Raw genomic sequence first — 576,716 nt, 5'->3', positions numbered from 1 at the left:
ATAGTATTTCTTTGAGCGAATCTTTGTTCGGTATAAAGCTATAAGAGAGTCGTGTTTGTCTACTCCTCCCATGAACTTGTTGTAAACTCTCTCACATTTTGGACGCAATATCTCAATATGACGTTTCAATTTCTTGTCATATCTGGTTACCTTTTCCTCCGGATATGCTCCTGTAAATGTGTTCAATAGATTGACGCACCTGTTATTGTGTTATTTCACGAGAATCAATTCTCCGCCTGGAAAACTAGCTGTTTTCTCAACTGTTGAACCTCGCCCTGTTTTCTTCATGTCATTAGCTGATGGCATCTTAGTGTTAGGATCTCGGTTGAGTTGCACTGTGCCCAAGCTATGAATTCCTGTCTTCGAGAGTTCAATTTCCAATTCGGGACTGCAAAACCAATTGTCAAAAAATAGCAAATGATTTTGATTTTTTGGAATTCGCTCAGCTACACGTAGAACTACGTTACCACTGATGCCAACATTAGGGAGGTTACTTGGGTGTAAGTCGAACCTGCACACACTTCGAAATCGTATATGATCCCATTCGCGCCAGCTAAGCAATAAATTTTGTAACCCCATTTTTTTTTTTTTTTTTTTTTTTTTTGGTTTCTTAGGGTTATATTGTTTTATGCTGCTTTTTCCTTTGAAAGGTACAATTTGTTCATCCACAGATAAATTTTGTTCAATAGGAATTTTCTTTAGATTTTTTCGTATGCGTTCAATGGGAGGTCTGACTTTGAATAACCGGTCTGGTGATTCAGATGAACGTTCTGAATTATCAACAAAATGAAGGTATCGTTTTATCTGCTCCCAACGTCGAAGAGGCATTACATCAGACACTTGCTTTATTCCACATTTGCTACTCCAATATCGTCTTGTTCCGGGAACACTAATGAGAGACATGTAGAACGCTATTCCTATAAATTGTTCCATTTCTTTAGGGTTTACATTGAAATTAGACGTAACGTCGCTCTGAATTGCATATAAGTTTGTTTGCTTACATATTTCATCCAAAAGATCAGAGTCAAAAATTTGACGAAAGTACGTCACAGGCGTAAGCACATCTCTGTGAGCAGGAATGTTGCCATACCAAAGAGGTGTTTCGTGTTCAGTCTTATCCGTGTTACTCTTCCAAATCAAGTGAAGTTTTCTAACTGTTGTTGAAGTCACCAAATTGTTAGCTGTTGAGGTGGATGGTCCAGGGTCAGATATCGCGCCAGGATTACCCACGATTATGGTGTTCTTGGTCGATGTTTCGACCGTTGTGCCTTCGCTGAGGTGGTCATTTTCTTCACCACTACTTGAATCTTCTGAATCTGATTCTGAAAAAGAAAATTGCCATTAGGAAAACAGAAGAATATTTAGAAACAATTTAATTATTCAGAATATATTATGGACGACTTCCGTTCTACTGACATGACTTATTGTCTTTTCTTAAAAAAAAAAAAAAAAAAAATCTTATCCCTGTGAAGTATTAGACTTGGACCATTGCAATATTACAGAAACAAATTTAAATCTGGTTTGCAAAGAGTAGCAAAAAGAAACGAAAATAGCATAACTAAAACAATTCTCATATTTTACAACTAGAATAGATTCACATGAAAAGTAAATTTGATTGTCTTTGGATTGCTTGGACAGAAACCATATTAGACCTAATCATGTATTTTCAAATTGGAGTTGAATGCGAGAATGCATCTCTGCTTGCACCGAACACTATGGCACTAGTAGTTATAATATGCTGGGTCTCACAAATTTCATATTTTTCTCAATACACGTTTATTTGTATGGTCTCAGTTTCATAATTCTATTTTTCATTTTTTTTTTTTTTTTTTGTTACAATGCAGCCTCCAGCAACTGAGCAAAATTTTGGAACACCCTGTATACAGTCTAGTAGTATCCATCGTGGATTAGAAGACCATGTCGAGAACAAAATGCATTCTGACTCCTAGAGAAATGCTGATAAACATAGGGCATAATAACTATGCATGCATAAATTATCACTATATGATAGACTATTCCACTTTCAATACTAAAAACCATACCTATGTCATACTGCGGAACACATGTCTCATCAACCACACTGTCGTCACTACTTTCATAGCTCTCTTCATCGCTTGAGTGCGGTGGAGTAAAGTTTGCATTACTATTTTTGCCATAAAACATTTTAGGATCCATGGCCTTCTGTACTTCTTTGTCTAAACAAAATTAGGGTTAAATTCCAAAGTTGGGCGTCCGTTTCCAGAGAAATTTTTAAAATTTACAGGAAATATATGGATAATTTGATCGTTTGTGTGCTTTATAATATATAAGAGTCTCGAAAAATCTGTTTATTTGTTATATATAAGCGGTTATAAACATGGGACTATATGGCGAGCGGAGGGAACTACTTGGCGCAAGGTAACCGAACAGTTGCATTGTGGGAAAGAAACTAGCATTTATGTTACCAATATGGCGAATGTACAAGGGCAATGAACTAGCAGTTTTAACATCTGTGAAGGAATACATTGATAACGAGCAAAATCTTTTAAAAGTTTGTGAAGAGCACGGATTAATGAACCTAATAACAAATTGCAGAAAGTGTGGAAAGGAGATAACAGTGAAAAAACTTGACGAAAGCGGACGCCCAACTTCGGAATATATGCCCAAAATTATACACAGTCGCACACTGTTCATCCAAATATACACATTTAAAAAATGACGTGTAGATCACAAAATAAGCAATAATTGAAAACAAAATACGTAATACAATTGTTTAAATTACCAAATCGACGAACAGATTTTTTACGAACACTTTACTAGTATATATAAGTTTCTAGAATTTTCACAAACACTCTAATAACAACAGAGGAAATACACAACACAAAATCCATCTCTCAACTTCCCGCCTGACTAAAGAATGAGCAGTGCTGACATCTCACTAGTTTTATGCGTACTTCAGTTGTATATCTGTGTAAACGCTGAGCAGCTACGACATAGCTTCATGTGTATGACCATAAGAAGGACTTAAAAAAATGTATATTCAAATATACAGTATACGATAGAGGGTTAATATGGAATCCATTGCTTTTACAGGCTATCAATCGATACTGATAGATACCATCATTAATACTGTAAACTCACCGTAAATCTTTTTCCCCCTCCAAAAGACACTTGAACTGTAATAAAATTTTGTTCTGATTCTTACACCAAGTACCGAAACAGGAATTTACGTTTGAACTTAATAAAATATCTACTTCATAATGAGATGACAGAAATCACATATATTTGAAGTTTAGTAATGACAGAAATTACAATAGATTTTTGCGCATTAATTCAAACTACGAAATATTTTGACTCAAAATATGCCACCATGAAAGCAAAACAACCTAGTACCCACATACAGCAACTTCTACCATGTAAATCTCCACTTCTCTGTGTTTTAACATGTTCACCGTCGCTTGACATACAAGTGGGTCTCCATAATTTTGTTCCAAGATTCTCGTGGTCCGGGGGGGCCCACAAGGGGGGGCTATGACGCAAACTGCGTCATTGAAATATTTGGGGGGGTAAAATCTATATAAATATGTCTGATGAGGGGGGGGGGGTAAAATTAATCGAAAAGAAGATTTTTTCATGGAAGAACACCTACGGATAGACAATTGGGGGTGCGTCATAGACATAAGGGGGGGGGGCACCACTGTCGTGGTCTACCGATGTATCATGGCAATTTCATGTTTGTGCCCATGTGCCAACGGTGGATCACCTACTTTGTAGTTTTATATTGTAACTAGCCTTTAAATAGACGGAGGCTCCGCCTCCAGACACCCGAATTTGCTCGGCCTACGGCCTCGCGTCTCTTATGTATCAGCCTTTGCATCAAGAGTCCATTTTGTGTATTTGCTCTTAACATAACATTTCCTGAATTGGGCCTAGCTGGGGGCTTAGCACCTTCCCGCGTGTTTACCCGGCCTACGGCCTCGTACCTCTTTAATCCACAATTCTACCAAATTTGAAGTTTCTTTTCGTATTTCAACTATCTAAAAGATAGTATTTTGCATCCCAAAAAAACTCCCATTTAAATAATACGGGAATTTCTTCATCCCCCTTTTAGGCTCCTTAAAAACTTAAACAATGTTCACTTTTAGCATTTTTTTTTTTTTTTCTGTAGGTTAGTGCCGGAAGGCTACAATCATGTCAAATTTCATCATTCTAATCCTGCCCGAAGTGCCTAAACATTGTCAGGTGTATATGTCCCACATAAATAACATGGGAAAGATTCTTTAGTTCTCCATAAAACTACTGTACTCTACAGTTAGACATTTTTATTTTTGGTGATTTACTTAGGTAACGCTAATGACAACGTGAAAGCATACCGAGTTTTAAGTTTTTATTCCAAGTACCTAAAACACGTGCCCCCTTTAGACCCGCTAAAAATTAAAAATACTGTATTCACTTTTTCCAATTTTCCTTTCGGTTTGTCCCGGAAAGCTACAATCATACCAAATTTCAACTTTCTATGTCAACCGGAAGTATCTGTTATTTTATGTCAGTTTATGTATTTTTATATATAGTTACATATAGTTTTATATATATTTCGCTGTCCTGTAAATCAATCCACTCGGATTTGTTATCAAATTAAACATAACTTTCTTTATTAATAATTGTAAGACAGTAAAACTCACTAAGATACGTACGATCCATTTAAGTAATTTATTTTATAATTGTCGGTAGTCAATGTTTTAAAGACAAGATTCGAAGGTAACATATCAAGAGGTATTTCCGGTATTTCCATATGAAAAATGTCGCGCAAACTCTAATTGACAATTATGGGGGTTCGGTGGCTCAGTGGTAGAGCGTTCACCTCCGGTGCTTGGGGTCCCTGGTTCGATCCCAGCTCGCGCCGTGTGGATTTTGTGGTGGACAAACACCGCGCTCGTGGGTTTTCTCGGGGTTCTCCCGTTTCCTCCCACTTTCTTCATTCCACCATTTCACTCATTTCTCATTATCACCGTCTCCTTTAGTCTAACCGGCAGAACCGTGGGACGTAACACTCAAAGATTTCATTTCATTTTTTTTTTCTAATTGACAATTACACCTCCGATTGCACCAGATATTCAGAATATTGTAGAAAGTTTCAACATGAATACAGATTACTGACAAATTTATTTTTAATTTTTTTTTTTTAATATTGTAATTAGAAGCAAAATACTTAAATATGTGTAAACTTTCCTCCACTGCCAACGTTGCCAAATTAAACACCGTTCTAGAATTTTAGTACTCAATTTCGAAAATTGAGACTTCACTCCAGTTAACAAAATTTCAAAGGCCTAATTTTGTATCGTACTTATGACGCAAAACAACTCGATTTGCGCAACAAGTCGTTATGACTATTATCAGGTACTGAAACAAATTTTGCGTTACTTTCATGCAAACTGTTACAGAATGACGCCACAAATCTAAATTTTATCAAGCTTTTTTTGTTATGAAATTATTACCTGTAAATTCAATTATTCAATAAATTGTTGAAATTATTTACCGAAATACGCAAATATCAAACTTCTAAGAACAAACTCTTTAAGGCAATACTCGAGAGAGTTAAGGTGAATAGTAGTAGCTAATTTAAAACTTTGTCCGCCTTATGCGAAGTTGTTTAGTCGTGTGATAAGCGACATACTAAAGGACAGACTACTGTAGGAAACATGTTACTTGAACTCTTTAGTATGACACTAATCGCACGTCAGAACGACTCTGTATGAAGGTGATTGGAATAGCAGCTAAAATTTTTGTATTTGTGAAATTATGGAATAAGAGAAAATGAGGGGTGATAGCAAAAGTACAAGTAAAGAAACAAGTAAAAAGAAACTATTAAGATACTGACGTCATCTATATCTGGAAACGCCTAATTACATGTCAAGGCAATGGTTTTGATGAAACGCCAGACCAATCAGCCTTGATGAGCAATTGAAATATTTGTGTTTCTATTAAAAATAAATTAGCACGCTTCCCTTGTAACCAACAAAATGTTGTTTCTTCTTATTCGGGCTCCCCTCAGTTATAATTGTAACCTATTTTTAAACATGCTGTTGTTAAACTGGTGTAGCTTACCTAAGTTATTACTTTTTAAAAAATGTGTAAATGTTTGGAATTAAGTATCACTTAAAGACTTCAATGGGTTCTAGCCTATATGAAGGCAAACTATTTTCAATTGTTAAAATCAATACCCTCACAATATCTATTTCACGTTTCTTCCTAGCTTTCTTGGTCCTCCGCTGAAAATCATTGCAACAAAAAACTGCGACCCGTCCATACACTTTGAATGCCGAAAAGAGTACTAAAACAAAGTAAATCAAAATTATATATATATCAAAAAACGCGCAAACATGGGTCTTTTACTTTAAATGTCAAGTCAGAATTGCAACTTTTGTCTCTAACCCTCAGAGATTCTGAGTTTCTCCCTTTTAGATCAAATATGAAAAATGCTTAAATACGCATCTTATTATTTTAAGTGCAAGTCCAAATATCAAATTTCATATTATTAACCTGAAAAAATTCCAAGATATGGGCATCTTATTGTAATGATTCCAACCCTCTTATCTTTCTCAATCCCTTTTCTTCCGTTTATTTATCTGTCACCTATAACAGAACTGTTGCTCCTTTTACAATAGGCATCACAGTATACCACGTTGAAATTAATATTACATAATAATAAAGATACAGAACATTAATAATAATAATAACACAGAATAAAGAGCATACTAAGGAAGTACGTAAAATGAAAATGAGAAACAAATAAACAATAAAAAAAGCAGTAGTCTCTCTACATGGAATATATATGCTAGTCAGTCAGCTCAAGTAAGATCTAATATATTCTAAACATTGTAATTTCTAGAAGAAAAAGTGTCATCGCTATTTTACTGCATTCAAGCTCCATATTGTTTGTTCTACAAGTGTTCAACGACGTTCAATATACAGTTATCGGTGGTGCGATGAATATTTTCTTCCGAATAAACTCGAACAGTCACGAATAAAGCGGAAAACGAAGGAAGCTAAGGTAAGCCGTGCATTTGACCTGTTCCATTCACTGTATTGGTCATACTGGAATTCAGCACTTGATACAGTTCAGTTTGTTCATATAATTTTAATTTGCAAAAGAATAAAGGAATTCTTCTGTATAAAGTTGATGTGATATTGTATCACTTCTTTTGTTAAAAAACTTGAAGGCTTAGGTTTCCATACTGCTAGTTAAATTTGTGCAAATAAGCCGGCAACAGAACAGGTGAGTAGTTGTTCGAGTTTCACGAATTCGGAAATTTGTATTGCACAAAAAATGAACCAGCCAGAGTATGATAGATCAAGTAAAATTAAGTAATTTTGGTTTATACTGGATTTTATGACAATATATGAGTATTTTATATGGCAGACCTACCCCTTATCTTAAAGAATTTAAAACAAAAATAAAACCTCACATGAGTCGTTTTCTAAGTAGTCACTATGGGCCTTTGCAGAATAGTTTTGACTATGATTAGAGTCATACTAAAGTTGTGACTACTGCAGGGAACATATGTTAGTCGAACTCTTTAGTGTGGCACTAATCACACGTCACAACGACTCTGCATAAGGTCTCATGTTTCTACGAAACGGTTAACTACGTGAGTGTCCATCAACAAGTTATAAATTTGTCATATTAATCTTGTTTATTTTGTTACTGAAAAGCCATTTGGTATGTCTCAAAATTCAGTGATCATCTTTTATATAAATGGGTCTCGTGAATAGTCTCAAAATAATTTCCATCTAAGTACTGCTTAAACACTAGCGCAAATCACGGGGGTGAAGGGGACATGTCCCCTCCAATCTTGGAACTGGGGGAACTGTCCCCCCAATAATCCCATTTGAAATGTGTTTCTTGGGAAAAAAAAAAAGTGATGATTTGTGTTCGATTACCACAAAGGAAAGTGAGATGAAATTGATTTCCCCCCAGAATAAGCCTCAAATTAGCTCGCCTCTCAATGTTGAAGACAATTCTGCTCCCTGATCCTCCACAGGATTGTTTTTCAACTTAACAAATATTTTGAGCATCACTTAACAAAAAAAAAAAAAAAATCTTACGTGCCCTCCCCCCCCTCCAATGTTGAAGATATATTCGTGCCGCTGTATGTAAAGACATTCGATCACACAAGGATTGATAGTCAAGTAGATTATCAACATCTCTATGAGATATTTTAAAATTAATAAAAGTGTCAAAGCAAACAAAAAAGCAAATGTCTGATTAGTCCCAAAGGGCTTCTTCTTTAAAAAAAAAAAAAAAAAAAAAAAAGGATTGAATTACTCATATAGAAGACATGGAGAGGGTAGGATGTCAATGAACAGGAGCAATGTACATTGTAAGATATGAGTAGAATGTTGCAAATAATTTCTTGAACGCAACTACGTTTTCTCGAACTCCCAATAGAATTCAAAATAACCTAAGTAGTTCTGAAGAAGAGGAAAAGTTTAACGAAATAAGGCATGAAATTTTCAATTCTGTCTTTGTCGCAATATTACTTCAAAAGATAACGAGCGCATCAATTTCAGCAATGATATAAGTGGAAAATGATTTCCATCATTCTTAAATGTTATTGGAGAGCGAACAGCCGCAGTATTGACCGATCATGTGTAAAAATAAATTAAGTCTTTAACGTCTCACGATTATATCATTAAGGCTAAAGAAGACGGATGCTTATGAAATAATTCGTTGAATGATAATGTGGAAGGAAATGGGAGAACTCCAAGAAAACTCATGAACATAATGTTTCCCATATTAAATGCACGTTAATATTAACTTGTGTTTGACAATGCGTAACAGTGTATTACTATTCATGACTTGTTCCCCAATCGAAAACAGCACCGCACGTCATTATATAAAAGAAGAATAATATAATGTATATGAAAAATGTAATAACGTACAGTATGTATATATAGTTGATACAACTATCAGTAAACAAGAAAAAGTACAAAATTATGAAAAGTTTGTGTATGTGCTGAAGATTTACACACACACTTTAAATATATTTTTATTTGAGATACAAATTCATTACACGACACTGAGAAATCTATGTTTGCATTATTTCTATTTCATTGAGTTGATTTTGAGTTTAACGTCCCTTTTCAGCAGCGAGACTATATGAGACATGAACCTATTGATTAACCTGGAATCCGAACCACATGAGCCCCCGCCGGGAATCGAGCCCGGGCCTCCCACGCCAAAGGCGTGTACGCAAACTGCTTAATCTCTATATAAGAAGTTATATTGTCTTGTAATTCTCACAAGTGGTGAGTTTTGGTGTAACATTGTATTAGATTATTTTTACAACAGAATTTTTGCGTAGTTCGTAAATTAATGTACTGGTATTAACAAGGGTAAAAGTGGATTTGAAAAGGTAGGAAAACGGCAGGTAATGGCATGACGTCACGCCGTCCCCCTGCGTATCGTAATTTCTTAGGGACTGGGGGACGCCGTACATATTTTTTGGAAGTGCTACGGCGTTCCCTCGTGTTCCCCCGCACTTTTACCCTGGATATTAATGTATAATTGCTGTAAAAGCTTTTCATTTCGAAATATACCATTTATTAATTTATATAGAAACATATGATCTGCAATTTGTCTCCTGGCACGTAAAGTATTACACGTAAACTCTCGTGATAATATTTGTATAAAACATTTTCTTCATATGAGAACTTCTTATTTTCTTACAATTGTAGATATCGCAGAAACTTATTCTGTATTTTTTCAATTTTCTTAATGTAACATTCGTAATTAGGGTGCCACGTTACTGAGACATTCAAGCTTGTTTCTAATGAAACTGTTAAATAATGTTATTGAAGTTATATTATTTATAAGTTGAGTTGAGATTATTTTAGTTTAGCGTCTCTTTCAGCAGCGATGCTATATGAGACGTGTTTAGAATTCCGTAATAAAGAAACAAGAGCATTGTATACTTCATAAATACATTTTTTGATATGTTGTTGATAAGTAATTCTTCTGTCTAAAATCATATCTTTTATATTAGTTTTTCTCCTAATTAACCCATGAATAATTTTCTATTCAAACTTAAAAGAAGTATATTGCCTAGAATATGTAATTGCAAAACACTTCTTCACATTAAAGTTAAGCTTGTTATCTAATGACCATTCATAACATTATTTTATATCGTTCTATAATTCTAAATAATCTGTAGGATTAGTTATTTTCTTGTATAATTTAAGAGCATCACCAAACAAGAGACATTTTCAAAATTCGATGACATGTTGAAGATCGTTTATAAATAACAGAAAAAATAGTGGTCCCAAATTTAAACCTTGTGGTATGCCAGATCTCACTTTAAAGGTAATGATTTTGTCTGGCTGTATGTAACAAACTGTTTACGTCCATTTAGGTAAGAAAATAATAGCCTCAGCATGCGATAGGATAAGTCAAAATTTAACAACTTCTGAAGTAAAATGATGTATGATCTATTTTATCAAGAGCTTTTGAAAAAGTGCATATAAATAACGTCTACAAAATTACAACTATTGAAAGAATCAAATAAATATTGAGTAAACGCAACTAACTTTATAGCCATACTTCTATTAGGATAAAATCCATGGTGATGAATACCAATAAATGGCCGACTGAAGGATACAAGAATGAAGGAGACAAGAAAGAAGCAATGTGGTGGAAATTTTAGCTTGAAATCATAAAAAAGCACACACACATATATTGAATGAAGTGTTGAATATTCTGAAGAAGACCAGCGTGAGTCAAGTAAGTCTATAATTTATCTGTCGTTCCAAAGATTCTACACCAAAACGATAATAGCACAAAAATAATTGACGTATTTGCTGGTTAACTGGACAAAGTTGTTTACTAGTGACGCCATTTTGACGAATATAAAGATACCCGAACAGTTCTGCGTTTTATAGATCTATATCGACGCGTTGATTTGGACTCTTGGAAGTTGGAGTGGGGATGTTCTAGAACTTTACCTCTTTTACTTTCGTGTTATAGAGCCATGTATTATACTGGTATGAAACTCAGCCTTTTTGTTTCAATTTGGTACTGTTTTTCAGCCCACTTCAGAGCTAGGACTGTGACAACATTGAGAAGTCAAGTGGAAGAAGTTCCAAGTAGAAACATTCTACAGAATTTGACATCTCTTTTACAAGTGTTGAGGAGAGGTTTACTCCAAATGAACATTTAATGAAAGATTGTGCCTGTTTGAACTCAAAGAGATTTGAAGAAATAAAGAAAAATGAATTACCAGATGGAGCCCTGGAAACATTAGCAGAAAATACAGGCGCGTGTAAAGAAACCCTGTCACGCGAACTCGAACAATTTGCGACTCATTACGAAGATTACGTCAAGAATTTGGATTCTTCTACTAGTAACTTCGGTGTGGTTCAATGCCCAGCTGATTCTGGAAATGAAGACGAATGGAGTGAAAACAAAACGGAAAATCAGGATAAGCAGAATCCAGGGTTGTATACGTTGTGCGCTTATATTCTTGTATGAGCTGACTTTAAATGAAAGCACTTACAGCAATTTATATTGCGTGTACAAATAGGATATGGCTCTTCCAACTAAGCCGCTAACTTGTGAATGCTTATTTTCTAAATTGAAGTTCATTAAATCAAAAGTAAATCACTTTTGAAGCAAAGTCTACTGGAAAATTTAATGCTTCATAATACCGAATATGTCCAGAATTTTCCTATAGATTACGATGTTATTGGATGCGAAATAGCTAAAAACTCAAGTGATTTTAAAGGATTACTCATGCTGTGAAATTTAATATAGTCATACAATTGTGCCTAATGGTATGTTTTTCCTTCTGTTTGTACTAAAATGGGTACACTACTGCTAATTTATCCATCCTACCCATTCACATTTTTGTTGGCTGTAATCATATTATTTTGTGCTATGAAACATTTATGGTATTTCGCCCTAGTAGTTTTGAGTGTAACTGTGTATGCTTAATGCTGTGAACAAATTAAAAAGACTTTAAATCCAAAAAATGTTTACATAAATTTGTCTATGAGGCGCCCCTCTAAGTTTCCATCTCCGCCTAGCTCTGACAGCACCAGTCCGACACTGACAAGTGGCTTTTAAGTTTATCTGAACACAAATTTTGTCCAATACAAGCTCGTCTGATTTATAAAGTTTGCTTTACACTAAACACTTGTTCGTGGTGTGAATTTCTGACTGGTATAGCGAGAAAAAATTTGCATTATTTTGTACAGGTTTGGTGCATTTGGTTCCTCGAAAAATACACTCCGTGATTTACAACGATTATTATATCTTTCCTATCAAATATTGATGTTATAGACTTCAGAATAGAGAATTTATTGTATTGTAAGCTATATTCATTCTAATCTCTATTTTCTGTTACATAACTAAATTTCAACAGTGTTGATGCTATGCGACAATCTAGACACAACATTGAAACATATTTAAATATACTATTTTGTTATCATAAAAGCATAATCCTCGTAATCACTAACCATTACATTTACTTAGTAGGACAAATATTAAAGTATAAATAAACCTCCTTTCTGAGCTGCTCCTGTCGTCCAACCATTGGATACTTTCCAAGAAGCTTAGCTTACCCGGTTAAGACAGTGAAGAACATTTCCAAAAACGTTTCCTCCCACTTTATTCATTCCACCATTTCATTCATTTCTCATAATCACCGTCTCCTTTAGCCTAACCGGCATAACCGTGGGACGTAAAACTCACAGATTTCATTTTCATTTCCAAAAAGGAATTACAGAACTTTCGCCGGATCGTTCTCAGATCTCTACAATGAAATGAGCATAAAGTACTGAGAGATTCGGATATTTCGTCTCAAAATCCTTATGGACATCCAGACAATCACTTAGACCATGACACACAGAAACAATATGAACACATGAGACGAAAACGCATTAAATAAAATAATAATATACTTATTAGATGCGCTATATGTATAAAAATAATTATGCAAAAGATAATAATCACAATACGAAACACTGACATAGATGTGGACAACTCGTTACTTCAATAAACACAAAATTTCATTTCACGTTGCAATACACAATAGCCCTTTTAAATTTTTATCACATATTGGAAATCATTATAAGCACTTTTCTCACACCATTAAATAACGCACGTTTTGGGATTAACACTGTACGGTAACATTGGGAGTAGTCCCACGACGTAAATTCCAGACTGCTGCGATGATAACCTAACAAAAAATCACAGTGGCATATCCGTGGAATAAACGTTTTGTCGCAGTGTAAAAATCCAAAGAGTTTATAAGGTCCCGATAATTATCTGTACACATATGGTCAAAAGACCAGGGAATTAACTAAATGGGGCTAGTCACTGACAAACCCCTTGGACAACTACTTTATTAACTTATGTCCCTTTACTTAACTGTATAACGAACCAAACCAGTGAAGCCATATCTAGCATCTTGGTGCTAGATCTAGCATAATCCACAAGCATTTAGCATCTAGCATCTTGACTTTAGCATCTTGGCCAAATCTAGCATAATTTCATTTTACCCTTTGTTAAAAAGAAAAAGAACGAAAATTTAGATGGTTTAAAGACCGTCGGGAATTATTCTTTTTAGTTGAAGCGATGGTTGGAGCAATGAAACCAGTCAGTATTTCTGCGGTTGTAAATTTTTGTTGAATTCAGAGCAAACGCAAATTTTGAAAAATAGCAAACGTGACTCTGTAAAACATATTTACTTACCCATAGTTTTATTACTGCTAACTAACACCTGAATGTGTGATTATCTGGGTTGTTTCTGTTCCTTTCAATTTACAACTTGAGAGGGGACGGATTTGAGCGTCACGGGACAACTAGTAATACACTAAAAGAAATGCTTCAGGGCTGTGTCGGAAGCGGCATGTTGTATATATATTTCTTAAAATGTTATGCATTCATAAAATATAAATTCGACCATCCTCCCCTATAACGTGCCATTTATCATCATTCATAACAACGTCATATTAAATTTGTACATGAATACAGTTAATACACTTCATTAAAATAATGAAGATAAGTAGGGGCGTGTCTTTAAAATTAGTTAGGAAAGATAATTTGAAAATCTGGCATAATTTACAAAAATCTAGCATAATTCAGACCCGTGTTTGGCATCATCGCGAGTCTCGAGTGTGGCAACCCTGAACCAAACTAGCGTAGTGGCTGCGTCAACACACGGAGAGAAACTTCCTGAGTTGAGACACTCGGGGTAAGAGCTGGGCTGACCAACTGGTCAATGCTAGTAGTTCATTTTAAAATGTAAGCTGGTTTAAGCCACCTGTATGGATATGCAAATTAAATGTTCAAAGAATTTGTGTTAATTCATAGTTCACTGGCCATAATGTAGAAGAAGACGTGATTAGTTGGAACATGAGAACTTCGAGATAAGAATGGGTTGAGCGATAATGGTTGGCATCGGTCTGACTTCAGCACACCTGTGATGCTAGTATTACCATAAGTAATTGAAGAAAGCACTTAATTCAGTTCCAAATAATCATATAACGTAGTCTTTGCTTGTTAATGAAAAGGAAGATACACTGAACGGTTTAAATATTCGAAGTACGATTCTCATGCATGTAGTTTACAAAAATGAATGCTGTCTTTGTTACTCACTAAAATTTTATCACTGTGAAACAACATTTGTGTTGGTAAACGGTGAAAGGTTCTATTGTTCTAGCTCGTGGGAGACAAGTCGAGTTTTTCGCTATTGCCACAGAAGAAAAGAAATGATTTTCGTTGCAAGAATAAAATATAAATCGAAGAATGGTTTCTGTCTTTCAAAAATATACATATTACTTATAATGGTTATAATAGCACAAATAATCAATTATAGGTAATTTTATATTTTAAAACCGTAGATTTAGTTCGTAAACAAGTGAATGTATTTCTAACCTGGATACTCTGAACATTGCACAGATATCTGGCAACCCTAGTCTATAGAAGTATCTCAAAATATATAACGGATGACGATAAGAAAGATTTGTGATTGTGAAAAAGAATCGAACCTGCGATTTACACCTTTCTACATCTTACTCTACACGATCAAAAAGTGATTTAGAAGTCGATTCATTCTAATGTATGAACTCTCACCTAAATATTATACTAGTTGACGTATCCGTACGGCACGTTTTTTAAAAAAGATTCTCCAGGGGGTCTCCAGATATTTCTTATCTTTCAAAATAAAAGTATTTACATACTAAAAGTTAAAAATTCAAAATTTGTGATTTTTTAAAAATATTTTGTTTATATTTAATAAATAACTATTTAATTGACCTCCGTATAGTATGGTATAAGTAATTTCTCTTGAAAAATACACTGGGATTAGTTTACTCTTAGAGATGAATTTTTATGGCTATTAAAAAAAACAGTTAACCCATTTTATTCCTATTGCATAGATAAAAATGTCATTACCCTACAACATGGCGTAAGCAATTTTTCTTGAAAATCCACAAGTAGTAGTTTGTCCTTTCAATTAGTTATCCGGACAGCGTATAGAAAAAGATACCTCATGTGGGCTCACTACTTAACGGCTTTCGCAAAAATTGCGAATAACAACATAACATAGTAATGCTAAAATAATTATCACTGCTGTATCGCAAATTAAAGCACAAATTTTGAGTTTGTTCACACAAACCGGTAAGTAATGAAGTCCATAGTCATTTTGCTTATGTTTGTAAATGAGTAATTTATTATTCTCCATTGTACAAACCATGGTGGAAAGACTACAAGGTAGTTTCATGCACATGTCGCCTGGAGCGCTGTCGTGGCTGTGACGTCATCTGGTTTGCAAGAGACAACGGGAAAAGGCGCGGCTTTAAGTGACAAGTGGAAATTCTTTGTTACTTTGTTCTTTTAAATGATATCGAGAATGCCTAACTGTGCAGTGTACGGCTGTAGTAATTATTACAGAAAAACTAAGGGAACTAATATATAACACTTTTGATTTCCTCAAAGAGAGGGGAAATGTCTCCAAAAATGGATTTTAGCTTGCAGGCGACAGGACAAAATAAACCTAAAATATGGTGTTTTACATAAAAGTAATAAATAAACGCAATGTTAAATGAAATTATAAAAAAGCGATTTCATTATGTAGTTTCTTTTTAGTATTAATAGTATGTAATAATAGTATATAGGGCTACAGTAGCTTGTGTTGATTCTGCATACAAAAATCCAATAGTACGATTTAAAAAGACGAACTTTGAGGCAAGACCTGGATTCGAAATCATGAGGGAGGGGAACCGACAGAGGTGATCATTTCTATCATCATTCCTTCTACATAAAATATTGAGACAAAATTTTCTTCACAGAGGCAGGCATGTAACTCGAGAAGGGAGGCACGATGATCTAGGGCAGCGTTTCCCAACCTTTTTCAACTTGCGGCACACTATGGGTGTTACTTGAATTCTCGCGGCACACTTATAGATATTATTATTTGTAAATATAAAACACAGAGGTATTTTTTCTATTATTATTGATCTCCTCCTCACAGAGAAGAAAGCTCGACCACTGGTTTTCCTCGTGATAAATCATTATGCTTATTTTTCATTCTAATTTAAATATAGAAAACAATTGCAATGAAATATTTGACTCAGGTTTGTAAAAATACGCTTTCTTTTTTAAAAACTGTATCCAGCCTTTTACTAAGAAGGAAGATCACTAAATAACAAACGAACAAACAAATCTCCTATACTTTTAAAACACAAATGTAGGTAATTTGTTGAAAGGATTGAATGATATTTTAAATCTTCAAGTTACGAAATAGTCTGCAACAATAAAGAAGCTATAATGGTCATAAAAATGATAACAAATACTTTTTTCAACATTAGAAATGTACAGAACAGTAACCTGGTATGAAACTTAAAATTGTAGATTCATAGTAGAGGTTCATAGTAATGTAAAATACAAATATATATTTCCCTACGTTTTGCAATTTGATTGCTATAAAATTTTGTTTCGATTCCTCGCGGCACACCAGTGGCCCACTCACGGCACACCAGTGTGCCGCGGCACACCGGTTGGGAAACGCTGATCTAGGGGGCTTACCTCCCTGGAGTTACGCAAATGGAGAGCATTGAACGCGTTAAAGTAGTTCAGGTCCCATTTCATTCTGGAGGTCTGCATTCCCTGTAGCCTCGGTGCTAAAACGGGACGTTGCACTTCAAATTAACTAACGAATGGAAGGTTCATAATAACGATTAACGGTTACAAAGATATATAACAATGTATTAGATCAAGAGAATAAAATATCCACCTACCATGTCAGGGCGACATTGTCGGGGCATTTTTACACTCAGATTTTGAAATTTTTGTTAATTTTAATCATAACTTTGGATAATTACATATACATATTTAGGGGCCCCCTCCAGAATTACAAAATTAAGAATGACTGCAGTAAATTTTAAAATATGGTAGATTCTCAACCAATCAAGGAAGCACGGTGGCTCAGTGGCAGAAGGATCACCTCTGGTGCAAGGGATACTGGTCCGCTTCTCGATCAAGTGAGTTTGTGGTGCACAACATCGTGTGCGTGAGTTTCTCGGGGTACTCTCGCATTCTCATTCCACCAAATTCCACATAATCATTCACTTGCATTTACCTTTTGTCTTCTTTATTCCACGGGACAGAAAAGAGAAAACTTATCAAGAAAATTAAGAAAATTATGTAATTTTATGGTTTATATGTTTTCTAGTCTAGCTGTAATACCCCTACATCGTCTTCATCTACGCCTAATGCTTTGTTTCTTGCTTGAAATAGTCAAGTTGCAATTTCTTTGTTTGAGGTGCTTTGTATATACATATTTATTTCTATATATTTTAGAACACAATAATATATGTAACGTTTTATTTCGTACAAATGTTTAATAATACAGTTTGTTATGGCGTAAATTTGACACTAATATTCAGAGAACTGTCAGTTTCACCAAACCTTTTGTTTAAATACAAATTCTATAAATAAGTGTTCAGCGATTTCAAATAAGATGGGTTTTTTTATAAATCAAAAATAAAATTAATGTTTAAAATATTAAATACGTGCGTCCCTGCTCAATAAAGTTTTGAACCTCCCCTGAGATTCTGACGAAAATTACGTGGGAGCAACCTCTTAAAAAAACTGCCCAAGCATAACGAAAATATACGTACGTGCATTTATGTTTACGAAAACCATGAATTTTCGCTTGAGATATTCTCAAAATTTATATGGGGTCATCAGTAAAGAATTATCTTTCAAGCAAAATAATAATAATAGTCAAATCAAAACCGATCAATGTGTAACGAAAATATACTTGAGCATACATAAATATATAATAATGAAATGCATTAACGACACACCGTGTTATAGATTATTCAGGCCTATACATACTCGAGTGTATTACTTCAGATGTTTAAAAAAGAAAACAAAGCAAGAAAGGAAAAGCAGAAAATGTAGTGAGTAATATTGGCTTGTTCAAGCTTCGAAGTTGTTTAATATGAACTGATATTGCTGTTTCTTTTCCTATTGTAAATATCTTCCTTTGAATTCAGTTAGCTTAAGCATTGATTACATTTCGTTTATATAATTATTGTTTGTACTAAAATTTTTATTTCCTTGAAGTTCACTATAAATAGAAGAGAAGTTTGCGTGTAAGATACCAGCAAGCAAGCGCTTATTAAAAGTTCATCTGACTCGTTGGCCACGTCTTCGACCAAGATGACGTCATGCGCCAGAGCGACAAGAACGTAGCACTGCATTGCATCCACCTTGTAGTCTTTCCACCATGGTACAAACTTTGTTTTTTATAGACTTAGATTTGATTTAAACTATTCATTGAGCAAAACCAGTGGTGCCATTCAGCCGGTTCGCGAGAACCGCTTGTTAAAATATTTCGAGTTCGCAGAACCGTTTATTATACCCAAACATAAACACACACACACACAAGATCTAGCCACGAGTGAAAGAAAGACGCCAAACAAATTTCTGAAAACACCTCTTTATTTTCTCGCTTGTTTACATTGTTGTGAAGCAAGCAACTTTGAATTATTTCAATTCAATGGGCAGACAGAACTTTGAATACGAATTCCGGAATTTCGTCCGAAATACTGGGACCTGTGAGTATATGAATGTGATATGTATATAATGCCTATTACGTATGTTATCTATTTGTTTTTGTATGATTCCGATATTTTCATCAGTTCCAGAGATTGTGTCTTCGAAGCAATATGTACGAAATATTGGTCTTTTCATCGATATCTCGAATGATTACTTGTCATGAACCATACTGTCATTTCTCAAAACATGGCCCTTCCCTGGTGGGCCGCCCTATATATATATATATATATATATATATATATATATATATATATATATATATATATATATATATATATATATATATATATATATATATATATGCGGCGTATTCCAAAAGTAAGGGCCGTTTGATGATTAAAAAAAAACGCGTGTCCAGAAGGGGATTTATTGCCAGAAATATGTGCCTACGGAGCTACTCTACTTTTCCACATAATCATCGTGCCGTTTCAAACACTTTTCGTAACGCTGCACCATCTTCAGTAAACCCTCTGAATAGAAGTTTCCTGCCTGGCATTGGAACCAGTTGGCAAACGGAAGTCTTGAGATCCTCGCAGTGCTTAAAGTGACATCAGATGAGGTGACGGTATGGAACAAATATGACCACTTAGAGCAGTAATTAGGGATAGGCACGAGCGAGTTTTCTTCGAAATTCGACTCGACTCGAAACAGATCTTTGAGCTCGACTCGAGAACTCGGCTCGAAAAATTTCCTCCAACTCACTCGAGCTTCGAGTCGAGTCGAGCCAAAACGAGCCAAATTCTGTGTGTAGTTTTAAGTACTCTCTTCAAGTATCCAACATAGACAATATAAATATTCTATTATCAATGATACAATTTACTAATCTATAATTATTATTATTATTATTATTATTATTATTATTATTATTATTATTATTATTATTATTATTATTATTATTATTATTATTATTACACCGTGTATAAACATGAAAGATAGGTGGTTTGTATCTGAATACTAAAAACGAGTTGACTGCCGACATCGCTAGTCCTGAAGTCTAGGAGGCAAGGACATCATTCACGAGTTTCTGGATTTGAGTTCCGGAGAAGCAAGTACTCGGGCTCGAGCCTGAAATTATTAAAAGTTATAGGGTGCAGGCCAAACATGTTTAAAACTGCTCGGCCCGGGTTTAGGGTTGTCAACGGCTCGGCTCAAAGCTCATTCAGTATCGAGCCGAACTGAGAAGTGAGCCGATCCAACAATTCACCCAACAGAGGCGGCTCGAGCCGATGGCTTATTCCAACCGCGCCGGCTCGAGCTCATGGCCCACCTGAGCAGAACCTAACCGAGCTGATGGTTCACACCAACCGAGCCGACTCGCGCTATCGGGTTAGTCAAGCCGAGTCGAATCGAGCCGATCGACTATTTCAACCGAGCCAGTTCGAGCCAATGGCTCGCCCAAGCCGAGTCAAAACGAATTGGTGGCTCATCACAACCAAGCCGGTTCAAGCCATCTGTACAATTGAGCCGAGCCGATGGCTCATCCAAACCGAGCTGGCTCGAGCTGTTCGCTCAGTTGAATTAAGCCGAATTGGTTGACATCACAACCCGGTCGAGCTTCTGCTTGGGCTCAAAATTCAACCGTGCAGGTCTCAGCTTTGATGGTAAAAACTACAGTATATACTTATATTGATGCTCACAACATTTGAGGCTGCCTCATTATAAAAAGCTATTGTCTTCTTGTTATCGAGACGAAACGAGATGTGAGCAGTGTCCCCTGTCGTGAGCAACACTAAAAGTATTCCACATTACTGCTTACATTTCTCATGGCTGTCACTTTCCAGGCTAATCAGGCCATGATTTCGAAACGAGTTAAAACGAGCTGAACGAGAGAGCCATATATAAAACTCGACTCGACTCGAAACTTGATCTCAAAACCAATGACTCGCCTCGGAACTCTACCCGAAAAAATTACATTTGATCCGACTCGAATTTGAGTCAAGTTTGATATGAGTCGAGTTTTAGCTCGACTAGTGCCCACCCCTAGCAGTAATTTTGACAGAACCCTAAATAGCATCTCTACTCCTGACATTTTTGCACCATTTTCGAATTTAAAAATCTATAGAAAGAGAGACAGAGAGTGAGTGAGTGAGGACTGATATGTAAATGTTTATGCTCCCCATTATCATCAATCCAATAGAAATAGATATTTATAAATCAATGAATATTGTTTTCCGTTGTATTTCATTGTATTGTATTCCATTCAATAATATGAAAACTTTGAATTATGCTAATCATCACAATATTCGATAAATAATTACCAGCACGTACCGTAATATAAATCCAGTGAACAGAAAAATGTTTTGTGCAGCAAGTTTAGGATGTGAAAAATGAATTTTCTGTCAGCTCAAAGTGCAAAATTCTGTTAATTTCTACATAAGTGTGGACCTCTAAAAATATAAAAAACACATTGTACAGTCCGTAGCAAAAAAGCTACAACATGAGCATATAAGTATATTGTGAAACTACGCCTAACAGCGCAGGGAATCAACGTAACGTCTAAGTGGCACGAATCACGCCAGGAGAAACCTCGGCGTCGTCCCATACACACTTATTTTGGAGCAAAAGACTTCGTCCTTTCACAATAAACTTACATGCTCATGTTGCAGGTTTTTTGATGCGGACTGTACATAGGCCTACTTTAGAACACGAATAGAATATTTAAACTATTTTTACCAATCTGCCTTCTGAACCTTAAGTCACAGTATCTACCATAGTTTCTTATAGGGTCCATATTCCTTCTTTTCACGTTGTGTTATCTTAAAAGATGTCAATTGACAGTTCTGTAGTCTGCACTGCGCCTTTCTTTTCGTAACCAAGACAACATACGGCTCAGGATTAAACACGCGTAGAAGGTACATTTTTTGTACACGCAAACTACAATTTAAATCAGTTATTTTACCGGTATGCAATACCGGCCTATTTTCTAACTTTCGGATGCATAACCGGCTCATACCGGCTCACTTTAAGCACTGGATCCTCGTTGTTTTCAAACTGTTGTCCGCCAAGCCACCGTTTGAAACACAAGAAGAGGAAATAATCGTTGGGGGCATAGGCGTGCGCAACATGGGTGCCACTTTTTTTTTTATATAGACAAACTTTTTTTTATATAGAATTTTACAAACTGAGAAGAGATTACGTGGTAAATTATTTCCCGTCTCCATGTGTGCCGTGTGTCGCCGACGCAGCGTCGGGAGCAATGACGCTATCTTTTCTTAGGGGAAAGGGGGGGAAGGACGACATTCCATATGGTGGTACTTTATATCTGGCACCCACATTCCCAATCTCCTGCGCACGCTAGTGGTTGGGGGCAAGGTTGGGACTGTATGGAGGGTGCTGAAACAGGTCCTATCGAAAATTTTGGATCTTTTTCTCGACGACGACAGCGGTGTGAAGACGCGCGTTGTCGGAATGAGGATGACTCCAGACGACAGTTTCCCGCTGCGTCGATTTTGAATCTGTAACTGTTGTCCCACATTCCAAAAAATCAACCAACAGGACGCCCTTGTCGTCCCAAAAGACGGTAGCCATCATTTTGCGACTCGAATGCGGGGATTGCTTAAACCGTTTGCATTTGGAAGGAACCTGAATGGCGTCACTCCATGGACTATTGTTTGAATTCGGCGTTGGTGTACGAGATCAATGTCTTGTCGCCCGTCACAATGTGGGAAAACAAATCATTTCCCTGTTGTCGATAGCGATTCAAAAACTGCCAGGCACTGCACATTCGTTCCTCTATGTGCTGGTCCGTTAGCATTTTCGGCATCCACCTTGCACTCAACTTGTGATATCCAAACGTTTCTGTGACAATTCTGTAGATGGTGGTTCGCGCAACATGGGGAAAGTCATGAGCCAGAGCACTGATCGTCAATTGCGGAACACTTCGCAGTTTTTGGTTCACTTGCTCCACGAGGTCATACGTCTAAACACTAGGCTGCCACTCCGGTCTTCATCGTGCACGTTGGTGCGACCATTTTGAAACTCACGTCAACATTTATAAACCTTTTCTGCACTCATTGCTGTAGGTTCATACACGAGGCACAATTCCCGATGAATATCAGCAGCAGAAGTTTGCCTTTTACAAGCAATAACGTTCACACCACGCACCTCACAACTAGCGGGAGAAACAATTCTCGCGGTCATTGCGATCTGCCTTCCTGGCTGCCAAACTCCTACTGGCTCAAGACAACCACTGTAGTGGCCTTGTCAATAGTCCGTCGTTGGCGTTTCATGCGTGAAATCGTGTTCCGGCCCATCCCATTTCACTATACGTCGACGGCTCTTACTTTTGAAATACTTCTCGTATATATATATATATAGGTTGGACAAAAAATCTAACACGTTTGCAAAAGTGTGAAAATCATACCTGGACACGCGTTTTTTTTTCTTTTGCGTCCAAAATAGCTTGGATCCGACATGGAATGGACGTATACAGGTCCTGAATCGTGGTGTGTGGAATTTTTTATCATTGTTCCTCCAAAACATGCTCCAATTCATCAAGGGATGCTGGTGGAGGGCAATGAGACCAAACACGCCTTTCTAACTCAGACCACAATGGCTCAATGATGTTTAGATCTGGTGATTGTGGGACCCAGGAGAGGTGTGATAGTTTCTAGTCGTGCTCCTCAAACCATGATTTCACCGTTTTTGCACTGTGACAGGGTACCAGATCATCTTGGTAGATGCCATCACCGTCAGGGTCATGGGTAAAACAAATTGTAGCAGCTAAAAAGAAGACCACTGCAATGAAAATTACGTCTGAACTCAATTCCGCCTACAGAACCCGGTTTCAAGGCCAATAATATTTGGGCCATGGGGGTAGAACCTGGACCCCCCAAATGGCCTCATACGCCTTAGTATTCATCATTCCATGCAGGGCTATGATGAGACCTGCAGAAAATTACGATATCACTGCCCATACTGTAACAGAACCATCCCCATGCTTTACAGTTGCGAGCAGACAGTCTGTATCATAGGCCTGCGACGGTGTTCTCCATGACCGGTTGTTGGAAACAAGGTGAAGGTCGATTCATCGGACCACATTACGTGTTTCCACTCCTCATGAGTCCACACCTTCTGGTCCTTGCACCACTGGATACCCCTCTTCGCATTTACTGCTGTGACCAGGGGTTTGGCGAAAGCGGCCCTGCCATGAATTTTCATTTTATGAAGTTCCCGTCTCACTGTTTTCAATGAAACCGGGTTCTGTAGGCGGAATTGAGTTCAGACGTAATTTTCATTGCAGTGGTCTTCTTTTTAGCTGCTACAATTTGTTTTAATGCCCTCCGGTCCCTGACAGGATTGTCTTTCGACCACTGTTGTGCTTTGCAGACGTCGTTTGCCCATGAATTGTGTATGCCCTCGTGACATTAGACACAGTGCCTTTCGATACTCCCGCAATGTTCGCCACTGTTGCCATTGAAGCTCCAACCAGACGGGCACCAGCGATCATGCCTCTTTGGAAATCTGTCAGGTCGCCCATTTTACCTCACCACTTTCACACCACGACACTCGCAGGTGAACTGGTTACTGCTGACGGAAGAGGAAGGTCCACATGACACATTGAAAAAAAAAAAAACAAAAAACAAACGATCGGCAACCGCAACACGTGTTGTACAGTGGAGGGCCAAACTTACGTGTCCTGTAGAAGTGTTTTTTAGATTTTTTGTCTTCTTCTGTATATAAAGAAGAAAGAGAACCGGTTGTTAAAGAATTAGAATAGCACCACTAAGCAAAACCATAGACGCCGGAACCTGGGGGCTCAGACCCTTTCAGCCCCCCCAAATATTACCGATGAGGGGGCTGAGCCCCCAATATTTCAGTTATGATTTCGTATCCTTATTTCTTCAAAATACTTTTTCCAGACAGTTTTAGAAAATAACTACTCAGGTGCCTTTTCATTTTCATATACAGTAAAACCTGTCTTCAACGGACCCTTTATTAAACGGAAAACTGTCTCAAACGGAAATATTTCACAGTCCCATGAATTTTGGAGAACAAGACGTGTAAAAAGTCCCTTCATTAAGCGGAAACTGTGTTACGCGGACAACGGAAAGAAAAATAAACATTTAACGGAAAATTCTGAGTTCCGGACTAAAGCGTTTAGAAGATGTTTAGACATTTTGTGAGACATATACATTACACTGTCTGCGATAAAATGTTCGTTCTTTTGTTAAATATTTCGGGACAGTGTTGACCTTCCCCAAACACTACTCATATTCATCCCCACAAATTGTCCTTAATCCCCGCAACTTAATCAAGAATCATACGGAATGTCGGAAAGAAGAAAACGAGATAGAGGAAGAAGAGGAATACGATACCGAGTTCGAAGAAGAGTGTAGAATAAATACATATCAAGATCTCAGAAGTTTAAAATAACTGCAAAAATTTGCCTTACGGAAAAATGATTCTGATTCACTTAGTATAATTTCTCAGGCTAAAGTGTATGTGGAAAGTCAAGCAGCCAAGCAGCAATGTACACTGAAAACCCTGCTTGGCTATTCGAAAAATAAAGAAAACGTGCATAGTATATTTTGTATTCATTTTAATTTTTTGTGTATTTATTCGTAGAAGAAAGAAGTACTGTAATCGAACAATGTACGTACAGCAATATATTTTCTCAGTATGCTCCTTTATAAGCATGTATTTTTTTTTTTTAAAAAAAAAGGTCTACCTCCGCTAAGCGGAAACCTGACTTTAACGGAAATTTTTGCAAGTCCCGCTCGATTCCGCTAAAGACAGGTTTCACTGTATAATATTTATAGTTTTCTTTAGTAAAATTAGTGTTGCCAAACAACTATTTTTCTGTTTCAGAACTTTTATTGAAAAGAGGAAAGAGAATACTTTTTTTTTTTTCTCCCGCTCCCAGCTTCAATTCTTTATTGGTAACTGTATCGGTGAGCTGTCCTCCTGGAGCATCAAAACAGAGAGAGAGAGAGAGAGAGAAAGAGAATTGCCGTTGTTTTATTACTATATGAGTGGATGTAAAGGACAAGTATAGTGAGTCTTTCTTTCTAGGAATTCTAGAAGCCCTCTGAACTTTCCCTGCTAGCAGTTGCAACACATGGCAGTTTATATAAGAGTTTATGACCCCTGGTTGCAGAAAATCAACCCTGCTTCCCTTCCTGAATTTTTTCTTTCTATATTTTCTAATATTGAGTTTTGGTCATTTTGTGGAGATAACGCAGTCAGTAATAACGTATATACTCCGATGTGTTTTGTTCCAAAGATTTCTTGTCTTGTCGGTGTGTTAGTTTATCGATAGTGTTGACAGAAAAAATAAAACATTATTGTGGTGACGTGTTATAGTTTCAGTTTTCTGGAAGAAGAGGAGCGTGAATTTTAGTGAAGTGTTTGTTTTATTTATTCACTCATTCATTATTTGCGGTTAAGTAGTGTTAATTGAACATTTGAAAAATGGATCGTTTTATAGTGAGAACGAAATAAAAGTGGAAAGTGAATCTTCTATTTCAGTGATTGACAATATTGATAGTAGTGCTTCTGTTGTTGAGGAGAGAGGAAATTTCAATCCGTCTTCATCTACAGATCTATAGCATATAAAAGAATCTTTCAGTTATATTGGGGTGAAAAGTTTTCTTGGTTATTTTATGACACTAAAGTAGACGCGGCATTTTGTAAAATTTGCAAAGACGCATATGAGAAAAATCTTTTGAGGTTTTCGTCAAAAATGGAGTTAAGCTTTATTGAAACTGGTTTCCGTAATTGGAAGAAAACGCTCGAAAAAATGAGAAAACATGAAAGCTCTGATTGTCACCTAAAATCGTTTTCAAAACTTCATGTTCTGAATAGCAAGATCAATCTATCTTCCCAGCTCTCTGATGGTAAAATAATTCAGACGAAAGAGAGTAGAATTGCCTTACTGAAGATATTTTCTTCTTTGCGTTATTTGGCTGTTCAGGGACTAGCTATAAGAGGTCATACTGATGACAGAAGCAATTTCAATCATTTGCTCCGATTGAGAAGTGAAGACAGCTCTATCCTTAAGTTATGGCTAGGGCTGTTCCGATAATCGAGTAATCGATAACAATTCGATAAAATTTCAAAACCGTTTCATCGATAAATAATTTTAATTTTATCGAATTATCGAACTTTCGAGACTCCCGAAATATTTGAGACTCGAAATGTTCGAGACTCTCGAAATAACCGAGACTCCCGAAATGTTCGAGACACTCGAAATGATCGAGACTCTCGAAATGTTCGAGACTCCCGAAATGTTCGGGACTCTCGAAGTGTTCGGGACTCTCGAGGTGTTTGAGGCACTCGAAATGTAAGAAACATTAGACAACTTCGAGACACTCGAACTGTTCGAGAGTCTCGAATTGTTTGAAAGCAGCAAATACAGAAATATATCAATATGATCGCATTTGTCGAGTCGCTTGAATATTTTGAAAAGTTCGGTATTATCGGAGTGTTCGGAAGAAACAATGCATTCGAGGTTATCATAATTGTAGGGTGTTCATATTAAAACTTCTCTCCTTAACAATGAAGTGAAGGAAAAGTTTTTTCCCCACAGATCTGTACAAGGTTTAAGCAGTGTGTCAGAAGAGAGAAAGGGGAAGAGAAAACATGCATCACCCGAATGGAATTGGAACCCAAGACACCATTAGTCTACTAATAGTCACTTTGCCGATTGCGCCAATAACGGGGCAGGCAGAAAATAATTTTACGTATGATTTCGACAAATACAACTTTGCAATAACTTATTAGATGAAAAAAGTTGCTTTTAGTTTGGCTGCAAGAAGGAATGATTGGAGAGGTGAAGGAATCGAACTGTCCATCACTACTTTTGATAATACCCGAAACTTCGATAATACTCGAAATGCCGATAATACCCGAAACTTCGATAATACTCGAACTTTCGATAATACCCGAAACTTCGATAATATTCGAAATTTCGATAATACCCGAAACTTCGATAATACTCGAAATGTCGATAATACCCGAAACTTCGATAATACTCGAAATTTCGATAATACCCGAAACTTCGATAATTTCAAATACTCGAACGGTTTCGAGTAACCGATGCCAACTCGATAAATTTTTACTCTCGAAGTTCGATAGGTCCTCAGCCTTATCGAACACCCCTAGTTATGGCTTGACCGAGACAGAGAGAGAGAAAAAAATGTATATCACACGCAGTGGCGTATTTAGGGGGGTGGCTTCCGGGCTTAACCCCCCCCCCGAAATCTTACTTAGTATAGTAAAGTAAATGAAATACCTTGCAGAATTTTCACATTTCCAGGCAAAGCGCCCCCCGAAAGTTAGCAAAGCCCCTCCCGAAACAAAATCGTAAATACGCCACTGAATGCAACTTGTGTTCATTATAAAATCTACAAAGTATTACGCTTTAATTATTGACGAAACAGCAGATATCTCAGTGAAAGAACAGATTTTCTTTTGCTTTAGAATAGTCACCAACGATCTTGAAATCGATGAATTTTTTCTAGGCTTTTACTCAACAAATGACACACATTCAGAAACTCTTTCCAAAATAATTCAAGATGTTCTTCTACGTTTCAGTCTGGAAATAACGTATTATAGAGGCCAGTGTTATGATGGCGCTTCCAATATGGCTGGCGTACGTGGAGGATTTCAAGCAAAAATTTCTCAATTAGAATCGAGGGCTCCTTATGTACATTGCTTTGCTTACTCTCCTAGCTTGGTTGTTCAAAATACTTTAAGAAATGTGACAGACTGTCGAAATGTCCTCAACCTGGTTAGGGAAATAATTGTTTTTGTAAAACATTCCCCTAAGAGATTGGCTTTCTTTCATCAACTGCAAAGTGAAAATGATAAGTCGATTAATTTACGACCGTTTTGTCCAACAAGAATGACAGTATGGCATATCTCTCTTCAGTCGTGTTACCTTAACTACCATGAACTTATGAATTTCATGTCAGAGCAATCTTTATCAGATAAGTTAGATGCTGGTGCCAAAGCACATGGCTTCCTGGTTCAAATACACTCGTTCGATTTCTTTTTTCATCTCGCATTGCTAATGAAGCTGTTTTGTCACATAGGTAGCGCAAATACAGCATTACAAAAGAAAACTTTATGTATTCAAGATGCTGTAAATATGATTTCAAGCCTACAGCTCGCTTTGCAGAATTTCCGAACAGATACTGAATTTGACTCGTTCTGGGCAGATATAGTAGGAAAAGCAAACGAACTTGGGCTTTCAGAACCAGCTCTCCCGCTACCAAGTAAACTTCCAAAACGGATCAATCAAGGTAATAATCCCCAGGAATATGAAAACCCACAGCAGATATATCGTCAACGATATTTTGAAACTATTGACACAGCAGTACAGTGTTTAGAATCACGGTTTCATACTAAAACAAAACATTTTATAGGGCTCTGTGAGCGGTTTATCATTGGTGAAACAAATGATGTTAGTGCTATAGACGAATTTTACAAAGACGATATAGATATCGAACGGCTCAAGCTACATCGTGATATGTTACTTGATCTTCACAAAACACAAACTAGCTTCCAACCTTTCCGAAGTTTCACGTGTGTTCTTGACTTCTTAAAGCGACACACTTATCTTCAAACCGTGTTGCCAGAAATCGTTAAGTTCGTTCGATTATTTTTGAGCTACCATCCACTACATGCACAGCGGAGAGATCCTTTCTTCTTTAAGACGACTAAAGTCCAATCTACGATCTACCATGGGACAAAAACGGCTCAACGCGTTAGCAATTTTAAATTGTCATCAAGAACTTTCTGCAGCACTCGATCTTGATCTTATTGCAGACGAATTTATAATGCGCACTGAAATTCTCAGGCAAACCTTTGCTATGAAAAAGAAGTAATTCTCCGCTTGCCACCTACAAACCTGAACCTGGATGGAAGAGAACTAAATACAAGTAAGTTAATATTAACATAATATTACAATTTAATAAGAAATTTAAAAATTTCTAGTCATATCTTATTCCTACATCTATTTTATTGTCTCCTTGTATCATTCAAACATTGGAAATGTTCAAACTTTTTTTTTGTGTGCCTCCCAGCAAAAAATATGTGTATTGTTACTGGGGAGAACACTCCATTTTACAGATATCTTTCATATACGAACAAATAGTCATGTCCCATTGATGTCCGTTATTGAGGGGTTTTATTGTACTTGCAGAAATGAACTGAACATATTATGCGATAAAAGGCTAAACAGTTTATTGGTTATAGTGAATTCTTAGCCATTATCGTTTCTGAATTGTTGCAACTGCTTGACTTGATTATCATTTATCGTATCTTTTCAGCAGAAAGGCTATATGAGACGTGGATCTACAATTTAAGCTGAAATCCGACCCACTGTCGTTCAATGCTCTCCCACCGGGAATCAAACCCGGGACCCTGTGTAACAACTGCACGCGCTAGCCACTAGACCAGAGGGGAGGGCTTTAACTGCATTGTGACGAGCTGTCAGTAGTCCATTATTTTCACACAGAAACGGGGAACGTACATAGGGAGAAAGCGAATGAAAACTGTTAACCAGAAAGAAGCGGGGGGGGAGGTGCTCAAGCGGGTTACATGCGTAGGATCGACACTGCGTACGATCGAAACTGCGTAGATCGAAACTGCGTACGATCGAAACTAAAACCGGCGTAGGATCGAAAACAGATAAGGTCATATGATCGAACAATAAAAAAACAATTATTTTATAATCACAGAATATTAAGTAATAGTATTTTTTGAAGTTATATAGGGAAAAACCGGAGTAGGATCAAAACTGTATACGACCGAAATTGCGTAGCGTCGAAACTGCGTAGGATCCACACTGCGTAGGATCGAAACTGCGTAGGATCGAAACTGCGTACGGTCGAAACTGCGTAGGATCCACACTGCGTAGGATCGAATCTGCGTACGATCGAAACTGCGTAGAATCGAAACTGCGACGGTCGAAACTGCGTACGATCCACACTGCGTACGATCCAAACTGCATAGAAACGAAACTGACAAATAAAATAGTGACAAACATAATTAAATAATCATACAGGGGTGTACCCAGAAAGTTTTTCTTGGGGGACTATGACTTATTCAGGAGGGCCAAAAAAGCTAAGCCTTGTCTTAGCAGAGAGAAAGGAGAAGCCTCCCCCCAAAAGACACTACTTCTGATCAAGTTGGCAAATTCCTTGTTCAGAAGATTGCCGTTAAGTTCAGTTGACTTAGCTTAACATTTTCTTAGTTACCTAGTTGCTGTGAATTGTCACTTCTTTTATAGACTTTGCAGGTGGCACAATCGAAGGTTTATGTAATTAGTTCAAGTTTTTGCTAGTTTGGGCTTCGTCCCAAATTTACTAACTTCCAGGGTTGTTTCGTTTAAAACAAAATATTTAAAACAAATGATTAAAACTTTTTTTAATTGTAATTTAATGTTAATTGTAATTGTTTGCGAAAAATTTGGGAAATTTATCCTTTCCCCCCTATTATTTCAGTGTCCTTGGCTATATTCAAACCAACGTACCACTATCTGGAATCATTCTTGGCCAAAACGCACCATAGAGGAGCACGATTGGATAATTAGGGAAGCCGGTGAACCACCATGTATGCTGATTTTTGCTTCTGACGCGTAAGAAGTGCCAAAATTTCATGTGTATTATGAGAGAGTTTTTTTCTTTCTCTCTTTGTATGGCAGCCAGCGACTTCAGGTTTTTACTGTACCTCGTCAACATACCAGAAAATTCTTTTTAGGTGACTTGAACCCATGTGGCTTCGGTGTTGCCAGCTAGAAGAAATCATGAAATTCGGCTAGGGATTTTTTTTTTTTAAAAATTTCACTCCTACATTTTTTTCAATAATCCCTCCCGTTAGCAACACTGCAATCTAACTTACACCAAAAAATAGCCATGCCCCTTTTCTAAAATACAAGACATAAACGATATCAATCGGACTAACAGTGTTTGGGCAATAAATCATTAACTGAAAGTCTACGAAAACCCCAAAATCGATTTTGTCCCGAAAGGGTTAATGAGATATGCGCGCCAAAGATTTCGGGCTCTAATTTAACGTGAGCCCCCCCAAGTTTCTGGGCTGGTCCAGAGAATGAATGGCCTACATAGTACTGTCTACGGGCTGGATGGGCTACCAAATTTCAGCTTTCGTTCTCCCATAATTAATGTGATATAGGCGCCGAAAATTTGGGGGCTAACTTCACCAGAGCCTTCCAACTTTCTGGGCTAGTCGAGATAAAGATCGACGGGCCAACAAATTTCATCTTTTGGACCAATATAGTTAATAAGGTGTGAAAACCAAAGTTTTGTGGCGTTAACTTAACATGATCCCTTAACTTTTTGGGCAAGTTGAGATAATGGGTGTACCAGGTACTAAACTTCATGGGCCTTCCAACCCATTATTATTTAGCATTTGGGGCACTCAAGGAACACAGATACAGGGTCTCCAAATGTGAAAATGAAAATGCAATCTTTAAGTTTTATGTCCGACTGTCATCCTGGGTAGACTAAAGGAGACGCAGATGATGAGAATAAATGGAATGGTGAAATGAAAGAGTTGTGGGAAAGGGAAACTCCGAGAAAACCCTCACACACGGTGTTTGTTCACCACAAACCCCACTTTGCGCACGTTGGTATAGAACCAGGGCCCCGCATCATGTGTGAACCCTCTGCCACTAAGCCACCGCGGCCCAGAAGTCCTCGAGACGAGACACATAAGCGTATACCTAACGTGTAATTTGTTCGTAGCGGGAATTTCTGTTATGGTATAGTTAATTACAAACAATGAAAAACCGAAAATGTGATGTGGAGAATCGAGACCGAAAATGTAATGTGGACAATCTCGAACAAGCAATAAACAATCTGCGTGATTTGTTTTAGATTTCGGAAAATAGGTTCTGCCAGATTTACGCTTATCGACTGTAATCGTTTATTTATTTATTTATTTGGGAGGGAAGCAAAGTATAATACATTTCAGTCATTACACATGCAAAGAGATGTTTTATGGTAATTGTTTTTTGCTGAAATATAACTTCGGTATCTTTTATACGTGTTTAGGAGCTGAGATTATTATCTAATAATTATAAGGAAGATACAAGTTTTTTTTTTTTTTTTTTTTTTTTTTTTTTTAAGGAAGATACAAGTTTTTCACCTTCGTACAACAATTCATGTTTAATAGGCGTATAGAAGGGGCTCATGCCCAAAACATTGGGACTCCATTTCTGGGACCCCATGGTGGGGGCCCGGTTCCTGACCACCACTGTGCTGAGGGGAATCGGATCTTTCCAACGTCACCATCTGTATGCAACAACTCCATGCTTAAACGAGAAATAGAGTGGACTCGAGCCCAACATTTCGGAACCACATTTTCTGGAGCTTCGAGGCCAGGGCCCAATCTCTGACCTTACCGCTTTCGTTAAACGACCCCGACCTTTCAAACGCTAACACTATAGTACAATACCATGTTAAATAGGCAAATAAAAGAGACCTGAACCCAAACTTTTGGGATCTCATTTCTGGAGTCTCAGGTTCCGGAGCTTTCCAACACCACAATATGTATCCAATAACTCCATGCTTAAAAGAAAAATATAATGAAGCCAAGCTCAAAATTTCCGGACACCATTTTTGGACCTTTGAGACAAGGGCCCAATTTCTGACGTTTACACTGTGCTCAGACGACCCGAACATTTCCAACTTCACCACCCATATACAATTCCATGTTTAATAGGCGTATAGAAAGAACCCGCGCCCAAAACTTTGGGACCCCATTTTTCTGGGGCCTCATGGCTGGGGCCCGGTTTCTGATATCACCACTGTGCTCGGGAGACCCGGACTTTTCCAATGCCACCATCTGCATCCACTAACTCTATGTCTAACACGGCTTCCCCATTGTAGGAGGATTTTGATGAATTTTCTCCAGGTTCTTTACAACTATTTACAACGTTTCAAACTATTCATAAGAAATGAAATTTCAATACATTAGAAACTATGTTCTTTTAAAATGTTCAAAATGGATGACAGCATTGATTTCCAGTAATAATTGTAAACTTTCGTAATTTTATTCTCTATTTGAATAGTAGTTTAATTTCGAATCTTTTACGGTTAAAAATATTTTTGTGAAGTGTAACGGAATACATTGAAATGCTCCTACTCCCACGGGTACGTGTTCCAATTATAAATCGATTTGAGGTTCAGTGTACAAATGAGAAAAACCCAAAGCGAAGTACAATATTGTAACGTTGTTGACATACATATGAATAACTGGTGATTGGGTCGTTAAGCTGTACATAAAATCATATAAATTTTCATTCATATTACGCAGACAAGTACACACAGAACAGCATATGAATCTTTATCTAACTTTTGTTTCTCTAACTTTCTGACAGCCTTTACGAAATAATATCTTTACAATCGAAATATTCATTAAACATTATTATTATTCTTATCCTTCAATATTCATCATACATCATATTCTTCATTACTTTAAATTCTTCATATTACATAACTATTTTACATTATATTCCATCGAAACTGTTTCAAAGTTAGTATTACACTTCTGACATAGTCATCATTACAAATCATAATTGATTCTCAATCCATACGCCTGTAACTTGTCCATCCTACCTGCAGTGTGGATCCTACGCAGTTTCGACCGTACGCAGTTTCGATCGTACGCAGTTTCGATCCTACGCAGTATGGATCCTACGCAGTTTCGACCGTACGCAGTTTCGATCCTACGCAGTTTAGGTCGGGTGGAGTCCATGAATATAACCCTAATTTATAGCTGCACAGGTTAAACAAATTAAAGAGAGAGAGAAAAAATATATATTTTTTGAGCGCATGATTAAAACTTAAATTATTTCAGGGCAACTGCGTAGGACCAAAACTGCGTAGAATCGAAACTGCGTACGGTCGAAACTGCGTAGGATCGACACTGCGTACGATCGAAACTGCGTAGGATTGAAACAGGTTTTGAGCTGAATTTTTTTGATCCTACGCAGTTTCGATCGTACGCAGTGTCGATCGTACGCAGTGTCGATCCTACGCCGCATTCCCGCTCAAGCTACAATAGGCCTTATGCAGAGTAGTTTTGTCACGTGATTATTGCCATACTAAAGAGTTCTACTAACATATGTTTCCTGCAGTAGTCAGGCCTTTAGAATGATGCTAATCATGCGTCAAAGCGACTCTGTATAAGGCGGTACGTGTCTAAATCCACTCTGATTAAAACCAGTTGGTTTTCAACCAACTAACCCTACATCCATTGTTCCTATTTAGAGTAGTTGAGCCCCCTCCCAATGTTTTCCTCGTGTCGGCGCCTATGAGCAAAACCATTTATTGCAAAATTTATTAACGTGTAACATTTTCGTCAACTATCCATTTCGGATTCATTAGAAACTATCTTATGAGGACAAAGTGAATAATTGGTGAAACTGTTACACGTTAATAAATTTTACAATAAACGTATTGTTTTGCTCAGCGAGTAGTTTAAATTTACAACCCTAATTCTAATAGAGTGAGTTTTCTTCGGACGAAATTGTCCGAAAATGTCTATTATAATTTCATAATTTAATTCTTCAGTACAGTGACGGACGCAGAATGGTGGTAATATGGGTACAGGTTCGAGACGAATGACACGAAGAAAAAAAAATGCTGACATGAACGTAATGAATACGTTTATGCGCATATTGAAAGAAACGACATACATAAATACATGTACCTGTAATTTAGGGATGTACTCATGAAAATATCTGAGAAAACCTAATTGCATAAAAGGACATGTTTCACTATGTAAACTAGTTGAATTCAAGTACTTTGTAAGAGTTTTTTTTTTTTTTTTTTTAATGTATCAGATATTCTGCTGTTGAACGGAACATGGCCTTCAATTCTTCAATAACATTTTCAAAAGTTTGTTCATAGAAATCGACTTCTCAACCTAAAGTATTACTGTGAAGTAACACGAACCGAACACAGAAAAGAGTAACTTAAGTTCACAACTGAATGGATTTTTGTAGGAAAATGATCGTAGTTAATGTAGGTGCAGCTGTACCCACTGTGCGTCCGGCTATCCTTCAGAACAAAGTAAAACATTAGGGCCCTCTGTAGAGTCGTTTTAACGCATGACTGAAGTGATACTAAAGGTCTGACTACTGCAGGAGTCATGTTAAGCGAACGCTTTAGTATGGCACTAATCACATGTCAGAACGTCTCTGCACAAGGCCCTACATGATTTTAGAAACGATTGCAAGAAAATTTACTAAAGGGATCCGAAAGGATCTGGTTTTAGTTAAATATTCAATTGTTTTCAAGATATATTATAAAACTATACTCTTATTTGATGAAAATTTGATATTATGAACTTTGCTATTTGAAAATGAGCTATCTTTATATAGAAGTTCGTTGGAATTGAATCATTTAAATTACAAAGGTGATATTTTACTTATTAACTAAAACAATTATCTTAAATTAATTTATACTCTTGAGTTTTTGGTAATTTTAAATCATTCACTTTATTAGCTGGCAACTATACTGCACACGCGTTGTGTTCTGCGCATCACTTACCTCTGCGTATCCAGTGACGTCACGTAATACATGGAAAAGATTCATGGAAAGTTGGAACAAGCAATCTAAAATAATCTATTAAAAATTTGGTTCAAAGCTAACCATCGAATTGAAATATAATTAAAGATACATATATCATTATTTGTATTATCTGAATTATAATATATTTATATTAAAGAAACAACCGTAACGAAGAAGTTACGTCTCAACCCTATGGGAGAAACGGGACGATAAATATGGACGGCTACCAGTATACGTCCATTATTGAGGGTCAATACTAGTCGACAGAGGCTCTATCGACAATTAATAAGTTCTACGCAAGGTGAGTACACCACCATACACGTACGATTATAAAATAATATCTACCATTTGCAATAAGCGTTTTTTCTTTGTCCAAAATGCTTTTATATGTTCGTTATTCGAGTAAATATAAAAATTATATGCATGTCAAGATGGCGCTCTGTATGACAATATAATTTTGTAGTTGGTAGTTTTTCCTTGTTCTTGTAAATGGTAGAGAAAGCATGTTAAGTGTAATTTTGTGATTCCTAAACTTCTGGTAAATGGAATAGTGTGTATTGTTAATGTGTTGCTGATTAATGGAAGTTATGAAATGCGAGTAGACTAAATATGAACTAGTGATTAATCTGGATGTGAACTGTTATCTGTAGAACAGGGTTATGCATTGCGAAATATGAAACTTGATTTGGACATTTGTTTCAAGTTTGAAAGTGCTTCAAGGATATCGGTGCAGTATTTGAAGTTAGGATACCTTTGAGTGAATATATTAAAGGCTAAGGGATCTTGAGTTTGAGGTAAGAGTACGCGTACTCGAACCGGTATTTGACCATATTTTTTAAAAGTTATTAATAGATTTAATGTGTTTTTCATTGGGAAGGAGTCTGTCAGGGCGGAAGTACAGGTAAAGGTTTAATTAAAGGTGTGGCTTCGCGAAACAAGACTATTTCGGAGGAGCAGTCTCTTGGCACTGGAATTGCGTGTATTTTTTTAAGTACAAGGGTTTAATTTTACCTATAAAATAAAATCTTTAAGATCCAGCGATTATATCCTTTAGGAACAAGATGATGTATAGTGGACAGTGAATTAGCGTGATAGAGTCTGTGGAATGAGAGTTTAGGAGAAAACTGACGAATTCCGAGAAAATCCATAAATACGTTTTACCGGAAATTCATGGCCAGACATCGAACGAGAGCCCCTTGCACCAGGGATGCGTCCTCTGCTATTCCGAGTCACCGTGCCTCAATTTTGGCAAGAAACATGGTATATTTTTAGACTTGGGGAGCCAGAATTTAGAATTTTGTGATGGTTTAGCTTAGGTTAAGAGTTTTGGATTTGGAGGGATAGAATTTTTTGCTTAAAATACATACTTCCTTACAATATTTTGTGTTTTTGATTGTTTAGGTTAGGCTAAGTTAGTGGTTACACTTAGTACCTAACATCAATTCGTTTATCTTGTAAACATTTTTTTTATTATCCTAATCGCCCCCCCCCCCCAGTTCCAAAACTATCCTTGCTGGCATTTCCGTATAGTCGTCCAGAAAGATTTAATAGGTCAGAATGATTTTTAATACTTAATTTTATTTTTTTGATAGTTTAGTAAGAACTGGTCAACGTAGTTTGTGTAACTTGTGTTTGTGACGGCCCAATCTGTTTTGAGTGGGGAAATAGTTTGAAAATGTCCTAGATTCATTGTTCATTGTAAGAAGCAATTATAAATTTGATCTAAATTGCTGTTTTTAATGTGGTTTGTGTAGCTTGTAGTTTGGAACTAATTTTGTATTGGTTTTATGTCTTAAGGAATGGATTTTCATTCTTCATGTAGATTGTGGCAATATTTTGTTCCTAAGAAAATTGTCGAGAAGGAAGAAATATAACCTACGTTTGCTATGTACACTTGGAGGAGATACAGATTTTATTTATTATTAGAACTGTGCAATTAAATTCCGAAATTGACGTTTTAAGAGTTTACTGTGTGGGGGACAAAAGTTATTGAAAGCTTGAAGATGGTCCATTTGTCCCGTAGGTACTGATAAAGAATAAAAGGGTTGAGGGAAGATGTGCTCTGTTGTACATGTATGATGAGATAAGTCATCGTAGCAGTACGGTAAGCTGAAGATACAGATTAGATATCACACAATTATACTTTTTGAAATTGAATGTATCCTATGTTGAAATGTTCATGTAATAATATACGCAAGTAAAATTGGCTTCGGATGTTTCGATCCCAGCTCGTGCCAAGTAAACTTCATGGTGGACAAACACCGTGTGCAGGGTTTTCCTCGGGGCTCTCCCGTTTCCTCCCATTCTTCATTTCACCGTTTCACTCATTTCGTATCATCACCATCTCCTTTAGCCTGGCTGGCATAACGTGGAACGTTAAGCTCAAAGATTTCATTTCATCTTAACAGGGTTGGCTGGCTTAAACCAGCTGTTTTTTTTTCAAAAAAAAAAAAAAAAAAAAAAAAAAAAAAAAAAAAAAAAAAAAAAAAACAACTGGTTAAAAAAAAAAAAAAAAACGAAAAATGCTTTAATTCGTGTGAACTTTATGGTGACGTTCCACATATCAAACTATCCGCATTACGTTTATCTACTTTTCACCTTTTAATGAAGGGGTCCCGTGTTCAATTCTCGGTCGAACCACAACCCATCTTTCAAGTGTAAACCAAGTAGCGATTCGAGGTGTCGCTCTAAGCGAAAGTCTTCTCCGTGATAACTTTGGTATTTCATAAGGATGTTAAGCCTAAACATACAATATGAAACCAAATTATATATTTCTACTTGAATGAATGCCTGTTGTTTTATAAAGAAGCCAAGGTTGCTTAAATATATTGATAGAAATTGGCGAAATTTATCAACTGCCTACGTAGCTTCCAACATCAGCTTGGATTTGACTTGGTAAATTTTATTGAATATCTACATACCAAGTTTGTAATTTAATACCTCAGTTTTAGCGTAGTGATTATGATACATTGACCTTAAAATTTTACATACAAATACATTTAAAGTAATCAGGATTTACCCAATGGCTAAGGCGGGAATTTCCCGATTTGTATATAATTTTGTATAATGTTTTTACTTGCGTAACTGTTTATCTTTTTGTCCTTCTGAAATGACTCTTGACATTATTTTAACAAGTAGGCGTATGTAAAGTTTAGTGCAACGTATTTTTATCAGGAGTTCTTCGTGAGTGAGTCGGCAATCGCATTTGTGACCAATTAGTTCCGGTTTCGTGTCCAAATGGACAATTTCTTTTGGATGTAAGCCGAGAAACTGTTTGGATTCTGCTTTAAGCTTATGTGATCCCTTCCAGCATAACCTTGTTGTTGCATAATAACACCAAGGCGAAACAAAATAATTTCTGTCCATGTCTAATATAAACGATTAAAAAAAAAAAAAAAAAAAAACTGGTTTTTTGGTTTTTTCAATAAAAACCATGGTTTTTGCCAATCCTGCATCTTAACTTTGGATTTTGTTGGCAGTTATAATTGCATAAAAATGGGAAGGTTCTAGAACACAGGTCCTCCCATATAGATTAGTAGCTATGTTGGTACCTTTCTGTACTAAAGTTTAATATTTAATTCGAATAGTATTGCCGAGCGAGCGTTAGCGAGTGAAGGCGGGTTTTTAGAGCCCCGCAGGACACGTTGTTTTCTGTCTTCGTTACAACTAAATGGGAAAGGGGACGTATGCTCTAGAACCTTGCCCATAAAAATACATTCGCAAGCATCAGATTTTAAATTTAGTGTTTTTATACTTGGTCCGTTTTATCAGTGAGAGTTAATTTTAGTCCCGTTGTGATCACATAATGTAACTTTTAAAATGCGCTGTTGAAATAAAAATGGTTCTGTTTTTTAATTTAGACATAGCACCTCTGATGCGAATTATCAATGTTTAGATCTCCGGCGAGTTTATGGTGGACAATATCGTATCCGTTCATGGTTTCCCAGTTCCCTTCCACGTTCTCATTTATTCATAATCATTCACATCAGTTAAACACCCGTCTCCTTTAGCCTAAAGAGCATAGTTGTGTAACGTAGAATTAGACGTTTAATTTAAACTAGAACTAATCTTGTGACAAAAATTCCTCAGGTTGATAAGATCGTTCTTGCGTGGTGCTAAGTTCGAATTTCTCCATCTCAATTGTTCACCACGTCACAATAAATAAACATTTCTATTCCTAGCCTTGCCCCGAGAAGTTAAAATCGTACACCCTATAGATTGAAATGAATGAAGAGTAATTAAACGAGAGTAGTTGCACACTATCGTATTGACTTTGCATATTCATATCTGATATTATTTGCGAAGTTTTCTATACAAAGAGCCGTATGTAAATTTACATATAGGAAATGCATGATGTTTACAATTGAGCTTAAAAAATGTGGAAAATCAGGGAGTTTTGGAAAATATAGGAGGACGGAAATTTTTACTGTCAAAAATACGGACGTGTCCCCATAAATGCCCGTAGTTATTGATCACACTGGTAATATGTCGGTGTGAGAAACACGTTTCACCCACACAGCAATATCATTTCCAGTATTATGAAGTTAGATTAGCGTTGGTTTTATCGTTCTACGTTAGCGTTATTCATTACAACGAAAAAAAATGTACGATTTTGTCTTGTGCAGGACTTTTCTGACACCCTATAGTTACGACTACCGCTTCTGGTTTGCAAGTGGTTATATATTAGTTTAACATGACAAGACAACGACAGTACAATACTGGTGCTAATTGGTTGATCTATTTAAGGATTTTGTTAGGTTTTCGTTAGATTCCACGCCATGTGAGTTTATGGATTTTTGACGATGTTCTTTGGTGTGTTAAAATTGGGCGCTGTTCGATTCTTTTTTTTCTCGAGTAATGAATTGTTCTAATTTTAATAGCATTAGTGTTACCTCGCTTTCTATCACGTTCTTATTTCTCTAGTTCTTCTATAATAATAATTTTGCATAGTAAATTAAAATGAAAATCTAAGAAAATTATTTCTTTACACAACTATTCAATTTATTCGGGACGATTATTTCGGTTGTTTACCTGTAGCGGGCTGCTGGTACTTCTCAAAAACTAGTTAGAATCCAAGATTTGTTCCTTTTCTTGTAAATCTATTGTCCTTGATATACTAGTAGTCCTGTGGATTGTAGCGTTTATATATATATATATATATATTTATTCATCGTTTTATACTTTTATCAATTTGATTATACGAAGGGGTTGTTCAGAAAGACCAGACGTTTTGATTTATCGCGGCAATGTGCTAGGCTAGACTCGCCATCTTGGTGTCAGAACTTTGCCACACTCAGTACGCATCCAGATGTGGTTGCGTGAGGGCCAGGGTTGGCAAAAACCATGGTTTTTATTGAAAAAAACAAAAAACCCAGCTTTTTTGGTTTAAGTAATTTGCTCTATGTATTTATATCACATATGTACATAAATAAACATGTACGATTTGTTTCACCTTGGTGCTATTATGCAACAGCGGGTTATGCTGGAAGGGGTCACATAAGCTTGAAGGGGAGTCCAAACCGTTTCTTGACGTACATCCGAAACAAGTTGTCCTCCATTTGAACTCGAAACGGCGACTAATTGGCCACAAATGCGATATGTCTGCCGACTCGCTCTTAAAGGACTCTTGATACGTTGTATTGATCTTTACATACTTATAATACAGGGTGTTTCAAAACAACATCGACAACATTTGAGAGGTGATTCTTGGCACCAAGGTAAAACAAAAGGTATAAACCAACCTGGGTGTACAAATGCTTCCTTTCGGAGTTATAGGCTGCCGAAAATTTGAAAAACTAAATTTTAGAAGTCCATAGCTCCAATACTATGGGACCTACAGTAGTCAGGTCAAGACTTCACTTAGGAACTAGTGTATGCCCTATCCAAATATCCGACTTTCAGAATCCTACGGTACTTCCGCAACTATTTTTCTAGAGGTAGTTGGTGAGTACCTTAGGATTCTGAAAGTTGGATATTTGGATAGAACTAATACTAGTTCCTAAGTGAAGTCTTGAACCGACTACTGTACGTTCCATAGTTTTGAAGCTATGGATCTCTAAAGTTCATTTTTTCATGTTTTCGGCAGCCTATCCGAAAGGAAGCGTTTGTGCACCCAAGTTGGTCTATACATTTTATCTTGGTGTCAGGAATTACTTCCCAAACGTTGTCGGTGTTGTTTTGAAACACCCTGTATAATTGTCAAGATTCATTTGAGGACAAAAAGATAAACAGTTGCACAAGTGAAACCACTATACATAATTACAGATGGACAATTTCAAAACACTTCGGAGTATAGAAGAACTAATTAAGTCCAAGTTAATTCACTACGACTTTTGTTAATCAAAGTTAAAGAAATACGATGACTTAATTTGCATATCACTATGAATAAAGATAAGAATTATTTGAGTCCACTTTGGCTTTGACCAATTCATACATAAGTAGATACCAAAGATACTTCTGATTTCAGTAAATGACCCCCCCCCCAAAAAAAAATAGCTATTTCGATGAATTTTATCAATAGTAAACATTATTAAAACCAAACAATATTTAGAACTTTTCTTTGATTGCAATTGCATAACAATCAAATAAACTATAAAAAATCACAAAAGAAACATTCATAAACTTATATATATATAAAAAGTTGCTTTTGTAGTATATTCTGAGAAATGAATGGGGAATTTAAGTCTGAATATAATACGAATAATATGCGGAAATGACACGCGATAACCCACAGGTATGTGTTCAAGATTTTACGAACACTTACACTTTTACGAACATTTTTAGTTTTTTTTTTGTTTTAAACTTTTTTTTTTTTTTTTTTTGTAATATCTGGTTTAAACTAGCCAACCCTGGTGAGTGCTGTGACAGGTTACGATGTATGCCGCAATAGAAAACCTCGCCTCATGTGATGTGCGTTCTGTGATTAGCTTCTTGTTGAAAAAAAAAAAAAAAAAGATGGAAATTGAAGTCCATCGCCAACTGTGTGAAGTGTGCGGACATGGAATAAGGAGTTTTTTCAAAACAGACGTCCCTACATGACCAAGCGTACCCGAGAGCTCTTAGATGGTTTTGGTTTGGGTGATGTTCAATCACCCACCATACAGCCCGGATTCGACGCAGAGCGACTACCACTTTGTCCCAGCGAAGAAGACATGATTCGCTACACAAGGTTTTCATATTGACGCCGAATTGCATGCAAGTGTAAACCAGTAGTTGTAATTGCAGGCGTCACATTTCTACTGGGATGATATTGAAAAAAAAAAGAACTTGTGCCACAGTATAATAAGTGTCTTAATTTGCATGGCGATTACGTGGAAAAATAGCTTGAGAGTGTACCTTTCAAATATATATATACAATTTGGTGTATTCATATTATTATTATTATTATTATTATTATTATTATTATTATTATTATTATTATAATTATTATTATTATATTTTAAAACGTCTGTTACTTTCTGGACAGCCTTCGTATTTAATAACAAGTGAGTTTCGTTTCACAGTGTAAAACTACGGTAGACCCAAATCAAATATAATCTGTTCCTCTGACACTTAATCCATATAAATGTTTGTGCTGTATGGCGATTAGTATTGAAACCCCAAGTACTAATTGATGCCTATCACTTCCAATTGCAATAGCGGAGAAATTAGAGGTCAACTATATTCTTGCGGACTGAATATATATATAACGGAAGTAGATAGCGATATATATATATATATATATATATATATATATATATATATATATATATATATAACTGTTTATCGCTATCTATTTCCGTTTTTTGTATTACGCGATCTGTGTTGTGACTGAAAAATCGTAGATTTTCACCAATTCCGGTTTCAACAGATAAAAGTGGAGACAAAACTCTTTCTAGGAACGAGGGGGCAACGATAGCTCAGTGGTTGACGGCTTACATCTGGTGTGTTGGTATCCCTAGTTCGATACCTGGCCAAGTAAGTTTGTTGTGGACTACATCGTGTCCGTGGGTTTTCTCAGGGTACTCCTGTTTTCTGCTTTCTCATTCCACCAATTTTTCCATAATTCACTTTAATCATCTCCTTTATCCTAAAGGGCATAATCGTGGGTCGTTAAACTAAAGATTTCATTTCATTTTTTTTTCTTTCTTTTTGGGAACGCTGAATCTCTGTCAGAACACTGACTGTTTTTACTCGATGGAAATCAGTATTGAAACAGGGAGTACAGGTAAATCCCAACCACTTTTAATTCCATAGTGTGTTGTGTTGGTGATAGTATGTTATCTTGAGACGCGAATCTTTTAAGTCACTGTCAAGTACTGTTTCTGTTCTGAGGGATCAACGTTGAAACCGGAAAGGGTTGATTATTACTAGTTCTATTTGAGTAAATGGTTAACGGAGAAGATGGGACCTATATTTGGGACGCTTCGTTTTTGCTCTATGTAAATCAATATTGAAACCAGTGATATTAGTTAATTTCAACCACTTCCGGTTTTGGTAGATTGTTGCTGGTGGTGATGTGATTTGTTAAGACGCTAAATCGATCGCAAAAAGCAGCTTGTGGTTCTCTGTTACCGTTTCTGTTGAAATAAAATGAAATCTTTAATTATTACGTCCCACGATTATGCCGGCTAGGCTAAAGGAGACTGTGATGATGAGTGAATAAAATGGTGGAATGAAGAAGTGGGAGGAAACGAGAGAACCCCGATAAAACCCACGCATACAGTGTTTGTCCATCACAGAGCTTACTTGGCTTGAACTGGGACCCAACAAAGGATCCTATGAACGAGAGGTGAACGTTCTCCATTGAGCCACCGCGGTCGCTTACCGTTTCTGTTGTATGACTATCAACGTTAAAATCAGGAATGTTTGATTTCTGCCACGTCTGGTTTGAATAGGAAGTACGGTAAAGTGCTAACTCACAACCATATATTCAATTGATTTTAAATCCAAGCTTCGGAGATGATTGCCCCATATCGCAGCTAATACTGCACGTAGGGCCTTCAAACAAAAAATTGCATTACCAAATCGTCTGTGTAGAATGCAATAAAAATAGTAGCGAGACCAATGGCGTCTCGTGAATACTTCCAACGGGGTAACTTCAAAAGTTGAAATGGAAAATGGTATAACTATTGGAATCGTTCAAAAGGACATTAAATGTCCTGCAACTTTTAGAGGACAAACTTTGCCATATCCTTTCCCATTTAGCCGCTAGAGGCGTTATTGCAGACTTGTATCTGACTACCCGTAGCAGGCCTTTATATCAGCTAATAATGCACATAGAGCCGTCACACAAACAATTTAACTACCAAATCGTATGTGTAGAATGGAATAAAAATAGTAGCGACATCAGTGGCGTATCGTGAATATCTCCAACAGGAGTCAAATGCAAAATTTGACATGGAAACAGGGGTTGGTTGTGCCTCCATTGAAACAAACGCACAATGGGAGAAACGTCGAGAGGAAACACGTTGGCATTTCTTCCTCTGTGGCAGCAACACGGTCGCATTACGAGGTCAGTCAGATGATGCGAGGGTTTATGTATGCGGAACCAAGGGGAAGAGTAAATATTGGTCTGGAACGAACGGGACGTACAACTGTACATACGTGGAATCATACCGTGTAAGTCCATAAAATGAAGTGAATGAAATTCGGGTGTTCTCTCACGCGATTGACCACCCAGTTGCACAACAGAAGCCGTAAATTACAGTCCGCATTACTTAGTTCTTGATGCAGAGAGGTGATAGGGTGAAAATGTGATTTCCACAGAATACGCAGGACACTAACTTGACTGATACCACGATCTCGTGCGTTCTGCCGCGAAGATACATGAGGATTTACTGCAATAGCGGCAAGTACATCAATGGCAACGTCTTCATTTTGTACGACTCTACTCCGGACACCATAGCGTCCACGCATGTTGCCTGTCTGCTGCAATCGTGCTGCTAATCTCCGCAGCAGATTGTGGGAAATAGCTTGTCGCTGTGGATAGCGTTCAGCATATAATCGAGCTGCAGCCCTATAATTTTCCCAGCATTTCCTAAAATCATGAGCATTTGGAATGCCTCCAAATTCGTATACCGCATGAATGTTATTTACTACCGACACTTCCTACTACAATCACTCAAACATCAACACAATCAAACAGGTTTCACTGCTTGTGGAAGTTTCGTATTCGTCCCGTCACGAGCTTCTAATGCACAGGAGTAGTAGAACTCAATGCACAACACCTTGTCCAGGACACGGACCATTTTAACTCACTGCAGAGGTTAATCACTCCCGGACTCTACACGCTTGCGTTACCTGTTTTGGCTAAAGCATCACTTCTTCTGCCCTCTGTCTGATATAGCAGCAGTCGCCTATTCGAGGCCGCATAGACTATGTCTTGAGTAAGGTCATGTACGTGTTAGCTACTGGATCTACAAGAGTACCACCACACAATCACTGGCAACGATAAATCAGTGTGCTGTTCGAAACAACGACAAACAAGCCCGTAACACATACTCCCGGATTTGGGAGATATTTCATATTGTACATACGCACACAAGATACATCGCGCATCCATGTCATTGTGGGTCTGGGCTACTCTTGGCTTAGGCACCGAGTTAATCCTGCAAAGGCGTCGGCGGTTGTTTGCCAGGGCATGGTTTGCACGTACCCTCCCGGCATTCGCCTGGTGTGACTGGGGACACCCTTGCATCATCTGACTTTGACCTCGTAATGCGACCGTGTTGCTGCCACAGAGGAAGAAATGCCAACGTGTTTCGTCTCGACGTTTCTCCCATTGTGCGTTTGTTTCAATGGAGGCACAACCAACCCCTGTTTCCATGTCAAATTTTGCATTTGACCCCTGTTGGAGATATTCACGATACGCCACTGATGTCGCTACTATTTTTATTCCATTCTACACATACGATTTGGTAGTTAAATTGTTTGTGTGACGGCTCTATGTGCATTATTAGCTGATATAAAGGCCTGCTACGGGTAGTCAGATACAAGTCTGCAACAACGCCTCTAGCGGCTAAATGGGAAAGGATATGGCAAAGTTTGTCCTCTAAAAGTTGCAGGACATTTAATGTCCTTTCGAACGATTCCAATAGTTATACCATTTTCCATTTCAACTTTTGAAGTGGCCCTCGTTGGAAGTATTCACGAGACGCCACTGGTCTCGCTACTATTTTTATTGCATTCTACAGACTATTTGGTAATGCAATTTTTTGTTTGAAGGCTGGCTCTACGTGCAGTATTAGCTGCAATGTGGGACTGGTACGTTCTTATTGAAGCACCCTTTATATACAGGGTGTTTCAAAAAGACGGCAAAAATTCAGTGGCAGATTCCTTACGGGTAGACAAGTAAAAACGTTCATATGAACATATGTCCGGAAATGCATCGTTACAGAGCTATAGCCACTGACACCACCTAACGGTGTGAAATAGTCACCTTCTGTCCGGAACTGTTTCCCGACGTATTACCAGAGTGTCGTGTGTGAAAGAATATGCAACATAGGTTCGAATGAAATTATGTCGATTGCGTTGAATGGTACAAGAATCAGAGAAAACACGGACTATTACCTGTGGAGACATTTAAAGTCGTTGGTCTACGCATCTCTTGTGGATACTGAGTGTAGTGGATGGAAAGTGTTTACATATTTCGTAGTAGCCGTTTTAATAATGTAGAAAAAAAGTATGTAAATTAATTTGTCTGTGAGCTTGTTGTCGTTCATTATTCAGTGAATAAATAAGGAATTACTAGAGTAAAATGATTAATTATTATTTTTCCAGTTCTTTTCAACTGAATATGCTGGCGGGTTATGTCCAAAGTATTTTCGGTGTATTCCTGGTTCTAGGTCTTTGTATCATAGCAGAATATATTACTATCATATGGAATTATAGGAAAACGTCTAAAGTTATCAACTGGCGACGATGCATGGTGAAATCGAACCAAAATAGAAAACAGTCTAATTCACTTTTTTTAAGTAGTTTGGTAGAGAAACAACAAATGGTAAATAGAAGTAATATATGTTGGATACAATTATTTTGCAACAACATTCCGTTGAAATTTGAGGTTGATACAGGAGCTGCTGCCACAGTAGTGCCAATTAGCATATATTACAAATATTTTAGCAATCTTCAATTAGAAATTTCGGATATTAATTTAAAGGCAGCGGAAGGCTCATCTTTAATTGTGCAAGGCCAAATCACAGTATTAGTGCAGAAAGATACATTTGCTCAGAAGATGATTATGGTGATTGTCACAGATAAGTTAAATCATCCTATTATGGGGAGGCCATGGATTGATGTCATGTTTAAAAATTGGAGAGAATTGTTTCAAAAGCCGGCAGACAATACAGTTCTTAATATGAATTATACAATGAGGAATGATATTAGGAGTACATTAAGGCAGAAATTTTCTGACGTATTTTCGGATTCTGTTAGTCAGCCAATTGCAGGATTCAAGTGTCAGATTCCAGTTAGGCCTGATGCTGTTCCGATATTTAGAAAATATTACCAATTACCTTATACTATTGCTGACCAAGTGAAGAAGGATGTCGAAGTTTTAGTCAAACAAGGAATCTGGAAACCAGTATCATACTCGGATTGGGCTACGCCAATGGTAGTGGTGAAGAAAAAGAATGGAGAATTTAGATTATGTATAGACTATAAGGTGACGTTAAACAAGGTATTAGAAAAGATGGTTTATCCACTTCCTAAACCAGAAGATATTTTTAACAATTTGCTAGGAATGACCGCTTTTACGGTAATTGATTTACGGATGGCATATCAACAAATATTGGTTGATGATCGATCGAAACCTTTTCTTACAGTTAATACACCTTGGGGACTTTTTCAGCCACAACGGTTACCATTTGGATTGACGTGCAGTCCCCATATATTTCAGAGGGTAATAGAGCAAATTTTAAAAGATTTTCCTGGTGTATTTGCATTTCTAGATGACATCTTAATAGCTGGGCATGATAGAGAAGAGTGTTTTGAACGCACTAATAATGTGCTAAAACGGTTACAAGAGTATCACGTTAAAGTACGTTTGGATAAATGTCAATTTTTACAATCCGAGATTGAATATCTGGGACATACGATTTCTCCAAGGGGTATTTTTCCGATGGTGAAACATCAAGAGGCAATTTTAAAATGCGAAACACCAAAAGACGTGTCTCAATTAAAAGCGTATTTAGGTATGTTAAACTTCTTTCACAAGCATTTGCCAAATTTTTCTTTAAAACTGCCTCACTTATTTGAATTATTAAAAAAGAAACAGAGATGGGTTTGGACAAATGTGCATGATAAAGAATTCCAATTATCAAAAGACATGCTAAGGAAAGCAAAATGGAACCAACCTTTTGACAAATCAGCTGAAGTCGTTCTCATCACTGATAGTAGTGCGTACGGAGTTGGTGCACAACTTTGTAACAGGAGACAAGGAAAATTGCATACTGTAGCTTGCGCATCAGCAACCTTAACTGATGCTGAGAAAAATTACAGTCAATTTGAAAAGGAGACCCTAGCAATAATATTCGCTGTTAAAAAGTTCCATAAATATCTATTTGGTAGACCTTTTGAGATTCAAACGGATTCCCTACCAGCAAAATTGATTTTTGGAGAAAAAACATGCATACCAACTTTAGCTTCACCCCGCTTACAAAGATGGGCATTACTCTTACTAAATTATGACTATGTGATAAATTATTCCAAACATGTGGAAGTAGCAGATTGTTTGTCTCGGTTGCCATTGTCAGAAGAAGTGGGAGATTGGGAAATATCTCAAAATTTTGTTACTAATATCACAGTTGATCCACCCTTGTTCGCCAGGATTTGCAAGGAAACGACTCTGGATTCTACGATTAATCAGATAAAGAACTGGTTGCTTCATGGTTGGCCTTCAAGATTGCCATCTACAGGTAATGTGACGGAATTAAAAGCTTATTATCGTCGACGTCATGAGTTATATGTGCAACAACAGTGTCTCTTTTGGGGTCATAAACTGGTAATACCGACGTCTTTAAGATCTATGATGTTGCAAATATTACATGAAGGACATTTAGGTGCACAAAACATGAAGGCTGAGGCAAGGTCAAATTATTGGTGGCCTTCGTTGGATGAAGACATAGATCTCGTAGTTCAAACATGTACTTCTTGTCAGGCTCTACATAATAAAGCACCACAACAGAAATATATATCATGGAGAGACTCAATACATCCTTGGCAACGAATCCATCTAGATTTCTTCGAGTTGGCTGGAAGAAAATTTCTTTTGTTAGTAGATTCGATGTCAAAATGGATAGAAGTATGGCAAATGAACTCTACTAATACTTCAGAAACGATTACAAAGTTGAACACTTGTTTCAATAAATTTGGTTGGCCTGAAGTCATGGTAACGGATAATGGTCCGCCCTTCTGTGGTAAGGACTTCAAGGACTATTGGTTAAAAAGGGGAGTGAAGATATTGAATTCTCCTCCGTGGCATCCCCAGAGCAATGGTTTAGCGGAAAGAACGGTGCAAACCGTAAAGGGTTTGATGAAAAAGAAATTAATGGAAAAGGGACTTTCTGTGTGTTCCTCCTCACAGTTGTTAAGGATCTTGGAAGACTTACTATATGGACTTAGGTTCACACGATCGGAAAAGCTGCATAATTCACCAGCAGGTTTACTCTTCCAATATGAACCACGTACCCGGTATAATATCACGTATCAAGACTGTAGGAAAGGCATTGATGATCAGAATACAAGCAAAGACAACGGTGTTTACAACCAGAACCAATACAGTAAAGGTCAATTAGTATGGGTCTTAAATAACCCCTGTCACTTCCCAAAATTTGTACCAGGAAGAATTATTCGATGTATAGGTAACTCTTTATATGAAGTGTGGGTAGAAAACAAGTGTAGGAGGGTACATGTACACCACTTACGTAGTCGAAGACAGAAATCAGAGAACATTAAGGTGTCTCGTAATGACTTACCAGTGAATAACCGAACAAGAGAAAATGTAAAAATACCAACGGTAGTAAATAGGTCTTCTGATAATTTTTGGTGGTATATGGAAACGGAAACCTTGCCTAATAATCTTGGTCACCCACCATTATCAGAAAAAAAGGACGAGGATGAAACGTCATTACGTCGTTCCGAGCGGCAGCGCAAATGTCCAGATAGATATACGCCTGAATAAAAAAAAAAAAGAGGAGGAGAATGTTGTAGTGGATGGAAAGTGTTTACATATTTCGTAGTAGCCGTTTTAATAATGTAGAAAAAAAGTATGTAAATTAATTTGTCTGTGAGCTTGTTGTCGTTCATTATTCAGTGAATAAATAAGGAATTACTAGAGTAAAATGATTAATTATTATTTTTCCAGTTCTTTTCAACTGAATATGCTGGCGGGTTATGTCCAAAGTATTTTCGGTGTATTCCTGGTTCTAGGTCTTTGTATCATAGCAGAATATATTACTATCATATGGAATTATAGGAAAACGTCTAAAGTTATCACTGAGGAGACGCCTTGTATTTGTATCGAAGCAGCTTGCCAGCGACTACGGAACACCCCTGGTACTTGGGCACGCGTTCGTTCATCCATGCGGCGACGGGCTGCAGCTTGCATTCGGGCAGGAGGAGGACATTTTCAGCACTTACTGTAAGGTACTACAGTATTGATTTTGTGGCGCTGGTGATGCACACAATTTACTGTTTGTGGTTGTAACTCTTGTTTGATTATGGTTCTTTGGACTTTGTGACTATACCTGTGTCGTTTTGCTTTTCTCACTGCCATTTGTATTAGTGTTGCACTTTCCAATACGGACATTAAAAGTACCAATTATTATGCATTTATTTGCGAGTGTTTTTTTCTGATTCTTGTACCATGCAACGCGTAATCGGCTTAATTAATTTCGTTCGAACCTGTGTTGCATATTCTTTCACACACGACACTCTGGTAATACGGGAAACAGTTCCGGACAGAAGGTGACTATTTCACACCTTCAGGTGACTATTTAACATAAACGCTATGTATCTATATGAAAAAAAAAGACACAATATTCTCTATACGAAACATATTATGTGCTGTGAGATATATAAAGGTAACCAAGAAAGTTCTGTCGCTTTTTGTGGAGGTATGTATTCAATTGGCCCTCACACCGAGAGCTGAATGCGAATGGAGATAAGGCGAAGGTCAGTTGTTGGTATGGGTATATCCAACATTCTACCTGGTTGTGGCAGTTCAATTACAGCGTGAACTTGTGTAAGGACAGAGTGAATATGGAACCTCCACAGAGCGTCATAAAGGCGTGTATGCTGTACGAGTTCAAAATTGGGTCAAACGCCACTGCAGCGGGGCGGAAAATATCTCAGACCTTTCGTGAGGGTGTCGTGATTACGCAGACAATGCAAGGGTGGTTTAGCAAGTTTAAGGATGGTGACGAAAGACCCACCACGCGCCGGAAGACCGACACTTGTACAAAATGAAGATCTTCAGGTAGCAATTGAGGCGAACAGTGGATAGGCATGTGAGTAACTGGGGCTAACATTCATTGTGAGTGGAGAAACCATTCGGCAGCACCTCCATCAACTTGGGAAGCAATACAAGTTGGGTTTATGGGTCCCACATGATTTGACTCCGAGCCAGAAGGCTACGCGAGCAGACACCTGTGTTTCTTTGCTGTCTCGTCTGAGGAAGGAGCCGTTTCTGGACAGGATGTTGACATGTAATGAGTAGTGGGTAATGAGTAGAAGCTCCAAGGCGTTGTCAACATTGGTTAAAATCCCATGAACTGATTCCAAAACATCTGAAACCAGCAATGCAGTAGAAAGTCCTCCTGTGTGTTTGGTGATCTGCTCGCGACATCGAGCATTGGGAACTGGTACCGGCTGGTCAGAGCAGAACATCAATGCAACTGACTTCTGTCAGCAGTTGAGCCATGTTCAAGAAAACTCAAAACCCTGGAGCCAGCACTTCTCAATCGCTAAGGGGTTCACCGTTACGGGACAACGCTAAGCCCCACATGGCTAGAATGACCCAGGACACAATCTTACGCCTTGGATGGGAAACACTATTGCATCTGCCATACTCCGCGGACATTGCACCGTCCGATTATCACCTGTTGCAGTCCTTGGACACTCGCCTTAGAGGACTCCAGTTCAACTCCGCAGTAGAGGTGCAAAATGCACTTGTTCACGGCAAACCAAGTTCTAAGGCGAAGGAATCTATGCCCATCCCGAACGTTGGCAGAAGGTCGTTGATACTGATGGGTACTATTTTTGATCTTCCAGGTACGTCTTAGGTGACATATCGATGCTCTAAGGTGATAACGTCAAAAAGCGACAGAACTTTCTTCGTTACTTTTATACATGCTATATAAAACTATTGTATAAGTTCTACTATCTCGAGCTCGGGAAGTCGGAATGTCAAAATTCCTTCAGGTTATTGCCCATTTTGGTCTAGTTTACAAAATAGATAACAATCAAATTGGGTCCTTTTTGCTACCGTGATCACTTTATGTTCGAATATCTCGAGTTAGGAAATTCGGAATGTCAAAATTCCTTCAGATTCGTGTTCCTCGTAGTCTAGTTTACAAAATATATAAAAATCATTTGGGGTCCAGTTTGCTTCCATGGTCAATTTATGTTCGAATATCTCGAGTTCTAACATTCGAACTTTCAAAATTCCTTGATTCGTATTCCTCGTGGTCTAATTTACAAAATGTAAGAAAATCAGGTGGGGTCAAGTTTGCTTCCCTGCAGCCGGAAAGTACATTGAAAGTGTCATCAAAGAAATAAGTTAAAAAAAAAAAAAAAAAAGTGCGAAGGATCCCAGGTCAGTGTTTGTAACACAACTTCACATCAGTACTTACGGTTTAGAACCCGCACTTTTCTGATTTTAAAATATAGCAACCCTAATTTAGTTGTGACTTGTACAACCATCGAACTATCCCTTTCGTACAGTGCTGCAGCTATTACCATAATAGTCTTAATTACCATAATACCAAAAAGTTAAAACACACATATAAATCAATACAATTGTCTCGATTGATAGATACTTTCACAATTGTTAAAAGGTATAATTAAAAATAACAAACACTGTTTCTGCTTTGAAAAGGACAAACATGGTTTCGCTTATAAAACTGCAAACACGGTTTTGGGCTGCTTTCGCTTTCGAAAAGGTTTTGCGGTTTCCGTTTGGAAAGCCGCTTTTGCTGTTTCGGTTTCTAAAACCGTTTTTGCGGTTTTGGTTTTGAAAACCGCATTTGCTGTTTTCGGTTTTCAGAAAACCGGTTTTCACAAAAATCGAAAACCGCAAATGTCACAAAAATTCGACAGCACTAATATATATATAAACGAAAGTTATTTTGAAACATTTTTACTTTGAAGCAACAAAAGGAAAAAAGAAAGTGATGATGATTTAAGGAAAATCGAATTCGAGATTTCAACATATTTACGTGTTACATGGCCCATAGATACCGAAAAAATCAGTTTTAAAAATCTGTCCGTCTATCCGTCCACTCGTTCTGATGTACACTCACCTAGAGGCCATAACATTCAACGTATATCAACCAAATTTTAAACTTAAGTTTCTTTTATTTTCTTTTTTTAAAATGAAGATTAAAATAAAGCCAGTGGGGGTGTCGTTCGACAATATGAAACTAAAACTTCCAAACTATCCGAATTCAATGTTCAGACTTGAAGTAATGCGTCTGTATGTACTGGTTGTAATAGAGTAATGAGATCAAAGATAGTACTTGTTCCTGGAAGGCTGAATCCACATGACAGAGCATCTACTCTGTATCCCTTACTGTTTCTTTTCTATGACAATACCTAGTTGGCGAGGTTGAAATCAAAAATCTATATCAACCAGTTCCGGTTTAAATAGAAGGAAGACTAAGGGAGGAGATAGAACCTATTCTTTGGACGCTAAATCGATTGCAAAAGAGCTGCTGCTTGATATTTTATGATTTTTACTCTGCGGAAGTCAATATTTAAACTGGAATTATTAGTTTTGAATTACTTCTTGTGTATATCGAGTAACGTTGAAACCGGAAAATTTCTAATTTAACCACTTCCGGTTTGAATAGTTAAATGAGCAATGGAACATATTGTTGGAACGCTGAATCGATTGCAAAAAACAAATCTTAATAGAATTTACAGTTTCTGCTCTACGGAAATCATATTGAAAGCGAAAGTACTAGTAAATTTGAACCTCTTATGGTATTTGTAGGTTATTTTGAGTAGTCATGGCATGTTGTTTTTGACGCTGAGTTGTCTGCAAGAAAACGCTTTTCGCTATCTATTTCCATTTTTGTTTTAATGCAATGAACGTTGAAACTTGAAATGATTAATTTGAACCGTTTCTGGTTTGAATAGAGTGAACGGAGGAGATAGAACTTATCCTTGGCACGCTGAATCGATTGAAAGAAACTGCATCTTGTATCTCTGATACCTGTCGACAGACAAAATCGTCCTATAAGACTTCGACACTTACGCATAGCTTGGTTTGAAAGTGCAAAATTGCAATTTTGTTGAAAAATGGCTCCAGTTAATTTGTTTTATATTTCATAAATCAGTTTTCCGAAAACAGCCCCATCATGTAGTGTAAGTTATTTCTCTGGGAAAAATTGAGACGGAATTAGTTTATTCTTTAAGGGTTGGGTTTCCTTTTCTACGATTTTCGCAAAGTACTTAGGCGATTTTATTCATATTCATACTTAAATATTACAGATTGCCTGAATATGGCATAATTAATTTGTCCTAAAAAATAAATAAAGCTACCCCAAAACGATATGTCACATGGCCCCATTTTTATTTAAAATTTTGGGTCCAATCCAAGCGAGAAGGTGCTGAAAACATCAATGTAGGCCTGCGCTGTGCGAGTGCCACGCAAAACAACAAGAAGTGCAAGCCCCCTATAAAAAAAAAAAAAAAAAAAAGACCACACCATAACACCACCACCTCCGAATGTTACTGTTGCGATTACACGCACTGACAGATGACGTTCACCGGGCATTCGCCATAGCCACACCCTGCGATCGGATCGCCACATTGTGTACCGTGATTCGTCACTCCACACAACGTTTTTCCACTGTTCAATCGTCCAATGTTTATAATCTTTACGCCAAGCGAGGCGTCGTTTGGCATTTACCTGCATGATGTGTGGCTTATAAGCAGCCGCTCGACCATGGAATCCAAGTTTTCTCACCTCACGCCTAACTGTCATAGAACTTGGAGTGGATCCTAATGCAGTTTAGAATTCCTATGTGATGGTCTGGATAGATGTCTGCCTATTACACTTTCCAACCCTCTTCAACTGTCGGCGGTCTCTCAGTCAACAGACTAGGTCGGCCTGTACGCTTTTGTGCTGTACGTGCCCCTTCACGTTTTCTCTTCACTATCATCAGACACAGTGGACCTTAGGAGTGTGGAAATCTCGCGTACAGACTTCTGACGCAAGTGACACCCAATCACCTGACCACGTTCGAAGTCCGTGAGTTCCGCGGAGCACCCCATTCTGCTTTCTCACAATGTCTAATGACTACTGAGGTCGCTGATAATGAGTACCTGGCAGTAGGTGGCAGCACAATGCACCTATGAAAAACGTATTTTTGGGGGGTGTCCGGATACTTTTGATCACATATATATAATATTTGGTGATTTGTAAAATGCAACTCATGCGGTTTTATTATTTTATAAACAAGTGTCATTAACCCTTACATATGGCATTAAGCTTTTTCTTACGGAAAAAAAATTACACTGGATAGTGTACATTTTGGATAATTTCCGAAGGTTTCTTTCGATGAAGTTTTCCGAAAACGCCTTTTAATATTGCCCGTATTTCACAAGAAAATGTCTCATTAGTAACTGCAGCACAACATGATTCATTGTAATGAATTTTAATGAGAAAGTTTAGTGTGATGTTCCATACCTTTTACTTAATTCGTAGACGGGGGATAAGTCCATTCCTTATTCATTACTGGTTTTTATTCCATGTACTGGGATCATTGAGAAGCCTTAAAGAAATGTGCGTCATATTGCTTCAAAATCAAGTATAGTTTTAATGAAAAATATGTCGGATTTTTTTCCTTAAATCTAATATGGGGCAGGTTAATAGTAGCTACAGACTTTTACTCTAGATAGACTTTTAATACAAAGCAAAGGGGTAATTGGTAAGCTGAAAGAAATATTAATTATTTAAGGCAAATTCAACTAGTTTTCGTGAAAATTATTGATAATTTTTTTCTGATTTTTTTTAAAGAACTTTGTAATTTACTCGTTTATACTGGAAAATTGTAATTCAGTAGTCTTAAATTTAAATATTGGTTTAAATGGCCTCGGAATAAGAGTAAACTCCAGTCAAACAAAAGGAAGGGAAAGTTGACACGTTCATTCTGACTGGAGCTCTATCGTTCATCAAGTGTATTCTCTGATACGCAGCAACTTTGTCATCAAAGAAATTTGCGGAAACTTTCTTGATGTTTCTAATATTCGTACGTAGTAGAAATAGTCAATTTGCATCAGACTTTGAGTCCACTATCCTCAGTGGGGCTAGTGTGTAATTTTGAGCTCCTTTTAGTTTGTCGCTCGTTTGGGGGAAGGGGGTCACGGTGGCTGAGTGTTAGAGCGCTTCGAGGTTCGATCTTCGGCCACGCGAGTTTCTGGAGGGCAGCATTTTCACGGAGTGGTTTCTTTCCACGTTCTCATACACGGAATTATTTTCATAATTATTCTTGTTCGTTAACCATCCTGTTCCTTTAGCCTAAAGGGTATAACTGTAGATTTAAACCAGAAATTTAGGAGGGCGGGCGCGGTGGCTCAGTGGTAGATGGTACACGTCCGGTGATTTGGGTCTCTGGTTTGATTCCAGCTCCCGCTGTGTGGACTTTGTGGTGAACAAACACCGTGCTCGTTGGTTTTCTCGGTGTTCCCAGTTTCCTCCCACTTTTTCATTCCATCATTTCACTCATCTCTCATCATCACCGTCTCCTGTAGCCTAACCGGCATAAGCGTAGGACGTAAAACTTAGATTTCATTTTTTTAAAACCAGAAATTTAATTGCATTCTAAAATGAAGTTAAGTTCTCAACTGGAACTAATATCCTTTTTATCCGAAATCACACTCACTCAACTTCATACATCATTATTCTTACTCGACTTCACACGCCCGTCGCCAGTCCGACTTCAGGCTCACATTGTCATTTGGATACGACGTTCACTACATCATTTCATCGTCATGTTCACTATTTTAGGCTAATACATCAATCCAACAATATTTTTTCTTCAATATCAAGCGTACTTGGCCTCATGCTCTCATGTCAGTTCGAACTTCTTGTCTCCAAGTTACTTTCCATACTTTCTATGCAGAGAACAGCTGAGACGAAAAAGGAACGTTACCTTCTACGGACTAACTTACCCTTCTGACAGTAATTAGAATTTTGCGAACCACTGTACAGTAATACCTTCCTTAGTTCTACACAATATTTGATACATATATATTTCTTTATTGCATTGCGTGCTTCTCACGATGTGTCTTTGTTTTGTGGCTATGGGCCTGCTCGTATTTTTTAATTCTTGTTTTAGTCTAGAGATAAAATGTTTGTAATGCTTACACGTGGTATTTTAAGAGAGATGCCTCCTTAAATGAGAAATAGACTTTCTTTTGCCTTAAACGAATATGCACAAAGTCACTAGAAATTTTCGATTCTCCTACATTTTTTGTGCAGTGCGTTTTGCGTCCTACCGTTGATTATTGATAAATTTCTCAGCAGGGAAGCTGCATAGAATGCGATTTACAGTTGAGGTATCTGGACCACAGTGGAGCGTTCGATGCTCTTCCAACCGAGAGTCGCACCGGGATCTCGTGCAGTAAAGTCACACACACTAACCAGTTAGCTAAGGTGGTAGGTTTTAAGCATACTTAATCAAAAGGATGCTCCATTTATTGTTTGTTGAGGTCTTAAAAATTTTATTTATGCAGTCACTAGCAAATATATATAACCTCCCTCAATATTTCTCTCTATACATAAAAGTAGTAGTTACCAGGAGTGATTGCTCAACGCCGAGCTCAAACTGCTCAAAGGATTTCTGGAAAATTGGACGAGGTAAGGGAGGAAAATAGGGATGGTCATTGTCATATTAAATTGTCTTTTTGCCAGCTCATTGACTGTTCAGCTGTACTGGCCTTGTATTCTTCCTTAGCTACTTCGGATGGGTAAAATGCTCAGACAGGTCCGCATGTAGAGATTTGGAATACCGGTATATAAGATTAAATTTGGGACGAGTGACACAGTTTTGTAAATTACTCATTTAAACACCGTGAATGACAAATTTATTGCGTATAACTCGCCTTGTTGAATGACTATGGCCTTGGAGATCACTGTTACTATTTATCAGGGTGTCTATCGGTCACGAAAGTCATGAAAAAGTCACGAAATCAAAAGACGGGCATGAAAGTAAAGAAAGTGTCATGAAATTTAGCTTTTGGGTCACGATTTTTTTTTTTTTTTTTTTTATCTGTACAAAATTTGTAAGTATAAACTGAAAAAGTTTGTTCGTTGAAACGTCAAAATTCACCACCAAAAATAATGTCTATGGTCAGCTTTAGATGCTACCAAATCGAAAGCAAAGCACGCTTCTACTGCATGCATGAAAATTCAGCCCAATTCGCACCGACATTCGCTCTTGAGAATGTGACTAAAATATATGGTTTGGGAAAGAAAAGATCACGAAAAAGTCACGAAATTTCAGTTTGGAATTTTAGTATACACCCTGTTTATGCTTATATCTCGTTGTTTTCATTGTGCTTTGTTCTTCTCTGAACATATTGGATACAGCACCAAACCATGTTCATTCATGGAATTAGAAATTTTAATAATTATTTTGGTAACTGAAAAAAATCAGTGTACTTAAATTACGCTTGTATGTTAAAAGAGTTCCTGATCTTGGTCTTATTCTTATATACTGTAATTAAGAATGGATTACTATCGTTACTGTGTTGCTGTAATTGTGTAATGTAGGATTAATCTTGAATTTAATAGTCGTACAGAATGCGAGAATTGCCTTGACGAAACTACTGCCTATCGTTAGGCATTCATCGAATTGGAAAGAAGTTAGTACCGGTATGTCCGTATTACACAGACTTGTCACATGTAGCATATAAGCATTTGTTACCTAACCTTACCTCAAATACTGTTCAGAAGTTTTATTAAGACATTGACACAAAATAGAGATATTTTAATACCCTAATAACAGTGTTACATGGATGCATTATGAACCAAAATTACAAGTAATTATTCAAAATACCCACCATTAGCATGCACACAGTCTTTGTGGTCCTCATCAGTTGCATCACGCAACACACCAACTGGAAAATCTGCAGCTGCTTTCCAAAGAGGACGCTTTAAACTTTCAATATTGGAATCTCTGTTTTTTGCAAGCCTTTGGATGTCTTGGGATACATTTTATCTTGTTATAGGAGGTGGGCTTAAAATACACAGAGAAACACTTTACAGTAATCAGAAGGAGCAAAACATGTGATAGTACAAAATATGGAGCAAATACGCTAATTTTATAGGCAGAATTGCACTTGGAATTCATCCCCCCTTATTTTAAAGCATATTTACAAAGAGTGTTTTGTTTAATAGTGTGTTTTGTTCGTATTTTTTTGTGCTTTTTGTAAACTATTTTGTAATAGCGAAGTAACAATAAAGTTGTATTTTCATTTTCAGGTGACATGCCTAGTAGTAAAGATGAAGATAAAAGTGGCAGGTCATCCGTTGAACGTAGAAGAGCCAGTATCACAAGTGCTTCCAAATCAGAGTCATCTGGTGGAGGGAGTGACATAGAAGAAAAGCAAAGTGAAAGTATGGAACCAGTGAAATCGGAAAAGAAACATAAGCACAAGAAAAAGGGGAAGAAGTCGAAAAAGAAAAAGCATTCCAAAGAACGTCATGCCAGTGGAAGTAATAGTAATAGTAATAACAATAGTAATAATAACAGCAACACTAACGTGTCAGTGAGTGTTCCTCTTAAACCTTTAGTTGAATATTCCGACGTTAGTTCCGAAGATTTATCAGGACCAGAAGCAGGTGAAATTCAAAGTGAAGAAAGTGTTAGATTCAGTTTAAGTGAAGGGGAGTTATCGCCTCCAAGACGACGACATCATCGATCTAGAAATAGTCGGACTTCGGAAAGTGAGAAACATAGAGGTGATAGTAGGTATCGAGAGAGGGAGGCATCCCCTCAGTCATCTGTGAGAAGTGAACGACATAAAGACAAACGAGTTAAGTCTCCTGGCGCTGTTAAAAGTGATAAAGTTAGATCTCCGGTCGATAGTGGTTCTCCGTCGAGAAATGGTAAATATCGGGACAAAAGGTCACCGGCTGCTAAGAGTGACAATTGTGGTTCTTCACCTGACGATCCCAAAGCTGACAAACAGAGCGGCGACGATGTTGTTGCTTCTTCGTCTGTAAGTGATAGTATACGAGATGCGGCACCTATGTCTCCGATGTCACTGTTGAAAACGCGTACTAGGGAAAATGTCTCTCCGTCGTCTGCGTTGAAGGAGTACAAACGAATGAAGGATGATATGCATTCAGACGGTCGAGAGAGGAGACGAGAGAAGAAAGAAAAGAAACATAAACGGGATAAAGAACGAAAGAAGAGATCAGGAACGCCGAGTAAAAAACGTAAAAAGAAAAGTCGTCATAGATCTAGGAGCTACAGCCCTCTAGATGGTGACATGTTAGCAGGGAATAGTCCAATATCATCGGGTGACGAAATGCTTTGGAAGAGGGACTCTAGTCACGAGCATTCTGTACATAGAAGGAACAATATGGGTGGACCAAGTCCGTTATCTCGCGGCCCATCAGATCCGTATTTATCTCCAAAGGACACTCCTGTGAAACGTTTAACTGTACATAGTCCAAAACGAAATTACGCTTCTCCTTTGCCAAGGACTTCACCTCTCCCACGGGGATTGTCCCCTGTGTCACCACACACACCTCCTCTTCCTCCAAAAGCCTACGAAAAACTTGCAGCTCATCACCATCATCATCATCGTTCCTCAGGTCTGCGGGGCAGACGATCTCGTAGTTGTGACCGAGCTCCTAGTGTTGATTCCAGATCATTTAGAAGCATCAGTCCAGTCACTCCTCCACGCAAAAAACGAAAATTAGAATCCAGGGACCGAGAGGCGCGACATCGACGAGACGCTAAGCGTAGGAGAAGCAGAAGTAGAACGAGGTCGCCGCCATTCAGGTATGTATTTTATTTTCAGGTAATCCTAATTGAACTTGTTTTACAATATTCTGATTAGTGTAAAATATTTTTAAGGTAATACAGTATCCGTTTGTTATAGTAATTCTTATATGTTGATGTTGACTGAACTTTTGATAGCTTTACTATCCTAAGATATTGCTGTATATATTGTCCTCCCATCTTCTCGGCCCACCCACATGTTTTTTATATACCGAAAAATTGTCCGTCTGACACGATATACACCCACGTGTTATTTTCCATGTGGACGACGAACCCTATCTATTTTTGACGTCTTGATCAAATCATCCGCACTACATCTGACATCTTATTCTTAAGTAAGCTCCGAGAATCATTGTAAACAGTACTTACTGTAGTAACGACTGTTTGTAGGATTATACATCTTTCGACAACCACTGTGCTGTTTTAATCAGTTTTGAGAAAATATTTACCTAATAAGAAAACCTGTGGATGGTAGATACAACAGACGTAATAATCCTGTAAATAACATTTCTTTTCTCAGGTTAGCAATCTTTTGGTTTCACGCAGCTTTCTACTCTTCCCTGTCCTGAGCTAGTCTTTTCATGTCCCTGTACTTTTGCTTTATGTTTTTGTATTATTTGAATTGTACATTTCAACCACCTTCTTTAAATATTCTTCTTCTGTCATTCTCCCTGTAAGTCCGACTTAGTTCCGAAGAGAGAAACATAGAGGTATCAAGATAGGGAGACATCCCCTCGGTCGTCAATGAGAAGTAAACGATATAAAGGTAAACGAGATATGTCTGATTGATATTGAAAAAAAAAAAAAAAAAAGAAAAAGAAAAAAAAGAACTGATTGCGAGATATTGAAAAAAGGAAAAAAAATCTCTCTCTACCTCATATGTCCAATCATCCTGTGTCTTTGTCACCTTATCCACCCATCTGATTTTCAGTATTGTTTTATTACACCACATTTCGAAGACTTCCAGTGTTCAGTTTTCCATTTCTTGCTCGTTTTCGTGCCGATCTATACAATGTTACACTCCACACATATGCTTTTATCAGCCTTTTCTTCAGTTGTGTCGGTATTTTCGGTTAGAAGCTTTTTTCAAATCCATTCTCAGCAGAGCTGTTCTTGATTTTACACCTAGTTTATACCTCTACCATCTGATGATCTATTTTGATCATATATATTATTTTCTAGTGCATCTCTTTTATTTTGTCCTTTATATCTTCATGTTGAATTCACTGCTAACCAGTTGTTTCTCTCCATTCAGACCTGCTTTTGATTTTTTTTTTTTTTTTTTTTTGTCTGTAAACATCACGATCGTCCGCAAACCTAAGCGTGTGTGTTTTCTGTCCATGAACAGTTATTCATAGGACGTGAATGCCCTTCTTTCTCAAGTAGAGATTAAACAGAATTAGTGACAATGAACATCCTTGCCTGACTCATGTCTCTGTTATATATTATTCTTCGTTTCGTACAGTTTTATTATTATTATTATTATTATTGTAATTATCACTGATTCCTTCATTTTTATTACCTAACATTTTGTTCCATTTTACATTATCAAACGTTTTTATCAAGTTCTTAAATGCTGCGTAAGTTGCTTTTCTCACTCGATTTTTTTTTCTATCTATTGTGTTAATGTAAGTGCTGCTTTTGCGTTCTGTACATGTAACAGAGGACGTATGTAAGATTTTTCCATTCATTTATCAATCTTACATCAAGAAGTTTAGATTAAACAATTATTGTTATATTCGAAAGCTCGTAAATGAAATATCTACAGGAATTGCTGAAACTTACAAGTATTTTTCAGCAGTTCCTGTGCATGCATAATCATTGTTCGACAGCGAAGTTGTTTGTATGCAGTGAGTACGGTAAGAGTAGATTAATGCAAAGAGGAGGGAATACTTTATTATTGCAGTAGTTTAAAGAAACTGGTATAAAAGCAAGGATGTGATTAGTACTGGGTGGGTGCAGTTGAAATGTCCGATTTTACGTCTGAGGGGAAATATGCTCTGTAACGAAAGGAGTGGATGAATCGATCATCCTTACGCCAGGAACTCCGTACATGTTCAGGTAATATATTACTGTGCGCAGTCAGGAAGTAGTGTGTGGTTGAAGGTCATCATGGAGAATACAGAGTCGCTAGGTTTTGCTTCCTGAGTTCAAACTGGCTTGAACAATATTAAGATGGATCTCGCAGAGATTGGAATACAAAGTAGAAACTGGATGCAGTTGGCTAATGATAGAAATCAGTGGAGGGTTATTGTAAACGCGGCATTGAACCTCCGGGTTCCATAGGCTATAGAGTTAGTAAGTTAGTTAGTTCAAACTGGGATTTTTTTTCAGCACATTCAGGGCGAAAGACATTAATAGTTCCTTTGGGCCAGGAGGCGTGAATGAATGTGCTGTATACACCGTTGGTTTGTGAAGTTTCGTGTCGGTGAGACAACACAGAAAACAGCCCCACAGCTACCGATCAACGGCATGTGCTGATGACCTCAATAGGAACACCATTGAAACGAACTCTCGGGAAACTTTGTCGGGAAGGAGTTAGGCATACACCATACGGCTGTTGTTTGTCGACTGCGGAATTGATAAGGTGAAAAATTTGAACTGATTGGATACTTCATGAGTTGACAAGTAATTCTATGGTCTATTGAACCCGGAGGTTCAATGCCGCGTTCACGAAAGCTCTCCACTGATTTCTATCCTTAGCCAACTGGATCCAATTTCTACTTTGTATTCCTATCTCTGTGAGATCCATCTTAATATTGTCCTCCCATCTGCGCCTAGGTCTTCCTAATGGTCGTTTTCCGATTGGTCTTCCAGTAAGACTTTGGAAGCGTTCCTACTTTCTTCATCCTGCCTGCATGACCTGCTCACCTGAGCCTCCTAGACCCTAACAGTGTTTGGTAAACCGTATAAATTATGTAGTTCCTCGTTATAAAGTTTGCGCCATTCCTCATTCCCGTTCCTGGTGGATCCGAATATTCGTATCAAGATCTTGTTCTCAGATACTTTCAGTATATGTTCTCTCAGCATAAGCGACCATGTTTCGCAACCATACAGAACAACAGGCATGATTATAATTTTATATATTTTAAGCTTCAAATTCGTCAACAGAACTTGCGACAAGAGATTTTGAACTGAATAATAATAATAATTCCTTACTTTTAGTTGCCATTTAATTTCTTCGTGAATATGGTTTTCGTCTGTTAATATTTATCCTAGATATTTGAAAGTATCCACCTTATCGAAAGTATTATTCGATATTTTAACGCATCCATAGTTTGCCGTATTACGATTCCGACAAACTTCCATGTATTTAGTTGACACTTACCTTGAAGAGTCGCCATCTGGAGCACTGAGCAGGTTTCTGAGTAACCGGGAAGGATTAGTCACTTCCGATGAAAATTGGACAACAATCGTATAAATCTGCTACAGCAACCTTTAAACGGCCAGGACAGTGATTTGATCATGATTAGCATGCAGAACTGTTTCGAAAACCCGCAGAAGTTAGTATTCGTATTTTGGTCTGGTGGGAGTGATCCATCATCTCTTCCCGTCAGAGACTACATCACCACTGCAGATCATTGCAGTACTAAACTCCATGAAATGTATCACGTATCCTTCTGTCGCATGACCGTGCATGTCCACATTTTGCTGCAAGTATGATGCAGTCTCAGCAAGTTGCAGTGTAGAACTCTTCCTCACTCATGTTCTTCCGATACCTCTTCTGCCAGAAAAGAAACTCTGACCCTGCGGTTTAACGACAGTTGATGGCTTTCCTATCGCACTCCAGACTCTTTCGTCACTCAATTTAGTTATTGGCTGAGCAATGACAAAAGTGTGTGGCTGCCAACCGGAGACTACTTTGACTCAGTTTTTGGTCTTTAAAAGTTACACACACTTACTAACATTTCAGTCACACCAACTCAATATTTATTATCACGGTGGTAACGCTGATACGTTTGCTTTGGTATGTGTAAATAAAAGAAAAAAGAAGTGTTGGAAAACCAGCAATTCCCTTCCTCCATGAATAATCTATTGGTCACTTTTCTACCCCAATATCAGTAGTTACTTTAAAATAGTGTATATTTTAGGAATGAAGGCACACGTATTTCGCAATATTTTGTAATCGCACAGTGTTTGCAGTTAAAATTTTACTTTTTTACGAAAAAAGGAAGAGAAATTGCGAAGTTTAGAATGCATTCTTTGAGTTTTTGGTACTATAAATTTTAAAAGTAAATAACTATCAACAGTTCTATCCAAAATTTTTCCTTTTTGTAGGAATATGTTTGAAGTGTTCCTTTCTCATACAGTTGTAGATTAATCAAGTCGGAAAATCGAATGTCTCGCAGACAAATGTGAGATGTCTACGAGTATATTTTATTAAAATTGATATTTCTAGCCGAGTTGTTCCGGGCTTGATTACGATATTGTGTATCTGATATCTGTGAATTACTTCCATTTTTAATTGTAGCTATTTTGAGGAACGATGCTTAAAAGTGCACAATCTGTTGTGAAGAAGAAAAATATAGAATATATATGTTCAGATATATAGATTTTAAATAATGATAGTTACAGTTTCGTGTTGCTATGACAACAGAAAGTTTTTCATGGAGATTTGAGAATAAAAGCAAGTTGTGCTGCGTATAATTTTAGTGTGTGATAATAGATGGTTTTTGCAACATATATATAAAAACTAAATGTGCTAATGGGGGTGTTATTTATTTTAATCTTCGAACTGGGTAATATAAAATATAACGAAAATCTCGTTATATGATTGCCGGTGGAGGAATACACATCCATCATTTATTATGGTTGACACACCATTTGTGACGGAATTAAAAAAACTTTAATTAAGAGCTCGAGTACTCAAGATCTGCATTATGGCAGTCAGGGAGCTTAATATGCTATCACGGACCATGCAGTTGAAAGTTTGTCCCCTGAATGGCCATAGATTAGTCTCTTTCAACAGGCTACAATTGTTTATTGTAGTTTATCTGTATCATAATTTGCACAAATATTGGAATTTTATCTTATTTCCTTGGTGCCTAGTCTTTTTTTTTTCCAAGCATAGTTAATATAGTTGTAATTCAGGTAAGATAATCCTGTTATCCAATTATAAGAAGGTAAAATGAACTGTGATAACGAGCACTGACTTCTTTGAACTCTGACAGATTTATATTATTGCCTGCGAAAGGATGTTTCATAAGAAATTTTGTATGATATTGTACTTAGATAAAATGTTTGTTTATTGTACAGTTAGTATTTCTTGAAACTATTTTACGGTAATTAAAATTATTTGTAATCCAGGTTTCCAGCGTCACCTTCCACTTGCATTTCTAAATTTTTTGGGTTTAGTTAAGTGTTATTAGAATTAAGCATAACACAGTAATGTACAACCGAAACAGGAGAGGAATACAAGTTTTTATTGTAATTATAAGGCTTAGCTGTGGAATTCTCGTATACAGAAGATGGAAGCAGGTCGGGATATTGTATACGTATGACAACAAATACTCTGTCTGTGCCTAATATGCAGGGATGTAAAATATAAATAACACAGTATCGGTTGCTTCTACCTACTATCTGAAGCAGGTAGGAATACCTTAAACTCCTTCTATCTCCACCAACCTACAACGTAGGATTTTTATAGCAAAACATGCGAAAGGTGATTCAATTAAAACTGAAACTGTTTACCTTTAGAGTACTCATTTATTCAGTTATCTTTTATAGTAGAGTTTAATAGGATGTTGTGATGTGTAATATTAAGTAAAATTGTTAACTCACATTTCATAGAACTGTTTAGTGAATTGGTCAACGTTAGAATATCAGAGTTGGATTATTACATACCTCGATGACCGGGATTCGAACTTCTGGCTATGAAGTTCGTCTTCTGACTTCCTCACAGTGGATGGATGTCCACTGGAACGTAGTTAACAGCTGACTCTCAATAGTGGCTCTATCGAGAATAATACTTGGAGACTATTCCAATACTGCTCATGGAGACTCCTACACGACTCCCTGAGACTGATTCTTCACGACTCCTCCAAGACTGATCTTCGGAAACTGATCCTAACAACTGATCGAGACTGCTCCTAGAGACTGATCCCAATTCCGTCAAACATTAACTTTTTATCATCGTGTTCGTGATGACGAATTTTGTTATTCTTTGATTACAAATTCTGAAGTTTTCCATCTCTGAGCCGAAATTGTGCTGATTCACAATTTCTGCATTTTCTCTCATTGACCAAATTCTCTAGACAGCTTATGCCTGCGAAATTCACACTTTTACCTAATTTTGATATTGTGTCTGTGTTGACAAATTTCTACAACGTTTTACATTCATTTGTTTCGTATTTGTTTTTGTTATTCTTATGACACTGCAGACTCGTGTCTATTCCTCGAAGAAACAACAAGCATCAGCAATGCGTAATACGATGATATAACATGTCTACAACCTAATTACAACAATTTAAAATAATAAACAAACATATTACTATTTCCTTCTGAAACCAATTAATGAGATTGAATAAATTTAGATCTTAAAATCTTCCATAATTTCGGCGTACCGTGACACGTAGCATTAAATTGTCTAGTTTTTCTTAAGTATAGTGTTGTTGCCTTTTATCTCTGATTTTGCAAATAATAACGAAGTCAGTCCGTTTTTTGATTGTGTGCCTATCTCTGGCTATGGATTGCACGTAGCCGAACCATTTCAGGGACCAAAGAGGGAGTTGGAAAGGACTAAGTTCCAACTCTGAATGATGGAGCACTTCCCAGCCAAATCGAGTTGTTTGAGCTATTGTTAAGCAACATGGAATCGAGCATTGTCATGTAGCAGACTTAACGTTTGAAATATTACGATGAAATTTTATTAGTGTATTAGAGTAGGTGATTGCAGTTACATTGGTCTCAGGTGGACGGACTTCCACCAGGAGAACGTTTTGTGTTGCCGTAATACTATCAATGACACGGCTTTCAGAGCAGAGGAGCTATTAAATTCCTTGGGAGGTGGGAAGTAGGAAAGGTGCGTATATCATTTTGTATTGCTATGTTTGGAGTGAAGAACTGATCGTATGCCATGGTAACAGCATTCTTTACCTTTCTTGTCCCTCTCACTGGCTCTACGAAAATGTAATTTGTTATTCACAGTGTCGTATCGTGTACTATACGAAGTGTTGAATTGTTATGTAGTTTGTGTTGCAACAATTATAGGTGACCGAAACGAGTCTTGTCGGTAAGGGTTGCTTCACTTCCTTCAATGAATTGCATTGTCTGTCGATGCTGTTGGGGACCATGCATTCAACGCTATACACGTTCACATTTCTTTGTCAGTGTTTTCCTGTAACCTGAAAATTCTGATACCTATATCTGCATCTTTGTAGACAATATAATGCACTACCGTAAAATGGGGCAACTTTGGACACTTTGAATATTTGTACATAAATTGCATCACTAGATTAAGTGATACAACAAACCTTTTGTCTTGAAAGTTTCAATTTGATGATACAGAATCCATTTATAAGACAATATGACAAACACTTAATAAAAGTAATGGAGAAACAAACAAATTGTCTGTCCAAAGTTAAAACGGGATAAGTTTGGACATTATTAATTTTCAGTAACTTAACCAAATACTTGGTAATAACTTATTTGACTAAAGTTGGCTATAGAAATGATAATTCGCAGCTGTGAAGTTGTATTTGCAGCTGTGTTCGTGCTAATCACTTTTGGAGCTTGAACAGGAATTATTTATTTCATCCATTGACACTTCAGACTTTGTCATTTTTCAGAAATAAATACCTCTTCCTTCATAGAATACGTGTTACTAATTTGGCGCGGGAGAATTGTATTTGATTCTCGATGGTAGATACCACGTTAAATTGTAGATTCATGTCTTATATAGCCTCGGAATTAAAAAAGAGCCGTTCAAACAGATGTATTGCTAATTTGTGGATGAAAACATTATTTGGGTGTGTATCAATCAAGACAGATTGAGATTTGAAAAACTGTAAGAAAAGAAATTATAGTGTTGGTTAGAAGTTTCACCATTAAAGTTACCTCAAAGATGTTCAACGCGAGAGAATGGAATTTCTTTTTTTAATAAAGACGTGAAAGCATAGACCTGATATATAATTCCATTGAAATAAATAATGTATAATATATGCAGCTCTTGACTGAGAACATGAAATAATGTATAAAATATTGTAAACGTAAGTCGCTTGAAGAGCAATAAACTGAAATATGGAATTCACCTTGCTCTCATATGTTATATAATTAAGCAAACATGTTAAACTTCGAGTTTTAGGTGGCAGCTGTTAGCCTTATCAAGATAAGAAAGGTTTTTGTGAGGATAGGATTTAGCATTGTCGGTATAGGCAAAGAAAGGTTTTAGTGGGAATAGGATGTACAGGAAGGTAAGAAAAGGTTACCGGTATTGTAGGGACAGAATTAAACATTGTTAGGATAAACATGTACCAATGTCACGTGAACAACACGTGAAGGAGTTTGGTTTATATGGCCTGAATTTATGGTGAGTAGATTTCAACCACTTCCGGTTTAATAAGATTAGAATGGATATTAAATATATTCTTGGGACTGTTAATTGATTAGAGGAAACAACTCGTTATATATTAGTTTTTATTCTGTGGCGATCAACGTTTAAACCGGAAGTTTTTTTGTGTAGAAAGGATTTCTGCCACTTCCGGTTTTGGTAGAGAGATTATAGTAAAGATAGAATATGTTATCGGGACACTCAATTAATGGCAGAAAACCGCCTCTTACAATCTACCGTTTTCACTCTTTAACAAACGTGAACTTTCTTGCATACTATCAGTATCAAAAGTACCCTGCAAAATCATTATTAAATTATGTTCTTACAAGAAGACAGTTATAGATATGCGACAATCATTTTGGACATGAGTGTACCTCATTGAAAGGTATCACCCGTATTCCACTTGCCTCCTCAGTCTCCCTGTAGAATGCGAGGGACGATCGTGAGGTATGTGATGAGGCCTTGTCCATGTGAATGCGCACCAGATTGGCGTCATTTCCGTACATTGTTGGAAGCTCATGCTCGTAGATCGGCCGCATGATCTGCTCCTGAAAATACTGCAAATTTATTTTGCAGTTCTTTGCCGCCCAACGTATCTTCAGTTTACCTCGGTAACAGTAGCCACTAACGACCATGAACCCTTTTGGGAAGGATTCTTTACAGACACGGACCCACCTTCTGAAGTTCTTGGCGCCTTTCTCTCGGTACATGATGGCTCTCGTTTGCCGCAGTCGGAAAGGTAAATCCATGCTTCATCGAGCGTTACGACGTACATCCACCTTTGTTTTGCCAGATGCCGTTCATACAGCTTCTGGGCGTTACACTTTCGTTCCTGTTGGTGGGCATCCGTGAGAAGATGGCCGCGAATTTTCATGACTTTTTCCAGCTTGAGTTGATGGTGTAACGTTCGGCTCTCAGTCCCCAAAGACACGTCAAGACTATTAGCCATACACCTTTTTGTTGGCTGATTTTCGTGCATTGCTATTTTGCGAAGTTTCCTCTGCATGGTGGAGGTGGCCTTTGTGCATTCCCGCTTCCTAGGCAACTTCGTTGGTAATCCAAATGGTGGAGTTTACTTGCTCTTGCGCTTTTTAATAACATTTTTTATTCCACTTAAACTTATGTTGCAACCATTCTTCTTGCACTGTTTTCTAATGACAGAAACACTTAAGTGGGTGTCATAAAGAGCAAGAACATAGGCTTCCCAAAACCGGCTTAGTTTGGGCGGCATTTTGGTCACAGAACGGAAACCCACACACTTGGAAACAGATTTAACACAACACTCACAACAATGGTCCTGGTTTGTGGGTTATTGTCGTCCGCGCGGAAAAACAACTTCGTTCCCAGGAAGCCACCGCACAACACTGCAGGACGCCACGAACCAAGTCGGGTGAGTCCATTCTGCCCTGGAGGGGGAAGGAACGAAATCGACCAAACGTAGACTGAACAACCTCTGCTATCGACAAGATGAATGTACTTTGGCGCGTTTGAGTTAATTTTGAGATTAACGTCCCGTTCAGCAGGGAGACTATATGAGACGTGGACCTACTGATTAACGTGGAATCCGAACCACATGAGCTCCCGCCGGAAGTCGAACCCAGGGCCTCGCGTATTGATCACTGTATTGTGTGTGTGTGGTGACAACCGTCCATATAGTGTGTCTGGGTTTTCTCGGGGTTCGCCTGTTTCCTCCCACTTTTTTTCACCATTTCATTCATTACTCATCATCACCGTCTCCTTTAGCCTAACCGGCATAACCGTGGAACGTAAAACTCAAATATTTCATTTCATTTCATTCCGTTCATATAGTGAAGATTGTTTCGGCACGTTCTTAATAGAATGTTGAGGTCTGTCAGTCTTTCCTGTTAATCTTGTGCGTGTGTTTTATTATTATTATTTTAGTCGCTTTTCTTTATATATACACACAGCGTCTCCTGAAGAAAGCAAGGCAGATAGAAACATGAAATCTTTTGTATCCTTCAAGGGACATAAAATACAACATTATGCTGATATGGAGAACCCTCCATGAGGTGTGGTGAAGGGGGTACTGGGGTAGCTATAAAATTTTAAATAACAATCCCCATCGTATAGTACCTCGTTTGAAAGCTAATGATGTGTAGAAAGCAGTTCTGAAAACTGCTTGTCACTATCGTGGCGGCCATCCGTAAGTACGGTCGAAGTACTCGTAGTTACCCGTCGTAACCCCCTTAGGGCCGCTTCATGGGGGATTTTCCTTATTAGCATAATGTTGTCTTTTGAGTCCCTTCACGGTTACAAAAGGTTTCATGCTTCTATCTGCCTTGGTTTCTTCAGGAGATGGGCCTTAGTGTTATGCGTGGAACGTACTTCGACCCTACTTTACGGATGGCCGCCATGTTGCATAGGGACACGCTAACAACATGAAGTTTCCAAAATTGGTCTCTACATGTGATTACCTTTCAAACGAGATACCACACGGTGGGGGTTACTATTTAAAATTTTGTAGTTACCCCTTAACCCCCTTGAGCGAATCTCATGGGGGGTTCTCCATATCAGCATAATGTTGTCTTTTATGTCCCTTGTACGTTACAAAAGGTTTCATGTTTCTATCTGCCTTAGTTTCTTCAGGAGACGGGCCTTAGTGTTATTCGTGGAACGCACTGTATATGTAAGCGTTTTCGCGGTGTCTGTTTTAGATTTTTACTAGATAGTGTTATTTTATTTCATTGAGCCTTACACTTTAATGTCCTTCTGTATTTCATAAATAGATATTTTCCTACTAGCTGTAGTATAATATAGTTCAATTTAAGAAGTGAGAGAGCTCCCTCGTGGCTAAGCGGTTAGCATGCGCGTCTTTTGTGCAGGATGCTCGGGTTCGTTTCCCGGCGGGAACTTATGGTTCGGATTCCACGTTAAGCTGTAGGTCCACATCTTACAAAACCTCGCTGCTGAAAGGGACACTAAACTAAAAAGAAGTGAAAGAGTGAAAGTTTAGTGCGGTGGCCCACACTTTTATTGAGTATATTGATCAGTGTTGAAACTGGAAATTTTAATTTCCACACTTCTGGTTTGAAAAAAGGGACAAAGCTCCAGATGAGACTGGGAAAGCTGAAGACTTATTACTAGCTTGTTTCACTATTTTTGCACAATGAAAATTAATTTTGAACTGGAAGTAGTAGTACCACTTCAGGTTTTAGTAGAGATTGTGCAAGTGAAGACGATATTTTTTTGAGATACTGAATCGATTCAAAAAAAAAAAAAAAAAAAGTTTGTTACTATGTATTGCATTTGTTCTATGGTGGTCAGTGTTGAAAAGGGAAATTGTTAATTCCTAACATTTCCGATTCGAATAGAATTAAACGAGGTGTAGATTAAACCTATTATTGGACGCTGAATGGACTTGAAAGAGTTCTTGTCGCTCTCTCTCAAGTTGTTTGCTCTGTGGAAATCAATATTGAAACCGGAAGTATTAAATTTCTACCACTTCTGTTTTTAGTAGAGATCTAAGTAAAGATGATACCTTTCCCTAATGGTGAATCAATTCCGGAAAACCCATTATCGCTGTCGATTACAATATTTGTTTTGTGATGATCAGTTAAAATAGAAAATTATTAATTTCTAGCACTTCCGGTTTGAATAGACATTTAACCGATGGGAAGGAACTATTGTTGAGACGCTGAGTCGATTCCAAAAAAATCGCTTCTCGATCTCTCACCATTTTTGCTTTCATACAAATTGGCAAATAGACGGATAGTCGTTCTATAAGACTTCCCAATATTTATGCATAGCATAGTTTAGAAGTTAAACAAAAACCTGTCACCAGCATTGGTTGTATTTTGTTGTAGTAGCAGTATAATGGACTGTCGCTTGATGTAGTTGTTTTCATTGGAACATATTACGTTGGACCACAGACAGGAATAATAACCCAGTTCTTCTTGCAAGATTTCTACAGAGTAGTGAGGAATCTGGGTGTAGCGCTGTTGTCAGCTTCATGTTAACAGCCCAAATTCACAGAAGTCTATTGAGATGGCATGAGGAATGTTATCAAAGGGAATAACCAATGTAACTTGTGAGAATGGCGTGAGGAATGTTATCAAAGGGAATAACTAATGCAGCTTGTGAGAAAAGCCGTATCGGTAAAAATTTAAATTTTATCCCTTTAAGCTAAGGGACAGTGGCTTCATGTGTGCAAGAATGAGGGCATTACTTAAGCTTTCGTAGCAAGTTTTTTTTAACACCAATGTGGTTTTCCTCAAGAGCCGCCAATGAACAGCACGGATTTCTGGTTAATGTCTTGTTAAAGCTGCGGGAAATGGTTGGGCGCTTTGACGATATAGATTCATATCTGATCCTTGTTGGCTCCATATAAACTAGGAATGAATGGCTTTTGATAGATTAAAACCATGATGGGTTCCTGGAATTGGGCAGCATTCATCTTTACGTCTTTACCCTCTTTGCATACCTCCAGTTTCCCATCGTAAACGTATCCAGAGATAGTTATGATTCCTTTCGGAGAAACTTCTCGACACTGACGATGAAACTCGATATGCACAATACAAGATGTATCATTTCACTTTCTTGCCCGAATGTTCCCATTACGCATGAGATAAAATATAAGCCTCATCAATGTGATGACAGTCTCGTATTTTGAGCCTACCAGGTTTCTTTCGTATAGTTTTCTTACGTCAATAATGTGATTGGAGAAGTGTGAACTAGACCCTTCTGTACGTACCTAAAGCCTAGACTACGACGAATGACGTGGCCGACACAGTTAACTACCCAGATTTGATCTCTGGGCCATGGCACTTCGGGGTGGTGGATTCTCATCTCCTGCTAATTGTTGAAGGTACGAAATACCCTATGCGATAGTTTCGCTGAAAACCCGTTTTGTTGGCGAATGTATCTGCATGAGATTAATTTGCCTGACTACTCTTTTTAACTGTGCTCACTGCAATGGTTCAGCTGTTTTTCCGCCATAGTTTTATTCCGTTGTGCGAAAAGTTGCGTAGAAACGACCCGCTCAGGAGAGTATTACTCCCGGAAGTACGTTTTTTCGCGCGCTACTCTAGCCAGCTGTTTTACGCGCTATCCTAGTCAGTTGTTTTAAGTTGGTCACAAAATCTATATCATTTAGTACAAGGGGAACAAAACGAGCCTTATATCATGGAGTACAAGGTCAACAAAACGAGCCCTGCGGGGCTTCTAACCCGTTATAATATTATAACCCGTTACTACTACTACTACTTAACTGAACACAAGTAAGTAAATCACATTTTTGAGTATTATTTTCGTATTATTTTAATTTAAAAAGTGTTATAAAAATATAAAAAAAAGGTTTAAAATAACTTTCCTCGGGCCGGGTTTGAACTCACGCCAAAAGAGATTTTCGTTACTAGCATATAGTGCTAGCCCACTCGGCCACGAGGATCGACAACAATAATCGTCTGAATTCTGCTATTTGAATGCAACGTGGCAAGACATAGATAATGCCAACCAATCAGAAGTGTGTTTTCCGTTCCTACTTCCGGGAGCATTACTCTCCTGAGCTAGTCCTGCGTAGAAAGCAACCATTTTTTGTACTCTTCCTAATAGCAGTTCACTTTCGGTTGCATTTCACTGACAAACTACTTAAGCAGCTACACGCTGAGATTCCACACTTGATTACGACGCCAGTTTCATAATTATGTCACAACTACTCTGGTGACAGGAGTGTTATCGAAACAGTCGAGTATAAACCGATCAACATTTTGTAAATTACTATTTATGGATTTGAAATTAGCAGTTTTCGTTAAAATATCAATTTTCGATTTTCACAGTTGTTTAGGATGTGTTTGAAGAGAAGGACTACGATTCAGTTCTAGGCAATGTTGAACTATGCCCCTAGTCCTCTCTACACATTCGGATGAAATGAGCAGACAGACAAGCAATAATCATTAGAGGCATAAAACATTAATTTTATATTTATTTTTACGATTGTAAACTTTCCTGACTCAGCGTCAATCAAAAGTAGAAGTAATAGTTGAAGGCTCTGTAATACACTTGTAAAAAAAACTAAACGCAAAAATGGCGGATTAGTTTTTTTCATGAAGTCGTTAGGAAGCGTGCAGCGCTGTGTCACTATCAGTAATCTTTGGGATGTTAGTCTATGCTAACTTGTTACGTGGAGTTATTGTAGGTACGTTCATAATAAAATACTCTTTCCCAATGTTGTGGTAAGATTAAAGAATATAATATCCCATATAAAGCAAATTTTTTGAATACCAAGGGGCATACTTTCAAAAATGATAAAATACTGTAGTAAATACATTTGCTTATTCTTACGAAATAAAAATGGCTAATGCCCGTAAACCTAATTTGTAGTTGACTTATTGCATTCCTGGCACTTTTGAAGTGGAACATGATTGAAAACCCTTATCAATAACAATCAGTAACAATGAAGATTAAAAACCTTTATCAACAACAATGAACAATGAAATTATTATTTATAGATTTAATAATGTAGCTTGCATTTTCCAGAATTTGTAAAACCTGTATTTTTTTCGTGATAGGCAATTAATATGGCGGCCAGAAACCAAAATAAATATAGTGAAATATTAAAACAAATAAAGGCTGTAGATTATGTCAAAATATTCTGTGTGAAAGAACGAGACTATTACACAGTATATTGATAATAATCATAACTATAAGCAATTACATTATTTTTTTTAATCATTGAGCAATTTATTTCTTTAAATAATATGAGCATGATAAATATTCTGGGTGATAATTGATTTATGGGCGTACGTACATATAACCGTACTCAGGATTATTCGACTAAAATGGGATCATTTAAGTACACAGTAAAATGAACTTCTTAAGTACAAAGCATTTTATATCCAACAGGGAGATAGTTTATTAGAGGAACGTAAAAATAAAATGGTTGAAATAAATATTTTAGAAAAATTGCAGTTCTACAAATATTTCGTGCAGCCTGCTATGATTGTACTCTGAATTTTTGATATGAACGTCAAATACAGATTATTAGTAATCGTTGAGTACTATACTCACACGTCAATGTACAGATACTCCAATGGATACTGCGTTTAAATATTTTTGCTTGTTTGTGTGATCCTGCTTCCAATACTTTTAAATTCTAATTTTAATAATGGTTTAAAGAGAATACTTCCTGTGCAACGCTTTTAAATTATTGATTCCTGATGTGTAGTGTTGGAACGTAAGTAGACTGAACTGATCATTTTATACTTTTTACATCTGGCGAGATTATTGTCAAGGAATAAAATCACTTTAAACACTTCATATTCAGTGGTTGTGTTAATAACACTTTTTAGTATTCAATAGCTGTCCCTGTGTCTTCTGATGTTCACCTCTCATTTGGAGCATAATATTTCAATCAAATAAACATACTTTCTGCAGACTTCGGCGTTTCTGCTGTATCGCCAGACCAAACGAAAATGTACTAAATTAGGTTAAGTCAAGTCATGATATTCATTAAGTACCTTTCATAGCAGCTTTTTGCCACTTACTTGCAAGTGTCTCGTACCCTTCTTTCTATCTTTTACTATACGGATCCAGATTGTATAATGTATAGAAAAATTTGGGCAAGTCTTTAATTTGTGCATTTTATGTCGAGAACAGAACCCAACCAACCCATGCGGGGCTTCTAACCCGTTCCTACTCCTACTACTACTACCTACTATGGATCCAAATAGTAAAACTGCACGTATGTATCTAGGTACCACGTACACGTTGTACTTAAGCTACTTTCCGAACCTAATGTGGTACGTGTAGGCCACCATTGCGAGGGACCACAACACCCTCCCTCGGTAAGGCCGTTCAAGCAGTACCAGACTTCCTCTAATTACGGTAGAGATACATCATATATTACCACACCCAGTGGCTGATGTAAACTGTAGGGACGTGAATCCTAGACCCGGTCGGAAAATAAAGAACTGTGACGAAGGATTACTTCCATTGCCTCTCTTGCTCTTTAGGTACGGGTGTACGTCAGGATACAAGGTATCCTTGGAGGGCTGTACCTACATTTTCCTCCCGGAAGGGCGTTGGATCCCTATCCCTGGGCACACCAACTGCTCCTCGGTATATACGTGTTGGAGTACCACGTAGTCTTACCTCCTGGACTCAAGGGCACGACATAGTTGCCTATTTCGGAGGATAACCGAAGCTTCACCTCCGCCGATAGGGGCAGGAGTTAGTACTACCTGCCAGGCCCGTATCCACGGGGGGCAAGAGGGGGCCGGGCCCATCCTGAATTTTTCTTGGCCCCCCTAAAATTTTCATGGAAGGCTTGCAAAAAAATCTCGATTAATTCTATGTGTAAACACTAAGAATAAAATGCAACATAAAAGAGATTATCCAAGAATTTTTCCATTTTAACTATTTGAGGAACACTTCTAAACATATTTTAAAGGAGTTAAAGTAAAATTTATCAGTCTTCTCGAGTCTCGATATGAAATGACACAATACATATTGAAGCAAGTTTTTACGAAAAGAAGGAATATGTTCATAATACTTCATGTTCAGATGCTAATAGTTGTAGTAGCGATCTGGGAGGTAGGAGACGAAGTGTGAAGTGCTTGCTGCAAGCCAAATCATAAAAACAGGAGCAGGAATAAAGCGTTTATCTTTTGTCGATTGCAGTAACGATGGTAGGTTATGGTTATTCTATTGTGTAATTGTAGTACATACACGCATTGCAAAATCCTCGTCAACAGCAAACCTTAGATTAACTGTCGAACAATTAATTATGAATTGAATTAAGAGCTCCGAGCTCCGTTAAAGGCAATTGATTCTAGTATGGTCCAAATTATTATGGTGTGATATGTAAAACAAGAACTGTGGTGGAACATTCACCGAAAAAGTAATGGTTGCAAAGACTTTCATATGTTTGTTCTCGTAGAAGAATAAAGTTAAGCTAAATTACCTTAATTAGATGAGTAACTCAGCAAGTGAACATATTTAACGTTTAAGTTTAAGGATTAAATTCCGGGTTGTGGAGCCAGGACTAGTAAAAATTTGCAAGATTTAGAGGAGAAATTAAGTGGCAAAATGTTTTGTATTGTACTTGAGGTGGAGGATCCCGTGGAAGTAGCTAGTTTTCATATAAAATCGTTATAAATTGGAACTATTTCTTAGTCGCGTACGCGTAATAATGTTGTAATTCAACATGAAAGAAGCAGTTATGCTTTTACTCGATACTAGATGGGTGTAGCGTTTTACTTACATTGAGAAGAATCCGTTCTCCGGACAGTGGTATATTGTACAAATATACGCAATCCTCTTCCTACAAATATCAGAACGGAGCATACGTTTTCCGTATACTACATAGGCACTGCCCTTAGGTGTTACATCATGCCGTTGCAGGATGTCTGATGTCTAAAAGTCTTCCTTATATTACATACATATATGTATGTTACCTTCGTCAGCTATGTTATATACGTCCATTTGTATGTGAGATCCTGACCGCCTATATTGTTTCATACGGCAAGTATGTATAGATGGAACACTTATACAGAAAGTATTATAAAACATGCGTTTTCAGTTATATGCTTGCTGTACGTTAAGTCCAAAAACTACAGGATTTACAAATGTAACCTACGATATTACGTATGCCGCATACATTTTTTTCTCAGTGTAGCTTTGAATAACATTATAGTATTTTTTTTTAGCTGTTTTGGTATGTGCCTTCTTGGTATAGTGTGCAGGTGGTTCATTTATATAAAACGAGATTAATTGTAAACAAGGGAATTACTTCAAAGTCTCCCGTCCACCTAATTTTCAATAAAAACCATAATAAAATGTACAATCATCAATTTTTACTTGACCTTTACTCATTTTATGTTCTGTTACGCTACCTCGAGGGTGTGAGTACGGGAAAGGAACCACAATTACATATGAAAATCCATTATTAACCTAAAAGGGAGACAGGCGGGCCGCGCGGAGCACGGTTGTGGGTAGTTAATGGGGAATGCGGAGTTGAGAGGGAAGAACGAGCGAAGCGAGAAGCCGAAGTAAGGTGGGATAACGCACTACTAGTTCACTTAGGTTAGGTTATGTTTACTTCGCACTTACCTTAGTACGTACTTAGGTTTGTAGAGCTCTCCTATTTCAAGCAGAAACTCGTGAACGATTGTTGGTGGTCTTTGTTCTTTCATTCATTAAGGCATGAATATTCAAAAAAATAACCTCATTATCAACATCATGCTTTACAAATGTTAGTACTGTCAATTCACATCCAGCGCAAAGACCCTGTACACTTGCAGGCATGTTTACTCGAAAATTATCCACAATCCAACAGTCCTGAACCTAGAGACAAGTAGTGCCCTCTACTTGCGAATTAGTCCCGTCTTTATAACCGCTTATCAAAAGATTTTACACATAAATTACGCTTCACTTACATGTTATCAAGCCCTCAAGCAATCAAATTATCAATTTCTTCTGGTAAATTTTCAAAATTTTGATGAAAACGAAAGGGAAACGTCGCAAGTTAACCCTAAACAAGAGCCTCAGTAAAGTTGAATTTCTTTATTTCACAATAGATCATCTCTCGTTCTTGATCTTAATGTTAGTATTACATGTGGGACTATTAAAACATTTATATTTTAATTCTAATTCGTGTAGTTAGTAATACGCATTTAATAAAATTCAAGTTATTTTTTCTCATGTAGATTTCAGAATGTTAACTTAATGGGTGTGTGTGAGGGAGGATAATAGAATTAAGTAGAAGCAAAATACTTAAACATTCAAGAGCAGGTATGATGAATTGCTTATTTGATGAACTTTAATATGGTTGGCTTGCCCCCCCCCCCTTACTTCTACCGGGCCCCCTCTGCATTTTTGGGCTGGCTACGGGCCTGCTACCTGCGTCGATGAGGCCGTGACGAGGTAACATGTACTCTCCCGAATCCGATGACACGAGTTAGTCCCCCATTTCAGAGGATAGTCAAAGCCTCACATCTACCGGTTGGTGGTTGTCCTGCGAACACTGGTAGCTACAACACAATATAGTACCACAGCTGCATATGACAACGAGACGTGTCGTGTTTCCACGTACTTCCTCAGTGCCAATCTCCCCCTCCAGCAATAACTCCTACAGTGCATGCAATACAGGCTCAGACCAGAGGAAGTCTCCTCCCTCTTTCTCATCACGGGCTTGGGACCGGCTATGGTGGGATATTATATATTATATAGGGTGTTAATGAACTATACAGACAAACCTTAAGAGCTGATTCCTCACATCAAAATAAGAGAAAAAGTTCATATGGACCTACGGCGAAAAGTGCATAGTTTCAGAGCTAGGGCTGTCCAAAATCGCGAAAAGGCCAAGTTTCAACAGGCCCTATTTCGAATTCCAGAAACTGGATGGTGGTGGTCCTTATCAGCGTAAAGGAAGCCGCGCATACACAATCCAAAAGTGCATATTTCGTCAATTTTCAGTAGGTATACAGGGTATTCCCTACAGGGTGTAATTCTCAGATATGCTCTCAATGGCGTTTTCAGATATACCCTGGTTTCAAGGAGGGTTCAAAGTAGGCAGAAGGTAAGCCTCGAGAACAATGGACATCCAGTGCTTCGGAGGGAAGTCGGAAGTGCTAGGAATCGGCAGCTCCATGTTTTTTTTTTTTTGTGTTTGGAATAATGTGTGATGCGATGTATTTCGTCACGATGTATTTCACGTTTTCTTCGCTTATAAGCGTGAAAGAAAACATCGCAGAATGCGTTTTCCCGAGTAGGAGAAACCGTACTGCTGAGATCCTTAACACTTCCGACATCGCGCCAAAGGATTCTGTGTTCCCTGCTATCAAGGCTTATAGTTTGCCTACTTTGGACCAATCAAAGTAAGAGCATATCTCAAAATTCGGTTGATGGCATATCTGGGAATTTCACCCTGTATGGAATACTCTGTACTCCCACTGAAAATTAATGAAATATGTATTTTTGTATTGCGTATGCGTGACTTCCTTTACGCTAATAAGGACCACCGTCCACAGTTTCTGGAATTCGAAATGGGGCCTGTTTAAATTTGGCTTTTTCGCGATTTTGGACAGCAATAGCTCGGAAACTATGCAGTTTTCCCCACTATGAACTTTTTCTCTTATTTTGATGTGAGGAATCACCTCTTACAGTTTGTCGGTATAGTTCATTAACACCCTATATATATATATATATATATATATATATATATATATATAAATAATTAGCAGTAGCACGCCCTGTGAGTGTGATCTTAAAATGCAGATACCAGGAAATTGCGGCCTACAGCGTTACAGAGCTGCCATCATGTTTCGTTGTAGGCTGCGATGGTCATAGTAGGCTGTATGAGGCGTTGAGTTTGTTGCATACTTTCAAGGGCCTCTGTAATAATCCTGTGAGGCTTTTATGTTTAATTCTGGGAAATTCTGCTTGTTGCTGAGGCTTTCTTTCTTTCATTGTTCACTTTTCGTCTGTTTTGCCACGAGTTGTGTAGGTCATCATCTTAGACACTTCTCTTCGCAACACACTTTAACACAATGGCCATCTTAGATAAAATTACCATGTCCACTCACTCACAATTTGCTGTCTGGTAGTCAGAGAGGTCTCTGTTTCCATCCTCACAGTGTTCCATTTTAACACGGCACTGTTTCACCCCGCATGTCGTACTGCAGATTACCTAACATACTACAGCGGTGAAGCGTTGTATACACATTCGCCCGTTGTTACTTCCTGGTATCTTAACGTTTTGTAAACAACCATTATTTTGACAAACATTTATATACAGGATGGACCAATTTTCTTGATAAGCCTTTGGAACTTTTAAACTAACGAACAAAATAGCACTGAAATTTTGTACCATGAATACCGACAGACATATATTTGTGATATACCCTGTGATATCACAAGTTTACCAATATTGCCAACCAAACAGTCACATTTTTTCAAGTGGCATTAGGTCAGGTTATTTACATATTTCAAATCTACAAGTAAAACCTGCAATATCACACTTATCTAATGCTGCAAATTAAGGACGCTACAGTTTAATGAACATCCAAATTTTGGTGGCCTCTACAGCAGTAATAACGCAAATGAGACAGGCAGAGCAATGCATATCCAAAGTACTTTTAGTCTAATACTATGATCATGATATGATGGATTTCGAGTGAATACGAACGTTACAAAGAACTGAAAATTTGAGTTGTTTCAAAAGGATATATATCGACAAACTGCTTAGATAAGTATCTCGTCAGATTTATTTATAGTTTTCCAATAAGTGTAAAGATCACAATATCGTTATAATATTATAGAAAAATTGTTTTATAAAGTTCCCACAAATACGCCGTTTTTAGCAAAATATCAAAATTTACACACCTTTTTGTATCTCCCGAATGGATTGAGATATCAAATTGCTGTAAACAGCATTGTGATCTTTATATCTATTGAAACCTATGTACATAATTCAATGTAATACTTACCTAAACTAAATTTCTTTTTCGAAATTGTCATTTGAGAAAAAGTCAGATTTTTAATTCTTTGTAACTTTCTTTCTGCTTGTTCGAAATGCGTTATATGATGATCGTAATATTCGATGTGCATTACCACGCCCGTCATATTTTAGTACTATAGTAGAATTTGGTGTTTTTTTCGATGTTGTGATGAAAAACTGATGAGATGTATGCTATTGTATCTTTTCCCTTAACATGTAGATTTGAAATGTCATAACCTGACACAGTGCCATTTGGAAGAAAAATACTTTGTTAAGCTAGCAGCACTGTTAGCTAGGGCTGGCCGGGACCGGTTCCTGGTGGAACCGGGTTTTCGGATCCAAGTCTCCGGTTCCGGAACCGGCTATGAAAACTGGATTACCAAGAACCGGTTCCGCCGGAACCGGAACTTTCTGCCCATCCCTAATCTAAATCCGAGCTGCTGGCAAGCTGTAACGGTGTGCGGGATGAAATGGTGGAAGCGACAGGTAGGCGCTCAGGCGGCGGCAGCTTGTCTCATTTGGCTGAACAAACTGGGTAACTGGCAAACTCATTGCTAAACAGGCAAACTGGCAAACTCATTTGGCTAAACACCTGCTGGTGGACCAAACATTTTTTTCTGGGGGCACAAGCGGATCTAGGCGAGGAGGGCACAAGCGCGTGGTCCTCTTTGCAGTATTTTGCAGGTGAAATACCTCCTTTACGGGTCTTTGGGGGCTTTTGGATCCAGGTCTGGAACAGGTTCTGAACACTGATCACCAAGAACCGGCGGTCCGCCGGAACTTTGTGGCCGTCCCTACTATTAACCTTATGGTGTCACATAGTATGTTAATGTTCCCCTATTGGTATTTGCACGGTACAAAATTTCAGTTTTTTTTTCTATATAAAAAGTTACAATCTCTGTCAAGATAAATGGTCCGCTCTGTATAATACAAAATATTAATTTAACCCTTAAAATTATTCTCAGATGTTCTTAGGTAGAGATGGGTGAGTATGTCCTCAGGTGGTAGCTATTACAGGAATTGCACGTGACATGGATAAGTTTTTGACTAACGCATTACACGTTGCACAGTTTATTTTTTATTATCTATTTTTGTCTGTTTTACGTCCTTATGCAATATCGAGTCTGAACAGGATTTACTATTGACATGGGCAGCGAACCACGACCGGGTTTGGAATCCAGTGTAGTTGAGTCATCATGCAAGGTAAACCCACCCAGCTCAAGCCATTCCCCACCATACTACATCACCTCCAAAATATCGGGTTTAAAGGACCGTAAAACTGGTTCCCATACAGTTTAGGGTACTGTCAATTACGAGGGACACTCTGAAAGTTTTGAGAATGGACAACAATGGGTTATTGCAGTTCCTTGAAACTTGGATCATTGTTTTAGTAGTGCTTAGTTTATAAAGTACGTTAAGTTTGAAAACTATTCAACAAATGACTGACACAGGACGCACTGTATAGTGAAAGCAGTTGTTGCGCGTTCAACAACAATGGATGTGAAAAGAAAATATTTTTGTGCAACGATTTTCTGTGATTATAAAGTAGTTAGACAAGAAAGCATCCCATGAAAGATTGAGGTGTGCACTTGGGGACCATTGGACTTCAGAAGCCACTGTCTATCGCTGGTTTCGAGAATTCAGCAGGGGAATCCCTTGAAGATGAAGATCGTTATGGTCGGCCCATATCAGCATCTACAGATGTTAATATGCTGAAAGTGGAACAGGTGTTAAGAGAAGATCCTAGATGTAATTATGCTCAGAGCCGCTACTCCCTCAACATTGGATCGGCAGCAGTTTAGAGGAATCCTGCATAAAAAACTTAAATGTCAGGAAACTCTGCAGTCGTTGAATCTCGCACCAACTCACCGATAAACACAAAAGGACACAAGTGGATTGGTTCCGTGAAATGTTGGATAGATTCGACAGAGGGCAGTGAGAAAACATTTTTAGTATCACAGGTGCTGAAAGTTAGATATACCAGTACGACTCAGAGACGAAGCGGCAGTTATCAATTTGGTCTTCCTAGGTACTGATCCGCCCAAAAAAGGAATAAATCTCGCAGCATTAGGTAGAAAGTGATTTGCTGAAGAAAGAAAAAAAAAAATGACTACAAGATGGTACGTGACAAAGTGCTTTCCCAAATTGTTTGAAGCGATGAAGATAAAATGTCCGAAGTGAGGTCTGCGCTGTCTTCTCTTGCATAGTGTTGTAAATAGAAAAAAAACCGTTCGTTTTTTTTTCAGAAATGTACGTTTTTTTTTAGAAAAAAAAACTGCCTCTCGTTTTTTTTTCTAAATTTCGTTTTTTTTCAAATAGTCATTTGTAATGTATCTTACGTCATTTAAGTCTGAAGTATTTTTATGTAGGTGTAATTACCATAAAATGCAACATAAATTAAACACTAGAAACTGATGCGGTACAAATATTTTACAATTTATATGAGTAGTGTACCTACTAAGAATCCGGGTTTCTGTATTGTTTCACCAATATCAACGAAGAAATAAAAGTAGAAATAAACATTTTTTTTTCGTGAAAGTAGGCCTTTAATAAGTACGAAAATAATATAACGAACAGTATAAAACGCAAATAACTTGTCTAAAGGTAAAAACTAAAACTAATTTGCCTACTAATATTTTTTCTGAATATCATATATAAATAATGTGTCGACTTGATATATGATATGCATTGCTGGCTCTATCACATGTGCAACACGTGCATTTCCACGGGGCTGCAATATCTGTCATAAGTATTTTATTTAAAATAAATATTTCTTGTTGGAAACAGACTTCATGATCATGGTAGCTAAATTCACTAAGCTGACCTTCTATTTGAATACTACATTCATAAATTATGTTTAGGTCTCATTAGTTTAAGTCTCATGATCAGTGCTAAAGCAAATGGTAAAATAAATCCCAGAAAAAACTGCTTGATTGTTGTCAAATACAGGAACTCAATTCTCGAATGCCTGCCCCCTTTGGTTAGTTAGCAGAGCTTCTCTTGTCTTTGTCGCAAATAGGATCGTTATCATTGAAGGTGGAAAAACTTTAAAAAAATAAATAAATAACAGATGTAGAAGGAAAATCAAGAAATGAAGGTAAAAGAGCTAGTTGCACTATAATTGCAAACTGATATGTGGAGATTGAAACTTGTTATTGAATTCTATAAAATGGATTACCATCTTTCAGATGTATTTGCTTTATCTTTCACTAACATAATAGATTAATATTTAAAGAAAAACACAGACACAACAATATTGTATTTGTAGTAAGTATATAAGCCTTTCTGAATGCGGGTGTAGTTTCCTTCCCTTTCGTTGTTCATGCTGGAGTAGCATACTTAAGATCGTGACTTTTAAGATTTATTCTTTCTGGAGAAAGAGGGAGGCGGCAAATTACATCATTGCGCGGGCAACAAATTGCCTAGGGCAGGCCCGATGATATGTACACTCATGTCCAAAATGATTGTCGCATATCTATAACTGTCTTCTTGTAAGAATATAATTTGATAATGATTTTGCAGGGTACTTTTAATATTGATGCTGTGTGTATAATCTGAAAATGTATATTTATGGTAAATTTCAAAGGAAAAGAATTATAAATACGAAAATGAGAAAGAGTAAAAGAAAATGTTGCTAAATGGACAAGAAAGTTTCATTTTCGTTTTATTGTTCTTATTTACTGCTGTTTTGACATGAAATTTTCCACATACATGTCTTTACCGATTATACACACACTAACATTATAAGAAATACCAAGCGGATTCGTTATCAAATTATATTCCTAGAACAACATATTTATAGACATGGAACAATAATTTTGGACATGAGTGTACATACAAGACATGAATATAGAATGACATAATTTGAAGTAATGCAGGGTGTTTCAAAATGAATATTAGGGTTTTGAAACTTTGTAGTATCTATTACAATTAACTTACAATTATAAGCATTATCAAATGAAAGAATAACTCAAACAGTTTTGAACACACGCATGCTATGCATTGTTTCCTCTGTCTGCCGTTAGAAAGAGCAAGTAGCAAAGATGGAGACTAGAGACCAGAAAGCTTTGAGTGTTTTAATTTTGCAAAGACTGAATATGTAGTTACAGTGCAACCGTCTGTATGAATTGAATGTTTTGTGCCATATGGCGGAAAGTTTATGGGCCTTTCTCGCCTATTGACTCAATGTGTGCCATGTGACGAATGAAGCTCACATCGAACACTTGAAGCAAAAACTGTTTGAGGTGTTCTTTTATTTGATGTATTGTTTATAATTGTGCATAAAATGTAATAAGTAGGGCCTACTACGAAGACTTAATTCCCCGATATTCATTTTGAAACACCCTGCATTTCTCAGCATCAGTATTGGAACTAAGATGTAAAAAGGAGAGATTATGATTGTTTACAACAACGATATTATTATTAGTCAAGACTATAATTACTACAACAACACAAGTTAGTAGTCAAAAAAATGTAATTAAATGTACACTCGTAACCCTTTCGGACCCACATGGCCAAAGTGACACATACGCATGTGTCACTTTTTTAATACGCTCCTGTATGGTCACTAATTAAGATATCGGTATATATTTTTTTTGCCAAATATGGTTGGTCCATAGTTTATCATTTTAGTTTCTTCTTCTTCTGTGTGTCGAATTTCCTTCTCAAATTTCACCCGTCAAAAGTTCAAGAATTTTCGAATTTTCTTTATTACTTTTCCCCTGTAGCTTCATTCGTTGTAGAGAGACCTTCTTAAGACTTGTCAGGTAGATACGTCGGATGGATACCTAATTGTTGACATCAATTGGATGGGCTTGCGCGCAGTGTTGCCAACTACGGAAATTAAAATCTCCTTAAATTTGGGCAAAAAATTCGAAATTTTTGTTATAAACCTACCTATACGTCCCAATGCAAGTCAACTTACGCCAGTCGAACATTTGTTCTTACTGAACAAACTCGGGTACATATCGTTACAGTAGAGTAATTAGGGGACGCACAAAAAATTCGGATTTAGGTTCTAACTCTTGATTTTCCCTACTTTTCTGTTTATCGAAATATATTTTTGGTAATTAAAAGCATTGTTTCTTAAATATCGCCATGATACTTGTAGGATATATTAGTAATGTACCAGTGATTATTTTAAGATAGTTTTCGTCTGTCTGGTAGCAGTGTTGCCAGCTACGGAAAATTTTAATTCAAGATGTTAGGGGAAAATTACGTGTTTTGTCTATTATATCCCTCTTGTTGACTACATAGGAACAAAAGTACCAGTATCTGAAAGTCTTGTCTTTGTCCATCACAACGCACTATAGAAAGTTTCAATACGATAGTTAGGGGAAGTACAATTGAGGTTTACAGTAGACCTTGTTCTCTAAGTGGAAAGATAATTGATTTTTTTACGTAGACTGAAATATTTTTTAATGATCTGCTTACTTTATTAGATATCGTCACAATACTTGTAGGGTATATAATAGGGATACCAAAGCTTCTTTTAAGATAGTTTGTGTGTGTCTGCTAACACTGTTGCCAGCTACAGAAAATTTTAATTTCCGATTTTAGGAGGAAATTTTGGAAAATTCCCTTTTTGTCTCTATTATTTCCCTCTTGTTGGCTACATTCGAACAAACGTACCACTGTCTGAAAGCCTCGTCCTTAGCCGACACAGCGCACCATAAAAAGTTTAGGTAGAATAATTAGGGGAAGTACAGTTGTGGCTTATAATAAACCATGTTCTGTAAATGGTAAGAAAATTGTGCATTTCTGAGTTAGAATGAGATTTTTTTTAAATTTCATGTTTACTTTGTTAGATATCGCAATGATACTTGTAGGATAAATTCTTAGGGTACCAAGGTTTACTTTCAGATAGTTTACGTATGTTTTATGGCAATGTTTCCAGCCAAAACAATTAATTCCCGATTTTAAGTGAAAATTTCGGCAAATTTCCCTTTCCCCTCTATTATTTCCCTCTTGCTCGCTACGTTGGAACAAATGTACCACTACCTGAAAGCCTTCTCTCTAGCCTACAGAACATACCATAAAAAGTTTCAAATAGGATAATTGGAGAAGCTGTAGCGTCGGCATATCTGTTGGTTTTTGCTTTTGAGGAGTAAAGTGTCAAAATTTCATGTGTATGGAAACAGATTTTTTTCTTTCTCTCTTTGAATGGAAGCCAGCGACTTCAGGTTTTCACTCTACCTTGTCAACGCACCAAAGAATCTTTTTAGGTGACTTAGACCCATATGGCAACAGTGGTGCTAGATACAAAAAATCTTGAATTTCGGTTAGGAATTTTTTGTAAATTTTCACCCCTACATTTCCCTCAGTAATTTCCCACCCGCTCGCAACACTGCAATGTAACATACACCAAAAAATAGCCACATTCCTTTTCTAAAAAAACAACGTCTTAACTATATCAATAGGGTAAATGGTTTTTGAGGAATACGTCACTAACTGACAAAGTAGGAAAACGCCAAAAATGATCTGGGTCCGAAAGGAATAATCACACGATTTTGCTCGTATATATGTACAAGGAAACAAACGATTTGTAAGTTACGAGGGCTTCGACTCAAGTTCTATTGATTATTTCAATAATCTTCAACATACATCAATAAATAATAGCTGCCAGAAAAAAAACAGACATTTGAAAAAAAACATGAAAAAGAACGACGTTTTTTATTGAAAAAAAACTTCACAGAAAAAAAACCGTTTTTTTACAACACTACTCTTGCACCATGACAATGCATGTGCACACACCACTGGAGCAACCAACGGAGTTTCTGACTGAGTTAAGAGTGAAAACTTCTTCGCCTTCCGTTACCGTCCTGAGTTAGCTCTATGTGGCTTCTTTTCCCTACAATAAGTTTTAAAAAAAATCGTAGCCATCAATTCGAGTCATTTCCATTCGATGTGATGGAGAACGTCAAGAAGCTTTTTTTTTTTTTTTAACTTCCATTCTTAAAACTTACGGAGTGATCCTCGTATAAGCGAGGATGAGGCTTTCCTTACATAAAGCTATATATATATATATATATATATATATATATATATATATATATATATATATATATAAAAAAAAAAAAGGAATGAGGTTTGTGATTCTTATTCGAGAACCAATTTTGTTTTCCTGTAACGGATTCTACAGTTAATGTTCCTTTACAGCTTTCTCTACTTATGAATCCTATATATTTCGTCCAGGTGTAACTGTCTCTATTGGTTTTCGAACTGTGATTTAATTGGTAGCTAGCAACTGTAAGTTACGCAACTCAGCATATCATGAAGGTGTAATTACCTAATCACATTAAGTTCATGAAAGTTACTTATCCTTTGTGTGTTGTACGGGCTGTCTAATTCAAAATGACAGATAAGAAAAAGTATTATAAACTAAGAAACCTCGATGATCTCGCAGAAATAGGAATACAAACTGGATCCAATGGCTAAGGATATAAGTTATTGTAGAGCTTTTGTGAACGCGGCATTGCACCTTTGGGTTCCATAGACCATAGAGTTAATTAAATAATTAGCCTATTTTCCATAAGTAGAAACTGTGCTTTGTATATACTTAAACACAAACTAACTGCTGAGCAAAACAATATATTCACACTTAATGACTACATATGTATGTAGTTTTATGTGAATATATTGTTCTGCTCAGCAAATAGTTTGTTTGTGTTTAGCCTATTTTGTATTCGTATGGTATTTAATTTAACTTTTTTTTTTTTTAATACAACTTTCGGATACAGTGTTTGTGAGTTAAAGAACTCTTAAGAAACAACGTAATTATGCATTATTGACTCCTTTAAATCAGTTATTAATTACTTAATTGTAGCTAAGTTTTTAACACTTCCAACAACGACAATCCTTCCAACATTGAGTGCCAATGCTTTGTTTAAAAAGAAAAAGGCTTAAAAACGAACAGAAGAAATAGAGCAGTATTTAGTTAGCGTCTGTAAAGTTTGGTAAAGCTAAATTGTAAATGGTCATTACTGGTCATTCACGGTTTATTTCTGACAGTAATTTGTGCCCATCTTGCTCGCTCTTCGCGCCGTCCTGTTTGGGAACTGTACATTTTAATTTATAATTTTTATTTGTACGTGCATCGTTATAATGAATTCTTAGAAAATGCATACACAAACAGATATCAGCAGTAGTGAAGCAAGAAGTTGTGTATGTTTGATTCATAGTGAATGATCGTATACATTTTGAAACAGGCTATAGTTAATACATACATAAAAGTTACAGAAATGACAGCCATTATTGCTTTTTTCTTTTCTTTCTTTTTCTTTCTTTTTTCATTTTTTTAAACATACATTTTACATTTTTACTCAGTTACTAGAAAAACCCCAGGCATACATGTCTGTTTAGAGCTGATATCGTGAGAGAAAAATTACCTTCAGTAATGTAGCATTACTCTACAGCTACTAGCACAAGGACATCTCATTCTTTCGCTCGTACTGAAAAGACACTTGGAATTTCCCAAAAAGTTGATTTTGTATGTTCATTTTTTTTTTACTCATTGTCGGCCCACATATATTAGAACTATCTGCCAAATTGTTACTGTAAGTATTAAACTTTAGAAAATATGGTATTTATGGGTTGTAAAATTTCTTGAAGTAAGCTTATCAATAATGCAACGCAAATAGAAAATAATACATTATGGTTTAGGTATTGTTAGGTAGAATTTAATTTGCAGTGCAGTACCGTATATAATTCTATCTCTGCTTTGACACATTACTTTCTATTTCTAGGTCCAATAGGAGGTACAATAGTCGTTCCAAATCTCGCTCAAGAAGTCGCAGCATTCATAGATGGCGTTCAAGATCCCGCACAAGATCACCGCATCGCAGCAAAAGACTGTCCACGTCTCCTAGAGTTCGTTCACGACGAAGTCGTAGCAGAAGCTTAGATCCTTCTAGAAGCTCAAGGTATAGAAGGAGATCTAGGAGCCATAGCCCTATCTCTACACAGACACCAAGTGCCAAAGACTTAACGGTAAAAGCGAATATGAGTGAAACTAGTTTATTTGCAGAATTAGTGAAACACGAGAAAATGCGCGAACGGATATACATGAAAGGATTATCGGCGAACAAAAAGAAGGGAGCAGATACTCCTGATAGTGATGTTATTTTGGTTGAATCGAAGTCAAATGACAAGCCAGATGAACCTCTTCCCTGTACTGCCCCTGTAGTAGTGACTCCTGTTCCAAAGCCTGAAGTAAAACCGGAAGTTACACCAGTGGAAGTGAAACCAGCAAAAGCAGTGAAAACAGTAAAAACAGCAGCTCCGGTTCCGTGTGATGTGCCTCCATTAAATCAGTATAATGCTACGATGAGTGCAATGAGTCAAAGCATGTTCGTTCCTGGAATTCCACCTGGAATGTATCCCCCCACTGTGAATACTCTTCCCCCCAATATTTTTGTTCCAGGAATGCCTCCTATGCCTAACATGTACGTTCCAAACATGATAGGATTAGTCCCTAACCAATATATGCCTCCAGCAGCACCAGTGTTACCTCCCGTTTCTGTGGCAAGTACTGCACCTGCAACTGTGAATATGGGTATGAAGGTTATTCCTAAGCAAGAACCAGTTGTAGTGCCACCAAAAGTAGTGGAAGTAAAACCACCAGTAATACAGGAAGTGATGAATGAACCGAAAATTTTACATGATGTTAAATTAAAACAAGAACCTGTTAGTGAAATAGATGTGAAACCTAAATTAGAAACTAAATCCGATCCTCCATCAGAAATAACGAAACCGAAAAGTCTAACGAAACTGCCAATGCCCCCCGGAATAGACCAGAGTGACTTAGAAAATATCGATTCTCCCCCTAGTTTGTCAACAAGTCCGGAACCTGATAAAAGTGAACCAGAGAAACCGAAAACTCCACCTCGGAAGGGCATCAAAGACTTACCAATGCCACCAGGTATGTAGTAACTGATTTTCGTGAAGGGGTGTTTTATTATTGTATTTCTCAGATTTTTTTCTTTATTTGCATTTATGTGTGAATACTAACATTTACTTATAATGCATGGTAAATTGTAGATATTGATTTAAATGGATAGAAAGACTGTCGTGAAGTATTGCAGTGTCAATATTCGTGACTTCCTTTGAGCCTTAAGTTTTCTGCCATGCTCTTCTTATCTTACCTGCAGTGTTTCGAATATTTTACTCTCGTTCTTGAGAGTTACCTTTTCACAGAACAGAAGAAAAATACACCTTGAATATGGTATTCGAAATGCTGAAAGAAGTTAAAGGAGCAGTTCGACTTAGAAATGCATTTTTCACAAATTATTTCCATTTGTAGAGTTGAAAATTACAAAAGAAATGGTATTTTATCGCGACACGTTCAGTCGTTAGCGAGTAACAGAGGAAAAAGCGATTTTGTGATGACATACGTGATCAAGCAGCGAGAGCAGGCTTCCATACACAGTGCCAAGCATTTCGTTTGTTAGAGGTGCGGTGGCACGTTCTAAAGTGCGATTTCCTTTTCCAGAACTGATTGCAAAGACTTAGAAATGTCATCTGCATGTAGAAAATAATAATATGTGATGGGCTGCACAAAAGTTTTTATAATATTATAAAGTGTAGTTTTTCCTATAAAGCGTAAGTTCAGCGTTTCATAAAAGAAACCAAAATTTCGAAACCAATACCATGTAAATAGATGGCGGACGAGATTGCTGCAACACCTAAGTACCTTTTCTTTAATCATGCTTCCGATTCCCAAACATAAGTATGTTCATTTTCACGTTTTGTTGAAATTTTTAATGCTGACCCTATAATTTTGTGCTTCAAGGTATGTACGGGAGCGCGACTTTAATGGCAAAAGTGAAATAACATCTGTAAGGTTTGTCAGAATACGAAAAATACTTTAACGGTTAAATTTGTTTAATTCGCATCACTCCGCGGAACATCTCTCGTCACCCGTTTCATCATTGTTACTTGATACAGAAAAAATAAACGAAATCAATGTTCTGAGGAACAGTCATCGTCACTAATTCCTTCTACGAGCTGGTATATTTCACTCTCCAATTTACATTGTATAGCAGTTGTATTTACATTTATTTCTAAAGCAGTACCTTCACAATCATGAGTAACGCCGTTGCTATTACCCTCTAATGCCTCGTCCCGATTATAACCGTCAATTGCGTCGTGTATGATATTTTTACGTTGGTAACTGGACATAGATCGGCGCTTATTCAGTGGCTCGAATTCTAAACCTTTCAATAATATACCTGGAACAGCATTCTTTCTCAGTTTGCGTGTAAATAATTCTCCTGGCATTAGCTTTTCTTTCAGTAAACATGACTGCTCGAAGTCGGACTCTTCAAGATGTTTGGAACAAACACAAGTATTTTCATTTGGCACACAATATTTCCTATCGATTTTCTTAAGCCATATATACATATATTTAAAAAAAAAAAAAAAAAAAAAAAGTTTTCAGCTTTAATCGCACGAAAATTACAACTGAAAACAGCACGTGTTAGGCATTTTACCTCAATTCACAGACATAGCACGCGCTGTTCTATCTAACACGTATTTTCTATTTCGCACCAGTATTTCTTTCAAAAAAAAAAAAAAAAAATGTTCAGGAGGGGGTACACTTAGTATTCGGAGGGCACATTATTTTCACACAGTACAATTATATTTATTATATTATAGACGTATTATTTTGGTATCTTCCGGGGGACACTTTCAGAGCTCCGGGAGACAGTGCCACCACCAAAAACATGTCTGGAAGAAACACTGCTTCGCACACCACTTCGTAATTACTGCTCTTTCTCTTTTTTATACTAATACTGTAGGAAAAACAACTAACAAAAACGTCCCTCAAGAATTCAACACAAAACAAGACTGCTAACGAAACCAAAACACAATCTATTCAATCCACTGCACTATTAAAAATTTATCGCTGCGTACAAAGGAGTGGTTGCTGACTAATATTGAGTTCGTCACGTGGCGCACGAGTGACGTCAGCATTTGCGATTCATCAAAAACAAATGCCTATAGGAGCTGAACGAGCCGGCCTATCAAGATTTTAAAAAAATACGGGTCATTTATTTTTTTTGTTACTTTTTCTATGACATCAAACTTGTTTTTAACTCAAACTGCTCCTTTAACAGAATATAGCAGAAAACTGAAAAGTCATTCGCCATTAAAATAATACAGTTTATTAATTTGTATGTTTTATGTCCAACGTTCTGTCCTTTAGGCTAAAGGAGACTGTAAGAAGCATGATAATGAAATGATAGGTGAAAGAATAATGCATAACACTCTTGGCAGCATTCTAACCTGATCCTCTCTTGTACAATTTTGCCAGTTGACCACAACAGGGTATTTAATTTCTTTACAATATTACAATATAATTAACGAGTAATATAATTTGAATTCTTATTTAAATGCAAGAAAACGTTAGAAATACACAACAGACTGCTATAGAAGAAAGGGATTAACTTTACTCAGTACTTCGAGTAGCCAACTGTGACATTAGAAGGGGGAGCACGGTGGCACTCACTTTTGGTGTGGGGTGTCCCTGGTTCGATTTTACAGGTAAAGGTCCATATGGTTGTCGCGCAAATCCGATGCAAACACAGGATCGGATTGAGCAAGAAACGAACTGGAGATACCAGAATTTATGCTGCTATGGACCATGGGGAGCGAAGCTAGGGAAGAGAAAACAACGTCGCCGAATGCGAAGACTTAAACTAGAATTAACCTAACAACCGAAAGGACATCATCAGGGAGTATGAAAACCATAATTACTGTTTCCGTCTAAAAGACAGTATTGCCAACTCAGCAGAAAGTTGATATGTCCAACAACACGATAAAATAGCAGTTCGGACACTGGGAAAATGCATAACACAGAAAATGCGTGAAAAGGTGGACAATATTGCTTGAACATCGCACACAAGGTAAGACTTAAAGTAAAGAATAGAGAACAGTACTTCCTCATTATATTTGGTTGAGTGAAGGTCGATAATGAATGTGTGGTCGACACCCAAACCCTTCTTACAATGAGCAAAACGAGCTGGTCATACTTGTCCCTACAGTAGTATTCCTCTGTAAGTCCTGTTTCGAAACAATATTCGGAAGAGGTTTAGAATGGGCCGGGAATGTTCAGTGAATAGCGAGACTTGAAGAACGCAAAACAAATCAGATTTTTAAATCACCTTGCGGAAAACTGATAATGAACAAAGAATTGAAGACAGAAAGGGTCTCGCATAGCCACACTTTAATGTTGGATAAGACCAATTCATCAGGTATGAACTTAACCATGTTCTTCAATGGACAAAAAACTACATCAGCAGGTTATACAAGACCTTTACATTTCGCAGAAATTAGCTTCTTACAGAACTCGACATCATTAGGAACTGTAAAGATAATCATCCTTGCTTGGTGCCCAAGAGCAAAACAAATCGGGTCACAAGATTTGCTCCAGGAAGGTACACAATTCGCGTTTGGTCATATGCTTTTATATTAGAAAATTCAGCGGCCATGCTCACTGGAAAGTAATAACTATGCTCGAAAACAAGAATATACATGTATGGAAGTAGTGTGCCATCTATTCCAACCACCGGTATAATCATAAATGAATACATCGTAGCAGCGATTGAAGATCACATCAAAGATAGTCTTGCTGCTCTTAATGGCAAGAGTTTTTCCAGAACGTAGCTCTTAATCAAATTGGGACTGATTTGCGATCTGCTTTCGAGTCGACTCGTGCTCTGTAACGAAAGACTTGATTTCATTAGTTGTGCCATGAATGTCGACTCTCAAACTAACTTTGTGTAATCTTTGGGAAAACATTTTTTTTTTTTTTTTTCGTTTGAATCATTTGATCCATGATTCGGACGCTGTAAATAATAAGAGGTGAGGGTTAAGTTCTTCCTTACTATTCATCGTCCAGATGACTTGTGCGATTGTAAGTAATTGCATGGTATTGTCTCATTGCGATGAAATGCTTACGTACAGTGTTATTAATGGTAAGGAGTGTCGACAGCTGCAAGGGAGTTGGAGTTCTTTTGTCTTACTGTTTTATTTTGCGTTTTTGTGCCATAACAGTAGTGATTTTCAGTCGCTGTGACATGTCAATCGTTGATCTAAGAGGACACATGCACGTTTTCTTTGGTGGCATTGTATTATATGACAGGGTGTCTATCGTTCACGAAAGTCATGAAAAAGTCACGAAATTAGAAAACGGTCAAAGTCAAGAAGTCACGAAATTCAGCTTTTGGTTCACGATTTTTTTTATCTGTGCAATTAAAAGTATAGACTGGAAAATTTTGTTCTATAGAACGTCAAAATTCACCACCAAAATTGTCTATGGTCGGCTTGAGACTACCAAATCCCAAGCAAAGCACGCTTCTATCGGATGCAGGAAAATTCGGCCCAATTCGCACCCAAATTCGCTCTTGAGAATGTTACTAAATTTTTATGGTTTGGGAAAGCAAAGGTCACGAAATTTCATTTTGGAATTGTAGTAACACCCTGTATGACGAAATAATGCTTTCGTGGTGCAGAACGATTGATGAATTTCATTCTGGCAGCAGCGTCGTTCTTCCTGATAACGCTGAATCATCGCTGAAATCACCTTCAATGTCCTCATCGTCCGTGCTATAGTCTTCTACTATTAGTGTGTTTAAACTCATACGCAACCACCTCTGCTTTACACAGCTGCGTTTTAATGTGTTCTGCAGCAAGACTTTCCACTCACGTTGGGGATTCTTGTGATATACTGAACACGTCCGCTAAGAACTTCACAACTACAGCTTGTCGCATTTTATACAAACACAATACACGTTTACATACCTTGAAAGTACCACCGCATTGCTTCCACCTTTATGATTGGATGCTCACATAGAAACTGGAAGTATATCTCTCACTCGCTTCTACCACCATAACTACTAGCACTGGTTTCCTCTCACGCCGTTCCATCTCACGCTTTCTGCATACTTTCTATTTGCGCACTTCCCTATACTTCTGCTCCCTGTAGCACATTACACCATATCTCTATTTTGGAGTGCACATGTCAACTGATTTTGTTTGCATTTGCATTTCCATACCAATTACGTGAGTCCTTTCATCGGGTCGTATATACACAATGAAATTTAACCATGGAATTTATTTTTCCGGTTCTATGTATACAGTTTTCGTGTAGAACAGCTTTCCGTTGCATACAGGTTATACTGAATTGACTGCTCGCTCTACTACCTATATGGGGATGTACTCTTATAGCCGAGTACAGTTCGTCTTAGAGCCACTATATTTATCGACCATGACAGTTATATCTATACTGATCAGCCAAACTAGTATGATCACCCCTGACTTTGGAAGTGCATTCGTCGGGCTGATGACATGCTCAAGAGCCACAGCTGATATGTACCGCAGGTTGGTTGTCTCCACTGCCTAGATACTTTCACTACTGTTTTGTGTGTGTGTGTGTGTGTGTGTGTGTGTGTTTGTGTTTGTGTTTGTTTTTCCACTTCTTTCAGTTCTGCATTTGTCTTCCCTCGCGTGCGATGTTCATGCACGAATATCGTTCACCCTTTTTACACATGTGTAATCAATCTTCCTTATTGCCTTTTGTTTTGCCTATGCATTTTTCTGGTGTCCGAATTGCTATTTTATTTAGTGTTTCTGATATATCAACTTTCTGCTGAGTTGGCAACACTGCGTTCTAGATGACAATCCTGTTTATGGTATTTCATAGTCCTGAATGTCTTTCTTATGGTTGGTAGGTTAATTCTGGTTTGCTTAATTTCCCTCTTTGCAGGATATTTAGTTTCATCGTCATTACTGCCTTTCTCATATTTCGACGACAGGGAGACACGGTGACTCAGTGGTAGAGCACTTACCCCTGGTGCGTGGGGTCCCCTGGTTCGATTCCCAGTCAAGCTAGTTTGTGGTGGACAACGTGTGAGATTTTTCTCGGGGTACCTCCGTTTCTTCCCACTTTCTCGTTCCACCAATTATTCTATTATTCACTTGCTTGGCCTAAGGACATAATCGTGGGACGTTATAATGAAAGATTTCATTTCATTTGGCGGATTTAAAGTTTTCTCTTCCCTGGCTCTGCTCCCTGTGGTTCATAGTACTTAAAAGTTTGGTTATTTCCATTTCCTTTTATGTTCAGTCAGATGTCATGTTTGCATCAGATTTGAACGACAATCATATGGACCTTTACGTAGTGAATAGCATTGTATCGGTGTTTTAGCGTCGTCCTATTTCTTCCCACATTCTAATTGTACCTATTCTTTTCGTATTGACTTCCATTAACGTTTTCGTTAACCTAATGGGGATAAGTGTTGGATATAAAACTAGAATTCTGTTTGGTTTCATTTTGCAGCATTGGGGCAATTATCCTTAGGCGTGAAAGAACAAGGAAAGTTTTTCTTTTTGGGGGGAGAGGCAGAGGGATAACTACAGTTTGATTTGTTTTTAGTCCTAACTTGTTTCATTTTTATTTTGTAGATAGCGACCGAATTTAGCTGCTGAAATTGTACTTGTGATGTTCTCGATTTCGATCCCGGCTTAGCCCACAATTTTTTCGCTCTGTATTTTCATTGAATTCGTACCTATGGGGAATATAGGGTTGGTTTCCCCCACATTCTCTTGTGATAACCATGTTCAGTTCAGTGTTGTAGGTGTTCAATATAGACATGGGTTATCCAATCATAACTAAAGTATGAGCTCTGACCTCGATTCTGAAAGAAGAGTGACTCTTTAGGGAACGGACTGAGGAACAGGGCCGTTATCAAATCTTAAAGCTAAACCAGAACTCGGCGCTCAACCTCTTATTATTATTAAGACGTAATGCGGTGCTGTTTTTTTTTCTATATATATTCATGTTGTTGTATGATTCAGTAATAGAAGCTATTCAAGCTGCTCTTAATACTTCAGTTAGTTTTCATTTCTGATGTTAATTTTGTTGGCAATAGAATGATTACTTGCTGATAAGATAATTACAGCAATTTGTGTTAATGCTGCTTTATTTTAATCGGCAGGATGATCAAGTGCGCAAGACAAACAAATTACAGTTGTAGAAAGTACATTATTCTTATAGAACTATTCTTTTCGTGTAATGAATCTTCGTGTTCACAATTTTAGAATTAACATTCGTCTTCTCTTCTGATGAAGTTCGCTAAACGAGTTTCTGAATAATTGCTTCTAGAAGGAGAGAAATACAGTTATTTTAAACAGTTGCCTTTATATACTAACGATATGCTGAAAGCCATCTTCAGCAGTTATATATACATTTTTTCTGATAGTTCAGAGAAATTAAATCGTTTTTCTGATTGGCTGTTCATAAAATTAAAGTTCGGAGGAAGATAAAAATGAGAAAACTAACGTTTAAAAAAAACTAAAAATTTTGTTCTTTTTAAAGCAAATGTTGATATAGTTCTTTATAGGTAAGTATCTTCAACATTCTTACATGCTGTATAAACCAACAAGGATAAGTTTTGGAGGCGGTTTAATTAGGTTTCGAATTCATTGCTGTCCTGTCGTGTTTCCTGTTTGAAATTTTGATATTAAACAAATATCAACAATTGTTTTTATTTTATAGCTCTTTTCTTGTATAATTCGTTTAGATTATTCTGGTTTGTCTTCACCTGCTGAGAATTCGGAATCGGAGAGGCGAGAGTCATCTTCGGTGCTTGGTAAGTGAGTTTCTTTAATATGAACAAGTACAAGTCATCTCATTTACATGTTCGATGCCAAAAGTTAACATTTGGGTCGCTGTCACTCTTCAGATTTTTCTCGGATTTTAACTGCACAAGGAATGTTTTAATTATTTCAGTATTTTGGACAAAAGCGATTTATTATAAAGTTTTGAGACTTACCATCTTTCTGATCTTCTCTTATATTTTAAATAACAAAACTTTGAGTTTCGCGGACCCATTATACGTCGTGTGCGTTGAGATCTTTTACTTTTGCCAGAAATATATTGACCTAACTAAAAGCAACTGAAACAGTCTAGGTTTAAAAATCACGATGTGTGTGTCAAGAACAGGGTGACAGATAAGAAAAAGAAAAGCAATAATTTTAACGACGATAGTATTTTTTGGTACTGCTTCACGCGGAGATATATTGGTACAACGCTAACTTATGGTGCAACAGTTCCCTGGTTTAATTCCAGACCACGTATATATGTAGTGAATAACAGTGTCCGTGGATTTTGTCAGCGTTATCCAGTTTCCCTTCACATTCCCATTCCACCAGTTATTTCATAATCGTCCACTTTAATCCCTTTCCTTTAGCCTAAAGGGCATGACCGTAGGACATAAAAATAGAAATTTTATGCTGAAATATTCAACTGGATTAGGAGAAGGGATTAGTGGAATGGGAATCGTGGTTTCGTATGTATGATGTGAAATCGTGAGATCTTAAAAAAATCGTTGCAATAACTGCTATAGATCCTCACATGTTGAAGAGTATTCAAAGAAATACGGTGGAGCAGTTGAGGATGAGTTAAGAGTAAATGTGTATGTTTTGCATTAATGTATGTGTGTTTCTTATCAGTTCTTCCATCGGTTGCAGGCACTGTGATTATAATAATCATCCGAACTACCACACAGAAAGTTCTCCACAATAAACATAATCTTAATTTGAACCACTTAGTTGGTTATTAAATTCCTTTCACCACCGATGGTTTTCGATGTGACTGCCACGGGCCCGAACGATCTCCCGGCAGTGTAGTTTCCCCTATAGCAAACTATGGATATGAGAAGGGTCTCTCCATACTGGTTTCGGTAGTTTTGCTAAGTCTCTGTAAGGTAGGGAGATGGCGTCAAGTGCCTGTTTGAAGAATCCAAACCCACAGTAGTGCTTTGGTGAGGTGTCCGGGGATTTAACAGAGATGAATGAGAACTGGAATCACTTGAGTTCGCGTCTCTTTTGCCTTGCACAGAACACCTGGAATGATCGAACTATGTGGCTGGAGGCCTTGTCCATGTTGAGAGGGTCCATAACTTTCTCCTAGAAGTGAACTGTACTGACTTTGGTGCTATAAGTTACTTAAATGAGGGTCACCGGTCCGCGACTAAAATATCTTGTCACTACTTAGAAATCCCTTAGAAAGTTTTACCTTGCACTGCAGCACAGCCAGAACTGTTCTTGTGGTTTAATTGACTCTAGAAAATGGATCGAACTCTGTTGGTCTGATTAGGTAAAGCCATCTCGCATCCAGGATACACACCCATATCCATTTGTCTTCTGCAAAGTATGTTTCATAGAATTTTCTGGCGTTTGTAAAGCTCTCCTGGATGCAGTGGTTCATGAGGCAATGTGCATCGCTTTGTGACAGCTCCCAATGGGGATTCTTCTGGATAAGGTTAGAAACTACCTCGTAAGACACTATGTTGTATAGCCAAACTTCTGTGCGTTGGGGGATTATTGTGTGGCCCTGCTCTCCTAGTGGCGCCTATTGTGTTGAGTGTTTGAGTAGTTGCAGGCTTGTTTTCACAATTTCCGAAGACCACTACCGCAGGAGGTCGTTGGGCACATCGTCGGATGATGTGACCCACACCACTTTGAAGACGATTAAATCCTGTTCTTTGCACCGTTTCACCATTGCTGAGTTGCTAAAACGGGCGGAGGAAGGTCTACAAATAAACCTCTCCCAGAAAGCTGTCACTTTAATTTCACTGGCCGTTCTCAGGTAATAAAGTGCAGGCCTCAGTGTTGACGGCAATGTATCGGAACATACTGTGTAACAGCTGTTAGATGCATCGTTCGGGAGAACCAGTTAAAATTTGCAATTTTTATCGTGAGCAACTATTTGTAAAACACACTACAGGTGACACAGAGATAGGGTTATCAATAGAACCACTGGTAACAATTGAAAGACAAATTTGCGAGTCGTATTAAACTAAATTTGAATATGGTATTACTGAAGATGTCGTACGTGCATAACTTTGCAACTGCTATAGGGGAAAGAAAAGAAAAGTGAAAAGAAAGCACTTAATTCCAGGTAATTTTATTAACAATCCATTCGGGAACCATAAAATTCGGGAAGCAGAAGGATTTTTGTGTAGTTACGTATTATTAACGAATCCTAACTTCTTTTGCATATCTTTTCCATGTTAATTATCCTTTTAAACCTTAATTGCGTGTTTCGGGAAGACTTGAACCGTTAGCTCATGAAATTTGAAGTTCTGTTATTAAAATAAGGAAGAGAAGATCAATAGGGAATAAGTCTTGAAACTTGATGTAGTAGTATTCACTATAAGGGAAGTATTTACACTGTTCTGTGGATAAGGAATATTCATTACTTTTTTTCTGGTATATGTGTTATCTTTAGCGCTTTATTTTTGGACGCCATCTTCTATTATTATTATTATTATTATTATTATTATTATTATTATTATTTTCTATGATGCGTTCTTTTTCTTGAATTGTAATAATAGCAACATGTTAATATATATGCTGCTATGGGGAAAAATAATCGTTAGTTTGGTAGGAAGTTCGTAATAGATATGTTCACTCTTATATAGATTTTGAAATAAAGGGTTTCGAATCCAGTGTTTAGAAAATTAATACGAAAGATGGTATTCGTGTTCACAGGCATTTTGATTGATAAAAGGAATACGCTTGTAAACGGGAAATTAATATTGTAATATCACTTATTGAAAATGTTAGTTCTTACTTTTTTCTTGCATCCTTCAACTTTGATATATTGTTAAATAATATTACTAACTGATAGCTTGTATTTTGTGTGTGTATGTGTTTTTTTTTTTCTTCAAAACTTTATTTATAGTGTGTGTTATCCCATTCTTGCATGTTCTTGTTACGTTCGTAATAGTGTAAAACATTTAGTTTTAATTATCTACTTTCTTGTGTACAGTGATGTTAGAAAATAATGTGATCATCTTTATTCTAGTCCCGTTAAGTATTTTTCTATCGTAAGTAAAGAAAGCTTTATTGACAAGGTAGCACAAAATGCAAAACTACGCAGATTTTGTTATAAGACAGTTGAATCAACTTCAGTATACGCCTTCGATTTCTTGAAAAGACTGTCTGTGTCGAAAAAATTAATCTTAACAGCTAGTTGAAAAGTAGTTTCTAACATCATGAAAGAGTAGGGCAGTTCTCGCGTGCTCTGTTTCCTGTTAGATTCAAAGATACTGTATGGATTCGAGATCATACTTTTCCGTTAGTGGATGATGGCAACAAAAGGTCAAACCACAAACCAGAACCGGTTCGGTTTCTGTCCGAAGAACATCTGTAGTTGTCAATTTATAAGATAGTCTACGAATATCAAAAGCAGAATTATGTTTGCAACGTTTCGTCGGTAGATACAGCTTTTTCAAGAAATAGGAATTCACATGTACAGTTAAATTAGTCCTTAGAGAAGAGTGTTGGGCGCGTGTTATGGGAGTTTAATTCGCCCCACATATTCAGTTGGACACAATAATCTGAAGAGTACGAACGATAATTTTGTGAAAATTTGAAAGCTAATTATTGTAAAATGTTATTGCCGTCTCTTTTGATTGAAATTATTGTTAGAATATATTGTAATACGCTGTAGTTACTCATGTCAATCATTTAGCCTGGTGGGGTCGAGAATTTAATATTGATTGATTCTTCCTATTAGTTTGAGGTAGTAATACATAATGTGATAGATTTTCAGCAGGTAAGCAAGATTTAAAATTACTTATAAACATATTTGTGTGTGTGGTATATCAATATGCAAAAGCATTTATTATGAAGAACAGTTACTAGTGGAAATCATGGGTAAATTTTAAAGAATCCTGTGATACTTGCGAGCTTCCTTCTTTCAATGAGGAATTTCTCGATGAACACAGGAAGATCAAAGTATAAGAAAGACCCGTACTGAAGTGTTAAACTATTTACATTTTCCAGTCCCGTACACTTTCTTACAAGATAAAAATTGTAAATGTAAGCTTGAAAACCTACGTTAGTAACGCATAAGTAAATTACATTGGTAAGTAAATAGTGGAGAAATATGTTGCTTATTGTTGCTCAGAATGCAATGTAATGTATTAGATTGAGACTGTAAAATGTGAGAATTTCAGTCATTCTTAACGTACCGTGACTCCAAAGAAAAAAAAAATATCGGTCCTGATCACGTGTGATTATCTATGCAATTTTCATTGCATCTTTGCATACTATATTGTGCTTTCAAATATGGCATAATTAGCTTAATAGGACTACATTGGAAGTTTTTTCTTTTTAAGGATATGAAGATATATATATATATATATATATATATATATATATATATATATATATATATATATATATATATATATATATATACTAGGATGGCCAATTCCGGAATACAGAAAAAATCCGGAATTTAAGAAATTCCGATTACGGAAAAATTCCTGAATTTTTCTGAATTCCGGAATTTTCTAAATTCCAAACTTTTTTCCGAAATCCGGAAAGTGAAATTTCCGATTCTGGAAAATATTGGATTAAGGAAAATTTTGCCCATCCCTGTGTGATACATAAGCTACAGTTTAAGTGTGATCCAAACCACGTAAATATTTACCGGAAATCGAACTCGTCTCAGCTGTAAATGCGCACATGCTAACCATGTAGCCACGAGGAACCTCTGATAGATTTTAAGAGTAAGAAGTTAATGAAGTAAGTAGTGTATTAAAGGAAATGTGTGGTTCGAAATATAATCATGTTTGAATATGTTCAAGTTCACAAGCAGTCCAGTATCTAATACTAAGTAATACAATTCATTTAATTAGTTCTAGACTTCGCTGGTCGTTCATAAATTAGTCTTGAAATTTACTTGTAATAAGTACTGTAAGGAAAAATTTGAATTTTATTTTATAGAGTTTAACATACAACATAAGACCAAAATTGTAATAGGTGTGTCTGCACTGGCACGGTTATTTTTGACATGTGTAACTAGTATTGTTTCTGAATAAGTAAGAAATTACACACGTATAAATGAGTACGGAAAATAGTAGAAATAGTTTAGTTGACTAGTATTGGGAATCGAATAAGCAGAGTGTATGAGGAATGGAATGATAAATATTACAGAAAGTGCAGTATCTGACTACTATGTAGAAAAATAATTTATATGGACATGCTTCTTAACACCTGATTTCCGATGGTGGGAAGCAGGGTTGGCAAAAACCATGGTTTTTATTTAAAAAATAAAAAAAAAACTTTTTTTTTGTTTAAACCAGGTTTTTTTTTTTTTGTTTAAATGATTTGCTCTATATATTCATATCATATATGGACAGAAATAAGTTTGTTTCGCCTTGATGTTATTATGCAACAACCGGGTTATGCTGGAAGGGGTCACATAAGCTTAAAGCGGAATAAAAACCGCTTCTCGAGTTACATCCGAGAGAAATTGTCCTCCATTTGAACTCAAAACCAGGACTAATTGGCCACAAATGCGATACGTCTGCCGACTCACTCACGAAGGAATCCTGATAAAAAAAATACGTTGTACTGATCTTTACATGCTTTTTAATATAACTGTCAAGAGTCATTTCAGAAGGACAAAAATATAAACAGTTGCACAAGTGAAACCATTACACAGAATTACATATGAACAATTTCAAAGTATTAGGAAGTACAGAAGAACTAATTTAGTTCAAGTTAGTTAACAACGACTTTTATTGGTCCAAATTAAAGAAATACACCGACTTAATCTGCATATCAATAAGAAAAGTGAATAAAGATACGAATTATTTGAGTCCACTTTGGCTCAAACTCATTTATACATAGATAGATACCAAAGATACTTATTTTACTAAATGCCTCTCGTGGGGTCTGTATGACCCCCCCCCCACACACACACAAAAAGTACGGCATTTTCGATGTATTTTATCAATAGTAAACATTGAAACGAAACAATATTTGCAATTTTTCTTCGATTGCAATTACATAACAATAATAATAACTACAAAAAATCACAAAATAAACATTTGTAAACTTGTAAAAAAAAGTTCCTTTTGTAGTAAATCTTTTTGAGTAATGAATGGGGAATTTAGGTCTGAATATAATACGAATAATATACGGGAGTGAAACGTGATAACCCACAAATGTGTGTTCATCAAATTTTACAAACACTTACACTTTTACGAACTTTTTTTGTTTTTTGGTTTAAACCATGGTTTAAACCACCTTGGTTTAAACCAGCCAACCCTGGTGGGAAGGGAATACATTAGTTGTCTAAGTTATATCTGTTGGTCAGATCCCGATCCTGGGCGCGCATAATCTTGGATCAGTGCAGTGTGCTGACACTCACAGCAATCAGACCGGTGCGATGATCATTTGTCATTGAACCTACACCTGCAGTTTTGGGGGATGGATGAAAAACTCTTATATTGGATAGCACATTTGCTGGAGTTTTTCAACCGGATAAGAAATGCTGCCTCAGTTGCAAATCGATTAGACTGCATAGCATCGTTGTAGTCTCGTTAAAAATTAATGAAACTTGCCACCTATCTTAGTTTTGAAAGTTTGCAAAGGAGCAAAGAAAAGAAGATAAAGTTGTGTAGTGTCCATTTTGGAATTGAGGATAAGGGTGAAAAAAGAAAAAATAAGGAAAAAAGAAAAAGTTATGAAGCTTCCAGTGTGTGTCTACAACATTATTTTCTGTTTTGTATTACTATCGAGAGATGATAGAAGAAAAGAAAGTGCGGTGATAGTGGAGAAAATCTTATTTGAGGTTTCAAGGGATTTACACATTGCCGAACGATGGATTTTTCGTTGTCTGTCCATTCGTCGTGATATAAAGATGATGTTCACTCACCGGGAGGCCATACTGTTCAAAAAAATGTATCGAGACCAGATTATAAACTTAAGGTTTTTATAAGATTTTCTTGCGCCCATTTTCCAGTTTTCTCCTACCCCCAAAATTAAAGGTAGTTTACCAAAGATCGAAACTCAAAATTAGCAACTTTGTAATGATTCTGTTTGTTATTCCATTAGTGTGACGTCATTTTTTTCTGGGAAAAACTCAGAAGGTTTTTAAGATTTTCTCAGAAACAACCCAGACTCGTATTTCATAAATGAATGTTTCATTAATGACCCAGTCATGTTGCGTAAATCATTTTCCGTGAAAATATGTACAAGGGGTCCTTTATTCTTGGAAGTGAGGTTTCTTCGAACAAAGTTTCCCGAGAAAGCTTTATAATTTCGCATTTCACAAATGTTTCGGCAGTAATTGCAGGGCAACATGATTTAATTTAACAAATGGGAACAGTTTCAAATATGCATCTTTTATGCATTGTGCTTAGCACTATCTTTAGTGAATGGTCACTTCGAACACCAGTACATGTGTAAGCTCTGTGATGACACATGACAGTCTGTGAGGAATCTAATCTCGTGTGATAAATGTTTAGCAATTTCTTTTTCGCAGAGTATTTCCGGCTATATAATTATGTATTTTAAGGCCCAAGTCCTTTACATTTATTTGTTACAATAATTAACTTAGCCTGGTAATGTATCGAATGTGATTCATAAGGTGGAAAGCTTGTGAAATTTTAAACATAACTGTCTCCTCAAAGCTAGTTCATCGAAATTCTTTCAGTCGTTAAAAAAAGTCCCATTTATATTCGGTGGTTACCATACGTGGGGAATAAGATTAAGGATGGCATTTTAGGTTTGATTGAGGTAAGAATGGAATTAACGGTCAACATTACAGGTTTTAATTTGTAAGTCATTCTTTATTCTGCTAACGAGGTAATCAACCTAAAATACGCTTCTGTACATAAGATCCTGAGGATTGTAGCGGTTTTGTCGAATGTATGAAAAAAAAAAAAAAAACTGTGTATATAACTAAACAATTACGGCGGATGATGTTACTTTAATCATCATAGTTTTTTCCCATGACTTCTAGTATTGCACTGCTTTTTATTATTATTATTATTATTATTATTATTATTATTATTATTATTATTATTATTATTATTATTATTATTATTATTATTATTATTATGAAATGTTATTCTATATGCCGGTTACTCTTTTCATTTGCAGTGCCCGGCACGGAAGATCTAAGTCCGGATGAAGATGTTCCATCACCTCCAACTGTGAAAGAGAAAAAGTTGAAAGGCGCGAAAGCAAAACCAAAGAGGCCAAAAATTGTCACGAAAAGCAGGAGAGAAATAAAACCCACAAATGCTGCAGGGAAAGATTGGGGTGAGAGGTGCGTTGATGTGTTTGAGGTGATAGTGCAGATCGGAGAAGGCACTTACGGACAAGTGTACAAGGCGAAGGATAAGGAAACTGGTAAGCTGAATTGCAAGTGTTTTGTTTTAAGCGTTAGTTCGTGATGATGCATTTTTTTATTGTATTAGTTGAAGTACTTTGAACACTAGACGGTACCAGTCTTTATTATTGTTCCTTTAGCAGAAGCTTTTTCTTAGCGCGGAGAAATTAAATCTGTGGAAAGTATTTGAACACTTACCTTAGGATAAAAATTTCAATGAAAGTGTAATGACAAAAATTCCGTAATGCAGCAGCATGATTCAGCAAGTGAAGGAATATGCAAGTAGTGGATATCGCTGGATTAAGATATGTGGCATTCCATGTGAAGTCAACTAAATTTTTAGGGAAAAAAGTAAGAATTTGATGGAACTTGGTGTACATGTAGCCCCTATGAGATATGATTAGGGCAACCAACTTTGTTTTATACAGCTGTATATTATGCTTTATTTTTCCTTACATTATGCTTTTTCGTAAATTATGCCTTAATATGCTGTTCCTTGAATTATACTTCATTTTTAAGCATTTCTATTAAAAATGTATATGAAACATTAAATTTTCCCACTAAAATTACATTACCGCCTTGTACTTTGAAATCGTCAGCTGAGAATTCTCTTAGTCTCTGAGATTGCATCAACTCTTTATTTTGGCATCTTGGAATAAGCACAACCTGCATTTGCCTGCCTTCTAACACAAAGTGAGGGAAAAAAATCCTTCTGAGCGGAAGGTGCGAAGAGAGGAGGAATTCGAATTTTCCATTGTTACGCGTAAAGGCAATTGGTAGTTGATTTCGATTGTTTGCAGCATTGATAACAGCCTTTGTTGATCATTTTCTATTTGGCAAAAAAAAAAAAAATTAACATATTTTTCTTTGATATATACATATACAGGTTCTGGAATAAAAAAGCATTAAGCATTATTCTTTATGCTTTATTTCTGTAAATTAGGCTTTATTGTGCTTATAAAATTAGCAAATTTGGATATGTAAAGTAGTCAAAATCACAGATATGGTACCAACCATAGGCGAAAAATTCTATTATGCTTTTACTGCTTTTTATCCTTTATGGTTGCCCTGGAGATGGTCATGCACCAAATTTTAGCGCTGTACCCCCTGTAGTTTCAGGGGGCGCGGTGGCTCAGTGGTAGAGCGTTCACCTCCGGTGCTGGGGTCCCTGGTTCGATCCCAGCTCGCGCCATGTGGACTTTGTGGTGGACAAACACCGTGCTCGTGGGTTTTCTCGGGGTTCTCCCGTTTTCTCCCACTTCCTTCACTCCACCATTTCACTCATCTCTCATCAGTCTCCTTTAGCCTAACCGGCATAACTGTGGGACGTAAAACTCAAAGATTTCATTTCCCCTGTAGTTTCAGAGTACAGGGTGGTTAAAAATAGACAAAGTTGATGTTTTTTTTTTGTAAAACCTTGTTAGCTTCAATTGATCATATCTCCCGTAAATATTGAGCTAGAAAGGAAAATAATATAACATTTTGAAGGGGAAAGAATAGACTACAAGATAAGTCAGAACGTTTATTTGAAAATCAAGTATTTTCCGGGAAATCCCGGTAAAGTTTTGGATGAATGATATCTCAAAAAGTGGCCATTTGATTTCCTTGAAATTGGGTACCATATATCCGTTATAAGTGTGCCAAATGTCAACTTGGGCTGAGAATGGGTCTGTAGTTTACAATGATTTTCGTATAATCATATCAGGAGACACCTAGGGTACCAAATGTGGCACTTGCCAATTTGTCAATACTAGTGAAGTAAGGTGTAATTGGCCTAGCAGTAATGTTTTTTTCTTGTGCAATCTGTAATCCTGTGGCGATCTTCGGAACATTCCGTTATCAACCGTAATGCATTGTAGTGACCTAAATATGTGAACATTCTAGAAGGTTCTCGAATCATCTGGAACATTCTGGACTGTTCTCGAATCATCTGGAACATTCTAGAAAGTTCTCGAATAGTCTAGAACATTCAGGAAGGTTCGTTACCTGCACAAAAGCAGATAACATTGCATGCCAGTAAGCTCTTAGCTGTAGACTGGACAAGTCTAGCTGCAAGTGCCTATACAGTATTTCAGCATAGCTAGTGAGATCACAGTGATTATACAACAGATTTCAGAGTGTCAGTAGTGGACAGTTCCGTGATCCAGTAACTGTGTGCATTCAAAAGCAAGAGGAAGCCACCTTCCTAAAGGACAGTTTTGATGCAGCTCGACAGATTCCTGGAACCCGTAAATTGTACTCCGTGGTTCCTGTGTCTCAAAGAAAGGTCGCAATGAGGCAATATTTTTCTAAACTAGACTTTAAGAAAGAGTTAGTAATTGCTAGCATTACCATTGATGGAATCAGGGTCTTTGTTACTTGGACCTATGGTGGCTCGTGGTGGCTTGCTTTATGTTCTGTAAGTTGATGAGACACTTGAAACAGCAAAGTTGTGTATCCTGAAACCTCATGGACCAGCACCTTCCTTTGCATATCCAGATATATCAGATATGCTCTCGTTGCCTGCTTGTAACATCATCTCTTGTTAATCTCATAATTGCAACTGGCCGTACATACACGCTTAGCAAGAAAGAGATGGAAGAAACCAGTCTGCTGCTTCAACACAGGTACCACGGATAATTGATCACTTCCAGCAGGTCAGAATAGCTAAATATTTCTTACACCTTACTTCACGAGTATTGACAAATTGGCAAGTTGCCACATTAGCACCCCAGGTATGTCTCGCGACATGGCCATACGAAAATCATTGTAGACTCCAGGCCCATTCTTGGCCTAAGTTGACATTTAACACACTTATGCCGGACATATGGGGCAACCTTGGTAACCAGTTTCAAGGAATCAAATGGACACTTTCTGAGATATCACTGATCCAAAATTTACCCGGGATTTCCGGGGAAATATTTGATTTTCAAGTAAATGTTCCTGACATATCTTGTAACCTATTCTTTCCTCTTCGAAATGGTATATTATTTTTCTCACTAGCTCAATATTTACGGGAGATATGACCAATTATAGCTAACAAGATTCTACAAGAAAACATCAAATTTGTCATTTCTTTTTTACCACCTTGTACTCTGATACTACAAGGGGTACAGGGCTACAATTTGGTGCATGATCATTTCTCATAGAGGCCTACATGTACACCAAGTTTCATCGAAATCTGATACCATGAAGTTTTGTGCTTGATTGATTTCACATGGAATAACCCATATATATATATATATATATATATATATATATATATATATATATATATATATATATATATATATATATATATATATATATATATATACACTAGAAATTGAACTGTTTCTATTAGGAGGTTGAAATATTAACTAAGTTCTGATTATGAGAAATGGTACTAGTTTAAAGTATAGTGAATTGTACTTTTTACAGAGCACGCTTTAATCTGAGATGAATTTATCCATTTTTCAGGGGATATGGTAGCATTGAAAAAAGTAAGGCTTGAAAACGAAAAAGAAGGTTTCCCAATTACCGCTGTGCGGGAGATAAAAATTCTAAGACAGTTAAATCATAAGAATATAGTCAATTTGAGGGAAATCGTAACAGACAAACAAGATGCCTTGGACTTCCGAAAGGTAAGCATGGTAATGTATTACGTATTTATTTTTCATCTAAGCAGCTATATACACTAGCGTGCGGCTAGCTGGGATCCCTTTCCCCCCGATCCTGGATTTGCTCGACCTATAGTCTCGCACTTCTCATATTTCTAAAATCTCTCTAATCTTAAGGGATTTCGAGATATGGCTTTATTATTTTAACAATTATAATTCTCAGTTTTCTTTAACCTTCTAAGGAAAACATCAAAAGCACTGAAACACGTCTTTAGTATTTATATTTTTCATTTTACATAATTAAATTTCATATATCTAACCTTAACGAATTTGGAGATATGGCCATCTGACTATATGGCCTCTAGGTAAGAGAGAATAGATTGAGAAAAAAAATGGTCAAGGAACGAAGTAGTGGAAGAATAAAACAAGATTGGCAATGTTCAATTAATCATGAATCCACTAGTGTGTGTGTGTGTAAAACCATCGTCTAGGTCTTATTTTCCTGTCACCACTGTTTTCTATCAACCTTCTATCGAGAATTCGAGCAGCAAATTAATATTACGGAACATCCAGTCGGAAATTACTGACGTAGCTGGTTGTGTCTCATGTAACCTCAATGCTGAAAAGGGACCCTGAGAGCAAATCATTAACCAAGCACTCGCGCTGTCCTTTCTGAAATTGAAATTGAGGCATTTCTTTTATATATTTAAAAAAAAATCCTATAATGTACACTTAATTTAGTAGTTTGTTTTCTAGTTTCCCCCGATCCTTTAATTACTTGGTATATAGCATATTCCTGTAGCTTTCTTTCATCCCTTGTAATGCTTTCTCAGATTTAAGACTTTAATTGAAGGATTTAGAAAATCTTGTTTAGTCTTTCGTGTTCAGTCAGTTTCTTGTCTGGATTCTTTTGTTCATCCGCTCTCTCTGGGATTTATTCCTTTCGTACATTATCTTGTCTATTGTCTTAACGTTACTTGAAATAAACAAACCAACCAAATCCATACCCATTCTATCACAGAGAGCGTGTTATTGAAGAAGGCATTTGTTACGTCAAGACAAAATGAACATAGCAGGTATTGCATGAAAGCTCGTAGTTTGAGGCGAGAGTTGTGCCAGATTACTGATCCCGACTACATACTGACAGTGAATGCGTACAGTTCAAAAGAATTAGATAAAATATTATAATTCGTCTGGCCATTTGAAAGTTAACTGATCAGAGAACATGTAGGCAAAAGTTTTTTTTTTTTTTTTTTGCTGGTATTATGTGTATACTGTTAAAATATTTTAAGTACGGTACAATTCTTTGGTGCGTGAAGTCTAGTATGATTTTTGCTGGGAGCATATGTTTGAATCCCATGTTAATTCGTAGGTCCATCTTTGTACTAAAAGGAATGTTAAACAACAATACGATTGAATGTAATATGTGTAATTAAGAACCCTGTGATATTTGAGAGCTTCCTTTTTTTGATGAGGAATTTCTTGATGCACACAGGAAGATGAAAATATAAGAAGGACCCGTACTGAGGTGTTAAAACTATTTACATCTTTCAGTCCCGTACACTTTCTTACATGCTAATATTTAGGATAAGTTAAACTATGAATAATAAGAGTTTTATTGTTTTTAAAGCGTGTAGTTTAGAGAACCCATAAATTATGGTCTTGTTTCTACAATAGACACAATACTTTGAAGTAGCTCGTGTGTAAAGTTAATTGGAAGGATACCAAAGAATATTGAAGCTGTAAACGCTGTCTGCTGTCACTCAGAAGTAGACAATAAGATGATTGGTTTTGGATTAGCATCATGAAAAGAAAAAAAGGTCCTTGAACATTGTGTGTTACTCCCCGTAAATATTTGGCAGTAAATTATTCTTCTCAAAACTGGTCATATCGAAAATAAAGAAATTATCCAAGATTGGTTTGTAAGTTTCATCATCGCTTCAAATAAAATTCTTTGTGTGAAATTCTTTGTTTTATTTCGTTTAAATGTTGCAATAGTTGTAAAAAGAAATTGCACAATATCACTGATTGGAAATTTTATTTGAAGTCAAAAATTGAAACTCAGAGTGGTCTTCAGAATATTATTATTTCCTTAAAACGATCAAATATTAAATGAGACAGTAGTTTAAAAAAAAAAAAAAAAAAATGTTGCTACAGCAAATCATTAACATAAGATGGCAACCCCTACTTGTCAATATAGAGGACCAACAACCTAGCCGCACTTAAATGTTTGTCATTTCGGCATCTGCAATTATCAGACCTTATTCTCTTTCGGCAATTTTTTCTTTGCTTTTAATTATAATATAATATCCATCTCCTAAAGATACAAGGAATCCATAGAAATTGGAACCAAGAGTAAGTAGTAGTTAATATTAATTACTGAAATTTGTAAGGATACTATTGTACCAATTAGCATTGTTACTTAAGAAAAAGATTTTAAAAAAAGGAAATTTTCCTTTCAGGACAAAGGGTCGTTCTACCTTGTGTTTGAATATATGGACCATGACTTAATGGGATTGCTGGAATCAGATATGGTCGAATTCAACGAACAGCATAATGCAAGTATAATGAAACAGCTTCTAGATGGTTTAAATTACTGCCATAAAAAGAATTTTCTACACAGAGATATCAAATGCAGCAATATTTTAATGAATAACAGGTATGGATGACTATTTCCTTACTTTATTAATGAGCTAATGTTAATATTAATCCCTGTGATCTCTGTGATTTGTGTTCTCACGTTTATAGTTTGTATCAAGTTTGTATCTATAAATGGAATTAAAATGCGATCATCGTTTCATGTTTTCTTGATGATCTTACTTCCGTTCAAATTCATCTAGCATTTTGTGGTGTGTTAAGAAACCTGTGATATTTGAGAAGTTTCTCTTTTTGATGAGAAAAATCTTGATGCACACAGGGAGATAAATAAGCAGAAGGCTCCGTGCTGAGATGTTTCAACGGTTTACATCTTCATGCCCCGTACACCTTCTTACAAGTTGTTCGCTACAAACTGCTTTTGCTTGTTGAAGGGATATGTGTACGTAAAGGTATTGTACTTTCACAATTTCATCCAACACAATGGACAAGGAGTGTGAATATCACACCTTCGGCATTTGTCAGTATATCATTATACTATTCGATAATGTGAGCTTCGACTGTATTCTTAGTTTGACCTAGAAATGTGTGTGCAGAACTACTAATTCAGTTGTCTCGTCGAAGGTGTGTTAATTTTTTCTTTATTTCCAGAGGCTATTCAGTTGTATACAAAATAAGAAAGCAAGTAATTCAGTATTTTAACATAGTAATTTATTGCATAGGATTTTGATATAAATCCAAATAATGTATATTAAAAATTAGTTGTCCTTCCGCATGCTTTGATCAAAACCTTAAGCCAGCCAGGCGTGGATGACGAGTTTTGCTGTTTTTTGTGTGGAATGTTCCACAAGCCACACAAATGATTTTAATAGATGGGAAGAAGTTTTGTAAGATAGTGCAATACAAGCAAGCATAACACAGGTCGTTCTCTGGAGCTAATGTTGACTGATTTGACAGTGGTAGCGTTTCGATTCTTCCTTCCCTCAAATTGGTTTAGAGTTTTTAATGCTCAAATGCGATAGCTAAATGAAATTGAACAAAGATTATTTCATTTAAAATATTCGACCTTATTGAAATTCGCTGTGACATAGGTATCCAAAGAAAGCTATGTCAGATATCGACCTTGCCAATAACCTGTTCCCAACGCTTAAGCAGACCATGGCGGGGTGATGTTAATTTAGCGGTACGTAAACTAAAGAAATAGTGTAATGCAAACTGGCTAAGGTTCGCGAATGGTTTCTGCGGAGTAATTGAATGCTTCTCTTAGTATCTCATATGTTTAGCCATTATCGGTCTCAGTAGCCGATTCCCGAGGAATTCATCACTTCTAAATTTGTCAAACCTCCGTTGTACAGTTGTTCATTTACATCCCTTTCGGATGCCTGTCATATTTTTCTTTACGTTTCAATTTCTCTTGGTTTAAACTCATGAAGTGCACAGACCCGTATAACGCTGTAATTCCCATGTTTTGATAGTGTCTTAATACATACAAACACGTTACTGCCATTTTTTAATCAGCTTCGAAATGAAAGGCGTACAACGTGGAAATTGGACAAGCTTTTATGGGTACCTAAAAAGTCATATTCAGAAATTATTTTAAATATGTTGATTTATTTTTGGGTTGTTTCTATGTTTGAAATGGCTGGATGAGTATTTTAGGAGTATAGTAGTGAACATGAATACTACAGATAAATTACGTTTCAGCTTTGATAATCGATCTATACGTATGTTATACATCTCCTCTTGTAGCTGTTTCAAAGATTGTATCCGATATTTATTAATATTTTACAAAGTGTGCTCGAGCTTCAAAGTAGTACGCAGCAATAGGTCAATCTAAAATAGATCCTGTGCAAAATTTCATACTGTTCCCTACCAGTTCATTGTGAGTTCATCTTAAACGTAAGTGAGGTGGTTTATAAAGAAAGAAGTAAGTAATATTCCAGTGTGAACGTAAGAACACACACAGACCTCCGTGGTTTTGTGCTTCATATATAAATTGCATGTATGGACCAATGTTTATTTAATATTTTAATTGTATAAGTAACTCCAAAGCAAACGGTACGAAATAAGGTTTCTTGACCCTAAAGTTTTTAGTGTAACTCGTAAGATTCAAGTTGTTAACGGCGACTGATGTAATCAAGTGGTCTAAGAATGTAGTTTTTTTTTTTTTTTTTTTTTTTGAGATATCCAAAGAAAGAAAGAGAAACTTAAGGCAAGCCAATATAATTTATGGAAAATATCGATGGCATTTTATAAAAGTGTTGTAATACTAAGCCCTGTTGCTGATTGAAGTTGCTCATTATGTGGTTCGAACTGGGATGCATTGACTCTGAAAAAGGAAATTAAATGTCGAAAATACAACTCTTTGAACTAACCCTTCTTTCCATTCATCAGAATAGGAATTATATCACTGGCCGGATAATACATTTCAGGAGGCCGCATCTGGCCCGAGAGCCGTAGTTTGCCCATCACTGGTCTAAAGCACTAGGCTGGTGATAAGGACACATGCGTGTTGCAGTTCTAATACCACTGTGGCTTTAGATGTCCTTAATTGTCTGTTCATTGTCTTCTTTGTCGACGAGTAAATTGCAAAAGACAGTATTTAGAATCTAGTTCTTACTGGTGGAACAGTTAACATACAATACACTGAAATCGCTCCCAATGCAACTTTATGTTGTGCTGCTTTTTGAAGTCATAAAGTCATAGAGGTATGTACTTGAGAATGTTAACGATATCTGTTTTATTGAAAGAAGTTCATTATGTTTTGAAAGATTATGCTTTCCTGAAAATTAAAAAAAATAAAATAAAATAAAATAAAATAAAATAAAAATAATATATATATATATATATATATATATATATATATATATATATATAAGAAATACTTCTCGGATAGAGAAACATTAATCCTGCATATGAGGTTTTTAAAACTTGAGAGCAATGCGAAGAAATGTAAGAAACATAATTTTACATTGTAACTTGTTAGATCATTAAAATTTCATAGACTATTTTGCTTTTTCAGAGGTGAAGTCAAGCTCGCTGATTTTGGTTTGGCCCGTCTTTACAATGCGGATGATAGACAAAGACCATATACAAACAAAGTTATTACATTATGGTACCGACCACCAGAATTGTTGTTAGGTGAAGAAAGATATGGACCAGCAATTGACGTTTGGAGTTGCGGCTGCATATTGGGAGAATTATTTTTGAAAAAGCCTCTCTTTCAGGTAATGCTACATTTGCAATATACTTAAGTACAGTAATTGTAAAGGTGTAAATTTTGCTACATTGTTGTATGTATGGACTTGAGTTTTAAGAACCTAAAAAGCATGATTGCTAAAGAATCGAAACCTGATTTTGTCTGTGGAGTAAATGTTATTCTAATAATCAAGTAGCTCGTGACACTGTTAGAGGAGTCATTTAGTTGGTGAATGTTAGTTTTGAATAAGAGCTTTGAGTGAAAACTAGCGAGTTGTACAACTTTAGGATAGGACATTTATTACACACAATTGAAGTAGCAGCACTTCTTGGGACAGCATGACTTGTTTGGTTTTTTTTGTTATAATAGTTAAGAAAAAATCTACTCCTCATAGCTCGTAAAGCGAAATACCGAATAAGCATTTGTATGTATTCAATAACGAAAGTTCTGTGGGGTGAATCTGAAATCTGATGTCTATAGTATTTGTAACCATTTTGGGACTTAAATTGATTACTTCTTTGAGGCAATGTAGTGCTACGCAAACATTGAATTGAAACTAAGTATTTTTGAAACTGTTTCGGGAAATGTTGTATGAAGGGGACTTGACTTCCTTTGTATATTGTTGGTTTTTCGGAAAATTGCCCTCATTTTGATAACAGTATTAGCTACTTAGGCTAAAAAGAATCAATTAAAAATGTTTTTAATTCGGGTTTAAATCCTGTTGGTGGTAGAAGTAGCGATTTCTTGCAGTATTCTCTTCAAATAATTGTTTTTCTGAATTCCAGGGAACAGGGCAAAAATTTTTATAACTCAGGCACGAACAGAAAGAAATTGCTCTGAAGATTTCTACATAAGAAAAATCAAGGAATTTATTTACTGTGAAACAATACTTTAAATACGTTAAAGCATTCAATGTAACTTCGACGTCTTATATGGAACACACTTTAGTAAGTGTATAACTATTTTGCACGTTAATAAGTTTTTTTCTTTCTTTCTGTAGGCAAACGTGGAACTACTGCAATTAGAAGCGATCTCTCGATTGTGTGGGACACCAACTCCAGCAGTTTGGCCTGGGGTGATTAAGCTTCCGTTGTGGCATACATTGAAACCGAAGAAAACTCACCGTAGACGATTGCGTGAAGATTTTGTATTTATGCCTGCAACAGCGTTAGACTTATTAGATAAAATGCTGGAATTGGATCCAGAAAAGCGTATTACTGCAGAAGATGCCTTGAAAAGTGCCTGGTTGAAGAGTATTGAACCCGAAAAGTGAGTACTGACAAAAATGTTAATCTTGAAAAAAAGCCCGTCATAAAACTATTTTAGTAGTTGATAGGTTAGATGCAAGTTACTGCTATGAAAATAAGCTCACCGCACATTTTTCTCCTGTCTGTGAGATACAATGCAGGTATGGCAAATGGTAGGAGGAAAGAAACGTATTATGGTGTATGTGAAGACATGAGGCGCGTCCAAAAAGTAAGTTTTCCTAGGATGGTATACATAGTGACCTTGAAACGTTTATTCTCACAGATTATACTACTTTTCGACATACTCACCATTGAAATTCAGACAATTGTCACACCGTGAGATCAATTTTTGTATTCCGATGTAAAAGTCAGCCGCCTTGGAGTAGAGCCAGTATATGACATCCGTCTGCAATTGTTCATCACTAGAAAAGTGCTTATCACACAGGAATTTCTTGATGTGTAAGAATGCATGAAAGTCGCTGGGAAAGAGATTCGGAAGAAACTTGGAAGTTAGTTTTGTCATCTCAACACTTATTCGCTAGGAAGAAATATCAATGCTACTACATGTTCTTGAGATTATATAATTTTTCCATACAACAATTCATCGCGTGTAAAATTCCTCCCTTCTCGGCATTGACACTGATGTTCTTATAAAGAAAGATATTTGATTATACTCTAATTGAACATATCTTTTCAATACCGAAACTGTTGAATTCAAATTCATAGTTGGGCTTTGTACCCTCACTGGAGATGGATGAAAATAAAATCGATTTTACAGTAAATTTCCGGAACATCTTTCCTGTATTCATACTATTAAACTGCTAGATCAGGATAGCTTGAACATAAAATAGTGCTTTCTTTTCTTTTTTCTTCTTTTCTTTTTTCTTTTCTTTTTTTTATGTCAATTTCGGCATCACTATTGGCAAGTAGTAACCGAAAAATGTAAAACTGGTGTCACTACACTAATTTCTTCGAGTTATACATAGCTATTTAATTGGAACAGTGATTAAGAAGAAAAATCTAGCATTTGTTAGTTTTGCCGTGGGTACAATTTTTGCTCCAGTGAGCTTAATTAGAATAAAATTTAAAGAGCAAAAATAGAGTTGCATCGTAGTTTGGGTTTGGCGTGCTGAGCCGTGTTCAACCACTGCATTAGCTAGTTCACATATTCACCAGTCACACATTCTCATATTCGACATTGGTTCTCAACTAATCAGACCATACTTCCCTGCTAAAAGGGACGCTAACTCAAATCCGAATACAAAATCCATTAGTTTTGAGGTAGAAATTATACGGAAAATGGAAGAAACAACTGTGAATTTGATCAGATTTGTACTTATGGACAAGTGTTGGGATAATTACTTTACAGCAGGCAGCTGAAAGAGATTCTGATCGAACAAAGGTTTCTCATAGTTCGTTACAACATTCTCTGAGTGTACATTAAGTTTTTTTAATTATAAACTTTGCAATGCGTAGATTAGATCCCTGTTAGTATTTAATTCTTCTTATCCTGTTAAGTTTATAATTGTTTTGTTACTCATGCATTAAAGCAATAAAATTACTCATTTCAGAATGCCACCACCTGCGTTGCCTACTTGGCAAGACTGTCATGAACTTTGGAGCAAGAAACGCCGAAGACAGTTACGAGAACAGCAAGAATCACTTCAGAACTTGCCTCCTGGTAAACCATCTGGAAAAGATAAATTGAAGTCTTTCGAAGATGCAATGGAGATCGGAGGGTGAGTTGAAACTTGTATTTTTTCTTCCTTAAATGATCTATCAAAGAATTCTTCCACTTAAGATATGTATACACTAATGAGTTTTTTCTTTTCAATGTTTAATAAGTAATTTACCTTATGTTGTGTTTTTTTCTTCAATATTCATAACTTTCAGTATTTCTTTCATTTCTGATAACTACAGTAGTTTGTCTTAAATTACAAAACAGATATTTGCAAATAATGAAAAAAAGTTATGTCAGTGACTAGTGTGTTAAACTTAAAAAGAATGAACTTGAAAGACTGCATTGAGATCTGTTAAACTGTATATATTGAATTGTACTGTGTAGAAAACAATCTTAGAAGAACAGTTAAATTGAAATATCAAAAGTAGTTTTCTTAGTCGTTAAAACCGTTAATAGAACATGAGAAAGCAAATAATTGATAAGCGACACAGGGAGGGAAAATTCGGTCTCACGCCATTTGAGTTTGTGGTGGGCAACATCGTTTCTGTGTCTTTTTCTCCATTTGTCATTACTTCAGCCTGCGCCACACAGTTGCGGGACGTTAAATTGAAATAACTGAAATACATGTACATTTAGATTTTTTTAATTGAAGTATTTTTACTTCAACCATGCCCTTAGTACCGTGTATCATATTTATCTATCCAGTCCCGTTTTAATTGCAATTGAAAGTAAATAACATTATTTTAGGAAAACAATAGGAGATTTGTAATACAGCTCATGTTGAACGTTTTCTTACAACTTGAATTGTAACTCATTTGTACATTTGCATATACAGCGGACTCTTTTTAATTCGAATTATTGGATAATTCGAACAAAAGTTTATTCCCCTTGAAGACTGTATTTAAAACAATGGTAAAAAAATCGTGGGTAAATCGAACTTTTGAACCTCCTGTTTTGGATAATTCGAAGTATTTACAGTGTAAAAATTGCACTGTTCAACACATTGCAAACAGAACAATGCAGTTTCAACTGGTTTTTGTTTATTATCTTACCGAGAGGCGACCCTGGGAATCAGAAAGCTTTCTTTGTTGGTACTACCTCCGCTTGACTCCATTCGGCTGTAGAGAATCCACAGAAGGTGGTTGGTATGCATCTGTCCTCCTCCTCAATAGCCTGGAAGTGTCCATCCCTTCTGTAGAAATGTGAACTACCTTCAACCCTGTCCTTCACTAGCAAATGACTTGTACGAGACATTTGTGCAATCCTTTTTAACTGAACTAAAAGTAGTGACAAAAAGGTAAGCAAATTCGTTTCTGATCTATTGGCGTGCATTATGCACAATGTCAAATTGCGGCGCGTATTCTAATTCCTTACGAAAATGTTATGCTTTAAAGGTAAGGTGCATTGCATGTTAATTAGTTTATCACATACAGTACAGTTATTTTTTTCCCCCTTGATTTTACTTTAAAATTAGTGTTTTTGGTTAATTCGAATTTTTCCATGTCCCCTTGGACTTCGAATTAAAGAAACTCCGTGGTGATGTCTTTATTTCGTTCAAACTCGTATAATAAATCATCTACTTTTGTCTTCGATGAAAATCACGTTTTTACGAGGTGCACTTAAATTCTAAGGTCTTCTAATTTTTTAATTTCACAAGTTGCTTTCCTTGGAACATTGAAACTTGTCACGTTTCAGCTTTTTAGACTTACACATTTTCGAACGTCGACGGCCGCATCTTTAAGAAGTGTGAAAAATTACAGATGCCAGAGCGACCTGACTGGAAAGTGAACATTCACGGAGTTTATCTTTCACTGTCGGAAATGCCCAAAATTCGCTAGGAATATAAGACACTAGTTCGAAGTTGTCAGGAATAAAATACAGTTTGGGGTGCCCAATGAGCAGGAGCATTATCTTGATGGAAAAACACATGAGCATCCTCGGGTCGTTATGCTTGTAATGCTGGAATGAGTTGTCTTCAAAACATGTTCGTAAGACGCAGCCGTCTTTGTAGTGCCCTCTGGAACATAATGGATGAGAATTACGCTTTTGCTGTCCCAAAATATGGCCATCATCACTTTCTGGGCACTGCAACCCGAAGTTTCGTTGGTTGTAGGGAGTCTGCTTCTATTGTGACGATTGTTGATTCGTTTCACCACGTATCTCACTGGGAAAGCGGTACCCATATCTAATCCATTGTAACAATTAACTAAAAGGAAAGCACCATTTATTGCGTCATCACTTTTAACATTGACACATTGTTATCCACGCAAGCTTCTGGTCAACAATCAGAATTCGAGAAACCTACCTATAACAAACTTTCCACATTTTCATATCTTCATGCAGAATGGTCTCAACAGTTCCCATGGAAATGCTAAGACTAGAAGCTATATTACATCTAATCGACGTTCCTCCAAAACGAACGTTTTCTATTTGCGCAACCATGTTGGGACTTCCGTGGTCGAGGCTTCTTCGGTTTATCACACAACATTCAACCTTTAAACTTATGCACTCACGAATTCACAATTTTCACATCCATTAAACCTTTACCACAGAGTTGGCGATGAATATCGATAAATGCTTCACTACACAGATGGAGCAAACTGATGATACATGCTTTTTTCCCTTACTTAAGCATTGCCATTTGTAGTATTGAAAACTGTGCTCACTTTAGCTGCGGGTGTAGAGACTAAGAACTTCGCTGTGCTGCCTTCTATATAACAAACTCACAAAGAGTGTCCACATATTTTAGAATGAACGACATCGTTCCATCTGCTTACTGAAAAAAAATAAAGCATATCTCGTAGACAATTCTTATTTTTTTTTTCTTTCTTTGAAGAGTTTTTCTTGAATGATTTTGATTCGAATTGTAGTAGCCCTTCGTGTTATACATGAATATCAATAATTAGTTTCCGGTGTATATTTTGTGGTTTTCGAGCTTTATCTTCAACCTGTTGTAAGGGAGTTAATTTTTCGTTAGTAGGAGGATTGCTGGGGAGAAATAGATTAATATTTCGGCATTGTTAATTGAGACTTGAGGAAGGAGAAAAAAGAGAAGTTGGTGAAACTCCCGACTCACGAGAAAATTTCAATGAAAATGCGTGGCTTAACTAATAATAAACATTCTCATATTCCTGTTTTGAAGTTAGGAGCATGATCTTTACCCACAAAATCAATAGTCTGGACCACTGTTCGTATTTCGAAGTTCCTTTTTGGATGTACTTACATGATAGTGTAATTTTGAAATTAAACTTTTTTTTCTTAGCAGTTTCATTAGTCACTTCGTAAACTTAAATATGTAATTTGGGAAAAACCATGTCGTGTCTTTCAAGTTCATTTCTGTTAGGGTGTATATTCTTACGTTAAATAATAATATTTGAATGTGATAATGATCAATTTCTTTATAGTATAAAATGAAATTTAGTTCCAAGCAGAGAGTACGTGAATATTCGAAACTAATCAAATTATCAACAGTAATTTCGTTTATTTTCTGTTTCTCTTAATTCTTATTGTTAGTTCAGTAGAGTCTTTCCTAATATGAAGTTATATTTATTTCAATATCCAATACTGCCTTAAATTAATTTTATTGCATCATCTTTTGTTACTTAAGAGTACCTTTTTTTTTGTTTTTTCTATTTGTTTGAACTGTATATGAATCAATCGCTGATTGCTTACAGATCCCCAATCAGCACTCCTGTGAAGAGAGAATTATATGAAAGGTAATTACTTTTTTTTTTCTGTTTAAGATGGTGCAACTGAAAAAGGCTGAACAATTAGCACTTAGTGCTGGTTCTAAGTATTGAGAGAGGGTGTTATATAAGTAGTAAATATGGTTGTGAAGGGTTGAAAAGATAGCTTTTTATTTCGTGTTTCACTGAGTATTGAACTAAGTTTAAACCACCGCATTTTATTTGTTTGGAACAGATAAGGAAAATATTGCATGCTTTTAAAATAGTCATAAGGGAAACAAACACCTATTAGTAATTGAATAGCAGTTATTTTATCGAGCGTAATGTAGAGAATGCACATACTCTTCGTGACGGTAAGTTTTTCGTCACCTGATTTTTTAGTTTTGAATTAATAGAAACTCAATTTGCTTCCATTTATGTAGCTAACGTGGGGATTAGATTTTGATTTTAAATTTCTGTATTGAAATTGTAAGTGTAGCGATACAATTTATCTGTTTTACAGGGACGGTTCAAACCAAAGTTGCGTTATTATGGTTGCAAGTAATTAAGTGTGTTAATGTTAGGAAAGAAAGTGTTCAATAAGCAATGAAGTTTGATCCACGTACAATATAATTACTTAAAGAATACATAATCTGTATTATATGTTTGACGTGTAAGAAAAGAACCTATTTTTCCCCGGAAAATTATTTCTTAAAAGTTTTACTGAAAAATGAAAAAAAGTCGTATTGCGTAACCGAATACGTGACAATGGATCAAAATTTGAGATGTAGAAAACGAAAGCAAAACATGGAGTTCCTAAATAATCATTCATACAACAAATATAACAAGTATAAAGTACATCAGAACCCTTATAGAGCATCACATACACATAATTTGCTACACATACTTTGTTTTATTATTATTATTATTATTATTATTATTTAAATAGCAGTCTGCATGAGCAGAAGGCTAAGGCAGGCACAAGTTAGTAAAAAGTAAATGCTAGAAACATGCGCTTATAATCTAATAGTAAATCTTCGTAAGTACGAACGCTTAAATAGATTATCAGGAAGCAGTGGTACGAAAATTTAAAATGATATTGTCCGAATGAGAATGATGGTTGTGCGCTACATGGAAGAGTTGAGGCAAGTGGAGGAGGAACCCATATACACAGTTTGATTTTTAGTTGAATTCGCTCATTTGTAGCTGTGTATTAGTCAAGTGCATAATAATTTTTGTATTTTGCTACTGACGAAAATCTGCAGGAGGTTCGAGGCGCATTAAACGATAATTGTTTGCTTCAAACTGTTGAAAATTCGTTCCGAAACGGTGCATTTGTTGGGTACAACAATGCGAGGATATTGTTCTGTTCTCAGCTTGTGTTCAGGCGCCACAAGCCATTCTAGGATGGAAGATCATGGACGAAGAACAGTGCAGAGCATCTTTGAGTTTTACGAACTAAAAACATTGCAGCTCACTGAAGCTTATTCTGACTAGGTACCAATGTTTGAAAGTACGGTTAGTCGCATAGAAGTTTGAACTGCCTGAAACGGACGTTCACCAGATTATTAGAAAAGAGTAACGCATGAGAAAAATTTGTGCGAAGTTGATCCCGAAGGAACTAATTTACTTTTATGTTAAAAGAGAAAATTTTCAGTTACTAATTACATATGACGATTTAAACTTCATATGTACGTACAGTTACATATTTAATACAACAATATTTAATGATTACTTGTAATAATAATAATGATAATAAAATGTACCCGAGCGCGAACGAACTGGGACTGTGAGAGGTTAGAGTGATTACGCTGACAGCTATGCGACTGAACAAATATGAGGTGTGCTTGTGTATTTTACTGATCAGTTATTTCGGTAACCAAAACCCTTCGTATAAAATCCTTTGCACCTCGCGATAAGGAAACACTACTTTTTCAATATACATAGAAAAAACATTAACGATTCCCAAGTTTACTAACCTCTTTAAGTCTGTTCACATACTAAATATATAATAAATAAACTGTTAAAAAGTGTGTTTTTATGTACAGGGGCGAGAAAGTAGGCGTACAGTTATAAGAATTCTTGTTTTCTTTTAAGAGTTCTTAGTTATGAAAAAACAATAACTTTGAGGTCACAATCAGGATAATATCGGAATTACAGTTAAATACAATCTCAGGTTCTCAAAGTACTGCAGCCTAGTTTCTACGCTCAAGCACATTTGGCACAGAGGGTTTATTGCTAATTATTTCACGCTTCTTTTAGGAATTAGGGGGGCGTGGTGGCTCATTGGTAGAGCGTTCACCTTTGTTGCTTGGGGTCCCAAGTTCCATCCCAGTCCCCGCCAAGTGAACTTTGTGGTGGACAAACACCTTGCTTGTGGGTTTTCTTCGGGTTCTCCCGTTTCCTTCCACTTTCATTCCACCATTTCATTCATCTCTCATCATCACCGTCTCCTTTAGCATAAACGTGGGACGTAAAACTTAAAGATTTCATTTCATTTTCTTTTAGGAATTAGTCGTGTTGTCAGTAGTGTTTGGTTTTCTCGAAGATACTTTATTCTTGACAAAACACCTAAAGAGAAAGCCGATTGGGGTGAGGTCTGGTAATCGGGGTGGCCATTCAACTGGCCCTTGTTGATCAATCCAACGATTGGGTAATTTGTTGTCAAAAAAAAAAAAAAGCGCACTGTTACAGTATATTGGGGAGGAGCTCCATCTTGCTGTAAATAGAAGTAATCATTATCATGTTGTTGTGTAATTGTAGAATATCAGTGTCCTGTAGCATGTTAAGATACAGGTCGTGGGTAACAGTTCTATTAAAAATGATAGTTTCAATGACCCCTTTATATGAAAGCCTTGCCCAGACTGTAACCCCAGATTGATTCAGATGTTCAAGTGTTACATGGGAATAACAATAATTTTCTGCTGCATAATAGATAGTTATATTTATTAACAGCACCTCAAAGTTTAAAATTCGCTTCGTCTGACCAACACATTTTTTGAATGATTCCATTACCTCGTCTTTCTACATTCAACATTGCCTCGCAGAATTGTAATCGTTGATCTGATCATTCTGTAATCATGAAGTAATCTTCACCTATACGTTTTCAAACCTAAATTGCAACAAATGCCACAAATATCTATGAAAAATGTCTAGCTCATGAGAAGCTGTTTGTGGTGGACAAACACAGAGTGCGTGGGTTTCCTCGGGGTTCTCCCGTTTCCTCCCACTTTCTTCATTCTACCATTTCATTTATTATTCATCATCACCATCTCCTTTAGCCTAACCGGCATAACCGTGGGACGTAAAACTTACTCATGAGAAGCTGTCCTTTTTGATTTCTTTCGCTTTTGATAAATGCCTGCTCAATTAACATTTCCTTGTTCTGGGTAGTAATACTGACAGTCGACCACTCTTTGGCGCAATACAGATGAAACTAGTTTAATCAAATTTATTGCTTAATCTATAAATGGTTAATGTGGAAATGTATCAAATTCTGTAGCCCATTTCCGTCGAACATCTTCAGCATTCTCTGCCTTCAGTATTGTTCGATTATCCTTTTACGACGGTCGACTGTTAAATTGCCAGCCATGATTATCTGAAAAATAATAAATAACAAAAATAATAAACTGTATACCGTATTTTTACACCCTATATATAAATAAAAACGTGTAGAAGATTAAGTTCTTTGTGTGATAATCTTAAGATTTTCTACTTTTTCATTTTAAATGGTAACCCACATCTCCTTTAAAAGTGGTTTGTAAAACTTCTTATTTAAATGCGAATACAGGTTTTTCTTGAACGAAGAAATAAATGTTGAGGTAATCAACGGAGTGTAAAAGTATGTGATTATTTAATTATATTTCTCCAATGTTTTGTTTTTGTTCTAAACAACTTAAAATTTTGATCAATTGTTTACGCAATACGGTGTTTCATTCCTTACTAAAAATTCGACCCAATTAATTTACTGCATTTTTCTACGTTGATCACAGAAATAAACAGTACGAAAAAATAAAATTTTGATGGCCGATTTAGGTATTATTTTCATAGATTGTTACAGCCTTTCCTTTCGCGCCATTTGTGTGAAGTTTGATTTTCATTTACGGTGAAATAGAAAGTAAACTTCGGTTAAAGATTTTTTTAAACTAGTTACTGTTTCTACTGCATGTTCTGCATTAAAGTGAGAAGGAAATTTTCTGTCAAGGCTGTTGTTGAGTTGGTTACGCGAGTGAAGATTCCATATCGGAAGGCCAGATATAATAACGTAGTACATAATATAGCTAGGAGGCCGCTCATAAAATATTGATAGCAGAAGCACGTAATCCCTGAAATTAGTTGTATAGTTTTATATCAAATGTCTCTTGGTGACGTGGTTTAAATTCCTTTTATCGTCTAGAACTTCACGACGTTTTCATTTTGATCTTGCGTATATTTTGATATCGTAATCTGTGAGTTGGCAATTGTGCATGCTTTTGGTGTTGGAGTATAATAATAGTTGGTAGAAATTAAGGTATTTTCTACTACGTTGAACATAATGTAGTATAAAAATTGCACTTAAACTAGGCACTTAATTGACCGGGAATCAGTTCACATTTTTGGCACAAACTTAACGTTTTAGGATTGTTTGTACACTAGATTATCAGGTGAGTAAATTCTCTGGTGATTGAAGTATTTGTGCAGTTATCAGTTTGTATATAAATTATATAATAGTCCTCACAGTGTAGTACATCAAAATAAGTTGGATAATAATACTAGATCTGTCACTTAACAATATGTTTTTGAGTTCCTTTATTTGTTTGTCGTCCTAGAAACATATTCATAGTATTTGTTCTTGATTAATTCCGGAAGTTTGCTTTTACTATAGGAAAATAATAGCTATTTTGTACAAAGTTACCTATCCATTTGGCAAGATGTTATGTGTTAACTGTAATCAAAACAGTGAATTTCAATGCTCCACTGCAACAACTAAAGAGCCATAAGGAAAAAGAGAGTGGTATATATCAATTAGTGAATTACCCTAAAGAGGTGCAACGGTGCGGCAATCCGTGAAGTCTGAAATCCTATGAGAAAAACCTCATATAGAAGGTGGACCAGTGAGTGAAGAACTCCCACCCTGAGGGGGGAGAGGGAATTGCCTCGTGGTACACTGATAAAGGATGATCAGCAGAGATAGAAAATGCCTGTTGGCAAACAAAAGTGCATCCTTTGCTAGAAAAAGATGTTCGTATGCCTTACGACGTAAGCAGCGGAAAACACGCAGTGGAAATTTTAATTCGCCGTTAAACTTGCTACTGAATTCACTCAGTCATGTAAATTGTTTTCAAACGTAAGTTTTTGACATCAAGAAACCCAATGGTCACTTAAAATGCTTTGTCATTTTACCTATAGCTGTGTAATTACATAGAGACTTCATGACATCATTACCTTTAAGCATTTCGTGAAAAATCTACCATGAAACTAGGCATGAAATTCACCGAATCGCGTCAACGTTTTGAATTTTTAATTTTCGAGGCCAAAATCTCCAGGTGTCAGAATGACACAAGACGTACCAGACAATGGACAGGTTTGAGCTTTGTCATGAGCTTCTCTTCTGTGTATCACAGTGGAAAATATTTTGACCTAGTGGCGCACCGCCTATATGTTTCAAAAAATAAACTATGTATCTTTTTGAATGAGTTTTTATTATTACTTACAAATATTAACTGTGGATTTTTCTTCGCCAAACCAGGGTTCCCACCGACCTGAAAACCTGAAAATCCTTGAAAAGTCAGGAAATTCAGCTTAGTCTTAAGAAGTCCTGGAGAAGTCAAGGAATTTCATGAAAATCTGAAGAAACTTGGAAAAGTTAGGGAATTTAAATATGGATTTTTACTTCTCAGAACTACTTTTTTTGTGTGTGTGCGCGTGCGCCTTACCTGGCTATTTGATAGGCAATATTTTATAAAACAAATTAGTTAGTTTTTCAAAACTTCTATACCTACATTCTCACTCTGTACATGTTGGTCCATAGTAGATGAGGAACCTCTGATCGCGTAAAATATAGTTACTTTTTTTACATTACATATATGCATAAAAATTTGTAAATCGTGAGCTGGGAAAGTTACGGAATTTGTGGTCAAATAAGTGGGAACCCGGGAACCCTGAGAGAGAAAGAGAAAATTGTAGTCGAGGTTTGATAAGGCACTTGACCTCGCAAGTAGTGGAACTTCTAATTAATTAATTGAATTGAGAGAATATTGAAATCAAATGTTATAAGAGCATTAACAGATATTAATAATGTGTCTTCAGATTGCCGTAGTAATAGAAGAAAAGTTCATAACATTTGTACTCTTTTTCTTTAGATAAGAAACATCGGTGGAGCCTGGAAGGGAACTATCCTAAATTTATGTAGATAATCAATTTGTGTATTTATGGAAATGTACTACTTATGTTCAACTGTTCTAAACACTTTCATTCATCCATTTTGCACTAGGTGACATTTTACAGTGATATTAAAATCCCTTCAACGTGAAACGGCATTATTGTTGTGTGTGTGTTAACTTCACGAAAACGGTCAGTCAGTTCATGTAGAAATGATACAATTTCGAGCGTAATCTTCGAGCTTCATTTTATAATATTTTACTCAAGTATTCCTAATTTAAGTTTACAAGCAATATGTGTGTGTTTATATGTAAGGAGAAAGAAAGTTTTAAGCACTTTATTTTGATAACTTCCATAAGACGAAGTGTCGTACATTTTGCTTTCGCATAAGCTCGTTGAACTTGGATAGGCTGCATGCGTTTGATATGCCAGAGATGTAACCGTTTTGGAGCGATGTTTCTAAGGTCAAATTAACATCAGCACTTCGAGGATTTCATGCGAATGGAAAATTTGAGCATGTTTATTGGAATAAGTGACTCTAAAAATACATGATGGGCAGTGGGAAAATAGTTTTGACTCTTTGTACGTGTTTGTGTGTGTGTAGGTTCTTATACTTATTTATGTGCTTAATGTAGCAATTCATTACTTGAAGATAATGTGATTTCATTTCTATCATGACTGGCTGGATATTTATTCACTACGTAGATTTAAGATTTAAATTTCGTCAAGGTTACTACACTGTGATGTATTTTATGATTAGTTTGAGACAAATGGTTCGAGGTGTAAAACACACTTCTTGTTGAGGTATAAATACGACTGTTTTACGTACATTAGGATTTGTGTATACATCGAAATATTTGTCTTTGTGAAAAGATGGTTATGCTTGTGTGTGTACTATCCGAAAACGTAATTATTTTAAATAATATACATGTATTTAATATATATTTCCGTGTACAGCAACTTTTATCTTAGTACGACTTGCGTCAAGTATAATATATGGCTTCTTATTTTATCATTTCGGTTTTCGTGTGTGTAAGAAACTGTCAAGACCACCCGCGTTTCTATGTGACTAGAGCATTTGCTCTGGTTTGAAAGGGTGTGGTTTCGATTCTTGTTGGCATTGGCATTTTATCGTGAGGACACGCATAAAAATACAGGATGTTCCTAAATAAATATCATATCTATTTGGTCTAGGAATTAATTCGTGCGGTTGGTACGCACACATTGAAGCTGTAGTACAAACACAAAATACATAAATACCTTAAGAAAACTATTGTCCATCGCTAGCCACCACTTTCGCCCATCTGTCAGGCAATGTACGGATTCCGTGGCGAAAGAAGTCCTCATCCTTGGAAGCGATCCAGTCAGAGACCCATGTTTCGATATCTTCTGAAGAAGTAAACCGCTGTCCAATCAAATCGTTGTTCATGCAATCGAACAAGTAGTAGTCCGAAGGAGCAACGTCTGGTGAATACGGCGGGTGGGGTAAAACTTCCCATCCGACATTTTCTAAATAGGTTTTGACCGGTTTTGCGACATGTGGGCGAGCGTTATCATGTTGAACAATAAGTTTATCATGTCTGTTCTCCCATTCTGGTCGTGTTCTGGCCAGAGCTTGCTTCAAACGCATTAATTGTCGTCGATAACGTTCTCCATTCATAGTTTCACCCGGTTGCAGCAGCTCATAGTACACCACACCTTTCATATCCCACCATATGCACAGCATAACCTTTGCACAGTGAATATCTCGTTTTGGTTGTGATGGACCTGGTTCACCTGGTTTCACCCAGGCCTTTTTTCGTTTAGGGTTCTCGTAATGGATCCACTTCTCATCACCCGTAATAATTCGATGCAGGAACCTCTTTCTGCTCTGTCGTTGAAGCAGCAATTCGCAAATGGTTTTTCGTCTTTCAACGTCTCTGTCTTTCAATTCATGTGGAACCCAATGTGACATCTTTTGAATCATTCCCATGGCTTTCAAGCGTTTGGAGACTGTTGTTTGATCAACGCCTAATGCTGCTGCAAGTTGTTCCTGCGTTTGACACGAATCCTGCTCGAGCAATGCTGTCAATTCTTCGTCTTGAAATTTTTTTGGCTGTCCAGCTCGCTCTTGGTCTGCCAAGCCGAAATCACCACTTCTAAACCGTGCAAACCACTTCTGACACGTTCGCTCAGCTAGAGCATGGTCACCATACACTTCCACAAAAATACGATGACTTTCAGTCGCACTTTTCTGCATGTTAAAGTAATGCCCGCAAAAACACTTTATCAGGCACAAATTGCGCCATGTTCACTTAACTACAAACTGGTGTTGTTGACGCTTTAATCCACTGCCCTATACTACGAACGATACGCGATGACAGGGGTTTGCAACACATGTGTGGATACACGGAACTGTGGGACGCTCCGTTCGTTGCGCCATCTCTTGTCCACCCGCACGAATTAATTCCTAGACCAAATATTAAACATGCAATACAGAAATGAAACATACCTTAGAAAGAACGTTAACTCAGTTTTTTTGTATCCCCTTGTGACCCGGCACACATCTAGTCTGTAGTCAGTTTCTTCCCACACTGAAGCTAGCATGTCTGGTGTAACAGACTTCAGTGCTAAAACAATTCTGCTTCGCAATTCAGAAAAGTTCGCTGGTAACGGCGGCACGGAAAGCCTATCCTTTACAATACCCTCACGAAAAGAAATCGCAGAGAGTGAGGTCGGGAGATCATGGGGATTATATTAGAAGAGCCCGGTCAACCTCAGAATAATGACCGATCCATCGTTGGGGAAAAACAGCATTCAGCCAATTCCGTACTTCACGATGAAAGGGAGGGGGCGCGTCTTGTTGCCAGGTGATACTTTTTTTTTTTTTTTTTTTTTTTTTGTCACGATCCAGGTGAGGTAGAAGAGCATGTCCAAATGTGCAATACCGGTTATAGTATTTTTTTAAAAACCCATCAACTTGTTCTTTGCGTATTGCATAAAAAAAATCGCTTTTGGTAAAATCCTCATGAGCTGCACTGTTTGTGTAGATTTTCAGACCCCTAATACGCACATTATGCGTATTCACTGTTCCACTAATATAAAATGAGGCTTCATACTAAAGATCATGTGACCAAGAAAATAATCATCTTCCATGTCCAACACATTTTCGCAGAAGTTGGCACGGATTACGTTATCTTCATTCACACGTTAGGGCCTGTAACAGCTGCAGATAGTACGGCCTCAATTGTTCTCTTTTTGGTAACACCGCAGCTTCGCAGCTAAATAGTTAGCGTGCGTGCCTTTGGCGTGGGAGACCAGGATTCGATTCCCAGCGGGAGCTCATATGGTTCGGATTCCACGTTAATTAGTAGGTCCCGTCTCATATAGCTTCGCTGCTGAAAGAGATGTTAAAATCAACTCAGCTTTTTGTAACACCTTCCAGACAGTTGTTGACATTGTTGGTTCTTGACTAACCTGCCTTACATTTTCTATAACTCCTAACGAAATCTGCTATTGATTAACTTGCTTATCTGATTAACGCAGTCATATGGAGCTGCTGCTCTTGTACAGGGATCCCGTATTCTTAAATTGCTTCTACCATCTTCGGATGATAATTCGAGGGGGATCACATCTAAATTCCTACCGGAAAGCAGATTGCACTCCAGTCACTGAGTTACACATCGGGAATTCCAAGATACAAAATGCTTTATGCTCAGGAGTCATCGCCATCTTGACAACTAGCACCGTGTTACGGAGAGTTACGAAACACCACCTGGGAAAAAGATGAGTGTTTTTTTTGGGTGTTTCATTTGTGTATTGTATAAGAAAGAGAAGATAAAACGTAATCTTTTAGAAACACCATGTATTCAAGAAAGTCGTAAGGAGTGGGGTTGAAGTTGGTTGACCATGCTATACCTCTTGAATTTGTAAGTCCCTAACAGATCACAGCAACAGTTCATTATTCATGGACTCTTCTCACCTCTAGAATGACGTACATATAAACAAATAAGGAAATTTATGCACGTACTAATCGAAAATACAAATATGGCACTCGCTAAATTTCCAAAAACTACCACTTCTCAACACAGCCATGATTACATAAACCACAACAATACGATTTTATTTTTTTTAAAGATGAGAAGAAAGAATTTTAAAATTTAGGGACTGTGTCTTTAAGTAGGCTCTGAATACACATCATACAGGTTAGTTTTTCATTCTTCTTCGGAGAACAGTAAGCAAGAGGCTTATGTTTACACAAATGAAAGCAACATAAGAGATCTTGAGCTTCTTTTACACTGTAAATTTGGTCATCAAAGACTAGCTTGGAGTAATAACCTGATTTTATTCTGAGGTAGAATTTAATAAGTTTTTAATTTTGTGAGAAATAGGATTTCAAACTTTACTGATTTCCCATCCATATCGTAATCTTTTTCCGTAATTTTCTCGTACGTATTCATTTTCTGTTTTAATTGTGGAATAAAAGTTCTCATTTCATCTGTAACAAAATTCTCATTTCGAGATGCTTGAGTATTGTCCGAATTAGGAAAATGTTCAGTTAAAATTTCTTCGTAATAATTATGGATGGAAGTAGCTGCTATATTGAAAAGGTCTTGTCTTTAAACAATAATAATAAAAGAACGTATATGTAGTGCTATACAAGGTGGATTGCTAAGGTATGTCCTGACTTCAGCTGATAATTTATCTAAGGACAAGGAACAAAAATCTATTGAAAAGGATATGCATAATACAGCAGCAATCCGGAGATATACAAGCTGTTCAAGAATATGCGCACGAGATGACAGGACGCCCATCTTTGGTCATTTTGAGCACTTAAATAACGTTGTGCGTAGTGTGGGACTATGTTATTCCCCCTCCCGAGAAGCGTCTGTCATTCTCAAGGTTGCAATAATTAAATGTCACTCGTAGTAGTTATCTTTTTTTTAAGCATAACAATGTCTCTGGCTTACCGATGGTCTACGCCACAAGGTATGGAAATAGAAATGGAGAGACCATCGGTGTGTGTCAAGCAGACACGTTGACATGCTAGAAACAGTCATCAGTGTACCGCAGTCATATTTAAAGGAAAAGGATAGGTGGAATAATGACAACGTTGAAAATGACACATGCTTCTTGGAAGGGGCCAAGGACACGGTCCTACATTAGGCACAATTTTATTATAGGAAGTTTTCAAAACGAGACTATCTGAACTATAACCGTCAAGTTCCGTGCACGATAGATGTCCTGTTAACAAACTCCCTGTATATCTTCGGAACGGTGCAGTATCATGTATATATTCATATAGATTTTTTTTGCTGCCTGTTAAAGACCATCGGGTGTTCCATTGAAATCCATCCTGTACTGATATATAAGCACTTTTTTTTCTTTTGGTAAGGGCTGTGTTGCTTTTCTAAATAAAGCATTTCGTTACATGTTTACTAGAAGCCTTAAATGTTTATTCATTAGAGCATTGTATGTTTTTTTTGCTTGATAATAGGCAGTTGCTGATATATGGGAATTTTTTTTTTTATTATACAGTGATGTGTATATAAACCTCTATGAAAGTTCGGCAACTTCTATGTATAAGAATGTAATAATCACAATAAATTTAATCGTTTTTCTTGATTGGCTACATAAAGGAACTTGTTTTGTGTACAATAGAAATGGTCTGAAACTGATTCACTGGATTAAAGATCTCTTCGCTTTGCTTTCTGTCTCGAAGTTACTAACTTCTTGTGTCATGTTCGTTTCTTTTATTTCCCTGTTGTTTAAAGAATAAAATTGTGTAAATGCTTTTGTATTACAGCTGTAGCAGTTCTTGCATGGTGGTGGTCATCTAATTGTTAACTTCTGTATTTTTTTAATGTGAAAAATAATACGAAGCAGAAAGACATTGCGTATTCATTGTTCAGTTTGTTCTTGTCACAAGATGATTGAAGAAAATTTTGTGGCTATTAATTTTCAAAGGAATGTCAGAATAGTCTTATGAAATTATTTATTCCGAAATTCGTAAATTATGAGGTCATCTCGCAAATGATAACGTTTGATTGCACAAATATTAAATAAAACTTCAGGGTCACCGAATTTTCAAACGCTGCCTATGCGTTTATTTTTAGAATGATTTATTTCGGGTAAGTTTAAATGTATGGTTGTAAAATCATGAGTGAATGATTCCCCTTCGCAGCACAAGAGTGTGAAACATATATTTCTTCTCTGTAACTGGGTCAGGTTAGTAATTATGTGCTTCAATATTTCCAAGTCAAAATTCAAAACTCATATGTTTGGAACTGTAGAAACAAATACGTGATGATGATGTTTGAAATACTGTATGCTATTGCAGGATTTATTAAGATTACCTGTTTCTAAATTAACAGGTAATGACAGTAAATCGTGGCATAAGCAGTTCACTTGCTGATATTGACGCGAGCAATTACTAACCTGACGCCATTGCAGAAAAGAAGCTTTTTTAAAAGAAAAAAAATATTGCAGGGTTCACATTGACCTTGTCGGAGAAGTTAAAATGTCAGAAAAATGTTTCAGAGAACGTCAAGAGTCGGGTAGATCTGCTTTATTTCACAGAAGTGTCAGGGATGTTTAGCTGCCATAGAAGATACACAGAACAAGTCAAAGAATCAAGACGGATTTAAAGAGAAAAATGAAAAAAAAAAAAAATAAATAAAATTATCTTTAGAAATAAAGAAACTTTAGGAACTCCGAAAGGTGTTAAAACTTTAGGTTCTAAAAGAACATTAAATGAATTCGAATGGCAGAAAAAAACATAGGTTTATTGGTTGTAGATAATAAAATAAAGAAGCCAAATTATTATATGTTTGAATGTATTCAAATGTCGGGATAATAAATATGTATTTAGTTCATAATTGTTGTTTAGTATTAGTGTTTTATTGTATTCCAAATACGGGAGGCGCGGTGGCTCAGTGGTAGAGCATTCACCTCCGGTGCTTGGGGTCCCTAGTTCGATCCCAGCTCGCACCGTGTGGACTTTGTGGTGGACAAACACAGCGCTCGTGGGTTTTCTCGGGGTTCTCCCGTTTCCTCCCACTCTTCATTCCACAATCTCATTCATCTCTCATCATCACCGTCTCCTTTAGCTTAACCGGCATAACGTGGGACATAAACCTTAAAGAGAGAGAGTATTCCAAATACAGGAAGTTTTATTCATAGTAAATATTTACAGTTAGAAAATCAACTTGTGTATATTTTCAAAAAGGAGAGCGTTGGACTGCTATGGGGACGCACTGTCATAAGTCAGGAAAATTTAGTTAGCCATGAAAATTAAAAAAAAAAAAAAAAAAAAATCATTATCGGAAATCAGTGTGAACTCTGTATTATCTATTCCTTACATTTTTTCCCCCTATAATCCAAAAACCATACACATCATTCTATCTCAGCTCATTATCTGTAGACATATTTGAAAATTGGGTGATCCATAAGACACAAATGAAAGACAGGAAGTGCGAAAATTAATGTCAGTTCTTGCGTAAATTTGTTGTACCATAGGTGGTTTCAGTTGGAGGTATTGGTAGTAGTATAATATGTAGAGCTATCTTCCACATCCAGCTAAGAAGAAATAGTGGTATTTCAGAAGTCGAAACTTTCCTTCGTTGAGACCTCCTTATAGTCGTAATGTTCGTATACTCTTTCACAAAGGTAAATTGTAAGATTATTGAATTAGAACTTAGTTATTCTCGATTAAATGGCGGTAGACTGACGTCGTAAAACTAGCAAAGAGAAAAATGTCTTAAATTCTGATCCTTGACTAGATGCAGGTGTTGTATTGAATTTGAATAAGTGAAATTGAAAGATGATGATGAGCTGGGAAAGTTAAGAGTTAATTCCCATTAATGGAGTTAATTATACAGTTAGTTCCCATTAAACAACAGCTTGCAATTTCTGAATCATAATTTTCATTTCTGCATGAAGTTTCATGGCTACCCGAAAACCAGTAATTATCATGGTGTATTTGTGCTTCTAAACTGAATGTTGTACATCCATGTGATGTAAGTCTTTCAGTGAAAACTGCATGTTCTATTTCTTTGTAATTTTCTTAAACGCTAACTGTTAAGAGGAAAGTATGAAACAAAAACTAGTGACCAATGAGGTGAATTCTGTAAGATGGAGTGATCATAATTGCTGTGTGTGTTATACAAAACATACCTGTATCATCCTGTATTCGGCAAGTAAGATATTATTGCCACTATAAAGTGATGATCCAGCCTTCTTGGACGTGTCCAAGTTGACCCATGGCTCTGTCTTCATCCAGTACATCATCATGTATTAGCAGTAGTAGTAGTAATACGTAAGTGTATATCGGTACTGAACATCACCAGTACATTATGTATTCGCAGTAATAATATGTAAGTGATAGCGATAATTTAATATATAAAGGAGTTCATAAGCTTTTCTGTGACTATATATGTGATGCTAATGTTCGTAAATCCTCGTTCGTGATTCGGGAAGTCAAATCATTTTTCAGTTTACTAGCTGGCAAACGTTTGCCGAATCATTGAAAGAACGTTAAGTTTTAGCTTTAATTGAACGTTCATTTAAAATGCCTAAGTTATTGTACACGAATTTTTTGGAACATTAAGCAGAACCATCTAAAATAGAAAATATTATATCAATAATTTTTATTATTACCCTTAAAGATTCAAATATGACGTATATTTTGAACGTTTTTCTGTTAAATGGCTTCCAAAACCCACTTGATAAGAATTACACTGAATTCTCTTAATTGCAAATATTGATTTATGTAAAAATCAGTTATTCTCTTAAGAAAAATCCTAGTAAAAATGTTTTATAAAATTATACATACCAATGTGGCCCATAAATTTCCTACAATGTTAGAACATGAACAATGGGCACCTGGAAGATTAGTGGTTAACAAGTACATAGTAGCAACCAGTGCGCTCATGTACAAGAGAACTACTTCTGATATATGTCCATCAATGAGTCTTTGTCTCCTAGCAGATAGTCTTTTGATCTGAAATGTAGAACGGCAAAGAACACTTATTCGCGAACTCCTTCTGTATGAGTTTCGTTTGAGGCATACAGCTCGTGAAGCAGCACGAAACATCTGCGATGAAAAGGGAGCATGCAGTGAGTTACAACACAGCAACTCTCCATCTTGAGCGTGGCGGTTGTACGCCAAGCTGTGGAGGACACCAGCATCTGTATATTGGCTGGCGAGGTGTAACCTCAAAATCAATCATACAAAGGATATTGACCACCGTTGGCAAAGTGTGCAGACGATATCGAATTATCCCCAACGACCTCTCTTCAGCAGGCACAACAAAGGGAGGAAGTGTGCTAAACACTGTTAAATAATCCCTTGAATCAGCGTTTCATTAAACGAATTGTAATGTTAGACGAGAAATGAATTTACTATCGGACTGAGATACCAGTAATCAGTATTTGGGCCCAGACCAGGATGCAAAACCCATAGTGAAATAGGGGCTTTTTGAACCCAATCATACTAGCGTATGATGGAATTTTGATGGTCCTGTGCACTGGGAACTTGTTCATGGTCGTGCTGTGGACGCTGAGTTGTACTGTGAGCAACTGAAATGAAAGTATAAAGCTGTATCACAAAAATACCTACATTTAATTCACCGCAAACATCTATTGGCGCAGCAGAACAACTCTCTCTGGCCATATGTATCGTGACACCCAAGAAAAAGTCTGTAACTTTGAAGATGTAGAATTGTTACCACGTCAAGCATTCAGTTCTGATGTAGCACTTTCAAAGCACCACGTGTTTCGTGCAGTGGGACCTTTGCCAATGAGGATGATGTGCGGCCTATTGTGCAAATGTTTTTCGGTGAAGAAGTTGTTCAAATGTATTTCGATGAAGTAGTGTACACTTTCTATATCCACTAGAGTACAGTGGTTAATATTTTGTAAGTAAAGTCGCTTTTACACCGTTCTCTTGCCTTTTTATTTTCTATATGGGGTGTGGCGGGAAACTTGCGAGACACCTTGGTGTTATATATATCACTCACATGGACGTATCAACATTGTCAGAATCAAAAGTTCAATTAATGATGGTAATTACTGATTTTGATGGATATCCTAAAACTTTGCACAGTACTGTAAATATTTGTAACATGCAGTGAGTTTTTTTTTCTCATTTTCCATTATCTGAAAACCTCAAGCTATGAACTATGTAGCAATATTATCATTGGGTGAGCTAGTACGCATTTCGTTTTGATGCATTCTGTATTTTCTAATGCACTTCGAAAGAAAGAAAGAAAGAAAAAAAAAAGAATCCTTTAGGGTTGTAGTTACTGCACACTCCCAACTTTGTGATTTTTAATATATATATGTATTTAAATTTACATGGAAGTTGTCGTGCTTTAAAGGGGTCTTAGAGTTGTTTGTGTAGTTTCGCCAACACGACATTGTAGTACTAAATAAAGTAACATTTCTCTTTCTGACAGTTCGTCAAAAGCATTGAAGAAAGAGGCTGGTTTTGCACGTGAAGAAGCATACAGCCATAGTCGTATGCCAGCTCTATTTGGTGGTGGTAATCACCCTGCTTCTGCTTCCCAGTCTCCTCGATCCCCTCCTTATACCACTGTTGGACGCCCCATCCCACGGGTAGGTGAACCCAGTGACTCTCTGACTCCTCCGCCTCGTATGAATATTCCAAGTCGTGGACCAAGCATTCCTACATCCCCTTCTGATACAAGCCATACTCCACCTCTTCAGCGGGGGGAGGAAGTGTCAGGGTCTCTCCGGAAGCAATTACTTTCCATTTCCCATGCATTATTAACCAAACAACCAGTACATATGGATCAGTTAATGGCTTTGTCTAGTGGTGATAGAGAGGTGAGTATATGTATGGGTTTGTTTTATTATACATTTTTATTCGTGGGTGTGTGTGTGTGTGTGAGACCTGGGAGTTACGTGTAATGGATGCTATTTCTTTAATGATGTGCATATCTTCACTGTAGTTATATTAGTGATCAGGAGGTTGTTTCTTGTAGCATGGTATAAGTAATAACGTTACAGTTTTGTGTATATTTTTTATATGAAATGTTGTGATACCGTATATATATATATATATATATATATATATATATATATATATATATATATATATATATATATATATATATATATATATATATATATATATATATATAATATATGGCATAGTCCACTAAATATAAAATTGTCATCTTCGTTGTGCCCTCATTTAATACTTAATGTAATTTGCGAGCTCCATCGTACCCATGTGGATAGTGTACGCGCCTTTGAAATGGAGTCTCGGATTCGATTGCCGCTAGGAACTTATGTGGTTTGGATACCACGTTAACCTGTGGGTCAACGTTACATATAGCCTCACTGCCGAAAAGGACGCTAACATCAAATCTAGTCCAATCGAGGTAACTTACTTCATATTCATGATTAATGCTTTCCGTGCGTGTATGGTAGGTTGGAGCCTTGCTGAGAGTACGTCTTTGATATGAACTCAAGTAGTAGTTCGAATTCTACTTTCTAATAGTTGGTCTGTGTCTTTATAACCTCGCTGCTGCATGAACATAGAAAGTCAAACATTTTGGGGATAACAATATACTGTCGTACCTTCTGACGACATCGTGTATAATTTCGATCAGTTTCGATAACTATTCGTAGGAAATCGCATTACGTAGATCGGTTATTTAAATTCTAAAGTGTAATTTTATCAATTCAAGAGAGCATTTATAATTTTTTTTCTTTTTGCTCGTGAATAATAATAGATTGTGCCTTCAGCCTTATGGATATAGCACTCTTTCGATGCGCTCGTATGACATGTTGGAATCCTGCTGAGAGTATACCTAAGTAGTGGTCAGGATTCCACATTATTAGTTGCACTGTTTTTTCATAACATCGCAGCTGCATAAGCGTGTAAAAGCAAATAATTTACTTTAAAATATAATAAAAATGATGCAGTGATACATACTTGTAGATCATTGCTGTAATTTTTAATGACCTCGTTACGCAGCAAAAAAAAGGAAGTCATGATAATTACTTATTTAAGGAGCATCTAGTTTTTTTTTTTTTTTTTTTTTTTTTATGTTTTGTGGTTAATTTGTAATAGTTGCTAGCAACAGTCACACATGTAGATAAATAATTGGTTTATTAGTGCATATGTAGATAGGTTCTGGGGTATTGAGATCCATCGTAGACTTTTTTATTTAGTTTGTTATTCTCAAGGTAAAGCAGAATTTATGAATATTATTAGTTACTCATTAGCTTTGGAATTGTAGGGAAGAGAAACAGGAGACTATCAATAGCGTATTTGGTAAAATGGTTATTGCTAAGGGTATGATCGTTATTTGTTGTGTATGTGGGAGTATATGTGAATGTGGATTTTTCTGATAAAACAATTGCCAGTTAACAAGTTCATTCACCTTCAGTATTCAGTATAGTATATTTTAAAGTATTATCACATCAATACAAAATGTTACGAAATACAACGGTTGGTATTTTTCAAGTTATCAATTTTTGTAGTGTCAATTCTGACATTTTAAGGTCACAACGTTATATTATCTCGAAAATATTGACAATAAAAATAAAATTAGAAAATCAAATATTTCGGTGTTCAGGATAGGAAGAGCGAGGCCCGTAAAGTCTTCGTAAGGTTCGTTTCTGTATATTTTCCTGAATTTTTGCAGATGTTGAAAATATAATTTGTAGGAATAACTTTCATACTTGAAAGACTGACCATGTAGCTGAAAAGTAGGGCATCTGTTTGACAAATGGGAGGCTGTCGTTTTTCCACAAGTTTAGTTTTTTCTATATTTTGTCTCATTATTAGTGAACATTTCGAGGTATGTTGCGAACTAGGACTAAAGGCAAATTGTTGAAAAAGGCCGAAATAGTTTTTTTGAACCAATGACCGAAAGGGCAATGCTGTGGGAGTCACTGTTGAATGCAGAGTATTTTTTTTTAATATGTGGTTCATCCAATCTGGCTGTTCGCTTTACTCCCCATTTCTCGTGCTATCTTTTTATTTACTGAACATTTGTTCTGTTAGTCTTTAACTGTAGGATTTGAAGGTGGAAGACACGTTAAGTACAGTAATCAGTTGTATACGTGGAGCTATGAGGAGGAAAGAAGTGGAATAGATTTATAGGGTTCTTCTTGTTTATCCCGATAATAAGATACATTTAGTCTACGTACATGTACTTTTCTCAAAGTTGGAGAACATTGGAAACATTTGATAGAACGTTTGAAATTGGTGTATTTGGAGCAAACTAGTGTCGCATTGATACTTTACGAGGAGAATCGGTTACGTTTGATTTTAGGAATGAGATTCCTTACCCTAAGACTAATGCTATTGTGTTATTTCCGACAATCAAATTAATTCAAATCAAATCAAATCGGGGAAAAATGAAGAAGAAATCTAAGTAGACTTGAATGCACTTAATATCCCTATAGATGGTGAGCGGGAGGCTAGACAACTAAGTTAACAGTCTTGATGCTGAAAAGGACAGATTAAAACAACCATAAACCAATATTAATTTTATTTACATTTTTCGTACGTTATATATGATTGTATATGGAAAGTGCTTTATGTTGCATTTTATGATTCACATATTTATTACTCGTCTGTTTTACTGTAGACTACACTTACAAATTCAGCTGAAAAATACTTTCGAAACACTTCAAGTTTGATTTCATATTTTCTGCAAGTAGTAGTTCTATCCGCATTTGTGAATATGAGCAGGAAGCACGAAGAGCTTTATATACACTTAGGGAGCAAGGTTATTTAATTTTTTAAAGTTCTTGTTTCATACTTTTTGAGAGAAAATCATTTATAGTGAAAATGCAGTTGTTGATGTACGTATAGTTGATTGTTATGAAGATTGAATTTTAACATTATTTTTAAGATATGTACTTACATAGTGAATTCATTATATTTTTTGTAATTCGTAATGCTTACGCCTATTATTCTGTACTTATGTATAGACGTCATATTACTGTGACTGGCTCGTAATATTACGTAAAATATGAAATAATACTTCTGATTTAGAATCAAGAACATCAGACGTGATCAATAATTTTTATGTTCACTTAAGTACCCGATAACATTCCTGCACTGTAAAATAAATTATCAAAGTAGATGCCTTTGCGCGGGAGACAAATTTGATTCACAGTGGGAGTTCATGTGGTTTGAATCCCATGTTAAATTGTAGGTTTAATTTCGTATGGTCTCGTGGTGAACGAGATGCTGAACTTCAGATCAACCATCTAACCAAATTACTATCAAAATTATCTTCCTACTCTGGCTTTAGCTGTTTACTCTTAACACACTGGAGGTTTAATGATGTAATGATCCTAGTTTTCTCTCGTTCACCACGTGAGCTGCCTCATTAATTTTACTGGAATCATTTTTAATGTTCGATGTATCCTATCCTATCAGATTATTGAGTGTTTTCAACAGAGGATTTTACATGTAATTTGCCAAAATAGAATATGTATCAGCACTCAGTAATACACTATATAATTTCAAGTTACTGTCTGGCATTACGAACACTTGCGGTTTCTGTAAATATGGAACCATCTTTGAATATATCGTCCTCTGACTATTTAGTTTATACTGCTAGCATGTCTTGACTAATCACATTCCATAGAACCTATCAGATTGTCAAGCGGTTTCGGGAACCATGAAATAGTCTTACTTTTACTTGTTCCGTAAGGAGAAAAGCCACTTTCGCATTGTCTTTGTTCTTATTATGAGTGTAACGCCATGTATTTCGAGAGCGAAGAGCTGTCCATCGATATACGCTCTTTAATATCCTTGATTAACTTGACTATCTGCAGGGTACTTGGTGGCTTCGACTAGAGCGTCTTCTACGTCAATGAGGGTCCTCTTCGGATTTATACGAGGGAGAATCGAATGAAAACCGCGAAAGTACCATTAATTTTTTTGTCGAGACGTTTGGAAATTTGCAGACACAATCCTTGACGTCTTTTCGAGCTGGTAGTACGAAGCAATGCTGATAGATGAGGTTGGAGCTGAGTAACAGCTGCTTCATTATGACGGCACCACTATACAGTTCCACCAAAGAGGAATAGCGTGGAATTATTAGATTTTTGTGGAGTGAAGGTGCGAAACCGGGTGATATTTATCGGAGAATGAAGATGCTGTGCCTGTCACAGCGGCAAGTCTACAAGTGGTGCAAGAAATTCACAGAAGGTACGATTTCGTTGACTGATGCTCCCCGTCTGGATCAGACTCATCGAATTGTGACAGAGGAGTCCATAGCCACAGAAGATTAGTTTATTCTGGGAAACCGACGTTGAGTCCTTCAACAGCTGACGCAGGAACTGAAAAATCGTAGAGTTGACGCATATCAAGGACTGCTTGAGGCGTTATGAAGAGGAGGGTGATAATTTTTAACTCACAGTGTTACCGGGGATGAAAGTTATTTGTACCATTTTCAACCGGAGACGAAACATGCAAGCAAAAACTGGCGACATTGTTCTTCACCGAAACCAAAAAAAGTTTCGCAGCCAGTTCTCTGTAAGAAAAGTGACGTTGACTTTATTCTCGAATGAGAATGGTTCTATTCTGGAACACTACATGCCCCCACTACCACAGTGACTAGTGTCACCTGTACTGACATTGTCAAGAACCATTTGAAGCCAGCAATACGCACAATGGGAAGGAGATTACTGAGTGCAAGTGTTTTGCTTCAGCACAACGCCTGTCCTCATTCTTCTCATGCACCCATGAAAACTACCGACGACGTACGCTTCAAGTGCCTCCTACATCTGCCATACTCGCCAGATTTGGCTCCATCAGATTTCCACATCTTTGGTCCATTAAAAGAGTAACGTGGAGGGCAGAAGTTCAAGTCTGATGAAAATGTCCAATCGGCGGTGCACGAGTGGCTACAGCGTCAACCAAAATAATTTTTCTTGCGTGGTTTAGAAGCATGTCGTATCCGATGGCGTAAATGCATTGAACTGAGAGGGGACTACGCAGAAAAGTAATATACAAGCAAACATTCTCCCTGCAGTAAAATAGTGGAAAAATATTACTTGCAGTTTTCATTTGATTTTCTCAAGTATATACAATTGAGCATTTAGATACACAGAAAGTGCTAAAATAATTTTTGTTAAAAATGAATGGATATACCTAATGTGGTTAGAGCTTTCTCTTTATTGTATGGTTAACTTAAACGTCTTCTATTTCCAATGTGATTCAGATCCTATGATAAATTGTACATCCACGTGCTATTGCAAAACTCGGAGATTGGAACAAACAATACAGAATTAAATCACTAACTTGTTCAGAGTTATGTCATGTGGACTAGTTATTTGCGGTGACTTATGTAGATCGTGTTGCCTTGTACAGTTTTACAAAGCAAATTGCCTAGGTCTTGTTTGGGGAAAAGATTTTTTTTTTTCTGGAAGTGTATGACGAATTTGTCTCATCCTTTATGTAACTAGAATATTTCTGCCATTAGGATGTTTGAAACGTGTGTTTTTCTTTTGATGAACATTCATTTTACCAGAGTCATTTAATAAGCTCTATAATAACTTACTTTAAATCAGTAAAGACAAACATAGGAAGGTACAATTTTAACGAAAGATTAAAACAGTCATCTATATGCATTAACTGTATTTTCTTAGAGATAATAGTAAAATTACAGCATATAGCAATTTGAAATTCGGTATTTAAAATATACATTTTTTAATTATTTGTTTCGTGCTTTTACAGTTGGACCCCCACACTGCCCAATTAGTAGAGAAACTTCGTACAGAACTCAAACAAGCTGTTAATGCAAAAAATAGTATTTTAGGGAAATCAAATACAAAAATGGATTCAAAGCAAGCCGTGTTTAATCCACCAGGTAAGTTTTTTACTTACTTTAAAATTTTTTAATTAAAAATTTAATCAATCATGAAAATAAAGAGTCAACATCACGCTAATATAATTAGACAAGAGATGGTTACTTATGAATGCAGTGTCTGTGCATAATGTGAATTATTAATAGCTCATTGATTATTCTATTAATTATTAAATTTGGTAGCGGTTGTATTGATACTTGATGTAAAATACATAGAGCTTCCTGTCTCCTAGAGCTATGCGTCGAGAACATAATTTTTTGTTAGTTGGAAAAGACTAAAACCAGTCCTATGAATGGAACATTTTTCGCGTTAGGGGAAAGGACTATGATACACGTAACTAGTGACTTAATCCTATTGCCAAGTAGAAATGTGGATCTATCCGCGACTCGGCGCTAGGAGGCGAGCAGTATTTCTGGTAGCGTTGTGTACTGTGGACAAAAGTCACGTATGCTGTCGTGATCATAACGAACAATCTGGTTTCTGTGGAAAGAGAGTACATCAGAAATTGTACATCTGTTACGGACAGTGTGTTCAAGTAACGCTTACTGGTTGGAAGCTTTCAAGAGGAAAAGTAACAGTTCGAACCAAGGAAGTCACTCCAGGACACCCGCGAACATACTGAATAAAAATCACCATGGGTAGAGGAAGTTTCAGGCATATTTGAATGTAATAAACATGTTACACATGATCAATTGCATATTCAGAAATGTAAAGAAAGAACGTATTGAGAGGTACAGGGAGCTGCAATAATTCCATCCGGAAAGTTTTTCGATCATTTGGTCACTCATGATTAAAAATCTTTCAGATATTAGGCACCCATTAATCAGCAGAACTCAATAGATGGAGGCACAGCAGCCTGCAAAGAAAATATGTGCGGGAAAATAAGAGACATTTTATTCTGGTGTTGTGACTGCATTCCACTGCTGGTGTAGCTACTACATGGCGAGAAAACAAACTGACTGATACCGCGACCAGCGATATATCGGCTTCGTCGGAGATTTCAGCAGAGGCTTTTGTGAAAATACAGGGAAAAAGTTTCACACGATAATCCAAGCTTTGTACGTTTACAGAGGCCACAACTAAACTACAGTTGTTAAACATCCTTCATATTTACTGGACTTCGCTCTCCCCAATTTATTCCCTATGTGACCGCATGAGTCATTCATTACGCACCCAGAAATTTCACTGATGCTGAATACTTACAGGACTCTTATCTCCTGGTAGTTCGATTAGCAACTACAAAGCTTTCGGACAGATGGTGGTACTATATTGAGACAGGAAAAGTTACGTCTAGCAAGCTTATAAATTCCAGGTTTATGGTTTGGGATCCTTACCTCTAAATCATTCTCTGGAGACTTAATAATTTATATTCATCTGTCTGTCATTGTTTTATTTTCGGCACGAACAAAACATTTTCTGCAAATTATAGTCTTGTTAACATATTACATAGAAAGTTATTACCTCTTCCTGATAAACGAAAAGAACAGAGGACTACAGACATTACGTTATGAATGCAAAGTCTGTTCTTCATGATTACAATTTGGGTTATTGTGGTTGTTTAATCATATTTTAAAAGTTGTCACTGCACCGAAATATTTTTCTATGGAATGTCGTATATTCCAAAAAATAAATATTTTTTTTACATGTTATAGCTAGTTCAATCATCTAGGAAGAAAATGCACCATGGGAAATAAATATCTCATCAGAAAATAGTAAAAACATTATCACATAGAGCAGCACAGAGGACGTAGGCTTCACAGAAATTTGTACATCTTATTCAGTATAGTCCTTTCCTAAGAAAGCACTAATATCAACTGTCAGTTACATACACACACACTAGCTGAAAACTTGAAGATAATAGTTGCACGTACAGTGGTGGCAAAAAGTCCTGAACACACTTTTTTTTGCCTAATTTTTGTTTTTGACTTCATTTTTCGTTAGGGGGGCGCGGTGGCTCAGTGGTAGAGCGTTCACCTCCGGTGCTTGGGGTCCCTGGTTCGATCCCAACTCGCGCCGTGTGAACTTTGTGGTGGACAAACGCCGTGCTCGTGGGTTTTCTCGGGGTTCTCCCGTTTCCTCCCACTTTCTTCATTCCACCATTTCACTCATTTCTCATTATCACCGTCTCCTTTAGCCTAACAGGCATAACCGTGGGACGTTAAACTTAAAGATTTCATTTCATTTTTCGTTCTGAAATAATCGCACTATCTTAAAGATTGTTATTGATTTTAATGTATTTTTTCATGCTGACTTCAAATCTGTTTGTAGATTTCATCTAAAGTAAATAGTTTCATTGATACGTTGAAAAAAACCTTGACAAGAAAGAACAAGGTTACTGTAAGGATGAGTGAGTGTGTTTTCAACCAATGAAATGCTCCGTTATTTCAACCAATCAGAGAGCAGTAGCGATAAAAGGTTGAAAGAAGGTGAAACGTGGTTTAGTAGTGTATTGAATAGTGTATTGAAAGCAATTTGAAGTGCGTTTGTAAAAAATATTGGCATTATGGCTAAGTTTTCATATCTGCCTGAGAATAAAAGGTACAAAATAATACATTTGAAGGAAGAAGGTTATTCTATGCGCGAAATTGCTGCTGAAGTACCATGTGGCCTTTCTACTGTCGTGAGAACTTTGAGAAGATTTTCTGAAACAAATTCTGTTGCGGACAGGGGGTGATCAGGACGACCAAGAAAAACATCTTTACTTGAAGACAGGTTATTGCACAGGATTTCACTTTCAAACACAAAGCTTAATTCAACGCAAATTTTGAAACAATGGACTTTGACATCAAATGTGAGTGTGTGTTTCCAAGAGCTGTTAGAGGAAGACTGGTGGAAATTGGGTTACGAGGCTGTAAAGCGCGCCCAAAACCACTACTGACTGAATTTCAACGCAAGAGGCGATCGACGTGGGCAAGGGAATATTCATTATGGACTATTAAAGACTGGAAAATGTCATATTTAGTAACGAGAGTCAGTTTTGTATTTCTGGTAACCAAAGTAGTGCCTATATAAGACGACGCACTCATGAGGAATTCAGCCCTCAGTGTCTGAAGCCCACAGTAAAGTACCCGACAAAAGTGATGGTATGGGGTTGCATGTCCTCTCGTGGTGTTGGAAGACTTCACATCGTTAGTGGAACAGTGAAAGCCATGGATTACATTGAAATAGTACAAAATAAATTGCTACCAACTGCGAGAGATTTTTTTGGGAATCGGTCATGGATTTTTCAGGACGATAACGCCCCTGGTCACCGTGCAAAGGTAGTCCAGAAACGGTTCAAAGACCATACTGTGAATAGAAGGAACTGGCCAGGACAGTCTCCCGATCTTAATCCGGTAGAGAACTTACGATTTAAAATTGGTTATGAAATTTCAAAGGAAAAACCTTCAAACAAACGTGAGTTAATTTAATTGAAGCTTTAATATTTTCCTTCAACCATATTGTCACGAAAGAACTTCTTTTGAAATTGGTGCATTCCATGCCAAAAAGATGTAGAGCCGTAATTAAAGCAAACGGCTAGCCCAAAAAAATTGATGTTCTAACATGTGACAACAATGTAATTTTCAAAATGCGTATTAAATGTACCGTATTTGTCAATTTTCGTGTTATTCTTCTATTCATATTATGTTATTCTATATTGTTTTATTCTGCACATATTTCACATTATTGTGTTCAGGTAGCTTTACTACAAAAAAAAAAAAAAAAAAAAAAAAAAAAAAAAAATTTAGGCATTAAAAAAACTAGTAGTAGATTTGAAATCAGCATGAAAAAATACATTAAAATCAATAACAATATTTAAGATAGTGCGATAATTTCATAACGAAAAATGAAGTCAAACACAAAAATTAGGCAAAAAAAAAAAAATGAATGTGTTCAGGACTTTTTGCCACCACTGTAAATATATGTCTTAGATGCAGTTGTTTACACACACTATCACACTTTGAAATATTTCACTTGATTTGCGAGTTTTTTAATAATCCATTGATCGATTGCTTCTCCTTAAACGCTTGATCAGAAGGAAGGGGAAAAGAAAATTGGGAACAGATAAACGAGGTGAAAGGAGAACATTGTTTCATGAGTTTGATTCCAGTATCATGCCCTACTATACTCTTCACAATTATGTCTCTGATTTTATAACTCAGAGTAAAATCAAAGGTATCTTACGTAATAATTATGCACAAAATCATTATGAAACAGTATATCCTTCGAAACTTGTGAGTATAATCTAATTGACATAATACACTACTCAGGAATTGTTATTCTTGGTTGAACATTGGCCTTTTTTGTTCTTGTGTGTGACGAGACGAGTCGTGAAAGCTTAATGATTTTTTTTTTCTTTTTTCTTATTGACCATGCCCGTTATATCTTTTATTTTGTATGAATTGTATCATATAATCGTTTACATCAATCATATTCAATGCTTTTTAATATTAGTAATATTAGATGGATCAAATTCATGTACTTAACTAATAACGTATAATTTACAGGATCAAGCCAATGGACGTGGGGACGCTCCGAAGGGTTCGATGCACATGCAGTTTATGCGGGAGATAATGCTGTGAATGCAGAAAAACTACAAGATACAAGCCATTCTGATGTCATACAACGAGGTCTTGCTACGGATGGAGTGAAGAGTGCTCTTGCGGGACTCATGTCCCAGTATGGATTGCCAGTCACCGGGTTGGAGACAGGTACGGTACCAACTCATCCTCCTCCTCCTCAGACAGGTAACTTGTATGTACCGAGTTCTGAGCCTGGTTATTCAAAATCCAACTACCAAGGAAGCTCATACAGCGGGGGGGAATCGTATAGGGAAGGAATGCATGGATATCAGTATCCAATCAGCACCATTCCTAGCAGCTCTTATGGCGAAAGTTCTCGGTATGGGGAGGGTAGTGGATCGCATCAAAATATGGACACCACCAGCCCAAGATTTCCTCACAAAGGAGGTGCGAGAGCAAGGGATAGTTTGTATAGTGGAACTTCAGGGATTGTTCCTTCGGGAGGAAATCGTCTCTCGGGTCCACAATATTCCCATCCAATCCCGTCTCAAGGTGGCTCATGGAATTATCCACCTTCTGCAAGATAGGACTTGCATTACAGTATATAGATGGGGTTCGTTTTTTGTAATTAGAAATATACTGTTGTATGTACTGAAAGGTTGGATTTTGTGCATCCAACGCGGGCATTTTCAACAGCTATTATATTATTTACCATTGAATGATCTTTGTTTTGGAATATTGAATGCAATTTTAAGACTACTTGTACATGTTAGCGGTATTGATAATTTATATTTGGAATTGGGAGGGAGGGGGTAAGCAAATTGCCGACGATAATTCTATCGTGTGTCAAGAGTGAATGGCGTGATACAGGACTCAGTCCTCAGCAGATGTTTGAAGAAAACCAATTGTGAATGTTCTGTATGTGTGTCGTACTGAATATCGTGAGAGTGATGGACTCGGCTGTTCTTTTCCTAACAGAAGACCACGAATAATGTATTCTCTTCATGACACACTTCAATCAACTTCTCTGTTTGTAAATAGTGTTTCTCCAAGGAAATGAAACCGTAAGCTTAAGAGAAAAATAAAAGTTATTTATGGTTGACCAGTGATGTCATGTGTAAACATCATTCGATCATAATTGTTATTTTTGTTTATAATAACAACTACAATGTCAATGGTTTTTGTGTTTGCAGTACGTAGACGTGAAGAGTGAATGTTGAATCAGTTCAGTTTATCATCATGAGTTGTTCCAGAGTACACAAAACAGCTCGTAGTTCAAAAGAAAGTAATTATTCTTTTGCCTTTTTTTATATATATATCAGAAAGCTGTTTTGAGAAAGTGCCTCTGGTACAAGACATGATTTATTATGCCTTGATACTTTGTAAATAAAATGGAAATAAACTTTCTTTTTTTGCTGTAATGATCTTCCATTATTGAAAGCCTTATGTATGTAGGCATATGTGTGCAGTTTACTTAGAAGTGAGAAAATTAGAAGTGATCAGTGATAACGGTTATTTTCAAGTGTGAAACGGAAGTGTTAGTGTTATTTATTGTGGAGAGAGCTCCTGGTCTTTTATGCTCGGTAGGTGAGTCGGACGGAATAGATCGTTAACAGGCGGAAGAAGACTCTTCGAAAGGTCAGTGAATGTTCTTTATATTTTTTCTCTTTGTAATTTCGTGTAGTGTTAGTATTAATATTATTGTTTTCCTTTCATTCGGTCGTTCCGTTATATTTTCCGTTTAAAATTTAATGTTTAAATTACGCTACAGATTTGAAGTATAAAACTTCATGAATAACGTTAATAAGTGTGTTCGTTAATTGCATTTGAAATTCATGGAGAGTAACACTGGTCATTGCTAGTAATCATACTTCACAAGATAAGTAGTTCAAATCATAATTTTTGATCTGTTTATAATTTCCAATAAGCATACATTAAATATCTCACCACGACAGAAATTTAATACGAATTGTAAAGAATGCGTGATATTTTTATCGGTATGAAGTCAGTGTGTGACAAGAACCAATGAAGTTGAAGTTAAAAACTTGGCTTCTTATACCACAAAAAGTACAGGGTTACTACAAACGATCTTCCCGGTTAGAAATGCTAATAATTCATGTTTAAGACACTCGGATACACAAGAGTTAAATCAATGAAATAAATAGCTGAAATCAAAATCGTATCGAAATTGTTTTCCACCTCGGGAGTGTTCATTGTCAGGCAGTTCATGTGTCTTTCTCATATGGTTTTACTGTACACAATATGGCATGTCATAATCGATTGATATAATTGCTTCGCCATTTACAGATCATTTGTAGTTGATAGTAATGTATAATGTAGGCTCGAACACATCGTCCAAAGAGAGACAGAGAAGGAAACTAAACTAAATTCTCATGATTATTTCGTCTTCAGAAGGAAAGGGCTCCACTTTGATTGATTATAGCCCCAACACGCATTCAAATTGGTCTCATATATGCTACGAGGCTCATGAAAAAAAGAAAGAAAGAAAAAAAAGGAGATGCCCAAATATTCTCTATTCTGTTTGCTCCAGAGATAAAATTGTCCGAGTGATTGCGTACGTACGCGTATCAGTAAAATAGTGGCTCCGATAGTACAAAATCCCACCAAATGTGAAATGAGATTTGTCACACGATTTATGAATGCCAAAGTACAGAATGGAGCTGACATCTGTTGGAAATTGTGTGGCATTTACGGGCCGACAGTAATGAGTGAAAGGATGATCCGGCAATAGTCAGTGTGTTTCGGGAAGGTCTTTAAATGTTCATGACGATGAGCGGAAGGCCTAGTGTTCGGACGGACGATCTGGTGGAATGTATTAATGGAAGAATCCGCTTTAATTACCGGTTCATAATAACTGAACTCGCCATAGTGTTCCAGAAGTGTCTACAAAAACAGTGCATCGAACTGTGACTGACAAGCTGGGTTATCACGAAACTGTGTGCTAAGTGGGTGCCAGAATGCTGTCAGGGGCTCTCAAAGCGCAAAGAATGACTGCTGTACGTTTTTTTTCGGCCCGCTGGGGGAAAAATTGGAATGACCTATCTTCTGTAGTGACGGGGGAGGAAACCTGAATATCGTACGCCACTGGGGAGTTGACGCAGCAGTCAGTGCAACGGCGGGATTCTGGTTCTAAATCGAAGAAATTCAAACAAACACCATCTGTTCACAAAATCATGGCAAATTTGTTTTGGGACCAAAAGAGTGTGATTCTTGTAGATAACGAACAATTACAACAGATGTGTATTGACATAACTAAATAATCTGCGACGTGCGATCCAAAATCTGCGGAGAGGAATATTACACTCGGAAATTTTTCTGATCGGTAACAACACCTGTCCACACATAGTTGCTTCTACTGTTGAGACAATTCAAAGATTTCGATGGGACTATCCAATCATTCCCCTTACAGCCCTTACCTTGTCTCCAGCGATTTCTTTCTTCACCTTGAAAAGGGGCTTCTATCGAATCATTCCAGCGACAGTGAAGTGCTCAAGACATCAGTTCTGCAGTGGCTGCACTCTCAGGCGGCAGATTTTTACGCGAAGGGTATACAGAAGCTGGTGGCACGCTACCAGAAATATCTGGAGGTTCATGGTAATTACGCTGAAAAATAACCCAAGTATGTACTTCCATATCAGTCTCGATAAATCTCCTCTTCTACCATTTTTTTTTTTTTTTAAATATCTGCCCTTTTTATTCTTTTTGCCCCTCCAGATCTTAACATTTATGTATTTTACCCGAAAGGTGGAAGTTTGTTTCATCAAAAGTAAGTATTCTATGTAACCATCAATGTCCATTAGAGTTTAGATACTAGAAAGAAAGTTACTTCAATTTGGTCGATTTCGTAGCTTTCATTAAGTTGGACTTCTTTACTTGGTTTGATTAAAGTGGACTTTTGTTCTAGAACCTTACTTATTTGGCCATTTACGTTTCGTATCATAATTGTATTATAATGTAGTGTGAGGTACGGGTTATTAGTTATTTGACTTCTTGGTCTTTAGTATTCATCATACATTGAGTAACTAATTTAGAGAACAGAGCAGTTCTTGATGTTATTTTAATTGGATAAATACAGACACACAATGAGGCTAGTTATATAATCTAGTTAAGTATAATGTATCAAACGTTCTATTTGTTCGATTAAACTGAGTTGTGAATCCGGAAGATTATTTATAGTAATCCTGTTTGTTACACGTCTTGGAAAAATTAATGCTGTCGAGCTGGAGCAAGTAGTAATGAAATAATACGTACTTTAAGACCTGTATCATTTTTTTGCTCTACACACTTTCATGTAAGATTATTCTACTTTGATGACTTGAAAAAAATCCACGAATAACTTAAAAATATGATCGATTTTTGAAAATAAAATTACGTATTTTGTTACGCTACCTAATTCCCAACCATAATGAATTTCAGCACTATACTACGAAGAGTAGGATAGTGTCTTTTCACACAATTTGAGTAAGAATGAGGAAAAATATTTAGTTTTCATTAGTATGATATTTTTAATATCTATAAATTGTTGGTTATTTCGTGCAGCTTTTGACGACCAAGTACAATACTCGGAGAAAAAATGTAGAGATGTGGTCAAGTATCATTTAGCACGTTAAGGAATGCTAGCACAGTTGTTTGATATAATAAAATAAAACTATAATCGTGAAAAAAAAGTTACTAGAAAAGAAGTGAACAGTTACTCACTCAAATGTTTCCTTGAGGCTTTTTTTTATGATTTTCTTACACATAAACTCAGCAGTATTTTCAATTAAAGAGTTTTAAGTGCATTCAAAACCGTTGCATCTAGCTTTCGTAAAAGTACTTCATTCAAGTGCTTTAGAGAATATGATAGTTATGGAATGGACTTACGAGAACTGACGCAAATATTGAGTGGACAAATTACATAGAAGTTTGATAGCAAGCTTAAGTATTAGAGCAACCAGCGTAATGAGCTGAAAGTAAATAGTATTCAGGTGATAAGACCAATTACTTTGAATTGAACATATGTACTAAATTTGAATTAGAGAAGAATCTATTTTCACGGAAGTTTTTGACCTTCAAGAGTATTCTAAAATATGTGGAATACCAAGATTGAACAATATTATTACTACTTTTATCATATCCATAAAAAAAAAAGTCTACAACATTAACGGAGGATGAGGGAGGAGGAAATGAAATAACGTAGTAAAATCGTTCTTATAAACTTAGTCCAGAAGTGTAAAGTAGTTAGAAAAATAAATTTGGTCCTGTAAAAATAATTTTACAGGATGTAAAGAAACAAATGGTACATGTATGATATTTCCGGTGGAGAAATCCTGATTACAATTTCATTTTTCCCAGGACCTTTTTCCATAGCATTGTGCAGTTTCCTGATTTTTTTTCCATAGCATTGTGCAGTTTCCTGGTTTGTTTTCCAATTTCTCTGATCACTATACTGATGTTGGCAACTAGTAGACTCTTCTACATCGAGATATTGAAAATGTAGTTCCGAAGTGTACGTGAAACTTCTGGACTATTAAAGTGGCTATCTTTATACGTATGTACTGATACTTATCAGTTTAATGGTAACACCTGAAAGAAAGTGCAACTTTACCATATTAATAAGACGTTGGATCGTTTTTCGCCCTCATAATAGCACTGATAATAGTGCAATGGAGCCGTGGAGGTCATGAATGGTAGCAGGTGTACTATTTCAACATTTCGCGCGCAGCATCACTCAGTGAAGATGGAGACGGGTGATTCGTTTCTCTAAAACGGGTCTCAAATGCTCAGTTATGTTCAGGTCTTGGAATTGGGCGGGCATGCAAAATGCTCAACTTCATCCCGATATTCGTCAAACCATGTCACAACAACTCCAGCGGTGTGAATGGGCGCATTACCATGCTGGAATGTGGGATCATTGCCCGGAAACAACTGGACCGTAGTGTCCATTTGGTACCCCTAAAATGCCGACATAATCACGGGCAGTGACACGATCGGTAAGTATTGCTATAGGACCCATCGCAAACCAGGATATTTCGCCTGGCAGAATCGCTGTCGTATTTCACGGTTGGGAGGAGACACTGCGGATCATACACTTCGTTGGGCGTTCAGGATACACAAACACGACCCGTGATTTAAAATAAGGTAAACGGTGATCCATTCTAACCATACCAACATTTCCAATCATCAGAGATCCATGTTGTATGTTCGGGGCACTATAGAGGTCGTGCTAAAGCGCTATGTCCCTTACAGAAGTTACGCCCGTGCAACCTGATCCCATGTGTCCATGCTCATAATTCGAGGCTGACTGTGGGATGTGCTGCAGTTACACAACGGTTCTGAATAACAATTTGCTTTAATGCTCGGTGTTACCCCTTACTGAGGTTTTCTTTCGACCACTGTCCCTCTTTGCGGTTGTAGTTTTGCCGTGAGGTTTATAGCTTATCACCTTGGACATAGTCCAGAGCATCACACCACCGAATTACCACTTTTGTCACAAAGCACGTATCTTATAACTGAACGTCAACAATTTGCCCCCTTTGGAAATCAGAAGTGTCGCTCATTTTACACTATTATTGCTCAGTACACTCTACAATTATGTTCTAGTGCTTCTCGTGTAGTACGAAATTCATCCTAACTCATCAACAATCACCTGGGGCTGCGATCGCCGCCTGACCTTTGCCAACCCAGACATTGACATGTTTCCGACTCCCAGATGTTTTCGTTGAATTCATAAGTAACTGTACGTGTAGTGAGATTGGTGGATAATTTATAATGGCATACGATTACACGGTGTAGTCACGTTTGTTTGGTGTGGGTCCATTGGCTTAGATATGAACTATTCAACCCTTGTATATTGCCTGCCTAATACAGTGAAATGTGTCGTAACTAGTCACCGGTGTTTCCACGTGTCAAGGAAGTGCCCAACTTAAGTGGTATTGCTACCAGGATGTTTATTTTAGACTCTACAGATAAACTTTCAAATAGATTTACTTTGTGATCATATTTTAAATCTGTTGTGTTGTATTCATTATTAAGCAACAACAGTACCAGTTTCTGTGGCGTCTCACTTGATTGTGGACGTAACATTGGGTATTTCTACAAACTAATATAGGTCAGTTTCAAACGAATGGTACGAAATAAGAACCTGTGATTGCTATAATGATCGTATTGTGTAAATACCGACTCGATTGTAATTCCTCAAACTTTTATTTGAGAGCACATGAATAATTAATTTCTGGAATTGTCCGTTAACGGTGCTGATATGCTAAATGGTGACTTCAGAAAAGGTTTACATTGCACTCAAATGCGTTAGATTGTAATTAGTAATCCTCAAGAGCCATTTCCAAATAATTTGGTAAACAAGTACCGCATCATCGTAAGGTGGGCAAAAGATTTTGAGGAAACACACTGCGTGTGCAAGAAATAAAGCACTGGTTGGACGCCATCAGTTAGCAAGGAAGTGATGGAAAAAGATTCGTGCTATTTTCCAACGAATATCAACTAAGTCAACGTACCAACAAAGAACTTAGTGCCGCAAACAACAATGTGTATATTACACAAATGTCTGACTGCAACATAATCTTTACTCATTCCAAATCCCACAAGTACGAAAAATCGAAAACCAAACAGATCTTTTTACGTGGATGTGCGAGCAAGAATGGAGGTAGATGGCTTCTCTGATTCTTATGAAACCAAATAACATTTGAGTAGAAGAGTGAACCGGCATTATTGAATTGGGGTACGGAAAATGCACGTGTCACACGAACAGAAACTGAATTTTCCTAAGGCGAACAATTTTCCTAGGATTAGCATGTTCTATGCTCTAACGAACCAAGCGTGTTTGAGTACTTAGTCTACCATTATGGGTATCAACTATCTTGACATATTGTGCAAGCGGTTAACCAGTTGGAAGAGGAAGAACTCGACTTCATTATGCAACAGGACAGACACTTGCCATGTTGGAAAGCACAGTTACTTCAAGCAGCAAGTTCCACAATGCTGGATTGTCCTCACTGACTCCCATGATGTGCCATTGATTGTATGATCTCCCAAAGATCACGATATCTATTTCCTTGTGATAGTTTTTATTTTTCAGGACTAGGATATGTAAACAAGGTATACACACCTCCATACGACTTAAAACAGTGACAGCACTAGATACATGACGCCATCCAGTCCATTGATAGTGTTGTGTTATTGCAGGGGTGGCAGGAATTTATTATCGTTTAGTCATCTGTCGTGTCACAAAAGGACAATCAAACCTCTGTGATTGAGTATGTGTGCGCGAAGAGGGGGAAAGAAAAGAGAAAATCTTGGAATGCTTATTTTCGCGTTACATATTTCTACAGTAAATTCATTACAGCAGTAACAATATTTTTTTTCTTTTTGTACCATTCACTTCGAATTGTCCTATACAGTATATTGGGTAAGTTCAAAGGTGTAAGTTCAAAGAATTCATTGGTAGAATTCCATTCTCGATATTCTTGCATTACTTTTATACAAGAAAAATGCAGCTTTCACGTTGGTTAAAGAAAAAGAAAAAAGAAAAACTAAGATAAGCTATTTATCAGTGTTCGCATTTTTAAATTTATATATGTACTCAAATTCAGGAAAAAATAATGACACGAAGTGGTGAAGCTGGTAGAAAATAGCTTTTTAGAAAAAGGTCGTTTTACGTAAAATTGCGTATATAATATTAACTATTGAAAACCTTACTCACACCTAACAAGTAACATTTGAAAGCTCTGGCGCAAAGTAAAACCCTTTTGACTTTACATTTTTCGTTTATTTTGAAAGTTTTCTACGCAGTGTATTCTCAGGAAATGGGGCACAATAAATGAAGCGGAATTAAGTTAATTGAGTTTCTAGGTTAGTTGAGTTTTGATTTCTGGATGCACCTTCGTAGCATTTGACAAGGGCATTGATTTCATAGGAATAAATTATTGACGCGTGCGTAACCAGTTACGCACTACGACTGTAGTTCCACGTTATTCTGGAACCTCGATCCACTCAGTGCATCTTTAAATGGACCAAAAATACGAAAATCTGTATCCAACTTCTATCTCTAGTGACAATACGATGTAGAAATGCCTCAGTCGGCCTCATATCTTCTCACTAGCTTGTCTGCATACATCAGCACATCTCTCTATTTTGTTTCTGACCCACCTCGCACACACACACTTTACCATGAATGATTTAGCTCAGTACTTCATGAATGATTTAGCAGTTTCATATATAATACGCCAATATCAAGTCTCCCGCTTTAGCAATGTTGCTTTCTGTGACTAGTGAAAGAGCAGTGCGGGGGCGGAGGAACTTCAACACAAGTTTGCCCTATTTTAACTTGTTTGCAGTTGTCTCCATGCAGAACTGTCACGATTATAAATTTCTGTCTGTCTTATGGCTTAACAGAAATCTTATCATACCTCTCTACTCCAGCTTGGAGCAGTTTCAGAAGTGTGCCGTCATCTTTTCCCATTATATCATGCCCAACTCATATACAGTGTGTTTCAAAACAACACCGACAACGTTTATGAGGTGATTCCTGACCCCAAGATAAGAAGAAAAGTGGAGACCAATCTGGGTGCACAAATGCTTCGTTTTGGAGTTATAGGCTGCCGAAAACATAAAAAGATCAACTTTAAAGGTCCATAGGTCCAATACTATTGGAACCTACCGTAGTCGGGTAAATACTTCACTTAGGAACTGAAATGTGCCCTGTGTAAAAATATGTTTCAGAGTCCTAAGGTACGCAACAATTTTTATAGAGGCAGGTTGGCTACGGGCATATGATTTGAAGTACTCACCAACTACCTCTATAAAAATTGTTGCAGAAGCACCGCAGCATTCTGAAACTTGGATATTTGGATAGGGCAAATACTAGTTCCTAAATGAAGTCTTGACCTGATTACGGTAGGTCCCATAGTATTGGAGCTATGGACCTTAATAAAGTTGATTTTTTTTATTTTTATTTTATTTTATTTTATTTATTTATTTATTTTTTTTTTATTTTATTTTCGGCAGCCTTAACTCCGAAAGGGAGCATTTATGCACCCAGGTTGGTCTATATTTTTTGTCTTTTCTTGGTGTCAGGAATCATTTCCCAAACGTCGGTGTTGTTGTGAAACATTCTGTATACCAGCTTCAGCTAGGAATAGCTGTAGAATGTCACAACAAAACAAATAACATTTAGGGTTTATTTTAGATATCTTCCTGTTTTTATTTATTTATCATGAAATGAACTCGAAAGCATATATGCCATGATTGTAATGGGTCAAAGTACCATAATACCGTAGACTTAATTTCTGGAAGATAAGAGAAAGTTGGAAGTCTCAGGAAACGCATTTAATGTTAACGGTGAAAGACATGATCCATTAAAACGTGAATCAAGTTCATAATTTCTGTAAGTGACCAGTTAAAATCCGTAATTTTCATGACTTTTCAAGTTAATCGCGAGTGATTTTAAGTGACTTCTTTAATTTGACACGCAGAGCATGCATTTTTTTTTTCCAGACCAAGTTACCTTGGAGTGTAATTCGTAAATGAGTTCCTTTGATGAATGCAGTTGGAGAGATGAAGAGCATATTTTCGAAAGATATTCACTGATCCTTTTCATTGTCAGAAATTTATCCTTCGAAACAAAAGGCGCTAACTGAAAGTGGAAATTGCCGTATACTAAGTAATTGTTTTTCAAGTACAAAATGGGATTCAGCGATCTTATCAGTAACTTGGTAAATTTCAGGTAGTTAAGGTTAGGTCTATGGGGATCACTATCAATAATTCATGAAGGACATCTTTGACCCTTGGTATCTTGGTTTACAATAACAACTTCGTAAAAATTGTTAGAGACTTTATATGCACCATTGTGGACACAAACCAATATTATGAGGTTCCTCACCTTCTGAGCTGTTGACGAATATATTAGATGGAATGACGAATTTGGGCGCTCTTTTGGTCAAATATATATTTTCGATTTCGACATTAAACATTGACAATAGGTAGAGGTCTGCGCGGATGCGGATATCCGCATGAAAATGGGTATTTGCGGATATATATCTCTTTTCTGTGCGGATAGCGGATAAAGTTGCGGATAATGTTTCCTACATTTCTTCTACCTAAAAAAAATGCTGTGAATTTTCTGATAATGGTGGAGAAACGTTCGTTTTGAATTAAAAGTTTTAGAACCAGTTGAAAAATACTAAAATCAAAATACAAGAGTGTTTGAAGCTTGTGACTCAGTGACGGCAGAAGGACAAAAAATGACACGAGAAAGTTGTCCTTTTATTGCTGTTTTCAATATTTTTAGCAGTCGTTTTGTAGGTGAATGACATCTCTGACCTAAACAGAAAGAAAGGACAGGCCTATTCGCTACTCCTCAAGTACCGCTATTTGTTGTAAAAAATAAAATAATTGCCGCCAAACCCCTCTGATAAAGCTGTATTCAAACCATTCGCTTTGAAGAGGAAGAAATGTGTTCAAATAAAGTTTTTCCAGCCTGAGAGGTCAGGAACCAAAACCCTAATTTAAAACACCGCATCCCCTTCCATAAACTGAAAACTGGTCCGCAGAATTATCTTTGCCTTTTGTGACAAACTGGAGAAGCGCGTAGGTCACCGAAATAGTAAACAAATCGCATCATACGCTCATTTCTCTCTCCCTCTCTCTCTCTCTCTGAAAAACAAAAAAAGAAAAATTTCTTCACTGTTTCCTTTGAAGTACAGCAGATACTGAATGCACACTTGCGACCCCACATATTTCTCTCTTCGGAGAGGTGCCACGGACCTCAATGAACATTCCGAGGGATTGGAGTTTTATAACAGCAACTGTATCTCTCTCTCTTTCTTCTTGTGTGTATGTGTATATGTACACATAAAGAAAGAAAGAAAGAACAACCTCTGCGTTATTCCTCCTACCCTAAATGTGTCCAACAAAGAGTGGGGGCTGCAAAGAAACGCAGTATATTCAAAACTTCCTCTATAGCCTTTTCCCGAAATTAACGGTATAGACTTCCTATTTGTATTCGAAGTTATTTTCACTTCTTGTTTCCGTAAAAGCGTGGTCGTGAAAGCTTGAGTTGTTTTTGAGTTTAACGTCCCATTCAGCAGCGAGGCTATATGAAACGTGGACCTACTGATTAACGTGGAATCCAAACCACATGAGCTCCCTCCTGGAATTGAACCCGGGTCTTCCACGCCAAAGGCGCGTACGCTAACCACTTAGCCACGAAGGAGCTTGGTCGTGAAAGCATGCATTGTATTGCGTTGTTAGTTTCGTCACATATTTTTTAAATTTAGTGCAATTACTGGTGCTAGTGTCAGTTCGGGATATGTGGATGTGTTTGCGGTCCTGTGATTATTTTTTATTTTTTAATAAGGATTATTTCTGTTTCGCCTTCGTGTTTAGAACAAATGTCCCTTTTTTATGAGTAATGATGAAGTTTAAAAACTTAGTGACGTGCTCTAAAATTAGTCGATTGAGGGGATATTACCCACGTGGCATTATTTTGGTCCGATATCTGCATTTGAAGATCTTGGGTAAGTACATAAATCATTCATTAATTTCTAATTTGTATCTACAGGGTTTATATTGCATTTTATTTATCATAGTTGGAATTTGATCACGAGGAAATTGATATAATATACTGTTTCGTTTGATTCAGAAAACAACGTGTATTATAGAATATGTAAATAATATATATTTGCTACCTCATTATCTGCGGATGCGGATGCGGGTGCGGATAGAGATGTTGCGGATGCGGATAGAGATGCTGCGGATGCGGTACGGATGCGGATGCGATATTTTGTATCCGCGCAGACCTCTAACAATAGGCATATTTCTCATGTAACATAAAACCAAAGACTGGTATAAATTATATGAAATTACTACGTGGATTTGATCAACTTTACCAAAGCATCTGCGCATCATGTTCCTAATTTCTTGAAGGAAACGTAAATCGCATAAGCATTCCTCAACACAGAGAGTAAAATAGAAGACCTGTTTTTATGGGCTACTGATAACAAAGGATCTGAAAGGAAAATAAGAATTCTTATTACACTATGATTTGTAGTCATGTTCAAACATACACGTTGTTTTTCTTTTTGAAAAATCTGATGTATTGAAACACCTTGTTTAAAAGATGTAAGATGTGACCACAATTTTTGAATGAGTAACTGTATTATTGGAAACAGATGTCTATCCGCCAGTAATTTAGAACTCTTCTGTTTTACTCAGTGAAATTTTATGACTTAAGATAATAATTTATACTTTTGTGTGCCAGAATTCTGCAGACGAATGTTACAGCGTGTAAAAATGTAGCTGTTTACTTCGATAAGATTGCATACTTTAAAGTAGTAGTGAATGTAATGTGCGTGTCACATCTGTTAACTCTAGAGTTGTATGGGGAATTTTTCACCCAAGGTAACTGAATTTCATTAAAATTTCTTCCTCGTTGGCGGTAATTTTTATTATTTATTTTCTTTACGTTGTATTAAATACTATTTATACGTTACGTTGTGTGAACTAATAGTAAACATAAAAAAATGAAAAACAAAATAGTTAATCGACATTCCTTATGCTTTCCTTTAAGAGTAGAGATCGATTACATCCTTATAGTATATTCTTTTTGTAATTTTTAGTTAGTTTTCTTGAAATGCGGAAATTGATTATCAAAACGACTGCAAGATATTCTTAGCAGTAGTATCCTATGGCAGTGGTTTCTAACAGGTGTTTCGCGACACTGGTGTCACCCAGTCCCATATGGTGTGCTGCGAAATTTTAGAATTTAAAAATAAGTATGTCATTCAAAAAGACTGTACAACGCAATTTATGCTTACTATAAAACCTTTAATGCGGTAAAATTTACTTTGATACAGATTGTACCAGTGAACGCCTACAATAATGCTGAGCTTAATTTACCTGCCTGGCATTAATTTTGAGCGCTGCCGAACACGTGCATTAATGGTTAGTTTACCCTTCCTACTTCGTAAAATACCGAGTGTTATCAGAAGAAATTCACCAGTTACAGTTTATGCGTGGCATAAATAGAAAGTAGTGGAACGATTTTATGAAAGTGTTATACCAGTTATATCATTAAGAAAAAGAAAAAAATCAAGTTCTGGTATTTGCGACAGCAGTTATGCTAATTCAAATAATATGAGTGGAAGTTGCGATTCTCCTCAGCAGAGTTCTCAAAACTATCTGTGCTTTCTGTATAAAGTGATGAATACTTTGCAATATGGTTTTACATGGCGTGGAAATGAATGTTAAAACAAACACATCGAGTGCCTTATGGGGAAGTGTTCGTCAGATCAGTCAATGGTGCCAAATAAACTTACAGACATTTAGAAAGTAGTTATTCTTCTATAGCTTTAAAATTAAGAAAATATTTTAAACTGTTTTTGCAGTCATAAAAAAAAAAAAAAAACTTTGGTGCGTTCGTTTGACAAGGTGTTACACTGTTCATATGCAGAATTTGAATTAATAATAATAATAAACTGATAGGCAAGGAACTAATTATTAGTTCTCCCCTCGCCTCAGAGCAAAAGAGAAACAAAGTGAAAATAATATTTGATGTTGCAGAAGAAGAAATAATCCAGAATTCCGTTATCCAATATTACCGTCAGCGGAATAAAAGAAATGTGTCACGATATTAAAATTAATGTAATACTACTGTGTTTGCTTTACAATTGGACGAAAGTAACGATGCAAATGTAAAATGCTAATTAATAAGCTTTATTCAGATTGAATATATATATAGTTTAGGTATTACTGAAGAAATTTTATCACAGTGTCTATGACTGTTAGATACTTGGTTGAAAATTCCATCTTTTTGTACTGACGGAGCAACATCTTTAACGGGAAAAGTCAGAGGTTCTATAAATTTCATGAGGGAAGTAAACCCGACTATAGTGATAACTCTTCTTCCATAAAGAGTCTATGAAAACTGTTGATGGGGGATCTTTAGAACTGGTAATGAAAACGATCAACGAAGAACTATTAAAATGACCAGTTATTTGAAAACCAGATAAGTTAAGTATAGAATGTTTTAAAAAGCTATGACTATGGGAGTCGAGCATTGATGCAAGTGGTGGAACTTTAACCGGTTAATTTATCAATTATTTCCAAAGAAGCGTTTCAATTTCTACCTATTTTTTTATTGCTAAATTCTAACATCCAACATCTTCCAACATTTTAGGAACAAAACGAATGGCAACAGTGTGATTTTTTTTACTGAAGGCAACAATGATTTACGTAAGCCTAAAATGTGCTTTCAATAGAACCTCGAATATACTCGAGCTTGTAAACTTTGTACCGTTCAACAGTGATCAATTGTAATAATGCCGTATGATGCCCGAATATACTCGAGGTTTTAAATTATTTGTAAAATTAAAATCTCGAATATACTCGAGCTTTTCAGTTAACCGGTTAAGACGATTTTTTTTACACACACACACACACACACACACTAGAAGTTAATTTTTAATGTGTCAAACTAGCACATTTTGCCGACATTTTCCACATATCGACCACTCTGAATGCAAGCATGCAACACATACACACAAGATATTTCAATCAAACAAAATTAAAAAAAAAAAAAGGCATAATATTGGCGTTTTGTAAGTCTTGAGTTATAGGAGGTAAATTTTTACCTTTCCTTTAGTTGAAGGTTTTAAAAATCAGCTTACGCAAAATAACAAAGAATGCCTGAAAAATGAATAAAAGATCACGTTACAAATTTTAGTGACAAAATATTTCCTTACCTTGTCTGTTTCAGAGTTAGAATGGCTTTGCACGCAAGAAGCTTCTGAATTCGGTTCACTCATGTATGATTAATTTGGCGATTGAGATGTTCACTTGAATTTGTTCATAAATGAATAAATAAATTTTAGCAAAATTTATATTTATGCGTTGTACATTACAAGTGTTCTAAATAAGTGGTAGTGAAACTCATTAATGTATTATTTCTTAAACACTTCTGTACTTCACTTGCTTCAGAGCGCTGATAATAGTGACAGTATTCATTCCCTGGGATGCAGTAGTTAAGAGGGAGCAGAAGTGATTACGACTAGTACGGATTACGAGTTTCGATGTAACATGGAGCATAATCATTTTCCATTCATATCTTGGGGTGAGTGCAGTGCTTTTTGAAAAATGGCATAGTAGTTCAGTGTAAAATACGGATACATTAATGCAGCAGTACCTATGGAAGCTTAACGGGTATATTCAAGCTTTTAAGGAAAAATTAAGAGCAAGCAGGAGTGGTACGGCTAGTACAGATTAAAAGTTTCGATTTTTTTACCTGAGCCACGAACTTTTCATTATATATGTATATCTCGGGCCTATGAAGTTTTTCTGAAAAAGTGACAATAATTCAATGTAAACGACAAACACGTTAATGCAGCTGTACTGATGAAAATTTCATGGGCATACTAAAGTTGCAATTTATATTAACGACAGAAAACTCTATACGGAAATTGATTTTTAGTTTGATATATATTTTCTTTCCTAAATTTTCCTAAATTACATATATTCCCAACCTAAATTTTCTTTCAGTGAAAATTGCGATATCGGACGATAATCCATAATGCTGGTAGTTTGATAAAACATAACCATTAAGGACGGCACGGCTTTTCATGGGATAAGCACACTTCAAAACTCGGTCTGATATAATTCGATCAGTCTTATAAACGGACAGAGTATCTGGTCACAGTCAACTTAAGCTGACCTTTTACACAGAATGTATTTAAAACAGAAACAAACATTCCTGTTTCACCCAATACAGCGCCCATGGATTTCCATGGATTTAGTTCCTGAATCGTAAACATTTAAACAGTAAGTCTGAGGAAATATAGCAAAATATTCTTCACACCAACCAGAACTGCTTGATACAGTGGTAATTATGTTGTTAGATGTATTTTAACTCCGGAGTATAAAAAGTCCGTTGTGAACCTCATTTTACATTTTTTAAGTATCAAAGTTACATTCAAAATATTAATGATCATGCGCCACTAGGAACGTGGGAAAAGCCGATTCTAATATTTATGAAATTCTTGAAAGGCATAGAGTGCGGAATAGCGGATTATTATTATTATTATTATTATTATTATTATTATTATTATTATTTAAATATTGAGTTATCCATGTTTTGGTTATTATTAAACTACTTTAGCAATATTGCGAAGAATTTTAAGCGAGATCCGCGGTGACCATGCCATAGCGATTATCCTGGAAATAGCTTCAATATAGTAGCGTGAAAAGGTAGACCAAACCAACACACAACTTTCACCAGAAGGATTTACGAAATAGTGTTACATAAAATGTTGGTCCTTACTGACGAGTCGTGTATTCCAGGAAGATGTGTGTACCACAGGTCAAGATAAATTGATCATTAAGTCGAAGTACCCAAGAAATGTTTGATTTGGAAAGCAATATCGCAAACTGGCTTCGTTTCAGACCCCTACATATCAGTGAAGATCCTGATGGCTGATAGAAGAATGCATGTTGTGGTGATTCAGCCGTTGTGTTGTTCTTGATCCTATATCATTATAAGGTATTTGCCATTATTGACAGGTCGCTTGCTGCAACTGAGAAGCTTCCATGCTTCAGGTCTTCCGCTAACGCCTTCGTCTTAATGTACGATTTCTCTGTTTTGATATTCATTAATTAGTCTCCTTCGACCCCTCCCTCTCTTTCCTACCATCATACCCTCTAGGATGTTCCTCTTTATATAGTTCCTTCTTAGCAGATGTTCCAACCAGTTTCTCTTCCTCTTCTTAATAATATCTAAAATTCTTTTCTTCCTCACCATTTTTAATATCCTGTCGTTCGTTTTCGACCCAGTTCTCTATATCCTCTCCATTCTTCTCCACACCCACATTTCGAAAGATTCCAGTCATTTTTCATAGCTTATGAGTAGTGTCGATGTTTGACTCATACAGCACAATACTCCACATGAAATATTTTGATTTTTTTTTTCAACTCCCAAGGTCCCAGAAAATTGTATTTTATTTTTCCTAGAGGCTTCTTTCACCATTTCTATCCTGCTTTTATTTCACGTTCACACTTCATATCAGCTCTAATAACCTGTCCAGGTATCGAAACTAATCACCTGTTCTATTCCCTCCTACTTTTATATTTGACACTGACCCCCCTCGTCTCAATCAGCATGGCTTTTGTCTTTCTAAGACTTACTTTCATCCATTTTCTTCACAGCTCTTCCTCAAGTTTTTTAACATCTTATCAATTTTCTCTTCAGATTCTGCAACAAGCGTCATATCATGTGCAAACCGTATACCTAATCATTCTACCTCCTACTGAAATGCCGTCTTCATTTTGTAGGCTCTTTTCACTATCTCTCACCTACTATATTAAATAACAGAGGCGAGAGACAATATGGTACAGGTCTTCAGGCATACAAAACAGTGATTTTATCCCGAGAAATAGCTTTTCAGTGTTCATACAGCCCTGTGGCATTGTAACTTTTCGAGTATTCTGCAAGAGGGCAGGGGCGGATAGGTATCATTAGGGGAGCGCGGGCACTTTTTCCCCATAAGGGCCACAAGTATCTCAATGTCACAAATCAAGTTGCACAGTTTTTTTCTATGGTAAGTCAATAGTATTAACAATTAACAACTAAAACCTTATATTCTTTCATCAACATACTGTTCTGAATTCTTCAAAGTATTACATAAAGGAGTACGTGTATTATATTGTAAAATTAGCAGATGCTTCAATGTACTACTTTTTGATACTACTGTATCTATCATCTTTTTATTCCAAACGTTCCTTAACAATTTTTTTTTTTTTCAATAGATATCAACATAAATGTTTGAGACATGGTACTTCTGAACATATTTTTAATGTATTTCAGTTTATTACCTAAGTTACGGGCAAAGTCAATAGAAATGTGTATGCTAGTAGCAAATCTGGAATAAACATTACTGTACATATTACAACTCTGCAAAATTATAAAAGCACATTGGACCATTTTTGCAACACGTTTTGCACTCGCCTTCCTTATGAAGAAATGTATTTTCTTCTAATTCTGAATCACTTGCGCCATCAGCACAATCAGTCGTTTCTTCTCGGTTGTACTCGTCATCAAGACTAACTTTCAAGAAATTCTACTTCCTTGAAAAGTCCAAGAGAAGACTTATAAAATTCTTTGAAACTTCTTTACTGAATTTTTTTTCAGAAAGTGAGTTTATCGAAAGCCGTGCCTGGAAGTTCTCTTACTTGGTTGAAGTTTCTAGGGTCCAAATAATCCATAAAGTATCTTGCTTTTTGAATCTTGAAGAAATACTCGAAATTACCGTATTCAATATTGTGTTGAATACTTCGATGCAGTATCTGGTTATTGGATCAGAAGTAGCTTCATCTAAGGCGCTGCCGGTGAATCTTGGATAATCTTTGCAGGAGTTTGAATTACGGAACATTGAAGAAAACAAAGTATATAATGAAGCACGGCAATTGCGAACCAGTGGATCACGATTCACGGTGGATCTCGAGGGAAGGTCCGGTGGGTGTCGAAATTCTTGTATTGAACAATTATATAGTAATTGATCACTCTTTAGTACTCCATATGATATGGTTAGATTTAATTTTCATAGTTTTCAAAACAGTTACGCTTTGGCAGTAAACTACTGAACAATAAGAGTAAATCTCAAGTGTTTACTACACAGTATTTACCAAATAATTCATACTGTATTTAAAGAAATTTAAGAAATATCAAAATAGAAAATCGTATGTAAAGATGGAAGCTTCTTATTTGCGGCAAGTGACCTGCCAATAATGACAGAATACCTATGATGATCATGATTATAACGCAAATACATTCTAAAATTATTCTTTGAAGTTTGCACTATTTTGGAAAACATAGGTGTTTGTGAGGGACTGCTTTTTAACTAGTATTTACCATCTTGTTCAATGTATGTATTTAAATGTTATAAGAAATTGCACAAACAAGTTAGGGAAATCTTCGTCGGACAAAATTATCTGCAAGAACATAAAACCATTTATGGTGTTTTCATTCGTTTGTTTTAGACCGCATCCACATTCATTCACATTGGAAGGGTACGAAACAAGCGAAAGTGGTGAAGGTAGTGAATAATGGCTTCCTGGTATAAAGTGATCGACTTCAATATCGCGTTTCATTCCTTTCCTTATAAAGGTAACCAAGACAATTCTGTCGCTTTTTCATCCACCACCTTCGACCTCGATGTGTCAGATACATGGAAGATCAAAAATAGTCCCCATCAGCATCGACGACCTTCTGCCAACATTATGGAAGGCCATGTATTCCATCCTGGTAGAACTTCGTGGGCCGTGAAGCGAAGAAGGTATCAAGTACATTTTGTACCTCTACTAGGATTTGAACTGGCGTCCTCTAAAGTGATTGTCCAAAGGAATGGAACAGGTGATAATCGGACGGTGCAATGTCCAGGGAGTATGTCGGATGCAATAGTGTTGTCCTGTAACAGAACCCCTTTGCGATCTTTTTTTTAAAGAACATGGTTCAACTGCTGACTACCCAGTTGCATTGATGCTCTGACCAGCTGGTATCAGTTCCCGATGCACGATGCCGCGAGCAGCCTACCAAAAACATAGGAGGACCTTCTTCTGGTGCAGTGCTGGTTTCGGCTGTTTTGGAACCGGTTCATGAGATGCTAACCAATGATGACGGCGCTGTGGAGCTTCGTACAAGATCAATTTCTCATCACATGTCAACATCCTGTTCAGAAATGGCTCCTCTTTCAGACTAGACAGCAAAGAAAAGATGTGTGCGCACGTTGCCTTCTGGCCTGGAGTCTAATCATGCAGGATCCAACTTATGCTTCCCAAGTTGATGGAGGTGCTGTTGAATGATTTCTCTACTCACACTCTAGTCCCAATTCCTCACGTCTGGCCACTGTTCGCCTCAAGTGCTGCCTGAAGATCTTAATTTTGTACATGTGTTGGTCTTTCGGCACTTGGTACGGCTTTGAGTATTTCGTCACTGTCCTTAAGCTTGTTAAACCACCGCTGCACTGTCCGCGTAATCACGACACCTTTACCAAAGGCCCGGCATATCTTCCGCCCCACTGCAGCGGCGTTTGACCCCGTTTGAACTCGTACAGGATACACGCCCTTACGATGCTCTGTGGAGGTCTCATGTTTATTCTGTCCGTACGCAAGTTCACGGTGTTGCTGAACTGCCACAACCAGGTAGTATGTTGAATATACCCACACGAACAACATATCTTCGCCTTCTCTCCATTCGCATTCAACTCACGGTGTGAGGGCCAACGGAATACAGACCTCCACAAAAAGCGACAGAACTTTCTTGATTAACTTTATAGTTTTGCACTTACACACAGGTAGTCAACATTGAAATACAGTAATACAAATTGTTATATCAGAAAAGTCTTTCGTAGTGAAGAAAAGTGCAAGATTCAACCTCCTTTTCCGTATTGAGCCAAGATGAATTCTCTTTCAAACCACGCTGAAAATTTTGAAACCATTGCAATATATAAGATGATGATTTAAAAAAAATACATATGCGTATAGGAAGGCAGTGAAACTATTGAATGAAGCACTACAATGCAAAGTGACATAGCACTCACAATTTTTCGATGTATTCTCCAAGACTCTGTTAACAGTTGTCTGAACGTTCCACCAATCGCTCAATTCTCTGTCGATCGATAGAAATTCGTTCCTTGCTCGCGGAGTCATGCACAAATCCTAATTGATCATTGTTAACACGGGTGTTCTTTAAACTTGCTGAAAACATGAAAATCTGAGTGCGTCTTTCATCCAAACCTTTGAAGCAATCTTTGTATCCTCCAGTTCTGTATGCGTTGTTAAATTGTTGATACCATTTTTACTATGGCTGGACGTGACATTGCACTTGGTACATACAAAGCTGATAGTTCACGGTGATCTCGGGGAAGTTAGCCATTTTGGTCACAAAAAAGCGTACCATTCTGAATACTTGCAATTCGGAGTACGTTTCCAATTTCAGCGCCATTTCACTCTCGCACTACATTGCATTTCTTACAATTACCACATCACGACGTTGTTTGCAGCAATGACACTGAACTCGTAAGCGACAGTTCGTCACCTGTGTTGCAGACTCAGGAAACGTGTATTTTTTTTTAATTCTCGCATTTGATAAGTAGATTAAACATACGCAGTGTTACATGATTGTATGCTATATAGTATGATGGTATATCAGAGTAAGATGTGGCATTGAAACTTGTAGGGCCTATGAGTAATTCATATTCATGAAAAATAAAAAAGTGAAGGCTGCAAAATTTCAGTAGTATCAATTAGATTACGTAACCCGTTAACTTGTAAGGTAATCACATTATTGCACGGTGTGACCAGGTGTGTAGCCAGAACTCTTTCTATATTGTAACATTTAAAAATTTTCCCGATGCATTTTGGTCGTCGTGTACCAACATGTCTATCAAGTTAATCCGTTTCGAGTAGTGGAGAAAGGATCAGATTTGTAAATGGTCCTATTAATCTGCTTTGGTGTAGCCAAATGATTAGAGCCGAATTTATGGTTAAATTTTCTGTGTTGATCCCGGGACAGCGGGGAGATACTTTAAGGTATCAAACTCGGGTAGGATAAGTCGGCCTAAATCGCACCACTTTTCAGAAAAGTTCTCATAACCTTCCTAGTATGAACCAAATTCACCAAATTAATGCACATTTAAAAGCGTGACTATTTTAGTCTCACACAGAAAATTTCAAATTTCTCAAAGGTCAATGAGTATTTAAAAATCCATGTATTTTTCGAACTACGAGTGGTGCTATTCAGGAAACGTGTTGCCAAAATCGCATCCATTGGATTTGTTATCGCACCTGCATTATAAAATCACTTTCTTTGTTGATTTGCCCCATAAAATAATTTTAGTCTCTTCAGGGCTTATTTTCATTTAAGTTACAGCAGGGGCGTCATTTAGGGGGGGGGGGTCAGGAAGGGACAATTGCCCCTCGCAAGAGTTTGAGGTTTACGTATACTTTAATCGATGGTCTACTAATATATTAGTACAAAACGTGTCTTACGTCAGTGGTGCTATTGTCCCCCTCAAGCGAAGTGTGAAGTGACACCCCTGAGTTACAGATGTTCTAAGTCCGGTAATATTTCAATATGGAACTCTTTACTGCCGAAATCAAGACAAAATATCAAACCAAGATTTTAAGGAAGTTTAAAAGGAAAAAAAAAAGTTTTAAAGTATAAGGGTAGCACATATTTTGAAGTCAAACACTTGTCTCTTTAATAAGTTGCATATATCATATAAAATTTATGCCCCATATTAAAAGAAAGAAGAAAAAAAAAGGAAAAGCAGGTTTCTTAAGGATATAAATCTATTTTGCAGCACGTTAATTTTTCTCATAGATCTATTCAGTTTCTGCACTATGTCAGCGTTATGCAATTATCGCAAAAGAAAGTAAGGTTCTTTTTTGAGATTCCAGCGCACATTTCGTGTCCCCATCTTGCACACATTTGACATTTAACCATATCTTCTTTTCTGATTTCTTCACAAATGAAACAAAACAATGATTCTTCAAGAGCAGAATATTCAGTGTTCTTCAGACGGCGTTTCTTCGGGTTCGTTGTGAACTGAAAAGTTTTACCTTAAGTTTCCTTTTTGATCTAAATTTATCTAACTTCTTCACGACCTCCTGTTTCGTTTCCTGTAACTGCCGTTTATACAGTGTTGATGTAAGAACTCCAGCCTTCTGCGCATCTTTGGACATTCATTTCCTTTTTTCCCATTGTAACAACAGGCAAAGGACAATTTTTCTTGACGGAGATTTCAAGGTCTCTTGGACTAGACTTCCAGTTCCCGGAACTGCTTTGTGTTTGATTTAGTTTATTTGATTCATCATGTTGATTATCAGACTGACCAGCTGTTTCGCCATTATTGCAGTTGTTTCTTACACATACTTCTGATGACCCCGCGGTGATGAGGGATTCTTCCAAGAATTTATTTGAAGCAGCAGTCAGCAGTTCATTTCTGTTGACTGGTCAAACACTTGTTGATGCAAATCCAGTGATGTTTTCCATGTTAGCTTTTCTGATATAAGCTTCGGCGAAAAGGCGTGCCACGTTGAATTGAGTTACATTACCTTTTATCACATGCTTTGCTATGGCCTCGTTGTAGTATAATTGTAGAAGTTGAAATATACACACGTCCAAAGGTTGAAGTCTGTGGGTAGTGTGACCTGGGAGCTGCAAAAGAGTAACACCATGTATGGCCGTCAAATACCAACAAAACTTTATCAGTAACTGAAACTTTTACAATTCTGAAAAAAAAGTAATGTTTGAACCACGTTGTAATAACCTCTGAGTTTATGTACACTCATGTCCAAAATGATTGTCGCATATCTATAACTGCCCTCTTGTAAGAATATAATTTGATAATGATTTTGCAGGGTACTTTTAATACTGATACTATGTGTATAATCGGGAAATGTATATTTGTGGTAAATTTCATAGAAAAGGAATTATAAATACGAAAATTAGAATGAGTAAAACAAAATGTTGCTAAATGGACAAGAACGTTTTATTGTTCTTATTTCCTGCTCTTTTGATATGAAATTTTCCACATGTCTTTACCGATTATACACATACTAACGTTATAAGAAATACCGGGCGAATTCGTTATCAAATTATATTCATACAACATATTTATAGACATGCGACAATAATTTTGGACATGTGTACCTAGTTTCGAAAACTTCGACTATGGTTCCATCCGGTGTGCCCATCTTTAAGTCAATGAAATTTCGTTGCTGCTCGGAGGCACGAAGTGACCACTATCATTGCAACAGCAAACAACAGTTGTATTTACACTTTTTTTGCTCAGAAGCTAATTGACAATCCTAAGTTTCCCCTCTTTCACCTACTATTTTCGGAGACTTCTTTCGCACTGTTAAAAGTTACATTGTAAACTTCTAATACATTTAAATTGTTCTCGTCAACAACTCTTCTAATGCATAAAAAAAGTCACATTTTCGTTGCAAAACCGTGTCCACCCTAGGAACAGATAAATTTTCAGGTTGCCTTAAATGTGCATGTATTTTCATAAACCCATAATAACATTTTGTACCAGCCATTTTGCTATCGTGATTAAACGGATCCTTTACATGAGGATTACGTTCTTAAATTTGATACGCAAGTTTTCTCACGTCATCCCTTGTCAAACCCATCAATGATGATTGAAAACTTAAAATAACTTCTGCTGTATGTGTTCTGCTTGTATGGATAGCACTGTTTCTCTCCCGTTTGTGGATGTGTGGGAGTGTCGGTTGTAACCTTTTTCTATCTCTCCACGATAATACCTAAGGAATGTGTTCTTCGGAATTTGATATTTCTCCAGAATTTGATTTAACCAAATTTTTCCTTCCCTCAATTCTTTGACTGCCGTATCCGTATCCGAGTGTCCACTGCTCATACTCCTTCTCCGGTTTTATTCCGTGTTGTTTTATTTTGACTCCAACGAGAAGATTAAAAAGGATTTAGTCAATAAACAAGCATTCTTAACAGCAGCGTGATTTAGGCAACTCATGAGGGTGTGATTTGGGGAACGACGCCATTTTTTTCCATCCTCCTAACTTACTTTCATGAAAATCTACAAACCATTGAAAATATAGTTAAGCACTACTGCTCAGAATAAGAACATAATGATTCGAACAAAAAGTTACTCACCAGGTTACTACAGGCTTAGGAATCTTCCGAAAATTACGATATCAAGGGCGCTTTTAAAAAATACGCCATTCATTAACTTCATCAAACTGTGAAACTATTGTCAGTGCTGGAAGTAGTTTCAAGTGCATACACCGGATGGCAGCACCCTGCTTCAATGCACTTGGTATTCCAAAAAGTGCGGAGCTCCTTTGTGGCTATGCGGTTAGCGTATACGCCTTTGGCATGGGAGACCCGGGTTCGATTGCCTGCGGGAGCTCATGTTCGGATTCCACGTTTATCAGTAGGTCCTGTCTCGTATAGTCTCGCTGCTGAACGGGACGTTAAACTCAAAATCATCCAAAAAGTGCGATTTAGGCTTGGTGTAATACAGGAGCTCTTAAGCTATAAATTGAGAACGTTTGGAACTAACACTCCAACCATACATCGCTCGTTTGAGTGTGTTGGCCGTAGTCTGTCGTCAGGTGTAAGGCCATGTGTTCCATTTCATGTGTCCGAGTGGTTCCACAGTGGGGGGGACATTCAGGTGGAACAAGAGAAAGCTGTAACAAATATGGATCTTACTCCCAGATGATTATTGACATATCATCTGGCGCAATTTAGAAGCTTCCACGCAACACAGTCTTCACCTAACCTTGTCTTCACGTACATTTTTTCTTTGATATCCATTAACTGTATCCCGTGCAGTTTTATTATACGGACCCATAATATTTAGTAGTAGTACTAGTAAGAATGGGTTAGAAGCCCCGCAGGGGTTGGTTGGGTTCTGTTCTCGACATAAAATGGGCAAACTAGACTTGCTCAATTTTTTCTGTAAATTGTACAATTATGGATGCGTATAGTAAAACTGCACCATGTAGCCTCTGCCAAGTCCCTCCTATTCTTGCCACCATTCTGTCTGGCACGTCTCCCATAACCAGGAGCGTCGTCTCAGATTTTGCTTGTGGGAGAGGCAAGACCCCTTGATATAAGTAAAATTTCGCGTTTTTCACTGATTTACTACTATTTTATTGATAAAATTTATATAATCTCAAACTCAGGGGAGGGCAAATACCCCTCCCTGCCCATAACAGTATCTTCTCAGCAAATGCCCCAAACTGTTTCTTTCCTCTTTATAATTACATCCAACGTTGTTGTTTTTTTTTTTCTCCTATTTATAACACCTCGTTTTTCGTTCGACCCAGCTAATTTTCTCCAGTCTTTATTTCATCGCTTTTGCGTCAAGTTAATATTTCTCTCCATATAATGCAATACTATATACCATTAAGCATTTTATGAGTCTTTATCTAAATTCTTTATTCAAAGATTCACAAAATAGACTTTTCTTCCTACTAAATCCTTCCTTCGCTATTGCTATTCTTGCTTTCATTTCACATTCGCACTTCATCAAACCATCACTAATAATACATTGCCTAGGTATCGAAATCTAATCACCTGTTCTTTTTCTCCCCTCCTATATTTGACTCTGACCGCTTTGTTTCAATCACCATGGCTTTTTATCTTTCACGCATTATTTTAAATTATTGGCGAAATAAGTGCAAAATAATTCGGAACCTATAGAGTCTAGAAAAAGAACGTAGGTAGTGTAGCCACAAAATTATTTTGTAAAATGGATATAAGACGTAGCGGTTTCTAAATTGCATTGAGTTTTCTAAATTATTTTCTAGATTGAGTTTGAGACTCGTGTGTGGAGTGTTGTACTCTGATTAAAAATTTCATTGAAGTTACGAAAAACTGCTAGAGGCTTTCCAAATATGTATGTGAAAAAGACCGGAGAAAATTATCTTGGTAGGACGGAAGCCAATGAGAAAGTGCAATTAATACAGGAGGAAAGACCTTTGTTTCTTAATTATAAAAGATGAAGAGAAAACTGGGCTATCATTTATTGGAGGAGAAGTATCTTAAAGTAGATATATCCAAATTCGCGATAGCTTCCAAGGAGAAATTGAGCGTGAGAGCCATAATTAGATAGTGAGCAAGAACTCCAGTGAGCAAATCGACGCGTGATCGAGCTAGCTCAAGATTCATTGATAGAGCTCGAGAAAGGTCTAATCTCTGATAGCGTGAACCTCATTGAGATCAATGGGCGTGAACTTCTTTGAGGGTAATGATCCGTACTGGTGCCGATTTCAGTATAATTTTTTATATTACCTAACAAAATATCAATGACGATTTTAATACAAATACGTAGGCGTGGGCAAACTTAATGGGGACCAGGCCACCCAGAATTTGCGCCTATAGTGAATCCAAATTACAAAGTGGCCATATCTGTTCATGATAGATATGATTAGAGGAAATAGGGAGAGGATATTAATAAATTACAATCGTTGTGCAACATTTAATGGCAGCTGGATAACTGTTACATAGACGAATAAATGGTAGTGTGGAAGGTATGATGGCAGACTGACAATTTTCGTGGTTTGAGTTTTGTGCTAGTTTACCGTGTAGATTCTATTTTCCACGCCTTTGAAATTTTGTTTTTACCCATATGTAGTACATTTTGTGTTCAATTTAGTGCAATTATTTCTTGAATGTTGTATTGTGGACACCCTGTATATTATCAGCGTTGTAAAATAATAATAATAATAATAATAATCTCATTGTCAGAGTAATTACTACTTGAACGTAGTAAAATCCTTTCGAATCGCTGACTTTAGAAATGTATTGATTGAGCATATATTTAGAATATTGAAAGAAGCCTCACACTAAATTAAGTACGAAGGGAGCCAAAAATTGATATTCCGTATGTCTTTTACTGAATGTGTTCACTATAGTAAGAAATAAGCATACAGCTTCAGACCTGTACTTCATGCTTGAAGAGTTTGTAGAGACGATTATTGTGTTTCTGTTTAGGCAATGATTGTATAGCGTGGTCCGGAAGTGGGCATACCCCTAATCGGTGTTTTCTGACGGTTTTGGGTTTTACCCACATTTGTCTGGTAACATTGCTATCCATGTTCATTTGTTTTGTGCCGTTTTCTTACTATACTACGTGCGCAATTACCTGAACCAGACGTTTCCTGGCCGCTGGATTGGAAGAGATTGTGCATCTTTACTAGCTCCCTTTGCCTGGCCTCCAAGAAGTCCCGATCTGACGACACCACACAATGCTTTCTGGGGTTTCATAAAGCAACAAGTAGGAAACACTCGATCTTAAACAACGCAGGAATTACGAGCAGCTGTGGAACATGCCTTCAACTCCGTGACTACGGAGTATCTCCGCAAAACATCTGCGAGAACTTGGCGCAGAATTCAACTTTGTTACGACATAGATGGTGATCACACCGATGTTTATGGCTCTTAAGACTTCAAGGTAACTGTGTACAGACATTCTACCATAACTAACACTATACTGTTGAAACAAAAGGGGGATATGCCCACTTCCGGACCACCCTGTAGCTAGTATATTTCATTTTTCCGTTGCTTTTATAGTTTATATGAAAAGTAGATCGGATTCTTCTGAATATAAATCGCAAACTGATAAATTGCGAAGGTTGTATTTTAATTTATTTATTTGATCATAGTTGCCCATTCCGAGCATATCTGGGTATCTAGAGTATAATACAGGGTGTCCCGGGAGGAAATCGCGTCCCTTTGGGAGGTGATAGCGGAGATCAAGCGAATATATATATATATAAATAATATATGACGATGTGACCTGTTCTTAACGGTTTGACTGCAATAGGTTAACCATTTTTGACCTTACGTTGAATGGAAGTATTATTGTTCATCCTGTAGTTATTATACAGAGGCGGGACACAGCACATTTGAATAATGGAATATCCTTTCCATGATTTGCAGCATGTGACATTCGGCAACAGTGTTTCCAATCAAACTTTGTTGAACGTAAGTTACAAAGAATTTTTGTAGTTTTTAAAAATATGTCAATTCCTCATATTCATTCACAGTAGTACTGCATTCACATACTGCATTAGTGCATACCTTTGGTTATTCCAAGTTGACTGCCAAGGCCAGAATGTGCGTAACACTGTGGGGCCAAGTAATGTAAAATTGCGAAGCGCCAGTTGCTTACTAGGGCCAGGCTACGAGTATCTGTAACATTCTGTAGCCAAAAGATTATTATTATTATTTTACCATGTTAACAAGTAACAAGTGAAACCCATATACGGGTATTGGACTTGAAACAGCTGGTGATGTGAGACACCAGAGACAAAAGTGGGTATCACGGCCTCGTGAATGACAGCAATTTTGGATCTCTTGGCAGTCAACCTCTTAATCATTGGAACGCGCTCTGTAACTGCAGGATGAGCAATAAATACCTCTTTGAATGTTTCCTTAAAGTGGTTCGATTGCATTTGGCTACTTCGTTTTCTCGGTTGCCAGGGTAACAACAGGGAATTTCCCCTAAAATGTTCCAACATACAAGAGGGGCCCATGTAATTATTTAGTTTTCCTCGGCGACAGGTTGTTATCTAATTCCATTAAATTTAACTTCCAAAGACACTACTATCATATGTTGCATACTATTGGAAACGCCATTTCATCACCATTGAAATGCTGTATGTCTCACCTCTTTAGGAGAACTATTGGATGAGTAATAAATAGTTTCATTCAACATTTCAAAATGGTTAACAACCTCTAGCTCTTAAGCCGTTGATTGTAGGTTACATGTCATAGGAACTTGTATATAAAATATAGAATGTTTTCGTAAAGGGGCCCTATTTCCTCCCAGGATACTCCGTATAATATACATAATTAAAGAAAGTAGACGGAATTTATTTCTTCCTCCACTGAAAAAGGCAATACAACTACTTACTTGTATTTGTAAATATTTGTAAGAAATAAAGTATTCGGAATTTTTTCATGTTTTTTTTTTTTTTAATGTATAACCCTTAAATGTAGTATAGTGATAAACGAGATGGCATTTACCCGGAAAATGAAGGGCTATTCCCCTTTATTTTATGGTTTTATGCAGAGTCGCTCCTTGTATGTGCTGTTCCTGGACGAAAGTAAATTATGAGACTATGATCTGGATGAGAATTCTATATTTAGCATTAATAACTTATTTTGTGCCAATTTTGACATTACGTATCAATGATAGTGATATCTCACTATGAATGCACTTTGCGATATTAATAGTATACGGTCGGAAAAACATGTTGCAAAATTATACGAGATATGTTAGAAAAGTAATGAGACATTTTCTGACAAATCAAGGATATCTCTTTCAAAATAATCCGCTTAGGCAGCTATAAACTGATGGTAGTTTTTCACTCAGCGCATTGCCCTCCGGTTTTGGGTTTGAAGGTCTTTCTGCACTAGGTGAGTCTTCCACTTGCCTTTGGCTTTTTAAGAAATTGTGCCGTGGACACGGAATGTTCTCCATAAGCCCTTTCTAACTTTTCGTAAGTCATAGTAGCAGACTCACCAAGCATAACGGTTCTCAAACTTTTTCTGATCCATTTTTATATACGTGCTTCACAAGTACAACTTCGCTTTAGACACTCTCAACTACCGTGTAGAAACTGAAGCAAGTTGAAACTTATACTGAGTAAGAGACAAGAGTTGACCTAACTGCCGTCTGATTGGGGAGGCAGCAGCGTTATTGTTACTTTTATACCACACTCTTAAATGTTTTGTCCCAGGAATGAATTCGGAATGCCACGTTTCTGAAGGGCCTAACACTTTCCTCATATGACGCGGGACCTAGAGCAAATACCACAGTTGCTCTATCTGCTAGCTCTGGTTTTATGCATCCTATGTATTGTTCACTATGTTTCAGAGGAGAAAATTAAATGACGAAAATATTGTTTTTGTTTAACCTAACAGGAAAACTGTGCAGAGCACGCGTGCAAACCGCCTTGACAGCCCCAGCAGCCTTTGAGGGCTTTTTTTCACTCTGGGAAATAGGTAAAAGTCTGCAGGGGCAAGGCCGGGGCTGTAGGGAGGCTCAGGATTTGTTGTGATGCCAGTTTTTATCAGGTACTCTGTAACCATGAAGCAGGTGTGACATGGCGCATTATCATGATGGAGCTTCCAATCGGCGGCAATGTCTGGTCTCATTTGGTTGACTCGTCTCTTCAAACTTTTTAACACTTCCACGTGGAAGATGCTATTGACTGTTCGTCCTTCAGCCACAAATTCCCAGTGGACCACACCTTTCTTGTTTTGTTTTTTTTTTTTTTAAAAAAAAAAACAATTAGCAATGCTTTGATTCTGGACTTGGACATGCTTTTTTGTCAAGGCAACTGCGGAGTGTACCATTCGGTGCTCTGCCGTTTTGTTTCGGGGTCGTACTCGAAGATACAACTTTCATCTCCGCTTATGACATTGTCCAAAAACTGAGAACTTTCTTCAATGCATTCCAGATCATCTTTCGAAACGGTCTCACGGTTTTGCATTTGCTCGTTCGTCAAAACTTTCGGGACGAGCTTGGAGCAAATCTTCCTCATCCCAAGGTCCTCCGTGATTATTTTGTGAACAATCATTTATCGATTTCTAGCGTATCCGCGATGAAACGAACACTTAAATGCCGGTCCGAGTTTAGAAAATCTCGCACACGTTCGTTTTCTCAGGTTCTTGAAGTTGACGGACGACCTTTGAACATTTTGTGCCACCCAGACTTGATAAACTTTCACTGCCGTACGCTTGCCGAATCATTTCTAGCGTTGATGCACAAGATTTTCCAAGACGAACACAAAATTTGATTGCATAATGCTGTTCAATATTTTGCTACATTTTGCTCTACCACACATTTTTTTGCAGACGTCCACGCCGCGTTTGATCATGTTTCAACGGAAGAAGCCAGCAGGCAACTGCTGCTTGGAGCGCTTTCAAGGTCAAACTCCCCACTACCGACTCTGACGTATAGTCTCGTGAGGACAAAAATATTCCGCCTCATGCAGAGTCGTTTTGACGTATGATTAGCGTCATACTAAAGATGTGACTACTGCAGTTGAACTCTTGAGTATGATACTAATCACGCGTCGGAACTCTGCATAAGGCCCATTTTCATTACTTAATATACAGACCCTGCAAGTGCAAATAAAGGACATTCTCACAGTTTAATGTGTTCTACGTGTATATGAGAAAACCCTAGACAAATATCGCCTGATGTAGAGTCGTTTTGACGTATGATTAGCATCATAATAACGGTCTGACTACTTTAGGAAACGTTAGTCCGTCTTTAGTATGATAGTCCAACTCTCCAACGCCAACGTTAGTCCAACTCTCCATAAGGCCCATAGTGTAGAATGATTAAATTCGCTGCCTGCCACCAGTTGTTTGAATCAAATGCTGACTAGAAGAGGAAGAAGAAGAAAGCTATACTCTGTGCAAATGGACGCATGCGTGTAATCACTTTGTCAGAAGATAAACAAGAACAAGATAAACAGAAAGAGGTTATCTTAGATATATTTGGGAACTCGTGTTAAGGTAATTCAGTGTTGAACGTCGGAAAAGGGAAACAACAATAAGTTTTTAGCTGAAGGGACATTGAAAAACTGCTTTGGTAGCGAATATTAAGCTGTTGTAACTCTGTGAATACTTCTGAAACGGAACTAACGTGATTTGACTTTTGGCTTCATATTCCCTTCTGAAACTGCAAATTCCAGCTTAAATCGTATACAAGAAAATTTGTAAATATTAAGCTATAGTTGATATTGTAAATTAGAGTTCCTTGTAAGTGGGCGTACCTGCAAGGTAACTTTTTATTGTTATTTATTGGAACATTTAATATCGACACAATTCCGCAATATATGTTTGATCAAAGATTCTTATACTGTTGATCGCCATACTATACTATTTAATGGGCACATAGTGAAATTGCATATTACCTCACAAAGTGAGATTGTGCCATCCTAGTAGTTCTTTCTTTAGAGGCGGAAATAAATTTGGCTACAGTTTCATTTGAGGAGGACTTAAGTGTTACAGAAATCCCACAAACTCTACAGTATAATAACCACTATTCTACTTATGCGGTGCTGGTTTACTTTTTGAACCCCACATTTTGGAAGATTTACAGGTAAAATTCAATACTTTGCATGAAAAGATATACTTAGAAAGAAGTTTGTGCAGGCAATAGAGTAAATACAAAGTATTACAACTATATTTTAGATTTACAAGTGTAGGGTTACTAGTGTAAAATTGTTACAGATGCTTTACGACAGATACGTGAGTGCATATGAAAGATGATTTTTTAAATACTGTTTTCCACCGTTGACGCACGATACTTCTACACAGTGTACAAAAGCTGTAGCTTATGTTTACAAGTGGAGCGCTACCAGTATGAATCTGTGACAAGTGCTGTTGAAACTCCTATCATTGCCAAAACTCACTTGTTTTCATACCTTCGTATACATTTACACGCAACGTTCTCAACGGTGGGTATGCACGTAAACGAGCATAGTGGTAGAATACTTGATACGTCGAAAAAAAAAAAAAAAAAAGCCTTGCGTTTATTACAGTCTAGGAAAATGTACATGGTTATAGTGCGTTTGCTTTCCTGATATACAGTTTCAGAAATTAAAAGGATCGATCCCTTTCCCAACGAAACCAGAAAACTGCACCTAAATATTGACAACGAACAACCCTCCCGCTGACAAAACCCATCCGTCAATGCCTGTACGACGTTGCCTATCTTTCCAAATTGTCAAGAAAGGGATCTGGTGGCTAGTGACTTTTTTTTTGTCAATTCTTTTTAAAATCCTTTTCACAACACACTCTTCTTTTACTTCCCGTAACTCAAATATAGTAAACGTATTTGCTGCGAAACTAGAGCAATGTAACACAAGCATACATGTTTCCCCTGAGGTATTACGTTTTGATGCAGTGATTTAAAAAAAAATAACAAAAAGGAAAATTTGGTAACAACAGAATTTTCACCCTCACAGACTTTCCTTCGGCCAGCCATAAATAAGCCCCCATACTGAGTTTGGTGACATCCTCTACCACCCACGGTGTGTCGGCATCGGATAGCAACTGTATATAAGGATAGCGAACGTACTATACACATTATCACTTGGAACATTGTCTTCAGGTAGCATTTGAGTTCTTCATGGGTTCTTAATGGGTCCCCCTGTTGCGCTTCTGGCTGGCTCGGTTGGTTAGCATTCATGCTTTTTAGTAACCACCTATCAGAAGTTGGTTCGAGTTTTATGCACTAGTGAGCCAGATTCACAAACTAGTATTTTGTAGGAGAAACTAAAATTTTTATTCTTCGATTTTCGTGTGCTCCGGCGATACAGCAGTAATGCCGTAAATTTTACAGAACTGTGTGTTCATAAAATAGGATCTCATCTTGATTGCATATTCAGTTCAGTCATTAATAATGGTTGTAACGTTTTTATCGGTAGACTGCACTACTGTAAAACAAATACGTGTAGGTTTACATTATCTGAGAAAAAAAAAAGTAACGAAAGCCCGTGTGACTGGAAGCAGGTAAGTGCAGGTTTCAGGCGGAGTCCAATCACACCTAACAGGTGGAGTGAAGCAGCGTTTCTTGCAGTTGAAATCTTGGAAATTAATTTCTAAAAGACATTTTTTTCACATGGAAATAATCTGTTTGCGTGCAGTTTCAAGACCTGCTGGCTCAAAGTCAAAGAGTTTGTACCGCACAGGTGCAAAATGTTAAGACTAAAGTGTCACATTTCTGGACTTACTTTTCTGACACTTAACCCTGAAGTTATACAATTTACGACTCTTTAGGTAAAAAAATAATGCGTGCAGTTTTGCCTCTGGCGCACACCTCGAAATAATTGTTGAAAAAATGGAAGTATGTTTAGTACATGGGGCGCAGGAACTCGTAAAAACCACACAATTCACAGGAGACATGAATGATGCAAGTATTTAGACGTAACATAACGCAACCAAATCTAACCTATCCTAACATATACTAACTTTACCGAACCTGAACTAACCTAATATTAGTAGAAGTAAGCGATTTTTTTTTTTTTTTTTTTTTTTTTTTTTTTGAAAATTATACGGGACCCCTACACTAATATAACACAAACTAAACTAACAGAATGTGAGTAGAAATTACCAAAATTGTTACATTTTTTTAGAGAAACGAACTGGACCCCTTCTGCTAAACATAGGCCAATTTTTTTCACTAATTTTATTTTCCCCTAAAAAGTTTACGGTGGGCGACATGAAATCTCTCTCTTGGCATAGAGAAAATTCGAGGGGATCACCAGAAGTTTTTGTTGAAAAATTACAATTCTCTTGCGATTTCCTTATAAGTACAGGTTCCGAATATATGGCGTAAAAACTAGTGCTAAAACAGAAACCAACCTATGCTAAGTGGTCACTAATAAGGACGAATGCTATCTAATTAAGTCGTGAGCAGGGAAAAGCTGGTTGGTCCACGAAATAGCGCGGGGATGCGTCCGAAGAATGAAGGCGTGTGATTAGTAATGGGTTTACGTATGACTGAGTGTAGTGAAAAGGAAAAAATGAAATATTTGAGTTTTACGTCCCACGGTTATGCCGGTTAGGCTAAAGGAGACGGTGATGATGAGTGATGAATGAAACAGTGGAATGAATAAAGTGGGAGGAAACGGGAGAACCCCGAGAAAACCCACGCACACGGTGTTTGTCCACCACAAAGTTCACTTGGCGGGGGCTGGGATCGAACCCGGGACCCCAAGCACCAGAGGTGAACGCTCTACCACTGAGCCACCGCGGCCCCCTTGTAGTGAAAAGGAGTAGGTTTTGGCAGTGATAAGAGTTTCATATTAGTAACACTCTACGTGTAAACATAAAATACAGCTTCTGCACACGTCCAGAAACACACTGTCGGTGGAAAATAGCATCTAATAGAGCCATTTTTCATATGCGTTTATTTATTTATTTTTCCGTCGTAAAGCACTTTTAATGATCTTACACTACTAACCCTACGTTTGCAAACGTCAAATATAGCTGTATTACTTTGTATTTAATTCTTTCGCCTGTTGAAAATTGTTTCTTATTAAAATATGTCTTTTAATCCAGAGTATTCAGTTTTACCTGTAAATCTTCCAAACTGTTGTGCGCCAAAACTACACCAGCACCAAATAATGTAGGTCTATTCTGAGAATAATACTTATTGTATTGAGGACGAACGACCTAGCAACACTGGAATACGACTTCGCGTGAAATCAGCGAAGTCAGACAGTGCCTGGTGTGGAAGGAATATATGCGACTGTTCGTACACACGAGGTGTTGTCTTTACGACGTCCACCTAGCGTCATGAGGACAGTCGGGAAGCTGGTTGAATGAAAGAAGTACCGAATTCTGATCTAGAAAGCCAGTATTAATGGTAAGGAAAGCCGTTGTGCTGAACATACATCGTCCGAAAGTGCAGCAGCTTATTCAAAGCTTATTCTATTGGCACTTCATTACAATCTATATAGTTCGCTGTGCCACTGTTTTTATAACATTGTCAAATCGTTTTCCAAAACTGTACTTACTACACGTGTGCATTTAATGCAAAATATAACGTAATTCTCCTCCGACGGTTTAGGTTCACAATATATTGTCAGATATACGAGGAAGAGAGAGAAAAAGGGAGACTTCTGCTTTAAACGATATTCGTAAGACATTCAGCACTCTTATTTTCCGGGCGCTGTGCATACCAAAATAATTGCGTACGCATTATTCATAGCCTACGCATGTTAACTAGAGTTTCCACATTTATCAGAAAGGAAGAGCTTACGATGTTTAGGGGGGAAAGACGTAAGATATTTGATATTAGAATTTACATAGGCCTATAACAAATGTTTGCCTTCATATGGTAACGTAGGACTATGGTGGCTCAGTGGTAGTGTGTTCATGTCTTGTGGATGGGGTCCTTGGTTTGATCCCTTGTGCAAAGTGGACTTCGTGGTGGACAAACACCGTGTGCGTGAGTTTCTCGGTTCTTCCGTTTCCTCCCACTTTCTTCTTTCCACTATTTCCTTCACTTCTCATTATGGCCGTCTCCTTTAGGCTAGCCGGTTTAAATGAGAACGTAAAACTTAAGATTCTATTTCATTTCATTTCCTTTCACATAATAAGTAGAATAATTTTAATTGGAAACTAACAGTTTCATTAAAAACTAATGGAAAACACAAAAGTATATTTCAATTCTTGGTAGGAGCTTACTATTTGTAGTTCGAATTGCACATTACGCTATAGATCCTAGTCACGTATAACGTCGCTGCACAACCAAGTATGTTTATTATACAAATCTTTATTACGTTTTAATTGTTAATGAGCAATGAATTGTTCGTAAGTCAATGCAGTATGTTAAGCTAGGAACCGTAAGGATAAAGCTAACTGAGTAGTAAGGCATCGAGTAACACGAGGATCACGTTGTTTTTTCATTATCCTCGCTTACACACATGCCCACGTCGCTGACGCGCCTGTTTCCTACGAACACAGCTGTTAGCTTCCCGTGTCGTTACGACGCGGGTTAGATGGCATTCGTGCTTATTTAATGGTAACCTACTACAGGTTGATTGATGTTTTAGGCACTGTCGTTTTTATGGCATATGTCCGCATGTTGCGTTTATATGATAATGATGAGCCTCTCCTAAAGTGAATTTGCACTTAAACACAACTCCTCCCACAAGAAAATTAATAAGGTACTGGGACTGCATTTCGTAATGAAAGAATTACAAGAATTCGTATATGGTCCTCGAAAATAGGGTCGCACCAACTGATTTTCTTGAAACTATTCCCTAAAAATAATACACTTTGTGCACCATGCGTACAGATTGATTATAGAAACTGAAGTGCCGTGCAAAAAGTATCGACATTTGTTAGGTGGCCATTGTATGTATTTTGTATCGGAGGTAGGCGAAAGGACGGTGGATATGCACAAAAACTATTTCTCGTCCGAAAAACACACCAGCTTGTGCTAGGTGGTTACTACAACTAGAATTCGATCGTGTTTGATTATTGCATTTACAAGTACCTTAATATCGTTTTAGGAGTGTCTAATCCATGACTAAGTTACCCTGGTTCATGAAAATAAAAATAGTTAAACTATAATTCAGACAAAAAGGCCGAATGTCTCATATTTTATATTTTGATAATCAAATGTCAATATTTGAAAATTCAAGCTGCTTTTTAAAACAATTGAAGCTTTTATTATATGGTTAAGTGATGATGTTACACAGGGAAGCGACGAGTTTAATGCGGAAAGAAATTTTACACAAATGTAAAATGTTACAAGTGAGTTGCAGGGAGCCTGGTGGATCAGTGGTAGAGCGCTCGACTCTGGCGCATGGTGTTCCTGGTTCGGTACCAGCTCTCGCTAAGTAAGCTTTTGAGGTGAACAAATGCTGTGTGTATGGGTTTTTTACAGTTTCTCTCCACTTTCGGCATTCTGCTGTTATTATTCATCTCATCTTCGTCTTCATTCACCTCAGTATATAACGTGGGACGGTGGACTTCCAAAATGATCGTAAAATAAAGGTGTTGGAATATGAATGTTTATTATCCTTTGCTTAACATCAAGTTGGAAGATAGTACAACATTTCAAAAGCATCTATTCTAAATGATAATGGCAGGCAGTCGAAGGGAAAGTTGCTTTTTGTCGTGGAAAATAAAATTTGTAGTTTTATGTCCTACAGTTATGCCCTGTAAGCTAAAGGAGACGGGTCACCAATGATAAAGTTGCTAGTATGGGAATTTGGATGGAAATAAAATCCCGAGAAAACCCACGAACACGATGTTGTCCACCACTCTCTCATGGCCTGGGATCGAACCAGGGACCTGTCACACCAGAGGTGAGCGCTCTACTACTGAGTAACCGTATCCCGCATGGTTGAAAGATACAAACAACTGAAACGATTAGTTCCAAATTGAGAACTCTGAAGTGATGATCTACTTGTTTCACACTTGCAAATATGTGAAATAAGTGTGTGGCCACAAGTTTAGTCTCGTGTTGCATACAGCAAAATTTGTACTTCAGATGTTGGAAGATTATATGCTCAAGGAAGAAGAAAGCAGTTTGGATTTATGAAAAATGGAAATTAGGTGTACAGTTGACTTAAGTTGGAATTTTAATCGCTTTAGAGAGGCATGGTACTTATTGTCGAAAGAGAGAGTCTTGGGAAACTAAGAACTGAAAGAAAGAGAAAACAACTGTGAGAAAAATAATGGGAGCTCTGGCAGTTATAGAAATTTCAAGGGGGGGTAATGGAAGTGCTGACAGCTCTTCAGTGACTAGGAAGTAGTATTAGTAAAGATATAAAATGTGAAAACAAATATAGGAACAGGAAAATAAGCATTTTGTGAGAAGGAAAGCATATTTTATATATAGTGATTCTACTCGCGAAAAGTCGTCAATATGATCTAAGTTACAGTATCGTAAAAAGCCCTCCTGCGCCTTTGGTGCACGTGGTCTCGGATAGTACCTTGAAACTGTAGACCCATGACTCACATAGCTTCGATGAAGACCAGGGACGCTAAACTTCAAGAAACAACGACAATAGTGATACCAACCCTGTGCAAGGATTTTTTTTTTTTTAAATCTTTGCAGAGAAGATTTTATTCGAAAATTTTTCTAATTTTTATTGAAAATTCGTTCTGAAAGTCTCTCGAAGATCCTAGATTTAACACTATTGTCTTTGTATGTCGATGACTTCACACAACTTCTTTGTAAAGTTAATATGATTTATGCTGTTATTTTCCCGCGTATTGCGAAGCTCGATGGCACCTCTCAACCGTGCGACAGGAATTATAAAACCACTTGTACATCACACCCACCTACTAACTTCAAAGCATCCACCTTGAATTCGTTAATGAGATACAACATATTTCATATTAAGTTCTTTCAGTAAAAGTTTTTATGAGTTAGTTTTCAGTCTGCTATGTCTTTCATGAGGATTTTTTTTTCAGTTATAACATGATCGAAGTAATTGAACAGTATTGCTTTCAAATGTTAACTTCTAAATGCCCCAAATGATTCCGTTGTGAAAGATAGAATTTATCCAGTATATTATTATTCCCGTCTAAGGATGTTAGGAAGTTACATACAGTATCGTGATAAAATAAACACCGACAGTCCAACATGATTTCGTGGAAACACTGAACGATTAGTATGTGGTAGTGGTGGTGTGAGCATGAAGTACAAGGGACACTATGATACGCGCACGTGGATGTGGTGTACTAACTGAGATCGCATAATTGGACACTGGATAACGATCACGCAGAGTGGGTTATTTTAGGAATTCTATGACGAGTAATACCACCTGTCAGAGGATGTCAGCTCGCACCAAGGGGAGGTTGAAATTTTACGTGCTGCCAAAGAAGCTGCACCAAGTAGTTACTTCTGTTCACTGATACGTAGCAGTTGATCATTTTTCGAGTGTTTATTTACATATGTCAGAGTAGTGTGTGTGTTTCTCTCATACTGTACTCAAAACTCCCCTTGGTGCGAGTGAACCTGGGTTTGATTTCCGGTGGGGACCTCGGTCGAAAAGGTATGAGTTTTTTCAGGTCAGACACTCTGAGTGAGGTGTTTCGTGGGATTTCCTCATTCACACTAAGCAAATGCCGGGCTGATACCTAACGTAATAGTTCCAGGCCACTTCCTTTCTTCCTCTTCAATTCCACGAGCAATATGATCGCCGAGGAACGTCATCCCTCATGTGTATGATGGGCGAACATGGCTGTAGATGCCGCAGGCACAGAAATCGAATTCCTAATCCTAATCGAAACTCAAACTTTTATATTATAGCAAAATAGAAGTTTACTTGGGGCCGCGGCGGTAGAGCGTTCACCTCTGGTGCATGGGGTCCTTGGTTCGTTCCCAGCTCACGCTAAGTGAGGTTTGTAGTGGACAAACACCGTGTGCGTGGGTTTTCTCGGATTCTCCTGTTTTCTCTCACTTTCTTCATTCATTTCTTATCATCACAGTCTCATTTAATCTAGCCGGAACAATAGTGGGACGTAAAACTTAGATTTCATTTCATTTGGAAAAGTTTACTCATAAATTTTCTATGTCCAAACAGTCAAGAATAGTCTAAGGCAGGCCTGTCCTTGTATTGGCTCCCGGAGCCGAAGCGTGAGCGAGCACGAGCGGAGACAAGAACAGGTGAGCACAGGTGCTGGTAGCTTCGTCCCTTCCACTGCATCCGATTAGTGTTGCCAACCACACATGATGGCAAAAAACCTACGGCCAAGCCTGGTCAGAAATTCGCACGATGTTGAAGCATTGAGCAGACGCAAGCGTGAAATGTGCAGATGTGCTTTCTCCCTCCCCATTTCGAAAGCAGTGACGCGAAAAGACTGCAGGAAATAAAATTGGTACGTTTTTTGGTCGAGGAAGACGCATGATAGAGGTAACAGTTAGCGTTGAAGTAACTAACAAATGAACAAGAAAGAAAGAAAGAAACTAATATTAAATATGTCAGCTTACAGACGTAAAAACGACTGCAAAATTCGGAAACGAATTGTTTCAGACCTTTTTAGCTTGCTCACACAATTCGTGACGTTGTATTACATTAGCACTCGGTCTGTAACTTGTCACTCGCTTCACGTTTGCTAAGTTGTAAACGCCTTTCGTTGCTAGATTGATAGCAGAACGACGGGAGGTTGAAAATAATGATAATAATAAGATCGTGTTCGAAATATGCATAATACCTGCTTGAGTTCTGCCGTAAATTGCCACTGGATGCTAATGTAGGCAAAGAAACAAAGATGAGGAACAATTCGAAAATCAGATTATTTGAGTAGATTTTATTCGAAAATATATTATTCAATTAGAAATCATCCAAATAGTCTATACTTATTAGATTTCCGTAGCTGCAAAATATAAACATTGTAATAGCTTTTATAACTTATCACAGAAATCCGAGATCGTAGACAAAGGTCCCAAAAGAAAAACACTTGTTGCACATTCCCAAAAGTTGGAAAAATGCAATCACATTTGCCGAAGCGTACTCAAGTATCTTAACGTTACAAGAGACAAATGTCTGACAGTAGCAAATCAAAATTCAAACCAACAGAACACGAAAACGCACAAAGAGGCCGAATGTATATAAAGTTAGAAACACAGAAAAAAGAAAATACACTATAAACACTAGTAACTGACAAGTGTTTTGCTTCAAGCCTTGCTCTCTGAGGCAGATGTACTGCACAATTTCTTCGTAAGTGTCTCTATACGAGGTGATATTGTTTGCACACAGCTTAGACGTAACAAACATTCCAGATGATGGTTGGACAACGAACGTCTCTGGTTTGATTTCGTCAGTCGCATTTTTGAAAATAATTGCTCACACACATACGTCGAACCAAACATTGACATAATATTGGCAGCATTTCTATGTAGTCGCGGAAATCGACATCGAGGGAAATTCCTATAGAACTCTTGTAAATTGCTTTTCTGATGGAATTTCTCTTTAAATTCCCTGTCGCACACTAAGTCTATAAGTTCCAACTGAACATCAGAAGGAGCGTCTTCAATGTTTGTAGAGAATGGGGTGGCAAATACCCTGAAGCTCATCTCCAAACATGTTATGTCCTGAAATCTGGTTTCAAACTCGTCCTTAAGGCTAAGCAGCAAACTGCGGTAATGAGTCAAGTCAAGAAGTTTACCGGACTCTTGTAAGGTGCCTAAGCTGGGAAAGTGAACCAAAATCTTGTTTTCAAATTGCTGCGCCCAAAGGGATAGCTTCATTTTGAACGCTTCGACACGATCGCACATATTTGTAATTAGCAGATGTTGACCCTGCAATGAGAGGTTAAGAGCATTGAGATGAGTAGTTATGTCTGCCAAAAACGCAAGGTTGCATCTCCATTAGTCGTCTTTCAGTTCTGGCACGGAATGATCGTTCATATCGAGAAACATATCAATGTTGTTTAGTAACTGAAAGAACTGGTTTAACAAGTTCCCACGGCTCAGCCAGCGCACCTTAGTATAATAAGGTATGTCTCCGTATGCACTATTTAGGTCTTCGAGGAAGGATTTAAATTGGCGATGTCTAAGTCCATGTTTTCTGAGGTAGCTGGTGGTACGAACTACAACGTCCATGACATCGTTCATCGTTACACTCTTTGCACACAACTGTTCGTGATGCAGCATACAATGAATTCCCCTGATATCATGCGACACCTTAAGCTCTTGCAGTTTTTGTTTTAGTCGCGCCACGAACCCTGCTTGCTTCCCAACCATAGCAGGTGCCCCATCAATCGCTACAGAAACCAGTGTATTCCACGCAAGGCCTGTATTTTCGACACTTTCTTCAACACACGCAAGAATGTCAGCGCCCGTTGTGGTGCCCTCCATAGGTACTATGTGCAACAGTTTCTCTCGAATCTCCAGATCACTATGTACACCACGAATAAAGATAGCAAGCTGCGCAGTATCTATAACATCCGTACTTTCGTCGAGCGCCAGGGAAAATGCAATAAACGTTTTCGAAAGTTCCGATAGCTGGCTCAAAACATCATCTGCAAGATGTTCTATGCGTCGCGTAATAGTCTGTCGGGAAAGTGGAACCGATTCGAACTGCTGTATTCGAGATAGACAAAAGTCTTCTGCTGATATTAATTACTATACACTCCTTTATTAGGTGTCCGTCTGTGAAAGGGCGCAACAATCTCGCAATATGCAACGCAATTTTGTAACACACCCGCACAGATGCTTCGCACGTTCTCTCCCCGTCGTCCTTTTCCGATGCGGCCTTATTCTTTTTCAACTTCTTCAATTCTTCTTTGCGAAGATGTCCCTCAAATTCCCCGTATTGCTCCACGTGATAAGTATTGTAGTGACGTTGAAGGTTGAACATTTTAAATCAGTGTAATGTTTTAAAGCACACTAAACATTTGGCTACATCGTCTTCTTCGACAAAGAGATAATCATCCTCCCACTGCGGGTTGTACTTAAGTGTAGGTGTAGGGCAGCGTCGTTTCGTCATTTTAACGCTTTCAACTCTTTACAACGACTGTGCTCGGTACTGGTCTCTATAAGCAGATGTACACAGGGGGAGTTAGTGGCTAGATAACTAACGTATTATGTATGCAGGTGCCAAAACTGGAAGCACGGATGATAGTAGGCTGAGCATAAGTGGTACTAGTCGCTGTCTGCTATACACTAGTAAAGCTGTTTCGTCATGCACTTAATCTTTACTTTTGTTACTACTACTACTACTACTAATAATAATAATAATCATAATAATGCGTATTATTCTTCTTATTATTATTAGTATTATTCGGACCAAAGAGGGATGAAAATAGGGATTGGAGGAAATTCATAACGAGGAATTGCATAGTTTATACCGCTCACCTAACATTGTTAGGGTCATTAAGTGTAGAAGGCTCAGGTGGGCAGGCCATGTAGCCAGAATGGAAGAAATCAGAAACTCTTTCATAATTTTAACTGAAAACCCAATTGGAAGAGCACCACTAGGAATACCTAGGCGTAGATGGGAAGACAATATTAAGATGGATCTTGAAGAAATAAGAGTACAGAGTAGAAACTGGATTCAGTTGGCTAAGGACAGAAGTTAGTGGAAATAGATTGTAAACGTGGCATTGAACCTTCGGGTTCCATAGGGCATAGAGTTAGTTAGTTATTATTATCTAAAAGAAATGTTCAAATGTTGTTAAGAGACAATTACACAGAAGAACTGAGTTCCGACCAAACACTAATTTGCCGGAAGGAAATTCCAGTGCAGTCCAGCCCACTTTAAGCGTTATCCGTGCAACCCACGTTTCATGTTCAAGGCATTGGGAATAATTGTTCGTATCATTCAGTTGGAACGTTTCCTTCCGAGTTTACGCTGTTACAGTAGGCCTACAACATTGTGACTTTCAAATTCAGTCAGTAACTATCGAAGAAAGGCAGGCGTGTAGCTTCAGTCGTTGATATGATTTAACATTCTTTTTCACTTTTAACAAGCCACCGGCATGCAACCAGCAGGGACAATATATTTTTCATTATTAAAAAGACACTCCTTGTTAAAAAAAACACACTAATGGTAGTCACTATTGGTTACTCTTAAAAATGGAAAATCTCTTTGGCTCTCTTAATATTTTGTTTGATTCTTTGCGATCAAAGTAACTTTAAAAGTGGACTAAGAAATATTGTTCTTGCTATTGATAGTATAATAGTGGCTTCTAATCTCCACAACCAACCCCTTGCTAAGCCTATTCGTTCACACATACATGCATAAGCTAATTTTCTGGAGATAATACTTAGATAATTACAAACAAGTGCTACAGTTTTTTTTTTTTTTTTCGTATCAACAGATTATCTCTTTTCCTAAAAAGCAAAACAACAACAATATAACAAACTCGCACTCGGATTAAGAACTTGATAATATATATATATACATACACAGATGGTGATCAGAAAAATGGAAACACTTGTAGTTGTCAACACGTCAGATGTATGGGTTGGCAGTGGTGTCGTGGCGCCCGCAGCGCCGGATCGCTGGTGGTGGTGTGTTAGGTCGGTTTCCATACTACGTCATGCGCAGTGGAAGAGCGGTGTACAGTGGGTGCAGCAGACGGAGGTAGTGTAAATGGGAGACCTCTCAGATTTTCAAAGAGGGCAAATTGATGGTGCGCGGTTATGTGGAGTGAGTGTGACTGCAGTGGCTACTGTGTTAGGTGTGTCGCGTGGGACAGTGTCGAAGGTGATGACGGCCTACACAACACACGGGAAAACCACATCGGGGAAGCGGAACAGTGGGCGGAAGAAAATCATGAGTGACAGGTCACGCCGGGTATTAAAGCGCATTGTCACGCAGAACCGTCGTGCCACTGCGGAGCAAGTGACGGAAGAACTCAATCAGCACCTCCCCCACCCTGTTACGACAATCACAGTCCGCCGTGAATTACATGACATGAACTTACGGGGTCGTGTTGCACGGGCCAAACCGCTCATCAGAGACCATAACGCTTTCGCACGCCGCAAATGGTGCCGCGACCATGCAACTTGGACCGTTGAGGACTGGAAACGTGTGGTATGGTTGGGTGAGTCATCCTTCACCCTATTCCCAACTACGGGCCGTGTTTATGTGTGGAGAACACCCAAACAAGCTTAGGATCTGCAGTGTCTCCGCCCAACTGTGAAACATGGCGGCGGCTCGGTGATGCTGTGGGCCGCAATATAATGGTTTTCATTGGGTCCTGTGGTCACACTTAGCGGACGAATCACTGCCAACGATTATGTCGCAATTTTAGGAGACCACTTGCATCCTATGGTCCGGATGTTGTTCCCGGACAATGACACCATCTTTCAGGATGATAATGCACCCATTCGCACAGCTGGCGTTGTTGCAGCGTGGTTTGAGGAACATCGGGAAGAAGTTCAACACCTCCCTTGGCCCGCCCAATCCCCAGATCTCAACATAATTGAACATCTGTGGTCCGTCTTGGAAACACGACTCCGGCGACGATTTCCACCTCCATCCTCTCTCACAGAACTGGCCGATGCTCTGCACGAGGAATGGTGTAAAATTCCACTTGCTACCATTCACGACCTCTATGCCTCCATCCCACGTCGCATCAAGGCTGTTCTGAAGGCGAAAGGTGGCCCGACACCATATTAATCTGGTAAGTTGCAATTTCGTTCAGATGTTTCCATTTTTCTGATCACCATCTGTATATATGCTGTCGAAATCGGTTTTTGAAAAAACCGAAAACCGGTTTTAGAAAAGTGAAATTTCGTAAAACCGAAATGCGATCTGTAAGATACATTGGGAAGCAGGGTTCGATATCGATTTGTATTACAAGTCTCTCTCTGAGCTGTAGGGTGTGCTGCGTGTTAAATTGATCCAGATTGTATTAAGTGCAATATCAAAACTTGTATATTTCTATTCCTGTGAGTTTACGGCTGAAGGTAAACCCAACACCGTATTAATACATATGAAGTTCCTAATTCTGCTCCTACAGTTTCCACGTGCTTTCAAATATCTGTATGTCCATTCAGACAATAATATAACCATTCACAAGATATTTTGTCACACTTGTTATCAAACTTCGCACTTTTACCCACACAGTAACGTATTTTTAAAAATTCGACAAACCTGTAACACTAAGCGCCAAGCTCCAAAATCAGATTTTTACTCCGGAGTTCACTGGCCTATTGACTAACACGTAACATCTATGCACATGGCACGTAAAGTATTAAGTGTTATTGGTTTAAAACCTCAAAGTAAAGGAATTGCTAAATGCGCAAAACTTGAGTTCGTGTATCAAGTATGGAGAATCAGTTAAAGAGAAAAACTTATTTTTTTTTCTGGCAATCACTTTTTAAAACACGAAATATAACTTCCTTTTCTTCATTATTTGTGAAATAATAATTGAATGACCTCGGCTTAATCACTGAAATTATATGTACTCTTGTAGACTATATACATAGGTAATTTATGCGGAAGTATGTGTAACTTCGGCGCAAGCATCTAAACTGTGAAAACGGTGTTTGGTTCGACTTGAAGCTTCTATGAGAGGTCGATCCCACTGCCACTCCGTATTACTACTTTCACATATATATATAATGTAGATATCAGATGGTTCAAGAATAGTGCTAAAAAATAAAACAATTGCGCCTTTGTAAATGAAAAAACGCTCGTGATTTTTTTAAAATTTCTTTGTAAAGCAGGTGAAGTATATGTTTGATCGTCAGATTATAGCTTGTAATTTCTTGTAAAAGGCACGGAGTCATGTTTGAATTTCGTAGTTTTCACAACTTTTGTTTCAATCTCGATAGACTGTATTCCGGCTGTGAACCTCGGGTCATCATTTCTCTTTCGTTGAATAATCTAACAAGTGTTGCATAATGCCAGGGAATTTTAAGTAAGTGCTATAAAAGCTGTGGATTTGAAAAGTTAATGTTTTAAGTGTAGTTCTTTGGGGGGAAAAATTCTCTGTTTAGCAATGAAAAGTTGAACCTGTTAAAGTCACATGATGTTGAATAAACACAAAAACCCTCCAACGTACAAAAATTTTATATTGAAATACTTATCTGCTAGTTTTGTGGAATTTAGAGAAAAAAAAATTTTTTTTTTGAAACCCTTATGGTTGGGGAGGATATGTATATATTAGCGTTCCATTATTATGCACCGAGGCTAAGGGAGGCGGTGATAAAATGGATATTGATGATGAAATGAAGCTGGAGAACCTAGAGGAAACCCCACACGCGGTGTTTGTCCATCACAAACCCCACTTAGCTGGAACTGGGGTCGAACCAGGGACCTCACACCAAAAATGGGTCACCGCGGTCCTAGGGAATATTAAAGGAAAAAGTACATATAATTACAAATTTGAATTACTTAATGTAGCGGTTCTTAACATCGGGTACGCGGTAAAATACTTTGACGGTTATTGGAGTATTATTAGTTGTTGAAGTTCAGCGTTCTTTTTCAGCAGCGAGGCTCTGTGAGGTGTGGACGTCCAGTTCAAGGTGGAATCCGTACCATCGTGATGCGTTCAGATGTTAGGAATGACATTAGTAATCGATATTTGCTTTAATTTAAGCACACCAGACTAAAAAGGTCACCTCCCTGTAGAATTATTGACCCGTTTCTCGTATCATTAAGATAAAATTTCAATGGTAACTAGTGGCTGAATGACCTTTACCGTAGATACATTACCATTAAAGTTAACAAGAATTTGAGTGTGTCAGTCGGTTGGACAGAAATAGCTTATGAAGATTGGTCGAAGCAAATATGAAAATGCATGAAACGGACTATTGTATTTGCGGGATGTGTCCAAAGGCACATAGTGTATAAAATTACCCGATTTGTTGGTGATCAAATCGAACAACTAATGTAGGAACAAGGAATGAATGGTCTAACATGCGTGTGAACTCAAAATGGCGTCAGAACTGTGGTCACAAGAAGTTTGAAAACAGCTTTCGAATCCGACAGGAATTGCTGCAGTCCGTAAATTTCCGGAAGAACAAAGGGAAAATGCAGTGGACGTCTGGGAATCGTTTCGAGTCGATAATCACAGAAGTGGTCACTCACTGTGGCGGGTAAAACTAGATCTTTCAAGCAAGTGTATTTGAACAGTGTTAGTGACTATGTATTGCAATTTTTCCATCTTTATGATGAATATGCAGTTGACACTCCAATCTTCCGTAATGACAACTGACGAGCTCACAATGTGAAAAGCGTTTGTACTGGTTTGAGGAACATCTAGGCAGCCTGTTGCACCTGGTTTGGCCTGCAAAGTCCTTAGATTTAAATCCAGTTGAGTCTCGCAATTTTGAGAAGCGAGTGGAACGTAGAACTAGGCATCTCTGTACCTTGTTGAAATTACAGGATCTTACTGATCAGTGAGAGCGTTCAAATTGCTGTGGGATACCTACAGCACCTCATTCAGTCACTTCCAAACTGAATCCCGGAGCTCATTCAGGCCAAAGGTGGTCTTCTCTGGTATTGGATAAGTACTACAGTAGAATAACAATGAATTTTGTGTCCGTTATGTATATATTTGTATTTCCCATTTCTTTTACACAAGACAAAAAGTACCTTTCAGAGTCCCTTCGTGGCTATATGGTTAAGGTAGGCGCCTTTGGTGTGGGAGATCCAGGTTTGATTCCTGGTGGGAGCTCATGTTTGGATCCAATTTTAAGCTGTTGTCTATCTCTTATATAACCTAACTGAAAGGGACTGAAATCAACTAACCAAGGGGTATTCAACCTTATCCACAGGTGTACCATCAAAGCATATTAATTATTGATACCATCATAAGCCGTATGAACCACCAAAAGCGACTCACGTACCACAGATTGAGAAACCCTGAACTAACTAAAAGAATCTTTTTCTAGTGGCATGCATATTTTAAGAGTATATTATGAAACATGACGTAATGCAGCTATACCATCGCACTACTATGAAGTGCCCTATCTTGTAAAGCAAGTAGTAAGAGAAAAAAAGTTCATTTAAGTGAATATGTCACTTCTGCAACGAACCGCAGACTTCATATTTTCTCTTTTCTTGCAGAGATATTCGCGAAATTGACCAAAAATATGAAAGGCATGAATAAATTTAGAAATTGATTTTGTCTCTACGAGATTGGCTCAGGAGGCGTAACCAGTCTAGCGCCTGACATTATTAGTTTGTGAATGTGCTATTTAGATATAGCAACTTCAAGGTTCAGTGAATTTAGTAGATAATTTTGTTAACTTAAAAACAGAAAATTATTTACTGCATTTTCTTACGACACTATTGTCACATTTCCGTTTCACAGTTGATAATTGTTAAAATCACAATACGTTGCTTTTAGATTCTTATATGTATGTATTTCTTCATAACCAAAATAAGAAGTAAATTTTCTGTACTTACAGAGCTGTGTATGTTAAATGGCGTGGTCCTCAAGTATACAATGTGTGAGGAATCTACCGCTGGTGTTCAGACAGCCATCATTGAGATTAATTTGTACATCACTTGATGGTCCATTGAACTTTATATCTGGGAAACGAGTTGAACCGTTGGATTCAGTAGGAAACATCGATGTAATAGAACCAGCTACGGGGCAGAAATTGTGTACAATTTGTGCGTCTGGAAATAAAGAAATAGATAGAGCTGTACAGACTGCAAAAAGTGCATTTTCAGTATGGAGTCAGGTAAATAGGTTTGTTATTTTGTTGTTGAGAACAAATATTGTTTTCTTTAAGAGCTCTGTCTAATGTACAGTAACTTAACTGCCAACTTACGTAAGTAAAGTGTGTCATAAACTTTTATGTAACTTGAATTTTATGTTAGTGAATTTGTATATTTTTTACGCAGTATTACTTTATAAATGAAATATCCTACAGCATGCAGCAGCATTTACTCGGATATAAACTAAAAAGTATGAGAACTGTACGCGTTATATTTAAACGTTTTATGCATATTATTATTTTTCTTTATACAAGGTAACAAAAAAGTTCTTGCCGTTCTAGAGCAGTAAACAAAGAGCAATACAGTGGACGGTACGTACCTTTAGGTTTCCAAAGAATCTCCATCAGCATCCAGCATCTTTTGCCATCGTTCTTGCAGCTGCACAATACCCTGGTGATAAAACTCAGTGGTCGTGGATGCAAAGAAGTTTGTAAGTGAATTCCACAAGCCTCCCTCATTTACTAAGGATCTTCCATAGAGGCGGTTGTCAATTGAATGAAACAGATGGTAATCTGTTGACGCAGATTGCTGTGAATATGGTGCATAGCAAGTGTCTCCCAGGCGAGTTGCTGAAGGGTCTTCCTGGTCCTCTTTGTCACATGTGGTTTAGCATTGTCGTGCAGGAACAGCACACTTTCCCGATTCATCAATACCGGCTACTCCTGCTGCAATGCACTGTACACACTTTGTATCTGCTGAGAGTAGAGGTCAGATGGAAGGAGCAGTAATGCACCACTTGCCGACAGTTCCACCATGCATAGACCGTAACTTCTCGTAAGTGCAGACAAAGAAGCTATCAAACAAAGACAAACAAGCTGTCACTCGTTCTTTATTGGCTACCGACAATGTATGGAGTACCCTTTGCTTAAACGGTATGACTTCCTTATCCCATACAGGTGCAATCTGACTGTTTCAATTGAAACATGGAACGTGTTTTCAAGTTCATCACACGTTAGACCACTGTTCTCCTCGATGACTGCTTTCAGGACCTTGTCAACCAAGGGGACCTTGTCCACTGCGAGATTCATCCCGAAAGATCATATCTCCCGAACGGATTTTTGGAACCAATGTCTGAGTGTGTGTTCATTTACGGTATTCGCCTCAAATGCCTGGCATATGTGGCAGCTGACAGCCCCACTTCAAAGTCATAAAACAAACACACATGAACAGGCTGCTTCGATACTTGCACTTCCAGGGTGTCTATCGGTCACGAATGTCACGAAAAAGTCACGAAATCAGAAAACGGTCATAAAAGTCATGAAATTTAGCTTTTGGGTCACGATTTTTTTAACTGTGCAAACGTAAGTACAGATTGAAAAAAAAATCCTATAAAACGTCAAAATTCACCACCAAAAATATCTATGGTCGGCTTTAGACGCTACCAAATCGCAGGCAAAATACGTTTGTATCGCATGGATGAAAATTCGGCCTAATTCGCACCCAAATTCGCTCATGAAAATGTTAGAAGATTTTATGATTTCGTAAAGGAAAAGGTCACGAAATGTCATTTTGGAATTTTAATAGACACCCTGACTTCTCTTCGACATTAGACGAGCTGACTTGTGTGTATGCGCAACGTTCCTGTATTACTGAAGGTCGATGATTATAGATTAACTCCCGTTCGCTTGCCAGACACCTTCGTCATTTTGTTTCCTCTTTTTGAGTATATAATTAATGGGACGTCAAAAATGGCAAGAACTTTTTTGATTACCTTGTAATAGCTGTAATTCTGGAGATTTATTACGTGATTTAAGAAACATTGATGTGGTCGAGGGTTACTGTATTACTACTATATTTTGCAGTTTTGATAATAAATAAATCTTTATTAAACCAATCCATACACAATAAAACATTTTGGTTCATTTACTGTATCTTAAATCAGTGGTTTAAGTAATAAACAACTAGAAACATCACATTATATATGGGTTAGTTCAATGAGAGAAAGCTGATTTAATTTATATTGATCCTCAATATTGAGAAAGTTCTCTCACGTCGTTTTAAGCGACCCCACGTAGCCGGTTCGATTCCCGGTAGGGACACTTGGTGGGAAAGCTGTAAAAGTGTTTTCAGGGCAACCATCCTGATTGTGATTATTCTTTGGGTTTTCTCAAACATGTTAGGCGAATGGCGGGATGGTACCCAACATATAGCTCCCAGGCCGCATCCTTTCTCCTTTCCCGGTTAGTGTGCTTGCAGAGGAACGTCACCCATCATACGTAACGGGTATAGATGCCAATAATCCCCAGAAATACATATAAATAAATAATTTCATTTTAGTATTATCACTTTCGCAATAAGTTTAGAATTAAAAAATTAAAAGTAAATCTTATCAAATTGTTCGAATCAGTAGCAAGAACTATTAATAAAAGCATTGATAACAAATTACTTCATTTTCCTTAAGACTAAACCAATGGTTGAGATTATACATTGAGTTCTAGTTGATTATGTTTCTGCTAGGTCTCGTAGCTAAGATATTAAAATGTGTTTCTTTTGTTATAATAAGTTTTGTACCACAGACGTTGTGCTAAGTAACTACAGTTTAAATTGATTCAAAATTAGAAATGAGGGACATGTCGTTTAACTGTGTAAGCTTACAGCAAATATCAACGAATATTATGTAACACGTGATGTTCATAATAAAAGATTGATGAACGAAGATGTCACAGGAGGAGTTAAAAAGAATCTAGCTTTAATGAAATGCTGGGTGTCAGCATAAGGGAATAAAATAATACTTAAATAGATTTATTCGAAGATTCTCCTGTAAATTTAATTTTCTTCATTGAATATTTTTATTTATTTTTTATTATTTTTTTCTTCCGAAGTTATTGCTTGTTTAACCACCTCAGTTATATTGAGTTGTTTTAGATATTAAAAAATACGTAAGCATAATATTTTTATTTACTTATTTTATATACAGTGTACCTAGGTATATATCTATTACAAAATATAACATGCTAAAGATCGTTTAGGTATATTTGATTTTTGTGTTACGAGCAAGCGTTGAATGTGTTTATTTTGCTGAAACAAATCGTGACATATTATTATTGTTTTTATTATCATTATTATTAATTAATACTAAATATTTCTTGTTCTTCTTCATGGCACTACAGCTCTTTGACGAGCCTTCGCCTCCGTCAGAATCTGCCTCCACTTCTTTCGGTCTGCCGCACTCGCCTTCCAGTTCCGTATTCCCATTTCCTTCATGTCCTCTAGGACCGTCCCACCATCTCCTCCTTGGTCTTCCCCTCGTTCTCTTTCCTTCGATGTTAGCGAAGATGATTTTCTTCACTACTCTTTCTTCCCCCATTCTGACAATATGTCCCACCCATTGCAAACGGCTAAGTTTGATGTGCGTTACTATGTCTACGTCGTCGTACTTATTGTAGGTTCATTATTATATCTTATTCGGTATGTATTTTGGTCTACCTTCACACCTCCATATATTTTCCTTAAAATCTTCCTTTCAAAGTTCCCTAGTAGTTGCATTTCCTCTTTCCGTATAGTCCAGCATTCTGATCCATATGTTATTACGGGCCTGATTAATGTTCTGTATATCCTGGTTTTTGTAGTTTTAGAGATGAATATTTCTTGTTAGTTTTAATATAATTTTGATCTAAGAACTTTTTTGACACGCAAGATGAGTACAAGACACCATAACAGCTAAATAATAATTTTCATGATAAATTCCGATGTGTGTGTTCTTTTACTATAGAATCCAAAATAAATTTGCAATTTACAAATGAGCGGCATAGTAGAAAAAGCTGATAGCCCACGAGAACCACATTGTGTGATAAAAGAGTTTGAAGGCATGTCTTCTAACTCCTCGAATTTCTCTTAAATTTATCTCCATTTGAGGTCATTTTGTAGTTACATAGTTAATAAATACAATTATTATTTTGAGCACTTTGTATTACGTATATCAGGACTCATAGTGTTTTTTTTTTTTTTTTTTTTTTTTTTTTTTAAACTAAAAGTTACTTTTTTCTTTCAAATTTGTCACTAAAAGTGACTTTTTTGGGAGGTAAAGTGACTTTTTCGTGTGATTTATGTTTTGCATTGGCAGTTTTCTAAGAAAAATATAAAAATAAATGGAAAAAGGCAGAAACTTGTTATTCATTACTCTTCCGAAAGCTTCAGTACTTGCTGTTACATGTGAAACAGTCAGCTTTATTCTCACTTCAGCTTTTATTCTTTCTAAAGCACAGTGGATGGTTGGTGGATGCTTAAGCTCTCAAGGTGGGGTTGAGAACCCTTCTGTGCCTATTCTTTCTTCTATCATAATAGTCTTTTAGTTTTCTCTCGTAATAGTTAACGCTCCGCTCAACGTTGTGTGTTTGTGTGGTTCATCATGTTCGTCTTGTGTTATGCTTCTTGTATGTTCTTCGTAAGGGTAGGTGGTGAATTTGAATATTTCATGGCTTTGAGAACTCTCAATGCTAAGTTAAATATAATGTCTGGGATGAAGAAATTCGGAAATAGGCCAGAACTCGTTCCACTTACTCAGAAGCTTTTTACATCTGCTAAGTCTGTTTACCGTAACTACAAAGCCTAAGAAAGGAAGAAGCTCAAAAAGAAGAAAAGATGAAACTAAACAACAAACAAAGAGAGAGGTGATGGAGAAATTAACAAAGGAAAAAAGCAGCATGATGATATTTTGGTCACTTTTTCGTGTGCTTTTGGTCACTTTTTGATCACTTTTTCGTGTGCGTTTGGTCACTTTTCAACTATTTACAAGAGACCAGACCACTATGAGCCCTGGTATATACAAGAGGAAAATGAGGGTTATCAAGATTTTCTACCACATCCCTCAAATATTGATATAATCATTTTCATAATTATATACTGAAGATGCAGAACAGCTAATTGCTGGTTATACTTTCTTACCGATTGTATGGAACACACACTTCAAATTACTCACGAAGTAATGTTCAGTCAGTTTTTCTTCCAATATTTTGAGTGTAACACTCGGACGCACAATGGCTTAAGTCTTTTACCACCACCACCACCAACAACAACAACAACTACTACTACTACTACAACTACTACTACTACATCAACATTATTATTATGTACCCTTTAGGATGTGTCCCAGTGTTACATTCCAAATATTGGAATAAAAATTGAGGATTATTACAAGGTGAGTAATTGGAAATAATTACTGGTTACTTCAGTTATTCGGAATGTTTCTGAATTATGTGTCGATTATAATATATTGTGCACCTTAATTAAGAAATGATTACTGTTCAGATAAAACTGTTGATATATATATTGATCTGTATTTCAGTTCTCGAACACGGAACGAGGGAAACTTCTGATCTCAGTAGGTAAGAAGATACGGGAGAACTTGGAAGATATTGCCCGGCTAGAAGTAAGAGATAATGGAAAGCCTATCTGGGAAGCTAGAGTTGACATAGCGTCTTGCGCTGACGCATTTGAGTACTTTGGTGGAGTTATTCCGTCATTATCAGGTAACTAATATTTTGAAATTCACTTTTTTCTTTGTCAATATGTAGTTTGTGGTCATACATTAATAATAATAATAATAATGAAAATTGTAATCTCTTACTCAGAATAACGGAGGGATAAATGATAATCCAAATTTGGACTTTGTAACGGGCCAGTGTTTAAAAAAATAGACAAAGTGAGTATGAATAATTTGATCGCCAGTCAGATGTAAAATTTAACAATGAGCGTAGATAAACAATTTCCTAAAGTTACGACGTATTTAGTTTTTTATAGTAAATCTTGGTTTAATGGGAGCCTGTGGTACCAGATTTTATTTCTGCTGTGAAGATTTTTGTGCATAGTGCAAGTTCTATTGAACCTGCAGCTACTTTATTAACTACAACACTCCCAAGAACTATTCTAGTCCTATGCAAACATGTAATTATGTTACAGTCCAAAATCTTGCCTAGCAGAATTTCGACTTAATGTGTTAATTTTTTACTCCTTCGTTTCATGTGTTTGCAGGAGTTTGAATATTAACAATTTCGTTAGAGTAATGTCAGCTTGGCTGAAGTTTAAAAATGTTATTTGTGATTGTTTGTTCATTAGTTACTTTTTAATGGCATACAGATAAGCTCATGTTCACTTGTCACCAAAATGGCAGATGAGCTAGTTCATAATACTTGGCCATAAATGATCAGGAGTAAAACGATGTTAATTTGTGTTGAAATACTTCGATCTATCGTGTTAAATATTTTGATATATAGAACTAGTAGATTTGACGTCCTTTTCTTCTTTCACGATGGAAGAAAGAGAACAAAAAGAGCGAAGATATTGATAAAAGATCCTATGTGAAAATCAAAAGGAATCTTCAACTTTTAATTCAAATAATAGGCACTAAAATCTGTAACTCAAATTAATGAAGATAGCCATTGAATGACACCAGCGCCATAACTTTGATCTTTTCCTAGAGGGGCGAGCATTAATAGTTGTGCACCCCTAGAAAAATATGAAGTTGTGTCCCCCAAAAAATGTTAAATCTCCCGCCTTAAATATTTTCATTTTTAGAGCCCCAGTCGCCACTTTACTGTAGCAGGCTCCCTGTTACATTTATTCTTCACCTTAGGATAATATGTTTTGTTCAGATGATATGGTATCTGCAGTACCTTCAATTATTTTAATTTCTTTTGGAAGTGGTATGGTGAGCCCATTCCATACTTCAGTAGCTAAATTGCGGGGACAATATTTGACACAGCTTAAAACCTTAAGAAATATTTCTGGAGGCCGTAATAGTAGGCATTTTACAAAAATGGGCTCAGACACATTTTACAGGGTGTCTACTGATACTGGAAATACTTGAAATACTGGAATTTAATTTTGATACTGGAAATACTGAAAATATACTGGAACTTTGATCCACATACTGGAAAAATTATGAAATATACAAATACTATCATTCTTTATAATCTACCCTGTATTTTTGAACTCCAAAAGTCCAGGATAATAACAATCTTGCATTATGACTAGAATAGAATAATACCAATTATTTATACAAGTTATAATACATTTATATAATACAAATAATGCTCTTGGCTCACTGTATTAGGCCTCCGAGCAGGGTGTCTACGGGCCATGAAACTCATAAATTGAGGTTGTTGGTCAAAGGAAAGTAGTGGAATTGAGCTTCAGATCATGAAAAAAATGATTCTGTAGAACAGGAATACTTATGTAATACAGTACAGTTACTGACATAGTAAATTGCGATTTTCCCTAATGATTCGGCGTTAATAGATGACGCCATATCTCTTGGGGTTGCAGATAGTCACCTAACTTCCCTCTTTCTACTGTTTTCAGTTTCCTCTTTGCTTTTTTTCTTTTCTTCTTAATACCTCACGTATAACAATAATAGATGCATTTTATATTATATGCAATGCTTCAAGTGCAGTATACTGTTATACTTGTAAAACTTGTTTATTGTAAGAACTGCTTTATACACTTTAACCGTATCGTTCACTGTTAACGTTAGGCTTACAAGTTAGCCCTAATAACATATAATTTTTCCACATATATAACATTCCACTAAACCAGTGATTGCCAAAATGTAAATATGAATGTTTACTTTAATATAATCTATAATTCCAATGAAAAACTGATCTAAACAAAAACATATTTATAAAATATATAACCATGAACAAACACTCAATACATCATAGCAAAAACTATATAATTTGAATCTAAACAATCCATATACAGTCTCATTTTTATCTTTTTAAAACATTTTCACTTTGACGTGTGTGTATTTATTGCGGAACTTATTTCCCATTATACAGGCTGCAAACTGTTCAGAAAAGTCAGTAAAAGTATGCCCAATGATGGAAAACTGCGGGCCAGTTTTAATGCTTGGTATGGATATGACACATTGGTTGTGTCAAGATTTCAGCGCTTTCATGAGCAGCTACATATACCTAATTATTTGTATTTCAAAGAAATCAAGGCTAACAAATTTTATTAAAAATAAAATATTAATTTGATGGTAAAACAATTACAAACCTGAAATCATCAAGAGTGTGATTATTCGTAGAGAACTTTAAAAGAAATCATTGTATTTGGTACTGGAATTTTGAAAGTAGAGTTTTGAAAATTTTATAACTCAGCAGACACCCTGTTTTAGTTTCATGTAAGGTTGTGTATATATGTATATGGTGAATCTATTTCATGCTTCACATGTAAATTCATATACGGAGCATATGTAAAAAAAAATGCGGGGTTAGCAACACTGATGGAGTTGTGTACGCAGGAGCATGCTCTAGTGTTTTATGCTTGCAACTGAGATAGATTCGTCCGAGTGGAGTTGCGTACATGCGAGTAGCAGTAAGGTGAAATGGCTGCCGTAATACAAAATCCTACCAAATGTGAAGTGAGATCTGCGGCTATCGTCGGAAATCGTATGCCATTTAACGAACCGACAGTAAGAGTGAAGGCAAGGTGAAGCAGTGGTGCAGAAAAGTTTCGCTAAGGACGTTCAAATGTTCATGCCGAAGAGTGTAGCGGAAGGTTTAGTGTTTGGATGGATGATTTGGTGGAACGCATTAACAAGAAAGTGCGATCCAATTGCCGGTTCAAATTAACTGAATTCGCCAAAGAATTTCCAGAACTCTCAGCGTGTGCATCGAATTGTGACTGACAAGCTGAATTCGTACAAACTGTGCGCGAGGTGGATGGCAAAAAATGCTGACACTCTCTCACAATGAGCAAAGAATGACAGCTGCACATGATTTTTTGGCTCTCTGGGGGAGGATAGAATGACCTCCTTCCTTACACAGGGACGGGAAATGAAACCTGGTTATCGTACGCCACTGGGGAGTCTAAGCAGCAATCAATGCAATAACGGCACTCGAGTTCTGCTAAAATGAAGAAATTCAGACAAATTCCGGTTCACAAAATCATTGGCAACTATGTTTTGAAACCAAAAGGGTGTGATTCTTGTAGAATTCTTTGAACCAGAACTTTGACATACACAAAATAATCCGCGACGTGCCATCCAAAATCAGTACAAAGGAACACTATGCTCTGGAATTTTTCTGATCGTTGACAATGCCCTCTTACACACAGTTGCTCGTTCTGTTGGACCAATTGAAAGATTTCGATGGGAACTATTCAATTATTTCCCTTACAGCCCAGACGTTGCCTCGAGCGATTTCTTTTTCATTTTCTTTCTTTCTTTTTACTTACTTTTTTTTTCTTCATCTGAAAAAGTGCCTTGCGTCGAAGGGTTTCAGCGACAGTGAAGTGCTCAAGAAATCAGTTCTGGAGTGGCTGCACTCTTAGGCGGCAGATTTTTACACAAAGAGTATACGAAAGCTTATGTTATGCTACCAGAAATGTCTGGAGGTTCATTCTGACTACGTCGAAAAGTAGTCAAGATATGTATTGTATGTCAATCACAATAAATTTCTTCTGTTTTTATTATCTTTTTAAAAAAGAAAAATATCAGCCCTCTTTTTTGAAATGCGCTTCTTATACTTTCGTATCATATCAAATGGAGTAAGGAAGTTTTATCTTGATCTGGACCCCCTTCGAATGGCGGAGAGATTAAATGAGGATAAATGCCCCTGCCCGCACAAGTTACGGCACTGAGTGACATCAAATACAGAAATAAATGTGGTAGATAGTATTCAAGTAATTTAGAAATATACCTGATTGTTGTTTGTAGAGAACATATGCTTTTAGAGAAAGATGCATGAAACTATATTTATGTATCTTTATTAGACAAATTATTTGCAGCACTTTGTCACCTCATACAACTGTCCACCGTTTCTGAGTATTTTATCACTACATACAAGAAAGAAATGTTGGTCACCTCCCAGCAAGTAGATTAATAACTAATTGTATTTTAATTCAGTATATAGCGGCAGTCCGTCACAAGAAATCTTTACTTGCTATTTCACATAAAACATTTTTTCTTAAGTTGTCAGTTGGTAAATAACGTGTTCGATCGGACAACACATTTTTTTTCTTTCTTTCTTGGGTTCAAAGCGCGTATACACGTACATACATTGCTTTCAACTGCAAACAAACACCACCAAACTAAAATGAAGTCTTGAATAACTTACGCAATTTTCTTGGTTCATCTGTGGAATGCAACGCTGTGACAAACGAAGAAGAAATGTTGGACGAACTGTTGGACGATGCGAATCACATCCAACAGTTTCTTGCAGTGATGTTCTTTTCATCTACTGAGATGAAGCTTAACCTTGATCTGAACATAAATTAGTTATCTTTATTTTTAAATTTCTTGGAACGGTAGAAACCCTTCTTAAAATAAGAAATCTAAAATACACGATATAGGTACTATTATGAAGTCTGATTTGAAGAAAATACAAAGAATAGGCAGTTTTTGTCATTTAAACAAAAAAATAGGTAATATAGAGTGAAGTAGGCAAAAGAAATTTTGCTTAAATTGAAGCAAAGACCGCTCAAATGAACTTCAACTCAAATGAAATTCCTAACGTTTAATATTAAGAATTATATATTTTGCCTAACATCTGGTCTCTACTAATTGATATTAGTTGCGGTTGATTTAATTGCGAGAGATTGGTATTGAATTTCAATAGGAGGAAATACATCTTCCCTTTCTCGGATTCTTTCTCGATGCATTTCATCGGTCATCAGAATTGTAAAGTTTAAATGGATGTTACGTTTAAATTTACTGTATGCATGTACGTGTAATTATGGTATAATTTTTTGAATGTATATCTAGAGTTGTGAGCATGAAATATTTCCATTTTAAAAATTTCATGAAAGTATTCATCTCTATGTACATCAAACGCTCTTTGTAATTTAAATGGTAAATCATCACTAGCCAATCACTGTATCCTGCTTATATAGAAATTTAGTCCTATCTTGTGAGAAATAACTTTCTGAAACAATGATAAAGGAACTGAGAATATGATTTGCATTTCGTCAAGATGCGCTTGTTCCATATCTACATTTATATTGCAATAAAATATCTATAAATGTTTCCAGAGTTGGAACAGAAACTTAAATATGAAAGTGTGAATTCAGAGAACTGTTTCCGTTATTCATTATAAGAATGACCCGTTCTTTCTCGTGTTGGACAAATTGCGTGAGATACAGGTTTAGTAATGCTAGAATTGTATAGAAAAGTTCACAAGGACTGTGAAGTTCTCCCGTTTAGCGCAAGTTTCTGTTAAGAAGTATCCCAGTATCTACGTAATTGATTATAGTTATCTATACATAGCTGTAGTGCCCACATTATATTATTCTTTTATTTTGATAAGGAAGCCTACAGATGGTTAATGTCTCTAGAGCTGTTTGTAAATGGAATATCTTCTGTTCGGACGTTTTACACCATGATTCAACGAACCAATATAGACATAACAGTGATGGTAGTAATATGAAGTTAAAGAAGAAATATGTAGTAGTGTTCTGTGTGAATACTATTACCTTTTTAGATTTTTATTTTTCAACATTTAAGCAATCAACAGATAATTTTGCAAGATGTGTAAATGAGCTTTAAGTCCGTAGTTTGTAAATTAATCAAAATGAATAGATATTTTAAATATATCTGTACATTTTGAATAGGCTACTTAGCTTCCTATCAGTTTCTTTTTACTTAAGATTTAGAGAAATCTAGGAACCCGGTCTAAAACAGGTATTTTCGTGCTTTGTAAGTGGAATAATCGACTATAGAAATGCTAGATTGTTCTTCCTGTTTGGGATTTCGGAGGGTTTTATTTTATTTTATTTTAATTTTGGTTGTTTGATTTTTTTGTAGGTCAGCATATACCTCTATCTGGTGGCTCATTTGCAATGGTTTGTAAGGAACCATTAGGTGTAATTGCTGGAATTGGTGCATGGAATTTTCCCATGCAAACCTGCACGTGGAAGGTATTTTTCATTCTTATTTTATGTTGGTGCGTAGATTATTCGAGATTCTATCTTAAATAAAACAGAACAGACGCTATTATTTTGAATGTTACAAATAATTTTCCGTATTTACATGATATACTATCACTTTCAATGTTATTATATTGTTGACACAGAACACTGAAAAAGCAACATGGAAGGGCTAATATAGAAGCTACATCAATAACCATAATATTACAGTAGATACCAGTAACAGATGTGCAGATAATAAGGGTAGTATATGTGTAAACGTTACATGTAGAGAGTTGGATGAACATACACATCATCAGGATATAGCACGAGAAAAATTAGTACAAGGAATCCTTCATTTCATACATATTTTACCTCGGATTACATTACAAACTATTAAAAGTACAATTATAATTATGCATGAAACCCAGAAACACACATAAGTGGTATCTAGAGTCCTTTGAAGTAGTCCCCCAATAAATGCGCTACGCATTGCTAACAGTGTGGAAAGCGCCGAATACATATGAGCGAATTTTGTCATTTCACGGCTCAATGTTGTGACAATGTTTTCACGTGCTTGAAAGCATGTTTTACGCAGTGGTTCCTTCAGTTTTGATATGGGGTGTAATCGCAGGTTTGTAAGTCTGGCGAATGTGATGCAATTCCCATCACGCGAGAAGTTTCTGCACACACACACACTGCTGTATGGGCTGTTGTGTAGACGTTTAGGACCTTTCTCCCGATTGCCCCGATGTAGGTGTCGTTGCAGGAAATTGCGGCATTAGTACAGTGTGTTCACAGTTCGGCTATTTAGGAACGAAATGACTATACGCTACGATGACCATTAATTTAAAAGAGCGATTGCGATGAAATTTATGCTTGTGTGGCTGATTGGCGTTTCAGGTCTGGCTCATAGGCGCTGGTCGAAAATCAACGAATGGCGACAATTTCCGTCAGCATATGGTCTTCCTCCTCCTCGTAACGTACTAGGTGCACATGACATGTGTTTTAACCTCTCTGCTTTTCGACCTCACTTGCGTGGTTTTTTCTTCAGTGCCGATATGGAGCTGTAATTCCTGCAGAATCCGTCTCCTGTAATTCTCCGTGCATTGGGCGGTGAGGGCACGAGAAAAGTCCGAACGCACACTGACAGATCGGGTCGTTGGTGCTCTCCCACGTCTTAACGCTGCTGCTATCACGCAACCGCTGCGCTCTCCCACGTACGGTAGGGTAGCATTCCCCAAAGCTTGCACAAGCCCCACGTGACATTCTCGCACATTTCTGCCACGGATAACTGCAGCTTCTACTACGCATGCTGTTCAAGCTGGGTAATATCCATCCTACACAACTGTTCACTCACACTGTGGTAACACATCCGTCTGTTCACTACTCGTCTCCTCGCCACTATTACCATCTAGCGTCACGTTATGATCCTACCAACTAGTGGATTCTTTGAGAGCCTACTTCAGAGGACTCGAGGTACCATTGGTGTGTGTTACCAAAGAGCGTCTTAATATATTGAGATCCAGTAGGGTTTTAGTGAACAATGCCACATCCCTCACATGGCGGAACTTCGTGTAAAATATTTTTCACATCCTAAATTCGTATATCAGTATCTTCATTTACAGATTAAGGACAATAAACCTATGGAATACGTAAACAAATTGTCCATTTCAGGTAAGTTGAGTATACAGATTTTTCATTCCTCCGTTCCTTCTTTCTTTCTTCGATTGCACTAACTGAAATTACCTCACTTGAAATACTTTGAGAAACTCTTTCTCTTATTACATTCTCAACTCAAGTGAAATAATTTCAGTTAGTGAAAATGAAGGAAAAAAGAAAGGAGAAAAACTGCATACTGAACTTACCTGAGATAAACAATTATTTATACATTCGGAATGTTTTGTGTGTTTAATCTGTAAATGAAGATATTGATGTTCGAATTTAAGTTGTGAAGAACTTTTGCACGAAGTTTCGCCAACTGAGGATGGTGGTTGTGTTCCCAAAATCCATATTAGATCTCAGTAAATCAAGACATCCTTTAAGCAAGCATCCACATTTCTCATCTTATTTTATTTACACTTTTTATCCATATTTTACACTTAAACTGCTTTGAAGCCACTGTATAGGTATCATAATACAAAAATGAATAATTAAAGGATTTTTTTAAATGTATATTTAGTTATTATCGATATTTTAGCAAGGAATTCTAGATATTTGGAATTGATAAGCATTAAATCATAATACTTTTTCATACAGGTTGCTCCAGCTCTTGCGTGTGGAAATGCATTTGTGTATAAGCCGTCACAGTTCACACCTGTCACAGCAGTAACGCTTGGAGAACTTATTGCAGAAGCGGGAATTCCATTAGGAGTTTATAATGTAGTGCAGGTATGCAGTAAACACAGAAACCGTTTAATGATCTTTGAAGAGAAAGACTATTGATTTTAAAAACTCCATTTTAGAAATAATGAAGATAAGTTACTACGTAAGAAATCGGCCTCACATGTAGGATATTATTCCGATTTTTGAGTACACTTTTATGCTGAAGTACTATACTAAGTAATGTATTTTATAATCATATCAAGAATGAATTAGCTTTGATATTGTAATAAACTAGGGAATATGCTAATTTGTTATGCTGTGTTCGTTGGAAAAATATCTGTATATGTGTGTGATTTATTCTAGTTTGAAGAAATGCATGAAGAATAAGAATGGCTGTATCTAACTTCAGGGGGATGGTCATACTGGTTCGTATCTCTGTAATCACCCAGATGTAGCAAAGATTTCCTTCACTGGATCAATTCCCACAGGAGTCAAGGTAATGACTGCAGGTACGTATTTATTTTATTTTATTTTATTTTTTTTTTTATTTTTTTATTTTTTATTTATTTATTTATTTATTTATTTATTTTTTTTTTTGTTTTGTTTTTCTGTCCTTCATTCATTTCATCTACTTGTGCCTTGATTCACTACATTTTTAGGAGCTCATTTCGTTTTTCTTTGAAATTAACTGAATCATTATCTTGAAACGTTTCTGAAAATAGGAAAGTAATGAAAAAAAAAAAAAAACTGATCTTATACCCTCTGTTGCAACCGGAAGTTATATTTGTACTACGTGTAGTTTGAGTATTGAATTCGCATACTTTCGAAGTCTACTGTATTTTCACACTGTAAAATGAAACGAACTTGTTTATTTTACTTATTTATTTATTTTTGTCTTGGAGGAATACTTGCAGCAGATCACTAACAATAGATAATTATGCGTATTCCGGAACGGAATAAAGAAATAATGCAAACCATAGTGTTTCTGAATGAAAATGTGTTGAATTACGATCAGTTGTGATTATGATTAAAGTATGATAGACTTATAGGACCGTATGCAGAGTCGTTTTGACGTATGATTAGTGTCATACCAAAGGCCTGACTACTGCAGGAAACATACGTTAGTCGAACTCTTTAGTATGGCACTAATCACGCGTCAGAACAACTCTGTACAAGTCCCAAAGACTTTAATCGTATAATTATTAAATATATTATTTTTGATGACGAAAACATTACTCATTGAGTTTTACTTACGTATTTGTTATGAAATACTATTTATTTATAGTTAGTTAATAAGGCCATCAGTTCATATTACTTTTTATTTCAAAACAAGCGTATTAGATCTTGTAAGTTTCTCGCCTTTTCTTGGTCTACCGAAAGGTGGTCAATGTAGATACTTTTACTGTATATACAGTGTGTTCCCATAAAATGTGTACACTCTTTGAATAACTGTAATACTAATAATTATTATGATACGGAAAAGTTTTAAAATTCAAATGTAATGTGAACAATTGTAGAAACCAGTCATTTATCGAACATATTCACATTGTTCAACATTGTAGTCCAGACACAGCTGATATCGCAGACGGATGAAATCCAAAACGTTCCTAATTGTTGCAGTTGATATTTGGGCACATTCGTTTTCAGTGGCTGCTTTCAACTCATTGATTGCATGCGGTTTTGAGCTATAACATTGTGCTTGACATGTCCTTACATAAAAAGTCCATAGGGGTCAAATCCGGTGAATGTGAAGGGTACTCCTTACTGCCTCTTCGTCGTATCTGTTCAATAGGTATTCAAGCTAGGCTCTTAAATCGCGATGATGGTGGGATGGTACTGGAAATCCTGCTGGAAATGCCATTTTTAACAGTTGTGAGCTGTTGAAAAGTGTAATATTTAAATGTAAAATGTAAAAAAATGTTACACATTGAATACATTTTATTGGGACACCCTGTATGTATTATTTTTACTTATTATGTTGTTATGGTGTAGCAAACTTAATTGCTCTTAAGCATAAAAATGTTTGAGAGCACCTTGCTTGTAGAGTTATACAAATTAACTAATTAACTTAGATTACTAATTATTGCATAATCTTAGATTACTTCTGTCCATCTGCTTCACTGAATGAAAAATACAGTTTAGTTGGACTTACAATTTTAGTTTTTCCGGTGACTTTTATTTATTGATCCGTTTGCTTTGTCATTGCAAACGAAAGCCTAACAAGCAGATGTAGTTGCTTGAGCGGGATGATAGATAGTTGCTAACGAAAGAAGTTGTATTCTTGACCCATACACTGATGCGAGCAGTACCGGGTACGAATCCTGGTGAACACTCGGTCAGAAAGGTGTTGAAGCCTTTTGAGGCCAGCCATCCTAAGTGAGGCTTTTCCTTGGTTTTGCTCATTCATGCCAGGCAAATGCCAGAATGATACATAACATAAAGGTCCCAGGGCGCTTCCTTTCTCATTTCCCTGGGTACAGTGTGATCGCCGAGGAACGTCATCTCTCCACGTGATAGGCTAAAATGACCATAGATGCTGAAAGCGCAGAAATATAATTCCTAATTCCTTGATACCTAGAGTTTCTCTCCCTGAAAATCTCTGAACCAGTAGTTGTGTCAGTTATGATTATCAGGCATGTAAAAGAAAAGAAATATAAAAAGAGCACTGAAACGGCAACAGTGAAAATTTCAATGATCAGCTAACCACTGGAACACAGTATTGAAGATATCTAAGATCTGTCGTCTGAAACGTGATATCACACAAAAAATAATAAAGTCCTGTTCAGCGATCTTTGTGTGATGCTATCAGATCAGTACGTGATTACTCTATTGGCCCGAATATAGCACACTATATTTTTGTTATAAAAACTATTTCATTAGAAAATATATTATTTGCAGCCTAGCCATTCATACTGGGGGAGGGGAGAAGTTGTTTCACACTGCACCTTCTGTATCACTCTCTCGCGATCTTCGAAATAGGTAATAGTCATGCGTCGTATTAGTTCGATTTAGTTGCCTCTAAAATTAGCTGTTCGAGTTTCTGTACACTTCCACGAAATATTCAAATCAATCTGAAAAAAAAATATTCTTTTTAATAGTTTGTCCCACAATTATGCTCTTTAGGATAAAGGAGAAGAATGATTACCGGTAGTGAAAGTGAATTAGTGTGGAAGTGAATGTTTTGTGCTCTTCCACCGGGAATTGAACCCGGTAACACGTCCATCATAGGCACATGCACTATCTACTAGATCAATGAAGAAGACTCAAATTGATCTGAGTATACCGGTGCTTCCCGTATTCAATACGACCTAACTGAAAAAGAGCTCTGAATTGGTAAGTTTTTCCATTATATGATATTTTTTTGTATTTCATACTGGGTATTTTTATTTTCCCACTAAAATCATCTTTTAAAAAAAATCTTGGGGTCATACTATATTCAAGCCAATATGGTATTTGTTTTATGTATACAGGGTGGCTCATTTTAATCTTTCCACGGACATATCACGAAAACAGTTGAATATAAATGAACCGAACATACACTAAAATAGAAAATGCCATGGAGCACATCAAATGGTGTTGTTGCGGTGCCCTTCAGGGCACCCTTCATGGGAACCCAGGGTTCAGCTTTAAAATTTTAAATGGAAGCATGGGTCGAGTGATACCTCGTTCGATAGATCTTAAACACTAAACAGAGTTATGGTACAAGATTTTTCGTATCGGTCACCATATTCAAAATGACCGCTAAGACATGGTGCCTGTATCAGATAAAACGTCCAGTACCACTAATATGAAAACGGTTGAAATCAATACCAAATAAAATTCAAATAGGAAATGCCATGGGACGCATTAAATGATATTCGCGAGGTGCCTCCAGGGGCGCTCAGGGCCCAACTTCAAAAATTTAAATGGAAACATGGGGCGAGTGATACCTCGTTCGATAGATCTTCAAACACAGTTTTCATTCTTTGAGCAGTGGACGTTTTATCTGATACAGGTGCCATATCTTGCTGGTCATTTTGAAAACAGTGACCCATATAAACAATCTCTTGCCACAATGCACTTTAGTTTTTATAGATTATCGAACGAGATGTCACTCGCTCCATGTTTCCATTTAAAATGTTAAAGTTGGGCCCTGAGCCCCCATAAATGGAGACCTTGGGGAGCACCGCGACATCGCCATTCGATGTGCTCCGTAGTATTTCCTATTTGAGTTTTTGTTTGGTTCATTTATGTTTAACTGTTTTCGAGATATTTCCGTGGAAAGATTAAAATGGGCCACCCTGTATATATATATATATATATATATATATAATTGCAACTACATAGTCGCATAGTGGTCTGTTTGTAACTTCGGGTTGTGTCTTTTTTGTAGGGGCATCGGGAATTAAGAAAGTAACATTAGAGCTTGGTGGAAAGTCTCCCCTCATTATATTTGATGATGCTGATTTGAAGAATGCAGTAAAAGCTACACTGATGGCTAATTTTCTTACCCAGGGAGAGGTAAGATGCTTATTCTAGTTTTTTAACTATTTTTGTAGAACGTTCTTCTGAATACTTCCTGAACAGCCTCTCACTTTCACTTCTGAGAGTAATACGTAGACATTCATTTTCTCACAGATTGCACAACTACTTGGATAGCCTTTTGTTTGTTTTTGTATATGTAGCACCATGACGGTTCAAGTAGATATTATATAACAAGTGAAGGAAAATTACGTCTTTGCTGACTTAGTTTTCAGGATCGCTATGCTAATCGAGGTTGTGCGCTCTGCGAGAATATACTCAAATTTCATGTTCTGTTAGTATTGTTTCACATACATTAATTGAGATTCATTATACAAATTCATTATACGTAGATGCATAAACGAAACATTAATAGTGCTCTTATATAATGGCAAGACTGCCATCCGCGCGATTGTGGGGGAGTAGGAAACGAATTACGTGTCTTAAGAGCTAAAGTTTTGTAGGACTTCACAGTAGTAATAAAATAGTAGTTGGAGCTCATCCGATCAGATTATTTATTTATTATTAATAGAGCTCTAGATGACAGCTGAAAACTCATTTTACATTAGAAATATTAACAAGAGCAATGATAGTTCGAATGAAGGCTCCCAAGACCAACATGTTAGGTACAAGCCCTATATTGGCCTTGATGGGAGTAAGAAAAACCCTAGAAAAAACTTACGGTACGCATATTCGTTATTCGAATCTGGGACTATCCCATTGCGATTCGCAAACGCTAATCACTCATGACGCCCGCTGTAAGAGGAAAACGGATTATTTCTATAAGGTAGGGAGATGAGGGATCAGTGAAAACTAGATGATTCTGAAATTATGTAGTTTTGACTTTTCTTAGTGGTTGTTGTACCTGGTAAATGATTTGCCGATGAGTCCTGATTACTATCGCCTTTCTATTGTTAAAACTTAAATTTGGTTCTGAAATGTAACGTATAAGTGCGTACTAACTACTAATTAACTCAAACATAATATATTAAGAGTTCTAAAATTTTTGTTGTTTACTTGAAATTGTTAAAGATGTACCGGTGTGCATGATTAACATAGACAAAAAGAGTTTACACTACTTACTGCTCGGTTTAACAAGTGGAACTCATTTCTTGTATGACGAAAATTTAATATTTTATGAACTGTATTTCAGATAAAGATATTCTAAAAGTATTACATTATATGACAACTGGAGGAAACAACCAATTTTAGCGTAATACCAAGCCAAATTGATTAACTTGACTTTTGCATGCTTTGATCATTGGTTTAAAGTCATTTGCTACTGCGTGTTTATCGCCATAAATCTGAGTTGTAGACTATCGTAGAATTACAGAAGCAGCGACATCAATAACAGTAGAGGCTACAGTCAAACTCGTCTTTTAATTATAAGAAATAATAGAATAATGCGGTATTATATACTGCATTGTGGTTGGCATGATTTGTATACAAATATTCGTTCAGACATGTAATGTGTCTCACCAAAAAAGAAAGGAAAAAAAAATCTCAAGAAGACTTCCTTCAATCAACTAATTAGGTGTTTTGCTTTATGCTCGAGAGATACGTTCGCTAACTGTAAATACTTATATTTAAAAGCATGTGGCGTTTTTTTTTTTTTTCCTACTTTCAGAAGTTGTGTGTATGAACGGATAGCACAATATAAATTAAGCCTTTAACGGTATTATACAATAGGTTTTAGAACATTACTAAAGCAGTTTCACATCATGCTTAACATCAAAGGATTTCTTTTTTAATATATCTAAAGTTTGCAATTTATTATTCTAGATATATCTCGTTTTACGCGGTCTCACTTTATGCGTTTTCGCTAGAACGCAATTTAGCAAGAAAAAAAGAAAAAGCCTTGGGCAAATCGAAGTTTGTTTTGCAGTCACTTTGTATGCTTCACGGTACGCATTTTCGTCCTACGCTATAATTGCTGAGAACAAATTAGCGGTGTAGTACGAAGGATACATGCATCTATCTATTCGATAATTTCACATTACAATCAATTTCAGTTATTTATATCATTTTATTTATTTAATTTTTAACGTTGTTTACAGTATCATTATCTAAAACCTGTTCATCTTTACATTTCTAGTAATCTTGAGATCTAAGTGTATCTGAGAAACCTGGTTTACATAGTCATGTGATTTGCAGCATTGGTTTGTTAAATTTTAAGATCTGTCAAATGAAATATAATCCTGCAGTATGTGTGGGGATGTGTCTCGTTTTGTCGTTCATTTCATTATCATCATTATAAGTTATTGTTATCATCTTCTTTAGTTCATAGAGCATGACACGAAAAGTTAAAAAAAATTACATTCTAAAATAGAGAAATCCGCAATATTTAGTGGAGTAAATTCTGTGATATAAATATCGTATATAGGCAGATTGTTCAGCTATCCTTTTCATACAAGAACAGACAAGTAGAGCCATTAACTGTAAGTCTTCCGTCAGTGACTTATACAAAGTGAGGTTCGAGGTTTAACCCCCCCCCCCCCCCCTTCCCTTTGAACAATATGATGAACATTTACTATATTAAGATATGTATACAAAACACCTGGAAATATATAAACTTAGGAGATTGAAGTCCCCTTTTGACGAATTTCTGGATACGCTTCTGTCTTTCGTTATTCTGAAATCTGTGTATAGTGTAGTGGAAGATAAATTGAGTACACCCATCATACCATTTGAATTTAGTTTTTCTTTATAGACATGCGAAATACTGGAAACATTCGTTATTAATGTTCTAGGTCTGGTTGGAGAATGAAAGAGCATATTCTGAAATTAAATGTGAACACGTAAGCTTACAATACTAATATGTTTGTCCTTGCGATATCATATCAAGGGCGCTACTCCTCTCTTACTTGGTCGCTCTAAGTGTGAAAATCGATAAACACACAAAATTCACATATTCATAGTTCCTACCAAACATTAAATAAAACGAAAATATTTTTTGGCTGTATATGAGTGGTAGAATCTTTGTTAGCCAACAAATGATTTACATTTTATTTAATTCTTAGTATGGAGTTATATTTAATGTTAAATATGTGAATTCAGCGTATTCATTAATTTTCACGTTTGGAGCGACCGAGGGTGAGAACAGTAGCTTCTCTTAAAATGATATTGGTGTTATAAACTAATTGACATTATGAGCTGTCATCGTACCCCTTAGTGAAGAAATATAGAAAACATACATAAATTTTATTATTCGAATTACTAATATTATTGATTTGTAAACTAGTTTTCTCGTACAATTTTGATTCATGTGAATGTTTTTGTGTACTAGTTCTTAAATTTGTAGGTGATTTTAGCGTGAAGAGTTCCAAACTTAAACGTATGATGTTTGGCCACCTATCTTGGTAACTTGTTTTATTTGGTTGGTTGAAATCAGAAATCAGTGTTAAATTCATATGAAAAATGGGAAACAACCGTTATTTATATACGGCGCATCCTGTATGGATAAAAATCCAATAAAGTTTAGAGTGAAAAAGTGTAACTGGGCTGGGGATCGAACTAGGGTCCGGGTTACCGTACAAGAAAGAACCGTACAATAAGCTGGAGACTCAGTTCGTATTTTTTCTCTATTTGGAAATTTATTATTAGACACAATGGTAAAGTCAATGATATGTAAAATTTCTTTCAGGTTTGTTCGAATGGAACACGTGTGTTCGTGCAGAAGGGCATTTCCAAGAAGTTCCAGCAACTTTTAATTGAAGCAACGAAGAAACTGAAAGTCGGTGATCCTTTTGATGAAGATACAACTGTTGGGGCTACCATTACAAAGGAACATGCTGAAAGAGTATTGAATTATATTAATGGAGCCAAAGAAGAGGTATATCTTATTTGTGTTTCTCTTAATTGTTACGGCTACCCGTATATAGTGTTAAACTTCATTGTTTAATTCTTCTGTTTCTTGTGTTTCCTAATCACATGTCTGATATTTTTGGTTTTGATCGAGTCAGCCTGATTTTATGAAGAATACGACCACAAATAGGGAACCGAAGTATTATGATTCGGTGTATAAATGCTCTGATTCTAAGCGCTGATGCTTGTTGTGATATAACAGATTTTTTATGCAAGTGGTACATGAAATATCACAGAAATAAGTGTGCCGATCCCAATAAGACGACACTAACAAAGTCACAACCGTAAGAGAGATTAGATACTATGTGCTGTCTTGTTGAATTGGTAACACCACTGTTCGTTTGAAATGTAGCAAGTGCGGTTGTCGATAAGACCCTGGAAGATTCTTCGCTACTTCTGGACGTGTCTTTTCCAACTTTGAAAAATTGCGAGAGATGCTGGCGTAACTGGAATTTGTCTTAGACATGCTTTATGGGATTAGGATCCGGAGAGGACGCTGACAATACCAGCTAATTGATGCATTTCTCCTGGATCACGTCATCCACAACAGTCTGCACTTTTTGTGGAAACAAGTACTATTATTCACGGAAACGAACAAAAGCAATCCCTACAGTCAAAGGCACGACACGAGGCCTGGGGACTCTCATCAAAATACAGCTGTGCTATCAGATTTCCATTCCGGATTCCACGCAAGTCTTGTGGTGAACTACTAGTGATGCCTATTTACACCATAGTAGAATCACTTATGTACGCAAGCTGGATAGCTGTGATCCAAGTTCCTTACAGGACAGTATGCTCTCAGGTCACTGAAGCACTGAAACACTACTCTTCCAAGAACAGAGCCTAAATTCACAGTTTATTGCGTTCTCCTACGAGCTGTTAATACTAAGTATCGCCTCGGCTGTCCCTAATCGTTAATACTAAGTACGGACGTCGTCTCTGTCGATGTTTGTGGGTGCACTTATTTTCTGTTGAATGTGAGTCCAATTCGGAAGTGACACTGGAAGACACGCCAAGCTTCCTTCTGTCTCGTTTTTTGTCTTTTTATATTCTGTCTAGCTTACTCACCCTTATTCCATCAAACTTAGTTGTGGCACAATTCAACCTCCATTTTAGGCTATCTTCCATACTGTCAGTGGTACACTACTAGGAATCCCATATGACATTATGGTTTTGCATCTTACTAAATTGTTGAGTCACATCTAGCAGTCAAATCTGGCTCTGCCATACCTAAAATCCAGTATAAAAGTACTGTATTTAAGGAATCATACACATTACTTTTCCATGCTTTTCAGTGTTTCGGACTTGCTTCCTATGTTTGAAGCAAGTAATAAATTGATACACGCACAAATTGATCCTGTCTTTGTGAAGTCAGACGATCTGTCTACATTCCTTATTAATACCTCCAAGTGTTGCTTTTTCTAGCTACATAGAAATGTTCTAATGCAATCACAGTAAATGCAGTATAAAATTTTTACTTTTAATTTGTGGTTGATTTTAGGGCGCTGTAGTAGCAGTTGGTGGCGAGCGTGTGAAATTATCCCCACCATTGGATGGAGGATACTACTTAAGTCCATGTGTACTGATAAATTGCCACGACGAAATGAAGGTCGTAAAAGAAGAGGTGTTCGGAGCTGTGTTATCTTTGATGGAGTTTGACACGGAGGAAGAAGTTCTGCAGCGCGCGAACAATAGTATTTTTGGACTTGCTGGTGGAGTGTTCACGAGGTTAGTAATTACTCATATGCCACTCAGGGATATTAATTTCATAGTACTCTTAAGAATATATGGAAATTGACGTGATATAATGTAAATTATCTTTCAAATAGATGGACTTGATTTAATAGTTATGTTAAACTTGACACACACAGTATAAGAGTTTTTAAATGTTCAGCAAATGCCCGAAGATAAAACACACAAATGGAAAATTGGTGGTTTAACTTCTTATATGTTAAATTTATTTGATATTGTAATGTCAGACATTATTATTAATGCATATTCAGTAAAGGTTTCGACAAAATATAACGGTTAATATTATCATATACGTTTTATTTATTTAAGGAAGAGTATATATTAAACCAAATAGTAAAGTTAAAACAAGTGAATTTCGTGTCACACTACGATAGTTCCAAACTATAGGGATTCAGTACTCTAGCTAGAAGTGATCGATTTATCAGTTCCGGTTTTAAGAAGAAAAAGGAACCTCCTTTTGAGGCGCTGACAATTTCTTGCTCTCTTTTGCCTATTTCGATTTATGAAAAATTCAATATTAAAATCGGAAGCAATGAACTTGTACAACTTCCATTTTCAATGACGATTAGTCAAGATGCTCTTGGAATATTAAACTTATATCGATAAACTGTCTCGCTATTATTATTATTATTATTATTATTATTATTATTATTATTATTATTATTATTATTATTATTATTATTATTATTATTATTATTATTATTCGTATTTTTTATTTATTTTTCCCAAGAGGATAAATATTGAAACCAAATTAGGAATTTCAGATTTCAATTAAATTATAAGGACACAAAAGGGGTCTATTCTTTGAGACGCATAATCCGCACACACATATATGTGTGTGTATATTTCCTCTAGTATCAGTTGACAGACAGTGTTCCACAAAGAAGTGGCCATCTTAACAGAGTTTCTAACGTTATTGTATTTGACAGTAAATTTGCATGCTTTTCGTGCATAATTAAATTTGTAAGTGCTATATCTGTTAGTGTTGTGCACTAAATAAATATTTTGAAGGTTAATAGATATTTCCGATTACAAACTTACTGATTACAAACTTATTCTATACAAATATCAGGGGGCAAAATTTTGAAGTTAGACGCGTTCGCCAATCCAAAAATTATGGTCGCCAGTATCTCTCACGTACAAGTTATAAGAGGTTCCCCTCCTCCTCGTCCCCCACGGCCTTTGGTTTGACACAGAGAGAAATTACATCAGGGCATAAAATTTCAAAATCAGATAATTAGATTCAGGTTAATCAAATTTGAATTAGACAATTTATATACATGTTAAAAAATATCTTGCCTTGGTTTCACGTTTGTCTAACGGTCTCTCCCTTCGCACCGAAGTACCAATTGTCGATTACAGTTTTCTGATCAAAGTCTTTAAGTGAAGGGCCATTTATGGAAATTGTCAGCAGATCATCCAGTGTGTCAGTATTCAGTGAATTCCTGTAGGCAGTCTTAATTCTGTTGAGACTGCTCAAGCCTCTCACACATGAAGTAGTATTCACAGGTAAAAACTGCACAAAGTGTGACAATTGGAAACAAATTTGGGAATCTCGTAATGAAGTTTTCACTGTAAATATTTTTCAGTATCTGATTCAACGTCAATGAAGAAAACAAAAGTTTTGAAGACTTCACATTCGGTGTTTTCTCTTAGTCAGTGGCAGTTATTTTCCTGCGAAACAGAAACTACCCAACCCTGTGAATTGGGGAGAAACCATTCCTACTAAACACAGGTCGCCAGCTCTAAATTTCTAGTCGCCAATGTCGACCTGGCGACCGGAATTTTTGTGCTCTGCAAATATAAAATATGGGAATACTCCATTTCGGGGTCTTTCTGTACATCTCCTATTGTAAGTTTCGTTTTCTTTAAAAGAACAATTCGTGCGAAAGTGAATGTGTGCCTTATAGCGTCTATAAGTAGATATTACATAATTACTTATGATGTTAGAGTAGGTTGTTATTGAAAGTGGCACAGTGTATAACTTAGTTGAATGTAACTTAAGACTTACTATGGACAGTAATTGGAAATGAATTTCAACCCACATTCCTTATGAACTATTTTTTATTACAAAATAATTTAATAAAAATGAAAAGGATAAAAGTAATATTGATTTATAGTCCATACTTATACAAGACACCTTGCGAGAGGTTAAAATAAAATGAAACTTTCCGTCACAATGTACTGTTGATTGGTTTATTTCATTGCAGAAATCTTCGTATTATGAGAAATCCTGTCAGCGTGGTCTGACATTTGCGTGGGTGTCTGAAATGCTGAGGAAAAAAATCTTAACATTTTCAGTGACAATTTAGGTTTGATTGTAAAGTATAATTAAAGGACCAAAATCAAATGCAAAGGACGAATAGTTCAAAATTTTAACCCAACTTCGGCTACCGAAACCTAAAAGCTTACAGTGCTAAGATGACTCCGTGTTCAAATTACTGTCGACTAACTCAGATAAGTGAAGTGTATGAGGTCTGGCTTAGGCTAGATGGAAAAAGTTCGATTGATTACCTGCAAGCTTACCAATGCCTTCTCCTATCAATACATTTGAATTTTTCATTGTTGTGAACAGTGATAAACGTCATCACCTTGAGCCCACTGTGTCATTTTTCTTTTTACGTCTAGGGGGCGCGGTGGCTCAGTGGTAGAGCGTTCACCTCTGGTGCTTGGGGTCCCGGGTTCGATCCCAGCCCCCGCCAAGTAAACTTTGTGGTGGACAAACACCGTGCTCATGGGTTTTCTCGGGGTTCTCCCGTTTTTTCCCACTTTCTTCATTCCTCCATTTCACTCATCTCTCATCATCACTGTCTCCTTTAGCCTAACCGACATATGCGTGGGACGTAAACCTTAAAGATTTCATTTCATTTTTTTTTTTACGTCTTTCACAGTCTAAAAATGATTTTTCTTTCAGTATAAATTTTATTTTATTTTTTTTTTTTTTTTTAACGGGGCGAGTCACATGGTGCTTAACATTGGAAAGTGGATTTCCATCACTTGAATGATCATCCATGCAGGAAACTGCATGACTCAAATGCTTGCAGAGGCCTGTTCTTTCTTCTTAAGTGAGAGTCTCACATTCTCAGAACATAGTCAGCTATCCAGGCAGTATCGGTGATAACTGTCTAACTCTGTGATACGTATCCGCCCGTGAGCAAACAATTTATATCATAGAATATAATTAACATTCCCCTTATTGGGATTCTCTTATTTGTTCCATATTAATTCTCGGAATATGGGTGTTTTTCAATAGGTTATTTTTCCGTTCGTGAATTGTATTGGATAATTCGCCTCTCCTCGCTAGTGGAAACTTTACAGGCTTTCATCACGATGATTTTGGGAGAGACTTGGTCGAAAAGTTCGAACAAACTAGGAGTTCTAATTCTTGTAAATTGTAAATGTAAGACTCATCTACTGTACAAGAAGTACATACTACATTTCTAGTAAATGCATCGTGAATCAAAATTTTTAAACTGAGCTCTTTTACATAAAAGTCATCCCGACATTTATAGTAGTAGTACTGATATAGATTTTTAACCTATACGTTCAGTAACCCTTCTTATATTTTGTTTTGTATGCCTTATAACACTTGTGTGATATAGATTTGCATTTATTATTATTTCAGAGATGTCCAACGAGCTTTCAGAGTAGTGAAGAAACTGGCCGCAGGAACTGTCTGGATAAATACATTCAACCTATACCCACCAGAAATTCCGTTTGGAGGCTTCAAGATGAGTGGTATTGGCAGAGAGAATGGCATGGCTGTGTTAGATTACTATACACAACTAAAGACTGTTTATGTGGAAATGGGTAACGTTGATTGTGGACCGTTGTACAGGGACTGAGAATATGCTATCATTAGTTGGTTTCTTTGATAATTTTTTTCGAATGAATGTTTTCCATATGCATTGTTGATTTATGATGTATTTTTGTGTATGTCTATTGTCTAGTCATATTGGCATTTTTCTATACTTATTTAGTGGTAATTGGGTATACATATCATTTTGTTTCGGTTGTTTATTTGGAGTTTTACACTCCCCTTCAGCATCGGGGCTATATGAGATGTGAATCTTCAGTTTAATGTGAAGCGTATGACTCCCACCTGGAAACGAACTTATATCTATGTTCCGAAGACAAAAAGGCCAACCATTTGGTCACTAGGGAGTTCAGAGCAATAATTGTGTAAGGCTCGCAGAGTAAAGGAGTTGTTTGGCAACTGATCTTAATTTTAACAATATTTTTGGGGAGGTTTATTGAATTGATTCTGCGTTGACTGTTTGTGTGGTGTTTTTCTCACGGTGTTGAGAAATAAAAACTTTCATTCAAATCCCTAAAAGTGAGAAAAGCCATAGGCGGATATAGAGGCGCAGTACAAACTCCTGCCCAAAGATACAATACATTTAAAAGAAACTAACAATGTGAAACTATTAGACAAGACAACCAATCAGGTAATAACAAGTTGGATTTTTCCACTGACACATGTATAGGATCAAATCAGATCTCATTTTATTAATGGAAAACTGTTGTTAAAAGGTTACTAATAAAACTCCAAAGCAGTATATATGTATATATATTTAAGATTATATATACTGCTTTGGTCAGTTGGAGTTTTATTAGTAATCTTGAATTTTCCAAAGCTACAATGAATAATTTACATGTTGTTAAAAGGTATTTGGTTTGATAAAACCGTGATGATAATGAATCATGGCTTTCATTACATAAGTATGCAAGTATCTAAATTTGTGCGTAATTATATGTCATTGTATGTTAACTATAGAGATTGATTAGTGTAGTTTGAGGATAATAGGGTAATTTGAGTTGCATTTTTATTTTTCAGTACTGTGTACACAACTTTTAAGATGTGTTGCTTTAAGACAAACTAGTAAGATGTCATTTTTTAATTGTTTTGTTGTGCCACTGTTTAGTAATAATAATAAGGAATATTAGTGTTAAAACTAAAATGCGTGAAAAATAAAAGAAAAGGCTGTAATTTTGTGCACAGTGTTGGATTGAAACATCTTTCCAGTCTTTTATATGGATGAGTTAGTATAGGCAGCAATATGTGTCTGGTACAGAGGTATCACTGGAGGTTTCTACTGTGCGTTTCGTACATTAAATTGCTTTAGGTATTAACAGTAATTAGTAATCTCAATTATTCTGCCTTAATTATCTTCATCTCTACTTTCAAAATTCAAAGTCAAATATTTAAAATACTTTTGGTTCTTGATCACAAAATTTTAAATTTTTATAGAGTTTGAATATTACAGCAAAAGTTTTTGAAGTTTAGGAATTCATCGAATTGTTTCTTAAAGAAACCAGAAAGTGTTATTAATACAATTTCCCTAAAACTTTACATTTTGCTACATTAATAAGTTAAGTAAATCCTGATTATGTGAAATTTATCTACATGATTAAACATTTCATAGTTTCAGAATATTCATAATTAACTTTTTGGTTTATTTTTGACTTAATACTATCCTATGCACAAAATTAATCAAATATAAAAATGAATCTAATCTTTACAGATATTGAATCATGGGAAAACGGCTGAACCGTTGACCGAGCTATCTCGATTTGTGTAATTATCTTGGCAATTTAATTAAAATGCGCATTCGAAAGGAGGGAGGGGAGGCCATAATTTATGCTAAAAATAGTATCTCACGATCTCCATAAATTAAAAAGATTCAACTCTATATATAAACTCTTAATTAAAAATAAAAGTATATGTATCCCAACGTTTTTGAAAATTCTCGTTTCGAGAAGGGAAAGGGAACATTTTATATATATATTTATATATTTTCGCCACACTTAAAGAGACGTTGTCTAGTGTTCGTGATAGCATCACGGGAATATGGCTGAACAGTTTGAAATGAATTTTGGAACGTAATGCCTATCTCAAGAAGTTGGATTTTGTCGTGTTATTTTGATTAAAGGGTGCATCCTAAATGGGTAGGGGAGGGAAACCAAAAATAAAATTATTTTACAGGTTCTTATCATTAAATTTCTATTATAATGCGTATCCTACGGCGGAAAAAGATTCAAATACTTTCCATAAACCACGAAATTCCATGCAAAAACGGGCATTTCAGTCAGGATTGTGGGGAAAAAACAACCTGTTGGGTTCTGTTGTGAAAAATTAGGTTTTATTAGATTTTGTATGTACATGTAAAATCGTATTCCTACTTAGAACACCATTGAAGGATTATAATGCATAGATGCATAGCCCCATCCATGTTTTGAGGGACTCACTTTGGTTCATTAGCAGTCACTTACATTTAAATTTCTAGAAAGAAGGAAGTGCATAGCTTTGTAGAGTAACAAAGAAGTGACAGTTCTATATAATATAGAGTAGAAATAAAATCCCCTATTTTACTCAAAATTCAAAACCTTAGGCCAGCCGTCCTGACTGAAAGATTACTTTAGTTTATTCTGGATATCACTTGATTCGGTTCTGTTTCTTTGAAAAGGGCTAGCCTAGCTTACACTGTCGGTTAAATTTTCATTTGTTTCATTTAGGATCAAATCATTAACCACATCAATACATAGGGTTCTGTTTATTGAGCTATCAATGTTGTTATTCATAGTTTGGTTTGAAGATAGATTCCAATCGGATTTTTTTCTAAGTTGTCACAAGAATCATTGATTGAAACGTTTTTCTATATCTTTACCACTAACGTTCAAAAGATTTTGGATTCTGTGGGAACTTGAGAGATCTCTCGTTTTTATAGTAAAGGATCATCTTTACGGTAAAAAAATCAACTTCAATATTAGGCCTTTCATCTCGAGATATATCAAAACTCGCGCTTTTGAGACCAGCCCGCTTATATATCATACTATTAAATAAGGTTTATGTAACGATATCGGGGCCGCGGTGGCTCAGTGGTAGAGCGCTCACCTCTGGTGCGTAGGGTTCTATGTTCGATCCCAGCCCGCGCTAAATGAACTTGGTGGTGAACAAACACCGTGTGCGTAGGTTTTCTCGGAGTTCTCCCGTTCCTTCCACTTTCTTCATTCCACCATTTCATTTTCATTTCTGATCATCATCGTCTCCTTTAGTCTAGCTGGCATAACTATGAAACGTAAAACAAAATTTCATTTCATTTTCAGTGCAGCGGATACTCGAGCGGCTTGCGCGCTCACTTTTCATGCACATGATTTCGGATTCGATTCTTGGTGGGAAAGCATTTGAACGCCGGTTTCCACTTTAAACTCTAGGTCTAAGTTTCATGTATCTTCGGTGCTGAAAAGGGGCACTTAATTACAACAATTGAAAAAATTGAATGCTGCAATTTTTGTTTTTATATCATTCCATTACTTTTTATGACATTCGGTTTAGAATCGTTAGTATAAGTAACTTAGACTTTTTAAGTGTAAGTTACGTTGCCTTCTGTAGATATAATTCTTATCCTTTTTTCGTAGCAGAAAAATTAATTATTAAATCCTTTCAGTAGTAGTTACGTAAGACGAGAATTTTACGAACTTCGTAGATTGTGTGCACTAGGCCGAAGACCTATATTTTAACTTTATCCTGGTAAATTTTAAGTTCTTCACATTGTGATGTTGCTGGATCTTTTTAGAATAAGTACTGAAATAATGTTTCTGCTATATATTTTTGTATGTATATAGTTTTTATGAATCTGTTCAAAGCTGCTGTTTTGTTGCGTTTATTTTATAGTACAATTATTTTTTAATATCATTTGTAATATAATGTTGAAACATTGTGGGAATTCTATGAAAATTGAGTTGTGTTAAAAATCATGGAGAGGGGTAACTTTTTAAGGGAAAATTATATCATGTATACATTCATGTGATAAACTGTGATATTGTAGTTCTTGAAATAATATTCCTTTTAAAACAACTAATTGTCAAGAGAAATACATAGTTTTTTTTTTTTTTCATTTCTCCAGAGAACGTTGGCATTATTCAGCTCTCCTAGATGGGGCGAGACATTTCATTTCTCCAGAGAACGTTGGCATTATTCAGCTCTCCTAGATGGGGCGAGACATTTATTAAGCTCTCCTAGAATGTTGTTTCTAATCTGTCTGCTGTAATGTCCTCATGTCGAGTAAATGTTCAAACTCATAGCTACTACTATTGTTTTTTTAAAATATATTCATAAACATGTTACGTAATTACACTGTACAATACAGATTTTTGACAAGCAAACTACAACTGTAATACACCCTTAAACACGGAAAAAATCTTCATCACACCTTAATATACATACTTTTTCAGGAACTTTTAAAGAAACAGTAAATAATTTTGGCCAGGTTTTTGGTACAAATATTCCTCTGTGCGTCTTTTAGTAGTAATACATGCAAATTTTAACAGCGATAGAAAAACAGCAAAAAATAAGGAACCAGACATGAACAATTTTACGCACAGAACCCACTTTGCATTAAGTCCGCTGGCAAAACTACAAAAGATTACATTCCTTGAACCTGAACAAAACTACAAAATATAATTATATATTGATAGGAAAATATTATTTCTACAACTGTAATTGTAGATAATGTTCCATTTATACCTTGTTGTACATAATATTGTCTAACTCAATAAACAAAATTGAATCTACTGAATGTCTTTTAATGATTTAGTGATCTTCATATAAGGTTATCTACTTAAGCTAACGTCTTTTACGTCAGAATGTACTGTTAAACCATAAGAGCAAGTAAAAAGCACAGTATTCCGCAAGTGCAAAATTGTTTCAGTACTGTTCGTTCCTTTTTAGTAATAAAATTCCTAAGATCAGTGGTGAAATATGTCATTGAATAGTGTGCCTATTCAATATCCTATATCATTGCCTATTCTAATATCTATCAATTATTCCTGTACCTATACGTTATTATTATTATTTTAAATTGAAAAACTATGCTAGCATACTTAATTGTATATGTATGAATTTCTGATGCGAATTAGTTTTCAAACACAGTTATATGTGAAGTACCACCGGTAATTAATAAATTATTTTAAAATAAAGAAAGAAAAAGAATATAGACTTCACTATAACTTCTGAGATGGCTATAACAATAAATCATGAATAAATACATTCCATGTACCCCCCCCCCCCTCTTTCTAAAATAGAATCAAATTGGAAATGATGAGTTCATATTATGCTTCTGGCTTTACTGAGCACAGCTCATGAGATTCAAGTGTGTGGAAGAATATTTCTCTTCATTTTGGAGTTGATTATTTAGTATTTACGCCCATTGTTAGCAGTAGGCTAAAACCTACAGTTTAGTGGGATTAAAACAGCTAGAGTGCGTTCGATGCTTTCCCATCGGGAATCGATCCCGATACCTTGTACACGAAAGGCACGCGCACTAGCCACCAGGCTAGCGAGAAACACTTCCGATTTCAAATGCTGTTTCTAAATATGCTTACTCAGTTGTTTTTGGAGTTATGAATTAGCAGGATCCGTATTAAAAATTCAGTACTGTTGTTGTTCATCATTTGGGTTTTCCCTGAAAAACCAATAATTAGGACATTATCGTATGAGTTAAACCGAACATGTCTGATCTGGATCCAACTTAGCAACTTGACCTGATAGACAAGCTTGTGAGATATGATGTGCAGAGAGAGGGTTCCTAAGTTACATGTACTGTAAAATAAAAATCATTTGGAGGATTTTAATGTTCATAAACTTAACTAGTCGTTTATTTTCGGAAGCTTAACGTGCCAAAAATTTGGAGTAGGTCACTTTTTTGAAATTGAGTTAGACAAACTTATTGTCGGTAATGTCACAGTAGAAATGTGATTGGCTGTTATATGATGCTGTCATTGTTGGTTGTGTGTGTTTTGCGACTACGTAACTTCTAAATTGACAGGCATGTATAAGTATAGATACGTGGTGTGACAAAAACGGATTGAAGCTGTATTACTAAAACTAATAAACATAATGCACATTGCTTTTGCAGTGATAAACTACCATACCTTCCCTACCTAGTACAGTGAACTAGATTCACCCGACCCAGCCATTCGCGAGATAAGCGACAAAGAGTGAACACGTGTGTTAGTGCGTTGGCGGAAAATGTCGAGCATGAAAGTAGAAGAAAGGATTGTAAAAATCAAGTTTCTCGTGAAACTTCGAAAATCTGCCACTGAAACATTTCAAATATTGAAGGAAGCTTATGGTGAAGCCTGCATATCAAGGACCCAAGTGTTGAGTAGCACAGAAGGTTTTTGGAGAATAGGGAGAGCTGTGATGATGATGAACGAACAGTCCGCCCGTTCCGACGTGTCGCTTCTTGCTGTCTCCGGGGAACCACCAAATTCATACACTGCACTGTAACCGCATGCGAATAAATCACAATCATGATATGCCACTATTTGTCCGCTATCTAAGGCAAAAACCTGCTGGAAGGTCTGTCACATTCGACGACGAGGCATCTTTACACAATATGCACACACGCCACACCTACTTTTATTTACCGCTATCCTGTGGCTTCCTGGCCGTCCTACTTGCTGTCACTACATGGCACGCCCAGTGCTGTTGTGCTAACCAATGGTTTATCCTTCCATGCTCTACATATTCGGCAAATTTAAGCTTCCTACGAAGGCGAACAGTGTACTTACGAGATGCATTCAAGTTACAACACTACCTATTATTTCTCACTAACTAATCACATGAAAAATATATAAAACTTGTATCACTTCTCGATGTGATCTCTCTGCACCCGTAGACACTTTTCACAACATCGACGCCATGATTCCAGGACCGCAACGAACGCTTCTTTAGAAGTCCGTTTTGACCATTGGAAATCACTGATGCAATAGCGACACGGCTAGTGAATGTGCGACCACGGAGTGTGTCTTTCATCGTTTGAAACAGCCAAAAGTCGCTAGGAGCCAGATCAAGTCAGTGGGCACCATATTAAATCACTTCGAAATTGTCACGAAGAAACTGTTGCATTACGTTCGCCTGATGCGCTGGTGCGTTATCTTGGTGGAAGAGCATGTGTAGCCTTTTCCGGGAGTTTTTCACGCAATGCTGGAAGGAGCTGCTGTCTCAAAACATCTTCGTCGGATGCACCTGTCACCGTAGTGTTTTTTGGAATGCAATAAGTAAAGATTACTCCATTGCTGTCGCAGAACATGGCCACCATCATCTTTCCAGCATTGGCGCTTACCCGAATTTATTTTTGGTGATGAATCTGTGCGCTTCCATTGAGCAGATTGCCGCTTCGTTTTATGACTGACAAATTCCTCCAAAACGAAAACCATGAATAATGTTGCCACAGTTGTCACACGACGTTTTCTCAAAGCCCGCTTCAGCAATCCAAATCCACAATAGTCCATAGGATTTGCATCTGGAGATTTAACAGGTATCTCATTGAAAGGTATCGCCTGTATACCACTTGCCTCCTTCATCTTCCTGTAGAATGCGAGGGACGATCGTGAGGTATGTGATGAGGCCTTGTCCATGTGAATGCGCACCAGATTGGCGTCATTTCTGTACATTGTTGGAATCTCATGCTCGTAGATCTGCTGCATGATCTGCCCCTGAAAATACTGCGAATTTATTTTGCAGTTCTTCGCCACCCTACGAATCTTCAATTTACCTCGGTAACAGTAGCCAGTAACGACCATGAACCCTTTTGGGAAGGATTCTTTACAGACACGGACCCACTTTCTGAATTTCTTGGTGCCTTTCTCTCGGTACATGATGGCTTTCAGTTTGCCGCAGTCGGAAAGGTAAATCCATGCTTCATCGAGCGTTACGACGTACATCCACCTTTGTTTTGCCAGATGCCGTTCGTACAGCTTCCGGGCGTTACACTTTCATTCCTTTTGGTGGGTATCCGTGAGAAGATGGCCGTGAGCTTTCATGATTTTTTCCAGCTTGAGTTGATGGTGTAACGTCCGGCTCACAGTCCCCAAAGACACATCAAGACGATTAGCCAGACTATCTTTGTGTTGGCGGATTTTCTTGCATTGCCATTTTGCGAAGTTTCCTCTGTATGATGGTGGCCTTGGTGCATTTTCGCTTCCTAGGCAACTTCGTTGGTGATCCAAATGGTGGAGCTTCGTTGCCCTTTTACTTTTTAATAACATTTTTTATTCCACTTAAACTGATGTTGCAACCATTCTTCTTGCACTGTTTTCTAATGACAGAAACACTAAAGTGGGCGTCATAAAGAGCCGCAACATAGCCTTTCCATAACCGGCTTAGTTTGGACGGCATTTTGGTCACAAAGCGGAAAACCACGAACTTGGAAACAAATTTAACACGACACTCACAACAATGGTCCTGTTTTGTGCGTTATTATCGTCCGTGTGGAAAAACAACTCCGTTCCCAGGAAGCCACTGCAAAACACTGCAGGACGCCACGAGTAGTGTTGTAAATAGAAAAAAAAAAAAACGTATTTTTTCAGAAATGTACGTTTTTTTTAGAAAAAAACATTGCCTCTCGTTTTTTCTAAATTTCGTTTTTTTTTTTTCAAATAGTCATTTGTAATGCATCTTACGTCTATTTAAGTATGAAATATTTTTATGTAGATGTAATCACCGTAAAATGCAACATAAATTAAACGCTAGATGCTGATACGCTACAAATATTTTACAATTTACATGAATACCATACCTATTAACAATTAGGGTTTCAACAGTTTTCATTAATATCAACTAAGAAATAAAAGTAGAAATGAAATTTTGTTTTTTCGTGAAAACAGGCCTTTAATAAGTATGAAAATAATGTCACGAACAGTATAAGTCAAATAACTTGTCTAAAGGTAAAAACATATTAATTTGCCTACTAGTATATTTCTAAATATTGTATATAAATAATTTGTCGACTAGATATATATGATATGCAGAGCCGGCTCTACCATATGTGAAACACGTGTATTTGCATGGAGCGGCAAGTTTGGAGGGTGCGGCAAAATCTGTCATAAGTATATTATTTAAATTAAATATTTCTTGTTGGAAACAAACTTCATGATGATGGTAGTTACACTTACTAAGCTGACCTATATGAATACTATCTTCATAAATTATGTTTAGGTTGTATTAGTTTAAGGTCACATGGACAATTCTAAAGCAAATAGTCGAATAAATCCGAGCACAAATTGCTTGATTGTTGTCAAATGCAAGAATTTAGTTCTCGAATAGTAGCGAATATCTGTTCCCTTTAGTAAGTCATCACAATTTTGATATGACAACTAGTCTTGATTTTGTCAGAAACAAGTTCCTTATCATTGAAAATAAAAACAAGTTTTTTTTAAAAAAAAAAGAAATTAACAGATGTAGAAGAAAAATATATAAAAAAAAGATAAAAGAGCTAGTTGCACTGAAATTGCAAACTGATACATTGATATTGAAGCTCGATATTGAATTCTATAAAAAGGATTACCATCTTTCCTCTGCAGGTGTGTTTGCTTTATCTTTCACTAACATAATAGATTAATATTTAAAGAAAAAAAAAACAGACACAACGGGATTGCATTTTTAGTAAGTATTTAAGCCCTTCTGAGTGCGACTGCACTTACCCTCCCCATCGTTGTTCATGCTGGAGTAGCATACTTAAAATCATGACTTTTAAGATTTGTTCTTTCTGGAGAAAGGGGAAGGCGGCAAATTATGCCATTGCACGGGCGACAAATTGCCTAGGGTTGGCCCTGATGATATGTATATACAAGACATGAATATATGATGATACAATTTTAAGCAATGCAGGCTGTTTCAAAATTAATATTAGGGTTTTGAAACTTTGTAGTATCTATTACAATTAACTTACAATTATAAATATTATATCAAATGAAAGAGCAACTCAAACTGTTTTGTACTCACGCATACACATGCATTGTTTCTTCTGTCTGCCGTTAGAAAGAACAAATAGCAAAGATGGAGACTAGAGAGCAGAAAGCTTTTTGTGTTTTAAGAAAGACTGAATCTTGTATAGTGCAACCGTCTGTGTGAAGAATATGAAGGAGACGCTTGCAACCACATCCTTGTCGTTTATAGTTGCTACAGGTATAGAGCCTACAGACTACGGTTTACGTGCCAATTTCGCAAGTGAAATATTGCTGCATAACAATTAAGATTTCCTGGATAAATAGACATTTCACCTAAGAGCTAATATGAGCACTCATAATGTTTGCATCTGGCCGTCTGCAAATCCTCAGGAGATGGTACAGTTGAAACGAGACTCCCCTAAATTGAATGTGTTTTATGTCATATGGCGGAAAGTTTATGGGCCTTTCTCGCCTATCAACTAGATGTCTGCCGTGTGACGAATGAATCTCACATCGAACACTTGTAGCAAAGACTGTTTGAGGTACTCTTTTACTTGATGCATTGCTTATAATTGTACGTAAGATGTAATAAGTACTACGAAGACTTAAAACCCCGATATTCATTTTGAAACACCCTGCATTTCTCACCAACAGTGTTGGAACTAAGATGTAAAAAGGAGAGAAAATTTTCCTTATAAAGTTGTTGTTTACAACAACGATATTATTATTAGTCGAAACTATAACTACAACAACAACACGGGTCAGTAGTAAAAAAAGAAAGTAATCAAATGTACACTCGGTGGCCCAGGTGGCCAAAGTGGCACACACGGGTGTGTCACTTTATTAATCCGCTCCTGTGTGGACACTAATTAAGATATCGGGATATTATTCTTGCCAAATATGGTTGGACCATAGTTTATCATATTAATTTCTTTTTCTTCTCGTGTCGAATTTCCTTCTCAAATTTCACCCTAGTCAAAAATTCGAGAATTTTCTAATTTCGAATTTCTTTTACCTCTTCTTTTCCTGTAGCTTCCTTCGTTGTAGAAAGACCTAATTAAGACTTGCCAGGTAGATACCTCGGATAGATACCTAACTGTTGACATCAATTGGACGGGCCTGCGCGCAGTGTTGCCAATTAGAGAAATTAGAATTTCCCTACATTTCGGCAGAAAATAGGAAATTTTTGTTTATAAATCCGTACCTATAAGTCCGAGTGCAAGTCAACTTGCGCCAATCGAACATTTGTCCTTACTTAACAAACGCAAGTACAGATCGTTACAAAGGGGTAATTAGGGGGCGCACGAAAAATTCGTATTTAGGTTCTAAGCCTTGATTTTTGTAGCTTTTCCCTACTTTACTGTTTACCGTAATATAATTTTTGGTAATTAGAAGCTTTGTTCCTTAAATATCGCCATAATACTTGTAGGGTATATTAGTGGTGTACCAATGTTTAATTTAAGATTAATTTCCGCCTGTCTGGTAGCAATGTTGCCAGCTATAGATAATTTTCATTCCAGATTTTAGGGGGAAATTTTGGGAAAATTATCTGTTTTGTCTCTATTATTTCCCTCTTTGTTGGCTACATTGGAACAAATGTACCAGTATCTGGAAGTCTCGTTTTTGCTCTACACAACGCACTATAGAATGCTTCAATAGGATAATTAGGAGAAGTACAGTTGAGGTTTACAGTAGACTTCGTTCTCTAATTGGAAAGATAACTGTGATTTTTTAAAGGTAGAATGAGAGATTTTTTATTGAAATGTTTACTTTATTAGATATCGTCACAATACTTGTAGGATATATTAGAAGGATACCAAAGCTTATTTTAAGATAGTTTGTGTGTGTGTCTGATAGCAGTTGCCAGCTACAGAAAATTTTAATTCCAGATTTTAGGGGCAAATTTGGGAAAGAGTCCCTTTTTAGTTTCTATTATTTCCCTCTTGTTGGTTACAGTCGAACAAACGTACCAGTGTCTAAAAGCCTCGTCCTTAGCCTACACAGCGCACCATAAAAAGTTTCACTAGAATAATTAGGGGAAGTACAGTTGAGGTTTATAATAAACTCTGTTCTGGAAAGGTGAAGTTCTGAGGTAGAATGAGATATATTTTTTTAATTCCATGCTTACTTTGTTAGATATCGTCATGATACTTGTAGGATACATTTTTCCCAGCTTTCCAGCAGTTTTCCCAGCCAAAACAATTAATTCCTGATTTTAGGTTAAAAATTCGGAAAATTCCCCTTTTCCCCTCTATTATTTCCCTCTTGTTGGATACATTGAAACAAACGTACCAGTACCTGAAAGCTTTCTCTTTGCCCTACAGAACGCACCATAAAGAGGTTCAATAGGATAATTAGAGAAGCTGTAGCCCCGGCACATCTGTTGATTTTTGCTTCTGAGGCGTAAAAAGTGTCAAAATTTCTCGTGTATGACGACAGAGAATTTTTCTTCCTCTCTTTAAATGGAAGCCAGCGACTTCAGGATTTCACTATATCTTGTCAAGACACCAAAGAATTTTTTAGGTGACGAACCCATATAGCAGCAGTGGTGCTAGATACAAAAAAAAAAAAAAAAATTGAAATTCGGTTAGGGATCTTTTTGTAAATTTTCACTCCTACGTTTCCCTCAATAATTTCCCACCCATTGGCAACACTGCAATGCAACTTACACCAAAAAATAGCCACATCCATTTTCTAAAAAGCAAGGCCTCAACCATAGCAATCGAATGAATAGTTTTTGAGCAATAAGTCACTAAGTGAGAATGTAGGAAAACGCCAAAAATGACCTGGGTCCGAATGGAATAATCACACAATTTTGCTCGTATAGGTACCAAATTTCACAAAATTAAATCCCCACGTTAAGCGGGTTTGCATACCCAGGCTCCTAACTATGAAAACATTTACGCTCAGTCCAACCTCAATCATTTCACGAATTCAACCTGTTTTACGTATGTTATTAGGACATAATATCGATTTGATTTATTCTAAAAACACTTTTATACATTGCACGAGCTGTAACGTCCAAATATTTACTGAGAACTCGTAGTCGTATCGGAATAAACAAAAGCGAGTATGGAACAGTAAACTGCTATAACAAGAGGCAAAAGAAGATGTGCAAAGGCATACAAACTGGTCGAGTGATGTGGGTCGATACGCTGTCAATCACATATTTGTGTGTTCAAACCCGGTAGCAAGTTGTTTCTTTTTTAAGTGTCTTCCTATTTTCATCCGGAGGCTGAAAATATTTCTTTGAGTAACTCATTGAAAACTTCTTTTGTTTCAAATTCGATTAGAACGGAACATTATATGAATTACGAATCTTAAATCCATAGCTAAAAAAAAAAAAAAAAGTGAAGTATACTCACTACTCCATTATCCTGTGATTTGTAACGAAAAACTATTTATAAACAGTGGTGACTTCAGAAAATTATCCTCGGGGGGAATTTCAATATGCGGGTGGAGGGCAAACATTGGTAGTCCACATTGAGCACGATCGAATATATGGTCCTGAAGGCGGAAATTTTTTAGCTCGAGAGGGGTCTCAAATTCTCCCTCAGATCACGTCCTGAAAGCATCATTGCTTAAAAGCTTTTCGTAACAAATATAATATTACACTTGTTTCTCGTTCTACATTTAGAATTGGTAAAATCATAACTTATAGAGAATTATAATAAAAGCATAAAAATTACAATACCAATCATGTATAAATTATCCTGTAAGTTACCAACTTTGGGTCAGATTAAAACTCAAATATTTGTTTTCGGATTGCACTTAGAAGTAAGTCCTCTCTATATAATCCTGATTGGAAAGCCATGTTTAACACTAATTAATTAATCAATATTTATACGAATATTTTTTTTTATTTTACTATTTTTACTATTCAATATTATATACACTTCATTTACAAAATCAAAATCTCGAAAATGTATAAACTTACGAGTGCAGACTCGCAAATAAATGATTATTTATCATAAATATTGGTCTCTATTCGAAATTCTATTTAATCGAATCCGACAGGAACACAGACAGAAATATCGAGAACTGGTGAAAAAAGAGAGAGAAAAAAGTGTTGTACCCGGCGGGGACTCGAAGTAAGTTCGAATGGTGCTTTACAAGCCGAACGCCTTAGACCACTCGACTATGGTAACAACTAGTGGTTGTAGCAAAGGCTTCGAGTAGTAGTTCTTATTACAGAATAACATTTTCTATTGCCTAAAATTTAAACCTAATTTACTTTGATATATCTATTAATTTGTTACATGAACACGTTTTCGTTACTTTGATGAATTATGTATGTTGTTGATATAGATTCTATTGCACGTTCTTTCGTAAATATTATAGAAAGTATCAGGGTTATTTATGTTCTTTTATGGAAATTGACTGGCGCATGCGCAGTACACAGACAGTTCAATTGGAAGGCGAGGAAGGAAACGCTAACACACTGTTAGAATATTTCATCGCTGTGAAGTATAAAGAACAGCTAAAATTTATTTTACACTTGTCATTACGTAAAGAATCACCAGGTTTAATGTTTGTCCAAGTTCTCACTAATCAACTGGACTCATGAAAAATAATTAACATTGTCATTACTGCACAATATGAAAAATAAAGAACGTAAATTACACCACTTTGTTCTCGAATTCGAACTTAGCTAAGGAAGGGACAATAAACAAAATGTGATTTATTCATTCGAATTGAGATAATTCAATGAAACTAGAAATTACACAATCGAAAGGAAATATAGCGTTAAAAAGGCAATAATACTTTTATCCGAGATGTGAAATAAAGTTATTAATTAACTGAAATGAAAGTAATATTGGGCATGATATAGAGTAAGAAAAAAAGTAAATGTATTCTTAGAAACGTTCAATGTAAATTCACAAATACTTTTTGAAGATATACTACTCTTCCTTTACGTTTTAACGAACTAATAAGTAAACAAGCAAAGGAAAAGAATGAAGAACGAAAGTATTGCTCTTGAAAAAATATAATAAATAAATGAAACTTTAATAAATGTTTACACAAAAAATAACACACTAGTACTTCGTGTAGTCACCTCCAGAGTCAGTAACTTCTTGAAGTCTGGAGGGGATACTAGATATAAGTCTCGAGCAATACGACGGTGTGTCACGAAAATGTTGCCACAGTTCCATAACATGATTTTGAAGAAACGTTTGGTCTCTGTCTTCACGTCTCCCTTCCCATTCTTGCACCATGTAGGCCCACAGATGTTCAATTGGATTAAAATCTGGGGATAGAGGGGGCCACTCAATACAAATTAACTCTGAATGTTCACTTAGCCACTCTCGTGTTTGCCGGGAAGTGTGAACAGCACTGTTGTCATGCATAAATATATATTCTTCCTGTTCATGGAAGTTTCTTTCTAAGGACGGTAACAACGTATTTTCGAGGATATTAATGTAAACACTGCTGTTCATTCTCTCAGGCACCGCAACCAAATCTCCAGGACCAGCAGCCGTCATGTATCCCCAAAAGTGTGTTGATATTCGTCCTGAACAAGAAGTTCTGATAATATTTTGTTCAGCGTATCTGGTTCCGCGCGGTCTATACAATATAATTCTGCCTTGTTGGTTAGACTTGAAAACCTTCTCGTCGGTCCAGATGACTAAGTCCCAATATGACTGAGGTTGGGTTATGTTAATCTGTGCCCATTCCATTCGTCTGGCATTGTGAGTTTCCGTCAGGAGAGTCTTCCTAGCGGATCTTGAACAGTGTAGACCAGCCCCCAATAATCTTCTTCTTATTGTTTCGTGAGAACAATTATATTCTCTGGCTTTGTTCAAGAGGATTGACGCGTGGCGTAGAGGTCTGTTGATTACTTCTGTAACTACAGCTTGATCTTGAGCTGCAGTTGTCACTTTTGACCTTCCACTTCTTGACCGAGACCTGAACCATTCACCACCTTCTTCATGCCGCTGAACCCATTTCTTGACCTTTTTCTTGTCACATCCCAGATCTCTAGCAATCTGAGGCACAGTTTGTCCCATTTTTGCTCCGCCTATGATTTCTCCTCTCAGAGCAACAGACAGTTCTTTACAACCTTTAGAACGAGGCATTTTGAGAACCTGTTAGAAATTTGCATTCTGGCGTGTATGACAAATGTCGGTAAAGTGCATCTTTCTGTTTCTACTGCGCAGGCACCAGTCAATTTTCATGAAAGATCATAAATAATCCTGACAATTGCTGTAATATTTATGAACGAATACGCAATAGATCCTATATTAGCAACACCATTCGTCAAAGTAAAGAATACCGTAAACATAAAACAATTTCAACAGACTATCAGGCCAAAATAGGCTTAAACTTCAGAGTATACAAAATAAATTTCATACTGTAACAAAATCTTGAACATGAAACACGCTTACTACATTTTTAACTTGTCACATTAGCCGAGTGGACTAAGGCATTCGGCTAGAGATTCTGAGGCACCATTCAAGAGTAGTTCGAATCCCGCCACAATACAATTTGGTTTTATCTCTTCTTGACTTTTCTGTTTGTGATCCTTCCGGATTCTATTAAATATAATTCCGTAATACGCTAAAATATACGTAATATTTGAAGTTCTTAACCTCCCATTTTTACATTTTTCAAGCTCAATTGAGAAGGAAGAGGGAAAATGAAAGTACAAAGATTTACAATAATTACTTAGCATTTACTGTCATTGTAATTGTGGATATTTTATTTATGAAAATGTATAATGAACTAAAAATATATTTAGTAGGTCACATGTCTCCATTTTCGATTCTAACTTGAAAGTTACAGTTTAGGCGGTGACATATCGAAGACCCAGGGGGTTGAGGGGGTTGTAACCCCTCCCATTGAAACTTTTATATTCTATTGAAATAAAAAGTGTTTCAGTTTATAATCTTGGAAAAGCAACAATCACTGTGTGTAGAGGACGGTTTATTTATACTACGATTTATCACTTCCAAATGTGTAGAATATGTGACTGGATGTTGTGTATAATCATTCAAGAAATATAAGACAACGAAGGGACTTCGTAAACCCTTCACGCCACCCCAGGAGGACGAAGTGCGCCCCGCCGTCCCTCGGTTGGGAACTACTGCTTGCGAGGGAAACATTCTAACAGTGTGTTAGCGTTTCCTTCCTCGCCTTCCAATTGAACTGTCTGTGTACTGCGCATGCGCCAGTCAATTTCCATAAAAGATCATAAATAACCCTGATACTTTCTATAATATTTACGAAAGAACGTGTAATAGAATCTATATCAACAACATACATAATTCATCAAAGTAACGAAAACGTGTTCATGTAACAAATTAATAGATATATCAAAGTAAATTAGGTTTAAATTTTAGGCAATAGAAAATGTTATTCTGTAATAAGAACTACTACTCGAAGCCTTTGCTACAACCACTAGTTGTTACCATAGTCGAGTGGTCTAAGGCGTTCGGCTTGTAAAGCACCATTCGAACTTACTTCGAGTCCTCGCCGGGTACAACACTTTTTTCTCTCTCTTTTTTCACCAGTTCTCGATATTTCTGTCTGTGTTCCTGTCGGATTCGATTAAATAGAATTTCGAATAGAGACCAATATTTATGATAAATAATCATTTATTTGCGAGTCTGCACTCGTAAGTTTATACATTTTCGAGATTTTGATTTTGTAAATGAAGTGTATATAATATTGAATAGTAAAAATAGTAAAATAAAAAAAATATTCGTATAAATATTGATTAATTAATTAGTGTTAAACATGGCTTTCCAATCAGGATTATATAGAGAGGACTTACTTCTAAGTGCAATCCGAAAACAAATATTTGAGTTTTAATCTGACCCAAAGTTGGTAACTTACAGGATAATTTATACATGATTGGTATTGTAATTTTTATGCTTTTATTATAATTCTCTATAAGTTATGATTTTACCAATTCTAAATGTAGAACGAGAAACAAGTGTAATATTATATTTGTTACGAAAAGCTTTTAAGCAATGATGCTTTCAGGACGTGATCTGAGGGAGAATTTGAGACCCCTCTCGAGCTAAAAAATTTCCGCCTTCAGGACCATATATTCGATCGTGCTCAATGTGGACTACCAATGTTTGCCCTCCACCCGCATATTGAAATTCCCCCCGAGGATAATTTTCTGAAGTCACCACTGTTTATAAATAGTTTTTCGTTACAAATCACAGGATAATGGAGTAGTGAGTATACTTCACTTTTTTTTTTTTTTTTTTTTTTTTTTAGCTATGGATTTAAGATTCGTAATTCATATAATGTTCCGTTCTAATCGAATTTGAAACAAAAGAAGTTTTCAATGAGTTACTCAAAGAAATATTTTCAGCCTCCGGATGAAAATAGGAAGACACTTAAAAAAGAAACAACTTGCTACCGGGTTTGAACACACAAATATGTGATTGACAGCGTATCGACCCACATCACTCGACCAGTTTGTATGCCTTTGCACATCTTCTTTTGCCTCTTGTTATAGCAGTTTACTGTTCCATACTCGCTTTTGTTTATTCCGATACGACTACGAGTTCTCAGTAAATATTTGGACGTTACAGCTCGTGCAATGTATAAAAGTGTTTTTAGAATAAATCACAATCGATATTATGTCCTAATAACATACGTAAAACAGGTTGAATTCGTGAAATGATTGAGGTTGGACTGAGCGTAAATGTTTTCATAGTTAGGAGCCGGGGTATGCAAACCCGCTTAACGTGGGGATTTAATTTTGTGAAATTTGGTACAAAGAAACAAACGATTTGTAAGTTACGAGGGCTTCGACTCAAGTTCTGTTGATTATTTCAATAATCTGCAACGTAAATCAATAAATAATAGTTGCCAGAAAAAAAACAGACATTTGAAAAAAAACATGAAAAAGAACGATGTTTTTTATTGAAAAAAACTTCACAGAAAAAAAACGTTTTTTTACAACACTAGCCACGAGTCAGGTCGGGTGAGTCCATTCTGCCAGGGAGGGGGAAGGAACGAAATCGGTCAAACGTAGGCTGAACAACCTCTGTAATGCCAATATGCCGCACGTGTTGGTTTGGTTTAACAAAACCAAGGTGATTAGTTTTGAAAAAAGAAAGACGATTTGACATATTATGAGGTACTGTTGGCTCTAGCAGATAAGAGCATGTGTAGGAATAGGAAAGTATCGTGGATAAACGGAAGAAGGAACCGGATCGGTTAGTTATATAGTAGTCGCGAGTGTGAGTGTTGACGTACACTCATGTCCAAAATTATTGTCGCATGTCTATAAATATGTTGTTGTAGGAATATAATTTGATAACGAATTCGCCCGGTATTTCTTATAATGTTAGTATGTGTACAATCGGCAAAGACATGCATGTGGCAAATTTCATGTCAAAAGAGCAGTAAATAAGAACCATAAAACGAAAATAAAATGTTGTTGTCCATTTAGCAACATTTTATTTTACTCATTCTAATTTTCGTATTTATAATTCTGTTCCTGTGAAATTTACCACAAATATACATTTCCCGATTATACACATAGTATCAGTATTAAAAGTACCCTGCAAAATCATTATCAAATTATATTCTTACAAGAAGACAGTCATAGATATGCGACAATAATTTTGGACATGAGTGTATATGTTTGGTGTTTTGTCCGTTTTGTGTTTGCGGATATTTGAAGAACAGAAAGACATTGTGCTTTAGAACAGAAGACAAGACATGTGGTGCAATGTAACATACGTATATCGGTTTGGAAAGATGTGTTATATCATCCAGACTTATTCATCTACAAGTCACCTCGTGCAAAATTTACGTATGTTATAGCACACAAAAGAAAGATTAAAAATAAAATTGTCTTGCAAAAATTTGAGAAGAGACTCAAAACAACTTGCAAAAACAATAATTCTTAGAAGATAGAATTCATTTTAAAAAATGCAATTTCATTCCATCGTAATGAGACAACATGACATTATCCACGACAGAATTATACGAATATGGGCACTAAATATTAAACAAAAACTTGACCGGAAAACTCCTTATTGTTTAAAGAGTCCCATTGTTGGGTCAAAGTTTTCAAGAGAAAAAACAGTATAGCATCACATAGGGTTTTTTTAAAAAAAAGTGAACAAGCGATTTGCTGGTAATGAGACTGATGTACGTAGAACAGAAAGCCACACAGTTTGTGAATGATGTTAAGTATTTCATTCAAGAGCACAAATTGTCTCCAGATCAAATAATGAATGCAAATCAAACCAGATTCGATAAAGAATTACGTGCTGGGAGAACTCTTTCCTTTAAGGGAAACAAGATGATCTTTGGTGTCATGAGTTCAGTTGTGGCAACAACACATTCATATATGATAATGCCAGTTGTGATTGATGGTACGTTACTTCCGTACACGTGTATATTCTCGTCTCAGAGCCCAGTGGACATTTCCCATCTGCCATGACAAACATTACCAAATGTGAAAGCTTTGTAAGGAAATCAGCAAACAGGACAAAATGTGATTTGGAAGTATTCCTGGAGTAGGTGTTATGGCCCGATTTATAGGGTAGAGAACGCGATCTCCTGATGATGCTCTTTACAACAAAACAGTACGTGAAGGTTTTGAGTTCTATGAGTTCTATGATCCCAGCTAAATGTACAGGTCTGATATAACCTGCTGATAATTTTTTGTTTCGTCCATTCGATCACCGATACATTAATAGTATCAGCCAACGTTAAAATGTGGAATCGAGACCATTTTCTTCGCAGTCAGTCATTTGTATGTTCCCAGTTTTCAGCAAATTGATTTCAAAATTTGCTCTGATTTGCTTTTTTCAAATGTGGATATGTCAGTGAACATCCATGACCGTTTCGGAATATTGCTTCGAAACTAGACTTGCAGACGTATACGTATTTCAAAGATGACTGTGACCATCTTGTTTACGTACGATGTGCTTACTGTGAGAAATGCTTGTGTGTTGACCATTCTTTAGTTATCGACCTTCCGTGTCGACTAGAACAGGTGCGTACTGTGCCGTTTTGTACTTGACAACACTGCTTGTTAGATTCGGTCTGTTGCACATTCAGTGCATCATTTTCTAGAGCTGTGTCGAGATATCAATTACCGGTATATAGGTTGGCCATGGCCAGCACGTGTATCTCCGAAAGTATGCAATACTTCACCGCCTGACCTCTAGTTTATTCTTTCTTACGAATACGTTTACAGTGTATATTAACTTATAGGGGTATTTGGGGTAAGTGGGGGTAGGCGCGTTTTCTAAAATCTGGTAAAAAATATGAAAACAGTTCCTCCAAATTTGAAGAGTATGGACATAGTGCCAGTCGTCTGATGGAGTGGTTTTAACTAATGTGAAGAGTATAAAAGAATACCCCTATGCCAAAAATGGGTCCATGTTTCAGCATGCGATCAACTTTCGTAGATCTTTAAGCGTTTGGCTATCCTGAGATAATTGTCACAGAAGTACCTGGAGAAACATTGTACGGTTTAGAAGAGATGATGAGGAACTTATAAAAATTGAATGTACTGTATTATGTTTGTCAGTATATGTACAATTGAGGCGTCCCCACTTACCCCACATTTTTGTACAGTGGGATAAGTGGGGGACACAAATGCAGGGTACACGAGACCTGTAGAGTAAGTGGGTACACGGACACAAATGCAGGTATTTCCGATAATACATCAAATATTATGAAGATAGTGCAATGCCTGGCGTAGGGCACGTGGAAGAAAATGAGTATTATACAGCTCATTACGTGAAAAATTGGTCTATTGGCACAGTCAAAGTCAGTTAGCAAAAAGGTGTATGAAATGAAGTTCCTTGAACGAATTGGCATGCAATCTCGTTTTCCACTTCGAGATGTAGATATTGTACACAAAAGGGCTACTTTCAATGGCCCTGCTAAGTTTGACAGTGTGGTGCGTTTCGTAATTAATTCTTCTATTGTAACTGATATTGATAAACACTATCGTTTATTTAAGGCAAAACTAGATTGCAAATCTAGTTCATGCAGTCAATGTTTTGTGTAGACTCTATTTGTGTCCTATAAACTATAAGTAGATTTGTATTAGATGCCTTACAATGCTCAGTAATAGTCATCATTTTTTAAGGCAACGACCTATGAATCGACATAGGCTTCAAAGTGCAGCCTACATTTATTCTTATTTGTCCATTTTTAGAATTGTTAGGCACCAGTAGATTTGATAGTATTAAGTATTTGGTTGGTCTTTATTCCAGAGACGTATCTCATCAGGAGCTCTTTTTTTATGTACTAGACTAAAGCTTATTTTGTTTGTCTCCACTTTCCCCGTACCAAATATCTAGCCTCAGGGAAAATTGTAATCACATATTTTTCATTCTTTCAATGTTTCTGGGATAAGTAAGTGATGTCCAGCAAATATTTCTAATGTCAGAGTTTTCTAAACAATATATATATATATATATATATATATATATATATATATATATATATATATATATATATATATATATATATATATATATATATATATATATATATATATATATATACTGACAGTTGTTTTTTCTACATTTGCCACAGAACCATTTTTCAAAATGTAACTCTGGCTAGAACTGCAGTAGAAACATGAAACTTGTACCTACCAGGAGTAGACAACAGGTATTCTGTCCCCACTTTTCCTTCTTTATTGCCCGTGTTAACATTTAGGAGAGAACAGGGTTGTCCCCAGTGACCCCCAAAAGCGGGGTAAGTGGGGACAGTAACTGATTTTTAATATAAACATTTTATTGTGGAACAAGTATTTACATTGCTTCAAAATGGACCCTATGCTTATCAAGCGTACAAACCAAAGTTAATATGGCCATACTTTCAGTTTGATAATCCGAAAACTATTCCTGGTACAGTAGTTGAAATTGAACTTTGCAAAACGTGTCCCCTCTTACCCCATCTACCTCTATATAGTTCTATTTATAGTAAATTTATTATCAGTTGGCAATACTGTTCCACAGATGACAACATTATTCATTGTTTTCGTTTTGGATGAATTTATTTGTCACGAAGATGAGTATCTGCAGCCAAACTGCAATGTTGCCAACCTATTATTAAAGTTGAAGTATTACAAATGGTATTATGTCGGTTTCTTGCATATTTCGTACCCTCTAGTAATGATGCATAACATATGTAAAGTGCAGATCTCAGTGTTGCAAATTGTAGCAAATGTACAAGATTCAACTGTGACAATGTCTGTTCTTTCCATTGAACTTGATATAGTGTCTATAGTTTGCAACACTGCGCCGCCAGACTTCTATATTTTTCTTTCTTACTAGTACTTTTACGTTTTGTATTACTTAATATATTGTGCCATTTAAGGAAAATACATTTTATTGTAAGCTGGCAACACTGTTTATTCATTTCGTTACTATTGTTTATCATTATTAAGTTCCTAATGTCTCATTCCGATTGCTCTACCCATTTTCAAAATATTCAATTTCAAGTTGGACACTGTCCATTATATGCTATTTTAGACTTTTCAGGTTCCAGGAACAGGGACGTCATTTCAAACTTCGCTTGAGAGGGACAAGACCACCTCCGACATAAGACTTTCATGTTTTGTATTAGTATTATTAGTAGACAATCGATTAAAGTATATGTATTCCTCCAACTCTTCGGGTGGGGGTCAATTGCCCCTCCTGCTCCCTTAATGACGCCCCTATCCAGGGTCCCTAGCTTCTCTCCCTATCGTCCATAGCACTTTAAACTCTGGTGATTTCCATACCTCATCATGGTCTATCAGATGCGCTATGTCAGCAAGGGATTTACACGATAATCACCCTGAACCAGATTATAACGTCAAAGGCTCAGTCGCCAGATCGCCATGAGAATGGAAATACGAATCTGAGGCCTAGATAATTTAAAGGCAAAATATTATTGCGCCTATGTTATTATTGCGCCTAGAATTGAGAACAGACTAGGAATTGTGGAGTCCTGTGTATATGTCGCCAAATCAACTGAGTTTAGAGTAGTTTAGTACCCTTTGGGAGGGACGTCATCTTCCCTAGTGATGAGCGCAAGAGTCTTGGTCTTGCAGTTTTTGCAAGAGTCTTGCATGTAAGACCAAGACCAAGACCAAGACCAAGGGGTGCAAGACCAAGACCAAGACCATATCTGCAAGACCAAGACCAAGACCAAGACTCTTGAGCAAGAGTCTTGCACAAGTACCGGCAATTTTATATTTATATATATAATGTAAAAAAGGAGATGGATTTCTTGACTTCAGTAAAAATGCTGCTGGAGTATGTGTTCCCAGTAGTTTATGCAATCGGTGTGAGTCGATCTGCCCTTCTAGCATATATGTCGTTTTCTGAATTGATTGTTCGCTTTTTCTGTAGATATTGCTCGTTTTCAAGCCACATTGGTGTCATCTTGCGTCATGTGAGCTTTTTTGGTGGACAAACACTGTGTGCGTGGATTTTCTCGGCGTTTCTCCGTTTCCTCCTACTTTCTTCTTTGCACCATTTCAGTCATTTCTCATCATTACCGCCTCCCTTAGCCTTGGTGCATAACCGTGGGACGTTAAATTAGATACTTCATTTCATTTCAAAGCATATTAGTGGTGTTCTTCTTCCAAAACTAAAGTGAAATGTAGTATTGAACATCGGTAATACCGTACATCATAGGTGTCGACTATATGGGTAATGGCCTTGGCTCTGAGACTCAAGCATTCGTTGGAAATTTTCAATGTGTGCTTATAAAACCAATATCTAAATAATATTTTCATAACATTGACAAAAACTTAGTGCATGTGACCGCAAGTTTGATTTCATGGGCGGATGCTTGTACATTGAATAATTGTTTATTAATATAACTTTTAGCCTCCTTAGGTATCGAGGATTGAACGATTTAACATTATACTACAACAATAACTTTATATTATAAAATTGAAAGTGATTAGTTTTGTGACTCCTAATCTCTTGAACCAGCCGATCGATCTCGATCAAAATTTCAGCATAGGTGAGGTTTGGGACTGGGAGTGTTTTTATCATTTCACTTTGACGATAAAACTTAGAGGAGGAGAAAGGGGGAGTTATAAGATAATAAATAAAACTTAATAACTTATGAACCAAAAGACCGATCTCGATCAAATTTTCAACATAGATGAGGTTTGGGCCTGGAATGTTAGCTAGCAGTTCACTTTGACGGAGCAATGTAGGAAGGAGGAGGAGGGGGAGATGTACAAAAATTAATATATATATATATATATATATATATATATATATATATATATATATATATATATATATATATATATATATATATATTTTATAACTAAGTTTGTGACTTAATATCTTTCGAACCGATCTGAATCAAATTTTTAACATGTATGAGGTTCGGTCCTGGAAAGTTATTTAGAGATTGTTTCACTTAGATAGTAGAACCTAAGGGAGAAGGAAGGGATATATATATATATATATATATATATATATATATATATATATATATATATAATAAAACTTAATAACTTTTGAAACACCCGACCGATCTTGATCAAATTTTCAACATACATGAAGTTCAGGCCTGGAGCGATTTTTATCATTTTACTTTGACGGTGCAACGTAGGGGAGGAGGAGGAGGGAGATATATATGTATATGTGTAAAACATTAAAAATATAAGTGCTGTCTTTGTGATTCCATCACTCTTGAACCAGCCAATCGATCTCAATCGAATTTTCAACATAGATGAGGTTCAGATTTTTTTTATCAAATCAGTTTGACGGTAGAACTTAGGGTAGAAGAAGAGGATGGAAAATGTACAAAAATAAATAAAATTTAATAACTCTTGAACCACCTGACCGAACTCGATCTCATTTTCAACATAGGGCCTGAGGTGATTTCTGTCATATCACTTTGACGGTGCAGTTTAGGGTAGGGGGAATGAAAGATATTTAAAAAATGATCGAAAATGACCGATATTAAAATAGAGTCTATAGTTTTAGGGGTCGGTGAGATAAACAGTGACACTTCCGACGCTATTCAAATCCAAGTTCAGCCTCGTAGCTTGGCGGAGGGAAGAGAATATATATATAAAAACGATCGAAAATGACAAATATTATCGTCGAATCCATGGTTTTCCAGTTCGCTGAGTTGAATACTGACACTTCTGATACCATTTACGACCAAATTCAGCCTCGTAAGTTGGGGAGAGGGAGATACATAATAACGAACAAAAATGACCAAATATTAGTGTCGAACCTATAGTTTTCGGCGTCGCTAAGGTGAAAAGTGATACTTCCGATCCCGTTTAAATGCAAATTCGGCACCGCAACTTGGGGGGAGGAACGAGATATATAAAATTATCGAAAATAACCATTATCAATGTCGAACTCATGGTTTTCGAGGTCATTGAGATGAACAATGACACTTCCGATGCTGTACCTCGCAACATGGGAGAGAAGGATATATATATAAGTTTATTGAAAATGACCGATATTAGTGCCTAATCCATAGGTTTTGGGGTCTCTGAGATGAACAGTGACACTTCTGGTGCCGTTTAAATTCAAATTCAGTTCCGCAACTTGGAGAGAGAAATATAAAAATAATCGAAAATGACCGATATCAGAGACCGACCGAAGTGAATGACTAACGAAATATACTTTTTTTTTTTTAATTTTAACCCAACGAAGTGGGTAATTGATGCTAGTAATCCATATTCACAAGTGAGACATCAAATAACTTGGAGTTCGATGCCGTTAATTTGTATTTCCAATACAGTTCAAAAGTATTTATATAAACTGACTTTACACAAAAGACATAGACAGTTCAATCGTTTTTAGTTTTCACTCAAATTATTCTAAAATATTAAGAGGTTTGATTATAATAATTATTATTTTAATTTTCTCCCTCTTTTTTGGTCAATATTGCTAAATATATCACCATCTTCATAATAGATATTCTGCCATTATTGGCAGGTTACTTGCTGCAACTGAGAAGCTTCGACGTTCGGTGGTCCTCAGCTAGTCTCTTCGTCTTGAAGTAACAATTTTCTGTTTTAATACCTTCCTTCAACTAGTCTCCTTCGCCCCCTCCCTCTCTTTCCTTCCACAATACCCTCCAGCACGTCCCTCATAATACAGTTCCTGCTCAGCCAATATCCTAACCAGCTCCCCTTCCTGTTCTTAACAATATCTAAAATTCTTATTTTCCCCTACTGCTAATTTTTTTAACACCAATTCGTTGTCCGTTCAACACAGCTAATTCTCTCCTTTTTTCTCCATGCCCATGTATCGAAAGCCTGCAATTTTTTCATCGCTTTTGCGTAATGACAATGTTTCTGCCCCATAGAGTACATATTGGAATCAGTAAAACAAAGTTTCAATATTTAATTGGAAGTTTGATTAATACAAGGATTAGCTAATCGTGGTTGAAAAGAAAAATCTGACGCTTTTAGAGTGTAAAAATAATTATGCAATTCATGGTATTTCAATAATCTATGTCGTCTTGATTTTCTTTCATGCGTCTCAGGGGTAGCCTCCCCAGTTTGGGAACCAGTGGAGTGTTGGATCTGTTAAAAAATATAAACAGATTACGAAACGTTGTGATTTAGGCATATCTTACACGTAGTGAAGCGTGGGCACCCATTAAAAAAGGACATGTCATCACCTATGCTGTACACTATCATCATACTTACACAAAGTTAAACTATATTACATTTAGAAACATGCATTGTATTTCCGTTATTATTGGCGCATTGTAGAGTTTATTATAATTTATATCCATAGTAAAATTTACCTATGAAAAGCTTGAGATTACTTAAATGCAAGACTTGCAAGACTCTTGCATGCAAGACCAAGACCAAGACCAAGACTGGGTGTGCAAGAACAAGACCAAGACCAAGTCCAAGGGTTCCAGTGCAAGACCAAGACCAAGACTGGATGTGCAAGACCAAGACCACCCCGGTCTTGGTCTTGGTCTTGCATTTGCTCATCACTAATCTTCCCCCGTGGATCCACCACTGAGTGTCGCACAGTTATACACACTTGTATTATATTTTCAGTGGGTTTTCCTTTTTTGTACAACAATTTTCTCGCATGTTGAGAACATTCTTAGAATATGGGATGATGTTAAAATAATTAAGATTTTTAATTTTTTTAGATAATAAATAAATAATTTTAATAATAAAATTATGAGAAAATACAAAATTTTGAGCAACAAAGTAAAATCTGTAGATAATGTTGCTACCACTCCCAAATTTACCGGCATTAGCCATGACTTCTTAGAATTTATATTTATCCAAACTGGATTCAAAACATTCTTCATGAACATAGTCAAAGTGGATGTCAGCCTCCTAGGATGTCTCTACTTCCGTCTTATTGTGTGTTATAGAAGAAAAATCTCGTCCAGTTCTTTACCAGGAGGTAATGTGCCTAAGATCGATGACACATTCCCGCGCTGGATGGCGATGCTGATACGTTGGAAAAGGAATGCAGTAGCTCGGGGGTCACCAGTTTTGATTGCTATTCGATGACCAACCTCATTAATGAAATTAGATCCTTCGTGACCCCAAGACCCACTAGTTTCTATTGCTACTGTTACAAACCAATATTTGTCCAATAGGTTTGAGTATTTTAGTCTTTTGTCTGATTCTCTGTGAGCGGCGACGAGACCTGCCTGAATTGAAGAATGGGATAAGTTGGAAGGAGCAAACGTATCGGAACATGTGAAATCCCAGACTAGTGCTTTTCCTTTTTTCCACGGTACCAAGGTCATGCCATCGGGCCTTTTACCATCAGAGCGGCAACAACCATTTGGTTCTTTTATTGAAGGAACTCCCGCTGAAACGAGGGCTCTACAAATAATGTCGTTTACAATATGATGTCGAGATTGTCTTCCCGCACTTCTTTTACATGAAAGACCATGTAATCCTTTATTATCAACATATGCGTTGCAAGCAGGACAAAAGTGAGGCTCACAGATATTAGCACCTAAGCGCAGAGCTGTAGCAATACGAAAGCTCTCATTAGAAAGGTGTAGGCCGAGTGTGTGAGAAGGTAGGGCTTGAAGCCATGCTCCGTTTTTGGAGGAGGAGACAGCTAACAGCCTGGCTTTGTCATCTGGGTTATTGGTTGATGATAGGAGTGAAGATAAATGAAGCTTGACTATAGGTTCATCCCAAACAGACTGAACATGTCTTTTGTCGTTAGGTGGGGGATCCATTCCAACCAGACTAGTCCATTTATCGATACATTCTTGTACATCTCGAATCGAGTCTAAGTCAACCTCCTGTTGAAGAAGAGATCCAATTAGTTCTCGTGAGCCATAGAATGATGCGAGGAAAGAAGGTATGGCGATATCCATGGCTCGACGAATCCCAAGGCCCCCATTCTCCACTGGTAAGGAAGCTTGTAACCATGAACTGTCTTTCAAAGAACAGTTTAGGATGGATTCCAGTCCTGTTCTAAGAGTGTGGTCGGACAATTTTTAATTTATGGTTGAGAAGATCAAATCACCCACTTCATCATTGATGATTTGAAGATAATATAAAGAATTCTGTAAAGAAGGAGACACCGAATACACACGATTCCTGATTTTAACAATTATGTGTGATAGAAGAGTTAACTACAAGTTAAAATAATATAATAGAAATAATGTACAAAAAACTAAATATAAAATAAAAGATAACTTTTATTTAAGTGAAGCTTCTGCCATTATTCTAAAATGTAGATAAATATTTTGGATGTGTCCCATCCCTATTAAGTTATAGGAACCGCCACTATGGTTATTATTATTATTACTATCTTATGCACTCGTACGTAATTTTCTAGCAATTTTTAACTGAAAACATTGACATGTGCAAAGTGTGTGCCAAAATACCTCACTGATGAACAAAGGCAAAGGAAGGTGGAAGTGTGCACAGACCTTTTTGAAAGACAGGACAAAATTTTGGACTTAATAATCACAGATGGTAAATTCTTAGTCTTCACGTATGTCCCTGAAACAAAGCGACAATATATCCAATGGAAGACAGCTGACTCCTCACGACCGAAAATGTTCCGACAATCAAAATCAAAAATCAAAACGATCTTGATAACGTTTTTTGATATCAATGGGATCGTACACCATGAGTTTGTACCACGAAGTCAAACAGTCAATCAAGTGTATTATTTGAGAGTGCTGCAAAGATTGCATGAGAAGTTGAGACGCAAACTATCAGAGCTTTTCGCGAGAAATTCATGGCTTCTTCATCATGACAATGCGTCTGCCCACACGCACTGTCCATACAGGAGTTTTTGACCAGAAAACGAATATCTATGGTAGGTCTTCCACCGTTCCCACCTTATCTTGGCTCCAATTACTTTTTTTTCTTTATCTAAGAATGAAAACCGTGTTGAAAGGAAGGAAGGTGGTTTGACGGTATCCTAGGCTATTCAGAGGAATCTGTCCCGTAATCAACAATCAAGATATATTCATTTTGATGTCATTGTTGACATGAAGGCTAATATGATGGCAGCTTTGGAGGCCATCCCAGAAAAAGAGTTCGAAAATGCTTCAAAGGCTGGAGTAGGTATTAGAATTGGTGTATAGTTCCCCAAGGGAAGTGATTTGAAGATGATCACACCAGTGTGCAGCAGTAAGGTATGTAGCACATTTTACGGAATTTAATTATCGTGAATTTAATTATCAGATCTCGTACGTTTAGTTACTGGAAACATGAGAAAGCCCACCTCCTCCAGTAGTAAGAGTCATCATGCAGTGATTTACGTAAAGGCATGGGCACCCGAAGAGAAGGGCAGGGTGGGGGGCTCAGGTCCGCTGGCTTACAAATATGTATACGACATATAGCAAATACCAGAAATAATATAGCAACCATGGTGATGGGCCCCCTAGAAAATTTTCTTCGGGCGCCCCTGTGTAAAGGAGTTTCGGGGGTTTTAATCTCCTTTGATCAAGATCTGTAAAAATAAACATTTATGAACCTAGAAGGTTGCGTTGAAGCCTCCATTGACGAACTTTTGCGTACGCCACTGTCATAATGTATGATAAAACTATGTCCGATTATGAATAAGGTAAGATACAGTCTGTATCCATCATACAATAGAAAAGGAGTTAAGACAATTGAGTGAATCTCGATAATTTCTTTTTTCTTTTTTTCTTTTTTAAATCGGAGAACAAAATCACACGACACAATAGCTCAAAGTGACAAATTAGTTGTATTGTACACACGAAGTTGAAAGAAAGAAAAATAAAGAGAGACATGCTAATACATAATAATCTTCAAAATTATTTGTCAAGCTTGTTGACCACAAAAAGCATGGTTAGGCGTAATTGACGTTGTTGCAAAATGGAAAGTGTGGCCTGTCTTTCATTCACTCAGCACGGCAGCGATCAGTAGTTGTAGTAGCTATGTAACTCCGTAAAGATCGCACGGTTATTTTGTTTTTCCCGTGTTTCTAATCAAACGTTTGTATGCATACGGACATAGGGCCTACGTGAACCTCGATTTAGAAATTGTGGTATACAAAAGAACTATGGATTGAACTGTTTTTTAAATTAAACTTTTATTTGGTGATTGAGTTTTAACGGAAGGAGATTAATTTATTTTATACTTTTAACCATAATAAAAAGGTACGTATATTTGTGCATTTTAAAATATTAGTATACATATTTATGATTGTATTTTTTTTATCTTACTTTATCTACTATATACTTCTTTGTTTGGAACAGTATTTTATTGTACTTTAGGTTTAGGTCTCATTCGGAATCGATTCCTGTGGTGCGAAGGGTATCTTATTCGATTCCAGTAAATGTGCATTTGTGTTTGACATCATGGTGTTCGTGGGGTTTATCCTTATCCTGTCAATTCTTCATAAGCAATAACTAAAGACTCCATTTGATTTCATGAGTACACTAAGAGGGCAAGGGAGCCCATGTTGTGGTTTCCAAGGGGGGGGGGCAAGTATAAGCGACGTTTCAAAAATAGTTTCAAATTTTGCTGTAACTACTGTAAAAATTCTATTGGATTTTCGATATTCTGAAGTACAATTTCCTCTAGGGGGAAAAGCGCCCCACCTCGCCCCTCTGATGGCCGCCCTTGCAAGAGGGTGCACCCACGGGAGGGGGCCACCGGCCCGGACCCCTCAAAAAACTTCGTAACATACATTTGTACACTTTCTTAATAAAGCTATGTTTGAATAAGAGGGAAATGGTTTATGTAGCATGAAAATTTAATTTTACGCTTGGTCTGTACTCTTTCCCATAAAACAATATAGCTCTATCATTTGTTTTCCTGAAAATATAGGTTGAGTGAAAGTATTTTATAATTGTTTATCGTCTTTTCGGGTGAGGAATAATACCCGTTCCAACTGCATAGATGTAGTGGTTTGTAGTATTATACCCCTTCCCCAAAACTTGGACCCTCCCAACAAAAATCCATGGGTTTGTTGCCTGCTATTTTCTGACTTTTTGGCTTCAATTCCATTTGTCGGACGCCCAGATAACATTTTTTAAGTGTTGGCTCTGCTTTTTTATATATAAAACTAACCTTTGGGGATAGTTTAACCAGATAACATTTTTTAAGTGTTGGCTCCTCCCCCAGACCCCTGAGTCTGCTCGGCCTACGGCCTCGCATTTCTTACCTATCGGCCATTGCATCAACAGTGAATTTCGTGAACTTGCTCTTCATATTTCCTGAATCTGCCCATCCGGGGGCTTCGCCCCCACACACTGTCTTTGCTCGCCTACGGCCTCGCACCCCTTCAACCCACAATTCTATCGTTTCTTTTCCTTTTTCAACTATCTAAAAGATAAGATTTTGTATCCCAAGAAAACGCCCATTTAAATAGCATGGGAATTTCTTCATCCCCCTTTAGACTCCTTAAAAATTAAAAATATTCACTTTTGGCAATTTTCCTGTGGATTTTTCCCGGAAAGGTACAATCATGCCAAATTTAATCATTGTAGCCCTACAGGAAGTGCTCAATAGTTTGGGGGTGTAAAAGGTGTTCCATATAAATAAGATGGGAAAGATTTTTCAGTTCTCCATAAAACCACTCTAAAGTTGGATTTTTTTTTTTTACTGATTACTTAGGTAATGCTAAGAAAAACATACAAGCATACCGAATTTCAAGTTTTAATTCCAATTCTAAGTACCTAAAACATGAGATTATATGTCCAAAAAAAAGGCCCATTTAAATAACATGGGGAATTTTTTCATCCCCTCTTTAGACCCCCTAAAAATTAAAAATATTCACTTTTGGCAATTTTCCTGTGGGTTAGTTCCGGAAAGCTACAACCATGCCAAATTTAATCATTGTAGCTCTACAGGAGGTGCTCAATAATTTGTCAGCTCATGTAGTTTTATATATAGTTAGGATTTCCTTTGAATTATTTAAAATGTTTCCGGGATAGAATGCACAGAGGTTCTATCTGAAATTTCCTTATTCGAAATTATTATTATTATTATTATTATTATTATTATTATTATTATTATTATTATTATTATTATTATTATTATTATTATTATTATTATTATTATTATTAATAATAATAATAATAATAATAATAATAATAATAATTTAACTTAGTGATAAATTTATTTGAACACTATTTTAGGTTTAGAACCGAGGCTATGTGAGACAGCTATTTAAATTTATTTATTTATACATATTTCTGGTTACCGGCATCTTGGCCTGAAGCCCGTCACGTATGAGGGATGACGTCTGTCGGTGAGCACACTATCCGGGGAAGGGGAAAGGAAGAAAGAAATGTGGACGGAAAGAAGCGGCCTGGGACCTATATGTTAGGTATGATACCACCCCGGCATTTGCCTGGTGTGAATGAAAAAAACCTCACTCAGCATGACTGGCCTGAGAACTCTATCACACCTTTTCGACTGAGCGTTACTACTGACGGCTATTTAAATTGGTACCCAAACTCTGCTCAGATTTACATGCGAAGAAAAATCCCAACCGTAATTGAACCCGGAACTACGAGGATATAAAAATTCACGTTAGTCACTCAGTTAAGAAGAGGCACACGCATATTTTCTTTTTAATATTTATATATGTGGAGCATTCCATGACGTTCCTTTAATAGACAAGAGACGCTAACTCAAGAATTATCCTTATTGAGATCTGTTGTTGAGTGATACTAAGGACTAGGAGAGTTTTATTTGAAAAAAAATCGCAGGTGAAAGTCAAGGTACACATCCTTCCCCTTCCTCCAGGGAGCAATTATTTCATTTATCCGTCCCTGTTAACTACAACTGCAAATATTCAAATTATTCTCCTGGAAAGTTGATGATTCTCAGTTGTCCCTGTTCTATGTAAGAAACGAATATCTGTCTCATGGCGTAATATCCAAGGATGTTTATCTGAGTATTATTTTCAGTATCACAAAACGTTCATACTTTCAAACGCGTAGTAGTTGAGTAAATACCTGTACTTACTACCATGACAGCATTGTTTCATTAAAAAAAAAAAAAAAAAAAAAAACTTCCTGTAGGTTTCTTCACTCACCTCGAACATAGGCGCCCGAAGAAAAACATTCTAGAGGGGGCTCAAATACGTTTGGTATTTTTTATTTGTATTAAGAAAATCTTAAGAAATTTAATAAATTTTCGTTAGTCAGTGGGGGTGCTCGGGCCCCACCTTTGCTTCCCCTTCGGGCGCCCATGACCTCAAACAATAATTTGAACATTTTCAAAACGCATAAATTCAAATCGCTAGGAGTGCAGATTTTGGGTTTAGACATGAAAACGTTATCAGACATATTCTACTTTATATACATATCGTTGCATTCGCCTTAAAGAGCTGAATCTATAAGTTATTTTGGACATGTCCGGATAACGGATACACACAAGTGTAGATTATGAGTCTTCTTTTCTACTAAAATAACAAATTATGCTATAAATGTAAATCATTTTATGTATTATTGCAAATTCTCTTCAAGATGAATACATTGGATTTTGAGTTTAACGTCCCTTTTCAGTAGTGAGGCTATATGAGACGTGGACCTAAAGTTTAAAATGGGATCCGAATCACATGCAATCCCTCGGGAATCGAACTAGGATATCCCGAGCCAAAAGCACATGCGTTCAACACAAAATCAACATCGAAAAATCGAAAGTCGTGAGAATATACCGTGGAAACGCGCGCTTATGGGTCAGACTAGAAGAAAGAACTTGAAGAGGTCCATAAGTTCAAGTATTTGGAAAGTATTTTGACAAGAGGCACTTACCGTGCCAAAGAGATCAGGTCAAGAATTGCAGTAACTAAAAAAACATGTAACAAGAAAAGATCGCTCTTAACTAGCAGGCTTAACATTGAAGTGAGGAAGAAGTTAGTCAAGTGTTATATGTGGAATATTGGACTGTATGGTTCAGAGAGTTGGCTATTACGAAAATTAGAGAAGAAATTTTTAGAGAGCGGCGGAAGATGAAGAAGGTAAAATGGACAGAGAGAGCAACAAATCGAAGATGTGAGGATAGGATAGGAGAGAAGAGGACTCTTCTTGCCAGTATCCTTCGTACGGAGGCCAATTGGATTGGATACATCTTGCGAAGAAATTGTCTTCTTCATACCGCCATAGAAGGAAAGATGGAAGGAAAGCGAGGAATAGGAAGAAGAAGAATACAAGTGATCGATGATTTGACAAATAGAAGAAAATATTCGGAGTTAAACGAGGAAGCTAAAGATCGAGAAATATGTAACTTTTCCAGGCCCAAACTGAAAACTAAGAAGAAAATAAAAGAAAAAAAAAAAACTATTTAGTCCCAGGATCTGCCAAAAGGCAAAATACTTAATAATTATATAATGTATTTCTCACAACGTTTTCATACCTAAACCCAAGATCTGCATTCTAGCTAATAGGTATACGTGTAATTGTTTATCTGATTCCAGTGTCTTCTTTGCTCCCTTAGGCAAGACTTGCACAAACCACCATGAAACAAATCGTTTTAGCATTGTTTTTTCTATATGGAATGCTGCAGAAAATGCTTGTCTCTGTTGCAATAACAAGCAGCTAAACGTGAGTTCCTGTTTACGACAGATTTCTTGGTAGATTTAATATAGTTTCTATGTCCACTGTGTAGAACGCTGAACGACACGTTATCATGTTACAAATACTTTTCGATGCCAATCATTTGTTCGCCACAGATTTGTTCTGGTTTCTGTCATTAGTTATAGAAAAAAAGGAAAAAGAAAGAAAGAAAATAAAACTTTTTATTGTAGAAAAAGTATTGTTATATCCTAAACTAGCAGCGTTCACCCCGCTTCGCTGCGGTCACCCCGGAACGCAATAAACTTTGTTACTTAGATAATTTTTACTTTTTCGCTTTCAAGTGATATGATAAAAACCATAGAAGATTGCAGTAAATCTTAACATTATATCGCCTGTCATTTATGTTAACCCGCCCCGCTTCGCTGCGGTCATCCCGGTGCTGGCATATTGTAAAAGTGTCTGTAAAAATAAGCAAATCAATTAAAAAATTTTAAACAGAACATTCAAGCTATTTTCCGCTGTATATCGCCTGTCATTTATGTTAACCCGCCGAGTGACACGGTCATGCGGGTTGCATATAAATACGTTTATTTTTACCTATGATGAACTAATAACAAAGGATTTGTACGTTATGGACACTTGAATGGTCAATTATCTCAAGACACTGGTAATTAAAAATTAAAGTGATATGATAAAAACCATCTAGGGTCCAAATCCTAATAACCCCCCAAAAATGAAAGAAATTGGTTCAGCCGTATTAGCGTGATGAGCGGACAAAGGATTTTGTACGTTCTCTTTTATATATATAGATTAAAAGCATGTATGCCCTTTCAATTTTTATTGATGATCTAAATAATAATAATAATAATAATAATAATAATAATAATAATAATAATAATAATAATAATAATAATAATAATGATAATAATAATAATAATAATAACTAATGTCGCTGCTAAAATGTGCCTATGTTTAAATAAATTTCTAATACGTTTTTTAAACTAGTTTGAATCAAATGAAGCAACACTGATGTGCAAAACGTAAGGACGAGTTTGATGAAATAACATAAAATATTCCATAGCAGTGGCGGATTTAGAAAGTAAAAACTGGGGGACAGCCAGAATCCAGACTATGATAGGTATATCATGAGTTTACTATAAACTTTCAAAAATATATAAATAATAGCTTAAATTATTTTTGTCACAAAGAACTGGGGGCTTAGATCCGCCACTGTTGCGTAATTGATATAAATAAATGAAAGCCTGGCATCGTGTTGCCAGAGGTCCCTCACACGTGCACAGGAAGCAAGGGTCAATCTTTAACCTTTTACTGTCTTGTGATAGAATATGCCATGGGATAATTTACAAACGTTGCAGTCTACGAGATACTTCAACAAGAGCTGTAACCGACGAGGAGGAGCGGTGCAATGCAAAATACATTGCAAATAAAGAACTGAGTAGAATAAATAACGAGCGTTGCTCCATATCTGAAGTGTCCGTTCTATGCACGGGATAACATATTTATAGAATGTATTTGATGTTACCCGTGTTACCCGGTGTTATCCGTGTTATGTAGGCAACTAAGATTGTTACGAAGTGTTGTTTATAATCTGTTAAGGGTTGCTGTTAAATTTATGTAGGGTGACCAGACAAACTGTTTTCTGCGGGATTGTTTTTTTTTTTTTCCTGAAAGTCGACCGGCGTGTCCAGAGATAAATGCAAACGGGAGGACAATTGTCCTTTTTCTTTTTTAAAAAAGTCCCATTTATGACTCGAAAATACGTAATAAAAAAATTACGTGTTCTTAAATCTCATAGCTAAGTTTTAGTTTGGAAAATTTTCGAAATTTTATAAAATAGTTCCATACTTTTCGAATAGATGGCTTTGTAGCAAACTCTATGTTTTTCATGATATTTTCATCAAATTCTATGTTTCTTCCGTGGATTATCAAATTATGATATTTATCGAGTGCATCTTTTTGTTTGTTTGTTTGTTTTTCTAAATCTCGTCACCCTAAATTTATGAAAGATGTAACTAGTTTCGCATCCTCATCCTTAGGGTTGTTAGGGATGTCTTAAGTTCAATGTATTGCTTTCCAGATTGTAAGTCATTTATGTGCCAAGATTGGTTTAAATTGTTCCATTCGTTCCAGAATTATAGTGGAGCATACGTACATTTATATATTTTTATGTATAAAACATTTCTATGTCGAAGGGCCTCAGTAGCTATATTTTTCAAAGAAATCAATTATCTCGTTTAGTACTCCTCCTTTCTGGAGCCATAGGGTTGAAGTGCACTTTTTTTGATTAGATTATAGAAGATTACAAAAGTTGAGATAATTACCTAGGTATTACTTGTTGTTGTTGTTGTTGTTGTTGCACGTGACTATAATGAAATGCTTGATTGGTTACATTGGAATTTACCGTCTCTTTCAATACGAAGGCTAGACCTACAGTTTTACGTGGGATCCAAATAGTGATGTGAGGTGGAAAATTTTCCACTATATTTTTCCGGAAAATTTTCCGTTCTAATCAAATATTAGTGATCAAATAACAATTCCTCATCAATCATAAAATTGATTGAATTAATGTATAGAAATGTTAAGAAGTGAAAGATCGTTCAAAGAATCTGAAAAATTTCATGCCTCAGACAATTTCCAGTACTATGTAGGAACAAGTGAAACAATTTTTCATGGATCGAAAAATGTTCTGTTCTATTGGAAAAATTGAAAAACTTTTTATGAGGGAAAATTTTCATCATTTTGAAGCAGAAAGTAAAACAACTACTCGAATTGGAAAGTTTTATTGCTCTGTAGATACAAGTACAAAAAATTTTCATTACGATTTAGAAATACGTGGAAAAACTTCATAATCCGGACAATTTTGGATATTATATATCGTGATATTAGGTGGAAAATTTTCCTCTATATTTTCCATTGAGCTATAAAATTGAATTCCTGTAGAGGAAAGTTAGACAGGAACAACTTATAATTTTCCAATTAGCTTTCGGGAACCAAAAAAAAATTCTAATATTTCAAGTTATCAAGTAAAAACTTACATAGTGTTTCTGTTTCTCTCTCTCTCTCTCTCTCTCTCTCTGCAAGCTCCTTCATGGCTAGGAGGTTAGCGCTTTACACACACATACAGAGAGAGAGAGAGAGAGAGAGACGAGTTGATTTTGAGTTTAACGTCCCTTTCAGCTGCGAGGCTATATGAGACGGGACCTACTGATTAACATGGAATCCGAACATGAGCTCCCGCTGGGAATCGAACCCAGGTCTCCTACGACAAGGACGCGTACGCTAACCGCTTAGCCACGAAGGAGCTCGCAGAGAGGAACACTATGTAAGTTTTTATTTGATAACTTGAATTCAATTTTATAGCTCAATGTGCAGTCAAATATAGTGGTAAATTTTCAAAATAACATCACTATTCGAAATTGTCCGGATTATGAAAAGTTTTTCCACGTATTTCTACATCGTAATGAAAATTTTCCGATCCATGAAAATTCCTTTCACTTGTTCCTACAGAGCAAATAACTTTCCCATGAAAATTTTCCGACTCAAAAAAATTTCAATTTTTCCATATAGAACAAAATTTTTCGATTCATGAAAAATTGTTTCACTAGTTCCTACATAGTACTGGAAATTATCTGAGCCATAAAAAATTTCGGATTCTTTAAACGATCTTTCACTTTTCTAAATTTTTATACATCAATTCAATCAGTTTTATGATTAATGAAGAACTGTTGCTTGATCACTGATATTTGTTTAGAACGGAAAAATTTCCTGGAAAATATACCGGAAAATTTTCCACCTCACATCACTATTTATTACCAATAAATTTTACGGCTAAACAAAGATATAAGAATAAGTGGGGTATGTTTTTATGAATCGGAAAATTTTCATCACTGGATCCAAACCAGATGCGCTCCCATCCGGAATACAACGGAGGTTCGCGCGATTCAAACGTGTACGCTAATCAAGATGTAAGCTCTTTAAATGCTTGATGTAGGGGAAAGTGGACCATAGTTTTTTTTTTTTTCGGGATAATCTGCTCTTAGAAGACTATGTCCCATCACATTCTAAAATGTATAAATATACACCGTTTAGCGCCAACAGTACTCACATGGTTGTCCAGTCATACTAAATCCTAAGGAATATAAAAAGCCTAGTATTGCAAAAATTGGCTTAAGTTTTGTTATGGGGAAACAATTATATTAGTATTCTTGAGGCTATATTAACAACGCCATTTTTAGAGCGAGTTATTATATAAGCGCTTCTGCACGAGGTAGTATTATTGAAGTACAATAAATAAATAAATGAAATCTTCCATTTTAACGTCCCATGATTATGCTCTTTAGGCTAAGGAAGATGATTAAAGCAAGTGAATGATGATGGAAGAATTTATGGAATGGAAATGTGGGAGGAAACGGGCGTGCTCGAAAAAACCAACGAGCACGATGTTGTCAACCACAAACTTACTTTAGCGGGGATCGAACCAGGGACCCCAAGTACCAGAGGTAAGCGCTCTACCACTGAGCCACCGTGCCCTCTCTTATTGAAGTACACTGCATGGAACAATCAAGACTTCTCAATTTTGTTAATGTTGAAAAAGAAAGTTAGAAAATATCGAAACAAGAATTCGAACCTAACACAATGGTTTATAAATGTTCCTACATGTATAATCCAGAGTGTGTCCCGAGCGTGAGAGATCGAAGTCATGGTTTAGACTGTTTGATACTCTACAGGCTTTAGCCCTTTTAGGATTTCCACTTTTTAAGGTAAAGTTTAGACTTTCACTCAAACAGCTACTGCTTCCTTACTATTTATTGTAGGATCATGGTTCATACCTCGTTTCTTCCGTGATAGAGTATACTTTCTAAAGGCACCATTCGCTTGTCCGTATTATACACCAGAAATGGGAAAATCGGGAAAAACCGGGAGATTTATCGAAAAAAATCGAAATTTTGGACCCCTCTAGCCTGGGCCGGGATTGACGTAGGGATCTGACATTTTTTTAAAAAAAGAAAGTTATTATGTACACTCATGTCCAAAATTATTGTTGCATGTCTATAAATATGTTGTTGTAGGAATATAATTTGCTAACGAATTTGCCCGGTATTTCTTACAATGCTGGTATGTGTATAATCGGCAAAGACACGTATGTGGCAAATTTCATGTCAAAAGAGCAATAAATAAGAGCTATAAAACGAAAATAAAGCTTTTTTTGTCCTTTTAGCAACATTTTATTTTGCTCATTCTAATTTTCGTATTTATAATTTTTTTCCTATCATATTTACCACAAATATACATTTCCCGATTATATATATAGTATCAGTATTAAAAGTACCCTGCAGAATCATTATCAAATTATATTCTTACAAGAAGACAGTTATAGGTATGCGACAATCATTTTGGACATGAGTGTACATAATACGTGTGCAAAATTTCAATCTTGTATCTTGAAAACTAAGGTCAGGAGAAATTTTTGAAATTCTGAAGGTGATTCATTTATATATATAGTGTATTGTGTGTAAAATGCTTCACAAATTTACTGCGTCATTACTATTTGACTTACAGTCATGGTTCAAACACTATTTTCTTCAGTATAACGAGCCCTTTCCAACTGTATCACTCACATGTCACACCTCTCCATCCCAACTTGAAGCCGCCAAGTTGACCACCCGGTTCCAAAATGCATCATCTGGCATGTTCTTTGGTCCATCCTTGACCTGACCAATAATAGAAAAACGGCTTAAATACCTGTTATAGAACCTAAATAAGCGGTCAATACCATTTATACAGGGTGTTAATGAACTTTATCGACAAACTGTAAGAGATGATTGCTTATATCAAAATAAGAGAAAAAGTTCATATGGACCTATGGGGAAAAGTGCATAGTTTCAGAGCTAGGGTTGTCCAAAATCGCGAAAAAGCCAAATTTAAGCAGGCCCTATTTCGAATTTAAGCAGAATTTAAGCAGAAACGGTGGATGGTCGTCCTAATCAGCGTAAAGGAAACCACGCATACACAATCCAAAACTGCATATTTCATTAATTTTCAGTGGGTGTACTGAGTATTCCATACAGGGTGAAATTCCCAAACATACCTTCAACCGAATTTTGAGATATGCTCTGACTTTATGATTGGTCCAAAGTTGGCAAACGATAAGCCTTGATAGCAGTGAACAAGAAATCCTTTGGCGCGATGTCGGGAGTGTTAAGGATCGTCAGCAACACGGTTTCTCGTACTTGGTAAATGTATGCTGCAATGTTTTCTTTCACACTTATAAGTAGAGCCCGGATTTCCATGCACAAACCAATCCCGAGATAAGCACGAAAAATATAAAAAATATGCTTTAAAATGTTAACATCTGCACTTATATATATATATTAAGAAAATAAAATTCAGTTTCTTTCGATACTTAATGACCTCTGTTGCAATGAACTATGAACGTCTTCCTTAGGTTTTCTTCTGTAGACGCACTGCGATGTGCGTCAGTGAGAAGCGTTTTGTAGATCGGAAAGGTCCTTTCTACATTAGCAGAAGTTACTGGTGCATGTGAAAAACACCGAATGCGAAAGCAATCGAAAGTGAATTTACCTAGGATTGTGAGCAACTCAACGCAATTTTGAAAGAAAAAAAAATCTGCATCTGCGTTTACAAGTGAATTAGTTCACTTTAAATGTAAAGAACTGGCAGAATCTTAAAAAACTTTAGTGGGTGGTAGTCGGAACTGTCCGAACAATCATATCCTCTTACTAGTGACATTGTAAGTTAACTTACGTTCAACGACGTTGCCATAACTTTTGATCCACACTACACTGTGATTAATGGCTTACACATGTGGGTTCTTTCTTTCTATATAGAGAAGGGGGAAATAAACAAACACTGACCAACTTGTCTGCATATATAGATCATTCCTTCTCAATGGAAAAAGAAATATTCTGTTGAAAGCAGGTTGAAAGTGTCAAATAACAGCAACATCAAGCACTCGGAGTTTCCAGACTACTTTTTTCTTCGCCAAAACATTTGAGACATTCCATTCCATATTCATATGACTGAGAAGATCAGCTTTTGCTCACCCCCTATTTTCGCCTAGAGCTGTCGCCCAGTTCGAATTTTGTTCCTCTCCAAAGGAAGAAGGAAGATTTTTTACACTCAAAGTGTCAAATAACAAAACAACACAAACCATTCGGAGTTTCTACGCTACTTTTTTTTCTTTTTCGCCAAAACCTTTCTTAAGTGACAGAGAGGAATACGCACTCCTCTGGTCGAGAATTGTCAGCTAGCTAGAATTTCTTGGCAACACCGGATTTCGGAGAAAATATGTTTCACTACCATGTAGTAGTAGGAGAAGGTAAATAGATCAATTTTCCATGCCTTCCCCCAAGGTTTTTAAGATGTTTCAAAAAGTCTAACTTACTTTCTTGTGATATAATCTGAAATATGCTAGTATGCAGCAATAAAATTCGGAAATATGCAGAAGCCAGCAAAGTGAAATATCCATGCATATCGAAATTCACTTAAAATATGCACTTATATGCGCTAACACATGTCTCAAACGAATCCTTACAAGTCCATCGGGATGAAAAAAATTACTTTAGATACGTTTCTGCATGTTAATATAAACATGTATTTTGCATATAAATTCGGGTTGTACTTATAAGTGAAGAAAACGTGAAATATACCGTGACGAAATTCATCGCGTCACACATTATTCCGAACCCCCCCCCCCCCACACACACACACAAATTGGAGCTGCCGGTTCCTAACACTTCCAACTTCTCTCCGAAACATTGGATACCTATTGTTGTCAAGGCTTACCTTCTGCCTTCTATGAACCCTCCTTGAAATCAGGATATATCTGAAAACTCTATTGACAGCATATCTCTTGAATTACACCCTGTAGAGAATAACCTGTATACCTATTGAAAATTGACGAAATATGCACTTTTGGATTGTGTATGCGTGGCTTCCTTTACGCTAATAAGAACCACCATCCGCTGTTTCTGGAATTCGAAATAGGGACTGTTGAAATTTAGCTTTTTCGCGATTTTGGATAACTCTATAGCTCTGAAACTATGCACTTTCCACCATAGGTCCACATGAACTTTTTCTCTTATTTTCATGTAAGGAATCACCTCTTACAGTTTGTCTGCATAGTTCATTAACACTCTGTATATTAAAATGCTAGGTTTATATGTTTGTCTCCAATCCTTTCGACAATGAGATCTCGAAAACAACAAGTGCTACAAACGTGCCGTTTTCACTGGTCGATTCCAAATTTTGAATGGATTGTCCAGTTCTAATTGAATATTGAAAAAGCATGCCCGTTATTTCTTTATTAGAGTTTTAGAGATACACTGGAAGTGTTGCAATATTAAAAATGCAAAGCATCATATCCTACGAGTTATACATTCCAGCATCAGACAATTCTGTATGGGGTTGTATACCTCTCAGGCGTTTGTTTCATGGCCAAATGATAATGAAAAACGAAGGATAACCAATTTTTCCAGTCTAAAGCGAATCTTTATTGTTTGGAGTATTTTGCCCAATGAATACCATATAACACTGACATTATAATTAATTGTGTGTGTAATTTATTTGCTTATTACATGCTGCATGCAAGAAGAAAGAAAACACTGATCATACATGAATTAGAAACTCCAACCGGAAGTAGGCTCAAATTTTGCAAATGGTGCGAGATATTGAAAAAAATACTTTAAAAATCTCCCCTTTATGGTACCCCTTGCCGATTTTTATCAAGACCTCTTTCACTTGTGTCTGTAAAGGGGCATGTACAGACAGGGCCGGATCCAGGATTTTCTGAGGGGGTGCACCAATAACTGTCAGTATATTTGAATCAAATTTATTTTTTTTAATTCCCTTAGGTATCTGTGATGTGTATGAGGAACTGACTTAAACTATTGTGTTTAGCAAACCCGCTTTCTTTTAATTTCGAAACGGAAACATGACATGAAATTTTAGGAAAGTATTGCTATTTCCACTGCCAGTTTCTCACTTTAGATAGTGTATATTCAGGACGGAGGAAGGGGGGTGCACGTGCTCCGGTGCACACCCTAAATCCGGCTCTGTGTACAGATGTTGTAGTGAATGACAAGGAGATTCATGTTTTTATGTGAATGATGCGCTGTGTAGAGAGCGCAGATTCAGCTAGCAAATCCTAAAAAGGCTAGACACATACTGGACACTTGTAAACCGTTCTGCTATGCTTAAACTCTTCTTTAAACAGACATTTCTCATATATGGAGCTAGCGATTTTTCGCTGTTTTTTTAAAACTATCTTTGATCTATGAAAATTGACTTTGAAACAAGAAATAGTACTAGATTTGTACCACTTCCAGTTTTAGTACAAGAATAAAGTGGATATGGAATGTATTCTTGGTGCTCTGAAATTGATTCCAAGAAACAGCTTCTTCCTATCTAAAGCAGTTTCTGTACTATGGCGATCAACATTAATTTCTACCTCTTCTGGTTTCAATAGAGAGTTAATGAAGATGGAAGCTGCTTTTAGAACCCTGAATTGATTACATAAACCTCTTCTTGTTATCTCTTATCGTTTTTGCTTTGGTATCTGTGGACAGAGCTGTTTTTAAGACTTCTAATACTTATGCTTACCATAGTTTGGAATTCGAATAATTTACAGTAGCTCAGTGTTACAAATATACCCTTTTGTGATGAATCTCGAAATATTGATTGTTTTGTTGGCTTTAAGCAAAAGCACTATCATTTATAACCTCGATGTTGAAAATTGATGTTAATCTCTACTTAATTAAGTAACGAAGAGAGTCTAATTCCGACGAGCGTTTTTTTTTTTTTTTTTTTTTTTTTTAACTCTGGATGCCCTAATCAATGAAGGAATCCATTATGAGACTTTCAGTACACCCTATAGAACATAACACGGGTATCACAAACTGCTATAAATGATCCATGGGGTTTGAAAGAGCTGTATTAAAAAAAAGTCTATAATACTACAATAATGAATGATAAATGAAAATATATAGCAACTGCTCAAATTTCAAACATACTGTTGAAATAATGTCCAATGTGGCTTCCTTTTGGCACACAACACACATTTATGCGGTCAACCCAGATGCACTATAGCATGTCCCTACGAATTTTCGTAAATGCACCTGTAATGTTACCTCGGAGCTCATCCAAAGTTATTGATAACGGAGGCACATAGTGGTGTATTTGACATGCTTATTATTATTATTATTATTATTATTATTATTATTATTATTATTATTATTATTATTATTATTATTATTATTATTTTATTATTATTATTATTATTTATTATTATTATTATTATTATTATTATTATTATTATTATTATTATTATTATTATTATTATTATTATTATTATTATTATTATTATTATTAAGTATTCTGCCTTTCGGCAGGTCCTGGGACTAATGAGGATTTTTTCTTCAATTTTAGATTTGGGCCTCGAAATGTTTCTTCCACTTTTCTCGATCTTCAGCTTCCTCTTTTAACTCCCAATATTTTCTCCTATCTTCCAAATCATCGATCAGCTGTGTTCTTCTTCCTATTCCTCGCTTCCCTTCCATCTTTCCTACTATGGCGGTGTGAACAATTTCTTCTCAAGATGTGTCCAATCCAATTGACTTCCTATGAAGGATGCTGGCTATGAGTGCTCTCTTCTCTCCTATCCGTTTTAAAACATCTTCGTTTGTTGCTCTCTGTCCATTTTATCTTCTCCATCTTCCTCCAACACCACATTTCGAAGCTCTCTAAATATTTCTTCTCTAACTTCCGTAACATCCAAGTCTCTGAACCATACAGTCCAATGCTCCATGTATAGCACTTGACCAACTTCTTCTTAAGTCTAATATTGAGCCTGCTTGTTAAGAGTGATCTTTTCTTGTTGAAAGCTTCTATGGCAATTCTTGACCTGTTCTCTTCGGTGCACTAAGCGTCTCTTGTCAAAATACTTCCCAGATACTTGAAATTATGGACCTCTTCAAGTTCTCTTTGTTCTACTCTGATCCGTAAGGGCGTGTTTCCACGGTTAATTCTCATGACTGCCAAAGGAAAAAATTCACAAACTGTCTACGGAATGCACGCTGTACGGTAACAACGGAGAAACACTTCTCATATTCCAAAACATAGAATACTTCGCTGCATACACGCCATATTGGAAACTAGGCTAGTGCTGCCACCTGTCTCTACTAATCAAGATTACAAATATGAGAAATTAAACTTTCAAATATGTTCTTTTGTTTCATCATTAGTACAAATGTAGACCCTAATGTATTAATACTTTTCGACTATTTCAATTTATAATAAAAACCGATGAATCATTTTTAATCAGGCTGTATTTTGTTTGTTTCTTTGTATGTTCGCATGAAAACAATTCGCATTAACTAGCAAGGGGGAAAAGGCCGTGACGCAATAGTAAATTATATATTTCTGAGTCATGTGCAGATCTGAACAAACTAACTTGCGCTTATCAAGGACGTAATTCATTCACAACCACAAGGACACAATTTTCGTGTATAATTCAATAAATTTCATTCACCTAAACGTACCATAACACACATATTTGCTATGGTGAATCATGAAGTGCCAGGTGTCAACCGAGTTAACATGAACATATTTGAAAAGAAAAAAAAAAGTAAATTAAATTCGAACGTTGTGTATTGTGATGGTGCTTTTCCTGTTTTATATAATCAAGTAATTACAAGGGAAAATAGTGATTGATGGTAAGATAATTGCGTCATAAAACTATGATGAGAAAACAATTAGGATCTAATTGTTTCTTAGTCGAGTAGTACAGGGTGTAAGAAAAAAAAGAACCATTCAATTTCAAAAAGCTATTTAAAAGAAGAAAAGATTCTAATATAAAAGGTACATAGAGTGAATTTTAAAATAAATGTCTTAATGTAAAGTTTTACTTACAGTGCACAATTTTATAAAAACTCAATATGCCCAAAGTATACACCCACTCGATACTCAAAAGCATTCTAAACTTTTTTTTTTTTTTTTACACCTTCACGTAAATTAATTTCTACCACATGAGCGAACATGTCACGAAGGCGGTCTGTGAATTTCACGTGTATAACCAGTCTCTGCAAACCCGGCATGTCGAACTCGCGACCCTTGATCCATTTTTCCGTAATCCTCGGATTACCCCGAGAAAATAACAAATCATTAAATAAATTATATATGTGTAAAATTTACAGCGTGAACTACTTGTCTCACTTATGATAAGGAACAAGTCTTCAGTAAGATCCATCTGATCTCACTTTCTGAAAATCGCTAATGCGAGCAGCATGTCTCCAAACATCCGAAAGCTGATTATAGAAAAAAGACGTAAATCGTAAGTGTCGGGAAAGAATGAATCAGGAAAAAGATGTCAGGTATCCATCTTTAAGCCAAATGTCTTTATGTTCCTTCTATTTTTTTAAAGGAGGGGTAAAAGTGAGGGGGGACGCGAGGGTACGCCGTCCCCCACCTCCAAATAATATGTACGCCTCCTCCAGTTCCTAAAAAAAATTACAATGTGAAAAGATAGGCAAGGGGACGACGTGACATCATATCGCTACCTACCGCCCCCTGCCTTTTTAGACCCACTTTTACCCCTGCCCACACTATTAGGTAAAATTTCATGTATTTACCCACTTTCTTTTCTTTCTTGTGGTCCATACTATAATACAATGATGATGTCTTGGCCTGATGGAGATCATACTGAGTTGACAAGACTTTTATGAACTATTCTTACTAAGGGCAAATGATCTTTGCAGGAGGTGGAGTACCTTATTGTCGACGAAAATCATGCTGCACTGTTATAACGAGATCATAGTTGTAGTAACAATCAACACTAGGCTCGTGTGCCTAAGACTGGCCCATCAAAGCAGTCCAAATGGCCTGATAGAAGGGAAACCACTAATATTTTCAATTTAACTTGACCCATTCTTACTTCAGTTTGGCCACTTGTGAAGAAAGTAAGAAATTCAAAATATTTTCAATTCCTGGATGTCTTTGCTAATATTTCGTTTCTATTAACGCTTGTGTTGCATACGCCTGTATTTTCTATGATTTAGATTATAAAATGATGATTTTGCTGAGTTGATTATATTTGATTTTGTATTTTAGCGTCCCTCGCAACAGCGAGGCTATATGAGACGTGGACCTAGAATATATCTTAACGTGGGGTCCACACCATATGAGCTTCCACCAGAAAAGAAACCTGGGTATTTCCACGCCAAAGGCGTGTATGCTAACCGCTTAGCCACGAGGGAGCTCTGTTTTGCTGAGTTAAAACAGAGTTTAAGCATTAAAAAACTGCTATTATCTTTATAAATTAACCTGTCATAAGTCGCGAATGTAAACTTTTTCTATGATGACACATCAGATAATATTTTCGCCCAGTTCGAAAAAAGAATGAAGAAGAAGCCATGTTCTCTAAATTCCGTTACTGCTATTTTCCGTTTAGTTTGAGTATTATATAAGAACGGTGAAGCGATTTAACATAATTTAAAATCCGGCAAGATCAACGTAAACGAACGTTTCCTTTGTTGAGAAAAATCTCATAATGATAAAGATCTCATGACGATAATTACTTCCGCAACACGGAGTACTGACAAGAAACAACTTTTAAGTTGCAATAAAAACGGCAAATTCCAATTGTGTAGTTTGTTGTTGAAAAATAATAAATATAAATTAATCTATAAATATTAAACGTATTTTGAAGATAAATGTTATTCTATTTCTTTTTATTTTGTGAGGACAGCGATAAATGTAAACTCCATTCTGAAGCAGGCCGTCGATAAGAGCCTTTATGTTAGTAAATAAACCATGTATGTAGGCTCTGTGGCATTTTTAATGCAAATAGTACCAGTAGGATGGATGTCGTCAGCCTTAAGTTCATTTAGAATTTCTTGCTCGGTTCGGGTGGGTGGTTTAAAACAGTGTGGGTTGTTCGTAACTACACAGGGTAGAGTGTAGAAATTAAATCCTACTTCACAACCTAAAAAATCCTGTTAGATTTGTGGAAAAAATCAGTAAAAATTTCATAATTAAGATTCCAGTTAATTTCAAACAAACCAGAAATAGAACTCCCCCATATAAATCACTGGGCTAAAAAAAAAAAAAATCAACATTAAAAATAAACAAATAATAGATAAAAATGAACTTATTGGAGGCTTGAGAATTACTTAAAATGTCATTTTATTTAGTTTAACAGAGGGAAATGTGATATTTAAGGGATTCTGATCATCTTATTCTATTGTATCTTGAAACTTGTAATATTGCAGGTGAAAATGTAGTATGGCATAGACACAGTGTTATTATACTGTGTTGCTTTTGAAGCAAAAAACGAGGAGGGTGAGGAAAGTCTATTCGTAAATGAGTTTCTCAGAAAATAATTTTCAATAGCAAGGAAGGATAATTACAGATATTAATACATGTATTACATATTAATATTGTTTTACCATCAGGAAGATACCTTTAAACTTATAATATTCTGTTGTCTTCCTGTTTAATGACAGTACGTCATTGGTAGCAATTATAACTGTATTGTAGTTGCTTCTCCGACCTTTTGGTCATTCAACTCAATGATTTAAAAAAAAATGAAAATATAGTAAAGGAGGAAGAAGAAAAAAGAACTAATATTGAACCATGCAAAAAACGAACATGTGAAATCAGCTGTAGGGTTATCTTTTTCTGTGACCAAAGCTCTCATGCAGAATTTAATTACTAAGGACATTGCAAGGTAAAAGTAAAACATAAAACTGTGCGTTTTCTCTACCTGCGGCTCTGCTCCAAATTAATGGCTTGTACTAAGAAAAGTTTTGAAATTATGATTAGAAGTAAACACACTTTGAGAAAGCAAAACGAGATGGTTGTGTGACAAATTACTACTAGAGACACGTGTAATATTATTTTGCTGTAGCACAAGCTCTTATACTAAACTACAGTTACTGAAAGTATTGATAATTAAAGCTTATAATTAGTTAAACGTTGAAATAAAACTTAAATTATTATTTTTATTTTGCGAACTGTTATCCAACGTAAGTGTTGAGAAAAAGACACATAAAACGCTTCGTGTGGAGTACTGTATGGGTCAGAAACATGGACATTACGCAAAAATGATGAAAAACGACTGCAAGCTTTCGAAATGTGGGTGTGAAGAAGAATGGAGAGAATTAGTTCGGTCGAGCGGAAAACGAATGAGAGGGTCTTAGAAATGGTTAGAGAGCTTCGAAATGTGGTATTAGAGGAAGATGTAGAAGACAAAATTCATAGAAAGAGTAACAAACGAAGACGTTTTAAAACGGGTAGGAGAGAAGAGGACGTTTCTCGCCACCATCCTTCGTAGAAAATCCAATTGGATTGGACAGATCTTGCGAAGAAATTGTCTTCTTCATACCGCCATAGAAGTAAAGATGGAAGGAAAGCGAGGAATAGGAAGAAGAAGAACATAAGTGATCGTTGATTTGAAAAATAAAAGAAAATATTGGGAGTTAAAAGAGGAAAGTGAAAACCGAGAAATATTCAAGAAACATTTCTAGGTCCAAACTGAAAATTAAGAAGAAAAGAAGTAAGAAAAAAAACTATTTAGTCCCAGGACTTGCCAAAAGACAGAATACTTAATAATAATAAATTTAAAAAATTCGCCCCCCCCCTGAAAAAGACATGTCTCACTTCCTGGAACTACTTGCTGGCTACTCCACTGGAACACTATTTATCTAAAGTCAAGTATGCAAAATATGACTGTCAGAAACAATGGTCCATCTGAGTTGGCGGAAGTAGATATTTGCCCTTAATGATGCTAAGCCGCTGTCATTACCTATAAAAATGATTGTAAATTATGATGTTACAGGAAGTTTTTTTTTTATTCTTTAACAATAATTTTATCTTGTTTTAAATTGACGATTTTTCGAAGAAATAGTAGGGAGATTACTAATATTAATCTGTAATTAGATTTTCAAGGTTAAAGTTAAAGCTATTGCTGGAACAATAAAATATATGTTTCTTTCTCTTACATATGAAAAATTGGTATTTTACGTAATATATTGTACCGGTATAAACAATTGCTTTGAATTGGTAAAGGAAGATTCATGTTGTACATTTACTGGTGTTTGAATTCTCCTGTGTCATGAACGAGATATTATTATAAGCATGAGTACCCATAGGCGGGGCAAGGGAGGGCAATTGGCCCTCTCTGAATTTTCGAAAGAGGTACAGTTCTTCGAAATAAGCCTACCTGTGAAAACATATTAGATTTGTTTACTCGTCCACTACAGTACTTAGTATATTTACTGTTAATAAACTTCTAGAATGTACACTCATGTCCAAAATTGTCGCATGTCTATAATTATGTTATTGTAGGAACATAATTTCATAAAGAATTCGCCCGGTATTTCTTATAATGTTAGTATGTGTATAATCGGCAAAGACATGTATGTGGCAAATTTCATGTTAAAAGAGCAGTAAATAAGAACAATAAAACGAAAATAAAAATTTCTTGTCCATTTAGCAAAATTTTGTTTTACTCATTCTGGTTTTCGTATTTATAATTCTTTTCCTTTGAAATTTACCACAAATATGCATTTCCCGATTATACACATAGCATCAGTATTAAAAGTGCCCTGCAATATCATTATCAAATTATATTCTTACAAAAAGACAGTTATAGATATGCGACAATCATTTTGAACATGAGTGTACATCGATAATAATTGAAGCGGTTAGAGGATAAAGGTGGTATGTAACAAATTGTACATTTCGGGAAAATTGACTTTCACAACTATGTTAACATCCACCCTTCATCGCTTCCAAGTCTCTTCACTGGGACGAGTACTCACTAAATGACGTGTTACGTAGCATGACTCATATAACACGTGCATGAACTGCCAAAATTCAACGTTTCAAAAAAATGTAACATAACATCTTTTCCCTCTAAGCGCTTCAATTGTTTTACACGAAGTAGGTCCCTATTACGAATATTCGCATGTGAATGTGTTTGTAGGCCTGTATTAGCGACTTCATTTGTATGCCGGTTTTCCCATCTGCGAGAGTTTCTGATTATAAGTATTCCACCGTATCAGTGGCAGACCACTTTCTTTCGCTCTTTTCTATTACTATGCATTCTTTCATATCATTGTTTCTTCTCAAAAAAAAAAATGTTCTAACCAGTCCCTTCTCCTCTTTCTAGCTCCAAAATTGTTCTTCCCTCAATTTACACTCTGGCGAATGTCATTAGAAATATATTATTTTCAGGGCTGGCTGTAGACAATTTGCCGCCCCCATTTCTCCAGAAAGAACAAATCTTAAAAGCCACGATTTTAAGTATGCTACTGCATCATGAACAACGAAGGGGGTAAGAGCACTAGCACTCAGAAAGGACTAAACACTATAAAACAATCTCGTTGTGTGTCTTTTCTTTGAATAATAATCTACTGTATTATGTCAGTGAAAGATAAAGCAAACACATCTGCAGAGGAAATATAGTAATCCTTTTATAGAATTCAATATCGAACTTCAATCTTAATATATTTGTTTGCTGTACCAGTGTGACTAGCTCTTTTATCTTTATTTCTTGATTTTCTTTCTACGTCTGTTAAATTTTAAAAACTTGTTTCCAGCTTCAATGACAAGGAATTCCTTGATGACAAAGACAAGACAAGTTTTCATATCAAAACTTTGATAACTAACTAAATGGAACAGGTGTTCGCCACTGTTCAGGAATTGAGTTCTTGTATTTGACAACAATGAAGCAATTCATGCTGGAGTTTGTTTGACCATTTGCTTTTGCACTGTCCATGTGACCTTAAACTAGTGCCATTCAAACATGATTTATGAATGTATGAATGTAGTATTCAAATAGAGAGCCAGCTTAATAAATTTAACTGCCATCATCATGAAGTCTGTTTCCATCAAGCAATATTTATTTTAAATAATATAGTTATAACAGATTTTGCTGCCTCTCGAAGCTTGTCGTCCCATGCAAATGCACGTGTTGCACGTATGATAGAGCTGGCATTATTATTTTAATCATATTTGCTAAACTAGTTTGCAGTAAATTCAGAACAGTCTTAACGCATGGGCCCAGTGGGCATTTTCCTGGGTTTTCCATGAGCACGTAAGGGGGGGGGGGAGTTAGAGTCTTCATGTTAATCTGGGTATGTCAAGTGACCTGGAGTTTGGGATAGTAGAGCTTTTGAACTGGAAGCGATATACAAATAATGGTTATACCAAAATGAAGCAAAAAAAAAAAAAAAAAAAAAAAAAAACTGCCTTCGGTTACTTCAATCGTTGCTTCCTAGTTTAAAAATATATGCGTGAACAAGACTTCATTTTGGTATAACCATTATTTGTTACCGCTTCCGGTTCAAAAGTTCTACTATCCCAAACTCCGGGTTGCATTGTATATTGGACACCCTGTACTGCACAGTAGTTTAGGCCATTTTAAACAATAAAATAATATTTGCTGCAATGTTGTTGTGTTACAAATGAACATGACGATTTGTCTCTCATTGACTGTCCCTCGTTTATATTGCAGTCACCTCTGCATAGCGGCACCTTACATGTATAAAGGACAATAATGAAGATAACTTCATAACTTTTTTTTTGTTAAACTGAAGTGATCTTCACAATCAGGAGCGTCATTTCAGATTTTGCTTGGGGGGACAAGATCCAGGGCCGGATTAAAGAGGCTGTAGCCCCGGGCCTGTAGGTGAGCAGGGGTGTCTACTATGATCAAAATCTCAACTGGCTATCTAAAAAGAATCGTAAATATACAATCGTCATTATAAAATAAAACGTTACCAAAAATATGAAACATATTACCTTAATTTTCCTACTGTAGTTTCACAGAAAAGCATTAGGGGAAGTCAACAGGGGCCTCATATTTTTTCTAGCCCCGGGCTTCCAGATGGGTAAATAGGGATCTGTCAAGACCCCTTGATATACGTAAAATTTCGCGTTTTTACTGATTTATTACTATTCTATTGATAAAATCTATAAAAAATCTCAAACTTGGGGGGCAATTGCCCCTCCTTGTCCCCCTAAATGACGGCCCTGTTTGCAATACTCATTCAATTATCTTAGAAAAAAAAAAGCATTGTATCTTTGAGAGACAAGTCAATAGAATCAACAACAAAAAAATTTGATTGAGACCGAGTAGAAAAATAGTTCCGGAAGAGCAAAATTGCACAACGTCTGGCGCATTGTTGCCAGAATTTCTTTAATCACGAAACCACGCGTATTATTGTAACTATGACGATTTTTTTTCTTTTTTTCTTTCTCTCGAACATCTCCATTTTGTCATTAATCATCGCGCTCCTGCGTGACGGTAGATAGACATGTAGCCTACCCTGTTTCACGTCAGGTATTATCCAAGATGAAAAAAAAAAAAAAAAAGAGAGAGAGAGAATCAGAAAAAGTGCTTTGACTTCGACAGTCATTCGGGCTTTTGAGAGTGTTTAAAACAGGATGTTTTTCAACATTAAACGTTAGCTTACGAAAAGACAGCATAAGACAGAGTGTCCACTTCTTGAGCTGCTTAGCTCATAAGGCTTTGTGGTTGGTGAATTTGTGGTATTTTTTTTTTTTTCTTTTGAGGGGCACTCAAAATAGGGAAGTCGTGACGCATACTGAAATTTTAGAGGTTTGAAATTTAAACCAAGTTACAATGTATGTATATAGATAGGGTGGGCGGCAAATAACTACCAATTGAAAGTGTTTATCTTTTATAATACTTAACCAATTTTCATGAAACAAAACAATTTTGTTCCTTATAATGTTAGAATTGTTATAAATTGCTAAAATTACACATACGCACTACCATCAATCCACCAGTCGTAAATGGTTGGGGGATGTTTGCGACAGATTTCTGTAGATACTCCAGTGGTACGTTTGCAAGAACTTAGAAAATTTGCTCCTCTAATTCATCAAGAGCTTTTGGTTTTATGCGATAAACCTTCTCTTTCACCCACCTCTAGAGGAAGAAATCACAGGGTGTTAGGTCAGGACTCCTTAGTGGCCATTCAAGGGAGCCACGACGTCCCAACCAGTGTCCTGGAAAATGAGTGTCTAGCCACGCACGGACATTATGTGCGAAATAAGGCGGGACCTCATCTTGCATAAAGATTAAACCGTTGTAATTGTCTCACGTGGCTACAATACCGTGAACATAAACTTCAAAGTGTACCGTTCTACATTCATTGTGTCCCGAATGACGTATAAATCCATAGCTTTCGTGGATATCATGCCACACCACACGAGACCTTTAAATGATGTTGGCATTTTCAACAACCAATTTCGTATCCTCTCATGTACAATAATAACAATTGTTCGGTTAACAAACCACCAGCATGAAACATGGTTTCGTCTGACCACAGGAGATTATCTAAAAGATCAAACCAGTCGTCATATCCTATACTACAACCGATTATCACAGTTTTCTGGCGATAATTCCTGGCAGTAATGTGGTTTCCTTGGACGAAAATACAATTCTTCCTTCAGAATTGTTTGGGTTCTATGACGGATTAAATCATTTTCGCGAGACGCCTGTCTTTCTGATTTCTGAGACTTTGAGTGAACATTTCCTAAACAATTTGCACATTTTCCTCCATCCTGGAAATTGAGGGGCGACTGCGTCTCCTAATATCTGCTACAGAACACGTGTTCATTAATTTCGAATGACAAGTCCTTATGGTCTTTGTCTTTTCATCTACTGAGACACGAAGTTCATTCACACTTCGCTACCATCTCTGTACTTCTACCACGGACTATCATACTTCATACCGGGATGCAAACCGAGCCCTCTTACCAAAATTTAGGCGTGCGATGGTCTGCCCCTGATACCTACAATGACATAATTAAGATATCATCTAATAAAGCCTATGTTTGTAAGGAACAAACTGCTTTTTGTATCATGAAAATTGGTTAAGTATGAAAAAAAGTTATAAACAATTTTCAATAGAGAGTTAATTCCCGCCCACCATGAAAGAGTTTGGTAGTATCTTTATCCGTCCTCAAAAATACAAACTTGAACTTACATACGCAACGTTATGAGCTGAAAAAAAAATATAAGTCTACGCTGTTAACATTTTCAACTCGTTTCCATTCTCTATTCTTACGGTGATTTGACGTAGAAAAATTAAACAACGACAATATTTTGTGATTGACAATAGTACAGTACAAGGACGTAATAGTGTGTATACGAGAATATATAGCATATGTCCACCTAATATATTTTTTTAAATAGTCTAGCGTTTACTCACCTTAAATTTACGAAAGAATGAATGTATACGAGAACAGATATACACGCTACATTATTAAAAACGGTCGAGTGAATAGGCCTACCTACCAAAACTTCTAGCTCTTAATCACTGCAATGGTGCAATAATGTTACAGTAGGTTTTATACTCTTTCCTCTTTCGTAAAAATTAAGAAAAAATAGCAACATTAAGGAGAAAAAATAAACAAATAACAACTATACGATTATAAGTGTCCCACAGAATTGTAGGCTAAAACATTTAAAAAACAAGTGAAAGTTTTACAGAGTGAAACTACGGTAGACTTCTAAATTGGCAAGCTCCTTCGTGGCTAAGTGGTTAGCGTACGCGCCTTTGGCGTGGGAAACCCGGGTTCGATTCCCGGCGGGAGCTCATGTGGTTCGAATTCCACTTTAATCAGTAGATCCACGTCTCATATAGCCTCGCTTCTGAAAGGGCAATCAATCAAATTATGGCAACTCAATATCCAAATTTCAAATAATATAACTATAACTACTGGTTGCACTAAATTAATAAGATCAAAGATAGAATATGTTCCTCGCTCACTGAATCTGTATCGAAACCACTACTCGCTATGATTTACTGTTTTTGATCTATGACGATTAAGGTTGAAACCAGAAATAGTTAATTTGAACCAATTCGGAATTTAATAGAGGGTTAAGGGAGAGCATAGAACCTGCTCTTGGGAAACTGCATCGATTGCGAAAAAAAAACTCCATTACGATATCTCTTACCGTTTTTGTTCTACGGAAATCAGTATTGAAACCGGAAATAGTAATAAATTTCAACCACTTGCGTTTTTGGTACAGTGTTGCCTGTTGTGACGATATGCTCTCTTGAAACATGGAATCGACTGCAGAAAACCATATGCCCTATCTATTAGCATTTTTGTTCTACTCTGTATTGCGATAAGTATTGAAACCGGAAATAACTAATTCGAACCACTCCTGGTTTGAATAGAGAGTTAATGAAGAGTATGGAGCCTATTTTTGGAACAACGAATCAATTGCAGAAAACAACATATCGATATCTCGTACCGTTTTTGCTCTGTGGAAATTCGTATTGAAACTGGAAATAATACAAACACTTCTGGTTTTGGTAGTTTATTTGGGATAGCCATGTTACGTTGCCTTAAGAACCGGAAATGACTAATTTGATCCACTTTTGGTTTGAATAGAGAGTTGACGGAAGAGATGGAACCTATTCTTGAGACGCTGAATCGATTGCAAAAACCGCATATCGATATGTTACTGTTTTTGTTCTGATACCTGTTGACAAATGGACGGACGGACAAACTTGTTGTATAAAGCTTCCGACACTTATGCATAGCATAGTTTAGAAGTCTAAAATGGGCGCTTATTTTCGAGTAAATATGGTATATATACAAGACTATTGTAAATGATTGTGATATCGAAGTTAAATAAGTCACGTTCATTCATAAAGGTAACCAAAAAAAGTCCTGTTGCTTTTTGTGGAGGTCTGTATTCCATTGGCCCTCACAGCGTGAATTGAATGCGAATGGAGATAGAGCGAAGGTCAGTTGTTCGTGTGGGTATATTCAACGTACTACCTGGTTGTGGCAGTTCAGTTACACCATGAACTTGAGTGAACATGGGACAATAAACAAGGACAGAGTGAACATGGGACCTCCACAGAACGCCATAAGTGTGTTTATGCTGTACGAGTTCAAACTGGGGTCAAACGCCGCTGTAGCGGGGCGAAAGATATACCAAGCCTTTGGTGAGGGAGTCGTGGCTACGCGAACAGTACAGTGGTGGTTTAACAAGTTTAAGGACGGTGACGAAACACTCGAAGTCGCACCACATGCCGGAAGATCAACACATATACAAAATGAAGATACTCAGGTAGCAATTGAGGCTAACAGTGGCCAGATATGTGAGGAACTTGGACTACAAGTCAGTGTGAGTGGATAAACCATTCGTCAGCATCTCCATCGACTTGGGAAGCACTACAAGTTGGGTCGATGGGTCCCACATGATTTGACTCTGGACGAGAAGGCAATGCAAGCAGACGTCTGTGTTTCCTTACTGTCTCGTCTGAGGAAGAAGCGATTTCTGGACAGGGTGTTGACATGTGATGAGAAGTGGGCCCTGCACGAAGCTCCACGGAGCCGTCATAATTGGTTAGCATCCCATGAACCGGTTCCAAAACAGCCAAAACGAGCAGTGCACCAGAAGAAGGTCCTCCTGTATGTTTGGTGGACTGCTCGCGGTATCGTGCATCGGAAACAGCTACCAGCTGGTTAGAACATCAACGCAACTGTGTATTATCAGCAGTTGAGCCGTCTTCAAGAAAAACTCAAAGCTCTGAGTTCTGAGCACTTCTGGATCGCAAAGCAGCCCTGTCTAAGCCCCCGTAGCTAGGATGATCCAGGACACCATTCTACGCCGTGGATGGGAAACACTATTGCATCCACCATACTCTCCGGACATTGCACAATCACTTGTTCCTTTCCTTGGACAATCACCTTAGAGGACGCCAGTCCAAATCCCTAATAGAGGTGCAAAATGCACTTGATACATCCTTCGCTTCACGGCCCATGAAGTCCCATCGCGATGGAATCCATGGCCTTCCAGAACGTTGGTAGAAGGTCATCGATGCTGATGAAGACAATTTTTGATCTTCCAGGCACGTCTTAGGTGACATATCGATGTTCGAAGGTGGTGGGTGGAAAAGCGACAAAGCTTTCTTGGTTACCTTTATATTTACAATGATATGCAACTGAAGGTAACTTTGGTTAATAACGCTATTTTAAAATTTAACATCCTGCTAGTATGAACACATGTTTCATAAATTGCTCATTCATGGTTGAGTGGTATGCACTGGCACTTGTTATCTTTGTGTATTCATGAAACACTACCCAGTCACATCAGTTAAGAAAAAGAAATTAATAATAAAGAAGTGTAGACGTGCACGTGGTAGCTGTATATCAGTGGCAAAAGCGAGCAATTTTCATTGCGTCAAAAGAAGTAAGTGTCCTGCTTAAGTTTTAAATGTTGCTAACGGTATATGTCAATTGAGTGATCAATACGTAACAGTAGGATATTCAGCCCTGCCCACGGCGAGCAGATAGTGGAAACTCTCCTCGTGAACGCTCACGAGCATTCTACGGGCAAATACCATTGTTCGTGCTTCGTGGATCTTCGGGTTTCGTCCTTAGAGGAGCGGAAGTGTTGTCAACCTTGGCGGTAATCACTAGCTTACCAAAAAAAAAAGTATGTATGGTAACTGATTGCCATTTAGTGTAAAGTGTTTTTTTACAATGTGGTAACCGTTAACTATAGATAATACAAACTTGTAACAGCAATCAAATGATAAACTATGTACGTTCCTGTTCTTCTTTTTTTTTTCCTTTTGTTAAAGAAAGATGTGGGTTTGTTATATCCGAGTGTGGGTTTGTTATATTATGTTGTTTCGCTTTTTAGGAAAAGAGATAATCTGTTGATACGAAAAAAAAAACTGTAGCACTTGTTTGTAATTATCTAAGTATTATCTCCAGAAAATTAGCTTATGCATGTATGTGTGTACGAATAGGCTTAGCAAGGGGTTGGTTGTGGAGATTAGAAGCCACTATTACACTATCAATAGGAAGAATAGTATTTCTTACTCCACTTTTAAAGTTACTTTGATCGCAAAGAATCAAACAAAATATTAAGAGAGCCAAAGAGATTTTCCATTTTTAAGAGTGACCGTTAGTGACTGCAATTAGCTTTTTTTTTTTTTTTTTTTTTTTTTTTTTTAACAAGGAGTGTCTTTTTAATAAGGAAAAATGTATTGTCCCTGGCTGGTTGCTTGCCGGTGGCCTGGCTGGTGGCTTTTCCTAGTTATGAAAAAGAATGTTAAATCATTTTAACGACTGAAGCTACACGCTTGTCTTTCTACGATAGTTACTGACTGATTTTGAAAGTCACAATGTTGTAGGCCTACTGTAATAGCGTAGGCCTACTGTAATAGCGTAGGTCTACTGTAATAGCGTAAATTCGGAAGGAAACGTTCCAACTGAATGATACGAACAATTATTCCCAATGTCTTGAACATGAAACGTGGGTTGCACGGATAACGCTTAAAGTAGGCTGGACTGCACTGGAATTTCCTTCCGGCAAATTAGTGTTTGGTCGGAACTCAGTTCTTCTGTGTAATTGTCTCTTAACAACATTTGAACATTTCTTTTAGATAATAATAACTAACTAACTCTATGGCCTATGGAACCCGAAGGTTCAATGCCGCGTTTACAAAATATTTGCACTAACTTCTGTCCTTAGCCAACTGGATCAAGTTTCTACTCTGTACTCTTATTTCTGAAAGATCCATCTTAATATTGTCTTTCCATCTACGCCTAGGTCTTCCTAGTGGTCTTCTTCCAATTGGGTTTCCAGTTAAAATTATGAAAGCGTTTCTAATTTCTTCCATTCTGGCTACATGGCCTGCCCACCTGAGCCTTCTACACTTAATAACCCTAATAATGTTAGGTGAGCGGTATAAACTATGCAATTCCTAGTTATGAATTTCCTCCAATCCCCATTTTCATCCCTCTTTGGTCCGAATAATAATAATAATAATAATAATAATAATAATAATAATAATAATAATAATAATAATAATAATAATAATAATAATACGCATTGTTATTATTATTATTATTATTATTATTATTATTATTATTATTATTATTATTATTATTATTATTATTATTATTATTATTATTATTATTATTATTTTCAACCTCCCGTCGTTTTCCTATCAATCTAGCAACGAAAGGCGTTTACAACTTAGCAAACGTGAAGCGAGTGACAAGTTACAGACCGAGTGCTAATGTAATACAACGTCACGAATTGTGTAAGCAAGCTAAAAAGGTCTGAAACAATTCGTTTCCGATTTTTGCAGTCGTTTTTACGTCTGTAAGATGACATGTTTAATATTAGTTTCTTTCTTGTTCATTTGTTAGTTACTTCAACGCTAACTGTAACCTCTATCATGCGTCTTCCTCGACCAAAAAACGTACCAATTTTATTTCCTGCAGTGTTTTCGCGTCACTGCTTTCGAAATGGGGAGAGGGAGAGAGCACACCTGCACATTTCACGCTTGCGTCTGTTCAATGCTTATCATCGTGCGAATTTCTGGCCAGGCTTGGCCATAGGTTTTTTGCCATCATGTGTGGTTGGCAACACTTATCGGATGCAGTGGAAGAAGCGAAGCTAGCAGCACCTGTGCTCACCTGTTTTTATCTTCGCTCGTGCTCGCTCACGCTTTGGCTCCGGGAGCCAATTCATGGACAGGCCTGCGGTAGATAAAATGTGCGTGACCCCTGTTTTAGGTTTGGAAAGGATACTTGAAACACAAGTTTATTGTTTCGGGAAATACACCATTCCATTTAACTGCTAATGTAAAATAATAATTGTGTCAAAAATGCATTATTTTATGCCGAACTGACTGTGAGATGCGCAAAGTCTCATGTTTTGTGTATTTTATTTATAGTTGGTCAAAAAATATAGCCGGATATGAAAGTCACACGTGCTGCATGCAGGCTATATACATTTAACATTTCCCACAGGACTTTGGGATACTGGTTAAAACGAAAGCAACAAAACCCATACGAAACATGATCAGCGGTGGCTTTAGGATTTTAATTTTGGGTAGGCCCGCTTCCTCGCTTATGGATACATATACGCATTTGATTGATTAATGACACTAGGAGATTACTTTTACAGTAGTAGTTGATGCTATTTCTTAAATAATTGTCTACTATTAATGTAAATAGTGGAAAATATATTTAGTCTATATTGCATCTTTTAGCGTTTATATATTTTTCAAAATTTTTGGATAGGTCCGTGCCTACCTGACCTATCTGCTAAAGCCGCCACTGAACATGATTACACTTCTGTATTGTTCCAGAAACTCGAAATGGAATTAAAACAGAGAATAATTTATTTCCAGAGACTTAGATTTGCTTTAGCTAGAAAAGACGTTTGTGAGTGACTTCGAAGAAAGCCACGGAAAAAAAAAAAGCAGAAAATAAGTATGAATTGTAAGTATATTGCAAGTATGAAAATATTCCCAGTTTAGGTTACGAAAATGGTCAGCAGCAATATACTAGATCTACACTCAAGCTGTAAAATTGTGCTAAACTTGCTAAATAAATTCATGGCCAAATGGTTAGTGTACGCGGCTTTAGTACAGAACATTCAGGCTCGCTTCCTTATGGGGTCATGTGATTCGAATCTTACGTTAAGCGGTAGGTTAAAGTCTCATATAACCTCACTGCTAAAAGCGAAGGTAAACTCCAATCCAATCCAGTGTTGGGGTATCATGTTTTACGCGCTTTGAGCGTGGCTTGTTTCCAGAAGTGATATATTAGTCAACCATACTAAACATAACATAATATATCATGCTAACACATCTATTAATGCTTACAGTTTTATGTTATACTGTATAAGCGGTTAATACCACCCTAATAGCTATTGTTTAATCTATGCTGATGTTGGTTCTACGTTTACAATTTAGTTTGCGGTTATTGGCATAGCGGCTGTAATCGTTTATTGTATTATTTGCATTGTGTTGCGATTCGCATATTTTGCGGGAAACTGATACGGAAAGAGAAAGTATGTCCGCCTTATGCAGAGTTGTTTTGAAGTATGATTAGCATCATACTAAATGCCTTACTACTGTAGGAAATAAATGTTACTCGAACTCTTTAGTATGGCACTAATCACGCGTCAGAACGACTCTGCATATGGCCCGTTATGTTTAGTGTTAATTCTATAGTCTGTATTGGCTGTATTATATCGATACTAATTTTGGAAACTATCTCAAATTGTAATGTGTATGAATGAAAATGAAAATATATAGTAAAAGTGTCAAACAAGTTGCTGAAAAAAAAAAAGAAGGAACGAGTGCCTTAAAATATTCGAGGAAGATCCCGTATGCATTGTTACCATATTCAATGTCACGCCACCAGGGGCGCCCGAAGAAAATGTTCTAGGGGGCATCCCCATGGTTGCTATAGTACGTCTGGTATTTAATATACATGGTTTGCTATGATACGTATACATTTTCATGAGCCAAGGGGGCCCGGACCCCACCATACCCCCTTCGGGCACCCATGTATGCCACACATTACCGTACCCTGAGGAATTTCAACATTTTGAAAATGTTAAACAAATAATAAGGGAATGACAACATAAAACACAGAAGCAAAATTCTTAAGGAATTTCTGTCGGTGATCCTTCCTCAGACATGAAATATCTTCGATTGTATTTGAATAGTATCTATCAACAACATGTCCGAGAAACACCGTGCGAAATTCGGTGACTTTTAGTGATTTTCTGTTTTTCCGTGTTGCAATGTTACAGAAAGAGTCACGTGGTTGCACAAGAAGTTCACTTACTCAGTTCAGTTACTGTAATACTGTATATTAGATATAGCAGAAAATTGTTGTTGTTCTGTCTATTTTCAGTGTTCGGATAAGACACAAATTCTGAACCATGTCTCAAAAGAGAAACAATTAGTAGTTGTAAGAAAAACTCGAAATTGATAGAGTTAGTTGGTGCTAGTCTGCTAGAACTCAGGGAGGGCTATGACTGGCCAAATGGTCGATTGGGAGACAGCTGTTCAACACCTTAATATAAGTTTAATATGAGATACGAAAAACCATTCTGGTAATCCAAGAGCTGTTGATTTTATTATGTGCGCCTTTGACATAACTAGTATATTTTCTACATATGAGAACTGAAAGACTGATCCAACAGTATTCTAAAGACATTAACAGTAGTTTAGGAAAGCCTAGCTCTCCTTGAGTTAAGTCTGTGATGTGCACCTTTCATTTTTCTGAAGCATTCATTTCATTTATCTAATTTTAAAATAAAATATATTTATGCTAAACGGAAAAATATATAGGGGTCTAAGAGAAATTTGTCTTCAACGTCATTTTACATTGCAAACGATGTGTCTGAATTAAACGGAAACTTGGAATTGTTGTTTGTTTGTTGGAGTGAGTTGTAACCTTTTCTGCAACGAATTTACACACGGTGTGGACCTACAGTTTAAAATGGAATTCAAACAACTGTCATTCATTCTATGTTCCCTCACTAGGAATAGAACCCGGAGCATCGTGCATTAAAAGCGCGCGCGCGCGCGCGCTGGCCACTAAATTATCGGGAACAGTTAAGTGGAAACTTGGGTTTAATGAAAATATAATATGGCAATTCAGTTAGATTATATAGTATTACCGAATTTGATGATGCTAGTGTTAATCAAAACTTTTTTTTTTAAAAAAAGTATGAACCTATTTTTAACAGACAGAAAAAGGCAACAAAAAATATAAAAGCACTAAAATAAGATGATAGTAGTAATAATAAAGCACTTGAAAGCAGAAAATATTTTTTACTATTATATTATCTATCTATCTATCTATTTTGAAGTCGTGGCAAGCCAAACGCATTAATTATTTATAAAGTTACCATCAAAATAATTTTATATTAGTCAAAAATATTTTTGCTTGGCACGATTTCAAATAATAATAATAATAATAATAATAATAATAATAATAATAATAATAATAATAATAATAATAATAATAATAATAATAATAATAATAATAATAATAATAATAACTTATTTTGTGCTTTTAAGCACTTTATTATTATTATTATTATTATCGTCTTCTTTTTAGCGCTTTTATTATTCTTTTGACTTTTAGTGTCTTTTTTGAAGTAGATTAATCAAATAAAAATGGTTTTATAAATAAACTGCGGGTATCTAAGCACTTCAAACAGCAAACATAAAAGTTAGTAAAATAGTCCTTTTATTTCAGAAAATTCGATCACCAAGATGCTCCTCACAGTGGACAACAAATCACAGAAAAAGTACATGGTATTCTGAGAAACGTTGAGCAACACCGATATGTAAACAGCCATGATACATACTTGAACATCCATTACCTGTATTCAATCACTCTGAGAAAGCTGACTGAAAAATAATCCTACCATTCTTGGTTGTACTTTGGCAACCCGCCTTACTTTGTGGAATTTCTAGTTGCAGTATATTTTAGGATAGATTTTTCTCAGGTGTTGCAGGAACTATGTGGTTTCTTTTTTAAAAAAGAAAATAATTAATTATTATTTTTCAATTCTTTAAAGACATACTAGCTGAACTTGTACTCTCTACACAGCGCATCATTCACATATGAGTATGAATCTCCTTGTCATTCTTCACAACATTTGTACATGTCCCTTTACAGACACAAGTGAAACACGTCTTGACAAAAATCGGCGAAGAGTACCAGAAAGAGGAGTTTTTTTTCAATACGTCGCACCGTTTGCAAGATTTAATCCTACTTCCGCTTGAAGTTTCTAATTCATGTATAATCAGTGGTTTCTTTCTTCTTGCATGCAGTATGTAATAAGGAAATACATTACACACATACAGTTAATTATAATGTCCGCGATACTATATGGTGTTCATTGGGCAAAACACTTCAAGCAACCTCGCAGCATAAGCGGAGTTGGGAGTTGTCCGCTGGGGGGCAAATTTTTGGTCGGTCTCGGACCTTTCATTTCAGGACTAAGGATGATCATGAACTCAGAAATAAAGATAGTGAAGTTGTCAAAAAGTTGGGGGGAGAATGACCCCCATAGCTCCGCCCATCCCTCGTAGTTAAAGGATTGGAAACCCCGGTGGAGCCACACACACACACACACACACACAAAAAAGCCCAAAGGCTTTTCTAACTTACTGCGGAAAATAAGACTGGCTGTATGGTTTACCGACTGTATGAATCAATGGAAGAGGATACATTTCTGCCTTTCTTTTCTTCCCACGACCAACTTCTTTCTTATCTCCAGGTTTTACGGTTTTTTGATAAACATGCTTAAATTATGCTAGATTTGGGCAGGATGCTAAAAACAAGATGCTAGATGCTAAAGACATGCAAATTATGCTAGATCTAGCATCATTATGCTAGATCTGGCAACGCTGATCAAGAGGCATGCGCGTCAAGTACAATGACCGGCTTGCGCAACGCTGGCGTGCACCAAGGTCACTTGGGCGTGCACATGGGTGTTACAAGACCAGTGTGTCAGTGTTGCTAACCACAAATTTTATTTATAGTTTGGGGGAAAATGCAGAGATCCATGTACGGGTAAAATTCGCATATGCGCAAATTGCCCCAACAGTGTGATGTGAACAAAATTACGAAGTATTAAAATATACATCGAACGTAGCCTGGGTACGTGGTAGGTTAATATATAAGTTGAATCACACATAAGAAGAAGACTTGTGTGAAAAAAAAATCAAACAATAGATAACTTTGAATTTGTAAAGCAGAGAGAAACATCCGTTTACATAATATGAAAACAAATAAGTCAATTAAGTAATTTATATCAATAAAATGGAAATGAGAGAGTGCGGAACGGAAGTCAGTGTGGTAAGTGAATTGTTGTGAGTTAGATGAAAAAAATCACCAGGCTTAGACGCCAGGGGGGGAGATGAGGTACATCACAGTAAATATATGCATATCTTATTTCACGCAAAAGTGCAGAAGAAACCTCGAGCTATTTTTTCACTACTGTAACAACCAGGGCCTAATATTGAGTGGAGTACTCCACACTTTGTGGAACTGTGGAAAAGAAGTGTGGAACTATAAATCTTAAAGTGTGGAGTGGTATTAATGTGAGTACCTTACTTTTCTCGGATTATGCATTTAAACGCGTTTAGTGTGTCAAACTAAGTCTTACTGATTCAATACACTCATTATGCAATGGGGGTTACTCAATTCCATATAACTGCCAGTATGACATTAAGCCAGAGTTAATACGTATAGGTGTCTCCTAGATGGCTAGGAAAACCATTGCCAATTTTGAGGTGAAGGAACTTTTTAACTATATTTAGTTTTCAAACGTTTTTGGTTGCATTCATATAGTTTTAAAATATGCAACTAACTGCACGTTTATCTGTTGTTTCAATAGGACATTACACTTTTCCGATATAATGAAATGTGTTGTTTCGTAGATAAAAATTACACGATCCTTACAACCCGTTATAGAAATATGTACTACCAGAGATAACATACATCAATAACCGCCAAAAATTTAGCCGAAGCACAGCGTTACGAAAATCAGTAGAATGAGTAATGTTTCCCAGAGTGACTTCGATAGTTACTGATAGTGAAAACATGAATACAGGAGAACAGAAAGGAGTATGGAAATTGTTAACTGATGAAAGAGTGCTTCAGGTGGAACGTTGCCTCTCTTGAAACTTTGGTGTGCTGCCCATCTCATTAATTTAGCATGGAAAGATGTCACCAAGAATGTCCAAGAAGTTTCATCTCTCATACAAGCAGCATTTGAACTGTGTTTTCCATCACTCTTCAGCTCAGCGAACGAAAGGTTTAACGATGATAGCTTCAGAAAATAATTTAGAAGTTTTGCACTACCCAGAATATTTTGACGTCAGGTGGACAACATTTTCATTCAGTATGCTCACTACTCTCCTAAAAAATTGGTATCCAAGCTGCCTTTACTTGTAAACGGAAAGCATGTATGTAATGAAGCCAATGGTCATCTGCGTAAATGGATAGAAGTAGATCGCCTTCATCTTCTGTGTCTTGTGACAGACGCTCTATATGTTTACAAGAACTGTCAGCAGAAGTTTGAGAGTGATGAAATGTTTCTTTTGGACCTAATAACAAATAAAAATAGAACTGTAGCACAATTGGAGAGTATGAAAGAGAAACCTCTGTTAGGCGGGTGGGAAAAAACGTTTTTAAACGAAGTGTGCAAGAGAACGTCAACGGAGAAATACAGTACTCATTACATAGCATTCAACTTCATCGTAACACAAGTCGTAATAAATCCCATAACAAATATGTCAGTGAGAAAAGAGATTTTCTGTAGTACGCTACGAAGTCCTGGATTTCATAATTAACTTTGTTAGCGTTTGCTGTATGAAGACAGTATTGTTGCTTTGGAGCCTTTGTGTGTTTTGCAAGAGTATGTAACTGATGATGCCCTAAGCGAATGCCACAAAGTTACTTGTCTTGATACAAATCTTCTGCAGTTCGCAATGCAATATAGAGAGGCATCATCGTGCAGTATGTTGAAAGGTCTGGACGCTAAAAGCCTTCTCATGAAAATCTGTGGAAATCAGTCATTTCATGCTCTGTCAACAAGTCTAGCCCGAGTTGTTGCTTCGAAACCATCTTCTTCCGATGTTGAAAGACTTATAAGTGACTACAACATATTGAAAACAGATAACAGACTGTCTTTAGCTCCCACTACTGTGAAAAATTACCTTCACGTTAATATAAATATGGGTCCGTTGGAAGATTTTAGCTCAACCCCTGCTGTTATGAAATGACTGGCCAGAAAGAAAAGGCGTTTTGAAGTTGGTAGGAAGTCAAAGGAACAGCCCTGGTATGACGGTGTATTTGCCTTGGCAGAAAACAGACTGAGACAGCGTGATGATCACGGAAAAATGACAGTGAAATTCTTATGTAAGAAAAAGTGACTTTTTTCTTCCAGTGTGACTATTTTTCTTACCGAATTTTTTCCTGTATTTTATGGTTTAATACAACACAATTAAATATGTAACCTAATGTGCCTTTAATTTTGTTTGCTCTGGATGCCAAAATTTTCCTAAATAATAATAATAATAATAATATTTTTTGGTCTCAGGTAAACATGATGTACTGGACAGAACACTGATTATATGTCTAAACTAATGCTGACTAAACTAGTTTTTCTATACTATATACAATTTTTACCAGTGTGGAGCTGTAATTTCGTTGAATTTTAGGCCCTGGTAACAACAACGAAAAGACAGATTTGGAAAGGAAGTCGATCATAGCTGATTTACAAGATATCATCCCGGCATTTACCTAGTGTAAGAAGAAACCCGGAAAACCAGACAGTATGGTATGCCGATGGGTTCAAATCCATGACCTTCTGAGTGCTAAACCAAGACACTATGAGTACTGAAATTACTGTGAATGTGTAAAATGTGAATGTGTCGTGAATCATAGTTTTAGTTAATTAGCTTAACATGTTTCTTCTTCTTTGTGTCGTTTCAGAAAAATGGTTAGAAATTACAAGAGACGTACGGGGAGAGGTGCGTATGGAGAGGAACAAATTCAAGAAGCGTTGACCGCTATACGGGAAGGTATGAAAATTTACACAGCTGGCATCGCATACGGTGTACCACATAGAACTTTACAGCATAGATTAAAGAAGAATCAAGATTATAAACCAAAATTAGGGCGTCCAGTTTCCCTTGGTGCTACGGAACAGGAGTTGGTGGACCATTTATTAACATTGGAGAGTAAGGGGTTTCCGCTTACTATGGCAGATGTGAAACGAATAGCATATCAATATTGCGAAATAAATGGACTGAAACATCCGTTTAATTCCTCAAAGAAGAGTGCTGGTTATGATTGGTTATATGCATTAGTACAACGACACAGAAACGTCAGTGTTCGCAAAGCTCAACCACTCTCATATGCTCTATCTGATGCTTTACGCAAGGAAGAATGTAATCTGTTCTACAGCCTTCTGGATAAAGAAATGGAGAATGAGGACGGAAGTCGACTACTAGCATCGCATGTGTTCAACTGCGACGAAACAGGGATCCAGCTGATTCACAAACCGGGAAAAGTCTTGGCTGCGAAAGGGAAACGGGCAATACACGCAGTGACAACTGGAGAGACGGTGACAGTGATGGCATGTATCAGTGCTAGTGGATCGTTTATACTTCCATTTGTTATTTTCAAAGGTGTCAGAATGCGCGAAGAATTCCAGGATGGGCTGCCCCCTGGGTCAGTTGTAGTGATGTCTGAGTCGGGCTATATGACAGATGCAACCTTTCTACTTTGGCTGAAACATTTTCGTGAGCACAAACCTTCTGGTCGGGTGCTGGTAGTGTTGGACGGACACTACTCATTATAACAACATCGAAGCTATTCAATTTTACATGGACAATCAGACTTCGTTGTTATGTTTGCCGAGTCACACAACTCATTGGTTACAGCCACTGGATAGAGCAATATTTAAGCCTCTCAAAGTGTACTGGAACGACCAATGTGCTTCTTTCATTCGCCAGAACAGAGGACGAAAAATCACTAAACATGTGTTTGGTAATCTGTTTGCTGAAGCTTGGGGAAAGGCTGCTAATGTTGGCGCTGCAGTAAATGGATTCCGAGCCTGTGGAATATTTCCAGTAAACCCAGACGCTCTGCCAGCTAGCGCATTTGATACTGCAACTGAAGCTGGAGATGTATCTACTGGTGGTGAGTACTCTATGATAATAAGTAACGGTAGCATAAAACGTTATTCTCTAGGCTCTATTTGTATTTTCGACTTGTATCTAAATCACCACTAAAGTGATCGCCTTTGGTGTTCGTGATTGCGGGTTCAGATCCCGCTGGGAGCTTAAAGCCTCGGATGCTATCCTGAGAAGTTTCTGAGATGCCACTTTAAGCAGTAGTCTCCGTCTCATTTAGCCACGGTGCTGACAAGGGACGTCAAATTGTAATCAACCAACGAACATCCAATACGTTACGCTATGGTACTCTTGATTGCCTATCCAATATACATGAAACAATATTTTACACTTCCACCTTTTTGATATCTAGTTTCATATGTTTCACCAATATCGACATTTAGTAAAATCTTGATGTTAGACATAGACTTTAAGTTATGATATTTATTTCATTCATTGTAATTTGGTAGCAAAAGTTTTTGTTGTGTTAATCTTTGTATTGTCCTTAATATTTACAGACCTAACAAAGTTTTCAATGTAAGGTATTGCTTACGTAGAAATGGAGGTTTCTTCTGTTAGCGTGAAGAATTTTATTCACTGCTTTCTATTAACAACGGAAATATTTATTAAGTAAAATATTATGGCCAGTCCAATAGAACATTATGCTGCCGGCTCTTCATGTGCTTAGTTGGTGGTTCAGGTATTAACTCTTTTGTATTCTTTTATTCTACAGGCTTAGCCCAGGGTGAACATGAACCAAGACTCACTCAACCTCCAACAGCAGAAAGTTTGGTTACTTCACCAGAGTCCACCTCTTCCGCTTCATCTGAACATGAAATGAGACGTTTTGCTGACATATGTCCAGTTCCATCCAGAGACGGTGCACGTCGAACATCTCCACGAAATGCACAAGCGCTGACATCTTCAGGTCATCTTGCTTCAATCGTCACGAAGAAGCGCAAGACACCTGAACGGCTTCAAGTAAAGAAAGGTTCAAAGTTGGGAGTGCAGACGACACATCAAACTAAACGCTCTGCAGACGGCTCATGTGCAGCCCATTCCAGTAGTGCCACGACTGATCCAAACAACTATTGTGGTGTTTGCCGTCGTTATTACTTCGCTTCAGATTCTGTTCGTTTAGGTGACTGGGTTCGGTATGCGCAATGTCTCCAATGGTGCCACGAAAAGTGTGTTACACGATCTCCCGACAACAGTATGTGGATTACTTGTGGTACGTGTTAACAATGATGTACTGTACGCCAATCTTCTGACTGTGCACTACGAACAATTTGTCTACTCTTGTTGTGAACACATGGTTCAACAATACATGTAAATCATTTCCACGATAAACACTTCTATATCCCTGTCACAGAACTCAATCTGTGTGCTCATGTTATACTTAGGTATATTCAACAAAACGAAGAAAGTCAAGGATTTCTAGATAACAAATAATAGGAGTAACATTATCAAAGCTTTTTATTTTTATCCTTAATGGTATGCAATTTTGCCAAATTTTACTTTTCAGAGTGTCCATTTACTTTTCTGTTTAGTATACATATTCCTTCTCTTATGTACTTATTATACAATTGCACAGATGTTTCTCTTTGCTCGAATTTCTTAATGTACGTTCTTATTCATACTCTGAGCCGTACATGTGTGCTTATTCCCCGTATATGTGCATCTTTCCCCATTGTTCTGGTAAAATGCACACTTTATATACTTGTCTATGAATCACTATTACTTACTCTATGATACATGTGCCTACCAATGGTGCATATATTATAATAAAGGAAGGATCAAAGTTTGTTCTCCGTAATTTTTACCTGGCTTGTCCTTTTCTCTTTGGAGCAGTACTAATAAATACCTTAATATGCGCATTTTCCCCCGAATTACTCTATCTTGAAGCGGTTTCTTGCAATTGATTCAATTTCTCAAGAATAGATTCCATCTCCTCTGTTAACCTTGCAATCAAACTGGAAGTGGTAGAAATAAACCATTTCCGGTTTCAACGTTGCTCCGATAGAGGAAAAGCGATAAAAAAAAACATGGAGAAGCTTTTTTTTTTAAATAGATTTGTCGTCTGAAGAGAACACACCATCACTACCTACAACAATGTACGGCAACCGGAAGTGGTTGTGACTAACCATTTCCGGTTTCAACGTTAATCGCCATCTAACGAAAACGGTAATAGATAACGACAAGCGTTTTTTTTTTTTTTTTTAATCGATTCAACATCTGAAGGAAACATACCGTCACCACTCGCAACAATCTACGAAAATTGGATGTGATTGAAATTTACTAAACTTTATTCGGTTTCAATACTTAATTTCCACACAGCGAAAATGGTAAGAGATTTCGGAAAGCATTGCTTTTATTATTATTATTATTATTTTACACAGATTGAGCGTCCCAAGAATAAGTTTTAAAATGAAATGAAATTTTTCTGGGTTATGCGATCAGTGTTGTAACCAAAAATTGTAGATTTTTCGTCTCTTCCGGTTTTAACACATAGATGAAAGTTGAGTCAAAAGTCTTTCAAGGAACGAGGAGAGCACGGTGGCTCAGTGTTAGAGCGCTTACCTCTGGTGCGTGGGGTTCCTGGTTCGGTCCCCGGTAAAGTAAGTTTGTGCTGGACAACATCGTGTCCATGGGTTTTCTCGGAGTACTCCTGTTTCCTTCCATTTTTCCTTCCCACCAATTTTTCCATCATCATTAATTAGCCTTAACCATTGTCTCCTTTAGCCTAAAGGGCATAATCGCGGGACGTTAATGGATAAAATGGAAGTAGATAGCTACAAGCAAATAATTAATATGGATTCAGTACCGCAAGAATATGTTTCACCTCTGATTTAATTCTTCTATTGGAACCGGAAATAATAAACATGAGTTAGCACTTCCGGTTTCCAAATGTATCTCCATAGAGGCAAAACCAAGGATGTTATAAAATAGAGGATCTGCCCACACGTATCTTCATCCTATGAACTCAGTGAAGCCAAAAAAAAACAACTGAGCATCGTCTGAGCTCGCGCGTCTGATTGGCTACTCTCGTTTCCGCCATGTTTGTTGACTCGAAACATTGCGATCTTAGTGGCGCGGAGCGGGCAGAGTAGGTGTGGCGAAACTGACGTATGGCTTCACGATTTTGTTGTATGGGCAGATCCTCTATTTTATAACATCCTTGGGCAAAACAACAAGAGGCTGCGAGCAATGGCTTTTTGATATGGATTCAAACTCGGAAGAACATGTGCTATTTTATTTCACTATTAGAACCTATAGTTTTGAATGTACTATTTCAAGTTTGAGTACAGAATATGCATAATTTGGAAGTCTAACATAGTTTTACACTGTGAAACGAAACTCACTTGTTTCATTTTAATAATGGAGTCATTTGATGCATCGTGTTTTCAATGTTGCTCGTCATATACCTAAGTTATAATATATATTAATTGTAAGTTTGAAATATGTTCTTTTCATAATTTACTAATGCACTTCATATGGGAAAATATGGATAAATTAGCTGTGCTGGGAAATAATCGAATTAATTATCTTTCTTTCATGGTGTTCGATACTAGACTGGCTGAAAAAAAAAATATTGCTGAGGTGATAGATCTTCAAACTCAAAATATCATATAAGCATAAAAGTTATTATATTTTGGGTTATTCTCGTGTAGCTAATAATTTTCGAAGTCATACGTCATCCAGGCACGTCATTTAGGGAGGTCAGAGGGATAATTGCCTCCCTGCTGAGTAATACACTTTCCCAAGCAAAATATCAAATGACGCCACTGATTTCACCACGATGAAAAGAACATGCTTAGAGTATTAAACTTTGTATGTTATATTTCAGAACCATGGAGGATCGAGTGCCTAATACAGAAGAACTGGTGAGAAGATTCGCGTGGCCAGACTACGTTGTTTTCGGAGGGATGTTAGCAGTCTCTGCTGGAATTGGAGTATTTTATGGTTGCTTTGGAGGAAAACAAAAGACAGCTAGCGAATTTTTAATGGCTAATAGGAGCATGGCCACCTTTCCAATGGCTATGTCTCTCATAGCGAGGTAAGTAGGAATTATTATGTAAAATTTATATTTTAAATTATCTTAACATTTTAGGTAATTCTGGGAACATAGTGACGGAGTACTTGTTGGCTCATCTTTCGAGCCCGAATTCACATGTTCTATCTCAAAAGTAGAGCAATAAAGGGTGTCAATAGATTGTCGAATGGACATATACCGCCTTATGCAGTCTTGTTTTGACGTATGATTAGCGTCATACTAAAGGCCTGACTACTGCAGGAAACATAAGATAGTCGAACTCTTTCGTATGGCACTAATCACGCTTCAGAAGGACTCTGCATAATGCCCATAGTGTCTAAGTTATTGTTAGCTGTAGGGCAATGATTTGTTAAATGTAAATGTAATCAAGGATATTGATACAATGCATCGTACAAATATCTGCACTGTTAGAAAGAAAGGGAGGACAGGGGAGTTGTGGTAGAATGCTGAACTCTTTTGCGAGTTGTCCGTGTTTCAATTCCAGGACACGAGTTTTTAAAGAACAATATCGTGTTCCTGAGTCTTCTCGGGATTCTCCCGTTTTCTCTCACATTTTCATTTCACCAATTATTCCTTTAGTCGTCCACTTTCATTAATCATCCGTCCTAAAGGGGATACTACTGGGACATTGAAGATTCCATTATATATATATATATATATATATATATATATATATATATATATATATACACGGCCGGCTCTAGGATTCTCTGAGGGGGTTGCACCAATAACTGCCAATATATTTGAATTAAATTTGAGTTTTTTAAATGGCTTTAGGCATCTGTGATCTGAATGAGGAATTCCTTTGCAAATGCTAAGGGTCTACTCTCGATGAATTCTTTTCCTTCAACCTTCAGAAAATTGACTTAAACTATTGATTTTGCAAAACTCACTACTAGCTTCTCACTTTAGGTAGTGTATATTTAAAAGAAGGGGGTGCACGTGCACCTATGCACCCCCTAAATCCGGCCTTGTACACACACACACACACACACACACACACACACACACACACATATATATATATATATATATATATATATATATATATATATATATATATATATATATATATATATATATATATATATATTTGACTTTAGCTTTCCAAGAAATTGTTCCTTTAATTTGCGTTAATTCCTTATATCTTATTATTTTTGTGGGAGGAATTTTGGACAAATATAATATTTGTAGTGCCTCCTAGATCTTTCTCTCAATACACGTTTTTGATATTTCATTACAAATCTCTAAATTTTAAGATGATGTTTTTCAGCTGTTAAACAGTTAAAGGTGTAATAAACTCGAGAGCTGTAACCAGGGACGGCACTAAGGGTGGGCGGGGGTGGGCGACTCCCCACCCGATGAATGGCCTTGCCCACCCATCCGCCCACCCCAAAAGAAGTAGAATAATGAAGGTGACATCCTATACTTCAAAAGCAATAGGTATTACTTTCGATTGTAATGTAATAGGTTCTAAGACGCTGTTTAACTCTGCAATGAACAATGATTTTATTTACAAACATAATTCCAGATACAGCTGAACGCCAATTTACACTGGAATAAACATTCTTCACCCTAAAAGTGAACATTTCCTCTCATTTGAAAAACTTGAACCACTTGCACGTCACTATGGATGTGATGTCGATAATGTGGAGGTGGAAATGAAACTTCTCCCAAACGTTTTGAATCGTTATGAGGAGGAAAAGCAATGCAAAATTACTTCCGTTTTTCAGTTTACTGAAGTGATGGATCGTTTCAAAATTGCTTTTCATGAAATTCACAAATTAGTCGTAATTGCTGTCACCATTCCTGTACCTAGTTCACCATGTAAACGTTCTTTTTCATGTCTTAGACGTGTTAAAACATATCTAAGAAATCGAATGGCAAACTGTAGCCTAAGCGATCTTTGTTTCCTGTCAATAGAAAGAAAACTTGTAATGACTATTGCTGTAGAGAATGTGGTAAAATTATTCGATGTTAGACATAACAATCAACGCAATGTACTCCATTAAAGTGCAGGTAAAAGTTTATTGTAAGCTTGTTCGTACCATGTGATCAGCCCTTCATAGTTTAAAATTCATTGTTGTTTCTGTGGATCATGATGAAGTTTCCTTAATTGTTATTTACTTCTTTATCCAATTTATAATTGTTTTATTTTTTCAACTTGAGTTTCAATTTCAAAGATTTCTGTGTAAGGTATGATCAAACAATTACGCTGTCGAATTTCCCTATTCTTTTAGTGACATAGATCTTTGCTGTTGCATATACAGATTACGTCAAAAAAATCTAATGTGCACAAATTAAGGATATACGAGAGAAAATATAAATGATTTATATTTTTTGTCTCTTGCTTTTTTGTAAAAAATGCTTGAAAGATAAAAATGTTTGCAATAGCCTATTTTATTCTTGTTTTACTTTACTTACTTATTGCGTATTTTATGATATTAACGAAAGGTAGAGTATTATCTGTTAGTCTGTGTTGTGTGAACCTTCTTTTATTTCTATGCATTCATGTGCATTCTTGGAGGGAGAGAAGGTAAAGCTGTCTTGAACTTCATCGACTACACAGTACACACTGTTATTATTGTTAAAAAACTGGAAGTAGAGGTCTGCTACGCGGAATTCGGTAGGTAGAGCATATAGCCACGAACTCTCGCAGCCCATCCTAGGTCCTGCATTTCTTCAGTCCCACCAGGTTAATGCCGGAATTGAGCCTTCTATAAGGCCAAGACAGCTGTTTTCCACATCCTTGTCCCTCCCCTATTTCGGTCTGAGCCTTAGCTAACTAAAGAGTTTAAAAATTGAAACTTAATTATGCCCAAAAGATATCTACATTGCCCAGTTCTTATTTTCATTTTCCGCCCACCCAGCAACTAGGTCTGCCTTTTTCCGCCCACCCCATCAAACTTTTCTGGCGCCGTTCCTGGCTGTAACGAAGTAAATTTGTAGGGAAAACCACGGATGGATTAATTGAACGTTGAATTTCTACTTAAAACTTAAATTTTGTACTAGGATAGTTGGAGCTTAGCGTCCCTTTTCAGCACTGAGACTATATGAAACGTGGACCTATAGGTTGAGGTAGAATCTAAACCGCTGCAATGAAATCAATGGTCTCCCACCGGGAATCTGATTCGAGACCACATGCATAAAAACAGGGGCGGATCCAGGACCGACTTCTGGGGGGGCGATAGGTCGTCATACTGCTACTTTTAAGGGCTCCAAACTTTGGGATGGGTTTTATTTATATATAAAAAATAAGAAAGTTTCCTCTTCTGGGGGGGGGGAGGATCGGCCGGAAGGGCAAAGAACGATTTACGTTATGAGTTGCTGTTGCAATGAAAATTTACATTTAATTTACACAACGTTGTTTCGGAGTAGTAAATTTAAAAATGCAGAGGCTGATTTAGAAAGTAAAAGCTAGGGATGGGGATAGCCATAACCCAGACCATGATAGGTATATCATGAGTTTACTACAGAATTTCAAAAATACATAAATAATAGCTTAAATAATTTTTGTCACTCAAAAAACTGGGGGCTAGGCCTCCCCGGACCCGGGTTAGATCCGCCACTGAAAAGCTTCACTTATTATTAGTAAAATCTCTTGAAATACGTTTCAATAAAACAAAGATGTCATATAGCGGTCATTTTCAATTCGATGTCTACGGATCTACGTCAGAGTTTGCTTCCTTATTCTAATAAACCAGCCGAGCGGACATAAGAAACAGACAGAGAACGTTTCTGTTTACAAGATCAGGGGTGCCAGGCAACTGATGGCGGAGTTGATTTGGCAAGTATTGCTGCCGTTGAATCATAGCTACTTGTGTACTGGCAACACTTCTCTACTTCTTCCTATCGGTTCACCTCTTTCTGTTTCCCTATGTCGCTGCTCGGTGTGTAGGCTACCTTCCGACATGGTATATCGACCAGCTGCAAACGGCTATCGCATAATAATAATAATGCTTATGCTAAACGTAGTTTGGCGGCAGGGACGGCGCTAAGGGTGGGCGGGGGTGGGCAACCGCCCACCCGATGGATGGCCTCGCCCACCCATCCGCCCACCCCAACAGAACAGGGGTGTCATTAAGGGGGGACAGGAGGGGGCAATTGCCCCCCGCAAGATTTTGAGGAATACATATACTTTATCGATTGTCTACTAATATACTAGTGCAAACTGTAAAAGTCTTATGTTGTTGGTGTTCTTGCCCCCTCAAGCGAAGTCTGAAATGACACCCCTGCAACAGAAGAATAATAATAAAAGTGACCAGTGCCGGATTTCGGTTTGATGGGGCCCTAAGCTATTGAAGATAATGGGGCCAATTTATTTCTAGCATTCTTTTTCAGCGACAAAATTTCGCCTTTTCTGTTTGAATATATGCTATATGGTAATTTATGGACTTAATACATATCTATTAAGTAAATACGTTTTCGTTATTAACTTACTGTTTTGAATACATTACAGAAAAAATGTAAAATTTGTAAAATTAGCGGTAGTTTAATTTGGTACCAATAAAGTCTCTTGCCGATCTTTTTGCACCAACTATGATCCACGCTCCACGCCATGCTTCTACAATATGTGGAGACCGCATCATTTCTCATTTCAAGTTGTTTCTATTCAGTTGGGTAAAGTTTGAAACGTTTCCAGGGATCCGTGTAAGTAAATACAGTCTAATTATCATCCAGGGTTGGTAATTACTGCCTGAAGCTCAACTAATCGTGTGAGCTTTTTCCAGGTCAGGTTACTAGAGTAACTCAAAATGGAATGCAACCCTCGAAGATTACACAAGGTGTAATACGACACAAATTCGCTGGAACCAGAGGCGAACTTAGAAGGTTAAAACTGGAGAAGGGGCAACTAAAACCCAGATTATGATAGATATATCGTGAGTTTACTCTAAACTTTCAAAAATATGTAAGTAATGGCTTCAATTATTTTTGTCACTCAAAAAACTGGGATCGTAGACCTCTCCGGCCCCTGGCTAGATACGTCTCTGGCTGAAAATCATAAAAACCTCGTTAAAAACCTAACTGTTGCACTAAAATTATTATAAGACTTATAAATGTAGGTAGTATCTTTTTACTGCGACGTGAAAAGATGTTGGTACCTTGCCTTGCTATGTAGTAACCAGTGGTGTATTTAGGGGGGTGGCTTCCGGGCTTAAGCCCCCCGAAATCACTTAGTATAGTAAAGTAAATGAAATATCTTTCAGAATTTTCACATTTCCAGGCAAAGCCCCCCCCCCGAAAGTTAGCAAAGCCCTTCCCGAAACAAAATCGTAAATACGCCACTGGTAGTAACTAGTGCCGATAACCTAATGGATTCAGCCTGTTGCATACTAACTTACACAAGGTAAATTCGGGCAGTTCTAAACGTAACAATACATAAAATACTGTTAATATATACAAACGAACGACTTATATGCCTAGAACGAATGGATGAAATCACTACGATTCGTGCTCCTATTCTTTCCTTTAGTCAGGGGCGGATCCATTCTGAATGTTTAGGGGGGGACAGTCGTTCGAAGTCAATAGGTTTTATTTTACGTTTATAATACAAAGGTGAAAATTCTTAGGATAGGTTTTATTTTTAAAATAAAAACATACTCAATTCTGGGGGGCGATCGCCCCCTGGATCCGCCCCTGCCTTTAGTGATCCATTATTGCACTCTATAGATCACTATATGAGCTCCTCCGTGGCTAAGCGGTTAGCGTACGCACCTTTGGTGTGGGAGACCCGGGTTCGATTCCCGGTGGGAGCTCATGTGGTTCAGATTCCAAGTAATCAGTAGGTCCCGTCTCATGTAGCCTCGCTGCTGAAAGGGACGTTAAACTCATAATCAACTCAACTCTATAGATCACTATGAAAATCAGTGCCAAGTTCTGAAAGTTATGAAAATACTTCTGCAAACTACTTTTCATACTTACGTACAGCGAAATAAAATAGCTATAATTTCGCGATGTAAAGATTATTGCCGCTTAGGGCTGTAATTTTTTTTATATTTTACTATTATTTCGCGAGCTTGTCGTTTCATGCCTTCTTCCTAAGCATCCACTGTTAAAAGACTCAATTTCTTGTCGAATTCCAAATAGTACAAGAAAGTTTAGCACTAGAGTTCTATCCGCATACAAGATACTGTATCACTTATGCTGTGAAGTCTTATTAAAGTAGCTAAGTGTAATGGCTGGAAAACAGGGTCCCGATTACAAATGGGGCTCTGAAACAAAATCCCCATTACAAGCGGAGCTGGGAAACGAGGGTTCCATTATAAGCGGGGCTGGGCAACAGAAATCCCATTGCAGGCGGGTTGGAAAACAGGGCCCTATTACTTGCTTCATGAGAGCTTAATACATAACAGTACAGAACACCGTTGTTGTATGTGCGTTTTATCTTATTTGCTTTTTCTTATTATTTGGAAATGACATTACAGCCACTTTTTCTTTAAAATTTTTGGGGCCCCCAAGAGAGCTATAGCTTGTTTAGCTTATACGCAAATCCGGCACTGAAGGTGACATCCTGTACTTCACAAGCAATAGGTATTACTTTCGATTGTAATGTAATAGGTTCTATGACTCTGTTTAACTCTGCAATGGACAATGATTTTAAGACAGATACTTGTAGTAATATAATGATGCCAAAAGTCGTGATTAATGAATTGAAGTTTAACACACACGCACAATCGTGCTATTGAAACGCCAGTGTTTGTATGTGCTGCACTGAAAAAAAAAAAGTGCTTTCTAAAAAGCCAACTAAATAATGGACAGAGCTGGCCAGTATTATCTATTGTCTCATTTTGAGAAAGAGAGGGAGGAGAGTAGTGCTTTGTGTCAAGGACGCCGATCCTGGGGGCCCAAGGGGCCCGGGCTCTCCCAAAGCCCATGTGCGCCCCCGCATTTTATTTATGAATATACAATATTTGGCATAATTTGAATTCAATTTGTCTTAAAATCCTTATGCATGCCTTCTGCATCTGAATTCCCCCCCCCCCATTTACAGAGAAATCGGCGCCCTTGCTTTGTGTTGGCGCGATAGCTTCTTATAGAGGGTTCCAACTTGCAATTGTTTACAGCAATGTACCACATGTCTTACCCGTGTGGCATTAAAAAGATTTGTAAAAACCCTTATTATAGCATTGTTGAGTTGATCTCTGTTGCGTTCAGAAGTCTTGGCGGTCGGTGCTTGTTCAGCTAATATGTGGAAAAAATTTAGCGATTTCTTCTCAAGCTCGGTGTCTTTCTCGTGTTCAAAGAAGCGTGATTTTCAATCCGTTTGATGTTAGTGATAATCCTTCTTCTTCAATGGGGAAAAAGACAAAAAATACAAATACATGTGACAACCAGGATTCGCAATTTGAAGTGTTCGATTTCAAGGAAAGTGAAAATGAACTAGATGTTGGAGAGAGCGAAGACGACAGCATTGCTTCTGAAGTTACTCATTTATATTTTTTGTCTCTTGCTTTCTTGTAATACATACTTTAAAGATAAAAATGTTTGCAGCAGCCTATTTTATCCTTGTTTTACTTTACCTACTTATTGTGTATTTTGTTATTAACGAAAAGTAGAGTATTACCTGTTAGTCTGCGTTGTTTGAACCTTCTTTTATTTCTATGCATTCATGTGCATTCTTGGAGGGCGAGGAGTTAAAGCAGTCTAACTTCTTCGACTACACAGAACACACCGTTATTATTATTTAAAAAGCTGAAAGTAGAGGTAGTGTATGTGCCACGCGGAATTCGGTAGGTCGAGCATATTGCCACGAACTCCCGCAGCCCATCCTAAGTCCTGCATTTCTTCAGTCTTACCAGGTGAATGCTGGAATGGCACCTTCTATAAGGCCAACACAGCTGTTTTCCACATCCTTGTTTCTCCCCTATTTCGGTCTGAGCCTTAGCTAACTAAAGAGTATAAAAATTGAAATTTAATTATTGTCAAAAAATGTCTACATTGCCCAGTTCTCATTTTCGTTGTCCGCCCACCCAGCAACTAGGTCCGCCTCTTTCCGCCCACCCCATCAAGCGTTCCTGGCGCCGTCCCTGTTTGGCGGTGATACATATAAATAAATTATGAAATAATTTGTGGAAAGCTAAGGGTGAACATACTCAATGAAAATCCTCAGATTCTTTGTCTACCACAAATTCCGTTCGGTGCGACTAGAGTTCGAACTAGCAGATCATTAGTGTTTGTTACGAGACGAGTCGAGACAGAATTTTCGTGACGAAGTACCAGATGAAACAGAGGTCTTTTAATAGAAACAAGTACAGTTTCAGAGACAAGACATCATTTTAAAGAACTCCTCGAAAGGAGACAATCTCGGCTCTTTTCATGTAGGTAACCATCAAGTATGTCTTCAAAGATAAGTGCTTTATCGTTAAACTGCCTTGATCTCCGTAATTTTGTTAGTAAGATTTTCTTAGGAAGGAATGTTTCTGTTTATTACAGTTTTATTTCTGCTATAACTATCTTGGGAACTCCTGCAGAGATGTATAATTACGGGACTCAGTATTGGATGGTAGGAATATGCTATTTCCTAGTGGTTCCTGCTACAATATATCTCTACATGCCAGTGTTCTACAATCTACAGTTAACTTCTGCGTACGAGGTAAGACTTATTGCTTCTACCTATATCATTATCATCTATTTATCTTACATATTTCTGTTCTTAGTCTATCTGTTCCCACAGGAAGAGGACCAAACATATGAGGTCTTCACAACACTAACTGGTTCGGAAATCATAACGAAACGAGCACGAGTCCCAAACCATGATGTAAACGTGATAGCAAACTAGTAGAGCCTGTCTATTTCAGGTGTGCCCTCGGAAAATATACGAAACATACTTCGGTCCCATCCCCACCAACTTCTGACAGAGGAAACCCTCTCTTTGCCTAGGAAAAAGAAGTGAATAACTTCAGCTGTGTTGCCAATTTGTCATTCAGTCATTTGGTCTTGACGAGTAAAGATCGTAGGCTACTTAGAATGGCTAACAAGACAGAGCACAGCGAAGTTCGTGAAAGAATTCATTGTGGCAACACTTCCGCATCCAATAATTGAAAGAGCTCGGCCGCAGCAACTTGTTCCTTCTCTTTCGAGGGAGGTATGGGAAAGCACACATCGGCAGCAGCGTCAGAAAGGACACACTTGATATAGAAAGGTTAAAGTAAAGTGAGCGTGAGGTTGAGTGAGGATGATGTCGAAATGAAGTGAGCGTGAGGTGTAGTGGGTGTGATATGACATTGATGATGTAAGTGTGTAGTTGTGTCAGTGTGACGTCAACGTGGTTATGTAAAGTATGAGGTTGACTGACAGTGAGAGTGACCTCAGTTGAGTAAGGTCAGTCTAGTAGGGTGACTAGACGTTCCTGTTTTCAAAATGTCGTCGCGACAAAAATGCAAAAGGGACGCAAAAATCGCCCATTTCTGTTTAAAGAGTCTCGTTTCTGGCTCGTAGTTGTATAGCATACGAATGATTTCTTGTGTGTTCAGTTATTAAAAGAATGAAATAAAAATGAATTCAAGAGAGAATCGATGCTCCTAATTCTAGTTTCTGTTCAATTTTAAGAGATGACAGTTAGAATAATATAAAATTAAAATTAAAAGAAGCTTAAATAAATAAAACTGGTTATTTTGGAAAGCTAGAGGACTTCTTCCTTACTGATATGAATAACAACATAAGAACTATAATCAGGTGGACTGTTAAATTATTTCAGTTTCCTGAGTGTCCCGTTTTTATTTTCTTAAAATCTGCCCACTCTAGGTTAGTTCAAAGTGCACACCTTTGTTCTCATAAGACTTGCGTCGCCTACAGTCTTGGGGGCTACTTGTGTTGTGATAAGTAACTGTAACGAGCAGGGGCGGATCCAGGGGGGCGATCGGGATGATCGCCGCCCACAAGAGGAAACTTTCTTATTTTATATATAAATAAACCCATCCATAAAAAGTTGGGAGCTCTTAAAAGTAGCTCTAAATAGCAGTATTACTACCGACTGCCCCCCCCCCAGAAGTCCGTCCTGGATCCGCCCCTGGTAACGAGTTAATTTTATGAAATAACTTTTGTGTTACTTGAAACTTTACTTATCAAGTTTGATTTGCAAACAATTAAGTTTGATTGTGATTTTGACTTGAGTTTAGTGTTTCTTTCTAGTACCAAGGCTATATAAGACGTGGACCTACAGTTTAACGTGAGATCCAAGCCACATGCGCTCCTGCTGGGAATAGTACCCGGGTCCCCCCACAACGAAGGCACGTACACTAACAGCTTAGACACGAGAGAGATCTGCAAACAATTAGAATGAGATTGTCCTTCAAAGACAAAGATGGTGATTCCTCAGAATTTCACGAGATGTCCAATATGATTATGTGTGATTATGAATTAAGTGTCATGTAAATATTCTGTTTATCAAGGAAAAACGATCAGTGTATTTATTAGTAAATGCACACCTTGGATTTTTTTTTTTTTTTTTTTTGTCAGTTGAAGATCGTTGTGTATTCCTTGTATATTTGTGTTTGTTTCAAAAAAACCTACATTCCGCAAGAAAATCCACGGCTACATATATTTTTGACAACTACAAGAACATCTTCGATAAGTAGATAAAAATAACTATCTAAAATAATCTTCTCTTGTTAAATTTAAGAAAGAAACGGTAACTAAGCACTTGCAGCAAACAATCGATTACTGCCTGTAGAGCTAAGACCCTACTCAATAATGGGTAACACTTGCCTCTGGCTTGGATAACTGCCTGGATTCTATTTAGAAGTGGTTCCATGAGTTGTTGAAGGTATTCCACATCGACCATAAATCCATTCGCTCACCAATAGATCTACTCTTACTTCTAGTAAAGTGCGGAAATACCTATTTCAACGTTTCTCCCACTGCTCCAAGTAGTCTAAGAAAGAACTGACTCTAATGTCACTGGTAAAACAAGTACCCGCTCTTGGATTAATTTCTCATCGTACCGGGGACAAATGGCCAAGTTGCTGCCGTCCCTATTCTACCTCCAATCAATCATTCCTTTTTCTAGATTTCTACTTTTAAACTTTTTATAGTAATTTCAAGATACTGAATTCAATTAAACTATTTTAAAACATATCTATTCATGGAGTCATGAGAAAGATGATCTCAAAGTTGATATTTTGGTATTTTTTATGTCCCAAATTTGTCATTTTTTTTTGTAACCCCATGAACTGATATGTTTAAAAATAGTTTAATTGGTTTCAATATCCTGAAATTACGTACTTTAAAAAACACAAAATTAGAAATTTAGCAAAAGGAATGATTGATTGGAGGTAGAATAACAACGGCAGCAACTTGGTCATTTGTTCCCTGTACGATAAGAAATCAATCCAAGCGTGGGTATTTTTTTTTTTACCAGTGGCATCAGCGTTAGTTCTTTCTGAGATTGCTTGAAGCCGTGGGAGAAATTTAGAAGAAATATGCATTTCCACTCTTTGCGGGACTAAGAGTAGATCTATTGGTGAGCGAGTGAATTCATCAATAGTTATATTCGATTCAGCATAATCAAATTAGTATGGAATGCGCAATGAGAAAAGTATCCAACCGTGGACACTTTCACCATTGGCATAAGCGGTAGTTCAAAGAGCTCAACTTCGAGATAATTTTTCTCGTGATACCATGGACAAATATGTTTTTAAAAATACAACCATTAGATTCGTCCTCAAATCGATATAAAAAAACGCAATGAGAAATGTATTTAAACGTGGGAGCTTCAATCGTTGGCATAAGCAATATTTCAAAAATCCCGATTTCGAACTTTGTTTTCTTATGGTGATTCCACGGACGGATATGTTCAGAAATTATTTCGTTGGATTCTGTGTCGTTAAATTAGTATAAAATGCGCAATTAAAATATTTCCAAAGCGTGCATACTTTTTACGAACGACATTAACATTAGTTCTTTGCACTTGTACTTAAACCTGGGGAATTCGCAGGCCATAATAAGTGCAAAAGGGTGCCTGAATTTTCTTCAAACCATGTACCATCACCTGTGAATGCTGCAGTTCTGAGAAATGACATTCACCTTATTCTATTTCCTGTCACTTTAAAACTTACATATATCTATTATTCGTACTCTTAATTTCAGTTAGAGGAATATCCCAATAAGAGTCTAATATCCGTCTTTAAAACCATTATGCGAAGAGCCAATAAAGTAAGCCACATACAATTTATCTCATTGTCTCAAAATTCATTCCATTTATTTGTTTTTATTTCTGTCTGTTCTCTAACGTATTACACAAAACAAACCATACATACGCCAATACCTCAATAAACACATTAATTTCTTTTAAGTATGCATTTTTTACAATTTTTATTAGAATACTAAGTTCATTAGTCCTTAAATTTAGAACAAAGAAGGTAGTAGCACTAAAACTAAGGATACAAATTATCGTTGAGTGTTGTCCTTATTTATTTGAAGTTGGAAAGAAAACATATGGCATCCTTAGAAGTAATCTTCATTTTTACATTGGATCCGATCCACATGAGCTCCCATTAGGACTCAAACTCGGGTCTCCATGACCAAAGGCGGTTTATTATTAGTATTTTTGTTAATCTTATTATATTATTAATTAAGTTTCAGATACGGCTATATAAAATTTGCATATCAGAAATAATAACGAAATACTGTATGGGAAGGAAGTTGGTAAGAGCGTAATACTCTCCTAGCGGACGGTGAGAAGAAACTAGAAAAAACATGAATCCGCCAATTGTGAAGCGAGTGCTCTAACCAGTTACATAAGATCAGTCCGACATATATATGTATATATGAAGTTCTCAGAAGAAAAGAGTGTATTTGTCCCTTAAGACCGAAAGTAGACAATTGATCACGTAGAAATGCAAAGACCCTATCTCCCCGCCCCCATGATAACAACTCTTTGTGGAGAGCACTTTCAATTTAAGGTACACATGTAGGCTGTAAGTATTTTTTGAAACTGAAACACAATTAATTTGTAGTCTTTACTAATATTTTGAATTGTTTCTTTCTTTCAGTATTTAAATATGCGATTTCACTCTTCTGTTCGACTGTTTGGATCAATTTTATTTGTATTGCAAATGGTAAGTATGCGATTACTGTATGGTCATGTTTCAAAAATTGCTCGGTCATTAGCGGCCTATTTCTTAGATCAGTAGAGTATTATTAGTTTATACATTGCATTCCTGGCATTTAATCCTAACACAACAAACAGTGTCCGGATTAATGTAATTGATATTTTGTCAAGAGCAAATTTCAGATTTCTTCTTATATTCGACACGTATAAAAATTCAACAACTGGAAAGGGACGTAGACGATTTTAATACTTTTCGACAATATTAGCGTAGGATAATAAAATTACAAGCAAAAATGAATATACAGAGTGTTTCAAAATAACACCGACAACGTTTGGGAGGTGATTCCTGACACCAAGATAAGACAAAAAGTATAGACTAACCTGGGTGCACAAATGTTTATTTTCGGAGTTATAGGCTGCCGAAAACATGAAAAAAATGAACTTTAAAGGTCCATATCTCCAAAACTATGGGACCTACCGTAGTAGGGTCAAGACTTCACTTAGGAACTAGTATGTGCCTATCCAAATATCTACGTTTCAGAATCCTGCGGTACTTCCGTAACAATTTTTATAGAGGCAGTTGGAGAGTACTTCAAATTATATGACCGTAGCCAAACTCTCTCTATAAAAATGCTTCGTGAGTACCTTAGGATTCTGAAACATGTATTTTTGAATACGGCACATACTAGTTCCTAAGTGAAGTCTTGACCCGACTACGGTAGGTCCCATAGTTTTGGAGCTATGAACTTTTAAAGTTCATTTTTTTAAGATTTCGGCAGCCTACCGAAAGGAAGTATTTGTGCACCCATGTTGGTCTATACTTTTCGTCTTATCTTGGTGTCAGGAATCACCTCCCAAACGTTGTCGGTGTTGTTTTGAAACACTGTATAAATAAAATAAATATCTTCTGCAACTACCAACATTGCTAAAACAACGGATAAACCTTTCGCAAGAGAAGTGAAGACATTTTATAATTCTTCGTGAAACACTAAGATTTTTTCTTTGTCTTGGATGTCTTCCTCTTTTCAGCTAAATGAGACATGGACTGATCTACTTAACGAAAGATTCGAACCAAATTAACTCCCACCACAGAAGACATTGGACTGATTTTCAAACTGTACTTATTCTATGAAAATCCATGCCATAACTACTGGTTGGGTAGTACTATCGAACCACCAGCATTATAACCGAGACACACCACTTGACTGCGCAATTTCCATAGTAACAAAGCACTATGGAGCATAAGTACAGGAATTCCAGCCCTTTCCTCCACGCAGATTTTGTATGGGTCAAAGTGGAGACGTTGTTTTAACAGTCCAATTCCAATCAGAATTCCATTTGGCTGGCTTTAGTTTTTTTCTTTTTCTTATTAATAGGTATGTCGTTAAAGGAAACAACATAGATTTCCATTTAGTGCTCCACGTTATAATAAAAGCTTTATTGTTAGACACTTTGTCCATGTGGATCCGCGCATGGTTCTTGTTGACTCCATATAAACAAGAGATGACTTTCCGATAGATGTGGGTCATGATGGCCTCCTGGAAGTATGTAGGCAGTATATATCTTTAGAGTTTTTCCTACCTTACGCACCAACCGTATCCAGCAGCAATTGTGACTTTTTTCGGGAAGCTTTGTCACCATTGGGACTAAATTTCCGTAGGTTTGATATTTTTGCCTCTGGTCACTGCGATTGGTAAACAATTTTCCAGTGGCGTATTTAGGATTTTGTTTCGAGGCGGGGGCTATTCATAACACATAAATAAACACCTATATTTTTACTTAGAAATGATAAGAAGGATTATTTTTGTACGCGGAATTTCGGGGGGGCTTGAGCCCGATAGCCACCCCCTAAATAACCCACTGCAATTTTCCCTACACCATTTCGCTATTCGGTTGAACAAAAAATATTCATAGGAAAAAAAGGCCATAATGTACTCTCCCCAATAACTGTTCACTTTCGGCAGTAGTGCCCACACGACAATCTGGAATCTATTAAGTTGAGACATCACACTGATAAGACGTCGAATTAAATGTTTCTGGTGCTGCTGTACAGGTGACAGCAGCATTGTCAAATCAGTTGGACTTAAATCAATTAACATTTTGTACACATTATTTGAAGTATCCAATTACTTAAATACACAAATTTTAATTCGAATTTGACGTATGAACGCATAGACGAAAATGAAAACCATTTGTCGATTAGTTAAAAGTCGAGTTGGTCCACTCACATATTAAAAGTAACAAGTATAATTGAAAAGCACGAGTTTGTTGTAAGAAAGCTTACCCACTCAGAATTCCGAATCGTTCATCGATTTACAGGTCTGAGTTCGATTTCTAACGCTCTACGAGCATTTACTACTATTTTTGATCATTTAGGGAGGATTGTTCTGATACAGACAATCGACATCCCCTTGCAGTCCGTATTGCTGACTCAAGTGGGAGCCCGTGGCCATCATCATCATTTTCGTCTGCTCATCTCTTTTGTGGAGGGCCAGTGCTCGCACTGACCGACATCTCCGCGAGGACGTATTGCTGCCTCAAGTGGGAGCCACAGTGGGCTTCCTCGATCATCCTCTTCGCCGAAGTCTTTTGCGCCCATTTGGATGGCGTCAGGTGGCCATCCGGGACTACCACCGCAACCTCCTGGGCCGTCTCTGAACCCCACGTCAGTGGGCCAGGGGACTGACCGAAGGCATCCATCTGCTTCCCAAGGCAAAAATTCTGGTAGATCCCGATCACGCACACCGGACAAACATCACACTTCTTCAACTCAGCCACCGTCTAAGCGTCATCATACTGTTAGTGAATCCGAGCAGTCTGTTTCATCCATGAATCTCGACGACGCTAATGAATTTCCGACAATACTGGATTCTTCCAAACCTCGTCTTCATTCATTCCTGCTTACCAACTTTGATCCCAAATTTGAGAATACCAAGCTGGCTTTCCAACTCATAAAATATCTACCACGCGCCTCCGTCGCTCAAATTGTTCATACACGCAATGGGATAATCTTCAAGTCATACGATTCATCATTCTTAACCACTGTACGAAACAAATGCAGTTTCGAAATTTTTGGCAAACATGCTGAAATGAAGCGACTTGAATCAAAGGCGTTTAAACAGGCACCACCTCCACGAAGACCCCCGGCTCTTTCAGTTGTCATTAGGGGGGTGGATCCTTCCCTGACAGACGATGAGATTCAGGAAGAACTCACTCAAGAGGGGCACTCTATACTTAAGTGTATACGTATTAAAAACGACCATGGAGCCACATACATGGTACGAGTCCTTACTAATTCCGAAAGCACCATCGATGACTTGCTAACTTATGGCGCTTTCATTTATAAAAGAAAGCATCGCGTCGAGCCATCAAAATCACCTCCACCTTTACCATTGCGATGCGAGCGCTGTCAAGCGTACAATTCCCACCCGACTTCAAAATGTACGCAACCTAGCAAATGTGGATACTGTAGCGGTGCCCACGATACTAAGGCATGCACCAACTTAGCTAAACCACCTAAATGCTCCACATGTCCAGAGCAGCATCCGACGTATAGTTATCGATGCAAAGCGAAACCTACAGCTGAGCCTCTCAGCCCGGAACTCACAGTTCCTTTGCGACCTGTTTTACCGCCAACTCAGCAAGCGCTACCACCACCAGCTATCGACGAACCTATTACTCTCCAACAATTACTATCTTTTTTCACTATCGCAATGCAAAACATTCATCCTTTTCTTCGACAACACATTCTCGGGGTGGTCAATCACTCTGCTCGCCTGATCTTTAAATGTTCCTTTTAAGCTACCTACTCTGGTCCACACGTGTATTTTCATGTCACTCCATTCGAAGAACATGCCTCCGCAGAAACTTCCAACCCTTCTACTGCACCGTAATCATGGGTATTTCGCTCTTATTTGTTAATATTCGATCCCTCGCTACTCATTATACTCTTTTCGAACAGCTTCTCTTAGAAGAATCTATTCAAGCCTTCCTCATTAACGAAACTCACCTCACACCAGCTATGTCTTTTAAAATACCTAGATATACATTGCTACGTTGTGATTCTACGGTAGCTGCACGCCGAGCAAATGGGGGAGTGGCTGTTGGCTTTCATCCTTCCATTAGTCATCGCCAATACCACCCTGCCTTATATAACATACCGGAGCACCTCATTATCACCCTCTATTTTCACTCCCTTTATGTCACTATAGCCACCATATATGTGCGCCCTGGACACCCAATCCCCCTCTTCTTTTTTCAGTATATCTCTAATAACTTTAAATATTATATCATTATGGCAGATATTAATATTCATAGCCGTTCAGATAACCAGAAACAACGTTTCCTTAACTTCATCACCAGTCATACCACAGGCCATATCTTTGACATACCAAAACCTACCCGACCTATCACTGAAACCACACCAGACGTAGTGATTTCATCTGTCAACCTTTCCCAACGATGTACTCTCGAGGTACTAGATTCTATTGGTAGCGATCATCTACCCATCAAACTTCACATTGATCAACCACAGCCTCATAGTCCTCGAACCTTACCAGAATCTCGGCGTGTCCCACGTTTTGACCAAGCAAAATGGGAACATTATCGCTCAACAATCACTGCCGATTTAGCCAATCTTGAGCCGCCTACCACAGAAGATGCTCTGTATAATTGCATTTCTGATATTACCTACTCTATCCGTCATGCGTCCGAACTTCATATACCAACCACTGAAATCTCCCGGCTCCAACCACGCCTACCACCAAGTTATCTACCTCTTATACACCGCTCCCGCGCATTTTTCCGAGAGTTTCAGCGCACTGGGAACTTGGAAGCACTGCAGCATCATCGCAAACTCCAGCGCACAGTCCGAAACTATGTTAAGGCATATAAACTCCGGACCTGGGTCAAGACTTGCAACACCTTGGCAGAAACTTCGCACCCAACTAAGTACTGGAAACGCTTTAATCTGCTGACGGGCAAGCTTACCAGGACGCCTTATCCATTGCTTATTAATGACTGTCCGCTACAAACAGATGAAGATAAAGCCAACGCTTTTGCCGACCACCTGCAAACTACATTCACTCCTTTTTCACCAGACTTTCCCCGGAGGCATCCCACGGACATCTTGAACCTATCAGCACCTTACTTACAACCGAGTGAAACTCATAGTCTTCCCGACAATAATCCTCTCACCGCTCCTATCTCCACTGACGATATTTCGTCTGTCGTGAATCGCAAGCGTAATACAGCTCCTGGTTTGGATCGGATAACTTATCACCACATCAAAGAAGCACCATACTGTCTTCTTCTTCTTCTTTCTTATGTCTATACATTTATACTTCGTACCGGCTACTTCCCCTCAGACTGGAAAACATCCTCTACTTTAATGTTTCTGAAACCTAACAAACCTCCAGATTCTGTTGCATCTTACCGTCCAATACAGCTAACCTCCGTATTTAGCAAGATTCTCGAGCGCATCATCGTCGCCAGACTTCATCTCCATCTCTCTACCCATAATTTGCTTCCTGTGCATCAGGCTGGATTTAGACCTAATTTTAGCATCAACGATCAACTGCTCAGACTCTTAAATCTCATTACCAATCATTATAATACTGCTCGATCGTCTTGTCTCAACCTTTTCGATCTCGAAAAAGCTTTTGATAAAGTTTGGCATTTATCTCTTCTGTTCAAACTACACCGCTTCCGACTTCCGCTTTCTTATCTCCGATTCATATTTCACTTTCTTTCTAACCGCCTCTCTTATGTAACCATCAATAGCTCCTTCTCTCATCCGATTTTTATTCACTCTGGTGTACCCCAAGGCTCTGCTCTCTCACCCCTACTATATCTTCTGTTTGTAGCTGACATGCCGGCACTTCCTCTCAATGTGCACACTTTCCAATATGCTGATGACACTGCTTTTCTCTGTACAGCCCGAACCATTCAACAGATTAACTCCTCTCTCAGCATAGCAATTGACTCCTTCTTTCGATGGTGCAATAAGTGGCGACTTCACATAAACTCCACTAAGACGCAGGCAATTGTCTTTATTCCACCTCGCAAGCGCTCTCGAGTACAGAAATATCCGAATCTCCTTAACATCAGTGTCGACGGTACACGAATTCAACCCACTAAACAGGTCACTTACCTCGGTCTCACTATCGACCATCATCTAACTTGGCGCCCACATCTTAAAGAAATCACTCGCAAGGCCTATAATCGTTTAAACCTTCTTAGACGTCTTATAGGTACCACATGGGGATTACAGCCTTCTACAGTACTCAATACCTACAAGGTATTTTTGCGCCCCGTCTTAACATATGGACATCCCGCCTGGGTTAGTGCATTACCTTACTTCTACAACAAATTAAAAGTGCTCGAACGACATGCTTTTCGTCTAGCATACCGAATCAAGCTTCCGAGTCCAACGCAGGAGTTGTATGACCGCATAACGTTTCCTACCCTACTTCATCACATCGAAAAATTAAGGCTCAGGTTCATAACTACCCGCTTTCAGCAACGGCACCCTCTACTTGTGGACACGATGGATATCGATCGCAACTACGATCTGGGTTATAATTTCATCACCTGTCCTTTATCTCTGCTCTTCTCCCTTTATCTCAAAACTCTTCCACCTGATCACCCCGTCCATTTTATCGCATCTGCCTATTCTTCCGATCATCTTCCCCATCATGTTTCACCCACATTTACTGCACTGTAAATCCATTATACTAACAGGGCTTCACATGTCTTCATCACTGTCCAGAGTACCCCTGGACAAGAACATAACCAGCATTCGTCTTTTTAACAAATTGTTTGTGTTTGTCCTGTGAAATGCACCTCACCATCATCTTTTCCTGCCCTTATGATTATGATCACAAGATCATAATGTCTGATGGATACTATAATAAAATGAAATAAAGTTGAAATATAATAAAGTGTTACTTAAATACATGATGTTCCAGTTCTCCTACATCCCATAGACCAGCTCCAATCTCCTTACTACCCCAATACTTTCAGCACTCACCCCGGATAGAGGGCGTAACCCTCGCAAGGGAGCTAGCCTTCGGCTAGCAATTAAAAAAAATAAGAAAGCTAAGTGTTCAATTTTCGTCTTTCTCTTAGGCCCTACTTATATCCGATTTATCTATAGCTTTTTACACTGTTGCTACACTTGGTACAATTGCACTAAATTCAGCCCTTTTTGTCATTCATCGGCCCGTTGGTACCACGCTGGCATTTTCAGCCCCTTTTGTGAAAGGTTGGTACAATTCTACTCAGTTCAGCACCATTTAACAAATACTTGTCACATTTTCAAAAATGTCAGTAAGACTCTCCCTACATCTCTTTCTTGTGATTTCTTTCAGGAAAGGTTCTAGGACTCTGGATCGGTTTAATTTTTTTTTTTTTACAATTGTCAGTTTACTTACCTTATATTCTTCTTACATTCTACTATCCTCCTTCAGTCGTGAAATAAGAGAGAATAAGTGCAATAATTTATATTTCAATATTTTATTATAATGTATTGTTTACACACGAACTCGGAGTTGATTGATTTCTTTCTACTTTTATGTATTTTTTCATATATGGCCATAACACGATTTTGGTGTATTGATCACTTTGAAATAGAGGCGCGTTTGGTTTCCTTACAATACATACCGAAGATGATAATTGATTTCCCCTTTAATTTGCGGTCTGTGTTATATTTTCTACTCGCGGAAAAAGTTTCATCTACTTCCATGGTTGTTCGGGATCCTCTTGGATATTTTTAAAAAGTAATTTTTAAAAAGAACACTATCTTTATTTGAACTCTTGGAAGAGGGGGAGAGTGTTCTAGAACTTTACCTCTTTTAGTTTCGTGTTATAGAGCCATATACTACACTGGTATAGGATAATGAATTCAGCCCTCTTTGTTTCAATTTGGTACTATTTTAAAGCCCACTCCAGAGCTTGGACTGTGGCAACACTTGTTTCTATTAAAGATACATTCTCTCATCCTAAATTCCTTTCCCTTGGCGTACCCCAAGGATCCTCAATCTCCCCTCTGCTTTATCTTTTTTATGTGGCCGATTTACCACCATTGCCTACGTATGTCAAGGTTTTCCAATATGCAGATAATACTGCCTTCCTAGCACTCGGCAAAACTGTTCACCAACTTAACATTTCAATACAGTTTGCCATAGATTCCTTCGTTAACTGGTGTGAAAAGTAGCGCCTCAAAATAAACACTCTGAAGATCCAGACTATTGTTTTTTTTGCCGCTCAGAAAGCGCACGAAGATACACCGAAACCTCAACCTCCTTCATCTCACAGTCGACAATACCCGTCTTCAACTTAGTAAATCTGTCAAATACCTCGGGATCACCTTAGACGCACATCTCACTTGGAAACCACATTTACAGGACGACATTGCAAAAGCTTCAAACCGTCTTAAGTTATTAAAACGTTTCACGGGTACTTCTTGGAGTCTCAGCTCTATAACAGTGCTAAATATTTATAAGGTCTTTTTGTGTCCAGTTCTGACATATGCTAATCTAGCTTGCATCGCTGCACCTCCTTCCTTCTACAACAAATTAAAGATCTTGGAACGACATGCATTCCGCATTGCATAGGATAAAATTGTCCAGTTTAACATACGAATTACATGAAAGAACGCCTTTTCCACACATTCACTTTGTTCTTTAATCTCTCCGTCTCAAGTATATCGATATTTGTACCTACGTGAACGCCAACCGTTCCTTATAGACACCATGAACGCTCATATAAACTTTCCTTTTTCAGCTCCTGTTACACATTCCCCGTTATCTCTCCTCTTCACTTTATTCTCAGACCACAACTATCTCCACTTAGCAAAAGAATTGAAGACTATCCACTTATCCACTCCAGTTCCAGTTTATCTCACTTTTCCACTTTTCTATTTTTTGCAACATACACATAGCTCTGCATTTTGTTACGCTCTCGTGCTACACACTTCCTTCGGATCATCCTCAGTTATACCTACTTGATGAGTTTCATACTCACTTGCCTTCGTCATCCTCGCATCTTTCCATCTTACAGCGTACGTTGATTTTTCTCTGTTACTAACATGGGCTCTCCCTGTATACATCATAGCCTGTAGCCGCCCCTAGGCAAGAAGATGCTTTCACTTGTTCTCTAGCATTCCCTATGTATTGTGGCCAGTGCCGGATTTACGTATAAGCTAAACAAGCTAAAGCTTAGGCTTCCACTCTCTTGAGGCCTCCAAAAATTAAAGGAAAAAATTGAATGTACAGTACATTTACAAAACATAAGAAAAGCAATTAATAAACTTTATATACAGCGACATTGCTTCGTGTTGTGAAGGCTCCTATGATGTAAGCATGGGCCCCCTTCTGCTAGCCTACTTCCTAAAATATCACTAGTAACTTCATATCTGTATATAGGGTACCTACATTCATCTGGACATATAAAGGGCCCCATTACCTTCCATAGCTTAGGGCCCCACCAAGCTTAAATCAAGCTCTGGTTGTGACGTAATTTGCACCTCATCTTATACTTAAGCTCCATCGTCATATAAATATTATTTCTCGTTTTTGTGTCTGATTTATATACACACTCTTCTTGGTAACAGCTTTGACATTACAGCAGTAACGTAACGTGAAGCTTCGAAATGGGTAGGCTATAATATCAGCTGGGTAGGAGGAGCCTGCAGCTCGCCTGTAGCCGGCCTGCAGCTAGAGGAAGGGTAGGAGGAGCCTAGTCCCCTTACGACCACTGTAAATTTCCTAAAACTTTTAGTTTTTTGTTGTATGTATATATGAGTATAAAGTGAACTGAAGTTAGCCCCTCCCCCCCATTTCTCTCTGCCCTTTCAGTTAACAATGCTCTTGTATTGTACTATTTCGATTGGAAATGTCTTACTTGCTTTTTATTTTTTTCCACAGTCAAGACAGACGGAGTGGGCTACTTATTTTTTGTTTCAATTTCTTCCTCTAATGTAAAACGGGTGAAATATGTCTTCTCAACTACATCATCCACTAAGTTTTGCGATAATGCTAAAATAGATCAATGTATGTCACTGCACTAGACACATGCATGTCACACGAAACTGAAAACAGTACACTGTATTATACACCGAAGAAACAAGTAAAAAGGAACATAGGCCTATATATTTAAGTATGGATTCTCCAAATCATACAAACGATCACCTCACCCGCAACAACACATATGGGTATACTAATACAAAACGAGTAATGCAGCAATGCATAATCAATTGTACTGTTATGTTTTTACGGAATCGGTATAGCTATTGGTGTTAGCCAAATTTGCTGATCGTAAAAATAAATAAATGAATAAAATAAAATAAAAAGAAACTGCTATACCGATTACTGCATGCAATTGCAAATTTTGCGTTGCATTACTAAGGGACAATAGTTTTCAATGCGCTGTTTCAGGAGCTCAACTTCAAAATCTATTATCACTCGCTTGATGTTTAAACAGCGCATTATCAAATGAATCCATTCTAATAAAATTCATTGGACCTTATGCAGAGTCGTTCTGACGCATGATTAGTGCTATACTAAAGAGTTCGACTAACATTTGTTTCCTGCAGTAGTCAGGCTTTTAGTATGACGCTAATCATACGTCAAAACGACTCTATATAAGGCCCATTATGTTTAAAAACGTCATATGAGACTGTTGATGTATAAATATTTGGATAGGCTTAGATTTATAGCCTTAATGGACCTATGTTTCTGATTTGCAGCATCATTTCATCAATGAAGATTTTTTATCTTAACACACCCTTTCATTTTATGATTGTTTCGATATCTATATCTATATCTATATCTATATCTATATCTATATCTATCTCTCTCTCTCTCTCTCTCTCTCTCTCTCTCTCTCTCTCTCTCTCTCTATATATATATATATATATATATATATATATATATATATATATATATATATATATATATATATATATATATATATAAGTTATATGTGTATATTTTGATTTTGTATAGGAATATATAAACTGTAATATTTGTACAACACCACTTTATGAAGCTCATAATGTTTTGCTGTTTAACTTTATTAAGTAAATTCTGTCGTTCTATTATATTATTTTCTTCAAAAATTATTGTAATTATTTATAATTATAGCTTAAGGAATCCGAAGATTCATTACAGAACAAAAGCTTATAATTAAATTCTCTTCTATGTAAAAACAATAGATTCAGGATTGTTGTCATATATAGGTATACATTAATATAGTACACAGATTTTATATATTTTTTATTATTTTATTATTAAATTTTGAAATTATCTTATGTGTAAAAGCAATCCATTCAGCATTGTCAGATTGTATGTTTAATTATACCCTTTATTATTTTACAAGGTTCACTCATAAAGTAATCGAACATTTACAGAAACACCCAACTTCCTTAAGAAACGTCACCGTAGTATGGCAACACTGAAGAAACCTTTGTCTAAAGCTTCTCATCAGTGAATGTTTAAACTGTTTGATACAGTTTGTATCTGGATAAGCCTGCGAATAATGTATGTAGCGTGAAGTCGTCGTACGAAACGCGTATCAAAATAGAACAGCATTGTAACATAAAGTTTAGTTACAAATTAAATAAATATTTTTACTGAAACGTTGCGGATGGTGAGGACACTGTCTGATGATACAGAATTATCAAGAAGCCAGGTGTATCAATGGCACAACTGTGGACGCGAAATGTTGAGGATGATCCAGTGCCAACTCCCTTGAACTTTAATGAATGAGGATTTGGTATGGAGAAATTTCGTGCACTAGTGAGAGCTGTGAGAATATGTAAACCACTCAGCAATTATCAACAATGCTTAGTATAAACAAAGAAAGATTTAGGTTAAAATCACCCTAGGATCTGAAAATGAAGAAAGTGTGTGGTTGTTTCGCAAAATGACTTATATTTCTGATAGAACAGCAAAAAGCCAATAAGAAAGAATACTATGAGGATTTGGTGGCTACTGTAGTGCGGGACAAAACTTCTTAAAGTACATCGTGGCGGCCGATGAAATCTTGCGTTCAACTGTATAGTACAACAACTTTACGCTACTTGTATTTTTCAGATGCTTACCCAGACACAAACTACACAAAAAACCGGTTTAAACAGTCACAGGAATCTTAGCGAAAGGTAACATTGTTGAAGAAGGCTGTGTTTATAAAAGTTGTCACTTTATGCACGCACCTCCTATTATTATTAAATTTTGTGCAGTATGTAGCTAACGAATTATTTTTCGTTTTAGATTTTATATTTACCTGTAGTTGTCTATGCTCCATCATTAGCAATGAGTCAAGGTACGTATAATGGTAACTAATTTCATAAGAATATTGAAACACGTAATCTTTGAAGTTAAGATTAGCTTGTTAATTATGTCATTATTATTAAATCAAGATGACTCATTCTTTTGAAAATATGTAAGAAATATGTGAGGTGGTAACACAAAGCTGTAAATGCATTTGCAAAACTTTCAAATAAGTTCTTTTGGTATATAATTGTAGGAATTCCATAAAGCATTTTTGAAATAATACGCAATCTGTATCAATGAACATAAACTCACGATAAACGATATGTGCAGAACATTTATACTAAACTACCTATCTACTTATCCTTACTCTTCAATGTATTCACCATACACATTCAAGCATTTATCATAGCTTATTTATTTATTTATTTATTTATTTTTAAAATGCCAATGTATTCAACACGTGCTCCGAAAAAGTGCTTTCCGAAAACATTGAACTTTCAACTGTAACACGCAGCATACTTCACGGAGTTTCCACCTATGACCTGTTAATTTGAGCCAAGCAGCGGAACGGCAGTCTACAGATGTGTTGTGAGTCCTTAAAATGTGCCTTCAGTGGAGTCTGATAGGGCTTTTGATCCGAAAGTTCCAACAATGTCCGGAAAGCACTTTTCTTCCTGATGATAAACTCAAAGACTCTGTGGAATACATTGGCGACAACAGAGTACGATGACGTTAAAGAAAATCTGGTGTCACACTGTCAGAAGTGCTTGCAGTGTATGGCGAATACGTTAAAAAGTGTTATTTTGTAGTTTGTGTACCATTAATCATTTGCACACAATTTATCCTTTGTGCTTCACAGATTCCTTTTCTGGATGATCCTCGTGTATTCAAGGAATAATTACAAAATCAAAATTTCTTAATCTATGACAATTTAATTTTTGGAATGAATGGTTACGAGTCATTTTCATAATTAGAATTATTCTGGTATGCATGTCAGTTTGCGTGCCTCAAATTGCGATAATTTATATAAACTAAAATCCTAAGTCCAGTGCAGTATCTTGGAATGTTACCTCGAGGGACAAGCATTAGTGTTTGGATCCCTAGAAAAACATGAATTTTGGACTCCTAGAATTTAAAACCTTAATAAATACTTTCATTACTTCTAGGCACTACAGTTGGCATTTTACTGAAGTAAGGCCTAAAGTACCTTCATGCTTTATCTTAGGGAAATATATTTGAAATAGATTTCGATCAAATAATGAGGCCACAACAGCACCTTAAATTATCTTCAGTTGTTTTTCAAATGGTATGGTGAACTCATTCAGTGCTTTGCTAGATAAATAGAGAGGACAATATTTGTCACAAATTAAAGTCTTAAAAGTATGTAGAGTAGGGTTACAATAGAAGACATGAAATAGGTTCAGGTCACGTTTTCGTTTTATTTTATTTGTATTTATTTTTAATTTAATGTAGTGAATGTGTATTCCATGCTTCATTTATACAGACACATTCATATTCGCATCATATCATCTGGAGTAAAAAAGTTTTATCTTAAAGTGCCCCCTCGAATGGTGGAAGCGTAAATGGGAGGGCAGTTGCCCCCATAAGCTACAGCACTGAGTCTATCTGATATATGTAGACTCTATAGAAACATATATTGCTAATTTTAATTTATTCTTTTCCAGTAACTGGAGTTAATACTTACATAGTCGTCTCTGCTGTATTTCTTGTCTGTGTATTTTATACTACTTTGGTGAGTACCTAAGGATAATTTTAGAATATTGTTAATTGTTGTACTATAAACTATATAGCCTTAATCCTAAGGAGAGACGTTAGACGAACACTTTCTTTTTTCTTCTCGACATATTTATCTAAGTTGCATAAAGTTCTTATGGTATTAGCAGTAATAAACTTATCAAACTTACTTTCAATTCTTATGGTTTTAACACTAACAAACTTATTTTCAATTCTTATGGGGTGGTTCGAACTTTCAATTCGATTTTTTATGGTATTAGCAGTAACAAACTTACTTTCAGCTTTTTTGGTATTAGCACTAACAAAAACTTACTTTCAGTTCCTTTGGAATTGACAGTAACAAACTTACTTTCAATTCTTATAATATTAGCAGTAACAAACTTATCAAACTATTAGTTGTTAAGTTATTAATATTAACAAACTTACTTCTTATGTTATTAGTAATAAACTTATCAAAATTAGGTGTCTGCTTTCAGTTCTTATGATGTTAACAATAACGATCGTAATAGTTATTGTAAATTCAGTATACTTTTGACAAAATTTTCGAACAAAATGTAATTTCTTATTTGCTTCTCATCATTATGCTGTAAAACAGGCTTGATTTGTTTTCGTTCCTTTAGTTTAAGTCTTGAGAAGTACACACACATCTTAAGTTTGTGGTGAGATTTGTTTCAAAAATCGGTGCAGAATGACCCATATGAGCAAGTAACTGACTACCAGTACAAATTTGTAATTTCTATACTGTTGTGTACTGCGTGATGAGAAGCTATGAAGTGTATAGTTAATCTTTCTACCATTGGGTTACAAACACACAGGTAATTCTAACTGAAAAATATAAATTATCCATAATTTGTAATTTTTTACTCCCGTTTTTAACATTTTTTGAATAAACTTATTTAACATTTTCTGGAATAAGTATATCTATGCTGATGTGTAATATTATCATACACATACTACAGTGGTGCCCACCCCTCCTCATGTCCATGACGCACCCCCCTCAATTGTCTATCCGTAGGTGTTCTTCCATGAAAAAAAACTTTTCGATTAATTTTTACACTCCCTCAAACATATTTATATAGATTTTTAACCCCCTCAAATATTTCAATGACGCAGTTTGCGTCATAGCCCCCCCTTGTGGGCATACTATAATATATGTATACACATAAATTATTCAAAAATATCATGATATAGACATTTTGTACTAAGGTACCGTAACGAATATCTCTCTCTTTAACATTACAGAACCATTACGGTACAGAAAGTTGTAAATAAACATCTTATGAAATCTACACCTACTTCGTACATAATAGCAAATCAGTCCATTACACAGGACGAAGTTTTTTAGATCTAGAATTGAATACACCACGTCTTGAGACTGATTTTGGAATGTTGATACTGCTGATAAATCTTCCCGAAATATTCCTAAATATCTTTACAGTCTATACATTTATAGTCTGGGCTTAATAATATCTCTACTGTCCTTTATTTGTATTATCTGACCGGAAAACAATTTTCCTTTATATGAATATACAACATATTCACCTGCAACTCTCTTCAAACTTTTCCAATTGTCCTTCATTCTGATAGAGTTATCCGCATACTCTTCATACTCAGATATCCCCAAACTTACATCATGTGAAGAATTTATTTATGTTAAATGTGTTGATTTATGATGTGAATCACTAGTGTCCAAAACTTCCTTATTATTACTACTATTATTCTTTTACCGTTGAAAGTGGTCATAACTTATACTTTTGACGAACCGGTACTAAAAGAGAGTTCTACTAGAATTCCCAGCTCTTGTAAATCATGATGTGACACTCACACCTGGTGCTGCTCTTAGCTTCCTATGCTCTTTCTTTTGGTTTTATTGTTACCGATCTCAGTACTTTCAGCACCTGAGCAATCTCAGTACCTGTAATCTGTAATCGCCTTTCTATATTTCCATATGATGTAAAGTAAATTCATTCTGGATTTTTAACTGAACTATAGAGCAAAATGTTGTCTTGCTCTTTTTTTCTCTCTGAGTAAAAGCATAGTTACTCACTCTAACATCGTCTTCCCAAGCGTCGAAATCAAACTTAATATTGCTTACTTATTCACAGTACTACATAGAAGCTAAGATGGATATAACTTTATTTTGACTTACCTTTTGCGTAAATCTGTCCACTAAACTTTACTGTCTTCTCACACAGCAACTAACAAACAGATCAATTACGGCCACATTTCTTCTAGGTATCCTTTACGTTACCTTTTGTGATATCGAGTCATTACTACGTCACAAAATGCAACAATGTTGCCAACACATTCCAACTAAACATTTTTCCTGTCCGGTTGCAAAGTAACCCCTGCTGGTGCTAAGTAAACCCAGTTTATGGTAAATTATTTAATATCAGTAGATATTAGAATTCATTTTGGAGGTGACTACAAATTTTTAGCTGATCGAACTCTGGTATGTTCATCCGATAGCCCATTGAAAATTAGGTGACCTGTATATTTTATTTTGGCCATATTACAAAGGACAGAATCAAAAAGGACAGTATTTGTAGCTTTTCTCTTTTAGTTTCCGAATCGCTAGGGTTACTTGGATAAGATTTGCATCACCGGGTGGTACTCAGAGTCCTTACACTCATTGGTAGAAATAAGGATCTGGAATCCTATGTCCAAGTTTATCCAATATTTTCAATTCTTGATTTTCCTAGGTTTCAGTCGACTTTCAGGTGATCGGATTTTAATGAGATCAATTGATAGTCCGGTGAAAAATAGCAACCTATGTTTTTGGGTATAATATGAAGCGTGTCCAAGTGGGTTGGAGTTTCAGTTTTCTTCTAATATCTTCCGAACTTCTAGTACGCTTCAATAAAGAATTTCACCAATAGGTAGTACTCAAAATCCCCTACATTCACTGTTGGGACGTCCTACCCTACGATTCCATGCCTCGCTTTTTATCAAACATGTTAGTTTTTCAACACCATGTATCTCAGAAACTACAAACTTCTCGTATTAAGATTCCATCATCGTTCATATCAGCGAGAGCACTTTTTCTTAAACTAATGTATTTCCTGGCAGCAGCACATTAAGAAAAGAAAGCGTTTAGCCTCTATCTCATATTTCTGGATTGTTTTATATATTTATTTAATAATTAAAATATGATAGTAAGTAGTTTATTTATTTTCTAGTAATTTATTTAGTTATGTTCCCGTTTTTACCTATCAGTCTGAATGAGATGATGAGAAATGAATGACTATAATAAAATAAATGTTGAGAGGAGAATACACAACATCCATGCTCTGATTCGAACTCGCGACAGACTGTCGCCTGCCAAATATTTCAGGTGACCCGAGCGTACTATTTGTCTCATAAATAATTATCGCAAGACCTATTTGTCGCGGGTTTTAATCCTATTTCGGACATAGATGTAATGTGTTGTCCTTCCATTGTTCATATCATTATCATCATTCATAATTTTTTTTATTGTTTCATACCAATAAAAATGTTTCTAAGATTTTAAAGATGAAAGTTACTTTCTATACATTTTGATACTTTTTTCTTAAATGCATAATGACGATTGCAAATGCATATGCAAGTGCAAAACTTAATTATTAATCCTGGACGTCATGATAAGTAAAACATGAAATATTGTAACTCCAATGTTAAAAATAAGTTTTAACTTCATTATGATCTATACATTTGTTTCGTAGGAGATTGAATAATTCGTATCTGTAATACAATAAATAGTCTTCTTTGTGTTATAGGGAGGAATGAAAGCTGTGATTTGGACGGATACATTCCAAGTGATAGTGATGTTTATTTCAATGTTGGTAGTGGTGATAAAAGGCACCGTTGACGTTGGAGGTGCTCACGTTGTTTGGGAGAGAAACGTTGAAAGTGGACGGATCGAATTCTTTAAGTGAGTGTACAATATTTTCCTATTGTCATTAGATAAATAATACAGTAAAAACAATAATGGAATCCCACTTATTTCCATAGTTTCCATTTAACATATAAATAATTTCTAAAATAGAAAAATGTTATACTTATTATATGCAGCCATCGTCCAACCTTAAACCCGTTGTGAACTACTTTTTGGTATTTCTACCACATCCTCCTATTGTCATACCCTCCTTTAAGCAAGAATATATATAAGCATCTCATATATATATATATATATATATATATATATATATATATATATATATATATATATATATATATATATATAGCATCTCATAAGTTTTTTACGAAAACAGCATACAAGCTATAAATTCGAACAATTTGTACCCATGTCAAAAAGTTAAGAAAACAGCTAAACTTGGTACCTGGACCAAACACCCCTAAGGGGCAACAAGGTGTATTCCTATTAAATTTCAAAGGTGTACAGAGTGGTCCTAATACGTGATCCTATTAAATTTCGGAAAGTAATAGGGTAATTTCCAAATTTGGAATCACCAGAGGTAATTTAAGGTAAAAAGATGTCATTACTAATGTATACATAGAAAATATAGACCTACTTTGCTTACATTGCGTCCACCGTCTGTTGGAAGTCAGTTGATTATGGACTGAAAAAATAGACTAAAAATTTTCCTTTTATCGATCTTAAATATATCTGACTTATAGCATTAACTACGGAATATCAGGATCAGATAAAATTAATGTAGTGGTATACTTTATAATATAATTCATTTTACTTCAACACGATATTACCACACTTAAGCATTTGTTCATTTTTTTTTTTTAGTTTAACGTCGCATAATTATGCACCGAGCCTAAGGGAGACGGTAACAATGTGATGGACGATAATGTTGGAATTATGAAACTGAGAGAAAACGGAAGAAACCCGAGAAAATCCACGCACACGGTGTTAGTCCACCACAAATCCCACTTGGTGCGTGCCTAGATCGAAAAAATGACCCCAGGAATAAACACTCTACCACTGAACCACCACGGCACCCATTTGTTCATTTTTGTTTCATTATTCAGTATAAATTATAAATAAAAGACAATAATCTGGAATATTTGGAGGTGTAATTCTGATTAAAGAAACTGGGACGAATATCACTAACAGAGTACTGATACGTATATGAATTGATTATGCAAATTAATTAATAAGTTCATTATTCATAAATAATTTCGAAGAATTTATGGAATAGCTAATAATAATAACAATAATAAGAAGAACATAAACAGCTAACTTTCTTTCGTTACCAAATAGTGACATAATTCAATAATTCAATAAATAAGGCTTCTGATATTCCATCTGTGTTCGTTTTATTTGACTGACGTTTCAAATGTACTGTCTGAGAGATACAGTTATTGGGAACGTAAGCCATACTTCTTAATAGCATATTTATTTTTATTTGTTTAACGTCAAGTCACGAAATTTGATATACAGAAATTTTTGGTTCAGAGAATACGTGTGTATCTCGCCTGCACGAATTCAATTGGACGATGCAGAGAGCGAAAGATAAAGAAGCAAAATATTATCCGTGAGAAAGCAAGAGAAGGGGAAGGGGAGAACATTTGGAAACCCAGAACTAAAAATATCCAGAACTCCTATATTCTTTTCTCTCATAAATATGTCTTTTACTTTATAGTAAATTGATAAGCTCCTTTAAAGGCATTCATAAAGAAGAGACCGATAGGAGGAAAAAGTATTTGAACACTGCCGTATATTTGAAAACAATAATTGACATAATCCTACCACGTGTGATTTATATTTTCATTATGAGGAAATGTAATTCATGCATACAAAATAAAAAGGAAGAATTAATTGTATCATGAAACAGAGATCAAATAATAATATTAAGATTACTCGAAAATAGAGTTTTAGCAGCCTGTAAAGTGAGAAACGTTGATGCGTTACCCTAATCGTTTCTATTTGATTATAGCCTTGTCGACACTTTGCTATATGCACGTGTAGAGGGTTTTTAATTAATTTTGTTCGTTAATAATTAATTGAATAAAATTCATTGTTATTGTTATTAATCATTTTCTAGTTTTGATCCAAATCCAGCCACTCGTCATACCGTGTGGACTTTGGTGATTGGTGGCTTTTTCTTTTGGACGGCCAACTATGGTGTGAACCAGGCACAAGTACAAAGATATTTGACTGTGCCCAAAATGCAAATGGCCAGAACGTAAGTAGTCTAAAGTATACATATTATAGTAAGATATGAAAGTGTTGTATTAAACAATAATGATGAGACAGAACATAGAATTACTTTTTTGAACATAAGAGTGAACATAGAGATAAAGAAACAACAATTACTTAGTTCAATTTCTTAATATAAAAATATTGTTAATAACTTTTAGTAGTTATGATAGTAGAAATAATGGAAGTGAAACAGGCCCTATCCAGGGGGTCTAGGGGGGAGCCAGGCCTCCCTAAATTTTTCCTGGCCCCGCCTAAAATTTTCACGGTAGGCTTGCAAAATAATGTGGTGATGAGCTATAATATGGTTGATCGGGCCCCCCTTAACTTCAGTCGGATCCCCTACATTTTTGGACTGGCTACCGGCCTGAAGTGAAACAATTATTATACAATTTCAATTACTACAAGTTGATAATGTATTTTTTGAATTTAGGATAAGTTGGTTGCTTTTAAGACTGTATATTCAATAAGATAGATAAAACCTTATATATTTACTTTACAATCATACACATACATACAAAGGAGAATAAAACATGAATAATGAGGTTTGGACAAATAATTTACCTTCTTGAAGTAAGGTAAAACCTGAGAATAATAATAAAAAAATAACATAACGAAGTAGTATTAAGATATTTGATTTTCAGAATTATTCTTGTACCTTGTTACATCTAATAAAGTTCAAGGCATATCTTAGAGATGTGCAATGTATGATTTGTTTCTTCAATCTCGTCACTCATGACAGTATGAAGTGTTACCAGATAATTGACTATAACATTTACTTTCGCTTTGAATGAAAAAAAAAAGTTCTGTTCTTGCATGATAACAATATTAGGTAGCAAGGATAATTGTTAATATTTCTGGAAGGACACAGAGATAATATTTATGTCCTATTTTCTTGTATTTTATATTTTATGTAGGTTTATGCAGTCCCAATAGAAGTGATTAATACAAAATATTTAATACTAAAATGTTAATACGTCTAATGAAATATTTTGTTTTGAAATTTATTTCGAACTCACTCACGAACGCTGTAACAATAAAGTGTCCATTATTATTATTTTTTTATATTTTTTTCTCATTTATATCTCTATGGATTGAAGAATTAAATTCATATTGTTTAAAGTGCGTTTTGGATAAACTTGTTAAAGATCATAATTTAAACGCTGTGTGATAAAATAGTGTGTTTGTCTGATTTTTCAGTGCTCTTTGGATTAACAATTTTGGTTTGGTAGCCATTCTGTCCATATGTGCATATGCTGGACTGGTCATCTACTCCAAATACCATGACTGTGATCCACTAACAACTAAGGTTAGTCTTTCCGTAATAATAAGAACAACAATACTTTTTTTTTTTTTTTTTTTTTTAGAGTACACTATGTGTAAAGGGCCTATCCAATTTGCCATAAGGACCAGACTGGGTCACGTGATCAGATCAAAAGTCACGTTGTGTGCTAAATCGAGTCTGGAGATCCCAAATCCAGATGTGAGATATTTCCAGCATGTAACCTTCTCGTGGGGTGCCCTGAGTAATTCGTTGAAGATGCATATAGTTTACCATTATTATTGATTTTACTCAAACAACTTGACTTTTGACAATGTTTTGTCCATATTTACCATCGTTTTTAAGCTCTTCATTACGTCTTTGTAATAAGGTTTCAATTAGCCATTTCCTTATTATCGTTTTTGAGATATATGGATGACTTCAGTTTTTTCATGGATTTTCCATTGACTTGAATGTTCATGTTCCTTTTTTTTTTTACCGTGTTCCACCCATTTTAGGAATTCTTTTTTTGAATGTAGAATGTAGTCTGTTCTGTCTTTAAGCTGAATTTCAGCTCTCCTTGGTTTGCTTTTTGAGATAAGTGCACGAATTATTTGTTTTTTTTTTTATTGATTTTCCATTAATATTAATGTTTCGTGCCTTTTGACTATGTACCATCCATTTTAGGACAATTTGCTTTTGGAATATAGAATCTACTTCGTCTCTTCTATATTTAAGCTGAATTTCAGCCATCTCCCTCAAAGTCTGTTCACATCATTGCCACCAGATAGACCCTTGATAGTGGTAAAACTCAAATAATATTATTATTTTCTGAAAGTCGACAGATACAAAATTTTACAATATTATTAACATTTAACGAAAACAAAATCCAAAGATGGGACATATACCGATCGATAAATCTCAGTGAGCTGTACAAAATGATGTATGTCAATGTAAAAGCTCATACGTAGTTTTTGAGAAAATCGAAAAAAAAATCGAAAAGCTAAAAATTGATTCTGTGCAAGAACCATGACATCCATTAAGGTGAAACTGATGCTGAAATATAAGGCCGTCAAACTCTATTATGACTCTAGTTGAACTACAGTCCGTTGTTTAGTTAATGAGATATAGCCTATAATTAAATCTTAAAATTTAATTTCTTTTTAACTAAAATATTGTCCAAAAGTAAGACATATGTCAGTTGATATTTAACATCGAGCTTACCAAGATGAATGACATGCTTGAAGAGTAACTTCTGATACGTAGCTTCCGAGAAAATCGACATTGTCGTACTTTTAATGACGCTAAAAACTAATTATGCAGATATTTACCAATAATGCAAGTTTTCATGTGCTTCCGACACCCGTACAACACACTTCAGACGACAGCCACGAAGAAGACGTCGGCAACCATCACCAATGATCGGCAAGTGACAAAGATTCAATCAGTCAGCAACATTTCTGCATAAAAGGAGACACGACACTACAGAAGATATCAATCTCCACCGATTGATCAACCACCAACTCTTTAAGGCGCCTGGTCACCTGAGATCATGGTGTTTTGCGGTAATTTGGGGCATTGTGGGAATTCTTGATAAAATTTCTCCCGCCCTTAGTATTCAAGGTAGAAACTTTGAAATTTGGCACACACATTCAGTATACCAAGTACTATTTATCGGATTTTTTTTAGATCTCTACGTTTACACAGGGCCGTTCCAGAGGGGCCCGAAATGTGAAAAAAAATCCATCCGAAATTTTCCGTTTGACATCATTTTTCCCTCTCCTGATATATGGTATGAGCATGCAAGTGGTACCATTTGAAAGCCGGTTCCATTCTGAAGAGAATGAGGTATGAACCATGATCCTAGGATAAATAGTGACGATGCAGTAGCTGCTTGACTGAAAGTCTAAAAAATACCCCAAAAACCCACAATCCGGAAAGGGTTAATCGATTGTCTACTAATATACCGGTACTAGTACAAAACGTGAAAGTCTTATGTCGGTGGTGCTTTTGCCCCCCTCAAGTGAAGTCTGAAAAGACGCCCCTGGCTCCTACCAATTCACTAGCCAACCACCAAATTATTTAGAGGAACTCATATTTTATCTGTAATATTTATTACTATCATATACAAGAGAAAACTTCCATAATAAAAGGTAATGGAAAGCGCAAACTTCCGTGCACCATCTTTTAGCTCTACCCTAAAAGAAAGAATCTCTACAATAACAATAGATAGTTCTGCTGGAACAGATTCGTTAAAGCTATATTTATACAGTGTATATGTAAAGTAAAAATGCTTTGTTCAATATCAAATCGCATTTTTGTCCTAACAGTGATACATACATTCCTAGCAGTAACGCACATAATACTGTAATGTTTTGCAACGTTTGGTTTTGTTAATTCGATTCTTTTATCAATTTTGTGTCCAAAATTAGAAATCATGAATAAAAATTTACAGAGTAATCAGAATTCCGAAGTGTAGGTAATTATAATGCCACAATATACACAATTTTGATAAGTTCAAAAGTGCATAGTTTAAAATACAATATAGCCTACATACTGTACGTATTTTACAAATATCGTAATATAAATATATAAACAGTGTACTGAAAGGAATAAGTTACTACAATAATCTGGGGAACACAAGTACAAGCATTAGTTGGAATATATAAATTTTAAATGACTTTAAAAAGAAAGAATACCTGGGAGGTACCATCTCAGAGAGAAAGTTTCTGTAACGGAACAGGCCATTTCACATAAACATTCAGATTTTCTTTCTTCTGATAACCGATCACAAAAATTTCTACCGTTTTGGGTAAAAGTAAGAAATTAAGTACCGGTACTTTACAATATGATCTCTCCACTTTTTCTAATTTCTGAGCTATACTGTGGAAATATTATTTTGCTTTTAGATTGTAATTTGCGATATATATATCATTCGCGATATATACATATATATATAAATCAAGCTTAAGCATATGCAGATTAAATTTTTCAAGTTCCAAATTTGTGTAGTTTTATGTTAGAATTGTACGTTTATGAAGATTTGCTGTATTGTTCCTAACATGAGTTACCAGTGTTTTAAAGTCCATTCTCTTAACTTTTAGTAAATATTATATGTTCATAATCAATTATGAGTGTCAACAAATGTATTTTGAAAATTGTTTATTCACATTTCTTCGGAAATTCCTCTACAATGATTAGCAAACAGATTTATTTCTCAATAATTTTGGAAGCAATAGATCAGCAGGGCACGAACAGATCAGTTCTTTAGATATTAATGGGATTGTAATAATACAAAGGCAATAAAATTCTACTCCTTTCTTTACTTCATTCCAAATGTATCTATCTTAGTCCAGTAGAAGCTATTAAATAATGTAATGATTGTTAATTTCGTAAGTGAATTGGTTAATTTATTAACTTTGGAACTGAGTACTCTTTCGTATAAAATTTTTTGACTAGATGGTTCACGCTGCTGACCAACTATTTCCACTGTTTGTGATGGATACCTTAGGCAGATTTCCAGGTTTACCAGGTTTATTTGTGGCCGGAGTTTTCAGTGCAGCATTGAGGTAAGATTTTCTTCCATAATTTAAGTAACATATTTTTTAAAACAAAGTATTATCATCACGTTTTAAAACTTTAGTATACACATGAAATCTATATATATAAAAGAGAACGTACAAAATCCTTTGTCCGCTCATCACGCTAATACGGCTGAACCAATTTCTTTCATTTTTGGGGGGTTATTAGGATTTGGACCCTAGATGGTTTTTATCATATCACTTTAATTTTTAATTACCAGTGTCTTGAGATAATTGACCATTCAAGTGTCCATAACGTACAAATCCTTTGTTATTAGTTCATCATAGGTAAAAATAAACGTATTTATATGCAACCCGCATAACCGTGTCACTCGGCGGGTTAACATAAATGACAGGCGATATACAGCGGAAAATAGCTTGAATCTTCTGTTTAAAATTTTTTAATTGATTTGCTTATTTTTACAGACACTTTTACAATATGCCAGCACCGGGATGACCGCAGCGAAGCGGGGCGGGTTAACATAAATGACAGGCGATATAATGTTAAGATTTACTGCAATCTTCTATGGTTTTTATCATATCACTTGAAAGCGAAAAAGTAAAAATTATCTAAGTAACAAAGTTTATTGCGTTCCGGGGTGACCGCAGCGAAGCGGGGTGAACGCTGCTAGTATTAGTATCAATATTTATTAAGGAAAACCTATTTGAAAATATGATCACTGTGAGATGTGTTTCTGAACTTTTTCTTCAATGTTTATTCAAAGTTTAAAAAAAATGTGAGAAGTGAAGTAATAATAAAATGTTGATATAACTTCAAAACAGAAATATTTGTACATCATTTAGTAAAACTTGTGCTTCATGGGATTCCACGGTACCATATTTATTTCTAGTGTGGACTTGTTTCCGCTTACTGAAATCAGTTGGATTATTTCAAAAAGGAACATAAGTAGATTAGTGTTTTAACTACAAAATGCTATTAGAATTTATTCAAAAAGTGAAAAAAAATCTGGCTTGATTGAATATCAAAACCCAGATCTCTAGCTCACTGTATTCATGATCTAACCTATGTGCGCAGTCCACTCCTTAAACAGGTAGACCAGATGGACTGTACTAAAATTTTAAATGTTGAGGCACCGATTTCAAGAGTGTAAAGTGATTGGTTGTTCAGAGAACAAGCTTGTTGGCACCACATAATAAGGCAGAGACCTTATAACCACACTGTGCCTCAGTTCGTACATATATTTTAACTATTATACATATTAGCGATAACTTCAAAAAATATACACCAATCTCCAACTCTAAATCACTATATTTGATAAGAAATGATTTATTTTACATCACAGTTCAAAATCTTACTTTTAACCATCATGGAGATTCACATACTTATTAAGGGGCGATCTTGGCTCAGTGGTAGATCGTTCACCTCAGGTGCTTGGGGTCCCTGGTTCGATCCCAGCTTGCGCCGTGTCGACTTTGTGGTGGACAAATACCGTGCTCGTGGATTTTCTCGGGGTTCTCCCGTTTCCTCCCACTTTCTTCATTCCACCATTTCATTCATTTCTCATTATCACCGTCTCCTTTAGTCTAACCGGCATAACTGTGGGATGTAAAACTTAAAGATTTCATTTCATTTTCACATACTTATTATAAAACATCTCTCGTCACTATAGCAACGTACAAATGAAAATATATCTAGATCAATCGACAGATATGGCTTACATTATATATTTCTTCTTTTTCTACAAAATGCTCGAGCATGCTACCCTGATTAGGAAGGAATATATAAAATATACAACGTTGTCGTTGTAACTCGGTTTTGATTTACGGTCCAGTCTAAAATTATCACTCTGGGTTTTCATGGCATCTCGTAGTTAATACAATAATCATTTCATATCCCTCAGATTGACGGAGTAGTGTAGTAACAGCGAACCAACACAGTAAACTGAAAAATCCGGTTTCGGTCTCAGACTCAGTCGCAGTTCTTTTTCTGTATTAATTTTTAGTAAATTATCACATAAGGAGACAAAATAACATATTTACATAACCTCTAGTGATATTAAATATACTATGTTTTATCACTTGAACACTTTGTATTTGACCAAGAACACGGCAGTACTGTTACGCAAGCAGTGTTGCCATCCCAATGTGAACAGCAAATCCTCCTGTAGTACAGCAACTCCAATGGCGTTTGTGTGGAATCGATATCACGAACCGTTCCGATAGCTATAAAACGAACTGTCTTGGGGTTGCAACAATGCACAAAATCCTACATAACTGCCAAGCCATAGAAAAGACGGCGTAGCATTTGAAAAGAGTACAGGAAAGCTGTGGCACAAAAGGTAACAAATCTGTGACAAAAAATACATTCGAATCTGTTTGAAAAGATTAATGACCTGTGATAGGTGTCAGTCGAGAGTATAGGAAACGTTAGCATGTAAGACAACGATGAAGATGAAACACACTGCATTCAGGTTACCAGTAATATACAATATTTTAACACAGTACACCAATACATACAGTAGAAAAGCCATAGATAGTCTAAAGATGGCAAAATACCTACCTTCCTCGCCCCAACCGCACACTCGATATGACTTATCAAACCCATTAGTTACTGGATACTGTGCATGCTGTCGTTTACTCCCTACTACTTGTTCCCTCTGCAGTCTTGTTGTTGTACATTTGTTCGTTTCATTGCACGGATCCCATAATTTCTCAACTTTACAGTCTCATATCTCCCTCATTTGACAACAATGATAACTCACCTTTTGCTTATTTCCTTCTACGTCTTATGCCAATTGTTTTAATGCAATAAAATGAAATACGTTCTATTTGAAAAACTAGAAGTTTGTGTTGGGATGGCAACATTGCTTGTGTGATAGTACTGCATTGTTCTTGGTCACGTGCTTCCTTTCCGTAGGTATCAGGTTACCTGCACATACTTTTCATTTTCTGCCTTTTCCAGGCGTTTATGGGGTATAACTCGGCACAGCCTCATCCGGTCACTGCTTATATATTATACGTAGCGGGTAAACAAGGCATTTCCGCACCGAGTGACTATCACCACGATAATTAACGATCCTCAATTAGTCAGGGTACCAATTTTCATAAATATCTAGCTGTCACAATTCGCGTACGTCCCTTGTGAGAAAGAGATAGTCAAACTGGACATCACAGTGCATATAGTTGCGATTGATTAGTTTAGAAACTATTAAATATGTTTTAAATACAATACACATTAGTGTAAAATGTTATAGAATATCACTGGTAATCACGTGGATTCATGTAACGTAGGTCCCTGTCTCCATAGCGTGGCGAGGTAGTGTTCTCAGGTAGTGGGTCGAGGAGAAGGCCTCTATATAAGAATATATTGATATAAGCTGCGAATATATTGACTAAGCAGTCGCGGACATACAAGAGGTATTCCTCCATCTTAGGGATTTGGTGGGAATCTTAACAACCTCATCCTGTAAGAAAGGCATTTATTCAAAGCTGTTCACAGAAAACTCGGATCAAAACTGATAATTTGGCACGACCTCAGCACAGTTAAATGAACATGATATTTGAAACATGAAATATAAAAAGTCTTTATAGAGGAGGCGCGTTAAAATTCGTAACGAGTGAATTAGAGACATATACGATGGACCTCATAGGTGTTCAGGAAGTTAGATGAGAAGGAAAGGGAATAGTGCAGACCAGAAACTTTACGTTTTTCTATGGGGAAGGAAATAAAAAAAAACACCAATTAGGAACAGATTTTTCGTCTACAAAGGAATAATATCAACTAACTATTAAACGTGCTGAATTTGATAATCATAGACTTTCTTTTATTACTCTTAAGGCTCGGTGGTGCGATGTTATTTTTCTAAATATACGTGTTCCATCAGAAGATAAGGATGACGGTATAAAGGACAGTTTTTTTTTTTTTTTTTTTTAACAGAGAAGTGGAATGTGTATTTGATCAACTCTCACGATACCATGTGAAAATTTTATTAGGGGATCTCAATGCGAAGATAGGACGAGAAGACATTTTTAAACCAATTATAAGCAACAAAAATCTTCATTAGGAAAATAAGGATAACGGAGTTAGACTTGAGAACTTTGTAACATCCAAATCTCTTACCATAAAGAGTACAAAATTCCTATACGACATTCATAAATATACTTGGACCTTACCTTGGACTTCGAAAAACAATCAAATTTATCACATTTTAGTAGATAAAACAGTCTAACATAATTGATGCTCGGTCGTTTAGAGGAGCTGACAATAATACTGACCTCTACCTCTTAACAGCGCTTATATAAGAGAGAGATTATCGTTATAAAAAATAAATAATCAGCAGGATAACGGAGAGGTTTAATTTAAAGAGATTAGATGTTCAGGCGAGAAAGGAACACCAGATTGAAGTGTCGAATAAATTTTCTGCTTTAGAAGGTTCGAAATGCACTAGTGTTGAGATACTTGGGTTAAAATTAGAGGAAACATTGAAATTTCAGCGAAAGAAAAGCTAGGGCATGCAAAAATATTTATGAATAAACCATGGTTTGACCTGGATTGCGCTAAACTAGCAGTGAACTAAAACAGATAACATTATGTTGGTTACGACATACGAACGGTATAGTTACACACAATTTCATTAACACCAGGTGGGGAACTTCCCAAACCTTTTGAACAAAGAAACATGATTTTCTTTACACGAATTTGAAAACAAAAATAAAAACCAGAATATTCGTGACATGTATGAAGACATCTCCGAATTTAAGAAAGGCTATCAACTTTCTGCTTATATAGAAATTGGACAAATCAATCCTCACGGATAAGGATAATATTTTGAATATATGGAAAGATTTTTTGACAGTTTGCTAAACACGCAGCCAAAAATTAATGTTCGTGGAGAAAATGAATGCTACAGCAGAATTGTATGTTTCAGAGCCTAACCGAACAGAAATAAAAATAGAAAAAGAAATTAAATAAACATAAATCTCCAGAGGTAGACGAAATTCCCGCTGAATCCATTTTAGCTGACGGGGGCGGGATGTGGAACGAGGTACACAAACTCAATCTTCTTATCTGGAACAGGGAGGAATTACCACAGGAGTGGAAATATTCAATTATTGTTCCAATTCACAAGAAAGGCGACAAAGCTGATTGTAATAGTTATCGAGACATCTTCTTTTTTAATTATCGAGGCATCTTTCTTTGTATCAACATCATCTCAAATGTTGTTAGCAAAATTGACTTCATACGTAGATTTAATTGAGATTGTCAGTGAGGATTTGGGCGAAATCGATCAACTATCGACTCGATATTTACCATTCGTCAAATGCTCGAAAAGAAATGGGAACACAATAAACCGATACATAAATTATTTGTTGATTTCGGAAAAGTATACGACTCAGCTAGGAAAGAAACACTGTTTATTATTATTAACATTATTACCGAATTTTGTATACCAAAAGAGCTAGTGAGATTTCATTTCATTTCATTTCATTTATTTATTCCATCTAACCAATACATGGTATTTGGAGGGTTCAGTTCACATGTACATAGTATTTATGTAAGATTATGAAAGAAACAGAAGTGATTATACATATAGGTAAAATATTTTACATTGTTACATCTATACTTCTAGGTATTCTTTTACACTATAAAATTCTTTCTGTATTAGATTCATTTTAAAGTTTTGTTTAAATTTATTTAAGTTTTTCTCCATTTGTATGTGATTGGTCAAAGCATTGAATATTTTATTTGCCACATATCTGGGACCCTGTTGTACCAGTGATAATCTAGTAAAGTGAGACTTTTTGTTTTGATCTCTAGTATTGTAATGATGATCTTTCGCTTCATTTTCATTTTGTGTTAGACTGAAAACGGATGCTTCATATATGTACATAGATGAAACTGTTAATATCATTAACTTTTTAAAGTACGATTTGCAGCTTGTTGTGTAATGTAAGTTCGCAATGGTGCAGATGGCCTGCTTTTGTTTAATAAATTAAGATATTGATTAATTAAGATATATTTAAATGAAACCCAAAGTAAGATCTGCGTAGGGAAATACTTTTCCACAAGATTTCGATTTGCAAATAGCCCGAAACAGGGAAATGCGTTTTCACTCTGGAATACGTTATAAGGAAAATTATAAATAACAATCAGGGTCTAGAGCCAAATGGCACTCACCAAGTAATAGCTTATGCTGATGATGTCAATCCGATAGGAGATAACAGGAGGGCAATAGAAAGAAATGCAGAGATTTTGTTAAATACCTGCAGAAATATAAAGTTACAAGTAAATGCAGGCAAAAAATGATAGATGAAAATTCGCCGTCCGCAATACTGCAAATCATTGATAAGTGCCATGTTAGATAATACTTCCGTCAAAATAGAAACTTTTAAATATCTAGGATCAACATTAATAATAATAATAATAATAATAATAATAATAATAATAATAATAATAATAATAATAATAATAATAATAATAATAATAATAATAATAATCGGTCAACGAAGAAATTAAATGCCGACTGAAGGCAGGGAATTCGTGTTATTATTCAGTCTAAACTCTTTTCTCTTCGCGAATTTTCTCGAAGAATTTGAAGTTTAAAATATGTAAAATTATAATTATGCCTGTTCTGCCGTATGGTTGCGAAACATGGTCGCTTACTTGAAGGGAAGAACACAGACTGAAAGTATTTGGAAATATAATCCTGAGGTGAGTATTCGGACTCAAGAGCGGTGGGAACAGGGAGTGGCGACTTCATAGCTAGCAACTACATAGTTTATACCGTTCACTTAACATTATTAGGTCATTAAGTCTAGGAGGCTCAGATAGGCAGGTCACGTAGCCAGAATGGAAGAAAGTATAAATGTTTTCAAAATTTTAACTGCAAAGTCACTGGGAAAAGACTATTAGGAACACCTAGGCGCAGATGGGAGGACAATATTAAGATGGATCTTGCAGAAATAGGAATACAAATTAGAAACTGGATTTAGTTGGCTAAAAAGTCAATGGAGAGGTTTTGTGAATGCAGTATTGAACCTTCAGGTCCTGTAGATTATAGAATTAGTTAGTTAGTTAATCACATAGATAGCTATTTAATATAATGAAAATTTGAGGAATTGAAGGCAGAGAAAGAGAACCAGTTGTAATTATTATTTTTAATCTAAAAACAGGTTAATGAGACTGAAAGTACTAAGTTCATACTTTTGAATATTATTAATATATGCCTTTTTGACTGTGTGCTGTATCCGCAATGATACGTTACTCTATTGTAAGTTTTTGTTACCTAGAATGTTTCCAGTGTTTTGATCCTTAATTTCTTTCTTTTTTTTTTTAAAGTAGAAAAAAGAGAGACTAGAAAGTTGACAAAATATTGCATTATGATCTACAAAAATGTGCGTTATTGACAATCAAAATAGCTCTGCATTTTCATCACAAATAAATTTTGCATAATATACAAGGTTTATTACACAAATGTGTCAGTGAAATTTTAGGCAGGAATGAAAAATTTCCAATTGAAACCAGATGGTAGTAACTAAATATCTGTATAAAAAATGTATACAATAACATCACGTTTTAATATGGGCGTATCCTGTTGTGTTGGAGGAGGGAACTTCGAGAAAATTTAAGTGTATTTGTTGTTGTTTTTATGGAAGGTTCAATACAATCACATACAAGGAGAATTTGAGGTGTATATCATAGATCTTGAGGAGATATTCACTCTCGTCATACAGGCTTAATCACATGAAACCGTGATATCGTATTTTTCCCCCATGAAGCACAGGTTTCTCTAAACTAATATATTTTCTCTTTAAATTATAAAGTAACTTCATACAACTTTGTCGTTTTGTTAAAAATAAACTTTCCTTTTCTCAAGCACTGTATCTACAGGACTGAATTCGCTGGCTGCCATCACTTTAGAGGACTTTGTCAAGGGTTGCTGTGGGAAGAAATTGTCAGATTCAGGAGCATCCATGATTTCACGGTTCCTGGCAGTAGGATACGGGCTTTTCTGTTTCGGACTAGTGTTTGCAGTTGAACATCTCGGCGGAGTGTTGCAGGTTAGAGCAAAATATTTTATTTGTTTTTGTTGCCAATCGTTTTGATGTCAAACATGAAGTGTATAGATATATTCTTAATAATAATAATGGTACAAAACATCCCGCATAATCCTTATGGCGGTTACAAAATATTTGTTGCAATCTTTTTGACATAACGCCCACTAATTAGTAGAAAACATCTGCTTTCTTAGATTCTGTCAGCATTTTCAATGTCTTATCTTATTTTAAATATGAAATTGTAACTCAAATACCACAATATTTAAATAATTTAAAATTGTCTGTAATTATTGTAAATAACAGTTTTAGTTGCAAATATTTGTTTTGAGTTGGGGAAAAACAAAAGCTTGAATAAAATGATGTAGACATTGGTTTCTCTGTACACTCTTGGGTTCAATTGATATATCTTTATGCAGTGAGTGAAAGGGGTCTATCCATGAAAATAGCACTTTTAGTCAGTATACATGTTTCTCTTCCTTTCACCTCAATGTAAGGAGTAGTCTTTCCCCCGTTCTCATTTTGTCAACTTGTACAGTCCGCAGCAAAAAACCTGCAACATGAGCATGTAAGTTTATTCTGAAACTACACCTATCAGCGCAGTGAATCAACATAACGTCTAAGTGGCACGAATCACGCCAGGAGAAACCTCGTCGTCCTCCCACACACACTTATTTTGGAACAAAACACTTCGTCGTTTCACAAAAAAAAACTTACATGCTTATGTTGCAGGTTTTTTGCTGCGGACTGTACAAATAAAAAGATACCAGAATAAAGTTATTTTAATTCAACTTTGTTTTGAGTACTTTGTAAATGTACTGTTTTATTATTGCATCGAACACTTAATGTATGATTAACTGTGCGGTTTCGATGTTCCTTGACATCTTCTTCAGTATATCTGAGCAACTCACATGGAAAATCATCTCACTTAGGATTTTATCTTGCATTATTTCGTGTGTAAGGTAAACAGTAATGCAATTCAAAAACTCGATTATATGATAATAAAAATTCCTTGCACTAGAATCTCTTCTTTTGAAAGTCTCATTGCTATGAAAAACTTCTGAAGAATATTCTAAAAGACCGAAATTACATAAGTCTTCATAAAAATCTTCCAATTAATATCTGACGCAGTAAATGAAATAGTATTTTTGTAGATTACTATAAACCTACGTCAACTTGTATTCTTAAATAATTATTGTGTTTTGAGTATTTATTTCTAGTGTTTTGCTCTTCAATCTAACATTATTTCAGGCAGCCTTTACGGTGAATGGTGTGGCGTCTGGACCTCTTCTTGGTTTATTTACTCTAGGAATGTTTTTCCCTTGGGCAAACACATACGTAAGTATATACAGTTTGTAAAGCATAAACATGTTTCAGCATTTAAATTTAAAAAGAGCGTTCTCCTAGTTAAAAAAAAATACTTCTATATTTTCCTTACTAAAGTTGAATTTTCCATTTAACTTTATTATTTCTATTTTAAATATTTATCACATGGCAGCAACTTTTTTGTGCATTTTATTTGTTTGTTTTGTTTTTTATTTATTTATTTATTTATTAGTTCTTTCATTATTTTGCTTTTAAAATGATTTAACGCATTTATGTATGGTTTTGCTTTAAATTTGTTAACTAGGTGATAGCTGGATTTTCACAATGGTGGCTCTTGAAGGAAGTCAAATTGGTAGAAATTTCAATTTTATCTCTAAAAACTGAGAGATGAAAGTTTACCTAATGTATTTATTATTTTATTCAACTTTCTGAAGCTATATAAAGGTTTCTTTTCATAGTTTGTAGCGGTAATATTTAATTTCTGTTAAGAGCCGCCACCCTAATCATCACGAAAATAAGCAGTTAAGAATTCACCACATATGTTTCATTTATTTGACTAATTTAGAAAAGAAAACCTTCTTAGAACTGGGGATTTTATGTTACTTCTTTCTTATTTATTTGAACATGAACTTTTTTTTAAAGTATTGACTATATTTGATTAAGCCGTACAGCCCAATTTCCGCTAACATTTGCAGGATAAATATGGAGGCGAAATGAAACAAAACAAAGCTAACAAATAAAGTTTAACCATATAAATAAATATTATTTATTCATAAATTTCTCTCCTAAAATGTTTGTGAAATGTCATATGAATGTCTCATTTTCGCTGATTTGCTTACAATACATAATCTTTTAATGTGGATCTTTTCTTAGGAGTGTAGATCTCTATTCATTGGACAAAATATTTTTTCCTAATAATTGTTAATATTTTATTATTGCACTGTTTCTTAGCAATGAAAATTTTCTACTGTTTGATTATGATATAAATCTTCTGTTATTACTTAATATTATACATTTAACTTTATCTTATTATTATCGTAAAATGACTGTTATATTATACAACCTCGCTCTTTCAGAAGTATAAATACATTTTTGTTAACATATTTTCGTTTTGAAGAATGAATATAATATAATATATTTCTATCAGGAACAATGAAGATAGTGTCCTAAAGTATCCGACAACTTGATGTTTTTTATATTCTTCCAGTGCTTTTCTTGTTTCCTTTCTGCTTTTCTATGAGCTCAGGATGATTGGTTAGTGATCTAAACGTTTTGAATCTCACACTGTTAAAATTTTCATACGTGCTTTTAAAGTTTTTTATTGTTTTAAATTGTGATATGTATCTTATGTATTACTTGAAGTACCTGAAAAGATCATGTCTCATGTTCAGTTTTACATAAATGTACATGTGTACTTTTATTAGATTTAGTATATATTTAGTATGTCATATATATGTATGTTTGTTTAGTATGTATGTTTAGTACTACATTTATCATGTCATATTTAGTCGCAGAACTTTTCACATTTTTTGTATGTTTTGGGTAAGTTTTCTTTCTGTTTACTTGATTATGGTTAAAGTTTAATCTTTGGTTCAAAATATTGTAGACAGTTAGTAAATAGGTGATAGATATATAGATAAATAGAGATTTAAATATATTGTAAGCTTTGATCTGCGTATATATATACTACTATCTTCCCTCATTTGCCCGTATTCATTTCATATATTGGTATTTTTAGGGTGCAATAGTAGGAGGGCTATCAGGCGTTGCTTTGGTAGGATGGATTGGCATAGGAGCTCAAGTTGCCAAAGCATACGGGCTGTTAGCTCCTCCAATGAAACTTCCTGTCTCAGTTGATGGCTGTCCATACAACATGACGTCAATACATGTACCTCAACCGTTAAAGTAAGTTAATAGATTGAAATGAATCTCATGCTAAAGTTTTATTTATACCTTGTATATAGTCATAAAAAATCGGTTTGATTACTCACTCCTCAGCTTCGAAAGTGGTTGTGTTTTATAGTTTTCAATTTTACATTTTAGTTTTTCGCGTTATATTACACTTCGTGTTTTCTACTGCATTAAAGAGATCTGATTGTTGATTGTCAAAAGTCCGATCACTTTACCCAAGTATATTTAACTAGCTCACTATATGTAAATTTCCTTGAAATGAATAGGAAAATCTAAGAAGAACATTGATAAATCTGTCTATTTCAGAATTGAAGACACTGCACTTCCTTTGTATCGGTTGTCTTATTTATGGTATGCAGCGACTGGATGTTTCACTGTTATTATTGTTGGAATGGCCGTGAGCTTTCTCACCGGACCTCAAGATGTTGAATCATTAAATCCTGATCTTTTAACACCGATAGTTCGTTGGATGTTGGCTAAATTTGGTAAACGAAAAGGAGATTCTAAGGTAAATAAGTGTAAGATTTTAGGATTTCGTATAATTCTGTTTAAATTTAATTTTTTTTGTTAATTTATATATTTAACAAAATTTGTGGTACTGTCCATTAGAATTTCAAGAGCAGCAATATCATGAAAGGAACTGCAAGAAGAAAAGAGTGCATTTTAAACATGAGGTGCAAGTATATTTCATTAACAGTGATAGATCAAAAACATTTTCAACAATGCTAAGTCAGACGTACATATTCAATATGGCTATCTGATTGTGACATTTTACCACTTATTGTTTCGTTCAAATCTTGAAACTCATTTAAACTAATTCTAACAGGAATATAAATCACTTCCAAATATGTAGATTTAATTGTATTAGATATTTAATTACAAACTTATGGTTTGCTGAACAAAACAACATATTTTAAAATAACTAAAAATTAAATGTTCGAGACAGTTTCGCCAACTAACTCTTTGGCTTCATCAGACATTTTGAGGTACAGGAGTAATGTACAATATTATATACAAGAGATGTCTCAGCGGTTGTTTGTATATAAGATTATACATTACTCCTGTATCTCAAAATGTCTGATGAAGCCAAAGAGTTAGTTGGCGAAACTCACAAATGTTTAATTTTTAATGAAAATATATTGTTTCGCTGAACAAATAGTAAATTTGTATTTAACTATATACAAAGCAAAGCTTCTAATAATGGAAAGTATTACAATAGGTATTTAACTGACTATCAGATGGTGACTTAATGGTGCAAACTTTACCTTCACATTTCGAAACTCATTTAAATAAATTCTTGTGGAAATTTCATATAAATTACTTCCAAAATGTATAGAATTATTTAATTGTATTTTGTTGGTATTTACTGTTTCATTCACAACTTGAAAATCTCTTAAGTAAATTCTTTCGAAAATTCAACACAATTACTATCAAAATTTATAGCAAATAATATACATCAACAGATTAATGTTACATTCATATGGTAAAAGGGAAAAGGATTGAAAAGACACGTGTATGTTTAATTTACCACTTGTTGGAAAATGTTATTTTATTTTTATTAGTGAAAAATATACGAGTAATTTGTTGAAAAGTAACTCTTTAAATTTTATATATATATAACAAAAATCGAAATAAAATCACATCAAAATTTTTATTAGTATATTTGTGAAATGCTGAATTTTCGACAAAATTGGAAGAATATGAACTGTTCCTTATTTCTCTGGTTCTCCTTCTTCTTCTCATTATTATTATACAAGGAAAATCAAATTATGTTTGCTAAAGATAATGCTAAGAATGTACTTGAAACTTCTGATTGTCGAGAAAGTTACTAAAGGTAATCGAGCGTGCTCAAAATAAGTTTCTAAAGCTTCTTACACTTAAGAAAACAAAATTCTACCCGAAATTTGAAAGCTACATTAACCTTGTTGAAAATGTTAAATTTGAAACTTTATTACTTTTAGAAAAATTCTTTCATGGCAAAATAGACTGTCCTGATCTTAACGAACAAATATGTATCCAAGTTCCATCCACTAAATTGCTCACTGATTCGAAAAATACATTTTTTTTTTTTTTTGGTATGACAGCGAAAACAAATGTCTTAAGCAGATCCCCTATATGGAGAGTTAGTGCAACCTACAACAAGTTAGTTAAAGAAAATTTCAACCTTGACGTACTGGCAGTGGACGTAAATAGTTTTAAGAAGTCTATTAATTCTGTAAGCCGAATGTAATTATTACCAATAGTTTTATTAATCTATGTATTCTGTATAATGTATATACTATGCAACACTGTAATTAGGCCTGTGCCTGTTGTTATATGTCAATAAATTAAATTAAAGGTTCCAAAGTTCCATTGAAATTGTAATAATTTAATAATAATAATTTTCGTAATATCAATAACAGATTAAGAACTTCAACTATAGCTATAATTATACAAATGATAATTGATACACATTGAAATGAGTTTTATGAAATGAAAGTAATGTGATGATGCAAAATGAAATGCAACTTAATGTGCTGTTTCAAATTTGTAGCATTTATATGAATGGCCTATATATTCAATTGTATATCCAACTGAGAATGACTTGAAAGTGATTTTTCTTAATACTTATATTTTGTCTAACGGAATTTAAAAAAAAGCTAAGAAACAGACTTATTTTACTAGTCAGCCAATAAATTTAAGTTACAATTTAAAGGAAGTGAATTAAAACTAAGAAATTGAATCGATACATAATAACATGAGTTCACAAATATTTAATTTTTTCTATGTCGTTACAGAAAGAAGTGAACAATTTAGAAATGACTTCAAAAAGCCCTAAGCAACCATACATAGGATATGGAGTGGATAATCCTACACTAACAATTGAAGAAGAGCTCAGCAAGAAGTGATAATACTTTTAAGTTTATGGACAAACACGAACAAGATATGTTTAAAAAAACGTCAGTTATTGATATCTAAAATATTTATTAAAAATAAAATTTTACACTATCGTTTCACACGGGCTAGAGCTAGATTTTCTTCAAACAACATATTTAATAACGATTAATATATTTATGATGATAATTTGATAATTCATATGATATATGCTTTCCCGCGTACATTGATATTTCGTCCCTTTACGAATGCAGGAGACATCGAATTTAGAGTTTTAGCAACCTTTTTAAGATCATTTAAGTGTTTGTTAAGTGATAAACGTAAGTTAATTCAATTACGAAATATTTACAGAATTGATGACTTTGCACACATTTATTGTATTGTTTACTGTAGTTTTGTATTTCTTGAATGCTAATTACTGTTTCTTATATCAATCAATGTGTCAGAGATTGCACTGGCAATTCCATACTAAGATAACTTATAAACACTTCGCGGATTAATATGAAAGTTACGTAATAATTTAAAATGTTATAGATTTATAAACAGCAATTTATACGGTTTACAAGATATTTTATATTTAATTGAAATAAGTTCTTTTTGTATAGAACATTCCTTACCGTTACTTAATTATTTCACTTTTTGTATATATATTATAATTTGAAGTACTTTTTATTTCATCAGCGACCTTTTATTGTGCTTCGAAGTAGCACTATATCATAACATCCAAAGTTGTCAAACCTAATACTGAGTGTCAGAAGAAATAAATTTAAAAAGTCATATAGTTAAAAATGAAAAATCATAATGTCCTCCAATATACTGTAATATTAATTTACGTACACAAATAGCTTATTTGTATCTTTTCACGAGCAGATAGAAACGCCATTAGTAGTTTTATTTTCCTTAGTGAACGTTACTTCTTTTCAGTATCAATAAATATTTTTGCCGAACAACATACATTTTAATCAGAAAGAGCTTGTTTAGACCCTTCTTAAGATTAGGTCTTTTTTTAATACAGCAGAGATAGTTATTTCTCTAGTTTTAAATGTGTAGATTTTGGGACAATTCAGAAAACAAGGTATAGACAATGAAATATTTCAAGTATGTTTGAATTCATATGTTAAAAGAGATATGGCAATGCACGTAGCTAAATACATTTTAAATCTGTCGTTCAGTTCCATTAAATATGTGTAATAATTATTATTTTTTTATTAAGATTAAATGCCTCTCATTAGTTACGTAGCTTATTTGTACTATGAAGCAGAACATAAACAAATTTTATATTTATCGTATTGAGTCTATGCTGTTTTACTTACCTCTTCAAATTAAATTTTGCGAACTTCAACTGTTGTACTAAAATAAACAATGTTTAATCAAGTATGCTAACTTACGCTTGAAGTTATTTCAATCGGTTTGAGTAATAAATTCTACAAGAAAATTAACTGTGTCGTTCGTTCTATGTTTATCATGTATTCAGCTGTAGCTGAAGGAACTTTTTATTATTATTATAATGAAGAATATCTTAATAGGGATATTATAAAGACCTTAAGACTTAATACGAACCAGAATAATATAAATTTTATATGGAATACAATTTATAGAATATTGTGGACTCATAATATATTCATATATACTTATAAATTAAGAAATCCTTACATTCAAGGCCTGCGCTCATTTGACGGAACCTGATTGAATGTAGATATGCAGAAGAAGAATGTATACAATAATTTTAAACACACAATACCAGTGACAGGATATGTTTTATGCATAAACATGCTAGAAAATTGCATTTCGGGGCCACATAATGTATAATACCGCGTAGCAGTACACATGTATGTAGTTCTGTTATACATAGAATTTAAAATGACATCTGATGTCTTCTGGCAGCAGTGCGTGTTGAACGATGATTTAATACAATCTGACGTAGCCACAACGGGTTCCCTTCTATGCTGTGGGATGCTGATCGAATAGCCAGAGCGAGCTCAATATAACTCTATTGTGAAATAAAAATTCTACTTATGCGTCAAGACTATTCACAACTTTGAAACGAATGAGAGGAGAGGAATGACATCCCGGAAAATGATCTCTGCAGTACAGTAGCGTTCTACTGGTACCATACAGTGAGTACAGTGTTCAAAGACGATATCGTGAGATTTCCTCTGATTATAGGAAGTAGTTCATTGTATCTACAATGCGCTAGCCAGTGTTGTCCATAATAAATAATTGGAGTCAGCATGAACTGCTGCAGATTCATCTCTCTAAATCTGGACCACGTAGGGTACCGTGGGAAACACGAAGTGTAGGAACTCCCGTGCATAATCTGGCTTGTACTCACTAACTTCAGGCAGATGTTCTCTGGGTTGCAAGATAGATGTATCTTCCATTCTGGGGAAAGAATCTATATTTGAGAATAACACACATCCATATTAATATACAGTTTATGTATACTTCCTACATATATCGGACTAGCTTTAGGGTATCAAACTATGCTCATGCAGTACCGGGTATCGCCTGCTGCGAGATCTCTATCAAAGTCTCTGTTGTATTATTATTATTATTAAATAATGAACGTTGTTGTTATTAAATAATGATCACTATAATGTGTGGACGTCCGGGTTTTAAGATATTAGTTGATCTTTCCATGCTATCTGAATCCCTGCCACACATTTAAATTACTCTTTGTGGAGCCTAGAAGTCTTAACATCTTTAGCTAGGATACCGCTAAAATTGTTTTAAGGATCTGTTCTCGTCGACGTAATCAAATTGGATTCGAAGGTTCATATTATTTTCCTAGATATGATATCAACTGTATATTATGATCCTTAATCCGTTATTGGCATGAGATTGCTTGGCGACCGCAGTACCGCCACGGGTCTCCAGGTAGAATCAACAAGATGAACATTACGTAGGGAAATAAGTTTGATCCTTAATCTAAATTGAAAGCATGTCTAAAATCAAAATTAAATTTCATATAAACTAATGATTTGAATTGAAACACTTGGGGGATAGTACTTTTGTGGCCTTTTTCACTTTCTCTTTTTACTATTGACATATTATGACTGGAGTATGTAATCATATTTTGGAAACTCACTACAAAACATTTTCAGATAACATACATCTCCAAAATATGACCCAATTGCATAGTATTACCGGTATTTTGTACTAATATCATGTAACAAAAAAACAACTTTTAAAATACTGTATTCTTTTATTACAAAATAAAGTGAATCATGACATTGAATACTGCAAAAATATATGATTTACGATACCTTTTGTACTACTTTGTAAGCATAAAAACATATATTTACTGATTCTTATATACAAATGTATACAAATCCTTCATAAAAACATGTTTACATTTTTTTTTGTTAAAATATACAAGAAAATAACTTTCTGGAACAATTTTATCACTTAAAAGTTTTTGTGCTCTTAAAAGATAGTAATCTATAAACGGTATTTTGAGGGTAGATAAAGTAAAAGTGACTATTATTGTTATTTTTATTTAAAAAAAACTCGTTTTTTAATGATCCTTTTTCGTTTAGACTATTAAATACAAAGTCTAAAAAGGGGTTGCACCACAATTAATAATACTGTGTTGGGGATTTTTCAGAAGAATATACCATTTTCTTTTAATTATTACCACATTTAACGTGGATTCACGATGGCTTTTTTTTTTAATAGTTATGTTCATGATTCAGGCATTTTATAGAATTATTGTAGGTGGCACTAAGAATTATCGATAGTCAGTCATTTTGGTGTTAGACTTAAAACTATTTAAGTATTCCCGAAAAATTAGCCTTCCAAAAGAACTACTACTCATACAAATGGTAAAAGTGCCCATACTTGGATAAATCTCTAACTGGGCTTTTGGTACTGATTTGAGGACGCAGAAACTATTAATCTATTGCTAAACATATCTCCATTGGGTCAGGAGCAAAAATAACATCAAAATTGGGATATATATATATATATCGACTTTGAGTTAATAAATATAGATATCTCAACTTTGAGTTAATTTTTCTTGTGACACCATGGACAGATGTCTTTAACAATTCCACTTAATTCTGCGCCCTCAAATTAACATAAAAATCGTAAATAGATACGTATCTAAGTGTGGGCACTTTGCTACTCTGCTTTAAAACTATGCATTTCTTGCTATAGTTCAATATAGCAGCATAACATGGTTTATTCTAATTAAATTTGTATAAATATTATCATATCACTGTAGCACGCAACAAAATAAGTTACAGGATAGATTCAGATTACAAAATCGGAACTTGTGAAACTTAGCAATATGTTATATTAGGACTTCCATATAATTATACTTTTTTGTATTTCTACTTTATATGGTGCAATGAAAATTGATATAGTTAAAACCTTCAAATAAGACATACAATCAATCAATGGAAGCAATCAATGATTTTTTGAACAGTACTTTTCACCGAATGGCGCCACCTAGTATTGAATCAGTTTACTAATGTTCGGTGAGTTAAGTTCTTATATCCAGATGAAAAAAAAAAAAGTACTTTCCTGTTAATAATTACCTTGTAGTTAATTTTATCTTCATTTCCACTTCAAAGTTCTATCTATAATTCAAGAAGTATTGAATCTAAAAATCTAATACTTCACACTGTCAAAAAAAAAAAAAGTTTAAGGCACTTTTCCAAATGCAACACTAAAACATTTACCAAATTTGTAAATATATTAAAGATTTTATTTTTTATTTTTTAACACAGAATCATTGAGCAACAGATTTCTTCTTGCGATTTGTCACTAAGAACGTGACATTAATGTAAAACGATGATTTCTAATTGATCATGTATCCTTTACATATACTTTATTTAATTAGAAGGCTATTTTAAAAAGCAGGGCGCCTTTAGGATTTTAATTTTAAGTAGACCCGCTTCCTTGCTTATGGATACAAATACACATTTTATTGATTAATGGCAATAGGAAATTACTTTTACAGTAGTGGTTGATACTATTTGTTTAATAATTTTCTACCATTAATATAAATAGTGGAAAATATATTTACTCTTTATTGTATCTTTTAGCGTTTATATATTTTTTTAAAAAAATTGGGTAGGCCCGTGCCTACGTAGTCTACCCGCTAAAGCCGCCGGTGTTAAAAAGTTGAACAACGTGAATAAGTTTAGGACACTGGGACAACTAATATGGAAACAAAATGAATGAGAACCAGAAGTTAATTGCTGCTATTAGCTGAATGAAATGTAAGAGTCCACAAGCAACTGTAACTGCAAATATACCAGGTCCATGTATTATTACAGCGGAAAGCAGCAACATAACTATGTATTTTAAAGAGCCTGTGATGTTTTCGTTAATACAAATGTCCTTACACGTTAAATCACGTATATAGTTGTATCATTTATTTCCACTTCAAAGGTTCATCTTTAATAAGTGTTTCACCTATGTGACAATCTGTTGTTCATGCATGCAGAAAATAAGTTTTTATACTATCTTTTTGATAGATAAGTTTCCATTTTCTATTTACTTTTGTCATATGTTTGTTTGTTTATTTACAATCTACATACAATAACGAATAGCATCATAGTCCTGTTACGATTGTACTGTCACGCTCTGGATATTCATCATATCCCTTATTTACAAGGCCACCATTTTCCATCTCTTTCTTTTTCTTGACTTTCGAATCTGGCATTTCTACATCTTCTTTCTGGAAAGACACAAAGTACAAGAGAATTTCAGGAAAATTCACAATGATAATATATAATAAATACTGAAGAGTAACCCAATAAAAGGAAAATAAATAGTGATTCATCACTACTTGCATTCTGGTGTTGGGCGATGTTAAAAACTTAAGAATAGAACCTTAGTTTATTTGCAGATATAAACTTTCAGTGGAAATAACTTGAATTAGGAATTATTTTAACTGTATCTACTTACTGTGCTTTTATTCCCTTTCATGAAATGCCTCCTGATTATTGGGCATATTAATTTTGGGTTGAGTTCATCTTGATTTTGTCCGCCTGTTAGATAGCTTACAGCCATTCCTACCAACAGTACAGCAAGAAATCCAAGAGGAGCGAACAGGAGATAAGATATCTTATAAAGAGGAAATGGTTCTCCACTGGAAAACAAATAAAGATACTGTAAAATGATGGACAGTGAAACATGTCTATATACTAGCCAATAGTACTATTAGACTTTTTTGTATAGTTATTTGAATATATTATACGAAATATTATCATTATTTTAATATTATTTAAACAACTATTTATTACCTAATTTCTTATTTCAACAACTATTCATTCTTTAAGTAACTGTTCGAAAAATTGTTCGTTGGAACTGTTATTTATTACTAGAATAATAATTCGATTATTTATTTATTTGAATTATTTATAATATTCGATTATTTGTTAGGTATTTCAACATGTATTCCGACAGTTATTGACTATTTAAAAATACTTGAATAGATATTCGTTATTTGAATAAGTATCGAACAATTATTTATTAAAAAAAAATATTTGACCAATTATTCATTATTTGAATAATTAATTGAACAGTTATTCCTTGTCTGAATAATTAATTGAACAGTTATTCATTGTTTGAAACTTAATTGAACAACTATTCATTATCTGAATAATTAATTGAACAACTATTCAGTGTCTAAATAATTAATTGAACAACTAGTCATTGAATAATTAATTGAACAGTTATTCATTGTTTGAAACTTAATTGAACAACTATTCATTATCTGAATAATTAATTGAACAACTATTCAGTGTCTAAATAATTAATTGAACAACTAGTCATTGAATAATTAATTGAACAGTTATTCATTATTGTTTGAATAATTAATTGAACATTTATTCATTATTGTTTGAATAATTAATTGAACATTTATTCATTATTGTTTGAATAATTAATTGAACAGTTATTTATTGTCTGAATAATTAATTTAACAGTTATTCATTAGTATTTGAATAATTAATTGAACAGATTTTTACCATTAAAATGATTATTCGAAGTTTTGTTCTAATGATTCTTGTAATAACTATATCGAAAGTTATCAATTTCATAGATGTTTATTCGAACAGTTATTCATTATTCGCAATTGTAATAATTATCTGAATAGCTATTTATTATTTGTATAATTATTTGGCTGTTATTCATTACTGATATTATTGTTCAAACGACAATTCAAGTAAAGAATATCCAAAGGGCACTCTGTTCGAATAATTGAATGTAAAATTAATCCAATTTCAACAACGCTGTTGTCGATCTTGATTTCAGAGATAATTTTCGAACTTACGAAGAATAGGTCTCCCCTACCCTCTTTGATTATAGAAGTTATACCAGTTTATAACAATAGCCCAGTTATGAAGGGCAAACTTTACACATTTTATTACATTTAAATATTCAGGACAGTGAAATCTTGAACTGAATTATGATCAGGAAAATTGGCATAGCTACTTTAAACAATATGTCACTATTACGTAGCTTCGGTAAGAAACGTTAAACTGCAACTACTACAGTTGCATTACAGTTACACTACTTCAACCATTACACTAAATGCCATACTTAGGTATTTATTTCAGGATGATTATAATTGAGATAAGATATAAAATTACTCACTGCCAGCATTTTAATAAGTAAAGGCTAAAAGTGTAGAATTGGATTTCTGACATGTAGATTCGAAAAATAATTTATGTCAGGAAGGCGCACGAAATAGTTTCTGAATTGTAAGGTATTTGTAAGTTAACCAGAGTAACTAAACCTCTTTAATACGATCCTGTACAGTAGTTAATTGTATCAAAATAAGAATATGTTACAAATCTTTTTCACACCCTATGTAAAAATAAAGACGACAAAAATTTGTTACAACAAAGTCAACTTCCTAAATACTTGTGACTGGCAACATTGTCCGTATGATTACAAAATCAAACATATAATAAAAAATCAATTTCTATGAATTAGAAAGAGATTCAATGATAATTTCATACAGAAGTATAAAAAAGAATATCTTTTATATATGTTGTCTGTCTTTTAATATTTCGCATATTTTCTCTTTTATGAATGGTACAGTCGTGTCCAAAACAATCTTAGCCTTCCACATTGCTTTGGAAGGCCATATTCGGCAACCGTGTATGAAATATTCTAACACCTTGGGTAAATAAAGGTCTCAATTGATTAAAAGGAAGTCCTCATTTGCGTGATTTAGTTCCAACTACAGATAGGTGTGGGTGGCCAGTTTTTTTTGTTTTTGTTTTTTTGTTTTTAATAGAACTATATACGTGGAATGTGTGTAACACATTCTGAATCCAAGAACTTAATTTATGAAGCGCATTTAAACAAGGCTTAACAGTATTTTTTAATATACCAAGTAAGCGATTACAGAATCATGTTTTAAATTTTCAGTGATATCTTAAAAAAATTCAATGTTGCTAAAGTGTTTAACAAACCCTCGTAATACTCCAGAAACTTAAAATATTCAGGACCCATATTAACTTTTTTGTTTAAATACATGTTAAGAATCTACTTTTGTAGTTTTAGTTTTGTTGTGTAGATTTGAAGCACTTATAACAAAAATATACTCACAAGTTATTAATTGGTGGCTCTGAGAGTGTAAAGTTATAGGTGCAGCCGTCAACAAAGACTGGTTTCTTCGGGTGGATGATTTGATGACGGGATGATGCTACCTGAGATCCAAAACCTGACCAGCAGGTTAATGCCAAACCAACAAGAGTCCCCACGAAGGCTCCCTGAAACACAAAAGATAATCCACTCAATATAGAAATTAATTTATTGTGAATTGGATTGGTGCAAATGAAATGTCTGTTGACGTGTGTGACTTAAAACGAAGTGTGACTACAGCCACACATTTTTGCCATAGCTCAGCCAACGATTGGGCTTCATGACGAAAGTAATCTGGAGTTTGCGATGCGAAGAAATCCTCAACCACAACTTGCGCTTGTCAGTTATGTTAACAAGTGGTAGAGATGCCAGAAGAGGTGGTACAGACGTCAGAAAATCATAGTGGTGGAGATGCTTTCATAGTGCAACTCGTGGAGAGACTGGACCTTCCTTTGAGAGACTGCGTATGCGCAGCGCATTGTCCTTAAATATGATGGCACCATGTCTCTGGACCATTACCGGCTGCTTATAGTCCACAGTGATGGTATTTCCTTAACGTAGATGCCAGAAGAGGTGGTAAGACGTCAGAAAATTATAGTGGTGTAGAAGCTTTCATACTGTAACTAATGGAGACTGGGCCTTCTTTTGAGCGACATGTATATGCGCATTGTCCTTCAATATAAAACATCATGTTTGTTGACTATTGCTGGATGCTTAACAGTCAACAGTGATGGCATTACCTCGAAGTGAAAGACAAATTAGATCATTCACCAGGTCCAACATATATCTTCATAGGTACCATATCAGCGTTAACACTTTCTACGGGTCACACCTATTATAATGACTCAATATATATCACAACCATTATAATGACTCAATAATTAATATTTTTCTGACCAGAGTTTATACTTATTTATTGAAATTAAAATAAGACGTAACTGTTTCAATAACTTAACGTTATCTTCATCAGACGTTACTTGGGAGATATATTTTCATAACATTAAATTATTATTGTTTTATAATTCTAATTGTTACGTTTTTAATTTTTAATTTTTTAAAGAGTATATTAGAATAATTTTAGTTGGTTTTGTAAACCACAATACAAACATATAATCTCCAATACATTGAATGTTTAGCAAATCCTAAAACTTGTACACTGATGAAAGCAGCAAAACAAATTATTTCTTAACTTATTCCAAATATCAATTAATTCAATTTTTCTCTATTCAATATTCTATCGTATAATTTTATTTCTATTGCTTCTCTAATAGTTTTCCATATCCTCGATTTTTATCCTTCGAATCATTCTAACAATCTATCCCACAATTCATGTTTTTGAAGTCAATTTTTCCACTCATTGAACTTTCACTTCTTTCTTTCTTAATCCTCCGCGCTTCGTTCCATTTTCTTATTATTGTTCTATTTTCTTTTTCCAATCTATATCATGTCCCGTTTCTTTAGCATGTTTAATTTATATCGTTATTCTGTCTTTTAAACCTCACATCTTCCCTATGTTTTTTTTACTTTTTCCTTAACCTTTTTCCCTGTTTCTCCGATGTATATCATGTTACAATTTTTACACTTCACTTCATACACTACCCCTTCTTCTTCATTTATATCTTTCCTCCTATTTCTCGTATTCTTAAGAACTTCCAGAACTCTCCTTCCTCCTTTTCTGTATGTCTTCACCCCGTCCTTTCTTAAGTTCTTCAGTATCTCTGTCTTTCTCCAATGTTATCTATCCCGTTCAATTTTCTCTCCTTCTCTTCCTTTTTCTGTTTTCTCCTTCCCTTCCTTATTTCTTTTTCTATTCTGATTTTCTTTATCTCCTTTTTGTTATACCCATTCTTCTCTAGTAGACTGTGAAACTTCTCTATGTCTTCTTTCTTTCTTTCTTCTTCACTACCTATTTCTTCTATTCTCCTCTCTATATTCTTTATGAACTTTCTTTTTGTATTCTAATCCACATTTCTTCTTTTACCACAGTAAATCCTTGCCGCACATTCTTTGTTATACCATCTTGTAATCAATCTTTCTTCTTTCCTTTCTATTGTTATGTCTAGGTAATTTACCATATCGTTCTTTTCCACTTCTGTTTCCAAGCTTATTCCTTTCTCTTCATCTTTAACGCTTTTTACACTTTTCTAGTTGTCTCCTTGTTCCTTTCCATATTCCCAAACAGTCATCCACATATCTGCATCATTTATCCTGACCATTTACGATCCAGTTTTTATTAGAAGTGATGACCAATGCTGGAAACATCTCGGTTATTCGTTCACTAAGAGAACTGCACACTTCCGTGCACCAAGTTGATATCCGGATGGTCAGTTTAAACCTTTTAGAACTTCCGTGTCAATATGTGTGTGTAGTTGGCCGGGATATTACCAAGCTTTATAAATCTGACTATGGTAATCATTTCTGCCACACTCCTGCTGGCCACTACTGCAATTTGGACATTACTACAGTACTTAATTAATAACGTCCTTTTAAATGTTCCGGTCAATTTGACGTCAAGTTAGCCGGGACATAGTGAAGAGTAGTGGCTTTTGCTGACGACATTGCAATTATCATTTCAGCGAATTCACGAAGATAATTAGAAATTAAAGCAGAACTAGTCATTAATATCTTACAAAATTGGAGTAACAAGAGTAAACTAAGGTTATCTGCAAAGAAAACAAAGTATATGTTGTTTGGTATTCAACTGTGTAGGAATCCAACAATCAAATTAGGAACTAATACGATAAAAGGGAAACAGAATTCAAATACCTGGATATACAAATTGACGAAAAACTAAGTTTTGGACCACATATAAGATACACAGTAGACAGGGGTCATAAAGTTGCAAACAAGTTAATATCGATATCAAATACCACGTACAAACTACCAAGGAAAATAATTAAATTATATCAAGAAACTCTATTAAGTGCAACAATGGCATATGCTTCAAGCGTGTGGACCCACAGATTGTTGGAAAATAATACCTTAAAACAAAACGTCGATAGACCGCAAAGGAATTTATTAATAAGATTAAGTGGAGCATTCAGTACGACACCGCTTATTACGTTAAATGTCTTGTTAGGAGTCAAACCAATAAGTTTAATTATTAGGAAAAGAGATGCAATTTGTTGGTTAAAAAAATCAAACATGTGTAAAGTACAAGAATTATTAGGTAATCAAAGTAAAACGGTCGAAGAAATATAAAATGAACTAATAAAAATTTGGAACAAATATTTGCAAGAAACCAATGTCTTACGAAGATTGTATAATGTAATACCAAAAATTGATATTCGTCTCAAATGGCAGCACTTTGACCCCAATCCAAGACTAATACATTATCTCTCAGGACACGGGCCATATGAACAATACTTGTATAGAATGGATTTGAAGGAACATCCCAGATGCCAATGTCAAGAACTAGGCACGCCAGAACACCATATTCTATGGTGTCCCCTCTTGGAAGATCAATTACAGGAAAGAGATGACATCAGAACAAAAGAAACAGGGGAAGTTATAGCTAAGGAAGAGGACTACAAAACATTAAATACAATAGCAAAGGAATATTCTGATCTAAGAAAACAATTATATAAAAGGCAACAAGAATAAGAGAAAGACATTTTGGAAATGTGATACAGGAATAAACAAAATGTAAAAGAAAGCATAACAAGAAACGAAAATGAATGTATCAGAGTGCAAATGAGTATCTTCCAGGACCGGAGTTTTTGCTCCAGGAACGCTGGATTTCCGCGTGCCCCGGAAGAAGAGTGTGAATGTGCGCTCGACGCATCCCTGGCATTCAGCCGGATTGGAACTTCGGATGTGTCGAGCGGGTATGCACGGAAATGGGTGGTGGAAAATCGCGTAAACTTGAAAACAAAACAAAAATAGCATATATATTATATATACATAACATACACTAAAAATCCTATGCACAACGAAAAATGTAAAAGCCAACAACTCGGTAAATGTTATACAGTGTCCACCTTGAAATTTGTTCGCGTAGGTGTCAACAACCGGTCTCAGTGTTCATTGCGGCAGGATACAACTGACGAGGGCCTGCAATAAGCGTCTCCGAGTGGGTCCTGGACCTCAAGCCGTTGCACCGAGGATCAGAACCATAAAAGTTAATTGTGAAAACCGGAAATAACAAACTCCGCTTAGGATCAATAAGGAAATCGAAGTTTACGCGATCGGAGAAAAGTGTATGGGTGATGTAGTGTGCAGTGTAGTGATAGTGTTATGTTCTTTTTATTACGCTAAAGTTGTGTTTTCACACACAGGAGTGTGTAGTGCTTATTTGAGTGTAAGTGTGCAATAATGATGCTGGTGGTGCAAATATTAACATCCTCTATTAGAAGAATGCAGTAAAATTTATTTTTAAAAAAATCACACAGGAGGAAACCAAAATAAAAAATGTTAAAAAATAAAAAGAATAAAATAAAAATAGGTGGAAAGCCTATGATACAGGTGAAACCTAAATCCAATGAAGATGATAATTCAAAAATAGGTGAAAAGTCTATTATATAGGTAGAAAGCCTATTATACAAGTGGAGAGCCTATCATACAGGTGAAACCTAATCCAATGAAGAAGACCATAATACAAAAATAGGTGGAAAGGCTATTATATAGGTGGAAAGCCTATCATACAGGAGAAACCTGACTCAATGAAGATAATGATCATAAAAAAAACTAGGTGGAAAGCCTATCATACAGGCCTATCATACAGCCTATCATAGACCCAATGAAGAAGATGATAAACATACAAGAAAGGCTAAGTATGATAAAAGCAACAAGGATGAAACAGTTGAAGACTAGAGTAAGCTAAACTTGAATCGAGAATAGAATAGAATAGGAAAGTTAGAAGATGAATTAATATTAGGCAGTTAGGAGCTCATAAAATAACTTTTTTCTTTTCTTTTTGTTGATTTTGTGTAAATTTTTATTATTTTGTTGTTTCTCAGTGTTGTGGTTTCGTCCAATTTTCCAATCCCTCGTCCCTGTCCACCCTTGTCCAAATGGAAAACAAATGAATGATGAAAAAATAATAAAGCAAAGAAGATTGCAATGATGATAGCCCTGTTTCGATTAAACTTTCAGGTGCCGAAACTGAAAGTCGCGATCTGAGCAAAAAAAAAAAAAAAAAAAAAAAAGCGTCAAAATTTCAAAACTCGCTGATCTGGTTCTGAAAACTGTACGAAATTGAACTTTAATGATGGGTAAATAACGTTGTTGTTTATATTTTAAGTGTTCTGGCTAACTTGATTTTGAGTTGTTGGTATAATTAAAACCTAAGTAACGACGTTACTTATTAAGCAGTAACATTCCAATTCGAGCAGCTTTCAGCAGAAACGATTCGTATAGTCAAATTTATAAATATTAAAAGTGTCCCAGCCAAGTCGACGTATATCCTGCCAAGCTATTTAGTAATCTCATAAAGTAAACAATTCTTTGCTTTATTTGGAATGTTTTTTACTCTATTCTACTATATGAAAGCGCAGATTGGCTGTTAGCACAAGCTGAGGGTATTAAAAAACGATGTACCTTGAAAATGTTCTGAACCAGAAGAGATAAACAAAATTGGCGAGTGGAGAAGGTTAGAAAAAAAGGAAACACTTGATAATGTGTGCTCCACAGTAAATATTTTACGAATAATTCTAATGTAGCATGCATAAGACATACGAACATACTAGCTGGTCGTATGCAGATTTAGTTGTAGGGCTGCTTAAAAAAGACTATTAGACATGGGAAGAAAAGAAACAAACAAACAAAAAAATAACGGAAAACACACGTAAATGACAAATAGGATAGGCTCCACAACAAGATTTTGCTTTGATTTGGCAAGTTGTGTAAGAAAGGGGACTTTCGGGTTTAACCCCTACTTGAATAGTAAATATTTTCCCATTATGTCTTATTCAAGAAGGGGGGGGGGGGTTAAACCCGAAAGTCTCCTTTCTTACACAACTTTCTTACATTGTTTTACAATATTCAGATAAATATACAAAAATCACGGTTGTTCTGAAATAATATGAGTTTGAGTGCTTGACCTTCCTTTTAATGAAATTATGCATACGCTTTTGAATGTGGCATTATAAAGTATACATGGAGTTAGCTATTGACGATTGATAATTGCTTACCTTGGTGTTGGCAGACGGAAAGAACATTCCCAATGTAAATACTCCTAATACTGGGCCTCCAGTGATTCCAAAAATACTAATTGCAGCCTGTAATAAGAGAAAATGTAAACATTAATGCTTCTATCATATTGACATTAATGGTATTTCTTTTCCAAAATACGTTTTAAAAAGCGTTAGTAAACACCTTGTCATGACTGTAGAACACTGGTCAGAAATTGAAGAGATTCTATGTACTGCAGCAGCGCCGATTTCTGAATAACTTTGCGAGGTAGAAAATTGGGAATGAGAGTTTAGTTGAAAGATATCCAAGCAAAAGCATCCAGATCCTAAGGACGCCCGAATAAACTTTCGGTGAGAGGGCTCCATTGGCCACTGGGATCGGTGCCCATGATTCACTGTGATCCTTCGCGAAACATTTTATTTTGACGTTAGAGTTGCTATCTTAAGTATCATTTGTCAACTGAAATCATCTCTCGCCTCCAATTTCAAGTTATAAAGATAAAGGGGGCAAGACATGATTTATGAGTAGACAATTATTAACACCTTAGGCAATAAACATATTAAAATAGATAGAAGTATAATCAAATGTTTTAGTAAAATGCGCAAGGACAACGGCTATCTGGTAAGTTTTTCATATATTTTATTGTGAGTATACCAACAATTTCAACGACCCACAAAATATCTTTTTCATCTTCTTAAAGGCAATGTTCCCCCATTCCTATCTTTGCTTTTATTACTTCCAGTTTACATTTCAGATGGTCTTTACTAATATTATGAATACGTACATGTACTCACTTCAGTGGCGGATCTAGCCTAGGCCCCAAAATAATTTTAACTTATATTTAAATATTTTTGAAAGTTTATAGTAAACTCATGATATACATATTAGTCTTTGCTCTGGCTGGCCCCCTGTGTTTTAATCTTCTATATCCGCCACCGACTCACTTCTTTAATATTATATTACAGCACAGATTGACAGACTAAGACTGCCTTTGTATTAGTAGGAACTGTAACATTGCTCACCTGCAATACTCCTCCGAAGTTTTCCACAGCGAAGACTAGAGCGAAAGAGATAAGCCCATATATAATGGCAAGTACCTTAGATACCTTAGCTTGCTTTTCGTCTGCCATTTTCACTTTCCACGTCTCCTTAATAATGTCCTCCAAAAATATGGCAGCCAAAGAATTTAACCCACTTGATAAAGTACTAAAATATATTAAAAATGTATATTAAAAAAATTATATACAATTCAGAGAGTTGTATATAATTATATATTGTAGTTTAGTGTATCTGTGCAATATTTAAAATTATGTACACTAATTTTAAATTACTTTTTTTAAAGCCTGTTAAGATTAAAACTTTTTTTCTTTCATGGTCACAAAAGTGAAATGATTATAGAAAGTTATTAAGAAAAAACTCATTCGGAAGTTTAGATTTAACTTATTATTCAATCATACTTAAAAAATCTTAATATACTTCAGAAATAGTTCCTTGCTTGAATTATACTTGGAACTTTTTATTCTGATTATACTATACTTTACAGATAACTTCTAATGCAGATTGTACTTCGAATTTTCTATTGAATTTCGATCTCACTATACTTATGAAATATCTTATTATTTTGATTGTGCTTGGAACTTGTTTGGATTTTACTATACTTTACAAATTATTCTCATTTGAATTATATTTGGAGTCTCTTATTTGGAATTCACCAAACTTTAAAAATAATTCTTATTCAGATCTCGTTTGAAAGTTTTATTTACGAGTATCTATATAAAAGATAAGAAGTCCTGACTGACAGAATTTTCCAAGGATTGTTCTAATAGAATTTTCCCAGAATGCGCTATATATTTTAAATTATGCTTTATGCTTTATTTTCTAAAATTATGCTTTCAATATTAATTACTTCTGGACCCTTAGACAACCACAGCCATGTTCAAGGTACCAACCATATGTGTAAATTGCTGTAATGCTTTTTATGCTTTTGGGTTGTCCTGTTCGTCACTATGTAAATTGATTTGTTCATTAATAGATGGTACAAGTATGCAGGATTTTGCTATGTGTCTTTAATGATTCAGTTTAACGTCCTCGATTATGGCTTTTAGGCTAAGGGAAGTTTAATATTTATAAAATATCACGTGCAATGTTAGTTTTATCTGACATTAAAATAATTAAAAACCCTGCCTAAACGTTTTTATTTTCCAGAAAACGTATGCGCCGATGGCTTAATCTAGGTATATATAAGTGCCCGAACAAATATCGAGTTAAGGTGATGAAAAATGCATTTTTACTATATAAAAAATTAAGAATTTACGAATTAATGAATATAATTTTCTTTGAATTGTGTTGAGATTAACGAAAATGTCTTTTTTTTAAATTATTTTATCAATCAGGATTTATTCTGATGTGTTTAAATGAGGATTTTTATTTCTTGGTCGATTTCGTTATTTGGACGGTTTCAAACTTTATCAATGGTTATTATTACATACTACATGCCTACTGTAATATTTTCCATAAATAGAAACTTTGCTTTGTATATACTTAAACACAAACAAACTATTTGCTGAGCAAAATAATATAATCACATTTAAAAAACTACATACGTGTTACAGTTTCCCCAACTAACACTTTGGCTTCATCAGACACTATCTCACTATGATAATGTCTGATGAAACCAAAGTGTTAGTTTATCGAAAATGTAACACGTATGTATTTTTTAAATGTGATTATATTATTTTGCTCAGAAAATAGTTTATTTCTGTTTAACTACATGCCTATCATTGTCACATGGTTACATTTATCGTACTGAATAATAATAACTGCTGATATAAAAATATACGTACCTTAGAGCTGCACTAAAAATTCCTGCCACAAACAAACCGGGAATCCCTGGTATTGATCCTAAAGTATCCATGACGAACAGAGGGAACAATTGGTCGGAAGCTTTGATTAACTGCAATAAAACAAATTTACTTTGAAGTAAGATAATTAACATCAGCAATTGAAGCAAGCAAAGTGGTCTACTATCATTTGACATATAGGACAAAAATACGTTTATGTATGCGTCTCTTTCACAACTTTTGAAAAAAAAAATCCGGTTTCGATTAAATATGACTGACTATACTTTGAGACTTAAAAGTTATCCCATTGCACGAGAAATTGGTCAAGCATAGTACAATGAGTTTACTTGCAATTTGGACATATTTGAATCCAAAGATTTTGAATTAATCGATTAATTGTGACCATATTTGCAATATGTGTCCTAAGCGGCTGAAGCGTAAAACATGTTACCTTAGCAGCACAGACAGTAAACCCAACAGTAGGAAATAGTAATCTAAGCAACTGGCAACGTTGGCTCTATGTGTAAATTGACCGTTTCGCCGAGCGTTTACCAACCAACTGAATTGCCAAGTTGGCTCTACGTTGTAATTGACCGTTTCGCCGAGCGTTTGCCAGCTACCTCAATTGTCAACATTATAACTACGTTGTAATTGACCGTTTCGTCGAGCGTTTGCCAAAGAACTCAATTGCCAATGTAGCATCTACGAAAGGAATGAAATTACGATTCGTGGTGCGAGGTTGAAACTTCTGGATAAATTTCAGCAAATGATTATTTTGCCAACATATACATGTACTACTATGAGCAAAATAAATGACGCGTCTCTTTATTTTGAAGTTTTTTGAAAATATCTCCGTTTTCTTTATATGTTCGAAATTTCGGAAGGTTTCCCCAGCAGGACAGGTTAATAACAAACCCGTTTTTAATATTTGTGTTAGATATTAGCTTAAAATAAAGAAATTAGAAGCAAAAAACATTAAATCGACAGAAATCTCGAGAATTACCAACTCTGCTAAAGTGGGAAATTTTCAAGAACGCGAGGGAATTCTGCAGTTCAACACGAAGCAGCGACATCTATGTCATTGAGAGAAGCGTGGATTAGATCTACAAACGAAAATTTTAACGAAATATTTCTAGTATGTCTTATTATATGCATTATCAGCGAACTCCAAATATATGAATCTATGCTAAGTATTAACGTATAGATAGTGCAAATAGTGGAAATTACCTATGGAAAAAGACGAATTGTTAGCCCAATCGTAATGAAAAATCGTCTTTACTGTAGAACAGGTTCAGCTTACGTAAGAAAGCAAATAGCTCAGTTAGATAAAGCAACGAGTTTGTATACCGAAGGTAGACGGTTCGAATCCCGTGGAAGTACTGTTGTCATTTTTATCACTAAGGTTATTTTATTTATTTTTTATTTGGGAAAGAATTAAAATGTAACATATGTGTAAAACTCATGACGATACCAAAAAAAAAGTTTGGATATTTTGATAACAGATTTCCCTATTAAATGTTTAATTTTCTCTATAAATATTTGTCTTAAATTGAAATTGTTTTGAATTTACTACATTAGCAAAGTTGCCCGAAGGAGGAGAGCTCAAGTAATAGATATTCTACGTAAAAGCAACCTATTGTAGAATGATGATGCTTCTTACCTTCAGCACATAATCTTAACGTTAGAGAGTCAGAGAGAGAAAAATCCTGTTTTTCCTCCCCTATGACCACTCATCTTAAAGCTCTATCTATAATGATTCGTGTCACATAATTTCGGCTCTCCAAAGACATTCATATTTATTATTATTATTATTATTATTATTATTATTATTATTATTATTATTATTATTATTATTATTATTATTATTCCTGAATATGAGCCAGAGCCCACTCTGAAAAATTGCTTCTGACGTTCTGAGTGAAAGTTCTATGGGACTATTAGAAAAATATATTCCCGTTTCCTCGCTGATGGTAGAATTTCTTAAACAGTTATTGAATTACGTTCGAAAGGTAGGCGTAAATAGCGCCCCCGCAACAATGTGGCGTGGGGACCGCACAAGCTGCAAGGCCAAAAAATATACAGAAAGTACGCCGGGGCGGAGCAGGCCAAATTTTCACACGGGCAAAGTGAATTTTTGGCGCCCTTCCCCTAGTAGTAGCCTATATTTTACATTTTATCATAGTGTTTTTAATAGTTTAAACCAGGAGCGTCATTTCAGATTTTGCTTTGGGGGGGGCAAGACCTCTTGATATAAGTAAAATTTCGCGTTTTTCAATGATTTACTACTATTCTAATGATAAAATCTATATACATCTCAAACTCAGGGGGGGCAAATGCCCCTCCCTGCCCTCCCTAAATGACGCCCCTGTTTTAAACCCATTTTCAAAAAGAAATCCATTACCTAGGAAAACTTCACAAAGAATATGGCCCGCTATAAACAATACCAACTCCACCCCCTCTGGTCTAGTGGCTAGCACGCCTGCCCTCTGTGGTACCGGGTCCAATTCCCGGTGGATTACTGTTGAACGATAAAAGTGGTTCGGATTCCACTATAATTAGTATCCACATCTCCCTTGCCCATTAAGGCATAACCGTGGAACGCTAAACTCAAGCAAACAAACAAACAATACTTAATTCCCGGCACTCTTTATTCTACATGCCATCTCTCAATTTTTCGATACAGCCCCCTTAGTACTATGAAACTCTCTTCTTCCATAGTGAAATGGAAAAAGATCATATAATTGCCACTACTTTACAAGAATATAAACCAAAAACGTCAGTAGAAAGCACATTATAAAATTTACTTTTTGAGGCTCGTTTTGGTGCCCCTCTTTCTCTGGCACCCCGGGCAGTCGCCCGGCCCTTAGTCCGCCCTTGAAAGTACGGACGCATAACTAAGGACTGCGGAGGAGAGGTTAACCTTCATGTTATGCCACTGGTTTGACGTGTTTGAAATGTTCAGTAAGTGATCGGTTAGTGAAATAATTTCGACGGTTACTGATGTTTAAAGTTTAGGTAAGACAAAGCTACCTAATCAAATACATTTGATATCGCGATGTCACAATTTGATTTTTCCTCACATAAAAAAATAAAAACAATAGTAATAAAAACCCTTACTCGTACTGGGCTCCTAACTAACTAACAACCGAATTCTTACAGACTAGTTGCTCTGACCAACTGAGTTTCGATTTCTTACGCGAAAGAAGTCTGTTATATTAAGAGGCATGCTTTTCATTATCAAAACTGTTCGAAGTAATACGAACATGGCTTAAGAACAGAGACGGAACTGAATTACCACTCGATTGACCTTGAGGGCAAATCACCAAAGCGTAGCTATAAACGTAAGTTCCAGCATGCATTTCTCTGGAGTTGTGTTCAGTATTCCTATCTGCCAGTCATGCTTGTTCGTAGGAGTAATATGTTACAAACCTAACCTTTCGATAGAGCACAATGACAGAGAATCAGAGGAAAGAAACTCTTGCCGTTGTGAACGTGGGATGCCACACTGTGCAATAAAACTGACGCGTCTCCTTGAAGTGATATTTCATCGAAAATAACTCGTTTTCCTTTATATAGTCTATCCGAAGTTTTTGAGGGTTTCAAAATGAGGAAATGTTACTGACAAACAAGAACGCATTTATGGGTGGGTCTAGGGGGTCCGGACCCCCTCTGAAACCCCAACTTTTCTGTAAATTTAGCCTAATTTTGGGGATTATCTTTTAAAATTTTATTATAATTTATCCTAATATTGAAGTCGGACCCCTCCCGAAATAAATTACTGCATACGTGTCTCTGACAATTTTCAATATATTCGTTAAATAATAAAGTAAAATAACTAAATTAGGAGCAAAAATCTTTAACACGGGCTAACTTTTGTCTACTGCCAATATTGCTAGAAGGGATATTAATAGCAAAAACTGCTAGTCAATGCTAAACCTTGGAACGTCATCCCGAACAACAAGTCTATTATTGAGAACTACATATGAAACATGTTATTAAAACTTATCCAGCTTTTATCTGGCATGAAATTATTATATACACCAAAATTCACTCTCCTAAAATGTGTATCTAAACAATGCACGAAGCAATGAAAATTTTTTATCGAAATATTTGGGCAGGAAACTCTAACAGCCAGCCATTTTATTTAAATCGTAATAAACCCTGTAACCGTACGTTAACGTGAGGACAAAGCTTGGTCCATTGGTAAATTGTTTGAAGAATAAAAACTCAATGTTCGTAGGTTCGAATCTATCCAGTCACCACAACATTTTATTCTTATGTGTAACGATGAAATAAGAAAAAAATGTATAACCGTTAAGACAAAACTTCAACCAAGTCTGAAGAGAACAATACTAAAATAGTAACACAATGACGTCAACCAAAAATTATTTCATGTAGCGTTTGGACGAAATTACAGCTGTTAACAATTGCAGAAATAAAAACAGGCTGATAGCTGTAATGCAATCTAGACTTCTGAATGCATTTACTTCCTGAAAACTTCCGTCTCGTCATTGGTATGCCGTTAATCATTGTAAAACCTTTCAATTGGAAGTGAAATGACACAAACTAAAACAGTTTTAAATCAATAAATAATGCCTATGTGTAAAAGTAGGTGTCTTTTATCTGTAGTTCTGAGTTCCTTTTACTTTGAAGTGACAAATGAGAGAAGAAAGTATGGTGTTCGAAAAAAAAATCAAATTTGAGATTTCAACGAATTTATACGTATTATAGCCCCTAACACCGAAAAAGTTATTTTTCGATACATGTCTATCTGTTCGTCCGTCCGTTCGCTACACTTTTCTGTGCACTCGCCTAGAGGCCATACCGTTCAACTTATCTGCATCAAATTTTAGTTTAAGATTTTCATAGTATTTCCTATAGTTTTTTTATTTCCCTCCTACTCCCAAAACAAGGGTAGTTTCCTGTACGATGAAAATAGAAAAAAGATATTTTCTCATATCTGGCTCTAACGATCTTGTTTTCTTTCTTTTTTTATAAATCAATATTTAATTAGCAACCCTATTTTGTGGTATAAGGCATTTATCTGAGAAAAATCTACAAGGGGTAGTTTATACTAAGGGGGTGAGTTTTTTCTCAGTGATTTTCTCAAAATGGACTCAAATGTTTTCGTTCATATTTCATAAATAAAGATTTCATTAATAACTTACCAATATGGCATAACTCGTTTGTCCTAAAAAAAATGCGAGGGGTAGTTTATTCTTGGTGGAGTGTTGTCTGGGCGATTTTCTCAAAAACGACTCAAAAGAGTTTATTCATATTTCAAAAATAAATATTTCGTTAATAACCGAACAATATGGCAAAACTCGTTTGTCCTGAAAAAATATGCGAGGGGTAGTTTACTCTTGGGGGTGTTTTTCTCCACGGTTTTCTCAAAAATGAGTCAAGCAATTTTGTTCGTACTCAGAAATAAATATTTCATTAAAAACCTAGTAATATGGAATAACTCGCTTACCCTGAAAGAATCCTCAAGAGATAGTTTATTCGGGGAGTTATTTTTCCCTCACGATTTTCTCAAAAATTACTCGGACAATTTTATTGATGATTCATAAATAAGTATTTCATTAATAACCCTATATTTTAGTATAAGTCATTTCTATGAAAAACAATTACAACGGATAGTTTATTTTTGGGGCCAAGGTTATTTCCCCGACAATTTTCTCGAACGACAGGCGATTTTGTTCAAATTTCGCAAATAAATATTTCATTAATAACCAAAAGTATATCTTAACTCATTGTTCGAAACAATTCACAAGAGGTAGGTTACTCTTGACGTGTTCTTTTTGAACGACTTTCCCAAAGTGACTTACTTGATTTTTTTCATATTTCATAAACAATGATTGCATTAATTGGTCTATTGTATGTCTAATGAAAATGTGCTCAAAGTGTGAGTTAGTTTTGTAGTGTGGATTTTCTTCAATCGAAGTTTTTTATTCGATAATCTGACATTCGATGTATTTGAATAATACGATAATTTTATTCGTATTATCCAAATACACACTTCAGTAACAACTGCGGCCTAACACAGTTAAGAAATTGAATTGAAAAAGTTTAGTGCGGTGGCCCTGTAATTGAATATTTTTTGAGAAACTCCCTAGCTTTTTGTGGTAAACTTAGGCGTTTCTTTTTCGAGCGACAAAAGAGAGAAGAAAATATAGTGATTGTGAAAATAATATCAAATTCAGATTTGAACGGATTTACATGTTTCGTGGCGTCTACATACCGAAAATGTGACTTTTCGACACCCGTCCTTCCGGTCCGTCCGTTCGGCACACTTTTATATGCACTCGCCTAGAGGCCATACCGTTCAACTTATCTACACCAAATTTTAAACTTAGGGTTTACTTAGTATTCTTACAGGAGCTTTTCCATTTTTTCCTACCACCTAAAATAAGTGTGGTTTACAAACAGCCGAAAATCGAAAAACGCTATTTTCTCAAAAATGGTTTTAACAATTTTGTTTATTTTTCATTAATCAATATTTAATTAACTACCCTATATTGCAGTATCAGATATTTCTCTTAGAAAAATTTACAAGGGGTAGTTTATTCTTGGAGGTGACTTTTTCTCGACGATTTTCTCAGAAAAGACCCTGGCGAATTTTGTACACACTTCATAAATAAATATTTGACCTTACAACATGGTATAAGTCAATTGACCTGAAAAATATATGAGTAGTAGTTTATTCTATGACTTGAATTTATTCTCAGTGAGTTTCTCAAACACGACCAGTTGGCAACCCTGTATCTCGACAACGAAGCTGAATTCGAAAACTGCAAGAGGACCATTTGTCTCCTTTTGATGTCACGAATCACCTCCCGAAGTTTGTGGACATCTTTCAGGTTCACCCTTAATGAAGCTTCTTTTCGAAAAGTTAACTATTAACTTTAGGCATTGTTTATCTTTTTTTAAATCACAAATGTCGTTATTAATTTTAAGGCAGAGAACTACTTCTGAGAGAATAGATCTTGAAAGATAATATTAAAACTTAGACTTTTGTTTTCGAGACATTCCAGACAAGACGAGACATTTTACAAGCTATCTCGTGTCCAAAACATTTGCCTCGTATTATCTTGGATGTCACAAAGCGCGTCTTGTCTCTTTCTCGAGACATGTCTTATCTCCTGCGCATTCGTTAACACTTGGAAAGGATTATCTTTCTACTCAAAGCATTGTTTTTATAATGGTTGCATATTTATGATAATTGCTGTCCACATAAATTACAGTCCTTTCAGTTGAATTAATTTTTATTATTATTATTGAAATTGCAATATCTAGTTTAACGTTGGTCGATTATGCACCTACGCTAAGGGAGAATGATGATGAATGAAATGGTGAAATGAAGAAAGTGGGAGGAAAATGGAAAATCTCAAGAAAACACATACCCATGCACACGGTATTTGTCCACCTCAAATTTCACTTGGCGCGAAGTGGAATCGAGCCACGGACCTCATGCACCAAAGGTGAATGCTCTATTATTATTATTATTATTATTATTATTATTATTATTATTATTATTAATAATAATAATAATAATAATAATAATAATAATAATAATAATAATAATAATAATAATAATAATAATAATAATAATTGTAGCGAGCTCAACGGGTTTCAACCGTTCGACTTAACCAACGTTTGGGTGCCTATTCGTTCGTCGGCTCCATGAGAACTTCTCATAAAAGACATTTCATTTTAATGAAACTAGTAAGTGCCTTCTTTTAGCTCTGCGAAGTAACTATTGCTTGGAATATGAATCTGCAAAACATACGAGGTAAAATTAACCAAATGGTGCAAGTTTCCACTTATATATACAAAACAATTTTGCAATATCAACTACGTGAATCTTGTCCCATAAAGAAGCCGAAACCCCTACACCGAAGAGCCCTCCGAGATTTGATCATTGTCCACACGGACTGAAATTGTCATTTGAAGCCAAGGCTTTAATATGAAGCCAATAATTTCTTTAAAATAGACGGAAAATTCGGAAGTTATAAGCATTTTCATATTTTTGCCTTTTCTTATAAGGGAGCCGTAGCCCCCTATACTGAAGAGCCCCCCCCCCGGAGATTTGATCATTGTCCACTCGGACTGAATTTGTCATTTGGAACCAACACTTTAATACGAAGCAAAATATTTCTTTAAAATAGACGAAAAATTCGAAAGTTATAAACATGTTAATAATTTTACCTTTTCTCATAAGGGGGCCGTATTAGCCTACACTGAAGAGCCCCACGAGATTTGATGATTGACCACTTGGACTGAAATTCTCATTTGAAACCACAACTTTTAATATGAAGCCAAAAATTAAACTTTTACATCAATTTAAACTGACTGGGTTCCGGTTCCCCCCACTATTGTTTAGTTTAGTTAAGTGGTAATTTGTGACAGCTTCACATCATCAAAAGAATGTTTCACTTCAACTCCCCTCCCCCAGGAGTTCGTGCTGGATCCACCACTGGAATCAATAGACACTCTTCCTATTCTTTTTGTCACCCTTGATTGTGTAGGGGCTCCCTCGTACAAATAAAGAAGCGGTAATATTACAATCAAGGGGCGCTATATATTAGGTATTTTTTTAGTTACCTACCCCTAACCGCACAGGGCCATCTTTCGTAGAATAAAAAATATTACGTGATATTCCAATCATGAAAGGGGAGAGGATGCTGTAAATATATTTCTTATTCATTTTGTCTGTCCTGTTTATCAAAAATTACTTTCTGTTGGAAGGGTACTGAAATGAGAGGGGCAAAATAAAAAGTCGTACCCCCTCCTACAAGGTTGCTCAAATAAGTACTAAAGAAAGCATTTTAAACTAAGATATTTAAGATTTAAACTAGGAAACTAAGATATCCTTACATTATGTAAGGATGGCATATTCAGGATTATTATTATTATTATTATTATTATTATTATTATTATTATTATTATTATTATTTGAATGTTTTTGGAGCACCGAAATTTTGTGAGACGAACAATGATATGTAGAGGTTTAAGATGGGTGGTCATAGAGGAGGAAAAACCAGGATTTTTCTCTGTCTGACTCTCTAACGTAAAGATTATGTGCTGAAGGTAAGAAGCATCATCATTCTACAATAGGTTGCTTTTACGTAGAATATCAATTACTTGAGTTCTCCTCCTTCGGTCTACTTACCTTATGTAGTAAATTCAAAATAATTTCAATTCAAGACAAATACATTGTAAAACTTTTCCGTAATTAAACATCTAGGGAAAATTAAACATTTAATAGGGACATCTGTTATCAAAATATCCAAACACGTAGATAGAAGAGTATATAGTGAGAAATATTGTGAAACTTTATAAAATTCTCCAAATTAGAATTAACATTTACTGGGAAACATTCGTTATGCGCGAGCGAGCATATGGTGAGCAGTGAGCACAGGGGAAATAATTACGAAACTGTTTGCAAACAAAATTAGGGACGCTAATGCAAGTGCGACAACGGCATTTTTTCTTTTTTTGGTATCTTCATGAGTTTTACACATACGTTACAATTTAATTCTTTCCCACATAAAAAAATAAATAAAATAACCGTAGTGTAGAGATAAAAATGACAACGGCACTTCCATGAGATCGAACCCGCTACCTTCAGCATACAGACTCATTGCTTTAACTAACTGAGCTATTTGTTTTTTTACGTGAACTGAGCCTGTTCCGGTAAAGACGATATTTCATTACGATCGTCCTACCAATTCGTCCTTTTCCATAGATAATTTCCACTATTTGCTCTATCTTTATGTTAATACTTAGCATATATTCATATATTTGGAGTTTGCAGATAATGAATATAATAAGACATACTAGAAATATTCGTTAAAAGTTTAGTTTGTAGATTTAATCCACATTTCTCTCAATGACATAGATGTCGCTGCTTCGTGTTGAACTGCAGAATTCCCTCGCGTTCTTGAAAATTTCCCACTTTAGCAGAGTTGGTAATTCTCGAGATTTCTGTCGATTTAATGTTTTTTGCTTCTAATTTCTTTATTTTAAGCTAATATCTAACACAAATATTAAAAACGGGTTTGTTATTAACCTGTCCTGCTGGGGAAACCTTTCGAAATTTCGAACATATAAAGAAAACGGAGATATTTTCAAAAAACTTCAAAATAAAGAGACGCGTCATTTATTTTGCTCATGGTAGTACTTCAAACTACTTTGAGTAAACACATTTTTCAATTTTCTTTTTGCAAATTTCAACAATCCAGATTACATTATCCACGCTGAGACTACCAGGTGTGCGGCGACGATACATATAAAAATACATAAAACAGACTTTTAAAAAGTTTCTACGATCAATATTTTATTGAGAATGGAGCACAGATAAATTTTTGAAGAATTTGATTTAGCTAAAGTCCATTATAAATTTATCCTGTCTGTCTGTGTTTTTTATTGATTTAGTTTAAAGTCCCACGATTAAGCACCGAGGCTAAGAAAAACGATGATAATGAGATGGCTAATAGTAAAATGAAGAAAGTGGGAGGAGATCCGAAAAAAAAAATCACGTCACAATGAAGTTCATTTGGTGCGGGCTGTGCGATCGATCCAGAAACTCTATGCACCATCAGTGAACGCTCTACAACATAGTCCTGTGTGAGTGTATGTCCGACCATCCGTCTGTCCGGGAAACAAAAATCTCAAAAACTAATCGATTGATCACCAGCAATTTTGAGCAAGATGTAGAGCAGCGTTTCCCAACCTTTTTCAACTTGCGCCACACTACAGGTGTAACTCTAATTCTCGCGGCACACCGATATATATATATATATATATATATATATATATATATATATATATATATATATATATAATTACTATTATTATTTGTAAATATAAAATACCGTGGTATTTTAATGTGATTACTGATCTCCCTCTTACAAAGAAGAAAGCTCGATCACTGATTTTCCCCCGTGGTAAATCACTATGCTTATTTTTCATTCTAATTTTAAAATAGAAAACAATAGCAATGAAATCTGTGTTTTTGAAAACCCACTTTCTCTTTCGAAGACTGTATTTAAACTGTAACTAAAAGGGAAGATCACTAAATAACGAATAAATAAAAAAAAATCTCATATACTTTTAAAACACAAATGTAGGTAATTTGTATGCATGTTTGCTTTGTTGAATTTATTGAATGATATATTAAAATTTTAAGTTACGAAATAGTTTGCAACAATAAAGAAGCAATAATGGTCATGATAATGATAAATACGTTTTTCAACATTAAAAATATACAGAAAAGTAACACAGTATGAAACTTAAAATTGTAGATTTATAGTAGAGGTTCATAGTAATATGAAATACAAATTTACATTTTCCCCTATGTCTTTCAATTTGGTTTCTTTTGAATTAATAATTTGTTTCGATTTTCTCGCGGCACACCGGTTGGGAAACGCTGATGTAGAGGCTCGAAAGTTTAGAATCAGTTTAATGTCCTACGTTATGCCTTTTAGGGTAAATGAATGGTGACAGAAGAATTGATGGAATGTGAATGTGGTAGAAAACAGGGCTACCTCAAGAAAACCCTCGAACACGATTTCGTCTACCACAAATTTAATTAGCCGGTGATCGACCCAGGGACCCCACGCACCAGAGGTAAGCCCTCTGCCACTGAGCCATAGTGCCCCATAAAAGTTTAGAATCGAACTTGTGTATGGAGGCATTATTCAAACCGGAAGTGGTAGAAATCAAACATTTCCGGTTTTAACGTTGATCACTATAGAGCTAAAACAATAACAGATAGCGGGAAGTGGATTGCAGCAATCCATTAAGCGTCCCAATAATACATTTCGTCTCCATTCTTAACATTCTACTAAAACCGGAAGTGATAAAAATACACTATCGATTTTAGATTTCTAAGAATAGGTAACATCTTGTCTCCTAACTTTCTATTCAAACCAGAAGTGGCAAGAATCAACCACTTCCGGTTTTAACGTTGATCACTATAGACTAAAAACGATAATAGCGAAAAGTGGTTTTCTCCAATCAATTAAGCGTCTCAAGAATATATTCCGTCTCCACCCTAATCTCTAATAAAACCGAAAGTGTAAAAATATACAACAACTTCGGTTTCACTACCGTATTAATTGAGAAAATATCAAGCCATACAAAACAAACTCTTTCATGTAGGGTGCACTAATTACACAGCTATTTCTTACCATGGAGCAGATCTAAAATGATACAAATGGGACAACAGGATTGTAACCCCATTCTGCAAGATATTAAGGAAAACTATAAATTCCCAATATTAAGATAAGAATAAAAATCGCTCGTGTATTAAAGCCACGTTGCATTTAGACAATCCAAATGTTATGTATGATCAGTGGCGTATTTAGAAGGGTGGCTATCGGAATCAAGCCCTCGCCCAAATAAATTTGTTATATGCAAAACTTCATTAAAATTTATCGGCACCCAAAAGGAAAAGTATAAGTGCTTATTTACATGCTATACATACCCCCCCCCCGAAAGCCGAAACAAAATCCTAAATACGCCATTGTGTATGTTAAACAGTTGAAGCATTCCTCCGAATAACGCTGTATGGCTTATTTACGTGAATTTGAGAAAAACGAAGGAAACATGTAGTATGTTCCCAGGACTACAGCATTGTTCCATTCAGTGACCGATTTGCCAGCATACTAGTGACATCACTTGAACAATGAGAGAATCGAGCCTTTCAGTACACTATGTCAGTCATGTTCCGTGCAGTGCTTGATTCCACAGACAGCTCAGCATATTCCAAAATGTGTCATACAGCGTTATTTGATGGGAAGCGTATAACTGTAATATTAGAAAAATACGTACCTTCGTGGATAAAGGATCACAATTTGAGTATTTAGCAAAAATGACTAGTCCAGCGTAACAGCACATAGTTAGAACACACAAGAGACCTATTACGTTGAACCATAAAGCACTGAAACAAATAAATAAATGCAATTCAAAACTCTGTTTTGAAATAATTAAACGTAGACCCCTAAGCATATATCGCAAGAAACCAAGACCGTTTTTAGGTGGACATTCGGGGGAAAGAACCCAATTATTACTTACCATTAGATAAAATGACAGTTTTACATAATTTTAAGGTACTATCCCAGTTTATGGCGGCTCGGTTTTGTAAAATTTACGGAAGAAAAATGAATTATAATTTCGAAAGAGGAACATTTAACAAACCCGAATATATGTGGATCTTACCACTAGCATGACGCGAGAATACCTAATTTAAAGTCTGCACTTGTAAGCACATAAGAATGTACTGTCAAACATGGAAAAGATAGTAGGCAGTGTTTTGAATCGTAATCCTTAATAATCGAAGTACCCGAAAGGTGTTCAAAAAGTGTCCGACTCATTCTACTGAGCTGTCTGAAATAACGTACTAGGAGTAATGATAGTGTCCGAGAACAGTGTGGTAAAACTGATGAGGTGTAGAGAAAAGAAACGATTGCTGAAAATTCCAGTGGAGGGTAAGTTAGTTGTGTTACCATATATAGTTTACGCGCTTATCCACCAATGCCTTCTCCCTACGGACGCACTCCCTCACTACCACTCGGGTCCCCCCTTCTACGCTTACTCGGTTAGATAGCATTCGTGCTTCTTAGTAGCCACCTAGCACAATGAAATTTGTGTTTCTAAGTTGGTTCATGTTTCATACTTAGCATTTCTAAAGTGAACCTGTATCCATTAATGCAACTCCTTCCTTAAGAAACATTATCTAAGGCAGTAAGAGCGCATTTCCTGCTAAGAGAAGTTCACATTTTATCAAGATAAGTTAGCCCCTATAAAATGGGATACCACAAATTTTAATTCTCTCTATTAAGTTTCAAAGACAATAGAAATCAAGAGAAATCAATATAAGAGAGGATACATCTCTCTTATATTGATTTCTTCCAATGTGTTTGGACAACTTTGTAGAGAAGTAGTGCCTTCCCTTCTTCATATAAATCGTTGGTCACTTCACTTACGTGTTACTAAATACTGAAGTTAGAATCACACTTTGGTCAAGCTCTTAATACAACGCTAGCAACGACTCTGTATAAGGCCCAATAAGTTTTCTAGATTGCTCTTTTCCAGAAGCCGAAGAACACTCTAGATGTTTTCACCCTTCCTCAGGTACACTATAGCCTAACTCATATATTGTCATAGTAATTCTGATATTTGTTAGAACAACAATATTATATGGACTGAACAATTAAAGACTCACTTATTTGCAAGGGCGTCAATTTCTGTAAATTTGGGGGGTGCCCATTCAGATACAGAAGGCATATATCAGAATTTTAAGACAAATTATACATTCAAATTATGACAAATATTGCATATTCATAAATACAATGCGGGGCCTACATGAGTTTTGGTGGGGTCCGGGCCCCCCTGGAATTGGCGCCCTTGCTTATTTGTTACTATTTATTTATAATTTATACCTAATAAATCGCAACTGCAAAATCTCTCAACAATAAGAATGATGCAATGTTTTGATTTAATAAACAAAACCCAAATGTATAGCAGCCGAGTGATAAGGTTCTCACACAATCCATGAAGAGAATAAGCATATCGAAAAAAAATAATATTACACCAAATCGTATAAGGAATTGGTTTCATTAACATCTTGTGATGTCTTTATTCTATGCTTCATCATTGAGATGAATATTTCCAAACGTTTTATACGTATATGACCTTTTAGTGTATTTTTACCAATGATGTTATAAAATAGAGGATCTGTCCATACAAGAAAATCGTGAAGCCAATCGTCATAGCTTTGCCACACCTACTCTACCGACTCCGCGCCACTAAGATCGCAATGATTCGAGCCAACAATCATGGCGGAAACGAGAATAGCCAATCAAAGGTGCCGGCTCAGACGATGCTCAGTTGTTTTTTGGCTTCATTGAATTCATATGATGAAGATACGTATGGACAGATCCTGTATTTTATAACATCCTTGCTTTTTACCGATTCAGATCACTTGGAAACCGTTGGGCTAACATCTACGAAGCGCAATTTAAATTAATGTATATTAATTATAAATGGTTTGTACTTACTTCCTCGCTTGTTGTATAGATGGCACTGTTAAATATCGTTGGACTTGAGCTTGATTGACAGCATAAACACTGAGCATCAGGAAAGAGCATCCAATTACAACCCACCAAAATGTGTGTCGGGTGGTGGGGTTTATATCAAAACTACGAAGGAAAATAAATAAATAAATACATAAATTAATAATAATAATAATAATGAGAAGAGCTAAACAGATACATTATTTTAAACATTAAACATACCTCTGGTAGAAGTTGTGAATCTTTGAATAAAAGTTGCATAGAATAAATGATCGTAAAACGTAAAAAATGAGCACTACCATAATGCTTTAAACACACAGTACTGGAACACCTAAAGTTCCTCATTCCATCGCTTTTTTTTTTTTTTTTTTTTTTTTTTTTTTTTTTTTTTTTAGTTACGTGTGTGCACAGTTGAATTATGACGATTATTTTATTCTCTGTTCTTAGCAATGTATGCATATAGAACATTATTATTCTCCCTGAATTTGTAGAGAATTTTGACTTCATTTTCCTGGTAATTTGCTGGGCTTGAAAAATAGACACTTGATGTAATGAATTATTAATAACAATAAAATATCTTAACAAGTATTTCTCAAAGCATCTCAAATTTCAAAGCACTGGAATTTCATTATTATTTCAAATGCAATCTCTCCAAAATGCATAATTAACATTTAGCTTGTTTATTAGGGAGTCAACATATTTGATTACATCGTAAAAAAGCCAAGGAGGAATACTTTAAAAACTGTAATTGTAAGGAGTCGACTGATGAAGGATTGTCGTCACAACGTATACCGCGAATGAGACCGATCTGTCGTTTTAAGCAGGGCCCTGGTTAAATTTGCAGTAAGAAAGTGCATATAGGCTGAAGCCCGAAGTTACTTAGGCAAGTCCGGCAAAGTGATGAAAATTTTCCGGAAAATTTTGAAACGGAAAATTTTCCGATTCATAAAACCATACTCCACTTATTCCTACATCGTTATTAAGTCGTGATGTGAAGTGGAAAATTTTCTTCTATATTTTTCCGGAAAATTTTCCATTCTTAACAAATATCAGTGATCAAGTAACAATTCCTCAGTATTCATAAAATTGATTGAATTCATGTGTAGAAATGTTAAAAAGTGAAAGATCGTTTAAAGAATCTGAAAATTTTCATGGATCAGACAATTTTCAGTACTATGTAGGAACAAGTGGAACAATTTTTCATGAATCGAAAAATTGTCTGTCGTGTACTGTGATGAAAATTTTCCGAAAAATTTTGAAACGGAAAATTTTCCGATTCATAAAAATATACTCCACTTATTCCTACATCGTTGTTTGGTCGTGATGTGAGGTGGAAAATTTTCTTCTATAATTTTTCGGAAAATTATCCGTTCGTAACAAATATCAGTGATCAAGTAACAGTTCCCCAGTATTCGTAAAATTGATTGAAATCATATATAGAAATGTTAAAAAGTGAAATTTTCATGGCTCAGACATTTCTCAGTACTATGTAGGAACAAGTTAAACAATTTTTCATGAATCGAAATATTTTCTTTCTTGTATGGGAAACATGGAAGAACTTTTTATGAGTCGGAAAATTTTCATCATTTTGAAGCACAAAGAAAAACAATTTTTTTGTGAATCGGAAAGTTTTATTGCTCTGTAGAAACAAGTGAAAGGAATTTTCATGAATCGGAAAATTTTCATCACGATGTAGGAACAAGTGAAAAAACTTTACATAATCCGGACAATTTTGAATATTATGTATAGTGATGTTAGGTGAAAAATTTTCCACTATATTTAACTGCACATTCAGCTATAAAATTCAATTACTGTAGAGGAAAATTAGACAGTAACAAATTATCATTTTCCAATTAGCTTTCGGAAACCAGAAAATTTTCTAATATTCCAAGTTCGGAGTAAAAATGTACAGTGTCTCTTTCTCTCTCTCTCTCTGTGTCTGTGTGTGTGTGTGTGTGTAAAGTACAGGAAACATACATGGAGTTCGTAGAGAACAAATATCCCATTCCAATATTTAAAATGTAAGAAGAAATTAAAAAGAAACCCTTGTAAATTTATCAATTTCAGAAACAGAAAATTCCACTATTCCTTCACATGTAGGCCTGCCTATGTAATGAAATAACTAGATAAAAGTTCGTTATAAAGATTATTTTTCTAACAGAAAATAAGAAAATTTTATCTTATTGTGTTTAACACTCGTAAATCATAATTTCAATATTGGAATTTTGTATAATCAACATCTTAGAGCAGATATTTGTATTGTAAAACTACCTTTATTATGTATAAAAATATATTAGAAATAATGACGATTCGATAGAACAAGTACATACGCATATCTATCTATCTATCTATCTATCTATCTATCTATCTATCTATCTATCTATATATATATATATATATATATATATATATATATATATATATATATATATATATATATATATATATATATATAAGAAATATGTTCTTTATTTTGTAAATTAAAATGAAATTACTTGTTCCTTTTAGAACGCGGCGCTAATAGTGCTGCTTTTTATGTTTCTTTCATTATTTTATTGGAAGAACAACTACACAAATCAGCTTCCTTATTAGTTATATTTCATTTTCTCTTCTGAATGAATATATGAATAAATAAATGTTTGTTTCCAGAAAATGGTCAGTATTTCTTTCATGTGTTACTTAAACTCGAATTTCGGGTAGTCAAAAATTTACAGTAGGCACTTTATATTATATCTACTTATTTATAAATGTTGCAGTATGTAAATCTGTAAAAGTAGTAATGCTATGAGAAAACCGTCTTATGCATATTAAACTGACGAAATCTAATATTGTAAGATCAAAGGTGGATTCTGAGGGAAGAACGCATTGAAGTTTTCGAAACATTTTTGAAATGAAGAATCGTTAGATTTTCACTTCATGAAATTTTTTAAGACAATATTTAATACCAATAAATTTTACGGCTAAACAACGATGTAGGAATAAGTGGAGTATGTTTTTATGAATCGGAAAACATTCATGACTTTTAATAAATTGAAATTTTAAATAATTGAATGGGATATTTGTACTCTACAAACTCGATATATGTTCTTTGCACTTTGTATACACACACACACACACACACACACACACACACACACACACACACACACACGCACACACACACACATACAGAGAGAGAGGGGGGGAGATAGAGGAGTTGAGTTGAGTTGATTTTGAGTTTAACATCCCTTTCAGCAGCGAGACTATATAAGACGGGACCAACTGATTAACGTGGAATCCGAACTACATGAGCTCCCGCTGGGAATCGAAGCCAGATTTTCCATGCCAAAGGCGCGTATGCTAACCGCTTAGCAACGAAGGAGCTCACAGAGGAAGAGAGAAACACTGTGTAAAATTTTACTTCCCAAGAAAATTTTTCGGTTTCCGAAAGCTAATTGGAAAATTATAATTTGTTGCTGACTAACTTTCCTCTACAGAAATTCAGTTTTGTAGCTCTATGTGCAGTTAAATATAGTGGAAAATTTTTTCACCTAACATCACTATACATAATATTCAAAAGTGTCCGGATTATGAAAAGTTTTTTCCACTTGTTTCTACATCGTGATGAAAAATTTTCGATCTATGAAAATTTCTTTCACTTGTTTCTACAGAGCAATAAAACTTTCTGATTCACAAAAAGTTGTTTTACTTTTTGCTTCCAAATAATGAAAATTTTCCGACTCATAAAAGGTTCTTCAATTTTTCCTTATAAGACAGAAAATATTTCGATTCATGAAAAATTGTTTAACATAGTACTGAAATTTGTCTGAGCCATGAAAATTTTCAGATTCTTTAAACGATCTTTTACTTTTTAACATTTCTATACATGATTTCAATCAATTTTATGAATACTGAGGAACTGTTAGTTTATTACTGATATTTTTTAGAACGGAAAATTTTCCAGAAAAATATAGCGGAAAATTTTCCTCCTCCCATCACTAGTCCGGCATGCTATGTTTTGTCACCCACAATGATTCTAAAGTTTCATCTGACGCAAATATTTTCTCTTGACGTTACGAAATGCCATAAAAGTTCTTCAAAACAATATTTTTTCTAAGCTAAAGCCCCCAAATGGCAATTTTGAGTTCGTTTAATGAAATACACTATTCACTCTGAGAATAAGCATTTCAGTTCTTTCCCTTTATTCGAATCCACTTACAAAAGCTCGCGATCCCAGACTTTCCGAATAAAATTCCAAGACACTATGAAAATTTGTAGTATATGATAGTTATGGACTTGTTTTTCTTTGCTCAAGTATCAGAATTAACAACTAGTGCGTAAATACATCAACATTTAACAAATTGCGTGGCAGATATATATAATACAAAGTTTCAAATGTAAATTGTGAGTTGGCTAAAATGAATTAGTTTACACAATATTTGAGTTACTGGGAGGATAAGGGAGAAATCCTCTTCTGTAAAGATATGAAAATATCGGTTGGAAATGTAATTGTGTGGGCATGTATGGGGATAATTGTATTCTTAAGGACGTGTCATCCCCTGTAAAAATCTTGTAATGCACGAACTGACTTACTAAAAGTGAAAGTAACACAATAAGAGCATTCAACTTTGTTATTCAGTGGCAGAGAGTATATTATTCGTATTAGTTGAATATCGATTAATGTAAATGATTTATGGCTATCACGTATGCATTTGGTGTACATGGTCTCGGGTTAGATTCCCAGTGGAAGAACCCCCCCCCCCAAAAAAAATATTTCAGAAGCATTTATTTTCATTAATTATTCATGTCCTTTAAACTAAAAGGCGTAACCATAGAAAGGTAGACCAAAAAAATTCTTAATAGGGAAACATATTGTAAATCCATCTGAACCGGGACGTGTGGAAGTCCTAAAACAGTAGAACTGAATTGCTAAGCAGCTGAACTGCTAGTCTGACTAGTCTGATTTTTTTTATTAGTATTTTGGGTTCTCTGTACCCTGAGTTAATAATAACGATGCAGTCTTTTTCGCATATGTATAGTTTTCAACTTCATACAGTCCCTAGTAGACAAATTCTGAGCTTTTTTCTGTTGTAAATTGTTATATTGTTATTTTTTAAAAGATTTTTCACGCACTTAACTTAGTGGCAAACGTCAATTAAGCAAAGATTTTCTATTTGAATCGTAAGTATTTATGTCCAGCGATTATGCCCTTTAGGCTAAGGAAAATGATGATTAAGGCAAGTGAATGATTATGAAAGAATTGGTGGAATGAAAAAGTGGGAGTACCCTGAGAAAACCCACAGACATAATGTTGTTCCCCTCAAATTTGCTTGATGGAGGATCGAACCAGGGACTCCACGCACCAGAGGTAAGCGCTCTACCACTGAGTCATCCTGCCCTACCCTTATAGAGTTGTGACGTTGTCCTACTTTTCCGAAATGCCAGGTTCTTTCTAAGCCTATTGCCATATCGCAAGTTAAAGGAACAATTCTAGAATAACAATCTGCGACATCATCTTTGCTAAACTGAAGCCGTGAATAGCACTTTTGCATAATTATTGGCGATACGTTGGGCCAGTGATTAAATTAAAGATACAAAGCGTGGTCACCAACGTTGGCTCTGTTTTCACTTTTAATGATTTCTCCCAGATATCGACAAACCCATCGAAGCGATAGTTATTTGACGTCTTTGGCGCAGGAAATTCGGGCTCGAATTCACAGTGGGAGCTTAAGTGGTTCGAATTCCACCTTAAACTCAAGGTCGACACACAAAAGTACGCAGGAATGTATTTTGGGAGAGGTATAAAGCTTTTGGGGAATCAAAATTCAATATGAAGATAAATTGTAGTAAAATTTGCAGAATCGCTCCTGAAATCAGACTAAATTTACGGAAAAGTTGAAATTTGAAGTGTGGGGGGTCAGACCTCCAGGATCCACATTCTGCATACGTCCCTGGGTCCACGTTACTTATACCCTCGCTGCTGAAAGGGCTGCTAAACTCCAAACCAATTAACCAACATTTACTTAAAGTAAATCTGACTTGTTCCCGTAATTTGAGTTATTGTAATCGCTAATTATTATTACTCCCTAGCTATTTAAACTATACAAGAGGTAAAAAGAACACCTTACTTTCACGTAAGACACTTTCTCTCTCACATACATACATACATACACACATAGCAGAATACTGACACTGTTTTACCCGCTTCCAGCCGGTAAAATAGCGTAACAACTACCTGCACAGCGCCGTAACTTAGATTTTTTTTTCTGAGAGGGCAAGCATTAATATCTGGGCTCCCTAGAAAAAGTTGTTTGGGCCTCCCCGTAAAATTCGAAAATAGGCCTCTTCTTTCCATCTTTCTCTTACTCTTTGTGGGCTCCCCGGAGTCTGTGGGTCCACCCACAAGACAAGGTCTGCGGGGCCGTTACTTACACCCCTACGCCCGTTCCATACACGATAAATTAATTAAGGGGATAATATTGACAAATCTCAAAGTCATACGAACAAATATTATTTCTAGGCCCCTAATAGTAAAATTTTTTTCCTGAAAGGGTCCACGACTCATTTTAATTATTTTTATCTTTTGTGTGCTGTTTTGGTTATGTAATGTAGTGAACCTGTTTGATGCTTCATTTATAATTTCATGTTCATATCATAAATGGAGTAAGAAATTTTGTCTGAAACTTCCCTGGAGGAGCAGTTGCCCCCCTGCCTCCACAAGTTACGGCTCTATACCTGCATATGCATTCCTAACGACGCGCGCGATATTTGTTGAGAACTACTAAGATAGACCATGGAATTTCAACGCTAACTAACTAAAACTAACTAACTCTATGGCCTATGGAACCCGGAGGTTCAGTACCGCGTTCACAAAAGCTCTCCACTGACTTCTATCCTTAGCTAATTGGATCCAGTTTCTACTTTGTATTCCTATCTCTGCGAGATCCATCTTAATATTATCCTCCCATCTGCGCCTAGGTCTTCCTAATGGTCGTTTTCCTATGGGTCTACCAGTCAAGACTTTGAAAGCGTTTCTACTTTCTTCCATTCTAGCTACATGACCTGCCCACCTAAGCCTCCTAGACTTGACGACCCTAACAATGTTGGGTAAACCATATAAACTATGTAGTTCCTCGTTATGAAGCTTCCGCCATTCCCCATTCTCGTTCCTCTTGGGTCCGAATATTCTTCTCAGGATCCTGTTCTCAAATACTTTCAGTCTATGTTCTTCCCTCAGAGTAAGCGACCATGTTTCGCAACCATACAGGACCACAGGCATGATTATCGTTTTATATATTTTAAGCTTCAAATTCCTCGACAGAATTCGCGACGACAAGAGATTTTGAACCGAATAGTAACACGAATTCCCTGCTTTTAGTCGACATTTAATTTCTTCGTGAATATGATTTTCGTCTGTTAATATTGATCCTAAATTTCAACGCTCAAAGCTTAAATTATCATGGCCTTATTAACATTACATGAGTATCTAATAGCGATAATCCGAAAGTATGTGTTGCGTTGACACTACCGGCTAAGAGTTTAGATGAATTTCGTTTGAATGTTTTCAGAGGTTTGGACTGTGTTCAGTAATAATTTGAAACACATGCTTTCTATTTACTGTGACTATATTAGTACTAGTTACATCTATACTTAACAGTAGTACTTTCAACTTAACGTATTTCTTAGTATTGTTTGCAAATATGGAAACAAGAGGAACTCTTGCCGCTCGTTAAAAAAACAATCTGCCAGGAATATTTAAGTAATTAAAAGAATGCATGTACTCACTTGAAAAACTCTAATCGATCACTTTGAGAACTCTTCTGCCACACTACGGACACTCCTCCAACATCGTAACTTCCTTTTACTATCACAGCAATTATCGACCCGTACATAACAATAGTTTGAAATGTGTCTGTCCACATAACAGCCTTCATGCCACCCTATCAAAGAGAACATAAAAAATGAGTTCATTTTTTGCTAATAGTAGGTTGAATATGAAGTATCAACAATTAAAATCATATCCATGTCAACAAAATAATATAATTCTGTATTTTACATAGTCTTGAAGTCTTATGCTTTTCATGTTTTTTTTTATGAATACCATCTAAAAAAAAGTTTACAACTAAAGTGTAAATCCTTAGATTGCTTTGTGAAGTGAATATTATGCTTGTAGACAGCTACATGTAATTCGAAATATAATAAAATCATTTTAGAAAATCTTAAACTAATTTTTATAAGAGCAATAGGTAAGTTCTACCTATGCTCTAAATGAAAATCAAAGATTTTAAGTACTAATAATTGTAAAAATCTTTCCTTCTGTCAACAATATCGTTTTATTTGTTTTCTCTCAGAATTGAGATTTCTCTTAGAAATGTAGTGAAGATGTCTGGAGGGTGGAATTCTTCCCCACGTGGGTTATCAATATTTTTGTAGCAATATTACCTGTGTTTTGAAATCACCCAGGGGGGAAATCCATCACTGAATATATGGGTAGGAAATTAGTCTTCTGCATGGCAGACTCACATTTGATTTTCGGTAAGGGCTGAAGTGATTACAATCCCTTTAAGTTGTACATAGTTAAAAAAAAAAGTTGTTACTCAACATAATAGCTGTCCGAGTTGTGTTAAATTTTGACACAAGCATTGTGCTACTTCAATTGCACTTTAAAGTATTGTTAAAATGGCAGTCGTTAAATCAAGTGTCTGACATGATGATGATTCATTTTAGTAACACAGTATCAGTGTTGTTTTACAAAATGGTGTATATGTGGCTTCATAATACTATTTTAAAATCGCAAATAAATGTTTTCTCAAATTTAATTTTTAACGGCTCAATACTTTTTTTTTATTTAATATAGGCTAAGCTGATATTTTTTAATCTTTGCATAATATTCCTCCTGACACTATTATTCAATTTCGTATAGATGTATTCATAACTTAGGAGTATGTCACTGCTAAGAGTGAATGTGTCACTGTTAGAAGTAGTCAGGATTTTCACCATTATTACATATTATTATTATTATTATTATTATTATTATTATTATTATTATTATTATTATTATTATTATTATTATTATTATTATTATTATTATTATTATTATTATTTACATTTACATTTAAAGTACGTAACATATGAACAATCTGCTCAAGCAGAATTATCAATCATTATTGGATAACATGCTTTCTAACACCATAAAAGTTTGTTTTTGTAAATGTTGTCGGAGAGTACACATCAGAATTTACCCTTTAAGCATGTCATTTTGCAAATCTTGATATGGTCTATCGACTGATATAGCCTACGTCTTTAGGTAATAGTTTAGTTAAATACAAATCAACGTTTAATAGTTAATCATAATTTTGTACAATATCTCTACCGTCTTGTTGTGTCATAATGAGATGCTGTACTGTAAGAGGTCATCCTTCAATGTCAGTCTCACTTAATGAACAAGTGGCGTCGTTCTCGTCCAGGATCATTTTTTAAAAATTAAAAACATTTTTTTCAAGATTTTCTCAAAAATTACACATAAGCTTTAAACACACATAATCTTGACCTATTTAGTGAGATCAATCAATTGGCATATACAAGGTGTCTCGAAAATTCCCTCACAAAGGGGAATTATTATCAGAATTATTATTATTGTTATTATCAGAGTTACAACAAAATGTAAGAGGGGAAACCATATCCAAATATGAAGTTTTCACTCTAAATTGAAGGAATTTTTGAAATCAGACGAGCCGTTTGGGCTGTACATACTTTATGTGCCCAATGTTAAATGAAAATGCAACGTTACCATTTCCCTGGACCCACAACATAAGTGAATTAAGTTACTGTTTGAAATGGAGGCTGGCCATCGAAACATTAGCGCAAAAAACAGTCCAGGTAAATGGCAACGTTGTATTTTCATTTAACATTGAGTTCATAAAGAGTGTACAGCCCAAACGGCCCGTCTGATTAAAAAAAAAAAAAAAAGTTCTTCGCTTTAGATTGAAAACATCATATTTGGAGATGGTTTTTCCCTTACATTTTGTTGTAACTCTGATAATAACAGAGTTACCCTATGTCGGGGGACTTTTGAGACACCCTGTATATATATATCCTTTCACATTTTTCCGATATATGTTTACTTATTTACTCATTTAATCTACATCATCTTTTTAAGTGGTTAGTAGTTTTTCTTTCATCTATTGTTTGCATGAACTTATTTAGACCATTCATGGATATATGAAATCGAAAAATTCTGGTTGCAGCTCTGTCAAAGGGAAGATGTAATCCTTTACTGGTTGAGACTGGATAATGTTTAGTAGACAAAAATCTGAATATATATAGTAAATTAACAGAATACCCGTCCTTCGCATAGAGAGACGTTTCATTTTGGACATAAAGAGGAATGAAGGCTGAGTTTCAATTTAAACGGCATCGGAAGTGTTACTGCTCGTTTCAGCGATCCCGAAAACTAGGTAAAATGACACTAATATCGGTCATTTTCCATCATTCCTAAATATCTCCCCTCCTTCCCCTCCCCAAAGTTGCGCCGTCAAAGTGAAATGATAAAAACTATTCCAGGGGATTGAGTATAGCCCGCTCCCCCCAGTGATTTTTAACGAATCATAGTGATTTAACGATTCATATTAGTTCATAATGAATCGGAATCGCGTTATAAAGAAAAAGTTATTATTCATTTGTTTTGTTTTTAATTCGAAACAAGCCAATTGCTGTAATTATTTATGAGTACGATAATAAATTTCTATTTAGGAAATGCGACAGTCATTTATTTTTTCGTGCTATTTTATTTATCGATTGTCATATTTAAAATAAACAAAATGGATATTGTCGAGTTAAAGAAGCCTTTTGATTTAAAACAAATCAAAAATTATAATTTTTTTACATTATCGACGCAAATTCTTCAAGATGACTGCACAACATACAGATTTTGTGCATCAACTGGATTAATTAAGTTTGAAAAGGTATGTAAAAGCTATCAAAACGAATTAAGTTTAAAAGCTCACAAGGAGAAGAGTGGACGATTTACATTACATTTCATTTATCATCGTTCGTGTTCATATTATAAGAAAATGGTATCTATTAGAAGAAATTCTTTTTTTGGAGTGTATCTAAATCTTGAAATAAAGCAGGTGTTATTGCTTGCATATTGCTTTATAGCACAAATTCATAGATATGATAATATTATTCAAGAATGTTCGTTTGTAGATAAATTATCGCATAATACTGTTAGTGACTGGCTCACATTTTGTAGAGAAGTATGCTTGGAAATTATTGTGCGATACTCGTCTGAAGTAATTGGTGGAGAAGGGTACACTGTTGAGATCGATGAAGGTTTGTTTGGAAGGAGAAAATACAACGTCGGCAGAATGAAATCGCAAACTTGGATTGTAGGTGGAATCTGTCGAGAAACAGATGAAATTTTTCTGTCTATATGTCCTAATAATAGCCGAAATGCGATTAATCTTGTCGATATTATATCAAAACACGTAAACAAAAAATCGACAGTTATTACCGATTGCTGGAAGGGATACAGCTCCCTCAGTAAAGAAGGTTGGCAACATCTTACAGTCAATCATTCTATGAATTTAGTAGATCCTAGCACTGGAGCATACACACAAAATATAGAGAATTTATGGTTTCAGCTGAAAAGAAGTCTTCCCTCTACTTATAAAAGCGACAATCTCATGTTGCATTTCAGCTGTTATTTGTGGAGGAGAAAATTTTGCAAACATATCGGTATTAGTGATCAGTTTTTGCTTTTCCTGCAACATGCCGGAGAGATTTATTCTGGAAATGATTAACTACTGGAAGATTTTTTTGTCAGATAAAGTTTCATGTACGGTAGCTTATTTAACATATATGTGATGTCTGCGTTTACTTTATGAAAAAAGTTTGCATGCATATTTTTTGGTTTCATTTCTTCATAGAATAAATTAATGAAAGTATTAGCATTTGAGTTAAATATTGTTAGGTTAGGTAAATATTGATTTGTTGATTTTAGATATAGCAATAGCTATTAGCTTAAAGTAAGTTTAAGGTTAGATAATGCTTTCTTTGATCACATTAGAATAGTTAACTAGTTTTCATAACATTTGCAAAAATTTGCTAAAATCATCTTAAAAATGCACTCATTGCACTATTCAGTAAGTTTTGCTTACAGGTATTTTTATATATGTAGGTATATTAAAACTGATTATTTTTGCAGTTCAATTGTTACCGGAACTGGAATAGTCACAGATCGGAACAGGCACTGTATATCAATTCATTGGGAATTCGACAAAAATCACAGTGAAATGATATATAGTACCTGTTCCGACCTGTGACTCTTCCAGTTCCGGTGACAAAGAACTGGGGGGAGCGGGCTATACACAAGCCATTCCAGGTCCGAACCTCGTTTATGTTGAAAATTTTATTGAGATAGTCGGCTGGTTCAAGATTTATTAAGTAACAAAGATAGTCCCTATTGTTACTACTTAAATTAGGTTACGTTACGTTCCGAAAATATACTATTTCAAATTAGACTTCTGAAATTACTCTAATATCATTAATTCATACAACAGTTGCACACGCCTTCATACGTATCACTATTACCATTTACAATTAACAGTATTTCCAATCATAGCTATTTATTCCATACTCTTTACATATAATTCCTTGCATCAACTTACGACTGTAACTATATCGTTCTTTCTGACACTTGAGATACTCAATTCTTCCACTAAACATTCAACTTACAATATCATCTTATATCACAACTTAGTAACCATTTAACTAAAAACATTCTTCACTTAAAATCAATAATTATTCATTTGTCCTTTTAACAAATAAATTCAGTGGCACTCTAAACAAGGCCTTTCTTGCCACTATACAAGTTTGATCCTTTTATTGTTCATTTCTTGCGCCTACACCTTTCATTTATATATATTAGACTAGATAAATAAGTATAAGAATATACTAACCAGCCTCATTATTCTTCTTTTTTAGTAAGTTTTTCAGGCGGCACATTTTGATTTTTTTTTTAAAGACTACAGCGATAAACAATGTGCCAAAAAGACTATAAACATGTTTAAGAACGTAATATCCTACTCACCAGAGACGTATAAAATATACAGACAGCAAATACTGTTGTCACAGCCAAATACGTGTTGATTCCAGTTACTGAAAAGAAAATGGATAGAAAAGAAAGTAAGAAATGTTCAATAAATTATTAAGGAAGAAATAAACTCTATGAGTTAATTACTCCTGGTAATGGTGGTTCAGCCCTTTCCAATCCAATGTCAGACTTCGCCCAACAAAGTGATTTTCTTGTTCTGCTCTGATGTCGAAAGATATTTTAGATTCAAAAATGAAACTGAAATGAAATCTTAAGTTTTACGTTCCACGGTTATACCGGTTAGGCTAAAGGAGACGGTGATTATGAGAAACGAATGAAATGGTGGAGTGAACAAAGTGGGAGGAAACGGGAGAGCCAGGAGAAAACCCACGAGCACGGTGTTTGTCCACCACAAAGTCCACACGGCGCGAGCTGGGATCGAACCAAGTACCCCAAACACCGGAGGTGAACGCTCTACCACTGAGCCACCGTGCCCCCTCATTTTAGATTCACTAGCACAATTTATAACATTCTTAACCATAATTACAAATTATGGACCGGATACACATTCATTACCATCATCTTAAAATTTCACGCAAACCACAAAATGTGAGGGTTGCATTAAAACTGGAGCGACTTTTTTTTTTTTTTTTTTTTAGGGGGCTGTTAGCGAATTCTTCACATGATTCTTTTCTCTGTCTCCAAGTTCTTTCTGAAGAACGTAAGTACGACATTGCGACACCAGTTATGATATTTCGCCTTATTTATTTGACATGAGTTGGCTATCCAGGAATTAGCGTTTACACTTTTCACATTGATTACTAAATATAAAGGAACGTTACCTGTAATTAACTTTTTTCAAATTATTTTCCAGCGCTTCACATGCGATGAGATTTCCTATTGTATGGACACCGCAAATGTGCACGGGAGTCTTCTTGTCACAAACAGTATAACTCCAAATCAGTTATTTTCCGGAAATCTAATAGACTTTTGTATACCCATGAAGACTGCAGACTAAATGACAGTAAATAAAGATAAAAAGTAGATCAGAATTGTGTTTGCCGCAAGTACTTGTATGGGCAAAGTGGTTTTATTGTGACTATTGTGATCACAATGAGTCGTGAAGCTTGACCTAGATCTACCGATTTCACTACCCAATAGAACGTGATGTTGTGTTCCGGTCGTCAACTTCATCCATGAAATTTTGCCAGTTTCGTCCCTGGCGCTTTACTGAGAACACTTTCTGAGGGTACATTGTTGGATTAAGTTTCGTTATGTTTGTTTTTGTTGTTATTGTTGTTGTTTTATATTTTTGCGTTATTATTGCTGCCGTTTAATTCGAATAACTGTTACCGTTCGTGTTATATATCTTTAAGGGCTTTTTTTTATCTCTCTTTCCCCATATCTTTAAAGTTTGGCAACATTGTTGGTGCACCTCTGATGTTTGAAGGTTCCATGCGGGTGACATCCAGAAGTCCTAAAGTGCAGAAGTCCTAAAATGCAGAAGTCCTAAAAATATGGGCACTAGACCTAAATTTTAGGACTTCTGCACTTTAGGACTTCTGCATTTTAGGACTTCTGCACTTTAGGACTTCTGCATTTTAGGACTTCTGCACTTTAGGACTTCTGCATTTTAGGACTTCTGCACTTTAGGACTTCTGCACTTTAGGACTTCTGCACTTTAGGACTTCTGCCGTTTAGGACTTCTGCCATTTAGGACTTGTGCCTTTATCATTCACTTGCTTTAGTTCTGAAATTCGCCACCACCACACGAAATTGGGACGATGCAGCAACTAGTTGGCAATAATGTTACGAACGTATCTAATTCCAACAGTAACAGCTATATTTGTACTACTAAGATCGTTATTATCACTATCTGTTCTGCACTTATACACGAATTACATAATACAACCTATTTCATTCTAAGAATTAATTACATAATTTGTTAAGAAATTCGTTTCTTTCGAATGGAGATACGAGAATCCCAAGACAAATTCCTAAAACAAGAATAAATAAATAAATAAATAAATAAATAAATAAATAAATAAATAATAAAAAATGTTTAAAAAGAATATTTTACCAGACTTCTGAAACCAAGCAAACATTCAGAATTGCAATATATACTGTGCGGAGCGTATTTTATTAAGAGTAGGACAAAAATCCACCAAAGTTTACTTAATTAGGACAAAAGCACACTAGACATTTCACGAGTGAACATTAAATACCAACTGTATACATAAAGAACGCAGTAAATTTAAAATTGAGCAAAGAACATTTATTATGCAATACAGTGGGTGACATTAATAAGTCTTAAATGGCACAAGTCCTAAAAATATAGGCATTAGACCTAAATTTTAGGTCCTGTGCCATTTTTGCAGAAATTACTACATAGTCATTTAGGGGTGTAGCCTGCAAATTTTTCTAGGGGAGCATGATTTTTATATATTAAAAGCAAATCAAAAGTTTATTTCCAGATTACGAAAGCTTCAATAAGACAATAAATTTATACATATTACACATGTACACAAATACATAATATTATTATATTTCCAGTTAGTTCCTTTTTGAAACCTGGACCTTGACAGAGCGTAAATTTAAAATCACAGCTTGTGGGAAATGTACGAATCAGGTAGTTATAAGAAATCGGAAACTGTTCATGGAAATCCATTTGTTTGACTGTATTTATCTTCTGTACTCTTATATAAAAGAGTAAAGATGAGTGATTTTTTGGGCATACTACTACAAGTAGAGTCGTTAAATTTTAATTATAAAATATAATTTTCTTATGAAAGCAGGACATAAGAAAGAATTTTTGGAAATAAGTATCGTAAAACGGGTGGGGCAAGATTTTTTTAAAGGGTAGTGTATCTCGCAAGTTTCTGAAGCTAGTAAAATGAAACTTGGCATATAATCTTTCCTGTTAAAAAAAAACTGAAAATTGAACACATAAAAAGGAAAGAGCAAAGGGAGCACTTTTTTAATGTTCGAATTCCCCATTACTTACTCAGAAAATATGTAAATAAATTAAGGAAGGATTTGTTTAAGCTAGATGCGTGAAACTCGGTATTTGAACTTTTAACTAAAAGTAATAAAATACTATATGTTTCAGTTTCTTGAAAATTACACTTCTAAGGGGAAGGAGGGTCAATTTCTATAATATTAAAATATCCCACTGCTTATAAGATTTGGGCAGAAAACTCTTTTCCTTTAGGCCTCGGTTATTCCAGTTAAGCAAATGAGAGTACAAAGTGGCTAATTAATTAGGTTCTTTTAATTATTTTAACATGTTGACGTAGTTTAATTCTTTTAAAACTGTATTCTTTCACATTATATTATAAACATCCTTCATTTGCTGTAATTATTAAACACGTTTAAGAACAAAAGAGTAACTCATAATAGAAACAATTTCTGCAGGAACAACTGGTAGGATTCAGCCTCTTGTTGTGTTCTTTAGGCCGTTAAAAATTTTCTTGAGACATTTTTCTGACACTGTCCTTCTCTACAACTATAACATGAATTTACATCTTCGTAATAATATAATTAAGATCTCATCACTGATTCATAATCAGTTTTCTTTTCCTAGATTTGCTAATCTTATTGGGTATGCATGATATAAAAGCGGTTATTGGAAGAAAAACCATCTGTGTTTGAAAATTTTCTTTCAAAGATTGTGCAGCATTTTGCGATTTGTGCACAGTTATTGCCGTAATAAGGTGTGTGTGGTGTACACAATGTTTATGCATCACACACTTTTTTACTATATATCATTACCGTAAAACGTTTTCCCAATCAATTAATAATTATAACATTTGAGGATATAAGAAGTTCTGACATAGAGTGAAGCGAGGGGACTCACTATAAATAAGTAACCCTTGCCAATTACAGAAACATTTAATTTTTATTTTATTTATTAATTTATATATTCTACTTCGTGAATTTATTTCTCCCTAACGAATAATTTTCATTTTGAAGAGTGGACGTTTCGGTGTAAACATTAGAACTTTTACACCGAACCAGCCTGACCTTAACCGGCGAACGTCCTTACACCGAGCAATCCGTACACCGAAACGCCCTGCACCAAAACGTCCTACACCGAAACAGCCGTATCCCAGGAGTAGTTAATTACGAATATGACAATTATTTGCTACAGAAAGACTTCTGTACAAGAAATATATGTGTAAAAATAATTTACTTCAAAACAACACAAGGAAAGCAAAATTTATGACGTACATAACTAAAACACAATATTATGTTACTAATATGAAGTCAATGGTGTGGAAATAGAGAAAAACAGATATTATGAAAGATCTGGGAATCACATTTGGTAGAAAGTTAAAATTTTGTCAACATAGAAATATATCATGGAAAGAGTAAGAAAGGACAATAGGCTTCATTTATTTATTTATTTATTTATTTATTTATTTATTTATTTATTTATTTATTATTTCAGAACGATAGAATATGTATTTATACAAATAACTTGTAAGAACTAAGGCTCTGTAATATGAAACAGTATATCTAAAACTTGACTAACAGATTGACAGTATTCTTCTTACGGACGCGATGGTAGCGCCACAAAAAATTTTTAGGACTTCTGCACTTTAGGACTTCTGCCTCGCTATGATTTTTAGGACTTCTGCCTTTTAGGACTTCTGCATTTTAGGACTTCTGCATTTTAGGACTTCTGCATTTTAGGACTTCTGCACTTTAGGACTTCTGCATTTTAGGACCTCTGCACTTTAGGACTTCTGCACTTTAGGACTTCTGCCATTTAGGACTTGTGCCGCGAAATAATTTTTAGGACTTGTGCATTTTAGGTCTAATGCCATTTAGGACTTCTGCATTTTAGGACTTCTGCCATTTAGGACTTCTGCCGCGTCCCCTTCCATGCTACTGTGTGTTCAGATGGCTCCACGAATCATACGAAATCTTCCGATGCGAAACAAACCAATTCTATGATTGGTGTAGAGCTCAAGCCTCACGCGTCGTTGCGGTCACTATACGTGATCACCAAACGTGATCTTCCACAAATTTCTTATTAGATACTGTACCACATGTGTTAAACTTACATCCTCTTGGATTAAGTTAAATATCTTTAAGGCCATGTAAGATAGTAGGCCTACTAGCTAACAATAAACACCTGATACAAGACCAATCTGATATTCATCAACTCATTTAGAACTAAATGGCGATCTGATAACCGTCTCTGGTTCCAGTGAAAAAAAAAAATCGGATATTCTTTTTCTGTCTCTCATATACGTCCTTGAAATGTTTCTTTTTTTTTTTTTACCTTGTAAACTAATTAAAAATACAAAACTATTCTCAGCGATAGGTTCTTCTCACCGAAAGTATATTATGCACAAATGCAGCGGTAAAGGGAATTTGAGGCATACCAAAGTTTTCACGCGACAGCTATTTTGATTTTAAGGAAACAGGCCAAGAAAGGTAGACCTCCGCTTGTTTGCGATACTTTCTGAAGGGGTGACATCCAGAAGTCCTAAAGTGCAGAAGTCCTAAAATGCAGAAGTCCTAAAAATATGGGCACTAGACCTAAATTTTAGGACTTCTGCACTTTAGGACTTCTGCACTTTAGGACTTCTGCATTTTAGGACTTCTGCACTTTAGGACTTCTGCACTTTAGGACTTCTGCACTTTAGGACTTCTGCCTTTTAGGACTTCTGCCGTTTAGGACTTCTGCCGCGATATGATTTTTAGGACTTGTGCCTTTTAGGACTTCTGCCATTTAGGACTTGTGCCTTTATCATTCACTTGCTTTAGTTCTGAAATTCGCCACCACCACACGAAATTGGGACGATGCAGCAACTAGTTGGCAATAATGTTACGAACGTATCTAATTCCAACAGTAACAGCTATATTTGCACTACTAAGATCGTTATTATCACTATCTGTTCTGCACTTATACACGAATTACATAATACAACCTATTTCATTCTAAGAATTAATTACATAATTTGTTAAGAAATTCGTTTCTTTCGAATGGAGATACGAGAATCCCAAGACAAATTCCTAAAACAAAAATAAATAAATAAATAAATAAAAAATGTTTAAAAAGCATATTTTACCAGACTTCTGAAACCAAGCAAACATTCAGAATTGCAATATATACTGTGCGGAGCGTATTTTATTAAGAGTAGGACAAAAATCCATCAAAGTTTACTTAATTAGGACAAAAGCTCACTAGACATTTCACGAGTGAACATTAAATACCAACTGTATACATAAAGAACGCAGTAAATTTAAAATTGAGCAAAGAACATTTATTATGCAATACAGTGGGTGACATTAATAAGTCTTGAACGTGTAGTGTAATTGTTTAAACCACCAATATAGGATTCTTCGTTTGTTTACTGTAGACTTGAAGTGGTGATATCACCGTTGAACAGCAGATGGCATTAGTAGAGGGGAAAGAGTTCTGAAAGTGGTATTCAGCTTAGACAGCTGTTGTGATTTCGAACACCAAGTTACAATTTGAAGTATTGTGTCGTAAGCGGTTACGACATTCAAAGCCTTCAACAGTTCGTATGGGTCAGTTAGAAGTGATCTTGACGTGTTTTGTGTATTAATCTTTTATTCTATGAAGTCCTGTAATCGCGGCATAATTTGAAAAGCCAGGGACCTTTCTTCCCGTAAAGTGGAAGTTGTCAAAACACTTCTGGTGAAAGGGAGATATACACGACAAATTACTATTAGAGTTGGGGTAGGGCAAAAATTTGTGAGTAAAATCTCCGTTGCGATGAGCAAGAAGCAAATGTGTCAGGAAAATAGGCTTTGGAACAGTGGGTGAGATCCAAAGCTATTGCTAAGAGGTATCAAAAACCTAAAAAAGATTGGCTCTGAGAAAAAGAAACGCAACTTCTAGAGACTTAAACATTTAAATGGCTGAGTATGGTGTAGACATTTCGCCTGATAATGTTCGAAGGGTTCTTTGTGTTAAGGGAATAAAAGCACTCAGGCCAAGAAAGAAAGCAAAAATTACTCCAATCATTACAAAGAAGCGCCTCGAATGGGCACGTGGCAAAGAACATTGGACTCTGACGATTGGAGAATAGTGATGAATCATATCTTCGTGTCTGATGAATGTTACAATATGTGCAACTAGTGTTGCAAAGGTCTAGAGAAAACAAAAAGGAAATTTTGGGTAAAAAAACAATTTTTTACCGTTTTTCCCGAACCTGAAAAAAACGAAAAGATTGGGAAAAATTGAAATATTCGAATGTTTCACACATTATGCTTTTAAAATGAAAACTACACTATTTTATATTTACTGCTTTACAGTTAAGATCATTGAGTAGTTATGTTTCTTGTATTAGAATAGGAAAATTTAATGGCAATAAATATATTTACACCATTCCTTTAAAGTTAGCACCGTGATAGAATGGAGTTATGGCTACAAAAAATTCTGAAATATAATCGAAGTTAGATTAAATAATATAGACGCATTTAAATTATCTTAAGTAATCTTATAAAGTTACCGTTTCATAGCAGGGAAGTGTTAAAATAACAGGGCCAGAATCATTTTAGTTAATACCAGTATGTTAAAATCAAATATCTATTTTATGGATACACGTATCTTCCTTGTGCTGTGTAAATTTTTGTAAATTTTGAACCCAGTGGAAAAAATCTTTTGTTCGGAAATATTGGCAAAACCCGGATAATGTAATTTAAAAACTATTTATTCGCCTGATGCTAATCTTATTTGCTGTAACGTGTTTGCAGCATCTATAAATACAACGTATTTTGCTAGCAGGAAAAATAGTTAAAGCAACATCTTTTAATTTTACATTTTAGTTTTCTGATAAAAAATACCTCTTTATTATTTGTATACTTTTCGAAGAACTCAAAAAGAGAAACGATTTTCTTTACATATACACACACACACCGCATAAGTGCGTAAATTTGAGCAGCGACAAATATATTAAAGAATATAACATGTGAAACTTCCGTTCGTTATTCTTAAAGACTAGCAGATTACCCGTTCTTCATACGGGAAGAATAGTTTCATTTTCGGTATAAGGAGCGTCAACACTGTCACCAGTGAACTTAGGGACCCCAAAACTATGAGTTTGACACTAGTATCAGTCATTTTCACTTACTATTACATGTCATCCTCTCCCTTTAGGAGTAATAATGGGGGCTGAATTTGGATTTAAACGGCATCGGAAGTGTCACTGTTCATCTCAGCCACCCAGAAAAGTATGGATTCGACACTGATATCGACAATTTTCGACCATTTTTATATACCCACATCTTCTCCCACCACAAATTGCGGTGCTGAATTTGGATTTAAATGTCATCGGAAGTGTCACTGTTCATCTCAGGACCCCAAAAACCATGAATTCAACACTAGTATAGATCATTTTGGATCATATATATATCCGCCTCCAAGTTGCGGGGATGCATTTGGATTTAAAGTGCATCGGAAGTGTTACTGTTCATTTCACCGACTCTAAAAACTATGGATTCGACACTAATATCGGGCATTTTCGATCATTTTTATATATCTCTCCGCCTCCAAGTTGCGGAGATGAATTTGGATGTAAACGTCATCGGAAGTGTTACTGTTCATCAAAGCAACCCCAAAAACGATGTATTCGACTATAATATCGGTCACACACACACACACACACACACACACACACACACACACACACACACATATATATATATATATATATATATATATATATATATATATATATATATATATATATATATATAGTATTTCATATATATATACCCCTCTCCTCTGTCCCCAGGTCACGGCGCTTAATTTGGGTTTAAACGGCATTAGAAGTGTCACTGCTCATCTCAGCAATCCCAAAAACTATAGATTCAACACTAATATCAGTCATTTTTGATCATTTTTTTATATATCACCCCCTTCCCCCTCCCTAAAGTTTCGGCGTTGAATTTGGATTTAAACTGCATCGGAAATGTTACTATTTATCTCAGTGGCCCTGAAAACTATGGATTCACACTAATATCGATTATTTTCCAACATTTTAATATACCATCCCCTCCCTCAATTTGCGGGGACAAATTAAATTTTTTTAAACAGCATCGAAAGTGTCACTGTTCACCTCAGCGACCTCGAAAACTATGGACTCACTATAATATCGATTATTTTCCAACATTTTAATATACCACCCCCTCCCTCAATTTGCGGGGACAAATTAAAATTTTTTAAATAGCATCGAAAGTGTCACTGTTCACCTCAGCGACCTCGAAAACTATGGATTCACACTAATATCAATTATTTTGCATCATTTTTATATACCTCCCTCAATTTGCGGGAGTAAATTTGAATTTAAACGGCATCGAAAGTGTAACTGTTCACCTCAGCGACCCCAAAAACTATGGATTCGACACTTATAGCGGTCATTTTCGATCATTTTATACATCTTCCTCTCCTTCCTCCAAGTTGCAGTGCTGAATTAGAATTTAAGCTTCATCGGAGATGTCAGTGTTCATCTCAGCAACCCCGAAAACTATGGGTTCGACACTAAGATCGATAATTTTTAATATATATCCGCACTTCCTTCCTCCAAGTTGCACCTTCAAAGTGAAATGGTAAAACCATCTCAGGCCCGAACCTCATCTATGTTGAAAGTTTTTGTCGAGATCAGTCTGGTGGTTCAAGTGTTGTTAAGTTACAAATATAGTTACTTTCATTTTATATATATATATATATATATATATATATATATATATATATATATATATATATATATATATATATATATATATATATAGAGAGAGAGAGAGAGAGAGAGAGAGAGAGAGTTACATTCTTTCATTTCCAGTCTAGTTAGTTACATTTTAGTATACTTTCATTTACATATATGTTTATAAAAAACTCAGCTATTGCTTCTGCACTATTTCAATGGTTCGTACTTTAAGACATCCCTTCCTCAACCATGGTTGCAGAATTGATTAAACGTAATGTTCTTGTATTAAATAAATGTATTTTAAATATATATTTCTCATTAATTTCAATTAAGTTGCTTTTCAAAGATCCTCTAAAATTTCAGTGAGGCAATATGGGCTATAAGCCATTAACTTCTATGGCCACCCTGCTACAAACTACAGACTTAAATATTCGATAAAGCATTTCAGTACTAAGTAGTTGCCACAATACCAATATGAACGTATTTAATTCCAACGGTAACAACTATGTTAGTAACACTAAAATTATTATTAATAATGATAACGAGTAAGAGTTTAGGATATTTCGGTGTAGGACGTTTCGGTGTAGGATGTTTTGCTGTAGGATGTTTCGGTGTAGGACTTTTCGGTGTACGTACGCTACGGTGTAAGGACGGTTTGGTGTAAGGACACTTGCTGTAAAGGACGTTTCGGTGTATAGCCTAATATTTGATTGCATTAATCATATGCTTGTAATGAACAGGCATGAAGTGTCATAGTGTAGCCACTCTGGAATAGTGCAAACTGATTAACATTGTTATTGAGTCTCATTGTTATTGAGACAGGATGATAATACAACACCAATCCATTCGCAACAATAATTTCTATTCAGAGATGTCCATAGGCGAGTTTTATAGAATAATAATCAAATTTACTGCAAAATATTCAGCATTATTTCTAAATTGAAATAAATACATTGTACAAAGTTCCTGAGACACAGTAATAATATATACAAACTGAATAATACCTCAAAGGAATTTTTGGTGTGGGAGACCCGGGTTCGATTTCCGGTGAGAGCTCATGTGGTTCGGATTCCACGTTAATCAGTATGTGGACGTCTCATATAGCCTCACTCCTGAACGGGACGTTAAACTCAGAATCAACTCATCTCAACTCAAAGGAATTTTGTTGAAAAAAATATAATTACATAGAATCACTCAACTAAGAATCTAAAATTGTACACAATTCCTTTTAAGACTGTAATCACATCGTCAGATTTGTAATTTTCACAAACGTTGTTCAGTCTCTTCGTAACACCGGCGTATTTTTTCTTTGTTCTGACTTCATATCCGCCAATTAACTTTTTTTTTTTTTCATTTGAACAGCACTAACAAGGAGACTTATGGAAGTGTAATTTACTGATTTGAATGAAACTTCGCATACTTGTAGAATATCAAAAAATAATCGTCACTTTTTTTAAATTTATTTTTGGCAATGGTGCGGGTTTAAGGGTAGAAACCACTCTTTGAACGTTAGAGGTGGCCTCCAAGCATAAACAGAAAGCAATCATTAAGATAGAAGATTAAATGATACGACCAGCTTACTGTCAAGGAGGTTTTAGGACAGGTGATTCAGAACCTGACGTTGAAATTACAAAATTCAAATTGGCGGATCCAATATGATGTTTATAATTACAAAGTCTTCTGGTTTGAAATGTTCTGCATTTAGCCAAGAACAATTATAATTGGCAGGGGCTACTGAGAGAAGGTGCAGACTGATTTGAAACCCCTTTTTGTACTTATTTTAACAGGACGTTTGATTAAATCTATAGCCAAAAAGCTAGAAGCCAATGCCAATGCACTTGTCGCGAATGTGAAGCAACACATATTGGAAAATTAAATATTTATAACTCTGATCAATAGGTTTAATTTTTAAATGCAGACGGGACGTACTCTAGTGTTTACAGGGACACAAACAGTAGAAAGGGTGGTACAGTCAGTAAATTCTATGACTCGTAGCTACATCATACAGCCTTCAATTTCTGCAAATAGGTTTTGTTATCACCACTTTTAATTGTTTTGTAGGAAAACAATGGAACATTTGGTCTTATAGTCCAACACAACCTCTTTAAATTTGAAGATATCCTTGTGAAAGCATCAAATCCGGAAAAATTAACATCAAGTCTTGTGAGATCATGGTTCCAAGAGATTTTTCTTCAAGCGTCTAATGCAAAGTCCATTTTGTTATTAGTTTCGTGGAGTGGTCACAATTCAACTTTGACCTATTTTAAGAACAAAAGAGTAACTCATAATAGAAACAATTTCTGCAGTACCAACTGGTAGGATTCAGCCTCTTGTTGTGTTCTTTAGGCCGTTAAAAATTTTCTTGAGACATTTTTCTGACACTGTCCTTCTCTACAACTATAACATGAATTTACATCTCCGTAATAATATAATTAAGATCTCATCACTGATTCATAATCAGTTTTCTTTTCCTAGATTTGCTAATCTTATTGGGTATGCATGATATAAAAGCGGTTATTGGAAGAAAAACCATCTGTGTTTGAAAATTTTCTTTCAAAGATTGTGCAGCATTTTGCGATTTGTGCACAGTTATTGCCGTAATAAGGTGTGTGTGGTGTACACAATGTTTATGCATCACACACTTTTTTACTATATATCATTACCGTAAAACGTTTTCCCAATCAATTAATAATTATAACATTTGAGGATATAAGAAGTTCTGACATAGAGTGAAGCGAGGGGACTCACTATAAATAAGTAACCCTTGCCAATTACAGAAACATTTAATTTTTATTTTATTTATTAATTTATATATTCTACTTCGTGAATTTATTTCTCCCTAACGAATAATTTTCATTTTGAAGAGTGGACGTTTCGGTGTAAACATGAGAACTTTTACACCGAACCAGCCTCACACCTAAACGTCCTTACACCGAGCAATCCGTACACCGAAACACCCTGCACCAAAACGTCCTGCACCGAAACAGCCGTATCCCAGGAGTAGTTAATTACGAATATGACAATTATTTGCTACAGAAAGACTTCTGTACAAGAAATATATGTGTAAAAATAATTTACTTCAAAACAACACAAGGAAAGCAAAATTTATGACGTACATAACTAAAACACAATATTATGTTACTAATATGAAGTCAATTGTGTGGAAATAGAGAAAAACAGACATTATGAAAGATCTGGGAATCACATTTGGTAGAAAGTTAAAATTTTGTCAACATAGAAATATATCATGGAAAGAGTAAGAAAGGACAATAGGCTTCATTTATTTATTTATTATTTCAGAACGATATAATATGTATTTATACAAATAACTTGTAAGAGCTAAGGCTCTGTAATATGAAACAGTATATCTAAAACTTGACTAACAGATTGACAGTATTCTTCTTACGGACGCGATGGTAGCGCCACAAGAGATTTTTAGGACTTCTGCACTTTAGGACTTCTGCACATTAGGACTTCTGCACTTTAGGACTTCTGCACTTTAGGACTTCTGCCTCGGTATGATTTTTAGGACTTCTGCCTTTTAGGACTTCTGCATTTTAGGACTTCTGCACTTTAGGACTTCTGCATTTTAGGACTTCTGCACTTTAGGACTTCTGCACTTTAGGACTTCTGCCATTTAGGACTTGTGCCGCGAAATAATTTTTAGGACTTGTGCATTTTAGGTCTAATGCCGTTTAGGACTTCTGCATTTTAGGACTTCTGCCATTTAGGACTTCTGCCGCGTCCCCTTCTGAAGACCATATGTCCGTATCTAACAGTATGTCAAATTACCAAAACTTGTCACTAAGTGTTCAATTCATTGGAATTTCCTCTCCACTAGAAAGTAGTGGAGAGAAGCTGTACAAATAATGAGGACAATAAAACGTAGATTTTTTAAGACAATGAGGCGTATAAATTATGTAACCTAAATAATACAAGAATAAAATTAAATATATTTCTATACTAGTCACTTGAGATTATTAGTAAAGTAACATTTTATAGTAGCACATGGCGTAATAATTGCACAACATAGTTATCATTTAGATAAATAAGAGAGCACGCTAGGTTGTTCTAGCAATGTGGACACGCGCCTTATCCTGCTAAAAGATAGGGTCTAGGAAAATGAGCATATAAGGTCACGAAGGTACGACGCACTTATCATACTCCTTTTGCATAAAGCGATATACAGTATGTGGCTTATCACCCACTTCCCATGCCAGAATCCCATGAATGGGTTACTTCAACGTCCGTGGATGCGAACACTGCCGTATGTTCAAGGCAGAAACGGTTCTCATCGATGAATATCACCGTTCTCCAATGTAGTCGCCTCGCCACTGCAGTCTCTCCAAACGAGAACGTTCCCTCGGCGATCAGTAATTGTCAGGGATAGTCGTGCAAAAATAACGCAGACCTGATTGTAACAATTGATTGTTTAGTGTTCGTTTTTCACGTAGGATCTGATTAAACTGGCGGTTACCTCCCTGTCAGTGAGAGCTATGGATGTGCACAAAACGTGTGCTGAGGCTGTTCCGCTTATCAAACATTTTTGGTTTCTATTGGAAGGGCTCTGCCTCATCTAATGGCACCTCTAGTGAGGGCGGCCAAAATTCTTTGTAGGTACTTCCAGTGTGTCGTAGGGAAACTCGAGAGCACGCCTCTTGTTGGAACTCTTTGCACCTTAACGTGTATACCACCGATGGACTACTGATACGTCATGACCGACGTGAGATGCGATCCTGCGGAACGACTACCGATTTCTTCCGGTTTCATTTCCTCAACCATTAAAATGTGGATTTTTTCTCCGGTTTATTCCTGTTTCACGGAACGTGTACGGTTACCCAATTATCGCACACTAGGGCAGTTGTCCATCTTCAGTTTATGTTTATCCTTTCCAGCATCATTAATTCAAACATGTTTAGTTTAATACATCTTTCGAAGAAGTGTAGTTTTATTTGATTCTCGCATCTCTGCCTGTCAGAGACAGCTCAAATAGCCTGCAGGAAGTTATCACCTCTTTCCTTCCTCGAATTATTAGTTAATAATGCAGTAGCTGTTCTACTTAGTTTCGTTAATGATAATCGGGTTAAGAAGAAAGATAAAAACTAAAGGAAGTGACCATAGTTTGGACAGTTTAGGAAAGAGACACTTAAGAATTTAACCCTATTTCGTCTCGTAGTACTGCAACGCTTGAAGTGACTTAATTGCATTATAGGTGCTCGGTGGTGTCATTCTGGCATTGCAAACACATACCGTGAGCCACATACAATTGATGCACAACTAGATTAGTCGTGTTACCAGATTACCCTCAAACTACTAGCACCATGCCCCCTGTAGACACACATTCTGTGATTTTGTGGCACAAATTTCATTCGAATCAAAAGATGTATAAGAGCGATTCTTAAATGCGCTTCCACAAATATATATGTAATACTTATATCATATTAAGTATGTACTTTACATACTAACCTTGACTCAGTGCTAAGGCTGGAGCGTATACTACTACTGCCATGTATAAAACCTGAAAAAAAATTATCATATTAACAAAATGTTATTATCTGATAGTTGTTATTATCTGATTTTTGCTGTTTATTCAATGTTTTTACATATTAATTCTAGTTGTAGGAAATAACACGGAAAGAAAATACCAAACACCTAATCATCCCTCTCTTAAAAACCAATTTAATATTAGAGTCGACTATCACGAGTAAAAGCCAAAGCAAAAATTTTTGTATGTGTCTAAATATCTATATATTTGTTTACGGTTATAACCAGTGGCGTATTTAGCGGGGGGCTTCCGGGCTTAAGCCCCCCCGAAATCTTACTTACTATAGTAAAGTATATGAAATATCTTGCAGAATTTTCAGATTTTCAGGCAAACTTCCCCCCCCCCCCCCGAAAGTTAGCAAACTTCCGGTTTCGTGAACCTAGAACAGCTACTACTTGCTGGCGTCTTATTTGCATAGCAGAATAGAAAAGTAAACCTTCAGGTTTTCGTCAAAAAAGTGACACAATATCATATATTTAATACAATCAGAGATGGAGTGGATCAAGATTTGTGAGTGGGTCAGTGGATCGGGGGTTAACAGGACGTGACCCACTGCGACTCACTACCTACCGTAACCACTCTGACCCACCAACCCACTACCCATTCTGCACAGTGCATTGTAGACAGCATCTTCTGTACACTGGTAAAATGAAATCTTTGAGTTTTACGTATCTCGATTATGCTGGCTAGGCTAAAGGAGACGGTGATGATGAGAAGAAAATGAAATGGTGGAATAAGGAAAGTGGAAGGAAACGGAAGAACCCCAAGGAAACCCCCCACACGGTGCTTGTTCACCACAAAGTTCACTTGACGCGAGCTGGGATTGAACCAGGTACCCCATGCACTAGATGTGAATGCTCTACCAGTGAGCGAACGCAACCTCGTACACTGGTGAATTTGTCTACGTTTTACTTTCAAGGCCTCAATTTTTTTCCTTTTTCATTTATTTTTATTTACTTATCTGAGATGAGTGTATCTAAGTCACAAAAGAACTTCAGGAACTTTTGAATATTGATATTTGTAATTGTAATAGTAGCAATAGGAGCTTATTACTTAGTTTTCGAGACTCAGTTGAATTTTACATTTTTTTTTTCTTTACGTAGGCCTACTTTACCTGGATTTAAGACTTTCAAATTTCATCCCATTTTCCACTGAAAAGTATCTGTAATTTAACAAGGAAATAATTATACCATGATAATTAAATTGAAATTCATCGTAAATATTCCTTCACTGACAACTGAATGTTGAACGGCGTTGCATCTTTGCAGAACAAACGATCTAGACCTTGAATGCAATAAGCTAGGGATTTGAAAATGAATGGTTTACAATACTGTAAGCAGTGCTTAAAGTGACATCAGATGAGGTGACGGTATGAAACAAATATGACCACTTAGAGCAGGAATTTAGACAGAACCCTAAATACCATCCCTACTCCTGACATTTTTGTACATTTTTTATGTGAAGAATATATAGAAAAAAGAGAGAAAGACATTGAAATTGAGAGAGAGAGAGAGAGGACTAATATAGTAAATGTTTTACTCCCCACTATCATCAGTCTAACAAAAATAACTATTTATAAAATGATTTTGTTTTTCTAAGATTATGTTTGAGCATATTGGTGATCTAAATTTGGAAGAACACGTATGGTACGTTTACTTAAACATCGCATTTATAAAAGTAACCAAGCAAGTTCTGTCGCTTTTTGTGGAGGTCCATGTTCAATTGGCCCTCACACCGTCAGTTGAATGTGAATGGAGATAAGGCGAAGGTCAGCTGTTGGTGCGGGTATATCCAACATACTACCTGGTTGTGGCGTGGCAGTTCAGTTACACCGTGAACTTGCGTAACGACACAGTGAACATGGGTCTTCTCAGCGCTATAACTTAGATTTTTTTCTGGGGGGAAGCAATAACACGCTCCCATAGAAAAAGCTGTTTGTCTAATTCTTGGGCCCCCTCTTTTCATCTTTCTCTTATACCTTATGGCCCCCCGGACCTGCGGGCCCTCCAGCGCAGCAAGGTCTGCGGGGTCGTTAGTTACGCCCCTGGGCCCGTTTCATACATGACAAATTAATGAAGGGGACAATACTGATAAATCTCAAAGCCATAAGAATGAATATTATTTCTAGGGTCCCTAGTAGCAATTGAGGCGAACAGTGGCCAGACATGTGAGGAACTGGGATAATAATTCAGTGTGAATGAAGAAACCATTCGGCAACACCTCCATCAACTTGGGAAGCACTACTGGTTGGGTCGATGGGTCCCACTTGATTTGAATCCGGGCCAGAAGGCAACGCGAGCAAACACCTGTGAGGAAGGAGCCATTTCTGGACAGGGTATTGACATGTGATGAGAAGTGGGTCCTGTACGAAGCTCCACGGCACCGTGAACATGGCATAGCATCCCATGATCCGGTTCCAAAGCAGCCGAAACCATAACTACACCACAAGGTCCTCCTGTTTGTTTGGTGGACTGCTTGCGGCATCGTGCATCGGGAACTGCTACCAACTGGTCAGAACATCAATGCAACTGTGTACTGTCAGCAGTTGAGCCGTATTCAAGAAAACTCAATACTCTGGAGCCAGCACTTCAGAATTGCAAAGGGATTCTCCTGTTACAGGACAACGCTAAGCCCCACTTAGCTAGGATGACCCGGGACACCATTCTACGCCTTGGATGGGAAACACTATTGCATCCGCTATAGTTCCCGGACATTGGATCGTCCGATTATCTCCTGCTCCGTTCTTTGGATAATCACCTTAGAGGACGCCAGTTTAAATCCCTAGTAGAGATGCAAAATGCACTTCATATCTTCTTCGCTTCACGGCCCACCAAGTTCTACCGCGATGGAATCCATGCCTTCCAGAACGTTGTAGAAGGTCGTCGATGCTGACGGGGACTATTTTTGATCTTCCAGCTACGTCTTAGATGACATATCAATGTTCGAAGGTGGTGGGTGAAAAAGCGATAGAACTTTCTTGGTTACCTTTATACAATAACATAGTGATCCAACGTGGCTTTTAAGTCGATTAAAACAGACTAATAAAGATATATATATATATGTCCATAACTTTTTCGCCTCGTTTTCAAGGCTTTGTAGGCACTTTCATCTCGTCTCTAGTATCTAGCATAGTTCTTTCCAATCTCATTTCTATTTTCAAAAGCTTCATCTGGTCTTGTCTCGTCTCGTGGTCAACATTCATTTTCTAATAATTGTAAACATAGAAGTCCAGACAACATGAAAAGAATAATTTTGAATTTTAAAAAAGTCAATGCCAGGGGTGGATCCATGTTAAACATTTTTGGCGGGCGATACGGTAGTTGGAATTTTTTGAAGGGGGATGTTTGGAATTGCTCGCACAAATGTTGAAAAATTCAAGAGCACAAATTCTGCCATTGAATAGGATGATATGGAACTGTTATTTCTTAGGAAGCAGCAGCAACGAAATCTTTGACAGTACAAACATATTTGTTGACTCAATGTCAACGTCATACTTATTTCTGTGTAAAATCTTTTTTTTCCTAAACGCAAATTACAATGTAAATGTTATTTTTACCAGTATGCCATACCGGCCGATTTTCTAACTTTCGGATGCATAACCGGCTCATACCGGCTCACTTTAAGCACTGACTGTAAGTCTTTCTTGGATATGCACAAAAGGGAGGAAATAAGCTATTCTATCTGCTCCATTGATATTTAATCTCTAAGGTCATTTGTTTTAAATAGCTATTAATTATATATGAATCTATAAATTTGACAAAGATAAGTTAAATAAGGGATGAATGAAAATATGTTTCACATTTCCCCCCACCAATTGTTTACATATATTGGAAAATATTTTTCGGCTTTATTAGAAATGGTTTTGTATTTTAATCATATAATTTTACTGCTTACATCTTCTTGTATCATTAAATGTCGCTTTTCTTTCTCAAAATCCATTTTCACTTTTTAAAAATAAATTAAACATTGCTTTAACTAAGTTCGAATAATTATCACACATTTAAATTATAGCCTATATGTAATAGGGGCCGCCATGGCTCAGTAGTAGAGCGTTTACATCTGGTGCATGGGGCCCTTGGTTCTATCCCAGTTTGCACTAAGTGAGATTTGTAGTGGACAAACCGCGTGCGTGTGTTTGGTTGGGTTCTCCCGTTTTCCCCCACTTTCTTCTTTTTCATCATTTCATTCATTTCTCATTATCACCGTCTTCTTTAACCTAGCCGGCATAACCGTGGGATGTATAACAAAGATTTCATTTATATATTAGATAAAATTTAATTTTCAGGGCGTAAAGGACTCTTAAACAGATTACAAAAAGAAACCAGTTTGTTTATGTAATCAAACTATTAAAACTGCAGTTTACTTAAAAGAAATAATAAACACCATGCGAATCAATTGACTTTAAAAAAACAGATGGCGCAAACGTACTGTTAGTTCATGTATAACAGGAGGAGTGTAACTGGCTACCAAACAATATATGAGACTCGATACTTGACTTTCAACTTTATTATTATTATTATTATTATTATTATTATTATTATTATTATTATTATTATTATTATTATTATTATTATTATTACTTTTTAGTTCCTAAGCCAGTTAAGGCTTAGTACAGTACCAAATTTTAGAAAATGCATTTCTTGGACTTCGTTGGTATCTTAATGATGTTAACATTCGAATAATTAATTATTCGATTACTCGAACAAAAATTATTCGATAATTCGAATAAAAATCGTTATTCGAATATCCAATTCTAATATTTGAAGAAAACATATTGGGCCACATGCAGAGTCCTTCTGACGTGTGATTAGTGCCATACTAAAGCGTTCGACTTAAATATGCTTCCTGCAGAAGTCGGCCGTTTAGCATGACGCTAATCATTTGTCAAAACGACTCTGCATAATGCGGATAATTGTAACAGACTAGTCACATCTAATTGGCCTATATACGTACCAATACACATGAAACAAAAAAGTAGGCCTATACGAAAAAAAAAAAAAAGAAAGTTTCGGAAAATAAATGCAAATGTAAAATTTATGTTACACATATTAAGTGGGGAGGTGGATGGGCACGATAAGGAAAGTGAAAATGCCCCCAAGTTTGTTTATTATTTTGGGTCACGGTAGATTAGAAATTCTCTATTATAATATTTAAAACAAGAGAAAATTCGTTTGATACTAAAACTTCAACGTAGCACAAAAGATGGCAGCAGATTCGCGAGTGCAATAACACAACGATTATTTGGTATTCGTTCTAATAAGCTTCCTCAAATTTATTAGCTATTAGTCTTCTAATATTTCTAAAATAAAAAGTCAAGACAATGTTTCTTTGTTGTCCATACTTTTACAATACACATTTTCAATAACTAAAGCCCACAGTAAGTTCAAGTAGAATGATGCTACATTAACGAAATAATGGCTGCGTACACTAATTTCAATTTTTAACTCTTCTCTAAAATTTTGTCTAGAAAGGACTGTAGGGATTACCTTAGTCCACATTATTAATAAAACTATATTTTATCTGTAGGGTGTGCTTCACCACTATTTATTAGTGAAATATGGGAAGTGTAAGCAATAGCTGCGAAACACGCAAAAACATGTTGTCCAATTTAACGTTTTTTCTTGGCGAAAAAGTAAACATAACCAGTAAAATCAGAAACTACGAAAATTGACGTACTTATATGAAAAGAAACACCTGTCCCTCTATCCATGCTTAATTAAAAACTACAGCAGGGACGGATCTAGAAGGTAAAAGCTGGGGGGCAACCAGAACACAGACTATGATAGATAGGCTATATCATGAGATTGCTATAAAATTTCAAAATTAAGTTATATATAAATATTAAGATTCAATTATTTTTGTCACCCAATAACTGAGGGGGGCCTAGGCCCCAGGATAGATCCGCCTCTGGAGAGAGAATAAAAGAAAGTGACTCTATTCTCTAGTAGACGTTTTGCTATTTCATTACAGTGTTGCCAACAAGTTGATACAAAATGTCGCAAAAAATATTCGTGGAATTTCGTCTCTCTCTCTCTCTCTCTCTCTCTCGAATATATATATATCGGGTGTTTTAAAAATGGCGCCCGCTATCCACAGACCGTTATTCTACACGTCAGCATTATTGAGCGCTGAACAACACTTTTTACTCACTACGTGGACAATAAGCGTAAACAGGTTGGTGGACTGCCACACCGTCACATGCATCTGTGCCTGTTCCATAAATTTGGAGTCACCCAACCCACACAGAAATCCCATATGTCGACGTTTCCCTACCTTTTTTTTTTACGACAACAAAAGGCGAAGATAAGCATGTATTTTTTTTTTTTAAGTGGCATCCACAAAGGTTATAACTTACAACGAAAAAGCGGGGTTGTTGTCATTAGAAATCGTTTTCAGCCGTGGCTGGTGTTCCTATTACATCAAAAAAGTTAAGTCAACTTTAAAACATCAAAATACCTTTTCTTCAACATTGTGTCACTGTCTGCTGGTATCCCATAACGGATTGTCTAGATAATTAAACAGAGCTTCGATAGCCCGCCACATACGTTTGGCTGAAGATTCGTTATTATTGTGACACTGTAACGGTCTTAATTTGATAACACAGAATCTAATAGCACAAACGGGTTGACCTTATTTACTAAGGTGTACTATAAAATTTCGTCCTTATAAAAGTTATTTTACGTAAGTATCTAGTACGTATATGGGTCTAGATCCAAGATTACCTTTCAATTTTGATTGGTAATAATTACCAGGAAGTAGGTTATGCAAAAACAATATTTACCTTTACTGTCTTTGTTGTGTTTTTTCTACAAACTATACGCAAAATCGAGAAAGATTTACATAATTTGAAAAAAAAAAACTTGTTTACCAACTAACAACATTTTACGAAAATACTTTTTCAATTTTCTTTTTCAAAAATATTACGGATAAATTTCTAACAAATAGTAAGAACACAGACTCAGGTCCCTATCCAGGGGGGTCTAGGGGGCCTGGCCTCCCTAAATTTTTGCTGGCCACCTAAAGTTTTTACAGTAGGCTTGCAAAAGAACTATAATATGGTGATGAACTATCATATGGGTGGATCGCCCCCCCCTATATTCAGCCGGGCCGCCCTACATTTTTGGGCTGGCTACGGCCCTGCATAGTCTAGGTCGTAGAAATATATGTATATAAATAACGGAATGAGCTGTAAAGCATTTAGGCTACTATTTATCCAATATGTTTCGAAGAAGTCTCTATTCTTTATTTACATACCTCATATACTAATGAAGGCAAATTTTGTCTACATGCCAAATCCAGGGCCGTAACATGTGGGGGGCAGGGGGCAACTGCCCCCAGGGAAGCTGCCCGCCGTTCGAGGGGGCCCACTCTAAGACAAATTTTCTTACTCCATATAAGATATGAACATGATATTATAAATGAAGCATCAAACAATATTACATAAACAAAACAGCACACAAAAGATAAATAAAACGAAAATGAGTAAAAATGTGTACTATTAGGGGCCCAGAAATAATATTTATTCGTATGGCTTTGAAATTAGTCAATATTGTCCGTTTCATTAATTTGTCATATATGGAACGAACCCAGGGGCGTGCGGGTGGGCCCACAGGCTTCAAGGGGCCTACAAAGAGTAAGAGAAAGATGAAAAAAGGGGGCATATTTTCGAATTTTACGAAAGGCCCGAAACAACTTTTTCTAGGGGGCCCAAATATTAATGCTTGCTCCCCACAAAAAATCTAATTTACGGCACTGGCCAAATCTACTAGTAGTCAAGAGTTCTGAAAGGCTCGTAGATATGTACTGTACTATATGCGTCTGAGATTTTTAAAAAAGATCTATTAAAGGATGTAAAATGAAAGCTGGTTATATATATTTTGTTAAACATATTATAATTACCAGTTAATGTAATAAACCAAACTTACCATTTGCAGCGTGAATAAGAGAGATCCTATCAGTCGAATAACATGGTTAAACCTTACTTGAAGATACTGCAAATAAAAGAACATTTTACTTAATGTCAAGAAAGACACAGATCAAATAGTGTAAGATCTAAATTTTTGTAAACTGTACAAAAACACAAATATCATGGTTGTTACTTTTCCCAATTGAAGATAATTAGGTCTACATAATGAATACAGATAATAGTAGAAATTAATTACTTTGATCTTTCTGCCAGCAAACGCTATCCGAGTATCAGAGTCTATAGTACTTATTTTAAAACTAACCACAAATCCAATATATTTTACCGATTTTCAAGATGGTTGCTGAGTTCACTCTCACGTGTACTGTGCTGTCCTCCTTTTCCATACTACACACACATGGACTTTAATTCTACATTTCCAAGCTATTTAGGTATTTCAACACTTCTGCACACTAAGGTAAAGAAGGAATTTCAAGAAAAACAAAAGCTTCTAGTTGGAAATACCGATGCAGATCTGAAGGAAAGACTAATACTAGCAGGGCCGTGCCGTGGAAAATCAGCGCCCGGGGCGAGAGTATACGACGGTGCCCCATACATATGTTCCAAGCATTTTTTCCTATCTTTTTTCCTTTTTTCTTCTGAATTTTTCGCCCCCTTACTTCGGCGCCCGGGGCCGTCGCCCCGCTCGCCTTCCCCCACGGCACGGCCCTGAATACCAGAGTCTGGTATTGTATGGATGTGAAGAATGGGTTCTTTCACTAGAAACAAAAAGAATGAAACCCTTCGAAATGAAGTATTGTACTTGCACTTAATTTTGCCATAAATACTGCCACAGGAAAGAATAGTCCTAATGTAAAGAAGACAGCAGATCCAGAGAAATAAATACTTGCAAAAAGTGCATACACCACAGATAGAAAATTGTGCAGAAGTTACTCAAAATGACCACTATGCGCTTTGACACAAGCCCTTAAACGGCGTGACCTGTCACTTCGGGTTTTCTTCCAGTTACTATTCCTCTTCGCTGGTGTGGTTTTGTAGGTTTGTAGGCTAATATCACTTTGGGCATTGTCCTTCGTGATATACCCAACACAGTTACCAATTTCACACCGCTCTCATCACATAACCGAGAGCTAGTAATTTGCTCAATTTAGAAATCACAGAGTCTCATATTTTATACTATCATCATCTGCTCAGTTCGATAGCACACTGCCGTTCAACTGTCCTCACATAATACGGTGTTTGCTCTAACACATACCCCAACAGGTCATTCATTAGCTGGTGTGTTAGGTGAAAAGGGAAGGTAAGACTTGCCAATAATGTCAAAATTATTATTGTATTATTATTATTATACTGTTAGATACTGTTATTGCGCATAATAATTGTAATCATATAGCCTACAATACTATACTATTTTAATGAATATTGCTATAAAATTATTACTACTAGTAGTAAGTGTACGTATGGTTATAATAAGATCCTCAAACATTTTCATAATACTGTTAATATAAAAATAAAGTAATAACAGAAACTTACCTCATACGCTGAAGTGAGTTGCAACTCATAAAAGACAGGCATATAACAATATGCTGTGAGCGGAATAACTAGGAAATTGGAGAAAGCACAAACCCAGTATTGGGTTCCGTAGTTGTACATTTCTGCCGGTAATCCCAGTAATCCAACAGCAGATACAAAACTGAAAAGAAAATAATTCACAAATTTCTTATTGTAAATTCACATTGAATGTCATAATGTATTACATTTATAATATTTTATTACTAAAATTTATGCAAATAGCTCAATTACCACTATTGAGCAATGTTTTAGATCATACCATTTGCAAATGATGGTTATTGAAAACATGAAGTAAGGAGAAAATTTTGAAAATCAAGATTTTTGGATATTTTGACACATTTGACATTGATTGATCTCCAGGAAAGTTTTTGTGATCAAATTACATATCGCTATGGAATATGCAGTATACGAATGTTAATACTAAAGCAATAAGGCATTTCTTTCGAAAACATTATGGAGACATGACTCTTTCGAGTTCAGACACTTACTGCAATATTCATTTATGAAACTGAATTTCTATCGCAATGGTTCTGGTTGGTCTTAAGATGATCATTCAATCCTGCTCAGTTTGACCATCCAGCAAAACTATTTCGTACTAACCTATGCAGAAAAAATGTACTAGATATGGGAAAAAGTAGTAAAATTTTATCTGCTCCCGTTTCACCCTATTTATGACATTTTACGTTATTAATATCTTATTAGAAGGTTTTCAGTAGCTCCCGTTCCCCTTTGGTTGGGGGAGTGATCGCTACATTCTTGGAAGAACTTTATTTATTTATTTATTTTACAGTCAAAATTCCATACAAACCGTGTAAACTACTTACATCTTCCTAATTTTGACTTTACACCCCCCAAATTAAAAAAAAATCTGTCGAAATCCCTGCTTAATTCTCGTATTGGAACTCACTGTAAGACCAGTAAAGAAATATAAGTATGACAAATATAGAGGATGTTGGGAGAAAACAAGAAATGTCATAAAATTGGTATATTTTAAAAACATAAATAATCGATTTTTAATTCCTTGATTGCCTACTGTTTAAACGTATCACCAAATATATCACCTGTATAATATTGTTTACTGTGATCATTTTTTTTTTTAATAGGAGGCGATCGGATGGCACCTATGTCCCGCTTCAGCTTTTGTAAATACCATTGTTGAAAAAATGGCAAAAAATAGTTACCAGAAACAGTGTAATTTTCGTACATTGCCAAATTTTCATGTGATTCCTTTTTCTGTCCCAAATGTGTTTATGAGAAAAGTAGAGGAGGAGAAAATTACTAGATTTGTTGGTGAACGTTCTAGATCTAGTACGAAAGTACTAGAGGTGGTCACACTGATCCTACTTACCCCTTTTTTTATTTTAATAATGTACTAAATCTCCTTACCACAAAATCTTCATAACAAGAAAGAAAACAAGGAGGAACTAAAAAGTAAAATTATTTCATACGTACTACATACGCCTTACACAAAGGCAGAAAATACAGAAACGAAATAGTTTTCAAGTTTCTGTGTTTGTTTCTGTCTCAGGAAGATGGAATTTTAGATTTTTAGTACGTATTGCAATTTATATTTATGCAGCACTTCTCAGCCTGACTACTACGTCTAACTACTACCTGACTCAACCTACGTCTACGTCTGACTACAAGTTTTACTGAACGTCACGACGTCTCGACACACTTAGGTTAGTTTAAGATTAGAATTGAATATTTTTGCTGCCGTTGTAGGCGTTAATTAGTAAGTACAGTCTGACCCAAAAATAAACTAATATCAAGATGTGACGTATCAAGTAAAGACTTCATCACCTGGATGGCATAAAATTTATTTTTGAATAATAAAATTTAACAATACACTTCATGGAATTGCGCGACATACTATTTGGGAAAACCTATACAATATGTATTGTTTCCTTTTTAAGATATTACAATTTATGGTATTGGCAGTAATAATTTATAAGCACTTCCTGTTTTAGTGTTGATCGTCATGGAACCAAAACGATAATATATAGCGACCGTGATACTATACTAAAACCGAAACTTCCGGTTTCAGTATCAATCTCTATAGATCAAAAACGGTAAAATATATCGAGAAGCCGTTTGTTTGGAATCGATTCAGCGTCCCAGGTTCGATCTCCACCGTTAACGCTTAATTCAGTCCGGAAATGGTAGAAATCAACTAGTCTGGTTTCAACGTTGATCGCCATAGAACATGAACGATTAAAAAGTAGCAACAAGCGATTTTTTTCAATCGGTTCAGGTCTAAATATAATATACCATCTTTACCCGTAGACCCTACTACTCTACTAAAATAGGAAGTGGTAAAATTTTACTTTTACTTCTTGTTTTAATATTAATCTGCGTAGAGCATAAAAGGTAATATATATCGAAATTCGGATTTTCGCAATAGATTCAGGGTCGAAAGATTAGGTTCCCTCTTCTCCATTAACTCTCTATTCAAACTGAAAGTGATAGAAATCATTCGTTTCTTGTGTCAACCTTTACCGTCATAGATAAAACAAACGGCAACTCGTAGTGACAGTTCTTTTTAACGAACTTAAAAAGTTCGTTACTGAATTCTCTATGTCTGTCTGTCCGTCTGTCTATTATTTGCGATTTTTTAAAAAGTTTTGAATCCTGCATTCGATAAAGCATCAAAAATTATCAAAAAAAGTGATAAAGTTTTCGCGTCACTCTTACTGTTTCCGAGATATTGGCCAAAAAATGGTCGATTTCCAGAGATTTAAATAGCCATATCTTGGAAACCGTAAATCATAGAGAGATGATATTGGTGTTGATCAATACCTAATAGGGTGGTAAATATTTTGGTAGCAAATATTAACTGGTAGTCACTGGTTTGGCCAGTGGCCACCAATTAATATCGGTACCAAAATGTTTACAATCCTTTTAGGTATTGATTACGATCATGTCTCTATGACTTACCGTTCTCGTGATATTGACCAAAAAAATGGCCGATTTCCAGATATTTAAAGAGCCATATCTCGGGAACCATAAGTTATAGAGAGATCATATTGATGTTGATCAATAATTAAGAGGATGGTGAACATTTTGGTACCAAATAGTAACCGATGGCCACTGATCAACTGGCTACTGGCCAACTGCGGCCAACGTTCCCCAGATATTAACCAAAAAGTTTCGAATTTCGGGAGATTTAAAGAGCCATATCTCGGAAACTGTAACTCATAGAGAAATGATATTTTGCGATTTTTTTTTACGAGAAACAGAAGAAGATGCGGATAAAAAGATTTATTTTTACATCTAGGAACAATGAGTTATCCTTTCCGCTCTATCTCTTCATTCTTTTTAAGTTCGTTCTAGCAATGCTCTTGGAGCATTTTCAACTTTTCTTTTTGGTAATTAGTTAAGTGGTTTAAGGAAAGATTTTTATCTTGTCCTATGTCTCTCTACTAAAACCGTTGCAGTAGTTGAAATTTACTACTACTTCAGGTTTGAATTTTTGATCTCCATAGAATCAAACGCTTAAGAGAGATCGAGAAGCGATCGTTCGGAATCATCAATCAAGTATCCCAAGGAAATCTTCCGTATTGATCTTTATCCCTGTATGCCAACCGCGGCAACTTTAGATTTACGGTTTCAACACTTGATCATAATGGTGCAAAATGGTAATAGATAGAGAGAAGCAGTTTTCTGATATGGTGTTAATATCGTAAGAATATCCTTAATTATAACCAGAAGTGGTAGACATATACTACTAATTCTAGTTTAATTAGTGATTACTATGGAACATAAGTGGTAAACGAGTAGTGGCTTCCTGATGTGGTTTCTGTATTCCAAAAAATATTGCTTATCTCCACCGCTATGCCTCTATTGAAACCGGAAGTGGTGGAGATGCATTATTTCCGGTTTCAACGCTGATCACCAGTCACCACAGTGAAAAATGGTCACAGATAAGGAGAACCAGGTTTTTGATATGGATTCAGCACCCGAAGATCAGTTTTCATATTGAATTTTAATCTTCTATTGCAACCAGCAATGTTTGGAATAGGGATGGCCACATTTTCCGGAAAAGCGGAAAACGGAAAATTTTTCTGTAAAAGCGGAAAATGGAAAACGTGATTTCCGGAAATCGAAAAACTATTTTACCGGAAATGGCCATCCCTAGTTTGAAATCTACTGTTGCTTCCATTTTCAATATTGATTCCCATTGAGCGAAAGTGCTATTAGGAGGTGACAAACGATATTATATTAATTAGATAGGTGAATGTTAAAGTCGTGTAAGGTACATTGTAAAATAAAAAAAATAAAATAAAAAAAGGAGAGAGAGAGACTTGGAGACAAAAAGGCGATTTAAATATGTCAATCTGTTCACAAAAAATATGAAGTAAATCAGAGTTCCAGTCTGAAAAATTGTAGATTTCAACAAATACTGTGAATGTTCTAGCGATAAAGGAAACAGCTTTATCAGAAAAGTGGCAGTGTTGGCGCTAGGGGCGGGCGCTCCCCAGTGGCTTCGTTCGCTCCCCCGATCAATGTAAATCAAATTAAAACATAAAAAGCTGGAACTAAAATTTAATTTTGCGGGCCCTTTTGGCTGCTAAGGTTTTTACAATCTCTTCAAAAAGTAGCTTTGACGCTAACTTACGCTGTATGAATATGATCCTAAGTTGGTGAGTCGTTGTTGTCCTGTTGTTTCTGAGGTAGTTTTTTTTTTCTGTATTATCTTTAGTTTGCTAAGACTCCTTCCCTTGCCTTATAGTGAAAAATAAATATTTGCCCAGTTTTGCGCCCCCCCAATCTGGCGCCAGAGTCACAAGTCCCGTTTGCCCCCTCCCCTTAGTTACGTCACCAGGCCCGTTGCCAATGTAGGGAGACGGCAGAAGTTAGGGGGCCCGATCCAATTATATTATAGTTCATTTGCAAGCATACCGTTAAAATTTTAGGGCCCCCCTAGACCTCCCTGGCAGAGATGGAGTGGGTCAGTGGGTCGGTGGGTCAAGTGGGTCAAGTTTTATGAGTGGGTCAGTGGGTCGTGGGTCAACAGCATGTGACCCACTGTGACCCACCACCCACCGTGACCCACTGCGACCCACCACCCACCGTGACCCACTGCGACCCACCACCCACCGTGACCCACTGCGACCCACCGACTCAGTATGATCCACCGACCCTCTCTGCTCACTACATTGTAGAGAGTATCTTCTGAAGACTGGTAAATTTGTCTCCGTTTTACTTTCAAGACCTTCATTTCCCTTTCTTTTCCACTTGTTTCTGTCTACTTACCTGAGGTGAGTATCAGAGCCCTGCACGGGCCGAGCGCACCCGGTTCGGCCCGGTGCCCGACCCGGCCCGACCCGTTTCAAGTAATATCAAACTGGACCGGGCCCTAACCGGGCCGGACACATTTCGGGCCGAACCGGGCCGGGCACATTTCGGGCCGAATCGGGCCGAACCGGGCCGGCCCGGCTCGGCCCGATACTCTGAAAGACGGTTCGGAAACTAATGTTGTCAGCCTATTTGTTTTTTTAATGTCCTCCACTACCTCTATTTTTGCCGTGTTTGTACGGTCTTACAGTCAGCCTATGTTAATCGTAATGTGTTTGGGAAACTGACTCTTTATTCAAGACAGTGATGTACTGGTAATACTATTACTATTACTACTTCTACTACTACTATTACTACTTCTACTATTACTACTACGACCACTGCTATACTACTACAAGTGCTACGACTTCGCGTCAGAGTTGACATGTCTGGTGGTACCGAATTTACCTTCTAAGTACAGAATAAAATTGAGAAATGCTAGTTATTATGGCCGGTCTGCGTAGAATGTGAACCGATGCTTGATCTACGAGGGAGAATAGTGGCTCAATAGAAAAAACACTCACATCTGGTGCTAGAGGTCGTCGGATCAATCCCTGCTCATGCTATGTGAGCTTTGTTGTGGACAAACATCGTGTGCATGGGAGTTTCTGGGGTAGTCCCGCTTCCTCCCACTGTTTTCTTTCCACCAATTCATCCCATCATCATCCATTCAGCCTGAGCCGTAGTTACCTAAAGAACGTATGGTAAAGTCAAGTACTTGACCTAGTAAGTAGAATTTGGTACGCTACCATTGGACCACGGAGGGCAAAACCATAAACTGGCGTGCTCATAAGATCAGTGCAATTTGTAGTAATGTTCAATTAGCAAGGCAAATATCGAATGGTGTTACATGTTCATGTATTGTTTATAGTATGATGCTACAAATATAACAAAATATAATGATCAAATAAATCACCAAATCGCCAGGGTCGATTAGGTGTTCCTGGAACGGTGGCTCAGTGGTTGAGCATTCACCTCTGGTGTATGGGGTCCCTGGTTTGATCCGAGCTCTCGCCAAGTGAACTTTGTGGTGGACAAACACCGTGTGGGGGATTCGCGGCGTTCTCCTGTTTCCTTCCACTTTATTTACTCCACTATTTCATTTATTTCTCACCATCGTCTCCTTTAGGCTAGTTGGCATAACTTGGAACCACCTACCAAGAAGAATAAACTAATGGATTGGGAAGATAGACATTCAGTGTCTGGTGAATTTGATGATGAAGTAGACATCTACCTCAACATGTCATCATGTGTAAGTGAACTAAATATACTGCAGTGGTGGAAGCAACAAGAACAAACATTACCAAAATTATGTAAATTAACGCGTCAGTATCTCGTCATCCCTGCTTTTAGTGCGTCTACTGAAAGAGATTTTAGTACTCAGGAACGGAGAAATGCTCTAAAGCCTGAAACTGTTGAATCTGTTTCCGTGCTATTCGATGCGTACAAGGACATAGAGTAAAGCGATGTTCATTTTGCACTATTGGTTTCTTAGGAAACCTTATATTTTCATTTTCTTAATATCAACTATCCCTTCTATTATAGGTGATGTTAAGAGGCATTTTTGATAGCTGATATCTATACATTTTTCATTCAGGGGACTTTTGAGGTATTTTTTGATCAACAATGATATGCGTGTATTTTGTTTTGATTTACTGCCTCGCATTCCGTCATATAGCTCTGTTATTTACTTGTTACGCACCATTCCAGGAACACTTCATCGATCCTGGGGTCTGGGTGATTTATTTGATCATTGTTTTTTGTTATTATTATTGTAGCATCGAATTATAAAGAATACAGGAACATGTAATATGATTTGGAATCTGCCGTGCTAATTGAACATTACTACAAATTGCGCTAAACTTATGAACACGCCAGTTCATGGTTTCGGTCTCCGTGGTCTAATGGTAGCGGAACAAATTCTAATTAGTAGGTCAAGGACTTGACTTTCTCATATGTTCTTTAGGCAATTACGGCTCAAGACGTATGGATGATGAAGGATGAATTGGTGGAATGAAGACAGTGGACGAAAACGGGCTAATCCAAAAACTCCCACGCTCACGATGTTTGTCCACCACAAAGCTCACATAACACGAGGAGGGATCGATCCGACAACCTCTAGCACCAGATGTGAATGCATTCTACTGGCCAGACTACGCAGACTGGCCATAATAACTAGTATTTCTTCCATTTTTTCTGTACTTAGATTGTAAAGTATGTACCACTAGACATGTCAACTCTGACGCTCGTAGCAGTTGTAGCAGTAGAAGTAGTAGTAGTGATAATAACAATAATAATAATAATAATAATAATAATAATAATAATAATAATAATAATAATAATAATAATAATAGCAGTAGCAGTAGTAGTAGTAATAAGAGTAGTAGAAGTACAGTACTTTACAGTCTTGAATAAAGAGTTAATTTCCGAAACACCAGTGGCGGCGGTTGGACGTTAAAAGTGAGGGGGCAAGACATGATCTGAATATTTGTATATAAATGTTAGTTTTCCTGGTTGTTTCTAACATTTTGTTTCACGAAAGGTTGTATAACTAATAGGATACTATATTTTCAGTTAAAATACCGTATATCGTATTTCATATTTTATTAAGTAACTTGACAAGAGCAACGCAAGTAGGTACTAGCCCTTTGTACTCTTAAACAACGAAAGTGTAAGAAGAGATTTGATTCCTTGCTCATGAACATCTTAAAATTCTGTCTTGAAAATTGTGTGATCAGATTATTTAATAAATTTGCAAAACAAATAAATAGAAAGGATAATATTAATCATAGTAATGAATAATGATGCTTGTTTTGCAAAAGTTATATTGAAACTGAGGATTAATGAAAAACTTAATATTTAATTCCACACATGCTATTAAATGTATGTTATTACTCTTAGAAAATGAAAGGCAGTAAATACTACAAGCATATGCTACGACATTTAAAGAAATATTTCCTTTTGCAACTTCTTGAAATATGTTCGTTGCCATTAGGTGCAGTTTTCACTTTCTTGGAACACATCAAAACACAACAATACTTAGAATCAATCCACACTTCAGTTATACAAAATAAACTTAAAACCTAGAATTATGTTCAATTTACTAAATTTTATTGTATATACACTCGTACATCCTTAAACACAACACTTAACTCGTATATTACACTACAAGACAATGGAAAAAATAGAAGTTGTTTCTTATCACGCTCTTTTTAATCGATATTCCTTACTTTAGAAAGAAGAAAAGACATTTTAGGAACTGTCAATTTTTGTGCAATTAAAGAATAACTTGTGAAATAGGCCCTACTTTTTTGCATAATGTTCTTTCGATTAGCTTCAAAGCGGCTCACTAACATATCGAGCCCTTGTAAGAAGTAATGAAAGTATGCTGAAATTGTGCTCCAATAGGTTATTTTTTTGGGTTATTTTCTGTGGCGATTAAAACGCAATTACTGTAGCTTTCTTTACTCCACGGGAAGACAACCAATACGTATTCACGCAACAGCAAATATTATATGGCAGCATTTTTACCTATTAATCAGTAACACATACAAAATCGTTACATTTCCAAATGAAACTATATACATTAATTGGTTACTTCAAAAAAGTGCGGGGGCAGCTGCCCCCTTTGCCCCCCCGTAATCGCCGCCCATGCCAAACACATTACGATTAACACAGGCTGCCAACATTAGTTACCGATCCGTCTTTCACAGTGTTAGGGCCGAGTCGGGCCGGCCCGTTTCGGCCCGATTTGTGCCCGGCCCGTTTCGGCCCGAAATGTGCCCGGCCCGGTTAGAGGCCAGCTTGAGACTCGGGCCGGGCCGGGTCGAGCCGGGCACAGAATTCAGATCCATTCGGGTCGGGCCGGGCCGTCTTCGAGCCTGGGTTTGCAGGGCTCTGGTGAGTATATCTAACCAAGTGAAAAAAGAACTTCGGGCACTTTTGGATATTGATATTTTAATAGTAATAATAGCAATAGGACTTACACTACAACTTAGCTTAACTACTGGAAAAAATACATTTTTGAATCACTGTAATATATAAATTATTTATAAAAAATTGAATGTAACTATGTGTGCCTGATCATCACGGTCAAATTGCAAAGTCAAATGAAATTACTTTTGGTATATAGTTAGGCCTTAATCCAAATTGGGGTGTTTTATTGCTTTTATTATAATGCATAATATCCTAAGGAGGTAGTGAGGATCCGAATTTTTGCGAAAAAGAAATGAGTATCTCGCAAGCCGTTAAACTTACGGAGCTGAAATTCAGTGTATTAACTCTTTATTGAAAATAAACAGAATGGGGCCTATGCAGAGTCGTCCTGACTCGTGATTAGTGTCATACTACAGAGTTCGACTAACATATCCTTCCTGCAATAGTCAGGCCCTTAATATGACGCTAATCATACGTCAAAACGATTCTGCATAAGGCGGAATGTGTCCTAGCATTTTTTTAAATTCTCCTTTATGTGGGGGGGGGGGGACTTTCTATATATGGAAAATTGGTAGTGAGTTGGTTTGTAAAAATGATCGAAAACGATCGATGTTATTTCAGAAAAAAAAAATCAGAAACAAAAAATACAGTGCTTGGCTTCATATACCCATTGCTTTCTGCTATAATAATTGCTGAAGCCTATATTTATTATATGGAGCGCTCACAGCACAGGGCAATCAACCCATCAAGTTGTGAGAAAAATAGGCATAAAATTTGTACTGTAAGCTTAATTACACGGAAATTTGAAGTTTGGATTGTACGCATAATTGTATGGAAAATTTTACACTCTTTTTCTCTTTACGTTGGTCTACTTACTTTGATTTGGAACTTTGATATTTCATCCTTTTTTCCACTCAAAAGTATTGATAATTCAACAAGGAAATAATTATACTATGATAATTTAATTGAAATTCATCGTAATTTGGCAGATGGCAAACAGCAGTGTGGTAATTGAAGTTGAAGGAGGAGGGAAATTCCCATTCACCTCTGAATACTTTCCAGAAACCTCGTTCCCTTTCGCTTTCTAGACGGGGGAGGGAACTTGGTAATGGTATCAAACCTTCATGTGTAATTACAAAAATTAAATTTATAAACAAATAAGAAATCATCAGTTTATCAGGCTTTAATTGATCATTTATTCACAAGATTCCCTATCAAAGGCGTGGTAGATGAAGTTTCTGTTCTACATGGGTCGACATTGCCAACTGACATGGTCGATATGGAAAAGATGTTGTATGGTGATAGAGAGATTATACTTCTTGCTGAGTATTTCAAAACTGACCGAGAAAAATCGTTATCAGACTTAAGTCTAACAAGTAGATTGTCGACGAGAAGTTGCAGAAATCGGGTAGAAGTATTATCAATTTCCACGACAGAGTGCGAACGGGGATTTCCCCTTATGAATTTACAGATGACTGATATTAGAAATAGATTAAATGCTCAAACATTGTCTAACTTCTTGCTCATCAATGTTAATGGTCCGCCGCTAGACAAGCTCAAAGTAGACGAGCTAGTTATTTCTTGCCTGAAGAATGGAAATCATTCCACCGCAGATGATTTACCGCCAAAAAGTTAGCAACAGGAAATAAATCCGATTTCAGATTTGTTTTAAGGTGGAAAATTACGAGTTACGGAAAATGTATACTTGTATTACTAATGGCTTATTTGTGTTATTCAACTTTGTACCTACTTTTTAGTAACTCTCGTCTTTGCTTTAGGTAAACTACTTTTGAATAAATATTCATAATAATTGCAATTATGCATATTTGTAACTTAAATTTAAGGTGGTGTTTTAGTAATTACACAAATTACAATTATGAGCATACTTTATGGAGATGCTCTCACATAGGGTACCCGAGCACCTTTATACCCTATGAACAACTGATTTTTCAAGTCTTTTGTGAGAAAAATACTGTGAACTGAGAAACCATAACCTTTTCCATATTGTACAGGGGTATTTTCCTGCGAATAGAAGTTTCTTTTGGAATGCGTTCAGAAATTAACATTTGCAAGAATACTCTCTGAGTACAAGTATATTTTAGGCACACACTAATTTTCCCCCACCTCGAACTGTTTCAATTTCCTCACTAACAAACACTTTACCATTTTATATCGTAAAGGTCAGATCCACCGTTATTGTAACAGAGTGGTGCTTGAGCGATTGACTAGAAATTCAAACTCCGATTAGTGACAATTTCACAGTCTTGTTTTATTACAAGTGTAAACTCTTTAGTCAGTTCAGAAGAGGTCGTGGATCGTGTTCAGAGTTGATGACGATGGATTTTGGTGAGTCAAAGTAGGTCAAAGTGGATGAGAGTTGTTCATGGTGGGTGGTGGGTCAGAGTGGGTCACCGTGGGTGGTGGGTCACCGTAGGTGGTGGGTCATGGTGGGTCACAGTGGGCCATGGTGGGTGGTGGGTCAGAGTGGGTCGTGGGTCACGGTGGGTGGTGGGTCAGTGGGTCGTGGGTCAAGTTTTCATTGACCCACGCCAACTCTGCTCCCTGGATTCGGGCCTGTATGTCACTGCAATGAAATCTCAAATTCGATTTTTACACAATCAGCATAGTTTCTTCTCTATATCAGTCGAAAGCAAAAATGTAAAGTGTAAAACCGTAGGAGAATAATCAATTATTCAGAACATGATTTTCTATTGTTCTTTGGTCACTTACACAATTGTCGTAAAATTGGCAGCCGAGAGTTCATTATAACAAAACACTACTCATTCCATTAATTAAAAGAAGAAGAAAAAGAAGATAAAACTGGATTTTTCAGTAGTTAATGGCAACCGAATGATTCATAGAAATAAGTAAAATAATAATAATAAAAAAAAAAACCGAACACCTGTTTCGTCCGATTTTTTTTTTTTTAAATTTACATTTTTGATGTACAGTTTATAGATAGCTAGTAAACACAAACAACATGTACTGTACCAGTTCTAAGACAATGAAATATCACACAAATGCAGCTACAAGTAATTTCCAATTTATTTGTTTATTTTTATCAATGACTCAATGGAATCAGATTCAAACAACTGTTTCGTTTATGTCAAAGAAAATGTAATTTGTTTCTGTCTTAAAATGAGAGTAACATGAGAGTTTGTCACGTTCCAGTAAACCCATATCCTGTTTATTATTTTCATTAATTCGAATGAATCATATGTCGTGCAAAAATTAACTTTTTGCGTAGGAATTATTTTTTATTAAAGAACGCTATATATATATCTACATATCTATATATCCTAACTATATATAAAACAACTACATGAACTGACATAAAGGAATACTTCCGGCTGACGTGGAAAATTGAAATTTGGCATAATTGTAACTTTCTGAGAGTAACCGATAGGAAAATTGTCAAAAGTGAATATTTTTAATTTTTAGGGGGTCTAATGGGGGAATGAAGAAATTCCTCATGTTATTTAAGTGGGCTTTTTCCCCCTGGACTTATAATTCATGTTTTAGGTAGGCCTACTTGAAATTGGAATAAAAACTTGAAATTCTTTATGATTATACGTTTGCTATAAGATTATTTATCAAAATCACAAAAAATTAAATTTCCAGCTTTCGAGTGGTTTTATGGGGAACTGAAAAATCTTCCCCATGTTATTTATATAGGACACCTTTTACATCCCAAAATTATTGGGCACTTCCTGTAGAGCTACAATGATTAAATTTGACATGATTGTAGCTTTTCGGGTCAAACCGACAAAAAAATGCCAAAAGTGAATATTTTTAATTTTTAGGGGATCTAATGGGGCGATGAAGAAATCCCCCATGTTGTTTAATCCTTTCCGGTACCCGGCTTTTTGGACTATTTGTTAGACTTTCAGTCAAGCAGCTACTGCATCGTCACTATTTATCCTAGGATCATGGTTCATACCTCATTCTCTTCAGAATGAAGCTGGCTTTCAAATGGTACCACTTGCATGCTCACACCATATAACAGGAGCGGAAAAAATGATGTCAAATGGAAAATTTTGGAGGGAATTTTTTTCTCGCACTTTGGGCCCCTCTGGAGCGGCCCTGTGTAAACGCAGCCATCTAAAAAAAATCTGATAAATAGTACTTGGTACACTGAATGTGTGTGCCAAATTTCAAGTTTCTATCTTGAATACTAAGGGAGGGAGAAATTTTATCAAGAATTTCCACAATGCCCCAAATTACCACAAAACACTATGATCTCAGGGGAAAAAATTCCTGAGACATCCCTAATTACCCTAGGGTCATGTTTCGCCCATCATTCTCTTCAGCTTAGAACTGCCTTTCAGACGGTATGTCTCACGTGTCTCCATCATGTATCTAAGGCGGGAAAATCCCGAAAAAATGGATTTTTGGGTCTAAATATCCTTTTTTTTCAACTTTTAGCCCCTCTGGACCCCCCTGTTTTAACGCAGAGATCTGAAAAAATCTGATAAATACTACTAGGTGGGCTGAATGTTTATGCACAATTCCATTTTTCCAGGTGCAAAAGTAAGCCCGCCAAAAAAATATATACCGACAATGTCCCATATTCCCTATACAGAAGGAAATTTTTAAACATTCCCTGAGACATCCCTAATTACTCTAGAACCATGGCTTGCACATCATTCTCTTCAGAATAGAACTGCCTTTCAGGCGGTACCATTCACTTGTCTCCATCATGTACCTAAGACGAGAAAATCCCGTAAAAGGGATTTTTTGGTAAAATTTCCCCTTTTCAACGTTTAGCCCCTCTGTACCCTCCTCTTTTAACACAGAAGTACTAAAAAAATCTGGTAAATACTCCTCGGTTGACTGAATGTTTGTGCACAATTTCAATCTTCTAGGTGCAAAAATAAGCCCGCAAAAAATAATACCGGAAATGTCCAAAATTCCCCTATACAGAAGTATATTTTGATAAAAATTCCCTGACACTTCCCTAATTACCCTAGGGTCATGTGTCGCACATCATTCTCTTCAGAATAGAACTGCCTTTGAGGCGGTACCATTCCCTTGTCTCCATCATGTATCTAAGGCGGGAAAATCGCGAAGAAAGGGATTTTTTGGTAAAATATCACTTTTTTCAACTTTTTGCCCCTCTGGATCCCCCCCCCCCCCTGTTTTAATGCAGAAATCTGAAGAAAAATCTGGTAAATACTACTCGGTGGACTGAATGTTTGTGCAAAATTTCAATCTTCTACGTGTAAAAATAAGCCCGCCCAAAAATAATGAACATAGACCGGCCCCGCAATATTAAAAGAAAATATATATTTTAGAATTATGACGTCATCACCTCCTATGTCTCGACGCAGGAAGGTGTGAAACCATACGTAAGGTCTTCTACAATGCCTCTGGACTTGGAAAAAAAACGGACGAAAAAGCTCAAATAGGAGAGTTTAACGCAATGTACCATGAAACAGCCCGTATGGTACAAATTGTACCATGGGATCCCCAAAGGGTTAAATGAACATTTCTGTGGATCTATAATCTCATATTTTAGGTGCTTGAAATTGGAATAAAAACTTGAAATTCGGAATGCTTGTACGTTTTTGTTAGCGTTACCTAATTAAATCACCAAAAATAAAAATTTCCAACTGTAGAGTGGTTTTATGGGGCACTGAAAAATCTTTCCCATATTATTTATATGGGACATCTTCTACACCCCAAAATGTTTGGGCACTTCCGGCAGGATTAGAATGAAATTTGACATGATTATAGCATTCTGGGACTAACCAACAGGAAAATTGCCAAAAGTGAATAGCTTTAGTTTTTAAGGGGTCTAAAGGAGGAATGAAGAAATTCCCATGCTATTTAAATGAGCTTGGTCTTGGGATACAAAATCTTAACGTTTAGACAGTTGAAGTACGAAAAGGAACTTGAAATTTGGTAGAATAGTGGGTTTAAGATGTGCGAGGCCGTAGATCGAGTAAACGCCGGTGTCAGGAGGCGAAGCCCCCAGCTGGGCGAAATTCAGGAAATTTTAAGAGCAAATGCGTAAAATTCATTCTTGATGTAAAGGCTGATACATAAGAAGCGCAAGGCCGTAATCCGAGTAAACGCCGGGCTCTGGGGGCAAAGCTCTCAGCTAGCCAAAGGCTAGTATGAGGTATATATATGAAAATGGACGCATGTATGCATGTTTTTTCAGCTGCTTTAAAACGCCTGACGCAATTTTAATCAAACATGATACAATATTATTTACAATCTGGAAAAGAATACAGTTGGGTAAAACCCCTGGAACACTTAGGGGATATGGGAGGGGGAGACACAAAATTGATCGAAAGAGACTGAACTAGTGTCGAATTCATATCTTTCTGTGTTGGTGAGATGAATAGTGATATATCCAATGTCGTTTAAGTCCAAGTTCAGCCTCCATTAGCACTCCTGGAAGATGAAATGGTAACCTATAAAAGCAATTGATATTAGGATCGAATCTATTGTCTCCGGGGTCCCTAAGTTGATTGGTAACATGCCCAGTGCTTTTTAAGCCCATCAATTCCCAGTGGTTGCAGATCAGTTATGGGAAGTGAGACGAAGTGATTCATAAAAATGATAGAAAATTACCGATATTAGTGTCCAACTCGTAGTTTTCGGGGTCGCTGAGGTAAATAGTGATATTTCCGATGCGGTTTTTTAAGTTCCAGTTCAGACCCATCGCACCTCCAGTGAGGAAAAGGTGACTTCTACGATAATCGAAAAGGACCGATATTAGTGTCGAATCAATCGTTTTCGGGGTCACTAAGTTAATTATTCACATGTCCGATGCCATTTAAGACCAAATTCAACCCTCAGTGGGTCAGACCTTCTAGTGCCCCTAGAAGAGTGTAAAAAGGGAAATCGTGTAAAATAATAATAAAACATGATTGATATAATTTTATAATCCATATTTGAGGGATCGTTGAGATGAATAGTAACACTCTCGATACTATTAAAGTCTAAATTTAACCCCTATCGGAAAGGAAGTAAGGAGAGGAGAAATAAACTGTCGAAGATACCGAGATTACTGTCGAATCCATTGGGGCCCAAAGTAGATTATAGGGATAGCCACGAAGTTCCGGTTCTGGTGGAACCGGTCCGCTTCGTGTACTGTATTTTACTGTATTTATAAGGCAGAATCATGGACATTATGCAAAAATGATGAGAAACAATTGAAGGCTTTCGAAATATGTGCGTGGAGAAGAATGGAGAGAAATAGCTGGGTCGAGAGGAAAACGAATGAGAGGGTTGGAAATGGAAGGAGAAAAATATTATTAAGAAGAGGAAGAAAAATTGGTTGGGATATTGGTTAAGAAGGAACTGTATCATGAGGGATGTGCTAGAGCAGCGTTTCCCAACCGGTGTGCCGCGGCACACTGGTGTGCCGCGAATGGGCCGCTGGTATGCCGCGAAAAAATCGAAACAAATTATTAATTCTATACGAACCAAATTGCAAGACAGGGGAAAATGTATATTTATATTTCACATTACTATGAACCTCTACTATAAATCTACAATTTTAAATTTCATACTGTGTTACTTTTCTGTACATTTTTAATGTTGAAAAACGTATTTATCATTGTCATGACCATTATTACTTCTTTATTGTTGCAGACTATTTCGTAACTTGAAATTTTAACATATCATTCAATAAATTCAACAAAGCAAGCATGCATACAAATTACCTACATTTGTGTTTTAAAAGTATAGGAGATTTGTTTATTTGTTCGTTATTTAGTGATCTTCCCTTTTAGTTAGAGGTTAGATACAGTTTTCGAAAGAGAAAGTGGATTTTTAAAAACCCGAGTCCTATATTTCATTGGGGGCGCGGTAATTTTGGCACCGAAAATTTTGGCACCAGTAGTTTTGACACGGTAATTTGGGCACCGGTAATTTTGGCACCAAGAAACGAAGCAAACGGAAATTTTGGCACCATTTATAATTGAAGTACAGAAAATGTGAGAAAATACTCTGAATGTAATAAATATTTAAATTTACATGTTATTAACTAGGACTGTTCCAGCGCGACGAATCAAACCAGTGACGAATGTACAGTCAGCGACAAAATTTCTTTCTCTTAGGTAAAATTTATTTTGCTTATAACTTTTGAATTGATGGACTGATTTGAGAAGTTTTCTGTAATTTATGGAAAACTGTATCTTCTTTGAGTTGCTGAAGACTGCACTATGTTCACTGCACTGGGTTTGTATTTTACTTTCAAGTGCAAACAATAACAGCTGATTCGAACCATGGAAATTAGTACAGAGAAAAAAACAGAAAATACTCTGGATATAATAGATATTTACGTTCACATGTTAATGACTAGAACTGTATCAGCGCGAATAACGAAACCAGGGATGAACGTACAAACACCACTAAAAGATAATATTGTCAGCTTCATTAGATATTCAAAGCAAGTCAAAATTATCCCCTAATGGGTTTGTATTTTACTTTCAAATGCAAACAGTAACAGCTGATTCGAACCATGGAAATTGAAATACAGAGAAAAAAAAATAGAAAATACTCTGGATATAATAGATATTTACGTTTACATGTTAATGACTAGAACTGTATCAGCACGAATAATGAAACCAGCGACGAATGTACAAACACCAGTAAAAAGTAATATTGGTAGCTTCATTAGGTATACAAAGCAAATCAAAATGGAAATTATTGAACCCTTAACTAAGAAAACTTAAATACACACTTACGCAAGAAAAATTAACAAATCAATAAATGAATTTCAATAACACATGATTTGCAATAATATATAGTTCACAATAATCCCAATTGTAAAACATTGCACCTTTTCTTTACATCTTTAACTTTTGTTGTGCGCAACATTAAATGAAACAGCATGCAAAAATTCTTGCATGCTCTTTGTTCCAGCATTGTAGGCCAAACACAAATTTTGAAGTCTTTTCTGCAAATGCTCATAGATCCGCTTCGTCTTCTTGGCTGGACGCTCCCCTACAGCAATCTGCAAAAGCAGTGTCGAGACCATGGCTTCGAATATATAATGAAACTGCCAATAGTATCTTTACCGATGTCTGTACTGTCAGTAACAAAAGTTCTTTTCCTATGTTAAAATTTCTTCCGCGAATATCTCTCGAATGGACGGACAGATTTGAGTGCAATATTCAGCAACTTAAAGCAGATATAGTTTTCGGTAAATTTCAGAAAACTACTCAAATCAGTCCATCAATTCAAAAGTTATAAGCAAAATAAACTTTACAGAAGAGAAAGAAATTTTGTCGCTGACTGTACATTCGTCACTGGTTTGATTCGTCGCGCTGGAGCAGTTCTAGTTAATAACATGTAAATTTAGATATCTATTACATTCAGAGTATTTTCTCACATTTTCTGTACTTCTATTATAAATGGTGCCAAAATTTCCGTTTGCTTCGTTTCTTGGTGCCAAAATTACCGGTGCCAAAATTACCGTGTCAAAACTACTGGTGCCAAAATTTCCGGTGCCAAAATTTCCGCCTTTCATTTCAGTGCTATTGTTTTCTATTTTAAAATTAGAATGAAAAATAAGTATAATGATTTAGCACGGGGGAAAATCAGTGATCGAGCTTTCTTCTCTGTAAGAAGGAAATTAGTAATCACATTAAAATACCACGGTAATTATATATATATATATATATATATATATATATATATATATATATATATATATATATATATATATATATATATATATATATATATGGGTGTGCCGCGAGAATTCAAGTTACACCTGTAGTGTGCCGCAAGTTGAAAAAGGTTGGGAAACGCTGTGCTAGAGGATATGGTGGCAGGAAAGAGAGGGAGGGGATTAATTAGACTATATAGAAACAGAATAAGGCTATTGGCGATATCAAAACAGAAAAATCGTATGTGAAGATGGAAAGGTTAATAGAAGATTGTGGAGCATGGCAGTTTCTCAGTCGCGGTAAGTGATCCGCTGGTAATGGCGGAATACTTCTGATATAATGATGCCGATGATGCACAGTAGAAACAGAAAAATCCATTTTACTTAAAGGAAAAAGCCTTAAAGGGAAAAGTCGGGTTTTCGAGAAACTGTTTATCACAACTATACGTGAAAACAAAAGAAAACTCTCCTATTGTAAAGGAATTACTATACTTTTTCGTTCTAAAATCGACCACTGTAATAAATTATGACCATAGTTGCATCGCATTTCTGTGATTTTGTGTATAGTAATCTGCAATTATACCACTTAAATAAAATGCTAATATAATCCGCGTCCCATGTACTAGATAAGTAAATGTGATTGTGTATTATGTGAGAGATGTTAAGTAGATGCCACCCTTGTAGATGTTAAAATTTTGGGGTGCTTGTTGTGTATTTTGTTAGCACTAGTAGCAATGATGTACCAATAGTTGGCCTATTCCCAGATGTTGGTGCGACTGAATCAGCCGAAAATTTAGAGGTGACTTTGCCAGGGCCAGAGTGTCTAATTAACAAATAAATTAATCCACCACATTTAATTTGGTATTGGTATATTGGGTTACTCCTCAATTGTCGGCAGGTTTCCATAGGACTACTCCTTAATTTTGGAAATTTCCAAAAATAAATAAAAATTTGGTAGAAGTATACAACTCGGGTATGCCTCTGAAAAACTTGGCTAGTTCATTGCGTTCCTTTGGATAAATAAAAAAAAAAAAAAAGCGTAAAATTCAATTTCGAGCCTTTTTGTGTAAATTTATCCTATAAGATGGTGCCTAATTGTACCAATATGATTACATGGATGGGTACATTGGTCCATTCTCTTTGATAGGAATAGGATACCTACCTCAAATTTTGGTAGAAGTGTGCTGGTTCACCCTTTAAAAATTTGGGAATTGTAAAAAAATAGTAGATATTATATAAAAATGGGTACATACCTTTGTAAATTTGGATGGCCCATTTTGGTACCTTCCATGAGTAAAAAAAATGCCAAGTATATATTAACAAAATGTCTTCATGTATCTATGAAGAACGTTTTATCACTGTGTAAACAAAATGTGATTCATGATATCTTCGATAATGTAAATGCATAGGTCTGTGATGGTATTTGAAAGTTAGGTGTCATAAATATACATTTGGCCCAAGGTACTTCTCCCTAAATGTAGGAATCAAAAGAGGGAGATATGACTCTGAAATCGTCTAACATGAAGTCTTAGTGTCTTGCAGGTACTATCTGGAACCACGTTACGGTACACCTCAAAATTCTTATAATTTTTAAAGACTTCGTTATATCGAAGCAGTGGCAACGGCAGCTTTAATTTCTTGGGATGAGAAAGTAAGCAGAGGGACAGAGATATTTCTTTTTGGGGGGTGGTAGCTATTTTTTATACCATTATACTGCGGAGGTTAGGGAGGAGAATAGACGCAATACTTTTGGAAGATCTGTTTGGGTTCAGGAAAGGTGTACGGACAAGGGAAGCAATATTAGGGTTGAAACTTATCTTCGAAAAACGGTAAAGAAAGGGTATATTCATTCCCTTTGTAGGTTTGGAAAAGCTTTTGACCGAGTCAATTGGAACAGACCCATTTTCAAATGCTGGAAAAGACAGGAGTAAAATACAAGGACAGGAGAATAGTACAGAACTTGTACAAAGAAGGGATGGCAGTTGCAAGGTGTGACGACCATCAAGAGGAGGCTAGTATTAGAAAAGAAGTAAGATAAGGATGTTCATTCTCTCCTGGACTTTTCAATGCATACATAGAAAGGGCGCTCGACGAGATGAGAGAGTGAAGGTACATGGACGGTGGATAGACATGTTTCGTTTTGCTGATGATATAGCGATGCTTGCAGAGAACAGAAACCAACTTGAAATGACACTTTTAGAGATGGTGGTCACTTTCAGCTCTGGCTACAACATGAAACTGAATAGAAATAAAACAAAGATTCTGACAGTGAGCAGAACATGATATAACGGCTAGCTATAGGTTGAAAGAAGACCAACTTGAGAGTTGAGTTGATTTTGAGTTTAACGTCCCCTTCAGCAGCGAGGCTACATGAGACGGGACCTACTGATTAACTTGAAATAAGAACCACATGGGCTCCCGCCGTGAATCGAACCCGCGTCTCCCACGCCAAAGGCGTGTATGCTAACCGCTTAGCCACGAGGGAGCTCTACCAACTTGAGAGTGTAAACTTCTTTGTCCACCTTGGAAGCAGAATAACATAAGATGGAAGAGCCATGACTAAAACTCTAAGCCTTAGGCCTATACACCAGGTAAAGACTGCTTTCAACAAGAAACGCTCCTATTCACTTCTAAGAACTTGACATGCGTCTCAGGAAGAATCTTACGAAGACCTTTCTCTGCAGTGTATTAATCTATGGTAGAGAAACTTAAGAGATTCAGGAAAGAAGAGATGCAGTGACCTTTAAGTACTAATGTTACCGACGTATGTTGAAAATTCCCTGGATTGACAAAGTGCCAAAGAAAAGGTGTTGAGGAGGGTTGGAAAGGCAAAGCCGTGCTTGTGGGAAATACTGAGGTAAAGAAGAACCACCTGCATACATCACCTTCTGAGACACGATGGACTTAATAAAATCATCAGTGTAGGTACAGTCGAGAGTAGGACTCATAAAGCAAGTAATAGATTATATTGGCTGCCACAACTACTTAACCATGAAGAGGCTAGGAGAAGATCACGAGGCCTGAAGAACTGTTCCAAACCAAACCAATCTGAAGAAGAAGATTACTTGACGTGCATTACAATATAACCCGCTTTATGCAGTCATTTTGACGTATGATTAACGTCATACTAAAGGCCTGATTACCGCAGGAAACATATGTTAGTCGGACTCTTTAGTATGGGGCTAATCACGCGTCGGAACGACTCTGCATAAGGCCCAACATGTCTAAGGAGGCAGTCGGAAAGGGGGTGCGGACAGCAAAACCGGAGGACGCCCACCCCCTTGCCCCATCTTGCATCGTCACTGATTGAAAGTATTCCTGTGTATATGTATACATATTGATCAAAATTACTTTGTAGACACTAAAGTGAAAACCACTGACGTGTGAGATGATGTTTACTTGCAACACGAGTTGTTATTGAACAAGGTAACAAACACATTTAATACGTAGCTATGCAGCGCAGTAAAATGAAAAACGCGTAGTTTCTCAACAGACGCTAAGTTTGCGACATAATAAATCTCAAGTACTAGAACTAGAAATTGTATTAGTTGATCAAGTGATCAAGGTCAGACAAGAACATCACCGATCAAGAATTACTTGTTTTTTATATAGTATTGTTATTATTATCATAAAACACGTTTGTACAGGCAATGAAATCTGAATCACTTTTTAAAAAATAATAATAAATGAATTTACGGAATTCCTAACTACATATAAAATCATTTTTAGCACATAACTGTACATCGTAATTTGAAGTTTAAAATAGCTCTCATCATTGGTCCAGTAAATAGTGCGCATCTTTGATGCACAGCGTCATGGGTTCGATTTTCGGTGTGAGACACTTGAAATTTGAAAATATTACAATTGTTCGTATTCCATATTAAAGCGTAGGTCCACGTCTCACATAACCTCTGTGCTTAAAAAAGGCCGCTAAATTTTAATCAGCCAACCAAACACTAAGTTATTTAAATACAGTGGACTCTCTCTTAACTGCCCTCTCTTTAACCACCCGTTGACTTAACCGCCCATCTTCCAAAAAATAGTCACATTCCTTCTCAGCTGCGCTCGGTGCCCCACAACAATACATTGTACAATTATCATGGTAAAACTCTTACTTACATGCACCCGGCAACACTGCTATTCATTGAATCAAAACGGGGGCACTTCCAGAATCTACCGTAGAACTGACAATTCAGTTCGTGATGAATAGCAATGTTGCCAGGTGCATGTAAGTAAAAGTTTTATCATGATAATTTCAAAGTTTCTTTTTCATTGTTTTCAGGAATTGTATAATGTAGACATATCCTTAACACACCTTTTGATGCACTGAAACATCAGCACTGTTGCCAATTCAGAATGTTAATTTATGAAAACCACGTTTTTCCTAGTAATCCCTTACAGAGGCCTCATCCGATTAATTGTCGGTGGAAATGAAAAGTTCCATTCCATAGTTTCCAAGCTACTCCAACTATACAAACTGAAAATTAACGACAGAACATCTATACGTATGAGTTATGAATCGATTTGCGTCACTTGTAAAAAAATTGATTTACACCTTCGGTTACATCTGGCAACACTGTGTGGTTACTATTGTACTTCAATCGTTGCTCCCTAGTTTAAAAATATATGCATGAACAAGGTTTCATTTTGGTATAACCATTATTTGTGTACCGCTTCCGGTTCAAAAGGTCTACTATCCCAAACTACGGGTTGCGATGTATATTGGACACCCTGTACTTTGTACTCCCCCCAAAAAAACATTTCTGGGCGCGTGCTTGACTATGGATGTCCAAGTAATTGTATAAAAGTTACCCTTATGTAACTCCCTCGCAGGCAAAAAGTACCTTAGTCTATTTTATTATTATTATTATTATTATTATTATTATTATTATTATTATTATTATTATTATTATTATTATTATTATTATTATTTTACTTTTGCCTTTGAAAATTTATGGTATTGGTCTAATTTACCCTTAAAATATACCCATGTTCCTATATTTCTTTAAGTAATTTTCAGTTGAAAGAAGATATTTCTGTCAACATCAGGGATGAGGTAGAATAACGTTTTCCTTTATTACCCCCCCCCCCAAAAGGGTACCCCCCATGCTCCAATAGGTTTATTTTTTTGAATGCCAGTTGCAAGTTTCCAGTTGAAATACTTCGTTACTTGAATGTTGTATGTCTATCAAATATCAGAACAATTCTGTTTTTACAGGGGGCGGACGAGAGGGAAAAGGGTTAGGGGCAAATCCTTATGTCTTTAAAACAGAAATTTTCCATTTCTTACACTCCCTCTTAGACTACGCTTGCTTCAATTCCCATAAATAATCCCTTTTTAGACTTCCAAACTATTCTATGTATAAGTATCGGAAGTCTTATAGTACGGCTTTGTCCATCTGCCTGTCGACAGGTATCAGAACGAAAACGGTAAGATATATGGAGAAGCAATTTTTTGCAATCGATTCAGTGTCCCAAGAATAAGATTAATCTCCTCTGTTAACCTTGTATTTAAACCGGAAGTAGTAGAAATCAATCATTTCCGGTTTCAACGTTTATCGCCATAGACCGATAGCAGTTTTTTTTCAATCGATTCAATATCTCAAGAGAATATATCATCACTACTCTGTTGACCTTTTGGTGCACAAAGTCCTTGATTCGATCCAAGTTCGCGCCAAGTGAACTTTGTGATGGACAAATATCGTGTGCATTCCTCCCACTTTCTTCAATCCACCATTTCATTCATTTCTCATCATCACCGTCTCCTTTAGCCTAGCCGGCATAAAAGTGGGACATAAAACTTAAGATTTCATTACATCAAAACAGCAAGTTATTGAAATTTATTAGTATTTCCGTCTTCAATTCTGATTTTCGTAGAGCGAAAATGGTAACAGATTACGAGAAGTGGTTTTTACAATCGATTCAGCGTCCCAAAAATAGTTGTTTTCTCCTTTAATCTTTATTCAAACCGGAAGTGGTAGAAATCAACCATTTCCGGTTCAATGTTGGTCGCTATAGAATTAAAAAAAACGGTAACAGATAACGATATTTTTTTGGCCATTGATTCAGTGTCCCAAGGCAATATACTTATTATAAATATTTGATCTATTTTGATGCGTAGGCTCTACTTTTCTTTTTGTTTGATGTCTGTAGACCAATTGTGGAATGAGCTACTGGCATTTCAAAACAACTCTCTGAATACAGTACTACACTTCGTTCAAAAAATGTTTGAGCTGCAAGAGGGTTACATGGCGGAATGAGCTTTAACTTCTAAAGGTTAATGAAATGAAAACGTGAGAGAAAACGGTAGAATCTCAAGGAAACAAATAAACATGATATTGTGCATCACAACTTCTTCAGACATTTAGACAATACATAGATATATATGAACACAAACCACATGAATTTTTACATTGACTTAGGTAAGTAACGAATAAGAGCATTTACTCACTTACCTTGCAAGGAGAGACATAGCCATTGGGAACGTTCCCATTTGCCGGTTTCCCATCAGAAATTCGCTGGTTGTTTTCTGCTTCCCACCAAAACATCCATAAAAGATTCCAATGGCAGCGGAGATTATCAGCATAGCAGCAAATACGAGATAGTCGGGCCAACCGAACTTTCTCGAAAGTTCCGGAACTTCTGCATCCATTTTAAGTTTAAATTATTTTGAGTGCTGCACTAGCAAAGAACCAATGTAAGCTTGTACTGCGACATGAAATGAGTTCTGAAATTAAAATAATTTTTAGTAAGTTTTCTTCTTTATTAATGAAACATTTTAAAACAAGACATTTTTGATATATTTAGTGCTGGGTCCTCTTTATATTTCAAAACCAAATACTAATATCTTAGTTTTAATAAGAATTGGCATACCTTTTAAGAATTGAATTGGTCATTGCAGAAAGGGCACATGTTCTATACTAATAATATAGAACATGTGCTCTTTCTGCAATGACCGATTCAATTAGGCTAATTACCAGTAGATATTTACCAAATAGCAAAATTCAGGGCGAGGTCAGCAATATGAAGTTAAGGGTATACAGCGTATTGTTTGAATCAGATCAGCAGTGGTCCCAAATGTACACCTCACTACACTATTAATATTACATTTTTTTGGCTTTATTTCCTTTGAAATGAAATTAAATCTTTGAGTTTTACGTCCCACAGTTATGGTGGTTAGGCTAAAGGAGATGGTGATGATGAGAAATGAATGAAATGGTGGAATGAAGAAAGTGGGAGGAAACGGGAGAACCCCGAGGAAACCCACGCACAAGGTGTTTGCCCACCATAAAGTACATTTGGCGCGAGCTGTGATCGAGCTAGGGACCCCACAAACCATTTATTTTCTTTGAGTTTACGAAAAGCCGATAGGGGGTAAAAGTATCCTAGGATAGATTTACCCTTTGTTGTAGGCGAATAATTGTTCCTTTTGTAAATAATATTCATAAAAAAAAATGACTGATGTCTGTCCTGGGACTGTTTTACAGGGGAAGTATGTTAGTCCTAGGATAGTTTTATCAGGGCGTACATCTGTCCTAGGATAGTTTTACCGGGGGTATAACTATCCTAGGACTGTTCTACCGGGGGTATGTCTATCCCGTTACAGAGGCCTCAATGAGATTTCATTTTAGTTATCACATTCATCGATAGAGAAAATCCTGTAAGATATTTTGTATCTAGAGTTTATGTGAATTTAGGGCCACTCTGACTCAGCAATAGAGCGATTATCTCGGATTCTCTCGTTTCCTCTCACGGGGCCGCGGTGGCTCAGTGATAGAGCGCTCACCTCTGGTGCATGAGGTTCTTGGCTGGATCCCAGCTCGCGCCAAGTGAACTTTGTGGTGGACAAATACCGCGTGCGTGGGTTTTCTCGGGGTTCTCCTGTTTCCTCCCACTTTCTTCATTCTACCAATTTTATGCATTTCTTCTCATCACCGTCTCCTTTAGCCTAGCCGGCATAATCGTGGGACGTAAAACTGAAATATTTCATTTCATTTTCGTTTCCATATTCTTATTCCACTAATTACGTCATAATCTTTCACTTTTATTAATCACCCACCATTTTTAGACTAAAGAGTATAACGTGGGACATAAAACTAAAAGATTTCATCTGTTCTTTTTTGTGATGGTGAAGGTTACTGGGACCGATAATGAGTGGGACACACTGTTCAATGTATGCACAAGTGAATTCTTCCCAATTACCATTACACCTTCAGTCAATCAAACACTTTTATATATTTGAAATGAAGGGCGGAAATAAAGAAAATGACTTGAGAAACTTCAGTCAACCTTGGATTCACTATACAAAATAGTATGATCTCTGAGCATTTCTTTCTGTACAGGGTCAGGTAGAAAGACCTCCCGTATTTGCAGAGGTCACTGTGTGTAAAAAATTCACTCAACTTTTTTTTAAAGATTTTTTGCGGGGGGACGTCATTGTTTATTTTCTTCAAAATGATATGATACCATTAGATGCATCATATATCTTTTCAGGGTATGAAAGTGATGGCAACATCGTCAAAAAAAATTTAAACTAAGAAAAACTTGTTTTTTCACAGTTTTTGGACCAATTTAGGACTCTCAATGTCAAAACTTTGAAAACAACTTAATATTTAAAAAGAGCACTATGAAACACTCCTTGTGTATATTTTTGGATACCGAACCTCGTTTAGCAATCCCCTCCCCCCAAGTTTTCCTGTTACTTATTATAATGCTTCTTTAACAAAAGATCAATTTGAAATCTATTTTATCCATAATTGCAGTTGTGTTTTTCCACTTCGCAATTTTGGATGCATTTGAAACTTATAACTTCAAGAATCACGAATTGAAAACTTTGATGTGCAAAAATAAAGTTTAAGACAAACAAAAACAAAAACACATTTAATTTAAGAGAAAATGATGTTTGATTTATAGCTATATGTGTTTTCATTTTACATATATATATATATATATATATATATATATATATATATATATATATATATATATATATATATATATATATATATGTTTGAGTAAACTTATTTACTATACATATTCATTTATTTTAACATACAAAGTAATAAGGTACACATAAATATTATCTAATAATGAGAACAAATCAGAAACCAAACAACACATAATTTGCGATAATGCATTCAATCTTCGTTGCTGTTTTCGTTGATTGGAATGTTTTCAACTTTAGAGCCTCTTTTATATAAATTAGTGACGAAAGAGAAAGGGAAATCGTGAACGTTGGCAAAGAAATGTTCGAAGTTTTGACCTTTAGGGTCCTAAAATAGAAAAAAAACTGTAAAAAAAACACGTTATTTTCGGTTTTAATTTTATTTGACAATGTTGCCATCATTTTCAAACCATGAATAAAAAATATGTTGTACTGTACATAAGAGTATTACAACATTTTGAACAAAAGTATCATCGATATGTCACCATCCATTTTTTTTTAATTTTCAACGCAAAAAAAATCAAGAAAAATTATAGATTTTTTTGGGAAAAATGTTCACATTTACACATACATAGTGCCTACACATTCTGTGAATTATTTGGACCACTCCCACCAGAATTAAAAATATTAAATTTTGAGCATGTGTCATGTGATAATTTGGTTACGAGTGGGGGTAGGGGGTCGAAACTTTTTTGGGAGTGGTTTTAGGTCAAAACTAACATTTTGGGTCAATAACGACCTAATTTGGATTAAGGGCCGATTTCATTATCTTACTTGGAAAGGTCCTTTTTTTAAGAAAAAAAAAGAACTTCACAGAGAAGACATATCGCAGAGAAGAGAAGTGGATATCACAATAACCAAAATCGGATGAAGTTAACGAGGAATTGTCACACCTCAGATCTGTCCAACATCCTGTCGCCGAGAAAGTATCAGGTAACGAAGACAAAAATAGCAAGGAAAATATAATAAATCACCAAAGAAATGCTTAAATTAATGGACGAATGACGTGAAGAATGTCAATAAGAATGAGTGTAGCCGTTCTCACTGGTATAGTGGCTAGCTCATGGTGCCTTTGATGCACGAGGTTCCTGATTTGATTCGCGGAGGTTAGAACATAATGTCTGTTGACCATTGCTGGATACTTGTAAACAAGTTTGCGGTTCATTCCGTGAGGCAGAACATTGTAACAATTACCTCGACAAGGAGAGACATGATAGATCACCCTCACCACAGACCATCATACAAGCAACAAAACATGCTGCTTGTTTAGAAAGCGTTGATCACGACGACCACTGTCCTGACAGTTTAGTTTAGCAAATACAAAATAGCTACCATTAGGTCAGTCAATTGGTACTCTAACAGAGAATACTGTCCTTGTGAATTCAACTTCAAAGTTCTTTCCAAGAAGGTTTCGGTGCTCGAGAAATATTGAAATTTATTCTTCATGTCGAAATAGTACTTTAGAAAGAATATCGCGACTCGTCTACATATCTTAAAATATGCATTTTGTTAAGTACTTCCCAGTTCTTATGGAAGAATGTTGTCTACTTTTTCCTTGTAGCACAAGACAACTTAACCTTGCTTAAGTTTCCTACATACTACTTCAACTTAAATCTTGCCACACCCACAAAATACATTTAATTTTGTCTCCCTTCTAATAAGTTTTTTTTTTTTTTTTAACAATAATAGCAGTACAAGGGGATTTGTGACCATCTTCCCAATGGAATGGTTCAAAGCTTTTTAAATCACAATCTCATGCCATATTTTAATTGTCAACACCATTTGTCATTTCTGTTAAGCAGAAGCCATGCTTAAGAGTCTTCATCCCGGCGAAATTAAAATACCGCTAATTTTACAGTAATTATGTGATATCTTCAAATAGATAAAAGATAATTGAAATATGGAACAAGAGCGCCCTAGACAATATTATTTTACATAAGAAACCGTTATCAAGACTCACTTATCTGCTTTCGATTTCGAGCCATTTTGAAAATCGGCATTTTTTTTTTCGCGTTTCTAAACAGCTGAAAACGGAAAGCCACTAGGTGACTTGTGATAACGGTACCTCACGCAAAATAATATTGTCTAGGGCGCTCTTGTTCCGTATTTCAATTATCTTTTATCTATTTGAAGATATCACATAATTACTGTAAAATTAGCGGTATTTTAATTTCGCCGGGATGAAGACTCTCAACATTGGAACTGAATAAATCCTTATGGAAACCCTTTTCACTGGTAATACAATAAGATCACTAAATATAAAATCCGTTTCAGTAATGGTTTCATTTCGATTGCTGGGTTTTCAAAACACTTTTCTATTTTATTTGTTTATCTCAAAGATTCATTTCGTCGTCCTCATTCTTCTAGTAGGGGGCATGGTGACTCACTGGTAGAGCGCTTACCTATGGTGCGTGGAGTCCCTGGTTCGAACCCCGGTCAAATAAGTTTGTGGTGGATAACATCGTGTCTGTGAGTTTTTCTCGAGGTGCTCCCGTTTCCTCCCATCTTCTCATTCCACCAATTCTTACATGATCATTCACTTGCTTTAATCATCGTCTACGTTAGCCTAACAGGGCATAATCGTGGAACGTTCAACTGAAGGATTTCTTTTATTTCATTTTTCATTGCTCTAGTGAGTAGAGCATGGGTCTATTCCACACGAGGTCCTGGACTATATTCTCTGTGTGGAAGCAGCATTGAACGTACCGTATAACAGTAGTTCAGTCTGACTCCACTTTAAACAGTAGGTCCCATCCTGTATAGTATCACTGCTAAGAAAGAACGTAAATACATTGTAAACAAATCAAATATTTGCTTGTAAAGGTTAATTAAGCCTAGCCATGATCATTCACTTGCTTTAATCATCGTCTACGTTAGCCTAACAGGGCATAATCGTGGAACGTTCAACTGAAGGATTTCTTTTATTTCATTTTTCATTGCTCTAGTGAGTAGAGCATGGGTCTATTCCACACGAGGTCCTGGACTATATTCTCTGTGTGGAAGCAGCATTGAACGTACCGTATAACAGTAGTTCAGTCTGACTCCACTTTAAACAGTAGGTCCCATCCTGTATAGTATCACTGCTAAGAAAGAACGTAAATACATTGTAAACAAATCAAATATTTGCTTGTAAAGGTTAATTAAGCCTAGCCATGATCATTCACTTGCTTTAATCATCGTCTACGTTAGCCTAACAGGGCATAATCGTGGAACGTTCAACTGAAGGATTTCTTTTATTTCATTTTTCATTGCTCTAGTGAATAGAGCATGGGTCTATTCCACACGAGGTCCTGGACTATATTCTCTGTGTGGAAGCAGCATTGAACGTACCGTATAACAGTAGTTCAGTCTGACTCCACTTTAAACAGTAGGTCCTATCCTGTATAGTATCACTGCTAAGAAAGAACGTAAATACATTGTAAACAAATCAAATATTTGCTTGTAAAGGTTAATTAAGCCTAGCCATGATCATTCACTTGCTTTAATCATCGTCTACGTTAGCCTAACAGGGCATAATCGTGGAACGTTCAACTGAAGGATTTCTTTTATTTCATTTTTCATTGCTCTAGTGAGTAGAGCATGGGTCTATTCCACACGAGGTCCTGGACTATATTCTCTGTGTGGAAGCAGCATTGAACGTACCGTATAAGAGTAGTTCAGTCTGACTCCACTTTAAACAGTAGGTCCCATCCTGTATAGTATCACTGCTAAGAAAGAACGTAAATACATTGTAAACAAATCAAATATTTGCTTGTAAAGGTTAATTAAGCCTAGCCATGATCATTCACTTGCTTTAATCATCGTCTACGTTAGCCTAACAGAGCATAATCGTGGAACGTTCAACTGAAGGATTTCTTTTATTTCATTTTTCATTGCTCTAGTGAGTAGAGCATGGGTCTATTCCACACGAGGTCCTGGACTATATTCTCTGTGTGGAAGCAGCATTGAACGTACCGTATAACAGTAGTTCAGTCTGACTCCACTTTAAACAGTAGGTCCTATCCTGTATAGTATCACTGCTAAGAAAGAACGTAAATACATTGTAAACAAATCAAATATTTGCTTGTAAAGGTTAATTAAGCCTAGAATTATATTTTCAATGCAGTGTGGTGTTAGCTCAGCTATTACTCAGCTGGTGTTAGCCACAAAACGAGACGAGACAGAATTTTCGTGACGAAATAAAGCTCTTCCAATAGAAACTGATGCACTTTCCGAAACGAGACATCACTGTCAAGAATTTATTTTTCAATGTCTGTCCGTGTCGATGCATCTGCATTAGCCAAGAAGCCACACCGTTCAAACTTACCCGTGCCAAATTTAAACTTATGATTTTAATCTTCTTCGCGGTGGCTCAGTGGTAGAGCGTTCATCTCTGGTGTCATGGGTTCGATCCCAGCTCGCGCCACATGAACTTTGTGGCGGACAAACACCGTGTACATGGGTTTTCTCGGGTTCTTCCTTCTCCTCCCACCTAATGAAGTGTCGGTTTTTCAGATGTCAGTTTTTCTGCAAACCGGTTTCCGTTTTTTGTAAAAACCGGTTTGCCCATCCCTAGCAATAACTGCAGCATAGCATGGTATCTTATAAGAAATCCGAACAAGAAAGTATAGTGCGGTGGCCCGTATCTTTTATTCTTTAAAATAGGGTGAAAACAGGAAATTCAACTTTTCTAGCTTGATTTTCATTCATTCTGGATTCACTTCTTTCACGTACCCATCCATAAGCAGCATCCTCATGAAAGAAGTAAAAAACTAGATCAAAGTCGGAAAACGTAAAAAAAGAAGAAGAAGAAGAAAAGAAAGAAAGAAAAGAAAGAAATAAAAGAATGCTAGCTTGAATTTCTGCTGTAAAATGATCTGAAACAGCAGATGTATTTTTGTGTTACATCTTTTTTCTTTCGCTTACGTAGGATGGAATAGTAGCAGTGATGGATCTAGCTCGGGGCCGGTAAGGGCTAGACCTCACAGTTTTTGAGTGACAAAAATAATTTAAGCTATTATTTATATATTTTTTAAAGTTTATAATAAATTTATGATATACCTATCACAGTCTGGGTTCTGGTTGTCCCCCACAGTTCTTACTTTCTAGATCCGCCACTGAATAGTAATGCCTGTAATGAGGGTAAATCATCTAGGACCTCGCCACATATTTGTGAAATTTGCAGATCGCAATGCAGTGCATAAAAATGCAACAAGCAATTATAACTGCTATGCCTATTATCACAAACTAGAAGGCAAAATTTGCGTTCTGTTGAGGAAGACCGGTACGTAATAGTGCTTCTGAGTTTTTTTTTTTTTTTTTTTTTTTTTTCATTTGGCATGTATACAGGTAACTTTACTATGATTTCAATTGCCGGAAGGAATATTGCATTCCGTAGACAAGAAAGTTTGCACCCAAATGGAATATCTATTGTTACGAAGCTGGCAACATTAGCGTCCATCTAGTGCACTCGGCTGGTTCACAGTCCATCATGTAAGATCAATCCCCACATTATAGGTGGTTTCCCACCAAAGAATCTCGCTGTCAAGAGTATTGGATTACAGGACCACTCCAATAGTTCTTGCCTTCGGTATTACCAGCACTAGCATCGAATCGTAGGTAATAAGGCCTTTTGCCACTTCTCTAGAGAAAAAAACAGTTGAGAATGCTCCAAGAGCATTGCCAGAACGAACTTAAAAAGATTGAAGAGATGGAGCGGGAAGGATAACTGTTATTGTTCCTAGATGTAAAAGTAAATTTTTTAACCGCATCTTCTTCTGTTTCTTGCAAAAAAAAAAAAAAAATCGCTAAATATCGTCTCTCTATGACTTATGATACCCGAGATATGGTTCCTTAAATCTCCCGAAATCGGAACTATTTTTGGCCAATAATATTGGTGTTAATCCATATCTAAGAGGATGGTAAACATTTTGGTATCAATAATGTCCACTGGTTACTATTTGGTACCAAAAAAATCACCATCCTCTTAGGTATTTATCAACAACAATATCATCTCTCTATAACTTACGGTTTCCGAGATATGACTCCTTAAATCTCCGGAAATCGGCCATTTTTTGGCCAATATCTCGGGAACGGTAGGAGTGACGCGAAAAATTTCATCACTTTCTTAGATAGTTTTTGATGCTCTATCGCAGCGTTTCCCAACCTTTTTCAACTTGCGGCACACTACAGGTGTAATTTGAATTCTCGCGGCACACCCATATTATATATATATATATATATATATATATATATATATATATATATATATATATATATATGTAATTACTACTATTATTTCTAAATATAAAATGCCTTCGTATTTTGCTGTGATTACTGATCTCCTTACAGAGAAGAAAGCTGGATCACTGGTTTTCTCCCGTGGTAAATCATTATGCTTATTTTTCATTCTAATTTTAAAATAGAAAACAATTGCAATGAAATATAGGACTCGGGTTTTAAAAAGTCCACTTTCTCTTTCGAAAACTGTATCTAATCTTTCACTAAAAAGGATCACTAAATAACGAACAAATAAACATATCTCCTATACCTTTAAAACACAAATGTAGGTAATTTGTATACATGTTTGCTTTGTTGAATTTATTGAATGATATGTTAAAATTTCAAGTTACGAAATAGTCTGCAACAACAAAGAAGCAATAATCGTCATGACAATGATAAATACGTTTTCCAACATTAAAAATTTACAGAAAAGTAACACAGTATGCAACTTACAATTTTAGACTTATAGTAGAGGTTCATAGTAATGTGAAATACAAATATACATTTTCCCCTATGTCTTGCAATTTGGTTCCTATAGAATTAATAATTTGTTTCGATTTCCTCGCGGCACACCAGCGGCCCATTCGCGGCACACCAGTGTGCCGCGGCACACCGGTTGGGAAACGCTGCCCTATCGAAATGGAGGGGTCAAAATTAAAAAAAAAATGAAAATAACGAACAGACAGACACACAGACATAGAGAATTCTGTAACGAAGTTCGTTGAAAATACCGGTACAGACTAATGGTAAAGAAAAATCTTTTTTTCGGTTTTTAGAAGAACCGAAACCGGTTTCGGAAACTTAAAAAAAAAACATTTTTGGGGAAACCAGTTTGGTTTTCCATCTAAACCGGTTTTTTGTGAAAAAAACGTACCGATATTTGAAGTATCCAAAATGCAGTTTTTTTCTCTCCTAATCAGTTCCCGGTTTTCATTTTCAGAAAACGGTTTCACCCTTCCATAGAGCTATGAGGATCACTCTGTAGTTACCAAATTACATAATTAATTTTCACATTAGCTGCTCAAAAGGCTATTACACCCAAACAAAACAAACAAACAAAAAAAAGATTTATCTTTACGTAACGGTACTTCCTGTGCATTAATTTTGACCTTGAAAAAAAAAACAGAAACAGTAATTCTTCGCACGGTCATCGGAACGAATATACACACATACGCATGATGCGTACCACATAAAGAAGCGAACTCACTTCATTTGCACGCATCACTTGAAGTAAGTCACTGCTAAGATTGACCTAGAATGGTGCTCAGGGCCACGGTGAAACGTGAAAAGACGATTCTGCTACTTGACGTAACATTTGAGTCACAGTCAAGATAATGCTTTGAATATTAACCATTCAGTGTCACCTTTTACCATTTCCACTGATTCGGTGAAAGTAATGCGGCACAAACTCAGAATAAATTACACTTTATACTTGCTTCTAAAGCAAATTTTTAGGTCCCTAATGTTTACCATTCTCTCATTTGTTGCAGATTGATTAAAATTATTCTTTGGGAGAGATATCGACGATGGTATTTATTGTACTGTAATTCTATAATGTTAAACAGTAATCAACATCCGTATTACCATGTAATGTAGAGATTTATTTTATAGTAGTACTGCAAACTTTACATTAAAATAAATTAGAAGTGGTTTAAGATGTCAAACTTTTGGAAGTGGCGGTACTGGGAAACTTTGAACATAAGAGGAGATCTAATGTAGGTACACTCATATCCAAAATTATTGTCGCATATCTATAATTGTCTTCTTGTAAGAATATAATTTGATAACGATTTTGCATGGTACTTTTAACACTGATACTATGTGTATAATCGGGAAATGCATATTTATGGTAAATTTCATAGGAAAAGAATTATAAATACGAAAATTAGAGTGAGTAAAAATGTTGCTAAATTGACAAGAAAGTTTTATTTTCGTTTTATTGTTCTTATTTACTGCTCTTTTGATATGAAATTTGCTACATACATGTCTTTGCCGATTACACACATACTAACATTATAAGAAATATTATAAGAAATTTGTTATCAAATTATATTCCTACAACAACATATTTATAGACATGCTACAAGAATTTTGGACATGAGTGTACTTTATATATACACACACAGGGTGTTAATGAACTAGACCGTCAAACTGTAAGACCTGATTCTTCACTTCAAAACAAGAAAAAAAGTTTCTATTGATCCAGGGGGAAATTGCATAGCTTCACAGCTTGGCCATCCAAAACCATCATAAAATACATCGTAGCATCATTATCTCAAACACAAGAAACCACTGAACTTGTGCTTCATAACACTTTCAACTTCCTCCGAATGCATTTCTTCTTCACTTCTGTCAAGGATTACTTTTTACTTACTATCGAACTACTATTAATTTTGAAGTGTGTGAGAATTCCTTGTTTTGTATGGAATCAGTTGAGCACCTATTTGCACATTGCTGGATAGCGTACATATGTGTAACTTCCTTTACGAGGTCATGAGATAGTCACCTCCACGGTTCTTCATGTTCGAAAAAAAAAAAAAGTGTTGCGATGTACTTTTCTACGATTCGGACGGCCCTAATTTTGAAACTATGCAATTCTTTCCCCATGGGCTCACAGGAACTTCTTATTTTGATGTAAGGAATCACTTTTTACACTGTATTTGTTAAGTGCATAAACACCTTGTGTACACTTAATCATCCAGGATTTGTTATTATTATTTTCAGAATATCCAATACTAATGTATTCTATGCGTATTTTTCGCTATTATCCTTTCTTGCGTATTTTTCTTACTATGGCAAAACCTTTTTTATTTCGGATAGTTGTTTAGATATTGTGGCGATCACATCATAGTTCGCAACATTAGTATTACTTCGTTTTATTTTTATTTTTTAAAAGATACAATAAGTAACAGGTTGAGTACCAGACCATCTCTATTTCCTTTTTAATAAATTGATTTATTTGGGAAATTGTATTTTCTTTGAAATGAACTGAATTTTAATGTTGTGATTTTATATATTTCCTCGTCAGCTCTAATTAAATGTCCCTTACTTTTTCAAAACGTCTTTACATTATAGATCTATAGAAATGTAATAACACTTAAAGTAAATTAGGTTATTAAATATTAGAATTATATATATATACACAGGATGAGCACAAAAACAGTCCCTGATTTCAAAAGAGTATACTTTAATACCAAAAGTACTATTCTGTTCAAACTTTCACAGTAGTTACATAAAATCAAAAAGTTTTTAGTGGTGTTGATTGAAATTACAAACACGCGATGTGCGCGTCATTTGTTACGCGTGGATCCATCGAAACGATAGGCCAGCTTCAGTCAAACCTTGTGAAGCGTAACCGATGTAATGGAGTTTATATAAATGTAACCAAGAAAGTTCTGTCGCTTTTTCACCCACCACCTTCAAACATCGATATGTCACCTAAGACGTACCTAGAAGATCAAAACTAGTCCCCATCAGCTTTCTGCCAACGTCCTGGAAAGCCATGTATTCCATCGCGGTAGAACTTGGTGGGCCGTGAAGCGAAGAAAGTATCAAGTGCATTTTGAACTCTACCAGGGATTTGAACTGGCATCCTCTAAAGTGATTGTCCAAGGAACGGAACAGGTGATAATCGGACAGTGCAATGTCCGGGGAGTATGGCGGATGCAATAGTGTTTCCCATCCAAGGCGTACAATGGTGTCCCGGGTCATCCTAGCCACATGGGGCTTAGCGTTGTCCTGTAATAGTAAGATTCCTTTGCGATTCAGATGTGCTGGCTGCAGAGTTTTGAGGTTTTCTTGAACATGGATCAACTGCTGACAGTACACAGTTGCATTGATACTCTGACCAGCTAGTAGTAGTTCCTGATGCATGATGCCGCGAGCAATCCAGCAAACACACATGCCCTTCTTCTGGTGCAGTGCTGGTTTGGGCTATTTTGGAACCGGTTCATGGGATGCTAACCAATGATGACGGCGCCGTGAAGCTTCGTACAGGACCCACTTTTCATCAAATGTCAACACCTTGTCCAGAAATGGCTCCTTCCTCAGACGAGACAGCAAATAAACACAGGTGTCTGCTCGCGTTGGCTTCTACCGGAGTCAAATCATGTGGGACCCATCGACTTAACTTGTAGTGCTTCCCAAGTTGATGGAGGTGCTGCCGAATGGTTTCTCCACTCACACTGAATTGTAGTCTCAGTTCCTCACATGTCTGGCCACTGTTAGACTCAATTGCTCCCTGAAGCGGTGTTTGACCCCAGTTTGAACGCGTACAACATACACGCCCTTATGACGCTCTGTGGAGGTCCCATGTTTACTCTGTCCTTACGCAAGTTCATGGTGTAACTGAACTGCCACAACCAGATAGTATGTTGGATATACCCACACCGACAACTGACCTTCGCCTTATCTCCATTCACATTCAACTCACGGTGTGAGGGCCAATTGAACAAAGATATTAATTAAAAGCGACAGAAGTTTCTTGGTTACCTTTGTAGCTGCATTGATGCGTTCCTAAAGATCCATACAAGAGTTGATCTACATTCCTACATTACCCATAACCCTGCATGATCTTCAGAAATGTATCAGTGCAGCTATAAACTCCGTTACGTCGGTTAAGCTTCACAAAATTTGGCTGGAACTGGATTATCGTTTCGATGGATTTCTGCATAATAAACGGCGGCGCACATCGTGTATTTGTAATTCCAATGAACACGACCAAAGCTTTTTGATTTTATGAACTACTGTGAAAGTTTGAACAGAATAGTAGTTTTGGTATTAAAGTTATACTCTTTGCAAATCAAGGACTGTTTTTAACCTTGTATATAACAAAATTCAGTTTTCACGAAGGTGTATTTAAACAGATTTCAAGACGAAATAAACACAATCAAACGATTAAAATTTCAAGTTCGTTTCAAAGAAAATAGAAAAAAAAATTCCACATATAAATCAATGCGCTAGAAAAAACAAGAACAAAAAAACTATGATGTAGATATATTGAATACGGTTAATATTGGGTTACTAACATTGTATATGCAAGTGGCAGTATAGAATATATGTGTCATTCTTCCTCCTTCCCATGTTTACTCAATAGGGTATTGACTTTCATTTTGCTTTCACTGGTCTTTTTCTTTTTCTCTTTTTTAAGAGAGTGAACCATAAAAAATCGGACGCTCTGTATAATCAGACGATGGAAAATTATAGCTAAACATTATATCTTTCAGGACTCTTAGCTGGAGCTGCCTTTTATGCAGTCTTATTCAAAACCACCATGACATTAGTTTCTCTTTAAAAGCCCGCAATTTAGTACAAAGTGCACAAAAAAAAAAAAAAAAAAAGCAAAAGAAAAAGAAAATTCAAGAAAAAGTTTTCGTGTGAAACAAACGAGAAACGATGTGCGCAAAGGATTTATGGTACAGAAAATTACTTGCTTTACTTTCATTATATCCTCCACAAGAAGAGCAGAGATGAAACTAATTCTTGAATTCATGTATGAGTATGTAAATTCTTACTAACTTTTACCATTTTGCGCTGATACGTGTCAACAGATACACGGACATACAGTAGTTATTCCATACACTTTCCATACTTACGCACAGTACTTTGAAAGTTAAAAAAAAAAAAAGAAAAGAAAAGAAAAGAAAAGGAAGAAAAAAGAAAAAAGGAGTGAGATCATACGATGGAAACGTCGAGAGATTCTGAGGAAACTCTTTTAATATAAGTATTCAGCAGTGTGTGAATTTACTATCTTTCCCAAAGAGAGGGTGAAGGGATACATTTCGCCCATATACGGATCCGGTTGCGAGTATCTGATTTTTTTTCTCTCTCTCTCTCTCGATACATAAGAATCTAATACATTTTCATAAGCTGTTTACGCTCAATTTTGTCTTCATAAAATAAAAATTGAATCCTTTCATAACTGTATGACCATTTGAAAAATTTCTAGATGGGAAAATAAAATTTTCTTCTCCACTGGAGATACATTTTTGTAAGGAGAGAATCCGTAGTATCCTCCCGTCAATTCATACACTGCTTTTCAGTTCAGAAAGATACAAGTATATAAGATAGCTGGTGATGAACAGTTTTTCAAAAGTTACAGGTAACCTCTCGCTCTCTCTATTCGAGTACGAGGGCACAGCCTCTCCCTATTCTAGTGACTAGACGACGTGCTTTTGGTATACGAGGGCACGGCTTCTCCTTATTCTAGTGACTAGATGATGTGCTTTTGGAGTACGAGGGCACGACCTCTCCGTATTCTAGTGACTAGACGATGTGGTTTTGAAGTATTAGGACATGGCCTCTCCCTATATTCTAGTGTGACTAGACGATGTGCCTTTTTAGTACGAGGACATGGCCTCTCTCTATTATAGTGACTAGACGATTTGCCTTTGGAGTACTAGGGCACGGGTTCAGTTTCCAGTGAGAGAGCATTGAAGGCACTACAGTGCTTTAACTCTCACCTTAAACTATAGGTCTCGTTCTATACACCCACGCTGCTGAGAAAGGGCATAAATGCTAAAAATCAAAGTATTATAAACACTTTCAAAAATATCGTGAAAGTCGAAGGACAATCTGCTTAAACGGACATTTACTACCAAGCATAGTTGTAAATTTTTTAAAGTTTTGCACATAATCATATACAATTATCTCATACCTGTAATGATTTTTTGTGCAAGAAAAATAATTGGCAATGAACACAAAAAGAATCTATCAGAAGAAAGTAGGAACTCGGCTAATGAAGAAAGCCTTCCATAAAAAAAAAAAAAAAAAAAAAAAAAAAAACTAGAAGGCACTGTAGCTTAGTGATAAAGCATTCACCTCTGAGGCAGGAGTCCCTAGTTTAATCAAACGCCATGAGTTTATGGTAGACCGTGAGTTTTCTCGAGATTCTTTCGTTTCCTTCCACATTCTCATTCTACAAATTCCCTCATAATCACTAACTTTCATGCTCCTTTCTTTCAGCCTAAAGGGCATAATTATGGGTCATTAAAGGCTTCATTTTATTTTCTGAAAGAAACTTCAATCAGATGGCTGATTGCAGGTTCGAACACGGGACTTTCTGGTAGGCCCGCGTAGCGTAGTCGCTAATGCTCTCGCCTTCGGTGCGAGTGGTCCCAGGTTAGATTCCCGGTGGAGGCAGTCGGTCGGAAAACTGTAAAAAGCTTTTTCAGGTCAGCCATTCTGAATGAGGTTTCCCTGACTTTTCCTTATTCACACCAGGCAAATGCTGGGATGGTACCTAACATAGGCAATGGCGGCTTTACCGGGTAGGCCGGGTAGACACGGGCCTACCCAAGAGTTTTGAAAAATGTAAACGCTGAAAAATATAATAAAGAGTAAATACATTTTTCACTATTTATATTAATCAATTAATGGTAGATAATTAAACAAATAGCATCAACTAGTACTGTACAATCAATTTCCTACTGTCAGTAATCAATCAATTGTGTATATACAACCATAAGCGAGGGAGTGGGCCTACCCAAAATTAAAATTCGCCCCTGCATATAGTTCCCAGGCCGCTTCCTTCCTTCCCTTTCCCCGGATAGTGTGCTCGTCAAGGGACGTCATCCCTCAAACGTGACGGATGCCAAAAGGACAGAATCCGGAACCTTCTGATTATAAAGCAATACACTCGCTATTATATGTCCCAATTACTCGGGATTATCCAGTTTTACGAACACAAGATATTGCCTCGATTCTTTAAAAAGAATAACACATTTTGTTCCGATTTTTCAATGCAACATGTCTAATCCCTATAATTTCCTTTAGAATAATGCCAAATTGTGCTCAATTGATGAACAATTTAGAGAAGCCGATAATATGGCACAGCCTCACTGCCAGCACACAATAGCAATATAATCTTCACTGTTGTCTTCACAATGGACAGGTGTGAGAAATAGATTCACCTCTAGGAGTATTAAATGTTGTGCTCAACTGTTTTAAATTTAGGAACTATAATCGTAGTCACTTTCACAGTTAGTGTGTAAAATTGCTTTATTGAACGCAATATGTATTTCAAGCAAGGCTGATTGGAGTAATCAACACATATATCACTTTCAATAATTAATGACGCATTTTGGCAAATATTTTCTTGTTGCTACAAAGCATCATGTTTGGGACGATTAAGTTTTATTGTAATATAATTACTTGTTTATTAATATGTAATGTTGGCTTATTTATTTAATTATTGTAAATACGAGGGGTAGTCAAATGAAAACCATAATTATTTTTTTAAATATTATTTATTGGTCACACAGGGTACAGAAGTAAATCACTTTTCAACATAGTCCCCTCCTCGTTCAATGCAAGTCCGCCAGCGCTTCGGAAGAGCCTGAATACCTGCAGAAAAAAAGTCTTTTGGGCGACGGCGCAACCACTCGTGCACCGCGTTGCGTACCTCTTCATCGTAGTGGAACTTCCTGCCGCCAATTGCTTCTTTGAGTGGACCAAACAGATGGAAATCGCTCGGTGCGAGGTCTGGCGAGTAAGGGGGATGTGGGAGGCATTCAAATTTCAGGTCTGTGATGGTCGCAACCGTTGCACGCGCCGTATGGGGCCGTGCATTGTCGTGTTGCAGCAGCACACCGGCTGACAGCAATCCACGTCGTTTCGTTTTGATGGCAGGCCGGAGATGATTTTTTAGGAGGTCCGAGTACGTAGCACTCGTCACAGAGGTTCCTCGTGGTGTGTAGTGTTCCAAGATGATGCCCTTTTCGTCCCAAAAGAGGGTCAGCATAACCTTCCCTGCAGACGGCTGTGTCCGAAACTTTTTGGGTTTCGGTGATGAGGAGTGGCGCCACTCCTTGATTTCAGGCTGATGGTAATGCACCCATGTTTCGTCACCAGTGACGATTCGTGACAAGAAGGCATTACTGTCACGTTCAGCACGCCACAAAGGGTCTTCGCACGCATCAACACGTCGCTGTTTCAGTTCAGGCGTCAGTTGTCGGGGCACCCATCTTGCAGACACCTTATGAAACTGGAGAACATCATTCACAATATGATGTGCCGATTCATGACTCATATGTACACATGCTACAATTTCGTCTATTGTCACACGGCGGTTTTCCAAAACGATGGCTTCAACGGCTGCAATGGTCTCTGGAGTCACTACGCGCCGAGCCTGGCCGGGGCGTGGAGCATCGGCCACAGACGTAACACCGTTTGCAAATTTCCGGCACCATTCATAGATTTGTGGCTATGACAAACACGCATCTCCATACTGAACCTTCATTCGCCTAAAAATGTCAATCGGTTTCACACCTTCACTTCGCAAAAATCGAATCACAGAACGCTGCTCCTCGCTGGTGCATGTGGCTAGTGGGGCTGCCATTTTGGAACTGTTGTTGCGCCGGTGTTTGTGCATCTGCCGGCTGCTGCCACCTAGGAGACATCCGGCATACTATCGTAAACAGGCATGCCAACTTACAGCTCACTGGCGCCATATGCGGATTTTTATTTCTACTTTTATGGTTTTCAGTTGACTTACCCTCGTATATTCATTTGTAGCTGTTGGAATTGTCACCTTACACAGGGTGTTACAAAAAACTGTCACAGTGGTTTGGGAATAGATTCCTTACATCAAAATAAGAAAAAAAAAGTTCATATTGATGTGTGGTCGGAACTGCATAGTTTCATAGTTATAGGGTGTCGAAAACGTGAAAAAATGAACTTAAAACGTCCATAGTTTCACTACCATAGGACCGATCATAGTCGGGTCAAGACATCACAGAGGAAACAGTATGTGAACTATCCAAATATACATCTTTCAGAACCTCCGATACTTGCACAATCATTTTGAAAGAGGCTGTTTGGGAGTACTTGATCATTCTCCACCTACATCTCTAAAAAACTTGTGTGGAAGTGCTGGAACATTCTTAAACATGGGTATTTGGATAATTCACATACCAGTTCTTCAACGACGTCGACCCGACTACGATAGGTCCCATAGCAGTGGAGCTATAAACTTTTAAAGTTCATTTGTTTCATGTTTTCGGCATCCTATAACTCCGAAACTATCCACTTTTAAGTAGGGATGGCCAAAATTTTCCGGAATCCGGATTCCGGAAATTTTGTTTTCCGGAATCGGAAAATTTACTTTCCGGAATTCGGAAAAATTCCGGATTTCGGAAAAATTCCGGAATTCAGAAAAATTCCGGAATTCGGAAAAATTCCGGAATTCGGAAAAATTCCGGAATTCAGAAAAATTCCGGATTTCGGAAAAATTCCGGAATTCAGAAAAATTCCGGATTTCGGAAAAATTCCGGATTTCGGAAAAATTCCGGAATTCGGAAAAATTCCGGAATTCAGAAAAATTCCGGAATTCGGAAAAATTCCGGATTTCGGAAAAATTCCGGAATTCAGAAAAATTCCGGAATTCGGAAAAATTCCGGAATTCGGAAAAATTCCGGATTTCGGAAAAATTCCGACATTCGGAAAAAATCCGGAATTTAGAAAAAAATCGGAATTTTTCCGAGATCCGGAATTTTTCCGATTTTACTTTCCGGATTCCGGAAAGTAAAAATTCTGGAATTGGCCATCCTTAGCTAGTAGCTGTTAAAAGAGAAACACAATAATGAATAGGCTATATATACTGTATTAATTTCTTGTAGTTGGATATGTCTTTATCATTTACGTAGACAATTGCTACTGCAGTTATTTACTACTTTATGAGAAAGGTCTTATTTTCACACACAAAAAAGTCGCCGGTATGTCTCAAACATTATCGCGTTCTCACCTGCAGCTGCTCCAAAGCACTGCAAACTACTTTTTAATCAGGCGAAAGGCAGTGAAGGAAAATAAATCTCAACAAATATTCTAATAACATTCGCTTATTGTCAACATACCTACAGTGAGCGCAGAAAGTGTTCGTACACCGTGCATACTTTATATTGAAAACAGCTAGCATGAGAATGGGAGGTGGAAAATATATATATAACCAGAATTAAGACTACACATTCATACATTTTATTTCTATATACAAGAGAAAGGGCAAACAAAGACAATCACTGTTTTGTTCAGAAGAAAAGAGAGAATTCCTTTTTTGTAAACGCAAAAAGTCACCGTACACTTATGATTGAATTAATGCTTATAAAGTATATTACGTTATTTAATATTTTGTGGGATTACCCTGTGCGTTAATGATTGTCTGTAGTCTTCGTGGCATTGATTTCACCTGTAGTAGTTCGTAGTTCTGTAGCTTCGGGACTGATTATGTCCCATTCTTCTTGAATAGCTTTTCTTAGGCCTTCTTTAGTAGACAAGCTGTGCCTTCTGATTCTTGTCTCCAGAAGAGATCATAGATGTTCTATGGGGTTCATGTCTGGGGATTGGGGTGGTGTGCGAAGCTGTTTCAAGGTATTATAGAGTCAGGGGCGGATCCAGAGGGGGGCGATCGGGGCGATCGCCCCCCCACAAGAGGAAACTCTTATTTTATATATAAATAAACCCATCCATAACAAGTTTGGAGCTCTTAAAAGTAGCAGTATTACCGCCGACCGCCCCCCCCAGAAGTCCGTCCTGGATCCGCCCCTGGCAAACCTTGCAGACAGGCCTCGTTCAACAGTACAAACAATAATTGCGATGTATAATGTTTCTATCACTGTGCGAAACCATAAAAATAATAATAATAATAATAATAATAATAATAATAATAATAATAATAATAATAATAATAATAATAATAATAATAATAATAATAATAATAATAATAAAAAGAACTGGAAGACCAAGAGTGTTGAGTGAACAAGTTAACGTTACATTATTAGGGAAAGAAAAAAGGTTCCAAAAAGTAGTGCTGTGCAATTGGCAACGGATCTGGAAACACGCGGTGTTAAAGTATCAGCCAGTACAGTGCGGAATATTTGCAGGGTATCATGGTCGGATAGCCAGGAAAATGTTCTGGGTGAACAAGACAAATCGTATAAAGAGACTAAAGTTTGAAAAAGAGTATAAAGATAAGGGATCAGGCTTCTTTCTGGAATAGGGTCATATTTTCGGACGAAAGTAAATTTAATTTTATCGAGTCCAATGGGAGGCGTATGGTATGGCGCAAGGTGAATACAGAGATGAATCCTCAAAATCTCGTCCCTAAAGTAAGACACGGAGGAGGGTCCGTGCTCGTCTGGGGTTGTATGAGTGCCTCATGAGTGGGTCGTCTCCACCTTATCGATGGAGTGATGATCCACAAAGTGTATATTAACATATTAAAGGAATATCTCCATACTAGTGCGCAGAAGATGGTTCTTGAAAACAATTTATTGTTCAGCAAGACAACGACTCCAAACATACAGCGGAAAATACTCGATTGTGGCTACTCTATACAGGGGCGGATCCAGGACGGACTTCTGGGGAAGGGGCGGTCGGCAGTAATACTGCTACTTTTAAGAGCTCCAAACTTGTTATGGATGGGTTTATTTATATATAAAATAAGAAAGTTTCCTCTTGTGGGGGGGGGGACGATGGCCCCGATCGCCCCCTCTGGATCTGCCCCTGAGGTTTGCTATCTTTCTTAAAGACTTACCCTTCTTATGCACTTTAATAATTACTTTTCTTGTCTCCTCATTTGTTTCTGTTCGGTTGCTTCCCATTTCGACAGCCCACCGTGCAGTTTTTTCACTCCTATTCACAACTAAACTCATTCTGTTACTCGTCATGCTATACAGAGGTGTATACTCAGGTGAATACTAGTGAACCCCAGTTGTGGTATCTTTGTTTCGTATTCGTACGTCAGGTGTACGATCACTTTTTGCGTCTACTCTATACATTTTCTACGGAATTTATTTACTTTCTGACCATTAAACTTGTCTTTGTGGTTCTTTATTGATATATTCATAAAGCTTAGTTTTCATTATTCATATTGTGTGTGTTATTACACTTCTTAAATTTTCTGTTTCTTTTTCGCAGGCATTCTCGTTTCAATAGCATAGGTGTACGAACACTTTCTGCGCTCACTGTATGTACAGTAAATACAAATTTATAATTTTTGACTTTACGAAGTATACAATGTAATTGTTCAATAATTAACATAAGCAGGCATTCATTAATTTATATTAATATAATAATTAATAAAACTAATAAGCGGGTGATTGATGACTCAGTGGTAGAGTTTTCATCTATGGTATTCTAACCCAGGACATGTGGGTTTTCAATGGCTAATTTTGTGTTCGAAAATTTTCCCGGTGGAAGGCCTACCTTTCTTATATTTGTTCCATCATCACTCATTAACGAATTTAGTTTATCAAAACTCTATAGCCATATATTCATTCTGTCCGTCAGTGAAACAAACAGTCTCAAGAACTATCTGATGGATTACCAATCAATTTTGGCCATGATGTACAGAGTCAATAGTTAAGAATCGAGTTCCCTGATGAATGTAATATTCAAACCGGAAGCGGTACAAACCACCATTTCCGGTTTTAACGTTAATCATTATATAGTAAATATGGTAATAGATAGCGAGAAGCGGTTTCCAGTAATCGACATATATAACATTCATGTAGATAGAATGTTACCCAGTTTGTGCATCTGCTGAAAATAATGAGCTTAGGTATTTAGAGAGCATTTTCCGCTTTAGAAAATGTGTGCTTGGTAAAGAATGTAGAGAATTAGCTGAGCCAGGCACGTAGCTAGAATATGGTAATAGGAAGGAGGGGGGGGGTCTGTCACGAAATACTGTGGTTATTTACCAGGGGCTCAATCATTCTAAACTATTTTATTGGCAACATATATTGGTTCGTTTAGCCAAGATTTCTAATGGGGGCATGATATGAAATACTGTGGTTACACACCAGAGGCTCGATCAATCTAAATATTTTACTGACAACATAACCATATTGATTGGTTAGGACAATAAAATGAGGATATATTAGTAAGTATTTTAATAAGAAGCTATGAAGAAATCTCGAGTAAAAGAATATTAAAAAAGTATTGAAAAAGATATCGTCTTCCGAGGTCATTCGAACTGTGTCGAGAATTTTGCGTCTGGGAAATTTGCGCCCTACCTCAAGAACAGGGAAAATTGCGTCTGCGATGTACCTCCACCGGGAAGTTTGAGCCCTGCGAAATAAAAGAACCTATTGGAGCTTACGCAGTAGGCTTATGGCTGTATGTAACCTTCGTGTGTGGCAATATAGACAATGGATAGCCGACAAACACCCTTTATAAACGTATGAGAAGCTTTTTATGTAGCTGTCACGTATTTTCATCATTGTGTCAATTAAGGAAGTAACAAAGTGTCAATTTAATGTGAGATATGGATGTTGGACAATACTTTAACTGTTGGAAGGCAGAGAGACACGTCAAATAAATTTTAGAAACATGAGAAACATGAAAGAAAAGGATACAATTTGAAATTGAGAAGGTTCTTGTAACTGTCTCGTAATTTGAACCTTGTGTGATTAAAAGAAAGAAGAAAACTGTCAATTTAATGTAACATATGGATGTTTGAAAATAGTGTAACAGCAGGACGTGAGAAAGTCATGTAACCTAAGAATGGCATGGGTAGGGAGAGAATCCTTTGATGTGTACTAACGAAAGGAACATACACACCTGCTTGTATGTGTGTGTTCCAGGTTTTTTGGAGGTGGGGAGCGAACTGTACTGCCCATAGAGTAAAAGACATGGGTTAATTGGGACTGTAACTTGCACCCTATGGAGAGATAACAGATATTATACTGAAGGAGAGAGAATGTAAGAAATACCTTGAAAATGTCACATGTCACTTTGTGAGAGTTGTTACATTGCCTCATAGTGAGAGACATGGCACAAGATTGCATAGGGAAAGTGTAGTGTCCTTTTGACCAAAGGACCAGTTTAAATTAACGTGGGAATAGTTAAGGAATATGCCATGTAGACTGAAAATTACTACAATAGAAAGCGAAACTTTTTTGTGCAGATGAGAAAATGTCATGTTAGTTGCGACACACCTGTATGTCTAACTCTTTTTAGAAAAGAAAGAAAGAAAGAATTGAAATAGTTGAAAAAAGATCTTTTAAGTTGTTAGGATGTAGAAAGTTATTTGAGAAAACGTATGTGACATTTATTGTTGAGGGTTGAGACCACCTGTAATTTCGAGTTGAACGTAACTCTTTTTAGAAAAGAAAAAAGATTTTTCTGACTTGTCAGACAGAAAAATGTTTCATTTAGCATGCCTTGATAGAATAAAAAAAGAAAGAAAAGAAAAAAGCCCTTTTTCTGGAAAAGATTCTTGTTAACTTTAAAGAATAGCTATTGTACTTGTTTTTGTGAAAAACGGAAGGGTGTGTGTGAACGCTGGAACCACCCAGGTTAACGAATATATATATAACGAAGTTTGAAATGAGAGCAGATTATATAGTGTGCTTTTGGCGTTGTGGAAAGTCGGCTTGTGTATTTTTTCTGTGAGTGTGTTGTTTGGAGAATAATTTTGGAATTACTGGAAGGAAAAAAGTAAGTTAAAATTTACCATTTATATAAATAAATATTGAACTTTGATTTTAAATGTATTTACATGAATTAAAATGACTTGTGTTTGCTTTTATTTATTGAACAAATGTCAGATAGAACCGTTGTTACGGCAAATTTAAGATTGAAATACGCAAACCAGAAATGTTGTGCGTTTCCTGAATGGTTTTTATGAGGCGATTTAAAACACCAAGAAGGATAACGTGGACAGATTGCTTTCCTAACATAAGAGAGCGAGAGAGGGAAGCATACATAAACGTTGAGTGCAGGGTGGGGACCGGAGTGTTAGGTGTTGCGGGGCGGGAGGAAGGAAACAGCGCGAAAGAGAATGTTTGCAAGGTTGGATAAATGCGTTAGTGTGCGTGAGAGAGAGAGAAAAAAAATGCAGAAGGCATGGACGCATACCTGTATTGGTGAGCGGAAGACAGGGGAGGCGCGGGGTTAACCTGCTTGAGGCCTTTTTTTATTCCTAGCTGAATGCAATGGAATTTACGGTGTTTAAAACGAACGGTGAAATCTTGATTTTGAACACAGAAACTGCAAAAGTTGTCGTAAGCCATGAGAAAAGGAATACCAAATGAACGAAATCGAATAATTTATTTGTTGATATCAGTGGCGTATATGCACGCGTTTATTAAGATTCTAAGTGACTATTTTTTTCTTTAAAAATATGTATGGGAAACTGTATACTGTATGGGAAACTACATGTAAAGTATAGAAATGTTAAAATGTTGATACTTACCTAGGATAAACTGTTTTGTTTGATGATTGAAGCACATACGAAGCACTAATATATGGCGGGAAAAAAAAGACGGGAAACGACAAAATATTTTTGTCGGTAAACGAATGAGGGAATGCCGGTTGTACAAATAAGACAAGACCGATACGATTTCATGTTAACTGAACAAAAGCATGTATGCTACTGACACGTCTTGCTATATAGGTGGCGTTGATGCATAAAGACTAAGATTTTTTCGTATAATAACTTTAAATGAACATAAATCCTAAACGGTTCATCGTAGGTGAAAATGGACAACAGAAATTGATTTGTTAGGTCAAAATTTATATAGAAAGACACCTTACATAATAAAATTCAACAATTTTTTGTGGGGGCTAACAGTGGCGGCTGGGCATGTAGGGCTCTAACAATACATTTTTGGCTTTTTACGGCTAACTATTGGTCATAGAAAGAAAACAAAGGTATTTTTTTAATTGTTAGGACCTAACGAACACTACTATACAGATTAGAACAATGTAAATTGAAAATAATTTTAAATGTTCGTAGCTCCTAAACTATTCATCATAGGAGAAAATGGACAACAGAAATCGATTTATCAGCTCAAAATCTATATAGAAAGACACCCTACATGATACATTTGAACAATTTTTATTTTTTTCGATTTTATACAGTGTGTTCCAAAAGTATAGTTTTTTATTTTTTCGCTTTTTTGGACAAAGTATTGGTCGTAGAAACAAAACAAAGGTATTTTCTTAATCGTTAGGACCTAAGGAACACTACTATACAGATTAGAACAATGTAACTTGAAAATAATTTTAAATGGGCGTAGCTCCTAAACTATTCATCATAGGACAAAATGGACAACAGAAATCGATTTATCAGCTCAAAATCTATATAGAAAGACACCCTACATGATAAACTTAAACAATTTTAATTTTTTGATTTTATACAGTGTGTTCCAAAAGTATAGTTTTTTATTTTTTCGCTTTTGACGGCCAAGTATTGGTCGTAGAAAGTAAAGAAGGATATTTTCTTAATCGTTAGGACCTAACGAACACTACTATACAGATTAGAACATTGTAAATTGAAAATAAAAATTTAATGAATTCACATAAACAATATGTCGTCGATTTTTTTGAAACTTTGGAAATATGTCTATTAAAGGATATATTTTTATATGAATAGGTAAAATGAATAATATTACTAAAATAAATACCTTTTTCGCGCGTTTTTTACCGCAACCGGTACGCGCCGCGCGTTTTTTACCGCGACCGGTACGCGCCGCGCGGTATTTGCGCCCGGAAAAAGGTTTTCGCGACGCGGGACGCGTAAAATATTGCCGCCCGGAAACTGCGCGGGGTATTGCCGGTTATAAAAAACAAACAACACTCGGTAACTTGCTATGGCACATGTACACACACACGCACAGTCTTATACACACTAATGTGAATGTTATGGTACAGGTGGCGTTGTTTGAAGAAACAAATATGGCGGATGAATTTTAATGTATTTTCTTTGCATTAATCTAGTATACATTATTTTTAAGACACTAATAATTAAAAATTTAAACAAGTTAACACGAACTTTTACGAACATTGCCGAACATAAACCTAAGAGTTTATTTACAATTTTGTACATATTGGTTAATGTAACACACAAATGGTTCCGAACTTAACCGAAGTTTCCCGAACATTGCCGAACATAAACATAACAGTTTATTTACAATTTGTGTACATGTATTACACAGACTTAATCGAACATAAACATAAAAAATGTATTATGATTTACCGTACACGTTTAGTATACGTATACTTTGCATTAAATATAATTTAATTACCGTCCAAAATAATAATTATAATATTAACATGAAGTATAACACTATGACCTGTATAGGCTACAACACAGTTTGTAATCTTGTACCCAAACGCATTTCGTTTTGTAGTCTCGTACCCAAATGCATTTCGTTTTGTAGTCTCGTACCCAAAAGCATTTGGTTTTGTAATCTCGTACATAGGTGCTTTAACATATTTTAAATTAGTAACAGTGATATTACACAATATGATGTAATTTGTACCTTATGTTAGTGGGTTTAAAAATTCCTTTGTTAGTAGTGCTAGGAATTTGTTTTGTTTGCTTTGCTACAGGTGTTTAAACTGGTTTAAACTGGTTTTGTTTTTTTATTGTTAGGCATTGTGTATATATACCCCCGTTGCTAAGGAAATATTATCATATGACTGATGGTAACCGTACCTTCAACACAATATTTACTTAGTGAATAAATTCATAGAAACATATAATAAAAGAAATATTAAAATATTATATTTAGAAAAGAGTATTAATATTAACTGTATTGTTGCAGTTGTTGAAATTCAAAACAACAAAAGAAGAAAAAAAAACAAAAGAAGAAGAAAGGAAGGAAGGAAGAAATCCTGATTTTTATCAAGTTTAGAATACATAACAGATTTACTTAGAAGATCATCGTAAGTATATTTACATACTATACATATTTGAATGATTATGTTTTTATACTTTGATTAAATATTCGTATATAAAGTATTATTTTTAAAAATTGTAATGTGATAAATATTTACAATAATACCCCATTTTAAGACAAACGAAATTTGTTTATCATTGCACGAAACGTGATTTAAATAGATTCACACTTTATTTTAAGAACAAAGTTGTTGCAGAATTTAAATACGATTACATTGTATTTTAACAGCAAAGTTCTTGCAGAATTTTAAAAATGATCACACTCTATTTTAACAACGAAGTTCTTGCAGAAGTGAAGAAATAAAAAAATTAACAGGAAACATAAGTAGAGCTTCTTAAAAAGAAACTAAATAATATTGTTAACTGAATAACACTATATTTTTATATATTGTTGTATTTATTTTAATGTAAACTAATTTTTGTTTTTATATTTTACAGATGGAATTTCTCGGTGCATCATACGTAAACGAGTTTAACGAAATTGATGAAATTTACCTGGCTGGTGTTATAGAAGGCCTGAACACGAAGGAACGCGTGTTGGAGACCTGGTGGCGTATTATGGATAAGCAACGCCAGGGATTTCGTGGCAGTGAAAGGTATGATACCTTGTTATCAGCTCTTTTTAATTTTTACCACGATAATCAAGCACTTATATTGCAATATGCAATGTCTAGTGCTGACATTGTTGAGTTATTTGTACACGGATTTTTCCGTGAGCAAATCATGTACCAGTGGGCACATGATAAATTCATTCATTTTAATTATTTTAATTGCGCACAAGGTGATAGGATGAATGCAACAGAGGTAGCCGAATTTTGTAATTATGGATCGCGTTTTATTTTGGTTCATAATAATGTGATGCCATCTGTTGAAAATTCCGTAACCTCGGTCCACCAAGAAAGTCAACCCTTGGAAAACATACTTCAAGAAGAAGATTTTAATTTAATTGATGAAATTATTAATGAACAAATACAAAATGAAGCAGCAGATGGTACACAAACAATTCAAAATTCCGCAGTTTTAGTAAATTCCGATGAGTTTGGAACATCTGATTATGTGGAGGCTTTATTAAACGAGTTATGTGAAAACGGACAAAATCCTGTGGATGTTGTAAATAATGAAGTACAGGTATCAACTGTACAATGTTCACGGGATACTCGTGGTTACGGAATGGGCTCTCCACAACCTAGTACTTCCGGTTACGTTCCTCCAAGTGAACGTAGCGGACATACAGATGTTCAAAATACAGGGGAAGGTAATTTCGAAGTAGTACATGAAAGCAGAAAAAGTTTCACTAAGTTTAACTTGGTGGGACATGAAATTGCGGTAAGGCCAATGGGAAATGAAGAAATTAGAAATCCTGCGGCCTATATTGAAAACCTAATGAACTTCGCATTGGATAATGTATTGAACAATGCGAGACCTAATGATTTTGTTGGAATGTACATTGATTCCTCCAATAGTAAGGATAAGAAAGCAGTGTATGTTCCATGGAGACGCCGCAAAGACATTTCTGCTAAGTCCGTTTTAGCTTCCATTACTAGAGTATTAAATAGTAATGAAGACTTCCTTTTAGGTAATCATGTCCTGTTTCGATTTCATATAGTAAATTCAATGTTTGGTGCTGGAAGAACACGTGATAATAATTCCACACTAAACAAATATTTACCGTTAAATGAATTTTTAGTACAACATTTGGTTGAGCTTCCGGGAACCGATAATGACAAACTTTGTTTACCTAAAAGTATTGCTTGGGGTATAGCAAAGCATACCGAAACACGTGGAAATTTGACTCATTTAACAGATCCAACTAGAGATACATTAAAAGGTAGAGCAATTAAGCTTTGTACTGAGGCAGGTGTTAGCGTTAAAGATGGTTGCGATTTCAATGATGTAGAATTGTTTCAGAAACATTTAACTCCAAACTATCAAATTATTATTTATGAAAAAGTACCCGAAAGCAAACGTGAATTTAGAGTACGTTACCCGGAAACAGAAGTACAAAGACCAGAATTGCGGGATGCAAAACCCATCTATATTTATTACGATGAAAGGGGAACTATTGGACATTTCCGTCCTATTCGTACAATAACGTCATTTTTAAGAAAAGAAAAGTATTGCTTGCATTGTTTAAAGGGTTTTAATGGTTTGAATCGTTTTCATAAGTGTGAGTTAATGTGTTCATCTTGCGAACATATGCATAAACTTGATGTTACGATGGATAAAATGAAATGCAATGCATGCAATAGATATTTTACTAGGGGTGAATGTTTCGACAATCACTTAAAAGGTAATCAAATTGGCAAGAATGTGTGTGAATATGTGAAAGTTTGCATCAACTGTAATGCACTCTATGATTTAAGAACACGTAAATCCGATCATACATGTGGTGAATACTTTTGTAGTACGTGTCGTGAACATGTACAGGAAGGTCACTCATGTTATGTGAAGAAAGTAAAACCTACTCATATCAAGAGGTTTCTTTATATTGTCTTTGACGTAGAAACCATGCTCAAACCGGAAAATGAGCGTGGGGAGCGAGAACACGTTGTTTGCTTGGTATGCGCTAGACATGTATGTCATAAATGTATGAACACAGGCATTGATGAAGCCTGCAGTACATGTGGTGATGAAAACGGTAACCGTTCGTTTTCTTTTAAAACCATTGATGAATTTATTACACATATTTTATTAAATAGACCCCAATTTAGTATAGTATGTGTCATAAGTCATAATGGTAGTCGATTTGATAACATTTTCTGTTTGAGATCTCTCATTGAGTCCCAGCATATCATTCCAAAAACTTTAATTCAGGGTCAAAAGATTTTTAGTATTTCTATTCATAATAAAATTATTTTTTAGAGATAGTTATTTGTTTGTTGGTGTAAAATTATCAAAATTACCGAAAACGTTAGGCCTTTCAGAAAATTTAAAGAAGGGAGATTTCCCATATTTGTTTAATACAGTAGAGAACCAAAATTATGTAGGACCATATCCGGGAATAGAGTACTGTGATCCTGAATCGCGAACTGGTGAAGAAAGAAAGAGGTTGGAGGGATGGCACCAAGAACGGGTGCAATTGGGAGAGCAATTTAATTTGCAAAAGGAAATGCTGGAGTATTGTCAAAATGATGTGAGAATTCTCACAGAAGCTGTTATTAAATTTAGTAATATCATAGAAGAGAAAACGGGTGGATTACAATGTTTTCTAGTATCGTCTACGATTGCAAGTTTAGCCATGCAAACATATCGTACATCATATCTTCCAGAAGAAAGTATTTCTGTTATACCACCTTTGGGGTACCATTATAAAACAAAAACCAGTGAAAAAGCAATGAAATGGCTAAAGTATATGGAACACCAATTGGGTATAGAAATCCAGCATGCTGGACGAAACGGAGAACAATCTTTTGGAAGGTATAATGTTGACGGATACAATGCAGAGCTTAATGCCGTGTTCGAATTTATGGGATGCTACTGGCATGCCTGTAAAACGTGTTTTCCAAATAACCGTAATGCCATAATAGATAATGCACATGGTCCGTACAACACATTTGAAAAAAGGTACGAACATACGGAAATCCGGCGAAAATATTTCACAGAAATTCTAAAAATGAATTTGTATGAAATATGGGAGTGCTCTTGGGATAATAAAGTACGCACAGATGTAGATTTACAAAAGTTCCTTAAAGAACAATGTGATACTACTGCCGACTTTCTTATTCCTAAGAGTTGCTACAACGGAGGCCGTACTGAAGTATTTCGTTCATATGTGAATTGTGCGGACGATGAATCCATTCTTTATTATGATATTACATCGTTATACCCCTACGTAATGGCAAGGAAACCTCTTCCGGTGGGGGCACCTAAGGTGCATAAGGGGCCGGTTTTCCCAGATGTGGGAAAAATTCATGGGATTGTAAAATGTACTGTATTGGCTCCTAAACAACTCTTTTTTCCCATCTTACCGTATGTAGCGCAAAGCCGATTAATATTTGGACTTTGTAGGCTATGTATGGAAGGAGAAACTATTGATAATTGCACACATAGTGATACTGAACGCGCATTAACTGGAACTTTTTGTACACCAGAGCTTCACCGTGCTCTTGAAAACGGATATAAAATCGTCAAAATTTATGAAATATGGGAATTTGAACTCATGGGTTCTGAAGATCGGAATTCACCTAGTTTATTCCGGGACTATGTGAATACGTTTCTTCAGATGAAGCAGGAAGCTTCAGGCTATCCTGCTTGGTGTAAAACTGAAGAAGACAAAGATAAATATATTGACGATTACTATGCTCACGAAGGCATAAAATTAAATAAAGATAATATTAGGACGAACCCTGGACTTAGACAATGCGCGAAGTTGTACCTCAATTCCTTATACGGAAAATGGGGACAGCGCACAGATATGACACAGTGTGTAATTATTGATAGTGGGGCAGAGTTCCATAGGTACCTTGCTACACCGAGATATGAGGTTCATAGTGTTATTCCAGTTGGTGATGAACATCTTATTCTAACATATAAAGACTTGGAAACTGAAAATGTACCTCTGGAATTTTCCAATGTCGTCCTTGCCGGTTTTATTACTTCATGGGCCAGGCTACAATTATATGATTTACTTGTGACTGTAGGATCTGAAGACGTAATTTATTGTGACACAGACAGTATTATGTTTACGTGTAAAAAAGATAGGGAACCTCCGTTGAAGCTTGGCAGCTATTTGGGTGATCTCACTGATGAAATTGAAGAAGGGTGGGAGTTTGTAACGTTTATAGGGTTAGGGCCAAAAAATTATAGTATGCGGCTTAAAAATGCCGCAGGGGAATTTCGGAATATTTTCAAAATTCGGGGAATTACACTAAATGATAGGACCTCTCAAAGAATAAACTTTGAGAGTTTCTATGGATTAGTGACAGGAAATATTAATTGTACAATTATAGAAAATCCAAATAGTATTGTGCGGAAACAGGGCTTCACTATCTTTTCACGTAAAGAGACAAAAACACACCAAGAGGTAAACAAAAAACGTAAACGTATTGACGATATACAAAGTGACGAACCAATACCAAAGACAAAAAGTTTACCTCATGGATATGTACAATAATAATTTTAGCTTGGCTTATAAGTGATTGTTTTTATTTATTTATTTATTTTTAACAGATTATTAGTAGAGTATGACTATTTATTTATTTATTTATTTCATCGTTTGCTGAGCAAACTTATAAATTGTAAAGCAAAGTATACATTTCATTCTAGTCATTCATTTATTCTAGTCATTCAATCATATTCTAATCATTTCAAGCTTTAATATTTATTGTTTAACTTATTCTTAATTTATTTTTAATTTATGTTGTTAATTGTGTGAGTGAGTGTGTGAATGAGTGTATATAAAGTAAAGTATCTATTGTGTGCATTCAGTTTAATACAAGATGTTAAAGTTTCAACATCCGTCAACCATTTTAATTGCTGGTCCTTCACGTGCAGGTAAAACATGTTTTGTAAATCGATTATTAAATGAGCGTGATCAAATGTTTACTATGAAATTTAATGAAATTGTTTGGTGTTATGGTGCAGTCATACCAAATTTAGATGCAAGTTCAGAAATTCGATTTATAGAAGGTATTCCAGATATGAATAATTTTGAAATACAAGAAAATTCATTATTAATATTAGATGACTTAATGTCTGAAACCAATGGTGATGTTGCAAACTTATTTACAAAATATGCACATCATAAAAAATTAACAGTAATATTTATTGTTCAAAATTTATTTCCAAAAGGAAAACATGCTCGTGATATAAGTTTAAATGCACATTATATTATAGTATTTAAAAATCCTCGTGATAAATTACAAATACAATATTTAGCAAGACAAATTATGCCACGATATAGTAAACAAGTTGTGAATGTGTTCGAAGATGTAACACGTGAACCTCACACTTATTTGTTATTTGACTTAACTCAAAAAACAAATGATGCAATACGATTACGTACAAATATTTTTCCTAATGAAACACTGCATGTATATGCAAATGTAAAAGACAGTAATTCAATCATTTACGTTTAGTTTAGTTCAAGATGTTGAAGGTGAAACAACACTTTGATACTCTCCGTGCTTTGTGCAAATGCAAATGCGCAAAGCGAAAACAAATTATACGACATGCATCTGGTGATTTAATACGTACTATTTCACAAGTTGCTAAAAACACAATAAAAGGAAACATTCCGTTGAATTCGCGTCAGAAGCAACGTTTACGTAGACATAAAAAGATCTTGCGTGCTTTATCTGCACAACGTACAGCACTTAATAAGAAAAAGAAAATTTTATTACAGAAAGGTGGGGCATTTTTACCATTAATTTTAGGACCATTGCTTGGTGCAGTAGCAAGTAGTTTGTTTGGAAGATAAGTATGTCGGAATTTCGTAAAATGATATTAGTGCCTGAAAATGCAATGCAACAAATGCATGCAAATATAAAATCAATAGATTCACATCAATCGCGTTTAGATGAAGAAATGAATAGTATTTTACAACGTCGTAATCTTAGTATTGAAGAAAAATGGAAACTGTATCAGCAAGCATTACAACAATATTTAAATTATACTTCATCAGTTTCACAAAATCCAATTACATTACCTATTATTGAAAAAGATGTTCCTCAAACATCATCATCATCAACATCATCTCAAGAAGAAGAAAAAAATAATTCTATTTTACCGTTTGTATCAGACATTTTACAATCAGTACCAAAAACACAACGAAGGAAAACAGATCTATTATTAAAACAGTTAACAAGTTCTGATAAAATTCATTGGGATCAATCAGGAACAGTACGTATTCAAGGAAAAATAATACCAGGTTCTAATATTATTGATTTAATAAATGATGTTGTTCGTACACGAAAATATTCAAGAAATCCGATAGGCATTTACGAGTTTAAAAATTTATTGGATGAACTTAATGTACCACGTGAATTTATTTCTACTCCCATAGTGAAATCACATAACAAAGTTAAAAAATCACAAAGTCCAACACTAGTAACAAATATTTTTAAAAACTGGAAAGAATATAAAATGTAAATAAAAATGGGAAAATTGTCAAAATTATATTATGATTATACAAATCCTGCTTCTTTATCAAGTATTAAAACATTACAAACAAAAACAAAATTATCAAAAAAGAAAATTAAAAATTGGTTAGCATCTCAAGATGCATATACATTACATGCACCAGCACGTAAAGTATTTGAACGTAAACAATATTATGTTAGTGCACCAAATGAAACATTACAAATGGATTTAGCAGATATGCAAAATATTGCAAAGTATAACAAAAATTATAAGTATATATTATGTTGTATCGATATTTTTTCACGGTATGCGTATTGTGTTCCATTAAAAACAAAAACAGGTCCTGAAATGGCAAAAGCAATCAAAAAAATTTTAAAAAATTTTAAACTACCTGTGTTTAATGTACAAACGGATTTAGGTACAGAATTTTATAATCAACATGTAAAACTTTATTTAAAGAATATGAAATTAATCATTATAGTGTACATTCAGAAATTAAATGTGCATTAGCTGAACGCTTTATAAGAACATTAAAAGAAAAATTATATCGTTATTTTACGGCTAAAAATACATACCGTTATATACATGTCTTAGATCAATTTGTAAAAAATTATAATCATTCGTATCATAGTAGTATTAAAATGTCACCAGCAAATGTAAATCATTCTAATGTTAATCAAGTTTGGAATACGTTGTACGGTGATAAAATGAATAAAAAGAAATTAACATGTAAATTTCAACCTGGTGATTATGTGCGTGTTACTAAATATAAACATAAATTAGAAAAGGGATATTTACCAAAATGGTCACAAGAAATTTTTATTGTTGATAAATGTATTCCGACAAATCCTATTACATATAAATTAAAAGATTGGAATGATGAGGAAATTAAAGGAATATTTTACACAGAAGAATTACAAAAAGTAAATGTAAATTCAAACAAAACATTTTTAATTGAAAAAGTACTAAAACGAAAAAAAGATATGATGTATGTAAAGTGGTTGGGATATCCATCAAGTATGAATTCTTGGATTAAAACAAATTCTGTTCAGTCTTCAAAATGAGTTCAATGATAGAACATGATTTCTATGTTACTCTTCCTTCAAATGCTAGTAGTGAAATTTTTACTAATAATACAACTTCTTCATTTATAGTAAAGTTAGCACAACCTATTCACTTAAGTGAAGGAGAATGGTATGTTGCCTTAACGCAACTTAATGTTCCTTTTAGTTTTTATAATGTTGGTAAAAATGAAAAAATTGTAATTGAAACCATCGTTAATGATGAACTTGAAATTGTAGATGTTGATATTACACCAGGATACTATACTTCTATTCCATCCATTTTAGAAATGATTCCTGAAGAATTACGCATGTTAAAATATTATAAAAATAAAAATCAAGTTGGAATTAGACATTCTTTAAAATTAAAAGATTTTTGTGTTATTGCAATGACACGTGGGTTACAACATTTACTTGGATTTATAAATGAAAATACAACAGAGTTTACAGATGCTGTTTTTGTAAAACCAGTTAATGAAGATATTCCAACCGTAACACGTGCAAAATTTCCATGCAATTTAGAATATAATATACCAAACGTTTTTAATGTTTGTGTTGATATTGTAAAACAACAAGAAAATATTGGACCGGTACTTCGTAAAGTTAGTGCCTATAATATTGAGCACGGGGATGTAAAATGTTTTCTCTTTCACACACCACAATATGTTAAAGTTGTAAAATCTTATTTTAACACGATTGAAGTAAACTTAAAAGATGAGCACGGTTTAAAATTGCCATTTGAATTTGGAACTTCAAACTTAACACTTCACTTTAAACGAAAATGATTTCTGAAAGTATTGATGATAGTTTTTACATTACACTTGTATCAAACGCAAGTACTGATGTATATCCTACAAATAGTCCAACACATTTTATTAATCAACTAAAAAATAATATTCAATTATCAGAAACCGATTGGCATGTAGGAATAAGTGAATTACATGTTCCTTTAACATGTTATAATGTTAATGATGGAGAAAATGTTATGTGGTATAAAATAAAAAATGAAGAAGCACAAAAAGGTAAAATTGTAAGTGGATATTATCACTCTGCACATCATATCATTGATGAATTAAATAAAATATCAAAAGATATAAAATTTTCTATATCAAATATTGTACAAGTAGATTGTAGTGATCGTGTTGAATCGGCCTTACTATCAGCAACATTAGCAATGCAATTAGGACTTCGTCAACATAAAGATCTTGTTTTGTATAAACGTGGATTTAAACAACCGTATGTTGATATTGGATATCCACATCAAATTTTTATTTATACTGATATCATACAATATCAGTTTTTAGGTGATACAAAAGCACCTTTATTACGTATTGCAACAATATCAAATGTAAAATACGGTAAAGTCAAAACATTAACATTTCAAGATATTCATTACCTTCCACTTGCAAAGTTTTCATTTAACAGTATTGAAATACTATTAAAAGACCATGCAGGACGAAATTTGCCATTTCGTTCTGGGACACTAAGTGTTACACTTCATTTTAAGCGCTCTCCTAATAAAAAGTAATTAATTAATTATATTTTAAAAATGAAATTTAGACGGCAATACGGACATGGTATCCCATACTTTTCAGGACCTGTATATCAACGGGGACATGGTATAGGTAGTTTCTTTCAAGGATTATTTCGTTTTGCATTACCATTTCTTAAACAGGGTGCAAAAACTTTAGGTCAACAAGCATTACAAACGGGAATACAAGTAGCGGGTGATGTATTAGAAAATAAACCATTTAAAGAATCTGTTCGTGCCCGTGTAAAACAAGCTGGTGAAACATTAAAGACAAAAGCTGCTAACAAAGTTGGTCAGTTATTAACTGGAAGTGGTAAGAGACGGCCACGCAAGCGTAAAGCTCCGGCAATTGTTCGCTTTGGACCTCCAACTAAACGTAAGCGTACAAACAAAAGCAAAAGCAAAAGAAAAGTAAAACGAAAAATAAGTCGTGTTACAGATATATTTTCATAATGGCACTACTTAATTCAAACAGTGTGGAATGTTGTACCAATGATTTCGATTTATTTAGTACTCCAATGACACAAACTGCAATTGAATCTTGCTTTAATGCTGAATACCGTCCAATTTCAACATTAAGTTCTGATGGACCTATTGAATTTTTTATTCCCGGTGAAACAGGAGAATTTATTCATACTGCATATCTTTATCTTTACGTACGTTGTAAAATTACAAAACCTGATGATACACCATTAGCTGACACTGATGTTGTACCACCAACAAATAATTTCCTACATTCATTATTTAGTCAAATTGACATTTCATTAAATGATAAATTAATTACTTCTTCATCAGGATTTTATCCTTATCGTGCGTACCTTGAAACATTATTAAATTATTCCCGTGATGCTTCTGATACACATTTGAAATTAGGTATGTGGTATAAAGATACTGCTAAACAATTTGATAGCATTGGTAATGCTAATGTAGGTTTTCAACAACGTGCTAATTATATTAAAAATAGTAAATCGTTTGAAATGTATGGTCGTTTGTATACAGATATTGCTGGATTACCAAGAGCACTTGTAAATAAAGTAGGTCTTCGTATAAAATTACATCGTAGTAAAGATGCTTTTTGTTTATTATCTCCTGCAAATACTTCTTATAAAGTAAAACTTGAAGATGTTACTCTACATATACGTCGCATTGATGTTGCACCTCATTTGGCAATGGAAATCAATACTAATATGAATCATGAAACAGCAAAATATCCCCTTACAAGAGTACAAACAAGATCGTATACTATTCCTGCAAACGTTAATTCATACAATCTTGATAATATTTTTCTGGGTAACGTACCTAAAGGTGTTGTTATCGGGTTTGTTTCCAATTCGGCATTTAATGGAAAATCTGAACTAAATCCATTTCATTTTCAACACTTTAACGTTAACAAACTGCAGCTACAAGTTGGATCAAAATCTTTTCCTCCCAGTCCCCTCACCCCCGATTTTCAAAACAATTTGTACCTTCTAAGTTACCATTCTCTGTTTTCCGGTACTGGTTTATATTATAAAGATGATGCACATACTATTACTCCTGAAGAATATCCACACGGCTATACTCTTTATGCATTTATTCTATCACCTACAGCAACATTAGATGATTGTACTTGGGACCTTGTGCGTGATGCGCCTGTAAATGTTAAAGTTTCCTTTTCTGAAAATTTAACTGAGCCTATAACATGTATTGTTTACGCTCAGTTTGATTCTTTAATTCAAATTGATAAAGATAGAAATATATATACTGATAATACTTTTTAAAAGTATCATTTTAATAAAAGAAGTATAACTGTTCACTTCTAAGCATATGAATTACATGCGCCCTACTGGTACAAAGTGTGTTAAACATTGTATATTGTAATATTTTTTGCTTGATTATTCAAAGAGTTGCAAGGTATCATACTATGAAGTTTCTCAAAAGTATTTTTTATGCGTTAGCACCATTCATCGTTATTGGAAAAGTTATAAAAAACTCTGTCATGAATATTTTAAACATATTATTTCGTTTTATGAGAATATTCCATATACTCCACTAGGTCTTCCATCATATACGCGTATAAAGTGATGTAAAGTGAAGTGAAGTGATGTAAAGTGAAGTTATGTACACGGATGATTTAATAAAAGTGTTACTTCGTGACAAAGTTACTGGTGCAAATGTGCATGGCATTTATCCTATTGATAGAATACCAAAAACTGTGCAACCACCGGCTGGACTTATTATAAATTTAAGCAATTCATCTTCAGGTGGCACACATTGGGTGTGTGTATTCATTGATGAAAATCAAAGAGGATACTATTTCGATAGCTTAGCATTACCATTTCCAAAAGAAATAAAAACTTTTTTAAATAAAAATTGTAAAATATATTTTACAAATAGTTCCGCATATCAAGATGATAATTCAATCTTGTGTGGACAATTTGTGTTGTACTTTCTGCATCATATTGTACGAAAGAAAAGCTTTAACGAATGTTTAAATTTGTTCAAAAAAAATAATCTTAAACAAAATGATAAAATTGTATTCAATCATGTAAGCAATATAATGAAAAAGAAAAAACAAGTAGATTAGTTTAATAAAAAATTTTTATTTACAATTGAAAATCTTGTATTTTTATTTACAAGAACATATCATATCCTTTTTACAACTTTGAAAATGCATTAGTTAATGTTATAGTACGTTGAAACTTCCACCAATAACATAATTGTTGTGCATTACGAAATGCACATCCTGATTTTTTCTCAAGTTTAATATTTTGTTCATGAAAAGCACAATAATCATTAAATACGTTTGCATGCATTGTGTTTAATGGTGGACACTGTTTACTTTCCAAATCAATAACATTAGCTAGTGCAAAAATATTTTTAATCCAAAGTGTTTTTTCTGCACCTTTACAATAAAAGGTTGCATCTTGTTTACAAAGTTGATATATAAGGTTACGTATATGTGATACAGTATAACCGCATTTATCATTCCAAGTTAATCCATGTAAGTTTAATGTTAACCATTCAATTTGTTTTTGACAACCTAATGGAAGTATATTGTATTCTACTGGTGATTTTATTAAACAATGCAAATTTACTGTATCATCACACGCAGTTAAACAAAATTCACGTATAATAAATTCATGATTTGAAATCTTAAAACCTTGTATGTCAATAATGTATTCATTAACACATGGTGAAATTTTATGTTTACGTTCTAAGAAAAATGGTATAATTTGTCCAACAAATTCAGTGTTCTTTAACCTTTTGTCACTCGCGCCAAATTTAGTAACATAACTACTCGCGCGTTTGCTTTTTTCCAACATTGACATTTTGAGGTACAATAATATATTTAGTAACATTTTTTTTGAAGTAATGCATGCAATTGTTGAGTAAATTACTTAGAACATTTCGTATTGCTGCTATAGTGCGGTAAAACGTCTTGATCCATGGCAAAAATGCGAACTAAAACTCAAACCATCGACACATCCACGCGTTGAGCCAATAATGGTTCTGCTGTTGCTGAACGAGAGAGCCTTGACTAAGTTTCGTTCCTAGCATCTTTTTCACAATGTTTTTAAACTTTGTCTTTGCCGATGTTGCCAGTCACTTCTTCCATTTTGTTTTTCTGTCTTTCCCAACGAAACAATCTTCACTATTTTCACTGTGACTGTAACTCACATCCATATCGTTTGCATTAGTATTGTCAAGCCACTCAGGCCCGTAGCCAGCCCCAAAATTTAGGGGGCCCCGGTAGAAGTTAGGGGGGGGGCGACCTAATCATATTGTACTTCATCACCATATTATAGTTCATTTGCAAGCCTACCGTGAACTTTTATGGATGCCGGCCAAGGTTTAGGGGGGGGCCTTCCCCCGTGGATACGGGCCTGAAGCCACTTCTGTATCTCACTTGTACTCAAGAAGCGAGGCATTGCTTAGAAAAACAAAACTTCACTCATAAACAGTAATTATCACATTAACGATCGCGCGTTGGAAAATTTCAAACTCCATAAAAGTATACGGTTGCTACTGTAATCACGGAACTACTCGCGCGTTTGAAAAAAGCAAACACAGACGAAACTATTTTCTCAACCTGTACTGGAAGCTAGTACAATTGCAGCACGTCAGCGAGCTTTTGGAAGGAAGAGGGGGAGGAATCACTTGAGGAATAGCAGTGAGGGTGGCTCCTCTAATGCGACCGTTCATAAAAATCATTAGTTTTTATTCACCTGTTTGCTTTTTTCCAACAGCGCGAGTGACAAAAGGTTAAACAATCACGCGTTTTGCGTATAAAGTTTATACTTGAAATTTCACTATGGTGTTCTTCAAACACTTCATATAAATCAATAACAGTTATTTCGTTGGATAAATATCCTACAGCAAAAGTTCCAATATCATCGTGAAATAAACATTGATGTTCAAGATGCAGCAAGCAATGTTCACAAGAAATATTATTATTAAAGCGTAAGTATGCACTTATAGTTTTTAAAACACAAACTTCACTAATATGTTCTTCACTACATGATACACAAAAATTATTTTCGAAATACATTATGTACAGTACGTTTTCTTAACACACTTCACTATAGTCGTTCGATCTGTCTTTTTCAAGAAAAATACTTAAAAGTTCTTTGCGTACATTCACATCCACTGATAGTTCACCAAATGTAATATTAAAATAATCTCTTGTTAATGTTGTAATAACTGTATGTGTTTCTGCATAAATATCAAATAATTCCTCTTGTACACGAGGATTCACTAACACAGACCAAACACGAATGTCTAAAACGTCGTCATTACAGTAAAAACATTCATGCGACCATTCACATATATCATGCCAATAACATGCATAGCATATTAAATAATCATTTGGTTTCCATTTCAGTATACAATCTCTTACACAGTTCACATCCACATAATTAACACCACATTCACAGTTCCAACTTAATTCTGATAAATCAGGTGAACATGGCGGCGTATCCACATTTGATACCACTTCGTCATTTGATTCCGCCTCAAAATCTGAATTATCTTGCGAAAATTCATACACTTCATTATCTATTGCAGCCTCACTATCACTTGCATAAACTTTTATATTTTCGTTTTCATATCTTTCTAATTCATGTTCATCAAATGTACAATCTGGAGAATCTGGATATTCATTCTCACCGTCTAACTTATGCTTCACATCAATGTCTTCTACAAACTGACGGTTCTCCATCGCTAACAAAACTATACATGTCTATTTTTTAAAACCAATATTTAAATAAAAATTTCAAATGACGTCACGCGCTCGCGCCCGCGCCCGCGGGTATTTTCCGTTCGCGCCCCCGCGCCTTCCCGCGCCGCGTTCGCGTTTCCGCCGCCGCCGGGTTAAAAATCTTTTTATAACAATCCGCTATTGTTCAGCACCTAAATTATTATTCTTTAACGCATACAGCTGCAAGGTTTCTCTTTACATACACCTGCAAGGTTTCTCTTTTATTATTCTTTATAACAAGCTTCCCATTGTTCAACAAGTTTTCCAAGGTTTTTTAAAATCATTTATCTTTACAACTTTGACACCTTTTATTATTCTCTTTTATGTCACTACTATACATACAATAGTACACCATCCATTAGCTGTCATCATATGTCATTTAAACAATAGTGTATTTCTATACAACTATACTCTCTTCCCATTGTCTCCGGACGCCCCGCTGGTACTTCATTATTACGAATACAATGGTATTTGTCGGCAATCCAATGAACAAAGAACACCCACGATGGTTACATACAGCCATAAGCCTACTTTAAGCATTTCCTCGGAGGGGCTGACATTACAACATAAACAATCCTCCCCTCACAACCATGCCATTTGTGATTTATTTTCATTGTGGCTATATAAGGGGAGAATAAACTTCAATATAAGCCAAAAGAACACAACGGATCAACGCAATCACTGCTTCTTCCAGAGATGATTTTGGGGGAACACGGGCCTCCCCAGAGCTCTCAGAGTGCCCCCTCGGAGGAGACCAAAATAATACGTCTATAATATAATAATAAATAGAATAGTACCAGCAGTGACCCCCCTCCGGAATACTAAATGTGCCCCCCGGAACATTTTTCCTGAAAGAACGACTGAACGCAATTGTGTGTTTGAAGTGTAATTCCAGCAAGTAAACACACTGTAAATAGTTTTCTTGATAATATTACTGAACTGATTTTACATTCACTTTACATTTTCTTTTCTATATTTTGTGTTCTGAAAAGCCAAACAACTCGCAAGGATTGTGAACAGAGATATCTGGGTAGAGCCAAACAGCCTTTTGTAGATTAAATTATACTCTTTGATTATATTAATAAATAATTATATATCAGTCATTTATACGTTTATTGTAAATTTTGTAGTATAATGAAAAATTGTATTTGTATGGATTGCCCTTTAGTGAACTAAAATTGTATTTTTTTCATTTGTTCGGAATATTATAACGGATGGAGTAACTCACTGAGACGATGAGAGACATGCCTAGTTCAAGTGCGAGTGGAAGTTACTTTACACAATACAATAATAAGTTGAATTGTAGGACGCTAACATCCCAGTGCAAATATATAGCCGGCGCATTTTCCCCTCTTTTTGGGGTAGGGCGCAAACATCCCAGTGCAAATATATTGCGAGCGCATTTTTTCCTATTTTTGTGGTAGGGCGCAAATTTCCCGGGCGCAAAATTCTCGCATTCAAGGAAAATATAATGTCCGTGAAGTTGACAAGCCACTTATGTCAGACTCGAATTTCGACTTTAAACGTCGCTAGTGCTACGTTAGTGTTCAATAGTGACGCAAATCGTTAGTACTCCAACTGCATGCCAACACGCCCACTTCTAAGAATCATCTCAAAAATGAGGTTAACCGTTAGAGCAAGTAAGTGCTCATTGGTGCCATTAACATTAACGTTAATGCCTCCATCGTACGGCCCTTTGAGTAATAATAACACCACGTTTTTTGCTAGTCTCAATGCGTCCCTATATTCTCGCGAACATTCTGAAGTGCCCAAGTTAGTTACTTTTTTTGGGGGGACTATTGTTTATCTGTTATTGTTTATTGTTTATTGCTAATCTGCAGAGTAGTCCTTACATTAATATGCCATTGTCCTTGATAATCATTGCGTATTTACAAGCAATTTGTTATTACTGTTAGAAGATATCAAAAAACAACAGATAAAATCTACTACTTAAAGGTTCATATTTTTCTTTTACAGTACATAAACGATTAATAATAATAATAATAATAATAATAATAATAATAATAATAATAATAATAATAATAACAATAATAATAATAATAATAAGACTATTCCAGCATAAAAGTTATCAATTGCATCACACTGGCAACAAGCGACGCATATTTTAACTTCATAAAAAATCGTTTCTCACGATTTTCTGGAAAACTACGTATGATAACATCTTCATTATGTCAAGTTGTTTATCTCAGTGTGATATATGTCTTACCTCTGGACAATATTACAGTAAAACAAAAATTAAATATTAGGAGTACATCGTACTTTTGGACTACATCTCATTAACGATTGAGTAGTGTATACTTTAGGATGTAAGTTTCAGCTTAACTTCCATCATACATTCTTAGGATTACAAAAAGGAAATTTGTTCGTTTGCATTTGAACAAAATTCTTAGGATTACAAAAAGAAAAAATAATTTTTCCGAATTCCGGAATTTTTCCGAATTCCGGATTTTTTCCGAATTCCGGATTTTTTCTGAATTTCGGATTTTTTCCGAATTCCGGATTTTTTCCGAATTCCGGATTTTTTCTGAATTCCGGATTTTTTCCGAAATCCGGAATTTTTCCGAATTCCGGATTTTTTCTGAATTCCGGATTTTTTCCGAAATCCGGAATTTTTCAGAATTCCGGAATTTTTCCGAAATCCGGAATTTTTCAGAATTCCGGATTTTTTCCGAATTCCGGAATTTTTCTGAATTCCGGATTTTTTCCGAAATCCGGAATTTTTCCGAATTCCGGAATTTTTCCGAATTCCGGATTTTTTCTGAATTCCGGATTTTTTCCGAAATCCGGAATTTTTCCGAATTCCGGAATTTTTCCGAATTCCGGAATTTTCCGATTTTACTTTCCGGATTCCGGAAAGTAAAAATTCCGGAATTGGCCATCCCTACTTTTAAGCATACAGTAGGTCCGTATGGACTTTTTTCCCCTTATTTTGATATAAGGAATCTCTTCCCAAAATACTGTCGACACATTTTCATAACACCCAGTATACCAGCGTTTGATCACAAGAAAATGTTTCTGAAGTATACAGTACATCTCATATTCCGACTGAATTGAATGCTTAATCATTGTAAGTGTATTTATTTGGCATGGTAAACTGGATATTTGTTTCACTTGACTCGTATTCTGTAGTAATCCTTCTCCTGTCATAGTGCATAAAGATATTCAGTCATTTGTTTATTTGGAAATTGTCGACAGAATTTATTTTGCAATCATATTCTTTAGTTTCAGTAGCTTAATCTTACTTCACAGTCTTTTTTTTTTTTTTAATTTTATCTCTCTTCCTAAAGATCCTCTTTCATTTGTACCGTGACCAGTTGTGTCATTTATGTAACATCACGCAAGCAAAATTAGCAACAAAAAACAGGGGCAGTTTTATTTGTTTCTTTTTTTGGGGCCGCTTTTTTTTTTTATTTCCTATTAGTGGCTTGTTTTCATCACTACTTCCCTTTCCGGGATTCACACTTTCTTTGCTTAAATTGTCTTCTTTTTCTTCTTTCTTTGTTAAAGTACTTATGATTTTTTTTCTTCTTTCATGAAAACTTCTGTAGCTGAAACATAATCTTCCTATTCTACCACAGTTCCCATTGGTAACAATCTAATGGAGCAGTTTTCTTGCCGGTGGGTCATGACTGACATGAGTGAAAGGGTTCTCCTGTTTGAAGGTCACTTAACTGCCTTTTCTCTCTGTCTGCTTCAGGATATAGCAAATGCAGTTATGCAAGTGCCTTCTTTTTTTTCTCTCTCTTTCCGTACTAGAACCATTTCGCAGTCACTAAGTAGTTACTGTGTACTTGTCTTCCTTTAAACTGGTTGCTAACAGTGAGACAGATAGACTGTCAAATTTATTTTTACGTAATAGCTCCTGGAAGATGTTTTTTTAAAAAAATGTATTTCAAGGTTGTATATACAAATTATTTAAAAATAAGTTCCGGAAATATGTTTAGTTATTCTCATGCTATTTTTTTTTTATTTATTTTTAATTGTTAAACATATATTGAAATATAATCTTTAAGGGTTGTGTTATTGGCGTTTTGTTACTGTTGTTTGTTGAAATTCAGCGTCTCTTTTCACCACTGCGGCTATGTGAAAAGCGGATCTACGACTTGACGTAGAATCCGAAGCTCCATGAGCTCCCGCTGGGAATCGAACTCAGGTGTCCCACGCCAAAGCAAAAAAAGCGTGAATCCCAGAAAGGGAAGTACTGATGAAAACAAGCCACTAATAGGAAATTAAAAAAGTTAGCACAGTATATAAGGGAGCTTCGATAAACCAAACTGCATTCTAATAAGAATTACATTACAACAATGTCATGAGTGCATAGCATGGTGTACACACAATCTTCATAAATTTATTTATTTATTTTTGCCTTATTTTTATGATTTATTATTATACCATGTTTGCGTCGCGCTTACATTGTAAATTTGTATGTACTTGGTAAGTAGGAACCAATAAAATAAAGATTTCTGATTGCATTTGCAGACTAGTTTGATCAAGAAAAGTGATTTTAATCGTTACTACAAGGTATTACCCAGATTCTTAATCTGTATAAAAATAATAAATTCTAATGACAACAGTGACGGATCTACAACGTGAAAACGGGGGGAGGGGAGGGTTGCAGCCAGACTCCAGAGTATAATAGGTATATCATGAGTTTACTCTAAGCTTTCAAAAATATATAAATAATACCTTAAATTATTTTTGTCACTTAAAAAAACTTAGGGGTCTAGGCCCTCTGTGCCCGGGCTAGATCCACAACTGAAGGACAAAGTTGAAAAAGCATTTTTAAAAAAAATACCTCCATTTTGAACAATCAGCCAATCTTTGTAATAACACAAAGTGAAGTGAAAAGAAAAAGAAACAGGAAGGCAAGTGGTATAACATAAGTTACTATAGTGATTGTCATCAATTGTAATTTTTAAGTTTATTGTTAACATTCACACTTGTTTAGAAAGAGAAACTCTCAATATGAGTTTTTTATTTTTATATTTTTCGCTTAGTTAAACAATCAAGTCTTCCTATTTTCATTTTTTTTAACGTGATCAAATAAGGAGCAATAACCTTTCTTAGAAAGTCGATAGTAAAGTTACAAAACGATTTCTCTGATAATAATATTCATTTAGTGATATTAAAAGCTTGAAGAAATAATATCCAACAGAAACGGCGTGAAATACTGAATGCTGTTGCTGAAGAAATAACACTATTTTATACACATAACCTGAATATGATTTAAAAAGAATGAAATCTTGATAGTTAAACCTTTTTTTTTTTTAAAAAAAATAACATAAAGTCTACCACGGTTGATAATGGTTGATATACTTCCTTTCGGGAGATTCTCTCCTGATAAATTTTAGTCGTATGAAATCGTGCATGATGATAACACATCGTGATATAAAATGTGAAAGGACTTTTCTACACGGATAGATTGATAAGCTGTAATTTTAGCTAGAAGTTTTGATGAAAGATAAATTAGAATGATTTTTAAGAAAAGAATATCTTAGCACAACGGAAGTATTTTTTTCCCCGTTCTCTTAACGTATTGAAACACGATAATTACAAGATTTTGTCTAAATTATATCAAACGATGTAAAGGCTCGTAGGCTTCTTTAAGAAAATTTCCCTCGACTAACACAACGTTTTTCCCTTTTCTTATCAAATTTTCCCTGCTTTGTTGGATGTCCAATTCCTATGACAGAAGTTGTGATAAGATTGATTTAGCTACAGTATATTAAAGGAAGTGCCAAGCATATTTATTTTGTTCATTTGCTTTTTGCGTTTTTTATACTTTTTCCTTCACTGTTTTTTACGTTAAAATACACAAGCTCCTTCGTGGCTAAGCGTTAATGTACGCGCCTTTCACGTGAGAGACCCGTGTGCAATGGGGCGCCGATTTCTCTGTAACTTTGGGGGGTGCCCATTAGGGTGTCCCTTATTTTCGAAAATTGGAAAAATCATCGGGCCACCCGTTATTTCTTTTCTTTTTCGTTAGAATAGATTACACATCAAAAATTTCTTTAATATTCAAATATTTACTGGTCGCTCAAGCCTTTTGAAATCAGGTATACAGAATGTTGCTATTCGTATATACTTCACGAGATGACTAACAGATAGCAGCACTATTGTAACAAAAGAAAAGAGCCATTGACAATAATTTCTTGTGCGATGTGCACAAATTGCCTTGCTGTTTAACGTCTTGTTAATCTGTGTTCAGGATTTTGTTCCAATTTATATTTAAAGATCAATTTTAAGGTCTTTCTCTTATTAAATAACCAAACTACCGTTGTCGTATAGGTGCAAGCTGGGAATTTAAACTTGGTTAAGGAAGCGTTGGCTCTCTTTACTGTATCTCATGCGTTAGTAAATCGTGGTGTTTGGTGTACCATCAATCAGTAAGACCTTTGAGAGGATCTCGGTGCATTAACTTTGAGTGAGAAATGGAACAGAAAAAGAAAACCTCCTACTCGACTAGGAATAATAGTAAAATTTACTTGCTGGGCAGCACAGACCACGTGATACTAGGTAGCAAACTCCCTTCCAATAAACAGGTCCTGAAATTGTTTCTCTATCATCACAGTATTGAAAAATACTGTACGAGAAGTTCACACTGTGTAATGCAAGAAGTTGAGGAATTTTGGGAAAGAGCACGCATCCCAATTCGTGCGAGGAGGCACACGGTCACCAAAGTTAAACAGTTATTTGAGAAGTTGTGCAAATTAAAGAAAAATGCCAGTAGGAAAACTAATACACAAGTGAATAATGAAAAACAGTTTGTAGGTGAATTAGAAAAAATGTTTGATATCGCTTGTGCTAATGCTTTGGATGTGATGAAGAATAAAGAAGGCAAAGACTTCCTCATAGCGCAGCGACAACCTGGCCGTCCAGGAACAATGGGTGGTGTGGATAAAACACTTGCCGTGAGAGAGTCGAGATCTAGAGATAGACAGGAAAAATTTAACAAAATGAAACAGAAAGAACTCGAACGTCAAAGCAAGGAAACAGTGGTGACTTTGGATGCAAGTATTTGTTCTGATGAAATCGAAGGTGACGATCAAATGCAATTTCTAATGACACTTTTACTCACAACTTTCAACCAACTCTACAGAAGTAACACCAAAGAAACGAGCAAGACAGAGTGTGTTTACTTCTGAATTGTTTGCAACATTAGATAGAACTAAAGTGAGCGTAAGAAAGCAACGTATTTAATAACTGCTACTGCACAGAGCTTAGGACATGATACAACTAAACTAGCTATAAACCGCTCAACAGTTTCACGTAGTCAACTGGCAACATCATCGTAAAGCATCAGCGGAAATGTTGAAAGCCAAATTTCAACCTGAGGGGCCACTTCAGGTTCAGTGGGACAGCAAACTAATGGATGACGAGTACAACAATAAGAAAACAGAACGTTTACCTGTGGTTGTTAGGGACTTGTCTGGTAAAACTGAAGACAAAGTGCTAGGAGCCGCAAAATTAGAAAGAACCACTGGTCTTGCACAAGCTACAGCAGTTGTTGAATTGTTAAAGGACTGGAAAATTGCCGACAGAGTAACTGCACTGTGTTTTGACACAACTGCGAGTAATACAGGGAACGTATCGGGTACCTGCACGCACTTACAGCGTCTTTTAAAGAAAAAAACTTCTTAACTTACCATGTCGCCATCACATTTTGGAATTAAAGCTTGCTAATGTATTTAAAATTTGCGTTTATGGTAGTGCAACGACTGGGCCCAAAGTCGCATTGTTCGAGACATTACAACAATTTTGGGACAAACTTCCCCAGACACAGACGAAATTTCCCCAACTGCAAGACAGAAACTCTTAGTAAAGAAAATCACTAGGGATGTATGAGTGTGTGTAATTATGTATTGTATATAATGTGTGTATGTGTAAAAAGTGGTATTTACACCAAATGTGTTACGAATTAAATGTTTTCTTCCATTCGGTTACGTAGATCTGCGCAGGTAAGGCTCTCTTGTAATTGTATGAATGGCTTATAATGGAAAAAAGCTAATAAACTTTGTTGAGCTTGAGCGACCTCTAATTATTATCGTATCAAACTGAAGTTTTGCTCAAATTCATTTTATATGGAAAGGAAAAAATATAAGAGGTGGCCCAGTGATTATCTCGAATTTCGTTTTTTGGATATGCATAAGGGACACCCTAGTGCCCATTCATTAAAAAATACATATAACAATAAAAATTACATATAAAAATATATATTTATAAAAATGCATGGGGGCCCACATGAGCTTTGGAGGGGGCGGGCCCCCCAGAATTGGCGCCCTTGCCCGTGTGGTTCGGATTCCACGTTAATCAGTAGGTCCGTAGGTCTCATATAGCCTCGCTGCTGAAAGGGACGTTAAACTTAGACTATTGCTATTTTATTGGTTTTGTTTCTGGAGAACAAAGAAAAATTTAATCATTTATAGTTCTCAATCAATCAGCACGGGAATTTCCCTGAACTTTCATGTTTTATCGAAAATATCCCTTTTTCCCATTTTGCTAAATTTACCTACAAAATTTCCCTAGATTAGGGATGTTACCCTCAAACTACACACTGTAGTGAAGGTAATCTTTCTTTTTTTCTTTTTTTTATCCCTTATTAGTCACGAATATATGAGTAGGCTCTTGAGGAAAACACATCAATAATAATAAAAAGTGTACAGCTACAAAGGAAGAAAACTTGCTGTTTCATTATTGAAGTTTAATGTCTCTATTCATCATTTAGACTATGTAAGACGTTGACCTACAGTTTAAAGTGCCGGTGAAATGTGAACCATTGTAATGGGGTTCAAATTGTAATACCCTGTCGTCGCGAATCGAATCAGGAACCCGGGACCGTTCACACCATAGCCCTCCCCACTGTTCTAGTAACTAGCAAGCGTGTCCTTAATTCACGGATCCCGGGTTCAATTCCTTCTGGGACAGCATTGAACGCGTCGGTGGTATGCGTTACACTTTAAACTGTAGGTCCACATCTCACGTGACTGCAAATATTTGCTAAAACTTCAAAACAAACAAACAGATATTTACACCATAAAAGTGTATTGTACGACTGGGAAATTCCTTTATAGTAAAGATGTAAATAATAATAATAATACACTGACAAAAAGAAGTTAAGTATCTGGAAGGAATGGTCCGATGTCAATATAATTTCGTACACGTGCGTATCATAGAGGATTACGTAATTGATTCGAGTTGCAATGATCTGTGATGGCTAGAACTACCTCCAGAGTGCATTAATGTTGTCACCATGAGATCATATTGACAAGGTATATAAGAGGCGTGCGCAGCGTCTGACGGTTAGTCTGATCATTTCCTGTTTTTACGTTTGAACTATAGAGCAAAGGCTATAAGTGATAGCGAGAAGAGTTTTTTTTTTAAATTGATTTAGCGTCCTAAGAGTAGATACCACCTCATCTTTTAAACATATATTCAAACCAATTGTCATAAATCATCCATTTCCAGTTTTAACATTTATCGCTTAGAGTAAAAAAACTGTAATATATAGCGAGCAGTAGATTTCTGCAGTCAATTAAGTGCCACAAGAACATACTCCACCTCCATTCTGATCTGTCTACTAAAACCGGAAGTGGTAGAAACCTACTACCACTTGCAGTTTATATAATTGAGAAAATACCACGCCATATCAACCAAACTTCTTCACGTGGTGTACACGTGACACTATTACTTGTATATACTTTCTATATACAGTGTATTTGTTAAATGGATTGAAAGTTTGATATATATGTTTAACATTGTTCATCTAATGGTCCGTTTTTAAGAATTGGCGTTGACATTGTGATTAATTGGAAGTAAGTACTAGGAAGTACTATATTGTTGTTTTTCATTTTAATACTATTTACTTACTGTTTTCTGTATTGAAGTGAGGGAAGCTTATGTAATTGAAAATTATATCTTATTCAGGTGCAAAAAGTAGTGATTGTTTCCTTTTTTTTTTATGACAACAAAACTCTTATCATACTAACGATTAGGTTGGCTTTTCAGGTGCTGTTTTCCCTCCATACATATGTTCTTAGCTTCGATATGTCAAGAACATACTCTCAAAAGCAAAAGATTTATAAATTTTACTGCAGTACTCAACAACCATAACATTTTGTCCAATAACACAAATGAAAATTGCTACTTTATGCTTGCTGCACTTGATAGTGTGTACTAAGACTTTGCAAAAAAGAAACAGCGAAAACGTTATTACAGCAATTTGATTGCAAGATTGTGATTAAGATATGAGAAAAATAAATAAACAGTGCCCTTGAGAATAAATACTTATTTTAGTGTAATTAGACCCCTCATGAGGTTTTGATGATTTTCTTTCAGGAAGGACACATTCCAGAGTAAGTTGAAAACTAGTAGGTAAAAAAAAAAAGAAAAGAAAAGTACTTGATGATCTTACAAATGAGTATTAGTATAATTAACGAACTGCGCGAAATCAACCAAATAAGAATCTCTGTACCGCCCACAAAATATATCATATTTCCGTTTCTAATACATATTTAATGTCTCAAGCTTTCTTCGCAATCAGTTGACTACTCAATGATATTAATTTAATCTTAGTACTTAAGGAACGCTCACATTAACCTTGATACGTCGTAACTCCATGAGATGACAATCAATTTATAGAAATCAAGCTTTACAAAGGGGGGCTCAAAAGTTTTGCACAGTGGCCCATAACTTATTTTTATGATTAACACTAAGACCTTTCTCTTTCGAATGTACTTGTGTCCTTAAAGTTAAAGTTATATAACAAATTTTCTTCGCCAACGGTCGGTCACTGAAATCCTGTACAAGCTCGACGACCACCTAGCCACATCAATTCAATGCAAATTGGTCACTGCGTATGGGTATGAGACAATGGACCGCAGCAATATCCAGCAATGGCTACAAAGGTTCCACAATGGTGATTTCAGTCTGCTAGATAAACCACGGTCCGTTAGACCATCAACTGCGTGAAAGACGGTTAAGAATATACAGATATGTAATCACACGATAGCTTGTTGAAGTGACTGGGGTATCTTTGAGTTATATTGTTTGTCACTGGCAAAGCTGCGACGAGACAAAGAGACCAGAACTCCAAATAAAGTAATCAAACTGCACCAAAATCAGAACTCCAAATAAAGTAATCAAACTGCACCAAGATAATGCGAGGCTCCACTCTGCCAACCACACCCAGCAGAAAATTAGAAGTATAGGATGGGAAGTGATCCTTCAACAGCCTATAATCTAGACTTCACTCCATCCGAGAATATCGAGTAATAATTCATTTTTATGGCGTTCGTTGCCAATATTAATTGAGTTTTTATTCTGCTAAATAAAATAAAATATTGTTTGTCTATTTATGTACTATATATGTGAAAAAAGAGGCTATTAACTAACAGATAGTACATTATTGTTATTTATCTTCTAATGGAGAGGCACGGTGGCTCAGTGGTAGAGCGCTTACTTATGGTGCATGGGGTCCCTGGTTCTATTCCCAGCCAAGTAACTTTGTGGTGGACAACATCATGTCCATGGGTTTTTTCTAGGTACTCGTGTTTTCTCCCACATTCTTATTCCACCAATTATTCTATTATCATTTACTTGCCTTAATCATAGTCTCCCTTAGCTTAAAGGATATAATCGTTAAACTGATAGACAGATAACTAACTCTACTAACGACACTCATACTCCTAACACTTGACACATATATCTCAGGGGCGGATCCAGGGGGGCGATCTCCCTCCCCCCAGAAGAGGAAACTTTCTTATTTTATATATAAATAAAACCCATCCCAGAGTTTCGAGCTCTTAAAAGTAGCTCTAAGTAGCAGTAGTATAACCCACCGCCCCAACAGAAGTCCGTCCTGGACCCGCCCCTGGATACTCTTAATGACTATGCACATAATACTTGTAAAAATAATGTGCCAGTACAGAAATTTCCACTTAAAAAATGGTGCGCTGGAATGGAATGATCAGAAAAAGGTACTCTGTATATTTGATTAAATATACAGGATGTTCCATAAGTCTCTACACAAAAGGAGTAATCGGCTTTCTTTCCTTTTTTGCAGGTATTTTTACACATCGTAATACGGCTACAAGTTGGAGGCTCTAGATATAGCTCAAAGGGAAGTTACCCAGAATGACAACTAATTATAAAAACTACACATGGACATGGCATGGAGAAACTAACCGAAAAATTTAAGGAGACGGATTTGTAACAGACAAATCTTACAACAAGGCCCATAACATCAACAGATGAAGAACAACTTCTAATGTCCTGGCAGCGATCTCGAAATGCCTTAGAAGTCCATCTGCAAAGTATTCGCAAAGACGGGAGTCTTTAAAAACTCTATCTAATGTTTTCTGTAAATCAATAAAATGCATCCACATACAACCTAATATTCACAAATAAGTTAATTTCGAGCTATGTTAAATTTAGGCATGTTGAAGGTTGGGCTGCGAGCGGCTGGCAAACCGAACCGAACTGCTATGGTCTCATACGACACAATACAAATATAAACTATCCAACTGTCGCAGAGCGTAACTACCAGCAGTCGGATTTTAAGATCGCGGCAGCTGGAAATCAGCACCGCCGTGGGTAAAAAACATTCATTTCACTTAATGTAGCTAGAAAGCGCAGACATTTAACAACAGCTACCGCAATCGAGTATATAAAACCAGCCGTAAAATTGAGCGTCCCCTGCAGCAGCGAGACTACGTGAGATCTGAACCTACAGCTTAATGTGCGATCCGAATTACATGAATTCCCATCGGGACTTAAATGCAGATCTCCCATCCCAAAAACGCGTACGCTAAATAATATAACTACGAAACAGTTCTATCTCTTATGCGATAATGTGCTTCCATATACCATTAAATCTTATGTTAATTGCGCTAATACAATTCAAATTTCAAAAATCCTCCTTCATGTATAGTCTTAATTCAACACTGATCCTGATGAGTGATTATAATTATACTTGTGCAGGGAGTAATCTACACTCCCCCAACACCCCCCTAACACCCCTCCAAATTTCTTTACACACACCCCTGGATGGAAAAGGAATACTCCCCCAAATCCAATTGTATCAATGAGTATCATATAGGTTATTTATTACATCAAGCTAAAAAAAAAAGGTATAGCGTTTAGGAAGGAAGGCAATATTCTTATTTATTTATTTCAATTCAAAATACGAAGCGACCTCGTTCTCATGTACGGCTTCGAGAACCACATGACCTCATTGTTTCGGGCGATATTTCGATCAAAACAGTTGACAAAACAGACCGCGGATACCTACCCTCCTGGGCTCCGCGGTCGTTTCCGAGAAAAGAGATTTATGGACAAATGCAGATGACTGAAACTGGCAACGTCTTGAGCGGTCATTCACCTACCTTCTCCTCAATAAGGAAAAATGTGACAATATAGTAATAAGCCTATACCAGATTCAGTTGGTATATAAATGCTACTCTGCAACAGGCTCGCAACCAGAGGGGGGCAAGGAGGGCCTCGCCCTCCCTAAATTTTTCATGTCCCCTCCAGACCTCAATACAAAATGCACAATTTAGATATTTGTAAGAGAATTTTTAATGACTTGGCCCCTTCTAACATATTCATGGACCCCAAAGCTCTGTGGCTGGTTTCGAGCCTGATCTGCAAGTGGTGTATCAACAGACGGACGTTAGAAGGGTGTAGTCAAAACGTTTTTAGAAATGAAGAGATCGATCGAAGTAAGAATTATATATATTTTTAGACTGAGTCTAGTGTTATGCAGGAACGCATTTGGCGCTAGCTTAATTTTTGTAAAGTATATTTTTATTTACGTAAATTCATTGAGCGGAACAGGGCTCATAGCGAGTCACTTTTTAACTAAAATTTACTTTTTTTCAAGTTGGTCACTAAAGTAATTTTTTAAAAATTTTTCACTAAAAGTTACTTTTTCTTAGAGGTAAAGTGACTTTTTCGTGTGATTTATGTTTCGCATTGGCAGTTTTTTAAAGAAAAATATAAAAACAAATGGAAAAAAGGCAGAAACTTGTTACTCATTACTCTTCTGAAAGATTCAGTACTTGCTGCCATATGTGAAACAGTCAGCTTTATTCTCACTTCGGCTTCTATTCTTTCTAAAGCACAGTGGACGGTTGGTGGATGCTTAAGCTCTCAAGGTGAAGTTGAGAACCCTTCTGTGTCTATTCTTTCTTCTATCATAATAATCTTTTAATTTTCTCTTTTAATAGTTAACGCTTCGTTCAACGTTGTCTCTATGTGTTTGTGTGGTTCATCATGTTCATCTGTGTTATGCTTCTTTTATGTTCTTCTTAAGAGTAGGTGATGAATTTGAATATTTCACGTTTTTGAGAACTCTTAATGTGAAGTTAAATATAATGTCTGGGATGAAGAAATTCGGAAATAGGCCAGAACTGGTTCTACTTACCTAGAAGCTTTTTACTTCTGCTAAGTCTGCCTACCGTAACTACAAAGAGTACTTTGAAAATCTAGGAAAGGAGGAAGCTCAAAAAGAAGTAAAGAAGAAACAAAAGAACAAACAAAGAAAGAGGTGATGGAGAAATTGACAAAGGAAAAAAGGAACATGATGAGATTTTGGTCACTTTTCCGAGTGCTTTTGGCCATTTTTGGTCACTTTTCAACTATTTACAAGAGATCAGACCACTATGAGCCCTGGGATTATTAAAATTAGGGTATATTAAAGAAGACAAAACAGAAAGATACAACATATTTGTAAATTGAAAAACTGGATTTCTGGAAAACAACTAAATCAATGAATAATTTTCTTATGAAAGATATTCAGAGTCAATAACGTAGCCAGGAAGAGGCAGGAACTAGAGACCTACACGGGCCGGGCCCAGGCTGGGCACGCGAGCCGGGCTTGGGCGGGCCGACACTGATTTCTCTTTAGGTCGGGCCAGGCTGGGGTCGATTAATTGCAATTCTTTAATAATTATCGACTGTCGTTAAACGATAATTAGAATAAAGACAAATGTTGAAGAAGTGTGCCCGTGAGAAATGTTACAAAATGAAACTTTTAAAATTTACCGGGCCCGGGCCAGGCTTGGGTCAAGAATTTTAAAAACTTATCGGGCCGGGCTGGGCTCGGGCCGAAAATCCCCGAAACTTTTCGGGCGGGCTGGGCCGGGCCTGGGTACATTCGGGTTGGATTGGGCTCTAGCCGAAAAATTGGGCCCGTGCAGGTCTCTAGCAGGAACGGAGATTAAGAGATCAAATTATATTACAACAATTAACGTTAATAACAGGGTTAGAATATTAAAATAATGAAATTGGAACTATGTACAGTATTAATTACTAAACGAATGTGATTTCAGCATGGGACGAGGGATTTTTTTTCTCCCAATTAATATTTTGAAAAAAAATCACCCACTAAAACTTGCTGGGGTGAATAAATTGAAATAATAGCAGAATTTTGCAAAATAATTAGACTACAATAATTCGTATGTAATCAATTCACATGTAATTACTAGGTAAAATAGTGGAGGATAATTCCTAAGTTTAATAATAATAATAAATTCTCAAATGTGTGAACTTACTTTATTGAACCTACCACTGCGAAGAGCTGATACTATTATTATTATTATTATTATTATTATTATTATTATTATTATTATTATTAGTAGTAGTAGTAGTAGTAGTAGTAGTAGTAGTAGTAGTAGTAGTAGTAGTAGTAGTATTGCAATAGTTGCGTAACAAAATATACCGTTTTCTTGTTTGAGTTGAGAGCACCCCCCCTTTTATTTCGAACACCCCCCCAAGTAAAAATTTCTGGCGTACTTACTGTACTTGTGGTTTCTGTATCGAGGTGCTTAGAGATGCACATCAGCAGTGATGATTTCAGATTTTTTTCCGAGGGAGATTCCAATAAACAGAGATTAAAGTAGTACCACAAAAATACTGATAATCCAGGTTGACTGCGATCGGAGAAATAGTCTGACGGGAATTTCGTTGTTCCGGGCCGATGATACTTCAGGCCATCCTCTAAAATCATCACTGCGCACTAGATAAGAGTTGAAGTTGTCATCAAAGTGATGCCTCGTCTAAAAAAATGTATGTTTCTCTTGGAAAAGAGCTGCCTCGTCTCGAATATTTTCATAAAAATTGTCTCATCCCGTCTCGTGCGCTACAATAAAGATAACATGCATACGTCACTGATGACCACAAAACCTCATTGGTGGCAGGCTTCCAGAGCACAAGATTATGATCAATGCTTGATCTGGTGTGAGGTATGGTTGCTTGTTTTTATTGAGAATGTGTCTGGACATTTATACCTGACAATATTTCAGATAAATCTTTACGCTAGAAGCAAATATAACAACCTGGTTTCTGCAGGATGGTGCACCATCGTATTCTAGCGGAGAGATCCATGCAAGGCTGGACTTACAATTTTCCGGATATTGGATTGGTCGAAAAGATTGAATTAAATCTAGATTATTATTATTATTATTATTATTATTATTATTATTATTATTATTATTATTATTATTATTATTATTATTATTATTATTATTATTATTATTATTATTATTATTATTATTATTATAACAGGTTACTTGAACACTATGATTTACAGTGCTAAAAATCATAAAACTGTAAAATTTGAAGTATAGCTAAGACAGGTCTATGTCTACGCATACGAGCATACCGGTAGTGACTTATTTCTAATTTGACCACCAATACAGTGGGAAAATCAAAAAATAGCTGATCGTTTCATGCTGAATTATTCCTTCTCGAGCTGCTAAACATTAAGAGATTAATTTTCTCTTTTCATAACAAGTAATTGCGGCCATATTTAACATAATCTGTAAAACTAACACTGTGATCATGAATCTAAACTTATGGAGCATTCAGTTCGAGCAATCATTCTGTCTCTCTCTCTCTCTCTCTCTCTAAAAAAAAAGAAAGAAAATCAAAGCCAATAATCGAACTCACGACTTTTATCTGCCAACTATTGTGCCACTTTATTCAGTACTTCCGAATGCAACATATAGTTACCATGAATCCTGTTTGGTTTGGATAATGAGATCACCATTGCATTTATTTGCTTACCCATTAACAATAATGCCTGGAGACAAATTTATCGGTGTTTGTTGTTTTATGCGATTTTTACATATTCACAAGCTGAAAAAAAAGGGGGAGAAAGACAACTAGGCTTATAAATAGGGTCAACTTCTTTTTCTGATCATATTAGAAGAGATTGTCTGACGGTAGAGGAAGCTGAAGAGAATTGGCAAAACTTGCTTTGTACAGTACTTGTAGTACCATGAGTCAATACACGCAATTGACGTCTCTAACAACCTTTTACAGGTAGAACAAGCATACGTGAAGAATTATTTGAGTGGGAAACAACTCGCTTCTATTCTACTTTCCATTTTATTTACCTTGACCTATCCGACCTGGATGAATGACCGAAATTTAAAAAGCAAGTGGGAGGTAAAAACAAAAAATGCATCCTACTCTCCTTTTGTTGTTTTGTTCTTTCAAAAGAAAACAAATGACATTTGTAAAAGAATATTCGAAAAACAAGATATGATTAGACTTTGTTCTTTTTACTTAAAGAAAGTGGGTGTGGATTCAGATAGTATGGATTAAGATATTCAATTTAAGGGTCTTCACTACAGCGAAATTAAATTACCGCTAATTTTAGAGATTTTCTGTCATATCTCCAAAACAAATAAAAAATATTCGAAAAGCAGAAACGTAGTGAACTAGACAGACAATACGATTTTGCATGTGATACCGTTATTACAACTCATCTATCTGCTTTCGATTTGCAACTGTAGATAGATTTTTTGCGGGTTCTGTAAATAGCGCCATACCGAAAGCAGATAGGTAAATTATGGCAAAGGTATCACATGCAAAATCGTATTATCTAGTTCACTACGTTTCTGCTTTTCGAATATTTCTATTTGTTTTGAAGATATCACAGAAAAACTCTAAAATTAGCGGGGGGGCTCGGTGGCTCAGTGGTAGAGCGTTCACCTCCGGTGCTTGGGGTCCCTGGTTCGATCCCAGCTCGCGCCGTGTGAATTTTGTGGTGGACAAACACCATGCTCGTGGGTTTTCTCGGGGTTCTCCCGTTTCCTCCCACTTTCTTCATTCCACCATTTCGCTCATCTCTCATCATCACCGTCTCCTTTAGCCTAACCGGCATAACCGTGGGACGTAAAAGTTAAAGATTTCATTTCATTTCATTTTTCTAAAATTAGCGGTAGTTTAATTTCGCTGTAGTGAAGACCCTTAATATGCACCATAAGCGCTTTTCATTATATATATCTGGTCTGTAAAGCTTTTTGAAAAAGGAAAAAGAAAGAAAGAAAAGGTAAAAGACAAGACAGAATGAAAGATTTATTTATTTATCTTTCTGTTTAACGTCCTACGATTATGTCCTTTAGGCTAAGGGAGACGGATGACTAAGGCAAGTGAATGATGATGGAAGATTGCTGGAATGAGAATGCTGGAGGAAACGAGAGTACCTCGAAAACCACAAATAGTTCGTTGATTGGATTGGAGTTTAACGTAATCTTTCAGCGCTGAGGCTACATGAGACGTGGACCTACAGTTTAAAGTTGGATCAGAATCATTTTAATCCGTTCAAATTTTTAAGGCTCCCTCACAAGTAACCGAACGCGGAATTCCATACAAAAAAAAAAAGCGTACGTGCTATCCATTAGACTAGTGGGGAAATATGACACAAAAATTCCATGGAAATAACAGATTCGTTATTGCAGCTGTACCGATGCAAGCTTTATAATTATATTAAAGTTAAAATGTATTGCATTAAATAATAGAAAACTTCATGAGAAAATCGGTTTAATATAGTGAATCAACTTTTTTTTTTTTTTTTTTTGCCCATAAAGCTTCCATGGATACAATTGTATTAACGTATCTGTCATTTACACCTAATATTTATGTCACTTTTTTAAAATTTTTTAAAAGGAGTTTGGTTTCCTTCAGGAAGAAGAGAAGATTATTTTGTGGGACCTTGAATAAAGAGTTGAGAAAAACACTTATAAAATACTTCGTGTCGAATATTGTACTGTATGGGCTAGAAACATGGACATTAAGAAAAATGATGAAAAACGACTGGAAGTTTTCGAAATGTATGAGTAGAGAAGAATGCAGAAAATTACCTGGATCGAGCAGAAAACGAATGAGAAGATGTCAAAAATGATGGTGATTTAGGTATTATTAAGAGGAGGAAGAGAAACTGTTTGAGACATTGGTGAAGAACGAACTGTATCATGAGGGACGTGTAAGAGGTTATGGTGGCAGGAAAGAGAGGGAGTGGACGAAGGAGACTACAATTAATGGACGATATCGAAGCAGAGAAATCATACGTGAAGAAGAAGAGATTAGGGGAAGATCGTGGAGCATGGAAGCTTCTCACTTGCGGCAAGTGACCTGCTAATCATGGCAGAATACATACAATGATGATGATGTGTCAGTCCGTCCGTCCAGAAGACAAAGTAATCTTAAGAACTGCTTTGATAAATCACCACAATTTTAGGGGGAAATATAGGGTAAAATTCAGAAATCGAGTTCGTTGATAGAGGTGGTATTCAAACAGGAAGTGATAAAAAGCAACCATTTCCGGTTTTTACTTTGATCACTATATAGCAAAAATGGCAATAAATAACAAGAAGAGGTTTCCTGCAATCCAGTAAGCGTCCCAAGAATATATTTTATTTACATCCTTAAACTCTCTGCTAAAACAAGAGGTGATACAAATCTACTACAACCAGGGGTAAAAGTACGGGGTACGCGGGGGGACGCCATCCCCCCACCTTGAAAAAATATGTATGGCGTCCCCCAGTTCCTAAAACATTACAATGGGCAAAGATAGGCAGGGGGAACGGTGTGAAGTTATGCCGCTACCTACCGTTTCCCCACGTTTTCAGATCCACTTTTACCCCTGACAACAACTACTTTTAATATTGATCTACATTAAGCAAAACGGTAAAAGACAGAGAGAACCTGTCTTTTGAAATCGAGTTACCGTTCTAAGAATATGTACTATCTTGTCTCTTAACCTTTTAATTAAACTGGAAGTGGCAGAAATCAACCACTTTCAGTTTTAACAAAGACCGCTATTAAATAAAACGAATAATAGACAGCGAGAAGCAGTTCTCTATAATCAATTAAGAGCCTCAAAAATATATTCTATCTCCACTTAAATCTCTCTACTAAAACGGAAAGTGGTAGAAATTTTACTGCCAGTTCCAAGTTCAATATTAATTCAGAAAATATTACGCAATATAAACCAAACTTCTTCACGTGATGTACACGTGATACTGCTACTTTTTTACTCATAGAATACAGATATAAAATGAAAAGTATTTACGATTCCTGTTAAATCCAAAATCTTAATCTACATTAGCTGCATTCGCTCCTACTTCTTAAGGGCGAATTGTCCGATTGTTGGTCGCTTACGAGAAACTTGCGAACCCACGCTTTTCTTTTCTTTACAGACGTTTAGTTTTTGGTCGGTAGATATGCATAGAAGTTCAGCATCTCTGTGTTAATTTTTTCCCTTCTATCTTTGCCTTTTACGCATATGACATAGGGTCAAATTTTTAGCAGAGCTCTAAAAGTGTTTGTACCTTTTTCTTGGAAACTAATGAAGGGATTCGCTTAATTTTCATATCACTCACCCTAAACTAGCTGGTAATGGAACTGAACTAGGATTATTTTTCTAGGTTACATACAGAGCTAATAATTATTTGTTTAAAAAATCGAAGAGTTTTATTAATGTGATTATTTATATTCCCCAAAGAGTAATTCAGGGAAATAAATGAGCTATGTTATAATTCTAGTTCAGTAAATAGAGATACACTCATGTCCAAAATTATTGTCGCATGTCTATAAATGTGTTGTTGTTGGAATATAATTTGATAACGAATTCGTCCGATGTTAGTATGTGTATAATCGGCAAAGTGTGGTAAATTTCATGTCACAAGAGCAGTAAATAAGAACGATAAAACGAAAATAAAACTTTCTTTTCCATTCAGCAACATTTTGTTTTACTCGTTCTAATTTTCGTATTTATAATTATACACATAGTATCAGTATTAAAAGTACCCTGCAAAATCATTATCAAATTATATTCTTACAAGAAGACCGTTATAGATATGCGACAATCATTTTAGACACGAGTGTACATATAAGTAAAATTTGTGCAAAATCTGGCTACTTTAGCATTAATAGTTTGTACGAAAATGGTACATTTATGTCCGAAAATGCAATTTTGAGAAACTAAAAGTTAAAATTTACAATGAGTTTTCATTAATAAGGAGGATCACAACATTCAGGAAGCACTATAATCATATTCTTCGTCCTCGGCTGTGTCTATTTCATCCTCTCTACGCCTTTTCTTTTTCACTCTTGATTCATCGGCAAGCTCAGGATTCTGTCAGAACTTCTATACTCAGATTTTGTTATACAGAGCGTTCAAAAAGTCTCCATACACCTCAATCGTGGGGGTGGGGGGCATTTGGAGGCTCATGGGGGACATTTCCAACATTTGCTGTGAAAATGTGTGTGTATATGCTACGCCCTGTACATAGTGCTTTTATGGCATAAAATATAACAAATTTTGAGTAAAATAATTTTCTCGTTGCTTTGAATATGTGACAATTCAGGTGTATAGAGACTTTTTGAACGCTCTGTATATTTTCTGTCCATGTCTTCCAGTAGTTTGGAGATATATTCACCACTTGAAATTTCCATGCTTTCCAGAACATCAGTTCTTGCTTCACGGCCACTATTAAAACACAGAACAGCATCATACAATGCAATTTGTATGATTTTAGAACCCGCAAATGGGTCATTCCATGTAAAATCAACGAAGTCCGGAACCCGACAGGTTTAGGTTTTTACCAAATTTTAGTATTTCGTAGGGATTGTTGAGATACGAAGTTCTGCAAGAGTTGTAGCTACCTGTGTGACGTTGTTTCTGAGGGGGCTCATACATACGAAAAAATCGTCCACTGTAGTATATGCTCGAAAATTTCGGACAGCACTGCTCTTGATTTAATAAACGTAAGGAGCTGATTCTTGTTGTGTTTGAAAGGGAATAAAATAAGCTTTACGACGATATATCAAATGCCTAGTTTTGGAAGAATATTTATTCAAAGTCTTATTGCTTTTATTCAATTATGGCGCACTTTCAGACAATTCTCGCGTGAACTATGTTTACTAACGCGGAATAATAAGAACAGTAAGCAAAATGATATGTGCATTTCTTTTTCGGAAGAACAACACAAAAATATATTTACTACATCATTACAGCAGAGTTGGATGATCAAACAAACTAGAATAAATGCAAAAACTGAATATATATATATATATATATATATATATATATATATATATATATATATATATATATATATATATATATATATATATATATATATATATATATATATATATATATATATATATATATATATATATATATATATATATATGAGCCAGAAAATACAACGGAAGTACACAATAATTTGAATTTCTCGAAGGGAACCTGGTGTCTTACGAACATGAAACTTCCAGCAATGAAACTTCAAAGACCATAGATGATGAAAATGATACTTTTCAAAAATCGAAAATTTTGACCCCAAACACGGACGTGCCCCCTTAATATTAAAATTTGCAAGATATATTGTATACTAAAGATAAATTATGGAATATATTTTATTTTGCACAAATAACGTAGTGGGTATTCATGTGAAATAACTAATGCCTCTATAGGTTTACAAGGAACTCAATAGTCGTATAATAAATCTAATTTCTACAAATTCTCAAATAAATAAATAAATAAAAGTCAAACCCAAAGCAAGAGAATGGCCAGCGAGGGCGATTTCTACTACTTTCTGGTTTAAATATAGGGACAAGGGTGAAGATAGAACCTATTCACAGGATGGTTAATCCAAACTAAATACTCTTTCCATTTTCCTCTCTCCTACTCAGGCGATTGTTTTTCAATATTCATAAGTTTTATATATTTTCTAAATTTTTGTTCTATTCTGGGTACCCTAATTCCTGTTTCATATGTCTAGATTAAGCGTGAGCGACGAACATTTGAAAGAAACTCTATGAAATATGCATTAAAAGAATCGACCTGATACCAACGACCTGACCTCGCAGAATGGATTTCATAACTAAATTTGATTTTTTGCATTTCCCCTCATCTGCCATTCTTCATTCAAATTAAATTAAGTATACCTTAAGGTAAATGAAAACGTGAAAATAGAAAATATTTAAGTCTTTAGATGCGTCGAGTATAAAGTAGATTTATTTTAGCATTGTATTTAACGCATAAATAGTATTTGCATCCTGAGCATTATAGGAACCCGCCAATCTTAACAGCACTGCAGGTATGTCTAACAAACAAGGATGATATCCATAATCACATAATCACTCTCATTGGAATACTCGGAGAATAGATTTTTGATTGTCCATATCTTTGGATAAAATGGATGGATCACCTTCATCAATGAACCCAATTCCCAACTAGATTTTGAGTCTACCGGACGGACACACGGACAGACAAAGTAAACGTATAAAGGAGTTTTCGGTAAACCAAACTCCTTTAAAAAGGAACAAATTATAACTTTTTTTTAAAATTTTTATACGCGTTTCTCTATTTGGCCATCAGTGTCCTAGAGGATCCTTTAAAAAGGAACAAATTATAACTTTTTTTAAAAAAATTTTGTACGCGTTTCTCTATGTGGCCATCAGTGTCCTAGAGGATACGTGCAGAAAGCACTCCGTGTTAAATACCAGGCACTTCTCTACCAGATCGACAATTAAGCGGCGCCGTAACGTTAGGGCCCGTCGTAATATATAACACCTGTTGTTTAAGAATTTGAATAACACCACTGGCTATAGTGTATAATTCTCGGTTCCATAGAAACTTGATAGTTATTGAATGAAATCTCTATCGCTTATAAAATATTTTTATTCGATTTCTCAACAATTCGGTTTTTGGACTTAATTTTTCTCAAAGGTAAAACGATTCAATTTGTGCATATTGGGATTTTAATAACAAGCTCACCATGTACAGATGCCTACTGATTTAAATGCGGAACTTTCTTTCTTTTTCTGTCTCTTTCTCTCTCTTTTTTTAATGAACTGGAATTTTAATGATTGATTTTACAGATTCTTTTCTTCAAATGTAGTTAAACGTAATAATATAAACCTAGTAATGATAAACAACGTATTAGTTTCATTTTTTACTTGTTTCAATATGTCATAACTAATTGTAAGTTTTTTTTTAGTTGTCTTAAGTTTTTATTATATTTTTACGGGCCCGAAATAGATTTTTGCAGTTCTCGTTACGCAAGTCCCACCACTAAGATTTAATTGAATAGAAGATAACAACGAATGCCTAAATTATTTTAATGGATTCCAAAAGTAGCTACTTCTAATAGTACCTCCAACAAGAATCACGTAACAAGTTGATCAGCTGTTAATTAAGTAGTTTTGATTCCATCTTGTACACTGTTGTCACAACGGTGTTTTAACTTGTCACTAATTTCCTGTCGTGAGATAATTATAAACTTAAAAAATCCGTTTGTATACAATCACAGTCACAGGAATTAAAAATTGCTTTTGAAGGTCTTTTTATGTCTACTTAGAGGCCAGCTGATTTATATATGTCAACGAAAGCAATGGTTACGTATCTAGATTTGACACATGCTCACTGTTAAAGAGACAGCTAAATGAACGGTGAAATTCGTGCTCTGAATTCAAATTGACTGGATGCAGTACGGAAATTCGTTGATATCGTAACTCATGATACGGAAATATCAATAACCAGATTGTGTAATTAAGTGTTGTTCGATCCCAGGCTATTTGACTTCGAGGTGAACACAATGGTGTCCGTGATTTTTCTTAAGGTTCTTCCATTTTCTACACTATTTTCATTAAATTCCATTAATTCTCACGTTATATAACTCACTCATACTTATAATCAATACCGTATAAGCAATAATAATAATAATAATAATAATAATAATAATAATAATAATAATAATAATAATAATAATAATAATAATAATAATAATAATAATAATAATAATAATACAATTTACTTCTAGAACAGCCTTTCTCAACCTATTTCGTAGTACTCCCTCTTTTATCAAATCCTCTTGCCAGTGACCGTCTATGAGTAATTTCCGGTTAATAATAAACTTTTTGATTGTAAGCTGTTTCAATATGCAATACACATCAGTCTTATTCCTGTTTTATTACAATTGTTACTTTTTTTTAAAAAAAGTTCATTCTTTAATAGCTTAAAATTTTGTTTAATATTTTTTTTTAGCTATATTTGACAATATACTATGTATCGCATTTGGTGCTAATTACATTTATTTCTGTCATCTCCTTTGCGACCACTCAGGTTCAGAAACTTGCACTGAGAGAAATCCGTTATCCGGACAGAGGTATATATTGTGCAAATATACGGATTCCATATGTTTACTAAGAAAATCTGTACGGAGCATACATTATTCGTATGCTACATATGTACTGCCTTTTCCCGCTTAGATGTTACATCGTGCCGTTGAAGATTGTCTGATATCTAACAGTCTTCCGTATATTACATACGTGTAGGCGTGCATATGTTACATACGTCAGCTATGTATTATATACGTCCATCAGCATGTGATATCCTTATCACCTCCTTTCTTTCATACGGGAAATACGTATAGATGGAATACTAATACGGAAAGTATTATAAAATATACGTTTTCAGTTATAAGTTTGCTGCAGGACAGGATTGACGCATGTAACCTACGTTTTGACGTACGCCACATACGTTTTTCTTCTCTGTATGCTCTAGAACATACTTGTACATGGGAAAACCAATTTTTACTCGAATCACGTTCATTGTATGGATTTAAAGAATTTAGTAAATCATTTTTAATTTTCAAACATTACGGTTTGAGTTTGAATTTTTGTGTTTTGCACTAGTCCAATCGGAAACGACTTACTACCGATATTCTCATATGCAAGCTCGTATTCATATATTTTTACGCCCCTGAACTCAAAAGAAATGTTACGCCTCTCCCCTTTATTTCTTTCTATTCAGTACAGGGCTAAGCAATACGCCCATTGTAGAGGTCTGCACGGGCCGGGATTTTTAGCCCGGGCACGGCCCGACCCGTGAATTTGTAGTGTGAAGCCCGACCCGAGTCCGAAATATGTTTTAGCATTTAGGCCCGAGCTCGGTCCGAGCTTGTGTGATAATCAAATGAGCCCGAAATAAGCCCAAATTACAGAAACAATAATTAACGCAAAATTATATTTTTATTGACAGAAGTTAGAGATTCCATTATGCAGTTGTGATTTAAAAGTTCTCCAGAAAGAACGGTGCAATAAATATTTTGTACAGTATACTTACAAAGTTAAGCCCGAAAAGGCCCGAGAAATGTGGTTGTACATTTAAAAATTTACGGCCCGAGCCCGAAGTGATATGTGCTTTCTAGGCCCGAGTCCGTCTCGCGGGCTCGGCAAGAGCCCAGCAGACCTCTAGCCCACTGCCGCTTACATAGAGCCACCAGCAACGAATCACATGTGAGCAGGAGCCCTATCAAATGATTAGCGAATCAGAGCCAAGCGAAGGCGAGCTCCAATGAGGTTAATGGGATCGAGCACAATCTTGTGAGAACTCTAATGAAGAAATCGAGACCGAGCCCGTAGCAAGTGCGAACTCAATTGAGGTTAATGAGCGTCAGATCGCAAGTCACGTTGTGGATAACAATCCCTAACTCGAACGATAATTGAGTCTGAGCTAGCGTCAGATTCATCAAGATCTTACAGGCGCGAGTCTCTTTGAAGGTAGTGAGTCTGATAAGATTCCAATATGACAATCACTGGATCAGTAGGAGTGTTATATACAACACTATATTATATTATTTTTACATTAACCAAAAGCAGTTTTAAACCGTAATTAGACGATTATCGAATTCAGCAACGTTTTATATACGTACATGGCAACGTGGTTATATATGTTTACATAGTTAGACTCCTTAAACTATCATAGGACTGAATCCTGGTCCGATAAGGAAAAAGTCAGTTAAAGCGAAAATCACTATTTCACAGCCCTTAAATTGTATAGCACTTCTACCAGTGGCGATCTAGCCCGGGCCCGGGGTGGCTTAGCCCACCCAGATTTTTGAGTAACAGAAATATCCTAAGGAATTATTTATAAATCTTTCGAAGTTTATAGTAAACTTATGATATACCAATCATAGTCTGGGTTCTGACTGCTCCCCAGTGTTTAGCTTCTAGATCCGCCTCTGATTTCTATAATAGTTTTAAAGAGACAAGAGTATTGCAATTCAATAAATTTAAATGCCAAAATCAGAAGTTTCGACCACAAGTTGCTTCTCTGGCACACAGTGGAATGAACACTGCATATTAAAGAAATACACACTAGACTGTCACAAACCACACTTATTTATGATGTGTCTGTATCTACGGTTTCGAAACTATCAACACAAAAACATAGAAATGAAATGAAATGAAATATTTGAGTTTTACGTCCCACGGTTATCCCGGTTAGGCTAAAGGAGACGGTGATGATGAATAATGAAGGAAATGGTGGAGGAATGTGAGAGGAAACGGGATAACCCCGAGAAAACCCACGCACACGGAGTTTGTCCACCACAAAGTTCACTTGGCGGAGACACAAAAACATAGACTCGTAACAATTCGTTTATTTATTTAGGATTTAGGATTTTAGATTTCTGGGCTTTCGGCATCTAAGGCCATTTAGCCCTTCACGATTTGAGGGATGACGTCCCTCGGCGAGCACACAATCCAGGGAAAGGGAAGGAAGAAAGGATTGGGAAAGGAAGGAAGCAACCTGGGACCTATAAGTTGATACGTATGCATTCAGCACCGAGGCAATATGAGATGGTACCTACTGTTTAAAATGGGTTTCGAACAACTATTTGGGTTTCGATAGCAGGTAAATACAGGGCAGACTCTATCGTTACCTTTTTGAAACTGAAGAGGGTTAATACTGTTAAAGCAGGCACAAAAATCGACGCTGGGTGGCTGACCCTTTGCGAAGATAGAAGGAAGGAGGAACTTACTACTTTAATACATCCCGACGCCTAATAACGCTAACGAAGTTAAAGCCATGAACATTTGCAGTACCCCTCATTAGAAATGAAATTTTTCAGTTTTACGTCCCACGGTTATGCCGGTTAGACTAAAGAAGACGGTGATTATGAGAAATGAATGAAATGGTGGAATGAATAAAGTGGGAGGAAACGGGAAAACTCCGAGAAAACCCACGAGCACGGTGTTGTACCCCTCATTAGGTATTCACTTGTTTCAATCAAATGGAAAAGAGATAGACTTAAATAATATAACACAAATGATCTGAACTTTGATGATATAATTCAAAATGAAACAGCCAAAAACTACAAAACAGCGAGTAACCTCCCCACAGAAGAAGAAGGCATAGTATCGCAGATATGCTTAAACTCCGCCATAAACATGTTAAAGATCTTCTCCAACACTTCACCAACTAATATCACGTGAAATAGGAGGTGATGCAGTCGCAAAAGCTACCCCACTCCATTTAGCCATTACAGACTTCACCACAAACTATGAATCAGATTAACAAAAACATAGCAAGTGGAAAGCAAAGAACTCTACGGAACCTTTAAGACAATAATACAGATAATCGAAGATCAATTCCTGACTCAAGAGAACAGGATTTATGATGCCAACTCAGGAAAGAGTGATACTAACCCGAAACTACCATCAATGCATATTAAAACAAGAAATATCAGATGAAAAATGCAGAAAATGTATAGACATGTCAGAAACTATTGAACATATCATAGCTTATGCCGCGTAATGGCTTCTGCAAACTAACTGAAAAGTTACAACAATTTTGGGAAAACAATTTAGTTGTTTCTGGGACACAACATAGAACTAATTACCGATGCCAAACCATACTACAAACATCAGCCAAATACAGTAGCCTTCTTGAAAACGATACATACAAACTATGCTAGGATAAAGAAATCGGAATTGATGTAACATTACCTGCAAACTAGGGGTGGCCTTTTTCGAAAAATCTGTTTTTCGATTTTCAGAAATGTCATTTTTCGTTTTTCGCTTTTTCAAAAAAAATCGTTTTTCGTTTTTTTGAAAATTTTTTCGTTCTTCATTTTTCGTTTCCGAAAAATTCATTTTTCGAACAAGTATTTTTCGAAAAAATGTGGCCATTTCTACTGCAAACAGATCCTACATCACCAGTGGCGTATTTAAGGGGGCTTCCGGGCTTAAGCCCCCTCCGAAATTTTATTTACTATTTTAAAATAAATGAAATATCTTGAAGAATCTTCACATTTCCAGCAAGAAAGTTACCAAAGACCTCCCCGAAACAAAATCGTAAATACACCACTGGACATCACGATCATCAATAAAATGGACCGAGAACTAACTCTTTATCACTGACATACAATACAGAATACAACCCAAAGATACAGTAACCAAATGGGCGTATACAAACGCAAGTTAACAAATGAAGTTAACAAACATAAAGACCTGGCAGACTAAATAATAATAATAATAATAATAATAATAATAATAATAATAATAATAATAATAATAATAATAATAATAATAATAATAATAATAAAATGTAAATGTCAGAAAGTTACAGTAAGACCAACCATCATCTCAGCTACAGCTGTAGTCTTTAAAAATACCGCGTTGCAATTGGAACAGATAAACGCAAATCATCTTTTAACAAACCTCCGAAATCAGTAAATCTAGACACATGTTATGTGATCAGGAAGTTCTTTGGAGAAGAATTCTTCTAACAGGCCTAATGTGCACTTCCCAGAGACGCCTGTCAGATTTTTAGGTTGAAACCGGTTTAAATCTAGATGCAGTAGAGATAATAATAGTTGTTGTAATTATTACTATAGCCTCCTTACTATATACTATATTCTCCCTTCCTTACTGTCCATAGAGCATCCTTTTAGTGCACAAGGTCCTGGGTCCGATTCCTGGTGGAAGAACATACACTACAGGACAGTGATTAAGATTAGAGTCGTCCATGGGATGAGACGAGACGAGAAAAAGGTTTCGAGACGACATACAATATGAAATAGGGTTCTTGTAATAGAAACTAATACTTTCCGAGACGATAATATCTTTTCGAGACGTGACAGCCTCAATAATTGTGTCATACTCAACCCCAGCACAAATTTCACTTTGAACTGTACGTACATCTCCCTCCATACAACCTCTACTGACAAGCTATGTAAACATAAATCAATTAATATAATAATAATAATAATAATAATAATAATAATAATAATAATAATAATAATAATAATAATAATAATAATAATAAATTTCCTCTTGTGGAGCATGGAAGCTTCTCAGTTGCAGCAAGTGACCTGCCAATAATAACAGAATACTTATGGTGATGGCTATGTGCTTAGCGTATACGCCTTTAGTGTGGGAGACCCGGGTTCGATTCCCGGTGAGAGTTTATGTGGTTCGGGACCCACGTTAAGCTGTAGATTCACGTCTCATGTAGCCTTGGTAGTACACTCCAAAACAATCAAACATCTAATAACAACAATTATAATAATTCGTAAGGTTCAATGCGAAGTAAAACAATTAAGGAATCTTAACGTACAGGACGAATAAAAGAAAGTACGAAAAATCAATTGAAAAGGCACACTTACTTAACTGTAAGAATGAATGTTAGCGAGCTTAAAACAGATGTTTCGTATCCATCGGTGCATGTAGTAAGCGCGCACCCACTGACTGACTGATCACTGTAAGACCTACTAAAGCAATGCCGTGCGGTGAAAGCTTTTGCAAAAGGTATATTACTCGTGTAGCTGAAGCGCGTTTCACACAAGCACTTAACAGGAAAAGAATTCAACTGCGAATGCCTCTAGTTTGTAAAGAGGCTGGGGGAGTATGAAGTGTTTTTTTTTTAAACTGCTTAACCCCCTCCAGGTGCCCCCTTCCTCATGTTATTATTCTTCGTCACATTCCATGATACAATAAGATTTTAAAAAAAAGAAGAGAAAAAAGTTATATGTCGTCAATGAAATGAACTTGAACAACGCACAAGGTGCGTGATTTCTTTTGCTTTCTCACAGGTGCGGAGAACTGCTCTACTTATTTGCAATACTAGTTAACGATCTTTAAATTGCGTGTTCCTTTAACTGCTGTTCCTACATTAATGATCTTTAAATTGAATGTTCCTCGGTATGGATATATACTGTATATGTATGTATATGTATATATTCATGACTTGATTTGGAACGTCTTGATTCACTTCCTAGGCAAAATGAAAACATAATTGAATACCTTGCACTTCTGGTGTAAGACTGTGTAATATACACCCTAAAAAAAGTTGGTAATTTAAAAAGGAAACATTTAACGAAACGTAATAAGATTATCATCATAATTGTTCTGCTGGGTCGAGCGGAAAACGAATGAGGGGGTGTTAAAATGGTGGGGGAGAAAAGAACAATTTTACATATTATTAAGAAGAGGAAGAGTTACTGGTTAGGACATTGGCTAAGAAGAAACTGAAGGACGTGCTAGAGGGTATGATGGCAGGAAAGAGAGGGAGGGGGTGAAAGAGATTACAATTAATGGAAGACATCAAAACAGAAAAAAATGTTTGAAGACAAAGAGGTTAGTGGAAGACCATGGAGCATGGAAGCTTCTCAGTTGCGGCAAATAACCTGCCAATAATGGTAGAATACCTATGGCGATGATCATATCTTTTGCAGCCGGAAATTGAAAAGTTTCTAGGCGCTAGATTTTTAGCAGGAGAGTTCTCACATTCTGCTATTTAAAACAGTGACACTCTGATAGTATGTTTACTTTCACTCTTTCCATCGGAAGAAAGTACCTTACCAGTACAAGAGCTATTTTCATTTTACTCCTGTTGAATGTATCCGTTATTATAGGAAAATAACACACTTCTTAGATTCAAAGATTATAGCCTACAGTAGGCCTATGTGATTTCTATGCCGTGACGTAGTGCTCTATCACTATTCAAATAGCCTATAAATTAAGAATAATTAATAGCCTTTAAATTAATATATAGAACTGGCAATGTAAATGTATGTAACATACCCTAAATTTTTTTTATATATATATATATATAGTGGCGGATCCAAGGGGGGAGCTATAGGGGCTATAGCCCCCCCCTGACGCTCAGGTATACACTGGATAAAATGGTCTTCAATCCTGCTTTACAGTGGATAAAACGGCAAAATATGGTTTAGTCCCTCCCTTGATCATATCCTGGATCCGCCCCTGTATATATATATATATATATATATATATATATATATATATATATATATATATATATATATATATATATATAGAGAGAGAGAGAGAGAGAGAGAGAGAGAGAGAGAGAGAGAGAGAGAGGTGTAAAGAAAGGTCGTTTACATCGCTTGGGAGGTGATTCCTCACACGAAAACGAGCAAAACGTTTATGTGACATTTTCTTAAATTCGGCGTCGTTTCCGAGTTACAAGCTGTCGCAAATGGTAGCAAAACGACATGTGACACCTCATTGCGGACAAAGGAAAGGTGCAACAGCAAGCGGGTCTACACAGTTTAGAGAAATTAATGCCTGAATAACATAATGGTGTGAGAAGCAAGGCAGTAGGGACGCGGCACAAGGAGTTCCTTTTCTGCATCCATTTTCCGCATGTCAGTCTGTCCACATAAGAAAGTCCCCTTTCAGAAATTCCTTGTGCCGCGTCTCTACTGCTTTGCTCCTCACACCATTATGTTACTCAGGTATTACTTTCTCTAAACTGTGTAGACCCGCTTGCTGTTGCACCTTTCCTTTGTCCGCAATGAGGTTTTCACACGCCGTTTTGCCACCATTTGCGACAGCTTGTAAATCGGAAACGACACCGAATTTAAGAAAATGTCACATAAACGTTTCGCTTGTTTCAGTGTGAGGAATCACCTCCCAAGCGCTGTAAACGACCTTTCTTTACACCCTATATATATATATATATATATATATATATATATATATATATATATATATATATATATATATATATACAGTGGCGGATCCAAGGGGGCTATAGCCCCCCTTGACGCTCAGGTTCACACTGGATAAAATGGGCTTCAATCCAGCTTTACACTGGATAAAACGGCAAACTACGGTTTAGCCCCTCCTTGATCATATCCTGGATCCGCCACTGTCTAAAATACGTATATATATATGAAAGTGACGACGTTTGTGAATAACTCTCGAACCATCCGACGATTTCGATAGTTTTCAACATGGATGAGGTTCAGATCTGAAATGTTTTTTATCATTTCACTTTGACGGCGCTACTTAGGGCAAGGAGAGGGAGAAGATATATAAAAATGTTTAAAGATTACCAACATTAATGTCGAATCCATAGTTTTCGGGGTCGCTGAGACAAACCGTGACACTTCCGATCCCATTTAAATCCAAATTCAGCCCCATTAGTACTTCTAAGGGGGAATTGTGACATGTAAAACTACTTCAAAATGACCGATGTTAGTGTCGAATTCATAGTTTTTTAGGGCCCCTAAGTTGATTGGTGACATTTTTGGTGCCCTTTATGTCCAAAATGAAAGTATTCTTTCCGTGCAAAGAACGGGCGTTCTGCTAGTTTAAAATATTGCAATGCGAATAGGGCACACACACACACACAAATTAGGATTGGAAACCTGCCCCACCCCCCACCCCGCAAAAACAAAGATAAATTGCAAAGACGCGAAAACAAGAGTCTTCAAACCGGGACTATCGCTATCAAAATGGAATGTATATTAATCTTCCTTTTTAAAGGGATATTTATTTCCTTTCTCTCTCTAAATCTTGAATTATCAGTTATGCAGCGAGTGAAAACATGTTAATAAAATTAAAATAAGTACCATGATTTGTCCAGCACAAAAGCACGATTTTTGTTTTCTGTTGGAATAGAGATTAACTATGGCTACTTTCTTTTGAATATTCCAGCAATATAAAACAGTTACGACCAACTTCTCAGCGCTATACAGCCGTAACTCTGCTTCTACTTCGAGGATCCAATTAGTATTGGACCAGTGTCAATTACCTGCTTCGCTTGATTAAAATAAGAAAATGTAGTAATATGTTCCCTTAGTCAGTCATTTTTTACTATTACTCAAGCGCTCCCTGTTATCGGTTACTTCTGATCATTTTTATATATCTCCCCTCCCTCTCCTCCAAGTTGCGGGGCTTAATTTGGATTAAACGACATCGGAAGTGTCACTGTTCATCACAGCGAACCCGAAAACTATGAATTCAACACAGATATTGGTCATTTCAATTATTTTGATATATCTCTCCCCTTCCCCAAGTTGTGGGGCTGAATTCGGATTTAAAAGTCATTAGAAATGTCACTGTTCATCTCAGCGACCCCGAGAACAATGGATTCGACACTGAAACTGGTCATTTTCTATCATTTTTATACATCTTCTCCCTCTCTCTTCCTCAAATTGCGAGGCTGAATTTGGATGTAAACGATATCGGAAGTATCACTGTTCAACTCACTGTTCATGTGTGTGCAGTATGTTACCCCTATAGTGTCGGGAAACGTACTATATTTTTTAGGCCATACAGTTCTCGCATCCTGAAGTGTTGCAGCAGTTGAGGAGAATTTTAGTCATTGTTCAGCTCTTCATTTAATGTTTGCCACAACTTCCCATTTAGTTCTTGATACCGTGGACTGATGAACATCTTCTGCAACGCCACTTTAAAAGGCAGGGTCCCCAACATAAAGCAATAAAACTCTTTTCGTTATTCAGAGCCCCACATCTGGTTTCGGTGTCTTCCCATTTTGCCTATTCCCGTTTCACCTATAGACCTTTCAGCAATTTCTATCATTATCTCGATCTCATCTTATCTGTAAATAAAATAGATATTCCCATTTTGCCTATTCCCATTTCGCCTACGCTCACTGGACGAGGAATACTTAATGTTTGAGGAAATTTTTGAGTGTTTGAGGTGGTTGATTTTTTTTTATTTTTTTAAGTTCAGCGTCCCTTTCAGCAGCGAGGTTATATGAGACGTGGACCTACTGATTAACGTGGAATCCGAACCACATGAGCTCCCGCCGGGAATCGAACCCGAGTCTCCCGCGCCAAAGGTGCGTACGCTAACCGCTTAGCCACGAGGGAGCTCAGTGTTTGAGGTGAGAACGCAATATAAAGATAATGTAAATATTAATATACCAACTATATACAGTCATGCCGTTTTCAATCAAGTTAAATCTATGGAAATTAATCAGTCTAGGTAATAATAAATTAAACCAAATAACTTACAGAGAAGAAAATTCCATAATAGCACTGCGTAATAATACTTTTATTGTCTAAAATTGCGTATTATAAAGGTTATGATTAATGTAAATTGAGTGTAAGAGAGCCAAGTAAGAAAGGATTACCAGATTGAAGTTACGAATGAATTCTCGGTTTTAGAAGATTCGGAGTGCACTAGTATTGAAGATACTTGGATTAATATCAGAGATAGCATTAACATTTCAGCAAAAGAAAAATTGGAACAAGCGGAAATACGTAGGTTCGACCAGGAGTGCATTAAACTAGCAGAGAAGAGAAAACAGGCAAAATTCCTTTGGCTACAAAATCAGAATGAAATAACTACACAAAATTTCGTAGACATCAGGCGGGAACCTCCAAACCCTTTTAGAACAAAGAAACGCGGTTTTTGAAAGCTAAAATTAAGGAACTTGAAGATAATAGTAAAAACAAAAACATTCAGGACATGTATAAGGGGATCAACGAATTTAAGAAAGACTATCAACCGCAAAGTCGAAGTTTATGTTGAAAAGTATATTTTAATGAATCTTTTTACAATGACTGCTTTTAGCTAGTACAAAGTATATCTGAAAAGTAAATTTAACATTTTCAAAGAGAGCCATTTTAAAATGAGCATTTTTGAAATGTGAATGTGACCTTTGGAACTACAAGTGGCACGGCACGTACTTGGCTAGAATCACAGTCAATCACGTCAGAGCTGTTGTTGACGTTGAGAAATAAACTTGTTCATAAATCTTTGTTTAATAGAATCCCTCAGACACTAAATATCCTTCGTCCAGTGAGTGTAGGCAAAATGGGAATAGGCCAAACGGGAAAATCCGCTTGGACTACATCTAAGATGAGATTGATATAATGATATATATTGCTGGAAGGTCTGTAGGCGAAACGGGAATGAACCCTGGTTTCCAGTAAATCCCCAGCAAATGCTGTGCCATCCATTGTATATACATTTTGGTTTTGAAATCTATATAGACGTTTATAGTCACACACATCAGAGTCTCTCCGAACTTTGTACATTTTTCTTCTTGGCTCCACATCCATAAATTCAGCCATTTTCGATCCACTCTCACACACTGTGAGACAAGTGAAACAGGTACTGAGGTGGTTCAAACAATTTGTAGATTAATCTCAGCTAGTTGAGATTATTCTCAACTTTATGCATACGAAAAGTGAAAAAACATAGTTTAATTCATAAGTTCCGAGTATTTAATCAGGTACCTGAGATTAAACTCAAATGACGTCACGTTGTCTCGTTTTTTATGCATACAAGTTTGAAATTAATCTCAAAATCTTGAACAAAGAGCAAGATCTCACTTTTATGCATATCACCCATTCTGACAAAACTGTCGGTTGCAAAATATAAAAAAATTCACCAGACTTCTATAAATTAAAACTGTGATTTTCATTGAATGTTTCATGGTAGCAAGGCATTTTTTTTTTCTTAAATTGTCACAGGCGTTTTCTCTCTTACGAGATTGAGCGACTATTGTTATTATCTGAACGTCATTTCACGCAGAGGCATCATTTGGGGAGAGAGCCTGGCGTTGAAATGGCTTGAGTTTTTTTTTTTAATGTATATTAATACTAATAAAAACGTGATAGTCTTGTGTCGATCTTGATCCCCTGGCAAAGTTTGAAATGACGCTACTAATATCAACACAGCATAATAATCGTAAATAAACAATTACACTATAAAGAAGGTAATATATTTGTTGTGTTTAATATGTCGATAAGATCAAATACAATCTATTATATATATATATATATATATATATATATATATATATATATATATATATATATATATATATATATATATATATATATATATATATATATATATATATATATATAAAATAGATTTTTCAGATAGGACTATTAAAATGTACACTTCATAACCACACAAGAACAGAGTAGGGGAACAGTTTTAGAATAATAGATAATGATCTGGAGTATTATTATTATCATCATTATTAAGCATCTGAAAATTGTAGGTAGGGATGTGCACGAGACAAGTCGAGACAGAATTTTCCTGACAAAATTCGAGTCGAGACACGGCTTTTCCAATAGAGAAGAATACATTTTTCGAGTCGAGACATCACTTTTACAGCACATTTTCGAGACGAGACAGCCTCAAATCTTGTCTCGTGCGCATCCCTAATCTGAAAATTGTAGGTCTAATCCAAAGTAAGGAAACTATAATTTTATTACCATCAAAAACTTAAACCGTATGATATAAAAGCACGAAATTGGATACTATACATGTGATTCCAATTAATAGTATTCTTTATTATGAGTATGATATTGAATTGTGTGCATTTAATATGAATGACGCAGGGCGAGGGACTTTGATTTCTTGGCATAGATTAAGAAACTTAGTTGGGTGGATAGTTACTTAATTAATGTTATTGGTTTATATTTAATGTCCCATTCCAGCACAGAGGTCACACCATAGTGGCGTTTACCATGTCGAAAAAGTGCGTGAACGCACATACCCGAATAATTATCGAATAATCCTGGCGCCAGATTGTTATTCCAACTGAAAATATGATTCTGGAGCCAAGTTCTTTTAACGTTATAGTCCAGAAGGTATAACGTCCTTGGCTTCCCGCGCTTGGACCTGCTCGTCACTGGGGGTGTGATAAGAGGGTAGCCAGTCACCACCAACCATCTACTGCGCTCAGCAAGCCACGAGTAACCAAGCTGGCCACTCCTCATAAACGTCACTACAACTTTTCGCGGGAAACCAACGACGTTATACCTTTCGTACTATAATATTTCTAATTTTTATCTTCCAAACAAAGATTATTAAGATAAAACCGATTTAAACCGAGATATAGTAATAATAATAATAACAACAAAATGTCGCAACTTGTACCTGATGAAGGACTACTGCTTCCAAGAATAAAGAAGTTCAACGTGGAGCATAGGTTCCCAACAACATTATTTCTGTAATTCTTGATCAGGTATTGCTTTCTTCTAATTCAAATAGCTAATTCATGCTGATGGTTAAACTAAAAAGTGAAACAGAATTTGCTGCTACGAAGCCCCGAAGAGTTTAAGCCGATCAATTGAAGATTTTTAACTTACGCTGGTCAGCGCATCACGAATCATTTTGCATTGTCGGTGCCGTGGCATTTAAAATCAGCGCCCGGGGCGAGAATATATGACGGCGTCCCCCATACATGAATGAGGCCGCCAGACCAGCCTCGAAGCGCCACCATGGTTGGCTCGAAGCGTAAGAAAATTTTCAAAAATAAACCCTGCTTTTCCTTGATTTTGAGCACTTTTTATTACTTTTTCCTTCCATTTTATATATATATATATCTTTTCTTTTTTCCTTCCGAATTTTGTGCTCCGGGCGCCAGGGGTCGTTGTTCCCCACAGGGCATGGTACTGTGCATTGTTGTTGGTTTTCTAGTGAACGCGACGCTGCCAACGCCATCTCGTTTTCTACGTTAAGTATTAACCAACTCCAAATATTATTTAAACAGTGAAGACAAAGAATTCTTGCCTGTTTCTAGGGATGCGCACGAGACGAGTCGAAACAGAATTTTCCTGACAAAAAATTCGAGTCGAGACACAGCTCTTCCAATAGAAAAGTATATATTTTTCGAGTCGAGGCATCACTTTCACAACATTTTCGAGACGAGACAGTCTCAAATATTGTCTCGTGCGCATCCCTATCTGTTTCTACAGGGAATCAAACTTGAAACAACGCTGAACTAAAACACACACTAACAATTCGACTTGGCAGTCTTCTTCTTATATTATTAGGTGTATTTAATTAACAAACATTCAGAGACAACCTACAATACTAATTGATACTGGAATTAGTATGGTACGTGTACCGATTATTGCCGGGATCCCCAATTCGGTCCACTCACCATATCTCTGCAGGTTTACGTTAGTACTACTAGATGGCAATATAAACTATACCCTCGTGACAAGTGGAAACATATTTGCGCGGCTCAGTTGTTTCCGAGTGGTATGACCAGCAGTAGCTCCTGATATAGTGTCAACTGGAAGAACAAATTATTGTCTTGTTATTTTAGCAAAGTAAGTAATGGTTTGTTTCAGTGTTTTGTTGTTAAGAGCCAAATCAGTGTTATGCTTGGATAGTGTGGCTATGGGTTCAAACGTGAACATAAAATATGTGTGGTGCAATGCATTGCATTATGTAAGTAGCAAGTGACCATCCGTGTAACGTGGGTTCCTGTCACCACGGCATGGCGCGTCCTCAGGTTGCGGATCGATGAGGAGGCCTCTAGATATAGAGGTTAGCTGCGAATATACTGAATAAGCAGTAGCGGACAGACGACTAGGAGTGGTCCTCCAGCTTGGGGGTTTGGGTAAGGCTAACACCCTCATCCTGTAAAAAAAAAAAGGTACTTGTTCAGAAACATTCACAAAAGCCTCGGACAAGGACTGATAACTTGGCATGACATCAGCAAAAGAAAATGGACATGAGATTTGGAACATGGAATATTAGAAGTCTTTATAGGGCAGGCGCGTTAAAATCTGTAACGAGTGAGTTAGAGAAATACAGGATGGACTTAGTAGGAGTTCAGGAAGTTAGGTGGGAAGGAAATGGATCTGAGAATTCCGGAAATTTTACGTTCTTTTACGGGGAAGGAAATAAAAATCACCAGTTAGGAACAGGGTTTTTCGTTCACAAACGAATATTACCAGGAATTAAACGGGTTGAATTTTTTACTGACAGACTTTCTTTTATTACTCTTAAGGGACGGTGGTGTGATATTATTATTTTAAATGTACATGCTCCAACTGAAGATAAGGGTGACGATATAAAAGATAGTTTTTACCAAGAAGTGGAACGGATATTTGACCAAATCCCGCGATATCATATGAAGATTCTATTAGGTGATTTCAATGCGAAGGTAGGACGAGAGGATATTTTCAAACCGATTATAGGGAACGAAAGTTTGCATAAGGAAAGTAATGACAACGGTGTTAGACTCGTGAACTTTGCAACATCCAAAAACCTAATCGTGAAGAGTACAAAATTCCCACATCGCGACGTTCATAAATACACTTGGACATCACCAGACGGAAAAACACATAATCAAATTGATCACGTTTTAGTAGATAGAAGAAGACAATCTAGCATAATTGACGTCCGGTCGTTTAGAGGGGCTGATTGTGACACTGATCACTACCTGGTAGCAGTGATAATACGGGAGAGATTATCGTTGAATAAAGGTAATACTCAATGTCCGAAAACGGAGAGATTTAATTTAAAGAAATTAGAAGAGAGCCAGGTAAGAGAGGAATACCAGATTGAAGTTTCGAATAGATTCTCGGTTTTAGAAGACTCGGAGTGCACTAGTGTTGAGGATACTTGGATTGCAATTAGAGATAGCATTAAAAGTTCAGCAATAGAAAAATTTAGACACGCGGAAATACGTAGGAACAAACCATGGTTCGACCAAGAATGCATTAAACTGGCAGAGAAGAGAAAACAGGCAAAATTACGGTGGCTACAAAATCCGAATGAAATAACTACACAACATTTCGCAGATATCAGGCGGGAAACTTCCAAAACTTTTAGAACAAAGAAACGGGATTTTTTGAAAGCTAAAATTAAGGAACTTGAAGATAATAGTAAAAATAAAAATATTCGGGACATGTATAAGGGATCAGCGAATTTAAGAAAGGCTATCAACCTCGTGCTTATATTTTAAAGAAATCTGACGGAACAGTTCTCACTGATACGGATAGCCTCTTAAATAGATGGAAAGATTTCTTTGACGATTTGCTTAACACGCAGCCAAAAACTAATGGGCGTGGAGAAAAGGAGATACACACCGCAGAACCGTATATTCCAGAACCCAATCGAATAGAAGTGGAAGCCGCTATAAAGAAATTAAAGAAACACGAATCTCCGGGTGTAGATGAAATTCCGGCTGAGTTAATTTTAGCTAGAGGCGAAAAATTGTGGAACAAGATACACAAACTCATTCTCCTTATCTGGAACAAGGAAGAATTGCCACAAGAGTGGAAAGAGTCAATCATTGTTCCAATTCACAAGAAAGGCGACAAAACTGACTGTAATAATTATCGAGGCATTTCTCTTCTGTCAACATCCTATAAAATCCTTTCAAATATTCTGTTAGCAAGATTGACCCCATACGCAGATGAAATTATTGGAGATTATCAGTGCGGATTTAGACGAAATCGATCAACTATCGACCAAATATTTACCATTCGCCAAATACTCGAAAAGAAGTGGGAATACAATACCCCGGTACATCAACTATTTATTGATTTTAGTAAGGCTTACGACTCGGTTAGGAGAGAAACATTATACAACGTTCTTACAGAACTTGGAATACCGAGAAAGCTAATTAGATTAATTAAGATATGTTTAAGTGAATCCCAAAGTAAAGTCCGGGTAGGAAAATTTTTGTCCACGAGCTTCCACGTCGAAAATGGCCTGAAACAAGGAGATGCGTTGTCGCCATTATTATTTAACTTTGTGCTGGAATACGCCATCAAAGATAGCAACCAGGGCCTAGAGTTGAACGGCATTCACCAGGTTATGGCATATGCTGATGATCACTGGCGTCTCTGGCATGCAAAATTTGGGGGGGGGGACATCAAAGAAACTGATTTAAATGGTACTACCTAGCCCCAGGGGCGGATCCAGGGGTGGCGATCGGGGCGATCGCCCCTTCCCCCAAAAGAGGAAACTTATTATATATATATATATATAACCCATACCAAAGTTCGGAGCCTTTAAAAGTAGCAGAATGACAACCCACCTTTCCCCCAGAAGTCGGTCCTGGATCCGCCCCTGCCTAGCCCAACCTTTTATTATCTTTGATTCCATGTGTTACCTTTTTGCTTACCTTCACGGACCCCCTGAGCTATATCAGGAACTCTGTTACCTATTATATTGCAAATAAATAAAATAATTATTACTTATATGTAGTTCTGTCGTTAGTAAATAAATTAAATTAGAATAAAATATTGAATATTTTGTACTCCAAAATATTGGGGGGACGCGTCCCCCTCGTCCCCCCCGCCAGAGACGCCCATGCTGATGATGTAAATTTAATAGGGAATGATAGGAGAACAGTAGAAAGAAATGTAGAGATCTTATTAAACGCTTGCAGGGACATGGGTTTAGAAGTAAATGCAGAGAAAACTAAATACATGGAAGTGCGTCGGGACCGTAATACTGCAAATTGTGGATGCGTTAAAATATTAAATAATACTTTTGATAAAGTGGATAGGTTCAAATATTTAGGATCAATATTAACAGACGAAAATCATATTCACGAAGAAATTAAATGTCGACTAAAAGCAGGGAATTCGTGTTACTATTCGGTTCAAAATCTCTTGTCGTCGCGAATTCTGTCAAAGAATTTGAAGCTTAAAATATACGAAACGATAATCATGCCTGTAGTTCTGTATGGTTGCGAAACATGGTCACTTACTCTGAGGGAAGAACATAGACTGAAAGTATTTGAGAACAGGATCCTGAGAAGAATATTCGGACCCAAGAGGAACGAGAATGGGGAATGGCGGAAGCTTCATAACGAGGAACTACATAGTTTATACGGTTCACCCAACATTGTTAGGGTCGTCAAGCCTAGGAGGCTTAGATGGGCAGGTCATGTAGCTAGAATGGAAGAAAGTAGAAACGCTTTCAAAGTCTTGACTGGTAGACCCATAGAAAAACGACCATTAGGAAGACCTAGGCGTAGATGGGAGGATAATATTAAGATGGATCTCGCAGAGATAGGAATACAAAGTAGAAACTGGATGCAATTAGCTAAGGATAGAAGTCAGTGGAGAGCTTTTGTGAACGCGGCACTGAACCTCCGGGTTCCATAGGCCATAGAGTTAGTTAGTTAGTTAGTTACCAAGTGAACATAGAATTGAAGAGGTCAAGTAAAGCGCAATATGGCCACAGTGGGCCATTTTTGGTAGCATTTAAAGTTTTCCCCTCGTTTTCAGTTCATGTTACCCCAGGGTTTAAAACATCTTACGTTACGGTACTCATATTTTTCATAAATATTGATATTCTGTTACTAACACCAGAAAGATATGGAATATTGGCAATTTCTTTTGGATCAATTTCGCATCTTTTGGAATTTGTCGTTTTTCTACTGTATCCTTTTATTTCAATAGTTAATATTTCTTATACCTTGCACTGTTTTTTTTCTTTTCTTTTCTTTTCTTTGTAGCAGGTCATGTTGGGAATACCCTGTGGGCCATATTGGAAATACCCTGTTCACAATATGGCCCACTTGTAACATTTTAATTTTTTAATTCTTGAAGTTTTATACGTCATTTCTCGAAATCAGACTATTTATTTTAATTTGTCCAAATAACCACCTAACTTGATAGTTCAGTGAATTCGCGCGAAGAAATAGTTTCTTTTATGGAAAAAATGAACGAAATTAAGGTGAGCCATACCATAGCACTCAACAACATTAACAATTGGAAAGTAAATGAAAAGAAGTCTTCCAGGGCCTATATTGATAATAATTTCCTAGTACAACATAGGAAAATCCTGGAAATATGGTCAGCCGTGGGATTCAAACCCAGTACCTCGCAGTTGCCTATCTAAATGACATTTGCACCGAACTAAAAGAGACTATTGACGTCTAGTATTCATATTACTTAGTTATACCTACGCATAAAACAAAGCATCGAAGTTTGAACGATCTTCATTAGTATGGACACAAATATGTGGCGCAGTTTCTGATGCTGCTACGTCATTAAGTACAGTAATAAAACAGAAGAATGTTTCGTTGCAAAAATTTAATGAAAAAGTATGCAAAAATCCAATGTTTAACATTCATAATATTTTATAGTTACAGAGATCGTTGATTTCTTCCATGCCTTTAAGATTAGTGCCACGGCAGGATCGTTATTTTAGGCTGCAATTGCCACCTTCTTGAGTTTGAGATGTATATGTATCTATTAGTCAATGTTATACATGTAGCTTTGCTTTTAATAGTGAAGTTAAAAGCCTTTTAATTCAAGTAGCCCCCCAATCGAAATCGTAAATGCGCCCCCGTTGATATTCGAAGTGGGAACCACATGCATTGAAGGTATTTATAGTAAAATAAGTTAATATCTTTCAGACGTATAAACCCAATGAATAAACCATTATTACTAGTGATGGGCCGATTCTAGAATTTCTTGATTCCGATTCCGATTCTGAAATTTTACTCACGATTCTCGATTCCGGGCTAGATACCGATTCTGGGTAAAACAAGTAATAAAAACACATTTGAATGCAAAAACATTTTAGTAGCCTATTGAAAATGAATAAAAACTCTTTCAAAACAATGAAAAACTGAAATTGAAATGTTCAAAACCTGCAAATATGGAATTAGAATGAAGAGAAAAGTACCGGTATTATGTCTTGAAAAATCTTAAAAACTAAAAGTTTGGATTGTATTTCAAATTTCTGTTAAGAAAAACAAGCATTTGAACCCTCTCTGGGTCCAATCTGTTTGTATGGTTTGTTTAATACTTTAAGCATATAATCTGTACATTTCTTAGTGTTTTCGTAACAAACCATCATAAAAATACATGGTTTTGAGAGTTTTCACTATTTTTCCGTCGGAATCGGTATCGAACCCGGTGGCACAAGGAATCGAGAATCGACGATTCCTCGATACCGCCGGTATCGAAAGTATCGAAGAATCGAGAATCGGAATCGGAATCGGCCCAGCCCTAATTATTACAAAAATGTTTTTTAAAAACTCTAAGAAAAGTTGTATAATACTTCCTCGCTTCCAAACGGAATTTCTAATACATCAAAAGGGGGGCGCGGTGGCTCAGTGGTAGAGCGTTCACCTCCGGTGCTTGGGGTCCCTGGTTCGATCCCAGCTCGCGCCGTGTGGACTTTGTGGTGGACAAACACCGTGCTCGTGGGTTTTCTCGGGGTTCTCCCGTTTCCTCCCACTTTCTTCATTCCACCATTTCACTCATTTCTCATTATCACCGTCTCCTTTAGCCTAACCGGCATAACCGTGGGACGTAAAACTCAAAGATTTCATTTCATTTTTCTAATACATCAAACAATCCCTTCCGATTTAGTATTTTACTCTGTAAGATTCTGTTCAATAAAATTGTTACTTTATGAGAAGTTAAATTAAAGAAAATAACATTTTTTAACGGCAGTGGTGTTGGTCGATGTGAACAGCCCCTTAGTAATGAAAAGCGGTGGTCCAACGTTGGGAAACTATCGAACGGTTGACTAATCGTGAAATCGAAAGTAATTTTTTATTTGCCTATGTGGGAACTTCCTGACATTATCTTTTATCAATCTGGAAACTTGAGGGACCTGAAGCTGAAACTAGTGTTGTAAATAGAAAAAAAAAAAAAAAAAACGTTCGTATTTTTTCAAAAGTGTACGTTTTTTTTTAGAAAAAATACATTGCCTCTCGTTTTTTTTCTAAATTTCGTTTTTTTTTTCCAAATAGTCATTTGTAATGCATCTTACGTCTATTTAAGTATGAAATATTTTTATGTACATGTAATCAACGTAAAATGCAACATAAATTAAACGCTAGATACTGATGCGCTACAAATATTTTACAATTTATATGAATATCTTACCTACTAACAATTCGGGTTTCAGCAGATTTCATCAATATCAACTAAGAAATAAAAGTAGAAATGAAATTTTGCTTTTTTGTGAAAGCAGGCCTTTAATAAATACGAAAATAATGTCACGAACAGTATAAAATTCAAATAACTTGTCTAAAGGTAAAAACTAATACTAATTTGCCTACTAGTGTTTTTCTAAATATCATATATAAATAATTTGTCGACTAGATATACAGTGAAACCTCTCTAAAGCGGACAGCCATGGGGAATCAAAAAATGTCCGCTGTAGAGAGGTGTCCGCCTTAGAGAGGTTTCAGTATTTTCTTACGTAAATTAATAAACAAGGTAATATGCAATTAGATTTTTTTTTTTTTTTTTGCATGAATCACGTATTTATGAATATTGCCAAAATGTTACTGTACTTGCATTATCTTGCGCCATCCGGTTCAAGGCACAACATGGAAATGTTAGAGTTCTCTGCGCTTTACACTTATCGCTACTTACTACGTTTTCGGTGTGTTGCTTTAATTAGTGAGTTAATTGCAGTCCAGCAATGACTTTTTTAAGGACAATGGGTGGGACTCGAATGCAAGCAGAGGATATAAGGGTGTTGTGAAACAGAGACCCTTCCTCTGGGTTGCTGAACAAGCAGTTGAGGAGGCAAAATGTTGTCACACCCACACTTTCTTCCTTGGTGATATACGTATGGTTCACTAAAAGTGTATTTTTACTGCACTTTACAACTTGTTTCTAGAGAAAGTGTCCGTAATACGGAGGTAAATAATACCTGTAAAAGACAAGAAAGACTGCCCGTGTCCGTACTAGATAGGGATGGTACCGAGACCGAGACTAGTCTCGGTCTCGTCTCGGTCTCGTCTCGAATTATCGAGACGAGACCGAGATCGAGACGGACTTTTATATACCGAGACGAGACCGAGACCGAGACGGACTTTTAAAAACCGAGACGAGACCGAGACCGAGACAGACCTCTATAAATCGAGACGAGACCGAGACGAGACTTAGGTCAGTCTCGAAAGTCTCGGTCTCGTCTCGAATATTGATATAGATAAATACTAAAATTTCCTTCACTCAAAATTTGTTTCGTTGTTGTGTTAGATAATATGAGAACGGTTGACTGATGTACAGTGGCGTATTTAGGGGCTGGTTATCGGGCTCAAACCCCTCCCGAAATAAATTTGTGATAATTTTTTTCATTGCACGTACAACGCAAATGTTTCTCAAAGCCTCTCCCGAAACAAAATCCACTGCTGATGCGAATAGAATTCTCTCTCTCTCTCTCTCTCTCTCTCTCTCTCTATATATATATATATATATATATATATATATATATATATATATATATATATATATATATATATATATATATATATAATATGGTCGCGGTGCCACCCAGGTCCGCCTTGCATGGGTTCCCGGGGCCCAACTTTAATTTTAAATGGAAACAAGGAGTGAGTGGTACCTCGTTCGATAGATCTTGAAAAACTAAAAAGCGTTGTGGCAAAAGATCTTTCATATCGGGCACTGTATTCAAAATGGTCGCCAAGACATGTTGCTTCTATCAGATACAGTAAAACGTGCAGTACCACTAATATGAAAACGGTTGAACATAAATGAACCGAACAGAAAATGTCATGTGGCACATCGATTGATATTGTCGCGGAGACCCCCAGGGCCACCCTTCATGGGGGCCCAGGGCGCAACTTCAAAATTGTAAATGGAAACATGGGGTGAATAATACCTCGTTCGACATATCTTTAAAAACTAAAGAGTGCTGTTGCGAAAGATTGTTCATATGGGTCACCGTTTTCAAAATGACCACCAAGACATGGTACCTGCATCAGGTAAAACGTCCAGTATCACTAATATGAAAACACCAGAACAAATATTCGAATAGGAAGCTACAGAGGGTATTTATCATTCTATAGCTCGGGAATGTTGCAACAGTCGAAAAGATGATTAGAGTGAAAGTGCCATAATGGAAAGAAACAAATCTAACTCCTAGAAAATAATCGCTCCAACCTCGCTCCGCAAGTGAGTGAAGCGCGAAGGATCAGTGAAATTGCAAATGAGAGCCTTAGTTTTTGCAAATTGTATCTACGAAACAAAGTTATTTGAAATGTGTTTTTATAAGAGATAAATGTCTCTGTAATGGGATAAAGTATGTAAAATTCTTGTTAAATGGTACCTTCCATTTTGATTGCAGGCAATAGTTTGTTGCAAAAATGAATCAACTGAAATGCAAAACCAATTTGTCGAACAATGCAATTTTAGAACAATGTTTACAAACGTTGGTTTTGTTCAACAGTCGTCTGCATGATATTGGTTCGCTTCTTTTCCTTCTATGTCTTCTTGCATGTGATAGAATATGAGTTTCATTGAGATGTACACAGTTACATTCCGAATAACCTTCAACGGTAATTTCAGTTGTGATCCTTAGTAACGAAACTGTACATACTGATTCAGATATGTCCCAAAAATCTTGCACGCAATGCGTTAAATTATCAGAGGCGAAGGGTCGGGTAAAATGTTGTTAAACTTGAATTTAACCTTATTTTTATTCACCTTATTTCGCTTTATTTTTATTCATTACAGTACCAGTCATTTGTATACACAAGTGTTTCAGACAAACCATATCTATTGCAAATAAAAACTGAGGTTCTCATTTGATATTTTACCATTCATTCCCACTTCACTTACTTACGGACAGAGATCGGAAAGATCATTTTCTATCATTTCCTCTTTTGCATCATGTCAGTTATACTTTAATAATCTTTTTCTCCGTTGCATTGTATTTGAGCCGTGGAATGATAAATACCCTCTGTGCTTTCCTATACGAGTTTTATTCTATTCATTTTTCTCCAACTATTTACATATTAGGGGTCTAGTGGTACTGGACGTTTTATCTGACACAGGTTCTATGTCTTGGCGGCCATTTTGAAAACGGTGACCGATGTGAAAAATCTTTTGCTACAACACGTTTTACTTTTTAAATATCTATGGAACGAGGTATTACTCACCCCATGTTTCCATTTAAAATTTTAAAGTTTGGCCCTGGTACCCCATGAAAGGCGGCCCCAGGAGGCGCCGCGACAACACCATTCGGTGTGCCCCATGGCATTTCCTATTTGAGTTTTTGTTCGGTTCATTATGTTCAACCGTTTCCGAGATATCCCCGTGGAAAGATTAAAATGGGCCATCCTGTATATATATATATATATATATATATATATATATATATATATATATATATATATATATATATATATATATATATATATATATATATATATAAATGTATATATATATAGTCGCGGACATAGTATATGATCAAGGGAGGGGCTAAACCATGGTTTGCCGCTTTACCCAGTGTAAAGAAAGTAGGATTGAAACCCATTTTATCCAGTGCATACCTGAGCGTTAAGGGGGGCTATAGTCCCTATAGCCCTCCCCTAGGATCTGCTATATATATTAAAAATGCTGAAATTTTGTACCAAGTTGGGAAATTCTTCTTGATACTCTGGAATATCACTAGATAAACAAGCAATGTTGCTAAAGCAAAATAAAGTTGTATTTTCTCAAATTGCGCTACGTAAAGTATTACATATTTAGTTATTTAACAAAACCACAATAGCCCATACATTATTTATGTAGCTTGGAAATCTCTAATAACTCAAATGGCATGGACGGTGCAATGCGCAACTCAACTGTACCTTAGCGTCAAATACTGTGATCACGGTATAATATATTTCGAATGAACGAAGGAACAAAGTTACAAGAAACGGAAAATTTAAATGTTTCTAAAGATTTTACTTCGAAAACGCGCTGACATATCACGTCTCATCATGCAGATGCTTCCAAAAGACTTAAATGCTTATAACGCCATTTACAACAATTGTTATTTCAAATCGTTTCAGAGATACCAAACACATTAGTAGTGATTGTTATACTGCTTAAAATGACGCATTTTTATTAAATTTTTATAATGATTATTGCTTTCCTTTGCTTCTATAACATTACAACAGTTTTTGGTGGTTTTAATTACAACAAGTCGCAGTTACATTATTTTAAGCAGTGTTGCCCACTTAAATAGATAGCTAAATGTTATTCTAAATATGTGCAAATAACGTAGATAAACTGCAAAATATTTTAAAATTACTCGTAATTTGTTTTATGGTGCAAGAATGCTTTCAAGAGACGATGTTTTTCATAGTATTTGGGCTACTTATAATGTTAATGTTTAAATCTTCGTTCCAGCAATACATGTAAATGCAAATTGTAACTGAGATTAAATGTAACTGATACATTTTCAGTAACACTAGTTGTTCACCTTAAGCCTTAGGCCTGGTGTACACTTTAGATTAAGATCGTGCTTAATTAAAAGTTCTAATTGCACCCTAATTACATTGCACTTGCTTTAGTTTGACCACCGACCACCTCAAACTCGATCCATACCATATAGCTGTATGCAATTATTCAAGAACTTACAGTTAGTAATACACAGTGTTTACTTTTGTTTTGTTTTGTTTTAGTTTAACGTTCCACAGTTATGCTAGGGCGGCTACAGGAGACGTGGAGCTAATGATTATAGTGGAATCCGAACCACTTCGGTCGTTCAACTTTACCCCTACCGGAAATCGAACTCGGGACCACGCGAACCGAAACCAAGAGTTCTAGCCGCTAGACCAAATGGGGATCATCACATTGTGTTGATTTAAATCATTCAGTCAGTGTTGTCAGATCCGATGATTAAAAAGTATTGAGGCTGTACTCCGAAAGTAGCGAATTCGAACTATTTGTAGCCCAAATATATAGAAATGAATACTGATGGTGCTAATGAAATAATTTAATATGAGCTGGAAAGTGTGCTGGACGTATTGCAAGAAGAAATTATGATTGACGGACGACAACAATTCTAGACTAGATACCACGAGACAAAAACAGCCTAGGAAACCTCCGCATACAAGAAGGTGTGACGAAATCAAGAGCCATTGGAGGAGTAACCTGGAAAAGAATTGCCCATTAGATAGTTGTGGAGAAGACTTGGAAAGACTTTCATCCAGCAATGGATTGATAATGGTTGATTATGATGATGGTGATATTTTATTATATCTGGACCTCGGAGGTAAACTAAACCAAGTCATAATTTCGTAATTTTACAGAAGCGAAAATCTGGTTCCTCAACTAAGACTAAATATATAACTTTTACTAGGTAAGGTAGGGTAAAAATGGATCCAAAATTTAATGAAAGTCATAGAGCGAAAAAAGTATTTTTGACTATTCAATCCATCATGTTGCAGCAAAACTACGAAAATTAATACAAAAGAAAACTAGAAAGTTAAGAATCACTTGTTCTGGCGAGTGAGAAAAAATAGATACAGATAACTCGAATTACCTATATGCTTATATAATATGTATATACGTATTATAAAATTTCAACGTAATAAACTCAAGATTAGTTTTCTCAAATAAAGATTGCATGCACCGTTGAGAGCTCAAGAATAAGATTAATCTATGTTACGGCACTGGATATGTGCTTACGTAATGCATTACGACCTTATGAACTAGTATAAGAACAGAATGCACTTAAAATGAGACGCGAACTATGCGAAACATCAGACTTTGAATCTAACTTGTTTTGTGATCCAACTCGAGACCTCACATAGCAAAGATGAGTGTAGTAGCTCCCACCACAAGGTTCAGGACGTTTCTGTTATAAAGTGTCAATTAAACACGGAGATGTGAAGCGGTAATAAAGCATTTCATCAATTTCAAACAAAATACGTATATTAGTAATACTTTACCCTATTTGTTAAGATAATGAACGTTATATTCTGTTTTTAAAATTACAGTCAAAACAGAATGTATTGAATAATGAGAAATTCTAAAGTTTCAATTTCGGTACGATTAAATACATTCGTGCTGCAATGTGTTGCGTTATCCGTTAGGAGGTATTGAACAATTCTGATTCAAAGGAAGGCAATAAACTACTGTATAGTACTGGAGTTAATTTAATAGAATTTAATTGTATAGGCAGTTCTGAGGCTATATGAGACAAAGTCTATTGCGGAAAGTGAAATATGGGTTCTGTTAGGGTTTTAGGGTGATATTCACACTGATCATTGAACCTGGAATAAAAGCATTAGCACTAGCAAATTAGCTATGAAGAGGTACACCATACCATAATTCTAAGTCAAAATGAAAGGAAAAAATAAGCGGAAACGACAGACTGTACGAGAATAATACTTTCACTATTTTAATTTCACATTATTTATTTCGAGACTTTCGAGACTTTCGAGACGAGACCGAGATTTGGTACTCGAGACCGAGACCGAGATCGAGACAAGCATCTGTCGACCGAGACGAGACCGAGACCGAGACTGTGACTTTTTACTCGAGACGAGACCGAGACCGAGACCGTTATTTATCAACCGAGACGAGACCGAGACTGTACAAAGTCTCGTCTCGTCTCGTCTCGATACCATCCCTAGTACTAGAGTGTCCGCTTTAGAGAGGTTTGCCAATATGTTTTTTTTTTCTATTACAGTGTTTGGGGATTACAAAATATGTCCGTTATGGGAGGTGTCCGCTTTATAGAGGTGTTCGTTAGTAGAGGTTTCACTGTATATGATATGCAGAGCCGGCTCTACCATATGTGCAACACGTGCGTTTGCATGGAGCGGCAAGTTGGAAGGGTCCGACAAAATCTGTCATAAGTATATTATTTAAATTAAATATTTCTTGTTGGAAAGACTCCATGATGATGTAGTTACATTTACTAAGCTGACCTTTTATTTGAATACTACATTCATAAATTATGTTTAGGTCGCATTAGTTTAAGGTTACATGGACAATGCTAAAGCAAAAGGTCAAATAAATGCGAGCACAAATTGCTTGATTGTTGTCATATGCAAGAATTCTCGAATAGTAGCGAATATCTGTTCCATTTAGTTAGTTATCACAGTTTAGATTTGAAAACTAGTCTTGTTTTTGTCACAAACAAGTTCCTTATCATTGAAGATAGAAACAAGTTTTTTTTTTTTTTTTTTTTTTTTAATGTTAACAGATGAAGAACATAAATCAAGAAATAAAGATAAAAGAGCTAGATGTACTGGAATTGCAAACTGATACATTGAGATGGAAGCTCGATATTGAATTCTATAAAAAGGATTACCATCTTTCCTCTGCAGGTGTGTTTGCTTAATCTTTCACTAACATAATAGATTAATATTTAAAGAAAGAAAGAAAAAAAAAAAACACAACGAGATTGTACTTTTAGTAAGTATTTAAACCTTTCTGAGTGCAACTGCACTTACCCTCACCTTTGTTGTTCATGCTGGAGTAGCATACTTAAAATCATGACCTTTAAGATATGTTCTTTCTGGAGAAAGGCGGAGGCGGCAAATTATGCCATTGCACGGGGCGACAAATTGCCTGGGGCCGCCCTGATGATATGTATATACAAGACATGAATATAGGATGACACAATTTGAAATAATGCAGGGTGTTTCATAATTATTATTAGGGTTTTGAAACTTTGTAGAATCTATTACAATTAACTTACAATTATAAATGTTATATCAAATGAAAGAGCAACTCAAACAGTTTTGTACCCATACATGCACATACATTGTTTCTTTTGTCTGCTGTTAGAAAGAGCAAGTAGCGAGACTAGAGACCAGAAAGTTTTTTGTGCTTTAATAAAGACTGAATCTGTAATTACAGTGCAACCATTTGTGTGAAGAATATTAAGGAGACGCTTGCAACTACGTCCTTATCATTTGCAGTTGCTACAGGTCTAAAGCCTACAGACTGCGGTTTACGTGCCAATTTCGCAAGTGAAATATTCCTGCCTAACAATGAAGATTTTCTGGATCGTGTCACACTCTAATGTGAACATTCATAATGTTCGCATCTGGCGGTCAGCAAATCCTCAGGAGATGGTACAGTTGAAACGAGACTCCCCTAAATTGAATGTATTTTGTGTCATATGGCGGAAAGTTTATGGGCCTTTCTCGCCTATCGATTTGATGTGTGCCGCGTGACGAATGAATCTCACATCGAACATTTGTAGCAAAGACTGTTTGAGGTGCTCTTTTACTTTATATATTGTTTATAATTGACGTAAAATGTAATAAGTACTACGAAGACTTAAAACCTCGATATTCATTTTGAAACACCCTACATTTCTCACCAATAGTATTGGAACTAAGATGTAAATATGAGAGAAAATTTTCCTTATAAAGTGATTGTTTACAACGATATTATTATTAGTAGAGACTGCTACTACAGCAACACGAGTTACTAGTCAAAAAAAATGTAATCAAATGTACAATAACCCTTTCGGACCCAGGTGGCCAAAGTGGCGCACACGGGTGTCACAATTTTAATCCACTCCTGCATGGACACTAATTAAAATATCGGGATATTATTTTTGCCAAATATGATAGGACCATAGTTTATCATATTAATTTATTTTTCTTCTAGGTGTCGAATTTCGTTCTCAAATTTCATCCCAAACAAAAACTCGAGAATTTTCGAATTTCCTTTACTTCCTTTTTCCTTGTACCTTCCTTCGTTGCAGAGAGAGACCTCCTTAAGACTTGCCAGGTAGATACCTTGGACGGATACCTAATTGTTGACATCAATTGGACGGGCCTGCGAGCAGTGTTGCTAATTAGGGAAATTAAAATTTCCCTAAATTTGGGCAAAAAAATTCGAAATTTCTTTTATAAATCCTAACCTATACGTTCACGTCCGAGTGCAAGCCAACTTCCGCCAGTCGAACATTTGTCCTGACTGAACAAACGCGAGTACAGATCGTTACAATGGGGTAATTAGGGGGCGCACGAAAAATTCGTATTTAGGTTCTAACCCTTGATTTTCCTAATTTTTCTCTATTTTTAGTAATTAGAACTTTATTCCTTAAATATCGCCATGATACTTGTAAGATATATTAATGGTGTACCAATGTTTAATTTAAGATAGTTTGCGTCTGTCTGGTAACAGTGTTGCTAGCTACAGAAAATTTTAATTCCAGATTTTAGGGGGAAATTTTGGAAAAATCCCTTTTTTGTTTCTATTATTTCCCTGTTGTTAGCTACATTCGAACAAACGTACAAGTGTCTGGAAGCCTCGTCCTTATCCTACACAGCGCACCATAAAAAGTTTCATTAGAGTAATTAGGGGTAGTATAGTTGAGGTTTATAATAAACCACGTTCTGTAAATGATAACAAAATGGTGAATTTCTGGGATAGAATGAGATTTTTTTTTAATTTCATGCTTGCTTTGTTAGATATCGCCATGATACTTGTAGGATATATTCTTGGGATACCAAGGTTTATTTTCAGATAGCTTTCGTCTGTCTGATGGCAGTGTTTCCAGCCAAAACAATTAATTCCAGATTTTAGGTGAAAATTCGGAAAATTTCCCTTTTCCCCTCTATTATTTCCCTCTTGCTGGCTACATTGAAACAAATGTACCACTACCTGAAAGCTTCCTCTTTGGCCTACAGAACGCACCATAAAAAGTTTCAATAGGATAATTAGAGAAGCTGTAGCCCCGGCATATCTGTTGATTTTTGCTTCTGAGGCGTAAAGAGTGTCAAAATTTGATGTGTATGATGATAGATAATTTTTTCTTTCCCTCTTTGAATGGAAGCTAGCGACTTCAAGATTTCACTGTACCTTATCAACACTCGAAAGAAATTTTTTAGGTGACTTGAACCCATATGGCATAAGTGGTGCTAGACACAAAAAAATTTTGAAATTCGGTTAGGAAATCTTTTGTAAATTTTCACCCCTACATTTCCCTCAATAGTTTCCCACCGTTGGCAACACTGCAATGCACCGTGCACGAAAAAATAACCACATCCATTTTCTAAAAAAACAAGGTCTTAACCGTGCCAATCAAACAAATGGTTTTTGAGCAATAAGTCACTAACTGAAAATGTAGGAAAATGACAAAAATGACCTGGGTCCGAAAGGAATAATCACACAATTTTGCTCGTATAGGTACAAAAAAAAAAAAAAAACAAATGATATGTAAGTTACGAGGGCTTCGACCCAAGTTCTGTTGATTATTTCAATAAACTGCAACATAATTTAATAAATAATAGTTGCCAGAAAAAAAAAACAGACATTTGAAAAAAAAAAACATGAAAAAGAACGATGTTTTTTATTGAAAAAAACTTCACAGAAAAAAACCGTTTTTTTACAACACTAGCTGGAACTGACAACGTGGCACTGTAATCCAAGTCTCTTGGTCGCAAAATAGTGTGTTAAGGAATGACCTGTACCGAAGGGTTGATGTTGTATGATGGTCTGCCAAATGCTCCGCATTCAAGTCCTGGTCGCCCGACACAAATACCGTATTTATTCAAAGTAGCTCAAGTGGTAGAGTGTTGGCTTTGCATCCGGGAGGTCGTGGGTTCGAATCTCGCTGCCGACCATTCTGACTGAGGTTTTCCAGGGTTTCCCTCAGTCCTACCAGGCAAATGCTGGGATACTACCTACTAAACAGGCCCTGACCGATACTTTCCCAAATCCTTTCCATTGTTGTTGTTGGATATCCATTATAAAATGGCCTCTGAGCTGTATCTGGTGATTGTTAAATAAACAAATACATTGAAGCGAATTTTGCTGGTATTAAAATAAAAATGAAATGAAATCTTTGTTTTACGTCCCACAGTTATGCCGGCCAGGCTAAAGGAGGCGGTGATAATGAGAAATAAATGAAATGGTGGGATGAAGAAAGTGGGAGGAAACGGAAAACCCCTAGGAAACCTACGCATACGGCGTTCGTCCACCACAAAGTTCACTTGGTGCGTTCTGGGATCGAACCAAGGACCCCAAGCACCAGAGGAGAAAGCTTTGCCACTGAGCCACCGAGGTCCTTGCTGGCGCTGAAATGTTGATGGTGACGGTCTATGTAAATGGCCCATTAGTAGTGAAAAACGGTGGGACAACGTTGGATAATCATCGGACGGTTGGCTAATCATGACATCGAGTCTTTTTTTCTTATGTGGAAACCTCCCAAAATTATCTTTTATCAATCTGGAAACTTGAGGGACTTTAAGCTGGAACTGGTTACATGGTCCTGTAATCCAATTTGCTTGGACGCAACATAGTGCAGTAAGGAACGACCTTTACCGCGAGGATTGTTCTTATGTCGGGCCTAATGGCTTACTAACTGCTCCTTATTCAAATCCCGGTCGACTGACACAAATACCAGATCCTATCCCTCATAACGTTAATGTTGTGTAAAACATACCTTATAAGTCAATTAAGCGACATTAAAAAATGAATGAAGTAGGCCCAGGGCCTTATTCCGTAGGGTTTTGCGTCAACGCAATATAAAATTGGCGTTATAGTTGGCGAGAGTTTGCGTAGCATTATTTGTTGGATTATTTGCGTTGCATTGCTATCCCTTAATTTTGCGAAAATCGTTACAGAATGAGGCTTCTTCTGTTGAGAGATCCTACTTTAACCCAACCTGGGTCTCAAATTATTTGTTAAGCCATTTCGTTTAATAAAATTAATTTTGAAATCCCACCATTGGACAGTGTTTTGTCAACATTATTTATATACATTATTTGTTTATTTACTTATTTGACCACTAGTGTTTGTTCTCCGCTAAGCTTGACTTATCAGCGTTGAATAGTCCATTCTTTTATATGGAAAATTATAGTACTTTTCCGTTCTCCTTAAAATGAACTAGAATTTTAATGGTTTGAATACACTGATTTCTTCTTCAAATCTATTTAAATGTCCCTTACTTCGTGAAAATGAAATTTATTAGGTAGAATTTTAATATTTAATGATTAATTTTATTTTAAGTAATATTGGGCCTTATGTAAAATCGTTTTCAGCGTTATATTAAGAGCTTAACTAACACGTGACGCTAGCTTCCGTATTTAGAAACACGTAAGTGAAGTTAACAACAATTCATATGCAAGAAGGCCAACCACGACTTTTCCACAGGGTTGTCCAAATACAATAGAAGAAATCAAGTTAAGTCAGTCCTATTCTCTCCTATATTGATTTCTCCTATTCAGTGGCGTAATTACGTTTTATAGGCCCTCCCGCAAGAGAATACCCAGGGCCCTTCGCCTTAACAACATTTTTTTTTGTGTGGAATGTTTCCCACCGCACTGTAGTCAGATTCCCAACTCAATTTTCCGTCCGAGGACCCAAAATTTCCAGTCTGGTTCAATATTTCCCGGCGAAGAAAAATATTAAGCCGACCGACTTTCCCTCTTTTTTTTATTCGCGGTGCTTGACCAACAAGTCAAGCCTCCCAAAGATATCTGAAAAAAAAAAAAAAAAGAGGGTGGAAGAACATTGCCGACCAATACAAAACTGAAAAGCATGTTGATTCAACCCATTAGGAGGCTAGGGTGAAGTGTCCCCCCGCATTGCGGGTTTCGCGCCACAGTAGTTATGCTCCTGACAACCCTGTGGACAAGTTATTGTTGGCCTTTTTCGATATAAATCTTTGTTAACTTCACTTACGTGTTATTAAATACAGAAGTTAACATCACATGTTAGTCAAGCTCTTAATAAAACGTTAAAAATGACTCTGCATAGGACTCATTAAATATATTTATAATACAAATTTATTTTTAAAAAAATCCAGTTCGGAATGCTCCACTGCCAGAACAAACTCAAAAAGAATGGAGAGATGGAGCGGGAAGGATAACTGTGATTGTAACATGTAAAAGTAAATCTTTTTATCCGCACCTTTTTCTGTTTCTCGCAAAGAGTCGCCAAAGATCTTCTATGGTTCCCGAGATATGGGTCCTTAAATCTTCCGAAATTCGAACTTTTTTGGCCGATATCTGGGGAACGGTGGCCAATTGGCCAGTGGTACTGGTTACTATTTGGTACACCAAAATGTCCATTATCCTCTTCGGTATTGACCAAAACCAATATGATCTCTCTATGACTTACGGTTCTCGAGATACGGCTCCTTAAATCTCTCGGAATCGGAACTACGAGTATTTTTTGGCGAATATCTCGGGAACTGTAAGAGAGATGCGAAAAATTCCATCACTTTCTTAGATAGTCTTTGATGCACTATCAAATGGAGGGCTCAAATTGAAAAAATAATAGCAAATAACAGACAGACAGACAGACACACAAACACACAAATATAAAGAATTCAGTAACGAACTTTGAAAATCTTTCAGTTTAACGTCCCACGATTATGCCATTTAGGCAAGGAAGATGAATGATTAAAGGAAGTGGATGATGAAGGAAGAAATGGTGGAATGAGACTGTGGGAGGAAGCGGGAGTATCCCGAGAAAACCTACGGACAAGATGTTGTCCACCAAAAGTTTATTTACTCGAGGATCGAACCAGGGACTCTCCATTTACCAGAAGTAAGCTCTCAACCACTGAGCCACTGTGCCAAGGCTCCCCCCTCCCCGTATTCATTTTGAAATAGCAAAGCACAGTTAAGTAGAACTGAAGAAGTAATTACTAAAATCGCATCATTAAAATTCAAGCCTATTTCAAAGAAAACAAAAAGGTATTCCGCATATAAATCAATGGGCTAAAAGGTTAAGATGGCCTAAGTACTTAACATTAGTGTTCTCCATGAGATGAGAAATTTCTCACCTCGAGAAAGAGACGAAAAATACATTTTGAAATTCGAGACTATACAAGAAATTTCTTAAGTCTTGTAGGCAACACTAGTTCATTGAAATCTTGGATCACAAATCCTATTTTAGTGTAATATGATTTCTTCTATAAAGACTATAAATTAGAAAAGTGATTAGTATATATATATAGGGACATTTCTCAACCTTTAAAGATACGCAAGTCATTATATAATATATGCCACTAATAAATATGGTTTAAATGTTGTTATATCACATCCTTCATCGACCCCTCATGGCGCATGATGGATTTTGATAACTTCTAGATAGATGAAAATCAGAAAAAAAAAATCAGCGCATACATTTTGTACATAAATTTATAAAACGAAAGAGCCAAGTTTTCGGAGAATCGAGACAATAAGAGAAAGAATTATTCGAGATTCTGCATAACCCGTCTTATCTTGTAAGCAACTTTACTCATTATTATGGCAAATCGTTTAGCCACCGTTGGTGAATTGTTTTTGAAGTGCAACCCTTTACCAATAGTCAACGTTTTGTTAAGATTTTCACTATTCACTAATGAAGATCAGTCGGTTGAAAAGGGAATGTAGTTAAGCCAATCAAGCTATCTCAAAATAAAAATAAGAGCTTAGTACTTATCTGCTGATTTAATTGTCCTGATGATTACAATACTGGAAGAACACCACATAACACTGACACTTAAAATAAAATAACAACATGCCAATAACTTCACGTAGCTGACAGGCGTTTCTTACGTCCTAACACTCCGAAGTCTCACTCACTAATAATCGTTCACCAGCGCTCGTGTATAGAATAAAACAATTAGCGGTGGTTTACAACACAAAACTGCTACGGAACAAACACATATCTTCTCCAAATTACAAATGAGGTTAAAAGAACTGTCACAACTTGGCGTCCGAACGTGGGACCGGATATGCTCACATTTGTAAAATTGAGTCATATTCGAGAACTCTGGCATGTGTGAAAGTTAAACAAATATGCTAGTAAATCAACTCTGGTAGACATTACATTATAAACTACAAAAGAGACAATATATTATGACCATTACACATACAACTGACATATGAAATGAGTCAATAAACTTCTTATTAAAAGTAAAGAAAAACGTAACTATTTCAGTCACTTAGCATTAATTCCTTTATACGTAACATTCTTCTAAGTTAGAATATGATATGATTATTATTCACATAGTTTATGATAAAATGTTTGTATGAATATACGATAATGTAACAATACTTGAATCAAGATAACACATCATAGCGGCTATACTGAATATCTTATGAAACTAATATTGAACTCGATGATTTTGTATTATTTTAGCCCACACTTCATCATTCACATATCTTCGTACCAACTTCAACCATTGATGTCTGGTTTGTGTAGTTGGATTCCATCGTTTCAGGTTATCAACATTACATAACCCAACATATCTTCCTGTCTTTGGATCTACCAGTTCCACTACTTTTTCGTTGATTTTCTTGATACAGAATAATGGTCCTTTATACAAAATACAAAACTTAGCAACCTTATTCTCAATTGCACTGCTCAAATTATGTTGTTTCTGGAAGACGAGATCATGTTCTTCAATCATGTGTCGTTGAACCTGTCTCTCATTATATCTTCTGTTTCTTTTATGAGCTATCTGAACTTGTTTTAGGTGAGCCATGGTTAATTTATCATCCCAATCCGGAGTATTTGTTGCATCTTCAGAATCCATTTTTAGCTCTTTAGCAATGGGGTTAGATGGTTTCAAATTCAGAAACAGTTCTGCCGGAGTCATTCCCAGAGATTCTGAAATAGTGTGATTTAGGAAATCCTGAATCTTGTGAATATATATATTCCAGGTACGATGATCTTGGTGGCAATATAAACGGATTAATCGTACAATTTCTGAATGCATCCGTTCCACAAGATTACTTTGAGGATGGTACTTCGTTATATAACGCGCTTCGATACCTAGTTCGTTTAGCCTTCTTATGTATATCTTGCTCAGAAACTGTGGACCATTATCCGAGATGATCATTTCTGGTTTCCCGAGATGTTGGATATATAGTTCAATGCATTTCAAGACTGCTTGAGATGTTGATGTCTTTAAAGTATACACTTTCAAAAATCTAGTATATGCATCAAGCATTGTAAAAACATACTTTTCCTTGTTTTTCCCTGGACAATATGGCCCCATCAGGTCGACGAATAACATTTGTCTAGGCTTGTCAGGTTCAATATTTAAAAGTAATTTCTGATGTGGATGCCTGTCTCCTTTCGTTATAGCGCATAACTGACAGTCCCTGAGGAAGTTTTTCAAGTGTTTTTTCATTCCTTTCCAGTGAAACGACTGTAAAATTATACCAAGTGTTTTCGTATAACCAAAATGACCAAAACCATTGTGGCACCGACGCAATATCAAGTCAATATATGAGGATGGCACACAAACTTTCCACCTATTATCAATATGAAAGTCTTGAATCATCAGCATATCATTTTCGATCTTGTAATATTTCTTCCATGATCTCCCAGACTCAAAGCAATCTTCCTGAGTTCCTTCCAGATGTTTGATAATAGGAGAGTATTATGGATCATTACGTTGAGCCCGAATGAATTCTTCACGGTCGATACGCAATTCTTCTGGAGTTCCTGCGTCTTTCTCTCCGTTGATACTTTTAGTTAGGTTAACTCTAATCGTGTTATCCTCCATCGTGACGTAAGATCTCGATAAAGCATCTGCGGCATTGTTTTCGCGCCCTTTACAATACTGGATTTCGAAATCATACGCTTGTAGTTCTATTGCCCAACGATGTAAACGTGCGTTCCAGCTTCTGACTTTCTTCAGCCATATCAAATTTTTATGGTCCACAACTACGACGAATTTCACTCCTGTTAAATATTGTTTCCATTTTCGTATAGACATTACTACAGCAAGGCATTCTATCTCTGAGATAGAATAATTTTTCTCATGAGGTGCTAAAGTACGACTGTAGTATTCGATTATTCGGCGCTCACCATTCTCCATTTGATATAAGACACTTCCCAGACCAATTTTGCTTCCGTCGCATTGCACATAAAATGTTTGATCCAGACGAGGATGGGAAAGAATAGCATCTTTAGCCAAATCGTCCTTTAACTGCTGGAAGCTAACTTGGCACTCTGGTGTCCAACACCACTTTTTTCCTTTTCGAAGTAAATCATATAGGGGTTTCGCTTTTACTGCAAAATTCTCCACATGTTTAGAATGCCAGTTCACTAATCCCAAGAATCTTTGTATCTCTTTTACGTTATTAGGTGGAGGAAATTTCGATATGGCTTCTACTGCGCTTGGGTCTTTCTTGATCCCATCTGGTGTTATTAAGTTTCCTAAGAACTTAAAATTTTCTCGACAGAATTCACACTTGTCCACATTTAGAGCCATTCCGGCATCTCTTAGTTTCTCAAATATTTGTCGTAAAGTTTGTAAATGTTCGCTAAAAGTTGATTCTATTACGCACAGGTCATCAACGTAATTAATGATTTTTGCCTTTAGCTCAGGACCTAGTACAACCTGTAGGCAAGCGTTTAGTGCGGTTGAGCCATTTTTTATCCCATAGGGGACGACTGTAAATTGGAATAACTGTCCATTAAAAGAAAATGAAGTGAAGGGTTTTGAAGATTCTGTAATGGGAACTTGCCAGTAGGACTGAGTGAGATCGAGACCTGTCACATATTTCTTGCCACTGAATAAGATTAGTAGATCTGTGATTCGTTCCGACTTTACTTGTTGTAGTTCGATAAACGGATTCAAGGACCTGTAGTCGATACAAATTCATAACTTTCCGTTGCGCTTTGGCACTGCCAAGATTGGACTATGATGTTCGGAAGTTGAGTATTCAATAACTCCTTGTTTATACATTTCTTGTATCTGCTTATTAATTTCTTCACGGTATGCGAATGGTATTGGATATTGTTTCCTGATTATTGGTTGGTTGGTTTTAACTTGTAGGTCATACTTAAATTTATTACATCTACCAGGCATTTGTGAAAATACATCTCTGTACTCCTTCAGTAGTCTCAAAAGTGACTGCTTCTCATCTGTGGAGAGCTTAGTTGCACCGTTTACCGCTTGTTGTAATTGATCATCCGTGACCACATAATCCTTTGCCGTTGACATGGACTGAGTTGTACCACCCGTCATGGAATCGAGTCTAAATCTTGGATCTGGCATCAGATTTTCACATGGAGCTGTATTGTGCCTAGTTCTTGTATCCACTCTCTGCTTCTCTTGGGAATAGACGCATCCAATTTGACGAATCTTGGTGTCTTCATCACTTTCATCGATAGAATTTAGGGAATGTTTATTTAATAAATCTATCAATACTTTAACATTTTGGTTTGATAACTGTACAGTACCTTCACGTAGATTCATTATGGCACTCATCTGCGTCAAGAAATCCATGCCCAGTAACAAGTCTTCATTGATTACCTCCAACACAATGACTGGTACCCATACTTCGATTTCTCCTATCTTCACTGGTATTTCTGTCCTTCCACGAATCTTCCTCTTCTTCGAACCAGTAAAATCCATCAGGTTAAGATGATTACACTGTTCCAAGCTTGCGGCATAAATACCCTTCGTTAGTTTCTTCCAAATTTTATAACTGAGCAACGATGTATCTGCACCTGTATCCAACATAGCTTTAAGGCGTAAATTATTTACATCTACATTGATAAATGAAGTAAGATGAGTCTTCAAAAACTTTATGGTGGTCGGGTCGTTTATTTCACAATTAATCGATGTATCTGATTCATCAGCGATAACTTCATTGATAAGACCACAATAATGTATGTTGAAACAATGCTTTGGGTCATTTCTGTCTTCATCTGCGTGTCTCTGACCCTCGAGGACGCAGTCCTCTAGTTTCCCGAACGAGGGTTTGTCTGGTATGTCACTCTGTTTGGACTTGGTGAGGGTCTATTGCGTCTCTCTCTTGTGAGAGGTAGATCATCTCTAGTTTCGCTTGTCGCTTGTGTGAACTCTTGAGGGTCACGATAGGCATGTCGCACTTCTCCATCCTCGTTATTCCGTGCCCATTGATCAGCTTCAGGCTGTCGCTGATTCTCGTTGTGGTATGCGTTAAAGTTCCTCCACTGGTTCTTACGTTTTCTATACCATCGTTCTCTTCTATTTCTCTGACGTCGGCCTCTTTGGGACGTAACTCCTCCTCGAAAGTAATCGTTCCTGGAGTCTTGGAAACGCCGTGAACTTTCTCCTGATGTGGGACCTGGATCTGTTTCTTGAGATGTATTTACATTACGAACCCAATAATTTTGTCGTTGCCCATGGCTGGTATTTTCTTGCTGTCGACCTACTTCTTGTGTCATACGTGAGTCTCTGTTCTATCCTGTAGACTTAGGTGGATTAATATTGAAGCTTTCAATGTTACGAATTGCACAGACAAAGTCATTCATCGTGTGGAAAGGAATTCCGAGTATTGCTTTCTGATATTCATAGGGTAGGAGTCTTCGTAAATCTGCTAACAGAGATGGATCACTTAAACCGGGTTGAAGTTCTTTCATTTGTTTAAATTTCTCTATACAGAAGTCAACAACCGACTTATCTAGCTTCGGGTTAAATCGTCTGTTGCGGATGGCTTCAAGTTGCTGTGCAGTTGCCGTCTCACTATGGAACTGACGCAAAAATGCAGAAACAAAATCGTAATAGGAGTAGAAATTACTTTGTTCCAATTCAAACCAATGAAGTGGACTTCCATCTAGCAACAACGGTATTATCTTCAAAAATTCTTCTTCCGGAATGCCCTGGATACGAGCTTGGGCTTCGAATCTTTGGATAAATCTTTGAGCGGTCATTGAGCCGACGTAGCCATCATAACGGACAAAATGTCTCAAATCTCGCAAAGTATACGTTCTAATTGGGCGACGGTTATGCTTTCGCTGCCTGTGATGTGATCTTAAAAATAATTCTTCGTCACTCACCTTCCGCCGGTCAACATCACTATCATCTTCAGATGTACTGGTAGCGGAATAATTCAGTTTTCTTTTTTCTCGTGACTTAGGCATGGAAGTTATTGGTGAGTCCAACGCTGGTTGTTTTATCTTTCTACAATCAAATCTTGTGAGTTGTTCCGGATGCTCTTCAATATGAGATCTTACTGTTCGAATATCAGTTCTCAGTTTCTGAATTTGCAATTCAGCTTCTGTTCGGATTTCCCGAGCATTTTCTTCAGAAGTTTCTTGCAATAAACGAAGATCCTTTTCAATAGTGTTTTGTTTACTTTGCAGGTCCTGTAATCCTTTCTGCAATGCGGCCATACGTTGCTCCGTTTGTTCTTGATGATATGAAACTTGCTCCAATGTGGAACTATTCATCTGTTGACACTCTACTTGCAGTTCACGTTTCACATCTCCTACTTCTTCTTTGACCGCTAATATTTCTCCAGCCAACCTCAAATTAGTGTTATAGCATTGCGCTTTAACTGCACCTAATCCTTCGTGTAGCTGACCTTGCTTCTCTTGCACGTCTCCAATTTTATCGCTTAATTGCTTCATCTCATCCCTTATTACTTCAAATCGTTCATTGATTTCTTGTTTCATATCGTCACGTTGTCTATTCGTCTCTCTCTTTAACTCTTCTTGCAACTCATATATTCCATTTTGTACTTCTTCTCGTATTCTCTCTTGTTGTTCCTTCATTTGTTCTCGTATCTTCTCTTGTTCTCTTATTTCTTCTTGTTGCTTTTTTATTTGTTCCTCTATCTTCTTTTGTTCTTCTTTCATTTCTTCTCGTGTCTTCTCTTGTTGCTCTTTCATTTGTTCTCGTATTTTCTCTTGTTCTTCTCTTATTTCTTCTTGTTGCTTTTTTATTTGTTCCTGTATCTTCTTTTGTTCTTCTTTCATTTCTTCTCGTGTCTTCTCTTGTTGCTCTTTCATTTGTTCTCGTATTTTCTCTTGTTCTTCTCTTATTTCTTCTTGTTGCTTTTTTATTTGTTCTTGTATCTTCTTTTGTTGTTCTTTCATTTCTTCTCGTGTCTTCTCTTGTTGCTCTTTCATTTCAAGGGACATGTTCTCCATTTGCTGTTTCAGTCCTGTCAATAACTTCTGAATGTTTTCTGCTTCCATTTTCTTTGATCTCGTGAGAACCGGCATACAAGATTTATGGCATATATAAATTTATTCTCTTTACACTATAGATATGTATAAATCTGCATAAATATCATTAATAACACAATAATGAATCAATATACACTGAATGAAATAACATAGATTAGTTGGCTAAGATTATTATAAATGCGTGTTAATAGACCTGACCTCGTATATGAAAAAACAAGGTTCGAAATGTAACGTGAGGTTAAGGTTTACCGTTTCTAATTAAAATGTTTTAGTTCTGACAATAAAATACAGTCAATTATTAAGCTCAAAAAGTTCCACTAGTAAGGATTATATAAATATCTCAATGTTATAATCTATTTTGTTAACGTAAGCTTTAAATAATGAAAATATTTTTAACTTGACTTTCCTGCTTCTTAAAATACAGTAGCAAGATCGGCTTTCTTTCTTTTCAACTGCGAGCTCAACAATAGAGGTAATTGTTACAAGCAGTTCTTTTTTTCTTTCTTTCTTTAAATGTGAAATGTCGTGCAGTCGATAGCAATACACAGTATATGACTTTAGTAATTAATATATTAATGTTTTTGAATGTTCCCTCGATTCTTCCTCCTTAAAGGTTTGTTTTTCTAATCCAGAAATAACCTTCCTTTGGTTTCGGCACCATTTTTCACTATTCACTAATGAAGATCAGTCGGTTGAAAAGGGAATGTAGTTAAGCCAATCAAGCTATCTCAAAATAAAAATAAGAGCTTAGTACTTATCTGCTGATTTAATTGTCCTGATGATTACAATACTGGAAGAACACCACATAACACTGACACTTAAAATAAAATAACAACATGCCAATAACTTCACGTAGCTGACAGGCGTTTCTTACGTCCTAACACTCCGAAGTCTCACTCACTAATAATCGTTCACCAGCGCTCGTGTATAGAATAAAACAATTAGCGGTGGTTTACAACACAAAACTGCTACGGAACAAACACATATCTTCTCCAAATTACAAATGAGGTTAAAAGAACTGTCACAAGATATGTTATATTTATTTATTTGTTTATTTATTTGTTTATTTGTCTATTTATTTTGTCCCTGAAATATAGCCTCCGCTAATATTTTTACCTTGACGTAATGGTGATGAGTTACCAGTGCCATCTTTCTGTTTTCTAACCCATTGGTTCATATGAAAAATTACACTATTTTTCAGTTTCATTTAAAATGATCTAGAATTTTAATGGTTCGACTATCCTGATTTTTTCTTTAAATCTATTTACAAGGGTGAATCAAAAAGTAAGGCGAATTGTTGATTTACAGAAAAGCGTACAGAGATACGTCGATGAAGCTTTACTATGTTTGAAGTATGGTATCACACTATTATTCGAAGAAGGAACCGTAGTTGTCTAAACATTTATTCCAACGTGGCACCAAATCATCCATACCCTGTTCAAAGAAATGTGGTTCCAGATTTCCTAACCAGGTACGTGTAGCCTGTTGTGCCTCTGTCAGTTTCTGGAAACGCTGCCCACGGAGATGTTGCTTCAGGGGACCGAACAAATGGTAATCCGACGGGGCTAAATCAGGGCTATACGGAGGGTGATCGAGAATTTCCCACTTGAACCCGCGGAGGTGTGTACGGGTCCGTTCGGCTGTATGTGGACGTGCGTTATCATGCAGCAACAACACGCCCTCTCGGAGTGCCCCCCGCCGTTTCTGTCGTATGGCTGCTTTCAGCCTGTCCAGGGTTTGGCAGTAGGTGTCTGCATTAATGGTCGTACCCTTTTCCAGAAATTCAACATGAATAACACCGAGACGGTCCCAAAAGACAGTAACCATTGTTTTCTGGGCAGATGCTATTGTCTTGCATTTCTTGGCCTGTGGTGACGATGGATGTTTCCATGTCATGCTCTGACGTTTGGATTCAAGTGTCCATAGAGGTATCGGAGTTTCATCGCCCGTTATGATGCGATGAAGGAATGAATTTCCTTCGTCGGCATAACGTGTGAGGTGGCTCAGGGAAATGCCCATTCGCTGGATTTTGTGTTCGTTACTCAGAAGCTTGGGTACCCAGCGCGCACACACTTTTGTGAAGCCCAGTTGGTCATGGACGATACCGCTTACGGAACCATAAGAGATATTCAATTCATTGGCAATGTCCTGCAACCGTACTCTTCTGTCTTCACGAATCATGGCATCGACGACAGCCACATTCGTGTCGGTATTGGACGTTGATGGTCTGCCACTTCTGCCATCATCTGTGACAGTACTCCTACCACTTGCAAATGCGTTACACCACACGTACACTTGTTTCAGCGACATAACACTATCTCCGTAGACCTGCACCAATTCTCGATGAATATCACATGGTTTTGTTCCCTTGGCCCAGAAAAAACGAATGACACCGCGCACTTCCTCCTTGGTGTAATGTTCCAGTCGTTGCGCCATCTTTGAGTTGCTCTCAGCACCAGACGGGTGGACATAGAATGTTGTACAAGCCATCACACTTCTATTACCAGATTACCTGTAACATGGAAAAGAATTAATTAGCTACACACAATACTATGGGTTTGACAGGCAATTTCACCTTACTTTTTGATTTTTCCTTGTAAATCCTCTTTACTTCATAAAAAAAAACTTTTGTTGTAAACATTTTTAAATATTAAATTTACATATTTTACCGGGTGTTCGAAAATGATGTTTTCATTTTTGATCGCGTATAAGTCAAAAATGAATATAGATAGAAATAGAAAGATGTGGTTTGCGTTATAATGTTCACAAACACCTAAAGTTTAGTTCTATACCAACACTTACAACAAATCTCTCTTCTCTAATTTCTATTGTTTTTGTTTTTGTAGTTGCAGGTGAGACATTGTCAAAAATAGCCACCCCCAGGAGATGGTACAGTTCTAGAATGGTGGATAGAGACTAAATTTGCCACCCAGGTTCAGCGGAACTTTCGGTCACGTTACAGACGCACACCTAGGTCTGTGCGATATCGATATCGACAATATCGATATCGAATTAGACAATATCGAATATCGATATCGACAACATCCAATATTGATATCGACAACATCAAATATGGATATTCAACATATTGATTGGTCTTGATTATTCATGTTGATATAGAGAGCTCCTTCGTAGCTAAGCGGTTAGCGTACGCGCCTTTGGCGTGGGAGACCCGAGTTCGATTCCCGGCGGGAGCTCATGTGGTTCGGATTCCACGTTAATCCGTAGGTCGACGTCTTATATAGGCCGTTAAACTTAACTCAACTCATCAAATCATCAAACAATCTGGTCTCAAAATGTTTCAATGGGGGATATCTCAGAATACTTGTTAGTCACAGAAAACAGACTTGTGTTCCTTCTAATCCACCACTCTTTCCTCAGAAAAAGGTGAATAAAAATAGTAATTTAATTTCTTTCCCAGCTATCATATTGGTCATCATTGCGGAAATAATGAGAGTGAAACAGGGTGACATAGAATATGGAAGTTTTATTTGTGTGTAGGTCTTTATTTCATGTATGTGCATTTGTGAATGTGCACGTGTGGCGGTATGCGTTTGAAAGAGAGAGAGAAGATCTTTCTATAACACAACACGTGCGTGCGTTATATTTTAAGCTCACGCACAAATAATACTTGATCCAGATATGGACGATAGGGGCTCATGTGGCTCAGTGATATATTAGGTTGCTGTGTGTCTCTACTTGTCACTTGTGGTATCCAGTAAAAAAATTTGCTTTTGTCTATCTTGAAAAAAAAGTGGTAGAGCGATCACCTCTGGTGCATGAGGTCCCGGGTTCAAACCCTGCTGCCGGCAAGTGAACTTTGTGGTGGACAAACACCATTGCGTGGGTTTCCTCGGGGTTCTCCCGTTTCCTCCCACTTTCTTCATTCCACCATTTTCATTCATTTCTCATTATCACCGTCTCCTTTAGCCTAACCGGCATATGCGTAAAACTCAAAAAATTAATTTCATTTCAGAGATGGACGAATGACGTACCCGATCAACAAAAGCAAAATCGGGGAATCCTCGTTTCTCTTTTGTGCTAATCATTTGATGCCTTATTGCAACACTGCCGTGTCGTGACAAAACGCTGTAACTTTGGCGGAGCAGTTTTGCGAAAAAGAGCCGTAAAGTTTTCATCAGAAAATGTGATCTGTATCGTATAGAACCAGTGTATTTTGACTTTGGAAACACGCGGTTACATGTAATGTTACCTAAATGCATGTTGTGTGATTAAATTTGGTGAAAATGGATTGGTTGACCATTATTGCCTAGTTACACTGGTTCTACACGATACAGATCACATTTTCGGATGAAAACTTTACGGCTCATTTTCGCAAAACTGCTCCGTCAAAGTTACAGCGTTTTGTCACGACACGGCAGAACAGGAAATCGATGCATATCTTTCAGTGCCATCTACAGACAGTGGTGCTATTCAGCCGGTTCGCTAGAATCGGTTGTTAATATATTTCGAGTTTGCTAAACCATTTGTTATACCCAGACATAACAGTAAATTTAACCCAGTTATACCCAAGAACGAGCAAGTTTCAGTTTGTTTAGCTTTGTTCTTAGAAATTCTTACAGCTACAGGGATAGATATATGATCTCTCAGAATAAGGTATAAGCATTTTTTTCTTAATTTCAAATGGGCTGGTTAGATATCAACAATGAAAACTAGGATCACATGAGTGCAATGGTGAGGGTTATTTACATTTGAAACGCATTCATACCATTATCAACAATTGTTGATCCATTGCTGGGTTAAGGTGTTTCCAATACTTCTTGCCAAACATGTATTTTGGATAATTCGTTTCCAAGATATTCGCAGTGCTACCTAATTTTGTCACAACACCTTATATTAGGTTGCTGTGTAAATTTGCTTTTGTCTATCTTGTATGATTTGCTTCATAAGATATATATATATATATATATATATCAATGTATCCATCTACTGTCTCTCTCTCATATATATCACCAGTTGTTAAAAAATTAGAATAGCATGACTACCTACAGATATGGATGATAACCTTCTTCACTGGAGGAAATCTCATGGCAGTGGCTTTCAAAAATTAGCTCTTCTGGCTCGTAAGTGTTTGTGTAGGTACCACCATTCTATCGGAAAGAGTATTTAGTTGTGAATGCAATATCGTAACTGATGCTCATACTTCACTTAGTGCAGAACATGCGAAACAACTGATTTTCTTTCCATGAATAAAAAAATTCGTTCCTAAATAGCAGTGTCATGAACTTCAATGCATCATACATTTCTACTTGAAAACTCAGTGCTAATAGGCATATTTCTAAACAAGACAGTTATTGTTCATTTTTCTCTGTGTGTGATATATGTATTTGTGTTCTTCTAAGTTAATCCGTTGACTTTACAAATTTAAGACTTGGACTTATTCTTTTGTAGTATTCTATTTTAATATTCAATTTAAAAAAAAAAAAACACGCGATCAATCGAGATCTGTTTCATGTTATTATTAAATTGATAATCTTTTGTATTAAAGAGCTTTACGCAAAGACGTGACATCTTCCACATGAACTGGAGAGGTTTCTTGTTATTGGTTTTGTGTAAACTCATATCTAAAATTGTTAATGTTTTCATTAAATTTAAAGCTTACGTCTTATACCATTATTCAGTTTTGCTTAGGAAATCAATTTGGAAAGGTTCTAAGTCATTCCTAATAATAGTGCACCTAATAATGCATATTCTAATACTTAAACAAATCCAAAGAAATAGGGAAGTGTTGATACTACCTAAACCGAATATGTAGATCTGTGTAGTGAAATGACAGAATGGAGGCTTTTGTTTGTTTTAGTAGTGGGCTGAGTTAAACCGAATATGTAGATCTGTGTAGTGAAATGACAGAATGGAGACTTTTGTTTGTTTTAGTAGTGGGCTGAGTTGTGTGGCTCAACTTACATCTAGTAACTACATACAAACAAACGGAAAATTACTACTTTGTACAAAAAACAAGTAAATTCTAGTTTCCTTGTCTGTTCACATTTAAGCAAATATTAGCACTGGCATTTGATTCGTCACTCGCAATGGCAAGGTAGCACAAACATTAATTGTAGTGAGGATATCAAGTTGACTCGGTTAAGGAATGCAGCCATGTTAATGATGAGAAATGTTTTTGAAGGCATATCACCCCGGCTCTGCACTGATTTGGCTTTATCTTCGAAAGGAACATCATTTCTGCGCAATACAATTTTTGCACAAAGTTTGGTTTGATTCGGTGAAGAGGTGCAGCCGATAATGTAAGTTAAATATACAATATTTAAGTGGATTAAGTAGACGTAGAAACATCCCTACCCCACCGCCGATTTGGACTATCTTCAAAAGGAACCAAATTTTTAACCCATAGTAATTCTCTGAAAATTTGGTTTCATTCTGTTAAGAAATGAAGTCAAAAGAGAAAAATAAATATTAACATCGAATGTTGGGGGCATAGTCCCCAAGCCCTACAATAATTTGACTCATGGAACGGGGCGTTTTTCTAACTCATACGAGTATTGTGCAGGAGCCAAAAAGCGTTATATATATAAAGTAAAACCCGCCGCAATTTTTTCGAGGCAGTGTCAAACACCAAACACACTTCTCCCAGCGCTCCCGTCATTGTTGGAAACACTTCTGGAGACCCGTTTTTGGAATAGTGACCAAACGTGACGTTGCATTCCACATGATGTCTTCTCTTTACTCAAATCGGGTCCCTTTTAGTGGCATTTTCAGCTTGGGAAATAACCGAAAGTCACACGAAGCCATGCTGGGTAAGTAGGGAGCCTGACGACACATAGGAATGTTGAATTTGGCGATGAAAGCCTGAATCAAATTTCGCGGACACTCTCCTCATGCCCAAATTTTTGTTCAAAATTGAATGGTTTCCGCTTGGGTATCGCCAAGCTTTTGGAAACATTTGATGCAATATCAAGTGTTTATGTCATTTTACAGAAAACTGAAATCCGAAGACCACACACTACACATCTTCAGTCGTTGACCAACTGCCAGCGACTATCGCTTTCTGTGGGGTGCAAAAAATTCACGATTGCACATGAGTGACCTCTCTACATCTACACTGAAGAAAGTCTAATGTGCATCATTGGTTTACTTGAGAAAAAAAGATTCGATACTTTTTGAACACACCTCGTATTCTCGTGGTTTTTGAAGGGAGGAAATATGATAACCATAGTCAAAAGTGAAAAGAGAGAAGTGAAGGTTCTTCAATTACATAAAACTTTTGAATCTTGTGAAAATATTTTAAACTGTTTTTTTTTCTGTAATGAACGTTTTAGTTTAAAAAAAAATCAAATCATGTTTAGCAAAGAAGTAGAAAGGAAAATGAAGAATTTGAATAATACAAATGTAGATGGCGCGCATAATGATAAAAAAAGTGGAGGCGCAATTTCCGCGCTTGCCCTACACATTGTTCCTACTTAATCAATGATCCTACACCACTATCTATTACTATTAACACTAAAACTGGAGTCGATATAATTTTACAGCTTTCGGTTGATATAAAGAGGTGACGACTGAGACACAATAGAACCCTTTCTTCTATCACTAAATTCATATATACATAATAATCTACGATAGAACAAAATCGGTGATTAAGCACTTCAAGAATAGACCCCTTATCTGTTTTTAGCTATCTATCTATTAAAATGTTATAAAAGGGCCCGATTTCCAACCTTTAACTTTGGATTTCAAACCTTTGACTTATGTTTATTTGTGATTTCATGTTTAACAAAGACAATATTTTGAAATAGGTCTACTTTAAATAAATTATTATTCAAATACATTTTTCTCTATAAAGCTTATGTTTTAAAGCTATTGCTCAAAGCCTTTGTATTTTAATAAGCCTTCTCCAAAATCAATGCAAATGAATTGTGCTGCCATCTTTGGAGTTTTTTTAAACTATATGTTTGTGGTCGTTTATATATTTGTGTCCTCTCTTTTCGACAATGAGGTCTCGGAAACTACAGGCTCTAGAAAGATGGCGTTTTCACTGATCGATTTCAAATTTTGCATAGATTGTCCAGTTCTAATTGAATATTTAAAAAGCATGGCCATTATTTCTTTATTACATTTTTACGGGTAAACTGGAAGTGTTGAAATTAGAAAAAAAAAAAACCTAAAGCATCATATCCTACGCATTATACATTCCACCACCACATTGTTGTATATACGAGTGGTATGTATTATCAGGCGTTTGTTTCCTGGCCAAATGATACTGAAAAAGGAAGGATAACCATTTCTCCAGTGTAAGATGAATCTTTATTTTTGGAGTTTTTTTCCCAATGAACACCATATATAACTGACATTATAATTAATTATGTATGTAACGTATTTGCCTATTACATACTGCATGCAAGAAGAAAGAAAACACTGGTCATACATGACAGAAACTCCAACAGGAAGTAGGCTTAAATTTTGCAAACAATGAAAGATATTGAGAAAAAAATAATGAAAAAATCTTTAATTTGTGATACTCGTTGCCGATTTTTTTTCTCAAGACGTCTTTCACTTGTGTCTGCAAAGGGACATGTACAGATGTGTGAGGAATGAGAAGGATATTTATGCTCATATGCGAATGATGCGCTGTGTAGAGAGCGCAGGTTCAGCTAGTCTATCTATTAAAATGCTACAATAGCAGTTAGCAACGCCTGAGCTCCAACCTATAACTTTGGCTTTAAAATCTTTCATTTAGGGTTATATGTGATTTCACGTTTAACATAGACAGCAGACATTTTAAATGTGTATACTTTAAATAAGTTATTTAAACAGATCTTTTTCATAAAGTTAATGATTTAAAAATATTGCTCAAAGCCTTTGTATTTTAATAAGCCTTCACGTTTGTGGCCAATCCTTCCAACAATGAGATCTCGGAAACTACAGACTCTAGAAAGATGACGTTTTCACTGATCGATTGCAAATTTTGAGTAGATTGTCCAGTTCTAATTGAATATTTAAAAAAAAACATGGCCATTATTTCTTTATTACATTCTTACTGGTATACTGGAAGTGTTGAAATTAAAAAAAAAAACTAACCATCATATCCTACGCATTATATATTCCAACACCACATAGTTGTATATTGGGGTTGTATATGTCTCAGGCGTTTGTTTCATAGCCAAAATGAAAAAGGAAGGATAATCATTTCTCCAGTGTAAGATGAATCTTTATTTTTGGAGTGTTTTGCCCAATGAACACCATATATAACTGACATTATAATTAATTGTGTATGTAATGTATTTGCTTATTACATACTGCATGCAAGAAGAAAGAATACACTTGTCATACATGAATTAGAAACTTCAACCGGAAGTAGGCTCAAATCTTACAAACGGTCCAAGATATTGAAAAAATAATCGAAAAAATCTCCCGTTAATAGTATGATTTGAAGATTTTTATCACGATGTCTTTAACTTTTGTAAAGGGACATGTACAGATGTTGTGAGGAATGGCAAGGAGATTCATGCTCATATGCGAATGATGCGCTGTGTAGAGAGCGCAGGTTCAGCTAGTATATACATAAACAGAGAAGGGGTGTGTTCTCGAGAAGCTCAATCGACATTTAAAAAAAAAAAAGTTTCTGGCTATCTTTGACCGATTTTGCTCTATTGTATTGTGACAGAAAATTCGGTAAACCATTGGAAGGAGGGGAGGGGGGCGTTCAGTATGTGTGTCCACATTGTCAGATATCCGAGTAAGATCCTAGTAAATGTAGGGGGGAACCAAGAAAATTTTCTGGACCCCGGGTCCCCTCAGGATCGACGCCCTTGCCCATTTGTATATGTACAGTAGCAGTGGCGGATCCAGTATATTGTCGATGAAGGGACTAAACCCCATAGTTTGTCGCTTTATCCATTATAAAGCAGGATTGAAGAACACTTCATTCAGTGTATAGCTGAGCGTCAAGGGGGGCTATAACCCCAATAGCCCCCCCTTTGATCCGCGACTGTACGATAGTGTAATTTGGAAGCCAAAAGAA

The 576,716-nt window shown here is 36.1% G+C and overlaps 7 protein-coding genes and 1 pseudogene across 17 annotated transcripts; 5 read left to right on the top strand and 3 right to left on the bottom strand.

Annotated features, from left to right (window-relative positions):
• Nucleotides 1-28,691: 28,691 nt before the first annotated feature.
• Nucleotides 28,692-29,867, top strand: LOC145671494 (zinc finger MYM-type protein 1-like). Its single transcript, XM_081740683.1, has one exon. It carries the CDS (start codon nucleotides 28,692-28,694, stop codon nucleotides 29,865-29,867), a length of 1,176 nt encoding a protein of 391 aa, XP_081596809.1.
• Nucleotides 29,868-36,638: 6,771 nt separating this feature from the next.
• On the top strand, nucleotides 36,639-156,179 carry Cdk12 (Cyclin-dependent kinase 12). Of its 6 annotated transcripts, none has more exons than XM_081739692.1 (14): nucleotides 36,640-36,955; nucleotides 61,346-62,876; nucleotides 93,625-94,799; nucleotides 102,463-102,531; nucleotides 110,852-111,103; nucleotides 114,522-114,685; nucleotides 117,124-117,320; nucleotides 120,279-120,483; nucleotides 121,456-121,724; nucleotides 123,274-123,441; nucleotides 127,058-127,099; nucleotides 143,845-144,235; nucleotides 150,126-150,258; nucleotides 154,744-156,179. In XM_081739692.1, exons 2-14 carry the CDS (start codon nucleotides 61,351-61,353, stop codon nucleotides 155,343-155,345), a joined length of 5,193 nt encoding a protein of 1,730 aa, XP_081595818.1. In that variant the 5' UTR covers nucleotides 36,640-36,955; nucleotides 61,346-61,350; the 3' UTR covers nucleotides 155,346-156,179. The 6 variants fall into 6 exon arrangements, 5 of the variants coding, with proteins under 5 accessions (XP_081595818.1, XP_081595822.1, XP_081595821.1 ...); XM_081739693.1 differs by lacking the exon at nucleotides 36,640-36,955 and adding an exon at nucleotides 37,109-37,448; XM_081739697.1 differs by lacking the exon at nucleotides 36,640-36,955 and adding an exon at nucleotides 37,771-37,914.
• Nucleotides 156,180-187,752: 31,573 nt separating this feature from the next.
• Nucleotides 187,753-238,987, top strand: LOC145671028 (4-trimethylaminobutyraldehyde dehydrogenase-like). Of its 6 annotated transcripts, XM_081739691.1 has the most exons (11): nucleotides 187,753-187,849; nucleotides 205,686-205,964; nucleotides 211,286-211,469; nucleotides 217,745-217,857; nucleotides 220,105-220,236; nucleotides 220,580-220,679; nucleotides 224,543-224,670; nucleotides 228,314-228,502; nucleotides 230,036-230,262; nucleotides 233,912-234,096; nucleotides 238,194-238,987. In XM_081739691.1, the coding sequence occupies exons 2-11, from the start codon at nucleotides 205,701-205,703 to the stop codon at nucleotides 238,220-238,222; spliced, it is 1,551 nt and encodes a 516-aa protein (XP_081595817.1). In that variant the 5' UTR covers nucleotides 187,753-187,849; nucleotides 205,686-205,700; the 3' UTR covers nucleotides 238,223-238,987. The 6 variants fall into 6 exon arrangements, with proteins under 6 accessions (XP_081595817.1, XP_081595812.1, XP_081595813.1 ...); XM_081739686.1 differs by lacking the exon at nucleotides 238,194-238,987 and having other exon boundaries at nucleotides 233,912-234,335; XM_081739687.1 differs by lacking the exon at nucleotides 238,194-238,987 and having other exon boundaries at nucleotides 187,830-187,925; nucleotides 233,912-234,335.
• Nucleotides 197,490-198,062, bottom strand: LOC145671493 (general transcription factor II-I repeat domain-containing protein 2B-like). Its single transcript, XM_081740682.1, has one exon. It carries the CDS (start codon nucleotides 198,060-198,062, stop codon nucleotides 197,490-197,492), a length of 573 nt encoding a protein of 190 aa, XP_081596808.1.
• Nucleotides 198,183-199,173, bottom strand: LOC145671492 (general transcription factor II-I repeat domain-containing protein 2A pseudogene; annotated as a pseudogene).
• A 26,378-nt stretch (nucleotides 238,988-265,365) lies between the features above and the next one.
• Nucleotides 265,366-362,059, top strand: LOC145671026 (sodium-coupled monocarboxylate transporter 1-like). The gene is made up of 15 exons (XM_081739683.1): nucleotides 265,366-265,593; nucleotides 309,379-309,588; nucleotides 318,019-318,178; nucleotides 322,578-322,643; nucleotides 334,909-334,960; nucleotides 336,597-336,664; nucleotides 340,422-340,576; nucleotides 342,663-342,803; nucleotides 344,018-344,126; nucleotides 347,538-347,647; nucleotides 355,498-355,681; nucleotides 356,927-357,013; nucleotides 358,740-358,906; nucleotides 359,219-359,420; nucleotides 361,690-362,059. Exons 2-15 carry the CDS (start codon nucleotides 309,383-309,385, stop codon nucleotides 361,798-361,800), a joined length of 1,818 nt encoding a protein of 605 aa, XP_081595809.1. The 5' UTR covers nucleotides 265,366-265,593; nucleotides 309,379-309,382; the 3' UTR covers nucleotides 361,801-362,059.
• LOC145671491 (uncharacterized) lies at nucleotides 304,352-305,218 on the top strand. The gene has a single exon (XM_081740681.1). The coding sequence runs from the start codon at nucleotides 304,352-304,354 to the stop codon at nucleotides 305,216-305,218; it is 867 nt and encodes a 288-aa protein (XP_081596807.1).
• Nucleotides 362,060-364,621: 2,562 nt separating the features above from the next.
• LOC145671027 (sodium-coupled monocarboxylate transporter 1-like) lies at nucleotides 364,622-530,909 on the bottom strand. The gene is made up of 15 exons (XM_081739685.1): nucleotides 530,723-530,909; nucleotides 457,613-457,884; nucleotides 432,215-432,374; nucleotides 430,683-430,748; nucleotides 422,679-422,730; nucleotides 407,521-407,588; nucleotides 402,213-402,367; nucleotides 394,434-394,574; nucleotides 392,206-392,314; nucleotides 379,372-379,481; nucleotides 377,551-377,734; nucleotides 376,528-376,614; nucleotides 370,361-370,524; nucleotides 367,706-367,889; nucleotides 364,622-367,475 (listed from the first exon to the last, which is right to left on the bottom strand). The coding sequence occupies exons 2-15, from the start codon at nucleotides 457,807-457,809 to the stop codon at nucleotides 367,350-367,352; spliced, it is 1,803 nt and encodes a 600-aa protein (XP_081595811.1). The 5' UTR covers nucleotides 457,810-457,884; nucleotides 530,723-530,909; the 3' UTR covers nucleotides 364,622-367,349.
• Nucleotides 530,910-576,716: the final 45,807 nt, after the last annotated feature.

Source organism: Thermobia domestica, chromosome 15 (genome assembly GCF_964235325.1).
Source record: "Thermobia domestica chromosome 15, izTheDome1.hap1.1, whole genome shotgun sequence".
Taxonomy (NCBI): Eukaryota; Metazoa; Arthropoda; class Insecta; order Zygentoma; family Lepismatidae; genus Thermobia; species Thermobia domestica.
Note: the sequence above shows the minus strand (reverse complement) of the source record. Positions and strands in the feature narration are given on the sequence as shown.

Excerpts from the sequence above, each read along its gene's own strand:
- LOC145671494 (XM_081740683.1), top strand. The coding sequence starts at position 28,692 with ATGGCTGGCGTACGTGGAGGATTTCAAGCAAAAATTTCTCAATTAGAA.
- Cdk12 (XM_081739692.1), top strand. The coding sequence starts at position 61,351 with ATGCCTAGTAGTAAAGATGAAGATAAAAGTGGCAGGTCATCCGTTGAA. Across the intron at positions 123,442-127,057 it reads GATGCAATGGAGATCGGAGG|ATCCCCAATCAGCACTCCTG; the intron begins GTGAGTTGAAAC and ends GATTGCTTACAG. Across the intron at positions 150,259-154,743 it reads AGCCGTGTTTAATCCACCAG|GATCAAGCCAATGGACGTGG; the intron begins GTAAGTTTTTTA and ends TATAATTTACAG.
- LOC145671493 (XM_081740682.1), bottom strand. The coding sequence starts at position 198,062 with ATGAAGCTATCCCTTTGGGCGCAGCAATTTGAAAACAAGATTTTGGTT.
- LOC145671028 (XM_081739686.1), top strand. The coding sequence starts at position 205,701 with ATGGCGTGGTCCTCAAGTATACAATGTGTGAGGAATCTACCGCTGGTG. Across the intron at positions 205,965-211,285 it reads CATTTTCAGTATGGAGTCAG|TTCTCGAACACGGAACGAGG; the intron begins GTAAATAGGTTT and ends TCTGTATTTCAG. Across the intron at positions 230,263-233,911 it reads GCTGGTGGAGTGTTCACGAG|AGATGTCCAACGAGCTTTCA; the intron begins GTTAGTAATTAC and ends TTATTATTTCAG.
- LOC145671491 (XM_081740681.1), top strand. The coding sequence starts at position 304,352 with ATGGTTAGAAATTACAAGAGACGTACGGGGAGAGGTGCGTATGGAGAG.
- LOC145671026 (XM_081739683.1), top strand. The coding sequence starts at position 309,383 with ATGGAGGATCGAGTGCCTAATACAGAAGAACTGGTGAGAAGATTCGCG. Across the intron at positions 318,179-322,577 it reads AGTTAACTTCTGCGTACGAG|TATTTAAATATGCGATTTCA; the intron begins GTAAGACTTATT and ends TCTTTCTTTCAG. Across the intron at positions 358,907-359,218 it reads CATGTACCTCAACCGTTAAA|AATTGAAGACACTGCACTTC; the intron begins GTAAGTTAATAG and ends TGTCTATTTCAG.
- LOC145671027 (XM_081739685.1), bottom strand. The coding sequence starts at position 457,809 with ATGGATGCAGAAGTTCCGGAACTTTCGAGAAAGTTCGGTTGGCCCGAC. Across the intron at positions 376,615-377,550 it reads ACTTCGGAGGAGTATTGCAG|GCTGCAATTAGTATTTTTGG; the intron begins GTGAGCAATGTT and ends CTCTTATTACAG. Across the intron at positions 367,890-370,360 it reads GAGCCACCAATTAATAACTT|TGGAGAACCATTTCCTCTTT; the intron begins GTGAGTATATTT and ends TTTGTTTTCCAG.